Below are 576,716 nucleotides of genomic sequence, written 5' to 3'. Positions count from 1 at the left end.
AAATAAAAAGATACTAAGAATTTTTTTTAAAAATCTCTATTGTGCACTCAGTCGTGGTTATGGAGTGGTTTGGTCTTCTCTATTTCTGCAAGCTGCAACTCCTCCCAGTGTTCTTGCTACATTAAGTTTAACCATAGCGAGAAATCCTGTGTAGGTGGTGAATTCCATTTGTCTCAAATTTTTATAAATCATGTGACTTTGTAATGATCTAATATAAAAGCACCAACCGGGTAGAACACAAGCAAATGAGAAAAAAAACAAATTGTAAAAACATCACGCAAAGGATGCACAAGATCATTAAGATTTTGCTTTGAAATGGATTGTGGCACAGAATCTATGTTAATAACAAAAGAGAAATTACATTATTGACCAAGGTTAAAAAAGCTACAGTAGACACACAGTATGCCTGTACCAGGGCACTCAGTGACTGCAGTTTAACAGAAAGAATGCATTCAGTTCTCACAATAATGTTTTTGTAGGTTAAAGGGTTAGTCACATGACAAAATAATCTTACTTTTGCCAAGGCTAATACCGAAGGCCTTGCAGTCAAACTGAACTAATAAGCGAGGTGCTACTGGCCCCAAACAGCCATGTATAAGGCATACCCATGGCCTACGAAATGTGAAGCTAAACACACCCATTAAACGCCATCAATTTCCCATATACGTATAGCATATACACACATAGGTGACAATATTGATGTTTCGCAAGCATTTTGCACATCACTATTCTTTGGTCAAAAGCCAGCTCTAATAACACGTAGAATATGAAAAAACAAGTCAAAACCAAAATAACTTGCAAACGAGCATGCACGTTACAACAGGTTATATTTTCAATTTCCATTACCAATGCCCATGTTTACAAGTTAATCTTGCTGCTCTTCCTTCTCAATGAAGCCAGGCAGGCCCTTTCAGGACCTGATATGATATAAAACTTTGTTAGAGTATGGGGATGGTCACATAGTGATAATGTTACTGGACCAGTAATCCAGAGCTCTGCAGTAATGTTCCAGAAACATGAGTTCAAATCCCAATCCCACCATGGCAGCTGGGGAAATTTAAATTACTTGATTGAAACAAGATCCTGAGGGGTCTTGACAGGGTCCATGTGGAGAGGATGTTTCCTCTTGTGGAGGATCTAGAACTAAGGGTCACTGTTTAAGAATAAGGGGTCACCCATTTAAGTCAGAGATGAGAAATTTTTCTCCGAGGGTAGAGAGTCTTTGGAACACCCTTCCTCAAAAGGGGGCGGACGCAGAGTCTTCGAATGTTTATTTACCTCCACCTTGAAAACAAAAGGGTTGAAGGGTTTTTTTTTGTTCATTCACAGGATGTGGGCTTCGCTGGCTGGACCAGCATTTATTTCCCATCCTGAGTTGCCCTTGAGAAGGTGGTGAGCTGCCTTCTTGAACCGCTGCAGTCCATGTGGTGTAGGCACACCCAGTGCTGTTAGGAAGGGAGTTCCAGGATTTTGTCCCAGCAATGAAGGAAGAGCGATATATTACCAAGTCAGGATGGTGAGAGACTTGGAGGGGAACTTCTTTGTGGTGGTGTTCCCATCTATCTGCTGTTCTTGTCCATCTAGATGGTGGTGGTCGTGGGTTTGGAAGGTACTGTCTAAGGAGCCTTGGTGAATTCCTGCAGTGCATCTTATAGATAGTACACACTGCTGCGTTGGTGTCTGTGGTGGAAGCAGTGAATGTTTGAGGATGTGGTGCCGATCAAGCGGGCTGCTTTGTCCTGGATGGTATCAAGCTTCTAGAGTGTTTTAGGAGCTGCATTCATCCAGGCAAGTGGAGAGTATTCCATCACACTCCTGACTTGTGCCTTGTAGATAGGGGACAGACTTTGGGGAATCAGGGGATGAGTTACACGTCACAATATTCCTAGCTTCTAACCTGCTCTTGTAGCCACAGTATTTATATGGCTAGCCCAGTTCAGTTTCTGGTCAATGGTAAACTCCAGGAAGTTGATAGTGGGGGATTCAGTGATGGTAATATCATTGAACATCAAGGGGCGATAGTTAGATTCTCTCTTGTTGGAGATGGTCATTGCCTGACACTTGTGGGGCATGAATGCCACTTGTCAGCCCAAGTCTGCATACTGTCCAGGTCTTGCTGCATTTGGATATGGACTGCTTCAGTATCTAAGGAGTCACAAATGGTGAACATCAGTGAACATCTCCACTTCTGACCTTATGATGGAAGGAAGGTTATTGACTTAGCTGAAGATTGTTGGGTTGAGGACTGAGAAACTCAGTCCCTGAGTTCCCTGAGGAACGCCTGCAGTGATGTCCTGGAGCTGAGATGATTGACCCCCAACAGCCACAACCATCTTCCTTTGTCCTAGGTATGACTCCAACCAGTGGAGAGTTTTCCCCGATTCCCACTGGCTCCAGTTTTGTTAGGGTTCCTTAATGCCATATGCGGTCAGATACGGCCTTGATGTCATCTCTCACCTCAGGAATTCAGCTCTTTTTTCCATGTTTGAACCAAGGCTGTAATGAGATCAGGATCTGAGTGGCCCTGGCGGGACCCAAACTGAGCGCCAGTGAGCAGGTTTATTGCTACCAAGTGCCACTTGATAGCACCATTGACAACCCCTTCCATTACTTTATTGATGATCCAGTAGACTGATGGGGCGGCAATTCATTGGGTAGGATTTGTCCTGCTTTGTGTACAGGAGATGTTTGGGCAATTTTCAACATAGCCGGGTAGATGCCAGTATTGTCGCTGTACTGGAATAACTTGGCTAGGGGTGCGGCAAGTTCTGGAGCACAAGTCTTCAGTGCTATTGCCAGAATGTTGTCAGGTCCCAAAGCCTTTGCAGCATCCAGTGGCTTCAGCTGTTTCTTGATATCATGTGGAGTGAATAGAATTTGCTGAAGACTGGCATCTGTGATGCTGGGAACCTCCAGAGGAGGCCGAGATGAATCATCCACTCTGTACTTCTGGCTGAAGATTATAGCAAATGATTCAGCCTCATCTTTTGCACTGATGTGCTGGGCTCCTCCATCATTGAGGATGGGGACATTTGTGGAGACTCCTCCTCCAGTGAGTTGTTTAATTGTCCTCCACCATTCACGACTGGATGTGGCTGGGCTGCAGAACTTAGATCTGATCCATTAGTTGTGGGATCACTAAGCTCTGTCTATCATTTTCTGCTTATGCTGTTTGGCACACAAGTAGTCCCATGTTTTCGCTTCACCAGGTTGACACCTCATTTTTAATCAGCAGTAGATTTCCTTGCCCATGTTTGACCTGATGCCATGAGACTTCATGGGGTCTGGAGTCGATGTTGAGGAATCCCAGAGCAACTCCCTCCCTGACTGTATACCACTGTGCTGCCACCTCTGTTGGGTCTGTCCTGGTGGGACATAACCAGAGACGGTTATGGTGGTGTCTGGGACATTATTTATAAGGTGTGATTCTGTGAGGACGACAATATCACTCTGTTGCTTGACTAGTCTGAGTAACAGCTCTCCCAATTTTGGCACTAGCCCCCAGATGTTAGTAAGGACGACTTTGCAGGGTCGACAGGGCAGAGTTCATTGTTGTTGTTTCCGGTGCCAAGGTCAATGCTGAGTAGTCTGTCCGGTTGTAGTGGTTTGATACAACTGAGTGGCTTGCTAGGCCATTTCAGAGGCCATTTAAAGACATTGCTGTGGGTCTGCAGTCACGTGTAGGCCAGACTAGGTAACCCTACAGGACATTAATGAGCCAGGTAGGTCTTTACAACAATCGACAATTCAAACCCAGGTCCCCAGAGCATTACTCTGGGTCACTAGTCCAGCGACAAAACCACTACGCCATCACCTTCCCAGGGGCAGGCAGGAGGTTATAGTCCGATTAGTCATGATCTTATTCAATGGTGGAGCAGGCTCGAAGGGACAGGGAGTTTGTTTGCATGGTAAACCTGGGACCCTGAACCAGTTCAAAAACAGAGGGGCTCTAGATAAAGTGCAAAAAAGGATTTACAAGGATGATACCAGAGCTAAGATGTCATAACTTTCAGGATATACTGAACAAGCTGGGGCTCTTTTCTCTGGAAAAGGGGAATAAGTGGTGTCCTGATAGAGGTCTTTAAAATTATGAAGGAGTTTAAAGTGATTGGTAAAAAAGTTAGAGGGGACATGATGAAAAAAAAGCTTTTTCACCCAGAAGGTGGTGGGTGTCTGAAATTCACTGTCTAAGTTGGTGGTTGAGGCTGAAACACTCAACTTATTTTAAAAAGGTACCTGGATCTGCATCTGAAGTCCTGTAACCTGCAAGGCTATGGACCAGGTGCTGGAAAAGTGGGATTAAAGTGAGCAGCTAGTTTCCATTTTCGGTAGGTGCAGACATGATGGGCTGAATGACCTCGTCCTGCACCACAACTTTTCCATGGTTCTAGGGTTAACTGTTTACACAGCGCAGAAACAGGTAATTAAGCCCACTGGGTCATGCCAGTATTTATGCTCCGCGCAAGTCTGCTTCCACCCTTTTTAATGTAATCCCAACATATCCTTCTATTCCATCTCCCTCACATGTTTTATCTATCCTCCCCTTAACTGCATCTATGCTATTCACCTCAATTATTCCTTATCGTAGCACGTTCAAACTATTCTCTGGGTAAAACACTTCTCCTGAATGCCCTAATCAGTAATAAATTCAATAGGGGATTCAGGAGAAGCCTCTTTACCCAGAGGGTGGCTAGAATATGAAACTTGTTACCACATATAGTAGTTGAGGCATTTAGCTTGGATGCATTCTATAAAGGGAAGCTAGAAATAGATGAGGAAGGAATTGAAGGATTGCTGGTGGATGAAGTAGGGCGGGAGGAGGTTCATCTAGGCCTGAGCAGCAGTGTAGACCAATTGGATCAAATGGCCTGTTTTGGTGGTGTAAATTCTATGTAATATCAATGCTCAATTTTGGACATGCACAGGTGGAGGCTGTGGCATTATCTCACTGAATAAGTACTGACCTAGAGGAACTTCTGCAATTTAGCCCATTTCAATAAAAGGGTGACAAATTCATATTTGTATGAAGCCTGAAGTTCAGCACCTGGGGGAAGAAAGCACGTGCTGGCAGCCAACAAGAAACAATGAGAAAATTTAAAGGGTGTGGAACTTAATGGCAACAAGCCTTATATGGGGGCAAAATTCATCCTTATTCTTTAAAAAAAAAAGGCTTTAACATTTTTGCTGCTTATTTCAGTTGTTGGGGACATTAAAACAATGGCAAGCAATATCCACTGACTGACATAAGAAACTACAGACAATTGAGAGATCATTCCAGTTTAACAGATTGGAGAAGGCCAGGAGCTGTGCATTAAAACAGTGAGAGTAGGAATAGACTGGATGTTGGGCAGTTCTTCATATCTCAAAGATTGTAAAGGTTCTGAAATACATTGTTGGCTGGTGTGGTGGATACCAACTCCCTGCACACCATCAATAGGGTGTTGAACCAGTTCTTGGCTCCAACAGAGATTACATCCAATTGTCAAGTTCTCCTGAACCGGTTTCAATTGCTTGAAGGCATCAGAAAACAGTTATAAAGAGTATTTTCCTTTTATTGGTTGTGGAGTTATTTTCTCTTTATCATCTACCACCCTCCCTCAGCTGCTGAGCCAGTACTCCGTCAGATTGAAAGGCACTTGGGAGAAGCATTGAGGTTAGCAAGAGCACAGAGGCTCAAATTTTCAAATCAGCATCAGAAATGCTTAGTCCGACGCTGAAGACACAAAACCATCCACTTATCTGGATATAATTTTTCCAGCCAAACCTCCAAGGCGGAAGAACTCCCTCAGTGCAGGAATCCACAGAGAGAGCAGAGAGGAGGATCAACACGGAAGCCACACTATTTTTTTTACAGCACTAAACGCTTACCAGAATGTGTCTGTATAAGTCCCAAAGCTTTACAGTGAATAAGTGACCTTGGTGGTTGTGGGGTAAAACAACTGACTTATAAGGGGAGAGGGGAGGGAGCAGAGTGAGTGGACAGGTGACTGGGGGAGGGGTTTGGGGGGGAAAGGGAAAGAGATCTGAAGGCTGTGGGTCACACACTTGATGGTAACCAGGCTGCCAGAAGCAAATTTCTATTCAACTACAAACTGTAGTTAGCTTAGCATATCCTTCACTTTACCATTGGCAAGCCAAGGTATTAACCTTGTACAATGAGGAGGACATGTCAGAAGCAGCAACAGGTGTACAGAAGATGATGGAGGTGCCTACAGTGAAGCTACAGCACATGACTCCATGCGTGGTAAATAGCAGCGTACTATAGATAGAGCTAAGTGATCCCACACCAAATGGATCAGATCAAAGCTCAGCAGTCCTGGAAATCCAGTTTTAAATAGTGGTGGACAATTAAACAACTAACAGGAGGAGAAGGTGACTTTATGAATACCCCCATCTTCAATGATGACAGAGTCCAGCACTCAAGTGCAAAAGGTAAGGCTGAAGCATTTAAAACCATTGTCAGTTGGAAGTGTCCGGCATATGATTCATCTTCAACTGCTTTGTCAATGGCCTTCCCTCCATTGCAAAGTCAGCAGTGAGGATGCTAACCAATGATTGCAGTGTATAATGCCATTCACAACTCAAGTAACAAGGCAGTCCATGAATACACGCAGCAAGACCTGGCCAACACAGGTTGAAGTTTCATGAAACATTCATACCACCCAAATGCCAGGTAATGATCATCTCCAACAAATGAGTCTACCCATTTCCCCTTGATATTCATGGCATTACCACCACTAAATCCTCTATCATCAACATCCTGGAAATCACTATTAACCAGAAATGCAACTGGACCAGTCACAAAAATACTGTGGCTACAAGAGCAGGTCAGAGTTTGAGTATTGTGGTGAGGGACTCATCTCCTGTCCCCTCAGAACCATTCCATCATCTACAGCCACAAATTACTTACGGGCCTATTGAAATTAAGGAAGATGCATGTCTTTTTAAAGAAATACAAGCAAGGACACTGAGCAGAAGATGACTGATAGTGTAAAGTGACCACTTTCTGGAAAATTCCTATGTGGATCATAATGACAGACCTGTCCTGAGAGAACATGGAACGTTGCACCTGAAACATGTCATGGCCTTCTTCCAGCAGAGACACATGAAAGGGAGATAGGAAAGCTGCAAAGGACAACTTTAATCACATGTGGTTGCGGAGACAAAGACTGATTACCATGTTTCAGCGGTCATGTAGGATCCATATCCTGTTGATTTCTCTCTCAACATGTAAAATATTCGGAGATTAAACAGAAGACTTTGGCGCAAGATATGTTTTTTTCTCCCTTACAGGAATACAGAGAAAAATGGGTTAAAAAGCTAGCTGCAGAGCAGTGCAGTGTGTGATGTAAGACAGCATGAAGTTCAACTAGTCACCCCTGAAGTTGCAGGTGAAGTTTCTCTCTCACTCTGTGTTGCTGGAGGCATGGCTCAGCAGGAGGCACAATCAGAAAAGAAATAGAACAGTTTCTTCAGCCAACCTGCAGAACCAAGAGTCTCCAAATCAACTGTGGAGCTGCCAAAGTCAGCTCTACTGGAATTACCCAACTTAACGGCTAACATGTTTCACCATCTATGCCTCACAGACAAGTCAAAGACTGATTTGTATATCTTTTTAAACTTTTATTTGGACTCAAAGCTTCTCATTTCTGAACAGTGTATACATGTGTTGTGGTTTATTATTTTTCTCAGTTTTATTAGTAACTAATAAACTTAATCTTTCTTTGACTCAAGAAAGCATGGTTAAATTGGCTTCCTCTAAAAAAAAAAATGCATTTGAGCTGGGAAAAGTTATCTGTGGGGGAAGGAAACCCTTTTAAAATTACCCTTGTTGTGGCCAGCCAACGGGGTTGAATGAAGGGAAGCCAGCTTATTGCTCTTCACCCAGGAGCATAACAAAATTGGGGTGCCGTTTGGGAAGTTAACAAATTGGGGACCCTCACCCGGGAACTGGTCGTAGCCCAGGGCTGTGATGCACTCCCCTAAATGTGTGCAGCGAAAACAAAAGAAACTCAACAACATCCAAAACAAAGCATCCAACTTCATGGCAGCTTTCTGCAAGAGCAACTCGGCTAGTCCCCACTTGCCCATATTTTCTCCTTAACCCTGCATTTTTTTCTTCAGATAATTATCCAATTCCCTTTCAAAAGCCACAATTTAATGTCTCCATCACACTCTCAGGCAGTATATTGCAGATTGTAACCATTAGCAGCATTTAAAAAACTTTTCATGTCACCTTTGGTTCTTTTGCCATTTGCCTTTAATCTGAGTCCTATGGTTTTAAAACCTTCCACCAATGGGAACAGTTTCTCCCCATCTACTTTGTCCAGACCCCTCATGATTTTGAACTCCTCTCTTGAACATCCCTTCAACTTCTTGAAGGATAACACCCCTGCTTCTCCGACCTATCCATGCAACTAATTCTCTCATCCCTAAAACTATTCTTGTAAATCTTTTCTGAGCCTCCTCTAATGCTGTCACATCCTTCCTGAAGAGTATTTCCCAGATTTGGATACTCCAGGTGAGGCAAAGCCAGTGTTTTATAAAGGTCCACCGGAACTTCCTTGCTTATGTGCTCTTATGCAATTGTTTCATGATCCTTACACGCTTTTCTGAAGGGATGTATAATATTTGCAATTCTCCAGTTCCCTGGCACCACCCGTTTCTAAGGGGGTTTGGAAGATTACTGAAGTTTTTCTGCAATTTCTACCCTGATTTCATTCAGTACCTTCAGATACATTTCATCAGGTCCTTTTGGCTTAATAATTTCATAGCCAGCTTTCCTAACACCTCCTCATCATTTTTTAAGCGCATCCTGTATTTCATCTTCAATTTCCTCTTTCACTATGACTTCTTCCTTGATAAAGATAGATGCCATACCCTCTGCCTCCTTGCCCAAATCGGCTCTCCCCCTCCTTACACCACTCTTACTATTTATCTGCTTTTATAAAGGCATTTGTATTTCCTTGGTTGGCTGCCAGTCTCTTATCATTTATTTCCCTTCCATTCTGAACTTTCTATATCTAGCCTGGTTATTTTTTTTTTAATTCATTCATGGGATGTGGGTGTCACTGGCTAGGCCAGCAGTTTGTACCATCCCTAACTGTCCTTGTTCAGAGGGCATTTGAGAGTCAACCACATTGCTGAGAGTCTGGAGTCACATGTAGGCCAGGCCAGGCAAGGACGGCAGATTTCTTTCCTTGAAGGACATTAGTGAACCAGAAGGGTTTTTACGACAGTCGGCAATGTTTCATGGTCATCAGACTTTTAATTCCAGATTTTGACCATCTGCTGTGGTGGGACTTGAACCCAGGTCCCCAGAACATTACTCTGGGCCTCTGGATTACCAGTCCAGTTACAATATCACTATGCCACCACCTCCCCATTATCCACCTGACATCTGTCATACACACTCTTTTTCTGCTTCATCTTACTCTCTCTCTCATTCAGTTCTGGATTTGTCCTACTTTTACCCCCCCCGTCTTGAGAATCTATCTACTCTTTAAAGGTAGTCTATCAACCCGCAACAGCTTTGCTTGCCAATCTGTGATTCCAATTTACTTGAGCCAGATCCATTCTCACCCTACTGAAATGCTGAGTCACCCCACCAATTAATTATTTTTATCTGGATTGCTCCTTATCCTTTTCCATAACTAACCTAAACCTTATGATCCAATAATCACTGTCCCCAAAATGTTCCCCAACGGCCACTTGAACATCCTCATGCCGCAGAACCGGATCCAGCAATGCCTTCTTCAATAAAATAAAAGCAAAAAACTGTGGATGCTGGAAATCCAAAACAAAAATAAAAATACCTGGAAAAACTCAGCAAGTCTGGCAGCATTTGTGGAGAGAAACACAGTTAACGTTTCGAATCCGTATGACTCTTCAACAGAACTAAGTAAAAATAGAAGAGAGGTGAAATATAAGCTGGTTTAAGGGAGGGTGGGACAAGTAGAGCTGGATAGAGGGCCAGTGATAGGTGGAGATAACCAAAAGATGTCACAGACAAAAGGACAAAATGGCCACACCTATAAAGTGTGCTACCCACAAATCTCTCAGCCTCCCGGATCCAGTTGTTGCTGAAGCTCCGAAATCCAGAGCTCATACTACTCCAACTGATGACACTTCCTGCACAAGTGATTGTCTAGGACAGGGCAAACATCTTCGAGTTACTACAGGATGGACACTTCATGGGACTCAAATGCCCTGCCATGTCTCTATTTATTTGACTATTAAATGATTTGACAAAAACAAATTTAAGACTTAAGTAAAAGATTCACCAGCTACTCAATCAGCTACTTCCCTTGTACCTGACATCATTTTAGAAAGGTTGTCTTAAAATGTTTTTACTTAATTCTTTTCTGCTATTCTGAAAAATTCAGGACCTGTGTGTTACCATCTCTTCTTACTTACTTGAAGTTTGTCCCCCTAGATTTGATGAATTAACTTAACAAATGATCATATTGACTTTAGTTTTTATGCTAATTAACTGATCTTTTTTTATAGTTGAATTTAAGTTAAATTAAAATTTTACTGGTATATTTACAACGTGACACCTTGTGCAATGCCTCCACTTTACAACTTATCCCCATTGTGCTCTTGGGCCACTTATTGACTCGCACACCATCCATCACTCCCTCTGCCACTGGAATATATAAATGCACCACAGCAACTCACCAAAGCTTCTTGTGACATCACCTCCCAAAGCAGGTTCCTCTACCATCTTGGAAGGACAAGTGCAGCAGGCACATGACAACGTCATCAATTAATTGCAAGTTCCAATTCAAACACCATTCTGACTTGGAACTACAATGTTGTTCTGTCACTGTTGCTGGGTCAACATCCCAGAATTTCCTCCCTAACAGCATTGCGTATTCTTACATCATGTGGACAATGGTTCAAGGTGGCAGCTTACCATCTTAATCCCAAGGGAAATTTGGGATGGGCACCAAACGCTGGCCTTGTCAGTGAAACTCATGAACAATAAGATATTCTGCATGGTTAGAAAACTCAACATCATGTGCATATGTGACCTGGAAGCAGACATAGGAGTAGCTGAAGGGTGTTGCTAAGAGCCCTAAATTGTTAGTCTCAAAAAAAACACAATGTTGCAATTCTTAGTCATCAGCACTGTCAGTGGACCAGAATCTCTCAGCTGCCCCACAACCCTCCTACCAAACGTTGATGCAGTTAGTGAACTCAAGTAAATAGCAATGCATGAACCTCAAGTGTACAGGTAAGGAGGGGGCTGCTGGCAAAGGAGGAACATGAACCTGCTGACTGATTGCCACACTAAGCCCAAGTCTAACAGCCTTCACATTATAAAATGCAACAAGTACAGCGAAATTGGCCAAATCTTGTTTCTACTGCTCTTTATAGTGGGAAAGGAAATACAGAATTTGGTCTGGTTGACTGATAGGAATTAAACATGTCCTGTATGGCCAGCACCCCTGATGCATAGGGGGTAATTTTAACTCAACTTGCCTGACAAGAGACCCATAGGTCAGGTAGAAAGCTGGTTTTACATCCCACTTGATATTACTCTCCACTGACTTTGATAATTAAATTTGAGCTCGGTGTAAAAACATCAGACTCAATCTAGTCAGTTTGCTCACTGGCTGGTTAGGTTAAAATTGCCCCTAAAAGTACTAGCCGGGAGTGAGCTGAAGGCTGCAAGATTGAGAGCTGCAGTGAACTTCACTTGCCGCTGGCAGGTCTGTGCCTAGGGTGCAGGCTGTCTGTAGTAGGTTTCCTTGCAGCATGTGGCAAAGCTCTGTAACTAGCACACTGCTGACAGGCAGCCTGCAGGGGCAGCTTTGCTCAGTCATTGGTAGGCAAGTGTGCCAAGACTAAGAGCTGCTTGGTGGAAGAATGGCTCATGTACATTGCCTGCCTGTCTACTGAGCTCCTTGGCTAGCCTTCACTAATCTTGTACACTTCTGTGAAATACTCTATTAGCCGACCTTCACCAAAAACTTTACCCACCAGTTTCTGCCCTGCTCAAGTCTTGTAAATGCTTTATTTCACAACCTGCTTTCTGACCAACAGAACACCACTTTCAACCTCAGCCACACACTGGTTGGGGCAAGTTGCCCAATATCATTTCAATGGAGAGCAGCCCCTTGGATTAGCACGCCATCCACAAACATTCACTCCCTCAACCACCAATGCACAGTAGCAGCGTGTACCATCTACAAGATGCACTGCGGAGCAACTCACCAAGACTCCTTCAACAGCACCTTCCAAACCCACGATCATTACCACCTAGAAGAACAAAGGCTAGCTGCATGGGAACACAACCACCTGTAAAATCTTCTCCACGTCACTCACCATCCTTACTTGGGAATATATTGCTGTTCCTTCACTGGTCACTGAGTCAAAATCCTAGAACTCCCTCCCTAACAGGGAGTTCCACCACATGGTCTGCAGTGGTTCAAGAAGGCAGCTCACCACCACCTTCTCATGAGCAATAAATGCTGGCCTAGCCAGCGACACCCACATCTCATGAATGAACACAAAAGTATTGATGTGATGTAAAACTAAGGCTCCTGATCCCATGGGTTTCCCGCCTCATGAGGCAGATTAAAAATTGCCTCCAATGATTCTGGGAGACTTCAAACTAAACTTGCTACAATGAGCAACTAAAGAATAATTCCTCAGAAAATACCATAAATTTACAAAGAGCCTGGGAGAGAATAGAACACTACAAAGGAATACAGTAAACATTGCCATATTTTTTCATGGGATGTCGGTGTCATTACCCATGCCTAATTGCCCTTGAACTGAATGGCTTGTTAAGGCATTCAATAGTCAACCCCACATTGCTATAAGTCTGAAGTAACAAGTAGGCCAGAACAGGTAAAGATGGCAGATTTCTTCATCAAGAGCATCAGTGGGGTTTTCCGACAATTGATGATAGTCTCAGTAATGATGACCTTGAAACTATCTTTCAATTCCGGATTTATCAAATCGAATTTAAATTCCACCAGTTGACATGGTGGGATTTGATCCCATGTCCCCAGGGTATTAGCCTGGGCTTCTGGGTTATGAGTTTAGTGACACTATTGTCATGCCACTGTCTCTCTGTTCAGTGCTTGTTCCAGTTTCTCAGACAGGGTGTTAAAGAATGATCCCATCTGTCCTATCAAGCGGGTGTGAAAGATCTCATGACACTATTTAGAAGGGGAGACAGAACGTTCTTCCAGGTGTCCTGAGCAGCATTTATCCCTCAACCAACATTACTAAATTATTGCATTGTTATTTGTGGGACATATGTTCACACAAACTGGCTCCTTCATTTGATGTAGAAAGCAAGAAGAAACTATTCCACTGCCTGGAGGGGTAGTAACCAGAGGTCACAGGTGTAAAATAATTGGCAGCAGAGGAAAAGTTAAGTGTATTTTACTCTCCCCTAACCCAGTGTGTTCCAGATCTTAACAACGCTATCCGAAAGGCTGATGGAAGCAGATTCCAACTTTCAAAATTTAATTGGATGTTTATTTGAAGAGGATTAATTCACAGGGTTAAGGGGCAAAGTTGTGGTGTTAGACTAATAATTGGAGAGCTCTTGCAAGGAGCTGGCACAGGGCTGACAGGCTGAGTGGCTTCCTTCTGTGCTCTAAGATTCTTATATTGCTGACATTATGAGGCAGAGACACGAAACAGAGGCATGAACTAGGGCACAAACAATGTGGCTGGGTGTACACCATGGGCAGAAGAAATGAGGCACCACAGCCATCTCCATACCCTTCATTTTCTGATCCCCCCCTCTGCCCAGACAACACCAAAACAACCTGAATAAATCACATGAGAAATCCAATCTTTTCAGCTACAAAACCTTTTAGGCATTAGCAGGCTGGGCTGTGCCAAACGCACTAAAACCTATAGTTTGGCATATTCTCTAATGACCTGTTTTTGCAAATACCTTGACGAAATGCAAACTGAAGAAGAGTGCCCCGTTTAGGACAGTGGTCACTGTCGTTTTTAATCAGTTGCTGCTGACACTTCATAAAAATTCGGAAATCAAGTGTCATTTTATCTCCCTTTTGTTTTGGTGAACAATGGATTTTAATGGCTCTGCTGATGGCTGCGGGTTTTAAAATGAGTCTGCAAGCTCAACAGAGTCTACTGGAAAAAAATGACAAAAGCTACAGAGCACCAAGAGCTGTCCAAACTGATCAACGCTTTGCGTAAACAGAGATACTGCTCAGCACTTCATAATCCCCCATTGAGGAAAAATGTTTATCTTGGCTTAGCTGAATTAACTGCAGAATTATATCATTCGCCCCACAATATTAAAAATTTAATTTGCTGACGCTTTATTAGTAATTTGACTCAAATAGATTTTTGAAATAAAATCAGTCCACAAGAGATTTTAGATGGCAATTACTTTTATATTTAGATTGAGAACTGGCTCAAAATTACTAATATTTAATGGATATCAGCATGATTTCCCACTGGCTTCCTCAGTGTTACACTGACAAAATACTGGGTAAAGGCCTATATTGCTAGTTGCTGACCTATGTTGGCTCCCAGTCCACCAATGCCTCTGATTAAGTTTAAACATCCTTGTTTAAAAATCCCTCTTTGGCCTCACCCTCCTCTGCACCTCTAACCTCTTCCAGCCCTTCAACACTCTAAAATCTCTGCATTCCTCCTAACTCTGGTCTCTTGTGCATCCCCGATTGCCATAGCCCTCAGACCAATTTCTGCAATTGCCTTCCCACCTCCCTCTCGTCCTTTAATAGACTCTTTAAAACCTACCTCCCAGACCATGGTTTTTGATCATCTGCCCCAACATCTCCTTATGTGGACATCTCCTTGCTATAGAGCCATGAAGTTCCTTGGGATATTTTGCAACATTAAAAAAGGTGCTATATGAAGTTGTTGCTGTCGAATTCCCAAACCAATCATTCAGTGCATCTTCTCCTCGATGCACGGTCTATACAGCAACTGACATATTCAAAAAGAACATTCTTACTTGGACTTGGTTCCACTGGGACAATGGGCAGCAAGACCAGCCCTGGTCCATTGCAATTTCTTTCGCTCCAGGCCAGGTGATATCCTGCACCTGAAGACCCTCCTCAAAACGTACTTCACTAAGTGTTTTTTCATCTGGTGGTTTCCTTTCTACTGCTGCTCTGACAGGGCACACATCCAGGAGGCAAAATAAGTATCATGCCAGCCTCAGTTCTCTCTCTGTCACAATGTCCTGTAGGTGCTTCTGAACGGTCCTCTGTAGCACTTGTGGCATCATCTCTCCACGTGCTGCCCGGGATCTTACATAGACAACGGTGTTGAAAGACGTTCAGCTTGGAAGTGAACAGCAAAATGTGTCATCTATGTCTCACCGGCATAGACTGCAGTTGGTATTATGGACATATAGAGTCAGTTTCATGGCCGTGTTGATCGTGTTGGTTGCCCAGACTGTGTGGAGCCACTGGCTGACCAATGCTGCTTTGCCTACTCTTCTGTGGATGTCTATCTCTAGATCACCCTCCCTGGTGTAGAGGAAGTGGTTGACGTCCTTGATATTCTGTTGTGGTGATGGGAGGGCCTTGTTGTTATCCAGTCGTCAGTATCTTGGTCTTCTCACAGCTGATGTGCAGATTATATTGACGCAATGGCATTGCCACATTTTGTACCATCACCTCCTTAGCAACATTAAACAGCAGTCACACATTTCACTGGAGTCCAGTGTTACTTGGACAAGAGGGAGTTAAAAATGTAAATGGCCCACCCCAATGAACTTAATCAATGTTAAGAGGTAAACAAATGTACTCCTTTTTATCTCTCGCACCCGATTATCATATTTTGTTGAGGTCCCCCTCTGCACTTCTATCTGTATGAATAGTTACCCCCCCTTTAAGTTGCTAGGGACAACAGAGTCCATAGCAGCAGCTTTCTGCTTTGCCCTCCCTCCGGCCAAGGTGGAAATTTCACAGAAACCCCATAAAAAAAAAATGCACATACAGCCAACAAATCTACCAGTATCAGCAGTGGTAACAAGAGAGGAGGAGCTCAATGTCATCACTCTGCCCCCTACCCCACCCTGCCCCCTTCAAGAGGATGCAAAAGATCCCATGGCACCATTTTGAACAAGAGCAGAGGAGTTGACCCCATTATCAGAAGCAATCTATATTGCTCAACCCACATCACTAAAACTCTGGTTATTATCTGCGTTATTGCTTGTGGGGCCTTGCTGCGTGCAAACTTACTGCTACATTTCATTACAACACCAAATACACTTCAAAAGCAATTCATAGGATTTGGGGCACCTCAAGGTCACAAAGGCACTAACATAAATGAGAGCTTTTTTTTTTCTTTCTTTCCATTAAATACAGATGCTGTAAATGTTGCGACACAATGCCAGTCTATCGTTGTCAGCTTTCCAGGTTTGCCTTGAAGTTTCCAAGAATTGAAGATTAACACCCTGAATACTGCTGTGAGCAACCCAGGAGAAAAATCATTGGGTTATTCGAAGAAATTGTGAGCTTTATTCATTTCCTTTGAACACATTTTTCCACTATAAAAATACAGGAGAGAGTGGGAAAAGGCTGTTTGGCCTGGTGGAGCAGTTCGAAGAGGGAGGTCATGATTAAATATCTATTAATAGATCCAAACACTCAAAACCACCCAAAGGGGGTGATCTCACCATTTTATATACTGCTAGTTGTGGGATCCTGCTGTGCACAAATTGGCCCCTGCGACTACATTGCAACAGTGATTATATTTCAAAAGTACTTCAATGGCTGTGAAGGGTTTTGGGACCCTGAGGCTGTGCAAGATGTTAAATGTACGTAAGTCTTTCCTTCCCAGAAGTGATGAACCTAAATGACAACATAGTAATCTAAAAACGAGAAACCTACTTTCCATTTGAACATTCAGATTGAAAACAATTTGTAGAGTGTATGCATTCCAAAAATTGTAGCAATTAAACAAGCTCCTGCATTTAAGTGTTACAAAATTAACCTAACAGAAATAGCATCAGGCTCATATACAAATTCAACGTCTTCCTTAATATAACGTAATAAAACAGGAGTTCAGTTTTTAAAAAACACATGGGAAATTGCCAGATTCAGCTCAGTATCCAATTACATCCCGAAGCTGTAATCACTTGAAGGATGTTATTCCCTCTATAGCCACACACACACACTAACCCAGATAAGTCTATTTCCTGATACATTTGCCCACTTAGTCTTCAGGAAAGCCCTATCTTATTCCTCCAAATTGTACATTATTTTTAGTTGTTAACTTACTGTATAAATAACATACAGCTACATCTGCAAACTTCAGACAAGTCTCAGTGCAAATATCAATACTACAGCACAAGGTCAGATTTACCATCCAAGGACTTGCAAACATTTAATTTTGATTACAGAACAAACCACTGGGGCTAAAAGTGTTAAATTTGAGGACACAGACCAGATTTATATTCCCGTGAGTATAGATCATTAAGGGGTTATCTGAATGAGGTTTTTAAGTTGACTGAAGGATTTGGTCGAGTTGACAGAGACAAACTATTTTCTCTGGTGGAGCATCTGAACAAAGTCATAACATTAAAAATTAAATCTAGCCAATCGCAGAGTCATGTCCGGACCCACAAAGCGTAGTGGAAATCTGGAACACGCTCGCCCAAAAAGCTGTTAAGACAGGGTGTCAAATGATAATTTCAAAACTGGAGATTGATAGACTTTTGTTAGGCAAGGATATTAAGGGATCTGGAAATAAAGTAGAATTAAGATACAGGTCAACCAATTTCTATGTTCCATCCAATTCGCTAAAAACACCAAAATCTCCATTTTCTTATGGGATGGAGCAAAGGTGAATATCACAAATCGAAACCAGGCACCAGTTCACTGGATGCATATGTAAACTTATAACTGACAAGTCACTACTTCTACTGCATACAAAAATAGTTGAAAATGGGGCATTGTACATATTTGAACAGTTTTTCTGTTTCACCAAATTGCAAGTTTATAATATGCTTTATAAATGGAATCAGAGAGTGTAGTGTAAACTCACAATCAAACCCCAGCACATTATCCGTGTTCAACTAACCTTATAGAAGGGTGCTTTTACCATGGCTCCACTGCAAGGTTCTTTTTATAGTCAAATTATAAGACTAACAGTTATTTAGCCAGAAAAAAGGCCCACTGACTTACAATGCCAAGTATTAAAATTCCATTTGAATGCTTTGAAAAGTACAATTGGTCTCAAGGCTCTGGATTCTGACCTTAGGTTCGCTGTCACAGCACAAGCCTTTTTCTGCACAAATAGTACTTTCTGAAGTCAATAAATTAATCTCCAAATCCTGCACAAAAGCTTTCTGGACAGAAAATATCAATGTTCGCCTCCTTGGAAATCTTCCTATTGGAACAGTAGCCAATAACATGCCCCAACACAGCTGTGATCATGTCTATCAATGACTTAGTGTTGCTTCCAAGTACTTCAAATACTTGTTTAAGCATTAGTCATATTTCAACTCAAAAAAGAGTATTCATAAGATGACGACACCATGGTTATTTTTCCACTATATGACCAAATGACTTAACTATAACATAAAACAAATGCCCCTTCTACACCTGCCTTGGTCATTAAGATCTGTTAAGCTGAGCCGCAGATGCATTTGCGAAGTTGAGAAAAGATACAATCACAGTCGCTGTTAAATCTCTGGCAGGTCGCTACCACCTTGTCCCTTTACAACATCTACTTCATCATTTAGAAAATACACCGAGTTATCTTTCTGGGGTCCAAAGTGAGTGACTATAGAAGATTTAATAAAGGTGGTCAAAATTTTGGATCGAGTAAATGAGGGGAAATTATATCCACGGGCAGGAAGACTGGGAACTAGAGGACACAGACTTATGATAATTGACAAACCACCAGGGATATTTGAAGATTTTATTTTTAAAAAACACAGCGACAGGTACAATCTAGAATGCACTGCCTACAGAGGTGGTGGAAGCAGATTCACTAGGAGCTTTCAAAAGAAAGCTGAATTTGACTTGATAGTGGAAAAAAAATAGCAGAGCTATGGGAAAAGTCCACCTAGCCCATAGGGAGTGGAACTAACTGGATAGCTCTTACAAAGAACTAGCACAGACACAAGAGACAGAATGCTCTCTGAGAGATTCTGTGTAGAGAGGCCAGGTTTTACTTGCTCCATGACAGGAAGGAAGATGTAAATGTTGCCAATTTGAGCATCCTTGGTTATGGTTCTCATCAAAAGAGCCAAACACAGTTATCTTTCTGGAGACTAGACACAACGTGCAGTTACGAAATGTTATTTTACACGAACACATAGCACCATTTCTAAATAAATAAAAATGAGGGTGGGCTTTTAAACACAAGGAATGAAGCAATCTGAACTCAAGTGTACTTTGACCCTTGATACAATATTTAAACTGTGCCCACATTTATATGGCATGGATCTGAGGAAGACCCAGCTATAAAAGAATCTATAAACAGCTGCTTGGTAGCACAATTTGAATATTGCTGAAAAGAGAGACATGTTGCCTAAGCTCTTCAACTTGTACTCATCAGGACAAGTGCAAGAATGCCAAATTTCAAACAAACAGTCACAACAATGTATACTGCAGGGCAAAAGGGTGCTGATTGGTTGGCGAGCCTACTCTGGTTGATGCATCATCTTGGAGAAAGCAACAGCAAATTATAGGCTCCCCAAGTTCCCAGGTAATTCAAAAAAGGCACAAGGCTTGAACATTTCCTTTCATTTGCCGAGAATGGATCCGTGTATGAATGTGTCTCACTCCTGGCAAACGTAAATGAGCCACGTTGTGAGTTTGATTGATGATCTTAAATTGGTTGTTAGTGTATTAAATTCCGCCCAATCACAGAATCGTAGCTGACAGTAAATGTTTTGGGTTTTGCAATGCAGGCTGGCTGAGTACAGCCTGTACTCTGTCTACTACGAACAAGTGAAGTAACATGCTGCTTAAGTCGATCAACCAATTGTTGGGATGTAAGGCCTACGTACATGGCATCGCACCGGCACTGAAATTCATACATGACGTTGCCCAATTGTGTGGTAGGCAGAACGTCCTTCAGAATGTCAGTGCTGATGTGATGCCAGTTACATAGGCTATACCTCCCAATGACTGGCTAATTGAATCAAACCGCATGGTCCTTTGGTGGTTCACAATAGGCAGAGCACAGACCGTACCAGTCTGTACTTGCAAAATCCAAAACATCTACTGTTAGATGCAATTCCGCAATTGGGCAACACTTGCTGAACAATCCAGAATGTGCTATCAGTTACACTGACAACCAATTTAAGGTAATCAGTTGAGCTTGTAATGTGGCTCATTTATGCTTGCTAGAAGCGACATACAAATGCAGTGACCTGTTCTGTAAAAACAAAAGGAATATGTTCAAGCCTTGCACCTTTTTTGAATTACCCAAGAGTTCGAGAACTTCTCTATGGCAATGCCTTGACCAAAAGAGTCAACTTACCAACCAATCTGCACCCTTTTCTCCCATGATATAAAGTGAGTGTGTTTGAATTTTGGCATTCTTGTGTTTGTCCTGATGAGTGCAAGACAGAAAAGCTTCAGTGATGTGCCTCTCTTTTCGGGAATATAGATGATAATCTAAATGTTTTACTTCATTTTATAAAAATAACCTTCAAGTTCACTGTACAACTTCCTAGCAAGTTGTCACAAACTTGGTCATTTAAGAAACTGTAACGACCTGGTTTTGGGGATGCAGGGCATAATTGCAAAGTTTACAGGTGACAACAAACTAAAACGTAGTAAACAGGGAGGATAACAACAAACTCAGGTGGACACAGACACCTAGCAGATGAAATTTAATGCAGAGAAATGTGAAGTGATTCATTTCAGTAGGAAGAATGAGGAAAGACAATATGAACTAATTGGTACAATATTAAAATGGATGCAAGAACAGAGAACAAACCTTTGAAAACAATGGGTAAAGTTGATGAGGTTGTTAAAAAAACTTAAGGTATCCTTTATAAATGGGGGCACAGAAAACAAAAGCAAGAAAGTTATGTTAAAGCTTTATACAACACTGGTTAGACCCAAGAAGAGTCATACAGACTTGAAATGTTAACTCCGTTTCTCTCTATACAGGTGTTACCAGACCTGAGTTTTGCCAGCATTTTCTGTTTCTATTTTACTAGAGATGTCATTGTATAAGTCAACCTTTGAAGCCTCAAAAAATTCCTCCAAGAATAGGGATAGGCTTATACAGCAAGTATAAAAGTTAACTGCTGGTGTGGTCATCATCTTTATTGTTCACCACGTGAGGTCAGCTGTGTGGGCGTTCCTTAAACTCATGCACATCTTCAAAATACAGCCCGTTTCCACCTGCTTGATCTCTTGCACCCAGTTATAAAAAGGTACCGGTAAGTCATCCATTTGTAGGGAGAAAAATTGAGGCTGACTACTAATGAGAGCTTAGCACATTGTGACTCATATACTGAATTTGCAAAAATATGACTTTTGGGGCTGAAAAGTAGTGTCTCACACGTTGGGTCGGTTTATAATTCCATGATTCTATGGTAGATGCTGTGTTTAATTCTGGGCACCACATTTTAGGAAGGATGTCAAAGCTTTGACAAGGATATGGAAGATGTTTACTCGAATGTGCAGTATTTCAGTTATATGGAAGAGAGTAAAGAAACTGGGATTATTCTCCTTAAGAGAACAAAAAGATTAAGGAGAGATTTAATAAAAGGTGTTCCAAATTATGAAGGATTTTTATAAAGTAAACAAAGAGAAACTGTTTCCAGTGGAAGAAGAGTTGGTAAGCAGAGGGTAAAGATTTAAAAGCTAATGGGTAAAAAAAGCTAGGTGTCACAAAGAAAAAAAAATATGCAGAGTTAGGGCCTGGAATGCCCTGCCTGAAAAGGGTGATGAAAACAGATTCAAAAGGGAATTGGATAAATACTTGAAAAGGAAATATTTGCAGGGCTAAGACAGCCAGAGGAGTGCGCCCAATTGGAAAGCTCTTTCAAACAGCAGACATTGAAAAGAAGCCCAAAGCTCAAATTTGTCGTAGGTGGAATGCAGTGAATAAGCCACCTGCCCGACTAATATCAACTTGGCTCAGTTGATGGTACACTTGGGCTCGGAGTTAGAAAATTATGGGTTTGAGCCCCAATACACGTTGTAATCATAATCTAGGCTGACACTTCAGTGCCATACAGAAGGAGTGCTGCACTGTCACAGATACCATCTTTGGGTTGAGACACCAAACCAATGCAGTGAATCCAAAAGGTCACCTTGCATTCATGAACAGCAAGGCAGATAACCATCAAGCACAGATTCACTGATCAGTAATCTGATTGTTCTGCACTGTTGCTAAATTGAAAATGAGAACACCAAAATCTGTTTCTACCAGCAGTTTGAATTAAAGGGATCGTGGGTTAAAATTTAAGTAGTTTACAAAGACGAAAAGCTTGGGCAAATGCAAGTATTTATAAAGTGTCTTTCATGACACCCTAAAGCATTTGAATGTAATCACTGCTATAATGTAGAAAACAAAGCAGTCAATATGAACACAGCAAGGGCCCACAAAGAGCAATGAGTCAAATGATCAATTCATCTATTTAATGATGTTGGGTTAATTCATTTGGCTAGACATTTATCATATGGTTCAGAATAACACCAATAGTGTGGGGGTTCAATCCCCATTCCAGCAGAAGTGGATTTGGAGCTGCCTCCTCACCCTGCCCCATAATAAAATTGTGGAATAAACCATGGTTCAGCAAACCTCAAATAATAGTGGATGCTATCTGGAGAAAAAGATTGATGATGGCAGAGAATTAACTCTTGACCAGAAAATCCAGGGAACTGAACTGTTCTTCTTCAATAGTGCCATGGAATCATTTACGTCCAACTGAAGGGAAAGACATGGCCACTGTTTAACATCTCACCCCAAAGGTGGAAACTCTGACAGCACTTCCTCAGTACTCCCAAAGTGTCAACCTAGATTACATGCTTACAGCCTTCTGACTAAGGGGTTACCACTGAGGCAAGGCTGATATCTTGATAATTCACAGGTGAATCATTACCTGCCTGTATCCAAGCAACAATAATTGAAACACAGCTATTTCTTAGCAGGCAAAGAGGTGCAGTGGTGTTTCTGGGAAAAACAATGTGCGCTTGTATGCACTGGTCAAGCCCATGGGTGAAGTCCATATGTGAAGCCCTGATTTCAGTTGCAAGGGATTAAGCGCAGACAAGGCACTCTCCTTACAGAATGGGTGAACAGTCACATGTAGTATATTGCTGAAGAGAGGCCTGAAGCTTTTCATCTTGCACTCATCAGGACAAATGCAAGAATGCCAAATTTTAAAATCACAATAAATTATGATGCTGGAGAAAAGGTGCTGATTGGCTGGCAAGTCAACTCCAATTGCTTTCCCCAAGGCAACACCTCAATCAATGGGTAACCAAGCTCACGGTAATTCAAAAAAGGCGCCAGGCTTGAGCATGTTCCAACTATTTGCAGCAGGGGTAAATGAGCTATGTTGCAACCTTGACTGATTATCTTAACTCTGTTGTTAGTGCAGCTAATAGCACACGAGGATTGCTCACCTAGAATGGGTGAAAATATTGAGCATGACTCAACCCAGTTTTGCACTTCCCATTGACTAATTATAGTATTCCAATATCAAAGTTGTATATGCCTTCTTAGCAGGGATACAATATGCAAACCTGAGGAAGAAGAAATAAAAGGAGCTTTTTTAAAAAAATTATTCGTTCACAGGATGGGGGCTTCGCTGGCTGGACCAGCATTTATTACCCATCCCTAATTGCCCTTGAGAAGGTGTGGTGAGCTGCCTTCTTGAACGGTTGCAGTCCATGTTGTGTAGACACACCCACAGTGCTGTTAGTGAAGGAGTTCCAGGATTTTGACCCAGTGACAGCGAAGGAACATTGATATATTTTCAAGTCAGAACAGTGAGTGACTTGGCGGTGTTCCCAAGTTAAAGTGAGGGTTGGGATGCACACTTGCATAGAGAATTCAACAACCAAAGCTGACACTTTAAAACTTCAAATACAAATAAAGTAATAATTAGCGCACCAATTTTCTATAGGAAACTGCTTCAGGGTGAACAAGGAGATTAGTAGAAAGCATAAAAGGACACCTAAAAAAAATGAACCTTACAGACTGCAGCATGGCAGACCACCTCCCTTGGGAAAACATTGAAGCCGACCAGCCCATGTGGAGGCAAGAACTGAAACTTCGTTCAGGATGCTTCGAGGACCATCTACACCAAACTTGTAACATCTGCCGTGCCCAGAGGGAGTGCGGCGACAGAAGTTCCCCAAACACCAACAAAAACATGAACTGTCAGTTCTGTGGAAGTCCATGCCAATCCCACATCAGACTCTTCAGGTCATGAGAGAAGCCACAGAGGATGATGATATCACCTACAGCTTGGATACACTCGAATAATGAGGAGTCTATCATGAAGCACACAGTGGAGAGTCAACTTGGCTGTTACCACATGGGCCACCTGGTGGATTCCATTCCTGATATTCTGCTCCATTTTACCTCAAAGGAACTATAAGGTATGGCACAAAGCCAAAATTAATTGAGCCAAGTACAAAAGAGTTACTAATTTGAACCAGTTAACCCTGAATCATTGGTTGCTTATAAACAGGATGTTACAATAGCAAACCTGATAGCCTCTTCAGATAATTTGCTATCTTAATTTATGGACTATGATCTATTTTTCCTTGCTCTGCTCAGCAATTTAAGGGACATTTGGTGCTGCTGCATGGAACATGATCTCAGTTTAGGCAGTGAAAACATCAAGTTGTTCATAGTTAAAACTACAGATGAAGCTCCTTCAACTCTAGAAGCAAAGCAACTGTGCCCCAACCTGCCTACTCATCAAATTTTAACCAGTGAAGCAGAACATCTTAGCTGATTTGAATGTGATCTGCAGTCACCTGTATAAAACTCAGGTGTTGAGTCCAGCTAGGATAGAAGGTCGTAACCTCAAACCCCATAATTCAGGCTGACGCTTCAGTGCAGTACTGAGGAAGTTTTGCACTGTCAGATGTCTTTGGGATGACGTTAAATGAGGAAATTTACTCCCTCAGGTGGATGTAAAAAATCGCGAAGCACTATTCGAAGAGCAGAGGAGTTCAACTAGTATAAAAGCAAAATACTGCAGATGCTGGAAATCTGAAATAAAAGCAGAAAATGCTGGAAAAGCTCAGGTCTGGCAGTATCTATGGAGAGAGAAACAGCATTAACGTTTTGAGTCCATATGACTCTTCTTCAGAGCTGTATATCAGCTGTTCAACTAGTATCCTGGCTTCTATTTATCCATTAAATGCTGGTCTTTCCCTTGCCAGCATCACCCACACTCTGTGAGTACTTTTTTTTTTAATTATGTGGGAGAGAAACAGGGATGGAGGCCTCAGGTAGCCAATCACCCAAGCTGTGCATGTACTTTCAGTGACACAAGCACTTCAGGATTATATTAAACGGTGAGATTTAGTCACTGAGCAGCTTTCAGGATCCAATATTTATAGTGGTGCCCTCCATTTGATGTGCACCAGTGCCACGGCTGCTATTTTATAAGTGGATCCAATACTACTTTAGCTTAGTGTCATCTGTCACGGGAGATCTACTAGTACATGAACACAACCCTCTCTTCATATAAGCTCCTATATAAATGGTTTGGTGTTATCAGAAAGAAAGGCTTGCATTTATATAGTGCCAACCTCAGGTCATCCCAAAGCACCTTACAACCAGTTAGGTACTTTGAGTGTGGCCACTGCTGCAATGCAGGAAATGAGACATCCAATTTCTGCACTGCAAGATTCCACAAAGAGCAATGTGATAATGGCCAGGTCATCTGTTTTAAGCGATGTTGGCCAATGGATATACATTGGCCAGGACACGGAGGAGAATTCCTTTTTCTCCTTCAAATACAATAGGATCCTGGTATCCACCTGAAGGGGCAGATGGGGCCTCAGTTAAGCATTTCGTCTGAAAGACAGTACTTGCGACAGTGCAGTACTCCCACAGTGCTACACTGAAGTATCAGCCTAGATTTTCTGTTCATGTTTCTGGGCTAGGACTTGAATCCACAACCTTCGCACGCAGAGGCAAGAGTTTAACTCTCCAAGAACTTTATGCACAAAAATTACTTTTGCTGTAGAGTATTTGTTATGTGAACAGGGCACAGCAGCTATCCTGCAATAATGCTACATCAGCAGAAATGAGGACTAACACTTATTCCACTTTTTGGTGAAAGTGGTTTGAGGGAGGATTGTTGGACAAGACACAGAACTGCTCACCCTTCATTAGGTGACACCATTGGATGCCTCTCTTGTGCACCTGTACAGACAGAATCTAAGCTCACCATCTCTAATGAAACGTTATTGGCAACTTTTAGATGGAAACCCTCAAATGAAGAATAGAATAGAAATTATATAGGTAATAAAAATGAAATTTAAAAATAGTTTGCTTGCATTGGTGGGTTTCAAGCTAAAAGATAAATGTCTGGTAGCCATGTAATATACTCCAAATTAATTTTATTCCCTTGACTGAATAAATGACATTCCACTTCCTTGTTACATTTTGCAAAATGTGATACAATACGAGTAATATGAAGTGATTGCTGAGACTTGCCAAGCATTTAACTACTTTCTCTCTCAGTTTGTAAATGGTAACATTACTTTTCTTTGCATTTATAACAAAATAACAAAAAGCAGGGATGTACTCAAAGCAGTGACTCAGCTTGAGATTCAGATTACAGCATTCAGATAAACTCTTCAAGGCTCACTTCAAAGGTTTACAACAGCACCTGGTCTGTCACTGTGGTCTTATCGGGCAGCCCAATCAATGATACCAATTCTTGCATGTACAGGATCCTCTTAAATTTTCCTCACTAGTTTTTATTTTCTTTTTTTATATATACATCCTCCTGCACCTACAATCTGACAGTATTATTTTCCAAAACCGACAGCTCACCTTGCTGTGAAATCACCTAACCTGGAACATTTTTTTCACTAAGGAAAATTGCTATGTTTCTATGTTGTGCAAAACAGCAGCTAGGTTAGGGATGAGTGACAGATATGTATGCTGCCCCTTGTTCATGGAGATCGTAAAAAAGAAATGCTGACATTTATACAGCATTTTTTCCACCACCTCAGGACATCCTAAACCACATAGCAACTAATTAAGTACTTTTTGAAGCATAGGGAAAAAATACAGCCAAGGCAGCATACCTTGTAAAGCATCACAGGTCCTTTTACATCTACCTGAAAGGGCAGATGGGGCAGGGCCCTGGATCAACTTTCCATCTGAAAGATGGCACATGGAACAATGCTGCATTCCCTCAGTATTACATTGAGATATTAGCCTAGATTCTGAGCTCTAGTCTTTGGTGTGGAAATTGAACCCTATGACCTCCTGATTCAGAGGTGGGAGAGATATCGTTGAACCTTGCCTGCCACCTCAAAAAAAAAAATTGGGAAAAAATATTCCAAAAGTAACAGTGTATGCATGTCATTTAATACAATTAGAGAAGCATGGATTAAACATACACTAGAAATAAAATGGGACATGGGGATTAATCCACAGATGAGCTCAGCTTTTTTAAAAAAACAGTAGTTTCTATATCCACCATATTTAAACATATTCTATTCACTTTTACACTACTCCATACTTAAACAATTATTTTCTTTTTATTCATTCGTGGGATGGGAACAGTACTGCAGAAGCCAGCATTTGTCACCCATCCCTAAGTGCCCCCCAGGCTGCTTGCTAGGCCATTTCAGAGGACAGTTAGTCAACCACATTGCTGCAGGTTGTGAGTTACACATAGGCCTTCTCTGAAAGACTTTACCAGATGGGTATTCAGTGAATAAATCTGGAATATCAAGCTGGTCTCATCATATTGAACATGACAACTGTCAGTGATTGTTGTAAAAACCCACTTGGTTCACTAATGCTTCTTAGGGAAGGAAATCTGCTGACCTTACCTGGTCTGGCCTACATGTGACTCTAGACCCACACCAATGTGGCTGACTCTTAAATGCCCTCAAAAAGCCATTCAAGGACCATTAAAGGTAGGCAAGAAATGCTGGCCTTGCCCGTAATACCCACATGTAATGAAGGAATAAAGGCAGCTGTTTTTTTTTAATGACAACCCTTTGGTTTCATTATCACCATTATTGAAACTAGCATTTAAAAAAAAACTCCAAATTTATCTATTGAATTCAAATACCAATGGCTGCTGTGGTGGGATTTGAACTCATGTCTTTGGACAGTCCAGTAACATTACTATAACGCTGCCATTCCTTAGTGTTACAAAAAGACAGGCAGCAGCTCTTTCAGTGTAAATAAACTAAATAAAATTCTTCATAACTCGCATTCCAATTAGATTCAGCCACAAAGAAAACTTCCAGTTAAAAAAAAATTGACAAGCTGCAAGATATCCAGTAGCTTTGACATCCCCCAAAATTGCGATGAAATGGTCTTCAGGCACGTACTGCAGGGCTGGCTGAACCAGGCAGCAGCAATACACAGGCAGAGATCAGCAGAGGAACTGAAGATACTCATCATTCACACACACACATAAGCATAGCACAAAGTTCGCTTGTTTTTCAGCATAATCTGTCTCTGATTCATTTTTAACCATTAGTACTTAATCTGTTTTAAATGTTTGATGCTCAAGATTGACTTGGATGTATTTTTTTCATTATAAAAGGTTTGCCTAACTGCACCTTAAAATGGTGAGACTATTTTTAATACCAAGTATGGAGCTCCGCGTTCTGAACTACTGAAGCAAACCATGTAGCAGAGTTTCTGATCCTGTTATTGTTGAAAATGTAAATATAATTTCTGGTTTAAAACCACAATCCACCCTTACTCTCACACACAAGCCAAGCATGTAGTTATACAAAGTAAATTTCAAATCACACTTAACACACCGAACTATGGACATGGGAAACGTGATGATTTATTTATCTTAAAAGGTTACTGTTTTCCATTCTGCTGCCGGTTTAAATTCCTGAAATGTTTGCACTCCACATCCAACGTGTTACTGGGGAGTTGAAAGAGTGTTGGGCCAATCTCTGTTAGATTATTGCAGTGAAACCGACGGATTTATTTAAATTACAGCAGAAAAGGCTCTCGCGAAACCAGAAGTACGAGAACTGGGAAGTTTGAAGTAACAAAACTGTTCAGTTTCTGTCTGTGTTTGCGTAAAATGCAGCAATGGCCAAGAGGTTAAGTGGCAATAAAACGACTCTTCTCTCCATCCCTCGGAGCAGATACCAGAAACTGTTAAAGATTTTCAATATCTATATACTGTTGTATGAAGTTTCTATTTCACTCAACGGGAGACTGGAGAGCCTTTGACAGGCGGCATCTCACTTTAACGCAACGTTAATCCTTTAAAATGGGTCGCTGAGATTAAAAAATAAAGTTGTCCAAAATGGAGTGAATTACAGCTGAACTCTACGCACGGGGCTGAAGGATTGAAAGGACGGATTCTGCTCAACTGCAGGTTGCTTGCCACGACTCGGAGATGCTCCTGCTCTCCTGCAGCCGTGAGTTGTGTAAGTTACTCAGTACACCTGGACTCCTGACTAACTTCCTTTCCGGGAATCTCTGCAAGATATTTGCTGCTTGGAGTTTCAATGTCACTTAGAACACACGTACTACAGTGCAGTCTCTATCCACTGGAGCTAGATCAGTGCAGGTATATGGGCTAAACTTGGGCATTAACACATACACATTATCCCACCTACATTTGGAGAGAATTGACTAGTGTTTAAAATGAATTACTGCAACCAAAAGGACCGAGTGGCGCCCTCAAACGTATTTACATTTTTAAGAACAGAAACTTCAAAAAGTTCTAGGGATATGTTTACTTAGAGAAGTTGGCGGATGGAGTACAGACAGGGAGTCAAAAAGCGGGAGCAAGGGGTGGAGAAGAGCAGCAGTAAGAGGGACACGAGCCGAGAGCCCGAGTACAAACAGTTTGAATGAGAGAGCCCGGAGCTCGAACAATCTCTTCTCACCTGTTCGGAGAGTCCGTCCGTGTCTCCGGGAGGGGAAGAGGCCATTTTCTGATGTTCACTCAGTCCAGTCAATTCTCTCTCTCTCTCTCTCGTTTCACTTTCCACAGGAGAAAGTGTTGTGTGGGACGGTGAGCCTCCTTCCAAATGCACCGACACTGTGCACGGAGATTAACACAGGGAGGCAGTTCTATCCCAGGTTGGAATAGTGAACCAGGACATGTATTGCAGGTAAACAGGCGGTGACGCCTCCTCGCTCTCTGCCGAGCAATGGAACAGTTCCCAAACTAGATGGCAGCAAAGTGATCAATGCAAGTGAGCAGGATAACTGACACATTGGGTTAGTTGGAATGAACCACATCGCGCCTTCCCTGGGGAATCCCCGGCACCACTACCAACTCAACAGGAGTGAAAGTGAATGCCGGGTTGGTGATCAGGTGAGTGCAGTGCTGTTTTCCACAGCGCTAGAACCAAAGCCATGTTGTCAAACGGCATAGGAGCAGCTGCATCTGTCCATGTATCGTTAAGGTTTAGGTACACGACTTCCTTTCACCTTACTCAAATGTGTCTGCAGACTGTGCTCAAATTGATTTAAATCATTAATCCCCTTGGCTGTTCTAATAGCACTGGGGAGTATTTATGAACGAGTTGATTTGAAGTGAGCAAGTTACTTCCTGGTCCCTGAGACATGCAGTTCACTGCCGAGTTCACTTTGACCCCTTCAAAATACTAGGCCCTTCTTCCCGTTTCACCTGTTGCTGAACTTCGTTTGAAATCTCATGACCCATGTTGACTCCGCTGAAAAAAGCTCCCGCATCAGCTGAGTGAAATAACATGCTGGGGCAGATATCTCACAGTGGTAATTTCCAGATCTTAACGACATAAACACTGCTCGGTCCCCTTCCCACCAAGACATCAGAGTTGTCACCAGTTCGAGATATTAGGCTAAATCAGTGTTGTCAGTACGTTGGACACATGCGGCTAATTGAGAAACCAGATGTGGTTCATTGCATTCTAATCAGTAAATAAAAACTGAGTAAAAGCTCATATTTACATGGTGTATATATGTGAATGTTAACCTTTGGTGGTGTACATAGGTGAGTATTAACTTTTTGGTGGTGTATATATGTGAATGTTAACTTTGTGTGTTTGTTGGTAACATGGTCCAACACAAATCGAATTGTGTGAACTTTTAATCCCTGAGTGCTTTACTTCCTTGGTTACTGTTTGTTTGTTATCTGCTAAATTAGTGAGTTCAATTTTCACCTTTACTATCTGGCAATATCCCTCATATACACCCTACCCCTTTTACACTCCATCTATGATACACACTCTGCCCCAATACAACCACAACAACTTTAGTACATTTAATTTAACAAAACATCCTGAGGCGCTTCACAGAGGCATCATACAACTAAACCACTCAGGATGTATTATGTCAGATAACCAAAAGCTTGGTCAACGTTTTAAGTAACTTGTAGATCTCAGTCTGTCCCGGCCTTGGATATATACAATGACCAGCCTCTCCCAGGGGAAAAGATTTCCAAAGATTAACTATGATTATTTATGAGAGAAGAAATTCCTCCTCATCTCTGTCTTAAATAGGAGGCCCCTTATTTTGAAACTGTACTCCCTATTCAAGATTCCCCCACAAGGGAAATTCTCTCAGCACCTACCCTGTCAAGCACCACCCCCCCCCCCCCCTCAGAATCTGATACGTTTCAATAAAATCACTTCTCACTCTTCTAAACTTTGATGAGGTCCAGCCTGCTCAACCTTTCTTCATAAGACAACCCCTTCATCCTTCTCTGAACTGCTTCCAATCCAAGTATATCCCTCCTTAAGTAAGGTGACCAAAACTGTACATAGTACTCTAGGTGTCACCTCACCAGTGCCCTATAAGTTGTGGCAACCCTACTTTTATACTCAAACCCTGTTCCAGTAAAGAGTAACATTCCATTTGCCTTCCTAATTACTTGCTGTACCTGCATGCTAACTTTTTGTGATTCAAGTACAAAGACCCCCAGATCCCTCTGTACTGCAGTGTTCTGCAATCTCTGTCTATTTAAATAATATGCTGTTTATCTATTCTTCCTGCCAAAGTGGACAACCTCACATTTCTCGACATTATACTCCATCCATCAAATTTTTGTCCACTCATTTAACCTGTCAATATCCCTTTGCAGTCTCTCTCTGTTCTCTTCGCAACTTGCTTTCCTACCTATCTTTGTATCATCAACAAATTTGTACTTGGTCCTTTCATCTAAGTCATTAATATAGGTTGTCAATAGTTGAGCTCCCAGCACCAATCCCTGTGGCAACCCACTAATTACAGTTTGTCAATCCAACAGTGACCCATTTATCCCAAATTTCTGTCTCCTGTTCATTAGGCAATGCTCTGGGGGCTGCTTAGCTCAGTTGGTGAAATGGCTAGAGTATAGCCCAGATTAATGTCAACAGTGTGGGTTTGATTCCTCTTCTGGTTGAGGCAGACTTTAGGACCTAGTTCCTCACCCAGCCCCCGAGAGTGGAAGACAATGACAAACTACCACTGATAAGAACTGCCAAGAAAACGGCTCAGGCTGAAGCATCAGCAGATAATGAGTCAAGGACTTGCTTTTGGGCAGAGCCCTTATGAATGAATGATGAATGAGCCAATGCTCTATCCGTGGCTAATATATTATCCCCAACACAATGAGGTCTTATCTTGTGTAGTGACCTTTTATGCGACACCTTACTGAATGCCTTTTGGAAATCCAAATATACTACATCTTCTGATTCCCCTTTATCCACCCTGCTTGTTATGTCCTCAAAAAACTCTAATAAATTTGTCAAACATGATTTCCTTTTCACAAAATCATGTTGACTCTGCCTGATTATTTTATTTTCTAACTGTCTCGCTACTACTTCCTTAATAATGCATTCTAGCATTTTTGCAACAACAGATGTTAGGCTATGGCTTTCTTTCTGTCTGCCTCCTTTCTTGAATGGAGGTGTTAGACTTGCAGCCTGTCAATTTTCCGTCACTTCTTGATTGACACCCTGCCGTATTACAACCTGGCCCAATTTACACCCTTATCTTCACTAATTCACACCTTGGTGATTTGACACTGCTCCTCATTTTATTCCTCATCTGATTTACACCCATCCCACACTGCCCAATTTACAAGCTGCCCAATATAAAACCTGTTTGATTTACACCAAATTTCGGCTTCCACTTTGAAAATTCACCCGAATGCATTACAGCGGTGAAAATGTTGGACTGCAATACCATGGAACTATCAGCAAGCTTTGTATGGAGAGCACAGCAGTCACATCAGTTAGCTTGCCCAGTTATCAAACCAGGCCAACAGGAAAAAGCCTAACCAATAATGAGTAACTCCAACAGGCAATGTCTTGGTAAATGTGATGTGCTCCAGGATATCCAAGGAGTGGCAATGTACTAAATAAAAAACAAGGCAAGAATCATAGGATCTGAAGCATACAGAGTGTTTAATTAATAGATAAAAACAAAAAACTGCGGATGCTGGAAATCCAAAACAAAAACAAAATTACCTGGAAAAACTCAGCAGGTCTGGCAGCATCGGCGGAGAAGGAAAGAGTTGAGGTTTTGAGTCTTCATGACCCTTCGACAGAACTGATTGAATGTTAGAAGAGGGGTAAAATATATGCTGGTTTAAGCTGGTGGGGGGAAGAGAAGTTGGGGGGGGCGTGGTGTGGTTGTAGGGACAAGCAAGCAGTGATATGACCAAATAATCAAAAGATGTCACAGGCAATAGAACAAAGAGGTGTTGAAGGTGGTGATATTATCTAAACAAATGTGCTAGTTAGGAATGGAGGGCAGGGCACTCAAGGTACAGCTCTAGTGGGGATGGGGCGGAAAGACTAGCCCGGCATACAAGATTTAAAAATAATGGAAATAGGTGGGTAAAGAAAAATCTATATAAATTATTGGAGAAAACAAAAGGAAAGGGGAAGAAATGGAAAGGGGGTGGGGATGGAGGAGGGAGTTCAAGATCTAAAGTTGTTGAATTCAATATTCAGTACGGAAGGCTGTAAAGTGCCTAGTTGGAAGATGAGGTGCTGTTCCTCCAGTTTGCGTTGGGCTTCACTTGAACATTGCAGCAAGCCAAGGACAGACATGTGGGCAAGAGAGCAGGGTGGAGTGTTGAAATGGCAAGCCGACGGGGAGATTTGGGTCTTTCTTGCGGACATTCCGCAGGTGTTCTGCAAAGCGGTCGCCCAGTTTACATTTGGTGCCTCCAGTGTAGAGGAGACCACATTGGGAGCAACGAATGCAGTAGACTAAGTTGGGGGAAATGCAAGTGAAATGCTGCTTCACTTGAAAGGAGTGTTTGGGCCCTTGGACGGTGAGGAGAGAGGAAGTGAAGGGGCAGGTGTTGCATCTTTTGCATGGGCATGGGAAGGTGCCATAGGTAGGGGTTGAGGAGTAGGGGGTGATGGAGGTGTGGACCAGGGTGTCTTGGAGGGAACGATCCCTACGGAATGCCACCGGGGGGTGAGGGGAAGATGTGTTTGGTGGTGGCATCATGCTGGAGTTGGCGGAAATGGCGGAGGATGATCCTTTGAATGCGGAGGCTGGTGGGGTGATAAGTAAGGACAAGGGGGATCCTATCACGTTTCTGGGAGGGATGAGAAGGTGTGAGGGCGGATGCGCGGGAGATGGGCCAGACACGGTTGAGGGCCCTGTCAACGACCTTGGGTGGAAATCCTCGGTTAAGGAAGAAGGAGGACATGTCAGAGGAACTGTTTTTGAAGGTAGCATCATCAGAACAGATGTGACGGAGGTGAAGGAACTGAGAGAATGGGATGGAGTCCTTACAGGAAGCGGGGTGTGAGGAGCTGTAGTCAAGGTAGCTGTGGGAGTCGGTAGGCTTGTAATGGATATTGGTGGACAGTCTATCAACAGAGATTGAGACAGAGAGGTCAAGGAAGGGAAGGGGAGTGTCAGAGATGGACCATGTGATGGACCACAATCCCCATCCACCACTACTCTCTTCCGTCTGGCTGAACTTGTTCTCACACTGAACAATTTCTCCTTTAACTCCTCTCACTTCCTCCAAATAAAAGGTGTGGCTATGGGTACCCGCATGGGCCCCAACTATGCCTGTCTCTTTATGGGGTATATGGAACATTCCTTGTTCCAGTCCTACTCTGGCCCCCTCCCACAACTCTTTCTCCGGTACATCGATGATTACTTCGGTGCTGCTTCATGCTCTCGTCAGGACTTGGAAAAATTTATTAATTTTGCTTCCAATCTCCACCCCTCCATCATTTTCATGTGGTTCATCTCTGACACTCCCCTTCCCTTCCTTGACCTCTCTGTCTCAATTTCTGATGATAGACTGTCCACCAATATCCATTACAAGCCTACTGACTCCCACAGCTATCTCGACTACAGCTCCTCACACCATGCTTCCTGTAAGGATTCCATCCCGTTCTCTCAGTTCCTTCGCCTCCGTCGCATCTGTTCTGATGATGCTACCTTCAAAAACAGTTCCTCTGACATGTCCTCCTTCTTCCTTAACCGAGGTTTTCCACCCAAGATTGTTGACAGAGCCCTCAACTGTGTCCGGCCCATCTCCCGCGCATCCGCCCTCACACCTTCTCCTCCCTCCCAGAAACATGATAAGGTCCCCATTGTCCTCACTTATCACCCCACCAGCCTCCGCATTCAAAGGATCATCCTCCGCCATTTCCGCCAACTCCAGTATGATGCCACCACCAAACGCATCTTCCCCTCACCCCACCCTGGCGGCATTCCGTAGGGATCGTTCCCTCCGGGACACCCTGGTCCACTCCTCCATCACCCCCTACTCCTCAACCCCTACCTGCGGCACCTCCCCATGCCCACGCAAAAGATGCAACGACTGCCCCTTCACTTTCTCTCTCCTCACCGTCCAAGGGCCCAACAACTCCTTTCAAGTGAAGCAGCATTTCATTTGCATTTCCCCCAACTTAGTCTACTGCAGTCGTTGCTCCCAATGCAGTCTCCTCTACATTGGAGAGACCAAATGTAAACTGGGCGACCGCTTTGCAGAACACCTGCAGTCTGTACGCAAGAAAGACCCAAACCTCTCAGTTGCTTGCCATTTCAACACTCCACCCTGCTCTCTTGCCCACATGTCTGTCCTTGGCTTGCTGCATTGTTCCAGTGAAGCCCAACGCAAACTGGAGGAACAGCACCTCATCTTCCGGCACTTTACAGCCTTCCGTACTGAATATTGAATTCAACAACTTTAGATCTTAAACTCCCTCCTCCATCCCCACCCCCTTTCCATTTCTTCCCCCTTCCTTTTGTTTTTTCCAATAATTTATATAGATTTTTCTTTTCCCACCTATTTCCATTATTTTTAAATCTTGTATGCCGGGCTAGTCTTTCCACCCCACCCCCCTTGAGCGCCCTGCCCTCCATTCTTAATTAGCACATTTATTTAGATAAAATCACCACCTTCAACACCTCTTTGTTCTATTGTCTGTGACATCTTTTGCTTATCTGGTCATATCACTGCTTGCTTGTCCCTATAACCACACCACCCCCTTCCCCCACTTCTCTTCCCACCACACCACCGCCCCCCCCCCCCCCCCCCCCCCCCCACCCCCACCCCGCCCCCGCACCACCTTAAACCAGCTTATATTTCACCCCTCTTCTAACATTCAATCAGTTCTGCTGAAGGGTCATGAGGACTTGAAACATCAACTCTTTCCTTCTCCGCCGATGCTGCCAGACCTGCTGAGTTTTTCCAGGGTGTTTAATTAGCCCATTGTGTCTGTGCCAGCTCTTTGAATGAGTTATCTACTTAGACCCATTCTTTGTTCTCAACCTATAACCTGTATTTCTTTGCTTTTCAAGTATTTATTGAATTCCCTTTTGAAAGTTTATATTGAATCTGTTTTTCATCAGCCTTTTAAGCAATACATGCCAGAATATAACAGCTCACTGTGTAAAGAAGAATTCTTCCACTTATCCTTCTTTACACTAAGGAAGGATAATCCCAGCTTCTCTCCTCTCTCTACCTAACTGAAGTCCCTCATTTGTAGTGCCATTCTAGTAAATCTCTTCTGTGCCCTCTCCAAGGCCTTGATATTCTTGCTAAAATATGGTGCCCAGGATTGAATTCAACTCTCCAGCTCACCAGTGATCTATAAAGGTTTTGCATAACTTCATTGTTTTTGAACTCTGTGCCTCTATTTATAAAACCAAGGAGCCCCTAAGCTTTTATAAGAGCCTTGCCAATTGATTATGCCACCTTGAACGATTAATGTTCTATTCCTTTTACTATCCAAGCCGTGTGAACAATAACTGTTCCGAGTTACAATGAGTGAAAGAGTCAGTGATGACTAGATAAACATTTTTAGCTGTCAACACAGAGGCTTAAATACTCCAGCAACCACAAAATACACAGTTGAGACCTGTGAAACATCTCGCACCACTCGCACAAAAATTACTTCTTGCTCTACCCACCTAATTTATTCATGAATGTTAATCTTCTGCTCCCACCAGCAGTGGGAAGCTTGGTGGATGGGGGAACTTAATTTGGTGCTAGGCCAAAAATTAGTTTCCCGACAGTGGGATGAACTTTAGGAATTAAATTCTTGGGAGTTTAAAGTGGGTTTAGCCCTTTAGCATGCATTATCATCTCATATATGCTCTTTAAAAGGCCATCTTGCTGGAATTAAGTTCTCCCTCCAAATGAGGTTTTCTGCCAGCAAGAATTGAGTACGTTTACTTTTATGACTACACATAAGTGGCATTTACGTGGCAAGGTCTTCCATGATTAATGGTGAGTTTCTGCTGTGTTGACCTCTTTGGGGAGCATCTGTAAAAGCCAGCCTATACTTGAGACCGGGTGGTGGTGCTGGTGCAAGTCATGTGAAGGATGAGGGAGGTCGGGGGGAAGGATTAGTGGGGAAGGGTGGAGCAGTGGCCGGGCAAAGGTGAAAAGGGTTAGTGCAGGTTGTCCGGGTGTCCTTTAAATATGGCGTACAGACCTTTGACCCTATAAGGTAACAGCAAGGACAGCGACAGCTTGCCCGCCCATGCCACCAGGTTTGGCAAGCTCCTCGTGGGTACGTAGGTAATGAGCTGAACAGCGCAAGATCATGTGTGGCCAGCTGTCCCAGCCCACAGTGGGAATCAGTCCCACTCCTGCACCAAACTTAGACTGTAGAACAGAAGATTCTGCTAGAACTCATGAAAGCCTGGAAACTGGCACCATGTTTGTTTCAGAAAAAGATGGGCCATAATTTCTGAGCTCCGAGTACCCCAAAGTTGTGCCGGGGAATGCTCCCCACTCCTCAACCCCCAGAAGTCCTCGGTAAGGATTGCATGGCAATTGCCTGGGAAGTGCAAACTTCTGCTGGGTAATTGCCCTGAACTGGGAACCATGTGAAAAATGCGATTTAAATCACAAACTCCAGATGGTTCTGACTGTGTTACATCAATAGTTATCCAGAAGTTACTATTTCTAGGTTCTGGTAACTATTGTACAGACCCACACTGACCCCCCCCCCCTCCCCCGCACCCTTGAAGCCCCCAGGTGACTCCTCCTACCCTCTTGACTATTCCCCCTTCCATGGCGCTGCAGCCTTCACACCCCTGTTACAGGGCTTCCCCAACCCCTGACTACCCCACCCCAGGCCAGACCTGAACCCACCCCATCCCCCTGACTGGCTGTCACCATGCTAGCACCCCAAGTGGCTGATATATATGACCTACACCACCACCACGCACCACCCCCCCCCCCCCCCCCCCCCCCCAACCACCGCCCAGTGATGAGCTGACATTCCATCCCCCCACCCCCCCCCCACCAGACTGGCCGACACTCCCCACCCCCCACCCCGGCCCCTCCACCATTGGGATTGAGTGACAACCACTCCCCCACCCTGATTGGCAGATATCTTCCCACCTCCTGCCAGGGTCTAGCCAACACCACCCCCCTCCAACTGACAGACAATAACCCCCCCCCCCAACTGCCCAATACTCCCCTTCCCCTCGACTGGCCCACACACATGCCCCACTCCCTGACCAGCCAACGTCACCTACCCCGCCAAAGTCACCTACCCTGCCACCACCCCGCACCCCCTGACTCACCGACAACCCACCCCACCCGCCCGACACCGACTGGCTGAACCACCCACCCAACTAGCCAAAAACCCCCAACAACCCCCCCGCTCCCTCTGACTGGCCAAACCTCCCACCCCCTGACTGGCCGACCCCCCCAGCCCGCCATGCCAAATTCTAATCACTTACCTGACAAACCCACCTTCTCCCTGGTGCTCGACTGAAGGCTTCAGGAGGATGCTGCCCTGCACAGTTCTTACCCAGCCTGAGCCGGTAGTCAGGAGCAACAGGATGGAAAAAATTTCAAATGGGAAGTAGAAGCAGACTCGGATTGCTACTCCAGGGAAGTTCAGGCCCGCTGTATTTGAACCTGTAAGTTATAGGTCTAGAAATTGGTATGTGTTGCATTACTTTTACGAGCACAAAATGGACCAATTTAGCAGCGTGATAGCCTAATCTCAATCAGCAAAGGCATTGGACCACTATTAAACTCATCAGGCACATTTTATAGGTTCCCCACATAACTGCCTAAGACAGACTGTAAGCCCTGTGAATATGGACATGAGGGGTCCAGCACCTACTGAAAAGCATATGGGTGAAACATTACAGCCCTTCCTGCCACCGGGATTTTCCAGTCCCACCAAAGTCAATGACTTCAGGACAGCTCGTTGCACTATAAGGCCCCAGCCCTGCCATGACTGGGCTGTAAAATTCTGCCCTATATTCCTATTGTGGAACAGACTCAGAATCTAGTGATGCAGCTACACGGCATGTATCACATCAGTGCAATGCAGTTTCTGCTTCCCAGAAATGCAAGAATTACAGCTAAACTAGCATCATTTCTGCATTTTGCATTAGGATTGAGGCCACCTCGGTTAGATGTTATCACATTGCTTCTGCTTTGCATCGATGTGCAAGATGAAACCAAGGAATGACAATAAAAGCCGACAACATAGAAACAAGCCTTTCTGCCCGATGCCAGTGTTCATATTCCAAATGAGCTCCCTCCAGTCTGCTTACCTCTTCCCAACCTGTCCGTGAAAACTTTGGTTTAATTCCATTTTTAAAAATATACCATTCTTCTGCTTTTGCCCCACACAAAACAACTCTGAATGGCTTTCACCCTGATGGTCTAGTGGGAATCGAACCACTGATGTTGCTGAAATGATAAGGATACGAATAGAATCTTGTGAGGATAATGCAGGGAGTTGGCATGATCTTATAGAAAGGTTGAGCATTACTGAATAGGGTGATCTTTTCTTACCTTTTTGTCCTATGTGTATCCAAAGATAAGAGCGGATCACTGACCTTTGTTTCCTTGAATTACAACAGTGACTACACTTCAAAAGTACTTCATTGGTTGTACTATTTCTTTCCCACTGTGTCTCCTGCCAGCACAAGATGGCCGTGCAAGATGGCCACTAATACCTATCTGCACTTGTGCACCTGGCCACGCATGTGCAGAACCCTACGTCATCGTTTGCAGGAGACAACAATGCCGGCTCCAGTCCGGAGGGGAACTTGCAGGCGGTGTTGTTCCCCTGCACCTGCAGCCCCTGTCCTTCTAGGTGATAGAGGTCACAGGTTTGGAAGGTGCTGCCGAAGGAGCCGTTCACTCAATTTCTGAGCCCCACAGCTGGTGGGCAGTCAGTTCATGGCTTTCCCACAGGGGAGGCCCCTGATCCACCCGGTGACAGCCGCAATTCCATTTGCAGCTCCAGGGCTTGTTTCTCCCAGTGCAGCACATTTAAGCACCCACAGGGCAGGCAGATGATGGAATATAGGCTCAACTACACATCATCCCTTCCACACCACGCTGCTGCAGGTATCCACAGATATGCTGCTATGACATAAAGCCAAAACATTGCGGATGCTGGAAATCTGAAACAAAAACAAAAAATGCTGGAAAAACTCAGCAGGTCTGACAGCATCTGTGGAGAGAAAGAGAGTTAACGTTTCGAGTCCATGTGACTTCTTCAGAGCTCTGAGACATACGGACTTGAAACATTAACTCTGTCTTTATCTTCACAGGTGCTGTCAGACCTGCTGAGTTTTTCCAGCATTTTTAGTTTTTGCCGCTATGACATGATGGTTTATTGGAAAAAAGGTGCCTTCCCAGAAGAATGGGGGAAAAAGACAAGAAAAATGTTAAGGACATCAAATAGGATAAAGAAAACTGTGGGACCCCTGAGAGAGTCTGCTGCCGGCAAGATAATATTTGCAATCCCAGGGCCAGTGATAGCAGCGCATGCACCCTGCTGCACGTTGCCCCCTATAAAGATGGCAGCTGCACATACAACTGCACACGCATGGCATTGGCAGCAAACACAGCCTTTCTTTGCCCTGAGTACTTCCTATTTCAAGTTATGGGTGATGGTTACAATGCAATTTTCGGTTTGCTTGAGTAAAGAAAATTTTTGTTTTGTATGCTCCATTTATTGCCCATCCCCTAGTCCTGTGTTGTTCAATACATTTGCCACTAGCTATCTGGCTAATTAGGAATCCAGGTGTGAAAAATTGCATTTTTGACTGGAAATAAAAAATGAGTAATAGGCACTATTATTGGGCATATGACCTCCATATTTATACTCGCATGATGTATACATATGAACTTTAACTTTTTGTTAATTTGTCGGTTATAATTGCCAAATAAAAAGCAGAATGTGAGCGTTTTTTGATCAAGTGCTTTACTTCCTCAGTTACTGAGCAGTGGTAGGTGTTTATTAAGTAAATATACATGTGTGAAGTACATTTACCTGGATTCTCAAATGTATGTAAGGTGTTTTCCACTAAAATTAGTGCAGGTGGATAAAATGGTGTTGTCCTAGCAACACCATGGCTAATCAACAATTTCTATTGACAATATTGCTCTGAGATGACACAGTGGGCCTTATTAGTGAGTTGTCCAACTGAGAGGCTAGTGGAGAGGGCATTAAGAGTCAGCCATGTAGTGTGAATCAGATTAGGTAGGGGTTCCCTTCTCTGGAAATTTAGTGAATTTTTAAAATATTCTTTTACGGGATGTGGGTGTCATTAGCTAGGCCAGTATTTTTATTTCCCGTCCCTAATTGCCCTTGAGAAGATGGTGGCGCTCCACCTTCTTGAACCGCTACAGTCTATGTGGTGTAGGTACACCCACAGTGCTGTTAGGGAGGGTGTTACAGAATTTTGACCCAGCAACAGTGAAAGAACGGTGATATAGTTCCAAGTAGGTTTGGTGAGTGTCTTGGAGGGGAACTTGCAGGTGATGGTATTCCCCTGCACCTGCGGCTCTCGTCCTTCTAGGCAGTAGAGATCGCAGGTTTGGAAGGTGCTGTTGAAAGAGCCTTGGTGAGTTGCCGCAGTGCATCTTGTAAATGTTACACATTGTTGCCACTGTGTGCTGGTGGTGGAGGGAGTGGATGTTGAAGGTGGGGGTGGGGTGCCAATCAAACAGGCTGCTTTGTCCTGGATGGTGTCAAGTGTTGTTGGAACTGCACTCATCTATGGAAGTGGAGAGTATTCCATCACACTGCTGACTTGCGCCTTGTAGACGATGGACTTTCTTTGGGGAGTCAGGAGGTGGGTTACTCACCACAGGATTCCCAGCCTCTGAGCTGCCCTTGCAGCCATAGTATCTATATGGCTGGTCCAGTTCAGTTTCTGGTCAATGGTCACCCTGGATGTTAATAGTGGGGGATTCAGTGATGGTAAGGGCAGTGAATGTCAAGGTCAGATGGTTAGATTCTCTTTTGTTGGAGACGGGCATTGCCTGGAACTTGTATGGCGTGAATGTTACTTGCCACTTATCAGCCCAAGCCAGAATGTTGTCCAGATCCTGCGGTGTGTGGTAATGAATTGGTTGTGTTGTTATAGTAATCCTTGATGGGTTTTTTTCCTTCACTGTCAGCCCAGAAATGAGCAGATTTATTCAACTCAGATTTTCAAATTTCCATGATGGCATTATGAACATATTGTTTCTTAAATTGCAAAATCAGCACCATACCCACACCCTTGCAGCACTCAAAATTCAGCTATTAAGTGATTTTCCCTTCTCGCGACTTAACCAGGTACCTCACTGTTTTCAAAAACAATTCAGGAATGGTTTTAGATTCACAAAGTGAAGGTTGTGGAGTTTTTTCACTTAGTGTCAGCCTCAAGTATTTAATTCAGGTAAATGTAGATTAAAACTTGACCTAACTTATGCCAATAATGCCTTTAACTCACAAGTTCAAAAAACTGCCCCCTACTGAAGCTATGTAAATATTTCATTTCCTACAGAGACACCCGAATCGTGCCTCTGGCTAATATTACCAATTCTGTACCATGGACTACGCTCACTAGAAACTGGGGCATCCATCGAATGCTTCTTTCACCCAACTATTGGTGACAGTGTTTTCAGCCATCTAGACCATAAGTTTTGGAATTCCCTCCATAAAACTCTCTACATCTCTTCCCCACTTCAGACCCACTTTAAACCATAACTGTTTGACCAAACTCTTGGTTACGTGTTGTTATGTCTCCTCTTTGGCTTGGTTTCTATTATTGTCTGATTACGCTGCTGTGAAATGCCTTGCCATGTTTTAATACATTAAAGACACTATATAAATGCAAGTTATTGTTGCTGAAACTGCCCAAACCACTTTGTGTGTGCTCTTTACTTTAGCATAGGCAATCACAACTTCATCCCATCATTCAGAGCTGGATATGAATATTGGCGGCAGTGGAGACTAGAGAAAGGAAAGTGCTTTATTTCACAGTGCTAATTGGCACTCATAATTACCTCAAACACAAAAGAGAAATGCTGGAAAAACTCAGCAGGTCATTCGGCATCCGTGGAGAAAACAGATGGGCTCATGTTTGTGATGCAGAAGGTTCATCCAAAGCTGATGTAGGGTCCACATTCATCTCTTCTCTTCATAACTGTTAACTATCATGTTGAGTGTTTCCATCCTCTCCTTACCAGCAAATGAACCTTGCTGATTTCTCTTTAACTCATAATCTGGTGATCTTCCATTCTTTTTAACCAAACGTCAAATCATGTGGATCAGGTTATGAACAAGAAAAAGGGTTCCATTCCCCATTTGAGAATATCTCAAAGTAAAGAACCACTGTTGAACACCAATGTTATTAATTTGGAAAGATATGTTTTAACTTGCAGTTAATTATGTTTTCAAATGTCCCTGGATTGAAAAGATCAGTTCACCCTTGAAAAAAGAGCTTGCATATACAAGATTGCCTTTCACAACCTCAGGGTATCCATCCAAAAGAATTGCAGCCAGTTAAGTATTTTTGAAATGTTGTCATTGTTGTAACGTGGTATCTGTAGCAGCTAAATTGTGCACAAGGCCCAACAAACAGAAATGAGAAAATGACCAGATAATCTGTTTCGGTGATGTTGGTTGAGAGAAAGGTGTTGGTCAGGACACTGGGAGAACTCTTTGAAATACTGCTGTGCGACCTTTCACATCCACCTGAAAAATGCAGACAGGGTTTAATATCTCACCTGAAAGATATGCAGCACTCCCTCAGTACTGTACTGCAGGGTCAACCTAAGCCAAGTGCTCAAATCGGAGTGGGGCTTAAACCCATGACCTTTTGACTCAGAAGCAAGAGCACTGAGTCATTGAGTGTACAGTCACGGAATGCTGACAGGGGAGGTGATGGGAAGATGTGTTTGATGGTGGCATCATGCTGGAGTTCGCAGAAATATCGGAGGATGATCCTTTGAATGTGGAGGCTGGTGGGATAAAAAGTGAGGACAAGGGGAATCCTACACGGAATCCCTACTGGGGGTGCTAGAGCCTGTGATCAGCTGCAGCAAATATCCCAGTTCACCTTACACCTCTCAAAACTAGGGCACTAAGGTCAACTTCAAAAACCTATTGTCACTGAGTGCGATCAGGTAACTCAGCGTAGATCAAGCATTAAACCTATCCACATCAGCTACCTATCAGGTCAACACATTGAACGAATAAAGGGATTTCAGAACATCACATTTAAATACTGCTATACAAATGTTCTCTTTCAAGCCAGTTACTGAGATTTGTTTTCTTTAATTGGTGGCTAAAAGCTTTGTTACCAAGCTCATAATATTTGGTGAATAACTGCTGTCTTCAAATGAAGTGCATTCAATTCTGTTCTACTTAAAGTTACAGACGACCAAATTCAACCTGCATGGGCTGGCAGGGGGGTGGGGGGTGGGGGGGGGGGGGGGGGGGGGGGGGGGTTGGGGGGTGGGGGGGGGGGGGGGGGGAGGTTGGGGAGGGGGTGGGTGGGGTTGGGGAGGGGGTGGGGGGGCAGGGGGGGTGGGGGGGCGGGCGGGGGGCGGGTGGGGGGGGTGGGGGGTGCGGACGGAATACAACTCATGTTCAAATTTCTGTTTGTGTTTAAAGAAAAAAATTACTATTTGGAAAGTGAAAAGTGATTTTACTTCAGCTGCCTCCCATTCAGCTAGGAGAAATTTGCTCACCTCTCCCTATTTATAGATATATAAATAACGTCAATTGTTATTATTTAATCAATGCTAAGAATCTGGGGATTAATTCCAGCTGGGCATAAAGGAACTTCAGAAAGTTTTGTCGAGTTAAATGCATTTGTTTATTGTCAAGCTGCTAATGCTGATTGTTTGCTGGTCACACCCTACACAAGCAGCAGGTTGAGTTACTCAGCCTTTGATCATCAATGGTAATCATTAGTAATTACTTGAATGAGCTGGAAATGAAGCGCTTGAATCCTAAGTATTCAAGTAATAGCATAGCCTCTTGTGCTAATAGGGGGAAAAATGAGGACATCCCAAGGAAGAAAAAAAGCTGAGAGGCATATGTTTGCTGTCATGCAGGAGGTTATATCCAAGATACACAACACTTTAGATGTGTACTGAAAGTCATAGTCTAACTCAGGTGTGTTAGAGTCTATGTGAAATCATACATGGTTCTGTTAAATGGTATCAATATTCATAGCCCTAGGGAAGGTAAGGGGCATTGGAAAATCCTGAGCTTTATATGAAAACATGGTGCATCCTGAACACGTGTTTCTTCTCCTTCTCCAGGTAGCATACTCGATTATTCAAGGGTTTTCGAACTATGGTTTACGCCGTGATTTTACTCTGGAGCTGGGTGAGGAGGCAGTCCGCAAATCTACCTCAACCGGAAAAAGGATTGAACCCTGCACTGTTGACATGAGCCTGAACCTTATGCTAGCTGTCTAGCCACCTGGCTAACACGTGTTTAATTCAATTAAAGTCTAATGGCTTATGCAAGATCCTGTAACTACAGTCAGACAAATTTATAAGGGGAATTGGTTGAAAATGGGCAAAGACATAACATATAATGAAGCAATTAAAATGAAATTACATATACATTAACCATAATGTGCTAAAAGAACAAACCAATTGCCTTGTGCCTTTCATTCCCTTTCTCTCCCTTGTCCCCTCTTATTATATTACAGAAGAAAGCCTGCCTGATTTTTTGGAGCTGGAGATTGTTTTGCACACAGTATTGCTTACAGAGTGATTGTGCATGGCGGTCAGTCCAAAGGGGCACAAAGAGCTGAATGCAGCTCAAGTTGGGTTGGTTGCTTATTCCTGCTATGAATGTTCAATCCACATTATAGGTTGGTGTTATAGTCAGACTTTGCTTGTATGTATGTTGGCAGCTGTGTGCTGTGTGTTTGATGTCCCTGTTTCAAAGCCACTTGTGGGCATGGGTTCAACTATCGGTTTGAAATTCCAAGACTTGTGTACTGGATCTTGGCAATGTCACCTCAGGCAGTTGCAACCTTTGGACTCAACTTTAAAATTGGTACTTTGCTTCCCAAACTCCCGCCAACAAAAAAAATGAACGCAATTGTGTAGATTCCAGTCAGATAGGTGGCACCAAACATGACTTCTAGTTACAGGACCTGCCATCCAGCAGTAACACCTGTGGGGCACATTGCCAGTGAATACAAGTACAAAGTACTGCCAACTGGGCACCTGTACAAATCTCGGGAAGGCGGCAGCAGGAGACTTTAGTTAGAAAAATCTGCTAAAGGGGCCAGGCAGCATCCGCAATAATCTTCTATTTTTTTTTAAATCCACTATGAGGGAGTAGTACAACAGTGACTACACTTCAAAAATACTTCATTGGCTGTAAAGTGCTTTGGGATGTCTAGTGATTTCAAAAGGTGTTTTATAAATGCAATTCTTTCATTAGTTTCACTATTATGAAAACATTCCACAACTTGTACAAATGCCTATGCTTTGATCTGGGCTCCCACAATCTTAAAGACATTTATATCACATTACAAAGCTCTTGGCCGAGCACAGAACATATGTTAATTTGTGGATCAAACAAACTCCCATCAAATCCACAGTTGACCTGAACATGAAGTACTATTACCTGACTGTCAAAGCCAGATGTGTTCATGAAGGATGACCATTGCAGTTATTCTCCTCCTGGTTCCCATAGTATCACATCCTGGTTGGAGCTGGCAGGCTCAATGTCTTTCTCTGTGACTATTCAAGCAAGACTCAAAAGAATGGCGGTCAAATGCAGTTTCGGAAAGATCATATGTTGATAGTTAACTAGGTACAACCCCCTAGTTAGATTACTTCAAAGTCAGGCAGGAAGGTAGGACCTGAGGACATAAAGTTAAATCAGTGAAACATAAATCCAGAACAGATATTACAAAGAAATTCTTTACTCAAAGGGCAATAAATGTTTGGAATAATCGATAGGCCGCATGGAATCTTGGAGAGAAAAACGTTTGAGCTGCTGAAATTGTGCACAGTTTCTACAATGGGAGAAAGTGCAGTACTAGAGGAATCAGCTTAAATGGGTCAAATTGCCTTTTTGCCATCCTCTTTGCTTCTTGTTTTAGTCACCCTGCTTTTCAATCTGCCCAGATAGGTTCGACTGTCTGCATTTCTTATCCTGAGACAAATTCGAAAATAAGAATAATCTCCTTCAATTTGCATGGCAATTATTAATGGGATAGTAAAGCTGAAGCTTTTTCCTGAGGTACTCTACTCTGTGGAGCCACTTGACTAGCCACTGCAGTGGCCATGTACTGCATGAGTTTGGGCTCACATCTACTTAAATTTATATAACACCTTTTAATGTAGTAAAAGTTCCCGCAGCAATGGTGGGAAAAAAGAATTTTGGGGTTCGTAAAAGGCTAGAACTGGAGAAACTCAGGGCACAAAATTAATTTGTCCCAATCCTTGGGCGTTGAGGCCACAACTTGCGGTGTCTCTACCCACCTCATCTGAATGATTTCTGTACATGTTACTGTGCCGCCAGCACTGCTATCTTCATCTCACACTGCCAACGAGCTCTACATACAGCAGGAGGGCCTAGCAGCTTTGTTGCCAATCATTTGGTACAGGCAGTCTGCTCTTCTTAAAGGCAGGTTGCCTCTTAAAGGCACTGTGGAAAATGGATTGCTGCAATGGAAATTCTTGCAAACTGAACACCAGGGCAGGCAGAGGGAATCAGTCTATTGGATCTGGTGCTGGAAGCATTGGTTGTGCAGGTGGGGAAGAGGAGACATAGCAATGTCCCATTTGGGCCAGGAGCCCCTCAAAGATCACCCTCAGAAGGGTGGAAGCAGATGAGAGGGAAGGTCAACTCTCAGAGTTTGGACCTGAGGACATTGTAACAGTGCCATAAGAAGTCTAATGATCATACACGAGCGGTCAACATTGGAAACGTCTTCCCCTGACATCTCCTACCCACCAGACCACCAACCTTTTATGAAGCTCAATACCTCCATCAGTCACTCAGCAGCATGCCCTGGCAGGTTTGGTGCCTAACATCCAGATACCCTATCTCGCCCTCACACACCTACCAATGCTGTCGGCCTCACAACTTCTCACTGTCTCCACAGGCTATTCAGCAATGTCTGTAACATCGTTCAAACACAGAGCTGAATAATCGCTGACATTTTTCCCTCTCTTGCAGGACAAGGTGGCAAACAATAGAAGGAAGCAGAGCAGAGCTGGCAAGGGACAAGGATGCAGAAGAGACAGTTCATAGCATCATGAATTGGGCTGTGATGGAGGCCGCAGCATCTAACATTTCAGCAAACATTGAGGATGGCGGTATCTTTCTGCCTTTTTCTCCTTCTCAGTTCCAAGCACACCCTCATTTTGTTCTCTGCTGATAGTGTGACCATGAACCCATTGCTGCTCATGCCCCCGCCCCACCCCCATTTCCCTCACAACAACCTTTCCCTTCTGATCTCTGATCCTATTTTCAGACTTAGGAGAACTGTCAGCTTCCCAGAGAGAAGGAAGGGACCAACAGCAACAGCACTGGTAAAGAGGCCCCGTCACTTGATCTGATAGTCACAGCCACCAGCTCACACATTGGCACTGCATTGATTTGGGATCAGCATACGGTGAGGTAATGGGTGCAAGGGAGCTGCAACCAGGCCAGGTTAATAGGATGGTTTATTTGCCAGTTCACTGGTGGGTGAAATTGCCAGGCGAGTACTGCTGCAAAGGATTCGGATGGGGATTTTGATGGGATGGCATATTGGAGAATGCTGATGGGTGTAGTTAGTATGAGTTAGTATTTAAAATAAATGCTGTTGAGTGCCAACCTTTAGTACAGCTCATATGGTGAAGATTGGCTGGAGGTCACATTCAAGGAGTTACTTCCTCTCTAGGTTCCCTCCAATTTTCCAAGGTAGATGTGCCTGGAGATATGTGGCTGTCTCTTCACCACCCTCTGAAATGGCCTGGTAATATCAGCCCTATCAAATTGCTACAAACCTGTAGAATATAATTGTTGCTAAGTGTAGGCTTGGCATTCCACCTTAAAACAATCTGATCTCCCAACCATCCTCATTCTCATCCTTCAAACAACATTGAAAAAGAGATTCTGATGAATGGTCATCAACCTGAAATGTTATCTAGTTCTCTCTCCACAGACGCTGCCTGACCGGCTGTGTGTTTCCTGTATTTTCTGTTTTCACCTATAATTGGAAAAGACGAATGTGCATTTGCAAAACTGTAATTGTAGCAACGGAAGACTCCTTGGCTGCAAAAATAACACTGCAAATAATGCTTAGTGTAAATCTGAAGCAAATCTACATTTTCAGAATCTTTATTCTCAAAAACAGCAGCCCCATCACAACCCTCCCCCCATAAATTGCATATCTATTGTCATTAACTTTATGCAGGTGAAGCACAGTGATTGGTTTGTTACTTGAGCAGATAAAAAGAGAGATTACTGACATTGGGGTGACGGTTGAGCTAGGAGATATATAATTGTAATGTTTCATTCTGTGAATAAATATAAATTGAGTAAAGATTGCCTCTGGCTTCATCCTTCACCAACTGGCTATGAGGAGTTTAACACCCCAAAGGCCTCCTTTATAACAATGAACTCAAACTTTACTGCATCCCAGTGGAGAATAATGACAAATAACTTACGTGGTTACAAGTGCCTATTAACAATATTAAAATGCACCGCTCCCCTGTTTTCCAAGAGGGTGTATTAAGGTCCAACCAGAAATTATCACTTGGCACAGAATTATTGAAAAGACTAGGGAAGTTGTGTTTTTTCTCTTTAGAGCAGAGAAGTTCGAGGGAGATTTAATAGGGGTGTTCAAAAATTATGGGTAACAGATTCAATAGTAACTATCAAAAGTTAATTGGATAAGTGCTTGGAAAATAAATATTTGCCGGGGTATGGGGAAACAGCAGGGGAGTGGGACTAATTGGTTAGCACTTTCAAAGATCCAGTATAGGCACAATAGGCCAAATGGCCTCCATGTGTACTGCCAGATTCTGTAATCTGGAGAGTTAGATCTCTGCCCACTCTGTCAACCCCTCCACAACATAATGTGCTCTTCATCAGTTAGGATGCCATCAAAATTTCATAGACTATGATACAGATAATGATCAAAATGTATGAACTGGATATAGTTTTGTTGCCAGTGCTGCTGCAGTCTGGAGTTTACTGTAAGAATCAAGGTCAACTCTGCCCCTTCCAATCACTCCATGTCACCAATACAGTTCCTTTCTGCTCCATCCTGTTTCGCTGCCTCCCCCGCCTTTCCAGCTTCCTCTTTCTCATCACCTCCTCTCCCACTGACCTAACCCTTTGCATTAACTCCTCCTCTGTCATATCCTCTCTTCTGCCCAATCTCGTCCCTTCCACCAAAGCTTCCCCTCACCACCCATTCCATCTGATCTCCGCTTTGTTCCCTTTTCCCATCCCTCTATCCTGACCCCAGCCCCTCCTTTTTACCCCCTATCCATTTCCTAAAGATCATCGTCCGCCATGCATTTCTGTCTCATCCTCTATATGCCCCCTCTATACGCCTGACCTTCCATTACTGGGGCCACAAGGGAAATGTTATCGTTTTGAGACAGTGAACATGCAAAGTTCAGCAGGTCGTGTCTGTCTCCCTGCAGCATTTTAGTCCATTCTTCTTGGCAGGGCCTTGACATAAATGGCAGTTAATGTAGTTTTGTAATGCATACCTTGGCTTTAAGCAGGGATTAAATCAACCATGCCCATACAAGGCCCCTTTTACAGCAGGTATACATTTTTAAAGCTGTGTGGATTCAAGGTCATTCCTCTCTCTAAGCAAGCAGGAATCACAGATTGCCACAGGCTGTCCACAACCTGCCATGCACAACCATTTTGTCACACTTTATTTAATTGGAAAAAGCTGAAAATCTGAATAGAATTGTTAGAATTATGTGACAATGAAGTAACTGCTAACTATAGCAAAGGGGCCAGATTTTAGGTATTTATGAAATAGGGTGCGGTATTTATATGATATACTCCCCCAGTGTTTTCCATGGTAAGTTGAAACATACAGTTACTTTCTCTCACTTGTTTCTGTCATCTTTACGCTCGACACCATCCAGGACAAAACAATTTGCTTGATCGGCACTCCTTCAAGCAACTTAAACATTCACTCTCTCCACCACTGACACACAGTGACAATAGTTTGTCCCATCTACAAGGTGCACTGCAGCAACTCACCAAGACTTCTTTGACAGCATCTTCCAAACCCTCAACCTCTACCATCTAGAAGAACAAGGTCAGTAGATGCATGGTGACACCAACGCCTGCAAATTTCTCTCCAAGTTAGTTACCATCCTGGCTTGGAAATATATCATTGTTCCTTCACTGTCGCTGGATCAAAATCCTGGAACTCCCTCCCTAACAGCACTGTAGGTGTACCTACACCACATGGACTGCAGCGGTTCAAGAAGGCAGCTCATCACCACCTTCTCAAGGGCAACTAAGGATGGGCAACAAATATTAGCCTTGCCAGTGACATTCACATCCCTGGAAGAATGAAGAAAAGGCGTTGTTGCTTCTTTCTCTGTTTTTGCTGCATTTCTCTATGTCTTCTCTTATTTTCTCTTCTTTTTACTTTTTCTATTTTTTCTCTCTGTGCTCTTCTTCTTGACTCTCTTTTAACTTTCCTTTTGAGTAGGAGGGAGTGTGGTATGACATGGCATAGCAGAGATCCAGATTGCCTATATCTAGGCAGTGGTTGGGCAGAGAAAAGACCAAAAGAGAGTTACGTTTCCAGAGAGTGAAAGAGCGGCATTGATGTGGGCAAGGTTGATGAAGGCAGACTTTGGGTGGAGGCAGGGCTCAGGCCAGAGCCATAGGCTTGTTTCAGGGTGCTGGGCGCAGGGAGAAATCTGACCTTGGCTGCATAAAGAAAGAATGTCCATTTATATAGCGCCTTTCACAACCTCAGGATGCCACAAAGCACTTTACAGCCAATTAGGTTTGTTTGAAGTGTAGTCACTCGTCTAGTGTAGGAAAAGTGGCAACCAATTTGCACATAGCAAGCTCCCACAAGCAGCAATATGATAATGACCAGATGTTCTGTTTTAGTGATAATGGCTGAGAGGTAAATATTGTCCTGAGCACCAGAAAACTCCCCTGCTCTTCTTTGAATGGTGCTGTTGGATCTTTTACACTCATTTGAGAGGTTGGGCAAGGGCTCGGTTTAATGTTACATTTGAAAGACCTGAAAATCCCCCTTGGTGCTGCACTGGCATGTCAGCCTAGATTATGTGCTCAAGCCTAGGAAGAGGATGTCATAAGTCACATCGACATGGTGTGTTTGGTTATTTTTGTTTGAAATGCTAATTGGTCTAGTTTTCTAGATAGGAGTTTTTGGAAATGTGGGGAAGGTCCCTGCTAACGTTGCAGAGTTCCAAGACTGTCTTGGAGTTACCAGCAATTAAAGGTTGATTGCTAAAACACTGCTAAAAGCAACATCCAGGAGAAAAGCTATCCACGTATTAAAGAAAATGGTGTGCTTTTTAAAATGATCTTTAAAATTGCTTGTGGGCCTTGAACCCATAACCTTCTGGCTCAGAGATGAGACTGCTACCTCACAGTTATGGGTAACATCATTGAGGGCCAGATTTCTGATTTGGCCAGTGGATAAGGAATCTACTACCCTACCCTTTCCCTTAATCGCCTTGCTGATATTGTCTTCTATCTCTTCCAATCACCCCAAGTATCCCACCCTGTTCCTTTCAGCAGTATCTCTCATGTTGCTTCCCTCAGGTTAACGGCTTCCTCCCTCTCATTGCCTCTGCTCCAACCGACTTATCCTCTGTAGTAATTCCTCTCCTCCTGTATCTTCTCCTGCACCCAGTTTCTTCCCTTCCACTACAGCTCTCCCCTTTCCATTATGTCTGACCCCCTGCCCTGTTACCTTTTCCCTTCAATCTCATTATAATGACCAAATCCCTCCTTTTTATCCTCCATCCCTACTGGACATGACCCACCTCCATGCTTCAGGCTCTACACCCTTTTTGTCTTCCTGATGTTCCATTACCCCAAACAGGCCAAGCCCCTTTCATCCCCTCATTGTCAGACTCTCTCTCTCTCACCTCTCTGTCAGTCTCTTGTCTCACTCCTGTCTGTCCCATTTCACCCCTTCTCTGTCAAACATCTTTCTCACACCCTCGTTGTCAGGTTCGCCTCCGACCCCCTCACTATCATTCCCCTCTCAACCCTCCATGTCCAACTTCCTCCCCGTCAGACGCCTCTCTCACCCCCTTTCTGTTCACCTACTCTAATTCCTCTCTCGTCATCCACTCTCTCACCTCTTTGTCCGACTCCCCAGCTCCTGCTCTGCCTGATTTTCTAATCTGTCCCACCAAGCTGAACTTCAAACCAATTTCTCAACATAAAGCTGGCAACTGGTTGTTTTTTGGTTTAAATCATTTAGAAAATATTGCACCATAAGCATCTCAAAAAAACCCTCCAGCTTCCTCGCTTAAACTTGGAGAAGAATACTTCTGCCTGAGGGAAACAGGGTAGGTAAACTATAGTAGATTTAATTAGACTAAAAATAAAACCTATCAGGCAGCAAATAAAAGTTCAACACATTTAAAATACAAAGTAAAAACACCTTAAGCCTATTTGCTGTGCCAATTAGGGTGATGGAACTTAAGAGAGGGGACCAGCGCCACCTCATGTGAAGAAGACAGAAAGGCAAGTATAAGTGATCATTGAATAGATGTGAGCAAATTTTGACATACAAATGTGACATGCAGAAAGAGTAAACAAGTGTACTCTAGACTTTAAATATATCAATATAGATATAAAAAAACTACCTTTATTAATTAATTAGCAAATTATCAACCATATTACAATAAATCTTTGGGCTTTTACAGGACAAACTTTTAAAGGAAGAGATTCTTTTTATTTCTTTAATTGAGACTCATGGCAGTGTGTCAGGGAATTTATAATTCTTGCTGCTGCATTTTAATTCATTCACAGCTGCTGCAGTACATTTGAACAAAGTGCTCATACAAATTGTTCACACAAACCAAGGGGAAAATGTAAGATAAATCAAATGAGGAATTCAGGAGAAATTTATTTACCCAGAGGGGGGTGAGAATGTGGAACTCGCAACCACAAGGAGTAGTCGAGGCAAATAACATAGATGCATTGAAGGGGAAGCTAGATAAACACATAAAGGAGAAAGGAATAGAAGGATATGCCAATAGGGCGAGATGAAGAAGGGATGAGGAGGCTTGAATGAAGCACACCCGCATAGAGTTGGGCCAAATGGCCTGTTTCTGTGGTGTAAATTTGAAATAAAAACATTAAGCAAATCACAGAAAAGCAGAACAAGACAATACAAAGACAAATCGAAGATCCCAGACAATTGACGTTGTCTTTCTGTAACACAGGAAAGTTTGGAGAGTAAAGAGCCACCGGTTCTGGAAATCTGAATCAAACAGAAGGTGGAAACAGACAGCAAGTCCAACAGCATCTGTAGAGTGAAAAGAAGATTAACATTTCAGGCAGCGTCCTTCTTTAAAACCATGGACTGAAAATCAAGCAAGCATTTTAGTAGAATTAGAAAAAGGAGGAAGGAAATCATGAGCTAACAAGATACTGTGATCAAAAAAGGGAAGTTAACCAAAGCAAGTGATTATATATAATGGATATTTAATATAATACAGGCGATAAACATGAAAGAGGTGATAGAATATGCGAATAGCTAAGGCATTTAGAAGTCTAGCCATGGAATGGGTACATTGTGAGCTCAGAGCTGTGATAGCTATGGCTCAATGGGTAACATTCCTGCCTCTGAAGCAGATGGTTATAAGTTCAAATCCACTCCAGGACCTGAATGCAAAAAGCTAAGGCTAACAATCCAGTGCAGCAGTGAGGGAGTGCTATGTTGTTGGAGGTGCCATCTTTCAGTTGAGATGTTCTGACCGAATCCCTATAAAAGATCCATTGGAGTTATTTCAAAGAATAACCAAAATTTATCTTACAACAAAAATTAACTGGTCATTATCAGGTTGCTGTTTGGGGAGCTTTATGTGTGCAATTTAGCTGCTGTGTTTCCCACATTACAACAGCAACAAAAGTACCCCATTGCCTGCAAAGTGCTTTGGAATGTCCTGTGGATGTGAAAGATGCTATATAAATGCAACTCTTTCTTTTTAATGAAGTCTCTGTTGACAATCACATAGAGCTCCAACCATCACCTATCCCTTGCCCATTAGACCCTGGAACAACTGTCAAACAAAGATTCCCACCATCCACGCCACAACCCACCCTGGCCTGAGGCCTATGCTTTGAACTGGGCACAGACAATAATAGGTGGAATCATCCCAGATTTGCACTAAGTGTGATAACGGGCAGAAAATATGATGCTTTACCGGCTGGCCACAATGGCGGCTTCTCACACCATATTGTCCCAATCCTGATGCATTACTTATGCATTCTCGGAAAACATGCCATTTCAATGGTGGGTGGGCTCCAATTCACCCACCAAGCCATCACCTCACCACTTCATCATGCCAGCCGCCATATTTAAAGTACAGCCGTGCACATACCTCTCAGTTCTTCCAGCCCAGGACTGCTGCAAATAAGACATAGCCCTGAAGGGCAAGAAGATTACAGCCCCTATGTTTAGTGACACGTCCTCAAGCACCTTTTGGACACCATGGAGGCCTGCTATGATGTCCTCTGCCCCCGCTCTGGCCGCGGGAGGGGCAGCAGCATCACCACTCCAGCTTGGTAGGTGATGGCAGTGGTGATCAGTGCCAATGCTGCACAGAAGAGTTTGGCCATCTAATGCAGAAAGAGGATGAGTAATCTCATCCATGCAGCCAGGGTAAGGCAACCATCTCATCACTCTAAACTTACACACACAAGCCCATCACACATTCACTGGCATCTCACTCACTGCCAGCTCAAGGGGCATCACCACTCACCCTCTCACACACACACACACACACACACATCTCCATCTGGCCTAATCTCCTCTGGACACTGCCTCCTCAGCCCTCACCATCTTGAGGCCACTTGCACAGATCAACTTTTGTCCCACACAAACCCTGGCACACCCCATTCTCCGGTACAACCCTCACCCTGCAGCATCTTCCCTTGCCTGAGGCTACTTCTCCACCTTCCCTAAGCAAGCCCTAGCCCTACAGCTGTAAAAAGCCACCCCCGCCTTACAGCTGGCATGGTAGGTAGAGACCTGTCTGTGAGCCCCTCTAAAAGTGATGTGGTGCTGTCTGCAAAGCCTGGCACTGATGACTGCGAGTGCTACCCAAAGCAAGATAGGCAAACAAACCTCAAAGTCCCAAGCGCAGCTCGCCAGGCGCATGTCGCTTATGTGCTGTTGTGAAACATGTCGGCGTGCTATCACACCAACGTGGGTGGATGATCCAGTATGGGGGGTGATGAGTCTGGTGGCCTAGCCTTATAATGAAATGCTGATGTATTACAATGAGGTTCCTGATGTCTGAAGGCAGGAAACACGGCCTGCCATCGATGGGCTGAGTAGATGATTGCAAACTGGTTTCACGATGTCACGAAACCGATTGTTGGCCTTCCCGTTATATTGTCTGCTCATGCCACTGAACATGCCCGATGCCAGTGGGCATGGAAATTTCCACCCTATATCTCATGATTTAAAATAAAGCAAAATAGCTGGGTAATGTGCACAACATTATCTGACAAACAGTGAGAGTTAAATGATCAGTTATCCAGTTTTGATCTGATTGTGGTATATTAGTCAAGTGCACACAAGTCCTTGGTTTAGTATCTCTGGCAATACAGCACTTTCTCAGTGCACATACCAACTACTTCCACCTCGGTCTATTTCTGCCCCTGTCCTATCTGTTACTGAAACTCTCCTCCACGTCTCAGGCTTTCCTGGCCTGCTTCCTATCCTCCATTGCCCACAACCTTCAGCTCGTCCAAAACTGTGCTTTGCATTCTTTCCCACACCAAGTCCTGTTCATCCATCGCCCCTGTCCTTCCTGACTTATACTGGCTCCCCATCCAGCACTGCCTTAAATTTAAAATTCACATCTGAGTTTCTCCTTATCTCTGTAACTGCCTCTAGACCTATAACCCTCCCTGAACACTCCATTTCTTTAACTCTGGCTTCTTGTGTATAATTCATTCCTTTCACCCCACCACTGGTGGTTGTGCCTTCAGCAGCCTAGACCCCACATTCTGGAATCCCAGGGTAAGAGTAATTAATTTGGGGAGGGTCAATTTTAATGGGGTGAGAACAGATCTAGCCCAGGTAAATTGGAATCAAAGACTGACAGGCAAAACTGTAACATTACAATGGGCTGCCTTTAAAGAGGAGGTAGTTCAGGTACAGTAAAGGTGTATTCCCAAGTGGGGAAAGATGGGGAAAAAAAATATCCAGAGCTTCCTGGATGACAAAAGTAGGATGAAATAGAAAAAGTGTATGTATGACAGATGTCAGGACAATTTTAGAACCAGTCTGAATATAGTAGTTTCAGAGGGGGTGAAAAAACAAGTGAGGGCAAAGAAAGAGTATATGAAGAGACTAGCATCTAACATAAAAAGGAATCCAAAAGTTTTCTATGAACATATAAATAATGAAGTGGTGGTAAAAAGCGGAGTGGGACTGATTAGAATCCAGAAAGGGAATTTATGTGTGAGGCAGAGGGCATGGCTGAGGTATTAAATGATGATTTTGTATCTGTCTTTACCAAGGCAGAAGATGCTGCCAAAGTCATAGTGAGAGAGGTACTCATAGTAATTGAAACACTGGGTGGCCTAAAAATTGGTAAAGAGGAGTTATTAGATATGCTTGTCAATGTCTTATCAATTACATTGTTAAAATTTGTTAATGTCAATTATATTGTTAAGGTTTGTTACTTTTGTCAATTGTTAAGGGAAACAGGTGATGGGTATTTGAACATATATAAATAGGGGATAGCTGGGAAACAGGTGGGGGTGAGGAGCGTTGACACTAAACAAAGTCGATAAACTCTCTCAGCAAGAAAAGGCTCTGTGTCTTAGTTTTGAATTTACCAGCTTCTGTGAATCCTATTAACATTGGTAGCAAGGGATGGGTGGTCCAAGGGTGAAGATTGGAAACTAAGATACTTTTTCAGACAGAAGATTGGAATTGGAGTTATTTTGGAGATGAATGGCTGAAAACAAGTGTAAAGTATCAAGTTATGATTTTCCACCATTGTTCTGTGAAGCTGAACCTTATGACCAAAGGAAGAATGAAGTGGATATGTGGACATGGGCTATGTCCTTACCAAGGAAAAAGCAAGGTATGGCCTTGGCACTTTCGCTTCCCAACAGAAGCAGGATCAGATGCAAAGTATTTTTAGATCTAGAGGCTCATCATTTGGACGCTGAGGAAGGTTTAGATAATCTCTTAAAATTTATGGATAAAATTTATTAAAAAGATGATCTGTTACATGCATTTGAGGCATGGTCAGGCCTTGATAAATTTAGAAGGATGGACAGTTATTCCATAGAAAAATATGTCATTGAATTTAACAAGATTGCAGAAATTCTATTTGGAGATTCCAAATTCAGTACTTGTTTTCAATTGTTGTATTTTGCTGAAGTATTGAACATGGGCGGGCTCCTGTTCTTGAATGGAGTTAGATTCTCAGGAAGAGGTATGCTTTTGGAACGGATGTCTGAAGCTTTAAAAAGATTTTTCGGGGAAACATTTATTCCCAGCCACTTTCAAAGCACCAATGGGACAGTCAGCCATAACACAAAAGGTGGAGGAGTCAATGCTGGCAACATTTAGATATGGAGCACAAGCATCAATACAAAAGAAGAACCACAAACAAAAGAAATGAGGCTAGCTTTAACCTTTTGGTAGCTTTAACAGATGACAGGGATTGGGTAACTAAGGCTGGAGAATGAACCCCAGGAATAACTGAGGAATGGTAAACAGGTGTTTTAGAATTGACTCGGAACATCATTACACAATGAATGGTCTAAAATGGAATGGCAGGGTTTTTGACACATGGCAAGGAAGGATTGGAAGGGGAAGATGACAATACTGATCAGTCAGAAGGAATTGTACTGGTCACCAGAAGCTTTAGTCTGGTAATGTGTGTTCTAGTTGCGGACTCATTCAATTGTGCTGTGTTAGGCAGTGGGTGCATATCCACAGTATATGGAACGGATTGTTTAAACTGTTACGTGGATTGTCTTAAATAGTAAAGACCGAAATAAGGTTAAGGAATGTGAAAGTTTTACTTACTTCAGGTTCAGGGATGATAACACGTTAAAGTCACTAAAGAGAGCGGTGATTCCATGTAAAATAGCCTGGGTAAACCATTTTATCAGCATAGAAGTAGTATCTAGTGAAATACCCTTACTGTTGAGTATGCCATCAATGAAAAAGGCGCAAATGAAATTAGATATGGAACACAATGAGGTGATTGTTTTTGAGAAAATTGTATACCTACAGTTTACACAATCAGGACACTTACGACATTTCTAATCATGATGCTAAAGAAGTGTTGATGATATCAGAGGGTATGAGTTTAAAGGGAAAAAGGCAAATTGTTTTCAAACTAAATCAGTAGTTTGCCCATTTATCTTGTTACAGGTTAAACATTCTGCTAAAGGATGCAAGGGTAATGGATGATGAATATATAAAAATTATACAAGAGATCAGTGAGAAATGCGATATATGTAAAAAATACAAGAGGACACCATCATGGCCTGTAGTGAGTCTCCCATTATCAAGAAACTTTAATTAAATTGTAGCAATGGACTTGAAGGTACGGGATAAGGACAAAAACATTTTCTCTTACAATTCATAGACATGACAACTAGATTCAGTCTATCAACAGTAATATATAGTAAAGGCAGTAAGGTAATTGTGGACAGTGTAATGGAAAAATGGATAGGAGCTGAACAGGGAGCACTGACTAAATTCTTACCTGACAAAAGATGAATTTAAAAATATGTGTGAAAATATGAACATCACAATAGTGAACATGAGTGGAACGTCCCTTTCGTAATGGGAGCTGTGAAAGAAATCACACAGTAATTGATGAGATGCTTCAAAAAATATTAGCTGACCAAGCTGGCATCTGCCCTGGCACGGGTGGTCAATGGAAAGAATTCACTTCAAATGGCTGGGACTACAGTAGTGTTGTCGTGCCAAATTTTGAGTTGCAGGAGCTCTAAGAAAATGTGTTGTCCATATCATTCCTAAAGCTAAAAGCAAAAAACTGCAGGTGCTGGAAATCCAAAACAGAAACAAAATACCTGGAAAAACTCAGCAGGTCTGACAGCATCTGCGGAGAGGAACACAGTTAACGTTTAGAGTCTGTATGACTCTTCAGTAAAACAGTTCTGCTGAAGAGTCATACGGACTCGAAATGTTAACTGTTTTCCTCTCCGCAGATGCTGTCAGGCCTGCTGAGTTTTTCCAGGTATTTTTGTTTTTGTTCATTCCTAAAGCTACTTGTTTTGTTGTTATGTTGTTTTCCTATGTATTAACTATTTGAGTGCCCAAACGTCAGTAACACTATACTTTTTAAGTGAAAAATATTAGTGCCAGTAGGACGTTTATTTTGAACAATGTGGTATTTTGAATCATTCGCCTTTAGCGTAGCTAAAATTTAATTATGCAACAGTTTAATTATTTAATTCAAGCCTATTGAAAACATGGGGGAGAATTCCACCCCCCCACCCTATCAGGGTTGGGGGTGTTGGGGGGGTTTGGGCTGGAGCAGGTGCACACCATCTGTGATCAGCTTGGGGGAGGACACCTTTATACGTGGGTGGGCCAATTAAGGCCTGCCCAGTAAGACACACGCCCGGAAGTGCTGATCGCTCCCTGTGCAGGTGGACGGGGTATTGCCTGAGTTGGGCATGTGCGTGAAAGAGCACAGAAATCTCCCTGAGGCACAGAGCTGCCTCAGGGAAATTAGTTTAAGTTGCAAAAAATTTAATAGAGGAAAAAAAAATTTTTAAGACATGTCCCCTCATGTGAAACTGCCACATGAGCTGGGACATGTCCATGACTTTTATTTTAAAAAAACTTCAAACCTTTAAATACCTTCATGAAGCCCCATCCTGCCCATGGATGAGGTTCCATGAAAAATGCGATGGCGAGGTTGGACAGGCAGCTCAGTTTATTGTTTTAATTAATAGTTAACTGGCCCTAACAGGCCTTTGACAGCCAACTCGGGTGCCCACCCGCCGAACTGAAAATCTGAATGACGAGCGGTGACGTTGGGATGCACTCCCAACATCACCGCGTGACATTTTACGCCTTGGTGAGTGGGCCCCGCCCCTGCTCACCAAGCCGAAGATTCTGCCCATGAATTACAGCAAACTTTACTTACTTTTGACTGGGGGATGGTATATGGAGGGGACACTGCTTTTCTTGACTTGTATTAATAACCTAGACCTGGGCGTACAGGGCACAATTTCAAATTTTGCAGATGATGCAAGGCTTGGAAGTATTATGAACTGTGAGGAAGATAGTGGTAGACTTCAAGAGGATGTAGGCTGTTGGAATAGGCAGACATGTGACAGATGACATTTAATGTAGAGAAGTGTGAAGTGATACACCTTGGTCAGAAGAACAAGGAAAGATGACATAAAATAAAGGGTACAATTCTAAAAGAAATGCAGGAGCAGAGGGACCTAGGTGTTGATGTGCATAAGTCATTGAAGGCAGCCGTACAGGTTGAGAAAGCAGTTAATAAATTATACAGAATCCTGGGTTTTATAAATAACAGAGTACAAAAGCAAGTAAGTTATGAACCTTCATAAAACATCTTCAACAGGAAGGATGTGACGGTTTTAGATAGGGTGCAGGAAAGATTTACAAGAATGGTTCCAACGATGGAAGACTTCAGTTATGTGGATAGATTTGCGAAGCTGGGGCTGTTCCCCTTGGAGAGGAGGTGGTTGAGAGGAAATTTGTTAGATGTGTTCAAAGTCATGATAGACCTGGAGAGCATAAATGGATAGAAACTGTTCCCATTGGAAGAAGATCAAGAATCCTAAGGTGACATGAAGAAAAACTTCTTTATGCAACAAGTGGTTTGGAATCAGAATGCACTGCCTGAGAGTGTGGTGGAGACAGATTCAATTGCAGTTTTCAAAAGGGAGCTGGATAATTATCTGAAGAGAAAAGATTTTACTGGGCTACAGGGAAAAGATTGAGGAGTGGGGCTAGCTGAGTTGCTGTTGCAGACAACTGACACAAAGACAATGTGCTGACTGGGCTCCTTCTGTGCTGCAACCATTCTATGATTCTAGTATAGATACATTCAAGGAAGTTGTGTTGGAATCACATCTCTTGAGGCTGAATTTCTCTTTTACAGAATGGAAGGACTTGGCATTAACTGGACATTTGGATGCTAACCTGGGATTTTTTGTAAAGAAGGTCATAAATTCTCCTTGGAAGTGTCAACAAGCAGGCCTCTTCCAAATCACCTGACCTATATGGTACTTAAGAAGGAGTTGTTTGTTTGTTTTGAATTGCAAAGCACCTTAATTAATGAAGCTAGAAGACAAAAAGGCAATCACATAGCAGAGGCAAACCTTCAGTTTGAATGTGTTGTTTTGCTTTGTCTTGTTGGAGAACAAGCTGAGGAAGGAAGGCTATCTTAACTGACTCTCTCTCTCTCTCTCTCTCCTTTACCTAAAATTGTGTGTGGCTATCAATCTGAAACCAGAGAACCCTCATCTGAGTGTAACTAGTCTACATTTTGACTGAAAAGTGGAGACCAGTTGATGAGAGCTTTCAGACAACCACCGGGACCAGTGGCCTGTCTTCACATGAGGGAACTCCAGGCTGACAGTGTCGAGACCCTGCGGACTTTATCCATTATTTTATAATACCCATCCTCCATGCCCCATCTCTGCAGAGAAACTCTATCTGTTTGTCTTTGTTTGTCTGTGTGTATGCTGGGGAAATTATTTAGGAAGAGGTAGATAGTTATATTTCCCGATTACATTTGTGTGTTAACCGATACTTGCAACTTGTTAAAAGAAGTTTTGTTTTAAAATACATTAATCATTCTGAATTTTAAGAAAGAAGCCTGGTCAGAGTTTCTTTTCTTCTGGGTACTAGAGGTATAGGTACACAATTGGCCATTTTGGTGAGAAAATTAAACATTTAAATTAATGCTTCAGCCTGCAGAGTAGTGGGGCTTGATAATTCACATGTCGACAAACATAAGGGGAAGAATTTTTCTTATGGCGGGTGGTCATGGCAGCAGCGGGCTGATTGTCACCTGCGATCGGCTGTGCGCCGCCATTTTGCAGTTTGGCGGGCACACAGACACCTCCAGCGCACACTGACATTGGGATGCACACGCAACATCATTGCGCTTCATTTTACGCATCAGCGTGTCAGGCCCACCCTCACACACCGACAGCAAAATTCTGCCCAAGAGGAAGAAAGAAGCTGAAGGTTACCATGACAGTGTGATCAAGAAGGGTAGGCAGAGACTTTAAGTGCAAAGAGAGCCATAATAGTGAAATATGATCCCCATTCCCCATATACAGTGAGTCCAGTTTTCCCGCCTTAATACAGGACTCACAATCCATGAAACAAAGTGGTAAATCCTTATTCTTTTTGCAAAGCCTTACCTGATTAAGCTTTTCCTGTTAATCACTCATTGCTTTGATGGTGGCCTTAGGATGGAAAGTGAAACAGTTCCATTGAACTGTCATTATTCTTTCTGTCATTAAACCGTCCAGCAAGCTATTTTTAAAATAAAAGTACAAAATGCTTCTGATTAAAGTTGCCCGGGAACTTCCTGAATTTGAAACACTGAAAAATGGGGAATGAGGTTCATTTTCTTTGCCCTGCTCAACTGACCCTGCCCCTGTGAAACTTTTTCGCCAGATAGGACTCTCGCAAAATCTCGTTGTGGCCAATCCCAGAGCACGTGCAATTTTTGGACCAGAGTGTAAAATTGTTGGCGGAAAGAGCAAGCAAAAAATATAAGGATTAGGTTAAGTAGCTGCATCCTCCTGCTGCCACCTTCAACAAAAACAAAAATACCTGGGAAAACTCAGCATGTCTGACAGCATCTGCAGAGAGGAACACAGTTAATGTTTCAAGTCCGTATGACTCTTCAACAGAACCAAGAAATATAGAAATGAGGTGCAATATGAGCTGGTTGAAGGGGGGTGGAACAGATGGAGCTGGATAGAGGGCCAGTGATAGATGGAGGCAAAGAAGAGATTGCCAATGATGTCATAGACAAAAAGGACAAAGTGGTGTTGAGGGTGGTGATATTAACTGAGGAATGTGCTAATGATGACATTAAGGGTAGAAAGCAAGACGAGCAAGTGACAGATAGCCCTAGTGGGGGTGTGGTGGGGGGAAGGGATTGAAATAGGCTAAAAGGTAGAGATAAAACAATGGATGGAAATACATTTATAAATAATGGAAATAGGTGGGAAAAGAAAAATATATATAAAAATATATATATATATATAAAAAATTATAAATTATTGGAAAAGAGGGGATCGGAAAGGGGGTGGGGATGGAGGACAGAGTTCATGATCTAAAGTTGCTGAACTCAATGTTAAGTCCGGAAGGCTGTAAAGTGCCTAGTCAGAAGATGAGGTGCAGTTCCTCCAGTTTGCGTTGAGCTTCACTGGAACATTGCAGCAGGCTAAGGACGGACATGTGGGCATGAGAGCAGGTTGGAGCGTTGAAATGGCAAGCAACAGGGAGGTCTGGGTCATGCTTCGGACAGACCAAAGGTGTTCCGCAAAGCGGTCACCCAGTCTGCATTTGGTCTCTCCAATGTAGAGGAAACCGCACTGGGAGCAGCAAATGCAGCAGACTAAATTGAGGGAAGTGCAAGTGAAATGCTGCTTCATGTGAAAGGAGTGTTTGGGTCCTTGGACAGTGAGGAGGGGGGAAGTAAAGGGGCAGGTGTTGCACCTTCTGCAGTTGCATGGGAAGGTGCCGGGGGAGGGGGTTGATGTATAGGGGGTGATGGAGAAGTGGACCAGGGTGTCCCGGAGGGAATGATCCCTGTGGAATGCCGCCAGGGAGGTGAAGGGAAGATGTGTTTGGTGGTGGCATCATGCTGGAGTTGGCGGAAATGGCGAAGGATGATCCTTTGAATGCGGAGGCTGGTGGGGTGATAAGTGAGGACAAGGGGGACCCTATCATGTTTCTGGGAGGGAGAGGAAGGTGTGAGGGTGGATGTGCAGTGTGAGAACAAGTTCAGCCAGATGGAGGAGAGTAGTGGTGGATGGGGATTGTTTGGGCCTCTGTTCGAGGAAGAAGCGGAGAGCCCTCAGACCATCCTGGTGGGGGATGGAGGTGTAGAGGGATTGGACATCCATGATGAAGAGGAGGCGGTTGGGGCCAGGGAACTGGAAATTGTTGATATGATGTAGGGTGTCAGAAGTATCACGAATGTAGGTGGGAAGAGACTGGACAAAGGAAGAGAGAATGGAGTCAAGATAGCAAGAAATGAGTTCCGTGGGGCAGGAACAGGCTGACACGATCGGTCTGCCGGGAAAGTCCTGTTTGTGGATTTTGGGTAGGAGGTAGAAGCGGGCCGTCCGAGGTTGGGAGACTATGAGGTTGAAAGCTGTGGAAGGAAGATCTCCAGAGGAGATGAGGTCAGTGACAGTCCTAGAAACAATGGCTTGATGTTCAGTGGTGGGGTCATGGTCCAGGAGGAGGTAGGAGGAAGTGTCTGCGAGTTGATGCTCAGCCTCTGCGAGGTAGAGGTCAGTGCGCCAGACAACAACAGCACCACCCTTGTCAGCAGGTTTGATGACAAATTCGGGGTTGGACTTGAGAGAACGGAGTGCAGCAAGTTCAGAGAGAGACAGGTTAGAGTGGGTGAGAGGAGCAGAGAAATTGAGAAGACTGATGTCACGATGACAGTTCTCAATGAAAAGATCAAGAGAAGGTAAGAATCCAGAGGGAGGGGTGCAGGTGGAGGGAGAATATTGGAGGCAGGTAAAAGTATCCGTTGAACAGGGAGAGGACACCTGCCCAAAGAAGTGAGCATGGAGAAGAAGGCGGTGGAAGAAGAGTTCAACATCATGCCGAGCCCGAAATTCATTGAGATGAGGGCGTAAGGGTATGAAACTAAGTCCTTTGTTGAGCATTGAACGTTCAGCGTCGGAGAGGGGAAGATCACGGGGTATGGTGAATACACGGCCGGGGCTGGGATTGGAAAACGGGATAGGGACAGAGGGACAGGCAGGGGTGGAGGGTCCTGGATGGGTGTTGGTGTCGATGAGTTGTTGGAGCTTGCGTTCCTTTGCACCTGAAAGAAAGAGACAAAATTTCTTGTTGAGGTGTTGGATGAGACGAAGAATAAAATGAAACTGGGGGCGAGGACAGCTTAGATATAGGGTGCATCGGTGCTGCTAAGGGAGAGGTTGAGTGTGTTCATATGGCGGCGCATGGCACTGAGTGTGGATCTCAGAATGCGACGAGAACAGCAGTCCGAGGAGCGTTGTATGCCCCAGAGATACCTGTAATCCTGGGTGGGTTTGAAACATGAGGGATGGAACTTCAGCTGGAATCCACATAGGATAAGTCGGAGATGGAGACAGTCACTGAGGAATGAAATATGAAAGTAGAATCTTCTGTTTGGTGTGTGTGGGCGGGCCCCACATGCCGATGCATAAAATGATGCGCGGTGATGTCGGGCGTGCGTCCCAACATCACCACGCATCATTCCGATCTTCCGTTCGGCAGGCACGCACCGGAGTTGGCTGCACGCCCGCCGAACTGTCAAAGGCCTGTTAAGGCTATAAATACACTAATTAACCTAATTGTCAGGGCTGCCCGTCTAACCTTAAGGTTAGTGGGCAGGGGAAGAGGCCAGGCGGCCTTTGCATTTTTCATGAAACATCATCCACGGGCGGGATGACATTTCATGAAGGGTGTATTAAATTGTTAAATATTTTTTAAACATTTGATAAACATGGCCTAGTCATATGACACTGTTACATGAGGGTACATGTGTGAATGATGTTTAACTTTTTTATTTTGATGTTTCCACTTGAATACAATCTCCCTGAGGCAGCTCCGTGCCTCAAAGAGATTTCTGCGCTTTTCGCGCACGCCCTGACTCTCCCTCCTCACCCTGCCCGCACAGGTAGGGCTACATTACCGGGCACGTGTCACGCTGGTTGGGCCTTAATTGGCCCACCCATGTAAAATGGCAGCACACAGCTGATCGCGGGCAGTGATTGGCTCTGCGCCCGCCCGTGCCCACTCCCAACCAGCCTGCCGGACGGGGAGAAAAGTCTCCCCATAAATTGCATTCAGGTCCCCGACTGCTGCAATTTGTAAGCTTGATGCTCATTTTAGACAATTAAATATTCTAATTGTTGTAGCTTTCCCACTATTTGGATCTTGCTCAATCAACATATTACTGTGCGCAAAAATGTGCTGAGAACAAGTGCAAAGGGATTTCTCAAAACATGACACAACATGAGAGAAGATGGCAGTGGGCGGTGGTTTTCAACGCTGATGCTCGTTTGATTTATATTATTAAACTTTGTATGAAGAATGACAATAACTTCAGAGCTACGTTTCTTTTGCGTCCTTCGTTACGATTTTTCTTTGTGTAGTTTATATGGCTTGGGGCCCTTTGTCACTTCTCCTTTCTAGCGCCACCCGATTGTAAATTGAAATTGTGAATAACGGACAGTGCTGGCAATTTTTACAGATTCCTACATCTTGGTTTTTAGTGGTCTGAGCAAATTCAAAAGAATGACTTTTCAGTGGCTCACCAGTAAATAAATGGCCTAGTAGTCTGAAAAATAATTAACTACTGAGCATTTCTCATTTGTAGTTTAAAATGTGTTTAAAAGGATGAGCTGATTTTAAACTTTTTCAATTCAAGGGGATAATTTTCTCCCCATCAGGGGTGGGAGTTGTGTGGGGCAAGATGTGGGCGGGCGCGCAGCAGGTGCCTCTGATCGCAGGGCGCTGCCATTTTATGTGGACGGGCCAATTAAGGTCCACCCAGCATGGCGCGTGCCCAGAAGCGCTGAGCACTCCCTGTGCGGGTGGGTGCTTGAGTCCGGGCCTGCGGTCTTTCACGCATGCATGCAAAAGAGTGCAGAAACCTCCCTGAGGCACAGAATCAACAATCTTATTTAGAAAATGTCAACTGCATCCCAATAAATCAGGCCAAGTCTTCTCAAAAAGAGGATCCAGCATCCAAGGAAGAAACAAACCAGTAAAGAAGTTTGATTGGACAGTTGAATTGGTTGTGCACCCGGACTCGACCTGATGCCAGTTATGATGTATCGGAACTGAGTACTATGATGAAACATGCTACAATTGAGCAAGTTCTGAGGCCAAATAAAACATTAAAGAAATCCAATTCAGAGAGATGTGCACTCAAGTTTTCAGCCTTGGGTGATCCAGAAGATCATTTTTAGTGATGCAATCTTCCAGATGGATATTCTAGCACAGCAGGGTTTATCAGTTCTGTGGAAGGGTCATGAGGACTCAAAACGTCAACTTGTTTCTTCTCCGCTGATGCTGCCAGACCTGCTGAGTTTTTCCAGGTAATTCTGTTTTTGTTTAGGGTTTATCATAGTCTTGGTGGGAAAGAATAATAAATGTTGTCCATTGGCCTGTGAAGCAATGAAAATACAAACGGTAGTTAAAAGCACCTTAGCTGTTGAAAAATTGGTGTTGGTAGAACCATAGATATGGATGTATGCAAATCATCACTTGTTAGAATGTTTTACAAAGAAATTATTCAAGAAATTTGAGAATTATTCAATGTTCCAAGAAATTATTAGATATATTGGAAAAGGGACACGAGTTATAATGAGAATATGGAAAACCAATATTTTCTTTGACTGCTTTGTAATTATTTAGCTATGGTAAAGAAGGACAAAAAGCTTTCTTTAAAGAAGGGGGAATATGGAATCTATTAATGGTTGTACTATAAGACATAGAACATGAAAACATATATATCATTTTCACAGAATCACAGTATCACACAGTGCAGAAGACTCCCTTCAGCTCATTGAGTCTGCACCAACACGTGAGAAACAGCTGACCTACCTACCTAATCCCATTTATTGGCACTTGGCCCATAGCCTTGAATGTTATGACATGCCAAGTGCTTATCGAGGTACTTTTTAAAGGATGTGAGGCAACCCGCCACCACCACCCTCCCAGGCAGCGCATTCCATACTGTCACCACCCTCTGGGTAAAAAAGTTTTTCCTCATATCTCCCCTAAACCTCCTGCCCCTCACCTTGAACTCATGTACCCTCGTGACTGACCCTTCAACTAAGGGGAACAGCTGCTCCCTATCCACCCTGTCCATGCCCCTCATAATCTTGTACACCTCAATCAGGTTGCCCCTCAGTCTTCTCTGTTCCAACGAAAACAACCCAAGTCTATCCAACCTCTCTTCATAATTTAAATGTTTCATCCCAGGCAACATCCTGATGAATCTCCTCTGCACCCCCTCCAGTGCAATCACATCCTTCCTATAATGTGGCGACCAGAACTGCACACAGTACTCCAGCTGTGGCCTCACTAAGGTTCTATACAACTCCAACATGACCTCCCAACTTTTGTAATCCATGCCTCGATTGATAAAGGCAAGTGCCCCATATGCCTTTTTCACCACCCCACTAACATGCTCGTCCACCTTCAAGGATCTATGGACACACACGCCAAGATCCTTTTGTTCCTCAGAACTTCCTAGTGTCATGCCGTTCATTGCATACTTCTTTTGTTTCTTTTCGATTAGTTTGAAAGATTGTTCTTGTGTTTTCAAAAGTTTTGATTTAAAGAAAAGAGGGAAATCTGTCAATATCTTATCAATTACATTGTTAAGGTTTGTTAATGTCAATTACATTGTTAACGGAAACAGGTGATGGGTATTTGAACACATATAAATAGGGGATAGCTGGGACACTGGGTGCATGTGAGAAGTGTTGACACTGAACAATGTCAGTAAACTCTCTCAGCAAGGAAAGGCTCTGTGTCTTAATTTTGACTTCACCAACCACCATGAATCCTATCAACAATACTGGCTGTGCTTAAAGTTGATAAGTCACCAGGACCGGATGAGATTCATCCAAGGAGGCTGAGGGAAGTAAGAGTGGTAAATGCGGAGGCACTGGCCATATAACCTTCCAATTCTCCTTGGATATGGGGTTAGTGCCTGAGGACTGGAAAATTGCAAATGTTACACTCTTGTTGGTGGGAAAGCTTTTAGAAACAATAATCCAGGATAAAATTATCAGTCACTTAGACAAATGTGGATTAATTAAGGAAAGACAACGTGGATTTTGTAAGGGCAAATTGTGTTTAACTAACTTGCTTGAGTTTTTTGATGAGGTAACAGGGAATGTTAATGAGGATAATGCAGTTGATGTGGTGTACATAGTTAGAGTCCATGGAATAAAAGGGACAGTAGCAGCATGGACACGAAATTGGCTGAGTGACAGGAAACAGTGGGTGGTAGTAAATGATTGTATGTCGGACTGGAGGAAGGTATACAGTGGGGTTTCCCAGGGGGCAGTGTTAGGACCCCTGCTTGTCCTGATATATATTAATGACCTAGATTTGGGTGCACAGGGAACAATTTTAAAATCTGCAGATGACACAAAATGTGGAAGTATTGTGAACTGTGAGAAGGATAGTGCTAAACTTCAAGATAGGTTGGTGGAATGGGTGGGAAAATAGCAGATGAAATTTAATGCAGAGAAGAGTGAATTAAACATTTTGGTAGGAAGAATGAGGAGAGGCAATATAAAATAAAGGGTACAATTCTAAAGAGTGTGCAAGAACAGAAGGTCCTTGGGATATATGTGCACAAGCCGCTGACGGTAGCACAACAGGTTTGAGAGAACAGTTAATAAAACATATGTAATCCTGGGCTTTATAAGCAGGGGCATAGAGTAAAATGCAAGAAAGTTATGAGAAACCTGTATAAAAACTCTGCCTCAACTGAAATATTTGTATCTAATTCTGGGCACCACACTTTAGGAAAGATGTGAAGGCATTCAAGAGGGTGCGGAAAAGATTCAGGAGAATGGTGGAAACATCCAGCATGTCAGGCAACACCTGTGGAGAGAAACAGAGAAAATCTTTCAGGTTGATGAGGGCTATCGACCTGAAACATTAACTTTATTTCTCTCTCCACAGATGCTGCATGACCTGCTGGGCGTTTCCAGCATTCCCTGTTTTTGAGCTGTCAGTCACACAGGTCTCGAACCATCTGCATTAACTTGCTTTTGTTGGAATGGTTCCAGGGCTAAGGAGGTCATTTACATGGATAGGTTGGAGAAGCTGTGACAGTTCTCCTCGGAGAAGAGAAGGTTGAGAGGAGATTTGATAGAGATGTTCAAAATCATGAGGGGTCTGAACAGAGTAGAGAGGGAGAAACTGTTCCCGTTGGTGGAAGGGTCAAGAACAAGAGGACACAGATGACTGGCAAAAGAAACAAAGGCAACATGAGGAAAAACCTTTTGAAGCAGTGAGCGATTAGGATCTGGAATGCATTGCCTGAGAACGTGGTAGGGGCAGATTTAATCATGGCTTTCAAAAGAGAATAGGATGGTTACCTGATGAGAAAATAGATTGCATGGCTGAGAGAAAAGGACGGGGGAATGGGACTAGTTAGGCCGCCCTTGCAGAGAGACAGCATAGACATGAGGGGCTAAATGGCCTCTTCTGTGCTGTAACCCAACTAAGTTTTTGACTAAAACAAAAACAGAATTACCTGGAAAAACTCAGCAGGTCTGGCAGTATCAGCGGAGAAGAAAAGAGTTGACATTTCGAGTCCTCATGACCCGTCCACAGAACCGAGTGAATATAAAAAGAGGGGTGAAATATAAACTGGTTTAAGGTGGGGGGGGAGAGGGGGATTGGTGTGGTTGTAGGGACAAGCAAGCAGTGAAAGGAGCAGATAATCAAAAGATGTCACAGACAAAAGAACAAAAGAACACAGAGGTGTTGAAGGTGATGATATTATCTAAACGAATGTGCTAATTAAGAATGGATGGTAGGGCACTCAAGGTACAGCTCTAGTGGGGGTGGGTTGGAAAGACTAGCGGGGCATAAAAGATTTAAAAATAATGGAAAAAGGTGGGAAGAGAAAAATCTATATAAATTATTGGAAAAAACAAAAGGAAGGGGGAAGAAACAGAAAGGGGGTGGGGATGGAGGAGGAAGTTCAAGATCTAAAATTGTTGAATTCAATATTCAGTCCAGAAGGCTGCAAGGTGCCTAGTTGGAAGATGAAGTGCTGTTCCTCCAGTTTGCGTTGGGCTTCACTGGAACAATGCAGCAAGCCAAGGACAGACATGTGGTCAAGAGAGCAGGGTGGAGTGTTAAAATGGCAAGCGGCAGGGAGGTTTGGGTCATTCTTGCAGACAGACCGCAGGTGTTCTGCAAAGCGGTCGCCCAGTTTACGTTTGGTCTCTCCAATGTAGAGGAGACCACATTGGGAGCAACGAATGCAGTAGACTAAGTTGGGGGAAACGTAAGCGAAATGCTGCTTCACTTGAAAGGAGTGTTTGGGCCCTTGGACGGTGAGGAGAGAGGAAGTGAAGGGGCAGTTGTTGCATCTTTTGCATGGGCATGGGGAGGTGCCATAGGTGGGGGTTGAGGAGTAGGGGGTGATGGAGGACTGGACCAGGGTGTCCCGGAGGGAACGATCCCTATGGAATGCCACCAGGGAGGGTGAAGGGAAGATGTGTTTGGTGGTAGCATCATGCTGGAGTTGGCGGAAATGGCGGAGGATGATCCTTTGAATGTGGAGGATGGTGGGGTGATAAGTGAGGACAAGGGGGACCCTATCATGTTTCTGGGAGGGAGGAGAAGGCGTGAGAGCGGATGCGCGGGAGATGGGCCGGACACGGTTGAGGGCCCTGTCAACGACCATGGGTGGAAAACCTCAGTTAAGGAAGAAGGAGGACATGTCAGAGGAACTGTTTTTGAAGGTAGCATCATCAGAACAGATGTGACGGAGGCGAAGCAACTGAGAGAATGGGATGGAGTCCTTACAGGAAGCTGTAGTCGAGGTAGCTGTGGGAGTCGGTAGGCTTGTAATGGATATTGGTGGACAGTCTATCACCAGAGATTGAGACAGAGAGGTCAAGGAAGGGAAGGGAAGTTTCAGAGATGGACCACGTGAAAATGATGGAGAGGTGGAGATTGGAAGCAAAATTAATAAATTTTTCCAAGTCCCGACGAGACCATGAAGCAGCACCGAAGTAATCATCGATGTACCAGAGAAAGAGTTGTGGAAGGGGGCCGGAGTAGGACTGGAACAAGGAATGTTCCATATACCCCATAAAGAGACAGGCATAGCTGGGGCCCATGTGGGTACCCATAGCTACACCTTTTATTTGGAGGAAGTGAAAGGAGTTAAAGGAGAAATTGTTCAGTGTGAGAACAAGTTCAGCCAGACGGAGGAGAGTAGTGGTGGATAGGGATTGTGGTCCATCACATGGTCCATCTCTGACACTTCCCTTCCCTTCCTTGACCTCTCTGTCTCAATCTCTGGTGATAGACTGTCCACCAATATCCATTACAAGCCTACCGACTCCCACAGCTACCTTGACTACAGCTCCTCACACCCCGCTTCCTGTAAGGACTCCATCCCATTCTCTCAGTTCCTTCCCCTCCGTTGCATCTGTTCTGATGATGCTACCTTCAAAAACAGTTCCTCTGATATGTCCTCCTTCTTCCTTAACCGAGGTTTTCCACCCAAGGTCGTTGACAGGGCCCATCTCCCACGCATCCGCCCTCACGCCTTCTCCTCCCTCCCAGAAACATGATAAGGTCCCCCTTGTCCCCACCAGCCTCCGCATTCAAAGGATCATCCTCCGCCATTTCCGCCAACTCCAGCATGATGCCATCACCAAACACATCTTCCCTTCACCTCCCCGGTGGCATTCCGTAGGGATCGTTCCCTCCGGGACACCCTGGTCCAGTCCTCCATCACCCCCTACTCCTCAACCCCTACCTATGGCACCTCCCCATGCCCATGCAAAAGATGCAACACCTGCCCCTTCACTTCCTCTCTCCTCACCGTCCAAGGGCCCAAACACTCCTTTCAAGTGAGTCAGCATTTCACTTGCATTTCCCCCAACTTAGTCTACTGCATTCGTTGCTCCCAATGCAGTCTCCGCTACATTGGAGAGACCAAACATAAACTGGGCGACCGCTTTGCAGAAAACCTGCGGTCTGTCTGCAAGAATGACCCAAACCTCCCTGTCGCTTGCCATTTTAACACTCCACCCTGCTCTCTTGACCACATCATCCCACAGCTTCCAACCTGATAGTTGCCCAACCTCGGACGGCCCGCTTCTATCTCCTACCCAAAATCCACAAACAGAACTGCCCCGGTAGACCGATCGTCTCAGCTTGCTCCTGCCCCACAGAACTCATTTCTCGTTATCTTGACTCCCTTCTCTCTCCCCTTGTCCAGGCCCTTCCCACCTACATCCGTGATTCCTCTGACACCTTACGTCACATCAACAATTTCCAGTTCCCTGGCCCCTACCGCTTCCTCTTCACCATGGACGTCCAATCCCTCTACACCTCCATCCCCCACCAGGATGGTCTGAGGGCCCTTAGCTTCTTCCTCGAACAGAGGCCCGAACAATCCCCATCCACCACTACTCTCCTCCGTCTGGCTGAACTTGTTCTCACGCTGAACAATTTCTCCTTCAACTCCTCTCACTTCCTCCAAATAAAAGGTGTGGCTATGGGTACCCGCATGGGCCCCAGCTATGCCTGTCTCTTTATGGGGTATGTGGAACATTCCTTGTTGCAGTCCTACTCCGGCCCCCTTCCACAACTCTTTCTCCGGTACATCGATGATTATTTCGGTGCTGCTTCATGCTCTCGTCAGGACTTGGAAAAATTTATTAATTTTGCTTCCAATCTCCACCCCTCCATCATTTTCACGTGGTCCATCTCTGACACTTCCCTTCCCTTCCTTGACCTCTCTGTCTCAATCTCTGGTGATAGACTGTCCACCAATATCCATTACAAACCCACCGACACCCACAGCTATCTCGACTACAGCTCCTCACACCCCACTTCCTGTAAGGACTCCATCCCATTCTCTCAGTTCCTTCGCCTCCGTCGCATCTGTTCCGATGATGCTACATTCAAAAACAGTTCCTCTGACATGTCCTCCTTCTTCCTTAACCGAGGTTTTCCACCCACGGTCGTTGACAGGGCCCTCAACCGTGTCCGGCCCATCTCCCGCGCATCCGCCCTCACTCCTTCTCCTCCCTCCCAGAAACATGATAGGGTCCCCCTTGTCCTCACTTATCACCCCACCAGCCTCCGCATTCAAAGGATCATCCTCCGCCATTTCCGCCAACTCCAGCATGATGCCACTACCAAACACATCTTCCCTTCACCCCCCTTATCGGCATTCCGTAGGGATCGCTCCCTCCGGGACACCCTGGTCCACTCCTCCATCACCCCCTACTCCTCAACCCCCTCCTATGGCACAACCCCTTGCCCACGCAAAAGATGCAACACCTGCCCCTTCACTTCCTCTCTCCTCACCGTCCAAGGACCCAAACACTCCTTTCAAGTGAAGCAGCATTTCACTTGCATTTCCCCCAACTTAGTCTACTGCATTCGTTGCTCCCAATGTGGTCTCCTCTACATTGGAGAGACCAAACGTAAACTGGGCGACCGCTTTGCAGAACACCTGCGGTCTGTCCGCAAGAATGACCCAAACCTCCCTGTCGCTTGCCATTTTAACACTCCACCCTGCTCTCTTGCCCACATGTCTGTCCTTGGCTTGCTGCATTGTTCCAGTGAAGCCCAACGCAAACTGGAGGAACAACACCTCATCTTCCGACTAGGGACTTTACAGCCTTCCGGACTGAATATTGAATTCAACAACTTTAGGTCGTGAGTCCCCTCCCCCATCCTCACCCCCTTTCTGTTTCCCCCTTCTCTTTTTTTTCCCAATAAATTATAAAGATTTTCCTTTTCCCACCTATTTCCATTATATAAAATAAAAAAAAAAAAAACCCACTAGAGCTATACCTTGAGTGCCCTACCATCCATTCTTAATTAGCACATTCGTTTAGATAATATCACCAACTTTATCTTTAACACCTATGTGTTCTATTGTACTATTGTTGTTGACATCTTTTGATATTCTGCTTCTATCACTGCTTGTTTGTCGCTACAACCACACCAACCCCCTCCACCTCTCTGTCTCTCTATCTCTCCGCCCCCCACACACACACCTTAAACCAGCTTATATTTCAGCTCTTTCCTGGACTCGAACTCAAGTTCTGTCGAAGGGTCATGAGGACTCGAAACGTCAACTCTTTTCTTCTCCGCCGATGCTGCCAGACCTGCTGAGTTTTTCCAGGTAATTCTGTTTTTCTCTTGACCACATGTCTGTCCTTGGCTTGCTGCATTGTTCCAGTGAAGCCCAACGCAAACTGGAGGAACAGCACTTCATCTTCCAACTAGGCACCTTGCAGCCTTCTGGACTGAATATTGAATTCAACAACTTTAGATCTCGAACTCCCTCCTCCAACCCCACCCCCTTTCTGTTTCTTCCCCCTTCCTTTTGTTTTTTCCAATAATTTATATAGATTTTTCTTTTCCATCCCATTTCCATTATTTTTAAATCTTTTATGACCCCCCACCCCCACTAGAGCTGTACCTTGAGTGCCCTACCATTCATTCTTAATTAGCACATTCGTTTAGATAATATCACCAACTTCAACACCTCTGTGTTCTTTTGTTCTTTATTCTGTGACATTTTTTGATTATCCGCTCCAATCACTGCTTGCTTGTCCCTACAACCACACCAAACCCACTCACCACCCCCCCCCCAACCACCTTAAACCAGTTTATATTTCACCCCTCTCCTAATATTCGCTCAGTTCTGTGGAAGGGTCATGAAGACTCGAAACATTAACTCTTATCTTCTCCACCGAAGCTGCCAGACCTGCTGATTCTGTTTTTGTTTTGGATTTCCAGCATCCGCAGTTTTTTGTTTTTATCTAAGTTTTTGACTAAATGTTTGGGCACCCTTTCCAATCTTTTCTTCTGTAGTTCAGTATCCACTTGTCTTTTGCACTTCTGTATTGGTCCTGGGATTGTTTCTTCTGTATTAGATGTTTCTGATGCTGCTGTTGCACTCCAGTGCAACCTGAGTGCTTTGAACCCTGAGGTGAGATTGCCACCTACTGGATTGACCTGGTACTAAGCTTCTGTTTATCCAAAGTTTAAATTATCACCCTGGAGTATTACCCTTTCCCTGCAATATTTATGGCAGCCTCTCTGCAAAGGAAGGGACTTAATATATCCTGATGAAATTGGACTTAAAATGTTCTATATAAATGAAAATTATTGTTGTTATACGTTATCCTATATTTCAACTCAATGTACATTACCATATATAATAAAAAAACAGGAAGTGCTGAGAATACTCACCAGGTCTAGCAGGGGGCAGAAACAGAGTTAACATTTTATCAGAACCTGGGCAAATTAAAGATGTAACAGTTTTAAACCAGGTAAGGGAAAGGCATGGAGGGGAAGAAATAGCAATCAGGAAAATCTGTGGTAAGGTGGAGGATAGGAGAGAATAAATGACAAAAGGGATGGTGATGACAAGTAAAGGAACAAAAGATGTGTTTGGACAAGGCATTAGTGAAAAATTGCAGAATAACCACTGAAAGCTGCTGTCCAAGAAAATGAGGTGGGCATTAAGGCCTGAAATTGTCAAACTCAATGTTGAGTCCAGAAATCTGAATCAAAAGATGAGGTGCTGTTTATGTGGAGCTTCACTGGGGCACTGTAGGAGGCTGAGGGCAAGTTAGGAGTGGGGTGGAGAATTAAAATTCCAGCAATTGGAAGCTGCGGGTTGTGCTTATGGACTGAACAGAGGTGTTCTCCAAAGCGGTCACTCAGTCTGTGTTTGGTCTCCCCAACATAGAGATAAAATATTAAGCTGAACAGAGAGACAAGTTGCTGGAGCTTTTCATCTTGCACTCATAAGGCAAAGGCAAGAATGCCAAATTTCAAACAATCACAACTACAGGAGAAAAGGGTGCTGATTGGTTGGCAAGTCGACTCTCTAATTAGCCAAGGCATTGCTATGGAGAAAACATTGGGGTACGATAAGCTATCCCAGTTCCCTGTAATTCTAAAAAGGCACAAACCTGGAATATAGTTCCTTTGTTTTCAGAGCTTGGAAAAGTTAAAGATGTAATGGGAGAGAATGGGTCCCTGTGTATGAATTTATGTCACTTGTAGCAGGTATAAATGAGCCACGTTACAAGCTTGACTAGTTATCTTAAGTGAGTTGTTAGTGTAGCTCATAGCACCGTCAGGATTGTTCAGCAAGTGCTGCCCAATCACAGAATCACATCAAACAGTTTTGCAAATGCGGGCTGGTTAAGAATGGTCTGTACTCTGCCTATTATGAGCGACTGAAGGAAGATGCTGTTTGATTCAATCAGCCAATTGCTGGGACATACAGCTTACGTAACTGGCATTGCACCAACACTGAAATTCGTACACAACATTGTTCAGTAGTGTGGTGGGCAGGATGTCTTTTTGGACTGACAGCAGCTTCCTGTGAGTGGAAAATACCAGGGTGGGCATCCTCATGTAGCCCCAGGCATGAACGGCCCAAGGCAACTATGGTCTCATATACCAGTGCTGGAGGTTCCTCTGTGGCCACTGCCACTGGCAGAGTTTGGGTCACTGGTAGAGGGGCTGGGGAGCTGCTATCAACAATCGGAGTGCCTTGAGAGGGACCCTCAAGTATGTCAAGGCTGTATCTACCACCACCCCCTCCAGCCCTCTCAGTGCAAAATGGCACTGCCCTGCTTTCCACTGATTGAAGTGCACCTGGATAGCTGTCCAGGACTCTGGTTGACCCACTGCTGCAGTGAGCACATGGTGCTAGCAATGGTCTGCAGGGTTGTGTTCATACCAGGCATCCACTGTGTGGTCTTGTGAGTCTGCTTAAAGTAGCCACCAACCCCTCCATGGAAAAGGTGATGTGCTCACCCACTGGAGCCATGGCAGAGGTCATGGCCTGAATGGACTCCTCCATCACCCATGCATGTCTGCTCAAAGCCTCAGGCAGCTCCACCAGATTCTCGTGTTTGCCTCTGCAGCTCTGAGCATCATTAGAGGCTCTTCATCAGCATGGTCTGGCCCCCAATGGGCCTCTCACTGTCAGTGGCCTGGTCTCTTATTTTAAGAAGGGGAAATCATGTCTGACAAATTTATTAGAGTTCTTTGAGTATGTAACAAGCAGGGTGGATAAAGGAAAATCAGTTGATATAGTGTATTGGGGTTTCAAAAGGCATTCAGTAAGGTGTCACATCAAAGGTTACTACACAAGGTAAGGGCTCATGGTGTTGGGGATCACTTATAAGCATGGATAGATGAGTGGCTAGCTCACAGGAAACAGTTGGGATATATAGGTCATTTTCAGGTTGGCAAATGGTAACTATTGGAGTGCCACAGGGATTAGTGCTGGGGTCTCAATTGTTCACAATCTATTTTCATGACTTGGATAAAGGGACTGACTGTATTGTAGCTAAATTTGCTGATGGTTCAAAGATATGTCGAAAGCAAGTTGTGAGGAGGATACAAAGGGTCTACAAATGGGTATAGATAGGTTAACAGAGTCAGCTAAAATTTGGCATATGGAGTATAATGTGGGAAAATGGGAGATTGTCCACTTTGGTGGGAGGAATAGAAAAGTAGAATAATATTTAAATGAAAAGACACAATGGAATGGTGCACTACTGAAGGATCTGGGTGCTCTTGTACTTGAATAACAAAATGTTAGCATGCAGGTACAGCAAGTAACAAGGCTAATGTTAGGAAGCTGTTTTCTTCAATATTCAGTGCGGAAATTGTGACAGGCAGATTTCAAGAAAATATTGTTTATTCCGTGAATAATATTGATCCTATCAGATGTAAACCTCTCTTTTTACCTCATAAGAAAACAGTTCCCAACAAGTGAAGAGGGCACTGAGTAGAGTGCATACCACTGCAGCACCGCATTAACTCAATGTTATTACAATTACACAGTTCTACCTTGAGGCTTTTCCTTCCTGGTTGATGTTCTGTAACTACAAAACTGAAAGAGAACTATTTTATTAAGAGCTTCCATCTCACTGAGGAGGCTTCAGGCCAAACTGCAGCCAACAGCCTGCTCCAAAAACTCTGCTCATGTTTTGACAGCTGTGACCAATTCCACCACAGCAGCTGAGATGACCCACAACATTCTAAAACAATCAACAACATTCTAACTCAACAACCCACAACATTCTTAAAGAAGAATTTGCTTTATCTACAATGTTAATGGTGGAACCTTTTAAAAAAATCCAGGATCTGGATCTTCGCCAAAAACGAATCAGTTCTTCCTTGGGCCATATCCTATCTACTTTGTCATGACTCACTGGTCTAGTCCGCTGTAGTATCAAGCCTCACTGTTCCCTGAGTCGCGATAAATGTGAATAGTTTGACCAAACCACTAGATTGCCTCAATTCTACCAAACTGTTTAATTTAGGTTAACAGAATACAAGCACCGGGTTTATAAACTTAATAAGTGAATAACTGTTTATTAAACAAATTGCCTTTAACTAGTGGCAAAAGAAAGAAATATGAACTGCTAACTTCTAAATCTATACTTTATACTCTAATCCCTTATTAAATCCCTACACACACACAGACACACACACACTCACACAGACACACATACACACATATATATATATATCCACACATACAAGACACATAAGACACATAAAACATGGATTTTAAGGGTGGGACAAAACATTTCAATAGCACCAATCCAGAGCACAGAACTCAATGGGTTTATTTCTTCCAAATTCCTTTCAGTTCTTGTTGATGACACGAGGTGGTCTTCCAGCACTTTCAGTATTTAGTTCACTGGTTGAGAACTTGCTTTTCAATGTCTCTAACAGTGGTTTTACCCTTTTCCTTTTTACAGGGGTTTCCTCAGAGAGAGGGCAGGTTATAGAGATATGAGGAAAAGAGATTTTAGAAGTTTTCTCTTTGCAGGCCAGTAGCTTTCTGTTGCATTGCTACCACACAAGACCCTGGTCACCTGGTCAGGAGCCAATTAAAATGCTGTTGCCAGGCAGCTCCCTTGGTCCAGGACTCCTTTCCTGCACCATCCTGTCTTTCATGGCACCCTTTGTTCCAGGACTGCAACACTGTATGTTTCTCTCATCCTGTTCCAATGGACAAGTCCTTTAAACTGCAGCCATTGTAATTCTAATCCACAATCCAAAAAAAAAGATATGTTCCTTACAGTATGCCACATTTAATTAAAATTTGTCCATTAGCTTTTGAGATCGATTGTTTAAAGACAAACTGATGTGGGCAAAAACATTAACAATTTAGAAGGCAAATGGAATTTTTAAAATATTCTTTCACAGGGTGTGGGCATCTCTGGCTAAGTCAGCATTTTTATTGCCTACCCCTAATTGCCCTTGAGATGGTGGTAGTGAGCCCTTTTCTTGAACCGCTGCTGTCCATGCGGTGTAGGAATACACACAGTGCCCTTAAGGAGGGAGTTCCAGGATTTTAACCCAGTGGCGTTGAAGAAACAGTGATATAGTTCCAAGTGAGGATGGTCAGTGGCTTGGAGAAGAACTTGCAGGTGGTGGTGGTTTCCCCTGCATCTGCTGCCCTTGTCCTACTAGGTGGTAGAGGTCACAGGTTTGTAAGGTGCTGTCGTAGGAGCCTTGGTGACTTGCTGCAGTGCATTGTGTAGATGGTACACACTGCTGCCACTGTATGTTGGTAGTGGAGGGAGTGGGTATTGAAGGCTGTGGATGGGGTGCCAATCAGCTTTGTCCTGGCTGGCATCAAGCTTCTTGAGTGTCTTGGGAGTTCCACTCATCCAGGCAAGTGGGGAGTATTCCATCACACTCCTGACTTGTGCCTTGTAGATGGACAGGCTTTGGGGAATCAGGAGTTATTTACTGCAGAATTCCCAGCCTCTGACCTGCTCTTTTAGCTACAATATTTATATAGTTGGTCCAGTTCAGCTTATGGTCAACGGCAACTCCTAGGTAGTTGATATTGGGGGATTCAGTGATGGTACTGCCATTGAATGTCAAGAGGATATGTTTGGATTCTCTCTTGTTGGAGATGATCAGTGCCTGGCACTTGTGTGGTGTGAATCTTACTTGCCACTTACCAGTCCTAGCCTGAATATTGTCTAGGTCTTCCTGCATGTGGGCACAGAATGCTTCAGTATCTGAGGAATGGAGAATGGTGCTGAACATTGTGCAATCATCAGCAAACATCTCCAGTTCTCATCTTATGTTGGAGGGGAGGTAATTGATAAAGCAGCTGAAGATGGTTGGGCCTAACACACTACCCTTAGGAACTCCTGCAGTGATCTCCTGGGACTGAGATGATTGACCTCAAACAACCACAACCATCTTTCTTTGCACCAGGTATGACTCCAACCATTGGAGAGTTTTCCTGCTGATTCCTATCGACTCCAGTTTGGCTAGGACCCCTTGTTAGCCTGTATTGTAAGGGGAATGAAGTATAAAAATAGGGAAGTCTTGCTACAACAATACTGGGCATTGGTGGGACTGCACCTAGATTACTATGTATTGTTATGGTCTCCTTACTTAAGGAGGAATATACCTGCATTGGAAGCAGTTCAGAGAAGGTTTGCTAGGCTAGGGTGAAAGGATTGTCTTACGAGGAAAGGTTGAGAGAGTTGGGCCTTTGCTCATTGGAGTTTTGAAGAATAAGAGGTGATCTTATTGAAACACATAAGATTCATAAGATTCTGAGGGGGCTTGACAGGGTAGATGCAGAGAATTTGCTTCTTCTCATGTGGGAATCTAGAACTAGGCACAGTTTAAAAACTAGATGAAGAGGGCACTCAGTAGAGTGCACACCTCTGCCACGTTGTGTTAACTCAATGTTATTTTACACAACTCTTCCCTGAAACATTTCACTGACTGGTTGATGCTCTGTAGCTACAAAGCTGAACAAAGATTTATTTTATTCTTAAGAGCTTCCATCTATCTCACTGTGGAGGCTTCAGGCCAATCTGCATCCAACAACCTGCTCTGAAAGCTCTGCTCACATTTTGACAGATGTGACAAATTTCATGACAGCAGCTGAGACAATCCACAACATTCTAAATCAAACAACATTCTAAATCAAACAACAAGTAACATTCTTAAAAAAGCCTGCCATTTCCATACATCAAGTGATTCAAGTGGTCCTGAGGATGACTGTTTGGAAGGGCATTGTAAGAGGCGAGTAGAAACAGAAAGCTCAGCTGACCAAGAGAGCCCAGAGAAAATAAAGGCCAGCGAATTGTGCACCTTCAGCTACCTCCTCGATCTGCGGAAGAGCTTACTATGGCAAAGTGGGGTTCTTGAGCTGCACCAGGCAATGCTTAACGCACTGACCTCTACCTCGCGGAGGCTGAGCGTCAACTCGCAGACACTTCCTCCTACCTCTCCCTGGACCATGACCCCACCACTGAACATCAAGCCACTGTTTCCAGGACTGTCACTGACCTCATCTCCTCTGGGGATCTCCCTCCCACAGCTTCCAACCTGATAGTCGCCCAACCTCGGACGGCCCGCTTCTATCTCCTACCCAAAATCCACAAACAGAACTGCCCCGGTAGACCGATCGTCTCAGCTTGCTCCTGCCCCACAGAACTCATTTCTCGTTATCTTGACTCCCTTCTCTCTCCCCTTGTCCAGTCCCTTCCCACCTACATCCGTGATTCCTCTGATACCTTACGTCACATCAACAATTTCCAGTTCCCTGGCCCGTACCGCTTCCTCTTCACCATGGACGTCCAATCCCTCTACACCTCCATCCCCCACCAGGATGGTCTGAGGGCCTTTAGCTTCTTCCTCGAACAGAGGCCCGAACAATCCCCATCCACCACTACTCTCCTCCGTCTGGCTGAACTTGTTCTCACGCTGAACAATTTCTCCTTCAACTCCTCTCACTTCCTCCAAATAAAAGGTGTGGCTATGGGTACCCGCATGGGCCCCAGCTATGCCTGTCTCTTTATGGGGTATGTGGAACATTCCTTGTTGCAGTCCTACTCCGGCCCCCTTCCACAACTCTTTCTCCGGTACATCGATGATTATTTCGGTGCCGCTTCATGCTCTCGTCAGGACTTGGAAAAATTTATTAATATTGCTTCCAATCTCCACCCCTCCATCATTTTCACGTGGTCCATCTCTGACACTTCCCTTCCCTTCCTTGACCTCTCTGTCTCAATCTCTGGTGATAGACTGTCCACCAATATCGATTACAAACCCACCGACTCCCACAGCTATCTTGACTACAGCTCCTCACACCCCACTTCCTGTAAGGACTCCATCCCATTCTCTCAGTTCCTTCGCCTCCGTCGCATCTGTTCCGATGATGCTACATTCAAAAACAGTTCCTCTGACATGTCCTCCTTCTTCCTTAACCGAGGTTTTCCACCCACGGTCGTTGACAGGGCCCTCAACCGTGTCCGGCCCATCTCCCGCGCATCCGCCCTCACTCCTTCTCCTCCCTCCCAGAAACATGATAGGGTCCCCCTTGTCCTCACTTATCACCCCACCAGCCTCCGCATTCAAATGATCATCCTCCGCCATTTCCGCCAACTCCAGCATGATGCCACTACCAAACACATCTTCCCTTCACCCCCCTTATCGGCATTCCGTAGGGATCGCTCCCTCCGGGACACCCTGGTCCACTCCTCCATCACCCCCTACTCCTCAACCCCCTCCTATGGCACAACCCCATGCCCACGCAAAAGATGCAACACCTGCCCCTTCACTTCCTCTCTCCTCACCGTCCAAGGACCCAAACACTCCTTTCAAGTGAAGCAGCATTTCACTTGCATTTCCCCCAACTTAGTCTACTGCATTCGTTGCTCCCAATGTGGTCTCCTCTACATTGGAGAGACCAAACGTAAACTGGGCAACCGCTTTGCAGAACACCTGCGGTCTGTCCGCAAGAATGACCCAAACCTCCCCGTCGCTTGCCATTTTAACACTCCACCCTGCTCTCTTGCCCACATGTCTGTCCTTGGCTTGCTGCATTGTTCCAGTGAAGCCCAACGTAAACTGGAGGAACAACACCTCATCTTCCGACTAGGGACTTTACAGCCTTCCGGACTGAATATTGAATTCAACAACTTTAGGTCGTGAGCTCCCTCCCCCATCCCCACCCCCTTTCTGTTTCCCCCTTCCCTTTTTTTTCCAATAAATTATAAAGATTTTCCTTTTCCCACCTATTTCCATTATATAAAAAAAAACCCACTAGAGCTATACCTTGAGTGCCCTACCATCCATTCTTAATTAGCACATTCATTTAGATAATATCACCAACTTTAACTTTTACACCTATGTGCTCTATTGTACTATTGTCGTTGACATCTTTTGATGATCTGCTTCTATCACTGCTTGTTTGTCCCTAAAACCACACCCTCCCCCCTCCACCTCTCTCTCTATCTCTCCGCCCCCCACACACACACCTTAAACCAGCTTATATTTCAGCTCTATCCTGGACTCGAACTCAAGTTCTGTCGAAGGGTCATGAGGACTCGAAACGTCAACTCTTTTCTTCTCCGCCGATGCTGCCAGACCTGCTGAGTTTTTCCAGGTAATTCTGTTTTTGTTTTGGATTTCCAGCATCCGCAGTTTTTTTGTTTTTATTTAATGCTTAACGACCACCAGTTAGATGCAATATTGCCACATAGCCAAACTCTGATTTAAAATACGCTCGACCTCCTGTAACTATCAGGGAAAATTTCTGCGCAACCAGAAAAACAAACATGAGCCTTCTGTCAGATACAAGGCCCGCTCCCAGCCCCCTGACCCCGCCCCTTGGCACCCTCACGGCTCCGGCCCTACTCAGTGAGCACGCCCTCCAACCCTGTCCCGCCCTCGAGCACGCTCTGGGCTCCGCCCCGACGCCCCGCCCCGCCCTGGCCAGGCCAGGCCTCCTTATCCCGACCCCCCCCACCATTCCCCCACTGCTCCCAGCTGCCGCTTTTGCTGCCGCTCTTCGCGCCTTTCTCGCTGGGCAGCTAAGCGCCGGGCGAAGGACCCTTCCTAGGGCGGCTCTTCTGATTGGTCCCTTTGAATCCAAATGGCGGCGCTGATTGGTTGGCGGTTTGAATCGGGGTGGGAGGGGGGAGCGGTTGGAAGGAGCGAGTGGCATTCAAACCGCGGCGGGAGCAGCAGCGGAGCGTAGCCGGGCTTTACTCACAGCCGCTCGCTTGGTCTCAGTCAGACCACCGCGCCCCCCCACCCCGACACCTGGCAGGTTTGTCCCCGCGCTCGGCAAGTTAAGGTGGCTCCGGGGAGTTGGGGTTTTAGCACCGGCCGGCCGGTTAGGGGGTATCTGCCCCTGGGGTAATGGGATGGAATTGAGCCCCGGGCTGTGAGCAGGCTTCCTGGACCTGCGAGCTTATACCGTGGCTAATCAGAGCCCCGAAAGTAGCTCCTGTTGGGGCCACTGGGGCCTTCTACCAGCTTCAGCTTTCCAGCAGCTGATGTAATTTTGGTTTCTTTGTTTAATTCTGCTCTTGCAGAGTTAACTAATCTGATTGGGGGCAACGGAACTGGGGGGGGGGGGGGGGGTTTAACTGAGCTGTATAAATTGTCACAGGCCTAGGAAGAATGGAAGGGAAGGACCTGTATCACTTAGCAGAGAGATCACTAACCAAAAGATATAAATTTTAAAGTAATTGGTAGGAGGTTTAGAGGAGCGTTGAGTATTTTTTCCATCCAAGGGATGGTGAGGATCTTGAACTCTCTGCCTGAAAGCATGATGGAGGCAGAGACGGTTATTACATTTTAAAAATGTTTGAGGTGCCATAATCTACAGGCCAAGAGCTGGAAGTGGAATTAGGCTGGATAACTGCATTGGCTGGCACAAATATGATGGCCAAATGGCTTCCTCTTTACTGTAAAGGCATAAGTATATAAAAGCAAGGGAGTCATGGTGAACCTTTATGAAACTGGTTTGGCCTCAACTGGAATATTGTGTCGTATTCTGGGCACCACATATTAGGCTGGATGCAACAGCAGAAAAGATTTGAGAATGGTTCCAAGGATAATGGACTTAAGTTACAAGGACAGATTGGGGCAGCTGCGTTTGCTCTTTAGAAAAGAGAAGGTTGAGAGGAGATTTGGTAGTGTTGCTCAAAATCATGAGGGCCTTGAGAGAGTGGATGGGGGAAACTGTTCCTATTGTTGGAAAGTTTAAGAGCCAATCATGAATCAGTGGTGACATGAGGAAGAACTTTTTTTCTGAAATGAGTGGTTAGGATCTAGGAATGCACTGCCTGAGTGTGTGGTGGAGGCAGATTCAATCATGGCTTTCAAAAAAGACTTCAATCACCTATCTGAAGAGTAATGTGCAGGGTTATGTGGGAAAGACGGGAGTGGATCTAGTTGAATAGCTTTTACAGAGAGCCACCATGAATGTGACAGCACAGAAAAGGATCATTCTATGAAATTTTCTGTTCCTATGAATGTTGTGATGGCCGGTAAGGCCCTGGACTGTGCAGAAGGAAAATCTGGCTAGTTTGAGCTCCAGATAATTGCCTAGTGACCTGTTGTGGAAAGTACATGCCTGGTGTGGGCTCTGGCAGGCTTAACTCTGTTAATATATATAAAAGCAAAATACTGTGGATGCTGGAAATCTGAAACAAAAACAAAAATAGCTGGAAAAAGCAGCTCATTGGCACTCAATGTTGAGGCTCAATAGTGGAGAATGGCTGCACAAGTGTAGGCAGCAAATTTAATTATTCCTCTAACCAGTATGGGCATTCAGACTGCAGGGCTTGTCACTTGGGAGAAATTCTGAGTTTTGTATTTTTACATGCTGTCTTGCTAACTTTAGTGCACTTTTTTAGTTTCACAGCTTGCAAATTTGTTTGTTCTAACTCAAGATACAGAAGAAAGTGATACCATTTGGGTCTATTTTTATTCACCAGACCAATCTGACCTTTGCATTCCCAAAAGATACCTGGACTGTCGTCATCTGAGTGAAGAATAATTTCCTGGAAGATTTGTCACGGGACTTTGGCCTGTTAATACAGGTAGGTTTTCTGATATTTTGTACTTTCACCCCCTGTTCCCTTAAAAATTCTTCACCCTTTTCCTGCTGCTGTTATGCTTCAATTGGCAAAGCAGGAAGACCTGGTGGCTGGGCTCAAGTTTTCTTTTAAAAATTGCAAACAGTCTATACTGTACAATGACAATGAGGTGGAATAGTAATGGGAAATGCAGCAGTGTAAAATAAAATTTGCATCCATGTCAAACATAACTCTCCTATTGTTCTGCCTTTATTTGTTGTAATCCCCAGACTGTTGCACTGGTCACTTTCTACTTTAATCAACAAACTTGTCAGTGGAATTGCAAGCAGAGTCAAGAATTGCAGACTGAGGGCTGTAAAACCACCTGCTTGAATTATGCCAGAGGAAGGAGAGGTAAAGGATGAGCCTCAAATGATTTTTCGGCACACTAATAACTGGTTTAATTTACCAAAGTTGATGTGCAGTGTAACCAAAAACTGCTGGTGCTTACGAAGCTATACTACAGCATGGATTCAAGAAAAAGATGCACAATACTCCAAATGCAGGAAATACTCCGGTCAAGCTGCATCTATGGAGTGAAACAAAGTTAATGTTTCAAATTGATGACCTTTTGCCGGATTTGATTCTATGTAACAGGTTTTAAGCGAGCAGTGGAAGGGAAAGAACAAAATGTGTTATACGGTGGGAAGCAAGTGAGATTAAATGACAAGGGATGAAGGTGCAAGGCAAAAGGAGATTGTAAAGAAAAAAGTTGGCTTGAGTGGAGATATAAATGGGAATAGCAGAATTATGACCAGCTGTTGTTGGATATAAAACAGGCAAGCATTATGATCTGAAATTCTTGAACTCAATACTGAATCCTGAAGATAGAGGTGAGTTTGATAGTGGGTGCAGAATTTAAGTGATAGTAGACTGGAAGCTCAGGGCTACGTTTGCAGACTGACCAGAGGTATTCTGCAAAGCAGTCACCTAATCTACATTTGGACATCCCATTGTGAGCAATGAATACAGCACGTACAAGTAAAGTTCTGTTTCAACTGGAATGTGTGTTTGGGCCCCTTGGACAGTGGGAAGGAAGGAGATAGAAGGGCAGGTGGTATATCTCTTGCACTTGCATGGGAAGGAAGGGAGTGATTGAAGAGTGAACCAGAGTGTTATGAGGGGAGCAGTCCCTTAAATTCTGAAAGGAGGTGGAAATGTGTTTGATCATGGCATCAAGCTGGAGGAGATGGGAATGGTGGAAGATGGTCTCAATATGAAGGTTGATGGGGTGGACGGTGAAGACTAGGAACCCTATGTGGTTCTGGGAGGGAGGAGTAGGGGGATTGGAATGGACGTGGTTGTCCCTGACGACCAATAGCTTGGTCAAAGATGTAGCTTTTAAGGAGTGTTGTAAAGGAGGAAAAAGGCGGAGAGGCTTAGGGAGGGAATTCCAGAGCCTAAGGCATAAGCAGTTTGGCTTCTCTTTAAATTGGAGATGCTGAAGAGTGTATGATAGGAGCATAGTTAATGAGGACTTTGGGCTAGAGTAGGTAACAGCAATAGGAAGATGGGGGGGATTTGAAAATCAAGCCGTTGCTTAACTGGGAGCAAGTGCAGAAACATAGATTTATGGCATGGACGGAAGCCTTTCAACTCATCATGTCGATGCTGCTGGGTTATCCAGCCTAATCCCACTTTCCAGCTGTTAGTCCGTAACCTTGTAGGTTGGGCAGCTCCAAATGCATATCCGTGTTTCTTAAATATGATGATGGGTTCTGCCTCTTAGCCACCACCCTCGGGATGAAAAAAAGGTCAGGTGCTATCCAGACTGCTGTGGGGTGGGGGAGGGATTCTGTCCGGAATGTGGGACCAGTGCAATGGGAAGAGAGCATAGTGTGCATGCCCATTGTGAAATGACTGCCCTTTGTTTGAATTCAGTTACAAGATATGACACTTGGCAGAGAGTTGGACTTAGGCCCACTTAGGCTGCATTGGGCAGATGGGGAGTACTGAATCGCATTGCTTCTGGATGTTGACCTGAACTGTTAGTGAAATATCGAAATGCTATAATGGGAGTGGGGCACCAGGAGGAGAGCACAATGCACATGCACAGCTGCATACTATGCGTGCATGAGAATCAGAGATCAAAAATATGGTAAAAAGGGCATTCTGGCAGCAAAAAATTTGTAATGCAGGACAACTGCCTTAAATACAGAACAGCCCCATAAAATCTGGAACATTTGGTCACCCTGTTGCACTGTTACCTTCATGGATCTGTGGACATGCACTTCCAGATTCCTCTTCCTCTACATTTTTCAGAATTCTCCATTTATTATGTATCCCTTGCCTTGTTTATCCTTCCTGAATGCATCACCTCACACTTCTTTGGATTGATCTCCATTTGTTGCTTTTCTGCCCACTGACCAGTCCATTGTTATCTCCCTGCAGCCTTAATTTTTCTTCCTCACTATCAGCCAACTGCAATTTTTGTATCATCTGCAAACTTAATCATATCCCCTACATTAAGCCTACATAATGATATATACTGTACACAGCCAGAGTCCCAGTACTGGGCCTTGCATAACTCCATTTCAAACGCCCTTCCACTCTTGGAAAAAAAAAACACCCTATCACCATTTAAAAAAAAAAAAAATTTGCTTCTTGCCACTGAGCCAATTTTGGATCCAAATTGCCACTTCCCCTCAGATACCATCTGCTTTTACTTTTTTGACCAACCTGCCATAATCAAAAGCCTTAATAAAATCCAAGTAGACCACATTAAACACACCGCCTTCATTAGACCCTCCTTACCTCCAAAACGAGTAACCAACTTAGTCGAACATGACTTTCTATAAGCCAGGGAGTGGAGTTTGTAGTGAGGATTGAATATAATGGCTTTGAGCTTCCCAATATTTAATTGAAGGCAATTTCTGTTCATCCAATACTGAATGTCTGACAAGCAGTCTGGCAGTTTAGAGATAGTGGAGGGATTGAAAGGTGGTGGTGAGGTAGAGCTGGGTGGTATCAGCATTTCTGTGAACATTGACGGTTTGTTTTCAGATGATGGAGCTGAAGGCAAGCATGTAGATGAGAAATAGGAGGTGACCAGGGGGACACTAGATGTAATGATGTGGGACTGCTGAAGAAACTGTTGCAGATTCAGAATCTGTTGATAGAAACTCATTTTAAGTTCCATTTTAGAATTGGCCAAGTTGAAAAATGGCATGAGGCAGAACTTCTCAGAATGAGCTGTAGAGGGAGCAGTGCCTTTTTTTTTATTATTTGTTCCTGGGATGTGGGTGTCACTGACAAGACCAGCAGTCTTTGAGAATGTGGTGAATCACCTTGAACTGCTGCAGTCCTTGTGCAGGTACTCTCATTGACTTTTTCTATTATGAAATGGCTAGGCCATTTCAGAGAGCAGTTAAGAGTCAATATATTGATATGGGTCTGGAGTCATGTCTGGTGCAGGGCAGGTAAAGACGGCAGATTTCCCACCCTAAAAGGGGCTAGTGAACCAGGTGAGTTTTAATGACTATCTGGAAGTTTCACAGTCATCATTACTGATACAAGTGCAACTTTTTATTTCAGGTTTTTTGAATTTAAATTTATCAATTCCCAAGTTGCTGTGGTGGGATTTGATTTCAGGTCTTTGAATCACTAGACCTGACCTCTAAGTTACTAGTCCAGTAACATAACCACTGTGCTACTGTTCCCCTTCTTGATCATGGCAATGTTTCTTGTGAGGTATCAGGTGATTCACCTGTAATCCAGAAATAAACAGCTGCACTGTGCCATTAATAGATTCCAGCGAGAGTTACAATTGAGTGTCCGTAGCAAATGTTACAGCAAGTTTCTGCCAAAGCCTGGGCCAGTCCCTATCTTATCAAAGTGCAGTCTCCCCTATATTGCTAAATGTTAAATCTAACTCCAATGCTACACTTTGCTACTTATTGTCAGCTTTAAATACCATTGAGGCTAAAAGTTCAATCTATGATATGGAAAAAGAATATTTACATAATTAAGGCCATTCACTTACGGGATAATGGTTATGAAAATCAATGTTTACCCATGCATCTGCTATCCTTCTCTAGCTGGTAAAGATCATGGTTTGGGAGGTGATGTTGAAGGACACAATCAGCGGCTGAAGTGTTGTTCCTGGCCGATGTACCTTTGTTATGAAAGAATCCTTTGACTCATGGCGTGCAATGCCAAGGGAGTTTGGGGGGTGGTGAAGGGTGGTGTGTGTGTAATTATTTTGAGAATGATGATCCCAACACTGACCCTTAGAGACTGTTTATTCCTTCTGGATTTTAAAGGAAAGGACCAGATGGTAGCACATGTTATATTCCAGTAGCTGGGGTGCCAAGTAAGGGCTTTATTATGATACCTGTGTGTCTCAATCCTTTAATTGGATATTGGGTAGAAGAAGATACTTGGCTTGCAGGAAATGCAAGATCTGTTGAGGGGTGTCCTTTGATGCTAAGCAGAAAAGAATATCAGTAGTTAGAGCATGCCATTCCCCTGGGAGCACTTTACATAGATATATGAAGAAGTATGGTGCAAGGGCTCTTTTTTTACCCCACTCCTCACTTGATCATAAGTGTTTTTTGAAATTTATACGGATGAATGTGCCAATTCAGTGTATGTACTTAACTGTTTATGTGCTGATTGCAAAAAAAACTCTGTTTGATGGGCTTTCTTGAGTTTAAACACAAATGGGGTTAGTTTTTATTGTGCTAAAAAGTCACCGAGGTAAAGATATAAAAAGTACTTAAAGGTAAGCACACACCACCATTGTAACACGCAAAATCACAAGTTATAAAGTAGAGGAGGTTAACTTTTGGCCAAACTTAAGATTCAATGATAAAACGCAAATCAAGTTTTAATTGAGTTTTTGCTGTTGTTTGGAGTTGGGCAATTCTTTAAATGTTGGTTCTTTATCTTTTTTCCTGGAAATGCTGCTTTGGAATTTGAAGTTGTGTAGAGAATTTCTGTCTCTTAACCTAGTATGATATAACAGGCAGAGTCCACTTGAGTGGAGAGAGAGAGGGACGCAGCTTTGTGCTGCTTTTCAATGTTCTTGTTTTGGACTGCTCAAAAGCAACCAGAGTGTTATAATAAGACATTTCAAAATGGTGGTATTGATCACATGACCATTCTCCATAATGATTTGAGTATTACACAGAAGCTAATCGATTAGCTTATGTCTGGACAGACCTTGGCTATTATGTATTGGGTGATTGATTTTTTTTTTTAAATGTCCGGGCCATCATTTCTGAATGTCCTGTTCTCCCTGTGATGAGTTGGAAGAACATATTAAACACCTTTCAATGTAGCCATTGTCGTTGGAGACCTCCTGTCTCTGTCTGATGGAATAGAATGTAGCTTTAGATAGTAATGCAATTAGTGACAGCCATTTTAAGTTTCAATCTATCTTTGAAGTAATCTTGACATCAGGTGTGTAATTCCACAAGAGGTTAGCCTGAGCATGTCCTAATTCCAAACCACATTGGAAACTCCCAGAACTGATCAACTTGTAGTTGCAGGCATGTCAAGTGATCTGTGGAAGCCATCTTAAGTCAGTGTCTTTGTTTTGAACAGTTGGAACTGTGTTTTTTTAAAAAAAATTCCGTATGAGAGTCCAGCTGATGAAATTGAAATTTAATATTTGACATCAACACACCTCTGTAACAGTATCAATATTCCATTTATTTCCCCCTCATGTTAGCTTTGGATGCACAGATAGTTTGAATAAATACTTTGCATCAGTCTTCATGGTAGAAGACACTAATAACATTCCAAAAATATTAAATAATCAAGGAGCAAAAGGGGGGGAGGAAATAAGTACAATAACTATCACTAGAGAAAAAGTACTAGGGAAACTAATGAGGCTGAAGGCTGATATGTCCCCTGGACCTGATGGGTTGCATCCTAGGATAATAAAGGAAGTAGCCACAGAGATAGTGGATGCACAGGTAGCAATCTTCCAAGCATCCTTAGATTCTGGAAAAGTCCCAGAGGATTGGAAAACTGCCAATGTATCACCTTTTCAAAAAAAGAAGCTAGACTAAAAAGAGGTAATTATAGGCCAGTTAGCTAACATCTGTCATTGGCAAAATGATGGAGTGTATTGTAAAGTATGTAATAGAGCATTTAGAAATGCATAATATAATCAAGCAGTATCAGCATGGCTTCATGAAGGGGAAATCATGCCTGACAAATTTAGTAGAATTCTTTGAAGTAACGAGCAGGATAGATAAAGGAGAACCAGTAGATGTAATATATTTGGATTTCCAAAAGGCGTTCGGTAAGGTACTGCACATAAGGTTACTTAAGATAAGAGCCTGTGGTGTTTGGGGTAGTACATTAGCATGGATAGAGGATTGGCTAACTAATAGAAGACAGAGTTGGGATATGCAGGGGGTATTTTCAGGATGGCAATCTGTAACCAGTGGAGTGCCACAGGGTTCAATGCTGGAGCAAGAATTATTTACAATATATATTAATGACTTAAATGAGGGAAGTGAATGTACCATCGCCAAATTTGCGGCTGACACAAAAATAGGTGGGAAGGCAAGTGGTGAGGATGACAGTCTAGAAGGATATAGTCATGTTGAGTGAGCAAGAACTTGGCAGATGGAATATAATGTGGGAAAATGTGAGGTTATGCACTTTTGTAGGAAGAATAGGAGAGCTGAATAATATTTACATGGAGAAAGACCTCAAAGCTGCAGCACAGAGGGATTTGGGCGTCCTCGTACATGAATCACAAAGCTAGCATACAAGTTCAGCAGGTAATAGGGAAGGCAAATAGAATGTTGGCCTTTATTTCAGAGGGAATGGAATAGGGAAGCCTTGCTAAAACTATACAAGGCACTAGTTAGACCACGCCTAGAATACGTGAACCGTTTTGGTGCCCTTATCTAAGGAAAGATATACTGGCATTGAAGGCAGTCCAGAGAAGGTTCACTAAGTTGATCCTGGGTATGGAGGGATTTTCTCATGAGGTTGAGTGTACTCATTGGAGTTTAGAAGAATGAGAGGCGACCTTATTGAAACAAAAGCTTCTTAGGGGGCTTGACAAGGTAGATTCTGAGAGGATTTTACCTTATGGGAGAGTCTAGGACCAGAGGGCATAATCAGAGAAAGGGGTGGGGGCCGCGGGGGCATTTAAGACAGGTGAGAAGGAATTTCTTCTCTGAGCATAGTGAATCTGTGGAATTCTGTACCGAAGAGACTGGGTCATTAAATATATTCAAGGCTGAGAAAGATTTTTAATCAGTAAGGGAATCAAGGGTTTGGGGAAAAGGCAGGAAAGTGGAGTTGAGGATTAACAGATCAGCCATGATCTCATTGAATGGCGGAGCAGACTTGATGGGCTGAATGGCTTATTTCTGCTCCTACATCTTATGGTCTTATGGATATTCAACTCTGGGTGATTCTCAAATTCTTCTGTTCTCCTTTGTGGGAGAAATATTGTTTGTCATTCTTCACCTCAATTGGTGGCACAAAAATGCTGGTATTGTGTTTTGTAACTCTAAATGACCGATGTAGATTCAATTCATCTTCTATTTCCTTTAAAGAAAACACTAAGTGGCGTGAGTGAGCAATGTAATTCCAATAGCTTTTTGAAGTTAATTCCCTCAAACTTGCATTTTTGGAGTGCTTTTGAATTTCTTCATTCGGACGATTTAGAACATGGGAATTGATGGTCAATAGAGTTGTTGGCTAATCATTCTCTCTCAATTGGTTTCCAACAGACTCAAACATGACCCAAGGAAACCCAGTGACCGGTGGAGAGCATGTATAACTAACAATAGGTCAATACACCTATTCCACCCAAGCGCGCTATGCTTTATCATGTTATGTCCCAGATTGTTGGTTTCTGAAATTAAATCTTGTGTAAAATAACAATTTAAATTGTAAACTGAGTATAATCCAAAGAATATCATTCATGTTCAAAATTTGAACATTAACATTCGAAGCCTCTTCTATTTTTGTTTTGTGTGGCTCAGGAATCTGATGCCCTTGTATCCACTTTTCAGGCAAAATTGTGAACATTAGCATGGAGGATTATGTCAAAATTGAGAAAATTGGTGAAGGTGAGTAAACTTTTTTTTAGGCTTACTTGCAGGATTTGCAACAAAATGATTCTTGCTTTGACTAAAGTTGAGATTTGGACTGCTTGTAGTATAAACTTGCCGTCTTTAGATTTCAAATGCTTTAGTATCTTTCCTCCACTTCTCTTTCTGCCACTCCCAACTCCAGAAACACTCCAATCATGTTGCGCATTATAGTAGCTTCAATTATTGTCATCGGAATTGAAAATTTCACATGAAACAAAATATTTTGCACTCCAACACACAATTAAGAGCGTGAACCTTTTCATTTGCATACAAGAGAACTATATTACAGTAAGCACTTTAAGGCCACTTGGGTTTAGTGCTTTAGTTTCCTGGTCAGATGGAGTTTGATTTGAGGGATTCAAACATGGAGTTTTGGGAAAGCTGAGTATGGGTTTGGGAGATGGCAGCACATCAAGTACTTCAGGGAGGAAACGCAAAGTTGGATATAAGATGGTTTGAAGGATGAGGATGACAAGGTTTTTTGTGATGGGGAGAGGGTTCTAAGATGGCAGATTTGATGGAAAGAAGCACAGTATCTGAAGAGAGAGGGCCTGTTAACAACATCAGCTAATGTGGGAGCCAGTGGTTTGGTGGGAATAGGATCACGGAAGCAGGAGTTGGATTTTATGGACAAGGTGAGCTGGGAGAGAGAGAGGAGATGAGAAAGAAATTGTGCAAAAATGTGGCTTGGACTACAGGGTCCTTGGGGGAGGCCTGCCCTTAGTGGGCTTAGGGGATGGGAGGGAAGTGGTCAAAGCAGCTAAACAGATGGTCTCAATTTTAGTGACAAAAGTGCATGAGCTGCGGGTGGTGGTAGGGTTCGGGTGGGGGAATGGTTTAAGATAGATTGTGATGAAGAGAAGCCATTGGTTATCTTTGACTGATGTGCTGTTAAGTCTTCTCACTTTTTACATTGTGGTGAAATGAGCATATTGCAAGAACATGTCCTGTTTTTGAAGTTGTTCAGAATTCATGGTTCATTTAACAGCTTTACTGTGGGTCAAGGAAAATCTGGAAAAGTCATGGAATTTAGAAATGACCTTTCCAGGACTGAAAATGTCATGGAAATTTCCAAAAAGTGCCCAAAGTCTTTGGAAAGTTGTGAATCTTTGAGCAGAATTCTGACCTTCCATAATTGTTTGCTTTGCTTCACATATCTGGGATCCAGTACAGGCCTTGTTCCGCTCTTGCCTGATTGGCTGTTTTGGAGACTGCCAGAACAACAGTCATTAGCCCAGAAGCCTGTCAGTCGGGGTGGTCTGCACACCAGATTCCCCAATCCCTCCGTTCTTGTTTGCCTCATGAGGTAAGGTGTATTTACTGATGTATGTAGGCAGAGGACGGGTGCAATTTTTAGAGCCGAAACATGGTTAAGCAAGGTAAAAAGCAGAGCAGGAACAAACACCTGGTGGAGGAGATGACCCGCTTTCTCTGATCTTTTGCATGAGACCCACTGAAAATTTCTTCTTTTTATTTTACTAAAGGTACAGGAGTTCTGATTTAAGAAATTGCTGAACTTTTTTCAGGTACCTATGGGGTTGTTTATAAAGGGCGCCATAAAACAACGCAGCAAATAGTGGCCATGAAGAAAATCCGTTTGGAGAGTGAAGAGGAAGGTGTTCCCAGCACTGCAATCAGAGAGATTTCCCTTTTAAAGGAGCTACAGCATCCTAATATTGTATGGTGAGTACACTGGGTTAAACTTGTATGCACAAATTTTGTATTCACTGTGTTTACCTGGAATTAGAATAACCTTAAGATAGCAGGGATGATTCTTGTGGACTGCTTAAAATGTCCTAAATCAGAACATATTAATTTCTAGCACTTTGTGAGAGTCCACACAAAGACAGGCCCTGATTTGAGTATTTTGCTAAGAATGAGCGAACCAATAATTTATGGTTAATTACTCAGTTACCTTCCATAATTATCTACATAAATTGTTGTAATTAATTGATAGTGAGACGATTTAGGAGTTGGGAGCCCTGGTGACATGTTAAAGTATCATCTGATGATGACCACAAAACCATTGCCGATTGTCATAAAAACCCATCTGGTTCATTAATGCCCTTTAGGGAAGGAAATTTGCTGTCCTCACCTGGTCTGGCCTACATGTGACTCCAGACTCACAGCAATGTGGTTGATTCTTAAATGCCCTCTGAACAAGGGCAATTAGGGGTGAGCAATAAATGCTGGCTGAACCATTGGTGTCCACATCCCATGAACGAGTTTTTTTAGAAAATATCAGTGTTTAAAGTTGGTCAAACTACATTATCTGAATAATGAGCATTTTCTGGGTAAAGTATGTTAGGAAGCGTGTTACAATTTCACCAATTTAACAGAAATGTTTTTATGAGCTTTATGTCCCAAAGTAACTTTCAGCTAGGCTGCACTTAAATAGGGAAGGATACCTGACTCTTGAGCCCTGATGTGGGTGATATAGCATGATTTGTCTACCAGTGGGAAAGAAAGCCAATTTATCCAATTAAATATTGGCTGCTTTTGGCATTGTGGCTATTTGTGAGAAACTAAGTGGTATCGATCTTCATTTGACTGAATGTGTTACATATTTTTCTTTAATGACATTGAACATAGTAGGGTTGAATGGTCGGTGAGTTGGGGCTCTTGGAGGGCCAAGCTGATGCACTGTCCACACTGGGCCTTGTGGGCAAGAAGTTGGATTTGACTGCAGTAGATGTATCTGGTGCCTTTGGTGTTGTATGAGTGGAAACCTGACAGTATTTCCAACTGCTAATCACACTCCAGTGATTCAAAGTGATTAGCCCTCTCAGGTGGATATAAAAGATCCTATCCTGCTATTCAAAGAAGAGCAAAGAAAAGTTACAGCACAGAAGGAAGCCATTCAGCCCATCATGTCCATGCCAGCCCTAGGGCACCCAGGTGCCCTTTCTAATCCCACCTTCCTGCACCCGGCCTGTAGCTTATAGCACTTAGTTTAGAATTGTAGAGAAGTTAAAATGCAGGAAAAGGCCATTCAGCCCATTGTGTCTGTGCTGGCCAAAAAGAGAGAAAAATAAACTAGCCACTGATTTTTAATCCCACTTTCCAGCACCTGGTCTATAGCTTTGCAGGTTACAGAACTTCAGGTGCAGATCCAAGGACCTTTTAGATGAGCTGAGTGTTTCAGCCTCAACCACTGATTTAGGCAGGGAATTCCAGATGCAATCCTTCTACCACTCATCTTAAATCCGTATCCCATGGTAATTGTCCCCTCAGCTAGGGGAAACAGCTCTTTCCTGCCTACTCTGTCTCAGCCCCTCAATTTTGTACACCTCAATTAGGTCACCCATCAGCCTCCTCTGTTCTAAGGAAAATAGCCTAGCCTATCCAAACTTTCCTCGTAGCTGCAATATGTGAAGCCCTGGCAACATCCTTGTAAATCTCCTCTGTATTCTCTCCAGAGCAATTATGTCCTTCCTTTAATGTGGTGACCAGAACTGTTCACAATTTCAGCTGTGGCCTAAACGGCATTTTATACAGTTCCAGCATTATATCCCTGCTTTTGTGTTCAGCACCTTGTCCTATAAAGGACAGCACTCCATATGCTTTCTTTACTACCCATCCACCTGACCTGCCACCTTCAGGGACCTGTGCACTCCAAGGTGTCTTACTCCCTCAACCCCTCAATATCTTCCAGTTTAAGTATTCCCTGGCTTTGTTTGCCCTCCTCAATTGCATTATCTCACTTTTATTGCTCTTTGTAGGACCTTGCCGTGTGCAAATTGGCTGCCACTTTTCCTATGTTACAAAAGCAACTGCAAATCGTTGGCTATAAGATTGTTTTGAAGTGTTCTAAAGTTAGAGGCTATCCTATAAATGCAAGTCTTTCTTTGAGAGAGAATGTGATGCTGACTGGACCAGATTTGGTGTCCCCATTTTGAAATAGCCAGACGGCATTCTGTCTACGTTCTCAAAACCAGAGGGTTGCTGGCATCTATAGCAGGGCACTTTATCTAAGTCAACATCTTTTGCAGAGGAGAGAGAATTTTGGTGAAGGTGGGAAGCAAATTTGATAACCAAGTAATTAGCGCTGTGAATTCAACATGTTTTTCTTTCTCTTTAGTCTTCAAGATGTGCTAATGCAAGATGCAAGGCTGTACCTTATATTTGAATTCCTTTCAATGGACCTGAAAAAATATTTGGATTCCTTACCTACTCGTCAGATGATGGACCAAATGCTAGTTAAGGTATCTGCAGTGTGATTTACTAATTGACAGTCTTCGTTAGTCAGGGAGATCTGAAAATCATTCTGGTGTTTCCACTTAAATTGGCACCTCCAAACATTATCATGTGTTTTTTGACTAGAGACATTAGTGTTGACCTTTTCCTAAAAGTAATTCCATTATTATGCAGACCACATTTAATACCATGTGATGTAAATTCAAGGGATAAATTATAATGCAAATTTTAATTGGAGCATTAACTTGGAAGAATAGAAAAGAATAAAGAAGGACTGAGACATCTGTAGAAGTTTAGGTTAAATTGAATTAAGAATTCCCATTGTCCTCTGCTTCCTAAACTTATATGTTCCTACCTTAGCTCACTGACAATCCAGGATTTGCTCAAGGTTCTTATAGCCATTCCCCTTGAATCCAGCTGTTGAATACTTCTATATTGCCTCATTGTCCTGGGCACTGCCAAAGCCACTTATGGTCCAACTCTATGCACTTCTAAACAAATTATTGTCATGGTCTTGTACTAATTGATGTTTATAGCTACTCTTTGTCTACATTTCTCTCGCTCTGCTGCAGTCAATGGTTCAGCAACTGACTTTTTCCATTATCTCTGGGGCTCCGCCCCCTTTCCTGCTCTTTCATCCTTGCACCAATGGCCTCTACTTGGCCAATGCTTTTTACCTTTTGTAATATTTATTCTCTGGATGTGGGCATCTCCAACTCTAGTTGTCCTGATCAATACAACTGAGTGATTTGCTAGGCTACCCCAATGGGAGGTTGAGTTAACTCTTGATGTTGAACTGGGGCCATATGGTCCAGACTAGGTAAGGGCGTTGAGCTTCCTTCCCTACCCTAAAGGGCATTAATAAATCTGGTGGGCTCTGACAAAAGACTTGCAGTTTCATGGTTACTTTAATGTCTAAGATTTAAATTCTCAAGCTACCACAATGGGATTTGAACTTGTTCTCTTGTTTATCAGTCCTGGCTTTTGGATTACTTGTCTGGTAACAAAACCGCTGGACTACTGTAACCAGTAATTTTATTGTTCTGACAATTCCATTATATTCATTGGGTATTCAGACTACCACGCTTTTCAATGGTGCAGCATAGAGAAGGTTTTTCTTTTAAGTTCTTCAAATAGTTTCTTTGTCTTGATTCTAGGCATCAGATACTAACTTTATCTTTTGGCACCACCTCAAGTTTTCCATTAGTCTCCTTTCTTGGCTTTGTTAGCTGGAGTTCAAATGAAAGCCCATATCTCCTCAATTTCATTGAAGTTCTAAACAGCTCTTTTATTTTGAGTAGAAAAGTATTGGTACTTAATGTGGATCCTATATAGCTCAAGATTGTCCCTTGTGTTTCTTGTAATCCTCAGCAAGATACCAGAATCTGTGTTTGTCTGAAAATTGATGCACCTTTCACCTCTAGCAAGGGGCTATCGCTTTCTCTCAATCTTCCATGCCTTTTTTAAAACCGGTGTGGTAAGATTTCTTCAAAGTTCCAAATATCGTATTATGTATGTTCCTTCTTGCATCCCTACCATGTATGTTTAATTGATACACCATTAACTCATGCTTTCCCAAGGACCTCAATTCCCATGTACATTCATTTCTTGTACAAATTTCAGGCTTATTTACTGCTTCTTGACTTGACTTGTCTTGAATGTGTTTTTCAATTTTTAACCCTGGCGATGATGTTTGACCCCTCAGCTTAGTTTCCCAATTTTAAAAAAGAATGTATTTAAATGGTATGAATTTCTGCAACCACACAGCTTGTGTATTTTCTCAAGTTAATTCAAGTGGAACAGGGATTGTCTTTTAATCCAGGCCTGAAAAGCAGCAACATGACTTTATCAATCGTTGCTTATTATTTTAAAATGCTGATAATTTTAATATGCAGGTAGTAAATTAATGCGTTTTAAATTTCAATAAGTGAATATGAAAACTCTGCTTCTGCACTGCCCCCACCATGACTCCCCCCTCTGAACCCCCCCATCAACTTTAGTGCTTCTTTACATGCTGACACTTGAGATATTATCTGTATTTTTCCCTTCAATCAACTACACAATTAATCAGTTTTGAAGTAAGAACATTAGTCTCATTATCATCTGTGGATTTAACAAATCTTCTACCAGGCGAGTGTGACCAATGATGTTTCATGATATTTTTCCCTTCTCAGAGTTACCTGTACCAGATCACACAGGGGATTGCCTTCTGTCACTCAAGAAGAGTTTTGCACAGAGACTTAAAACCTCAGAATTTGCTGATTGACAGTAAAGGCATTATTAAATTGGCTGACTTTGGACTAGCTCGTGCCTTTGGTGTCCCTGTCAGAGTTTATACTCATGAGGTATGAGTCCAATTGTGCAGTTTCTTTGTTTCAAGATGTGAATAAATGCAATTTTAAAGGAAAATTTGTGCAGTAATATATTTATTTCTAATGTTTGCTTTGGATCTGTTTTAAGTTTGACGGTTTTAAGCTTTTCAATGAAATACCCATTTATTAGTGTTCCTCATTGAACTAGCACCTCCCTGTCCCTAGGGAAGAAGAGATGTCTTGATGCAATAACTTAGCATGTGCCATTAGACATTAACCCTGACTCCTTCCCTACCCCCAACTCTATTTGCATTCTTGTATGACTTTAATAGGTGAATGCATAGCTATTTGCAAGCCCACTTTGACATGAGTAGCCTAATCTTTGATGTAACTTAAAATGAGAGCATGTTGAGTTCATCTTCACCCTTGTGGGAAGGTAAAAATTTGAAAATGAGATCTTGGGGCTACGCTTCAATAAATTAAAAACAGAAAATGCTGAAAATACCCAGTAGGTCTTGGCACCAACCAGGAAAAGATAAATAGAATTAATGTTTCTGGTTGGTGACCCTTTGTCAGAGCGCATACTTGGAGATGTAATAGTTTTAAAGCCAGGTGGGGCAAGAGGGAAAGGAAGGGAAGAAGAAAAGGGAAAGTCTGTGATAGGGTAGAAAGCAGCTGAGATTAAATGACAAAAGGGATGATAGTAAAGGCAAAAAAATTGATCCTTTACTTGTCTCGCTATCATACGACGTGAATAGAGCAGGTCATTCAGTGTTGAGTCTGGAAGGCTGTTCAGTGTTTTATCAAAACACCAGCTCAAGGAACAGCAATCCTCTACAGCTTTCTGGACTCGACATTGAGATCAACAATTCCAGATCATAATGTTGGCCCCTTTTTTTGTTTTTGACAACAGTTGTTGGTGGTTCTGGCCTCCCATTTACACCACCTCTAGGTACATTTTTTTCCTTGTCCTAGTACCATCTCATTTTGCCTTCAGCATTGTTATACTCATGATTATCAGTTGGCTAAGAAAGAATTCAAAGCCATTCTTTACTTGAGATAGATTTATTCCAAGTAAAGCAGGGCGGGTATATGTCTCCTGACTCCACTCAACTATTGTCAGTGGGTTCTCTTTATATGTGCTCAAGGAGCCACCCAATCAATGTCCTCCACCTGTATGTGCTTAACTTCAGTTGATACCCTGAACAGGCATTACTGCATTGGTCATTTAAACTCTCCTGCCTTCCAACCTATCAAAGACCTTCCCTTTTGTTCTCTTTCCTTGCACCCCATTCCCTATTACAGTACTCCCAGTTCTAATGAAGGATCATCCAAACAGAAATGTTAACTCTGTTTCTCTCTTTTGACAGATGCTGCCTGACCTGAGTATTTCCAACACTTTCGGTGTTTTATTTCCGATTTCCAGCATCCCATAGTACTTTGCTCTTACATTTTGATCGTTCGCAAGTAATATTCAAAGCACAGTGCAGTAGAAAATATTCACTGTTGAAGCTTGCTTTTTAAAATTTTGAAATTGAATTCCATTTTTGACATTGACCAGCAACATGACCATAGTCATCCATATTGAGCAGTATTTTGCAGAGACCTTTCCATCAAATTAGGGTCTCCAATAATAATTATGGATTTTGCAAGCCAACAGCTAATTGGATGTGGTTTGTTTTCAAAGGTGGTGACGCTGTGGTACCGAGCTCCTGAAGTACTCCTGGGTTCTGCTCGTTATTCTACACCAGTAGATATCTGGAGTATTGGCACAATATTTGCTGAAATGGCTACTAAAAGACCCCTCTTCCATGGGGACTCTGAGATTGATCAGCTCTTCAGGATTTTCAGGTATGTCAAAACAAAAGCACTGTCTCTCCAATAAACCCCAAGATGTGCCCAAGAAGATATGGTGCATTAAGTTGTTTTGCCATTTAAGATGTCTGCTTCCCCCCTCCCTCTTGTCACTAGATTTTGTTCTCCATATGCTCCGGCAGATATTTGAGTGTACTGAAAAGGACAAGTGCCTGCTTTTGTATAAATCTACCTGGGCTTAGTCTACGGAAGGGGGTGGGCGGGGGAGCTATCCTTTGGAAATGCTTTGTTCCAATATGAACCCTGAAAGTTCCCTATATGTACAGTTCAGGAGCGACTGAATTTACTGGCTTCAACCTATGCTGTAAAGGGAACTTTTCTTTGGATTTGTTTCTTGGCCAGTTTCAGCAATTCTCTATTGTACATTCCAGAGAAAGAGATGCTATGGTGTCAGTTTTGGGAGCCCTCTGAATCTAAATCCAAATGTTTAGATTCCCTCTAAGTATTTTTTGTCAGAAGTGTTTATGTATCAAGTCTGGAAGATTCTCTGAAGATTGGAGTGTGGGCTCTAGAGGATTCCATTGTAACCTAGCTACTCTCTTGCTCTGAGGATGAGATGCTGAGTGACTCAAGTAGCCAACCAACTTTAGTTTGCATTCTGTCTCATGCAGATGTTCACTTTCAGAGTTCATTCACCTGTTAGTTTTCACAATGGAAGAGCAATGAGAAGTTCATCCACCTTTTGCATCAATATTAATGATGGGCTAACAAGGAATTGGACCTTAAGGTGATTATGGTTTGTGTAGTGAGGTTTTTTTTAAATCCCTCTTTTCACACCCCCTTGACCCCTCCACAGATGCACATTGTTACGTTGCTCAGGCCTTGTTCTCCAGCTCCAGTTTGTGTAAACCCCCATAATGGGGAGTGATCCCTGACTCTGACCAGGGCTCAGATACCCTGCTTGACACTGGGCTTTTCATTGAACTAATTACAAAAATATAAAAACATTTTTCTGTAATAGTTGTCTTTTTCCCTTTTAATTTGAAAATTAGCAATATAAAAGCATTATACTACATTAATGTTAGGCAGCATTGGGAGCCACTGAGTGGACTTAAACATCTCTTACACTGTCCTCCTTTTGATGTTTAGCTGCATGTCCACAATCTTTGTGTGGCAGCTGCAGGACCATGAGGCAGAGCAGTATTCTGCAACAGAGTAGATTAGGGTCACTGTTGTGGTGTGAAGTGTTCTGATTATGCTTCCCCTGTGATGTTCCAGTGTGTTTTCAGACCAGGTCCATCCAGTTTTAACTTTTTGGCTGATGTTGATGAGGTGGGGTCGATAGACGAGAGTCCTGTCCAGGGTCACACCCAGGTATTTTGGATGGGAGTCATGAGTAAGTCCCTTCAGAAGGAAATGTTGACTCATTTCCTGACAGTGTGGGTGTTCAGATGGAACAAGCTGACTGATTTGGGGGCGAGTGCCTGTTCGGGAAGTAACACTCCATTACCGAAGTTGCTTGCCGCGCATGCCCCAGCAGTGCTTTCTCAGTGGCGTAAAAGGACTTTCCAGGAGTTAGTTCAGGACATGTCAGCCACATACATGTTGAAAAAGACCTGTGCAAACACAACCCCTGTGGTAGACCATTATTGAGTGTTTGTTTTCAGCTGGTCTTATCACCAAGATAAACAAGAATTTATGGTTCATGGGCTTTGATGAGCAGAAGGGTGTCATGGCATTGAGTGGTTGAAAGCTTTAGTAGCAGGGACTTGTCAGGCAAGTCTCTGTAAGCTAGCTCCAGCCTTTCCCCTAGCCCTTCGGGAACCCTGCCTCATTGGTCAAGTGGCTTCTTTATGTATCAGGATTGCCTGATCATTTGGGAGGGTGGCTTCTTGTGCCAGTTTTATCTTGTTTAACCAACTTGTAGACATTGGACAATAGGGCAATGGAGACAGTACCTTTTTGAGATCATTGGGTGGTTTTTGTAGCTTTAGGTTAGTAGTGACTTTGGAATGATGCCAGACTAATGGGAGTTTGGCAAACCACATTGATGTAGCTTAAGGTTTACATGCCAGGCAGCATTGTGGCACCTTACTGGAATTTAAAAACTTGTCTTGCCTCCTTAAAGGACTTTGGGTACACCAAACAATGAAATCTGGCCAGAGGTTGAGACATTGCCAGATTACAAGAATACCTTTCCCAAGTGGAAAGCTGGAAGTTTGTCACAAGTGAAGAATATTGATTTAAATGGCCTTGACCTGCTAGCGGTAAGTGGATTTTGCAAATAACTTCTCTGCTTTCTCCCACTATTTGGGATTAGGAATTGTGAATTCAGTCATCCTGCATAGCAGTAATACCAGCTAGGTGTTCAAATTCCCTACAGTGACCAGCTTTGAACTATATTTATTTGTAGCTGTCTGTTTATTTATGATTTATGGTAATGTTTACAGCTTTTAACAGTTCACTACTGCAATTAGACTATCAATACTAATTTTCAGTACATTTCTACATTTCCAAGAAAGCTTGCATTATACAGGCTCCTGTTAATTAGATGTAATATTTGCCCAGGCTCCAGTTATTTAGCAAAAGCAGAATTACCTGGAAAAACTCAGCAGGTCTGGCAGCATCGGCGGAGAAAAAAAGAGTTGACGTTTCGAGTCCTCATGACCCTTCGACAGAACCGATGCTGCCAGACCTGCTGAGTTTTTCCAGGTAATTCTGTTTTTGTTTTGGATTTCCAGCATCCGCAGTTTTTTGTTTTTATCCAGTTATTCAGCGTTTTGTATGAAACCAATTTGCAATGAGATGAGTAGACTCTGTATTTGATGGCACTAGAAGCAATAAAGAGTAAAGCTTGTGCTGAGGTAAACCTTATCAAATATGAAATAGCTACCATGAACAAAATGTAATGAACAGAGCAAGCATATTTGGAGTATTCAAGAATGTCAACTGCACTCAACTGGTGGTGTTCCAGAGTACAATGCACTTGGAAAATTCATTTAAAAGGCATCTGAAGTGCTGTAACCTGCAAGGCTATGGACCAGGTGCTGGAAATACAAATAAACTAGACAAAGCTAAATGTTTCCTTGAATCTGTGGTCTTTACGGTGAAGCATTTAGTGCTTAGAATGTTGAAAGTTTACAATATTGTAGATCTTAAATTTTTATGGTTTGGTTCATGTATACCTATTAAATTCAGTAACTTACATGATTTGCTATGCCTGCTGTTAGAAAAGTTGACATTGCTGCATTATTTCTAATAAAGCATTTCTTTTATCAGAAAACATTGATTTATGATCCTGCCAGAAGAATCTCTGCAAAGGAAGCTTTACGTCACCCGTATTTTGATGACTTGGATAAGTCCAGCCTTCCTGCCAATATACAAAGGAATTAATGTTTGTTGAAAGGTAATTGTGTGTGTCTCTGTTTGACAGTGAAACTGTGGGCAATCACTAAACACACCAAGACCATTTTTCTCACCAACTTTTAAAAAAAATTTGGTTGCAACCATTCCTGTATTAAACTTATGTAGATTTGTCTGTTCATGTCTATGTATTTCTTTTCTTCTATCTATACTATTGTGGCACAATACTGAACTTGTTTTTGTACCTGTACAACTTGTAAATACAAATAAAGGCTTAATGTACATCATATTGCTATTGGACTATTTCTTTTGAAGAGGGCTCAAGATGTTCATTTTTTACCATTTATTCTTGATGTGGATATTTCTCTGGCCTTGACAATTGTCCTTAATTGCCGATCCCTAATTACCCTTGAGTTTAAACTGCTGTAGACCATGTGGTGTAGGTGCACGCACAATGCTGTTAGGGAGGGAGTTCCAGGATTTTGACCCAGCAACAATGAAGGAATAGCAATATATTTCCAAATCAGGATGGCTTGGAGGGGTACTTCCAGGTGGTGGTGTTCCCATGCATCTGTTGTCCTTGCCCTTCAATGTAGCAGATGTCACGGGTTTGGAAGTTGCTCTCAAAGGAGCTTTGGCAAGTTGCTGCAGTGCATCTTGTATATCGTACACACTGCTGTTGTAACCACAGTATTTATATGACTGGTCTGGTTCAGTTCCTGGTCAATATGATCCCCAGGATGTTGATAGCGGGAGATTCAGCAATGGTAATGCTGTTAAAAATCATGGGGAGATGGTTAGATTCTCTTGGAGATGTTCATTGCCTGACACTTGGGTTGCATGAATGTTAATTGTCAGTTATCACCCTAAGCCTGAATGTTGCCCTAGTTTTATTGCATGTGGGCAGGGACTGCTTTATTATTTGAAGTGTTGGCAATGGAACTGAACACTGCAATCATCAGCGAGCATTCCACTTTTGACGTTATGGAGGGAATCAGAAAAGTTATGGTGCAGGAAGAGGCCATTCAGCCCATCTGTGCTTGTCAGAAAAGGCTGAAAAAAAACTAGCCGCTTATTTTAATCCCACTTTCCAGTACCTGGTCCGTAGCCTTGCAGGTTACAGCACTTCAGATGCAAATCTAAGTGCCTTTTAAATGAGTTGAGCATTTCAGCCTCAAACGCCATTGATGAAGAGGCAGAAGATGGTTGGGCCCAGGACACTGCCTTGAGGAACGCCAGCATCAATGCCTTGGAGCTGGGGTGATTGGCTTCCAACAACTACAGCCAACTCTGCTAGCTATGACTGTTAATGAGTGGAGAGATTTCTCCCTGATTCCCACTGATGTCAATTTTGCTAGGGCTCCTAGATGATGCACTTGGTCAAATGATGCCTTGATGACACTCTGTTTGGAATTTAGCTCTTCTGGCTGTTTGGGCCGAGGCTGTAATGAGGTCTGGACACTGGTGGAACCCAAACCACATCAGTGAGCTGGTTGTTGCTGACTAAGTGCTGTTTGAGATGTATGAGTTTAAGCTGGTCAGTAGTGGGAATCTCCTGCCTTCACAAATGTTTTTAAAATTGGTTCTTGAGCGTTTTTTTAAATTACAAAATTATTTACATGGTATAGCAGGGCTATTCGCTATTCCTTGGTTCCTGCCTTATATAACCAATGCAAAATTTATTTTTCAATTAGAAGTTAAGTCAGGCTGAAGTAAAATCAATTGTATTCCTTGACCATTGAAGCTAGAGTCTGTTCTTTGCTGTTTACGTCTCATTGTGGAGATGCACCTGGTCACCACATACACATTTCTGAAAATGATGTCACAAGTTTGGAAAAATTGAATCTACATCCCATCCAGGCACAGTACCATTACAGTATCTTGCTTTATTTGCAGAAAGAATGCTAGATTGCCCACCTTTTGATGTCTTCATCTAAGTACACTTCATCCCCAAATATACAAAGTTCCCTATGTCCTACCTTTCTTGGAAGGGAACCTTTTGCTCTTTTTTCATTATCCGCTTGTTTTCAGCTATGACTACTTGTACCAATTGAACTGAGGTGCACATATCCATTGCAGCCTAGGGAGCATGTACCAACAGCCACAACAATGAAGAAGGAGATATTAACGTGATTCCTCCCAAAGACTCGTGGACTGCACTGAATGATTGATGCATCCAAGAAGTCTGTTTAATGGTTCATCTCTTCATTTGTGCTAGTAATTAACCTACAGTTGAAGTGGTTGGTACATTTTCAAGATGCTGGTATTTAGTGGTAACCATTAAAGCTAACTTTTCAAATGTTTTCATACAGTATTCCACACAGTCCTTGATAAAGAACAGTTTTCACTTGTAGGAATTGAATTATTGACTTTTAATTGAGATTACCTTCCATGGTTTAAAGCTATATTCAGAAGGAGGATAAGTCTGCGTTAGTGTGGATTTTCCTTTTCCAATTAAATCCAGTCGAGCTACGTCTCAATTGCAATATGTGAGGCTCCTGTATATGACTGAAATGGTGCCAAAAAACAAATTAGGATCTAATTTGTTGAAAAATATAAGATGTACCAGCTCATTTTTCCCCCATTGACTGCCTTCGTCCCTCTCCTCTTTTGAGTTTCTCTACTGCATTCAACATTAATCCCTCACTTGGTTTTAATCCTGAGAACATCATCCAGCCTGCTAAAGATGGTTCCCAGACCTCTTTGGCTGAGGCCAATCACAGCTGTCTGGTGCTTTTGTATCCCTCTGGGCCAGTATGGAAGCTGCCCTGTCAGATTCATTGGGATCTCCTGCCTGATAGTTCCCAACCACCCTGCAGGCCAGACGTTCCAGTTTGTTCCATCCCCCACAAATCTTATCTTGTACCATAATTCGATTCTTCAGTTTCCTAGCCCCTTTGCCCTGTTTTGATAGTAATGTCCGATGGTGTTTCAACTGGTCCAGCCTGCTTTGATTGATTAATGGTTAAATTAGTTGAACTTTTAAGGGCAAACTTGATAGTTATACCAGGCAAAATGACTGGGGAGAAAGTAAAGATTTGTTAGGGACGTTGGTATCAAAGAATGAGCTTGCAGTCATTGAGCATATCAGCAACTGTAGAGTGATTGCAAATGGTATGCAATGGGCAACTTGAAAGTGCAATTTTAAGTTGCTTGAGTCATTTTTTCCCAAGGGATGAATGTAGTAGGAATTGAGGGCTGGGGTGGGCTTCTGAGTGGTGAGGATTACAAAGAAATGGTCAGATTGCCATCAAGGTTGCTTTAGCAAGATTGCTTTAGTGACTGGATGCGTACCACAGGGATCTGTGCTCAGTCCCCTATTATTTGTCATTTATATAAATGACGTAGATGACTGGGAGTAGGATCAGTAAGTTTGTGGATGGCACAAAGATTGGCCGGGTGGTTAACAGAGAGGTTGAGTGTCTTGGGCTACAGGAAGATATAGACTTGATGGTCAAATGGACAGATAAGTGGCAGATGGATTTTAACCCTGAAAAGTGTGAGGTGATGCACTTTGGAAAGGAGTAATTTGACAAGGAAGTATTCAATGAACAGCATGGCACTAGGAAGTTCTGAGGAACAAAGGGACCTTGACGTGTGTGTCCATAGACCTCTAAAGGCAGAGGGGCATGTTAGTGGGGTGGTGAAAAAGGCATATGGGACACTTGTAATAGATTACAAAAGTAGGGAGGTCATGATGGAGTTTTATAGAACCTTGGTGAGGCCACAGCTAGAGTACTGTGCAGTTCTGGTCATCACATTGTAGGAAGGATGTGCACTATCCGAGGTGCAGAGGAGATTCACCAGAATGTTACCTGGGATGAAACATTTAAGTTATGAAGAGAGGTTGGATAGACTTAGATTGTTTTCATTGGAGCAGAGAAGACCGAGGGGTCGACCTGATCGAGGTGTACAAGATTATGAGGGGCGTGGATAGGGAGCAGCTGTTCCCCTTAGTTGAAGGGTCAGTCACAAGGGGGCATAAGTTCAAGATGAGGGGCAGGAGGTTTAGGGGAGATGTGAGGAAAAACTTATTTACCCAGAGGGTGGTGACGGTCTGGAATGCGCTGCCTGGGATGGTGGTGGAGGCGGGTTGCCTCACATCCTTTAAAAAGTACCTGGATGAGCACTTGGCATGTTATAACATTCAAGGTTATGGGCCAAGTGCTGGTAAATGGGATTAGGTAGGTAGGTCAGGTGTTTCTCATGTGTTGGTGCAGAATTAATGGGCCGAAGGGCCTCCTCTGCACTGTGATTCTGAAGGATGAGGAGTGAGTCTTAAAAGGAGAAGCAATGAGAGCTACAATTCCACAGTTTGGTGAAGGTGGTGCTGGAAAGTGTAGCCAGGCAGTGAAGCTTCAGTAGGAGACAAGATAATTACTATCCATGAGAAGTTTCCTCCAAAGCTGGAACATCAATGCAATCCACCACAAGTGAGCAAACATTCTTGTGCAAAATACAGAAAACGAACTTTATTGTTGACCTTGAGGAGCAATGGTGGGTGGGGCTGAGAGGGACAGGAAGGAAGTTGGTGAGTTTATCTTCCAGTTTAACACCACTCTGGATGTTAAGGTTGGTCAGAGAGGAGGACAGGGCAGTTGAAGTTGTCCCCATAAGGATTCAGCAACAGGAACCTCGAAGGTCTCTTTGGAGAATGTGGAGGGGCACAGAGGGTATCTATGGTCTTACCCAGAATGATTCAAGCCTGAGATGGAGGCAGGAGAGTAAGAAGGCAGAGAAGTTACGATATGTTGAGGCTGGGATTGGAGTGGACAAAGAACCCGAGAGGGAAGAATTTACAGCTGGGGTGACTGGAAGGGGAAAAGGCAAGAGATAAGTGTCAAAATACAGTTAAATTGTGATTGAATCTGCATTCCACTACCTCCAATGGGCCCAACATGTTTTATTGCTATTGTTATTGCTTGAAGAAGTAATATATTTCCAAGGGGAGTTGTTTGTTTTTGGCAGTAAATTTCCTCTTGAAAGTTGTTTGTATTTCAATTGGAGATTTGATTACAGTTTCTATTTCATCATCTGCTTGAATCAAGAGTGAGAGACCACTAGATGTCATGCTGGTTCTGTTATTGCAAAAGTGCATTTGTATACTTTCATTATAATATGTCAATTTTCCTCTAACAAATCTGAAAGAATTGACCCAAATAGTTCCATATCTTGGTATCTGACACATTCAAACTTGGAAAATATTGAATGAATTGTAAATGTGCTTGCATTAAAATTAGATATTATTTTCTTTTTCATGCAAATAAAAATTTCATCTCCTCACTGTTAATGAGTTAAAGTAAGAATGATTTCCTATAATGGATAATATGTTTTAACAAGGCCGATGAAGTGCTGCATTATGCAGCCAGAACTTTAAGTACAAGGTGAACAAGTCCTGGGCAGGTAAGGTCTGACATCACTGCAGGAAGTGTTTGTCCTGTTTGCTGGGGTTGGCAGCATTTGTGGGTTGAGATATAGGTGATTCCAGGGTCTAACAACCATGAATGTAGTTTATGCTTTGCTTCATTGGGAGGAGGTGGTGCTGAGCTATTATTGGGCTTGGGAATAGGAGCTAGGCAAGACCAGTGTGTAGGCATCATGCTGAAGGTCTGTACACGCCATTGTAATGTTGACCATTGGCATAATGGCTTCTGGGGATTGTGGTCCAATACCTAAAACATCTTTTGCAATATATATTGCAGGGATGTCCAGGGTTTTTCATAGATCACAAAGGTGTCAGGACTCAAGACTAATGTTTCCATTAATTTGCATTTTCTCAAAGTACTGATACAGTTCTGGAGATTCTGATTTAGGATTTATCTTCTGGTATCAAGGACAGTATTTTCCAAACCTCTACATTCATAATTCAAACCAGCAGCAAAAAGAAATGTAAAAGGTAAAATAGAGCTGCAGGTGGTTCATTAATCACAGCTGGATACCCCTGATTTAGTGGATGCTCAACTGAAAAATGGAGGCTGCAGGAACTAAACAGAACTCAAAGCCTCAGGCATTAGAGACAGTTTAGACATTGGTTAAGACTGAATGGTGATATTTGTAGGTTTTTATTATTGCAAATTTACATTTTATATACTTAATGTGGACTTGTACATATTCATACAGTTACTTCTGACCACTTGACTACCACTGTTTGGCCCAATGGTTGCAGAGCACCAAACCACTTCTCCTTAATGATCCCCACACCTCCTGCAGTGCTCTCTCCCTGAACTTGCATCTTTTTGTAGCTTCTCTGATCTCCCTTTGAGCTCACATTGCCCCTGAGACCAACCACCTGCTCCTGTAACCTATTCCCACTAAAGTGCTGTTCACCCAACATGGTCCTCATGTTAGTTGATATTAATGGTTCCCTTTCCTGGGTGCTGTCGTCCTCCCCTTCAAATCTGATATCGCCCCTTACTTCAAAAACCCACCCATGCCTCTTTTGTCCTTGCAGACTAAAATCCCATTGCAACAACAACTGCCATTTATATAGCACCTTTAATGCAATAAAATACCCCACTTCACAGGAGCTTTATCAAACAAAATTTAACACTGAGCCACAGGAGTAGGGGAGGTGGTGGCATAGTGGTATTATCAATGGACTGGTAATCCAGAGGCCAAGGGTAATGCACTGGGGACCTGTTTTTGAATCCCATCATGGCAGATGGTGGAATTTGAATTCAATAATAAAGAAGTATCTGGAATTAAAAGTCTGATGATGACGACCATGAAACCATTGCTGATTGTTGTGAAAAACCATCTGGTTCACTAATGTCCTTTAGGGGAGGAAACCTGCCATCCTTACCTGGTTTGACCTACATGTGACTCCAAATCTACACTGACTCTTAAATGCCCTCTGAACAAGGGCAGTTAGGGATGGGCAATAAATGCTGGCCTAGCTAGTGATGCCTACATTCCATGAAAGAATTTTAAAAAGTAGGTTTTAGGGCAGATGACTTGGTCAGAGATTTTAAGGAATGTTTTAAAGGAGGGAAAATGTTAGGGAGGCAGGGAGCTTTAGGGAGGGAATTCCAGCACTTAGGACTTTGAAAGCCAAAGGCACAGTGACCAAGAGCAGAGCAACTAAAATTGAGATAGTGCGAGAAGTCAGAATTGGAAGAGCACAAGTACCTGGGAATTGTTCCTCTTTCAGAGATCCAGTGCAGACATGAAGGGCTGAATGGCCTCCTCTGATGTAGCCATTCTATGATTCTATCTCAGTTAAGGGGCTGGAGGAGTTATAGAGATAGGGTAAGGTGGGGGTGAGGCCGTAGAGGGATTTGAAAACAAGGATGAGAATTTTAAAATCAAGGTGTTATTTACCTGGGAGCCAAGGTACAGGTGAGTACAGGAGGGTTGAGAATTGATACAAGTCAGGATGTGGATGGCAGAGTTTTAGATGACAAGTTTATGAAGGGAATGCATTGGAATAATCAAGTCTGGAGCTAACATTTCAGCTGCAGTGAGTTGAGGTCATGGCAATGTTAGAGGTGTAAATAAGGGGTTTTAGTGACGCTATGCACATATAATTGGACATGCATCTCGGGGTCAAATTTGCTACCAATCTGGTTCAGCCTCAGGCAGCTGCTAGGGAGCGGGATGGAGTCAGTGGCCTGAATTTTACCCTTGGCAGGCGTGTACAATCCCGGGACTGGTCGGGAAACAGGCCTCCGAACGTAATCAGCCCGTGACCGCAATTTCACACTGGCTGGGCAATTAAGACCCATCCAGCATGAAACGTGTCTTCCCAATGGTCGGGAAGGGCCGGGTGGGGGGCCTGTCGGGCATCGGTCCAATGGCGACCGGGCGGGCATTTCAAAAACAGCAGAGGCAGCTCCTTGAAGCTGCTAGTGGAGAATCGTATATTCTGCATTCTGGAGACTGAATCTATGCCCTCAACAGCAGCTGGAGATGCCAGGCGGGAGGGCAGGACAGGTGGGCACAGGGTTTTCAGATGAGTGCCTTGTGGTGCTATTGGAGGAGGTGGCTGCCAGGAGGAACACCCTCGTTCCCAAACATGGAAGGAGGAGGCCACCGCACCTAACAAAAAAAGCTTGGTCCGAGGTGGCAGCTGAGGTCAGCAGCCACAACGTTGTATGGCGCACATGGGTGCAGTGTCACCAAAGTTTAATGACCTGCTGTGCTCAGGAAGGGTGAGTGCCATGTTAGCATGGATCAGCGTAGAGAAGTGTAAAGGGCTGGCCATCCCCTCGTGGAGCTCAGGGGTTTAGAGTCTGAGTGCCAACTGTCAATGATGCCGGAGCTGGCCAAGGGGGTGAGCCCTGGCTGCTTGGACTGAGTGCCTTGCGGCTTATGGGCCACAACTCGGATGTGCCCTGCAAGTTGTTCCTCGGATGGGGTTGGCCAGGCAGCAATGGCCTGGTCTTTGGCATGGAGAGTGGACTAATCAATGCTCCTCTGTCCTTTCAGAAGAAGATGAGCCATAACCACATTGAGAGGTCACAGACAGGCGGAGCTCCCACAAACCTCTTAATATTGACCAGATTTGAACAGGGCGCCTGTTGCTGGACAGCCGCCATGCACCTCGTTCAGCTGGTCGTGGAGAGGCCAGGATGTCAGATGAAGGTAAGTACACAGTGCACAGAGGTGAGTTTCGGATCGTGCAAACATTCTTCTGTAGTCTCATCATTAATGGGAGCCTCAAAACTGGATTCCTCGTTGACGATTGAAAGATGATGGCATCATGATGCAGATCTCCATTGTCTCACCAGGATGCCAGTGACAGTGTGATGACTTAAATTAATGACTTGTCCTCCTTCTCCCTTAGATTCGTCAGCAGGCACTCATTCATAGGACCCCGAAGAGCCACCCCTAACGTCAGAGGACCGCCGGGCTTCACACCGGCTCTCTAAACCTGGCAGCAGTGCAGATACCAGCACCCCGGTGGGCGTTAGATTTTCGGCTAGAACGTCGGTGCACAGTGGTGAGGGCACTTCACACTCGCTTGGTGGAGGCAGAAACAGAGAGTGCTCAGGGTGCCAGCAATTGGAGGACTGCTGGAGATCAGGACGATGCTGAGTCAAAGGCAGATGATGAGGCTCTGGAGCCATCCATTAGGTGCAGATGCTGGATGTCCAGCGGAATATGGGGGAGGATATGGTGGAGATCCATGGTCTGTTGTGGAGCAGTCCATGCAGAGCATAAGCACTGCATTGACCCTCATGACTGAGCGCACTGCCTCCTCCATTGGGAAAGTGGTGATTCTCATGGGGAGGCAGCTCCAGGAACAGAATCAGGTGTTACTGGGGTTGCGCTTGGACCTGCAAGCCCTCACACAAGCAATGGCCTCAGGTGATCACTGCCAGTGTGGGAGATGGATGAGGCACCCAGTATTCCAGCTAGGTGCCTGTCTATCAATGGCGAGCAGGGAGGTCCAGAGCAACCTCACGTTGACACATGAGCTGCTTGTTGTTTCTGTGGGCTCCTCTCAGGACATTCAGGATGATGGCGGCAGCTCCTCCGCCCCTCTGCCAGTTACTATGGCATCTGATGAGGCTGCAATGACTGGGGAGATGCCAGCCAATGGACAACTGCCAAGGTCATCAAGGCCAACAAGACAGCAGAGTGAGCAGGCTGCCTTCTATGCCGGGGCCAGCTATGGTGGGGCACCAAGACGCAGCATTCTTAAACAAAAGTTTATGAGCACAAGAGGGACTAGTCACAGGTGATCTTCTGTTCTGCAATGTTTTGTTTATATGCTTACTGATGGGAAATGAACACCAGAGATGGTAATGTTAATTTGTTTAGAATGTGAAAATTACATAAATTTTGCTTTTGTTGTAATGACTTGAGTATGCTTCACTTTTTGTTTGGTGCAGGCTATGCCAGTGTGTAATGGTGGATGGGAGTGGCTCTAAACTTTATTGTACAGGCACTGAGTGGACTTTGGGTTCAAATGAAAGGGTAATTTCAGACATCTGGAGATGGAGGTGGCAGCCCTGGCATGAAGTGGAAACAGATCTTCAGCAGCCTAGCTGAAGGAGCATTAGATCAACCCATCTTTGCCTCCCTGAAGGATACCTCCATGCCCTCAGCGTTCTCCTCACTGTGCTCCTCTTCTGACTCACTACTGGATTCATCCTCTGAAGCCTGTGGAACTGCCTCAAGATCATCTTCCTCCAATGGGTCCCTCCTTGCCAGTGTCAGATTGTGGAGAGCTCAGAATGCATACGCTATCAGTGACACCTGCTATGAGGGGTATTATAGTGCTCCCCCTGAACAGTCCAGAAAACTGAAGTGCATCTTCAGAAGACCTATAGTCCTCTCTATCACTGCCCTTGTGGAGGCATGACTCCTATTATAACGTTACTCTGCCTCTGTTCTTGGGTGGCAGAAAGGCATCACAAGCCAACTTTTCAACAGATAACCCTTATCACCCAGCAGCCATCCAACCAGTTGGCACTGAATAGCCTTGGCATCTGGGAGAACCTGAGGATATAAGCGTCGTGGGAGCTGCCTCGGTACCTTGCACAGACTTGTAGAATCTGCATCCTCTGATCACACACTATCTGTACGTTCATGGAATGGAAGCCCTCCATGTTAATGAAGGCACCCAGCTGACCCGCTGGTGCCTTGATGGCCACATGTGTGCAGTCGATTGCACCCTGGGTGCAGGGGAACCCAGCAAACACTGCAAAGCCTTTGGCTCACTCAGCCTGGCTGGCCTCATTGTACGGAAATGAATAAATGTCATTACCTGCCTGAACAGAGCTTCTGTCACCAGCTTGACACAACTGTGGACAGCTGATTGGGAGACTCCACACAGATCCCCCACTGAGCTCTGGGAAGAGCTGGCTGTATAGAAGTTGAGGGCCACTGTGACCTTCAGAGCCACTGGCATGGGGTTTCCACCCACACAGTTGATCTCAGGCCCAATCATATGACAAACAGAGGTCACAGTCTCCCTGGAGAGGCGGAGCCTCTTTCAGAATTGCACCTCGGACATATTGAGGTAGCTGCATCGCTGCCTGTAAATCCTGACAGCAGAATAGTGGAGTCTTCTGTAGCCCCTTCCACCTTGGAATACCTGCTGGTACTGAATGCACAGAAACGTCCAACTGAAAATATTGAAACCATTGCCTAAGCACTGACTCCATCCCTTTCCCTGGACACTAAGGCTGAACTAGACCATTCTGTCCACTCTAACACCAGACACTCACTGCTTTCCTTTTGATCAAACCAATAAACTAAATTAGGGAAATTTAAGGACAAAATAAGATACAGCCCCTTAAAGGGACACTGTGAACTGAAAGTCAAATGTTAAAGGAAACTTACAAACATTAAACCAAAATGTGATCAAAGCAGTGTATAAAGCACCCCAGTCCCCGCGGTGCCCACCACACATGGAAGGCCTCTATTGTGCCTGTAGACATTGCTTGCTCCCTTTCCAGGGACACCCAATCGCAAATATAGTGGCAGAAGAGGGACATACAGTCAGGCCGGATGACTCCCTTGATCACCCGCTGCCTGAACCTGTTGATGTCCAGCCTGGCTAGGCCCAGGAGTAGTGAGGAGGTCCTCCTCCCTCCCTGCCCCTCTCCACACTGGGTGTCCGAAGATAAGGAACGTGGGGCTGAAGTGTAAAAAAAGCGAAAACAAAAGGCTTTTTAAGGAACCAAAACGGGGGTGCAGCCTACAACATGAAACGTAAACTTGGTGCATGGACTCCACAAAGCTGCAAAATACAGGCATCTTGGGAGACCATGAACGAAAACAACCTATGGTTGTATGGGATGGCCGCGTGCAACACCCTCCATCCCAGGTCCCCGATGGTGAGTGGGAGGACTCCCAAGTAAAAAGCCCTCCACTGTGGACCTCTGCTACTAGATGGCAACAAGGCAGGCCAAGGTGTGTCCAGGCAGTGGGCGAAGGTAAGGAAGGAGTTGAAGAGTGTGCATCCCGTACAGGAAACCCCAACTAGACCGTTCTCAACCTGAGAGTCCTATTTGACCTTGAGATGAGTTTATGACCATATCCACTGCATTGTCAAAGCCACTTACACCACTGTGACATTGCTTGTCTCTATCCTATCTCAGTTCAGCAGCTGCTGAAGCTGACTTAGTTACCATTGGACTTGATGATTCCAATGATCTCCTGGCTGGCCTTCCACCTTCCACTTTCTACAAACTTGAACTCGTCTAAAACTCTGCTGCCCGTATGTAACGCCAGGTCCCATTCAAACATCATCCCTATGGCTTGGTGATCTATACTGGATTCTGGTGTGGCAACAGCTCAATTTTAAAATTCTCATCTTTGCTTTCAAATTTCTCCACGGTCTCACCCCACCTTAACTCTAACTCCAGCCCGACAGCCCTCAAAGACTTTTGTCCTTCCAATTCTGGCTTCTTGCACATTCCCAATTTTAATCCTTTTATTATTGCCAGTCTAGGCCACAAGCTCTGGAGCTGCCTCCTTAAATTTCTGTAGCTCTCCCCACTTTAATGACACTCATTAAACCTACCTCTTTTACCAAGATTTTGGTCACATTCTAATATCTCCTTATATGACTGTTTCAAATTTTGTTTATTGTTCTTATGAAGCAACTTGAGTTGTTTTACTACTTTAAAGGTGCTGCATAAATGTAAGTTGATGTTGTTTTGTAATGATGGTGGCATTGCAGAATGTTGTAAGTTTGTGTTTTGTACCAATAACACTGAGAAATGTATATGCTGGCACTCAGCCTCATCGAGAATTTGCAATTTATCATGCAACTGTTCTGTGTGTCCGTCTTTAAGATTTCATAATCTAGCCATTGCTTTGTGACCCATGTGAATACTTATGTTTTTTGAAGTGTAGCTTGTTTTTTTTAAGTCTGAAGGGTATTGTCAGTTCACTGGTTATCATGTTTTGCTTGCTTTGAATGTTCCCTCAGTTTTCACCCACACTCTCCCAAAAGTGCTGACTTTCTGCTGGGGCACTGGTTCTATGAATGTCAAGGACCTTCTCCTGCCTAATGCAAAACAACATTTGTTTCTATAAACCAGCAGTTTGTATTAGGGACACTGAGCCCAAATCCTAACTAAATGTTCTTTTCCCTTAAGCCAAACATAGTACATCAGTTGGCATGAACCAGTTCCACTGTTTCTGTGACAGTTTCCATTACTTTTTTGTTGCCTATTCTGTGGAATCTGTAGTCTTTCCTGGTAGTTGTGGGGAGACCTGAGGTCTTGAAACCCACTGTGTTAGAATGGATTATAAGGGAATATTGCTGGGAATCCCAAGACTCTCAGGTTCATTTTTTTAAAGAGCCTGAGAGAGTTTTAAAAAACAGCATTGTATATTCATACATCTTTGTTCTCGCCTGTGAGAGAAGTGATTAAAATGACAAAGAATCCAACAGGTGCCCTTTCTAGCTTCTCAGGTGGATGTAAAAACAATGCCATGGGACTATTTAAAGAGCAGTGTTATCCTGCTAACATTTTTCCTTCAATCAACACCATGAAAACAAGATTACACATTTACCTCATTGTTGCTTGTGTAACCTTGACATGCATGTACTGGCTGCTGCATTTCCCTCCATTACAACAGTGACTACACTTCACAAGTACTTCATTAACTAAAGCACTTTGGGATGTCCTCCAGGTCACAAGAGGTAAGGGTCTTTTTTAAATTATGGCATATTTTACACAGTCGTTTCCATTAGATTGTGCTAACTGGTTATAAAGTACTTATTTCGGAAGCCTGTTTACATATAGACCCTAGTGAAAATTCATTTTATATAACTCAGATAACCGATGGAACAAATACTACTTATGTGTAATATACCTTATGGGTATAGTAAGGGAACTATAATAGAAAAGAAAAAACAGACTAATCTTTTGAAAAAAAAGTGTTATTTCACATTATAATTCTACCATGACGCAATCACAACATTTATTTAATTTTATTGATGTAAAAAATGAAAGGTAATGAGCACAAAGATTGAAGGCTAAGGAAACTGCAACCAAGTGAACCAGCCACTTGGCCAGGAGCTGACAGTCACAGTAAATTGATGTTACGTATGTAACGAAATATAGTTACATGCAGAAAACTTTTGGCAAAAATAGGATTGAACAAAACTTTAGTACATTAATTAAACAGAAACAGAAAATTCTGGAAAAGCTCAGCAGATCAGACAGCATCTGTGGAGTAAGAAACAGAGTTAGAGTGTTAGGTCAATGGTCCTTCAAATTGATGAAAGGGTTTGATGAAAAGTCATTGAACTGAAATGTTAACTCTGTGTCTCTCTTCACAAATGTTGTCTGACTGGCTGAGTACTTCCAGCATTTTTTGTTTTCATTTCAGATTTCCAGCATCCACAGAGGTTTGCTTTTGTTTTAGTACATTACTTTCTAACCGCTCAAAATAATCCAATTCAATCACTGCCAATTCAATCAATCTCTAACACTTCAAAACTTTAGTGTTAAATAACACATAGCTTCAGTTTTATTTTGTAGGCTAACATTTGGGGCGTACAGAAACTGTGCAGTAATAATGATAACTATAGTGAGAGAAAACAGCGTGACCAGAAAGATACATGTAGAGAGAACAGCAAACTGCTCCTAGTTATTTGTATGTGTTTAGGTCCATACAGAAGTAAGTCACCTCCTTTCATGGATTAGTTACTAAGCCCTTCTATTTATTTAAGTTCCCTAAAAACAAATACTTCTTTTGATTCTACTTTGGTTACAACAAAGGTATATAGCCAACACCGGTACAAAAATAATTAAATATTTTATTTTGAATTAAAACGCAACAGTGGTATTTCTTTTTGCCAACAAAAGAAATGTCATTGTTGACAGGTAATCTATATTAAAAGTATTTTAAACCAATCTATAGGCACCACATGGGACCAGTTTGTTACAGCAAGCATTTGTTTTTTTGGACAAGAGGGTTGTGCTTCAAACACAACAATGATTGTTTAAATACACATGGCAGATCATCCCAAGACAGTCAGCCACTTATTTTTTTTTACAGTAAACAGAGTTAAGACAAGTATGTTTTTAATCTACCTAATAATGCACAGGATGTTCTGGCTAATTGCTAGAGTTGGTTTCTCCTGGAGGTTTTAGGCAACTGTAGAATGGTGCCAGAAGCACCACCTGCGTTTTGAATGATGCTTGTGAAGAGCAACCTCATCCTTCTCGCGTTCCTTCTTCACTCGTTGGTAGTGGTCCTCTTCTTTTAGGTACCACACAGGTGGCCAACGGTGCTTCTCAAAATACTCTTGGTTTTCTAGTAATTAAAACGGTAAGAGTTATAAATCTGAACGGTTTCGCTACAAACGTAAGATTCCTATATTCTAGAATATGCAAATCAATTTAAAGGATTAAAAAAAACAAGTTTTTAGTCAAGCTAATGAGAATGCAAATCACAAGAACAACTTTAATTAGTGTACATCTTCACAACTTTTGCACACAAGAATTACTGGAAGCTATGGCATTGCTGTTAGTCTACATAATCTAGGTTGAACAACACTTTTGTAAAAATCCTAGGAAGAGATAAACTTAGAAGCACAGAATAGTTATGGCATAGAAGGAGGCCACTTGGCCCATTGTGTTTTCTGCAAGAGCAGCTCACCTAGTCCCACCCCTCTGCCCTTTCCCCGTGGCCCTGCATATTTTTCCTCTTTAGGTGTTTGTCTATTTCCCCTTTGAAAGCCACAATTGAATCTGACACCACACTCTCAGGCAATGCATTTCAGGTCTTAACCATTCGCAGTGTTAAAAAACTTTGATGAAAATTGAACACATTTAGGTTGTTTCTTTTCTACTAACTATAGGCTACTGTTAATTCAGTCAATTGTTGCTCAAAAACTTGAATCTAGTGGTACAAATTAAGCGATTTTAATGAATTAGCACAAGAGGCAATTCAAATGAAGCAATTCTGAATGCCAAGCAGTAGACCATATCTGCTGTTGGTCTTCTAGTGAAGGAGGCTTCTGCAGTTGAATTTACAGAAAACAATTAAATCCTGTTGAACAATGCAACAAGTCTATAGTGTACATTAGACTGTTGATATAACATACATAGACCAGCAAAATAGAGATCATCTCCAAGGTAACCATTCAAAGATGCATAAAATGATCTTTTGCAGGTGCCTTAGGCACCTTCAGCTTCCATGTAATTAAAACTCAGTCAAATAAATATGAACCCTATATAGAAAGATACAGCTGTCAGCTTAAGCAAGAGAATCTTTCCTATTTACTGTTTAGCAGTAAGAGCATGGGTAAAAGATAATGTAAAAGGTCACTTGTGTTATTGTACTGCCTGGTCTGAAGGTCGTTAAAACAAATGCTACATGATGGTAATACTTGTCCACTAAATTTTACAGCGGAGTTGTTTATGACTTTGTGCGGGAATGTTGAAACATTTATCAGCTGATTGCTATTAGTCATGCTGGGCATTACTTCACACTAAAGATACTGTTACCCTTTTTAACAAGTTCTCCCCTCATTTTGTGAACCATCGTTCAGAAAGCAGCTTTAAACCATTTGCCAGAGTTATTCTTGAGCCAGTGCTGCAAGATGCAAGTGAAAGGCCCAGAATAACCAACTCACTACAGCACATGTGTATGTGCAACAGTAGCTGAGGGAACTGGCTCCAGAGGGAGCAAAAGGGGCAGGTAGCTAGGTATCATGGAGAAACGTCTAATGGAGGCATGCGGGAGTGAATAGCTGTAGGGTATTCTGGGGTAGCGTGCCACTCCATGACCAACCACTGTGCTGTAAGTGAGCTGACAGGTGAATGTAATTCTTGAAGAGCCGATGCACATGTTTTCCCAATGAATGTTTCATGCGCATCAAGATACTGGGGGAAGTGAAACACTTATGCAATTTCAGTCATTCCATATTAGTGCCGAACACACCTTGGTAAGGTTTAGCACATGCTAGATGTGGATCCCTGTGAGTTTAGTCCAACATTGTGCTGTCCCAACCTCAGATATGCTGCAATAAGTTTAAATCATTGTCCAGGCTGATCATCTTGGCCCTCAATGAGAATTGTGTGCTGTAACCTTTGCCATTTGGTTATTTGTTTTATATTGTCTAAACAATTTCATACAAGACCAGAGAGATTTTTTATTCTATCAGCCTGGCTTGGATTCAAATACAGGCCTCAGAGGTTGGAGAAGGAATTACTAATTCATTGCATTACCATGTCTCTGAAATTTAATTAATGATACAAGTAAACCAGAGTAAATATTTTGTTTCTTACCAGGAGATATTGCCTTTATCTCTTTCCTGAACTTGCAGCAAACGCTGTTGTAGCTTGTACAAATGTGATGCAAACACCAAGCTGCCAGTTGATGTGCATTATGAAACTACAAGTATAGGGGATGAAGAAAAAAAAGTCTTTTTAAGATGAGCTGCAATGTGTAATATATAAGATATCTATATTAAGTTCCTTATTATGCTTATGTCAGAAATGTGAACGGCCTGCAATTGTTAAACATGAATTACAGGAGCTTTCAAGTAAATGATTGTCATCCCTCAGTTGCTGCATTTTTGGAACAAGAATGGTGAACGCCAACAGTAAGGCCACAATCTCTCTTTGAACCAGAGAGAAATTTTAAATTAAAATTAAATTAAATTAACACAATGACAACTGAGTTAACAGAACAATAGGGAAAAAAAGTGAAAGAGGTGGCAGCAGAGATAGTAGATGCATTGGTGGTCATCTTTCAAAATTCTAGACTTTGGAATGATTCCTGCAGATTGGAAGGTGGCAAATGTAACCTCACTACTAAAGAAAGGAGGGAGAGAGAAAATGGGTAACTATAGAGCTGTAAGCCCAACATCAGTAGTAGTGAAAATGCTAAAATCTATAATAAAGGATGTGGTAACAGGACACATAGAAAATAATGGTAGAATCAACATGGATTTATGAAACAGAAATCATGTTTAACAAACCCGTTATAGTTTTTTGAGGATGTAACTAGCATAATAGATAAGGGGGAACTGGTGGTTGTGGTATGTTTAAATTTTCAGAAAGCTTTTGATAAGGTCCCACACAAGAGGTTGTGTGGCATCTTTTACATCAACTAGAGGGGGCAAAGGGGGCCTCGGTTTAACATATCACCTGAAACATGGCACCTCTGACAGTGCAGTACTCCCTCAGTATTGCACTGCTCGCTTGATTCTGCATAGTAATACATCCATTGCCAATAAATCCCACGGAGTGTTAATTTGCCATCTAATGGTTTAAAAAAACAGTCCAAGAAAGGAGTGTTTAAGTTAGACTTGTATCATAAGAAGTTAGTAAACAAAATTAGAGCACTTGGGATTGGGGGTAATATACTGGCATAGATTGAGAATTAGTTAATGGATATAAAACAGAGAGCAGGAATAAACAGGTCATTTTCAGGTTGGCAGGTTGTGACTAATGGGGTACCGCAAGGATCAGTGCTTGGGCCCCAGCAATTCATAATCTATAACAATGATTTGGATGTAAGAATTAAATAATTTGGATGTGGGGATTAAATGATTTGGATGTGGGGATTAAATGTAATATTTCCAAATTTGCAAATGACATAAAACTAGGTGGAAGTGAGAATTGTGAGAAGGATGGAAGATGCTTCCAGGGGATTTGGAGAGGCTATGCGAGTGGCAAAAATTCTACACATGGAATACGATGTGGAGAAATGTGAGGTTGTCCACTTTGTTAGGAAAAACAGAAATACAGTATTTCTTAAATGGCAAGAGGCTAGTAAGTGTTGAACTTCAAAGGGACTTGGGTGTCCTTGTTCATGAGTTACTGAAAGCTAACATACAGGTACAGCAAGTAATTAAGAAGGCAAATGGTATGTTGGCCTTTATTACAAGATGATTTGAGTATAGGTATTTGATTAAAGATATCTTAATGCAATTATATAGAGCCTTGGTGAGACCACACCTAGAGTATTGTGCACAGTCTAGTCTCCCAAGCGCTCTATACTTGACACAGAGGGAGTGCAACAAAAATTCACTAAATTAATTCTTGGGATGGAGGGATTGCCCTATGAGGAAAGATTAAATAGACTGGGCCTTTATTCTCTGGAGTTTAGAAGAATGAGAGGTGATCTCATTAAAGTGTACAAAATTCTTACAGGGCTTGACAGGGTAGATGCAGGAAGGATGCTACCTTGGCTGGGGGTCTAGAACCAGGGGACACAGTATCAGAATAAGGAGAAGGCCATTTAGGAGTGAGATGAGGAGGAATTTCTTCACTCAGAGGGTGGTGAATATTTGGAATTCTCTGCCCCATAGGGCTGCGGAGGCTCAGTCATTGAGTATGTTCAAGACTGAGATCGATAAAGAGTTCTACACATTAAAAACATCAAGGGATACGGGGATAGTGCAGGAAAATGGTGTTGAGGCAGAAGAACAGCCTGATCTCACTGAATGGTGGAGTGGACTCAAAGGGCTGAATGGCCACCCTACTCCTATTTCTTACGTATGTTATGTTCTTATGAAAAAGCCTTAATTCACTCAGCTAATTCTACCATGGTGGGGGAAATTGATATAGCCCTGTAAACTCCTATCAGTCACCTCATCTGAAGTGTGGCACTGCAGGGCTTCCACCTGGCAGCTGACCCCAAATCCCAAGGATAGGAACACTGGCATAAAACGGGTAGGCACTGTACTTCTTGGGCATCTCCCTAATTGGGATCAGGCAAAAAAGTGGGCCGGGGCGGAACTGTAAAGGTCCGGCAGTACTTTGCTGCTCTGTCAGATGTTTGCAAAGCTATGGCTTTCTTTTAAGAGCTTTAAAAGCTTGGGTGTTCTGTTTTCACTTTATTTATGGCAATCAATCATTGCCATTGGAAAATCAAATTGCAAACCTCATGTGTGGCATTGTCCGACACACTAAACTGGTGCAGGATTGGAGGAACTGATGGAACTTCTACTGGATGTCTTAATTCCTGCCAGTTCTGTTCCTTCTAACAACATCGGACCAGCAAAGCAGGGATGGGTAGAGTGATGAGCCTGCCTTTCCACCCCCACCCCCCCATCCATTGACCTAGCTCCGATGTTCTGCAGGGGTTCCCCAGGCAAGAGATTGCAGATCCCTCAAGAACATCAAGGGAGCTGACACTAAAGGAATATGCAATTATTAAAAGGAAAGGACTTGTAGTTACATATTTTTTTCAGGACTTTACGACATCCCAAAACAAGTTACAGTCAATGAGGTACTTTTAAGGTGTAGTCACTATTGTAGTGTAGGAAACATGGCAACCAATTTGTGCACAGCAAGTTCCCACAAACAATAATGAGATAATGACCAGATTTTCTATTTAGTGATGTTGTTTGAGGGATAAACATTAGCCATGAGATTGTGGAGAACTTTCTCATTTTCCCAACTAGTGCTGTGGCATCTTTTACATCAACTAGAGAGGGCAAAGGGGGCCTTGGATTAACATATCACCTGAAACATGGCACCTCCAACAGTGCAGTACCCCCCCCAGTATTGCACTGCTCGCTTGATTCTGTATAGTATTACATCCATTGCCAATAAATCCCAAGGAGTGTTAATTTACCACCAATGGTATTAAGAAACAGTCCAAGGAAGGAGTGTTAAAGTTAGAAAACAAAAACAGAATTACCTGGAAAAACTCAGCAGGTCTGGCAGCATCGGCGGAGAAGAAAAGAGTTGACGTTTCGAGTCCTCATGAGCCTTCGACAGAACTAGCGAATCCCAGGAAGGGGTGAAATATAAGCTGGTTTAAGGTGGTGGGGGGGTGGGGTTGGGTGGAGGGAGAGAAGTGGAGGGGGGTGGTGTGGTTGTAGGCAAAAGCAGTGATAGAATAGCAGCCTCATGCGTTTCCTGAAGATCGATAAATACAAATCCTTCGCCCAGCTTACTTCGAGACTGACGATATCTCTGACATTGGAACTTTTACAGATCTTCGGAGACCAGTAGTCAGAGAATTGTCTCACAGAGACCACCCGTAGAGATGTCACAAGACCCAAGACGAAGGACGGAGAGGCTGCACAAGATGGGTATTGTATATCTCCAGGGTGGGATATCGTCAGTCTCGAAGTAAGCTGGGCGAAGGATTTGTATTTATCGATCTTCAGGAAACGCATGAGGCTGTTATTCTATCACTGCTTTTGACTACAACCACACCACCCCCCTCCACTTCTCTCCCCCCACCCAACCCCACCCCCCCCACCACTTTAAACCAGCTTATATTTCACCCCTTCCTGGGATTCACCTAGTTCTGTCGAAGGGTCATGAGGACTCGAAACGTCAACTCTTTTCTTCTCCGCCAATGCTGCCAGACCTGCTGAGTTTTTCCAGGTAATTCTGTTTTTATTTTGGATTTCCAGCATCCGCAGTTTTTTTGTTTTTTGTTTTTATCTCTGTGTTAAAGTTAGACTTGTATCAAAATAATTTTTTCCTGGGTTATATACCAATTCATGAGGCAGTTATGCTAATTGTCAGTCTAAAGTTTAATGTCTATTATCATTAAGGAAATGACCTACTTGGGCAAGTTCCAGGTATGTTAACACCTCCCCATCAATATCATCACCTTCTTTTACTGCTTTCAACAACTCCTGCACAGCATATTGTTCTGTAAAGGAGCAATGAATACAATTATATAACAGGAAAATGGAAAACAAACCAAAATTACTCAAATTGTGATTAAGTATAATATATCTGAATTATTTTCACCAAAATAATCTGGAATGCTCCCATCTGGCACATGATACTAAATAAGTAATTTGGTTATGAAATGTTCCCAAATTTTCAGTGCTAACATTGAGGATGTAAGACCTAAAAGAAGCTAGCCTTATTTGCTCTACCCCCCCAAAGCATTCAACTTTCCAAATCATTGAGATATGATTATGGCCATGAGACTTAAGTCATGTCTGGTGGAAAGGTGTGATCTCACAATATTTCATTTTAGGAAGTTACATGATGGGTGGAATTTTCTCTTTGGATGATTGTGTAAAAATGGGTAATATTGGATTATTTTCATTGACTTCATAATTCAATGTCAAAATGATTCCCACTAAGTTTCAATAGTTTGGGGGTGAGGGGGGCAGGGAGGTCTGGGCCAGGAAGGCTCATGTATGTTCTTAACGGACAGTACTCCACCAGTGGTGGGCAGGGGACACACCATGCAGCTAGACCGAAGCAAACCCTGGGTTTGCTTGTGGCAACCGTGGGGAAGAGGTTCCCAGGGCACTCAATGTCTCATCATGGGACCCGGTATCAGGAAAGGGTAGCCCACCGAAAGCTACCCCATGCTCTTTCTTCCAAACTTCCTCTCCAACACACCGAGCCATGAACCCCTCCCTGTAAGCACCCCCACCCCACCTCACTCACCTGTGGCCTGGGTTATTCAGCGATCCTCAGCCTCTCCCCGGGTGCTTTATTGGCAGCAGCCACGACTTCTGGTGGCACTGCCACCAATGCAGAGCTGTCAACCTCTGATTGGCTGGCAGCTCTCGAGAGGGCTAGACTTTCGCCCCAGGTCCTAAATCCCACGAAAGGCCAGATGCTGATCAGTTAAGTGCCTGAGGGGGCTTAATTCTGAAGGCGATGCAGGACTCCTGTCCCAACTAGCGAGCGAGACCCCCATCGCCAAGATTAAATTCCACACAAGGTGTTCTATTCACCAGAGAACCACTCTCATACTTTACAGATGGAATAAGCTGATCCTAGATTCCTATTGTGATGCATTAATAATTGGTCTCAAACAGAGCAATATAATTTATTTAAATTTTAATTTTTTTTGCGATATTTTACGAAATACAAGGTGCTACTTAATTTCTATTTGGAAGTCTAGTGGTAAAATATTTCTCTTTCTAGTCAGGATTATTTCTTGCCTGATGTGTTACATGGCCTCATGTCTTTTCTTTAGCACTGACCTGTCAGAGCCACAAAACGTGGAAGGCACAGCCTGTTTGCCAGTACAATCAGCTCAATCGGGTCAAGTTTTGAACTGAATGAGAATTGGCTGGTGTACAGATACTCCAGAACCGTTTGCATACAAGCCTTGCTTGTGGTGGGGAAGTAAACCTGTAAGTAAAAACAAAATATAACCAAACCTTGTTCTCAAGTGCTGTATAATATATTAATAAAAAATGTTAAGTATTAATATAAAATTGCATACATGCAACTCAGTGACTATAAAGTGAATTAAAATCGTTTAAATCTAAATTTGGATGTTCATGAGAAGAGACTATCATAAATCTATTCATCATGAAACATTTAAGACTCCTGCTTTATTACATGCACCAAATTGGTTTCATTTGATACAATAAAAAAGTAATTACTGATGTTTGCAAACAAAAAGGGAAGTTGGGAACTGCCATTGGGGATCATAGAGCTTGCACGCAGACAGAAGGAACAATCCCATGCATATGATTGTGATAATGGAGAACTGCACAAATCAGCAAAATTTTGCAGTGAGTTTCTTCATGACACGCAGAATACCCTGGAGAGTGATAGTACAGGAAACTTCTGTGGTAATAACCGGAAAAGATCCTAAGGACGTTAGTGGCTGTGGTTGCAGCAGCTACCACTGCTTCGATGACTGTTTTAAAAACATAGAAATATTTACTGCACAGGAGGCAGCTATTCTTGCCCAACATGTTTGTGCTGCAATCGAATATCACCTTCCAACACTTGATCCATAGCCCAATGGGTTTTGGAACCTCAAATGCATATCCAAGCATTTTTAAAAAAAAATGTGATGAGGGTTTCTGCCTCTGCCACCCTTACACCCTCTAAGTGAATCACTCAACTCCCCTCTAATCCTTCTATCAAGTACTTTAAATACACATCCCTTGGTTATAGACCTTTCCACTAAGGGAAATAGGTGCTTCCTATCCACTGTATGTAGGCCCCTCATAACTTCAAGGTTCAAGAAGGCAGATCACCAGCATCTTCTCAAGTGCAATTAGGGGTGGGCTATGAATGCTATCCTAGCCAGTGACGCCCACATCCTATGAGCGGGTAAAAAAAAAATGTCGTCATCAGCCAACCATTCCACAAATAATCATCTTCTGTGCCATCAAGTGCATTGGTTATCCCATTTCTTGAATAATTTGATGACAATCTCTGTTCTGATTTCATCCCAGGCCTCTACAACCTATTCATGTTGGATTGCTAATGTTGGAGCCCGTATGCTGCCTCCCATTGGAGAACATCATCTATCCTTCAATCATTCTGCTTTTTCACATGCTACCCTTGAAGGGCTTCTTTAAAGAGACATGCAATGGTTGAACAAGACTGATTAGACCACTGGGAATCACTACAATATCACTGTTTTGCAATCTAATTTCAGCAACATCATTGACAAGGTCTGATCAGAATATGTCCCAGGTGAGGTTTTTATAATTTACGTAATCCACCTGGTCAGAAGCACTCAAACTCTCCTCAGTCATATTTTCAAGCTACCTTCATCCATCCATCCTTTATCATGAACATGAATGACTGCTCATTTTGGGAATATCACCATTGGCTTAAACTTTGCCCAGTCTGACAAACATAACAGCACAACTGTGCATCTACTCTTTTCATGGCCAGTTGAATTCACTAACACTGTTTCTCTTCAACTTTGCTCACCGTTTGACTGGCTGGCATGTCAAAATTCATAGGAGTCTCATCTATGTTCCCAATACAGGCCAACCTGTATCCATTCTTTTCTCAATGTTTGATTATAAACTGCTGAAATGCGATAAGCCTGTCATCAAGTTCTGCTGGGAGATGCTGTGAAATCTTGGTCTTGTGTCGCAGTACAAAATTGTTTCTCTTCAGAAACCTGGTACACCATCCAGAGCTGGCTATGAAATCTACAGTGACCAATTTTCTTACATGTTTCAGGGTGAAGTTTCAAATAGTTCCTTGAGAAACTGAGAGTTCGTTCTGGTGATTTGCCAGATTTGACATATTTTGCAACTTCATTTTCCGACTGCGGCCACATGCTAGGCTTTCCTCTGTTTGAGCATTTAATCTTAGACATCTGCCTAAGTTATGTAAAGAGCTTCCTCCAGTCTCTAAAATTCTTCTCTGGCACCTTGAGTTCACTAGCTGCTGCACAATTACTAATCATTGAGATTGCAGAAGAGACAAATTTTGAACTGGGCTGTGTATCTGCCATTCATTCATGATGCCATGTTGCCATAAAGGAGGGTGGGATTGGCAGGAACACAGTGTGCACCAGCAAGGTGGTAGCTACGACATCACGTGCATAGACATGAGAAGCTGAGTTGCCGCCTTCAATGGTATGCTGTTCTATGACTATTGAGTAGGTTTGCACCAGGGTGAGTTTGACTACAGCAGCAAGTGGGTGGTAAGTACAAAGAGTTTGAATTTTTTGGCTAAAAGTCAGGGGTTGACTTATACACAAGATATATGAAAAAACAAATGACTTTTTGGCCAAAAGTAAGTGGGGGGTGCGGTGGGCTGGTGTCAGCTTTTACACAAGATCGACCATTACTTGCATATATATGATAATTGAAATTTGATTGAAATTTTTGAGGTGGCGACAAGTGGGGTTGATGAAGGCAGCACAGTGGTCTGCATGGATTTTAGCAAAGCCTTTGACAAGGGAAGGGTCATGAGGACTCGAAACGTCAACTCTTTTCTTCTCCGCCGATGCTGCCAGACCTGCTGAGTTTTTCCAGGTAATTCTGTTTTTGTCCCACATGGAAGGCTGCTTGAAAAAGTAAAAGCCCTAGAGGTCCAAGGGAGAATGGCAAGTTGGATTCAAAATTAGCTAGTGGCAGGAAGCAATGGGTAACGGTTGACAGGTCTTTTGCAACTTCAAACCTGTTACAGTGGTTTCCACAGGGCTCAGTTCTTTACTTTTTGTAGTTTATATTAATGATTTAGATTCAAATGTTGGGGGAATGATAAAGAAATTGCAGATGATATAAAAATTGGCCATGTGGTTGACAGTGATAAGGAAAGCTTTAGACTGCAGGGAGATATAGATACTCTGGTTAGTTAGTTAGAAAAGTGGAAAATGGAATTCAATCAAGTGTGAGGTAATGTATTTTGGGAGGTGTAATAAGGCAAGGGAAAGCACAATGAGAGGATAATTAGTAGTATGGAGACATAGAGAGACCTTTGACTGTATATACACAGATCCTTAAAGGTAACATGACAGGTCAGTAAGCTGGTTAAGGAAGCATATGGCATGTTCTCCTATAAGAGCAATAGAGCTTATGCTAGAACTGCATACAACACTAGTTAGGCTACAGCTTGAGTACTGTGTAGTTTTGGTCACCATGTTACAGACTTATACTAGATTATGTGAGTATACTAGACAGGATGCATTTTAGATTTACAAGGATGTTGTCAGGACTAGAATACCTTAGTTATGAGGAAAGATTGGATAGGCTGGTGTTGTTTTTCTTGGAACAGGGGAGGCTGAGGGGTGTGTAGAAAATTATGAAGTGCCTAGATAGAGTAAATAAGGACAACCTATTTACCTTAGCAGAAGGGTAAAAATCCAGTGGGCATAGATTTCAAGTAATTGGCAGAAAGATTAGAGGGGAGATGAGGAAACAATTTTTCTTCCAGAATGTGGTACGTATGAGGAACTCACTTCCAAAAGGGAGAAGCAGAAACTTACTATATTTAAAAAGTACTTGGATCTCTACTTGAACAGCCATGACCTGCAGGAAGGTGTGATTAGGCTGGGTGACTCTTTGTCAGCCAGCATGGTCATGAAGGACAAAATGGCCTCCTTCTATTTTGCAAGTTTTCATGATTCTAACCATCTTTCCTTGTGCTAGGTATGATTCAAACCAGTGGAGGGTTTTCCCTCGATTCTCATTGACTTCAATTTTGCTAGGGCTTCTAGATGTTGCATTCAATCAAATCCTGCCTTGATGTCAAGGGCAATCACTCTGACTTCATCTCTGGAATTCAGCTCTTTTGTTCACATTTAGACCAAGGCTCTAATGAGGTCAGGAGCCAAGCGGCCCTGACGGAATGCAAACTGAGCAATGAGCAGATTAATGTTGTATAAGTGCTGCTTGAAAGCATTGTTTTCAACACTTTCCATTGTTTTACTGGAGATTGAGAGTAGACTGATAGACGGTAATTGGTTAGAATGGATTTATCCTGCTTTTTGGTGAATTTTTCCGTTTTATCAGATAGGTGCCACTGTTGTAGCTGTACTAGAACAACTTCACTACGGGGGCAGCTAGCTGAGATGTTGTCACAGCCCATACCTTTGCTGACCACAGTGTGTTCAGCCATTCCTTGATATCTATGGATAATTACATGTTAGCGGGCTTGGCTGATGACGTGTGAGAGTGTATTATGGTATAGGAACCTTTGGGAATGCATATTTTTGTGAGGCAACTGTGAATGAGGCAAGGAGATGGCTGGTGGTGGGGGGGGTGGGGGTGGTTTTTATTTTCTCAAATTAAAGCCTTCAGTTCTAATTGTTGAGTTCTTTGTCTAGTTGCAAGTGGATAGCTCTCCTGTTCCACCCCCTCTCCTTCTGGTGCCCCATCCATCTGATTGGAGGGCCCTCCCAAATCTTTTTCATCATAGTTGTCTTCTTCACCTTCAGGAAGAATCCTTTCTGCCATGCAATATTATTTAGGATGCATAAATCCACTATGACTCTAGCTGGGCTGTACTGCAGGATTACACTAGTTTTATGAGATTTCAGAATGCCCATAGTCAGCACTACAGAAATTAGGTCGTGAGCTCCCTCCCCCATCCCCACCCCCTTTCTGTTTCCCCCTTCCTTTTTTTTTCCAATAAATTATAAAGATTTTCCTTTTCCCACCTATTTCCATTATATAAAAAAAAACCCCACTAGAGCTATACCTTGAGTGCCCTACCATCCATTCTTAATTAGCACATTCGTTTAGATAATATCACCAACTTTAACTTTAACACCTATGTGTTCTATTGTACTATTGTCGTTGTTATCTTTTGATGATTTGCTTCTATCACTGCTTGTTTGTCCCTACAACCACACCACCCCCCCCCCCACCTCCCTGTCTCTCTATCTCTCCGCCCCCCACACACACACCTTAAACCAGCTTATATTTCAACTCTTTCTTGGACTCGAACTCAAGTTCTGTCGAAGGGTCATGAGGACTCGAAACATCAACTCTTTTCTTCTCCGCCGATGCTGCCAGACCTGCTGAGTTTTTCCAGGTAATTCTGTTTTTGTTTTGGATTTCCAGCATCCGCAGTTTTTTTGTTTTTACCTACTGAAATTCATGCAGTCTCATGAGCATCAGTGTATTCATTGGAGTCTTACTAGCAAAATAAGTCTTGACTGTACGGTAAACCCTGATCACCAACGAACTACCTTAATACACAGCTCTAAATTATGGATGATATGGTAAATTGGATTATGAAAGAAGCCTCCTGACAGTTTCATATGAAGTGGGTATTAATATGCGAGACAAGATGATTGGAATCACACGCTACCTGGACACCTGCTGAATAAAAGCCTTACCTGTTAATGAAACGGAAGGCGTTGTTGTACGAGGCTTTCAATGCTACATACGTTCTGTTAATTGCTCCTTGCACCTGAGGGAACCCTGCCATTCTGCTGAAATAGGCATTTCACTATATTGTTCCCCAAGTACCATGTACAAGGTGATAAACAGTGAGGCCCACTTAAATAGCATAGTGACCTTCTTTATATAAGAGTATGCCGGTGGCTAATGTGACAAAAATCACCTGGAGCTGCCTGGAAGGATTCAATAGCAGCAAAAAAAAAAATCAAGACCATGGTCACTTTCCCTACTATAGACAATGTTGTTTTCCTGGTAGAAGTGGGCTGCAGGTATACAGCCAGCAGCTGATAAGAGCTCTGGGGGAAGTGAAGCCTTCTGAATGACAGGAATCTAAAAGGCCTTCTAGGTCTATAAACCCTGAGGAGAGGGTACTGACGGTGTAGGAAACAAAATTCTTCTGCGATGCAACATTCTAGGAGCCTCCAATCCATCAACTTCCATATCCTCCTCTTCAAACTCAGGAATGGAGGGATTCCCATCTAGAAATCCATTCCCCCAGCTCAGGAAGTTACTCAAGTACTCATTATAACTGGTCAGGAGAAGTCTTCAGAGGAATTCTAGAGCAAGAATCAACCAAAAGAAATCACTGAGTAGATAGTTTTTGCAGGCTCCAGTCAGAAAATCCAAAATGGCCATCTCCCTGTGATATGCACCATAGGGGTTGTGTTGCTCATACTGTGGTGGGGTCCTCAGAGGTCAGGTTAGTGGTGGTAATTAGAAAAAACTGCATCGAGACCAAGGATAGGACCACCTCTCTTCATTTACATGTCATGAGGGGGTCAGGGGGAGAGCAGGGAGGAACAGAATCAGAGGATGGTACACCAGACTACCAGGTTTTAATGAGAATTTTAATGCAAGTTTTTTGGGATACTACTGCAGCAGTAAGACCATAGTAGCATATTTCTCTGACTTTAGCATCTCAATAGTGCCCAAAAAGAGATGGAAAGAGAAAAAAAAATGGGAAATTCAACCCTGGGCTTTGGGAAGATACTTAGCTGCAATAGCACCACAGCCGAGATTGGTTCCTTCTTCACCTTTCATTGACAGAAGGGACCACAATCAGGAAAGGGACTTTTGGAGCTCCCCACCACAGAGGCACAAAAACTAATTTTAGGCATTCCCACCACTACACCAGAGATCTGCTAACCCACAGGAGGCTAAAACCTTCCCTGATCTACATTGCCCAGGTGCTCATTGTATTAGCCAGGGGAGCCATGAAACAAGTCACAGACATAACATTTTCAATCTTTTACAAAATTTACAATATAATACACAATTAGTACATTTTCTCTATAAATATAAAGCTTATTGCACCAACCTCTTTGTTTGAACTTTCCTGAAAAGACCCTCCAAACATTGCTGCCATCCACTCACAGCTAGAAATCAACAAAGACTTGTGGCCATTAATACTCCCATCTTCTAATTTAAGCATCACATCTGCCATTGAAAGGTAAAAAAAAATTGTTGCTGACATCGTAACTGCAAAAACCTAATTATAAAATAGTACTGTAACCACATACTAATTGCTTTCTTCTAAGCAGTTGTGAAAGGGGATAATTGAATTCTGCATCTGTTACATGCTATAAATACTTCAGATTGTTAGTCCTCAGACAACATGGCACCAAGATTCAAATTATTTAAACAAATTACCCTCTAAATATTCCATCCATTATCATGATGGTTACCTGATAGTATGCTTAATATGCAAGAAATAACAGTTTACATATACACAAGTGTTCTCTGATAACTGAACTGTTTAGTTTCTGAAAAGTCAACTCTGGTGGTATGGTATCATCTTGTTTGTTCAGTTTCTTCTAATGCTTTGTTGGATCCAAATAAAGTCGCAAACTGCTCACCACCTCTTATCAAAAGGAAGAGGATGTACCCATGAGGCAAATGAGGCAAACCAATTGCTTTAAACCTCTGAAGGCATTTACACTATAGCCGTAGTATTGATGCCAAGCAGTTTTCCCTGCAATGAAGCTACAGATAAGATCCAGGGAAGAAATTCTTTTGTGTAACTTCCATTGATTCACTGGGGCAGCAGCGCCATGGACTGCTACCTGTGTGGCCTACATGGCATTCTTCAATAATATCAATGAAGAACAGGGCATGCAGGTAGTGGCTCATGTCGCTGCCTGCCCCAGGGAGTCAACACTAGTCTGCTCAGCCATTCAATAAGATCATGGCTGCTCTGATTATGGCCTTACCTCCACTTTGCTGCCTGCCCCTCATAACCCTTGACTCTCTTGTTATCAAGGAGAAACAGTACAAGAAGTACAAGAATAAACAATAACATCTTATATTTTTAGAGTGCCTTTAATATAATAAGACATTATGGAACAAAACTTGACTCTGAATCATACAGGGTCATATTAGGCCAGGTGACCAAAAGCTTGGTCAAGGAAGTAGGTTTTAAAGAGCATCTTAAAAGAGGAAAGAAAGGTAGAGAAATAGAGAGGGAATTCCAGTGCTTCGGGCCTAGACAGGAGACCAGAATGAAAAATAAAATCATAAAATCACATAAAAGCTTCACATATTCTGTTACTGGCGAAGAGTGAAACAATGATGTTGGCACTAGAACTCTAATCTTTTCAATGTTAGTCATGGCTTCTTATTTTTACACACTGCAAAGAGCCCACGGTTACTCAAATTTAAGAATTAAGATACTTAAACGCAAATGCAGCAGGCTAAATTTCAAATCACATTAGATTTTTCCAAACTAATTTTCTTCCAAACTAAACTGTGTGGTTTCTTGCTACCTGTTTGACTGTGAGTAACAAGGGTTAGTTATTATGGATAGTTAATGTAGTTACATTCAAAATTGCTCTTTGCAATTAAAAATATCAATTTGAATGAGCTAACTTTAAATTAGCAGGAATAGATTATGAATTAAAAACGAATTGTTACAAGAGAGTATGCAGTGAAATTAGAGTTGGAAAAACTTACCAGAAAATGTTCCCTTTGCTAAGCATTCCTTTATTCGGTTTGCTTTCCTGACGTGAAATGCTTTTGTGATCTCCTGATTCATAAAGGCTTCTTTATTTTGAATATTTTCAACCATCATACGCAAATCAAAAACTTCCAAAATCTCTGCTATTTGTGCAATTCTCATCAGGTCTTTCTCATTTTCATCTAGCTCTCCTGTGTAGAGGAATCGTAATACTGCTTCAAAAGGCCCTGGCTGGATTGAATGGTCCATCCTAACCACTGTCATAAAGCCCATCCTCTTTGTTACAGGGTTCTCAAGGTCTTCTTCATGAATATGATTAAAGGCCTTGCTCCATGAAGTCAGAGATCTTCCTGCCCTTGTTCCCTTCACTTCTGCAGATTCATCCTCATGCACGTTCATTTTCAAAATGCCATCACTCTTGGATGTTCTCAGACTGCACTGTGCTGAACTGACACTAATCTCACTGCTGTCGTCATCTGTGTTGAGGCTCAAAGTTCTCATTAAATGCTCCTGGCCTAGTTTCACTGATTTTGCATTTTTCTCACAGTGTGTCTGAGATTCAGCAGTTATATCCAGCAAAAACAGGTCATAAAATTTTGATGATGAGGTAGCCAGGTATACCTTGTGAGCATAGATTTTAACCTGGTTCTGGAGTACAAACATAACATCAGTACACAGTGGATTGTCGAGCAGATGGCTAGGTTTAAAAGCACTCACAGGATTATCTGGAACTTTCATTACTGGAGGCGGTGGTTTAGGTGGCAGGAATGGTGCCTGGAGTAAAGGCTTCTGCACCTTCTTTAAATGAGATTTCCAGAACTGAAGGTGTCGTCTAGAAATCAGTGCACCTCTGACAGCATTATCAAACACATCCTTGATGCCAAACTGATCAAATACGCTTGTTTCATAATAGGGAATCCCAAGTTCTTTGGCTACCTCTCGACCCTTTTCGGGAGGTAAAATATCGTTGGGTCTTATTGGTCTAGGGAATAAACACAACAAAAATAAATTATTTCAAGTAAAGTACATTTGCTAACATAACAGAGTCCATTTCAATATAATTCAAATGCTTCAGATGTTTCCGATATGATAAGGGGTTATGTAAATTGCAACAAAAACAAAAATAGCTGGAAAAACACAGCAGATCTGACAGCATCTGTGGAGAGGAATACAGTTAATGTTTTGAGTCTGTATGACTCTTCATCAGATGTAAATTGCAAGATTTGTTGTTCTTTACAACGACCCAAACTTGCTGATAATAGTGGATACCTACTTCATCAATGGAAGCTAAATGCATCTCAAATCTATTGGAAATCAGCTTCACACGTGGCAGAGTTACTAGGTATCCGATTAGTTAATAATCTTCTAAAAAAGAAAATATGGCTTTATTCAGAAGTCATTCTGCATTGGTGATCACTGGAAGACTGACTGTGCCATAATGGTGTGTAATGGTCTAGCACTGACAACAAACCTCACAGATTGGATGTAAACAGGGAATACCTATTCAATCAGAACTGTGCCTGAATCAGCTAAAATCTGTTCTCCAATGTGAAGAATAATAGTCCTGATGCTATGCCCACATTGTTATGTCACCCCTAAGAAATTATTTCATCTGATCTTGTCCTGTGCTGGGTACACTATTAGGCCAGCAGGAGACTGACACAAGAGTCAAGAATTAATTTTGTGCTTGTAGGGGAGCAAAACGGAAAAAGGAATCAGATTTTTAAAGAAGAAAATCTGTTTCTACCAGGAATGAAATTGGGCAGAGAATTAGATTTTGGCTGAAAGTAAGTACGTCCATGTTAAATTGGATAACAAGTTATTTCTTTCAATCAGAGACTTTACCAATTTAGCTAATTCGATTCAATCTCATTGAGAATCAGCGCAATTGAGTATCATGTAACTCAGAACATATGTAAAAATGATATTGCCTATAAAACATAATTACCATAATAATTACAACACAGAAACAGGGCATTCAGCCCTAATAGTAGTGTTGGTGTTTATCCTCCACATATCAGTTTCACAACCCTGTGCAACAAAAAGGTTTCTCCTCCCTGGATAGGATGGGAAAGTACAGTATTTATGTTCTCTGAAATACAACACCACACATAGTGCATTGTACATTTTTCACAGTGGTAAAACAGCAAGTCTGCTTTCTATTGTTGAATGATACAATGTTATAATGTTAAAATGCGGTACTATTCGTTAATAGAAAGAGAATATTTTGCAAACTAGATCTGTGGAAATATACGCTTATGATAAATGATGTGTATTTATTGAGTAAATATATGATCTAAAACACATGCCACGTTAATATTTACGTGAAGGGAGAATCGCATGATTAAAAAAATGCACACGGAACAAACAATTCTACAATCTCTTCTGAAAACATTTCAGATTGTATTGCAACACTGGAGGCTAAAGCATAATCCATAAGTAAAATAGGAAGGAAAAACCATCATACACAAAGAAAAAGAGACAAAAGACAGAGACTTGTTCCAAGTAGAGAAAGATGATACAATAGTGATAGCATATTTGGATTAGAAACTAAAAATCAATTGACGCTGTATTCACTGCAAAACCAAAAATCTTAAAACATACTGTTATGACCGAGCATTTGGTAAAGCTGAGTTATTTAAAAATCCCAGAGGGAAACTTTAAACAACTGTCATAACCTATAATTTTAAGTGATACGTTTGAGATGCAATTCTAAGTTCAGGAATCAGACCAGCAGTTCTTGAGAGGTTTTATATTAAACTAAATGAAACATTTTATTTCGTAACAACCCATTAAACAAATATACGTGGCTACAAATTACTACTATCATAACTTTTAACAAATTCCCAAACTAATCTCCATTAAGGCAACAGCAATCCATAGACTTAACTAGACACCAGGCAAAGCATTTTCACCATACAAATTCAAAATGAGGTTCTTTTCACTTTGGTTCCTGTGGAGACAGTTGGAGGCTTACAGCTGCTTTGATATCACATTGCCTCTGCTCCCACACACACAAGACTGCAGTCTGATATATTTAGCACAGCTCATTGAATGTAAACTCTCACTGTATCACTAGCCTCTTTGAACTCCACCTCTCTAACAATAAAACCCCTTTCAAAGTACCAATTTTATTAGTAATATAAATATATTGTTTGGTCTCTGCTAGCTAGGTGCCAGATTTCACCCCACTTCTGGAATGCTCTAACCAAAAATTGCAAATGCACCCTACCTCTCTTATATCTCAAAACTAGTACACATCAAAGCCCCCAGGCTAGCTGGCTTTAATCTAATTAAGACACACCCACAGACTAAACCTCTATTTTAAAAGAAAAATATTTTCCAATAATATTATATACATCAATAGCTTCATGGCACATACATACAAGTGCACAAATACATTTTCAAGTTTTAGGTTAAAAACATATTACTCTTGTTGTGAATATCACAGCCTCCCAACCCCGTGTTAAATAAAAAATCCTTCTCCTTGATTGGAATGAAAATGCATTTATGTTCCCTGAAATACAACACTACATCTGTAATATAATGTATTGTACATGGTTATAGTGGTAAAACAGTAAATCTGATCTCCATTGTTGAATGATCTACTAATCAAAAGTTGGAAAATATGCCTTTAAGTATAAAGTAGCTTTTATCACAATAACTGACAATTACACAGATAAACAATAATTCAGTTTGTTAGACTGCCACAAATGTATATTTTATGTATTTATTTGCAGATATAACACAATAAAGCTGAAAGAGAATTCATCAATGGAAATACCCTCAGTACAGAATCAGGCACGTTAGCACCTGACTCATGAGTGTCTAAATTGTGACATCCTAGTACAGTAAAGAGGACAAGGAGTCCCACCAGAGTAGGCCTCACATCAGCCACTGTGATAAACTAGTAGTATAAAAATATACAATTTTCCAAGCAACTTCTCAGGAGGGATGCAGATATCAAAGAATCACGCTTCTGAACAAGCAAACAGTTGATTTTTAGGTTATTCTATTAGGAAATTCCTCCTAATCATTCTCCACAGTAATTGTAAAAGCTCACTCAACCATGTTGAGGCTTATGTTCAACGCACACTGAAAATGCTAGTACATGCTCATGCTTCTGCATCCCTACAAAATCCACATTATTGTTTTTGGCCTTGGTTGAGTAGCCTGCAGCAATCCCTTTAAGGGACACTGTTTTGGCCCTATTCCATTGAGTGCAAGTTGGCGAGCTTGTACTGTGTGGGAGCCATGTGTTTGTCAAAATGCATCAAAATGGGTGTCCTAAGTACATTAAAGGACCTCGATTTAAGCATATGAGGCTCGTACCTATTTTGTCTGGAGCTCTGGATGCCTATTTCAAGGCTCCCTCCAAATTGTCGTGGAAGCAAAAATTGTGTGATGTTAAAGAGAAGTTTTAATGTTGCAATTTTCATCTCGATACAGTCCTGTTCTATCAGAAACAGGGCTTTACAGACTATGCAATTCAATATATATATATGAATGATTCAAATGGATAGAAAAATTTAAATGAAAAATTGGCTTTGGTTAGTTGTAACTTTAAGGGAATTGTTTTGACTTTGCGACCCAAGAGTCACAAACACATGTAACAACCTAGACAAAATCTAGGTTTATGAAGGCCAGTTGTTTACTTAAGAGCAGGCAGGTTGTAAGGCAGCCAGGATTTAGTGATATGGTTTATAAATCGATAATTGGCTTAGTAATCTCTGGAAGGATGTACGTGTATTTTATTCTGAGAGTCTAAATAATACAAAGAATAACTTTTATGGTCAGCTGGCAAAGGCAATCAAGTCACCAGAAGGTTAAGTGACTGCTCAGTCCCATTCTATTAATAGAAATGGTTAAACATCTACACTGCCTGACTATTGAAGGATTCAAATTGATCTTCAAATAAGCTTGATTCATCGTCAAAGAAAAAGCAGATGTACGTTAACCCCCCCACTGCACTCTCTGTTTCAGGACCAGCAGATTTTTTACTTATGGCAATGGTGAAAAGTGTGCAACTTCAAGGGCACCCAATTTATTATACTTTGACTTTACCTAAGAGGGCAGTGGGGTTGTCAGTCTAACATTTTATCCAAAAGACAGCAGCTCTGACAATACAGCACTCACTCAGTACTGCACTCAAGGTCATATGTTCCATTCTCTGGAGTGGGATTTAAACCCAACAACCTCTGCCTTATAGGCAACGGCAGTACCAGTGAGCCACAGCTAACACTACTGAAGGTCATGTTTCTCTACTGACAACTTTGCCCACAATTCCCATGGTGATATTGCCTTTCATCCCTTCCATCATCCTATGTACTCAACCCTGTCCTGTTCAGATCCATGCAGTTAAATTGCCTCCTCCATTCTTCCGGCTCCCTCCTTCATGGCCTAAAGCGACAACCTTCTGAAAAAGACACAAGAGGCCTGGCACTGAACCAAATCTGATGCTACAGTAAGGGTTGTCCCAAGGTAATTCATAGATGGTTGAAGGAAATGTGAAAAATGGACGTCAAACTAGGAAGACAGACATCAAGAGCCCTGGTGAAAAGGTTGATGAATAGGGTTTGAGAAGATCTTTTAAACATGGAGGGGTGAAGAGGTTTAAGGAAGGAATTCCAGGAAGCAGGTCAAACATAGCTGAAGGCTTTGCTGCCAATGGTGGGGGAAAGGAGGGGGAATGAACAAAGGACTGGACTCAGAGAAATGGAGAGATTAGGAAGGGTAAGGGATGGAGGAACCTGGAGTGCATATTGTGCAACAAGACTGCAAAAGAATTTATAGACAAATATCTTAACTTAATTTCTCATCCACATGTGACCACTTGCCAACATCATCCAAAAACCCCTCTCAATCACTCCACTGCCTCTTATTTGACATACTGCTTATCCAACCATCCTGTATTGGATGAGCAGAATTTTTTCCTAATATTAGAATGGCAGAAGTTTTTTACTTCGGTCCCCACGACAAACTCTATTCCCTAACCCCGGATTCTATCCCTGATCATTGTCTAAAGCTAAACAAGGCAGTTCACAACACTGCCGTCCCTATTTGACCCTGAGCTGAGCCTCTGACCCCATATCCACTCCATCACCAAGGCTGCCTACTTCCAGCTCCATAACATTGGCCTCAGCCTGTGCTCTCTCTGCTCTCAGCCAGCCTCTGCTGCTGAAACCCTTGTCCATGTATTTGTTACCTCTAGTTCAAATATTCCAATGCTCTCCTAGCTGGCCTCCTACCTTAAACCATCTATAAACCTGAGCTCATCCAAAATTCTGCTGCCTGCATCCTAACTTGCACCAACTTTTACCCATCACCACTGACTTATACTGGCTCCCCAAACAGCAACGCCTCGATTTTAAAATTTTCATTCATATTTTCAAATCCATCCATGGCCTGCCCCCACCCTAGCTCTGTAATCTCCTCCAGCCACACAATCCTCAGATCTTTGTGCTTTTCCAATTCTGTTCACTTGTGCAATGCAAACTTTTAATTGCTCCACCACAGCCACGCTGCCTGGGCCCTAAGCCCCTCTGTTGCTGCTCTTGACTTTTAAGGGGCTTCTTAAAACTTAACTCTTTGATGGCTTTCAACGACCTATCCTAATATCGCCTTATATGGCTTAGTGTCAAATTTTGTTTGATAACAGTCCTGTGAAGTGCCTTGGGACATTTTACTATGTTAAAGGCACCGTATAAATGCAAGTTATTGCAGAATAAGAAACTAGTGAAGAATAATATGCAGGGATGAGACACAATGTGTCTACTTTCACTAACATTTTATGTTATGTTTTAAATGCGGTAGTTACAAAAAACTTTTTAAAAATTCATTCACGGGATGTGGGCTTCACTGGTGGGCCAGCATTTATTGCCCATCTCTAGTTGCCATTGAGAAGGTGGTAGTGAGTTGCCTTCTTGAACCGCTGCGCCCCATGTGGTGTAGGTACACCTACAGTGCTGTTAGGAAGGGAGTTCCAGGGTTTTGACCCAGCGACAGCGAAGGAACGGCGATATATTTCCAAGTCAGGATGGTGAATGGCTTGGAGGGGAACTTGCAGGTGGTGGTGTTCCCATCTACTTGCTGCCCTTGTCCTTCTAGATGGTAATGGTCGTGGGTTTGGCAGGTGCTGTCAAAGGAGCCTTGGTGAATTCCTGCAGTGCATCTTGTAGTGGTACATGCTGCTGCCATTGTGCGTTGGTGGTAGAGGGAGCGAATGTTTGTGGATGTGGTGCCGATCAAGCGGGCTGCTTTGTCCTGGACGGTGCCGAGCTTCTAGAGTGTTGTGGGAGCTGCATTCATCCAGGCAAGTGGGGGGTATTCCATCACACTCCTGACTTGCTCTTTATAGATGGTGGACAGGCTTTGGGGTGTCAGGAGGTGAGTTACTCGTCATAGTATTTCTAGCCTCTGTTGTAGCCACAGTATTTATATGGCTAATCCAGTTCAGTTTCTGGCCAGTGATAACCCCCATTTGTTTATTGTGGGGGATTCAGTGATGGTAGTGCCATTACACATCACCATCTTGAAAGCTGACCTCAGTTACCCACAAGGTGAAGAGACACATCAGCTACAATGCTATCATATGATGACCCTCACTGAAAAAAAAACCTTGAATGCAAAGATTTTCCATTTGCGTGAAATCTAATCCAAAAGCCCTGTGTTTTTCAGTTCATACCAATACTGGAGGTCATGTCCAAACAACCTACTGATGTGTAGAGACAAAGAACTAGATGGCCATCTAGAACTTCTCCAGATTCCTTGTTCTGTCCAGCTGTCAAGAAACTGTTAGGGTTGTTCAGCGTCAATGAATTGTCAAAGTTGTCTAGGCAGTGTCAAAGAAGTCTCAAAGCTGACAAGGAACTTTCCAAGGGTATTAGTGAGTTGGCATGGAGGAGGCAAGGGCAAAGGGTGGCAGGCATGGATTGGTACTAAGTTGGCATGGGGGTATGGGTGCAATGAGTGGTGGGTATAAGGGCATGGGTTAGCATAGGAGGTGCAAGGAGCCATGGGGGGGAGGGGGGGGGGTTGATGGGAGCATGAATTGGCACAGATTGGCATGGATGGGACATAGGGAGTGTCTGGGCATTAAGGGGTGAGGGCTGGAGGGCTGGAGGGTTTTTCTTTATTATTTTTATTTATTTAAACACAGTGCCAAAGCACAGAGGGTGGTCCTTGTGCCCGGCCAGCCCCACACCCGGCAGCCTCCACGCTCGTTCTGGGGTCGCCTGCCCTGACACCTATTCCAACCCGCACCTCTCAACCGAAAATTCAACCTGCAGGTGGCCATTTCTAAAGGTGGGGTTTGCCGAGCTGGGAAATCTCCCAACTCTGTGAACCCGACCCAGGGCCACTGTTCTGTTCCTAGGCTGGATCATTCTTAACATTTGAAAACTGCAAAGCATCACTCCTCTGTTAACAGATTTGCAATGCACTTTTTGAAGACAATTTTGTATAGAACTATGTTAACTGCTATAGCAAAATTTGATTTTATAGATGTGCGCTACTGGCAGGAAGCCTCACCTGCCTGCTGGCCTGTTCAGGAAATCATGGGCCTGTTGCCTATTCATTGATGATACTGGCACCGTACCAGTAGCAGCACATTTGTCAAATAGTCTACTGGTGCAAAACCCAATATTTGACGACCTATGGTCTCTCACCTTGGGGCTTCTGTGCATTGGTAGTCAGAGAAAATTACCAACCTTTGCGCATTGAGATATAAGGATAATGTGGGAGAATTTATGATTCATTTCCAACCCACACCTCCCAACCGAAAATCCAACCTGCAGGTGGCCATTTCTAAAGGTGGGGTTCGCCGGAGGAAATGTTCTTCCATGTAAAAGTTGAAAAGATGTGCTAGAGGATAATTTTCTAAAATACTGGTTTTAAGGAATTTTCCTGTTTGGAATATTGTACAATTGAGGTCAAAATTGTGCATGCTGTGTTTGTCTTGTGTCCATTAGCAGTGAGGAAGAGATCATTGTTCGCAGTTATTGCAATTTTTTTGGGGCTGGAAGGGACATAGAGGAATATCACAGTGAAAAATGTTAATGGAAGAGGTTCTGAACTGTTTGGAAGCTCAACTGTGGCTCAAAGACAAGGTGATTATGTTGCTAGCTCCAGCAGAGTACCAGTGCTCCTTGTTATGTGTGGTGTTGCCAGGGCTGCTTGCTGAGTTTAGCATTTGCAGAATGCAGTTGCCAGTGATAATTTTCGGAGCTGCAGATGGTCAGTACTGTGTAGGATCTAGGGGTTTTAATCCATGGATCAGATGATAAGTTTTCTGGACTCACAAAGATTGTCATGTTTAGAGTAAATGCAGTTTGCCCATTTTTTAGTATATGAATGAATGTCAACAAGAGTTCATGTGCAACCAAATTTTACTAATGCAGTATACAAAACAGTCAAGCAACCTTTCAACTCTCACACATGAACATGTATGTCCAATTGGAGCTCCACAGACTTTGCTGCTGTCACAGAAAAAAGTCTTCTAATTTTGCATGTAAATCTTGCAAGTTAAAACATCCAAACATACTGTGAACAGAAGCAACCTACCTATTTTATAACTAATTAAATGTGGCACATTAGCTGGACATTTGGTTCTCTTTGCTCTTTCAAATTTCAGGGTACATATATAGTGTCTCCATTTACAGAAAAGGTTGGACCTAGCAGGTAGGATCAACAGTGGAGAAGGAAGTGAAAGCTGGGAAATACTATCATCAAATAGCTATGAGGTGGCTGCTCTCCAAATTTTAGAGTTGCTAGTCAGGGGTCTCCCAAGTGCAAAACTAGTACCTTGTTTTATTCATTATTCTTATCTTCCTACTTGCTCATTCATTCACTAACGTGAAAGCATACCTGTAATGCAGCAACATCAACACACAATGGAGAATGCTTTTCATCTTCCTATCCCCAGTTCACAATGAACATCAGAATATTTAAAAAAACTTAATACGCACTAGCCACCTGATTCAGAACAGGCAGAAAGTCTTCTTAAAATATATAAAATTGGGCTCCCGCATTGTTTCTAATAACCCAGTTTTAGTGCACAACCAGATAGAACAGTTGAACAAGTCGTCTTTACAGAGACAGCTGGTGGCCACTCTGAAATAGCCTGGAAAAAATAATATAAATGCTCCCCCTGCCCACCAAAATCTTCCCACCCACTGCTAGGTGCTCAGGGGGCCCCCCAGGATTGCCGCCTCCTGCCTCAAAGGCTTACTTCCCGCTCAGATCTGAAGAGGAGTAGCCTGATTAGCGAGCTGCCCAAAGTGGTATTAATAAAATGCTGTTTAAGATGTTTTGCTTTTGCTTGAAATGACCCAGGGGCATAGAAGTTCACCCTAGCAGCTGACACCAGAGCCATACTTGTCATGGGATTTATTTGTAGATTGTGATTAAGTTGATGATGACATAATCTATACAGATTTGAAGTGACAATGGTGAACGCAGATCTTAGCTAACAAGTCCAGGAGGCTGGACCTTAGTCTGTTTACATGGGAGGCTGGGCAAAGTTGGTGTGGGCAGTCCATCTCAGGTGTTAATAAACCTCCCCTCTTATTCCTCCTCATATCCTCCTTCAAAATATCAAAAGGGATAGCCATCTTAGAGCTGCCAACAAGCAACAGGTGAAAAATATGACCCTACCCCACAAAAAAATGACAAAAAGTAGGCTTAAATGCAAACCCATGCAACTAAAGTAAACAAAAAATTATATAAAGTACTTAATGCAATAAAACTAATTTGCAAAGTTACTAATAGCACTCATTTACCAATACTCATATTAAAAATGCTTGCCCAGCCCATTTAAAGTAGGTGCTCAATGTCTTCAGTATATTCCAGGACAAAAAGAAAAATGGCACCCTGAACATTAGATTTGAAACAGGCCTCAGAGGTCTGCTCCTCCAATTCTTTCTCCAGCTCATCTGATGCTACTGGGAATCAGGGTAGGGTTTACAGACTATAGAACTCTGGAAAGGAGGTACTGAATCAGTACCGTCCAGTCTACACTTGAAACTTAATCAGTCTTTTTTTTCAGATGTTCTCAAATCTGCTGTATCTTGAAAGCTTATCTTGAAAGGAATCTTGGAGTGACTGTAAACCTTAACAGGGTATCTTCCAATTTCACACTCCCAACTGAGAACAGGAGTATATGTTGGAAATTTGGGCACACACTGAAAATTGTACTTAGGACATGGCCTAATTTCCAAAATGTAAGCCAAATTTCCCACTAACACTACAACACCATAAAATTGCCCCGAACTGGTCCAAACACTGCAAAAACAGGAATTATTGAAACTAACAGAAGGTCAGGTTAAAGCATTAGATCGATAGAATACAAGTTTGAGGTCACCATGCTGAAAACATACACTGCTGTAGTCCTGCATTCAGTTTTGACCACCAAGGCACAAGAGAATCATTTAAGTTCTTGAGCAGATAGACATTAGCCACAAGACTGAGCCCTAACTTAGTTAGAAGAATGGCCTAGAAAAGTTTGGACTTTCCAGAATTGAGAGGAGTCAGAGGAGAGGGAGATCTAGGGAGGTGCAAGATATTAAGTAGAATAGATAAGGAAAATCTGGAGCACTGCTTTAGTTAAACTATGGCCTGAATTTTCAGCTCTGCGGGCGGGTGCAATCGGCAGGCCTGGGATTTCACACTGGCTGGCCAATTAACGGCCAGCCGGTGTGAAGCACGTGCTGAAAAGCTCAGCGCTGCCAGGATGGGGGTGGAAGGAGGGCGGGCAATGATGTCAATGCAGGCGTGAGTGAGCGCTGGGAGAAAGTTCCCTGAAGACAGAGAGCTGCATCTGGGAGCTGCAGACCTGAAAACTATGAAATAAATCAGGAAAAAAAATGTCCAAGCATCACAATCAGGCACCTGAACATATAGATGATAAAAATGCCACCTGCAGATTTGTATTTTTATTTGATTTAATAAAGGAAACCTCATCCCACCCTTCGATGAGGTTTGATGAAAAATAAAAAGGCTGCCTGGCTGACTCGCTCGTCCACCAACCATTAGTTTGGACAGGCTATGATAAATAACAGGCAATTGTGCCGTTAATGGGCTTAATTGCCCTCTTAATTGTCAGCGGGCAAGCTTCTGACTTTTGCGCGTGCCCACTGCGCGAATTATTGCACGAGGGCAGGATGACATTGAGACACACTCGCTCAACGTCATCCGTCATCTTATGCAATTTCACGGCCGATCAACATAAAATTCAGCCCAATGATGCAGAGCAAGGGGCCCATGTACTAACAAGTGATAGACAAGCCCAGCACTGAGGTCAGGAAATATTTCAATGCAAAACGTGATCATTAGCTGGAATGGGGAGCTCCCAATGGGGTAGTGGAGACAAAATCTGGAATCATTAAAGAGGCAGGCGAATACTCTTGATAGGGGAGGAAAACTTGATTTTTATAAACGGATGAACTAGAAGGGTCCCATGCTTATATTAGCCTTTGTGTAACAGCCTGAAGGATAAACATAAGCGGCAGTATTATTAAGAGGGTGCTGTTAAATTTTAGGACGAAAGTAATTGTAGGGAGATCCAGTTTAAAAAAAGATCATACTCCACTATGGGACTGGCTAGATGGACCACAATAGTCTTTTCCAGTTTTGTACATTCTTGTATTATTATGCACTTGGTTGAAGACATGGTGCACAATTATTCCAAAATTATATCACGCCTGTGACATGTGAGACTCATAAATCCTCTATAAAGTGAGGCTTGCGTGGGTGAAGGGAAAATTACACACAGGGACTTCATCCGTGGCCTATGGCAGACGAATCCTTTTCATCTCTTATGATCCTGTGGAGGATGCCTCTTCCAAGGACTTTGTTTCACATATTCTGCTTTGAAGTTTCTCTTAACTACACCAGTAATCTCGTGTTGGGCAGAGATCAATGGATTGGTGTTTCTTCAGCTCAAAGACGAAGACGTGGAGGATTCATATGCAGAAATGTTTAAAAAAAACTATGTTTTTTTAAAAATTCTTGATGAACTGTATAAAAAATGAAAGAAACAAAAAATACTCAATGACTAGTTAAATGTTAACAGACATTTACTAACTAGCATCATACGTTATTAGGATTCATGTTATATAAAATGTATTGGTAGTTGACAATGTGAAGTAATAGAGACATAACTATCAAAAATAAAATGAAAAACTCACCAGAATCAGAGGTGGCAGGTGGGTAGCTCCTCGTTCTAAGGGACGCAATTGTTGGGGCAGCTTCATTTCTGCTCATTTTTTCCCTCTTTGCCCTGGCTGAGTCTTTCAAGATAAGTCTGTTGTTATTAAACTCTTTTTTTTGGCCTGGCTATCTGTTATAAGTTGTTTTACTTCCTACAATCTTCAGGTGTTGCACTAACTTTCTTTGCAACAGTGCATCCACGTGTTTAAAGGTTGATCGTTTGAGGATTCAGGGTCTAGAATAAATCTTGGCAAATAACAAATCGGTGTTTTGTTCTTTACCAACTTACAAACCATCCTGCACAGGCCAAGAAGCTTGTATAATGTCCACTGCGCCATCCATTACAGTTAAGTACCGAATCTGCATTTTTCTGCCATCAGGAAATACACTTGCATGTACAACTTGTACCAGAATGTTAATTAGGATTAGAATTACACCATGTGCATTTGTACTGAGATGCATGTGCCTTTTATTATGCTATTTACATCATGAATATCATATCGTACCTTGCTAAGGGGCGTCGTGCACGATTTACAGCCTCGAGATCAGCATAACGCAAGTCCAACTGACAGCCAACTAAGACAACAGGTGTTCGTGGGCAAAAATGTTTGATTTCAGGAAACCACATTGTTCTCACATGGTTAAGGGAATTGGGGTTAGCAATTGAGAAGCACAGGACCACCACATCAGACCTGAAAAATGAAAAAAGATTGAAATATGTTATTTTGAATGTTTATATACAGTTCTTTACGTTAAGATTGTTCACATTTTTCTTTCAGCAATGCGTAACATTTTCTTCCATGCAAAATTGATGGCATACTGCACATGAGCAGAGAATAATACTGAAACATAAATATCTAGTCATGCACTTCCTCCTGGTAGTACCAGAACTAACTTTGCTACATTACCTCATGTGGTATGTCCACAATGCTGGTATGAGTTAGTTTCCTGGAGGCAGTATTTACTTTGGGTCTCATTCTCTGCGCAAATGTTAATAAAAACAAATGTTTGGATTATATTTTTGGTTTGAAAATGAATATTTAATGTTCCCCATTATTCTTAGTTCGAAGAAAATACTTTCCCCCCCACCACATGTTAAGGATATTTTAATCTATCTTCTGGATACCATATCTGCCTCAGCTTTTTATTATTTTGAGCATGTTTTGGTTAAGTACTTCTTTAAATTAAGAAAAATAAAAAGCATAGCAATAATATTCATACTCTTAAGCCATTCAAAGCTAATCAAATGTTATATAACCGGGATAAAATATACCATAAAAGATTTGAAACAAAGCTATAAAACAAACTTTTAACTTTTAAAGGATCAGTCTCATCTTTGATGGTCTAAAAACAACATACAGAAATTAGAAGAGTTTACACCTGTTTTTTGGGTGCTACGAGTATCCTTGGAGCTCCAAAATGAAATACACAAATGGCATATGCACACTTTTTGAGTTAATTGCATGCATGTAGTGCATATAGTGAAGAGCCATGGGCAGTATGCTGACCAGGCAGGTCATGATGTCAATCAACATGCAATGCTGATTTGACATCGTGTTGCCATTTTGGAGCTGAAAACTCTACCTAATGCCCTCTCTTCACCTCACAGAGCTGAACACATTTAGCAGCAAGGGGGAATCCCCACCACAGCTTTTTAAAAAGGGATCATCAATGACTAGCAGGTTAGTTGCTGATTAATTTCTTCTGGCTGGTCTTTTGGATCCACAACTTTTTGGAGCTTCATATAGTTCTTTAATGGTGCCACAGACTACAGGGCAAATATTGAAAGAGTTTTTGCTGACTTCAAGGCATCAGCAAAACCTAGCTTCTCCCAGATGTTGCTGCATGAGTAGGCCTTCCCCTTGGAATACAATATGACTTGGAGAATGAAGAGAGGACATGCCGAGCAGCATAAGCTGTTCCAAGCAGCGAGGGATGAAGAAGGTCTCTTAGCAGGGGACCATATCCACAAGAATATCAGGGAGCAATTCCCTACCAGAATCTCAGCAAGGAGAAATGTGCAAGAGATTTCTGCACTTTGGTAAGGACAAGCTTACTGAAATTTGTAACCAGATGCAGCCACAATAGCAACCTCATAACAGGACAAAGATTGCATTGCCAGTGATTGTGAAGGTGACCATGGCAACGAATTTTTAAAGCACCTTCCTTCCAGGCCGTAGCTGGAAATATTTGCAACATCATACGGCTTTCCATCCATTTTTGCAAAAGGAAAACCTCACTTTTGCAAAAAGGAAAGCCGGGTTTTCCAATCAGAGAGCCAGAGAAAAGCAGGTAGTGTGCATGGAACTTAGCTAGGATTGCAGGCTTCCCTACAGTGCAAAGTGCCACAGACTCCAGGCACATCGCTCTGCATATCCACTCTTGCCAATACCAGAAAAAGTTTGTTTTAAATATCTGTTCATTGGTTGTAAGCATTGCTAGCAAGGCCAGCATTTGTTGTCCATCCTTTGGAAGGTGGTGGTGAGCTGCCTCCTTGAACCACCACAATCCACAAGGTGTAGATACACCCATAGTACTGCTGGGAAGGAGTTCCAGGATACTTACCCAATGACAACAAAGGAACACTGATATAGTTCCAAATCAGGATAGTGTGCGACTTAAGAGGTACTTAAAGGTGGTGGTGTTCACTTGCATCTGGAGCCCTTGTCCTTCTAGGTGGTAGAGGTCATGGGTTTGGAACGTGCTGACAAAGGACACTCGATAAGTTTCTGCAGTGCATCTTGTATGGTACACACTTCTGCCACAGTTCGCCTGTGGTGGAGGAAGGAGCGCATATTTAAGGTGATGAAGTGCTGATCAGGCTGCTTTGTCGTGGATGGTGCAGATCTTCTTGAGTGTTGTTGGAACTGAATACATCTAGGTAAGTGGAGAGTGTTCTATAACATTCCTACTTTATAGATGGTGGACATGCTTTGAGGATTCAGGAAATTGAATTATTTGCCACAGAATTCCTAGCTTCTGACCTGCTCTTGCAGCCATGGTATTTATGTGGCTGACCCAGCTAAGTTTCTGGTCAATGGTAACCCCTAGGATGTTGATGGTGGGGGGATTCAGTTATAGTAATGCAATTCAATGTCAAAGGAGATGGTTAAGTTCCCTCCTGTTGGAAATGGTCATTGTCTGGAACTTGCATGACACAAATGTTACTTACCACTTATCAACCCAAGTCTGAACGTTGTCCAGGTCTTGCTGCATGCAAGCACAGGCTGATTCAGTTTCTGAGGAGTCACAAATGGCACTGAACACTGTGTAATCAGCAGCGAACACCTCCAGTTCTGACCTTATGATTGAGGGAAGGTCATTAAAGAAGTAGCTGAAGGTGACCGAGCCTAAGATACTGCTCCAAGGAACTCTAGCAACGATGTCTTGAGGCTGAGATGATTGGCTTCCCAACAACTACAACTCTTCTGATAAGGGAATTTTTCCCTGATATCCAAGATGGATGTGATTTCCTGCTAATAGACCTTCTTCATCCATCCCATGCCTTGCCCCACCAGCCTTTCCAGCAGCTTGTTCCTGCTCTGCATGCCCTCTTTTCATTCTCCAGGTCATTTTGTATTCCAAGGGGAATGCCTACTAGTGTATCAAAAACTGGAAAGAACTGGATTATGCAAAAGCCTTGAAGTCAGCAAAATAATTCTTCAACGCCTAATCTGTAGACGTTCTACAGCTGTTTAAAGTTGCCACACAGTTGTAGGATTGAAGCAACAGCCAGAAGAAATCAACCAGTAACTGACCATGTGCAGAATCATTGTAAGTCAATACACAGAATTGTAGGTCAATACACAGCAGTCATGGTGCCTTCATTCTGGGCAGTCCAGCTGCATTCGAGCCTCCATGGCAAACTAAAGGGTTTGTCAAAGGGTGAAAATGGCAATCTGCTGACCATGTAGCTGATGACTCCAGTGTACAACCCATGCACACATGGGAAACATGCATACAATGAAATTGTGATAGGGCAGACCACTAGAGCACTGAAACAATGTTTCCACTGCCTTGACCACTTTGGAAAAGCCCTGAAGTACTCAGCAGAGTGTGGATCAAGCGGTTTACTGCAATCTGCACAATGTCATCATCATGAGACGACAAAACTTGCCATCAGCTATACAGCAAGCAGCTGAAGAGCAGGAGCATGAGAAGAAGGTGGAGGAGGATATGGAAGGAAGGAGGCAACCTGGACAGCCTTTTACTGGCCAGAATGTCGGTGAAAAGCTCATCAGAGTGCAATATACCAGCAACCACAATCCTAACTCCCCAACAGTTCCACATCTCAACTTTCCTGATGCATACCATCACAGCATCTGCTTGACACAATATAAAAATAAAAGCCACCACAGAATAACCATTTCAAACCAAATTTATCAATGCAATCCTGTCCTAATCACCCTTGTGCATTCCCTCAGTGCCCAGCCTAATGCACCTCTGTGGTTGCAGTGCAGCTGGTGGAAAGCTGCTGAATTACAGTAGAGGAGACGGCAGGTGGCTTTGAAGGACAACCTTGAGCAGCTCTAGGCCTAGAAAGCCAGGATGTGACATCACCATCTTGGCTGTAGGAGTCTCGGCTGGCTGTTTCATAGGCAGCATCAAGGGCAGACAGAATACCAGAAGTGAGAGGACTAATGTGGGTTTCCTGAGAGAAGACAGCAGATTTGAGCTCCATTGATTCACTGCCACCCCTAGGATTGATGCCTCAAGATTCCTAGTAGTTGGAAGGCAGGTTGCTGGACTGCTGCAATGCCCTGTAAACGCCTTTGCAGACTAATCCACATTCATGATACAGCAGTCTGAGCTTGCACAGCAGCAAGCTGACCTTGTTGGACATGAGTCTGAGCTTGAGATTGAGAGGAGGTTTGATAGAAGTGTTCAAAATTATGGGGAGTCTGGACAGGATAGATAGGAAATAACTGTTCCCATTAGCAGAAGAATCAAGAACCGGAGAACACCAATTTAAGGCATTTGGCAAAACAGCAACATAAGGAAAAAATTTTTGCAAAGCGAGTGGTTAGGATCCAAATGTACTGCCTGAGAGTGTGGTAAAGGTGACAACCTAGAACGTGACCAGCCATAATCTTGCAGAATTAAGGGATTCAATATTGAATCAGCTTTCAAAAAGGATAATTCTCTGAATAGAAAGAAACTTGCAGAGCTATGGGGAAAAGGGTTGGGAGGGGAAAGATTGGGACAAGCTGAGTCACTTTTGCAGAGAGACTGCATTTAGAAGACAAGCCAAATGGCCTCCTCCTGTGCTGTATCATTCTATGATTCTGTAACTGAAGCATTCAGATATTGAGCTGCTGCTACTTCAGTCACAGCTTCCAGTGCAGCATCGGCCATCAGACACTCATCATGGTTGGGTCCACAGCTGTGCAAATGCAGTTGGCTACCACTTCCATGCTGGAAAGGATGGAATACGCAAAGCCCTGGTGCCAAACTCTTTCACGCTTCTCGACATTGACAATTCTGGCAGGTTCCCCAATACTAAGCATGACGTTATGAATACACATCAGCCTTCTTGTGTAGGGTGCTCCACTGAAGTGCTCATCTGAGACCTCAGCAGCAGAATTCCTTTTTGTTCCCTTCCTCCGGCAAGCTGTCATCCGCATTACCCTTGCCCTCTGCCCAGGCTGCCAGGCCACACGTGCACAATGTCTCACCACAGCAAATCCTGCCTCTACAGTCTATGCTATCCTCTAAATTATGTTCAGTCAGAATCTAGTTGAGAGCTGAAATAGGGAAAATGAGAGATGGTACATGATCATCATCACTCTCATTTTGTTCTTCCTCTGTTGCCTGGCCAGGTTGCACTTTTTTTTGATGCAATAGTAAATCATATACTTAATCTCCATTATTATACAGCTGGTAATCAAGGGGGCAGAGACAGGTGATACATTATTTGCAACACTTGAAATTTCAGCAGAAAGAAAAGAATGATTGTTTAGCATCTGATTCCCGTTCCAATCATCATGAAGGTTCCAAATATGCCTCCACTCTGCATCATGGTCTTCCCAAGACCACTCAACAGCTCACGACCTCTCAGCCCCAGCCTGAGGTATGAAAAACTGCCAAAAAGTGCACCAGCTGCCATGCCAACTGCACAGCCCATCATAAGCCCATTTTAACTCTGTCAAAGTAGCTGGGCTGTGACTGTCCATATGGTCTCACTGTGACTGGCATCGCTGATGCACGTTCTGAGTCTCAGCGCCTCAAGCCGCCATCTTACCCCACGGGAAGTGAAACTGAAAGAAGAAAGGCCTATTGAGATGGTTGCCCTGCAGGGGAAGAAGAGAAAGGGACACACCCGAATACCATCTGCAGCTGGTAAATCAGCATAAGGTGTGAGATGAAAGGGTGGTGGAAAGCATGAGGGAAGATTAGTTATGAGAATACCATCATCTTTGATGGTTTCAGCCTTGTGGCTTGCCATGGCCTCGACAACGGGCACCAACTCCTCCATTGAGTTAGGACATGCAGGTGCACCTGTCCTCCTCTTATTAGCTTCTGTTACCTCCGGTTGTGCTCCACCTTGTCCTGCAAGAGGGAGGGAAGTGTGTCTGTCAGTGTTGTGCAGTTCTTTTGGTCAATACATCTATTGAGGTTGAATTGTGCCTGCAACCTGTCAGATTTGCAGCAATGTTATATGATTGTGAGGTGAAGCATATTGATGTCAAGTATGAGTATTAATAGTAAAGCTTTTTGGTAGTTGAGCGATGGGATGAATTGAGTAGTGTTCGAGGCTAGTGATGTAGTTGGTACGACATGGCATTTTAAGATGCATTCACTGACTTTGAACACTTGTGTGAGATCACTGAATTTCTTGTGGCACTGCCTCCAGGTCCTTGGGACCTGATTTCTGGCATCGACTGTTGCCACTGCCTTCTGAGCATGTGTCTGAGCAAGAGTCCCTCTTTTGCCTATAGGACATGTTTCTTCCTTTCCACAATCTCCACCAAGGCCTCCAGCGCAGTATTTAAAAACCATAATATCATCACTCTCTCCCATGTTGTGCCATTACTTCCCAGGTAAGAATCACTTCCTGAACGACTGCCACAATGTGTTTGTCCTCGAGAACTGGCTAGCTTTAAGCAGTATCTTAAAGTGGTACCAGCCACTCGCAATATTGGCCCTTTGCTGATGTGTCTAGCCAGTCAACAGTGTGGCTAGCTCTAGCTGGATGCTGAAATCATTAAAATGAACAGGCAACATGAATTGGCATACTGACTGCATTGCAATCATTGGGCACAGGTTAATTAGACATTACAATCCCTGCACCTGTTTTTGGGCGCCATCAAAATTTAGAAGTTTTTTTGATTTTTTGAAACACTTTCCTAAGTTTTACTTCAGACGTCAATTAACTTGAACAAAACATAGGCAAAAATATGTTAAGAGTGACACAGTGCAGTTAAATAGGTTGACTCATGTCTCACCTCTGATCTGTGTTCATCACTTGCTTGGGCAGAGGTGATGAACATCCCAACTACCTGATGCTCTTCCAGGCTCTCAATCTAATTTCCAGTGACCGCGAGTACACACGAACAACTGCCCATAATTCAACACCAATTGTGCAAACTTGTTCAGAAAATCCACACTGCTGAGTACTGAGGAATTTGTTTTAATCTGTGCAATGCTGAGCACTTGTTCAAGAGCCTGGGTAAAAGACCTTGTTTGGGAAGTGTTGAGGAAATATATGTTATCCACGTCTGCACAACTTAGTGTTTCATTTTCCATATCTTGAAAATGGATCGGGGGAAACCATATAAATAACAGAAAGGATAACACACTACAGATTGTTGACAAAACAGTTCACTGATAAATTATACGTAGATGAGGGGAAATAAGTAAGTTATGTTTTCCCTTGAAATTAATTTTCAGGATGAACTAAAAGTAGAAGGAAAGAGAATCTAAAGTAAATCACCCCTTGAATGATAAGCATGTGTCAAACAGATGTGCTATAATTGACAAAATGAACTCTATAGGGGAATGCATATAAATTAAGGCCCCATTTACTCTACTGGGTTATCCTGTATTATGAACCAACCAATTGCTTGAAATTGCAGGCAGCAGAACATTTCTGGAATTTCACCAGAGAATTCTGAAGGAATGCAATAGGATAGAGGTAAATAGTGCATGCCGGTGGCAGTTGGCATTTTGCATCTGGTGCCTCTGTTTCCTAGTATGGAACATTCTCCCCAACATCAGGGAATATCATGGCCAAACTGGTAAGGTCATGTACATGCATTTCCATTACGTCGAATCCACTGAATGTGATTTAATTATATGTAAAAATATAACTTAGAAGTTAGTAATTGCATTGAGACTCCTCTGAAAATGTGAAACAGTAAGAGTAAACCTTCAGAGACTTGGAAATGTTGCTTGAACCCAAGGTGGAATTGATGCTCTCAATGATTCCCAGGGTCTTGTTGTCTACAATCAAGTCACATCTTGAAAAGATCATTACTTACTGGGAGTGGCTGCTCATTACACACTTAGCTGCAAAAAGGTTCATTTCATATTTTATTTAATGAGGTAATTTGGTAGACTGAATTTGCCGACTGTATTTTGAAATATAAGGATGATTTTCTATAACTTTTTCAGGTTACTTTCACTGCTTGGGAAGTTAGTATGCCTGATCTTCATCTCGCACTTGCAGTCTATCATGATCAGCAAGGATGTTGCTTATGCTCTTTTATTTTTGGACATCAGATGAGGGACAAGATGATCAGCAGGACAGTACCAGCAACGACAGTAGAAATAGCCTGCACTTCACAGACCTGCTACTCTATAGAATAGAGGGGATCAGCAGAGAGATGCAACTCACAGGAGACAATATCTGTGTTTAAAGGCTAAGGATAATCTTATAGGACAAATCGGAACACCACTTGTCCCACGAAGCTCAGGGTCTCACATCAGGTGATGGCAAACACAGCTTGCTGCAAAATCTGCTGCCAAGCAGACCTGTTGGCCATGCTTTACCAGTGGCTGTCAAAGTCACCACCAGACTCAATTTCTTTACTTCTGGTTCCTTCTAGGGCTCTCAGGATCTCGCAGTCATGATCTACAAATGCCTAAGACAGGTAACTGATCCAATATTTTCCAGGGTAGTCAACAGTATCTAAACTCTACCACCATTGATATCAGTCACAGTGAGCAGGTGCTCAGGTTTGTAGCTCTGGCAGGCTTCCCACAGGTATGGGACTTCATCGGCTGCATATATGTAGCAATTGAAAAACCCCTGGATTACCCATGAGTAATCATCAGCTGCATGAGTTTCCATTTTGTCAATGTACAGTTGGCGTGCAAGCACAAAAAGATGTTAATGCAGATGAGCCCAAAGATTCACAGCCTGCTGCCACAATGCTTTCATCCTGTACCATCACCCTTGTTCTCTTTGCACTTTGAAGGCACTGCTTAGAGACAGGGAATAGCCACTTTAAACATGGCTGATGACGCTTGAGGAACCCAAACAATAATGCCCAAAAGCAATACAAGATGGGTTACCGAGCAAGCAATCGGCACGTTGAGGATGTACTTCAGATGCCTCAACAGATCTCAAGGGGTGGCCTTCAATTCAATTCAGCTTGGGTCTCCAGAATAGTTGTGATGTGCTGCGCTCAGTATAACATTGCACAGCAGGGAGGTTTGGACCCGCAGGAGGAACAAGGCACAGAGCCTTCAAGGAGGAGAGTGATTTGGCCAATGCACGAAGAAGCAGCACACCTTGCTGTCCGGGATGCCCTCATTATTGTGAGGTTCAGTTAGGTTCCACTAGTGCACCCACGAGGCAGCCACACGCAATACCCATTCCTGCCCTTACATCTCCTTCCTGAACACAAAGCAGTCCTGTAAACAAACAAGCCCCCTTTGCTAAGCTTTAATTCTGGACTTGCCATCAGCAGAAATGGAAAGTCCACTTGCCATACAGCTGCCAAAAATAGACCACATAGCGAAGTGGTGTAAATAAATACTATTTGTGTGGGTCAACTTAAAAATCTAATGTGTAACGCACCAAAGCACAAACATTAGCAATGGTGTAGTGGTATTGCTGCTGGACTAGGAATCCAGAGACCCAGGGTAATGCTCTGGGCACCCGGGTTCAAATCCTGCTATGGCAGTTAGTGGAATTTGAAATCAATAAAAATCTGGAATTAAAAATCTAATGATGACCATGAAACAATTGTTGTAAAAACTCATCTGGTTTAGGGAAGGAAATCTGCCATAGTTACCTGGTCTGGACTTCATGTGATTCGTACATGTAGACAACTGACTCTTAAATGCCAATGCTCTCTGAAATGGCCTAGCCTCGCAAGCCACTCAATTGTATTAAACTGGTATAAACTCTCAAAAAAAGGAATGACCTAGGCACTGGGAAATGCCAATGGCAAACTCAGTCTTGTCAACTAACGTCCAGTGCCAAAATTGGGAGCACTGTCTCACAGCCTAGTCAAGCAACAGTCTGACATAGTCATCCTCACGGAATCATAACTTACAGATAATGGCCCAGACACCACCATCACCATCCCTGGGTATATCCTGTCCCACCAAACCCAGCAGAGGTGGCGACACAGTGGTATAGAGTCAGGAGATACCCTGGGAGCTCTCAACATCGACTCTAGACCACATGAAGTCTCATGGCATCAGGCCAAACATGGGCAAGGAAAACCTCCTGCTGATTACCACATACTGCCCTCCCTCAGCTGATAAATCATTGCTCCTTTACTTTGAACACCACTTGGAGGAAGCATTGAGGATGGCAAGGGCACTCTGGATGGGAGACTTCAATGTTCATCACCAAGATTGGCTCGGTAGAACCACTACTGATCCGAGCCCTAAAAAGCATAGCTGCTAGACTGGGGCTGCGGCAGGTGGTGAGGGAATCAATAAGAGGGAAAAACATACTTGACCTCATCCTCACCAACTGCCTGATACAGATGCATCTGTCCATGACAGTATCAGTAGGATTGACCACCGCACAGTCATTGTGAAGACCAAGTCTTGCCTTCACATTGAGGAAACCCTCCATCGTGTTGTGTGGCATAAATAGGATAGATTTCGAACAGATCTAGCAGCCATGAGGCGCTGTGGGCCATCAGCAGCAGCAGAATTGTACTCAAACACAATCTGTAACCTTATATCCCCCACTCTACCATTACCATCAAGCCAGGGGATCAACTCTGGTTCAATGAAGAGTGCAGGAGCTAATGCCAGGAGTAGCACCAGCATATCTAAAAATGAGGTGTCAACCTGGTGAAGTTATAACACTGGACTACTTGTGTGCCAAACAACTTAAGCAGCAAGTGACTAACAGAGCTAAGCGATCCCACAACCAACGGATCAGATCTAAACTCTACAGTCCTGCCACATCCAGTCGAGAATGGTGGTGGACAGTTAAACAACTCACTGAAGGAGGAGGCTCCACAAATATCCCCATCCTTAATGATGGGGGAGCCCAGCACATCAGTGCAAAAGATAAGGCTGAAGCATTTGCAACAAACTTCAGCCAGAAATGCCGAGTGGATGATCCATCGCAGCCTCCTCCGGAGGTCCCCAGCATCACAGATGCCAATCTTCAGCCAATTCGATTCACTCCACGTGATATCAAGAAACGGCTGGAGGCACTGGATAGGGCAAAGGCTATGGGCCCTGGCAATATTCCGGCAATAGTACTGAAGACTTGTGTTCTAGAACTTGCCGCATCTCTAGCCAAACTGTTCCAATACAGCTAAAACACTGGTATCTACCCGGCTATGTGGAAAATTGCCCAGGTATGTCCTGTACACAAAAAGCAGGACAAATCCAACCCGGCCAATTAACGCCCCATCAGTCTATTCTCAATCATCAATAAAATCATGGAAGCGGTCATCAACAGTGCTATCAAGCGGCAATTGCTTAGCAATAACCTGCTCACTGACGCCCAGTTTGGGTTCCATCAGGGCCACTCAGACCCTGACCTCATTACAGCCTTGGTTCAAACATGGACAGAAGAGCTGAACTCCTGAGGTGAGGCGAGAGTGATTGCACTTGACATCAAGGTCGTATTTGATCCAGTGTGGCACCAAGGAGCCCTAGCAAAACTGAAATCAATGGTGATCGGGGGGAAAACTCTCCACTGGTTGGAGTCATATCTAGCACAAAGGAAGATGGTTGCAGTTGTTGGAGGTCAATCATCTCAGCTCCAGGACACCACTGCAGGATGTCCTCAGGGTAGTGTCCTCAGCCCAACTATTTTCAGCTGCTTCATCAATGACCTTCCTTCCATCATAAAGTCAGAAGTGGGGATGTTCGCTGATGATTGCACAAAGTTCAGCACCATTCGCAACTCTTCAGATAGTGAAGCACTCCATGACCAAATGCAGCAAGTCTTGGACAATAGCCAGATTTGGGCTGAAAAGTGGCAAGTAACATTTGCACCACACAAGTGCCAGGCAATGACCACTTCCAAAAAGAGAGAATCTAACCATCGCCCATTGACGTTCAATGGCATTGCCATCACTGAATCCTCCACTATCAACGTAAGGAGGTTACCATTGGCCAGAAACTGAACTGAACTAGCCATGTAAATACTGTGGCTACAACAGCAAGTCAGAGGCTGGCAATTCTACAACAAGTAGCTCACCTTCTGACTCCCCAAACCTTGGCCAGCATCTACAAGGCACAAGTCAGGAATGTGATGGAATACCCCCCACTTGCCTGGATGAGTGCAGCTCCCACAACACTCAAGAAGCTTGACACCACCCAGGACAAAGCAGCTGCATGATTGGCACTACATGCACAAACACTCACTCCCTCCCCCACCAACGCACAGTAGCAGCAGTGTGTACTATCTACAAGATGAACTGCAGGAATTCACCAAGGCTCCTTAAACAGCACCTTCCAAACCCATGACCACTACCATCTAGAAGGACAAGGGCAGCAGATACATGGGAACGCCACCACCTGGAAGTTCCCCTCCTTCCAAGTCACTCACCATCCTGACTTGGAAATATATCACTGTTCTTCACTGTTGCTGGGTCAAATTCCTGGAGCTCCCTCCCTAACAGCACTGTGGGTGTACTTACACTACCTGGATTGCAGTGGTTCAAGAAGGCAGCTCACCACCACGTTCTCAAGAGCAACTAGAGATGGGCAATAAATGCTGGCCCAGCCAGCAAAGCCCACATCCTGTGAATGAATAAAAAAAATTTTTACTCTTCCTTCTATGAGCACTTCTAAATGGTGCAATCCCTTTAGCTTAGCAAAGATAGAGGCAGGCTGCTTAACTCCTTGCTCTGACTAGTTTTTCAACTTGGGGCATGGCCATCGCTGGCTAGGCCAGCATTTAGCACTCTTGAGAAGGTGATTGTGCTACTTTCTTGACCTGCTGCAGTCCATGTATTGTAGGAAGACTCAGTGCTGTTAGACTGCTAAGATGCTCTTGGCAGACATCTCAGTTTTGGAGCCGACCCGGCCATCTGTAGAGAGGCAGTACATGGGGTTCTGTGGTGTGGGCGGGTTTGCAGGTAGGGTGCAACAAGGGAGAAGTGGAAGGCTTTGAACCAAGTTTGTACTTTTACATCCCTTTTCAATATCATCCCTCTCATGGCTCACCCACACTTCGCTGGTAGCATTGAGCTGGAAAACACTTTGTTGCAGATCAGTGCGTGCTGAAGGGGCAAGGATAGGTTCTTCATCAATCCTGTGAAAGTGGCATTCATAATGTGCAATTCATTGGTGAAGTCCTGCAAGCACTCATTTGACTGGTCCATTTCATACTCCATAGAATCACAGAATTGTTACAGCCAAGAAGGCAGTTATTCAGCCCGTCATATCTGCACCGACTCTGATTGAACAATTAACCTAGTGCCATTCCTCTGCCTTCTCCCTGTAACTCTGCACATTCTTCCTTTTCAGGTAACAGTCTAATTTCCTTTTGAATTCCTCGATTGAATCTGCCTCCACCACACTCAGGCAGTGCATTCCAGACACTAGCCACTCACTGTGTGAAAAAGTTTTCCTCATGTCACTATTGCTTCTTTTGCCAATTACTTTAAATCTGTGCCCTCTTGATATTATCATGACTGGGAACAGTTTCCGCCCATCTCTCTCATGATTTTGAATAGCTCTATCAAATTTTCTCCCACCCTTCTCTTCTCAAAGGAAAAAGTCCCAACTTCTCCAATCTATCTTCATAACTGAAGTTCCTCATCCCTGGAACCATTCTCATGCATCTTTTCTGGACTCTCACCAATGCCTTCACATTCTCCCTAAAATTTAGCGCCCAGAACTCGACAAAATACTCCAGCTAAGGCCGAAATAGCGTCTTATACAAGTTCAACATAACTTCCTTGTTCTTGGACTCTATGCCCCTATTAATAAATCAGAGGATACTGTCTGTTTTATTAACCATTCGCTCAACCTGTCCTGCCACCTTCAATGACTTATACACCTAGGTCCCCCTGCTCCTGTATCCCCTTCAGAATTGTACCCTTTATTTTATATTGTCTTTCCATGTTCTTCCTAACAAAACTAATGACTGCACATTTCTCTGCATTGAACTTTATCTGCCACTTGTCTGCCCATTCCATCTACTTATTAATCTTCTTTTGAAGTTCTACACTATCCTCCTCATAGTTCATAATGCTCCCAAGTTTTGTATCATCTGCAAATTTTGAAATTGTGTCCTGTACACCAAGCTCTAAGTCATCTATATCAGAAAGTGCAAGGGTCCAAACACGGACCCCAAGGGAACTCCACTAAACCTTTCTCGAAACCAAAAAACATCCATTACTCTGTTTCTTGCCACTCAGCCAATTTTGTATCCATGTTGCTACTGTCCATTTTATTCCATGAGCTATAACTTTTCTCAAAAGTCTATTGGGCAGAACTGTATCAAATGCCTTTTGGAAGTCCATGTACGCCATATCAACAGCATTTTCCTCATCAACCCTCTCTGTTACCTCTTCAAAACACTCCAGCAAGTTAGTTAAATAATAGTCCATGTGACTATTAATTTTGTGCCAAATTATTGTTTCTAGAAGTTTTCCCACTACTGAAGTTAAACTGACTGGCCTATAGTTGCTGGGCTTATCTTTGCACCCTTTTCGAACAAGGGTGTAACATTTGCAATTCTCCAGTCCTCAGGCAACACCTCTGACTGTAAGGGAGACTGAAAAATTATGGCCAGTGCTTCCACAATTTCCATTCTCACTTCCCTCAGTATCCTTGGATGCATCTCATTCAGTCCTGATGCTTTATCCACTTTAAGTATAGACAGCCTATCTAATACCTCCTACATATCAATTTTAAATGCTTCCATTGTATTTTTACCCCCTCTTTCGCTGTGGTCTGGGTAGCATTTACATTGGTCTTTGCCAAGGAAGAAAAGTATTCATGTAATGCCTCAGCTATTCCCCCTGCTTCCAAGCATAAATCCCTTTTTTGGTCCGTATTTGCCCCTACTCCTCCTTTTACCACCTGTTTACTATTGAAGACTTTGAGATTCCTTTTTATATTAGCTGCCAGTCTATTTTCATACTCCCTCTTTGCTTCTCTTATTTGCTTTTGCATTTCCCCTCTGAACCTTCTATATTCAGCCTGGTTCTTCACTGTCTTAACCACCTGACATTTGTCATAAGCATACTTTTTCTTTTCATCTTAATCTCTATATCTTTTGTCATGCAGGGAGCTCTGAATTAGTTTTCCCTACCTTTCCCCTTTGAGGGAGTATACCTTGACTGTGCCTAAACAACCTCTCCTTTGAAGGTAGCCCATTGTTCAGCTACCATTTTTCCTGCCAACCTTTGAATCCAATTTATTTGCCCAAGATACCTCGCTGGAAGTTAACTTTTCCCCCAGTTAAATATTCTCACTCTAGATTTTTCTTTGTCCTTTTCCATAGCCAACCCAAACTTTGATACAATTATCCCTTTCCCCTAAATATTCTCCTACTGATATTTGATCTACTTGGTCCACCTCATTCCCAAGAACCAGGTCCAGATGTGCCTCTCCTCTTGTCAGACTGGAAACATACTGCCGTAGAAAATTTTCCTGAATGCAATGAGAACTCTTGCCCCTCTCTGCCCTGTACTCTACTACCATCCCAGTCTATATTTGGATAATTAAAGTCCCCCATTAAAACTACTCTATAATTCTTGCACCTCTGTAATTTCCTTGCAAATTTGTTCCTCTACATTTTTTCCACTAGTTGGTGGCCTATATAAGGGCCTTGGGGGAAAAAATAGTAATTTTACTGCTGGGCAATAAAAGTGTCAATCACCCAGACCCTTTCAAGTTTCAATAACTGAAACTGCAAGCTCTTGAAACCTTGTAACCTTGTGTAAATGAACATTGTGCAATTGATAGCAGAGGTCAGTCAGTCAGTTATCAATCAAGCAATGTATTCTCTGGGGCTCAGGTGTTTCAGTACTCGAATGATGTCTGGGCTCTCAGCCAAGAATGCAAAGTAAGGCTTGGCTGAGAGCTCAGAAATCCATTAGATTTTTTACTGCCCTGTAGTAAAAAGACTTTTTTAAAAACAGTGGAAAGCTATGAATAAATAACTTCTTTCAAAAGTTTTTTTTAAAACACATCCCATTGTCAGCATAGGGTTCATTGGTTCTGTGAAGTGTATAGTGGGTCAATGAAAGTACCACAGCTTGGGATAGGGGCATGAAGAATCATGGAGGGTGGGCAGATGGGCATACCTTGCAGGGAGGCATGAGGGGCTATTGGGATTATTTGGAGGGGGGACATACATTGGCATGAGAGCCATAGGGGGAACATGGAGGAATAAGATGGCCTGAATGCGGAGTTTGGGGAATTGAAGGGTAAGGGCATTTCTATTTTTATTTTAACTGTGACGAAGTCCCACAGCACCAAGGGAGGCCTCAGCACCTGGCAGCCCCTGTGACCACCTCTGAACTTTCTCCCACGTCAGCTAGCCCGACTGCAGCCCGTGCTCTCACCCCCACAATGCAAATCTGTCCTTGTGGACACTCTCCCAAGGCAGGCAGGCCGAGCCAGGAACGTTCCCCACTCCCGCTATCTACCTTGAGAATGAAAACCCAGGCCTATATGCTGCTGTGCAAATTATATCTTATTATTGCTAATGTAATATTACAATATACAGAGCAGGTGTTTGAGGAATACTGAACTATATGTCTATACGCATGAAAATGACAAAGTATTGTTGACTATTGTATCTAATTCAGCAGTTTACATGCCAAAAAAATATACCTGAGGTGCCTGTCATCATTCGATAAATTGCAATGGTAAAGCAATAGCTGAGGGGGGATTTTAGGATTGATAAAGGTGATTGCATTCAAAGTCAACAGCAACCACTGGCAACTATCAGTGTCAGTTATTTTAACAATCAAATTGACATCTACAGTTACCAGTTTTCTGCTTTAGGACTTCTCATTTCCTGCAGACTTCAGTCACACATTTGGTTAGCTGCAGCTTGGGCACAAATTCACCAATGATATTTTTATCTATGATTTTGGGCAAGCATCCAAACTCCTTACACCAGAGGCATATGACTGAATCCTCTTATTTTCTGCTGTCCTCTACAGACTGCAGATTGGGTCCCAGCTTATTTATAGTAAGCAATTCAATTAAAACCTTGCAGGTCAGTAAAAGTCAAATGATAGTCAAGAAAGTTGTATAAAATGCTTCACAGAAACTTGCTGCAAATGAAGCAATAACTTGCAAGGATGCTTTTGTATGATTTTGTCCATAGGAATACATGTGATGTACTATTACAGCTGACTTGGAAAAATGAACTGGGGATTTTGAACCAAGCTAATTTTTTTTTTAAAGGAGCATACACGTTTTTAATACAGAAGCAATACTGCGGATGCTGGAATTTGAAGTAAAAACAGAAAATACTAGAAATACTCAGCAGGTCAGGCAGCATCTGTGGAGAGAGAAAAACAGAGTTAGGGGACAAGATTTTAACTCATTCAAAACCCATCCACTTTGCACAGAGTTAAAAGTCAGGCAACACTTTGGGTCAATAAATGAAAGGTCGTTAAAATAAAACGTCAACTCGGTTTTGCTTTCCATAAATGCTGCCTGATCTAAGTATTTCAAGAATTTTCTGCTTTTATTTATTTATTTTTCTAAGTCTTTAGTCGCATTCTCTCTCTCAAGTGTTATTTTCAATACTCGTTTGAGGTTAAATGTTATGTTTTAACTTACCCTCAAAAAGAAACCTGTTACTTCACGGGGTGAAGGAAGAATAGTACTGAAGTAGTACAAGAACATCATGGAACTTTATATGCTGTAGCAATATCTAGGACATTGTTAGTTTAAAGGCATAGATTGTATGCCTATTGTCCATAAACACTTGGTGCATGTCAGTTTCTCCCATGTTTAGCATCTTATGCAATTTGATGTGTACATTTTCACATTAAACTGCACACATTTTTGTCAGATAATACACAACAAAATTAAATATTGAATATCCGTTTCCCAACTTTCATTCCTGTAGCCAGGAGGAAGAGCCTACATTTACGCAGCACTATTTCCATTCTTCAATTTCCAGTGTTGCCCAGCCAATGAATTACTCCTGAAGCAAAATTTTTAAAAAGGCACATTTCTATTTGGCTGTTCACAACCAAAGCATTTTATAGTCAATGAAGTACTTTTGAAACATAGCCATGGTTAAGGACAGGGCAGCCAATTTGCACATAGCAAGGTTCCACAAACAGAGGACATGTTTGACTGAGTCCTGATGAAAGTTAGCAACCTAAAATGTTTCTTTCTCTGCAGATGCGACCTGACCTGCTCAGTATTTGCAGAATTTTCTATTTTTATTTCAGGTTTTCAGCATTTGCATATATCACTTTTGGTCTGTTTAAGCAATGTTAGTTGCGAGATAAATATTGGTCAGGACACCCGCAGAATTCCCCTTCACTTCTTCTAATAGTGTCATGGGATCTTTTACAACCACCCGAGAGAGCAGAATATCAGCCGAAGTTGGGAGCATCAACAGTGCAGCATTCCTTCAGTAGTGTAATGGAGTATTAGCTTAGATTTTGTACTTATTGAACTCAGGGGCTTCTTTACTGTTACGTGGGTGACAGTCAAGCTACGCACCAATAAGACATGAGACTACTAAATCTGTTTTTCAGATTAAATGTTAAACTGAGGTCCTGTTTGTTTTCACAGGTGAGTGTAAAAGATCACATTGCACTATTCCAAGAAGAGCATGGGCATGCTTCAAGTGCCCTGGCCAATATTTACCTTTCAATCAACACCATTCAAGCACGTTATCTACTCAATTACCTCAGTACTGTTTGAGAGACCTTGCTGTGCGCAACTTGATTGCTGTGATTCATTATAAGACTGACTTAACTTCAGAAGTGCTTTATTAGTTTTAAAGAGCTTTGCAATGTCATAAGATTGTGTAAAACAGTATAGCAATGAGAGTTATTTTTCTTCTTTTTTTGAAGGTGGTGCTTGAAGAATATATAGTGGCCAGGACACCAGGAGAAACGCTTCTACTCCACCTGAACAGACAGATAGAGAAAGCTTTGATTTAACATCTCAACTATAAAAAAGCACCTCTACCCATGCAGAGTTTTCTCAGTACTGCATTCAAGTGTCAACCTAAATTAATGTAGTCAAGTCTTAGTAGTAAGATTTGATGCACCATATTCTTATCCTGAAGCAAGAGTGTTACCACTGAACTAATTTGGTGGTAGCTAGCAAAGTTATCAGCTTAATAACATGGTTGTATGCAAATCTGTTGAATCTGTGACAAGTTGATCAGTCTTGATCATTCTGTGTGATCTTGGCATGACTTGTCCACATTAAACACAAATGCATAAACATTCAGCAAGCTACACAGATCAGGAAAGTTCCAGGTTTACTCCTGTTCTGTGCTGATTTTAGCAAACTTCAGCTGAGCAGCAGTAAAAAGGGCTCTGGAGCAGTAAGAAAAATGTGTTCTGTCCTGAATAACTATCTAATGACCCGGCTGGCTGCTGGGTGAGGATCCAATCAAGCTTAGCTGTGATGTTCCCACTAAATAGCTAAATAGATTGCCAACTTTCAGTATCAGGACCAACCTGAGAATAATCAGCACTTATGCAAGTTACCAGTGGGTACATGACATTCATGGAGCTGCATACAGAAAAGAGCCGATGCCTTAAGGAGGAGGGAATAAAAAAAAATGAGTAAAATGAGTAAAAAGTATATTTTTTTCTTAATATAATAATCTTGGTTAGTAGTCCAGTGAAGGTCGTAACTAATGAGCTAAAAAGGGGGGTAGGGGTGGGAAGCATGTTAGGTGGAATTGAGAAATTTGCTTGAAGAAGGAAATTTATTCTCGCACCTCCCTATAGGTTTACTGCCACTTTCCCAAACCAACACATGAAATAGTTCTTGTTACACTGGCAACAGCCTTAAGGCATAAATTGTCAGAAGTACACTATGGTTCATAGGCTAGCTCTCAGATTGACCTCATCATCCAGTTTTCTGCATTCATGGAATTTTAAGAAGTGGCATTCTGTAGTAACCAATTTAACATTCTTCAGACATACATATACACAAAATCACTTTATCTATAGCAGACATGCACGTACACAGACTCTCCTCAAAAAAGGGGTTAAGTCAAATACAAATAATTGTGGGCCTAGCTCTGTTATAAGCAAATACACATTTTATTGAGATGTTAAATGGAAGGAACAAAAGAAATATAATCAGGAACCATCACACAATACCCAAACGTGCAATGCACAGCTCTTGTCAGCTAGTAGCATTCCCAATGGCTCTGGAGAAGTCGCAGCCCAAATGGTTCCACCCTTGTTTTTCAAAGGGAGATACTCATGGAAGCAGGCTGACAGCAGAGATGTATATAAACAACTAGCAAATAAGATACACATAATACATAGGCCTTCTACTGAAAAACAGAAAATAGACAAGCCATCTTATTCATAAATATCTGGACCAAATTGAAAATTCAATATGCCTTGCTTTGATTTAACATTAATTATTCGCAGCTCTGAGAGTCAATTATTTCAGCTCTTTCAGAACAACTAAACAACTTTCTGATGAAAGATCACTGACTTGAAGCATCAACTTTGCTCCTCTCAGAGATGTTGCCTGACTGCTGAGCATTTCGAGCATTTTCTGCTTTCATAAATTGCACACTTATTAATTTTCTTCGTTCTATCTCTGCCATTCCTCATTCCCACTCCAACCTTTCCTCTCGAATCTCGCATGGTGCACCGGCTCAATACCTCCCGCCACAAGGATAATTAAACAAGGCTGGGTGACAAGAGGAAACTTCACAAACACAGCTCAAATTGGAATCTTGGGTATGGATTAGTGCAGCCAGTAGACAAATCTCTTTGTCAATATTTGAACTCTTAACTCTCCTCCTCTTGCCTAACTGCAGCCTTCTAATTTGAGAAATTGATCTTTGCAAATTCATACCCAAGCAATCTCTCCATTTCCTGACAGCTCACATTCCACTTGGTCCTTTCTGCATCAGCTCTTTTTCACTACTCAACTGGGTAACTTTTGCATATGAAGCATTTTTTCATCTTTTTCAAGCTGATTTTTTTTTAAGAAAGAAGGAATCTCTTTCACAGTTAATTTTGTACTTTTATTTATCTAATGTTCTCCACTCCCCTCAAGTCTTATCAAAGGGTGCAAATACCATCTCATTTAATTCTGCTGAAGTTTCTGCCCGAAATAATAAGCTCTTTTTTTCTATTTTCAGAAACTGGCGGACTTACCATGCATTTTGTGTACAGATATTACAGATTTCACTATGTTTAGAGAACTGACAAGATCAACGTCAAATATTCTGCTACAATAAAGTCTAGAAGCTTACGATTTTTTTTGGGAGAGGAACAATGAGCTTTACTTCTGTCTGATCCCGCACATAACCGCTCATGATGGCTACTTATTTTAAATTTTCATAAAGCCCCAAGAAAACATTTTTTTCAAAGTGCAGCTGTGTAATCTAGGGGATAAATTTATTACGGAATCAATCCTCTGTCTTTCATGCATGAGCAATATTTATACCATAATCCCACAAAAATGTTGGCAACGATTAACTAAAACGTTAGACAGCACTGGCAAGCAAAAGGGATTGGATAAGAAGGTGTATTTCCACCCTAATAAGCAATTAGCAACCACATGATGGCAATACATACATCCTCATGCCAAGTCAAAAGCAATTGTTTTTGATAGGGAGAAGAACATTAAATAATTCACAGCTTTTAAAAAAGGCTCAGTTTGTCGAATCAGAAGATCTAACAATTTTCTGCTGATAGCCAACATGTTATATTAATTCTGCAGCAATTTATTTAATGGTTGTTTCTAAAAATATCATTTTGTAATATGCAACTTATATTCCATTGTGAAGCTTACTAAACCTAAACTTGAAAATTCAAACTTTTAATATTGGTATATCAGGCCACTTGTACAATAGTCATCTTACACTTGAGGGCTTAACAAGCTCATTCTCTATTATAAGATTCAAGTTGTTTTTTAATGCAAGATTGAAACACACAAACACACAGAAAGTCTGTGCATATCCTCACTTATGTTTTTTTACCTGCCATATGCAAAACGCCTATCCTTATGGTGGTCACCAAACGTATCCCACAGCCTGAGCGATATGCTAACTTCATCTACAACATCGCGGGAACGTTCGAGCACCTAAACATAAGCAACATTTAATGTAATAAATTGAAACAATAAGAAGTTCAATTATGGAATTTTCAACACAAAACTTCAGAGTGCTTTATTAATGTTGCCCTGAGAGTGAGTAACTCAAGCATATCAGCCCATACTCACAAAACACAAGAGACACAATTATAATGCTATTGTTGTAACTGAGCAGAGACAACAGAATTCTTTACCTTGAGGTTAAAATGTGCAGCTTGATTGCGCCAGTTTGCATAATATTTTAAAAGCAGTGCAACCAACAGTTTATCAAACGCATGGATTAAGAAATGTTTACTTCGAGAACCTCAAGGTAGTTCTAGAGACATTAGTCAATTTGCTGCATTATTTTCAAATAGTTCATTAGTTACAATTATAAACATATTTTCAGGGCTCTCACATCTCATTAAACTTAAAAGTATTCAAATCCTTAAAACATTGAAAAGTAATCTTCTATTTCCAGTGGATTTTCATTTCCAGTTTCTCAATTTATCTCCAAATCTGAACTATTCAGCTCAAAATGAGTTGTACACTACATAGTTTCAAAACTATTTTATTAGATTTATAAGTCTATTACTTCCATGACTGAGTCTGAAATTAGATAAGAACCATGTTTGAAAAATATGAAATAAACGCCCTGTTCAACGACAGTCTTTATTAGTCCTGAGAAACCATACAAGAACCAAGCAATTAATAATAACTACAATGGAGTATATTCAAAGCACAATATTGTGGCACTTTATATGTATTGTATATATTTAATAATTGTAGAGTTCAGTCACATTTTTTGAAAAAAATTCTTACCTCTTGACAGACACGATACTGATCAATTGCCCAGACAGTGGGAACATGGGTGGACAGCAGCTGGTACTGGGTCAAGGTGGTATTGCATGCTCTTGCACAGATGAGTCGTGTCTTTCCCACAGCATTGTCCCCAACAACAACACACTTGATAGTTTCAACATTCGGCCTTTCATAATCCATAGCAGTGTCCATTTACAGTAAACTGCATTGGAACAAACAAATGAATGTTGAGAATTTACGTAACATTTGAACAAAAGCTACTTCATCTAGCATAACAACCAGAGCACAGCAAATGCGATCTAATTTGAAGCCGAGTAAACCTCACTCCATTTATACTGAGGTTCGTATTAATCCATAGGCAAATGTTGCAACTACTCTGGTATTTTTCAGTGCATTCAAGCCAAATCCTGCCAGTATCTCTAGTCTTTATAAAAACAAGGCTGTCATACACAAACAAAACTTCTTTGTTTAACTAGGCTGGATTACTTGTCATCCTGGAAGTAGAAAAGGCCAGATTTTGCTGACCAAAACCTGCATTCTCTGTTTATATCAGTCTACAAATTTGATGATTTTGTGTTGGAAATGAAAACACAGTACAAATGTGGAAACCTCTTCAAGCTGGTCTTAGATTCAATAACTTTCATGTAAAAGTTCCACAATAATCAGATCCTGCAACCACGTCAATGGCAAATAGTTGTAACTTTAATCATTTTCATATGGTTGGGAGAGGGCAAATTACAGCGGTCAGTCATGTATTCTTTGCCTGAAAAATGGCTAGGCTGCTATTCAACAGGGGTGGAGGCTGGGTCACCTCAGCTAATGATGCCCAAGGCCTATATATAAATAGAACAGTCAACCACTGCTTAAGTATGCAATTTGGGGTGCTGTACCTGTTGAACGACTCCAACAGCAGCCATCGGGTGCAAATTGGCAATATGTGCCCCGTGCATATTCTGTGCAGTTGTACTAGTTGCTGAGTAGTCCAACCAACAATCCAATGAACCATTCAAAAAAAAACAAATTTTAGAACCTGGGGGCAACTCCAAGAGCATCCAGTTAACTGTGACTCATTCAAGACCACTCCCAGAATTTCTCCCATCCCCATGTTAAGACTTAGCATCTGGCCAGCTCAGCATGAGAACCTGCTGATTCCTTGCCTTCTTGCAACCAGCCAGCTGCGGTTAGGTATGGACAGCTTAATGGTGGCCAGGGATTCAAAATAGCTCCAGCCTGACACTGGCAGCCATTCCAGGAACAGTGCATGCACCTCAGACAGAAAACAAAAACCCCTTAATGTTCTTTTGTACTAACAGTTCGCTCCGGGCATTACTTGATAAGTCTGATGAAATAGTATTCATAAAAATAGGAGTGTTATACCACACAACCCACAAAGTAATGTCTTTTGCAGCATTACTCTAGACAAAAAAAATTTGCTCCTCTAACCATTGTTGCTTCTTTCCAAATAGTCTGTTGTATCACTCCTTTAATTCTCGTCAACAATTTGGCACCTTTAACATTGAAAGCATCACAGAGGTGCTTCACAAAGGCCTTGTTAAAAAACAAATGCCACATAAAGGACAGCTTATCAAAATGACGAAAACTTTGTTCAAAGAGATGGGTTTCAAGAAGGGTCCTAAAGAAGGATCAAGAGGAATTTGGAAGGGGAATTCTGGAGAAATCGATCTACGCAGCCGAAGGCACTTCATCAATTGCAAGTCAATGGGATAAAAGAATACACAAGAGGCAACATTCATGGAAACAGACAGCTTAAGGGAAGAGATTACAAAGTTAAGGAGGGGAATGACGTTTGAGCAATTTAAAGACAAAGGCAAGAATTTTAAACTCGAGACATTAGTGGACCAGAATCAATGTAAATCAGGAAGGATGAAGGGATGAATGAATGAAGTCTCATGGTCTCATGGATGAATGAGGCTTAGTAAGGGTTATGAGGGGCAGAGTTTTGGATGAACTAAAGTTTATGAAGGAGTAAAGTGGGAGGCTGACAAAGACTGCACTGGAGTGGTTGAGTCTGGAGATGGCAAAGGAATGAATGACGGCTTCAGCAGCAAAAAGTCTGAGGTGGGGCAGGGGTGGGTGTTACAGGAATGAAAAGTGTCTTTGTGATGGAAGGAATAGGGAATGGGATCTTAACTCAGAGTCTGGTTAAGCCTGAAACGATGGGCAGGGAGGTCGTTGGAGTCTGTGACAGTGCCAAAAACAATGGCTTCAGTCTTTCCAAAGTTTAGCTGAAGGAAGTTGAGGCATTCCAAATGCTTGTGTATCAGAAAAGCAGTGCAACAGCAGGAGGGGAGTCGAGAGGTGTGGAGAGGTATATCTTAGAGGTTTTGGCATACATGCTAAATTGATGCTTACAAATGATAGTAGAGGAAGCGGAAAGGTCTCAAAATGACTGCTTCTGTGCTGTCAATAATTCACTGTAACATGGAAAGGGAGAATTACATGAATGAACAATCCTGTCAAAAACTGCCTCTCACAAAGTTCATGCTTCTCATCATCCTGATATTTCCAAACAAAAAGAAACAAATTTACTTCTGCTTTCAAAAGTTCCAAAATATGGTTTGCATTTTCCTTTGTATTTGTAGTAATATTCCATCACTTTGAAAGTGAAGCAGGGGGTGGGGTGTGGCGGGGATTGGGCAGGGTGGATTATTAACTAGACATGCTGTCATACATGGAAACGTCAGTCTTAGTAAGAAAATGCTGTTAAAAACAATCAGGACATTTCATTACAAATGCATACTGAGAGCTGTTGCTTACCATCTCTTCAGCTAAGGGCATTTGGCTTTGGGAAACGTATTAAAAATTGAAATTGTGAATAGGCCTCTGCTGAAATAGAATGCGACGCATTTAAAAACAGAAAATGGTATTTCAAATAATTTTCTTCTACGTTCTCATTTTTACATCTTTATGATGTTGGAAATACTAAATCTTTAAAGGTGAAACACGACAACAGCCAAAAATTTCAAAAAAGATTAGAGCGTTCTTTTTTAATTCACCTTTTTTAATGAACAGGGAGGTTTTGTCATTCAGTTACTGGTTGTTTTCATATTTTTTTTTGCTGGAAATTTATTTACCCATTTTCCTCATCTAATTGGTATATTGCCTCAACAGTTGGCATTTATTGCTATTTTTGAGTATATTTCAAATGCAAGTGTGATGCTAAATTTATACATAGAAGATGTAACGCTCAAGTGTGGCAAACAAAGTACTTCATGATACACATGAACAAGAGGCAGCAGGCAAGACAGAGAGAGAGAGACAAATCAAACAGTGCTGAAATTCAAACAACTTCCAAATATGACCCATTCAAATTATTTCCCCGATTATGAAAAACATTAAGCTTTTGTGCACATTTTAAGAATTGATTCAATTCAGTTTTGCTAAATGTTCCCATAATTTTAAAGGTGTTATGCTTCAAGCAGTGTATGGACAGACATTTTGTGCACAGTTCCTACACTAGTTTTGCTCCAACGGCATCAATGGGAATAGTGGATTGTGGCAACATACATCATCCACGAAGTCACAAAAGTGAGTTTTATGATGTCATAGTAGGGGAAATGCTACACAATTCTTCCTATCCCAGCAACTCCTGAGCAAACAGGATAACAAGAAGTAATTGAGGTATATTGGTAAGTATAGGAATAAAAATACCATATTTGCCCATCACCCATCTCACAAGTCTGGGTTGAGTGTGAACCCAGGTCACTGGTGTGAAAGAAAGTAGTATTAACCCAGATTCAATGGAAAAAGTGATCCTTTGCCTAACACCCTCACCTTGGAGGGTACAAAAAAAATCACCTACAGAAAAAAAAACAAACAACAGTTGTGTGTGTGGTATAAATAAGAAACTTGACTGGAAGCAGTGGTTTACCAGGATAAAGACTACAGAGAGTTCACCAGGTAATTCATCTGGGCTGCAAAAGAGTTTTGTAGTATAATTTTTTGGATGGTTTATTTCCCAGTGAGCAATTTGTTCATGCCCCACATCCTGTGCTAAATTTTAAATCTGCCATCAAGACCTTTATTGCAAACTGGTTACCAACACATTGCTGTCTCACTACAAACAAAGAAAATTACAAAACTCTTGCTATTAGAAAGAGTTTCAGTGCTAATACCTCATACTCACGGGGGCAGATTTTATTAGGCTCCACTCCCGACACCCAGTTGGTCAATGGAAGGAAATGTGTGTTAAGCTTGGGTGCAGAGCTCAGCACTTTCTATCAGCGGGCACTGATAATTTTGTGTTGAATAAATAATAAATTTGCTATTATTACTACCAGAAAATGGTCAACGTGTAACTGATAATTGTCAGTATTTAATACTTGCAGTTTTAATGTGTAAAAGTAATTCAAAGTATCAGGACAGACTTATATTAATTTAACAATTTCTGTATTTGCAATTTAGCCTTATTATGGGTGCTCAGAAAATCTTACATCACAAATAGGAACAGGAATTGGCCATTCAGCCCTCGAGCCTGTTCAGCTGACCAATCAGTAAGATCATGGCTAATCTATAACTTACCATCCTCTTGTGCTCCATATCGTTTTATGCCATAATATAGCAAAAATGTTTAATCTCAGGATTTAAATTATTAACTGAGCTAGCTTTTACTGCTTTTTTGGGAGAGTTACACACTTAAAACTGCTCCTTGCATGAAAAGCACTTTCTAATTTTACCTTAAAATCAGAGCCAGGCCTCTCAAGAGAAATGGCCTCTCATCCGAAACTCCCCCAACATTGGAAAATGTTTCTATCAGCCATATCAATTCCTTTCAAAATCCTAAAAAGCACAATCAAATCAGTATTTAACTTTCAATAGCCCAGGAACTATAAACCTATTTTATGTAATTTATCCGCATAACCTAACTCTTGGAGCCTCGGTAACATTCTGGTGAACCTGAACTACACTCCTTCCATGGCCAATATATCCCAACACATGGTCCAGAATTTTTTGTTTGTAGGGTGGGCTTGCGCCTGACTGAACAAGCGTAAAATAATGGGCGATGACGTTGGGTGAGCGTCCGAACATCGTTGTGCACTCGCATGATATTTCATTCGGCTCAGGATTAGGCAGCGCGCACGCTGACAATTAACAGAACAATTAAGGCCATGAACACTGTGGGTGTGTGTGTGTGTGTGTGTGTGTGTCTGTATGAGAGGGCACTTTGCGTCTGAGAGAGAGAGCACTGTGCGCGCGCGCGCGCGCGTGTGTGTGGGAGAGAGGGGGCACTGCGCGCGAGTGTGTGAGAAAGAGGGTACTGTGTGTGTGTGTGAGAAAGAGAGAGCGAGGGCACTGTGCGTGTGTGTGTATGTGTGTGGGGGCACTGTGCGCGTGTGTGTGTGTGGGTGTGGGGGCAATGTGTGTGTGGGGGCAATGTGTGTGTGGGTGGGGGGCACTGTGTGTGAGCGTGCGTGTGGGGCAAATGTGCGTGTGTAGGCATGGGAGCACTGTGCGTGTGTGGGCACTGTGTGTGTGTGTGTGCTTGTGTGCTCGCGTGTGGGGGCACTTTGGGTGTGTGCTCGCGTGTGGGGGCACTGTGGGTGTGTGCTCGCGTGTGGGGGCACTGTGGGCGTATGCTCACGTGTGGGGGCACTGTGGGCGTGTGTTCGCGTGTGGGGGCACTGTAGGCATGTGTTCGCGTGTGGGAGCACTGTGGGTGTGTGTTCGCGTGTGGGGGCACTGTGGGTGTGTGTTCGTGTGTGGGGGCACTGTGGGTGTGTGTTCGCATGTGGGGGCACTGTGGGTGTGTGTTCGCGTGTGGGGGCACTGTGGGTGTGTGTTCGCGTGTGAGGGCACTGTGGGTGTGTGTTCGCATGTGGGGGCACTGTGGGTGTGTGTTCGCGTGTGGGGGCACTGTGGGTGTGTGTTCGCGTGTGGGGGCACTGTGGGTGTGGGGGCACTGTGTGTGTGGGGGCAATGCGTGTGTGGGTGGGGGGGCACTGTGCGTGAGCGTGTGTGTGTGGGGCAAATGTGCGTGTGTGCACATGGGAGCACTGTGCGTGTGTGTGCACGTGATGGGGCACTGTGGGTGTGTGTTCGCGTGTGGGGGAACTGTGGGTGTGTGTGCGCGTGTGGGGGCACTGTGGGTGTGTGTGCGCGTGTGGGGGCACTGTGGGTGTGTGTGCGCGTGTGGGGGCACTGTGGGTGTGTGTGCGCGTGTGGGGGCACTGTGGGTGTGTGTTTGTGTGTGGGGGTACTGTGGGTGTGTGTGCACGTGTGGGGGCACTGTGGGTCTGTGTGCGAGTGTGGGGGCATTGTGCGTGTGTGTGCGAGTGTGGGGGCACTGTGCGTGCATGTGAGGGCATTGTACAAGTGTGGGAGCATTGAGCATGAGTGGGAGCATTGAGCGTGAGTGGGGGTATTGAGCGTGAATGGGGGCACTGTGCGTGTGTGTCTGTGGGGGGTGGCACTGTGGCATGTGTGTGTGAGAGAGGGCACCGTGTGTGTGTGAGAGAGCGAGCAAGCGTTTTGCGCGCGAGAGAGAGCGAGCGCTTTGCATGCGTGAGAGAAAGAGAGCGAGCGTGTAGCGTGCGTGAAAGCACGTAGCGTGCGTGAGATCGAGCGAGCGCTTTTGGGTGCGTGAGAGAGAGCGAGCGAGCGCTTTTGGGTGCGTGAGAGAGAACGAGCGAGCGCTTTTGGGTGCGTGAGAGAGAGCGAGCGCTTTTGGGTGCGTGAGAGAGCGAGCGAGCGCTTTTGGGTGCGTGAGAGAGCGCGAGCGAGCGCTTTTGGGTGCGTGAGAGAGAACGAGCGAGCGCTTTTGGGTGCGTGAGAGAGAGCGAGCGCTTTTGGGTGCGTGAGAGAGCGAGCGAGCGCTTTTGGGTGTGTGTGAGAGAGCGAGCGAGCGCTTTTGGGTGCGTGAGAGAGAGCGAGTGAGCGCTTTTGGGTGTGAGAGAGAGCGAGCGAGCGTTTAGCGTGCGTGCGAGGGCTTTGCGTGCGAGCGAGCGAGTTGCGTGCGAGCGAGCGAGTTGCGTGCGAGCGAGCGAGTTGCGTGCGAGCGAGGGCTTTGCGTGTGAGCGAGCGCTTTGCGTGCGAGCGCTTTGCGTGCGTGGGGGGGCGAGCGAGCACTTTGCGTGCGTGAGGGGGGAGGGCCCGCTGCGCACGCGGGGGGGAGGTCCCACTGAGTGCGCGGGGGAGAGGGCACTGTACATGTGCATGTGAGGGGGAGAGAGGGAGAGGGCACTGTGCATGAAGGGGTGTGTGTGTGTGTGTGAAAGAGAGGGCACTGTGTGTGAGAGAAAGAGAGGGCACTGTGTGTGTGTGTGCGAGAGAGAGAGCGGGCACTGTGTGTGTGGGGGGGGACACTGTGTGTGTGTGTGCGTGTGTGTGTGCGAGAGAGGAGGCACTGTGCATGCATGTGTGTATATGTGTGTGAGGGTGTGGGGGCACTGCGCGTGTGTCTGCGTGAGAGAGGAGGCACCGCACGTGCTTGCGTGAAAGGGGGCAATGTGTGTGTGTCTGTGTGTGAGAGAGAGCACGTTGCGTGCGTGAGAGAGAGCGAACGCTTTACGCAAGAGAGAGCGAGCAAGCGCTTTGCGTGAGAGAGCGAGCGCTTTGTGTGAGTGAAAGAGAGCGAGCGCTTTGCGTGAGAGAGCGAGCGAGTGCTTTGCGTGAGAAAAAGAGAGCGAGAGGGCCCGTCGCGTGCGAGCGAGAGAGAGGGCCCGACGCGTGCGAGCGAGAGAAAGGGACCGCCGCATGCGAGTGAGAGGGCCCGCCGCGTGCGAGCGAGAGAGAGGGCCTGCCGCGTGCGAGCGAGAGAGAGGGCCCGCCGCGTGCGAGCGAGAGGGCCCGCCGCGTGCGAGAGAGAGGGCCCGCCGCGTGTGAGCGAGAGAGGGCCCGCTGCGTGCGAGTGAGAGAGAGGGCCCGCCACGTGCGAGCAAGAGAGAGGGCCCGCCGCGTGCGAGCGAGAGAGAGGGCCCGCCGCGTGCGAGAGAGGGAGAGGGCATGTTATGTGCGTGAGAGAGAGGGCACGTCGCGTGTGTGAGAGAGAGAGGGCACGTCGCGTGCGTGAGAGAGAGAGGGCACGTCGCGTGTGTGAGAGAGAGAGAGGGCACTTCGCGTGTGTGTGAGAGAGAGGACACGTCGCGTGCGTGAGAGAGAGAGGGCACGTCGCGTGTGTGAGAGAGAGGGCACGACGCATGTGTGTGAGAGAGGACACGTCGCGTGTGTGTGAGAGAGAGGGCACGTCGCGCAAGTGAGAGAGAGAGGACATGTCGCGCGAGTGAGAGAGAGAGGGCACATCGCGTGTGTGAGAAAGAAAGGGCACGTCGCGTGCGAGCGAGAGAGAGGGCAGGACGCGTGCGAACGAGAGAGAGGGCACATATAGTGCGAGCGAGAGGGCACGTCGCGTGCGAGCGAGCGAGAGGGCACATATAGTGCGAGCGAGAGGGCACGTCGCGTGCGAGCAAGAGGGTACGTCGCGTGCGACCGAGGGCACGACGCATGTGAGGGAAAGGGCACGTCGCGTGCGAGCGAGCGAGAGGGCACGTAGGGTGCGAGCGAGAGGGCACGTCGCGCACGAGAGAGAGGGCACGTCGTGTGCGAGCAAGAGGGCATGTCGCGTGCGAGCAAGAGGGCATGTCGCGTGCGAGCGAGAGAGAGGGCACATCGCGTGTGTGTGAGAGAGAGGGCACGTCGCGTGTGTGAGAGAGAGAGGGCACACGTGTGTGCGAGAGAGAGGGCACGTCGCGTGCGTGAGAGAGGGCATGTCACGTGTGTGAGAGAGAGAGGGCAAGTCGAGTGCGAGCGAGAGAGGGCACTTCGCGTGTGTGTGAGAGAGTGAGGGCACGTCGCGTGTGTGAGAGAGAGAGAGCACGTCGCGTATGTGAGAAAGAGAGAGGGCACATCGTGTGCGAGAGAGAGGGGACTTTGCGCGTGTGAGAGAGAGAGGGCACGTCGCGTGCATGAGAGACAGAGAGGGCACGTCGCGTGTGTGAGAGAGAGAGAGGGCACGTCATGTGCGAGCGAGAGAGAGGGCACGTCGCGTGTGTGTGAGAGAGAGGGCACGTCGTGTGAGAGCGAGCGAGCGCTTTTGGGTGCGTGAGAGAGAGCGAGCGAGCGCTTTTGGGTGCGTGAGAGAGAGCGATCGAGAGCTTTTGATGCGTGAGAGAGAGCGACCGAGCGCTTCTGGGTGCGTGAGAGAGAGCGAGCGAGCACTTTTGGGTGCGTGAGAGAGAGAGGGCAGGTTGCGTGCGAAAGAGAGAGAGAGGGCACGTCGCGTGCATGAGAGAGAAAGAGGGCACGTCGCGTGCGAGCGAGCGGGCACGTCGCGTGCGAGCGAGCGGGCACGTCGCGTGCGAGCGAGCGGGCACGTCGCGTGCGAGCGAGCGGGCACGTCGCGTGCGAGCGAGAGGGCACGTCGCGTGCAAGCGAGAGGGCACGTCGCGTGCAAGCGAGAGAGAGGGCACATCGCGTGTGTGTGAGAGAGAGGGCACGACAGGTGCGTGAGAGAAAGAGAGGGCACGTCGCATGCGTGAGAGAGAGAGGGCACGTCGCGTGTCTGTGAGAGAGAGGGCACGTCGCGTGTGTGAGAGAGAGAGGGCACGTCGCGTGCGTGAGAGAGAGAGGGAGAGAGGGCACGTCGCGAGCCTGAGAGAGAGGGCACGTCGCGTGTGTGAGAGAGAGAGGGCACGTCGCGTGTGAGTGAGATAGAGAGGGCACGTCGCGTGCGAGAGAGGGCACGTTGCGTGCGAGACAGAGAGAGGGCACGTCGCGCGTGTGAGAGAGAGGGCACGTCGCGTGTGAGCGAGAGGGCACGTTGCGTGCGAGCGAGAGGGCACGTCGCGTGCGAGCGAGAGGGCACGTCGCGTGCGAGCGAGAGGGCACGTCGCGTGGGAGCGAGAGGGCACGTCGCGTGGGAGCGAGAGGGCACGTCGCGTGGGAGCGAGAGGGCATGTCGCGTGGGAGCGAGAGGGCACGTCGCGTGCGAGCGAGACAGAGAGCACAACGCATGTGTGTGAGAGAGAGGGCACGACGGGTGCATGAGAGAGAGAGAGGGCACGACGGGTGCGTGAGAGAGAGAGAGAGGCCACGTCGCATGCGTGAGAGAGGGCACGTCGCGTGTGTGTGAGAGAGAGGGCACGTCGCGCATGTGTGAGAGAGAAGGCACGTCGCGTGCGAGCTAGAGAGAGGGCACGTCGCATGTGTGAGAGAGAGAGAGAGGGCACGTCGCGCATGTGTGAGAGAGAAGGCACGTCGCGTGCGAACTAGAGAGAGGGCACGTCGCGTGTGTGAGAGAGAGAGGGAACGTCGCGAGCGTGAGAGAGAGAGGGTAATGCAATCATGTGAGAGAGAGAGCGCACGTCGCTTGTGTGTGAGAGAGAGAGAGGGCACGTCATGTATGTGAGAGAGAGAGGGCACGTCGCGTGTGTGAGAGAGAGAGGGCACGTCGCGTGTGTGAGAGAGAGGGCACGTCGCGTGTGTGAGAGAGAGAAAGAGGGCACGTCGGGAGCGTGAGAGAGAGAGGGCACCTCGCGTGTGTGAGAGAGAGAGAGAGGGCACGTCGCGAGCGTGAGAGAGAGAGGGTAATGCAATCATGTGAGAGAGAGAGGGCACGTCGCTTGTGTGTGAGAGAGCGAGGGCACGTCGTGTATGTGAGAGAGAGAGGGCACGTCGCGTGTGTGAGAGAGAGAGTGCACGTCGCGTGCATGAGAGAGAGAGGGCACGTCGCGTGTGAGAGAGAGAGAGGGCACATCGCGTGTGTGAGAGAGAGGGAGGGCACGTCGTGTGTGTGAGAGAGAGAGGGCACGTCATGTGTGTGAGAGAGAGGGCACGTGTCGTGCGTGAGAGAGAGAGGGAACGTCGCCTGTGTGAGAGAGAGAGAGAGCACGTCGCAAGCGTGAGAGAGAGAGGGCACGTCGCGTGTGTGAGAGAGAGAGAGAGAGGGCACGTCGTGTGTGTAGAGAGAGAGGGCACGTCGCGTGTGTGAGAGAGAGGGCACGCCACGTTTGAGAGAGAGGGCACATCACGTGTGTGTGAGAGAGAGGGCACGTTAAGTGCGTGAGAGAGAGGGCACGTCGTGTGTGTGTGAGAGAGAGGGCACGTCACGTGTGTGTGAGAGAGAGGGCACGTCACGTGTGTGAGAGAGAGGGCACGTCACGTGTGTGAGAGAGAGAGGGCACGTCACGTGTGTGAGAGAGAGAGGGCACGTCGCGTGCGAGAGAGGGCACGTTGCGTGCGAGACAGAGAGAGGGCACGTCGCGCGTGTGAGAGAGAGGGCACGTCGCGTGTGAGCGAGAGGGCACGTTGCGTGCGAGCGAGAGGGCACGTCGCGTGCGATCGAGAGGGCACATCGCGTGCGATCGAGAGGGCACATCGCGTGCGAGCGAGAGGGGACGTCGCGTGCGAGCGAGAGGGCACGTCGTGTGGGAGCGAGAGGGCACGTCGCGTGGGAGCGAGAGGGCACGTCGCGTGGGAGCGAGAGGGCACGTCGCGTGCGAGCGAGACAGAGAGCACAACGCGTGTGTGTGAGAGAGAGGGCACGACGGGTGCATGAGAGAGAGAGAGGGCACGACGGGTGCGTGAGAGAGAGAGAGAGGCCACGTCGCATGCGTGAGAGAGAGAGGGCACGTCGCGTGTGTGTGAGAGAGAGGGCACGTCGCGCATGTGTGAGAGAGAAGGCACGTCGCGTGCGAGCTAGAGAGAGGGCACGTCGCATGTGTGAGAGAGAGAGAGAGGGCACGTCACGCATGTGTGAGAGAGAAGGCACGTCGCGTGCGAACTAGAGAGAGGGCACGTCGCGTGTGTGAGAGAGAGAGAGAGAGGGCACGTCGTGTGTGTGAGAGAGAGAAAGAGGGCACGTCGGGAGCGTGAGAGAGAGAGGGCACCTCGCATGTGTGAGAGAGAGAGAGGGCACGTCGCGAGCATGAGAGAGAGAGGGTAATGCAATCATGTGAGAGAGAGAGGGCACGTCGCTTGTGTGTGAGAGAGAGAGGGCACGTCGTGTATGTGAGAGAGAGAGGGCACGTCGCGTGTGTGAGAGAGAGAGGGCACGTCGCGTGTGTGAGAGAGAGAGGGCACGTCACGTGTGTGAGAGAGAGAAAGAGGGCACGTCGGGAGCGTGAGAGAGAGAGGGCACCTCGCGTGTGTGAGAGAGAGAGAGGGCACATCGCGAGCGTGAGAGAGAGAGAGGGTAATGCAATCATGTGAGAGAGAGAGCGCACATCGCTTGTGTGTGAGAGAGAGAGAGGGCACGTCGTGTATGTGAGAGAGAGAGGGCACGTCACGTGTGTGAGAGAGAGAGGGCACGTCGCGTGTGTGAGAGAGAGGGCACGTCGCGTGTGTGAGAGAGAGAAAGAGGGCACGTCGGGAGCGTGAGAGAGAGAGGGCACCTCGCGTGTGTGAGAGAGAGAGAGGGCACGTCGCGAGCGTGAGAGAGAGAGGGTAATGCAATCATGTGAGAGAGAGAGGGCACGTCGCTTGTGTGTGAGAGAGCGAGGGCACGTCGTGTATGTGAGAGAGAGAGAGGGCACGTCGCGTGTGTGAGAGAGAGAGTGCACGTCGCGTGCATGAGAGAGAGAGGGCACGTCGCGTGTGAGAGAGAGAGAGGGCACATCGCGTGTGTGAGAGAGAGGGAGGGCACATCGTGTGTGTGAGAGAGAGAGGGCACGTCATGTGTGTGAGAGAGAGGGCACGTGTCGTGCGTGAGAGAGAGGGCACGTGTCGTGCGTGAGAGAGAGAGGGAACGTCGCCTGTGTGAGAGAGAGAGAGAGCACGTCGCGAGCGTGAGAGAGAGAGGGCACGTCGCGTGTGTGTGAGAGAGAGAGAGAGAGGGCACGTCGTGTGTGTAGAGAGAGAGGGCACGTCGCGTGTGTGAGAGAGAGGGCACGCCACGTTTGAGAGAGAGGGCACATCACGTGTGTGTGAGAGAGAGGGCACGTTAAGTGCGTGAGAGAGAGGGCACGTCGTGTGTGTGTGAGAGAGAGGGCACGTCACGTGTGTGTGAGAGAGAGGGCACGTCACGTGTGTGTGAGAGAGAGGGCACGTCACGTGTGTGAGAGAGAGGGCACGTCACGTGTGTGAGAGAGAGAGGGCACGTCACGTGTGTGAGAGAGAGAGGGCACGTCGCGTGTGTGAGAGAGAGAGGGCACGTCGCGTGTGTGAGAGAGAGCGGGCATGTCGCGTTTGAGAGAGAGGGCACATCACGTGTGTGTGAGAGAGCGGGCACGTTAAGTGCGTGAGAGAGAGGGCACGTCGTGTGTGTGTGAGAGAGAGGGCACGTCACGTGTGTGTGAGAGAGAGGGCACGTCACGTGTGTGAGAGAGAGGGCACGTCACGTGTGTGAGAGAGAGAGGGCACGTCGCGTGTGTGAGAGAGAGGGCACGTCGCGTGTGTGAGAGAGAGCGGGCACGTCGCATGTGAGAGAGAGAGAGGGCACATCGCGTGTGTGAGAGAGAAGGGAGGGCACGTCGTGTGTGTGAGAGAGAGAGGGCACGTCGAGTGTGTGAGCGAGAGGGCACGTGTCGTGCGTGAGAGAGAGAGGGAACGTCGCCTGTGTGAGAGAGAGAGGGCACGTCGCGTGTGAGAGAGAGAGAGGGCACATCGCGTGTGTGAGAGAGAGGGAGGGCAAGTCGTGTGTGTGAGAGAGAGAGGGCACGTCGAGTGTGTGAGAGAGAGGGCACGTGTCGTGCGTGAGAGAGAGAGGGAACGTCGCCTGTGTGAGAGAGAGAGGGCACGTCGCGTGTGTAGAGAGAGAGGGCACATCGCGGGTGTGAGAGAGAGCGCACGCCACGTTTGAGAGAGAGGGCACATCACTGTGTGTGAGAGAGAGGGCACGTCACGTGCGTGAGAGAGAGGGCACGTCGCGTGTGTGTGAGAGAGAGGGCACGTCACGTGTGTGAGAGAGAGGGCACGTCGCGTGTGAGAGAGAGAGGGCACGTCGCGTGCGAGCGAGCGTGAGGGCACGTCGCGTGCGAGCGAGCGTGAGGGCACGTCGCGTGCGAGCGAGCGGGCACGTCGCGTGCGAGCGAGAGGGCACGTCGCGTGCGAGCGAGAGGGCACGTCGCGTGCAAGCGAGAGAGAGGGCACATCGCGTGTGTGTGAGAGAGAGGGCACGACGGGTGCGTGAGAGAAAGAGAGGGCACGTCGCATGCGTGAGAGAGAGAGGGCACGTCGCGTGTCTGTGAGAGAGAGGGAACGTCGCGTGTGTGAGAGAGAGAGAGGGCACGTCGCGTGCGTGAGAGAGAGGGCACGTCGCGTGCGAGCGAGTGTGAGGGCACGTCGCGTGCGAGCGAGCGGGCACGTCGCGTGCGAGCGAGAGGGCACGTCGCGTGCGAGCGAGAGGGCACGTCGCGTGCGAGCGAGAGGGCACGTCGCGTGCAAGCGAGAGAGAGGGCACATCGCGTGTGTGTGAGAGAGAGGGCACGACGGGTGCGTGAGAGAAAGAGAGGGCACGTCGCATGCGTGAGAGAGAGAGGGCATGTCGCGTGTCTGTGAGAGAGAGGGCATGTCGCGTGTGTGAGAGAGAGCGAGGGCACGTCACGTGCGTGAGAGAGAGAGGGAGAGAGGGCACGTCGCGAGCCTGAGAGAGAGAGGGCACGTCGCGTGTGTGAGAGAGAGAGAGAGCACGTCGCGAGCGTGAGAGAGAGAGGGCACGTCGCGTATGTGAGAGAGAGAGGGCACGTCGCGTGTGAGTGAGATAGAGAGGGCACGGCGCGTGCGAGAGAGGGCACGTTGCGTGCGAGACAGAGAGAGGGCACGTCGCGTGTGTGAGAGAGAGGGCACGTTGCGTATGTGAGAGAGAGAGGGCACGTCGCGTGCGAGCGAGAAGGCACGTCGCGTGCGAGCGAGCGGGCACGTCGCATGCGAGCGAGAGAGCACGTCGCGTGCGAGCGAGAGGGCACGTCGCGTGCAAGCGAGAGAGAGGGCACGTCGCGTGTGTGAGAGAGAGGGCACGTCGCGTATGTGAGAGAGAGAGGGCACGTCGCGTGCGAACGAGAAGGCACGTCGCATGCGAGCGAGCGGGCACGTCGCGTGCGAGCGAGAGGGCACGTCGCGTGCGAGCGAGAGGGCACGTCGCGTGCGAGCGAGAGGGCACGTCGCGTGCGAGCGAGAGGGCACGTCGCGTGCGAGCGAGAGGGCACGTCGCGTGCGAGCGAGAGGGCACGTCACGTGCAAGTGAGAGAGAGGGCACATCGCGTGTGTGTGAGAGAGAGGGCACATCGCGTGTGTGTGAGAGAGAGGGCACGACGGGTGCGTGAGAGAAAGAGAGGGCACGTCGCATGCTTGAGAGAGAGAGGGCACGTCGCGTGTCTGTGAGAGAGAGGGCACGTCGCGTGTGTGAGAGAGAGAGAGGGCACATCGCGTGCGTGAGAGAGAGAGGGCACGTCGCGTGTGTGAGAGAGAGAGGGCACGTCGCGTGTGTGAGAGAGAGAGGGCACGTCGCGTGTGTGAGAGAGAGAAAGAGGGCATGTCGCGTGTGTGAGAGAGAGAAAGTGGGCACGTCGGGAGCGTGAGAGAGAGAGGGTAATGCAATCATGTGAGAGAGAGAGGGCACGTCGCTTGTGTGTGATAGAGAGAGGGCACGTCGTGTATGTGAGAGAGGGCACGTCGCGAGTGAGAGAGAGAGGGCACGTCGCGAGTGAGAGAGAGAGGGCACGTCGCGTGTGTGAGAGAGAGAGGGCACGTCGCGTGTGTGAGAGAGAGGGCCCGTCGCGTGTATGTGAGAGAGAGTGCATGTCGGTGTGCGTGTGTGAGAGAGAGGGCACGTCACGTGTGTGAGAGAGAGGGCACGTCGTGTGTGTGAGAGAGAGAGAGGGCACGTCGCATGTGTGAGAGAGAGGGCACGTCGTGTGTGTGAGAGAGAGAGAGGGCATGTCACATGTGTGAGAGAGAGAGGGCACGTCGCATGTGAGAGAGAGAGGGCACGTCGCGTGTGTGAGAGAGAGAGGGCACGTCGCGTGTGTGAGAGAGAGAAAGAGGGCATGTCGCGTGTGTGAGAGAGAGAAAGAGGGCACGTCGGGAGCGTGAGAGAGAGAGGGCACCTCGCGTGTGTCAGAGAGAGGGAGGGCACGTCGTGTGTGTGAGAGAGAGAGGGCACATCGCGTGTGTGAGAGAGAGAAAGAGGGCATGTCGCGTGTGTGAGAGAGAGAAAGAGGGCACGTCGGGAGCGTGAGAGAGAGAGGGCACCTCGCGTGTGTGAGAGAGAGGGAGGGCACGTCGTGTGTGTGAGAGAGAGAGGGCACGTCGTCTGTGTGAGAGAGAGAGGGCTCGTCGCGTGTGAGAGAGAGAGGGCTCGTCGCGTGTGTGAGCGAGAGAGGGCACGTCGCATGTGAGCGAGAGAGAGGGCACGTCACGTGTGAGCGAGAGAGAGGGCACGTCGCGTGTGTGTGAGAGAGGGCATGTCGTGTGAGAGTGAGCAAGAGCTTTTGGGTGCGTAACAGAGAGCGGGCACGTTGCGTGTGTGAGAGAGAGGGCACGTCACGTGTGTGTGAGAGAGAGAGGGCATGTCGCGTGTGTGAGAGAGAGAGGGCACGTCGTGTGTGTGAGAGAGAGAGGGCACGTCGCGTGTGTGAGAGAGTGAGGGCACGTCGCATGTGTGAGAGAGAGAGGGCACGTCTCGTGTGTGAGAGAGAGAGGGCACGTCGCGTGTGTGAAAGAGAGAGGGTACGTCGCGTGTGTGAGAGAGGGCACGTCGCGTGTGTGAGAGAGAGAGAGGGCACGTCGCGTGTGTGAGAGAGAGAGAGGGCACGTCGTGTGTGTGAGAGAGAGAGGGCACGTCACGTGCGTGAGAGAGGGCACATTGCGTGTGTGTGAGAGAGAGGGCACGTCGCGTGTGTGAGAGAGAGAGGGCACGTCGCGTGCGAGAGAGAGAGGGGGCACGTCGCGTGTGTGAGAGAGAGGGCACGTTGCGCATGTGAGAGAGAGGGCACGTCGCGTGCGAGAGAGAGAAAGAGGGCACGTTGCATGTGTGAGAGAGGGCACGTCGCGTATGTGAGAGAGAGAAGGCACGTCGCATGTGGGAGAGAGAGAGAGGGCACGTCGTGTGCGTGAGAGAGGGCACGTGGCGTGTGTGAGAGAGAGAGGGCACGTCACGTGTGTGAGACAGAGGGCATGTCGCGTGTGAGAGAGGGCACGTCGTGTGAGAGAGAGAGGGAGCAGGTCGCGTGCGTGAGAGAGAGAGGGAACGTCGCGTGCGTGAGAGAGAGAGGGCACGTCACGTGCGTGAGAGAGGGCACGTCGCGTGTGTAGAGAGAGAGGGCATGTCGCGTGTGTGAGAGAAAGGGCACGTCGCGTTTGAGAGAGAGGGCACATCACGTGTGTGTGAGAGAGAGGGCACGTCACGTGTGTGTGAGAGAGAGGGCACGTCGCGTGTGTGAGAGAGAGGGAACGTCGCGTGTGTGAGAGAGAGGGCACGTCGCGTGTGTGAGAGAGAGAGGGCACGCTGCGTGTGTGAGAGAGAGAGGGCACGTCTCGTATGTGAGAGAGAGAGGGCACGTCGCGTGTGTGAGAGAGAGAGGGCACGTTGCGTGCGTGAGAGAGAGAGGGCACGTCGCGTGCGAGAGAGGGAGAGAGGGCACGTCGTGTGCGTGGGAGAGAGAGGGCACGTCGCGTGTGTGAGAGAGAGGGCACGTCGCGTGCGAGATAGAGAGAGGGCACGTAGCGTGCGAGGAGAGAGAGGGCACATCGTGTGCGAGCGAGAGGGCACGTCGCGTGTGTGAGAGAGAGGGCACGTCGCATGCGAGCGAAAGAGAGGGCACGTCACATGTGTGTGAGAGAGGGCACGTCGCGTTCGTGAGGGAGAGAGGGCACGTCGCGTGTGTGCGAGCAAGGGGGCACGTTGCATGTGTGTGAGAGAGAGGGCACGTCGCGTGTGTGTGAGAGAGAGCGCACGTCGCATGTGTGTGAGAGAGAGCGCACGTCGTGTGCGAGTGAGAGAGAGGGCACGTCCCGTGTGTGAGAGAGAGAGAGAGAGAGAGGGCACGTCGTGAGCGTGTGAGAGAGAGGGCACGTCGCGTGTGTGTGAGAGAGAAAGACGGCACGTCGCGTGTGTGTGAGAGAGAGGGCACGTCGCATGCGAGGGAGAAAGAGGGCACGTCGCGTGTGTGCGAGAGAGAGGGCACATCGCGTGAGTGAGAGAGAGAGGGCATGTCGGTGTGTGTGTGTGAGGGAGAGGGCACGTTGCGTGTGTGTGAGAGAAGGCACGTCGTGTGAGAGCGAGCAAGAGCTTTTGGGTGCGTGAGAGAGAGTGGGCACATTGCGTGTGTGAGAGAGAGAGGGCACGTCGCGCGTGTGTGTGAGAGATAGGGTACGTCGCATGTGTGAGAGAGAGGGCACGTCTAGTGTGAGAGAGAGAGGGCACATCGCGTGCGTGAGAGAGAGAGGGCACGTCGCGTGTGAGAGAGAGAGGGCACGTCGCGTGTGAGAGAGAGAGGGCACGTCGCGTGTGTGAGAGTGAGAGGGCACGTCGCATGTGTTAGAGAGAGAGGGCACGTCGCATGTGTTAGAGAGAGAGGGCACGTCGCGTGAGTGAGAGAGAGGGCACGTCGCGTTTGAGAGAGAGGGCACATCACGTGTGTGTGAGAGAGAGGGCACGTCACGTGTGTGTGAGAGAGAGGGCACGTCGCGTGTGTGAGAGAGAGGGAACGTCGCGTGTGTGAGAGAGAGGGCACGTCGCGTGTGTGAGAGAGAGAGGGCACGCCGCGTGTGTGAGAGAGAGAGGGCACGTCGCGTGTGTGAGAGAGAGAGGGCACGTCGCGTGTGTGAGAGAGAGAGGGCACGTTGCGTGCGTGAGAGAGAGAGGGCACGTCGCGTGCGTGAGAGGGAGAGAGGGCACGTCGTGTGCGTGGGAGAGAGAGGGCACGTCGCGTGTGTGAGAGAGGGCACGTCGCGTGCGAGATAGAGAGAGGGCACGTAGCGTGCGAGGAGAGAGAGGGCACATCGTGTGCGAGCGAGAGGGCACGTCGCGTGTGTGAGAGAGAGGGCACGTCGCATGCGAGCGAAAGAGAGGGCACGTCACATGTGTGTGAGAGAGGGCACGTTGCGTTCGTGAGGGAGAGAGGGCACGTCGCGTGTGTGCGAGCAAGGGGGCACGTTGCATGTGTGTGAGAGAGAGGGCACGTCGCGTGTGTGTGAGAGAGAGCGCACGTCGCGTGTGTGTGAGAGAGAGCGCACGTCGTGTGCGAGTGAGAGAGAGGGCACGTCCCGTGTGTGAGAGAGAGAGAGAAAGAGAGGGCACGTCGTGAGCGTGTGAGAGAGAGGGCACGTCGCGTGTGTGTGAGAGAGAAAGACGGCACGTCGCGTGTGTGTGAGAGAGAGGGCACGTCGCATGCGAGGGAGAAAGAGGGCACGTCGCGTGTGTGTGAGAGAGAGGGCACATCGCGTGAGTGAGAGAGAGAGGGCATGTCGGTGTGTGTGTGTGAGGGAGAGGGCACGTTGCGTGTGTGTGAGAGAAGGCACGTCGTGTGAGAGCGAGCAAGAGCTTTTGGGTGCGTGAGAGAGAGTGGGCACATTGCGTGTGTGAGAGAGAGAGGGCACGTCGCGCGTGTGTGTGAGAGAGAGGGTACGTCGCATGTGTGAGAGAGAGGGCACGTCTAGTGTGAGAGAGAGAGGGCACATCGCGTGTGTGAGAGAGAGAGGGCACGTCGCGTGTGAGAGAGAGAGGGCACGTCGCGTGTGTGAGAGTGAGAGGGCACGTCGCATGTGTTAGAGAGAGAGGGCACGTCGCATGTGTTAGAGAGAGAGGGCACGTCGCGTGAGTGAGAGAGAGGGCACGTCGCGTTTGAGAGAGAGGGCACATCACGTGTGTGTGAGAGAGGGCACGTCACGTGCGTGAGAGAGAGGGCACGTCGCGTGTGTGTGAGAGAGAGGGCACGTCACGTGTGTGTGAGAGAGAGGGCACGTCACGTGTGTGAGAGAGAGGGCACGTCGCGTGTGTGAGAGAGAGGGCACGTCGCGTGTGTGAGAGAGAGAGGGCACGTCGTGTGTGTGAGAGAGAGGGCACGTGTCGTGCGTGAGAGAGAGAGGGAACGTCGCCTGTGTGAGAGAGAGAGAGAGAGGGCACGTCGCGAGCGTGAGAGAGAGGGCACATCGCGTGTGTGAGAAAGAGAGAGAGGGCACGTCGCGTGTATAGAGAGAGAGGGCACGTCGCGTGTGTGAGAGAGGGCACGCCACGTTTGAGAGAGAGGGCACATCACGTGTGTGTGAGAGAAAGGGCACGTCACGTGCGTGAGAGAGAGGGCACGTCACGTGCGTGAGAGAGAGAGCACGTCACGTGTGTGAGAGAGAGGGCACATCGCGTGTGCGAGAGAGAGAGGGCACGTTGCGTGTGTGTGAGAGGGCACGTCGTGTGAGAGCGAGCAAGAGCTTTTGGGTGCGTGAGAGAGAGCGGGCACGTTGCGTGTGTGAGAGAGAGAGGGCACGTCGCGTGTGTGTGAGAGAGAGAGCGCACATCGCGTGTGTGAGAGAGAGAGGGCACGTCGCGTGTGAGAGAGAGAGGGCACATCGCGTGTGAGAGAGAGAGAGGGCACGTCGCGTGTGAGAGAGAGAGGGCACGTCGCGTGCGTGAGAGAGGGGGCACATCGCGTATGTGAGAGAGAGGGCACGTCGCGTGCGAGAGAGGGGGCACGTCGCTTGCGAGAGAGGGGGCACGTCGCGTAAGAGAGAGGGGGCACGTCGCGTGTGTGAGAAAGAGGGCACGTCGTGTATGTGAGAGAGAGGGCACGTTGCATGTGTGAGAGAGAGAGGGCACGTCGCGTATGTGAGAGAGACAGAGCACGTCGTGTGTGAGAGAGAGAGGGCACGTTACGTGTGTGAGAGAGAGAGGGCACGTCGCGTGTGTGAGAGAGAGAGGGCACGTCGCATGCGTGAGAGAGAGGGCACGTCGCGTGCGAGCGAGAGAGAGAGGGGACGTCGGGTGCTTGAGAAAGAGAGATAGCATGTCGCCTGTGTGTGAGAGAGAGGGCACGTCGCATGTGTGAGAGAGAGAGGGCACGTCGTGTGCGAGAGGGAGAGGGCACGTAGTGTGTGTGTGAGAGAGTGGGAACGTCGCGTGTGTGAGAGAGAGACGGCACGTCACGTGCGAGAGAGAGGGCACGTTGCGTGTGTGTGAGGGCACGTCGCGTGTGTGTGAGGGCACGTCGCGTGTGTGTGAGGGCACGTCGCGTGTGTGTGAGGGCACGTCGCGTGTGTGAGAGAGAGAGGGCACGTCGCGTGTGTGAGAGAGAGAGAGGGCACGTCGCATGTGTGAGAGGGGGAGAGGGCACGTCGTGTGCGTGAGAGAGCGAGGGCACGTCTCGTGTGTGAGAGAGAGGGCACGTTGCGTGTGAGAGAGAGAGAGGGCATGTAGCGTGCGCGGTGAGAGAGGGCACATGGCGTGTGAGCGAGAGGGCACGTCACGTGTGTGAGAGAGAGGGCACATCGCGTGCGAGCGAAAGAGAGGGCACGTCGCGTGCGTGAGAGAGAGGGCACGTCGCGTGCGTGAGAGAGAGGGCACGTCGCGTGTGTGCGAGCGAGGGCACGTCGCGTGTGAGAGAGAGAGGGTACATCCCGTGCGAGCGAGAGAGAGAGGGCACGTCCCGTGCGAGCGAGAGAGAGGTCTCGTCGTGTGTGAGAGAGAGGGCTCATTGCGTGTATGAGCGAGAGAGGGCACGTCACATGCGAGCGAGAGAGAGGGCACGTCGCGTGCGAGCGAGAGAGAGGGCACGTCGTGTGCGAGCGAGAGAGAGGGCACGTCGCGTGTGTGTGAGAGAGGGCTCGTCGTGTGAGGGCGATCAAGAGCTTTTGGGTGCGTGAGTGAGAGCGGGCACGTTGCGTGTGTGAGAGAGAGAGAGGGCACGTCGCGTGTGAGAGAGAGAGTGGGCACGTCGCGTGCGTGAGAGAGGGCACGTCGCGTGCGTGAGAGAGAGGGCACGTCGCATGCGTGAGAGAGAAGGCACATCGCGTGCGTGAGAGAGAGGGCACGTCGCGTGCGTGAGAGAGAGAGGGCACGTCGCGTGCGTGAGAGAGGGCACATTGCGTGTGTGTGAGAGAGCGCGCACGTCACGTGTGTGAGAGAGAGGGGGCACGTCGCGTGTGTGAGAAAGAGGGCACATCGCGTATGTGAGAGAGGGCACGTCGCGTGCGAGAGAGGGGGCACGTCGCGTGAGTGAGAAAGAGGGCACAACGTGTATGTGAGAGAGAGGGCACGTCGCGTGCGAGAGAGAGAGAGGGCACGTCACGTGTGTGGGAGAGAGAGGGCACATCGCGTGCGAGAGAGAGGGCACGTCACGTGTGTGGTAGACAGAGGGCACATCGCGTGCGAGAGGGAGAGAGGGCACGTCGCGTGCGAGCGAGAGAGAGGGCACGTCGCGTGTGTGTGAGAGAGCGCACATCGTGTGAGAGCGAGCAAGAGCTTTTGGGTGTGTGTGAGAGAGAGGGCAAGTCGCGTGTGTGAGAGGGCACATCGCGTATGAGAGAGAGAGGGCACGTCGCATGCGAGAGAGAGAGAGGGCACGTTGGATGTGTGAGAGAGAGAGGGCACGTCGCGTATGTGAGAGAGAGAGGGCACGTCGCGTGTGGGAGAGAGAGAGGGCACGTCGCGTGTGGGAGAGAGAGAGGGCACGTCATGTGCGTGAGAGAGGGCACGTGGCGTGTGTGAGAGAGAGAGGGCACGTCGCGTGTGTGAGAGAGGGCACGTCGCGTGTGTGAGAGAGAGAGGGCACGTCGCGTGTGTGAGAGAAAGAGGGCACGTCGCTTGTGTGAGAGAGAGAAAGAGGGCACGTCGGAAGCATGAGAGAGAGAAAGAGGGCACCTCGCGTGTGTGTGAGAGAGAGGGCACGTCGCATGCGAGAGAGAGAGAGGGCACGTCGCGTGCGTGTGAGAGAGAGGGCACATCGCGTATGTGAGAGAGAGGGCACGTCGTGTGCGAGAGAGAGAGAGGGCACGTTGCATGTGTGAGAGAGAGAGGGCACGTCGCGTGTGTGAGCGAGAGAGGGCACGTCACGTATGTGAGAGAGAGGGCACGTCGTGTGCGTGAGAGAGGGCACGTCGCGTGTGTGAGAGAGGGCACGTCGCGTGTGTGAGCGAGAGAGGGCACGTCGCGTGTGTGAGAGAGATAGGGCACGTCGCGTGTGTGAGAGAGAGAGGACACGTCGCATGCATGAGAGAGAGAGGGCACGTCGCGTGCATGAGAGAGAGAGGGCACGTCGCGTGTATGAGACAGAGACGGCACGTCGCATGTGAGAGAGACGGCACATCGCATGCATGAGAGAGAGGGCACGTCACGTGTGTGAGAGAGAGAGGGCATGTCGCGTGTGTGAGAGAGAGGGCATGTCGCGTGTGTGAGAGAGAGGGCATGTCGCGTGCGTGTGTGAGAGAGGGCACGTCGCATGTGGGAGAGAGAGAGAGAGGGCACGTGGCGTGTGTGAGAGAGAGAGGGCACGTCGTGTGCGTGAGAGAGAGAGGGCACGTAATGTGCGTGAGAGAGAGAGGGCACGTCGCGTGCGTGTGTGAGAGAGGGCACGTCGCATGTGGGAGAGAGAGAGAGAGGGCACGTGGCGTGTGTGAGAGAGAGAGGGCACGTCGTGTGTGTGAGAGAGATGGTACGTCGTGTGTGTGAGAGAGAGGGCATGTCGCGTGTGTGAGAGAGAGGGCATGTCGCGTGTGAGAGAGGGCACGTCGTGTGTGTGAGAGAGAGGGCATGTTGCGTGCGTGAGAGAGAGAGAGGGCACGTAGCGTGCGTGAGAGAGAGGGCACGTCGCGTGCGTGAGAGAGGGCACGTCGCGTGCGTGAGAGAGAGAGGGCACGTCGCGTGCGTGTGTGAGAGAGGGCACGTCGCGTGTGGGAGAGAGAGAGGGCACGTCGCGTGCGTGAGAGAGAGAGGGTACGTCGCGTGTGTGAGAGAGAGAGGGCATGTCGTGTGTGTGAGAGAGAGGGCATGTCGCGTGTGAGAGAGGGCACGTCGTGTGTGTGAGAGAGAGGGCATGTCGCGTGCGTGAGAGAGAGGGCACGTAACGTGCGTGAGAGAGAGAGGGCACGTCGCGTGCGTGTGTGAGAGAGGGCACGTCGCATGTGGGAGAGAGAGAGAGAGGGCACGTGGCGTGTGTGAGAGAGAGAGGGCACGTCGTGTGTGTGAGAGAGAGGGCACGTCGTGTGCGTGAGAGAGAGGGCATGTTGGTGTGCGTGTGTGAGGGAGAGGGCACGTCGCGTGTGTGTGAGAGAGGGCACGTCGTGTGAGAGCGAGCAAGAGCTTTTGGGTGCGTGAGAGAGAGCGGGCACGTTGCGTGTGTGAGAGAGAGAGGGCACGTCGCGTGTGTGTGAGAGAGAGGGCACGTTGCGTGTGAGAGAGAGAGAGGGCACATCGCGTGTGTGAGAGAGAGAGGGCACATCGCGTGTGTGAGAGAGAGAGGGCACATCGCGTGTGTGAGAGAGAGGGCACGTCGCATGCGAGTGAAAGAGAGGGCACGTCACATGTGTGTGAGAGAGGGCACGTCACGTGCGTGAGGGAGAGAGGGCACGTCGCGTGTGTGCGAGCGAGAGGGCACGTTGCGTGTGCGCGAGCGAGAGGGCACGTTGCGTGTGTGTGAGAGAGAGGGCACGTCGCGTGTGTGTGAGAGAGAGCACACGTCGCGTGTGTGTGAGAGAGGGCACGTCGTGTGCGAGTGAGAGAGAGGGCACGTCCCGTGTGTGAGAGAGAGAGAGAGAGGGGGCACGTCGTGAGCGTGTGAGAGAGAGGGCACGTCGCGTGTGTGTGAGAGAGATAGACGGCACGTCGCGTGTGTGTGAGAGAGAGGGCACGTCGCATGCGACAGAGAAAGAGGGCACGTCGCGTGTGTGTGAGAGAGAGGGCATGTTGCGTGAGTGAGAGAGAGAGGGCATGTTGCGTGTGTGAGAGAGAGGGCACGTCGCGTGTGTGAGAGAGAGAGGGCACGTCGTGTGTGTGAGAGAGAGGGCCCGTCGCGTGTGTGTGAGAGAGAGGGCATGTTGGTGTGTGTGTGTGAGGGAGAGGGCACGTTGCGTGTGTGTGAGAGAGGGCACGTCGTGTGAGAGCGAGCAAGAGCTTTTGGGTGCGTGAGAGAGAGCGGGCACATTGCGTGTGTGAGAGAGAGAGGGCACGTCGCGCGTGTGTGTGAGAGAGAGGGTACGTCGCATGTGTGAGAGAGAGGGCACGTCTAGTATGAGAGAGAGAGGGCACATCGCGTGTGTGAGAGAGAGGGCACGTCGAGTGTGTGAGAGTGAGAGGGCACGTCGCATGTGTTAGAGAGAGAGGGCACGTCGCATGTGTTAGAGAGAGAGGGCACGTCGCATGTGTTAGAGAGAGAGGGCACGTCGCGTGCGTGAGAGAGGGCACGTCGCGTGTGTAGAGAGAGAGGGCACGTCACGTGAGTGAGAGAGAGGGCACGTCGCGTTTGAGAGAGAGGGCACATCACGTGTGTGTGAGAGAGAGGGCACGTCACATGCGTGAGAGAGAGGGCACGTCGCGTGTGTGTGAGAGAGAGGGCACGTCACGTGTGTGTGAGAGAGAGGGCACGTCACGTGTGTGAGAGAGAGAGGGCACGTCACGTGTGTGAGAGAGAGGGCACGTCACGTGTGTGAGAGAGAGGGCACGTCACGTGTGTGAGAGAGAGAGTGAGAGGGCACGTCGCGAGCGTGAGAGAGAGAGGGCACATCGCGTGTGTGAGAAAGAGAGAGAGGGCACGTCGCGTGTATAGAGAGAGAGGGCACGTCGCGTGTGTGAGAGAGGGCACGCCACGTTTGAGAGAGAGGGCACATCACGTGTGTGTGAGAGAAAGGGCACGTCACGTGCGTGAGAGAGAGGGCACGTCACGTGTGTGAGAGAGAGGGCACATCGCGTGTGCGAGAGAGAGAGGGCACGTCGCGTGTGTGAGAGAGAGAGGGCACGTCGCGTGTGTGAGAGAGAGGGCACGTCGCGTGTGTGAGAGAGAGAGGGCACGTCGCGTGTGTGAGAGAGAGGGCACGTCGTGTGCGTGAGAGAGAGGGCATGTTGGTGTGCGTGTGTGAGGGAGAGGGCACGTCGCGTGTGTGTGAGAGAGGGCACGTCGTGTGAGAGCGAGCAAGAGCTTTTGGGTGCGTGAGAGAGAGCGGGCACGTTGCGTGTGAGAGAGAGAGAGGGCACATCGCGTGTGTGAGAGAGAGAGGGCACATCGCGTGCGAGCGAGAGGGCACGTCGCGTGTGTGAGAGAGAGGGCACGTCGCATGCGAGCGAAAGAGAGGGCACGTCACATGTGTGTGAGAGAGGGCACGTCACGTGCGTGAGGGAGAGAGGGCACGTCGCGTGTGTGCGAGCGAGAGGGCACGTTGCGTGTGTGTGAGAGAGAGGGCACGTCGCGTGTGTGTGAGAGAGAGCACACGTCGCGTGTGTGTGAGAGAGGGCACGTCGTGTGCGAGTGAGAGAGAGGGCACGTCGCGTGTGTGTGAGAGAGAAAGACGGCACGTCGCGTGTGTGTGAGAGAGAGGGCACGTCGCATGCGAGGGAGAAAGAGGGCACGTCGCGTGTGTGTGAGAGAGAGGGCATGTCGCGTGAGTGAGAGAGAGAGGGCATGTCGCGTGTGTGAGAGAGAGGGCACGTCGCGTGTGTGAGAGAGAGACGGCACATCGTGTGTGTGAGAGAGAGGGCCCGTCGCGTGTGTGTGAGAGAGAGGGCATGTTGGTGTGTGTGTGTGAGGGAGAGGACACGTTGCGTGTGTGTGAGAGAGGGCACGTCGTGTGAGAGCGAGCAAGAGCTTTTGGGTGCGTGAGAGAGAGCGGGCACATTGCGTGTGTGAGAGAGAGAGGGCACGTCGCGCGTGTGTGTGAGAGAGAGGGTACGTCGCATGTGTGAGAGAGAGGGCACGTCTAGTGTGAGAGAGAGAGGGCACATCGCGTGTGTGAGAGAGAGGGCACGTCGCGTGTGTGAGAGAGAAGGCACGTCGAGTGTGTGAGAGTGAGAGGGCACGTCGCATGTGTTAGAGAGAGAGGGCATGTCGCATGTGTTAGAGAGAGAGGGCACGTCGCATGTGTTAGAGAGAGGGCACGTCGCGTGCGTGAGAGAGGGCACGTCGCGTGTGTAGAGAGAGAGGGCACGTCGCGTGAGTGAGAGAGAGGGCACGTCGCGTTTGAGAGAGAGGGCACATCACGTGTGTGTGAGAGAGAGGGCACGTCGCGCGTGTGTGTGAGAGAGAGGGTACGTCGCATGTGTGAGAGAGAGGGCACGTCTAGTGTGAGTGAGAGAGGGCACGTCGCGTGTGTGAGAGAGAGACGGCACGTCGCGTGCGAGAGAGAGGGCACGTTGCGTGTGTGTGAGGGCACGTCGCGTGTGTGTGAGGGCACGTCGCGTGTGTGAGAGAGAGAGGGCACGTCGCGTGTGTGAGAGAGAGAGAGGGCACGTCGCATGTGTGAGAGGGGGAGAGGGCACGTCGTGTGCGTGAGAGAGCGAGGGCACGTCTCGTGTGTGAGAGAGAGGGCACGTTGCGTGTGAGAGAGAGAGAGGGCATGTAGCGTGCGCGGTGAGAGAGGGCACATGGCGTGTGAGCGAGAGGGCACGTCACGTGTGTGAGAGAGAGGGCACATCGCGTGCGAGCGAAAGAGAGGGCACGTCGCGTGCGTGAGAGAGAGGGCACGTCGCGTGCGTGAGAGAGAGGGCACGTCGCGTGTGTGCGAGCGAGGGCACGTCGCGTGTGAGAGAGAGAGGGTACATCCCATGCGAGCGAGAGAGAGAGGGCACGTCCCGTGCGAGCGAGAGAGAGGTCTCGTCGTGTGTGAGAGAGAGGGCTCATTGCGTGTATGAGCGAGAGAGGGCACGTCACATGCGAGCGAGAGAGAGGGCACGTCGCGTGCGAGCGAGAGAGAGGGCACGTCGCGTGCGAGCGAGAGAGAGGGCACGTCGCGTGTGTGTGAGAGAGGGCTCGTCGTGTGAGGGCGATCAAGAGCTTTTGGGTGCGTGAGTGAGAGCGGGCACGTTGCGTGTGTGAGAGAGAGAGAGGGCACGTCGCGTGTGAGAGAGAGAGTGGGCACGTCGCGTGCGTGAGAGAGGGCACGTCGCGTGCGTGAGAGAGAGGGCACGTCGCATGCGTGAGAGAGAAGGCACATCGCGTGCGTGAGAGAGAGGGCACGTCGCGTGCGTGAGAGAGAGAGGGCACGTCGCGTGCGTGAGAGAGGGCACATTGCGTGTGTGTGCGAGAGCGCGCACGTCACGTGTGTGAGAGAGAGGGGGCACGTCGCGTGTGTGAGAAAGAGGGCACATCGCGTATGTGAGAGAGGGCACGTCGCGTGCGAGAGAGGGGGCACGTCGCGTGAGTGAGAAAGAGGGCACAACGTGTATGTGAGAGAGAGGGCACGTCGCGTGCGAGAGAGAGAGAGGGCACGTCACGTGTGTGGGAGAGAGAGGGCACATCGCGTGCGAGAGAGAGGGCACGTCACGTGTGTGGTAGAGAGAGGGCACATCGCGTGCGAGAGGGAGAGAGGGCACGTCGCGTGCGAGCGAGAGAGAGGGCACGTCGCGTGTGTGTGAGAGAGCGCACATCGTGTGAGAGCGAGCAAGAGCTTTTGGGTGTGTGTGAGAGAGAGGGCAAGTCGCGTGTGTGAGAGGGCACATCGCGTATGAGAGAGAGAGGGCACGTCGCATGCGAGAGAGAGAGAGGGCACGTTGGATGTGTGAGAGAGAGAGGGCACGTCGCGTATGTGAGAGAGAGAGGGCACGTCGCGTGTGGGAGAGAGAGAGGGCACGTCGCGTGTGGGAGAGAGAGAGGGCACGTCATGTGCGTGAGAGAGGGCACGTGGCGTGTGTGAGAGAGAGAGGGCACGTCGCGTGTGTGAGAGAGGGCACGTCGCGTGTGTGAGAGAGAGAGGGCACGTCGCGTGTGTGAGAGAAAGAGGGCACGTCGCTTGTGTGAGAGAGAGAAAGAGGGCACGTCGGAAGCATGAGAGAGAGAAAGAGGGCACCTCGCGTGTGTGTGAGAGAGAGGGCACGTCGCATGCGAGAGAGAGAGAGGGCACGTCGCGTGCGTGTGAGAGAGAGGGCACATCGCGTATGTGAGAGAGAGGGCACGTCGTGTGCGAGAGAGAGAGAGGGCACGTTGCATGTGTGAGAGAGAGAGGGCACGTCGCGTGTGTGAGCGAGAGAGGGCACGTCGCGTGTGTGAGAGAGATAGGGCACGTCGCGTGTGTGAGAGAGAGAGGACACGTCGCATGCATGAGAGAGAGAGGGCACGTCGCGTGCATGAGAGAGAGAGGGCACGTCGCGTGTATGAGACAGAGACGGCACGTCGCATGTGAGAGAGACGGCACATCGCATGCATGAGAGAGAGGGCACGTCACGTGTGTGAGAGAGAGAGGGCATGTCGCGTGTGTGAGAGAGAGGGCATGTCGCGTGTGTGAGAGAGAGGGCATGTCGCGTGCGTGTGTGAGAGAGGGCACGTCGCATGTGGGAGAGAGAGAGAGAGGGCACGTGGCGTGTGTGAGAGAGAGAGGGCACGTCGTGTGCGTGAGAGAGAGAGGGCACGTAACGTGCGTGAGAGAGAGAGGGCACGTCGCGTGCGTGTGTGAGAGAGGGCACGTCGCATGTGGGAGAGAGAGAGAGAGGGCACGTGGCGTGTGTGAGAGAGAGAGGGCACGTCGTGTGTGTGAGAGAGATGGTACGTCGTGTGTGTGAGAGAGAGGGCATGTCGCGTGTGTGAGAGAGAGGGCATGTCGCGTGTGAGAGAGGGCACGTCGTGTGTGTGAGAGAGAGGGCATGTTGCGTGCGTGAGAGAGAGAGAGGGCACGTAGCGTGCGTGAGAGAGAGGGCACGTCGCGTGCGTGAGAGAGGGCACGTCGCGTGCGTGAGAGAGAGAGGGCACGTCGCGTGCGTGTGTGAGAGGGCACGTCGCGTGTGGGAGAGAGAGAGGGCAGGTCGCGTGCGTGAGAGAGAGAGGGTACGTCGTGTGTGTGAGAGAGAGAGGGCATGTCGTGTGTGTGAGAGAGAGGGCATGTCGCGTGTGAGAGAGGGCACGTCGTGTGTGTGAGAGAGAGGGCATGTCGCGTGCGTGAGAGAGAGAGGGCACGTAACGTGCGTGAGAGAGAGAGGGCACGTCGCGTGCGTGTGTGAGAGAGGGCACGTCGCATGTGGGAGAGAGAGAGAGAGGGCACGTGGCGTGTGTGAGAGAGAGGGCACGTCGTGTGTGTGAGAGAGAGGGCACGTCGTGTGCGTGAGAGAGAGGGCATGTTGGTGTGCGTGTGTGAGGGAGAGGGCACGTCGCGTGTGTGTGAGAGAGGGCACGTCGTGTGAGAGCGAGCAAGAGCTTTTGGGTGCGTGAGAGAGAGCGGGCACGTTGCGTGTGTGAGAGAGAGAGGGCACGTCGCGTGTGTGTGAGAGAGGGCACGTTGCGTGTGAGAGAGAGAGAGGGCACATCGCGTGTGTGAGAGAGAGAGGGCACATCGCGTGTGTGAGAGAGAGAGGGCACATCGCGTGTGTGAGAGAGAGGGCACGTCGCATGCGAGCGAAAGAGAGGGCACGTCACATGTGTGTGAGAGAGGGCACGTCACGTGCGTGAGGGAGAGAGGGCACGTCGCGTGTGTGCGAGCGAGAGGGCACGTTGCGTGTGTGCGAGCGAGAGGGCACGTTGCGTGTGTGTGAGAGAGAGGGCACGTCGCGTGTGTGTGAGAGAGAGCACACGTCGCGTGTGTGTGAGAGAGGGCACGTCGTGTGCGAGTGAGAGAGAGGGCACGTCCCGTGTGTGAGAGAGAGAGAGAGAGGGGGCACGTCGTGAGCGTGTGAGAGAGAGGGCACGTCGCGTGTGTGTGAGAGAGAAAGACGGCACGTCGCGTGTGTGTGAGAGAGAGGGCACGTCGCATGCGACAGAGAAAGAGGGCACGTCGCGTGTGTGTGAGAGAGAGGGCATGTTGCGTGAGTGAGAGAGAGAGGGCATGTTGCGTGTGTGAGAGAGAGGGCACGTCGCGTGTGTGAGAGAGAGAGGGCACGTCGTGTGTGTGAGAGAGAGGGCCCGTCGCGTGTGTGTGAGAGAGAGGGCATGTTGGTGTGTGTGTGTGAGGGAGAGGGCACGTTGCGTGTGTGTGAGAGAGGGCACGTCGTGTGAGAGCGAGCAAGAGCTTTTGGGTGCGTGAGAGAGAGCGGGCACATTGCGTGTGTGAGAGAGAGAGGGCACGTCGCGCGTGTGTGTGAGAGAGAGGGTACGTCGCATGTGTGAGAGAGAGGGCACGTCTAGTATGAGAGAGAGAGGGCACATCGCGTGTGTGAGAGAGAGGGCACGTCGAGTGTGTGAGAGTGAGAGGGCACGTCGCATGTGTTAGAGAGAGAGGGCACGTCGCATGTGTTAGAGAGAGAGGGCACGTCGCATGTGTTAGAGAGAGAGGGCACGTCGCGTGCGTGAGAGAGGGCACGTCGCGTGTGTAGAGAGAGAGGGCACGTCACGTGAGTGAGAGAGAGGGCACGTCGCGTTTGAGAGAGAGGGCACATCACGTGTGTGTGAGAGAGAGGGCACGTCACGTGCGTGAGAGAGAGGGCACGTCGCGTGTGTGTGAGAGAGAGGGCACGTCACGTGTGTGTGAGAGAGAGGGCACGTCACGTGTGTGAGAGAGAGAGGGCACGTCACGTGTGTGAGAGAGAGGGCACGTCACGTGTGTGAGAGAGAGGGCACGTCACGTGTGTGAGAGAGAGGGCACGTCGCGTGTGTGAGAGAGAGGGCACGTCGCGTGTGTGAGAGAGGGCACGTCGTGTGTGTGAGAGAGGGCACGTGTCGTGCGTGAGAGAGAGAGGGAACGTCGTCTGTGTGAGAGAGAGAGTGAGAGGGCACGTCGCGAGCGTGAGAGAGAGAGGGCACATCGCGTGTGTGAGAAAGAGAGAGAGGGCACGTCGCGTGTATAGAGAGAGAGGGCACGTCGCGTGTGTGAGAGAGGGCACGCCACGTTTGAGAGAGAGGGCACATCACGTGTGTGTGAGAGAAAGGGCACGTCACGTGCGTGAGAGAGAGGGCACGTCACGTGTGTGAGAGAGAGGGCACGTCGCGTGTGTGAGAGAGAGACGGCACATCGTGTGTGTGAGAGAGAGGGCACGTCGCATGCGAGGGAGAAAGAGGGCACGTCGCGTGTGTGTGAGAGAGAGGGCATGTCGCGTGAGTGAGAGAGAGAGGGCATGTCGCGTGTGTGAGAGAGAGGGCACGTCGCGTGTGTGAGAGAGAGACGGCACATCGTGTGTGTGAGAGAGAGGGCCCGTCGCGTGTGTGTGAGAGAGAGGGCATGTTGGTGTGTGTGTGTGAGGGAGAGGACACGTTGCGTGTGTGTGAGAGAGGGCACGTCGTGTGAGAGCGAGCAAGAGCTTTTGGGTGCGTGAGAGAGAGCGGGCACATTGCGTGTGTGAGAGAGAGAGGGCACGTCGCGCGTGTGTGTGAGAGAGAGGGTACGTCGCATGTGTGAGAGAGAGGGCACGTCTAGTGTGAGAGAGAGAGGGCACATCGCGTGTGTGAGAGAGAGGGCACGTCGCGTGTGTGAGAGAGAAGGCACGTCGAGTGTGTGAGAGTGAGAGGGCACGTCGCATGTGTTAGAGAGAGAGGGCATGTCGCATGTGTTAGAGAGAGAGGGCACGTCGCATGTGTTAGAGAGAGAGGGCACGTCGCGTGCGTGAGAGAGGGCACGTCGCGTGTGTAGAGAGAGAGGGCACGTCGCGTGAGTGAGAGAGAGGGCACGTCGCGTTTGAGAGAGAGGGCACATCACGTGTGTGTGAGAGAGAGGGCACGTCGCGCGTGTGTGTGAGAGAGAGGGTACGTCGCATGTGTGAGAGAGAGGGCACGTCTAGTGTGAGTGAGAGAGGGCACGTCGCGTGTGTGAGAGAGAGACGGCACGTCGCGTGCGAGAGAGAGAGGGCACGTTGCGTGTGTGTGAGGGCACGTCGCGTGTGTGTGAGGGCACGTCGCGTGTGTGAGAGAGAGAGGGCACGTCGCGTGTGTGAGAGAGAGAGAGGGCACGTCGCATGTGTGAGAGGGGGAGAGGGCACGTCGTGTGCGTGAGAGAGCGAGGGCACGTCTCGTGTGTGAGAGAGAGGGCACGTTGCGTGTGAGAGAGAGAGAGGGCATGTAGCGTGCGCGGTGAGAGAGGGCACATGGCGTGTGAGCGAGAGGGCACGTCACGTGTGTGAGAGAGAGGGCACATCGCGTGCGAGCGAAAGAGAGGGCACGTCGCGTGCGTGAGAGAGAGGGCACGTCGCGTGCGTGAGAGAGAGGGCACGTCGCGTGTGTGCGAGCGAGGGCACGTCGCGTGTGAGAGAGAAAGGGTACATCCCGTGCGAGCGAGAGAGAGAGGGCACGTCCCGTGCGAGCGAGAGAGAGGTCTCGTCGTGTGTGAGAGAGAGGGCTCATTGCGTGTATGAGCGAGAGAGGGCACGTCACATGCGAGCGAGAGAGAGGGCACGTCGCGTGCGAGCGAGAGAGAGGGCACGTCGCGTGCGAGCGAGAGAGGGCACGTCGCGTGTGTGTGAGAGAGGGCTCGTCGTGTGAGGGCGATCAAGAGCTTTTGGGTGCGTGAGTGAGAGCGGGCACGTTGCGTGTGTGAGAGAGAGAGAGGGCACGTCGCGTGTGAGAGAGAGAGTGGGCACGTCGCGTGCGTGAGAGAGGGCACGTCGCGTGCGTGAGAGAGAGGGCACGTCGCATGCGTGAGAGAGAAGGCACATCGCGTGCGTGAGAGAGAGGGCACGTCGCGTGCGTGAGAGAGAGAGGGCACGTCGCGTGCGTGAGAGAGGGCACATTGCGTGTGTGTGCGAGAGCGCGCACGTCACGTGTGTGCGTGAGAGAGGGGGCACGTCGCGCGTGTGAGAAAGAGGGCACATCGCGTATGTGAGAGAGGGCACGTCGCGTGCGAGAGAGGGGGCACGTCGCGTGAGTGAGAAAGAGGGCACAACGTGTATGTGAGAGAGAGGGCACGTCGCGTGCGAGAGAGAGAGAGGGCACGTCACGTGTGTGGGAGAGAGAGGGCACATCGCGTGCGAGAGAGAGGGCACGTCACGTGTGTGGTAGAGAGAGGGCACATCGCGTGCGAGAGGGAGAGAGGGCACGTCGCGTGCGAGCGAGAGAGAGGGCACGTCGCGTGTGTGTGAGAGAGCGCACATCGTGTGAGAGCGAGCAAGAGCTTTTGGGTGTGTGTGAGAGAGAGGGCAAGTCACGTGTGTGAGAGGGCACATCGCGTATGAGAGAGAGAGGGCACGTCGCATGCGAGAGAGAGAGAGGGCATGTTGGATGTGTGAGAGAGAGAGGGCACGTCGCGTATGTGAGAGAGAGAGGGCACGTCGCGTGTGGGAGAGAGAGAGGGCACGTCGCGTGTGGGAGAGAGAGAGGGCACGTCATGTGCGTGAGAGAGGGCACGTGGCGTGTGTGAGAGAGAGAGGGCACGTCGCGTGTGTGAGAGAGGGCACGTCGCGTGTGTGAGAGAGAGAGGGCACGTCGCGTGTGTGAGAGAAAGAGGGCACGTCGCTTGTGTGAGAGAGAGAAAGAGGGCACGTCGGAAGCATGAGAGAGAGAAAGAGGGCACCTCGCGTGTGTGTGAGAGAGAGGGCACGTCGCATGCGAGAGAGAGAGAGGGCACGTCGCGTGCGTGTGAGAGAGAGGGCACATCGCGTATGTGAGAGAGGGCACGTCGTGTGCGAGAGAGAGAGAGGGCACGTTGCATGTGTGAGAGAGAGAGGGCACGTCGCGTGTGTGAGCGAGAGAGGGCACGTCGCGTGTGTGAGCGAGAGAGGGCACGTCACGTATGTGAGAGAGAGGGCACGTCGTGTGCGTGAGAGAGGGCACGTCGCGTGTGTGAGAGAGGGCACGTCGCGTGTGTGAGCGAGAGAGGGCACGTCGCGTGTGTGAGAGAGATAGGGCACGTCGCGTGTGTGAGAGAGAGAGGACACGTCGCATGCATGAGAGAGAGAGGGCACGTCGCGTGCATGAGAGAGAGAGGGCACGTCGCGTGTATGAGACAGAGACGGCACGTCGCATGTGAGAGAGACGGCACATCGCATGCATGAGAGAGAGGGCACGTCATGTGTGTGAGAGAGAGAGGGCATGTCGCGTGTGTGAGAGAGAGGGCATGTCGCGTGTGTGAGAGAGAGGGCATGTCGCGTGCGTGTGTGAGAGAGGGCACGTCGCATGTGGGAGAGAGAGAGAGAGGGCACGTGGCGTGTGTGAGAGAGAGAGGGCACGTCGTGTGCGTGAGAGAGAGAGGGCACGTAACGTGCGTGAGAGAGAGAGGGCACGTCGCGTGCGTGTGTGAGAGAGGGCACGTCGCATGTGGGAGAGAGAGAGAGAGGGCACGTGGCGTGTGTGAGAGAGAGAGGGCACGTCGTGTGTGTGAGAGAGATGGTACGTCGTGTGTGTGAGAGAGAGGGCATGTCGCGTGTGTGAGAGAGAGGGCATGTCGCGTGTGAGAGAGGGCACGTCGTGTGTGTGAGAGAGAGGGCATGTTGCGTGCGTGAGAGAGAGAGAGGGCACGTAGCGTGCGTGAGAGAGAGGGCACGTCGCGTGCGTGAGAGAGGGCACGTCGCGTGCGTGAGAGAGAGAGGGCACGTCGCGTGCGTGTGTGAGAGAGGGCACGTCGCGTGTGGGAGAGAGAGAGGGCACGTCGCGTGCGTGAGAGAGAGAGGGTACGTCGTGTGTGTGAGAGAGAGAGGGCATGTCGTGTGTGTGAGAGAGAGGGCATGTCGCGTGTGAGAGAGGGCACGTCGTGTGTGTGAGAGAGAGGGCATGTCGCGTGCGTGAGAGAGAGAGGGCACGTAACGTGCGTGAGAGAGAGAGGGCACGTCGCGTGCGTGTGTGAGAGAGGGCACGTCGCATGTGGGAGAGAGAGAGAGAGGGCACGTGGCGTGTGTGAGAGAGAGGGCACGTCGTGTGTGTGAGAGAGAGGGCACGTCGTGTGCGTGAGAGAGAGGGCATGTTGGTGTGCGTGTGTGAGGGAGAGGGCACGTCGCGTGTGTGTGAGAGAGGGCACGTCGTGTGAGAGCAAGCAAGAGCTTTTGGGTGCGTGAGAGAGAGCGGGCACGTTGCGTGTGTGAGAGAGAGAGGGCACGTCGCGTGTGTGTGAGAGAGGGCACGTTGCGTGTGAGAGAGAGAGAGGGCACATCGCGTGTGTGAGAGAGAGAGGGCACATCGCGTGTGTGAGAGAGAGAGGGCACATCGCGTGTGTGAGAGAGAGGGCACGTCGCATGCGAGCGAAAGAGAGGGCACGTCACATGTGTGTGAGAGAGGGCACGTCACGTGCGTGAGGGAGAGAGGGCACGTTGCGTGTGTGCGAGCGAGAGGGCACGTTGCGTGTGTGTGAGAGAGAGGGCACGTCGCGTGTGTGTGAGAGAGAGCACACGTCGCGTGTGTGTGAGAGAGGGCACGTCGTGTGCGAGTGAGAGAGAGGGCACGTCCCGTGTGTGAGAGAGAGAGAGAGAGGGGGCACGTCGTGAGCGTGTGAGAGAGAGGGCACGTCGCGTGTGTGTGAGAGAGAAAGACGGCACGTCGCGTGTGTGTGAGAGAGAGGGCACGTCGCATGCGACAGAGAAAGAGGGCACGTCGCGTGTGTGTGAGAGAGAGGGCATGTTGCGTGAGTGAGAGAGAGAGGGCATGTTGCGTGTGTGAGAGAGAGGGCACGTCGCGTGTGTGAGAGAGAGAGGGCACGTCGTGTGTGTGAGAGAGAGGGCCCGTCGCGTGTGTGTGAGAGAGAGGGCATGTTGGTGTGTGTGTGTGAGGGAGAGGGCACGTTGCGTGTGTGTGAGAGAGGGCACGTCGAGTGAGAGCGAGCAAGAGCTTTTGGGTGCGTGAGAGAGAGCGGGCACATTGCGTGTGTGAGAGAGAGAGGGCACGTCGCGCGTGTGTGTGAGAGAGAGGGTACGTCGCATGTGTGAGAGAGAGGGCACGTCTAGTATGAGAGAGAGAGGGCACATCGCGTGTGTGAGAGAGAGGGCACGTCGAGTGTGTGAGAGTGAGAGGGCACGTCGCATGTGTTAGAGAGAGAGGGCACGTCGCATGTGTTAGAGAGAGAGGGCACGTCGCTTGTGTTAGAGAGAGAGGGCACGTCGCGTGAGTGAGAGAGGGCACGTCGCGTGTGTAGAGAGAGAGGGCACGTCACGTGAGTGAGAGAGAGGGCACGTCGCGTTTGAGAGAGAGGGCACATCACGTGTGTGTGAGAGAGAGGGCACGTCACGTGCGTGAGAGAGAGGGCACGTCGCGTGTGTGTGAGAGAGAGGGCACGTCACGTGTGTGTGAGAGAGAGGGCACGTAACGTGTGTGAGAGAGAGAGGGCACGTCACGTGTGTGAGAGAGAGGGCACGTCACGTGTGTGAGAGAGAGGGCACGTCACGTGTGTGAGAGAGAGGGCACGTCGCGTGTGTGAGAGAGAGGGCACGTCGCGTGTGTGAGAGAGGGCACGTCGTGTGTGTGAGAGAGGGCACGTGTCGTGCGTGAGAGAGAGAGGGAACGTCGTCTGTGTGAGAGAGAGAGTGAGAGGGCACGTCGCGAGCGTGAGAGAGAGAGGGCACATCGCGTGTGTGAGAAAGAGAGAGAGGGCACGTCGCGTGTATAGAGAGAGAGGGCACGTCGCGTGTGTGAGAGAGGGCACGCCACGTTTGAGAGAGAGGGCACATCACGTGTGTGTGAGAGAAAGGGCACGTCACGTGCGTGAGAGAGAGGGCACGTCACGTGTGTGAGAGAGAGGGCACGTCGCGTGTGTGAGAGAGAGACGGCACATCGTGTGTGTGAGAGAGAGGGCACGTCGCATGCGAGGGAGAAAGAGGGCACGTCGCGTGAGTGAGAGAGAGGGCACGTCGCGTTTGAGAGAGAGGGCACATCACGTGTGTGTGAGAGAGAGGGCACGTCACGTGCGTGAGAGAGAGGGCACGTCGCGTGTGTGTGAGAGAGAGGGCACGTCACGTGTGTGTGAGAGAGAGGGCACGTCACGTGTGTGAGAGAGCGAGGGCACGTCACGTGTGTGAGAGAGAGGGCACGTCACGTGTGTGAGAGAGAGGGCACGTCACGTGTGTGAGAGAGAGGGCACGTCGCGTGTGTGAGAGAGAGGGCACGTCGCGTGTGTGAGAGAGGGCACGTCGTGTGTGTGAGAGAGGGCACGTGTCGTGCGTGAGAGAGAGAGGGAACGTCGTCTGTGTGAGAGAGAGAGTGAGAGGGCACGTCGCGAGCGTGAGAGAGAGAGGGCACATCGCGTGTGTGAGAAAGAGAGAGAGGGCACGTCGCGTGTATAGAGAGAGAGGGCACGTCGCGTGTGTGAGAGAGGGCACGCCACGTTTGAGAGAGAGGGCACATCACGTGTGTGTGAGAGAAAGGGCACGTCACGTGCGTGAGAGAGAGGGCACGTCACGTGTGTGAGAGAGAGGGCACATCGCGTGTGCGAGAGAGAGAGGGCACGTCGCGTGTGTGAGAGAGAGAGGGCACGTCGCGTGTGTGAGAGAGAGGGCACGTCGCGTGTGTGAGAGAGAGGGCACGTCGTGTGCGTGAGAGAGAGGGCATGTTGGTGTGCGTGTGTGAGGGAGAGGGCACGTCGCGTGTGTGTGAGAGAGGGCACGTCGTGTGAGAGCGAGCAAGAGCTTTTGGGTGCGTGAGAGAGAGCGGGCACGTTGCGTGTGAGAGAGAGAGAGGGCACATCGCGTGTGTGAGAGAGAGGGCACATCGCGTGCGAGCGAGAGGGCACGTCGCGTGTGTGAGAGAGAGGGCACGTCGCATGCGAGCGAAAGAGAGGGCACGTCACATGTGTGTGAGAGAGGGCACGTCACGTGCGTGAGGGAGAGAGGGCACGTCGCGTGTGTGCGAGCGAGAGGGCACGTTGCGTGTGTGTGAGAGAGAGGGCACGTCGCGTGTGTGTGAGAGAGAGCACACGTCGCGTGTGTGTGAGAGAGGGCACGTCGTGTGCGAGTGAGAGAGAGGGCACGTCGCGTGTGTGTGAGAGAGAAAGACGGCACGTCGCGTGTGTGTGAGAGAGAGGGCACGTCGCATGCGAGGGAGAAAGAGGGCACGTCGCGTGTGTGTGAGAGAGAGGGCATGTCGCGTGAGTGAGAGAGGGCATGTCGCGTGTGTGAGAGAGAGGGCACGTCGCGTGTGTGAGAGAGAGACGGCACATCGTGTGTGTGAGAGAGAGGGCCCGTCGCGTGTGTGTGAGAGAGAGGGCATGTTGGTGTGTGTGTGTGAGGGAGAGGACACGTTGCGTGTGTGTGAGAGAGGGCACGTCGTGTGAGAGCGAGCAAGAGCTTTTGGGTGCGTGAGAGAGAGCGGGCACATTGCGTGTGTGAGAGAGAGAGGGCACGTCGCGCGTGTGTGTGAGAGAGAGGGTACGTCGCATGTGTGAGAGAGAGGGCACGTCTAGTGTGAGAGAGAGAGGGCACATCGCGTGTGTGAGAGAGAGGGCACGTCGCGTGTGTGAGAGAGAAGGCACGTCGAGTGTGTGAGAGTGAGAGGGCACGTCGCATGTGTTAGAGAGAGAGGGCATGTCGCATGTGTTAGAGAGAGAGGGCACGTCGCATGTGTTAGAGAGAGAGGGCACGTCGCGTGCGTGAGAGAGGGCACGTCGCGTGTGTAGAGAGAGAGGGCACGTCGCGTGAGTGAGAGAGAGGGCACGTCGCGTTTGAGAGAGAGGGCACATCACGTGTGTGTGAGAGAGAGGGCACGTCACGTGCGTGAGAGAGAGGGCACGTCGCGTGTGTGTGAGAGAGAGGGCACGTCACGTGTGTGTGAGAGAGAGGGCACGTCACGTGTGTGTGAGAGAGAGGGCACGTCACGTGTGTGAGAGAGAGAGGGCACGTCGCGTGTGTGAGAGAGAGGGCACGTCGCGTGTGTGAGAGAGAGAGGGCACGTCGTGTGTGTGAGAGAGAGGGCACGTGTCGTGCGTGAGAGAGAGAGGGAACGTCGTCTGTGTGAGAGAGAGAGTGAGAGGGCACGTCGCGAGCGTGAGAGAGAGAGGGCACATCGCGTGTGTGAGAAAGAGAGAGAGGGCACGTCGCGTGTATAGAGAGAGAGGGCACGTCGCGTGTGTGAGAGAGGGCACGCCACGTTTGAGAGAGAGGGCACATCACGTGTGTGTGAGAGAAAGGGCACGTCACGTGCGTGAGAGAGAGGGCACGTCACGTGCGTGAGAGAGAGGGCACGTCACGTGCGTGAGAGAGAGGGCACGTCACGTGTGTGAGAGAGAGGGCACATCGCGTGTGCGAGAGAGAGAGGGCACGTCGCGTGTGTGAGAGAGGGCACGTCGCGTGTGTGAGAGAGAGGGCACGTCGCGTGTGTGAGAGAGAGAGGGCACGTCGCGTGTGTGAGAGAGAGAGGGCACGTCGCGTGTGTGAGAGAGAGAAAGAGGGCACGTCGCTTGTGTGAGAGAGAGAAAGAGGGCACGTCGGAAGCGTGAGAGAGAGAAAGAGGGCACCTCGCGTGTGTGTGAGAGAGAGGGCACGTCGCATGCGAGAGAGAGAGAGGGCACGTCGCGTGCGTGTGAGAGAGAGGGCACATCGCGTATGTGAGAGAGAGGGCACGTCGTGTGCGAGAGAGAGAGAGGGCACGTTGCATGTGTGAGAGAGAGAGGGCACGTCGCGTGTGTGAGCGAGAGAGGGCACGTCGCATGTGTGAGCGAGAGAGGGCACGTCACGTATGTGAGAGAGAGGGCACGTCGTGTGCGTGAGAGAGGGCACGTCGCGTGTGTGAGAGAGAGGGCACGTCGCGTGTGTGAGCGAGAGAGGGCACGTCGCGTGTGTGAGAGATATAGGGCACGTCGCGTGTGTGAGAGAGAGAGGACACGTCGCATGCATGAGAGAGAGAGGGCACGTCGCGTGCATGAGAGAGAGAGGGCACGTCGCGTGTATGAGACAGAGACGGCACGTCGCATGTGAGAGAGACGGCACATCGCATGCATGAGAGAGAGGGCACGTCACGTGTGTGAGAGAGAGAGGGCATGTCGCGTGTGTGAGAGAGAGGGCATGTCGCGTGTGTGAGAGAGAGGGCATGTCGCGTGTGTGAGAGAGAGGGCATGTCGCGTGTAAGAGAGGGCACGTCGTGTGTGTGAGAGAGAGGGCATGTCGCGTGCATGAGAGAGAGAGGGCACGTCGCGTGCGTGAGAGAGAGGGCACGTCGCGTGCGTGAGAGAGGGCACGTCGCGTGCGTGAGAGAGAGAGGGCACGTCGCGTGCGTGTGTGAGAGAGGGCACGTCGCGTGTGGGAGAGAGAGAGGGGCACGTCGCGTGCGTGGGAGAGAGAGGGTACGTCGCGTGTGTGAGAGAGAGAGAGCATGTCGTGTGTGTGAGAGAGAGGGCATGTCGCGTGTGAGAGAGGGCACGTCGTGTGTGTGAGAGAGAGGGCATGTCGCGTGCGTGTGTGAGAGAGGGCACGTCGCATGTGGGAGAGAGAGAGAGAGGGCACGTGGCGTGTGTGAGAGAGAGAGGGCACGTCGTGTGTGTGAGAGAGAGGGCACGTCATGTGCGTGAGAGAGAGGGCATGTTGGTGTGCGTGTGTGAGGGAGAGGGCACGTCGCGTGTGTGTGAGTGAGGGCACGTCGTGTGAGAGCGAGCAAGAGCTTTTGGGTGCGTGAGAGAGAGCGGGCACGTTGCGTGTGTGAGAGAGAGAGGGCACGTCGCGTGTGTGTGAGAGAGAGAGGGCACGTTGCGTGTGAGAGAGAGAGAGGGCACATCGCGTGTGTGAGAGAGAGAGGGCACATCGCGTGCGTGCGAGCGAGGGCACGTCGCGTGTGTGAGAGAGAGGGCACGTCGCATGCGAGCGAAAGAGAGGGCACGTCACATGTGTGTGAGAGAGCGGCACGTCACGTGCGTGAGGGAGAGAGGGCACGTCGCGTGTGTGCGAGCGAGAGGGCACGTTGCGTGTGTGTGAGAGAGAGGGCACGTTGCGTGTGTGTGAGAGAGAGGGCCACGTCGCGTGTGTGTGAGAGAGGGCACGTCGTGTGCGAGTGAGAGAGAGGGCACGTCCCGTGTGTGAGAGAGAGAGAGAGAGGGGGCACGTCGTGAGCGTGTGAGAGAGAGGGCACGTCGCGTGTGTGTGAGAGAGAAAGACGGCACGTCGCGTGTGTGTGAGAGAGAGGGCACGTCGCATGCGACAGAGAAAGAGGGCACGTCGCGTGTGTGTGAGAGAGAGGGCATGTTGCGTGAGTGAGAGAGAGAGGGCATGTTGCGTGTGTGAGAGAGAGGGCACGTCGCGTGTGTGAGAGAGAGAGGGCACGTCGTGTGTGTGAGAGAGAGGGCCCGTCGCGTGTGTGTGAGAGAGAGGGCATGTTGGTGTGTGTGTGTGAGGGAGAGGGCACGTTGCGTGTGTGTGAGAGAGGGCACGTCGTGTGAGAGCGAGCAAGAGCTTTTGGTGCGTGAGAGAGAGCGGGCACATTGCGTGTGTGAGAGAGAGAGGGCACGTCGCGCGTGTGTGTGAGAGAGAGGTACGTCGCATGTGTGAGAGAGAGGGCACGTCTCGTGTGAGAGAGAGAGGGCACGTCGCGTGTGTGAGAGAGAGGGCACGTCGCGTGTGTGAGAGAGAGGGCACGTCGCGTGTGTGAGAGAGAGAGGCACGTCGCGTGTGTGAGAGAGAGGGCACGTCGCGTGTGTGAGAGAGAGAGGGCACGTCGCATGTGTTAGAGAGAGAGGCACGTCGCGTGTGTGAGAGAGGGCACGTCGCGTGTGAGAGAGAGAGGGCACGTCGCGTGTGTGAGAGAGAGGGCACGTCGCGTGTGAGAGAGAGGGCACGTCGCGTGTGTGAGAGAGAGGGCACGTCGCGTGCGTGAGAGAGAGGGCACGTCGCGTGTGTGAGAGAGGGCACGTCGCGTGTGTGAGAGAGAGAGGGCACGTCGCGTGTGTGAGAGAGAGGGCACGTCGCGTGTGTGAGAGAGAGAGGGCACGTCGCGTGTGTGAGAGAGAGAGGGCACGTCGCGTGTGTGAGAGAGAGGGCACGTCGTGTGTGAGAGAGAGAGGGCACGTCGCGTGTGAGAGAGAGAGAGAGGGCACGTCGCGAGCGTGAGAGAGAGAGGGCACGTCGCGTGTGTGAGAAAGAGAGAGAGGGCACGTCGCGTGTGAGAGAAGAGGGCACGTCGCGTGTGTGAGAGAGGGCACGCCGCGGTTTGAGAGAGAGGGCACACGTCGCGTGTGTGAGAGAGAAAGGGCACGTCGCGTGTGTGAGAGAGAGGGCACGTCGCGTGCGTGAGAGAGAGGGCACGTCGCGTGTGTGAGAGAGAGGGCACGTCGCGTGTGTGAGAGAGAGGGCACGTCACGTGTGTGAGAGAGGGCACGTCGCGTGTGTGAGAGAGAGAGGGCACGTCGCGTGTGTGAGAGAGGGCACGTCGCTGTGTGAGAGAGAGGGCACGTCGCGTGTGTGAGAGAGAGAGGGCACGTCGCGTGTGTGAGAGAGAGGGCACGTCGCGTGTGAGAGAGAGAGGGCACGTCGCGTGTGTGAGAGAGAGAGGGCACGTCGCGTGTGTGAGAGAGAGAGGCACGTCGCGTGTGTGAGAGAGAGAGGGCACGTCGCGTGTGTGAGAGAGAGAGAGGGCACGTCGCGTGTGTGAGAGAGAGGGCACGTCGCGTGTGAGCGAGAGAGAGAGGGCACGTCGCGTGTTGAGAGAGAGAGGCACGTCGCGTGTGTGTGAGAGAGAGGGCACGTCGCGTGTGTGAGAGAGAGAGGGCACGTCGCGTGTGTGAGGAGAGAGAAAGAGGGCACGTCGCGTGAGGAGAGAGAGAAAGAGGGCAACGTCGGAAGCGTGAGAGAGAGAAAGAGGGCACCACGGCGTGTGTGTGAGAGAGAGGGCACGTCGCATGCGAGCGAGAGAGAGGCACGTCGCGTGTGTGTGAGAGAGAGGCACATCGCGTATGTGAGAGAGAGGGCACGTCGTGTGCGAGAGAGAGAGAGGGCACGTTGCATGTGTGAGAGAGAGAGGGCACGTCGCGTGTGTGAGCGAGAGAGGGCACGTCGCATGTGTGAGCGAGAGAGGGCACGTCACGTATGTGAGAGAGAGGGCACGTCGTGTGCGTGAGAGAGGGCACGTCGCGTGTGTGAGAGAGAGGGCACGTCGCGTGTGTGAGCGAGAGAGGGCACGTCGCGTGTGTGAGAGATATAGGGCACGTCGCGTGTGTGAGAGAGAGAGGACACGTCGCATGCATGAGAGAGAGAGGGCACGTCGCGTGCATGAGAGAGAGAGGGCACGTCGCGTGTATGAGACAGAGACGGCACGTCGCATGTGAGAGAGACGGCACATCGCATGCATGAGAGAGAGGGCACGTCACGTGTGTGAGAGAGAGAGGGCATGTCGCGTGTGTGAGAGAGAGGGCATGTCGCGTGTGTGAGAGAGAGGGCATGTCGCGTGTGTGAGAGAGAGGGCATGTCGCGTGTAAGAGAGGGCACGTCGTGTGTGTGAGAGAGAGGGCATGTCGCGTGCATGAGAGAGAGAGGGCACGTCGCGTGCGTGAGAGAGAGGGCACGTCGCGTGCGTGAGAGAGGGCACGTCGCGTGCGTGAGAGAGAGAGGGCACGTCGCGTGCGTGTGTGAGAGAGGGCACGTCGCGTGTGGGAGAGAGAGAGGGCACGTCGCGTGCGTGAGAGAGAGAGGGTACGTCGCGTGTGTGAGAGAGAGAGAGCATGTCGTGTGTGTGAGAGAGAGGGCATGTCGCGTGTGAGAGAGGGCACGTCGTGTGTGTGAGAGAGAGGGCATGTCGCGTGCGTGTGTGAGAGAGGGCACGTCGCATGTGGGAGAGAGAGAGAGAGGGCACGTGGCGTGTGTGAGAGAGAGAGGGCACGTCGTGTGTGTGAGAGAGAGGGCACGTCATGTGCGTGAGAGAGAGGGCATGTTGGTGTGCGTGTGTGAGGGAGAGGGCACGTCGCGTGTGTGTGAGTGAGGGCACGTCGTGTGAGAGCGAGCAAGAGCTTTTGGGTGCGTGAGAGAGAGCGGGCACGTTGCGTGTGTGAGAGAGAGAGGGCACGTCGCGTGTGTGTGAGAGAGAGAGGGCACGTTGCGTGTGAGAGAGAGAGAGAGGGCACATCGCGTGTGTGAGAGAGAGAGGGCACATCGCGTGCGTGCGAGCGAGGGCACGTCGCGTGTGTGAGAGAGAGGGCACGTCGCATGCGAGCGAAAGAGAGGGCACGTCACATGTGTGTGAGAGAGCGCACGTCACGTGCGTGAGGGAGAGAGGGCACGTCGCGTGTGTGCGAGCGAGAGGGCACGTTGCGTGTGTGTGAGAGAGAGGGCACGTTGCGTGTGTGTGAGAGAGAGGGCACGTCGCGTGTGTGTGAGAGAGGGCACGTCGTGTGCGAGTGAGAGAGAGGGCACGTCCCGTGTGTGAGAGAGAGAGAGAGAGGGGGCACGTCGTGAGCGTGTGAGAGAGAGGGCACGTCGCGTGTGTGTGAGAGAGAAAGACGGCACGTCGCGTGTGTGTGAGAGAGAGGTCACGTCGCATGCGAGGGAGAAAGAGGGCACGTCGCGTGTGTGTGAGAGAGAGGGCATGTCGCGTGAGTGAGAGAGAGAGGGCATGTCGCGTGTGTGAGAGAGAGGGCCGTCGCGTGTGTGAGAGAGAGAGGGCACGTCGTGTGTGTGAGAGAGAGGGCCCGTCGCGTGTGTGTGAGAGAGAGGGCATGTTGGTGTGTGTGTGCGAGGGAGAGGGCACGTTGCGTGTGTGTGAGAGAGGGCACGTCGTGTGAGAGCGAGCAAGAGCTTTTGCCTTCGTGAGAGAGAGCGGGCACATTGCGTGTGTGAGAGAGAGGGCACGTCGCGCGTGTGTGTGAGAGAGAGGGTACGTCGCATGTGTGAGAGAGAGGGCACGTCTAGTGTGAGAGAGAGAGGGCACATCGCGTGTGTGAGAGAGAGGGCACGTCGCGTGTGTGAGAGAGAGGGCACGTCGAGTGTGTGAGAGTGAGAGGGCACGTCGCATGTGTTAGAGAGAGAGGGCACGTCGCATGTGTTAGAGAGAGAGGGCACGTCGCATGTGTTAGAGAGAGAGGGCACGTCGCGTGCGTGAGAGAGGGCACGTCGCGTGTGTAGAGAGAGAGGGCACGTCGCGTGAGTGAGAGAGAGGGCACGTCGCGTTTGAGAGAGAGGGCACATCACGTGTGTGTGAGAGAGGGCACGTCACGTGCGTGAGAGAGAGGGCACGTCGCGTGTGTGTGAGAGGGCACGTCACGTGTGTGTGAGAGAGAGGGCACGTCACGTGTGTGAGAGAGAGGGCACGTCACGTGTGTGAGAGAGAGGGCACGTCGAGTGTGTGAGAGAGAGAGGGCACGTCGTGTGTGTGAGAGAGAGGGCACGTGTCGTGCGTGAGAGAGAGAGGGAACGTCGTCTGTGTGAGAGAGAGAGTGAGAGGGCACGTCGCGAGCGTGAGAGAGAGAGGGCACATCGCGTGTGTGAGAAAGAGAGAGAGGGCACGTCGCGTGTATAGAGAGAGAGGGCACGTCGCGTGTGTGAGAGAGGGCACGCCACGTTTGAGAGAGAGGGCACATCACGTGTGTGAGAGAGAAAGGGCACGTCACGTGCGTGAGAGAGAGGGCACGTCACGTGCGTGAGAGAGAGGGCACGTCACGTGCGTGAGAGAGAGGGCACGTCACGTGCGTGAGAGAGAGGGCACGTCACGTGTGTGAGAGAGAGGGCACATCGCGTGTGCGAGAGAGAGAGGGCACGTCGCGTGTGTGAGAGAGGGCACGTCGCGTGTGTGAGAGAGAGGGCACGTCGCGTGTGTGAGAGAGAGAGGGCACGTCGCGTGTGTGAGAGAGAGAGGGCACGTCGCGTGTGAGAGAGAGAGGGCACGTCGCGTGTGTGAGAGAGAGAGGGCACGTCACGTGTGTGAGAGAGAGAGGGCACGTCGCGTGTGTGAGAGAGAGAGGGCACGTCGCGTGCGCGAGAGAGAGAGAGGGCACGTCGCATGCGTGAGAGAGAGGGCACGTCGCGTGCGAGCGAGAGAGAGAGGGGACGTCGCGTGCTTGAGAAAGAGAGATAGCATGTCGCCTGTGTGTGAGAGAGAGGGAACGTCGCATGTGTGAGAGAGAGAGGGCACGGCGCGTGCGTGAGAGAGAGAGAGAGAGAGGGCACGTCGCGTGTGTGTGAGAGAGAGGGCACGTCGCGTGAGTGAGAGAGGGCACGTCACGTGTGTGAGAGAGAGAGGGCACGTCACATGTGTGAGAGAGAGGGCACGTCGCATGTGTGAGAGAGAGAGGGCACGTCGTGTGTGTGAGAGAGGGCCCGCCTCGTGTGTGTGAGAGAGAGGGCATGTCAGTGTGTGTGAGGGAGAGGGCACGTTGCGTGTGTGTGAGAGGGCACGTCGTGTGAGAGCGAGCAAGAGCTTTTGGGTGCGTGAGAGAGAGAGGGCACGTCGCGTGTGTGAGAGAGAGAGGGCACTTCGCGTGTGTGTGAGAGAGAGAGGGCACATCGCGTGTGTGAGAGAGAGAGAGAGAGAGGGCACGTCGTGTGTGTAGAGAGAGAGGGCACGTCGCGTGTGTGAGAGAGAGGGCACGCCACGTTTGAGAGAGGGCACGCCACGTGTGTGTGAGAGAGAGGGCACGTTAAGTGCGTGAGAGAGAGGGCACGTCGTGTGTGTGTGAGAGAGAGGGCACGTCACGTGTGTGTGAGAGAGAGGGCACGTCACGTGTGTGAGAGAGGGCACGTCACGTGTGTGAGAGAGAGAGGGCACGTCACGTGTGTGAGAGAGAGAGGGCACGTCGCGTGTGTGAGAGAGAGAGGGCACGTCGCGTGTGTGAGAGAGAAGGGAGGGCACGTCGTGTGTGTGAGAGAGAGAGGGCACGTCGAGTGTGTGAGAGAGAGAGGGCACGTGTAGTGCGTGAGAGAGAGAGGGAACGTCGCCTGTGTGAGAGAGAGAGGGCACGTCGCGTGTGAGAGAGAGAGGGCACATCGCGTGTGTGAGAGAGAGGGAGGGCAAGTCATGTGTGTGAGAGAGAGAGGGCACGTCGAGTGTGTGAGAGAGAGGGCACGTGTCGTGCGTGAGAGAGAGAGGGAACGTCGCCTGTGTGAGAGAGAGAGGGCACGTCGCGTGTGTAGAGAGAGAGGGCACATCGCGGGTGTGAGAGAGAGCGCACGCCACGTTTGAGAGAGAGGGCACATCACGTGTGTGTGAGAGAGAGGGCACGTCACGTGCGTGAGAGAGAGGGCACGTCGCGTGTGTGTGAGAGAGAGGGCACGTCACGTGTGTGAGAGAGAGGGCACGTCGCGTGTGAGAGAGAGGGCACGTCGCGTGCGAGCGAGCGTGAGGGCACGTCGCGTGCGAGCGAGCGGGCACGTCGCGTGCGAGCGAGAGGGCACGTCGCGTGCGAGCGAGAGGGCACGTCGCGTGCGAGCGAGAGGGCACGTCGCGTGCGAGCGAGAGGGCACGTCGCGTGCGAGAGGGCACGTCGCGTGCGAGCGAGAGGGCACGTCGCGTGCGAGCGAGAGGGCACGTCGCGTGCGAGCGAGAGGGCACGTCGCGTGCGAGCGAGAGGGCACGTCGCGTGCAAGCGAGAGAGAGGGCACATCGCGTGTGTGTGAGAGAGAGGGCACGACGGGTGCGTGAGAGAAAGAGAGGGCACGTCGCATGCGTGAGAGAGAGAGGGCATGTCGCGTGTCTGTGAGAGAGAGGGAACGTCGCGTGTGTGAGAGAGAGAGAGGGCACGTCGCGTGCGTGAGAGAGAGGGCACGTCGCGTGCGAGCGAGCGTGAGGGCACGTTGCGTGCGAGCGAGAGAGAGGGCACATCGCGTGTGTGTGAGAGAGAGGGCACGACGGGTGCGTGAGAGAAAGAGAGGGCACGTCGCATGCGTGAGAGAGAGAGGGCACGTCGCGTGTCTGTGAGAGAGAGGGAACGTCGCGTGTGTGAGAGAGAGAGAGGGCACGTCGCGTGCGTGAGAGAGAGGGCACGTCGCGTGCGAGCGAGTGTGAGGGCACGTCGCGTGCGAGCGAGCGGGCACGTCGCGTGCGAGCGAGAGGGCACGTCGCGTGCGAGCGAGAGGGCACGTCGCGTGCAAGCGAGAGAGAGGGTACATCGCGTGTGTGTGAGAGAGAGGGCACGACGGGTGCGTGAGAGAAAGAGAGGGCACGTCGCATGCGTGAGAGAGAGAGGGCATGTCGCGTGTCTGTGAGAGAGAGGGCATGTCGCGTGTGTGAGAGAGAGCGAGGGCACGTCGCGTGCGTGAGAGAGAGAGGGAGAGAGGGCACGTCGCGAGCCTGAGAGAGAGAGGGCACGTCGCGTGTGTGAGAGAGAGAGAGAGCACGTCGCGAGCGTGAGAGAGACAGGGCACGTCGCGTATGTGAGACAGAGAGGGCACGTCGCGTGTGAGTGAGATAGAGAGGGCACGGCGCGTGCGAGAGAGGGCACGTTGCGTGCGAGACAGAGAGAAGGCACGTCGCGTGCGAGCGAGCGGGCACGTCGCATGCAAGCGAGAGGGCACGTCGCATGCGAGCGAGAGAGAGGGCACGTCGCGTGTGTGAGAGAGAGAGCACGTTGCGTATGTGAGAGAGAGGGCACGTCGCGTGCGAACGAGAAGGCACGTCGCATGCGAGCGAGCGGGCACGTCGCGTGCGAGTGAGAGGGCACGTCGCGTGCGAGCGAGAGGGCACGTCGCGTGCGAGCGAGAGGGCACATCGCGTGCGAGCGAGAGGGCACGTCGCGTGCGAGCGAGAGGGCACGTCGCGTGCGAGCGAGAGGGCACGTCGCGTGCGAGCGAGAGGGCACGTCGCGTGCGAGCGAGAGGGCATGTCGCGTGCGAGCGAGAGGGCACGTCGCGTGCAAGTGAGAGAGAGGGCACATCGCGTGTGTGTGAGAGAGAGGGCACATCGCGTGTGTGTGAGAGAGAGGGCACGACGGGTGCGTGAGAGAAAGAGAGGGCACGTCGCATGCGTGAGAGAGAGAGGGCACGTCGCGTGTCTGTGAGAGAGAGGGCACGTCGCGTGTGTGAGAGAGAGAGAGAGAGGGCACATCGCGTGCGTGAGAGAGAGAGGACACGTCGCGTGTGTGAGAGAGAGAGGGCACGTCGCGTGTGTGAGAGAGAGAGAGAGGGCACATCGCGTGCGTGAGAGAGAGAGGGCATGTCGCGTGTGTGAGAGAGAGAAAGTGGGCACGTCGGGAGCGTGAGAGAGAGAGGGTAATGCAATCATGTGAGAGAGAGAGGGCACGTCGCTTGTGTGTGATAGAGAGAGGGCACGTCGTGTATGTGAGAGAGAGAGGGCACGTCGCGAGTGAGAGAGAGAGGGCACGTCGCATGTGTGAGAGAGAGGGCACGTCGTGTGTGTGAGAGAGAGAGAGGGCATGTCACATGTGTGAGAGAGAGAGGGCACGTCGCTTGTGAGAGAGAGAGGGCACGTCGCGTGTGTGAGAGAGAGAGGGCACGTCGCGTGTGTGAGAGAGAGAAAGAGGGCATGTCGCGTGTGTGAGAGAGAGAAAGAGGGCACGTCGGGAGCGTGAGAGAGAGAGGGCACCTCGCGTGTGTCAGAGAGAGGGAGGGCACGTCGTGTGTGTGAGAGAGAGAGGGCACGTCGCGTGTGTGAGAGAGAGAAAGAGGGCATGTCGCGTGTGTGAGAGAGAGAAAGAGGGCACGTCGGGAGCGTGAGAGAGAGAGGGCACCTCGCGTGTGTGAGAGAGAGGGAGGGCACGTCGTGTGTGTGAGAGAGAGAGGGCACGTCATCTGTGTGAGAGAGAGAGGGCTCGTCGCGTGTGAGAGAGAGAGGGCTCGTCGCGTGTGTGAGCGAGAGAGGGCACGTCGCATGTGAGCGAGAGAGAGGGCACGTCACGTGTGAGCAAGAGAGAGGGCACGTCGCGTGTGTGTGAGAGAGGGCATGTCGTGTGAGAGTGAGCAAGAGCTTTTGGGTGCGTAACAGAGAGCGGGCACGTTGCGTGTGTGAGAGAGAGAGGGCACGTCACGTGTGTGTGAGAGAGAGAGGGCATGTCGCGTGTGTGAGAGAGAGAGGGCACGTCGTGTGTGTGAGAGAGGGCACGTGGCGTGTGTGAGAGAGAGAGGGCACGTCGCGTGTGTGAGACAGAGGGCATGTCGCGTGTGAGAGAGGGCATGTCGTGTGAGAGAGAGAGGGAGCAGGTCGCGTGCGTGAGAGAGAGAGGGAACGTCGCGTGCGTGAGAGAGAGAGGGCACGTCGCGTGCGTGAGAGAGGGCACGTCGCGTGTGTAGAGAGAGAGGGCATGTCGCGTGTGTGAGAGAAAGGGCATGTCGCGTTTGAGAGAGAGGGCACATCACGTGTGTGTGAGAGGGCACGTCACGTGTGTGTGAGAGAGAGGGCACGTCACGTGTGTGTGAGAGAGAGGGCACGTCGCGTGTGTGAGAAAGAGGGCACGTCGCGTGTGTGAGAGAGAGGGCACGTCGCGTGTGTGAGAGAGAGAGGGCACGCCGCGTGTGTGAGAGAGAGAGGGCACGTCGCGTGTGTGAGAGAGAGAGGGCACGTCGCGTGTGTGAGAGAGGGCACGTTGCGTGCGTGAGAGAGAGAGGGCACGTCGCGTGCGTGAGAGGGAGAGAGGGCACGTCGTGTGCGTGGGAGAGAGAGGGCACGTCGCGTGTGTGAGAGAGAGGGCACGTCGCGTGCGAGATAGAGAGAGGGCACGTAGCGTGCGAGGAGAGAGAGGGCACATCACATGTGTGTGAGAGAGGGCACGTCGCGTTCGTGAGGGAGAGAGGGCACGTCGCGTGTGTGCGAGCAAGAGGGCACGTTGCATGTGTGTGAGAGAGAGGGCACGTCGCGTGTGTGAGAGAGAGAGGGCACGTCGCTTGTGAGAGAGAGAGGGCACGTCGCGTGTGTGAGAGAGAGAGGGCACGTCGCGTGTGTGAGAGAGAGAAAGAGGGCATGTCGCGTGTGTGAGAGAGAGAAAGAGGGCACGTCGGGAGCGTGAGAGAGAGAGGGCACCTCGCGTGTGTCAGAGAGAGGGAGGGCACGTCGTGTGTGTGAGAGAGAGAGGGCACGTCGCGTGTGTGAGAGAGAGAAAGAGGGCATGTCGCGTGTGTGAGAGAGAGAAAGAGGGCACGTCGGGAGCGTGAGAGAGAGAGGGCACCTCGCGTGTGTGAGAGAGAGGGAGGGCACGTCGTGTGTGTGAGAGAGAGAGGGCACGTCATCTGTGTGAGAGAGAGAGGGCTCGTCGCGTGTGAGAGAGAGAGGGCTCGTCGCGTGTGTGAGCGAGAGAGGGCACGTCGCATGTGAGCGAGAGAGAGGGCACGTCACGTGTGAGCGAGAGAGAGGGCACGTCGCGTGTGTGTGAGAGAGGGCATGTCGTGTGAGAGTGAGCAAGAGCTTTTGGGTGCGTAACAGAGAGCGGGCACGTTGCGTGTGTGAGAGAGAGAGGGCACGTCACGTGTGTGTGAGAGAGAGAGGGCATGTCGCGTGTGTGAGAGAGAGAGGGCACGTCGTGTGTGTGAGAGAGGGCACGTGGCGTGTGTGAGAGAGAGAGGGCACGTCGCGTGTGTGAGACAGAGGGCATGTCGCGTGTGAGAGAGGGCATGTCGTGTGAGAGAGAGAGGGAGCAGGTCGCGTGCGTGAGAGAGAGAGGGAACGTCGCGTGCGTGAGAGAGAGAGGGCACGTCGCGTGCGTGAGAGAGGGCACGTTGCGTGTGTAGAGAGAGAGGGCATGTCGCGTGTGTGAGAGAAAGGGCACGTCGCGTTTGAGAGAGAGGGCACATCACGTGTGGGTGAGAGGGCACGTCACGTGTGTGTGAGAGAGAGGGCACGTCACGTGTGTGTGAGAGAGAGGGCACGTCGCGTGTGTGAGAAAGAGGGCACGTCGCGTGTGTGAGAGAGAGGGCACGTCGCGTGTGTGAGAGAGAGAGGGCACGTCGCGTGTGTGAGAGAGAGAGGGCACGTTGCGTGCGTGAGAGAGGGCACGTCGCGTGCGTGAGAGGGAGAGAGGGCACGTCGCGTGCGTGAGAGAGAGAGGGCACGTCGCGTGCGTGAGAGAGGGCACATTGCGTGTGTGTGAGAGCGGGCACGTCACGTGTGTGAGAGAGGGGGCACGTCACGTGTGTGAGAAAGAGGGCACATCGCGTATGTGAGAGAGAGGGCACGTCGCGTGCGAGAGAGGGGGCACGTCGCGTGAGTGAGAAAGAGGGCACGACGTGTATGTGAGAGAGAGGGCACGTCGCGTGCGAGAGAGAGAGGGCACGTTGCATGTGTGAGAGAGGGCACGTCGCGTATGTGAGAGAGAGAGGTCACGTCGTGTGTGTGAGAGAGAGAGGGCACGTCGCGTGTGTGAGAGAGAGAGGGCACGTCGCGTGTGTGAGAGAGAGAGGGCACGTCGTGTGCGTGAGAGAGAGAGGGCACATCGCGTGTGAGAGAGAGAGAGGGCACGTCGCGTGCGTGAGGAGAGAGAGGGCACATCGCGTGCGAGCGAGAGGACACGTCGCATGTGTGAGAGAGAGGGCACGTCGCGTTCGTGAGAGAGAGAGGGCACGTCGCGTGCGAGCGAGAGAGGGCACATCGCGTGCGAGAGGGAGAGAGGGCACGTCACGTGCGAGAGAGGGGGCAAGTCACATGCGAGAGAGGGGGCACGTCGCATGCGATAGAGGGGGCACGTCGCATGCGATAGAGGGGGCACGTCGCGTGTGTGAGAAAGAGGGCACGTCGTGTATGTGAGAGGGCACGTTGCGTGCGAGAGAGAGAGAGCACGTTGCATGTGTGAGATAGAGAGGGCACGTCGCGTATGTGAGAGAGACAGGGCACGTCGTGTGTGAGAGAGAGAGAGGGCACGTCGCGTGTGTGAGAGAGAGAGGGCACGCCGCGTGTGTGAGAGAGAGAGGGCACGTCGTGTGCGTGGGAGAGAGAGGGCACGTCGCGTGTGTGAGAGAGAGGGCACGTCACGTGCGAGATAGAGAGAGGGCACGTAGCGTGCGAGGAGAGAGAGGGCACATCGCGTGCGAGCGAGAGGGCACGTCGCGTGTGTGAGAGAGAGGGCACATCGCATGCGAGCGAAAGAGAGGGCACGTCACATGTGTGTGAGAGAGGGCACGTCGCGTGTGTGAGGGAGAGAGGGCACGTCGCGTGTGTGCTAGTGAGAGGGCACGTTGCGTGTGTGTGAGAGAGGGCACGTCGCGTGTGTGTGAGAGAGAGCGCATGTCGCGTGTGTGTGAGAGAGGGCACGTCGTGTGCGAGTGAGAGAGAGGGCACGTCACATGTGTGAGAGAGAGAGAGGGCACGTCGTGAGCGTGTGAGAGAGAGGGCACGTCGCGTGTGTGTGAGAGAGAAAGACGGCACGTCGCGTGTGTGTGAGAGAGAGGGCACGTCGCATGCGAGGGAGAAAGAGGGCACGTCGCGTGTGTGTGAGAGAGAGGGCACGTCGCGTGAGTGAGAGAGAGAGGGCATGTCGCGTGTGTGAGAGAGAGGGCACGTCGCGTGTGTGAGAGAGAGAGGGCACGTCGTGTGTGTGAGAGAGAGGGCCCGTCGCGTGTGTGTGAGAGAGAGGGCATGTCGGTGTGTGTGTGTGAGGGAGAGGGCACGTTGCGAGTGTGTGAGAGAGGGCACGTCGTGTGAGAGCGAGCAAGAGCTTTTGGGTGCGTGAGAGAGAGCGGGCACATTGCGTGTGTGAGAGAGAGGGCACGTCGCATGTGTTAGAGAGAGAGGGCACGTCGCATGTGTTAGAGAGAGAGGGCACGTCGCGTGCGTGAGAGAGGGCACGTCGCGTGTGTAGAGAGAGAGGGCACGTCGCGTGAGTGAGAGAGAGGGCACGTCGCGTTTGAGAGAGAGGGCACATCACGTGTGTGTGAGAGAGAGGGCACGTCACGTGCGTGAGAGAGAGGGCACGTCGCGTGTGTGTGAGAGAGAGGGCACGTCACGTGTGTGTGAAAGAGAGGGCACGTCACGTGTGTGAGAGAGAGGGCACGTCGCGTGTGTGAGAGAGAGGGCACGTCGCGTGTGTGAGAGAGAGAGGGCACGTCGTGTGTGTGAGAGAGAGGGCACGTGTCGTGCGTGAGAGAGAGAGGGAACGTCGCCTGTGTGAGAGAGAGAGAGAGAGGGCACGTCGCGAGCGTGAGAGAGAGGGCACATCGCGTGTGTGAGAAAGAGAGAGAGGGCACGTCGCGTGTATAGAGAGAGAGGGCACGTCGCGTGTGTGAGAGAGGGCACGCCACGTTTGAGAGAGAGGGCACATCACGTGTGTGTGAGAGAAAGGGCACGTCACGTGCGTGAGAGAGAGGGCACGTCACGTGCGTGAGAGAGAGGGCACGTCACGTGTGTGAGAGAGAGGGCACATCGCGTGTGCGAGAGAGAGAGGGCACGTTGCGTGTGTGTGAGGGCACGTCGTGTGAGAGCGAGCAAGAGCTTTTGGGTGCGTGAGAGAGAGCGGGCACGTTGTGTGTGTGAGAGAGAGAGGGCACGTCGCGTGTGTGTGAGAGAGAGAGGGCACATCGCATGTGTGAGAGAGAGAGGGCACGTCGCGTGTGAGAGAGAGGGCACATCGCGTGTGTGAGAGAGAGAGGGCACGTCGCGTGTGAGAGAGAGAGGGCACGTCGCGTGCGTGAGAGAGGGGGCACATCGCGTATGTGAGAGAGAGGGCACGTCGCGTGCGAGAGAGGGGGCACGTCGCTTGCGAGAGAGGGGGCACGTCGCGTGCGAGAGAGGGGGCACATCGCGTGTGTGAGAAAGAGGGCACGTCGTGTATGTGAGAGAGAGGGCACGTCGCGTGCGCGAGAGAGGGCACGTTGCATGTGTGAGAGAGAGAGGGCACGTCGCGTATGTGAGAGACAGAGCACGTCGTGTGTGAGAGAGAGAGGGCACGTTACGTGTGAGAGAGAGAGAGGGCACGTCGCGTGTGTGAGAGAGAGAGGGCACGTCGCATGCGTGAGAGAGAGGGCACGTCGCGTGCGAGCGAGAGAGAGAGGGGACGTCGGGTGCTTGAGAAAGAGAGATAGCATGTCGCCTGTGTGTGAGAGAGAGGGCACGTCGCATGTGTGAGAGAGAGAGGGCACGTCGTGTGCGAGAGGGAGAGGGCACGTAGTGTGTGTGTGAGAGAGTGGGAACGTCGCGTGTGTGAGAGAGAGACGGCACGTCGCGTGCGAGAGAGAGGGCACGTTGCGTGTGTGTGAGGGCACGTCGCGTGTGTGAGAGAGAGAGGGCACGTCTCGTGTGTGAGAGAGAGGGCACGTTGCGTGTGAGAGAGAGGGCATGTAGCGTGCGCGGTGAGAGAGGGCACATGGCGTGTGAGCGAGAGGGCACGTCACGTGTGTGAGAGAGAGGGCACATCGCGTGCGAGCGAAAGAGAGGGCACGTCGCGTGCGTGAGAGAGAGGGCACGTCGCGTGTGTGCGAGCGAGGGCACGTCGCGTGTGAGAGAGGGTACGTCCCGTGCGAGCGAGAGAGAGAGGGCACGTCCCGTGCGAGCGAGAGGTGTCGTCGTGTGTGAGAGAGAGGGCTCATCGCGTGTATGAGCGAGAGAGGGCACGTCACATGCGAGCGAGAGAGAAGGCACGTCGCGTGCGAGCGAGAGAGAGGGCACGTCGCATGCGAGCGAGAGAGAAGGCACATCGCGTGTGTGTGAGAGAGGGCTCGTCGTGTGAGGGCGATCAAGAGCTTTTGGGTGCGTGAGTGAGAGCGGGCACGTTGCGTGTGTGAGAGAGAGAGAGGGCACGTCGCGTGTGAGAGAGAGAGTGGGCACGTCGCGTGCGTGAGAGAGGGCACGTCGCGTGCGTGAGAGAGAGGGCACGTCGCATGCGTGAGAGAGAAGGCACATCGCGTGCGTGAGAGAGAGGGCACGTCGCGTGCGTGAGAGAGAGAGGGCACGTCGCGTGCGTGAGAGAGGGCACATTGCGTGTGTGTGAGAGAGCGGGCACGTCACGTGTGTGAGAGGGGGCACGTCGCGTGTGTGAGAAAGAGGGCACATCGCGTATGTGAGAGAGAGGGCACGTCGCGTGCGAGAGAGGGGGCACGTCGCGTGAGTGAGAAAGAGGGCACAACGTGTATGTGAGAGAGGGCACGTCGCGTGCGAGAGAGAGAGAGGGCACGTCACGTGTGTGGGAGAGAGAGGGCACATCGCGTGCGAGAGAGAGGGCACGTCACGTGTGTGGTAGAGAGAGGGCACATCGCGTGCGAGAGGGAGAGAGGGCACGTCGCGTGCGAGCGAGAGAGAGGGCACGTCGCGTGTGTGTGAGAGAGCGCACATCGTGTGAGAGCGAGCAAGAGCTTTTGGGTGTGTGTGAGAGAGAGGGCAAGTCGCGTGTGTGAGAGAGGGCACATCGCGTATGAGAGAGAGAGGGCACGTCGCGTGCGAGAGAGAGAGGGCACGTTGGATGTGTGAGAGAGAGAGGGCACGTCGCGTATGTGAGAGAGAGAGGGCACGTCGCGTGTGGGAGAGAGAGAGGGCACGTCACGTGTGTGAGAGAGAGGGCACGTCACGTGTGTGAGAGAGAGAGGGCACGTCGCGTGCGAGAGAGAGAGGGCACGTTGGATGTGTGAGAGAGAGAGGGCACGTCGCGTATGTGAGAGAGAGAGGGCACGTCGCGTGTGGGAGAGAGAGAGGGCACGTCATGTGCGTGAGAGAGGGCACGTGGCGTGTGTGAGAGGGCACGTCGCGTGTGTGAGAGAGAGAGGGCACGTCACGTGCGTGAGAGAGAGGGCACGTCACGTGTGTGAGAGAGAGGGCACATCGCGTGTGCGAGAGAGAGAGGGCACGTCGCGTGTGTGAGAGAGGGCACGTAGCGTGTGTGAGAGAGAGGGCACGTCGCGTGTGTGTGAAAGAAAGGGCACGTCACGTGCGTGAGAGAGAGGGCACGCCACGTGCGTGAGAGAGAGGGCACATCACGTGCGTGAGAGAGAGGGCACGTCACGTGCGTGAGAGGGCACGTCACGTGTGTGAGAGAGAGGGCACATCGCGTGTGCGAGAGAGAGAGTGCACGTCGCGTGTGTGAGAGAGGGCACGTCGCGTGTGTGAGAGGGCACGTCGCGTGTGTGAGAGAGAGAGGGCACGTCGCGTGTGTGAGAGAGAGAGGGCACGTCGCGTGTGAGAGAGAGAGAGGGCACGTCGCGTGTGTGAGAGAGAGAGGGCACGTCACGTGTGTGAGAGAGAGAGGGCACGTCGCGTGTGTGAGAGAGAGAGGGCACGTCGCGTGTGTGAGAGAGAGAGGGCACGTCGCGTGCGCGAGAGAGAGAGAGGGCACGTCGCATGCGTGAGAGAGAGGGCACGTCGCGTGCGAGCGAGAGAGAGAGGGGACGTCGCGTGCTTGAGAGAGAGATAGCATGTCGCCTGTGTGTGAGAGAGAGGGAACGTCGCATGTGTGAGAGAGAGAGGGCACGGCGCGTGCGTGAGAGAGAGAGAGAGAGAGGGCACGTCACGTGTGTGTGAGAGAGAGGGCACGTCGCGTGAGTGAGAGAGGGCACGTCACGTGTGTGAGAGAGAGAGGGCACGTCACGTGTGTGAGAGAGAGGGCACGTCGCATGTGTGAGAGAGAGAGGGCATGTCGTGTGTGTGAGAGAGGGCCCGCCGCGTGTGTGTGAGAGAGAGGGCATGTCAGTGTGTGTGAGGGAGAGGGCACGTTGCGTGTGTGTGAGAGGGCACGTCGTGTGAGAGCGAGCAAGAGCTTTTGGGTGCGTGAGAGAGAGCGGGCACGTTGCGTGTGTGAGAGAGAGAGGGCACGTCGCGTGTGTGTGAGAGAGAGAGGGCACATCGCGTGTGTGAGAGAGAGAGGGCACGTCTAGTGTGAGAGAGAGAGAGGGCACATCGCGTGTGTGAGAGAGAGAGGGCACGTCGCGTGTGAGAGAGAGAGGGCACGTCGCGTGCGTGAGAGAGGGGGCACATCGCGTATGTGAGAGAGAGGGCACGTCGCATGCGAGAGAGGGGGCACGTCGCGTGCGAGAGAGGGGGCACGTCGCGTGCGAGAGAGGGGGCACGTCGCGTGCGAGAGAGGGGGCACGTCGCGTGCGAGAGAGAGAGAGGGCACGTTGCATGTGTGAGAGAGAGAGGGCACGTCGCGTATGTGAGAGAGAGGGCACGTCGCGTGTGGGAGAGAGAGAGGGCACGTCATGTGCGTGAGAGAGGGCACGTGGCGTGTGTGAGAGAGAGAGGGCACGTCGCGTGTGTGAGAGAGGGCACGTCGCGTGTGTGAGAGAGAGAAAGAGGGCACGTCGCTTGTGTGAGAGAGAGAAAGAGGGCACGTCGGAAGCGTGAGAGAGAGAAAGTGGGCACCTCGCGTGTGTGTGAGAGAGAGGGCACGTCGCATGCGAGAGAGAGAGAGGGCACGTTGCGTGTGAGTGAGAGAGAGGGCACATCGCGTATGTGAGAGAGAGGGCACGTCGTGTGCGAGAGAGAGAGAGGGCACGTTGCATGTGTGAGAGAGAGAGGGCACGTCGCGTGTGTGAGCGAGAGAGGGCACGTCACGTATGTGAGAGAGAGGGCACGTCGTGTGCGTGAGAGAGGGCACGTCGCGTGTGAGAGAGAGAGAGGGCACGTCGCGTGTGTGAGCGAGAGAGGGCACGTCGCGTGTGTGAGAGATAGGGCACGTCGCGTGTGTGAGAGAGAGAGGACACGTCGCATGCATGAGAGAGGGCACGTCGCGTGCATGAGAGAGAGAGGGCACGTCGCGTGCATGAGACAGAGACGGCACGTCGCATGTGAGAGAGACGGCACGTCGCATGCATGAGAGAGAGGGCACGTCGCGTATGTGAGAGAGAGAGGGCATGTCGCGTGTGTGAGAGAGGGCATGTCGCGTGTGTGAGAGAGAGGGCATGTCGCGTGTGTGAGAGAGAGGGCATGTCGCGTGTGAGAGAGGGCACGTCGTGTGTGTGAGAGAGAGGGCATGTCGCGTGCATGAGAGAGGGCACGTCGCGTGCGTGAGAGAGAGAGGGCACGTCGCGTGCGTGAGAGAGAGAGGGCACGTCGCGTGTGGGAGAGAGAGAGAGAGGGCACGTGGCGTGTGTGAGAGAGAGAGGGCACGTCGTGTGTGTGAGAGAGATGGTACGTCGTGTGTGTGAGAGAGAGGGCATGTCGCGTGTGTGAGAGAGAGGGCATGTCGCGTGTGAGAGAGGGCACGTCGTGTGTGTGAGAGAGAGGGCATGTCGCGTGCGTGAGAGAGAGAGGGCACGTAGCGTGCGTGAGAGAGAGGGCACGTCGCGTGCGTGGGAGAGGGCACGTCGCGTGCGTGAGAGAGAGGGCACGTCGCGTGCGTGTGTGAGAGAGGGCACGTCGCGTGTGGGAGAGAGAGAGGGCACGTAGCGTGCGTGAGAGAGAGAGGGCATGTCGTGTGTGTGAGAGAGAGGGCATGTCGCGTGTGAGAGAGGGCATGTCGTGTGTGTGAGAGAGAGGGCATGTCGCGTGCGTGAGAGAGAGAGGGCACGTAACGTGCGTGAGAGAGAGAGGGCACGTCGCGTGCGTGTGTGAGAGAGGGCACGTCGCATGTGGGAGAGAGAGAGAGAGGGCACGTGGCGTGTGTGAGAGAGAGAGGGCACGTCGTGTGTGTGAGAGGGCACGTCGTGTGCGTGAGAGAGGGCATGTTGGTGTGCGTGTGTGAGGGAGAGGGCACGTCGCGTGTGTGTGAGAGAGGGCACGTCGTGTGAGAGCGAGCAAGAGCTTTTGGGTGCGTGAGAGAGAGCGGGCACGTTGCGTGTGTGAGAGAGAGAGGGCACGTCGCGTGTGTGTGAGAGAGAGAGGGCACGTTGCGTGTGAGAGAGAGAGAGGGCACATCGCGTGTGTGAGAGAGAGGGCACATCGCATGCGAGCGAGAGGGCACGTCGCGTGTGTGATAGAGAGGGCACGTCGCATGCGAGCGAAAGAGAGGGCACGTCACATGTGTGTGAGAGAGGGCACGTCACGTGCGTGAGGGAGAGAGGGCACGTCGCTTGTGTGCGAGCGAGAGGGCACGTTGCGTGTGTGTGAGAGAGAGGGCACGTCCCGTGTGTGAGAGAGAGAGAGAGAGAGAGGGGGCACGTCGTGAGCGTGTGAGAGAGAGGGCACGTCGCGTGTGTGTGAGAGACAAAGACGGCACGTCGCGTGTGTGTGAGAGAGAGGGCACGTCGCATGAGAGGGAGAAAGAGGGCACGTCGCGTGTGTGTGAGAGAGAGGGCATGTCGCGTGAGTGAGAGAGAGAGGGCATGTCGCGTGAGTGAGAGAGAGGGCACGTCGCGTGTGTGAGAGAGAGAGGGCACGTCGTGTGTGTGAGAGAGAGGGCCCGTCGCGTGTGTGTGAGAGAGAGGGCATGTTGGTGTGTGTGTGTGAGGGAGAGGGCACGTTGCGTGTGTGTGAGAGAGGACACGTCGTGTGAGAGCGAGCAAGAGCTTTTGGGTGCGTGAGAGAGAGCGGGCACATTGCGTGTGTGAGAGAGAGAGGGCACGTCGCGCGTGTGTGTGAGAGAGAGGGTACGTCGCATGTGTGAGAGAGAGGGCACGTCTAGTGTGAGACAGAGAGGGCACATCGCGTGTGTGAGAGAGAGGGCACGTCGCGTGTGTTAGAGAGAGAGGGCACGTCGCATGTGTTAGAGAGAGAGGGCACGTCGCATGTGTTAGAGAGAGAGGGCACGTCGCGTGTGTGAGAGAGAGGGCACGTCGCGTTTGAGAGAGAGGGCACATCACGTGTGTGTGAGAGAGAGGGCACGTCGCGTGTGTGTGAGAGAGAGGGCACGTCACGTGTGTGTGAGAGAGAGGGCACGTCACGTGTGTGTGAGAGAGAGGGCACGTCACGTGTGTGAGAGAGAGGGCACGTCACGTGTGTGAGAGAGAGGGCACGTCACGTGTGTGAGAGAGAGGGCACGTCGCGTGTGTGAGAGAGAGAGGGCACGTCGTGTGTGTGAGAGAGAGGGCACGTGTCGTGCGTGAGAGAGAGAGGGAACGTCGTCTGTGTGAGAGAGAGAGTGAGAGGGCACGTCGCGAGCGTGAGAGAGAGAGGGCACATCGCGTGTGTGAGAAAGAAAGAGAGGGCACGTCGCGTGTATAGAGAGAGAGGGCACGTCGCGTGTGTGAGAGAGGGCACGCCACGTTTGAGAGAGAGGGCACATCACGTGTGTGTGAGAGAAAGGGCACGTCACGTGCGTGAGAGAGAGGGCACGTCACGTGCGTGAGAGAGAGGGCACGTCACGTGTGTGAGAGAGAGGGCACATCGCGTGTGCGAGAGAGAGAGGGCACGTCGCGTGTGCGAGAGAGGGCACGTCGCGTGTGTGAGAGAGAGGGCACGTCGCGTGTGTGAGAGAGAGGGCACGTCGCGTGTGTGAGAGAGAGGGCACGTCGCGTGTGTGAGAGAGAGGGCACGTCGCGTGTGTGAGAGAGAGAGGGCACGTCGCGTGTGTGAGAGAGAGAGGGCACGTCGCGTGTGAGAGAGAGGGCACGTCGCGTGTGTGAGAGAGAGGGCACGTCACGTGTGTGAGAGAGAGGGCACGTCGCGTGTGTGAGAGAGAGAGGGCACGTCGCGTGCGCGAGAGAGAGAGAGGGCACGTCGCATGCGTGAGAGAGAGGGCACGTCGCGTGCGAGCGAGAGAGGGGACGTCGCGTGCTTGAGAAAGAGTGATAGCATGTCGCCTGTGTGTGAGAGAGAGGGAACGTCGCATGTGTGAGAGAGAGAGGGCACGGCGCGTGCGTGAGAGAGAGAGGGCACGTCGCGTGTGTGTGAGAGAGAGGGCACGTCGCGTGAGTGAGAGAGGGCACGTCACGTGTGTGAGAGAGAGAGGGCACGTCACGTGTGTGAGAGAGAGGGCACGTCGCATGTGTGAGAGAGAGAGGGCACGTCGTGTGTGTGAGAGAGGGCCCGCCGCGTGTGTGTGAGAGAGAGGGCATGTCAGTGTGTGAGAGGGAGAGGGCACGTTGCGTGTGTGTGAGAGGGCACGTCGTGTGAGAGCGAGCAAGAGCTTTTGGGTGCGTGAGAGAGAGCGGGCACGTTGCGTGTGTGAGAGGGAGAGGGCACGTCGCGTGTGTGTGAGAGAGAGAGGGCACATCGCGTGTGTGAGAGAGAGGGCACGTCGCGTGCGTGAGAGGGGGCACATCGCGTATGTGAGAGAGAGGGCACGTCGCATGCGAGAGAGGGGGCACGTCGCGTGCGAGAGAGGGGGCACGTCGCGTGCGAGAGAGAGAGAGGGCACGTCGCGTATGTGAGAGAGAGAGGGCACGTCGCGTATGTGAGAGAGAGAGGGCACGTCGCGTGTGGGAGAGAGAGAGGGCACGTCATGTGCGTGAGAGAGGGCACGTGGCGTGTGTGAGAGAGAGAGGGCACGTCGCGTGTGTGAGAGAGGGCATGTCGCGTGTGTGAGGGAGAGAAAGAGGGCACGTCGCTTGTGTGAGAGAGAGAAAGAGGGCACGTCGGAAGCGTGAGAGAGAGAAAGAGGGCACCTCGCGTGTGTGTGAGAGAGAGGGCACGTCGCATGCGAGAGAGAGAGAGAGGGCACGTCGCGTGTGTGTGAGAGAGAGGGCACATCGCGTATGTGAGAGAGAGGGCACGTCGTGTGCGAGAGAGAGAGAGGGCACGTTGCATGTGTGAGAGAGAGAGGGCACGTCGCGTGTGTGAGCGAGAGAGGGCACGTCACGTATGTGAGAGAGAGGGCACGTCGTGTGCGTGAGAGAGGGCACGTCGCGTGTGAGAGAGAGAGAGGGCACGTCGCGTGTGTGAGCGAGAGAGGGCACGTCGCGTGTGTGAGAGAGATAGGGCACGTCGCGTGTGTGAGAGAGAGAGGACACGTCGCATGCATGAGAGAGAGAGGGCACGTCGCGTGCATGAAAGAGAGAGGGCACGTCGCGTGTATGAGACAGAGACGGCACGTCGCATGTGAGAGAGACGGCACGTCGCATGCATGAGAGAGAGGGCACGTCGCGTGTGTGAGAGAGAGTGGGCATGTCGCGTGTGTGAGAGAGAGGGCATGTCGCGTGTGTGAGAGAGAGGGCATGTCGCGTGTGTGAGAGAGAGGGCATGTCGCGTGTGAGAGAGGGCACGTCGTGTGTGTGAGAGAGAGGGCATGCCGCGTGCATGAGAGAGAGAGGGCACGTCGCGTGCGTGAGAGAGAGAGGGCACGTCGCGTGCGTGTGTGAGAGAGGGCACGTCGCGTGTGGGAGAGAGAGAGGGCACGTAGCGTGCGTGAGAGAGAGGGCACATCGCGTGCGTGAGAGAGAGAGGGCACGTCGCGTGTGTGAGAGAGAGGGCATGTCGCGTGTGAGAGAGGGCACGTCGTGTGTGTGAGAGAGAGGGCATGTCGCGTGCGTGAGAGAGAGAGGGCACGTAACGTGCGTGAGAGAGAGAGGGCACGTCGCGTGCGTGTGTGAGAGAGGGCACGTCGCATGTGGGAGAGAGAGAGAGAGGGCACGTGGCGTGTGTGAGAGAGAGAGGGCACGTCGTGTGTGTGAGAGAGATGGTACGTCGTGTGTGTGAGAGAGAGGGCATGTCGCGTGTGTGAGAGAGAGGGCATGTCGCGTGTGAGGTGAGAGAGGGCATTTCGCGTGTGAGAGAGGGCACGTTGTGTGTGTGAGAGAGAGGGCATGTCGCGTGCGTGAGAGAGAGAGGGCACGTAGCGTGCGTGAGAGAGAGGGCACGTCGCGTGCGTGAGAGAGGGCACGTCGCGTGCGTGAGAGAGGGCACGTCGCGTGCGTGTGTGAGAGAGGGCACGTCGCGTGCGTGTGTGAGAGAGGGCACGTCGCGTGTGGGAGAGAGAGAGGGCACGTCGCGTGTGTGAGAGAGAGAGGGCATGTCGTGTGTGTGAGAGAGAGGGCATGTCGCGTGTGAGAGAGGGCACGTCGTGTGTGTGAGAGAGAGGGCATGTCGCGTGCGTGAGAGAGAGAGGGCACGTAACGTGCGTGAGAGAGAGAGGGCACGTCGCGTGCATGTGTGAGAGGGCATGTCGCATGTGGGAGAGAGAGAGAGAGGGCACGTGGCGTGTGTGAGAGAGAGAGGGCACGTCGCGTGTGTGTGAGAGAGGGCACGTCGTGTGAGAGCGAGCAAGAGCTTTTGGGTGCGTGAGAGAGAGCGGGCACGTTGCGTGTGTGAGAGAGAGAGGGCACGTCGCGTGTGTGTGAGAGAGGGCACGTTGCATGTGAGAGAGAGAGAGAGGGCACATCGCGTGTGTGAGAGAGAGAGGGCACATCGCGTGCGAGCGAGAGAGCACGTCGCGTGTGTGAGAGAGAGGGCACGTCGCATGCGAGCGAAAGAGAGGGCACGTCACATGTGTGTGAGAGAGGGCACGTCACGTGCGTGAGGGAGAGAGGGCACGTCGCGTGTGTGCGAGCGAGAGGGCACTTTGCGTGTGTGTGAGAGAGAGGGCACGTCGCGTGTGTGTGAGAGAGAGCACACATCGCGTGTGTGTGAGAGAGAGAGGGCACGTCATGTGTGTGAGAGAGAGGGCACGTCGTTTGCGTGAGAGAGAGGGCATGTTGGTGTGCGTGTGTGAGGGAGAGGGCACGTCGCGTGTGTGTGAGAGAGGGCACGTCGTGTGAGAGCGAGCAAGAGCTTTTGGGTGCGTGAGAGAGAGCGGGCACATTGCGTGTGTGAGAGAGAGAGGGCACGTCGCGCGTGTGTGAGAGAGAGGGTACGTCGCATGTGTGAGAGAGAGGGCACGACTAGTGTGAGAGAGAGAGGGCACATCGCGTGTGTGAGAGAGAGGGAACGTCGCGTGTGTGAGAGAGAGGGCACGTCGCGTGTGTGAGAGTGAGAGGGCACGTCGCATGTGTTAGAGAGAGAGGGCACGTCGCATGTGTTAGAGAGAGAGGGCACGTCGCATGTGTTAGAGAGAGAGGGCACGTCGCGTGCGTGAGAGAGGGCACGTCGCGTGTGTAGAGAGAGAGGGCACGTCGCGTGAGTGAGAGAGAGGGCACGTCACGTTTGAGAGAGAGGGCACATCACGTGTGTGTGAGAGAGAGGGCACGTCACGTTCGTGAGAGAGAGGGCACGTCGCGTGTGTGTGAGAGAGAGGGCACGTCACGTGTGTGTGAGAGAGAGGGCACGTCACGTGTGTGTGAGAGAGAGGGCACGTCACGTGTGTGAGAGAGAGGGCACGTCGCGTGTGTGAGAGAGAGGGCACGTCGCGTGTGTGAGAGAGAGAGGGCACGTCGTGTGTGTGAGAGAGAGGGCACGTGTCGTGCGTGAGAGAGAGAGGGAACGTCGTCTGTGTGTGAGAGAGAGAGTGAGAGGGCACGTCGCGAGCGTGAGAGAGGGCACATCGCGTGTGTGAGAAAGAGAGAGAGGGCACGTCGCGTGTATAGAGAGAGAGGGCACGTCGCGTGTGTGAGAGAGGGCACGCCACGTTTGAGAGAGGGCACATCACGTGTGTGTGAGAGAAAGGGCACGTCACGTGCGTGAGAGAGAGGGCACGTCACGTGCGTGAGAGAGAGGGCACGTCACGTGTGTGAGAGAGAGGGCACATCGCGTGTGCGAGAGAGAGAGGGCACGTCGCGTGTGTGAGAGAGGGCACGTCGCGTGTGTGAGAGAGAGGGCACGTCGCGTGTGTGAGAGAGAGAGGACACGTCGCGTGTGTGAGAGAGGGCACGTCGCGTGCGTGAGAGGGAGAGAGGGCACGTCATGTGCGTGGGAGAGAGAGGGCACGTCGCGTGTGTGAGAGAGAGGGCACGTCGCGTGCGAGCGAAAGAGAGGGCACGTCACATGTGTCTGAGAGAGGGCACGTCGCGTGCGTGAGGGAGAGAGGGCACGTCGCGTGTGTGCTAGCGAGAGGGCACGTTGCGTGTGTGAGAGAGAGGGCACGTCACGTGTGTGTGAGAGAGAGCGCACGTCGCGTGTGTGTGGGAGAGGGCACGTCGTGTGCGAGTGAGAGAGAGGGCACGTCACGTGTGTGTGAGAGAGAGAGAGGGCACGTCGTGAGCGTGTGAGAGAGAGGGCACGTCGAATGCGAGGGAGAAAGAGGGCACGTCGCGTGTGTGAGAGAGGGCACGCCACGTTTGAGAGAGGGCACATCACGTGTGTGTGAGAGAAAGGGCACGTCACGTGCGTGAGAGAGAGGGCACGTCACGTGCGTGAGAGAGAGGGCACGTCACGTGTGTGAGAGAGAGGGCACATCGCGTGTGCGAGAGAGAGAGGGCACGTCGCGTGTGTGAGAGAGGGCACGTCGCGTGTGTGAGAGAGGGCACGTCGCGTGTGTGAGAGAGAGGGCACGTCGCGTGTGTGAGAGAGAGAGGACACGTCGCGTGTGTGAGAGAGAGGGCACGTCGCGTGCGAGCGAAAGAGAGGGCACGTCACATGTGTCTGAGAGAGGGCACGTCGCGTGCGTGAGGGAGAGAGGGCACGTCGCGTGTGTGCTAGCGAGAGGGCACGTTGCGTGTGTGAGAGAGAGGGCACGTCACGTGTGTGTGAGAGAGAGCGCACGTCGCGTGTGTGTGGGAGAGGGCACGTCGTGTGCGAGTGAGAGAGAGGGCACGTCACGTGTGTGTGAGAGAGAGAGAGGGCACGTCGTGAGCGTGTGAGAGAGAGGGCACGTCGAATGCGAGGGAGAAAGAGGGCACGTCGCGTGTGTGTGAGAGAGAGGGCACGTCGCGTGAGTGAGAGAGAGAGGGCATGTCGCGTGTGTGAGAGAGAGGGCATGTCGGTGTGTGTGTGTGAGGGAGAGGGCACGTTGCGTGTGTGTGAGAGAGGGCACGTCGTGTGAGAGCGAGCAAGAGCTTTTGGGTGCGTGAGAGAGAGCGGGCACATTGCGTGTGTGTGAGAGAGAGGGTACGTCGCATGTGTGAGATAGAGGGCACGTCTAGTGTGAGAGAGAGAGGGCACATCGCGTGTGTGAGAGAGAGAGGGCACGTCGTGTGTGAGAGAGAGAGGGCACGTCGCGTGTGTGAGAGTGAGAGGGCAAGTCGCATGTGTTAGAGAGAGAGGGCACGTAGCATGTATTAGAGAGAGAGGGCACGTCGCATGTGTTAGAGAGAGAGGGCACGTCGCGTGCGTGAGAGAGGGCACGTCGCGTGTGTAGAGAGAGAGGGCACGTTGCGTGAGTGAGAGAGAGGGCACGTCGCGTTTGAGAGAGAGGGCACATCACGTGTGTGTGAGAGAGAGGGCACGTCACGTGCGTGAGAGAGAGGGCACGTCGCGTGTGTGTGAGAGGGCACGTCACGTGTGTGTGAGAGAGAGGGCACGTCACGTGTGTGAGAGAGAGGGCCCGTCGCGAGTGTGAGAGAGAGGGCACGTGTCGTGCGTGAGAGAGAGAGGGAACGTCGTCTGTGTGAGAGAGAGGGCACGTCGCGAGCGTGAGAGAGAGAGGGCACATCGCATGTGTGAGAAAGAGAGAGAGGGCACGTCGCGTGTATAGAGAGAGAGGGCACGTCGCGTGTGTGAGAGAGGGCACGCCATGTTTGAGAGAGAGGGCACATCACGTGTGTGTGAGAGAAAGGGCACGTCACGTGCGTGAGAGAGAGGGCACGTCGCGTGTGTGTGAGAGAGAGGGCACGTCACGTGTGTTTGAGAGAGAGGGCACGTCACGTGTGTGAGAGAGTGAGGGCACGTCGCATGTGTGAGAGAGAGAGGGCACGTCTCGTGTGTGAGAGAGAGAGGGCACGTCGTGTGTGTGTGAGAGAGAGGGCACGTCACGTGCGTGAGAGAGGGCACATTGCGTGTGTGTGAGAGAGAGGGCACGTCGCGTGTGTGAGAGAGAGAGGGCACGTCGCGTGCGAGAGAGAGAGGGGGCACGTCGCGTGTGTGAGAGAGAGGGCACGTTGCGCATGTGAGAGAGGGCACGTCGCGTGCGAGAGAGAGAGAGAGGGCACGTTGCATGTGTGAGAGAGAGAGGGCACGTCGCGTATGTGAGAGAGAGAAGGCACGTCGCATGTGGGAGAGAGAGAGAGGGCACGTCGTGTGCGTGAGAGAGGGCACGTGGCGTGTGTGAGAGAGAGAGGGCACGTCGCGTGTGTGAGACAGAGGGCATGTCGCGTGTGAGAGAGGGCACGTCGTGTGAGAGAGAGGGAGCACGTCGCATGCGTGAGAGAGGGAACGTCGCGTGCGTGAGAGAGAGAGGGCACGTCGCGTGCGTGAGAGAGAGAGGGCATGTCGCGTGTGTGAGAGAGAGAGGGCACGTCGCGTGTGTGAGAGAGAGAGGGCACGTCGCGTGTGTGAAAGAGAGAGGGCACGTCGCGTGTGTGAGAGAGGGCACGTCGCGTGTGTGAGAGAGAGAGAGGGCACGTCATGTGTGTGAGAGAGAGAGGGCACGTCATGTACGTGAGAGAGGGCACATTGCGTGTGTGTGAGAGAGGGCACGTCGCGTGTGTGAGAGAGGGTACGTCGCGTGTGTGAGAGAGAGAGGGGGCACGTCGCGTGTGTGAGAGAGAGGGCACGTTGCGCATGTGAGAGAGAGGGCACGTCGCGTGCGAGAGAGAGAGAGGGCACGTTGCATGTGTGAGAGAGAGAGGGCACGTCGCGTATGTGAGAGAGAGAAGGCACGTCGCATGTGGGAGAGGGAGAGAGGGCACGTCGTGTGCGTGAGAGAGGGCACGTGGCGTGTGTGAGAGAGGGCACGTCGCGTGTGTGAGACAGAGGGCATGTCGCGTGTGAGAGAGGGCACGTCGTGTGAGAGAGAGAGGGAGCACGACGCGTGCATGAGAGAGAGAGGGCACGTCGCGTGCGTGAGAGAGAGAGGGCACGTCGCGTGCGTGAGAGAGAGGGCACGTCGCGTGCGTGAGAGAGGGCACGTCGCGTGTGTAGAGAGAGAGGGCACGTCGCGTGTGTAGAGAGAAAGGGCACGTCGCGTTTGAGAGAGAGGGCACATCACGTGTGTGTGAGAGAGAGGGCACGTCACGTGCGTGAGAGAGAGGGCACGTCGCGTGTGTGTGAGAGAGAGGGCACGTCACGTGTGTGTGAGAGAGAGGGCACGTCACGTGTGTGAGAGAGAGGGCACGTCGCGTGTGTGAGAGAGAGGGCACGTCGCGTGTGTGAGAGAGAGAGGGCACGCCGCGTGTGTGAGAGAGAGAGGGCACGTCGCGTGTGTGAGAGAGAGAGGGCACGTCGCGTGTGTGAGAGAGAGAGGGCACGCCGCGTGTGTGAGAGAGAGAGGGCACGTCGCGTGTGTGAGAGAGAGAGGGCACGTCGCGTGTGTGAGAGAGAGAGGGCACGTCGCGTGTGTGAGAGAGAGAGGGCACGTCGCGTGTGTGAGAGAGAGAGGGCACGTCGCGTGCGTGAGAGAGACAGGGCACGTCGTGTGTGTGAGAGGGAGAGAGGGCACGTTGTGTGCGAGAGATAGAGGGCAGGTCGCGTGCGTGAGACAGAGAGGGCACGTCGCGTGTGTGAGAGAGAGGGCACGTCGCGTGTGTGAGAGAGCGAGGGCACGTCGCGTATGTGAGAGAGAGGGCACGTCACGTGCGAGAGAGAGAGAGGGCACGTTGCATGTGTGAGAGAGAGAGGGCGCGTCGCGAATGTGAGAGAGGGCACGTCGCATGTGGGAGAGAGAGAGAGAGGGCACGTCGTGTGCGTGAGAGAGGGCACGTCGCGTGTGTGAGAGAGAGGGCACGTCGCGTGTGTGAGCGAGAGAGGGCACGTCGTGTGTGTGAGCGAGAGAGGGCACGTCGTGTGTGTGAGCGAGAGAGGGCACGTCGCGTGTGTGAGAGAGAGAGGACACGTCGCATGCATGAGAGAGAGAGGGCACGTCGCGTGCATGAGAGAGAGGGCACGTCGCGTGCGTGAGAGAGAGACGGCACGTCGCATGTGAGAGAGACGGCACGTCGCATGCATGAGAGAGAGGGCACGTCGCGTGCGAGAATGAGCGCACATTGCGTGTGTGTGAGAGAGAGGGTACATCGCGTGTGTGAGAGAGAGAGGGCATGTCGCGTGTGTGAGAGAGAGGGCATGTCGCGTGTGAGAGAGGGCACGTCGCGTGCGTGAGAAAGAGGGCACGTCGTGTATGTGAGAGAGAGGGCACGTCGCGTGCGAGAGAGAGAGAGCACGTTGCATGTGTGAGAGAGAGAGGGCACGTCGCGTATGTGAGAGAGACAGGGCACGTCGTGTGTGAGAGAGAGAGAGGGCACGTTACGTGTGTGAGAGAGAGAGGGCATGTCGCGTGTGTGAGAGAGAGAGGGCACGTCGCATGCGTGAGAGAGAGGGCATATCGCGTGCGTGAGAGAGAGAGGGCACGTCGCATGCGTGAGAGAGAGGGCACGTCGCGTGCGAGCGAGAGAGAGAGGGGACGTCGGGTGCTTGAGAAAGAGAGATAGCATGTCGCCTGTGTGTGAGAGAGAGGACACGTCGCATGTGTGAGAGAGGGCACGTCGTGTGCGAGAGGGAGAGGGCACGTAGTGTGTGTGTGAGAGAGTGAGAACGTCGCGTGTGTGAGAGAGAGACGGCACGTCGCGTGCGAGAGAGAGGGCACGTTGCGTGTGTGTGAGGGCACGTCGCGTGTGTGAGAGAGAGAGAGGGCACGTCGCGTGCGTGAGAGAGAGCGAGGGCACGTCGCGTGTGTGTGAGAGAGGGCACGTTGCGTGTGCGTGAGAGAGAGGGCACGTCGCGTGTGTGAGAGAGAGAAAGAGGGCACGTCGCGTGTGTGAGAGAGAGAAAGAGGCACGTCGGGAGCGTGAGAGAGAGCGAGGGCACGTCGCGTGTGTGAGAGAGAGGGCACGTTGCGTGTGCGTGAGAGAGAGGGCACGTCGCGTGTGTGAGAGAGAGAGGGCACGTCGCGTGTGTGAGAGAGAGGGCACGTCGCGTGTTAGAGAGGGCATGTCGTGTGTGTGAGAGAGAGAGAGGGCACGTCGCGTGCGTGAGAGAGACAGGGCACGTCGTGTGTGTGAGAGGGAGAGAGGGCACGTTGTGTGCGAGAGAGAGAGAGGGGACGTCGCGTGCTTGAGAAAGAGAGATAGCATGTCGCCTGTGTGTGAGAGAGAGAGGGCACGTCGCATGTGTGAGAGAGAGAGGATACGGCGCGTGCGTGAGAGAGAGAGATGGCACGTCGCGTGTGTGAGAGAGAGAGGGCACGTCGGGCACGTAGTGTGTGTGTGAGAGAGTGGGAACGTCGCCTGTGTGAGAGAGAGAGGGCACGTCGCGTGCGAGACAGAGGGCACGTTGCGTGTGCGTGAGAGAGAGGGCACGTCGCGTGTGTGAGAGAGAGAGGGCACGTCGCATGTGTGAGAGAGAGAGGGCACGTCGCGTGTTAGAGAGGGCACGTCGTGTGTGTGAGAGAGAGGGCACATCGCGTGCATGAGAGAGAGAGGGCACGTCGCGTGCGTGAGAGAGACAGGGCACGTCGTGTGTGTGAGAGGGAGAGAGGGCACGTTGTGTGCGAGAGAGAGAGGGCAGGTCGCGTGCGTGAGACAGAGAGGGCACGTCGCGTGTGTGAGAGAGAGGGCACGTCGCGTACATGAGAAAGAGAGGGCACGTCGTGTGTGTGAGAGAGAGAGGGCACGTCGCGTGTGTGAGAGGAGAGGGCACGTCGTGTGCATGAGAAAGAGAGGGCACGTTGCATGTGTGAGAGGGAGAGGGCGCGTCGCGAATGTGAGAGAGGGCACGTCGCATGTGGGAGAGAGAGAGAGAGGGCACGTCGTGTGCGTGAGAGAGGGCACGTCGCGTGTGTGAGAGAGAGAGCGCACGTCGCGTGTGTGAGCGAGAGAGGGCACGTCGTGTGTGTGAGCGAGAGAGGGCACGTCGCGTGTGTGAGAGAGAGAGGACACGTCGCATGCATGAGAGAGAGAGGGCATGTCGCGTGCATGAGAGAGAGAGAGGGCAGGTCGCGTGCATGAGAGAGAGAGGGCACGTCGCGTGCGTGAGAGAGAGACGGCACGTCGCATGTGAGAGAGACGGCACGTCGCATGCATGAGAGAGAGGGCACGTCGTGTGCGAGAATGAGCGCACATTGCGTGTGTGTGAGAGAGAGGGTACATCGCGTGTGTGAGAGGAGAGAGGGCATGTCGCGTGTGTGAGAGAGAGGGCATGTCGCGTGTGAGAGAGGGCACGTCGTGCGTGTGAGAGAGAGGGCATGTCGCGTGCGTGAGAGAGAGGGCACGTAGCGTGCGTGAGAGAGAGAGGGCACGTCGCGTGCGTGAGAGGCCACGTCGCGTGCGTGAGAGAGAGAGGGCACGTCGCGTGCGTGTGTGAGAGAGGGCACGTCGCGTGTGGGAGAGAGAGGGCATGTCGCGTGTGTGAGAGAGGGCATGTCGCGTGTGAGAGAGGGCACGTCGTGCGTGTGAGAGAGAGGGCATGTCGCGTGCGTGAGAGAGAGGGCACGTAGCGTGCGTGAGAGAGAGAGGGCACGTCGCGTGCGTGAGAGGCCACGTCGCGTGCGTGAGAGAGAGAGGGCACGTCGCGTGCGTGTGTGAGAGAGGGCACGTCGCGTGTGGGAGAGAGAGGGCATGTCGCGTGTGTGAGTGAGGGCATGTCGCGTGTGAGAGAGGGCACGTCGTGTGTGTGAGAGGGCATGTCACGTGCGTGAGAGAGAGAGGGCACGTAGCGTGCGTGAGAGAGAGAGGGCACGTCGCGTGCGTGTGTGAGAGAGGGCACGTTGCGTGTTAGAGAGGGCATGTCGTGTGTGTGAGAGAGAGAGAGGGCACGTCGCGTGCGTGAGAGAGACAGGGCACGTCGTGTGTGTGAGAGGGAGAGAGGGCACGTTGTGTGCGAGAGAGAGAGAGGGGACGTCGCGTGCTTGAGAAAGAGAGATAGCATGTCGCCTGTGTGTGAGAGAGAGAGGGCACGTCGCATGTGTGAGAGAGAGAGGATACGGCGCGTGCGTGAGAGAGAGAGATGGCACGTCGCGTGTGTGAGAGAGAGAGGGCACGTCGGGCACGTAGTGTGTGTGTGAGAGAGTGGGAACGTCGCCTGTGTGAGAGAGAGAGGGCACGTCGCGTGCGAGACAGAGGGCACGTTGCGTGTGCGTGAGAGAGAGGGCACGTCGCGTGTGTGAGAGAGAGAGGGCACGTCGCATGTGTGAGAGAGAGAGGGCACGTCGCGTGTTAGAGAGGGCACGTCGTGTGTGTGAGAGAGAGGGCACATCGCGTGCATGAGAGAGAGAGGGCACGTCGCGTGCGTGAGAGAGACAGGGCACGTCGTGTGTGTGAGAGGGAGAGAGGGCACGTTGTGTGCGAGAGAGAGAGGGCAGGTCGCGTGCGTGAGACAGAGAGGGCACGTCGCGTGTGTGAGAGAGAGGGCACGTCGCGTATGTGAGAGAGAGAGGGCACGTCGCGTACGTGAGAAAGAGAGGGCACGTCGTGTGTGTGAGAGAGAGAGGGCACGTCGCGTGTGTGAGAGGAGAGGGCACGTCGTGTGCATGAGAAAGAGAGGGCACGTTGCATGTGTGAGAGAGAGAGGGCGCGTCGCGAATGTGAGAGAGGGCACGTCGCATGTGGGAGAGAGAGAGAGAGGGCACGTCGTGTGCGTGAGAGAGGGCACGTCGCGTGTGTGAGAGAGAGAGCGCACGTCGCGTGTGTGAGCGAGAGAGGGCACGTCGTGTGTGTGAGCGAGAGAGGGCACGTCGCGTGTGTGAGAGAGAGAGGACACGTCGCATGCATGAGAGAGAGAGGGCATGTCGCGTGCATGAGAGAGAGAGAGGGCACGTCGCGTGCATGAGAGAGAGAGGGCACGTCGCGTGCGTGAGAGAGAGACGGCACGTCGCATGTGAGAGAGACGGCACGTCGCATGCATGAGAGAGAGGGCACGTCGTGTGCGAGAATGAGCGCACATTGCGTGTGTGTGAGAGAGAGGGTACATCGCGTGTGTGAGAGGAGAGAGGGCATGTCGCGTGTGTGAGAGAGAGGGCATGTCGCGTGTGAGAGAGGGCACGTCGTGCGTGTGAGAGAGAGGGCATGTCGCGTGCGTGAGAGAGAGGGCACGTAGCGTGCGTGAGAGAGAGAGGGCACGTCGCGTGCGTGAGAGGCCACGTCGCGTGCGTGAGAGAGAGAGGGCACGTCGCGTGCGTGTGTGAGAGAGGGCACGTCGCGTGTGGGAGAGAGAGGGCATGTCGCGTGTGTGAGAGAGGGCATGTCGCGTGTGAGAGAGGGCACGTCGTGCGTGTGAGAGAGAGGGCATGTCGCGTGCGTGAGAGAGAGGGCACGTAGCGTGCGTGAGAAAGAGAGGGCACGTCGCGTGCGTGAGAGGCCACGTCGCGTGCGTGAGAGAGAGAGGGCACGTCGCGTGCGTGTGTGAGAGAGGGCACGTCGCGTGTGGGAGAGAGAGGGCATGTCGCGTGTGTGAGTGAGGGCATGTCGCGTGTGAGAGAGGGCACGTCGTGTGTGTGAGAGGGCATGTCACGTGCGTGAGAGAGAGAGGGCACGTAGCGTGCGTGAGAGAGAGAGGGCACGTCGCGTGCGTGTGTGAGAGAGGGCACGTTGCGTGTGGGAGAGAGAGAGAGAGGGCACGTGGCGTGTGTGAGAGAGAGAGAGAGGGCACGTGGCGTGTGTGAGAGAGAGAGGGCACGTCGTGTGTGTGTGAGAGAGAGGGCACGTCGCGTGTGTGAGGGAGAGGGCACGTCGTGTGCGTGAGAGAGAGAGGGCACGTTACGTGTGTGGGAGAGAGAGGGCACATCGCGTGCGAGAGGGAGAGAGGGCACGTCACGTGTGTGAGAGAGGGCACGTCGCGTACGTGAGAGAGGGCACGTTGCGTGCGACCGAGAAGACACATCGCGAACGAGTGAAAAGGCACGTCACGTGGGAACGAGAGGGCACATTGCGTGCGAGCGAAAGGGCAAGTCGCGTGCAAGCGAGACAGAGGGCACAACGCGTGTGTGAGAGAGAGAGGGCACGACGGGTGAGTGAGAGAGAGAGAGGGCACATCGCATGCGTGAGAGAGAGAGGGCACGTCGCGTGTGTGTGAGAGAGAGGGCACGTCGCTTGTGTGTGAGAGAGAGGGCACGTCGTGTGCGAGTGAGAGAGAGGGCGCGTCGCGTGTGTGAGAGAGAGGGCACATCGCGTGTGTGAGAGAGAAAGAGGGCACGTCGCGTGTGTGAGAGAGAGAAAGAGGGCACGTCGGAAGCGTGAGAGAGAGAAAGAGGGCACGTCGGAAGCGTGAGAGAGAGAAAGAGGGCACGTCGCGTGTGTGTGAGAGAGAGGGCACGTCGCATGCGAGAGAGAGAGAGGGCACGTCGCATGCGAGAGAGAGAGAGGGCACGTCGCATGCGAGAGAGAGAGAGGGCACGTCGCGTGTGTGAGAGAGAGAGGGCACGTCGCGTGTGTGAGAGAGAGAGGGCACGTCGCGTGTGTGAGAGAGAGAGGGCACGTCGCGTGTGTGAGAGAGAGAGGGCACGTCGCGTGTGTGAGAGAGAGAGGGCACGTCGCGTGTGTGAGAGAGAGAGGGCACGTCGCGTGAGTGAGAGAGAGAGGGCACGTCGCGTGTGTGAGAGAGAGGGCACGTCGCATGTGTGAGAGAGAGAGGGCACGTCGTGTGTGTGAGAGAGGGCCCGCCGCGTGTGTGTGAGAGAGGGCATGTCGGTGTGTGTGAGGGAGAGGGCACGTTGCATGTGTGTGAGAGAGGGCACGTAGTGTGAGAGCGAGCAAGAGCTTTTGGGTGCGTGAGAGAGAGCGGGCACGTTGCGTGTGTGAGAGAGAGAGGGCATGTCGCATGTGTGTGAGAGAGAGAGGGCACGTCGCGTGTGTGAGAGAGAGAGGGCACGTCGCGTATGTGAGAGAGAGAGGGCACGTCGCATGTGGGAGAGAGAGAGAGAGAGGGCACGTCGTGTGCGTGAGGGCACGTCGCGTGTGAGAGAGAGAGGGCACGTCGCCTGTGTGAGAGAGAGAGGGCACGTCGCGTGTGTGAGAGAGAGAGGGCACGTTGCGTGTGTGAGAGATAGAGGGCACGTCGCGTGTGTGAGAGAGAGAGGACACGTCGCACGTGAGAGAGACGGCACGTCGCATGCGTGAGAGAGAGGGCACGTCGCATGCGTGAGAGAGCACTTCGCGTGCGAGAGTGAGTGCACGTTGCGTGTGTGTGAGAGAGAGGGTTCGTCGCGTGTGTGAGAGAGAGAGGGCACGTCGCGTGTGTGAGGGAGAGGGCATGTCGCGTGTGAGAGAGGGCACGTCATGTGTGAGAGAGAGAGGGCACGTCGCGTGCGTGAGAGAGAGAGGGCACGTCGCGTGCGTGAGAGAGAGAGGGCACGTCGCGTGCGTGAGAGAGAGAGGGCACGTCGCGTGCGTGAGAGAGAGGGGGCACGTCGCGTGGGTGAGAGAGGGCACGTCGCGTGAGAGAGGGCACGTCGCGTGAGAGAGGGCACGTCGCGTTTGAGAGAGAGGGCACATCACGTGTGTGTGAGAGAGGGCACGTCACGTGTGTGTGAGAGAGGGCACGTCACGTGTGTGTGAGAGAGAGGGCACATCACGTGTGTGAGAGAGAGGGCACGTCGCGGGTGTGAGAGTGAGAGGGCACGTCGCAGGTGTGAGAGAGAGAGGGCACGTTGCGTGTGTGAGAGAGAGAGGGCACGTCGCGTGTGTGAGAGAGAGGGCACGTCGCATGCGTGAGAGAGAGGGCACGTCGCGTGCAAGCGAGAGAGAGAGGGGACGTCGCGTGCTTGAGAAAGAGAGATAGCATGTCGCCTGTGTGTGAGAGAGAGGATACGGCGCGTGCGTGAGAGAGAGAGATGGCACGTCGCGTGTGTGAGAGAGAGAGGGCACGTCGCGTGCAAGAGAGAGAGGGCACGTAGTGTGTGTGTGAGAGAGTGGGAACGTCGCCTGTGTGAGAGAGAGAGGGCACGTCGCGTGCGAGACAGAGGGCACGTTGCGTGTGTGTGAGAGAGAGGGCACGTCGCGTGTGTGAGAGAGAGAGGGCACGTCGCATGTGTGAGAGAGAGAGGGCACGTCGCGTGTTAGAGAGGGCACGTCGTGTGTGTGAGAGAGAGGGCACATCGCGTGCATGAGAGAGAGAGGGCACGTCGCGTGCGTGAGAGAGACAGGGCACGTCGTGTGTGTGAGAGGGAGAGAGGGCACGTTGTGTGCGAGAGAGAGAGGGCAGGTCGCGTGCGTGAGACAGAGAGAGCACGTCGCGTGTGTGAGAGAGAGGGCACGTCGCGTATGTGAGAGAGAGAGGGCACGTCGCGTACGTGAGAAAGAGAGGGCACGTCGTGTGTGTGTGAGAGAGAGAGGGCACGTCGCGTGTGTGAGAGAGAGAGGGGACATCGCGTGTGTGAGAGAGAGGGCACGTCGCGTGTGTGAGAGGAGAGGGCACATCGTGTGCATGAGAAAGAGAGGGCACGTCGCGTGTGTGAGAGAGAGAGGGCACGTCGCGTGTGTGAGAGAGCGAGGGCACGTCGCGTATGTGAGAGAGAGGGCACGTCGCGTGCGAGAGAGAGAGGGCACGTTGCATGTGTGAGAGAGAGAGGGCACGTCGCGAATGTGAGAGAGGGCACGTCGCATGTGGGAGAGAGAGAGAGAGGGCACGTCGTGTGCGTGAGAGAGGGCACGTCGCGTGTGTGAGAGAGAGAGGGCACGTCGCGTGTGTGAGAGAGAGAGGGCACGTCGCGTGTGTGAGAGAGAGAGGGCACGTCGCGTGTGTGAGAGAGAGGGCACGTCGCGTGTGTGAGAGAGAGGGCACGTCGCGTGTGTGAGAGAGAGCACGTCGCGTGTGTGAAAGAGAGAGGGCACGTCGCGTGTGTGAGAGAGAGAGGGCACGTCGCGTGTGTGAGAGAGAGAGGGCACGTCGCGTGTGTGAGAGAGAGGGCACGTCGCGTGTGTGAGAGAGAGGGCATGTCGCGTGTGTGAGAGAGAGGGCACGTCGCGTGTGTGAGAGAGAGAGGGCACGTTGCGTGTGTGTGAGAGAGAGGGCACGTCGCATGTGTGAGAGAGAGAGGGCACGTCGCATGTGTGAGAGAGAGAGGGCACGTCGCGTGTTAGAGAGGGCACGTCGTGTGTGTGAGAGAGAGGGCACATCGCGTGCATGAGAGAGAGAGGGCACGTCGCGTGCGTGAGAGAGACAGGGCACGTCGTGTGTGTGAGAGGGAGAGAGGGCACGTTGTGTGCGAGAGAGAGAGGGCAGGTCGCGTGCGTGAGACAGAGAGGGCACGTCGCGTGTGTGAGAGAGAGGGCACGTCGCGTATGTGAGAGAGAGAGGGCACGTCGCGTACGTGAGAAAGAGAGGGCACGTCGTGTGTGTGTGAGAGAGAGAGGGCACGTCGCGTGTGTGAGAGAGAGAGGGGACATCGCGTGTGTGAGAGAGAGGGCACGTCGCGTGTGTGAGAGGAGAGGGCACGTCGTGTGCATGAGAAAGAAAGGGCACGTCGCGTGTGTGAGAGAGAGAGGGCACGTCGCGTGTGTGAGAGAGCGAGGGCACGTCGCTTATGTGAGAGAGAGGGCACGTCGCGTGCGAGAGAGAGAGGGCACGTTGCATGTGTGAGAGAGAGAGGGCACGTCGCGAATGTGAGAGAGGGCACGTCGCATGTGGGAGAGAGAGAGAGAGGGCACGTCGTGTGCGTGAGAGAGGGCACGTCGCGTGTGTGAGCGAGAGAGGGCACGTCGCGTGTGTGAGCGAGAGAGGGCACGTCGCGTGTGTGAGCGAGAGAGGGCACGTCGCGTGTGTGAGCGAGAGAGGGCACGTCGCGTGTGTGAGCGAGAGAGGGCACGTCACGTGTGTGAGCGAGAGAGGGCACGTCGTGTGTGTGAGCGAGAGAGGGCACGTCGCGTGTGTGAGAGAGAGAGGACACGTCGCATGCATGAGAGAGAGAGGGCACGTCGCGTGCATGAGAGAGAGGGCACGTCGCGTGTGTGAGAGAGAGACGGCACGTCGCATGTGAGAGAGACGGCACGTCGCGTGCATGAGAGAGAGGGCACGTCGCGTGTGAGAGAGGGCACGTCGCGTGTGAGAGAGGGCACGTCGCGTGTGAGAGAGGGCACGTCACGTGTGAGAGAGGGCACGTCGCGTGTGGGAGAGGGCACGTCGCGTGTGGGAGAGGGCACGTCGCGTGTGAGAGAGGGCACGTCGCGTGTGAGAGAGGGCACGTCGCGTGTGAGAGAGGGCACGTCGCGTGAGGGCACGTCGCGTGTGAGAGAGGGCACGTCGCGTGTTAGAGAGAGGGCACGTCGCGTGTGTGAGAGAGAGAGGGCACGTCGCGTGTGTGAGAGAGAGAGGGCACGTCGCGTGTGTGAGAGAGAGAGGGCACGTCGCGTGTGTGAGAGAGAGAGGGCACGTCGCGTGTGTGAGAGAGAGAGGGCACGTCGCGTGTGTGAGAGAGAGAGGGCACGTCGCGTGTGTGAGAGAGAGAGGGCACGTCGCGTGTGTGAGAGAGAGAGGGCACGTCGCGTGTGTGAGAGAGAGAGGGCACGTCGCGAGCGTGTGAGAGAGAGGGCACGTCGCGTGTGTGAGAGAGAGAGGGCACGTCGCGTGCGTGAGAGAGAGGGCAAGTTGCGTGTGTGAGAGAGAGAGGGCACGTCGTGTGCGTGAGAGAGAGAGGGCACGTCGTGTGCGTGAGAGAGAGAGGGCACGTCGTGTGCGTGAGAGAGAGAGGTCACGTCATGTGCGTGAGAGAGAGAGGGCACGTCGCGTGTGTGAGAGAGAGGGCACGTCGCCTGCGAGAGAGAGAGAGGGCATGTAGCGTGCAAGGAGAGAGAGGGCACATGGCGTGCGAGCAAGAGGGCACGTGGCGTGTGTGAGAGAGAGGGCACGTCGCATGCGAGCGAGAGAAAGAGAGGGCACGTCACGTGTGTGTGAGAGAGGGCACGTCGCGTGCGTGAGAGAGAGGGCACGTCGCGTGTGTGAGAGAGAGAGGGCACGTCGCGAGCGTGTGAGAAAGAGGGCACGTTGCATGTGTGTGAGAGAGGGCACGTTGCATGTGTGAGAGAGAGAGGGCACGTCGCGTATGTGAGAGAGAGAGGGCACGTCGCATGTGGGAGAGAGAGAGAGAGGCCACGTCGTGTGCGTGAGAGAGGGCACGTCGTGTGTGAGAGAGGGCACGTCGCGTGTGTGAGAGAGAGGGCACGTGGCGTGTGTGAGAGAGAGGGCACGTCGCGTGTGTGAGAGAGAGGGCACGTCGCGTGTGTGAGAGAGAGGGCACGTCGCGTGTGTGAGAGAGAGGGCACGTCGCGTGTGTGAGAGAGAGGGCACGTCGCGTGTGTGAGAGAGAGGGCACGTCGCGTGTGTGAGAGAGAGGGCACGTCGCGTGTGTGAGAGAGAGGGCACGTCGCGTGTGTGAGAGAGAGAGGGCACGTCGCGTGTGTGAGAGAGAGAGGGCACGTCGCGTGTGTGAGAGAGAGAGGGCACGTCGCGTGTGTGAGAGAGAGGGCACGTCGCATGTGAGAGAGACGGCACGTCGCATGCGTGAGAGAGAGGGCACGTCGCGTGCGAGAGTGAACGCACGTTGCATGTGTGTAAGAGAGAGGGCACGTCGCGTGTGTGTGAGAGAGAGGGCACGTCGCGTGTGTGTAAGAGAGAGGGCACGTTGCGTGTGTGTGAGAGAGAGGGCACGTCGTGTGCAAGTGAGAGAGAGGGCACGTCGCATGTGTGAGAGAGAGAGGGCACGTCGCAAGCGTGTGAGAGAGGGCATGTCGCGTGTGTGAGAGAGAGAGGGCACGTCGCGTGTGTGAGAGAGAGAGAGGGCACGTCGCGTGTGTGAGAGATAGAGGGCACGTCGCGTGTGTGAGAGAGAGAGGACACGTCGCATGTGAGAGAGACGGCACGTCGCATGCGTGAGAGAGAGGGCACGTCGCATGCGTGAGAGAGAGGGCACGTCGCATGCGTGAGAGAGAGGGCACGTCGCATGCGTGAGAGAGAGGGCACGTCGCATGCGTGAGAGAGAGGGCACGTCGCATGCGTGAGAGAGAGGGCACGTCACATGCGTGAGAGAGAGGGCACGTCGCATGCGTGAGAGAGAGGGCACGTTGCGTGTGTGTAAGAGAGAGGGTACGTCGCGTGTGTGAGAGAGGGCACATCGCGTGTGTGAGAGAGAGAGAGCACGTCACATGTGTGGGAGAGAGAGGGCACATCGCGTGCGAGAGGGAGAGAGGGCACGTCACGTGCGAGCGAGAGAGAGGGCACGTCGCGTGTGTGCGATAGAGTGCACGTCGTGTGAGAGCGAGCAAGAGCCTTTGGGTGTGTGTGAGAGAGAGGGCATGTCGCGTGTGTGAGAGAGAGGGCACGTCACGTGCGAGAGAGAGAGGGGGCACGTCGCGTGTGTGAGAGAGAGGGCACGTGGCGTATGTGAGAGAGAGGGCACGTTGCATGCGCGAGAGAGGGCACGTTGCATGTGTGAGAGAGAGAGGGCACGTCGCGTATGTGAGAGAGAGAGGGCACGTCGCGTATGTGAGAGAGAGAGGGCACGTCGCGTGTGGGAGAGAGAGAGGGAGAGGGCACGTTGTGTGCATGAGAGAGGGCACGTGGCGTGTGTGAGAGAGAGAGGGCACGTGGCATGTGTGAGAGAGAGAGAGGGCACGTGGCGTGTGTGAGAGAGAGAGGGCACGTCGCGTGTGTGAGAGAGAGAGGGCATGTCGCGTGTGTGAGAGAGAGGGCATGTCGCGTGTGTGAGAGAGAGAGGGCACGTCGCGTGCAAGCGAGACAGAGGGCACAACGCGTGTGTGAGAGAGAGGGCGCATCGCGTATGTGAGAGAGAGGGCATGTTGCATTTGTGAGAGAGAGAGGGCACGTCGCATGTGTGAGAGAGAGAGGGCACGTCGCATGTGGGAGAGAGAGAGAGAGAGGCCACGTCGTGTGCGTGAGAGAGGGCACGTCACGTGTGAGAGAGAGGGCACGTCGCGTGTGTGAGAGAGAGGGCACGTCGCGTGTGTGAGAGAGAGAGGGCACGTCGCGTGTGTGAGAGAGAGAGGGCACGTCGCGTGCGTGAGAGAGAGAGGGCACGTCGCGTGTGTGAGAGATAGAGGGCACGTCGCGTGTGTGAGAGAGAGAGGACACGTCGCATGTGAGAGATGGAACGTCGCATGCATGAGAGAGAGGGCACGTCGCGTGCGAGAGTGAGCGCACGTTGCGTGTGTGTGAGAGAGAGGGTACGTCGCGTGTGAGAGAGAGAGGGCACGTCGCGTGCGTGAGAGAGGGCACTTCGCGTGCGTGAGAGAGGGCACGTCGCGTGCGTGAGAGAGGGCACGTCGCGTGCTTGAGAGAGAGAGGGCACGTCGCGTGCGTGAGAGAGAGAGGGCACGTCACGTGTGTGGGAGAGAGAGGGCACATCGCGTGCGAGAGGGAGAGAGGGCACGTCGCATGCGAGCGAGAGAGGGGGCACGTCGTGTGTGTGTGAGAGAGTGCACGACGTGTGAGAGCGAGCAAGAGCTTTTGGGCGTGTGTGAGAGAGAGAGGGCACGTCACGTGCGACAGAGAGAGGGGGCAAGTCGCGTGTGTGAGAGAGAGGGCACGTCGCGTATGTGAGAGAGAGGGCACGTTGCGTGCGAGAGAGAGGGCACGTTGCGTGCGAGAGAGAGGGCACGTTGCATGTGTGAGAGAGAGGGCACGTCGCGTATGTGAGAGAGAGAGGGCACGTCGCGTGTGGGACAGAGAGAGAGGGCACGTCGTGTGCGTGAGAGAGGGCACGTGGCGTGTGAGAGAGAGGGCACGTCGCTTGTGTGAGAGAGAGAGGGCACGTCGCGTGTGTGAGAGAGAGGGCACGTCGTATGCGTGAGAGAGAGGGCACGTCGCGTGTGAGAGGGAGAGAGGGCACGTCGCGTGTGTGAGAGAGAGAGGGCACGTTGCGTGTATGAGAGAGAGGGCACGTCGCGTATGTGAGAGAGGGCACGTTGCGTGCGACCGAGAAGGCACGTCGTGTACGAGCGAGAGGGCACGTCGCATGCGAGCGAGAGGGCACGTCGCGTGCGAGCGAGACAGAGGGCACAACGCGTGTGTGAGAGAGAGAGAGGGCACGACGGGTGCGTGAGAGAGAGAGGGCACGACGGGTGCGTGAGAGAGAGAGGGCACATCGCATGCGTGAGAGAGAGGGCACGTCGCATGCGTGAGAGAGAGAGGGCACGTCGCGTGTGTGTGAGAGAGAGGGCACGTTGCGTGTATGAGAGAGAGGGCACGTCGCGTATGTGAGAGAGGGCACGTTGCGTGCGACCGAGAAGGCACGGCGTGTACGAGCGAGAGGGCACGTCGCATGCGAGCGAGAGGGCACGTCGCGTGTGTGTGAGAGAGAGGGCACGTAGCGTGTGTGTGAGAGAGAGAGGGCACGTCGCGAGCGTGTGAGAGAGAGGGCATGTCGCGTGTGTGAGAGAGAGAAAGAGGGCACGTCGCGTGTGTGAGAGAGAGGGCACGTTGCACGTCTGAGAGAGAGAGGGCACTTCGCGTATGTGAGAGAGAGAGGGCACGTCACGTATGTAAGAGAGAGAGGGCACGTCGCGTGTGAGAGAGGGCACGTCGCGTGTGAGAGAGGGCACGTCGCGTGTGAGAGAGGGCACGACGCGTGTGAGAGAGGGCACGTCGCGTGTGAGAGAGGGCACGTCGCGTGTGAGAGAGGGCACGTCGCGTGTGAGAGAGGGCACGTCGCGTGTGAGAGAGGGCACGTCGCGTGTGAGAGAGGGCACGTCGCGTGTGAGAGAGGGCACGTCGCGTGTGAGAGAGGGCACGTCGCGTGTGAGAGAGGGCACGTCGCGTGTGAGAGAGGGCACGTCGCGTGTGAGAGAGGGCACGTCGCGTGTGAGAGAGGGCACGTCGCGTGTGAGAGAGGGCACGTCGCGTGTGAGAGAGGGCACGTCGCGTGTGAGAGAGGGCACGTCGCGTGTGAGAGAGGGCACGTCGCGTGTGAGAGAGGGCACGTCGCGTGTGAGAGAGGGCACGTCGCGTGAGAGAGGGCACGTCGCGTGAGAGAGGGCACGTCGCGTGAGAGAGGGCACGTCGCGTGTGAGAGAGGGCACGTCGCGTGTGAGAGAGGGCACGTCGCGTGTGAGAGAGGGCACGTCGCGTGTGAGAGAGGGCACGTCGCGTGTGAGAGAGGGCACGTCGCGTGTGAGAGAGGGCACGACGCGTGTGAGAGAGGGCACGTCGCGTGTGAGAGAGGGCACGTCGCGTGTGAGAGAGGGCACGTCGCGTGTGAGAGAGGGCACGTCGCGTGTGAGAGAGGGCACGTCGCGTGTGAGAGAGGGCACGTCGCGTGTGAGAGAGGGCACGTCGCGTGTGAGAGAGGGCACGTCGCGTGTGAGAGAGGGCACGTCGCGTGTGAGAGAGGGCACGTCGCGTGTGAGAGAGGGCACGTCGCGTGTGAGAGAGGGCACGTCGCGTGTGAGAGAGGGCACGTCGCGTGTGAGAGAGGGCACGTCGCGTGTGAGAGAGGGCACGTCGCGTGTGAGAGAGGGCACGTCGCGTGTGAGAGAGGGCACGTCGCGTGTGAGAGAGGGCACGTCGCGTGTGAGAGAGGGCACGTCGCGTGTGAGAGAGGGCACGTCGCGTGTGAGAGAGGGCACGTCGCGTGTGAGAGAGGGCACGTCGCGTGTGAGAGAGGGCACGTCGCGTGTGAGAGAGGGCACGTCGCGTGTGAGAGAGGGCACGTCGCGTGTGAGAGAGGGCACGTCGCGTGTGAGAGAGGGCACGTCGCGTGTGAGAGAGGGCACGTCGCGTGTGAGAGAGGGCACGTCGCGTGTGAGACAGGGCACGTCGCGTGTGAGACAGGGCACGTCGCGTGTGAGACAGGGCACGTCGCGTGTGAGACAGGGCACGTCGCGTGTGAGACAGGGCACGTCGCGTGTGAGACAGGGCACGTCGCGTGTGAGACAGGGCACGTCGCGTGTGAGACAGGGCACGTCGCGTGTGAGACAGGGCACGTCGCGTGTGAGAGAGGGCACGTCGCGTGTGAGAGAGGGCACGTCGCGTGTGAGAGAGGGCACGTCGCGTGTGAGAGAGGGCACGTCGCGTGTGTGAGAGAGGGCACGTCGCGTGTGTGAGAGAGAGGGCACGTCGCGTGTGTGAGAGAGAGGGCACGTCGCGTGTGTGAGAGAGAGGGCACGTCGCGTGTGTGAGAGAGAGGGCACGTCGCGTGTGTGAGAGAGAGAGGGCACGTCGCGTGTGTGAGAGAGAGAGGGCACGTCGCGTGTGTGAGAGAGAGAGGGCACGTCGCGTGTGTGAGAGAGAGAGGGCACGTCGCGTGTGTGAGAGAGAGAGGGCACGTCGCGTGTGTGAGAGAGAGAGGGCACGTCGCGTGTGTGAGAGAGAGGGCACGTCGCGTGTGTGAGAGAGAGAGGGCACGTCGCGTGTGTGAGAGAGAGAGGGCACGTCGCGTGTGTGAGAGAGAGAGGGCACGTCGCGTGTGTGAGAGAGAGAGGGCACGTCGCGTGTGTGAGAGAGAGAGGGCACGTCGCGTGTGTGAGAGAGAGAGGGCACGTCGCGTGTGTGAGAGAGAGAGGGCACGTCGCGAGCGTGTGAGAGAGAGGGCACGTCGCGTGTGTGAGAGAGAGAAAGAGGGCACGTCGCATGTGTGAGAGAGAGGGCACGTTGCACGTCTGAGAGAGAGAGGGCACTTCGCGTATGTGAGAGAGAGGGCACGTCGCGTATGTAAGAGAGAGAGGGCACGTCGCGTGTGAGAGAGGGCACGTCGCGTGTGAGAGAGGGCACGTCGCGTGTGAGAGAGGGCACGTCGCGTGTGAGAGAGGGCACGTCGCGTGTGAGAGAGGGCACGTCGCGTGTGAGAGAGGGCACGTCGCGTGTGAGAGAGGGCACGTCGCGTGTGAGAGAGGGCACGTCGCGTGTGAGAGAGGGCACGTCGCGTGTGAGAGAGGGCACGTCGCGTGTGAGAGAGGGCACGTCGCGTGTGAGAGAGGGCACGTCGCGTGTGAGAGAGGGCACGTCGCGTGTGAGAGAGGGCACGTCGCGTGTGAGAGAGGGCACGTCGCGTGTGAGAGAGGGCACGTCGCGTGTGAGAGAGGGCACGTCGCGTGTGTGAGAGAGAGGGCACGTCGCGTGTGAGAGAGAGAGAGGGCACGTCGCGTGTGTGAGAGAGAGAGGGCACGTCGCGTGTGTGAGAGAGAGAGGGCACGTCGCGTGTGTGAGAGAGAGAGGGCACGTCGCGTGTGTGAGAGAGAGAGGGCACGTCGCGTGTGTGAGAGAGAGAGGGCACGTCGCGTGTGTGAGAGAGAGAGGGCACGTCGCGTGTGTGAGAGAGAGAGGGCACGTCGCGTGTGTGAGAGAGGGCACGTCGCGTGTGTGAGAGAGAGAGGGCACGTCGCGTGTGTGAGAGAGAGAGGGCACGTCGCGTGTGTGAGAGAGAGGGCACGTCGCGTGTGTGAGAGAGAGGGCACGTCGCGTGTGTGAGAGAGAGAGGGCACGTCGCGTGTGTGAGAGAGAGAGGGCACGTCGCGTGTGTGAGAGAGAGAGGGCACGTCGCGTGTGTGAGAGAGAGAGGGCACGTCGCATGTGTGAGAGAGAGAGGGCACGTCGCGTGTGTGAGAGAGAGAGGGCACGTCGCGTGTGTGAGAGAGAGAGGGCACGTCGCGTGTGTGAGAGAGAGAGGGCACGTCGCGTGTGTGAGAGAGAGAGGGCACGTCGCGTGTGTGAGAGAGAGAGGGCACGTCGCGTGTGTGAGAGAGAGAGGGCACGTCGCGTGTGTGAGAGAGAGAGGGCACGTCGCGTGTGTGAGAGAGGGCACGTCGCGTGTGTGAGAGAGAGACGGCACGTCGCGTGTGTGAGAGAGAGAGGGCACGTCGCGTGTGTGAGAGGGCACGTCGCGTGTGAGAGAGAGAGGGCACGTCGCGTGTGAGAGAGAGAGGGCACGTCGCGTTTGTGAGAGAGAGGGCACATCGCGTGTGTGAGAGAGAGAGGGCACGTCGCGTGTGTGAGAGAGAGGACACGTCGCGCGCGTGAGAGAGAGAGGGCACGTCGCGTGTGTGAGAGATAGAGTGCACGTCGCGTGTGTGAGAGAGAGAGGACACGTCGCATGTGAGAGACACGGAACGTCGCATGCGTGAGAGAGAGGGCACGTCGCGTGCGAGAGTGACCGCACGTTGCGTGTGTGTGAGAGAGAGGGTACGTCACGTGTGTGAGAGAGAGAGGGCATGTCGCATGCTTGAGAGAGAGAGAGGGCACGTCACGTGTGTGGGAGAGAGAGGGCACATCGCGTGCGAGAGGGAGAGAGGGCACGTCGCGTGCGAGCGAGAGAGAGGGCACGTCGTGTGTGTGTGAGAGAGTGCACGACATGTGAGAGCGAGCAAGAGCTTTTGGGCGTGTGTGAGAGAGAGGGGGCACGTCGCGTGTGTGAGAGAGAGGGCACGTCGGGTGCGTGAGAGAGAGAGAGGGCACGTCGCATGCGTGAGAGAGAGAGGGCACGTCGCATGCGTGTGTGAGAGAGAGGGCACGTCGAACGTGTGTGAGAGAGAGGGTACGTCGCGCGTGTGTGAGAGAGAGCGCACGTCGCGTGTGTGTGAGAGAGAGGGCACGTCGTGTGCGAGTGAGAGAGAGGGCACGTCGTGTGTGTGAGAGAGAGAGAGAGAGGGCACGTCGCGAGCGTGTGAGAGAGAGGGCATGTCGCGTGTGTGAGAGAGAGAAAGAGGGCACGTCGCGTGTGTGAGAGAGAGAGGGCATGTCGCGTATGTGAGAGAGAGAGGGCATGTCGCGTATGTGAGAGAGAGAGGGCACGTCGCATGTGGGAGAGAGAGAGAGAGAGGCCACGTCGTGTGCGTGAGAGAGGGCACGTCGCGTGTGTGAGAGAGAGGGCACGTCGCGTGTGTGAGAGAGAGGGCACGTCGCGTGTGTGAGAGAGAGGGCACGTCGCGTGTGTGAGAGAGAGAGGGCACGTCGCGTGTGTGAGAGAGAGAGGGCACGTCGCGTGTGTGAGAGAGAGCGGGCACGTCGCGTGTGTGAGAGAGAGGACACATCGCGTGTGTGACAGAGAGGACACGTCGCATGCGTGAGAGAGAGGGCACGTCGCGTGCGTGAGAGAGAGGGCACGTCGCGTGCGAGAGTGAGCGCACGATGCGTGTGTGTAAGAGAGAGGGTACGTCACGTGTGTGAGAGAGGGCACGTCGCGTGTGTGAGAGAGAGAGGGCACGTCACGTGTGTGGGAGAGAGAGGGCACGTCGCGTGTGTGAGAGAGAGACGGCACGTCGCGTGTGTGAGAGAGGGCACGTTGCGTGTGTGAGAGAGAGGGAACGTCGCGTATGTGAGAGAGAGAGGGCACGTTGCGTGCGACCGAGAAGGCACGTCGCGTGCGACCGAGAAGGCACGTCGCGTGCGACCGAGAAGGCACGTCGCGTGCGAGCGAAAGGGCACGTCGCGTGCCAGCGAAAGGGCACGTCGCGTGCCAGCGAAAGGGCACGTCGCGTGCCAGCGAAAGGGCACGTCGCGTGCCAGCGAAAGGGCACGTCGCGTGCCAGCGAAAGGGCACGTCGCGTGCCAGCGAAAGGGCACGTCGCGTGCCAGCGAAAGGGCACGTCGAATGCCAGCGAAAGGGCACGTCGAATGCCAGCGAAAGGGCACGTCGCGTGCCAGCAAGACAGAGGGCACAACGCGTGTGTGAGAGAGGGCACGAAGGGTCCGTGAGAGAGAGAGGGCACGACGGGTGCGTGAGAGAGAGAGAGAGGGCATGTCGCATGCGTGAGAGAGAGAGGGCACGTCGCGTGCGTGTGAGAGAGAGGGCACGTCGCGTGCGTGAGAGAGAGAGGGCACGTCGCGTGTGTGTGAGTGAGAGGGCACGTCGCGTGTGTGTGAGTGAGAGGGCACGTCGCGTGTGTGTGAGAGAGAGGGCACGTCGCGTGTGTGTGAGAGAGAGGGCACGTCGCGTGCGAGCGAGAGGGCACGTCGCGTGTGTGAGAGAGAGAGAGGGCACGTTGCGAGCGTGTGAGATAGAGGGCACGTCGCGTGTGTGTGAGAGAGAGAAAGAGGGCACGTCGCGTGTGTGAGAGAGAGAAAGCACGTCGCATGCGAGAGAGAGAGGGCACGTCGCGTGTGTGAGAGAGGGCACGTCGCGTGTGTGAGAGAGAGGGCACGTCGCGTGTGTGAGAGAGAGAGGGCATGTCGCGTGTGTGAGAGAGAGAGGGCCCATCGCATGTGTGTGAGAGAGAGGGCATGTCGGTGTGTGTGTGTGAGGGAGAGTGCACGTCACGTGTGTGTGAGAGAGGGCACGTCGTGTGAGAGCGAGCAAGAGCTTTTGGGTGCGTGAGAGAGAGCGGGCACGTTGCGTGTGTGAGAGAGAGGGCACGTCGCGTGTGTGAGAGAGAGAGGGCACGTCGCATGTGTGAGAGAGAGGACACGTCGCGTGTGTGAGAGAGAGGACACGTCGCGTGTGTGAGAGAGGATACGTCGCATGTGAGAGAGACGGCACGTCGCATGCGTGAGAGAGAGGGCACGTCGCGTGCGAGAGTGAGCGCACGACGCGTGTGTGTAAGAGAGAGGGTACGTCACGTGTGTGAGAGAGGGCACGTCGCGTGTGTGAGAGAGAGGGCACGTCACGTGTGTGGGAGAGAGAGGGCACATCGCGTGCGAGAGGGAGAGAGGGCACGTCACATGTGTGAGAGAGAGAGGGCACGTCGCGTGTGTGAGAGAGAGAGGGCACGTCGCGTGTGTGAGAGAGAGGGCACATCGCGTATGTGAGAGAGGGCACGTCGCGTGCGACCGAGAAGGCACGTCGCGTGCGACCGAGAAGGCACGTCGCGTGCGACCGAGAAGGCACGTCGCGTGCGACCGAGAAGGCACGTCGCGTGAGAGCGAGAAGGCACGTCGCGTGAGAGCGAGAAGGCACGTCGCGTGAGAGCGAAAGGGCACGTCGCGTGCCAGCGAAAGGGCACGTCGCGTGCCAGCGAAAGGGCACGTCGCGTGCCAGCGAAAGGGCACGTCGCGTGCCAGCGAAAGGGCACGTCGCGTGCCAGCGAAAGGGCACGTCGCGTGCCAGCGAAAGGGCACGTCGCGTGCCAGCGAAAGGGCACGTCGCGTGCCAGCGAAAGGGCACGTCGCGTGCCAGCGAAAGGGCACGTCGCGTGCCAGCGAAAGGGCACGTCGCGTGCCAGCGAAAGGGCACGTCGCGTGCCAGCGAAAGGGCACGTCGCGTGCCAGCGAGACAGAGGGCACAACGCGTGTGTGAGAGAGTGCACGACGGGTGCGTGAGAGAGAGAGGGCACGACGGGTGCGTGAGAGAGAGAGAGAGGGCACGTCGCATGCGTGAGAGAGAGAGGGCACGTCGCGTGTGTGTGAGAGAGAGGGCACGTCGCGTGTGTGTGAGAGAGAGGGCACGTCGCGTGTGTGTGAGAGAGAGGGCACGTCGCGTGTGTGTGAGAGGGCACGTCGTGTGCGAGCGAGAGGGCACGTCGTGTGCGAGCGAGAGGGCACGTCGTGTGCGAGCGAGAGGGCACGTCGCGTGTGTGAGAGAGAGAGAGAGGGCACGTTGCGAGCGTGTGAGAGAGAGAAAGAGGGCACGTCGTTGTGTGTGAGAGAGAGAAAGCACGTCGCATGCGAGAGAGAGAGGGCACGTCGCGTGTGTGAGAGCGGGCACGTCGCGTGTTTGAGAGAGGGCACGTCGCGTGTTTGAGAGAGGGCACGTCGCGTGTTTGAGAGAGGGCACGTCGCGTGTTTGAGAGAGGGCACGTCGCGTGTGTGAGAGAGAGGGCACGTCGCGTGTGTGAGAGAGGGCACGTCGCGTGTGTGAGAGAGAGGGCACGTCGCGTGTGTGAGAGAGAGAGGGCATGTCACGTGTGTGAGAGAGAGGGCCCGTCGCATGTGTGTGAGAGAGAGGGCATGTCGGTGTGTGTGTGTGAGGGAGAGTGCACGTCACGTGTGTGTGAGAGAGGGCACGTCGTGTGAGAGCGAGCAAGAGCTTTTGGGTGCGTGAGAGAGAGCGGGCACGTTGCGTGTGTGAGAGAGAGAGGGCACATAGCATGTGAGAGAGAGAGAGAGAGGGCACGTCGCGTGTGTGAGAGAAAGAGGGCACGTCATGTGTGTGGGAGAGAGAGGGCACGTCACGTGTGTGGGAGAGAGAGGGCACGTCGCATGTGAGAGGGAGAGAGGGCACGTCGCGTGTGTGAGAGAGAGAGGGCACGTTGCGTGTATGAGAGAGAGGGCACGTCGCGTATGTGAGAGAGGGCACGTTGCGTGCGACCGAGAAGGCACGTCGTGTACGAGCGAGAGGGCACGTCGCATGCGAGCGAGAGGGCACGTCGCGGGCGAGCGAGACAGAGGGCACAACGCGTGTGTGAGAGAGAGAGAGGGCACGAGGGTGCGTGAGAGAGAGAGGGCACGACGGGTGCGTGAGAGAGAGAGGGCAAGACGGGTGCGTGAGAGAGAGAGGGCACGACGGGTGCGTGAGAGAGAGAGAGGGCACGTCGCATGCGTGAGAGAGAGAGGGCACGTCGCGTGCGTGAGAGAGAGAGGGCACGTCGCGTGTGTGTGAGAGAGAGGGCACGTCGCGTGTGTGTGAGAGAGAGGGCACATCGTGTGTGAGTGAGAGAGGGCACGTAGCGTGTGTGAGAGAGAGAGAGAGGGCACGTCGCGAGCGTGTGAGAGAGAGGGCATTTCGCGTGTGTGAGAGAGAGAAAGAGGGCACGTCACGTGTGTGAGAGAGAGGGCACGTTGCACGTGTGAGAGAGAGAGGGCACTTCGCGTATGTGAGAGAGAGAGGGCACATCGCATGTGGGAGAGAGAGAGAGAGAGGACACGTCATGTGCGTGAGAGAGGCCACGTCGTGTGCGTGAGAGAGGGCACGTCGCGTGTGAGAGAGGGCACGTCGCGTGTGAGTGAGGGCACGTCGCGTGTGAGAGAGGGCACGTCGCGTGTGAGAGAGGGCACGTCGCGTGTGAGAGGGGGCACGTCGCGTGTGAGAGGGGGCACGTCGCGTGTGAGAGGGGGCACGTCGCGTGTGAGAGGGGGCACGTCGCGTGTGAGAGGGGGCACATCGCGTGTGAGAGGGGGCACATCGCGTGTGAGAGGGGGCACGTCGCGTGTGAGAGAGGGCACGTCGCGTGTGAGAGAGGGCACGTCGCGTGTGTGAGAGAGGGCACGTCGCGTGTGTGAGAGAGAGAGGGCACGTCGCGTGTGTGAGAGAGAGAGGGCACGTCGCGTGTGTGAGAGAGAGAGGGCACGTCGCGTGTGTGAGAGAGAGAGGGCACGTCGCGTGTGTGAGAGAGAGAGGGCACGTCGCGTGTGTGAGAGAGAGAGGGCACGTCGCGTGTGTGAGAGAGAGAGGGCACGTCGCGTGTGTGAGAGACAGAGGGCACGTCGCGTGTGTCAGAGAGAGAGGGCACGTCGCGTGTGTGAGAGAGAGAGGGCACGTCGCGTGTGTGAGAGAGAGAGGGCACGTCGCGTGTGAGAGAGAGAGAGGGCACGTCGCGTGTGTGAGAGAGGGCACGTCGCGTGTGTGAGAGAGGGCACGTCGCGTGTGTGAGAGAGAGAGGGCACGTCGCGTGTGTGAGAGAGAGAGGGCACGTCGCGTGTGTGAGAGAGAGAGGGCACGTCGCGTGTGTGAGAGAGAGAGGGCACGTCGCGTGTGTGAGAGAGAGAGGGCACGTCGCGTGTGTGAGAGAGAGAGGGCACGTCGCGTGTGTGAGAGAGAGAGGGCACGTCGCGTGTGTGAGAGAGAGAGGGCACGTCGCGTGTGTGAGAGAGAGAGGGCACGTCGCGTGTGTGAGAGAGAGAGGGCACGTCGCGTGTGTGAGAGAGAGAGGGCACGTCGCGTGTGTGAGAGAGAGAGGGCACGTCGCGTGTGTGAGAGAGAGAGGGCACGTCGCGTGTGTGAGAGAGAGAGGGCACGTCGCGTGTGTGAGAGAGAGAGGGCACGTCGCGTGTGTGAGAGAGAGAGGGCACGTCGCGTGTGTGAGAGAGAGAGGGCACGTCGCGTGTGTGAGAGAGAGAGGGCACGTCGCGTGTGTGAGAGAGAGAGGGCACGTCGCGTGTGTGAGAGAGAGAGGGCACGTCGCGTGTGTGAGAGAGAGAGGGCACGTCGCGTGTGTGAGAGAGGGCACGTCGCGTGTGTGAGAGAGAGAGGGCACGTCACGTGTGTGAGAGAGAGAGGGCACGTCGCGTGTGTGAGAGAGAGAGGGCACGTCGCGTGTGTGAGAGAGAGGGCACGTCGCGTGTGTGAGAGAGAGGGCACGTCGCGTGTGTGAGAGAGGGCAAGTCGCGTGTGTGAAAGAGAGAGGGCACGTCGCGTGTGTGAGAGAGAGAGGGCACGTCGCGTGTGTGAGAGAGAGGGCACGTCGCGTGTGTGAGAGAGAGGGCACGTCGCGTGTGTGAGAGAGAGGGCACGTCGCGTGTGTGAGAGAGAGAGGGCACGTCGCGTGTGTGAGAGAGAGAGGGCACGTCGCGTGTGTGAGAGAGAGAGGGCACGTCGCGTGTGTGAGAGAGAGAGGGCACGTCGCGTGTGTGAGAGAGAGAGGGCACGTCGCGTGTGTGAGAGAGAGAGGGCACGTCGCGTGTGTGAGAGAGGGCACGTCGCGTGTGTGAGAGACAGAGGGCACGTTGCGTGTGTGAGAGAGAGAGGGCACGTCGCGTGTGTGAGAGAGAGAGGGCACGTCGCGTGTGTGAGAGAGAGGGCACGTCGCGTGTGTGAGAGAGAGGGCACGTCGCGTGTGTGAGAGAGAGGGCACATCGCGTGTGTGAGAGAGAGAGGGCACGTCGCGTGTGTGAGAGAGAGGGCACGTCGCGTGTGTGAGAGAGAGAGGGCACGTCGCGTGTGTGAGAGAGAGAGGGCACGTCGCGTGTGTGAGAGAGAGAGGGCACGTCACGTGTGTGTGAGAGAGAGGGCACGTCACGTGTGTGAGAGAGAGGGCACGTCGCGTGTGTGAGAGAGAGGGCACGTCGCGTGTGTGAGAGAGAGAGGGCACGTCGCGTGTGTGAGAGAGAGGGCACGTCGCGTGTGTGAGAGAGAGAGGGCACGTCGCGTGTGTGAGAGAGAGAGGGCACGTCGCGTGTGTGAGAGAGAGGGCACGTCGCGTGTGTGAGAGAGAGAGGGCACGTCGCGTGTGTGAGAGAGAGGGCACGTCGCGTGTGTGAGAGAGAGAGGGCACGTCGCGTGTGTGAGAGAGAGAGGGCACGTCGCGTGTGTGAGAGAGAGAGGGCACGTCGCGTGTGTGAGAGAGAGAGGGCACGTCGCGTGTGTGAGAGAGAGAGGGCACGTCGCGTGTGTGAGAGAGAGAGGGCACGTCGCGTGTGTGAGAGAGAGAGGGCACGTCGCGTGTGTGAGAGAGAGAGGGCATGTCGCGTGCGTGAGAGAGGGCACGTCGCGTGTGTGAGAGAGAGAGGGCACGTCGCGTGTGTGAGAGAGAGAGGGCACGTCGCGTGTGTGAGAGAGAGAGGGCACGTCGCGTGTGTGAGAGAGAGAGGGCACGTCGCGTGTGTGAGAGAGAGAGGGCACGTCGCGTGTGTGAGAGAGAGAGGACACGTCGCATGTGAGAGAGACGGAACGTCGCATGCGTGAGAGAGAGGGCACGTCGCGTGCGAGAGTGAGCGCACGTTGCGCGTGTGTGAGAGAGAGGGCACGTCGCGTGTGTGAGAGAGAGAGCGCACGTCACGTGTGTGGGAGAGAGAGGGCACATCGCGTGCGAGAGGGAGAGAGGGCACGTCGCATGCGAGCGAGAGAGGGGGCACGTCGTGTGTGTGTGAGAGAGTGCACGACGTGTGAGAGCGAGCAAGAGCTTTTGGGCGTGTGTGAGAGAGAGAGGGCACGTCACGTGCGAGAGAGAGAGGGGGCACGTCGCGTGTGTGAGAGAGAGGGCACGTCGCATATGTGAGAGAGAGGGCACGTTGCGTGCGAGAGAGAGGGCACGTTGCGTGTGAGAGAGAGAGGGCACGTCGCGTATGTGAGAGAGAGAGGGCACGTCGCGTGTGGGAGAGAGAGAGGGCACGTCGCGTGTGGGAGAGAGAGAGGGCACGTCGCGTGTGGGAGAGAGAGAGGGCACGTCGTGTGCGTGAGAGAGGGCACGTGGCGTGTGAGAGAGAGGGCACGTCGCTTGTGTGAGAGAGGGCACGTCGCGTGTGTGAGAGAGAGGGCACGTCGTGTGCGTGAGAGAGAGAGGGCACGTCACGTGTGTGGGAGAGAGAGGGCACATCGCGTGTGAGAGGGAGAGAGGGCACGTCGCGTGTGTGAGAGAGAGAGGGCACGTTGCGTGTATGAGAGAGAGGGCACGTCGCGTATGTGAGAGAGGGCACGTTGCGTGCGACCGAGAAGGCACGTCGTGTACGAGCGAGAGGGCACGTCGTGTACGAGCGAGAGGGCACGTCGCATGCGAGCGAGAGGGCACGTCGCGTGCGAGCGAGACAGAGGGCACAACGCGTGTGTGAGAGAGAGGGCACGATGGGTGCATGAGAGAGAGAGGGCACGACGGGTGCGTGAGAGAGAGAGGGCACGACGGGTGCGTGAGAGAGAGAGGGCACGACGGGTGCGTGAGAGAGAGAGAGGGCACGTCGCATGCGTGAGAGAGAGGGCACGTCGCATGCGTGAGAGAGAGAGGGCACGTCGCGTGTGTGTGAGAGAGAGGGCACGTCGCGTGTGTGTGAGAGAGAGGGCACATCGTGTGCGAGTGAGAGAGAGGGCACGTAGCGTGTGTGAGAGAGAGAGGGAGGGCACGTCGCGAGCGTGTGAGAGAGAGGGCATGTCGCGTGTGTGAGAGAGAGAAAGAGGGCACGTCGCATGTGTGAGAGAGAGGGCACGTTGCACGTGTGAGAGAGAGAGGGCACTTCGCGTATGTGAGAGAGAGAGGGCACGTCGCATGTGGGAGAGAGAGAGAGAGAGGCCACGTCGTGTGCGTGAGAGAGGCCACGTCGTGTGCGTGAGAGAGGGCACGTCGCGTGTGAGAGAGGGCACGTCGCGTGTGAGAGAGGGCACGTCGCGTGTGAGAGAGGGCACGTCGCGTGTGAGAGAGGGCACGTCGCGTGTGAGAGAGGGCACGTCGCGTGTGAGAGAGGGCACGTCGCGTGTGAGAGAGGGCACGTCGCGTGTGAGAGAGGGCACGTCGCGTGTGAGAGAGGGCACGTCGCGTGTGAGAGAGGGCACGTCGCGTGTGAGAGAGGGCACGTCGCGTGTGAGAGAGGGCACGTCGCGTGTGAGAGAGGGCACGTCGCGTGTGAGAGAGGGCACGTCGCGTGTGAGAGAGGGCACGTCGCGTGTGAGAGAGGGCACGTCGCGTGTGAGAGAGGGCACGTCGCGTGTGAGAGAGGGCACGTCGCGTGTGAGAGAGGGCACGTCGCGTGTGAGAGAGGGCACGTCGCGTGTGAGAGAGGGCACGTCGCGTGTGAGAGAGGGCACGTCGCGTGTGAGAGAGGGCACGTCGCGTGTGAGAGAGGGCACGTCGCGTGTGAGAGAGGGCACGTCGCGTGTGAGAGAGGGCACGTCGCGTGTGAGAGAGGGCACGTCGCGTGTGAGAGAGGGCACGTCGCGTGTGAGAGAGAGAGGGCACGTCGCGTGTGTGAGAGAGAGGGCACGTCGCGTGTGTGAGAGAGAGAGGGCACGTCGCGTGTGTGAGAGAGAGAGGGCACGTCGCGTGTGTGAGAGAGAGAGGGCACGTCGCGTGTGTGAGAGAGAGGGCACGTCGCGTGTGAGAGAGAGAGAGGGCACGTCGCGTGTGTGAGAGAGAGAGGGCACGTCGCGTGTGTGAGAGAGAGAGGGCACGTCGCGTGTGTGAGAGAGAGAGGGCACGTCGCGTGTGTGAGAGAGAGAGGGCACGTCGCGTGTGTGAGAGAGAGAGGGCACGTCGCGTGTGTGAGAGAGAGAGGGCACGTCGCGTGTGTGAGAGAGAGAGGGCACGTCGCGTGTGTGAGAGAGAGAGGGCACGTCGCGTGTGTGAGAGAGAGAGGGCACGTCGCGTGTGTGAGAGAGAGAGGACACGTCGCATGTGAGAGAGACGGAACGTCGCATGCGTGAGAGAGAGGGCACGTCGCGTGCGAGAGTGAGCGCACGTTGCGTGTGTGTGAGAGAGAGGGTACGTCGCGTGTGTGAGAGAGGGCATGTCGCGTGCGTGAGAGAGAGGGCACGTCGCATGCTTGAGAGAGAGAGGGCACGTCACGTGTGTGGGAGAGAGAGGGCACGTCACGTGTGTGGGAGAGAGAGGGCACGTCACGTGTGTGGGAGAGAGAGGGCACGTCACGTGTGTGGGAGAGAGAGGGCACGTCACGTGTGTGGGAGAGAGAGGGCACGTCACGTGTGTGGGAGAGAGAGGGCACGTCACGTGTGTGGGAGAGAGAGGGCACGTCACGTGTGTGGGAGAGAGAGGGCACGTCACGTGTGTGGGAGAGAGAGGGCACGTCGCGTGTGTGAGAGAGAGAGGGCACGTCGCGTGTGTGAGAGAGAGAGGGCACGTCGCGTGTGTGAGAGAGAGAGGGCACGTCGCGTGTGTGAGAGAGAGGGCACGTCGCGTGTGTGAGAGAGAGAGGGCACGTCGCGTGTGTGAGAGAGAGAGGGCACGTCGCGTGTGTGAGAGAGAGAGGGCACGTCGCGTGTGTGAGAGAGAGAGGGCACGTCGCGTGTGTGAGAGAGGGCACGTCGCGTGTGTGAGAGAGAGAGGGCACGTCGCGTGTGTGAGAGAGAGAGGGCACGTCGCGTGTGTGAGAGAGAGAGGGCACGTCGCGTGTGTGAGAGAGAGAGGGCACGTCGCGTGTGTGAGAGAGAGAGGGCACGTCGCGTGTGTGAGAGAGAGAGGACACGTCGCATGTGAGAGAGACGGAACGTCGCATGCGTGAGAGAGGGCACGTCGCGTGCGAGAGTGAGCGCACGTTGCGCGTGTGTGAGAGAGAGGGCACGTCGCGTGTGTGAGAGAGAGAGCGCACGTCACGTGTGTGGGAGAGAGAGGGCACATCGCGTGCGAGAGGGAGAGAGGGCACGTCGCATGCGAGCGAGAGAGGGGGCACGTCGTGTGTGTGTGAGAGAGTGCACGACGTGTGAGAGCGAGCAAGAGCTTTTGGGCGTGTGTGAGAGAGAGAGGGCACGTCACGTGCGAGAGAGAGAGGGGGCACGTCGCGTGTGTGAGAGAGAGGGCACGTCGCGTATGTGAGAGAGAGGGCACGTTGCGTGCGAGAGAGAGGGCACGTTGCGTGTGAGAGAGAGAGGGCACGTCGCGTATGTGAGAGAGAGAGGGCACGTCGCGTGTGGGAGAGAGAGAGGGCACGTCGCGTGTGGGAGAGAGAGAGGGCACGTCGTGTGCGTGAGAGAGGGCACGTGGCGTGTGAGAGAGAGGGCACGTCGCTTGTGTGAGAGAGGGCACGTCGCGTGTGAGAGAGAGAGGGCACGTCGTGTGCGTGAGAGAGAGAGGGCACGTCACGTGTGTGGGAGAGAGAGGGCACATCGCGTGTGAGAGGGAGAGAGGGCACGTCGCGTGTGTGAGAGAGAGAGGGCACGTTGCGTGTATGAGAGAGAGGGCACGTCGCGTATGTGAGAGAGGGCACGTTGCGTGCGACCGAGAAGGCACGTCGTGTACGAGCGAGAGGGCACGTCGTGTACGAGCGAGAGGGCACGTCGCATGCGAGCGAGAGGGCACGTCGCGTGCGAGCGAGACAGAGGGCACAACGCGTGTGTGAGAGAGAGGGCACGATGGGTGCATGAGAGAGAGAGGGCACGACGGGTGCGTGAGAGAGAGAGGGCACGACGGGTGCGTGAGAGAGAGAGGGCACGACGGGTGCGTGAGAGAGAGAGAGGGCACGTCGCATGCGTGAGAGAGAGGGCACGTCGCATGCGTGAGAGAGGGCACGTCGCGTGTGTGTGAGAGAGAGGGCACGTCGCGTGTGTGTGAGAGAGAGGGCACATCGTGTGCGAGTGAGAGAGAGGGCACGTAGCGTGTGTGAGAGAGAGAGGGAGGGCACGTCGCGAGCGTGTGAGAGAGAGGGCATGTCGCGTGTGTGAGAGAGAGAAAGAGGGCACGTCGCGTGTGTGAGAGAGAGGGCACGTTGCACGTGTGAGAGAGAGAGGGCACTTCGCGTATGTGAGAGAGAGAGGGCACGTCGCATGTGGGAGAGAGAGAGAGAGAGGCCACGTCGTGTGCGTGAGGAGGCCACGTCGTGTGCGTGAGAGAGGCCACGTCGTGTGTGTGAGAGAGGGCACGTCGCGTGTGAGAGAGGGCACGTCGCGTGTGAGAGAGGGCACGTCGCGTGTGAGAGAGGGCACGTCGCGTGTGAGAGAGGGCACGTCGCGTGTGAGAGAGGGCACGTCGCGTGTGAGAGAGGGCACGTCGCGTGTGAGAGAGGGCACGTCGCGTGTGAGAGAGGGCACGTCGCGTGTGAGAGAGGGCACGTCGCGTGTGAGAGAGGGCACGTCGCGTGTGAGAGAGGGCACGTCGCGTGTGAGAGAGGGCACGTCGCGTGTGAGAGAGGGCACGTCGCGTGTGAGAGAGGGCACGTCGCGTGTGAGAGAGGGCACGTCGCGTGTGAGAGAGGGCACGTCGCGTGTGAGAGAGGGCACGTCGCGTGTGAGAGAGGGCACGTCGCGTGTGAGAGAGGGCACGACGCGTGTGAGAGAGGGCACGACGCGTGTGAGAGAGGGCACGTCGCGTGTGAGAGAGGGCACGTCGCGTGTGAGAGAGGGCACGTCGCGTGTGAGAGAGGGCACGTCGCGTGTGAGAGAGAGAGGGCACGTCGCGTGTGAGAGAGAGAGGGCACGTCGCGTGTGTGAGAGAGAGAGGGCACGTCGCATGTGTGAGAGAGAGAGGGCACGTCGCGTGTGTGGGAGAGAGAGGGCACGTCACGTGTGTGGGAGAGAGAGGGCACGTCGCGTGCGTGAGAGAGAGAGCGCACGTCACGTGTGTGGGAGAGAGAGGGCACATCGCGTGTGTGAGAGAGAGAGGGCACGTCGCGTGTGTGAGAGAGAGAGGGCACGTCGCGTGTGTGAGAGAGAGAGGGCACGTCGCGTGTGTGAGAGAGAGAGGGCACGTCGCGTGTGTGAGAGAGAGAGGGCACGTCGCGTGTGTGAGAGAGAGGGCACGTCGCGTGTGTGAGAGAGAGAGGGCACGTCGCGTGTGTGAGAGAGAGAGGGCACGTCGCGTGTGTGAGAGAGAGAGGGCACGTCGCGTGTGTGAGAGAGAGAGGGCACGTCGCGTGTGTGAGAGAGGGCACGTCGCGTGTGTGAGAGAGAGAGGGCACGTCGCGTGTGTGAGAGAGAGAGGGCACGTCGCGTGTGTGAGAGAGAGAGGGCACGTCGCGTGTGTGAGAGAGAGAGGGCACGTCGCGTGTGTGAGAGAGAGAGGGCACGTCGCGTGTGTGAGAGAGAGAGGACACGTCGCATGTGAGAGAGACGGAACGTCGCATGCGTGAGAGAGAGGGCACGTCGCGTGCGAGAGTGAGCGCACGTTGCGCGTGTGTGAGAGAGAGGGCACGTCGCGTGTGTGAGAGAGAGAGCGCACGTCACGTGTGTGGGAGAGAGAGGGCACATCGCGTGCGAGAGGGAGAGAGGGCACGTCGCATGCGAGCGAGAGAGGGGGCACGTCGTGTGTGTGTGAGAGAGTGCACGACGTGTGAGAGCGAGCAAGAGCTTTTGGGCGTGTGTGAGAGAGAGAGGGCACGTCACGTGCGAGAGAGAGAGGGGGCACGTCGCGTGTGTGAGAGAGAGGGCACGTCGCATATGTGAGAGAGAGGGCACGTTGCGTGCGAGAGAGAGGGCACGTTGCGTGTGAGAGAGAGAGGGCACGTCGCGTATGTGAGAGAGAGAGGGCACGTCGCGTGTGGGAGAGAGAGAGGGCACGTCGCGTGTGGGAGAGAGAGAGGGCACGTCGTGTGCGTGAGAGAGGGCACGTGGCGTGTGAGAGAGAGGGCACGTCGCTTGTGTGAGAGAGGGCACGTCGCGTGTGTGAGAGAGAGGGCACGTCGTGTGCGTGAGAGAGAGAGGGCACGTCACGTGTGTGGGAGAGAGAGGGCACATCGCGTGTGAGAGGGAGAGAGGGCACGTCGCGTGTGTGAGAGAGAGAGGGCACGTTGCGTGTATGAGAGAGAGGGCACGTCGCGTATGTGAGAGAGGGCACGTTGCGTGCGACCGAGAAGGCACGTCGTGTACGAGCGAGAGGGCACGTCGTGTACGAGCGAGAGGGCACGTCGCATGCGAGCGAGAGGGCACGTCGCGTGCGAGCGAGACAGAGGGCACAACGCGTGTGTGAGAGAGAGGGCACGATGGGTGCATGAGAGAGAGAGGGCACGACGGGTGCGTGAGAGAGAGAGGGCACGACGGGTGCGTGAGAGAGAGAGGGCACGACGGGTGCGTGAGAGAGAGAGAGGGCACGTCGCATGCGTGAGAGAGAGGGCACGTCGCATGCGTGAGAGAGAGAGGGCACGTCGCGTGTGTGTGAGAGAGAGGGCACGTCGCGTGTGTGTGAGAGAGAGGGCACATCGTGTGCGAGTGAGAGAGAGGGCACGTAGCGTGTGTGAGAGAGAGAGGGAGGGCACGTCGCGAGCGTGTGAGAGAGAGGGCATGTCGCGTGTGTGAGAGAGAGAAAGAGGGCACGTCGCGTGTGTGAGAGAGAGGGCACGTTGCACGTGTGAGAGAGAGAGGGCACTTCGCGTATGTGAGAGAGAGAGGGCACGTCGCATGTGGGAGAGAGAGAGAGAGAGGCCACGTCGTGTGCGTGAGGAGGCCACGTCGTGTGCGTGAGAGAGGCCACGTCGTGTGCGTGAGAGAGGGCACGTCGCGTGTGAGAGAGGGCACGTCGCGTGTGAGAGAGGGCACGTCGCGTGTGAGAGAGGGCACGTCGCGTGTGAGAGAGGGCACGTCGCGTGTGAGAGAGGGCACGTCGCGTGTGAGAGAGGGCACGTCGCGTGTGAGAGAGGGCACGTCGCGTGTGAGAGAGGGCACGTCGCGTGTGAGAGAGGGCACGTCGCGTGTGAGAGAGGGCACGTCGCGTGTGAGAGAGGGCACGTCGCGTGTGAGAGAGGGCACGTCGCGTGTGAGAGAGGGCACGTCGCGTGTGAGAGAGGGCACGTCGCGTGTGAGAGAGGGCACGTCGCGTGTGAGAGAGGGCACGTCGCGTGTGAGAGAGGGCACGTCGCGTGTGAGAGAGGGCACGTCGCGTGTGAGAGAGGGCACGTCGCGTGTGAGAGAGGGCACGTCGCGTGTGAGAGAGGGCACGTCGCGTGTGAGAGAGGGCACGTCGCGTGTGAGAGAGGGCACGACGCGTGTGTGAGAGAGAGAGGGCACGTCGCGTGTGTGAGAGAGAGGGCACGTCGCGTGTGTGAGAGAGAGAGGGCACATCGCGTGTGTGAGAGAGAGAGGGCACGTCGCGTGTGTGAGAGAGAGAGGGCACGTCGCGTGTGTGAGAGAGAGAGGGCACGTCGCGTGTGTGAGAGAGAGAGGGCACGTCGCGTGTGTGAGAGAGAGAGGGCACGTCGCGTGTGTGAGAGAGAGGGCACGTCGCGTGTGTGAGAGAGAGAGGGCACGTCGCGTGTGTGAGAGAGAGAGGGCACGTCGCGTGTGTGAGAGAGAGAGGGCACGTCGCGTGTGTGAGAGAGAGAGGGCACGTCGCGTGTGTGAGAGAGGGCACGTCGCGTGTGTGAGAGAGAGAGGGCACGTCGCGTGTGTGAGAGAGAGAGGGCACGTCGCGTGTGTGAGAGAGAGAGGGCACGTCGCGTGTGTGAGAGAGAGAGGGCACGTCGCGTGTGTGAGAGAGAGAGGGCACGTCGCGTGTGTGAGAGAGAGAGGGCACGTCGCGTGTGTGAGAGAGAGAGGACACGTCGCATGTGAGAGAGACGGAACGTCGCATGCGTGAGAGAGAGGGCACGTCGCGTGCGAGAGTGAGCGCACGTTGCGCGTGTGTGAGAGAGAGGGCACGTCGCGTGTGTGAGAGAGAGAGCGCACGTCACGTGTGTGGGAGAGAGAGGGCACATCGCGTGCGAGAGGGAGAGAGGGCACGTCGCATGCGAGCGAGAGAGGGGGCACGTCGTGTGTGTGTGAGAGAGTGCACGACGTGTGAGAGCGAGCAAGAGCTTTTGGGCGTGTGTGAGAGAGAGAGGGCACGTCACCTGCGAGAGAGAGAGGGGGCACGTCGCGTGTGTGAGAGAGAGGGCACGTCGCGTATGTGAGAGAGAGGGCACGTTGCGTGCGAGAGAGAGGGCACGTTGCGTGTGAGAGAGAGAGGGCACGTCGCGTATGTGAGAGAGAGAGGGCACGTCGCGTGTGGGAGAGAGAGAGGGCACGTCGCGTGTGGGAGAGAGAGAGGGCACGTCGCGTGTGGGAGAGAGAGAGGGCACGTCGTGTGCGTGAGAGAGGGCACGTGGCGTGTGAGAGAGAGGGCACGTCGCTTGTGTGAGAGAGGGCACGTCGCGTGTGTGAGAGAGAGGGCACGTCGTGTGCGTGAGAGAGAGAGGGCACGTCACGTGTGTGGGAGAGAGAGGGCACATCGCGTGTGAGAGGGAGAGAGGGCACGTCGCGTGTGTGAGAGAGAGAGGGCACGTTGCGTGTATGAGAGAGAGGGCACGTCGCGTATGTGAGAGAGGGCACGTTGCGTGCGACCGAGAAGGCACGTCGTGTACGAGCGAGAGGGCACGTCGTGTACGAGCGAGAGGGCACGTCGCATGCGAGCGAGAGGGCACGTCGCGTGCGAGCGAGACAGAGGGCACAACGCGTGTGTGAGAGAGAGGGCACGATGGGTGCATGAGAGAGAGAGGGCACGACGGGTGCGTGAGAGAGAGAGGGCACGACGGGTGCGTGAGAGAGAGAGGGCACGACGGGTGCGTGAGAGAGAGAGAGGGCACGTCGCATGCGTGAGAGAGAGGGCACGTCGCATGCGTGAGAGAGAGAGGGCACGTCGCGTGTGTGTGAGAGAGAGGGCACGTCGCGTGTGTGTGAGAGAGAGGGCACATCGTGTGCGAGTGAGAGAGAGGGCACGTAGCGTGTGTGAGAGAGAGAGGGAGGGCACGTCGCGAGCGTGTGAGAGAGAGGGCATGTCGCGTGTGTGAGAGAGAGAAAGAGGGCACGTCGCGTGTGTGAGAGAGAGGGCACGTTGCACGTGTGAGAGAGAGAGGGCACTTCGCGTATGTGAGAGAGAGGGCACGTCGCATGTGGGAGAGAGAGAGAGAGAGGCCACGTCGTGTGCGTGAGAGAGGCCACGTCGTGTGCGTGAGAGAGGCCACGTCGTGTGCGTGAGAGAGGGCACGTCGTGTGTGAGAGAGGGCACGTCGCGTGTGAGAGAGGGCACGTCGCGTGTGAGAGAGGGCACGTCGCGTGTGAGAGAGGGCACGTCGCGTGTGAGAGAGGGCACGTCGCGTGTGAGAGAGGGCACGTCGCGTGTGAGAGAGGGCACGTCGCGTGTGAGAGAGGGCACGTCGCGTGTGAGAGAGGGCACGTCGCGTGTGAGAGAGGGCACGTCGCGTGTGAGAGAGGGCACGTCGCGTGTGAGAGAGGGCACGTCGCGTGTGAGAGAGGGCACGTCGCGTGTGAGAGAGGGCACGTCGCGTGTGAGAGAGGGCACGTCGCGTGTGAGAGAGGGCACGTCGCGTGAGAGAGGGCACGTCGCGTGTGAGAGAGGGCACGTCGCGTGTGAGAGAGGGCACGTCGCGTGTGAGAGAGGGCACGTCGCGTGTGAGAGAGGGCACGTCGCGTGTGAGAGAGGGCACGTCGCGTGTGAGAGAGGGCACGTCGCGTGTGAGAGAGGGCACGTCGCGTGTGAGAGAGGGCACGTCGCGTGTGAGAGAGGGCACGTCGCGTGTGAGAGAGGGCACGTCGCGTGTGAGAGAGGGCACGTCGCGTGTGAGAGAGGGCACGTCGCGTGTGAGAGAGGGCACGTCGCGTGTGAGAGAGAGAGGGCACGTCGCGTGTGTGAGAGAGAGGGCACGTCGCATGTGTGAGAGAGAGAGGGCACGTCGCGTGTGTGAGAGAGAGAGGGCACGTCGCGTGTGTGAGAGAGAGAGGGCACGTCGCGTGTGTGAGAGAGAGGGCACGTCGCGTGTGAGAGAGAGAGAGGGCACGTCGCGTGTGTGAGAGAGAGAGGGCACGTCGCGTGTGTGAGAGAGAGAGGGCACGTCGCGTGTGTGAGAGAGAGAGGGCACGTCGCGTGTGTGAGAGAGAGAGGGCACGTCGCGTGTGTGAGAGAGAGAGGGCACGTCGCGTGTGTGAGAGAGAGAGGGCACGTCGCGTGTGTGAGAGAGAGAGGGCACGTCGCGTGTGTGAGAGAGAGAGGGCACGTCGCGTGTGTGAGAGAGAGAGGGCACGTCGCGTGTGTGAGAGAGAGAGGACACGTCGCATGTGAGAGAGACGGAACGTCGCATGCGTGAGAGAGAGGGCACGTCGCGTGCGAGAGTGAGCGCACGTTGCGTGTGTGTGAGAGAGAGGGAACGTCGCGTGTGTGAGAGAGGGCATGTCGCGTGCGTGAGAGAGAGGGCACGTCGCATGCTTGAGAGAGAGAGGGCACGTCACGTGTGTGGGAGAGAGAGGGCACGTCACGTGTGTGGGAGAGAGAGGGCACGTCACGTGTGTGGGAGAGAGAGGGCACGTCACGTGTGTGGGAGAGAGAGGGCACGTCACGTGTGTGGGAGAGAGAGGGCACGTCACGTGTGTGGGAGAGAGAGGGCACGTCACGTGTGTGGGAGAGAGAGGGCACGTCGCGTGCGTGAGAGAGAGAGCGCACGTCACGTGTGTGGGAGAGAGAGGGCACATCGCGTGTGTGAGAGAGAGAGGGCACGTCGCGTGTGTGAGAGAGAGAGGGCACGTCGCGTGTGTGAGAGAGAGAGGGCACGTCGCGTGTGTGAGAGAGAGAGGGCACGTCGCGTGTGTGAGAGAGAGAGGGCACGTCGCGTGTGTGAGAGAGAGGGCACGTCGCGTGTGTGAGAGAGAGAGGGCACGTCGCGTGTGTGAGAGAGAGAGGGCACGTCGCGTGTGTGAGAGAGAGAGGGCACGTTGCGTGTGTGAGAGAGAGAGGGCACGTCGCGTGTGTGAGAGAGGGCACGTCGCGTGTGTGAGAGAGAGAGGGCACGTCGCGTGTGTGAGAGAGAGAGGGCACGTCGCGTGTGTGAGAGAGAGAGGGCACGTCGCGTGTGTGAGAGAGAGAGGGCACGTCGCGTGTGTGAGAGAGAGAGGGCACGTCGCGTGTGTGAGAGAGAGAGGACACGTCGCATGTGAGAGAGACGGAACGTCGCATGCGTGAGAGAGAGGGCACGTCGCGTGCGAGAGTGAGCGCACGTTGCGCGTGTGTGAGAGAGAGGGCACGTCGCGTGTGTGAGAGAGAGAGCGCACGTCACGTGTGTGGGAGAGAGAGGGCACATCGCGTGCGAGAGGGAGAGAGGGCACGTCGCATGCGAGCGAGAGAGGGGGCACGTCGTGTGTGTGTGAGAGAGTGCACGACGTGTGAGAGCGAGCAAGAGCTTTTGGGCGTGTGTGAGAGAGAGAGGGCACGTCACGTGCGAGAGAGAGAGGGGGCACGTCGCGTGTGTGAGAGAGAGGGCACGTCGCGTATGTGAGAGAGAGGGCACGTTGCGTGCGAGAGAGAGGGCACGTTGCGTGTGAGAGAGAGAGGGCACGTCGCGTATGTGAGAGAGAGAGGGCACGTCGCGTGTGGGAGAGAGAGAGGGCACGTCGCGTGTGGGAGAGAGAGAGGGCACGTCGTGTGCGTGAGAGAGGGCACGTGGCGTGTGAGAGAGAGGGCACGTCGCTTGTGTGAGAGAGGGCACGTCGCGTGTGTGAGAGAGAGGGCACGTCGTGTGCGTGAGAGAGGGCACGTCACGTGTGTGGGAGAGAGAGGGCACATCGCGTGTGAGAGGGAGAGAGGGCACGTCGCGTGTGTGAGAGAGAGAGGGCACGTTGCGTGTATGAGAGAGAGGGCACGTCGCGTATGTGAGAGAGGGCACGTTGCGTGCGACCGAGAAGGCACGTCGTGTACGAGCGAGAGGGCACGTCGTGTACGAGCGAGAGGGCACGTCGCATGCGAGCGAGAGGGCACGTCGCGTGCGAGCGAGACAGAGGGCACAACGCGTGTGTGAGAGAGAGGGCACGATGGGTGCATGAGAGAGAGAGGGCACGACGGGTGCGTGAGAGAGAGAGGGCACGACGGGTGCGTGAGAGAGAGGGCACGACGGGTGCGTGAGAGAGAGAGAGGGCACGTCGCATGCGTGAGAGAGAGGGCACGTCGCATGCGTGAGAGAGAGAGGGCACGTCGCGTGTGTGTGAGAGAGAGGGCACGTCGCGTGTGTGTGAGAGAGAGGGCACATCGTGTGCGAGTGAGAGAGAGGGCACGTAGCGTGTGTGAGAGAGAGAGGGAGGGCACGTCGCGAGCGTGTGAGAGAGAGGGCATGTCGCGTGTGTGAGAGAGAGAAAGAGGGCACGTCACGTGTGTGAGAGAGAGGGCACGTTGCACGTGTGAGAGAGAGAGGGCACTTCGCGTATGTGAGAGAGAGAGGGCACGTCGCATGTGGGAGAGAGAGAGAGAGAGGCCACGTCGTGTGCGTGAGGAGGCCACGTCGTGTGCGTGAGAGAGGCCACGTCGTGTGCGTGAGAGAGGGCACGTCGCGTGTGAGAGAGGGCACGTCGCGTGTGAGAGAGGGCACGTCGCGTGTGAGAGAGGGCACGTCGCGTGTGAGAGAGGGCACGTCGCGTGTGAGAGAGGGCACGTCGCGTGTGAGAGAGGGCACGTCGCGTGTGAGAGAGGGCACGTCGCGTGTGAGAGAGGGCACGTCGCGTGTGAGAGAGGGCACGTCGCGTGTGAGAGAGGGCACGTCGCGTGTGAGAGAGGGCACGTCGCGTGTGAGAGAGGGCACGTCGCGTGTGAGAGAGGGCACGTCGCGTGTGAGAGAGGGCACGTCGCGTGTGAGAGAGGGCACGTCGCGTGTGAGAGAGGGCACGTCGCGTGTGAGAGAGGGCACGTCGCGTGTGAGAGAGGGCACGTCGCGTGTGAGAGAGGGCACGTCGCGTGTGAGAGAGGGCACGTCGCGTGTGAGAGAGGGCACGTCGCGTGTGAGAGAGGGCACGTCGCGTGTGAGAGAGGGCACGTCGCGTGTGAGAGAGGGCACGTCGCGTGTGAGAGAGGGCACGACGCGTGTGAGAGAGGGCACATCGCGTGTGAGAGAGGGCACGTCGCGTGTGAGAGAGGGCACGTCGCGTGTGAGAGAGGACACGTCGCGTGTGAGAGAGAGAGGGCACGTCGCGTGTGAGAGAGAGAGGGCACGTCGCATGTGTGAGAGAGAGAGGGCACGTCGCGTGTGTGAGAGAGAGAGGGCACGTCGCGTGTGTGAGAGAGAGAGGGCACGTCGCGTGTGTGAGAGAGAGAGGGCACGTCGCGTGTGTGAGAGAGAGGGCACGTCGCGTGTGTGAGAGAGAGAGGGCACGTCGCGTGTGTGAGAGAGAGAGGGCACGTCGCGTGTGTGAGAGAGGGCACGTCGCGTGTGTGAGAGAGAGATGGCACGTCGCGTGTGTGAGAGAGAGAGGGCACGTCGCGTGTGTGAGAGAGAGAGGGCACGTCGCGTGTGTGAGAGAGAGAGGGCACGTCGCGTGTGTGAGAGAGAGAGGGCACGTCGCGTGTGTGAGAGAGAGAGGGCACGTCGCGTGTGTGAGAGAGAGAGGGCACGTCGCGTGTGTGAGAGAGAGAGGACACGTCGCATGTGAGAGAGACGGAACGTCGCATGCGTGAGAGAGAGGGCACGTCGCGTGCGAGAGTGAGCGCACGTTGCGTGTGTGTGAGAGAGAGGGTACGTCGCGTGTGTGAGAGAGGGCATGTCGCGTGCGTGAGAGAGAGGGCACGTCGCATGCTTGAGAGAGAGAGGGCACGTCACGTGTGTGGGAGAGAGAGGGCACGTCACGTGTGTGGGAGAGAGAGGGCACGTCACGTGTGTGGGAGAGAGAGGGCACGTCACGTGTGTGGGAGAGAGAGGGCACGTCACGTGTGTGGGAGAGAGAGGGCACGTCACGTGTGTGGGAGAGAGAGGGCACGTCGCGTGCGTGAGAGAGAGAGCGCACGTCACGTGTGTGGGAGAGGGCACATCGCGTGCGAGAGGGAGAGAGGGCACATCGCGTGCGAGAGGGAGAGAGGGCACATCGCGTGAGTGAGAGAGAGAGGGCACGTCGCGTGTGTGAGAGAGAGAGGGCACGTCGCGTGTGTGAGAGAGAGGGCACGTCGCGTGTGTGAGAGAGAGAGGGCACGTCGCGTGTGTGAGAGAGAGAGGGCACGTCGCGTGTGTGAGAGAGAGAGGGCACGTCGCGTGTGTGAGAGAGAGAGGGCACGTCGCGTGTGTGAGAGAGAGAGGGCACGTCGCGTGTGTGAGAGAGAGAGGGCACGTCGCGTGTGTGAGAGAGAGAGGGCACGTCGCGTGTGTGAGAGAGAGGGCACGTCGCGTGTGTGAGAGAGAGGGCACGTCGCGTGTGTGAGAGAGAGAGGGCACGTCGCGTGTGTGAGAGAGAGACGGCACGTCGCGTGTGTGAGAGAGAGAGGGCACGTCGCGTGTGTGAGAGAGAGAGGGCACGTCGCGTGTGTGAGAGAGAGAGGGAACGTCGCGTGTGTGAGAGAGAGAGGGCACGTCGCGTGTGTGAGAGAGAGGGCACGTCGCGTGTGTGAGAGAGAGGGCACGTCGCGTGTGTGAGAGAGAGAGGGCACGTCGCGTGTGTGAGAGAGAGAGGGCACGTCGCGTGTGTGAGAGAGAGAGGGCACGTCGCGTGTGTGAGAGAGAGGGCACGTCGCGTGTGTGTGAGAGAGGGCACGTCGCGTGTGTGAGAGAGAGCACGTCGCGTGTGTGAAAGAGAGAGGGCACGTCGCGTGTGTGAGAGAGAGAGGGCACGTCGCGTGTGTGAGAGAGAGAGGGCACGTCGCGTGTGTGAGAGAGAGAGGGCACGTCGCGTGTGTGAGAGAGAGAGGGCACGTCGCGTGTGTGAGAGAGAGAGGGCACGTCGCGTGTGTGAGAGAGAGGGCACGTCGCGTGTGTGAGAGAGAGAGGGCACGTCGCGTGTGTGAGAGAGAGGGCACGTCGCGTGTGTGAGAGAGAGAGGGCACGTCGCGTGTGTGAGAGAGAGGGCACGTCGCGTGTGTGAGAGAGAGGGCACGTCGCGTGTGTGAGAGAGAGGGCACGTCGCGTGTGTGAGAGAGAGGGCACGTCGCGTGTGTGAGAGAGAGGGCACATCGCGTGTGTGAGAGAGAGGGCACGTCGCGTGTGTGAGAGAGAGGGCACATCGCGTGTGTGAGAGAGAGGGCACGTCGCGTGTGTGAGAGAGAGAGGGCACGTCGCGTGTGTGAGAGAGAGAGGGCACGTCGCGTGTGTGAGAGAGAGGGCACGTCGCGTGTGTGAGAGAGAGAGCGCACGTCACGTGTGTGGGAGAGAGAGGGCACATCGCGTGCGAGAGGGAGAGAGGGCACGTCGAATGCGAGCGAGAGAGGGGGCACGTCGTGTGTGTGTGAGAGAGTGCACGACGTGTGAGAGCGAGCAAGAGCTTTTGGGCGTGTGTGAGAGAGAGAGGGCACGTCACGTGCGAGAGAGAGAGGGGGCACGTCGCGTGTGTGAGAGAGAGGGCACGTCGCGTATGTGAGAGAGAGGGCACGTTGCGTGCGAGAGAGAGGGCACGTTGCATGTGCGAGAGAGAGAGGGCACGTCGCGTATGTGAGAGAGAGAGGGCACGTCGCGTGTGGGAGAGAGAGAGAGGGCACCTCGTGTGCGTGAGAGAGGGCACGTGGCGTGTGAGAGAGAGGGCACGTCGCTTGTGTGAGAGAGGGCACGTCGCGTGTGTGAGAGAGAGGGCACGTCGTGTGTGTGAGAGAGAGAGGGCACGTTGCGTGTATGAGAGAGAGGGCACGTCGCGTATGTGAGAGAGGGCATGTTGCGTGCGACCGAGAAGGCACGTCGTGTACGAGCGAGAGGGCACGTCGTGTACGAGCGAGAGGGCACGTCGCATGCGAGCGAGAGGGCACGTCGCGTGCGAGCGAGACAGAGGGCACAACGCGTGTGTGAGAGAGAGGGCACGACGGGTGCGTGAGAGAGAGAGGGCACGACGGGTGCGTGAGAGAGAGAGGGCACGACGGGTGCGTGAGAGAGAGAGGGCACGACGGGTGCGTGAGAGAGAGAGGGCACGACGGGTGCGTGAGAGAGAGAGGGCACGACGGGTGCGTGAGAGAGAGAGAGGGCACGTCGCATGCGTGAGAGAGAGGGCACGTCGCATGCGTGAGAGAGAGAGGGCACGTCGCGTGTGTGTGAGAGAGAGGGCACGTCGCGTGTGTGTGAGAGAGAGGGCACATCGTGTGCGAGTGAGAGAGAGGGCACGTAGCGTGTGTGAGAGAGAGAGGGAGGGCACGTCGCGAGCGTGTGAGAGAGAGGGCATGTCGCGTGTGTGAGAGAGAGAAAGAGGGCACGTCGCGTGTGTGAGAGAGAGGGCACGTTGCACGTGTGAGAGAGAGGGCACGTTGCACGTGTGAGAGAGAGGGCACTTCACGTATGTGAGAGAGAGAGGGCACGTCGCATGTGGGAGAGAGAGAGAGAGAGGCCACGTCGTGTGCGTGAGAGAGGCCACGTCGTGTGCGTGAGAGAGGCCACGTCGTGTGCGTGAGAGAGGCCACGTCGTGTGCGTGAGAGAGGCCACGTCGTGTGCGTGAGAGAGGCCACGTCGTGTGCGTGAGAGAGGCCACGTCGTGTGCGTGAGAGAGGCCACGTCGTGTGCGTGAGAGAGGCCACGTCGTGTGCGTGAGAGAGGCCACGTCGTGTGCGTGAGAGAGGCCACGTCGTGTGCGTGAGAGAGGCCACGTCGTGTGCGTGAGAGAGGCCACGTCGTGTGCGTGAGAGAGGCCACGTCGTGTGCGTGAGAGAGGCCACGTCGTGTGCGTGAGAGAGGCCACGTCGTGTGCGTGAGAGAGGCCACGTCGTGTGCGTGAGAGAGGCCACGTCGTGTGCGTGAGAGAGGCCACGTCGTGTGCGTGAGAGAGGCCACGTCGTGTGCGTGAGAGAGGCCACGTCGTGTGCGTGAGAGAGGCCACGTCGTGTGCGTGAGAGAGGCCACGTCGTGTGCGTGAGAGAGGCCACGTCGTGTGCGTGAGAGAGGCCACGTCGTGTGCGTGAGAGAGGCCACGTCGCGTGTGAGAGAGGGCACGTCGCGTGTGAGAGAGGGCACGTCGCGTGTGAGAGAGGGCACGTCGCGTGTGAGAGAGGGCACGTCGCGTGTGAGAGAGGGCACGTCGCGTGTGAGAGAGGGCACGTCGCGTGTGAGAGAGGGCACGTCGCGTGTGAGAGAGGGCACGTCGCGTGTGAGAGAGGGCACGTCGCGTGTGAGAGAGGGCACGTCGCGTGTGAGAGAGAGAGGGCACGTCGCGTGTGAGAGAGAGAGGGCACGTCGCGTGTGTGAGAGAGAGAGGGCACGTCGCGTGTGTGAGAGAGAGAGGGCACGTCGCGTGTGTGAGAGAGAGAGGGCACGTCGCGTGTGTGAGAGAGAGAGGGCACGTCGCGTGTGTGAGAGAGAGGGCACGTCGCGTGTGTGAGAGAGAGGGCACGTCGCGTGTGTGAGAGAGAGAGGGCACGTCGCGTGTGTGAGAGAGAGAGGGCACGTCGCGTGTGTGAGAGACAGAGGGCACGTCGCGTGTGTGAGAGAGAGAGGGCACGTCGCGTGTGTGAGAGAGAGAGGGCACGTCGCGTGTGTGAGAGAGAGAGGGCACGTCGCGTGTGTGAGAGAGAGAGGGCACGTCGCGTGTGTGAGAGAGAGAGGACACGTCGCATGTGAGAGAGACGGAACGTCGCATGCGTAAGAGAGAGGGCACGTCACGTGCGAGAGTGAGCGCACGTTGCGTGTGTGTGAGAGAGGGGGTACGTCGCGTGTGTGAGAGAGAGAGGGCATGTCGCGTGCGTGAGAGAGAGAGGGCACGTCGCATGCTTGAGAGAGAGAGGGCACGTCACGTGTGTGGGAGAGAGAGGGCACGTCACGTGTGTGGGAGAGAGAGGGCACGTCGCGTGCGTGAGAGAGAGAGGGCACGTCGCGTGCGTGAGAGAGAGAGGGCACGTCGCGTGCGTGAGAGAGAGAGGGCACGTCGCGTGTGTGAGAGAGAGAGGGCACGTCGCGTGTGTGAGAGAGAGAGGGCACGTCGCGTGTGTGAGAGAGAGAGGGCACGTCGCGTGTGTGAGAGAGAGAGGGCACGTCGCGTGTGTGAGAGAGAGGGCACGTCGCGTGTGTGAGAGAGAGAGGGCACGTCGCGTGTGTGAGAGAGAGAGGGCACGTCGCGTGTGTGAGAGAGAGAGGGCACGTCGCGTGTGTGAGAGAGAGAGGGCACGTCGCGTGTGTGAGAGAGAGAGGGCACGTCGCGTGTGTGAGAGAGAGAGGGCACGTCGCGTGTGTGAGAGAGAGAGGGCACGTCGCGTGTGTGAGAGAGAGAGGGCACGTCGCGTGTGTGAGAGAGAGGGCACGTCGCGTGTGTGAGAGAGAGGGCACGTCGCGTGTGTGAGAGAGAGCACGTCGCGTGTGTGAAAGAGAGAGGGCACGTCGCGTGTGTGAGAGAGAGAGGGCACTTCGCGTGTGTGAGAGAGAGAGGGCACGTCGCGTGTGTGAGAGAGAGAGGGCACGTCGCGTGTGTGAGAGAGAGGGCACGTCGCGTGTGTGAGAGAGAGGGCACGTCGCGTGTGTGAGAGAGAGGGCACGTCGCGTGTGTGAGAGAGAGGGCACGTCGCGTGTGTGAGAGAGAGGGCACGTCGCGTGTGTGAGAGAGAGGGCACGTCGCGTGTGTGAGAGAGAGGGCACGTCGCGTGTGTGAGAGAGAGGGCACGTCGCGTGTGTGAGAGAGAGGGCACGTCGCGTGTGTGAGAGAGAGGGCACGTCGCGTGTGTGAGAGAGAGGGCACGTCGCGTGTGTGAGAGAGAGGGCACGTCGCGTGTGTGAGAGAGAGGGCACGTCGCGTGTGTGAGAGAGAGGGCACGTCGCGTGTGTGAGAGAGAGGGCACGTCGCGTGTGTGAGAGAGAGGGCACGTCGCGTGTGTGAGAGAGAGGGCACGTCGCGTGTGTGAGAGAGAGAGGGCACGTCGCGTGTGTGAGAGAGAGGGCACGTCGCGTGTGTGAGAGAGAGAGCGCACGTCACGTGTGTGGGAGAGAGAGGGCACATCGCGTGCGAGAGGGAGAGAGGGCACGTCGCATGCGAGCGAGAGAGGGGGCACGTCGTGTGTGTGTGAGAGAGTGCACGACGTGTGAGAGCGAGCAAGAGCTTTTGGGCGTGTGTGAGAGAGAGAGGGCACGTCACGTGCGAGAGAGAGAGGGGGCACGTCGCGTGTGCGAGAGAGAGGGCACGTCGCGTATGTGAGAGAGAGGGCACGTTGCGTGCGAGAGAGAGGGCACGTTGCATGTGTGAGAGAGAGAGGGCACGTCGCGTATGTGAGAGAGAGAGGGCACGTCGTGTGTGGGAGAGAGAGAGAGGGCACGTCGTGTGCGTGAGAGAGGGCACGTGGCGTGTGAGAGAGAGGGCACGTCGCTTGTGTGAGAGAGGGCACGTCGCGTGTGTGAGAGAGAGGGCACGTCGTGTGCGTGAGAGAGAGAGGGCACGTCACGTGTGTGGGAGAGAGAGGGTACATCGCGTGTGAGAGGGAGAGAGGGCACGTCGCGTGTGTGAGAGAGAGAGGGCACGTTGCGTGTATGAGAGAGAGGGCACGTCGCGTATGTGAGAGAGGGCACGTTGCGTGCGACCGAGAAGGGACGTCGTGTACGAGCGAGAGGGCACGTCGTGTACGAGCGAGAGGGCACGTCGTGTGCGAGCGAGAGGGCACGTCGCGTGCGAGCGAGACAGAGGGCACAACGCGTGTGTGAGAGAGAGGGCACGACGGGTGCATGAGAGAGAGAGGGCACGACGGGTGCGTGAGAGAGAGAGGGCACGACGGGTGCGTGAGAGAGAGAGGGCACGACGGGTGCGTGAGAGAGAGAGAGGGCACGTCGCATGCGTGAGAGAGAGGGCACGTCGCATGCGTGAGAGAGAGAGGGCACGTCGCGTGTGTGTGAGAGAGAGGGCACGTCGCGTGTGTGTGAGAGAGAGGGCACATCGTGTGCGAGTGAGAGAGAGGGCACGTAGCGTGTGTGAGAGAGAGAGAGAGGGCACGTCGCGAGCGTGTGAGAGAGAGGGCATGTCGCGTGTGTGAGAGAGAGAAAGAGGGCACGTCGCGTGTGTGAGAGAGAGGGCACGTTGCACGTGTGAGAGAGAGAGGGCACTTCGCGTATGTGAGAGAGAGGGCACGTCGCATGTGGGAGAGAGAGAGAGAGAGGACACGTCGTGTGTGTGAGAGAGGCCACGTCGTGTGCGTGAGAGAGGGCACGTCGCGTGTGAGAGAGGGCACGTCGCGTGTGAGAGAGGGCACGTCGCGTGCGAGAGAGGGCACGTCGCGTGCGAGAGAGGGCACGTCGCGTGCGAGAGAGGGCACGTCGCGTGCGAGAGAGGGCACGTCGCGTGCGAGAGAGGGCACGTCGCGTGCGAGAGAGGGCACGTCGCGTGCGAGAGAGGGCACGTCGCGTGCGAGAGAGGGCACGTCGCGTGCGAGAGAGGGCACGTCGCGTGCGAGAGAGGGCACGTCGCGTGCGAGAGAGGGCACGTCGCGTGCGAGAGAGGGCACGTCGCGTGCGAGAGGGGGCACGTCGCGTGCGAGAGGGGGCACGTCGCGTGCGAGAGGGGGCACGTCGCGTGCGAGAGGGGGCACGTCGCGTGCGAGAGGGGGCACGTCGCGTGCGAGAGGGGGCACGTCGCGTGTGAGAGGGGGCACGTCGCGTGTGAGAGGGGGCACGTCGCGTGTGAGAGGGGGCACGTCGCGTGTGAGAGGGGGCACGTCACCTGTGAGAGAGGGCACGTCGCGTGTGAGAGAGGGCACGTCGCGTGTGAGAGAGGGCACGTCGCGTGTGAGAGAGGGCACGTCGCGTGTGAGAGAGGGCACGTCGCGTGTGAGAGAGGGCACGTCGCGTGTGAGAGAGGGCACGTCGCGTGTGAGAGAGGGCACGTCGCGTGTGAGAGAGGGCACGTCGCGTGTGAGAGAGGGCACGTCGCGTGTGTGAGAGAGGGCACGTCGCGTGTGTGAGAGAGAGGGCACGTCGCGTGTGTGAGAGAGAGGGCACGTCGCGTGTGTGAGAGAGAGAGGGCACGTCGCGTGTGTGAGAGAGAGAGGGCACGTCGCGTGTGTGAGAGAGAGGGCACGTCGCGTGTGTGAGAGAGAGAGGGCACGTCACGTGTGTGAGAGAGAGAGGGCACGTCGCGTGTGTGAGAGAGAGAGGGCACGTCGCGTGTGTGAGAGAGAGGGCACGTCGCGTGTGTGAGAGAGAGGGCACGTCGCGTGTGTGAGAGAGAGAGGGCACGTCGCGTGTGTGAGAGAGAGAGGGCACGTCGTGTGTGTGAGAGAGGGCACGTCGCATGTGTGAGAGAGAGAGGGCACGTCGCGTGTGTGAGAGAGAGAGGGCACGTCGCGTGTGTGAGAGAGAGGGCACGTCGCGTGTGTGAGAGAGGGCACGTCGCGTGTGAGAGAGAGAGGGCACGTCGCGTGTGTGAGAGAGAGAGGGCACATCGCGTGTGTGAGAGAGAGAGGACACGTCGCGCGCGTGAGAGAGAGAGGGCACGTCGCGTGTGTGAGAGATAGAGGGCACGTCGCGTGTGTGAGAGAGAGAGGACACGTCGCATGTGAGAGAGACGGAACGTCGCATGCGTGAGAGAGAGGGCACGTCGCGTGCGAGAGTGAGCGCACGTTGCGTGTGTGTGAGAGAGAGGGTACGTCGCGTGTGTGAGAGAGAGAGGGCATGTCGCGTGCGTGAGAGAGAGAGGGCACGTCGCATGCTTGAGAGAGAGAGGGCACGTCACGTGTGTGGGAGAGAGAGGGCACATCACGTGCGAGAGGGAGAGAGGGCACGTCGCGTGCGAGCGAGAGAGAGGGCACGTCGTGTGTGTGTGAGAGAGTGCACGACATGTGAGAGCGAGCAAGAGCTTTTGGGCGTGTGTGAGAGAGAGGGGGCACGTCGCGTGTGTGAGAGAGAGGGCACGTTGGGTGCGTGAGAGAGAGAGAGGGCACGTCGCATGCGTGAGAGAGAGAGGGCACGTCGCATGCGTGTGTGAGAGAGAGGGCACGTCGAGCGTGTGTGAGAGAGAGGGCACGTCGCGCGTGTGTGAGAGAGAGGGCACGTCGCGCGTGTGTGAGAGAGAGGGCACGTCGCGCGTGTGTGAGAGAGAGGGCACGTCGCGCGTGTGTGAGAGAGGGCACGTCGCGTGTGTGTGAGAGAGAGGGCACGTCGCGTGTGTGAGAGAGAGAGGACACGTCGCATGTGAGAGAGACGGAACGTCGCATGCGTGAGAGAGGGCACGTCGCGTGCGAGAGTGAGCGCACGTTGCGTGTGTGTGAGAGAGAGGGTACGTCGCGTGTGTGAGAGAGAGAGGGCATGTCGCGTGCGTGAGAGAGAGAGGGCACGTCGCATGCTTGAGAGAGAGAGGGCACGTCACGTGTGTGGGAGAGAGAGGGCACATCACGTGCGAGAGGGAGAGAGGGCACGTCGCGTGCGAGCGAGAGAGAGGGCACGTCGTGTGTGTGTGAGAGAGTGCACGACATGTGAGAGCGAGCAAGAGCTTTTGGGCGTGTGTGAGAGAGAGGGGGCACGTCGCGTGTGTGAGAGAGAGGGCACGTTGGGTGCGTGAGAGAGAGAGAGGGCACGTCGCATGCATGAGAGAGAGAGGGCACGTCGCATGCGTGTGTGAGAGAGAGGGCACGTCGAGCGTGTGTGAGAGAGAGGGCACGTCGCGCGTGTGTGAGAGAGAGGGCACGTCGCGCGTGTGTGAGAGAGAGGGCACGTCGCGCGTGTGTGAGAGAGAGGGCACGTCGCGCGTGTGTGAGAGAGAGGGCACGTCGCGCGTGTGTGAGAGAGAGGGCACGTCGCGCGTGTGTGAGAGAGGGCACGTCGCGTGTGTGTGAGAGAGAGGGCACGTCGTGTGCGAGTGAGAGAGAGGGCACGTCGCGTGTGTGAGAGAGAGAGAGAGGGCACGTCACGAGCGTGGGAGAGAGAGGGCATGTCGCGTGTGTGAGAGAGAGAAAGAGGGCATGTCGCGTGTGAGAGAGAGAGAGGGCACGTCGCGTATGTGAGAGAGAGAGGGCACGTCGCATGTGGGAGAGAGAGAGAGAGAGAGGCCACGTCGTGTGCGTGAGAGAGGGCACGTCGTGTGTGAGAGAGGGCACGTCGCGTGTGTGAGAGAGAGGGCACGTCGCGTGTGTGAGAGAGAGGGCACGTCGCGTGTGTGAGAGAGAGGGCACGTCGCGTGTGTGAGAGAGAGAGGGCACGTCGCGTGTGTGAGAGAGAGAGGGCACGTCGCGTGTGTGAGAGAGAGAGGGCACGTCGCGTGTGTGGGAGAGAGGGCACGTCGCGTGTGTGGGAGAGAGGGCACGTCGCGTGTGTGAGAGAGAGAGGGCACGTCGCGTGTGTGAGAGAGAGAGGGCACGTCGCGTGTGTGAGAGAGAGAGGGCACGTCGCGTGTGTGAGAGAGAGAGGGCACGTCGCGTGTGTGAGAGAGAGAGGGCACGTCGCGTGTGTGAGAGAGAGAGGGCACGTCGCGTGTGTGAGAGAGAGAGGGCACGTCGCGTGTGTGAGAGAGAGGGCACGTCGCGTGTGTGAGAGAGAGGGCACGTCGCGTGTGTGAGAGAGAGAGGGCACGTCGCGTGTGTGAGAGAGAGAGGGCACGTCGCGTGTGTGAGAGAGAGAGGGCACGTCGTGTGTGTGTGAGAGAGAGGGCACGTCGCGTGTGTGTGAGAGAGAGGGCACGTCGCGTGTGTGAGAGAGAGAGGGCACGTCGCGTGTGTGAGAGAGAGAGGGCACGTCGCGTGTGTGAGAGAGAGAGGGCACGTCGCGTGTGTGAGAGAGAGAGGGCACGTCGCGTGTGTGAGAGAGAGGGCACGTCGCGTGTGTGAGAGAGAGAGGGCACGTCGCGTGTGTGAGAGAGAGAGGGCACGTCGCGTGTGTGAGAGAGAGAGGGCACGTCGCGTGTGTGAGAGAGAGAGGGCACGTCGCGTGTGTGAGAGAGAGAGGGCACGTCGCGTGTGTGAGAGAGAGAGGGCACGTCGCGTGTGTGAGAGAGAGAGGGCACGTCGCGTGTGTGAGAGAGAGGGCACGTCGCCTGTGTGAGAGATAGAGGGCACGTCGCGTGTGTGAGAGAGAGAGGACACGCCGCACGTGAGAGAGACGGCACGTTGCATGTGTGAGAGAGAGAGCATGTCGCGTGCGAGAGTGAGCGCACGTTGCGTGTGTGAGAGAGAGAGGGTACGTCGCGTGTGAGAGAGAGAGGGCACGTCGCGTGTGAGAGAGAGAGGGCACGTCGCGTGTGTGAGAGAGAGAGGGCACGTCGCGTGTGTGAGAGAGAGAGGGCACGTCGCGTGTGTGAGAGAGAGAGGGCACGTCGCGTGTGTGAGAGAGAGAGGGCACGTCGCGTGTGTGAGAGAGAGGGCATGTCGCGTGTGAGAGAGAGAGGGCATGTCGCGTGTGAGAGAGGGCACGTCGTGTGTGAGAGAGAGAGGGCATGTCACATGCGTGAGAGAGAGGGCACGTCGCGTGTGAGAGAGAGAGTGCACGTCACGTGTGTGAGAGAGAGTGAGGGTACGTCGCATGCGAGAGAGAGAGAGGGCATGTCGCATGCGTGAGAGAAAGAGAGAGGGCACATCGCGTGTGTGAGAGAGGGCACGCCGCGTGCGAGGAGAGGGTACATCGCCTGCGAGAGGACACTTCGCGTGTGTGAGAGAGAGGGCACGTCGCGTGCGTGAGAGAGAGAGGGCACATCGCGTGCGAGCGAGAGAGAGAGGGCACGTCACGTGTGTGTGAGAGAGGGCACGCGTGTGCGTGAGAGAGAGAGAGGGCACGCGTGTGCGTGAGAGAGAGAGGGCACGTCGTGTGCGTGAGAGAGGGCACGTCGCGTGTGTGCGAGCGAGAGGGCACGTCGCATGTGTGAGAGAGAGAGGGCTAGTCGCGTGTGTGAGAGAGAGGGCACGTCGCGTGTGTGAGAGACAGAGGGCACGTCGCGTGTGTGAGAGACAGAGGGCACGTCGCGTGTGTGAGAGACAGAGGGCACGTCGCGTGTGTGAGAGACAGAGGGCACGTCGCGTGTGTGAGAGAGAGGGCACGTCGCGTGTGTGAGAGAGAGGGCACGTCGCGTGTGTGAGAGAGAGAGGGCACGTCGCGTGTGTGAGAGAGAGAGGGCACGTCGCGTGTGAGAGAGAGAGGGCACGTCGCGTGTGTGAGAGAGAGGGCACGTCGCGTGTGTGAGAGAGAGAGGGCACGTCGCGTGTGTGAGAGAGAGAGGGCACGTTGCGTGTGTGAGAGAGAGGGCACGTCGCGTGTGTGAGAGAGAAGGCACGTCGCGTGTGTGAGAGAGAGAGGGCACGTCGCGTGTGTGAGAGAGAGAGGGCACGTCGCGTGTGTGAGAGAGGGCACGTCGCGTGTGTGAGAGAGAGAGGGCACGTCGCGTGTGTGAGAGAGAGAGAGGGCACGTCGCGTGTGTGAGAGAGAGAGGGCACGTCGCGTGTGTGAGAGAGAGAGGGCACGTCGCGTGTGTGAGAGAGAGAGGGCACGTCGCGTGTGTGAGAGAGAGAAGGCACGTCGCGTGTGTGAGAGAGAGAGGGCACGTCGCGTGTGTGAGAGAGAGGGCACGTCGCCTGTGTGAGAGATAGAGGGCACGTCGCGTGTGTGAGAGAGAGAGGACACGCCGCACGTGAGAGAGACGGCACGTTGCATGTGTGAGAGAGAGCACGTCGCGTGCGAGAGTGAGCGCACGTTGCGTGTGTGAGAGAGAGAGGGTACGGCGCGTGTGAGAGAGGGCACGTCGCGTGTGAGAGAGAGAGGGCATGTCGCGTGTGAGAGAGGGCACGTCGTGTGTGAGAGAGAGAGGGCATGTCACATGCGTGAGAGAGAGGGCACGTCGCGTGTGTGAGAGAGAGAGGGCACGTCGCGTGCGTGAGAGAAAGAGGGCACGTCGCGTGCGTGAGAGAAAGAGGGCACGTCGCGTGCGTGAGAGAAAGAGGGCACGTCGCGTGTGTGAGAGGGAGAGAGGGCACGTCGCGTGCGAGAGAGAGAGAGGGCACGCCGCGTGCGAGGAGGGAGAGGGCACATCGCGTGCGAGAGGACACTTCGCGTGTGTGAGAGAGAGGGCACGTCCCGTGCGTGAGAGAGAGAGGGCACATCGCGTGCGAGCGAGAGAGAGGGCACGTCACGTGTGTGTGAGAGAGGGCACGTCGTGTGCGTGAGAGAGAGAGGGCACGTCGCGTGTGTGCAAGCGAGAGGGCACGTCGCGTGTGAGAGAGAGAGAGGGCACGTCGCGTGTGTGTGAGAGAGGGCACGTCGTGTGAGAGCGAGCAAGAGCTTTTGGGTGAGAGAGAGAGGGCACGTCGCGTGCGAGCGAGAGAGAGGGCACGTCACGTGTGTGTGAGAGAGGGCACGTTGTGTGCGTGAGAGAGAGAGGGCACGTCGCGTGTGTGCGAGCGAGAGGGCACGTCGCGTGTGTGTGAGAGAGAGGGCATGTCGCGTGTGTGTGAGAGAGAGGGCACGTCGCGTGTGTGAGAGGGCACGTCGCGTGTGTGAGAGGGCACGTCGCATGTGTGAGAGAGGGCACGTCATGTGTGTGAGAGAGAGGGCCCGTCGCGTGTGTGTGAGAGAGAGAGCATGTCGGTGTGTGTGTGAGGGAGAGGGCTCGTCGCGTGTGTGTGAGAGAGGGCACGTCGTGTGAGAGCGAGCAAGAGCTTTTGGGTGCGTGAGAGAGAGCGGGCACGGTGCGTGTGTGAGAGAGAGAGGGCACGTCGCGTGCGAGAGTGAGCGCACGTTGCGTGTGTGTGAGAGAGAGGGTACGTCGCGTGTGTGAGAGAGAGAGGGCACGTCGCGTGCGTGAGAGAGAGAGGGCACGTCGCGTGCTTGAGAGAGAGGGCACGTCACGTCTGTGGAAGAGAGAGGGCACATCGCGTGCGAGAGGGCACATCGCGTGCGAGCGAGAGAGAGGGCACGTCGTGTGTGTGAGAGAGTGCACGACGTGTGAGAGCGAGCAAGAGGTTTTGGGCGTGTGTGAGAGAGAGAGGGCACGTTGCGTGCGAGAGAGAGAGAGGGCACGTTGCATGTGTGAGAGAGAGAGGGCACGTTGCATGTGTGAGAGAGAGAGGGCACGTTGCATGTGTGAGAGAGAGATGGCACGTCGCGTATGTGAGAGAGAGAGGGCACGTCGCGTGTGGGAGAGAGAGAGAGGGCACGTCGTGAGCGTGAGAGAGGGCACGTGGCGTGTGTGTGAGAGAGAGAGCACGTGGCGTGTGTGAGAGAGAGAGGGCACGTCGCGTGTGTGAGAGAGAGAGGGCATGTCACGTGTGTGAGAGAGAGGGCACGTCGTGTGCGTGAGAGAGGGCACGTCACGTGTGTGGGAGAGAGAGGGCACATCGCGTGCGAGAGGGAGAGAGGGCACGTCGCGTGTGTGAGAGAGAGAGGGCACGTCGTGTGTGTGAGAGAGAGGGCACGTCGCGTGTGTGAGAGAGAGGGCACGTTGCGTGCGACCGAGAAGGCACGTCGCGTGCGACCGAGAAGGCACGTCGCGTGCGACCGAGAAGGCACGTCGCGTGCGACCGAGAAGGCACGTCGCGTGCGACCGAGAAGGCACGTCGCGTGCGAGCGAGAGGGCACGTCGCGTTCGAGCGAGAGGGCACGTCGCGTTCGAGCGAGAGGGCACGTCGCGTTCGAGCGAGAGGGCACGTCGCGTTCGAGCGAGAGGGCACGTCGCGTTCGAGCGAGAGGGCACGTCGCGTGCGAGCGAGAGGGCACGCGTGCGAGCGAGAGGGCACGTCGCGTGCGAGCGAGAGGGCACGTCGCGTGCGAGCGAGAGGGCACGTCGCGTGCGAGCGAGAGGGCACGTCGCGTGCGAGCGAGAGGGCACGTCGCGTGCGAGCGAGTGGGCACGTCGCGTGCGAGCGAGAGGGCACGTCGCGTGCGAGCGAGAGGGCACGTCGCGTGCGAGCGAGAGGGCACGTCGCGTGCAAGCGAGACAGAGGGCACAACGCGTGTGTGAGAGAGAGAGAGAGGGCACGACGGGTGCGTGAGAGAGAGGGCATGACGGGTGCATGAGAGAGAGGGCACGTCGCATGCGTGAGAGAGAGGGCACGTCGCATGCGTGAGAGAGAGGGCACGTCGCGTGTGTGTGAGAGAGAGGGCACGTCGCGTGTGTGTGAGAGAGAGGGCACGTCACGTGTGTGTGAGAGAGGGCACGTTGTGTGCGTGAGAGAGAGAGGGCACGTCGCGTGTGTGCGAGCGAGAGGGCACGTCGCGTGTGTGTGAGAGAGAGGGCATGTCGCGTGTGTGTGAGAGAGAGGGCACGTCGCGTGTGTGAGAGGGCACGTCGCGTGTGTGAGAGGGCACGTCGCGTGTGTGAGAGAGGGCACGTCATGTGTGTGAGAGAGAGGGCCCGTCGCGTGTGTGTGAGAGAGAGAGCATGTCGGTGTGTGTGTGAGGGAGAGGGCTCGTCGCGTGTGTGAGAGAGGGCACGTCGCGTGTGAGAGAGGGCACGTCGCGTGTGAGAGAGGGCACGTCGCGTGTGAGAGAGGGCACGTCGCGTGTGAGAGAGGGCACGACGCGTGTGAGAGAGGGCACGACGCGTGTGAGAGAGGGCACGTCGCGTGTGAGAGAGGGCACGTCGCGTGTGAGAGAGGGCACGTCGCGTGTGAGAGAGAGAGGGCACGTCGCGTGTGTGAGAGAGAGAGGGCACGTCACGTGTGTGAGAGAGAGAGGGCACGTCGCGTGTGTGAGAGAGAGGGCACGTCGCGTGTGTGAGAGAGAGAAGGCACGTCGCGTGTGTGAGAGAGAGAGGGCACGTCGCGTGTGTGAGAGAGAGAGGGCACGTCGCGTGTGTGAGAGAGAGAGGGCACGTCGCGTGTGTGAGAGAGAGAGGGCACGTCGCGTGTGTGAGAGAGAGAGGGCACGTCGCGTGTGTGAGAGAGAGAGGGCACGTCGCGTGTGTGAGAGAGAGAGGGCACGTCGCGTGTGTGAGAGAGAGAGGGCACGTCGCGTGTGTGAGAGAGAGAGGACACGTCGCATGTGAGAGAGACGGAACGTCGCATGCGTGAGAGAGGGCACGTCGCGTGCGAGAGTGAGCGCACGTTGCGTGTGTGTGAGAGAGAGGGTACGTCGCGTGTGTGAGAGAGGGCATGTCGCGTGCGTGAGAGAGAGGGCACGTCGCATGCTTGAGAGAGAGAGGGCACGTCACGTGTGTGGGAGAGAGAGGGCACGTCACGTGTGTGGGAGAGAGAGGGCACGTCACGTGTGTGGGAGAGAGAGGGCACGTCACGTGTGTGGGAGAGAGAGGGCACGTCACGTGTGTGGGAGAGAGAGGGCACGTCACGTGTGTGGGAGAGAGAGGGCACGTCACGTGTGTGGGAGAGAGAGGGCACGTCGCGTGCGTGAGAGAGAGAGCGCACGTCACGTGTGTGGGAGAGAGAGGGCACATCGCGTGTGTGAGAGAGAGAGGGCACGTCGCGTGTGTGAGAGAGAGAGGGCACGTCGCGTGTGTGAGAGAGAGAGGGCACGTCGCGTGTGTGAGAGAGAGGGCACGTCGCGTGTGTGAGAGAGAGGGCACGTCGCGTGTGTGAGAGAGAGAGGGCACGTCGCGTGTGTGAGAGAGAGAGGGCACGTCGCGTGTGTGAGAGAGAGAGGGCACGTCGCGTGTGTGAGAGAGAGAGGGCACGTCGCGTGTGTGAGAGAGGGCACGTCGCGTGTGTGAGAGAGAGAGGGCACGTCGCGTGTGTGAGAGAGAGAGGGCACGTCGCGTGTGTGAGAGAGAGAGGGCACGTCGCGTGTGTGAGAGAGAGAGGGCACGTCGCGTGTGTGAGAGAGAGAGGGCACGTCGCGTGTGTGAGAGAGAGAGGACACGTCGCATGTGAGAGAGACGGAACGTCGCATGCGTGAGAGAGAGGGCACGTCGCGTGCGAGAGTGAGCGCACGTTGCGCGTGTGTGAGAGAGAGGGCACGTCGCGTGTGTGAGAGAGAGAGCGCACGTCACGTGTGTGGGAGAGAGAGGGCACATCGCGTGCGAGAGGGAGAGAGGGCACGTCGCATGCGAGCGAGAGAGGGGGCACGTCGTGTGTGTGTGAGAGAGTGCACGACGTGTGAGAGCGAGCAAGAGCTTTTGGGCGTGTGTGAGAGAGAGAGGGCACGTCACGTGCGAGAGAGAGAGGGGGCACGTCGCGTGTGTGAGAGAGAGGGCACGTTGCGTGCGAGAGAGAGGGCACGTTGCGTGTGAGAGAGAGAGGGCACGTCGCGTATGTGAGAGAGAGAGGGCACGTCGCGTGTGGGAGAGAGAGAGGGCACGTCGCGTGTGGGAGAGAGAGAGGGCACGTCGTGTGCGTGAGAGAGGGCACGTGGCGTGTGAGAGAGAGGGCACGTCGCTTGTGTGAGAGAGGGCACGTCGCGTGTGTGAGAGAGAGGGCACGTCGTGTGCGTGAGAGAGAGAGGGCACGTCACGTGTGTGGGAGAGAGAGGGCACATCGCGTGTGAGAGGGAGAGAGGGCACGTCGCGTGTGTGAGAGAGAGAGGGCACGTTGCGTGTATGAGAGAGAGGGCACGTCGCGTATGTGAGAGAGGGCACGTTGCGTGCGATCGAGAAGGCACGTCGTGTACGAGCGAGAGGGCACGTCGTGTACGAGCGAGAGGGCACGTCGCATGCGAGCGAGAGGGCACGTCGCGTGCGAGCGAGACAGAGGGCACAACGCGTGTGTGAGAGAGAGGGCACGATGGGTGCATGAGAGAGAGAGGGCACGACGGGTGCGTGAGAGAGAGAGGGCACGACGGGTGCGTGAGAGAGAGAGGGCACGACGGGTGCGTGAGAGAGAGAGAGGGCACGTCGCATGCGTGAGAGAGAGGGCACGTCGCATGCGTGAGAGAGAGAGGGCACGTCGCGTGTGTGTGAGAGAGAGGGCACGTCGCGTGTGTGTGAGAGAGAGGGCACATCGTGTGCGAGTGAGAGAGAGGGCACGTAGCGTGTGTGAGAGAGAGAGGGAGGGCACGTCGCGAGCGTGTGAGAGAGAGGGCATGTCGCGTGTGTGAGAGAGAGAAAGAGGGCACGTCGCGTGTGTGAGAGAGAGGGCACGTTGCACGTGTGAGAGAGAGAGGGCACTTCGCGTATGTGAGAGAGAGAGGGCACGTCGCATGTGGGAGAGAGAGAGAGAGAGGCCACGTCGTGTGCGTGAGGAGGCCACGTCGTGTGCGTGAGGAGGCCACGTCGTGTGCGTGAGGAGGCCACGTCGTGTGCGTGAGAGAGGCCACGTCGTGTGCGTGAGAGAGGGCACGTCGCGTGTGAGAGAGGGCACGTCGCGTGTGAGAGAGGGCACGTCGCGTGTGAGAGAGGGCACGTCGCGTGTGAGAGAGGGCACGTCGCGTGTGAGAGAGGGCACGTCGCGTGTGAGAGAGGGCACGTCGCGTGTGAGAGAGGGCACGTCGCGTGTGAGAGAGGGCACGTCGCGTGTGAGAGAGGGCACGTCGCGTGTGAGAGAGGGCACGTCGCGTGTGAGAGAGGGCACGTCGCGTGTGAGAGAGGGCACGTCGCGTGTGAGAGAGGGCACGTCGCGTGTGAGAGAGGGCACGTCGCGTGTGAGAGAGGGCACGTCGCGTGTGAGAGAGGGCACGTCGCGTGTGAGAGAGGGCACGTCGCGTGTGAGAGAGGGCACGTCGCGTGTGAGAGAGGGCACGTCGCGTGTGAGAGAGGGCACGACGCGTGTGAGAGAGGGCACGTCGCGTGTGAGAGAGGGCACGTCGCGTGTGAGAGAGGGCACGTCGCGTGTGAGAGAGGGCACGTCGCGTGTGAGAGAGAGAGGGCACGTCGCGTGTGTGAGAGAGAGAGGGCACGTCGCATGTGTGAGAGAGAGAGGGCACGTCGCGTGTGTGAGAGAGAGAGGGCACGTCGCGTGTGTGAGAGAGAGAGGGCACGTCGCGTGTGTGAGAGAGAGGGCACGTCGCGTGTGTGAGAGAGAGAGGGCACGTCGCGTGTGTGGGAGAGAGAGGGCACGTCACGTGTGTGGGAGAGAGAGGGCACGTCACGTGTGTGGGAGAGAGAGGGCACGTCACGTGTGTGGGAGAGAGAGGGCACGTCACGTGTGTGGGAGAGAGAGGGCACGTCACGTGTGTGGGAGAGAGAGGGCACGTCGCGTGCGTGAGAGAGAGAGCGCACGTCACGTGTGTGGGAGAGGGCACATCGCGTGCGAGAGGGAGAGAGGGCACATCGCGTGCGAGAGGGAGAGAGGGCACGTCACGTGTGTGGGAGAGGGCACATCGCGTGCGAGAGGGAGAGAGGGCACATCGCGTGCGAGAGGGAGAGAGGGCACATCGCGTGAGTGAGAGAGAGAGGGCACGTCGCGTGTGTGAGAGAGAGAGGGCACGTCGCGTGTGTGAGAGAGAGAGGGCACGTCGCGTGTGTGAGAGAGAGAGGGCACGTCGCGTGTGTGAGAGAGAGAGGGCACGTCGCGTGTGTGAGAGAGAGAGGGCACGTCGCGTGTGTGAGAGAGGGCACGTCGCGTGTGTGAGAGAGAGAGGGCACGTCGCGTGTGTGAGAGAGAGAGGGCACGTCGCGTGTGTGAGAGAGAGAGGGCACGTCGCGTGTGTGAGAGAGAGAGGGCACGTCGCGTGTGTGAGAGAGAGAGGGCACGTCGCGTGTGTGAGAGAGAGAGGGCACGTCGCGTGTGTGAGAGAGAGAGGGCACGTCGCGTGTGTGAGAGAGAGAGGGCACGTCGCGTGTGTGAGAGAGAGGGCACGTCGCGTGTGTGAGAGAGAGGGCACGTCGCGTGTGTGAGAGAGAGAGGGCACGTCGCGTGTGTGAGAGAGAGACGGCACGTCGCGTGTGTGAGAGAGAGACGGCACGTCGCGTGTGTGAGAGAGAGAGGGCACGTCGCGTGTGTGAGAGAGAGAGGGCACGTCGCGTGTGTGAGAGAGAGAGGGCACGTCGCGTGTGTGAGAGAGAGAGGGCACGTCGCGTGTGTGAGAGAGAGAGGGCACGTCGCGTGTGTGAGAGAGAGAGGGCACGTCGCGTGTGTGAGAGAGAGAGGGCACGTCGCGTGTGTGAGAGAGAGGGCACGTCGCGTGTGTGAGAGAGAGGGCACGTCGCGTGTGTGAGAGAGAGAGGGCACGTCGCGTGTGTGAGAGAGAGGGCACGTCGCGTGTGTGAGAGAGAGAGGGCACGTCGCGTGTGTGAGAGAGAGGGCACGTCGCGTGTGTGAGAGAGAGGGCACGTCGCGTGTGAGAGAGAGAGGGCACGTCGCGTGTGTGAGAGAGAGGGCACGTCGCGTGTGTGAGAGAGAGGGCACGTCGCGTGCGAGAGGGAGAGAGGGCACGTCGCATGCGAGCGAGAGAGGGGGCACGTCGTGTGTGTGTGAGAGAGTGCACGACGTGTGAGAGCGAGCAAGAGCTTTTGGGCGTGTGTGAGAGAGAGAGGGCACGTCACGTGCGAGAGAGAGAGGGGGCACGTCGCGTGTGTGAGAGAGAGGGCACGTCGCGTATGTGAGAGAGAGGGCACGTTGCGTGCGAGAGAGAGGGCACGTTGCATGTGCGAGAGAGAGAGGGCACGTCGCGTATGTGAGAGAGAGAGGGCACGTCGCGTGTGGGAGAGAGAGAGAGGGCACGTCGTGTGCGTGAGAGAGGGCACGTGGCGTGTGAGAGAGAGGGCACGTCGCTTGTGTGAGAGAGGGCACGTCGCGTGTGTGAGAGAGAGGGCACGTCGTGTGTGTGAGAGAGAGAGGGCACGTTGCGTGTATGAGTGAGAGGGCACGTCGCGTATGTGAGAGAGGGCATGTTGCGTGCGACCGAGAAGGCACGTCGTGTACGAGCGAGAGGGCACGTCGTGTACGAGCGAGAGGGCACGTCGCATGCGAGCGAGAGGGCACGTCGCGTGCGAGCGAGACAGAGGGCACGACGCGTGTGTGAGAGAGAGGGCACGACGGGTGCGTGAGAGAGAGAGGGCACGACGGGTGCGTGAGAGAGAGAGGGCACGACGGGTGCGTGAGAGAGAGAGGGCACGACGGGTGCGTGAGAGAGAGAGGGCACGACGGGTGCGTGAGAGAGAGAGGGCATGACGGGTGCGTGAGAGAGAGGGCACGTCGCATGCGTGAGAGAGAGGGCACGTCGCATGCGTGAGAGAGAGGGCACGTCGCATGCGTGAGAGAGAGGGCACGTCGCATGCGTGAGAGAGAGAGGGCACGTCGCATGCGTGAGAGAGAGAGGGCACGTCGCGTGTGTGTGAGAGAGAGGGCACGTCGCGTGTGTGTGAGAGAGAGGGCACATCGTGTGCGAGTGAGAGAGAGAGGGCACGTAGCGTGTGTGAGAGAGAGAGGGAGGGCACGTCGCGAGCGTGTGAGAGAGAGGGCATGTCGCGTGTGTGAGAGAGAGAAAGAGGGCACGTCGCGTGTGTGAGAGAGAGGGCACGTTGCACGTGTGAGAGAGAGGGCACTTCACGTATGTGAGAGAGAGAGGGCACGTCGCATGTGGGAGAGAGAGAGAGAGAGGCCACGTCGTGTGCGTGAGAGAGGCCACGTCGTGTGCGTGAGAGAGGCCACGTCGTGTGCGTGAGAGAGGCCACGTCGTGTGCGTGAGAGAGGCCACGTCGTGTGCGTGAGAGAGGCCACGTCGTGTGCGTGAGAGAGGCCACGTCGTGTGCGTGAGAGAGGCCACGTCGTGTGCGTGAGAGAGGCCACGTCGTGTGCGTGAGAGAGGCCACGTCGTGTGCGTGAGAGAGGCCACGTCGTGTGCGTGAGAGAGGCCACGTCGTGTGCGTGAGAGAGGCCACGTCGTGTGCGTGAGAGAGGCCACGTCGTGTGCGTGAGAGAGGCCACGTCGTGTGCGTGAGAGAGGCCACGTCGTGTGCGTGAGAGAGGCCACGTCGTGTGCGTGAGAGAGGCCACGTCGTGTGCGTGAGAGAGGCCACGTCGTGTGCGTGAGAGAGGCCACGTCGTGTGCGTGAGAGAGGGCACGTCGCGTGTGAGAGAGGGCACGTCGCGTGTGAGAGAGGGCACGTCGCGTGTGAGAGAGGGCACGTCGCGTGTGAGAGGGCACGTCGCGTGTGAGAGAGGGCACGTCGCGTGTGAGAGAGGGCACGTCGCGTGTGAGAGAGGGCACGTCGCGTGTGAGAGAGGGCACGTCGCGTGTGAGAGAGGGCACGTCGCGTGTGAGAGAGGGCACGTCGCGTGTGAGAGAGGGCACGTCGCGTGTGAGAGAGGGCACGTCGCGTGTGAGAGAGGGCACGTCGCGTGTGAGAGAGGGCACGTCGCGTGTGAGAGAGGGCACGTCGCGTGTGAGAGAGGGCACGTCGCGTGTGAGAGAGAGAGGGCACGTCGCGTGTGAGAGAGAGAGGGCACGTCGCGTGTGTGAGAGAGAGAGGGCACGTCGCGTGTGTGAGAGAGAGAGGGCACGTCGCATGTGTGAGAGAGAGAGGGCACGTCGCGTGTGTGAGAGAGAGAGGGCACGTCGCGTGTGTGAGAGAGAGAGGGCACGTCGCGTGTGTGAGAGAGAGAGGGCACGTCGCGTGTGTGAGAGAGAGGGCACGTCGCGTGTGTGAGAGAGAGAGGGCACGTCGCGTGTGTGAGAGAGAGAGGGCACGTCGCGTGTGTGAGAGACAGAGGGCACGTCGCGTGTGTGAGAGAGAGAGGGCACGTCGCGTGTGTGAGAGAGAGAGGGCACGTCGCGTGTGTGAGAGAGAGAGGGCACGTCGCGTGTGTGAGAGAGAGAGGGCACGTCGCATGTGAGAGAGACGGAACGTCGCATGCGTGAGAGAGAGGGCACGTCACGTGCGAGAGTGAGCGCACGTTGCGTGTGTGTGAGAGAGAGGGTACGTCGCGTGTGTGAGAGAGAGAGGGCATGTCGCGTGCGTGAGAGAGAGAGGGCACGTCGCATGCTTGAGAGAGAGAGGGCACGTCACGTGTGTGGGAGAGAGAGGGCACGTCACGTGTGTGGGAGAGAGAGGGCACGTCACGTGTGTGGGAGAGAGAGGGCACGTCGCGTGCGTGAGAGAGAGAGGGCACGTCGCGTGCGTGAGAGAGGGCACGTCGCGTGTGTGAGAGAGAGAGGGCACGTCGCGTGTGTGAGAGAGAGAGGGCACGCCGCGTGTGTGAGAGAGAGAGGGCACGTCGCGTGTGTGAGTGAGAGAGGGCACGTCGCGTGTGTGAGAGAGAGAGGGCACGTCGCGTGTGTGAGAGAGAGAGGGCACGTCGCGTGTGTGAGAGAGAGAGGGCACGTCGCGTGTGTGAGAGAGAGAGGGCACGTCGCGTGTGTGAGAGAGAGAGGGCACGTCGCGTGTGTGAGAGAGAGAGGGCACGTCGCGTGTGTGAGAGAGAGAGGGCACGTCGCGTGTGTGAGAGAGAGAGGGCACGTCGCGTGTGTGAGAGAGAGAGGGCACGTCGCGTGTGTGAGAGAGAGAGGGCACGTCGCGTGTGTGAGAGAGAGAGGGCACGTCGCGTGTGTGAGAGAGAGAGGGCACGTCGCGTGTGTGAGAGAGAGAGGGCACGTCGCGTGTGTGAGAGAGAGAGGGCACGTCGCGTGTGTGAGAGAGAGAGGGCACGTCGCGTGTGTGAGAGAGAGAGGGCACGTCGCGTGTGTGAGAGAGAGAGGGCACGTCGCGTGTGTGCAAGCGAGAGGGCACGTCGCGTGTGAGAGAGAGAGAGGGCACGTCGCGTGTGTGTGAGAGAGGGCACGTCGTGTGAGAGCGAGCAAGAGCTTTTGGGTGAGAGAGAGAGGGCACGTCGCGTGCGAGCGAGAGAGAGGGCACGTCACGTGTGTGTGAGAGAGGGCACGTTGTGTGCGTGAGAGAGAGAGGGCACGTCGCGTGTGTGCGAGCGAGAGGGCACGTCGCGTGTGTGTGAGAGAGAGGGCATGTCGCGTGTGTGTGAGAGAGAGGGCACGTCGCGTGTGTGAGAGGGCACGTCGCGTGTGTGAGAGGGCACGTCGCATGTGTGAGAGAGGGCACGTCATGTGTGTGAGAGAGAGGGCCCGTCGCGTGTGTGTGAGAGAGAGAGCATGTCGGTGTGTGTGTGAGGGAGAGGGCTCGTCGCGTGTGTGTGAGAGAGGGCACGTCGTGTGAGAGCGAGCAAGAGCTTTTGGGTGCGTGAGAGAGAGCGGGCACGGTGCGTGTGTGAGAGAGAGAGGGCACGTCGCGTGCGAGAGTGAGCGCACGTTGCGTGTGTGTGAGAGAGAGGGTACGTCGCGTGTGTGAGAGAGAGAGGGCACGTCGCGTGCGTGAGAGAGAGAGGGCACGTCGCGTGCTTGAGAGAGAGGGCACGTCACGTCTGTGGAAGAGAGAGGGCACATCGCGTGCGAGAGGGCACATCGCGTGCGAGCGAGAGAGAGGGCACGTCGTGTGTGTGAGAGAGTGCACGACGTGTGAGAGCGAGCAAGAGGTTTTGGGCGTGTGTGAGAGAGAGAGGGCACGTTGCGTGCGAGAGAGAGAGAGGGCACGTTGCATGTGTGAGAGAGAGAGGGCACGTTGCATGTGTGAGAGAGAGAGGGCACGTTGCATGTGTGAGAGAGAGATGGCACGTCGCGTATGTGAGAGAGAGAGGGCACGTCGCGTGTGGGAGAGAGAGAGAGGGCACGTCGTGAGCGTGAGAGAGGGCACGTGGCGTGTGTGTGAGAGAGAGAGCACGTGGCGTGTGTGAGAGAGAGAGGGCACGTCGCGTGTGTGAGAGAGAGAGGGCATGTCACGTGTGTGAGAGAGAGGGCACGTCGTGTGCGTGAGAGAGGGCACGTCACGTGTGTGGGAGAGAGAGGGCACATCGCGTGCGAGAGGGAGAGAGGGCACGTCGCGTGTGTGAGAGAGAGAGGGCACGTCGTGTGTGTGAGAGAGAGGGCACGTCGCGTGTGTGAGAGAGAGGGCCCGTCGCGTGCGACCGAGAAGGCACGTCGCGTGCGACCGAGAAGGCACGTCGCGTGCGACCGAGAGGGCACGTCGCGTGCGACCGAGAGGGCACGTCGCGTGCGAGCGAGAGGGCACGTCGCGTTCGAGCGAGAGGGCACGTCGCGTTCGAGCGAGAGGGCACGTCGCGTTCGAGCGAGAGGGCACGTCGCGTTCGAGCGAGAGGGCACGTCGCGTGCGAGCGAGAGGGCACGCGTGCGAGCGAGAGGGCACGTCGCGTGCGAGCGAGAGGGCACGTCGCGTGCGAGCGAGAGGGCATGTCGCGTGCGAGCGAGAGGGCACGTCGCGTGCGAGCGAGAGGGCACGTCGCGTGCGAGCGAGTGGGCACGTCGCGTGCGAGCGAGAGGGCACGTCGCGTGCGAGCGAGAGGGCACGTCGCGTGCGAGCGAGAGGGCACGTCGCGTGCAAGCGAGACAGAGGGCACAACGCGTGTGTGAGAGAGAGAGAGAGGGCACGACGGGTGCGTGAGAGAGAGGGCATGACGGGTGCATGAGAGAGAGGGCACGTCGCATGCGTGAGAGAGAGGGCACGTCGCATGCGTGAGAGAGAGGGCACGTCGCGTGTGTGTGAGAGAGAGGGCACGTCGCGTGTGTGTGAGAGAGAGGGCACGTCACGTGTGTGTGAGAGAGGGCACGTTGTGTGCGTGAGAGAGAGAGGGCACGTCGCGTGTGTGCGAGCGAGAGGGCACGTCGCGTGTGTGTGAGAGAGAGGGCATGTCGCGTGTGTGTGAGAGAGAGGGCACGTCGCGTGTGTGAGAGGGCACGTCGCGTGTGTGAGAGGGCACGTCGCGTGTGTGAGAGAGGGCACGTCATGTGTGTGAGAGAGAGGGCCCGTCGCGTGTGTGTGAGAGAGAGAGCATGTCGGTGTGTGTGTGAGGGAGAGGGCTCGTCGCGTGTGTGAGAGAGGGCACGTCGCGTGTGAGAGAGGGCACGTCGCGTGTGAGAGAGGGCACGTCGCGTGTGAGAGAGGGCACGTCGCGTGTGAGAGAGGGCACGACGCGTGTGAGAGAGGGCACGACGCGTGTGAGAGAGGGCACGTCGCGTGTGAGAGAGGGCACGTCGCGTGTGAGAGAGGGCACGTCGCGTGTGAGAGAGAGAGGGCACGTCGCGTGTGTGAGAGAGAGAGGGCACGTCACGTGTGTGAGAGAGAGAGGGCACGTCGCGTGTGTGAGAGAGAGGGCACGTCGCGTGTGTGAGAGAGAGAGGGCACGTCGCGTGTGTGAGAGAGAGAGGGCACGTCGCGTGTGTGAGAGAGAGAGGGCACGTCGCGTGTGTGAGAGAGAGAGGGCACGTCGCGTGTGTGAGAGAGAGAGGGCACGTCGCGTGTGTGAGAGAGAGAGGGCACGTCGCGTGTGTGAGAGAGAGAGGGCACGTCGCGTGTGTGAGAGAGAGAGGGCACGTCGCGTGTGTGAGAGAGAGAGGGCACGTCGCGTGTGTGAGAGAGAGAGGGCACGTCGCGTGTGTGAGAGAGAGAGGACACGTCGCATGTGAGAGAGACGGAACGTCGCATGCGTGAGAGAGAGGGCACGTCGCGTGCGAGAGTGAGCGCACGTTGCGTGTGTGTGAGAGAGAGGGTACGTCGCGTGTGTGAGAGAGGGCATGTCGCGTGCGTGAGAGAGAGGGCACGTCGCATGCTTGAGAGAGAGAGGGCACGTCACGTGTGTGGGAGAGAGAGGGCACGTCACGTGTGTGGGAGAGAGAGGGCACGTCACGTGTGTGGGAGAGAGAGGGCACGTCACGTGTGTGGGAGAGAGAGGGCACGTCACGTGTGTGGGAGAGAGAGGGCACGTCACGTGTGTGGGAGAGAGAGGGCACGTCACGTGTGTGGGAGAGAGAGGGCACATCGCGTGTGTGAGAGAGAGAGGGCACGTCGCGTGTGTGAGAGAGAGAGGGCACGTCGCGTGTGTGAGAGAGAGAGGGCACGTCGCGTGTGTGAGAGAGAGAGGGCACGTCGCGTGTGTGAGAGAGAGGGCACGTCGCGTGTGTGAGAGAGAGAGGGCACGTCGCGTGTGTGAGAGAGAGAGGGCACGTCGCGTGTGTGAGAGAGAGAGGGCACGTCGCGTGTGTGAGAGAGAGAGGGCACGTCGCGTGTGTGAGAGAGGGCACGTCGCGTGTGTGAGAGAGAGAGGGCACGTCGCGTGTGTGAGAGAGAGAGGGCACGTCGCGTGTGTGAGAGAGAGAGGGCACGTCGCGTGTGTGAGAGAGAGAGGGCACGTCGCGTGTGTGAGAGAGAGAGGGCACGTCGCATGTGTGAGAGAGAGAGGACACGTCGCATGTGAGAGAGACGGAACGTCGCATGCGTGAGAGAGAGGGCACGTCGCGTGCGAGAGTGAGCGCACGTTGCGCGTGTGTGAGAGAGAGGGCACGTCGCGTGTGTGAGAGAGAGAGCGCACGTCACGTGTGTGGGAGAGAGAGGGCACATCGCGTGCGAGAGGGAGAGAGGGCACGTCGCATGCGAGCGAGAGAGGGGGCACGTCGTGTGTGTGTGAGAGAGTGCACGACGTGTGAGAGCGAGCAAGAGCTTTTGGGCGTGTGTGAGAGAGAGAGGGCACGTCACGTGCGAGAGAGAGAGGGGGCACGTCGCGTGTGTGAGAGAGAGGGCACGTTGCGTGCGAGAGAGAGGGCACGTTGCGTGTGAGAGAGAGAGGGCACGTCGCTTGTGTGAGAGAGGGCACGTCGCGTGTGTGAGAGAGAGGGCACGTCGTGTGCGTGAGAGAGAGAGGGCACGTCACGTGTGTGGGAGAGAGAGGGCACATCGCGTGTGAGAGGGAGAGAGGGCACGTCGCGTGTGTGAGAGAGAGAGGGCACGTTGCGTGTATGAGAGAGAGGGCACGTCGCGTGTGTGAGAGAGAGAGGGCACGTCGCGTGTGTGAGAGAGGGCACGTCGCGTGTGTGAGAGAGAGAGGGCACGTCGCGTGTGTGAGAGAGAGAGGGCACGTCGCGTGTGTGAGAGAGAGAGGGCACGTCGCGTGTGTGAGAGAGAGAGGGCACGTCGCGTGTGTGAGAGAGAGAGGGCACGTCGCGTGTGTGAGAGAGAGAGGGCACGTCGCGTGTGTGAGAGAGAGAGGGCACGTCGCATGTGAGAGAGACGGAACGTCGCATGCGTGAGAGAGAGGGCACGTCACGTGCGAGAGTGAGCGCACGTTGCGTGTGTGTGAGAGAGAGGGTACGTCGCGTGTGTGAGAGAGAGAGGGCATGTCGCGTGCGTGAGAGAGAGAGGGCACGTCGCATGCTTGAGAGAGAGAGGGCACGTCACGTGTGTGGGAGAGAGAGGGCACGTCACGTGTGTGGGAGAGAGAGGGCACGTCACGTGTGTGGGAGAGAGAGGGCACGTCGCGTGCGTGAGAGAGAGAGGGCACGTCGCGTGCGTGAGAGAGGGCACGTCGCGTGTGTGAGAGAGAGAGGGCACGTCGCGTGTGTGAGAGAGAGAGGGCACGCCGCGTGTGTGAGAGAGAGAGGGCACGTCGCGTGTGTGAGTGAGAGAGGGCACGTCGCGTGTGTGAGAGAGAGAGGGCACGTCGCGTGTGTGAGAGAGAGAGGGCACGTCGCGTGTGTGAGAGAGAGAGGGCACGTCGCGTGGTGTGAGAGAGAGAGGGCACGTCGCGTGTGTGAGAGAGAGAGGGCACGTCGCGTGTGTGAGAGAGAGAGGGCACGTCGCGTGTGTGAGAGAGAGAGGGCACGTCGCGTGTGTGAGAGAGAGGGCACGTCGCGTGTGTGAGAGAGAGAGGGCACGTCGCGTGGTGAGAGAGAGAGGGCACGTCGCGTGTGTGAGAGAGAGGGCACGTCGCGTGTGTGAGAGAGAGAGGGCACGTCGCGTGTGTGAGAGAGAGAGGGCACGTCGCGTGTGTGAGAGAGAGAGGGCACGTCGCGTGTGTGAGAGAGAGAGGGCACGTCGTGTGTGAGAGAGAGAGGGCACGTCGCGTGTGTGAGAGAGAGGGCACGTCGCGTGTGTGAGAGAGAGAGGGCACGTCGCGTGTGTGAGAGAGAGAGGGCACGTCGCGTGTGAGAGAGAGAGAGGGCACGTCGCGTGTGTGAGAGAGAGGGCACGATGAGTGTGAGAGAGAGAGAGGGCACGTCGCGTGTGTGAGAGAGAGAGGGCCACGTCGCCGTGTGTGAGAGAGAGAGGGCACGTCGCGTGTGTGAGAGAGAGAGGGCACGTCGCGTGTGGTGAGAGAGAGAGGGCACGTCGCGTGAGTGTGGAGAGAGAGAGGGCACGTCGCGTGTGTGAGAGAGAGAGGGCACGTCGCGTGTGTGAGAGAGGAGAGGGCACGTTCGCGTGTGTGGAGAGAGAGAGGACCACGTCGCATGTGGAGAGAGACCGGAACGTCGCAGGCCGTGAGAGAGAGGGCACGTCCCCCCCGCGTGCGAGAGTGAGCGCACGTTGCGTGTGTGTGAGAGAGAGGGGTACGTCGCGTGTGTGAGAGGGAATGCCGTCCGTGAGAGAGAGGGCATGTCGCGTGCGTGAGAGAGAGAGGGGCAACGTCACGTGTGTGGGAGAGAGAGGGCACGTCACGTGTGTGGGAGAGAGAGGGCACGTCACGTGTGGGGGAGAGAGAGGGCACGTCACGTGTGTGGGAGAGAGAGGGCACGTCACGTGTGTGGGAGAGAGAGGGCACGTCACGTGTGTGGGAGAGAGAGGGCACGTCACGTGTGTGGGAGAGAGAGGGCACATCGCGTGTGTGAGAGAGAGAGGGCACGTCGCGTGTGTGAGAGAGAGAGGGCACGTCGCGTGTGTGAGAGAGAGAGGGCACGTCGCGTGTGTGAGAGAGAGAGGGCACGTCGCGTGTGTGAGAGAGAGGGCACGTCGCGTGTGTGAGAGAGAGAGGGCACGTCGCGTGTGTGAGAGAGAGAGGGCACGTCGCGTGTGTGAGAGAGAGAGGGCACGTCGCGTGTGTGAGAGAGAGAGGGCACGTCGCGTGTGTGAGAGAGGGCACGTCGCGTGTGTGAGAGAGAGAGGGCACGTCGCGTGTGTGAGAGAGAGAGGGCACGTCGCGTGTGTGAGAGAGAGAGGGCACGTCGCGTGTGTGAGAGAGAGAGGGCACGTCGCGTGTGTGAGAGAGAGAGGGCACGTCGCGTGTGTGAGAGAGAGAGGACACGTCGCATGTGAGAGAGACGGAACGTCGCATGCGTGAGAGAGAGGGCACGTCGCGTGCGAGAGTGAGCGCACGTTGCGCGTGTGTGAGAGAGAGGGCACGTCGCGTGTGTGAGAGAGAGAGCGCACGGCACGTGTGTGGGAGAGAGAGGGCACATCGCGTGCGAGAGGGAGAGAGGGCACGTCGCATGCGAGCGAGAGAGGGGGCACGTCGTGTGTGTGTGAGAGAGTGCACGACGTGTGAGAGCGAGCTAGAGCTTTTGGGCGTGTGTGAGAGAGAGAGGGCACGTCACGTGCGAGAGAGAGAGGGGGCACGTCGCGTGTGTGAGAGAGAGGGCACGTTGCGTGCGAGAGAGAGGGCACGTTGCGTGTGAGAGAGAGAGGGCACGTCGCTTGTGTGAGAGAGGGCACGTCGCGTGTGTGAGAGAGAGGGCACGTCGTGTGCGTGAGAGAGAGAGGGCACGTCACGTGTGTGGGAGAGAGAGGGCACATCGCGTGTGAGAGGGAGAGAGGGCACGTCGCGTGTGTGAGAGAGAGAGGGCACGTTGCGTGTATGAGAGAGAGGGCACGTCGCGTATGTGAGAGAGGGCACGTTGCGTGCGACCGAGAAGGCACGTCGTGTACGAGCGAGAGGGCACGTCGTGTACGAGCGAGAGGGCACGTCGCATGCGAGCGAGAGGGCACGTCGCGTGCGAGCGAGACAGAGGGCACAACGCGTGTGTGAGAGAGAGGGCACGATGGGTGCATGAGAGAGAGAGGGCACGACGGGTGCGTGAGAGAGAGAGGGCACGACGGGTGCGTGAGAGAGAGAGGGCACGACGGGTGCGTGAGAGAGAGAGAGGGCACGTCGCATGCGTGAGAGAGAGGGCACGTCGCATGCGTGAGAGAGAGAGGGCACGTCGCGTGTGTGTGAGAGAGAGGGCACGTCGCGTGTGTGTGAGAGAGAGGGCACATCGTGTGCGAGTGAGAGAGAGGGCACGTAGCGTGTGTGAGAGAGAGAGGGGGGGCACGTCGCGAGCGTGTGAGAGAGAGGGCATGTCGCGTGTGTGAGAGAGAGAAAGAGGGCACGTCGCGTGTGTGAGAGAGGGCACGTTGCACGTGTGAGAGAGAGAGGGCACTTCGCGTATGTGAGAGAGAGAGGGCACGTCGCATGTGGGAGAGAGAGAGAGAGAGGCCACGTCGTGTGCGTGAGAGAGGCCACGTCGTGTGCGTGAGAGAGGCCACGTCGTGTGCGTGAGAGAGGGCACGTCGCGTGTGAGAGAGGGCACGTCGCGTGTGAGAGAGGGCACGTCGCGTGTGAGAGAGGGCACGTCGCGTGTGAGAGAGGGCACGTCGCGTGTGAGAGAGGGCACGTCGCGTGTGAGAGAGGGCACGTCGCGTGTGAGAGAGGGCACGTCGCGTGTGAGAGAGGGCACGACGCGTGTGAGAGAGGGCATGACGCGTGTGAGAGAGGGCACGACGCGTGTGAGAGAGGGCACGTCGCGTGTGAGAGAGGGCACGTCGCGTGTGAGAGAGGGCACGTCGCGTGTGAGAGAGAGAGGGCACGTCGCGTGTGTGAGAGAGAGAGGGCACGTCACGTGTGTGAGAGAGAGAGGGCACGTCGCGTGTGTGAGAGAGAGGGCACGTCGCGTGTGTGAGAGAGAGAGGGCACGTCGCGTGTGTGGGAGAGAGAGGGCACGTCACGTGTGTGGGAGAGAGAGGGCACGTCACGTGTGTGGGAGAGAGAGGGCACATTGCGTGTGTGAGAGGGCACGTCGCGTGTGAGAGAGAGAGGGCACGTCACGTGTGTGGGAGAGAGAGGGCACGTCACGTGTGTGGGAGAGAGAGGGCACGTCACGTGTGTGAGAGAGAGAGGGCACGTCGCGTGTGTGAGAGAGAGAGGGCACGTCACGTGTGTGAGAGAGAGAGGGCACGTCGCGTGTGTGAGAGAGAGGGCACGTCGCGTGTGTGAGAGAGAGAGGGCACGTCGCGTGTGTGGGAGAGAGAGGGCACGTCGCGTGTGTGAGAGAGGGCACGTCGCGTGTGTGAGAGAGAGAGGGCACGTCGCGTGTGTGAGAGAGAGAGGGCACGTCGCGTGTGTGAGAGAGAGAGGGCACGTCGCGTGTGTGAGAGAGAGAGGGCACGTCGCGTGTGTGAGAGAGAGAGGGCACGTCGCGTGTGTGAGAGAGAGAGGGCACGTCGCGTGTGTGAGAGAGAGAGGGCACGTCGCGTGTGTGAGAGAGAGAGGGCACGTCGCGTGTGTGAGAGAGGACACGTCGCATGTGAGAGAGACGGAACGTCGCATGCGTGAGAGAGAGGGCACGTCGCGTGCGAGAGTGAGCGCACGTTGCGTGTGTGTGAGAGAGAGGGTACGTCGCGTGTGTGAGAGAGGGCATGTCGCGTGCGTGAGAGAGAGGGCACGTCGCATGCTTGAGAGAGAGGGCACGTCACGTGTGTGGGAGAGAGAGGGCACGTCACGTGTGTGGGAGAGAGAGGGCACGTCACGTGTGTGGGAGAGAGAGGGCACGTCACGTGTGTGGGAGAGAGAGGGCACGTCACGTTTGTGGGAGAGAGAGGGCACGTCACGTGTGTGGGAGAGAGAGGGCACGTCGCGTGCGTGAGAGAGAGAGCGCACGTCACGTGTGTGGGAGAGGGCACATCGCGTGCGAGAGGGAGAGAGGGCACATCGCGTGCGAGAGGGAGAGAGGGCACGTCACGTGTGTGGGAGAGGGCACATCGCGTGCGAGAGGGAGAGAGGGCACATCGCGTGCGAGAGGGAGAGAGGGCACATCGCGTGAGTGAGAGAGAGGGCACGTCGCGTGTGTGAGAGAGAGAGGGCACGTCGCGTGTGTGAGAGAGAGAGGGCACGTCGCGTGTGTGAGAGAGAGAGGGCACGTCGCGTGTGTGAGAGAGAGAGGGCACGTCGCGTGTGTGAGAGAGAGAGGGCACGTCGCGTGTGTGAGAGAGAGAGGGCACGTCGCGTGTGTGAGAGAGGGCACGTCGCGTGTGTGAGAGAGAGAGGGCACGTCGCGTGTGTGAGAGAGAGAGGGCACGTCGCGTGTGTGAGAGAGAGAGGGCACGTCGCGTGTGTGAGAGAGAGAGGGCACGTCGCGTGTGTGAGAGAGAGAGGGCACGTCGCGTGTGTGAGAGAGAGAGGGCACGTCGCGTGTGTGAGAGAGAGAGGGCACGTCGCGTGTGTGAGAGAGAGAGGGCACGTCGCGTGTGTGAGAGAGAGAGGGCACGTCGCGTGTGTGAGAGAGAGGGCACGTCGCGTGTGTGAGAGAGAGGGCACGTCGCGTGTGTGAGAGAGAGAGGGCACGTCGCGTGTGTGAGAGAGAGACGGCACGTCGCGTGTGTGAGAGAGAGACGGCACGTCGCGTGTGTGAGAGAGAGAGGGCACGTCGCGTGTGTGAGAGAGAGAGGGCACGTCGCGTGTGTGAGAGAGAGAGGGCACGTCGCGTGTGTGAGAGAGAGAGGGCACGTCGCGTGTGTGAGAGAGAGAGGGCACGTCGCGTGTGTGAGAGAGAGAGGGCACGTCGCGTGTGTGAGAGAGAGAGGGCACGTCGCGTGTGTGAGAGAGAGGGCACGTCGCGTGTGTGAGAGAGAGGGCACGTCGCGTGTGTGAGAGAGAGAGGGCACGTCGCGTGTGTGAGAGAGAGGGCACGTCGCGTGTGTGAGAGAGAGAGGGCACGTCGCGTGTGTGAGAGAGAGGGCACGTCGCGTGTGTGAGAGAGAGGGCACGTCGCGTGTGTGAGAGAGGGCACGTCGCGTGTGTGAGAGAGAGGGCACGTCGCGTGTGTGAGAGAGAGGGCACGTCGCGTGCGAGAGGGAGAGAGGGCACGTCGCATGCGAGCGAGAGAGGGGGCACGTCGTGTGTGTGTGAGAGAGTGCACGACGTGTGAGAGCGAGCAAGAGCTTTTGGGCGTGTGTGAGAGAGAGAGGGCACGTCACGTGCGAGAGAGAGAGGGGGCACGTCGCGTGTGTGAGAGAGAGGGCACGTCGCGTATGTGAGAGAGAGGGCACGTTGCGTGCGAGAGAGAGGGCACGTTGCATGTGCGAGAGAGAGAGGGCACGTCGCGTATGTGAGAGAGAGAGGGCACGTCGCGTGTGGGAGAGAGAGAGAGGGCACGTCGTGTGCGTGAGAGAGGGCACGTGGCGTGTGAGAGAGAGGGCACGTCGCTTGTGTGAGAGAGGGCACGTCGCGTGTGTGAGAGAGAGGGCACGTCGTGTGTGTGAGAGAGAGAGGGCACGTTGCGTGTATGAGAGAGAGGGCACGTCGCGTATGTGAGAGAGGGCATGTTGCGTGCGACCGAGAAGGCACGTCGTGTACGAGCGAGAGGGCACGTCGTGTACGAGCGAGAGGGCACGTCGCATGCGAGCGAGAGGGCACGTCGCGTGCGAGCGAGACAGAGGGCACGACGCGTGTGTGAGAGAGAGGGCACGACGGGTGCGTGAGAGAGAGAGGGCACGACGGGTGTGTGAGAGAGAGAGGGCACGACGGGTGCGTGAGAGAGAGAGGGCACGACGGGTGCGTGAGAGAGAGAGGGCACGACGGGTGCGTGAGAGAGAGAGGGCACGACGGGTGCGTGAGAGAGAGAGGGCACGACGGGTGCGTGAGAGAGAGAGAGGGCACGTCGCATGCGTGAGAGAGAGGGCACGTCGCATGCGTGAGAGAGAGGGCACGTCGCATGCGTGAGAGAGAGGGCACGTCGCATGCGTGAGAGAGAGAGGGCACGTCGCATGCGTGAGAGAGAGAGGGCACGTCGCGTGTGTGTGAGAGAGAGGGCACGTCGCGTGTGTGTGAGAGAGAGGGCACATCGTGTGCGAGTGAGAGAGAGAGGGCACGTAGCGTGTGTGAGAGAGAGAGGGAGGGCACGTCGCGAGCGTGTGAGAGAGAGGGCATGTCGCGTGTGTGAGAGAGAGAAAGAGGGCACGTCGCGTGTGTGAGAGAGAGGGCACGTTGCACGTGTGAGAGAGAGGGCACTTCACGTATGTGAGAGAGAGAGGGCACGTCGCATGTGGGAGAGAGAGAGAGAGAGGCCACGTCGTGTGCGTGAGAGAGGCCACGTCGTGTGCGTGAGAGAGGCCACGTCGTGTGCGTGAGAGAGGCCACGTCGTGTGCGTGAGAGAGGCCACGTCGTGTGCGTGAGAGAGGCCACGTCGTGTGCGTGAGAGAGGCCACGTCGTGTGCGTGAGAGAGGCCACGTCGTGTGCGTGAGAGAGGCCACGTCGTGTGCGTGAGAGAGGCCACGTCGTGTGCGTGAGAGAGGCCACGTCGTGTGCGTGAGAGAGGCCACGTCGTGTGCGTGAGAGAGGCCACGTCGTGTGCGTGAGAGAGGGCACGTCGCGTGTGAGAGAGGGCACGTCGCGTGTGAGAGAGGGCACGTCGCGTGTGAGAGAGGGCACGTCGCGTGTGAGAGGGCACGTCGCGTGTGAGAGAGGGCACGTCGCGTGTGAGAGAGGGCACGTCGCGTGTGAGAGAGGGCACGTCGCGTGTGAGAGAGGGCACGTCGCGTGTGAGAGAGGGCACGTCGCGTGTGAGAGAGGGCACGTCGCGTGTGACAGAGGGCACGTCGCGTGTGAGAGAGGGCACGTCGCGTGTGAGAGAGGGCACGTCGCGTGTGAGAGAGGGCACGTCGCGTGTGAGAGAGGGCACGTCGCGTGTGAGAGAGAGGGCACGTCGCGTGTGAGAGAGAGAGGGCACGTCGCGTGTGTGAGAGAGAGAGGGCACGTCGCGTGTGTGAGAGAGAGAGGGCACGTCGCGTGTGTGAGAGAGAGAGGGCACGTCGCATGTGTGAGAGAGAGAGGGCACGTCGCGTGTGTGAGAGAGAGAGGGCACGTCGCGTGTGTGAGAGAGAGAGGGCACGTCGCGTGTGTGAGAGAGAGAGGGCACGTCGCGTGTGTGAGAGAGAGGGCACGTCGCGTGTGTGAGAGAGAGAGGGCACGTCGCGTGTGTGAGAGAGAGAGGGCACGTCGCGTGTGTGAGAGACAGAGGGCACGTCGCGTGTGTGAGAGAGAGAGGGCACGTCGCGTGTGTGAGAGAGAGAGGGCACGTCGCGTGTGTGAGAGAGAGAGGGCACGTCGCGTGTGTGAGAGAGAGAGGGCACGTCGCGTGTGTGAGAGAGAGGGCACGTCGCGTGTGTGAGAGAGAGAGGGCACGTCGCGTGTGTGAGAGAGAGAGGGCACGTCGCGTGTGTGAGAGACAGAGGGCACGTCGCGTGTGTGAGAGAGAGAGGGCACGTCGCGTGTGAGAGAGGGCACGTCGCGTGTGAGAGAGGGCACGTCGCGTGTGAGAGAGGGCACGTCGCGTGTGAGAGAGGGCACGTCGCGTGTGAGAGAGGGCACGACGCGTGTGAGAGAGGGCACGTCGCGTGTGAGAGAGGGCACGTCGCGTGTGAGAGAGGGCACGTCGCGTGTGAGAGAGAGAGGGCACGTCGCGTGTGTGAGAGAGAGAGGGCACGTCGCATGTGTGAGAGAGAGAGGGCACGTCGCGTGTGTGAGAGAGAGAGGGCACGTCGCGTGTGTGAGAGAGAGAGGGCACGTCGCGTGTGTGAGAGAGAGGGCACGTCGCGTGTGTGAGAGAGAGAGGGCACGTCGCGTGTGTGAGAGAGAGAGGGCACGTCGCGTGTGTGAGAGAGGGCACGTCGCGTGTGTGAGAGAGAGAGGGCACGTCGCGTGTGTGAGAGAGAGAGGGCACGTCGCGTGTGTGAGAGAGAGAGGGCACGTCGCGTGTGTGAGAGAGAGAGGGCACGTCGCGTGTGTGAGAGAGAGAGGGCACGTCGCGTGTGTGAGAGAGAGAGGGCACGTCGCGTGTGTGAGAGAGAGAGGGCACGTCGCGTGTGTGAGAGAGAGAGGGCACGTCGCGTGTGTGAGAGAGGACACGTCGCATGTGAGAGAGACGGAACGTCGCATGCGTGAGAGAGAGGGCACGTCGCGTGCGAGAGTGAGCGCACGTTGCGTGTGTGTGAGAGAGAGGGTACGTCGCGTGTGTGAGAGAGGGCATGTCGCGTGCGTGAGAGAGAGGGCACGTCGCATGCTTGAGAGAGAGAGGGCACGTCACGTGTGTGGGAGAGAGAGGGCACGTCACGTGTGTGGGAGAGAGAGGGCACGTCACGTGTGTGGGAGAGAGAGGGCACGTCACGTGTGTGGGAGAGAGAGGGCACGTCACGTGTGTGGGAGAGAGAGGGCACGTCGCGTGCGTGAGAGAGAGAGCGCACGTCACGTGTGTGGGAGAGGGCACATCGCGTGCGAGAGGGAGAGAGGGCACATCGCGTGCGAGAGGGAGAGAGGGCACGTCACGTGTGTGGGAGAGGGCACATCGCGTGCGAGAGGGAGAGAGGGCACATCGCGTGCGAGAGGGAGAGAGGGCACATCGCGTGAGTGAGAGAGAGAGGGCACGTCGCGTGTGTGAGAGAGAGAGGGCACGTCGCGTGTGTGAGAGAGGGCACGTCGCGTGTGTGAGAGAGAGAGGGCACGTCGCGTGTGTGAGAGAGAGAGGGCACGTCGCGTGTGTGAGAGAGAGAGGGCACGTCGCGTGTGTGAGAGAGGGCACGTCGCGTGTGTGAGAGAGAGAGGGCACGTCGCGTGTGTGAGAGAGAGAGGGCACGTCGCGTGTGTGAGAGAGAGAGGGCACGTCGCGTGTGTGAGAGAGAGAGGGCACGTCGCGTGTGTGAGAGAGAGAGGGCACGTCGCGTGTGTGAGAGAGAGAGGGCACGTCGCGTGTGTGAGAGAGAGAGGGCACGTCGCGTGTGTGAGAGAGAGAGGGCACGTCGCGTGTGTGAGAGAGAGGGCACGTCGCGTGTGTGAGAGAGAGAGGGCACGTCGCGTGTGTGAGAGAGAGACGGCACGTCGCGTGTGTGAGAGAGAGAGGGCACGTCGCGTGTGTGAGAGAGAGAGGGCACGTCGCGTGTGTGAGAGAGAGAGGGCACGTCGCGTGTGTGAGAGAGAGAGGGCACGTCGCGTGTGTGAGAGAGAGAGGGCACGTCGCGTGTGTGAGAGAGAGAGGGCACGTCGCGTGTGTGAGAGAGAGAGGGCACGTCGCGTGTGTGAGAGAGAGAGGGCACGTCGCGTGTGTGAGAGAGAGAGGGCACGTCGCGTGTGTGAGAGAGAGGGCACGTCGCGTGTGTGAGAGAGAGAGGGCACGTCGCGTGTGTGAGAGAGAGGGCACGTCGCGTGTGTGAGAGAGAGAGGGCACGTCGCGTGTGTGAGAGAGAGGGCACGTCGCGTGTGTGAGAGAGAGGGCACGTCGCGTGTGTGAGAGAGAGGGCACGTCGCGTGCGAGAGGGAGAGAGGGCACGTCGCATGCGAGCGAGAGAGGGGGCACGTCGTGTGTGTGTGAGAGAGTGCACGACGTGTGAGAGCGAGCAAGAGCTTTTGGGCGTGTGTGAGAGAGAGAGGGCACGTCACGTGCGAGAGAGAGAGGGGGCACGTCGCGTGTGTGAGAGAGAGGGCACGTCGCGTATGTGAGAGAGAGGGCACGTTGCGTGCGAGAGAGAGGGCACGTTGCATGTGCGAGAGAGAGAGGGCACGTCGCGTATGTGAGAGAGAGAGGGCACGTCGCGTGTGGGAGAGAGAGAGAGGGCACGTCGTGTGCGTGAGAGAGGGCACGTGGCGTGTGAGAGAGAGGGCACGTCGCTTGTGTGAGAGAGGGCACGTCGCGTGTGTGAGAGAGAGGGCACGTCGTGTGTGTGAGAGAGAGAGGGCACGTTGCGTGTATGAGAGAGAGGGCACGTCGCGTATGTGAGAGAGGACATGTTGCGTGCGACCGAGAAGGCACGTCGTGTACGAGCGAGAGGGCAGGTCGTGTACGAGCGAGAGGGCACGTCGCATGCGAGCGAGAGGGCACGTCGCGTGCGAGCGAGACAGAGGGCACGACGCGTGTGTGAGAGAGAGGGCACGACGGGTGCGTGAGAGAGAGAGGGCACGACGGGTGCGTGAGAGAGAGAGGGCACGACGGGTGCGTGAGAGAGAGAGGGCACGACGGGTGCGTGAGAGAGAGAGGGCACGACGGGTGCGTGAGAGAGAGAGAGGGCACGTCGCATGCGTGAGAGAGAGGGCACGTCGCATGCGTGAGAGAGAGGGCACGTCGCATGCGTGAGAGAGAGGGCACGTCGCTTGCGTGAGAGAGAGAGGGCACGTCGCATGCGTGAGAGAGAGAGGGCACGTCGCGTGTGTGTGAGAGAGAGGGCACGTCGCGTGTGTGTGAGAGAGAGGGCACATCGTGTGCGAGTGAGAGAGAGAGGGCACGTAGCGTGTGTGAGAGAGAGAGGGAGGGCACGTCGCGAGCGTGTGAGAGAGAGGGCATGTCGCGTGTGTGAGAGAGAGAAAGAGGGCACGTCGCGTGTGTGAGAGAGAGGGCACGTTGCACGTGTGAGAGAGAGGGCACTTCACGTATGTGAGAGAGAGAGGGCACGTCGCATGTGGGAGAGAGAGAGAGAGAGGGCACGTCGCATGTGGGAGAGAGAGAGAGAGAGGCCACGTCGTGTGCGTGAGAGAGGCCACGTCGTGTGCGTGAGAGAGGCCACGTCGTGTGCGTGAGAGAGGCCACGTCGTGTGCGTGAGAGAGGCCACGTCGTGTGCGTGAGAGAGGCCACGTCGTGTGCGTGAGAGAGGCCACGTCGTGTGCGTGAGAGAGGCCACGTCGTGTGCGTGAGAGAGGCCACGTCGTGTGCGTGAGAGAGGCCACGTCGTGTGCGTGAGAGAGGCCACGTCGTGTGCGTGAGAGAGGCCACGTCGTGTGCGTGAGAGAGGCCACGTCGTGTGCGTGAGAGAGGCCACGTCGTGTGCGTGAGAGAGGCCACGTCGTGTGCGTGAGAGAGGCCACGTCGTGTGCGTGAGAGAGGCCACGTCGTGTGCGTGAGAGAGGCCACGTCGTGTGCGTGAGAGAGGCCACGTCGTGTGCGTGAGAGAGGCCACGTCGTGTGCGTGAGAGAGGCCACGTCGTGTGCGTGAGAGAGGCCACGTCGTGTGCGTGAGAGAGGGCACGTCGCGTGTGAGAGAGGGCACGTCGCGTGTGAGAGAGGGCACGTCGCGTGTGAGAGAGGGCACGTCGCGTGTGAGAGAGGGCACGTCGCGTGTGAGAGAGGGCACGTCGCGTGTGAGAGGGCACGTCGCGTGTGAGAGAGGGCACGTCGCGTGTGAGAGAGGGCACGTCGCGTGTGAGAGAGGGCACGTCGCGTGTGAGAGAGGGCACGTCGCGTGTGAGAGAGGGCACGTCGCGTGTGAGAGAGGGCACGTCGCGTGTGAGAGAGGGCACGTCGCGTGTGAGAGAGGGCACGTCGCGTGTGAGAGAGGGCACGTCGCGTGTGAGAGAGGGCACGTCGCGTGTGAGAGAGGGCACGTCGCGTGTGAGAGAGGGCACGTCGCGTGTGAGAGAGAGAGGGCACGTCGCGTGTGAGAGAGAGAGGGCACGTCGCGTGTGTGAGAGAGAGAGGGCACGTCGCGTGTGTGAGAGAGAGAGGGCACGTCGCATGTGTGAGAGAGAGAGGGCACGTCGCGTGTGTGAGAGAGAGAGGGCACGTCGCGTGTGTGAGAGAGAGAGGGCACGTCGCGTGTGTGAGAGAGAGAGGGCACGTCGCGTGTGTGAGAGAGAGGGCACGTCGCGTGTGTGAGAGAGAGAGGGCACGTCGCGTGTGTGAGAGAGAGAGGGCACGTCGCGTGTGTGAGAGACAGAGGGCACGTCGCGTGTGTGAGAGAGAGAGGGCACGTCGCGTGTGTGAGAGAGAGAGGGCACGTCGCGTGTGTGAGAGAGAGAGGGCACGTCGCGTGTGTGAGAGAGAGAGGACACGTCGCATGTGAGAGAGACGGAACGTCGCATGCGTGAGAGAGAGGGCACGTCACGTGCGAGAGTGAGCGCACGTTGCGTGTGTGTGAGAGAGAGGGTACGTCGCGTGTGTGAGAGAGAGAGGGCATGTCGCGTGCGTGAGAGAGAGAGGGCACGTCGCATGCTTGAGAGAGAGAGGGCACGTCACGTGTGTGGGAGAGAGAGGGCACGTCACGTGCGTGGGAGAGAGAGGGCACGTCACGTGCGTGGGAGAGAGAGGGCACGTCGCGTGCGTGAGAGAGAGAGGGCACGTCGCGTGCGTGAGAGAGAGAGGGCACGTCGCGTGCGTGAGAGAGAGAGGGCACGTCGCGTGCGTGAGAGAGAGAGGGCACGTCGCGTGTGTGAGAGAGAGAGGGCACGTCGCGTGTGTGAGAGAGAGAGGGCACGTCGCGTGTGTGAGAGAGAGAGGGCACGTCGCGTGTGTGAGAGAGAGAGGGCACGTCGCGTGTGTGAGAGAGAGAGGGCACGTCGCGTGTGTGAGAGAGAGAGGGCACGTCGCGTGTGTGAGAGAGAGAGGGCACGTCGCGTGTGTGAGAGAGAGAGGGCACGTCGCGTGTGTGAGAGAGAGAGGGCACGTCGCGTGTGTGAGAGAGAGAGGGCACGTCGCGTGTGTGAGAGAGAGAGGGCACGTCGCGTGTGTGAGAGAGAGAGGGCACGTCGCGTGTGTGAGAGAGAGAGGGCACGTCGCGTGTGTGAGAGAGAGAGGGCACGTCGCGTGTGTGAGAGAGAGAGGGCACGTCGCGTGTGTGAGAGAGAGAGGGCACGTCGCGTGTGTGAGAGAGAGAGGGCACGTCGCGTGTGTGAGAGAGAGAGGGCACGTCGCGTGTGTGAGAGAGAGAGGGCACGTCGCGTGTGTGAGAGAGAGAGGGCACGTCGCGTGTGTGAGAGAGAGAGGGCACGTCGCGTGTGTGAGAGAGAGAGGGCACGTCGCGTGTGTGAGAGAGAGAGGGCACGTCGCGTGTGTGAGAGAGAGGGCACGTCGCGTGTGTGAGAGAGAGGGCACGTCGCGTGTGTGAGAGAGAGCACGTCGCGTGTGTGAAAGAGAGAGGGCACGTCGCGTGTGTGAGAGAGAGAGGGCACGTCGCGTGTGTGAGAGAGAGAGGGCACGTCGCGTGTGTGAGAGAGAGGGCACGTCGCGTGTGTGAGAGAGAGAGGGCACGTCGCGTGTGTGAGAGAGAGGGCACGTCGCGTGTGTGAGAGAGAGGGCACGTCGCGTGTGTGAGAGAGAGGGCACGTCGCGTGTGTGAGAGAGAGGGCACGTCGCGTGTGTGAGAGAGAGGGCACGTCGCGTGTGTGAGAGAGAGGGCACGTCGCGTGTGTGAGAGAGAGGGCACGTCGCGTGTGTGAGAGAGAGGGCACGTCGCGTGTGTGAGAGAGAGGGCACGTCGCGTGTGTGAGAGAGAGGGCACGTCGCGTGTGTGAGAGAGAGGGCACGTCGCGTGTGTGAGAGAGAGGGCACGTCGCGTGTGTGAGAGAGAGAGGGCACGTCGCGTGTGTGAGAGAGAGGGCACGTCGCGTGTGTGAGAGAGAGAGCGCACGTCACGTGTGTGGGAGAGAGAGGGCACATCGCGTGCGAGAGGGAGAGAGGGCACGTCGCATGCGAGCGAGAGAGGGGGCACGTCGTGTGTGTGTGAGAGAGTGCACGACGTGTGAGAGCGAGCAAGAGCTTTTGGGCGTGTGTGAGAGAGAGAGGGCACGTCACGTGCGAGAGAGAGAGTGGGCACGTCGCGTGTGCGAGAGAGAGGGCACGTCGCGTATGTGAGAGAGAGGGCACGTTGCGTGCGAGAGAGAGGGCACGTTGCATGTGTGAGAGAGAGAGGGCACGTCGCGTATGTGAGAGAGAGAGGGCACGTCGTGTGTGGGAGAGAGAGAGAGGGCACGTCGTGTGCGTGAGAGAGGGCACGTGGCGTGTGAGAGAGAGGGCACGTCGCTTGTGTGAGAGAGGGCACGTCGCGTGTGTGAGAGAGAGGGCACGTCGTGTGCGTGAGAGAGAGAGGGCACGTCACGTGTGTGGGAGAGAGAGGGTACATCGCGTGTGAGAGGGAGAGAGGGCACGTCGCGTGTGTGAGAGAGAGAGGGCACGTTGCGTGTATGAGAGAGAGGGCACGTCGCGTATGTGAGAGAGGGCACGTTGCGTGCGACCGAGAAGGCACGTCGTGTACGAGCGAGAGGGCACGTCGTGTACGAGCGAGAGGGCACGTCGTGTGCGAGCGAGAGGGCACGTCGCGTGCGAGCGAGACAGAGGGCACAACGCGTGTGTGAGAGAGAGGGCACGACGGGTGCATGAGAGAGAGAGGGCACGACGGGTGCGTGAGAGAGAGAGGGCACGACGGGTGCGTGAGAGAGAGAGGGCACGACGGGTGCGTGAGAGAGAGAGAGGGCACGTCGCATGCGTGAGAGAGAGGGCACGTCGCATGCGTGAGAGAGAGGGCACGTCGCGTGTGTGTGAGAGAGAGGGCACGTCGCGTGTGTGTGAGAGAGAGGGCACATCGTGTGCGAGTGAGAGAGAGGGCACGTAGCGTGTGTGAGAGAGAGAGAGAGGGCACGTCGCGAGCGTGTGAGAGAGAGGGCATGTCGCGTGTGTGAGAGAGAGAAAGAGGGCACGTCGCGTGTGTGAGAGAGAGGGCACGTTGCACGTGTGAGAGAGAGGGCACGTTGCACGTGTGAGAGAGAGAGGGCACTTCGCGTATGTGAGAGAGAGGGCACGTCGCATGTGGGAGAGAGAGAGAGAGAGGACACGTCGTGTGCGTGAGAGAGGCCACGTCGTGTGCGTGAGAGAGGGCACGTCGCGTGTGAGAGAGGGCACGTCGCGTGTGAGAGAGGGCACGTCGCGTGTGAGAGAGGGCACGTCGCGTGTGAGAGAGGGCACGTCGCGTGTGAGAGAGGGCACGTCGCGTGTGAGAGAGGGCACGTCGCGTGTGAGAGAGAGAGGGCACGTCGCGTGTGTGAGAGAGAGAGGGCACGTCGCGTGTGTGAGAGAGAGGGCACGTCGCGTGTGTGAGAGAGAGGGCACGTCGCGTGTGTGAGAGAGAGAGGGCACGTCGCGTGTGTGAGAGAGAGAGGGCACGTCGCGTGTGTGAGAGAGAGAGGGCACGTCGCATGTGTGAGAGAGAGAGGGCACGTCGCGTGTGTGAGAGAGAGAGGGCACGTCGCGTGTGTGAGAGAGAGGGCACGTCGCGTGTGTGAGAGAGGGCACGTCGCGTGTGAGAGAGAGAGGGCACGTCGCGTGTGTGAGAGAGAGGGCACATCGCGTGTGTGAGAGAGAGAGGACACGTCGCGCGCGTGAGAGAGAGAGGGCACGTCGCGTGTGTGAGAGATAGAGGGCACATCGCGTGTGTGAGAGAGAGAGGACACGTCGCATGTGAGAGAGACGGAACGTCGCATGCGTGAGAGAGAGGGCACGTCGCGTGCGAGAGTGAGCGCACGTTGCGTGTGTGTGAGAGAGAGGGTACGTCGCGTGTGTGAGAGAGAGAGGGCATGTCGCGTGCGTGAGAGAGAGAGGGCACGTCGCATGCTTGAGAGAGAGAGGGCACGTCACGTGTGTGGGAGAGAGAGGGCACATCACGTGCGAGAGGGAGAGAGGGCACGTCGCGTGCGAGCGAGAGAGAGGGCACGTCGTGTGTGTGTGAGAGAGTGCACGACATGTGAGAGCGACCAAGAGCTTTTGGGCGTGTGTGAGAGAGAGGGGGCACGTCGCGTGTGTGAGAGAGAGGGCACGTTGGGTGCGTGAGAGAGAGAGAGGGCACGTCGCATGCGTGAGAGAGAGAGGGCACGTCGCATGCGTGAGAGAGAGAGGGCACGTCGCATGCGTGTGTGAGAGAGAGGGCACGTCGAGCGTGTGTGAGAGAGAGGGCACGTCGCGCGTGTGTGAGAGAGAGAGCACGTCGCGCGTGTGTGAGAGAGAGGGCACGTCGCGCGTGTGTGAGAGAGAGGGCACGTCGCGCGTGTGTGAGAGAGAGGGCACGTCGCGCGTGTGTGAGAGAGGGCACGTCGCGTGTGTGTGAGAGAGAGGGCACGTCGCGTGTGTGAGAGAGAGAGGACACGTCGCATGTGAGAGAGACGGAACGTCGCATGCGTGAGAGAGAGGGCACGTCGCGTGCGAGAGTGAGCGCACGTTGCGTGTGTGTGAGAGAGAGGGTACGTCGCGTGTGTGAGAGAGAGAGGGCATGTCGCGTGCGTGAGAGAGAGAGGGCACGTCGCATGCTTGAGAGAGAGAGGGCACGTCACGTGTGTGGGAGAGAGAGGGCACATCACGTGCGAGAGGGAGAGAGGGCACGTCGCGTGCGAGCGAGAGAGAGGGCACGTCGTGTGTGTGTGAGAGAGTGCACGACATGTGAGAGCGAGCAAGAGCTTTTGGGCGTGTGTGAGAGAGAGGGGGCACGTCGCGTGTGTGAGAGAGAGGGCACGTTGGGTGCGTGAGAGAGAGAGAGGGCACGTCGCATGCGTGAGTGAGAGAGAGGGCACGTCGCATGCGTGTGTGAGAGAGAGGGCACGTCGAGCGTGTGTGAGAGAGAGGGCACGTCGCGCGTGTGTGAGAGAGAGGGCACGTCGCGCGTGTGTGAGAGAGGGCACGTCGCGTGTGTGTGAGAGAGAGGGCACGTCGTGTGCGAGTGAGAGAGAGGGCACGTCGCGTGTGTGAGAGAGAGAGAGAGGGCACGTCGCGAGCGTGGGAGAGAGAGGGCATGTCGCGTGTGTGAGAGAGAGAAAGAGGGCATGTCGCGTGTGTGAGAGAGAGAGGGCACGTCGCGTATGTGAGAGAGAGAGGGCACGTCGCATGTGGGAGAGAGAGAGAGAGAGAGGCCACGTCGTGTGCGTGAGAGAGGGCACGTCGTGTGTGAGAGAGGGCACGTCGCGTGTGTGAGAGAGAGGGCACGTCGCGTGTGTGAGAGAGAGGGCACGTCGCGTGTGTGAGAGAGAGGGCACGTCGCGTGTGTGAGAGAGAGGGCACGTCGCGTGTGTGAGAGAGAGGGCACGTCGCGTGTGTGAGAGAGAGGGCACGTCGCGTGTGTGAGAGAGAGGGCACGTCGCGTGTGTGAGAGAGAGAGGGCACGTCGCGTGTGTGAGAGAGAGAGGGCACGTCGCGTGTGTGAGAGAGAGAGGGCACGTCGCGTGTGTGAGAGAGAGAGGGCACGTCGCGTGTGTGAGAGAGAGAGGGCACGTCGCGTGTGTGAGAGAGAGAGGGCACGTCGCGTGTGTGAGAGAGAGAGGGCACGTCGCGTGTGTGGGAGAGAGGGCACGTCGCGTGTGTGAGAGAGAGAGGGCACGTCGCGTGTGTGAGAGAGAGAGGGCACGTCGCGTGTGTGAGAGAGAGAGGGCACGTCGCGTGTGTGAGAGAGAGAGGGCACGTCGCGTGTGTGAGAGAGAGAGGGCACGTCGCGTGTGTGAGAGAGAGAGGGCACGTCGCGTGTGTGAGAGAGAGGACACGTCGCGTGTGTGAGAGAGAGGGCACGTCGCGTGTGTGAGAGAGAGAGGGCACGTCGCGTGTGTGAGAGAGAGAGGGCACGTCGCCTGTGTGAGAGATAGAGGGCACGTCGCGTGTGTGAGAGAGAGAGGACACGCCGCACGTGAGAGAGACGGCACGTTGCATGTGTGAGAGAGAGAGCATGTCGCGTGCGAGAGTGAGCGCACGTTGCGTGTGTGAGAGAGAGAGGGTACGTCGCGTGTGTGAGAGAGAGAGGGCACGTCGCGTGTGTGAGAGAGAGGGCACGTCGCGTGTGTGAGAGAGAGAGGGCACGTCGCGTGTGTGAGAGAGAGAGGGCACGTCGCGTGTGTGAGAGAGAGAGGGCACGTCGCGTGTGTGAGAGAGAGAGGGCACGTCGCGTGTGTGAGAGAGAGAGGGCACGTCGCGTGTGTGGGAGAGAGGGCACGTCGCGTGTGTGAGAGAGAGAGGGCACGTCGCGTGTGTGAGAGAGAGAGGGCACGTCGCGTGTGTGAGAGAGAGAGGGCACGTCGCGTGTGTGAGAGAGAGAGGGCACGTCGCGTGTGAGAGAGAGAGGGCACGTCGCGTGTGTGAGAGAGAGAGGGCACGTCGCGTGTGTGAGAGAGAGGGCACGTCGCGTGTGTGAGAGAGAGGGCACGTCGCGTGTGTGAGAGAGAGAGGGCACGTCGCGTGTGTGAGAGAGAGAGGGCACGTCGCCTGTGTGAGAGATAGAGGGCACGTCGCGTGTGTGAGAGAGAGAGGACACGCCGAACGTGAGAGAGACGGCACGTCGCGTGTGTGAGAGAGAGAGGGCACGTCGCGTGTGTGAGAGAGAGAGGGCACGTCGCGTGTGTGAGAGAGAGGGCATGTCGCGTGTGAGAGAGAGAGGGCATGTCGCGTGTGAGAGAGGGCACGTCGTGTGTGAGAGAGAGAGGGCATGTCACATGCGTGAGAGAGAGGGCACGTCGCGTGTGAGAGAGAGAGTGCACGTCACATGTGTGAGAGAGAGTGAGGGTACGTCGCATGCGAGAGAGAGAGAGGGCACGTCGCGTGTGTGAGAGAAAGAGAGAGGGCACATCGCATGTGTGAGAGAGGGCACGCCGCGTGCGAGGAGAGGGTACATCGCCTGCGAGAGGACACTTCGCGTGTGTGAGAGAGAGGGCACGTCGCGTGCGTGAGAGAGAGAGGGCACATCGCGTGCGAGCGAGAGAGAGAGGGCACGTCACGTGTGTGTGAGAGAGGGCACGCGTGTGCGTGAGAGAGAGAGAGGGCACGCGTGTGCGTGAGAGAGAGAGGGCACGTCGTGTGCGTGAGAGAAGGCACGTCGCGTGTGTGCGAGCGAGAGGGCACGTCGCATGTGTGAGAGAGAGAGGGCACGTCGCGTGTGTGAGAGAGAGGGCACGTCGCGTGTGTGAGAGACAGAGGGCACGTCGCGTGTGTGAGAGACAGAGGGCACGTCGCGTGTGTGAGAGACAGAGGGCACGTCGCGTGTGTGAGAGACAGAGGGCACGTCGCGTGTGTGAGAGACAGAGGGCACGTCGCGTGTGTGAGAGAGAGAGGGCACGTCGCGTGTGTGAGAGAGAGAGGGCACGTCGCGTGTGTGAGAGAGAGAGGGCACGTCGCGTGTGTGAGAGAGAGAGGGCACGTCGCGTGTGTGAGAGAGAGAGGGCACGTCGCGTGTGTGAGAGAGAGGGCACGTTGCGTGTGTGAGAGAGAGGGCACGTCGCGTGTGTGAGAGAGAAGGCACGTCGCGTGTGTGAGAGAGAGAGGGCACGTCGCGTGTGTGAGAGAGAGAGGGCACGTCGCGTGTGTGAGAGAGGGCACGTCGCGTGTGTGAGAGAGAGAGGGCACGTCGCGTGTGTGAGAGAGAGAGAGGGCACGTCGCGTGTGTGAGAGAGAGAGGGCACGTCGCGTGTGTGAGAGAGAGAGGGCACGTCGCGTGTGTGAGAGAGAGGGCACGTCGCGTGTGTGAGAGAGAGAGGGCACGTCGCGTGTGTGAGAGAGAGAAGGCACGTCGCGTGTGTGAGAGAGAGAGGGCACGTCGCGTGTGTGAGAGAGGGCACGTCGCGTGTGTGAGAGAGAGGGCACGTCGCCTGTGTGAGAGATAGAGGGCACGTCGCGTGTGTGAGAGAGAGAGGACACGCCGCACGTGAGAGAGACGGCACGTTGCATGTGTGAGAGAGAGCACGTCGCGTGCGAGAGTGAGCGCACGTTGCGTGTGTGAGAGAGAGAGGGTACGTCGCGTGTGAGAGAGGGCACCTCGCGTGTGTGAGAGAGGGCACGTCGCGTGTGAGAGAGAGAGGGCATGTCGCGTGTGAGAGAGGGCACGTCGTGTGTGAGAGAGAGAGGGCATGTCACATGCGTGAGAGAGAGGGCACGTCGCGTGCGTGAGAGAGAGAGGGCACGTCGCGTGCGTGAGAGAAAGAGGGCACGTCGCGTGCGTGAGAGAAAGAGGGCACGTCGCGTGTGTGAGAGGGAGAGAGGGCACGTCGCGTGCGAGAGAGAGAGAGGGCACGCCGCGTGCGAGGAGGGAGAGGGCACATCGCGTGCGAGAGGACACTTCGCGTGTGTGAGAGAGAGGGCACGTCGCGTGCGTGAGAGAGAGAGGGCACATCGCGTGCGAGCGAGAGAGAGGGCACGTCACGTGTGTGTGAGAGAGGGCACGTCGTGTGCGTGAGAGAGAGAGGGCACGTCGCGTGTGTGCAAGCGAGAGGGCACGTCGCGTGTGAGAGAGAGAGAGGGCACGTCGCGTGTGTGTGAGAGAGGGCACGTCGTGTGAGAGCGAGCAAGAGCTTTTGGGTGAGAGAGAGAGGGCACGTCGCGTGCGAGCGAGAGAGAGGGCACGTCACGTGTGTGTGAGAGAGGGCACGTTGTGTGCGTGAGAGAGAGAGGGCACGTCGCGTGTGTGCGAGCGAGAGGGCACGTCGCGTGTGTGTGAGAGAGAGGGCATGTCGCGTGTGTGTGAGAGAGAGGGCACGTCGCGTGTGTGAGAGGGCACGTCGCGTGTGTGAGAGGGCACGTCGCATGTGTGAGAGAGGGCACGTCATGTGTGTGAGAGAGAGGGCCCGTCGCGTGTGTGTGAGAGAGAGAGCATGTCGGTGTGTGTGTGAGGGAGAGGGCTCGTCGCGTGTGTGTGAGAGAGGGCACGTCGTGTGAGAGCGAGCAAGAGCTTTTGGGTGCGTGAGAGAGAGCGGGCACGGTGCGTGTGTGAGAGAGAGAGGGCACGTCGCGTGCGAGAGTGAGCGCACGTTGCGTGTGTGTGAGAGAGGGTACGTCGCGTGTGTGAGAGAGAGAGGGCACGTCGCGTGCGTGAGAGAGAGAGGGCACGTCGCGTGCTTGAGAGAGAGGGCACGTCACGTCTGTGGAAGAGAGAGGGCACATCGCGTGCGAGAGGGCACATCGCGTGCGAGCGAGAGAGAGGGCACGTCGTGTGTGTGAGAGAGTGCACGACGTGTGAGAGCGAGCAAGAGGTTTTGGGCGTGTGTGAGAGAGAGAGGGCACGTTGCGTGCGAGAGAGAGAGAGGGCACGTTGCATGTGTGAGAGAGAGAGGGCACGTTGCATGTGTGAGAGAGAGAGGGCACGTTGCATGTGTGAGAGAGAGATGGCACGTCGCGTATGTGAGAGAGAGAGGGCACGTCGCGTGTGGGAGAGAGAGAGAGGGCACGTCGTGAGCGTGAGAGAGGGCACGTGGCGTGTGTGTGAGAGAGAGAGCACGTGGCGTGTGTGAGAGAGAGAGGGCACGTCGCGTGTGTGAGAGAGAGAGGGCATGTCACGTGTGTGAGAGAGAGGGCACGTCGTGTGCGTGAGAGAGGGCACGTCACGTGTGTGGGAGAGAGAGGGCACATCGCGTGCGAGAGGGAGAGAGGGCACGTCGCGTGTGTGAGAGAGAGAGGGCACGTCGTGTGTGTGAGAGAGAGGGCACGTCGCGTGTGTGAGAGAGAGGGCACGTTGCGTGCGACCGAGAAGGCACGTCGCGTGCGACCGAGAAGGCACGTCGCGTGCGACCGAGAAGGCACGTCGCGTGCGAGCGAGAGGGCACGTCGCGTTCGAGCGAGAGGGCACGTCGCGTTCGAGCGAGAGGGCACGTCGCGTTCGAGCGAGAGGGCACGTCGCGTTCGAGCGAGAGGGCACGTCGCGTTCGAGCGAGAGGGCACGTCGCGTGCGAGCGAGAGGGCACGCGTGCGAGCGAGAGGGCACGTCGCGTGCGAGCGAGAGGGCACGTCGCGTGCGAGCGAGAGGGCACGTCGCGTGCGAGCGAGAGGGCACGTCGCGTGCGAGCGAGAGGGCACGTCGCGTGCGAGCGAGTGGGCACGTCGCGTGCGAGCGAGAGGGCACGTCGCGTGCGAGCGAGAGGGCACGTCGCGTGCGAGAGAGAGGGCACGTCGCGTGCGAGCGAGACAGAGGGCACAACGCGTGTGTGAGAGAGAGAGAGAGGGCACGACGGGTGCGTGAGAGAGAGGGCATGACGGGTGCATGAGAGAGAGGGCACGTCGCATGCGTGAGAGAGAGGGCACGTCGCATGCGTGAGAGAGAGGGCACGTCGCGTGTGTGTGAGAGAGAGGGCACGTCGCGTGTGTGTGAGAGAGAGGGCACGTCGCGTGTGTGTGAGAGAGAGGGCACATCGCGTGCGAGTGAGAGAGAGGGCACGTCGCGTGTGTGAGAGAGGGCACGTCGCGTGTCAGAGAGAGAGGGCACATCGCGAGCGTGTGAGAGAGAGGGCATGTCGCATGTGTGAGAGAGAGAAAGAGGGCACGTCGCGTGTGTGAGAGAGAGGGCACGTTGCATGTGAGAGAGAGAGAGGGCATGTCGCGTATGTGAGAGAGAGAGAGCATGTCGCATGTGGGAGAGAGAGAGAGGGCACGTCATGTGTAAGAGAGGGCACGTCGCGTGTGTGAGAGAGAGGGCACGTCGCGTGTGTGAGAGAGAGAGGGCATGTCACGTGTGTGAGAGAGAGGGCACGTCGTGTGCGTGAGAGAGGGCACGTCACGTGTGTGGGAGAGAGAGGGCACATCGCGTGCGAGAGGGAGAGAGGGCACGTCGCGTGTGTGAGAGAGAGAGGGCACGTCGTGTGTGTGAGAGAGAGGGCACGTCGCGTGTGTGAGAGAGAGGGCACGTCGCGTGCGACCGAGAGGGCACGTCGCGTGCGAGCGAGAGGGCACGTCGCGTGCGAGCGAGAGGGCACGTCGCGTGCGAGCGAGAGGGCACGTCGCGTGCGAGCGAGAGGGCACGTCGCGTGCGAGCGAGAGGGCACGTCGCGTGCGAGCGAGAGGGCACGTCGCGTGCGAGCGAGAGGGCACGTCGCGTGCGAGCGAGAGGGCACGTCGCGTGCGAGCGAGAGGGCACGTCGCGTGCGAGCGAGAGGGCACGTCGCGTGCGAGCGAGAGGGCACGTCGCGTGCGAGCGAGAGGGCACGTCGCGTGCGAGCGAGAGGGCACGTCGCGTGCGAGCGAGAGGGCACGTCGCGTGCGAGCGAGAGGGCACGTCGCGTGCGAGCGAGAGGGCACGTCGCGTGCGAGCGAGTGGGCACGTCGCGTGCGAGCGAGTGGGCACGTCGCGTGCGAGCGAGAGGGCACGTCGCGTGCGAGCGAGAGGGCACGTCGCGTGCAAGCGAGACAGAGGGCACAACGCGTGTGTGTGAGAGAGAGAGAGGGCACGACGGGTGCGTGAGAGAGAGGGCATGACGGGTGCATGAGCGAGAGGGCACGTCGCATGCGTGAGAGAGAGGGCACGTCGCGTGTGTGTGAGAGAGAGGGCACGTCGCGTGTGTGTGAGAGAGAGGGCACATCGCGTGCGAGTGAGAGAGAGGGCACGTCGCGTGTGTGAGAGAGGGCACGTCGCGTGTCTGAGAGAGAGAGGGCACGTCGCGAGCGTGTGAGAGAGAGGGCATGTCGCATGTGTGAGAGAGAGAAAGAGGGCACGTCGCGTGTGTGAGAGAGAGGGCACGTTGCATGTGAGAGAGAGAGAGGGCATGTCGCGTATGTGAGAAAGAGAGAGCATGTCGCATGTGGGAGAGAGAGAGAGGGCACGTCATGTGTAAGAGAGGGCACGTCGCGTGTGTGAGAGAGAGGGCACGTCGCGTGTGTGAGAGAGGGCACGTCGAGTGTGTGAGAGAGAGGGCACGTCGCGTGTGTGCGTGAGAGAGAGGGCACGTCGCGTGTGTGCGTGAGAGAGAGGGCACGTCGCGTGTGTGCGTGAGAGAGAGGGCACGTCGCGTGTGTGCGTGAGAGAGAGGGCACGTCGCGTGTGTGCGTGAGAGAGAGGGCACGTCGCGTGTGTGCGTGAGAGAGAGGGCACGTCGCGTGTGTGCGTGAGAGAGAGGGCACGTCGCGTGTGTGCGTGAGAGAGAGGGCACGTCGCGTGTGTGCGTGAGAGAGAGGGCACGTCGCGTGTGTGCGTGAGAGAGGGCACGTCGCGTGTGTGCGTGAGAGAGAGGGCACGTCGCGTGTGTGCGTGAGAGAGAGGGCACGGCGCGTGTGTGCGTGAGAGTGAGGGCACGGCGCGTGTATGCGTGAGAGTGAGGGCACGGCGTGTGTGCGCGCGAGAGGGCACTGCGCGCGTGCGCGCGAGAGGGCACTGCGCGCGTCCGTGCACGCGAGAGGGCACTGCGCGCGTGCGTGCGTGCCCGTGAGGGAACTGCGCGCGTGCGTGTGTGCCCGAGAGGGCACTGCGCGAGTGCGTGTGTGCCCGAGAGGGCACTGCGCCCGTGCGCGCGAGAGAGGGCATTGCGCGCGTGCGCGCGAGAGAGGGCATTGCGCGCGTGCGCGCGAGAGAAGGCACTGCGCGCGTGCGCTCGAGAGAGGGCACTGCGCGCGTGCGCGCGAGAGAGGGCACTGCGCGCGTACGCGCGAGAGGGCACTGCACGCGTACGCGCGAGAGGGCACTGCACGCGTACGCGCGAGAGGGCACTGCACGCGTACGTGCGCGAGAGGGCACTGCGTGCCTGCGTGTGTGCCCGTGAGGGCTCTGCGTGTCTGCCTGTGTGCCTGTGAGGGCATTGCATGCCTGCCTGTGTGCCCGTGAGGGCACTGCGCGTGCACGTGCGTGCCCGTGATGTCACTGCGCGAGTGCGTGTGTGCCCGAGAGGGCACTGCGCCCGTGCGCGCGAGAGAGGGCATTGCGCGCGTGCGCGCGAGAGAGGGCATTGCGCGCGTGCGCGCGAGAGAGGGCACTGCGCGCGTGCGCGCGAGAGAGGGCACTGCGCGCGTACGCGCGAGAGGGCACTGCACGCGTACGCGCGAGAGGGCACTGCACGCGTACGCGCGAGAGGGCACTGCACGCGTACGCGCGAGAGGGCACTGCACGCGTACGTGCGCGAGAGGGCACTGCGTGCCTGCGTGTGTGCCCGTGAGGGCACTGCGTGTCTGCCTGTGTGCCTGTGAGGGCATTGCATGCCTGCCTGTGTGCCCGTGAGGGCACTGCGCGTGCACGTGCGTGCCCGTGATGTCACTGCGTGTGTGCGTGTGTGCGAGAGGGCTCAGAGTGTGCGCGTGTGGGCTCAGAGTGTGCGCGTGTGGGCTCAGAGTGTGCGCGTGTGGGCTCTGAGTGTGCGCGTGTGGGCTCTGAGTGTGCGCGTGTGGGCTCTGAGTGTGCGCGTGTGGGCTCTGAGTGTGCGCGTGTGGGCTCTGAGTGTGCGCGTGTGGGCTCTGAGTGTGCGCGTGTGGGCTCTGAGTGTGCGCGTGTGGGCTCTGAGTGTGCGCGTGTGGGCTCTGAGTGTGCGCGTGTGGGCTCTGAGTGTGCGCGTGTGGGCTCTGAGTGTGCGCGTGTGGGCTCTGAGTGTGCGCGTGTGGGCTCTGAGTGTGCGCGTGTGGGCTCTGAGTGTGCGCGTGTGGGCTCTGAGTGTGCGCGTGTGGGCTCTGAGTGTGCGCGTGTGGGCTCTGAGTGTGCGCGTGTGGGCTCTGAGTGTGCGCGTGTGGGCTCTGAGTGTGCGCGTGTGGGCTCTGAGTGTGCGCGTGTGGGCTCTGAGTGTGCGCGTGTGGGCTCTGAGTGTGCGCGTGTGGGCTCTGAGTGTGCGCGTGTGGGCTCTGTGTGCGCTTGTGCGAGAGAGGGCTCTGAGCGTGCGCGCGCGTGTGACAGGGCTCTGAGTGTGCGCGTACGTGCGACAGGGCACTGAGTGTGCGCGAGAGGGCACTGAGTGTGCGCGAGAGGGCACTGAGTGTGCGCGAGAGGGCACTGAGTGTGCGCGAGAGGGCACTGAGTGTGCGCGAGAGGGCACTGAGTGTGCGCGAGAGGGCACTGAGTGTGCGCGAGAGGGCACTGAGTGTGCGCGAGAGGGCACTGAGTGTGCGCGAGAGGGCACTGAGTGTGCGTGTGTGCGCAAGAGGCACTGTGTGCGCGAGAGGGCATGCACGAGTGGGCAATGCGCGCGTGCAAGAGGGCACTGCACGCGAGCGGATGCGAGAGGGCAACGTGCGCGCACGGGTTTGCATGTGAGGGTACTATGCGAACGTGAGAGTGTGCGTGTGTTTGAGAGGGCACTGTATGTGCATGTGAAGGGCACTGTGCACGTGCGTGCATGCCTGAGAGGGCACTGTTCATGTGTGTGCAAGAAGGCACTATTTGCGTGTGTGTAAGGGCACTGTGTGCGTGCGCGTGAGTGGGCACAGTGTGCATTCGTGTGTGTATGCGTGAGTGTGCGAGAGGGTAATGTGTGGTGTGTGTGTGTGGTGGCATGTGTGCGTGTGCGTGTGTGGTGGCGTGCGTGTGTGGTGGCGTGCGTGTGTGGTGGCGTGCGTGTGTGGTGGCGTGCGTGTGTGGTGGCGTGCGTGTGTGGTGGCGTGCGTGTGTGGTGGCGTGCGTGTGTGGTGGCGTGTGTGTGGTGGCGTGTGTGTGGGGTGTGTGGTGGCGTGTGTGTGTGGTGTGTGGTGGCGTGTGTGTGTGGTGTGTGGTGGCGTGTGTGTGTGGTGTGTGGTGGCGTGTGTGTGTGGTGTGTGGTGGCGTGTGTGTGTGGTGTGTGGTGGCGTGTGTGTGTGGTGTGTGGTGGCGTGTGTGTGTGTGGTGTGTGGTGGCGTGTGTGTGTGTGGTGTGGATGTGAGAGGGCAGTGTGTGAGAGGGCAGTGTGTATGTGCGTGTATGTGAGGGCACTGTGTGCGCGCGCGAGGGGGCACTGTGTGCGTGCGCGCGCGAGGGGGCACTGTGTGCGTGCGCGCGCGAGGGGGCACTGTGTGCGTGCGCGCGCGAGGGGGCACTGTGTGCGTGCGCGCGCGAGGGGGCACTGTGTGCGTGCGCGCGCGAGGGGGCACTGTGTGCGTGCGCGCGCGAGGGGGCACTGTGTGCGTGCGCGCGCGAGGGGGCACTGTGTGCGTGCGCGCGCGAGGGGGCACTGTGTGCGTGCGCGCGCGAGGGGGCACTGTGTGCGTGCGCGCGCGAGGGGGCACTGTGTGCGTGCGCGCGCGCGAGGGCACTGTGTGCGTGCGCGCGCGCGAGGGCACTGTGTGCGTGCGCGCGCGCGCGAGAGGGCACAGTGTGCGCGCGCGCGCGAGAGGGCACAGTGTGCGCGCGCGCGCGAGAGGGCACTGTGTGCGTGCATGCGCGTGCACGAGAGGGCACTGTGTGCGTGCGTGTGTGCGTGCACGAGAGGTCACTGTGTGCGCGCGTGTGCGCGTGCGCGAGAGGGCAGTGTGTGTGTGCGTGTGTGCGTGGGCACTGAGCGCATGTGCGCGCGCGCGAGAGGGCCCTGTGCGGGCGCGAGAGGGCCCTGTGCGGGCGCGAGAGGGCCCTGTGCGGGCGCGAGAGGGCCCTGTGCGCGCGCGAGAGGGCCCTGTGCGCGCGCGAGAGGGCCCTGTGCGCGCGCGAGAGGGCCCTGTGCGCGCGCGAGAGGGTCCTGTGCGGGCGCGAGAGGGTCCTGTGCGGGCGCGAGAGGGCCCTGTGCGCGCGCGAGAGGGCCCTGTGCGCGCGCGAGAGGGCCCTGTGCGCGCGCGAGAGGGCCCTGTGCGCGCGCGAGAGGGCCTTGTGCGCGCGCGAGAGGGCCCTGTGCGCATGTGCGCAAGAAGGAACTGTTTGCGTGTGCGAGAGGGCAATGTGTGCATGTGCGAGAGGGCACTGTGTGCATGTGCGAGAGGGCACTGTGTGCATGTGCGAGAGGGCACTGTGTGCATGCGTGTGTGTATGCAAGAGGGCACTGTGTGTGCATGTGAGAGGGCAGTGTGTTTGCGTGGGTGTGTGAGGGCACTGTGCTTGTGTGCGTGCGTGCGCGAGAGAGGGCACTGTGTGCGTGCGTGCACGAGAGAGGGCACTGTGTGCGTGCGTGCATGCGCGAGAGAGGGCACTGTGTGCGTGATTGCATGCGCGAGAGAGGGCACTGTGTGCGTGCGTGCATGCGCGAGAGAGGGCACTGTGTGCGTGCGTGCATGCGCGAGAGAGGGCACTGTGTGCGTGCGTGCATGCGCGAGAGAGTGCACTGTGTGCGTGCGTGCATGCGCGAGAGAGGGCACTGTGTGCGTGCGTGCATGCGCGAGAGAGGGCACTGTGTGCGTGCGTGCATGCGCGAGAGGGGGCACTGTGTGCGTGCGTGCATGCGCGAGAGAGGGCACTGTGTGCGTGCGTGCGCGAGAGAGGGCACTGTGTGCGTGCATGCGCGATACAAGGCACTGTGTGCGTGCGTGCGCGATACAGGGCACTGTGTGCGTGCGTGCGCGCGAGAGGGCACTGCGCGCGAGAGAGAGGGCACTGTGTGCGTGCGTGCGCGCGCGAGAGAGAGGGCACTGTGTGCGTGCATGCGCGAGAGAGTGGGCACTGTGTGCGTGCGCGCGCGAGAGAGGGCACTGTATGCATGCGTGCATGCGCGAGAGAGGGCACTGTGTGCGTGCGTGCGCGAGAGAGGGCACTGTGCGTGTGCGTGCGCGCGAGAGTGGGCACTGTGTGCGTGCGCGCGCGAGAGAGGGCACTGTATGCATGCGTGCGTGCGCGAGAGAGGGCACTGTGTGCGTGCGTGCGCGAGAGAGGGCACTGTGTGCGTGCGTGCGCGAGAGAGGGCACTGTGTGCGTGCGTGCACGAGAGAGGGCACTGTGTGCGTGCGTGCGCGAGAGAGTGGGCACTGTGTGCGTGCGTGCGCGAGAGAGTGGGCACTGTGTGCGTGCGCGCGCGAGAGAGGGCACTGTATGCATGCGTGCGTGCGCGAGAGAGGGCACTGTGTGCGTGCGTGCGCGCGAGAGGGCACCGCGCGCCTGCGTGTGTGCCCGTGAAGGCACTGCGTGCGTGCGTGTGCCTGTGAGGGCACTGCGTGTGTGCCCGTGGGGGCATTTTGCATGCGTGCGCGCGAGACGGCACTGCGCGTGTGCGTGCGTGCGCGAGAGGGCACTGCGCACGTGCGTGCGCGAGAGGGCACTGCGCACATGCATGCGTGAGGGCACTGCGCACGTGCATGCGCGAGGGCACTGCGCACGTGCATGCGCGAGGGCACTGCGCACGTGCATGCGCGAGGGCACTGCGCACGTGCATGCGCGAGGGCACTGCGCACGTGCATGCGCGAGGGCACTGCGCACGTGCATGCGCGAGAGGGCACTGTGTGTGCGCGAGAGGGCACTGTGTGTGTGTGCGTGTGTGTGTGTGTGTGTGTGGGGGGAGGCGGGCACTGTGTGTGTGTGTGTGTGTGTGTGTGTGTGTGTGTGTGTGGGGGGGGGGGGGGGGGGGGGGGCGGGGGGGGGGAGGGGGGCACTGTGTTTTGTGCGCATGTGTATATGAGACGCGAGTGTGTCTCTGTCCGGCCCCCCAACAGTCTCAGGGTTCTCAATGAGCCTCACTCCCAGGCACCAAGACGCACTCTAACCCACTCTGTGGGTGAGGGTGAGCAAGTGAGCAGCCTGAGACTGGGCATGAGCCATACACACACTCTCTCATGGTTATTTTTATTTATTACTCATTCTTTTAAATTATTAATTTGTTGCTTTGACTTTTTTTGCTCAGAAAATTGTTTCTTTTCATAACTCAGCCTTTTCTTACATTCATGTTTAATGTTGCGCCAAATTGTACCTTAAGCCCTTCAGTTGTAAAGTCTAACATTCTATTAGTCTCTCTACCCGACTACAAAATTTCAGCAACCTGTGTACATGGGGCCCCAAAGTTCTTTGGATCTCCACCATTCCAGGTTTTCCAACATTTAATAATACTTGTGTCTATCCTTTTTTGTTGAAAAGTGATGAACTTACACATTTAAGCGTTGAGATGCATCTGCCACAGTTTTGCCCACTTACTGAATCTGTCAATGTCTCTGCAATGTTATGCTCCTGTCTACTCTATTTACAATACCACCAATCTTTGCCTCATAGGCTTATTTGGACATATGTTCCTATACAACGTTATCGTGCATAGTTGAGGCTCCATCCCAGATCCTTGCGGGATACCACTAGTCCCTTACTTCAAATTCCTGTATATATCCATTCTCCCTACTGTCTTCTACCACCTAACCCATCTCCTAACTAGGTCAATAACTTTCCTTCAATTCCATGGGCTACAAATAACCTTAACTTACAGTCTCTCTATGTGGAACCTTATCAAATGCTTTCAGGAGGTCCATGTAAACTACATCCATTGACATTCCTCATTGACTACTTTAGGCACTTGCTCTAAATTTTCAATCAGATTTCTTAGAACTTTTCAAATTTATGTTGATTCTCTCTAATCAGCTCAAATTTCTCTAAGTGTTGTCACTCTGTCCAATAACTTACCCATAAAAGGCAGTCTTCTGCATGCCCATAATTTATTAAAACTGGTGTTACACAGAAAAAGATCCTGAGGAAGTGCCGAAGTGTTACACAGCCAGAGAAGTATTACTAAAGCACAATCACTGAAATAACGTAGGCAACAACCAATTTACACACAGCAAGGTCCCACAGATTGCAATAAGATAATGGTTAGAGTGTCAGAAGAACTTCTCTGTTCTCCTTACATAGCAACATGGGATCTTTTACATCCACCTGAGAGGGCAGACCTCTGTTTAACTTATCATCCAAAAGACAGTTCTTCTGATTGCAGCACTGGAGTGTCAGTCGAGATACGTGCTTAAATCCACAACCTTCTGACTTAGGGGCAAGAGTGCATTCAATAAGCCAAGTCTGACACAGGGGCTAGCAAGTTTGCTGCCAACTGTACCTCATTTCCTGGCTATTGGTAATGCGAATTTTCTGAAAGAATAATGTGTGTAGAAGATAGCTGAGCAGGACTGTATTCCAACTGTACCACTGAGAAATAGACAGCACATTAGTGTGCCTGATCAGTTAAGAAAAAACATAATTCCCTTCTGCAGCAGACTAGGTGACCGCTTTGCAGAACGCAAGCATGACCCAGACCTTCCTGTCGCATGCCATTTCAACACCATCCTGCTCTCATGCCCACATGTCTGTCCTTGGACTGCTGCAATGTTCCAGTGAAGCCCAATACAAACTGGAGGAACAGCACCTCATCTTCTGATTAGGCACTTTACAACCTTCCGGACTTAACATTGTATTCAACAACTCCAGACCATAAGACCATAAGATATAGGAGCAGAAATTAGGCCATTCGGCCCATCGAGTCTGCTCCGCATTTCAATCATGGCTGATAAGTTTCTCAACCCCATTCTCCCGCCTCCTCCCCGTAATCTTTGATCCCCTTACCAATCAAGAACCTATCTATCTCGGTCTTAAATACACTCAATGACCTGACATCCACAGCCTTCTGTGGCATTGAATTCCATAGATTCACCACTCTCTGGCTAAAGAAGTTTCTCCTCATCTCTGTTCTAAAAGGTCTTCCCTTTACTCTGAGGCTGTGCCCTCAGGTTTTAGTCTTTCCTACTAATGGAAACATCTTCCCCACGTCCACTCTATCCAGGCCTTTCAGTATTCTGTAAGTTTCAATCAGATCCCCCCTCATCCTTCTAAACTAAATCAAGTATCGACCCAAAGTCCTCAAATGTTCCTCATATGTTAAGCCTTTCATTCCTGGGATCATTCTCATGAACCTCCTCCGGACCCTCTCCAGGGCCTTCCTGAGATACGGGGTCCAAAATTGCTCACAATATTCTAAAAATGGTCTGACCAGAGCCTTATATAGCCTCAGCAGCACATCCCTGCTTTTATATTCTAGTCCTCTCGAAATAAATGCCAACATTGCATTTGCCTTCCTAACTACCGACTTAACCTGCAAGTTAACCTTAAGAGAATCCTGGACTAGGACTCCCAAGTCCCTTTGCACTCCAGATTTCTGAATTCTCTCCCCATTTAGAAAATAGTCTATGCCTCTATTCTTCCTACCAAAGTGCATGACCTCACACTTCCCCATGTTGTATTCCATCTGTCACTTCTTTGCCCATTCTCCTAACCTGTCCAAATCCTCTACAGCCTCCCCGCCTCCTCAATACTACCTGTCCCTCCACCTATCTTTGTATCATCTGCAAACTTAGCCAGAATGCCCTCAGTTCCTTCATCTAGATCATTAATGTATAAAGTGAAAAGTTGTGGGCCCAACACTGACCCTTGCAGAACTCCACTAGTCACCGCCACTATCCTGAGAAGGACCCCCTTATCCCCACTCTCTGCCTCCTGCCAGACAGCCAATCTTCTATCCATGCTAGTACCTTGCCTCTAACACCATGGGCTCTTATCTTACTGAGCAGCCTCCTGTGCGGCACCTTGTCAAAGGCCTTCTGGAAGTCCAGGTAGATAACATCCATTGGCTGTCCTTTGTCTAACCGGCTCGTTACCACCTCAAAGAATTCTAACAGATTTGTCAGGCATGACCTCCCCTTGATGAAACCATGCTGACTTTGCCCTATTTTACCATGCATTTCCAAGTATTCTGAAATCTGATCCTTAATAATGGACTCTAAAATCTTACCAACGACCTGTAATTTCCCGTCTTTTGCCTCACTCCCTTCTTAAACAGGGGGTTACATTAATGATTTTCCAGTCCTCTAGAACCCTCCCTGACTCCAGTGATTCCTGAAAGAATCACCACTAACGCCTCCACTATCTCTTTAGCTATCTCCTTCAGAACTCTGAGGTGTAATCCATCTGGTCCAAGTGATTTATCCACCTTTGGACCTTTCAGTTTTCCTGGCACCATGAACTCTCTCCTCTATCTTTGCCCCTTCTTTAATCCCCTTTTCTTTTTTTTAAAATTTATATTTATTTTTGATCCACTTATTTTCATTTTTATTCATTGTTTATCCCCTTTTTCATCCTTTTCCCCCAACCACTGCTCCCTCCCCCTACCCCACCACCGAAAGGGCCATCTGTTACTTGTTCCATGTTGTTCTTTCAGGGTACTCACCTTTATTCTGCTATTAACACATTCTGCTTTCTAACCTTATGCCACTATCAGCACCTCCTTTAGCCCTTACCACTAGCATTAACACTCCCTTTGTCTTTTCGTCAATGACATCTTTGTCAATCTTTACTTAGCCCCCATCTATCACTAGCCTTCTTTCCAGCTTCACTTGCTCCACCCCCTTAAACAGTATAAATTTCATCACATTTCTACCTCTCTTTAGCTCTGAAGGTGGACTCAAAACATTAACTCTACACAGATGCCGTCAGACCTGCTGAGTTTTTCCAGCATTTTCTGTTTTTCGATCATAATTCTCTTCTTCCCAACACCAAGAAGTAACAGGCAAAATCCTATTCTTGTAATGCAGAGGCAATGCAAATTATTTTGATTTTTTTTTCCAGCCTACTACTGCACAGGCACTGCCCAATAGCACTGATAATATCTCAACAGCAACAAAGGGAGAAAGTTACACTATTGTTGCCCTGTTTGGCTACCCAGAACTTGTTACTTAAATTGTGTAACAAGAAACCCCAATGTCCAACCACGATAGATTTCTGTTCCATTTTCAAAAATGTCCTGTTTATTTATGGGCAGGCAGTCTAGTTATAGTTCCAGCAAGAAAAAGTTGGCAGTGATGGCATAAATAGAAGCCAGCAGTTCAGTGGGTGAATGCATTCCATAGTGTGACACTTTGCCAGGTTCAGTCTCTGCTGGTTCAGCCAAACTCAGCTGCAACAACAGTTGGTGTGAGGGTGGTATGGTTAGTTAGATCACTCGGCTAGGGAAGGGGTATTAAGGTGCAGACTTCTTACTCCTCATTACATTCCAGTGACTTATGGTGGAAGCTGCAGGTGAGAGGACAGGATCAAAGCTTGGCTACTGTGCCCCATAACTGAATAATGTGCAGACACTTACTGGCTTAGTTACTTAAACATGGTACTGCAGGGGCTCTAACACCCATAAAACTACACCTCTGCCCAATTCATTACCTTTAGTACAGGAGGGAAGAAAACAATGCAAAAACATCACGGGCCAACAAATTACAGGAATTATTTGCATGTGGCACAGAGGTCACTAATTTTTTTTTTAAGAATGCCTGTGAAGAATATGAAACTTGAGTTAGTATCATGGCCAATGCCAACAGTGAGAAAATAGTTTTGACTTTTTCATTGCCAGAATTCAATGTTTGTAAATTAACTGAAAGTAGGGTCATTATGTGTTTTACTGGGAACTGTCACTGTGTTTATTAATTCTGAGAATTCTCATGACATACATTTCCCTCTTCAAGGGCAATACAAAGTTTGGCCCCTGGACGTGTCACCAATCTCCTAAAGAGAGAAATAACTTTTCAAAAAAGAACTACACATGACATTTGATTCAGATTACAACCTTCACTATACTAGAAAAAAAAGCATAGTACTTGATTAAAAACCACACTAACATTATTCTACAAGTATTTTTACCAGGGTAATTATTTAAACTGGGGTTTGGTTAGCTAGATGGCTAGTGTGTGGTTCAGAATAGCCCCACAGTATGGGTTCCATTCCCATTCCAACTGGGGTAAACTTGGGATCTGCCTCCTCGCCCTGTCCCCAAGAGTTGGGGAGGGGGGGCAATAGCAAACCACCACTGACAAAAACTGCCAAATGGCTCAGGATGAAGCATCAGCAGGCAATGAGTCAAGGGCCTGCCTTCGGACAGAGCATACGTGAGTGAATGGAATTATTTAATGCTATAAATAAGCCAGTGATCTGCTTACTGAGGTCTGCAAATTTGCTCTATAATGGGATATCTAATTGTGCAAAAGACTGTAGGTATGTTAGGGCTCCAAAATGTTTCATCACTATTCTGGCCCCTCCCAAATAATGAGTTTGGCACAATAATGTTATAATATTTCCATAAGAATGGCTGCCAATATATTTTGTGACCTGTACATGGAATTTTCTTCATGCAAACAAGGAATTTGTTCACGTATAGTTTTAAATATGACATAACCAGGTAGAATTTATTTCATGCACCGAAAGTCTCATTACGTGCCCACTGCCACGAATAATCTTTTTCTCAGAGTATTGCTGCATAAAGTGCAGTGCTCAGATGTATTACTGCTAGAATCAGTTACCATGGACAATCATTTTACTGCCTAGAGCAAAGTACTTGGACAATTTAAAACATTTCTCATCATATAATGCTCATATGTGTATTTGTAGCCACTAAGTGGCTTCTGGAAAATTCTCTAATGAAAGCTATTTTTGACTAGGTCATGCAGCACATCTACATCAGCGTAATCTGCATTGTTAATAATTGACAGGTCATCTTTGAAAACCGTTCTGAGTTTAATATGATCATGTTACACAAAGAATATACTACATGTGGAGATATTGTTACAGATTTACAGAACACAGAAGTACTCCGAGGTCATAAACTGCATGACTGAGACATGGTCCAGTCATCAAAATTCCAAATTGTTTTAGCCTTATAAAATACCTATTTTTGATTCAAATAATATGCAAGTGTGCATGTTAGAAGTTGTTAGGTAAACTTCCCCTATTTTAAGAGGTATTGATGCATTTAGAGCAAATCAGTTAGAACCATCATTAAAATGCCAGTGAGAGGAATCTCATAAGTGCAATATCACTTACTAATTTCCACATTCTCTAAGAATAGCAATGACTTGTTAAGAGGTATTTTCAGATACATTAGCACTACAATTTTAATGGCTTCACACCAACACTAAGTTTTTGTAATATAAGCCTGAACTGAATATTGAGCAAAAAGGAGCAAGCCCCTTGCTCAGAATCTCATTCTACTTCATGGCCTTGTCAAATTGGGACCAGACTCCAGATTCAGGTTACACTTGCACTACAGCTGCTTTGTGAATGCAAAGTAAAACAATTTCAGAAGAGATTACAATTGTAATGTAAAAGCATTCTGAAGCAAAACTAAAACATTCACTCTGATGGCTGACAGCAGGCCACCCAATAATGTGGCTAAAACAATCATTGTGACAATCAGCTGTGGGCTGCAATTATGATCCATTTAACAGCTGTAATAATGCCATGGCTGGTGTTTTATTGTGCAATACTACTATAGAATGGAGCAGCTTAGAGTAAGGTCACACACTAAAAATATGCTGGTAACCCGACTGGAAGGAATCAGAGGGGGCAGATTTATCTAATGGGGCTAACATCCAGCTTCTCTTACCTCTCCCCACAACCCTCTAACAATACACAAAGTGTCTGATCCATTATATTTGGGAGAAGGTAACAGAAAGGTCAATCTATTAATGACTTAGATGAAGGTACCGAGTGTACTATTTTCAAAGCTCGGTGGGAAAGTAAGCTGTGAGGAGGACACAAAGAGATATAGATAAGTTAAGCGAGTGCAAGAAGGTGAAAGATGGAGTATAATGTGGAAAATGAGACGCCTTGCACTTTGATAGAAAGAATGGAAAAACAGAATATTTTTAAATGCTGGGAAACAATTAAATGTTGGTGAGTCAGCATGCAGGGAGAACATGTAACAAGACCATAAGAACATAAGAAATAGGAACAGGAGTAGACCATATGCCCCCCTTGAGTCTGTTCCATCATTCAATGCGATCTTCTGCCACAACTCCATTTTCCTGCTCACTCCCCATATCTCTTGCTTCCCTGAGATGAAAAATCTGTCTATTCCAGCATTAATATACACAACAATGGATCATCCACAACTCTGTGGTAGAGAATTCCAAAGATTCACAACATCCTGAGCAAATAAATTTCTCTTCATCTCAGTCCTAAATGATTGAACCCTTACCCTGAGACTGTGTCTGTGTCCTAGATTCTCCAGGCAGGGGAAACAACCTCTCAGTATCTACCCTGTCAAGCCCCTTCAGAATCCTGTATGTTTCAATAACTTCACCTTTTGAGCATTGCTGAAAAAAGAGACATGTCTAAGCTTTTTGTGTTGCACTCATCAGGACACTTCGCAAGAATACCAATATAAGGGGAAAAGAATAATTTATATTGTAGGTAAAAGGAGTGCTGATTGATTGGCAAGTGGACTCCGATTCTCCATGGCAATGCCTCTACCAATCAGAGTCCACTTGCCAACCAATCAGCACTCTCTTCACATACAGTATAAATTGTCGTTTATCCCCTTCTTGCAAAATGTCCTGATGAGTGCAAGTTGAAAAGCTTAGTCATATCTCTTTTTTCAGCAATACTCAAGTTCTATACTATCAAATGATTATTAATATCGCCTCTCATCCTTCTAAACTCCACAGAATATAGGCCAAGTTTGCTCAGCCTCTCATCACAGGTGCCAATCTAGTGACCATGCACCATACCAGTTCCAATGCAAATATATCCTTCCTTAGAAAGAGAAATCAACTGCACACAGTACACCAGGTGCGGTCTCACTAAAACCCTATACAATTTTTGCTACACTTACTTGTTCTTATACTCCAATCTCCCTTATAACAAAGGCCAAAAGCCTTCCCAGTTGCTCACAGAATCTGCATACTAACCTTGTATTCATTCTACGTGTATACACAAGTCACTCTGAACTTCAACATTTAAAAGTTTCACCTTTAAAAAATATACTACCAAAGTGAATAACCTCACACTTTGCCACATTATTCTCCATCTGTCACTTTGTTGCCCACTTACTTGATCTATTTTTTTTTTTTTGCAGCCTATTTGTGTCCTCCTCTCAGCTTACATTTCCAGTTAGTTTTATCAACAAACTTAGATACATTACTCTCAGTCTCATCTAAAGCATTAATATTAATTGTAAATAGCTCAGGCCCCAGCACTCCACTATTTACAGCCTCCTAACTTAAATTCATTTATCCCTACTCTTTACTTCCTGTCCATTAACTAATCTTCTATCCATGCTAATATGTTAGTCCCAACTCCAAGAGCCCTTGTTTTATGTATTATTTTAATCAGTAAGGGAATCAAGGGTTATGGGGAAAAAGCAGGAAAGTGGAGTTAAGGATTATCAGACCAGCCATGATCTCACTGAATGGCGGAGCAGACTGAATGGGCCGAATGCCTACTTCTGCTCCTATGTCTTTTGATCTTATTTTAACCTTTTGTGTGGCACCTTCTCAAATGTTTTTTGGAAATCCACGTATACTACATGCGCAGGCTTACCTTTATCTATCCTACTAGCTACATCCTCAAAACTCCCCAATAAATTTGTCTATTACTGTTCTCCTTTCATAAAATCATGCTGACTCTGTCTGATCTTTCTATGATTTTAAGTGCATTGTTAAGACTTTCTTAATAATAGGTTCTAGCACTTTCCCCAACAACCGATGTCAAGCTAAGTGACCTATAGTTCCCTGTTTTCTCTCTTCCTCCTTTCTTAAAAAGCAGTGCCACATTTGCCAACTTCTAATCCACGGGACAATTCTAGAATCTAGGGAATTTTGGAAAATAATAACCAGTGTATCCCACTATCCATGCAGCTAACTCTTTTAGAACCCTAGGACGCAGGCCATCCAGTCCTGGTATTTTTTGGCTTATGGTCCCTTTAATTTCTCCAATACTTTTTTCTCTGCTGATATTAATTACCTTGGGTTTCTTACTCTATTAGCACCAGTCATCTGGTATGTAATTTGCATCTGTTTTGTTGCATCTTCTACTGTGAAGACGGACACAAAATATATGTTCAATGTCTCTGCCATTTCTTCATTCGCCATGGTAATTTCTGCTGTATCTACCTCTGAGACCAATGTTTACTTCAGCTACTCTCCTTTTCATAGATGGTGATTATAAAAGCTCTTACAATTTGTTTTATATTCCTGGTCAGTTTACTCTCAAATTTTTTTTCTCCCCCATTTATCCCCCAACTTTTTGGTCACCCTTTGCTGGTTTCTGACACTCTCCCATGCCTCAGGCTTACTACTATTTTTCACAAGATTATAATCATCTTCTTTTAATCTAATACTATCCTTTTACTTCCCATTAAACCATGGATGGATCTTTGTAACTGAGGTTTTATTTTTTTTAATGGAACATATTTTGTGGAATATTTTGAATTATTTCTGTAAATGTCTACCACTGTTTCCTTACCACCATACCTGTTAGATCACAAGGGCACTGAAGTAGTTCTCAGGATGGAGGAGGAGGAAAGATTGTTTGCAAATATTGAGAAAGGGTAACTAGGTTGAACTGGCCATGTTCCAAGGAATGTGAACTTGCTGAAGGAGGTGACTGAAGCAAGATTAGCGGGATGTAGAGCAAAAGGGAGAAAGAGAAAAATTTTTAAAATTCATTTATAGGGTGTGAGCCTCGCTGGCTAGGCCAGCATTTATTGCCCATCCCTAATTGCCCTTGAGGTGGTGGTGGTGAGCACCTTCTTGAACCGCTGCAGTGCATGTGGTCTATGTGCCTTTATTGGCTTTCTAGTGGTTCTGATACAACTGAGTGGCTTGCCATCAGAGGGCATTTAAGAGTTAACCATATTGCTGTGGGTCACACGTAGTCCAGGCCAGGCGAGGATTTCCTTCCCAAAGGATGTTAGTGAACCAGATAGGTTTTTATGGTTTCATGGTCATCATACGACTTTTAATTCCAGATTTTTATTGTTTCCACCATCTTCCATGGTGGGATTTGAACCCAGGTCCCCATCTGGATTACAAGTCCAGTGACAATACCACTATGTAACCGCCTCCCCATAATGATGTTAGACAACTTGAAATTGAAAATTGGAGGCTCCTACAGGCAACTGAAGAGGGAAGGGCAAGACCCCAAGGCATGGAGAAATGAGCCGCGAACCTGCCCTTCCTACTACTTTTACTCTATTTACCCAATCAACCTTGGCCAGCTCTCTCCATAAACTATGTAACTGGCTTCGTTCAAGATTCTTGTTTTGGACTCCAGTATGTCTTGCGCAAACTTAATACAGGATTCAATTGTATCATGATCACTTTATTCCCCAGAGAATCTTTTATTATAAGATTACTAATTAACCCTACTTCATTACACTATACTACATTTAAAATAGCTTCCACAATGTATTGTTCTAGGAAGCTGTCAGCAAAGCATTCTACAAGCTCATCTTCCAAACTACCTTTGCCTATTTGATTAAAGTCCCCACGATTGGTACATTACCTTCATGACAAGCTCCAATTATTTCTTCCTTAATGCTCTTTCCAACAATTAACCACTGTTAGGGGCCTATAAACTAATTCCACTAGTGTTTTCTGACCCTTATCATTCCTAATCTCCATCCACATTGATTCTACTTCCCGATTACCTGAGCCAAGATCCTTGCTCACTACTCTCCTTATATCATCCTATATTATCAGGATAACACCTCCTCCTATTCCATTCTGCCTGTCTTTTAAAAATTCCAGGGTACAGAACATTTTGATTGTCACCTTGTAACCATGGTCTGGACTTTACAGGGCCCAGTGTGGATGCCAAGGCAGAACTTGAAGCAGGTGACAAAGGTGTTCCCACTCTGACCTCCATTCACAGTGCGATCTCATTCTGGCTGGCTGATAAACGGCCAGCAGGTGGAGTCACTGACCTCTGTGTGTCCAGAGTCATGTTTTAAGATGGCAGCTGCGCAGACATCCAATGCAGAAGGAAGTGCTGGAAGCACGTTTAAAGGGCCCACAGGATCCAAGCAAAGATTCAAATGGATGCCTCAAGAATCATGTGGCCAGCAAACATCCTGCCGACAGCCTGTAGCCAGCAAACTCCCCGCTGCCTGACAGCCTGTCGCCAGCAAATGGGCCCCCCCAGCCCGACAGCCTGTAGCCAGCAAACACCAACCCCTACCCTTTCCGCTACCACCCCGCCGACAGCCAGATGGTGAAATTTGAATTCAATAAAAACCTGGAAATAAAAGGTTAATGATGACCATGAAACCATTGTTGATTGTTGTAAAACAACATCTGGTTCACTAACGTAACGTCCTTTAGGAAAGGAAATCTACTGTCCTTGTCTGGTCTGGCCTGGGAAATCTCAAAAAGAGCCCTTGGGAAAAAAAAATTGACCCCTGTCACAGACAAGTTGGATGTTGAGGGAATGAAATCCCTTCTGGTTAATGAAGGCTGCTGGTTGGCCTGTGGGAGCCTTGATGGCCACACATGTGCAGTCTGAGACCTTGCATCTGGGGAAATCCAGCAATGGCGCTGCAGCTTCTGGCTCTCAGCCCGATTGTCCACATCGATTCGAAAATTGATGCACAGGTTGGCCAACTGAAAGGGGTATCTGTCACCACCATAATACTGTGATGTGCAGCTGATTGGGAACTGTCCAGCATGTCTCCAATGAGTCCCTGGAATGAAACTGAGGCATAGAAATTCAGTAACCTGGAATCAGATAACAACCAATACAACTGGAGCTCACCTCCACCACCACCATGTTGCAAAAATTGGTCACAGCTTCTAGGAACAGATGCAACCTCATCAACACGGCCACTCCCAGATCTGGAGGTAACTCATCCATTGTCTATAGGTCCATGGCTACTGGGTAACCTCGTCTCCATGTAGTCGCTTCTCACGGTCAACTCAGTGGCCTTCTGCCACTTCCCAATCGTGCTGCCCTTGCAAAAGGCCAGGAGGTTGCTGTACCAAAGTGCACGTACCTCCACCCCCCTCAAGTTCTCCTCCTTGCTGGAAGAACTTCCTCTCAAATGAATGGTGCATTAAGGCACTACCTGTCAGATAGAGGCACCTTTCCAGTAGGTGCTGAAACACCGACCAGCTCCTACTCGGACCCGTCTCCTGTGAGCCCCCCGCCGGGAGGAATAACTCAAGAGGGCCTTGACCCCAAAATCAATGGGTGCCCTACTCCTTTCTGGGAAAAAGGGAAAAGCCCCTCTGCATGACTGTCAAAGTGCAGCAACGCCAATAACTGCTGCCCCATTGCTACCCTTTAAAAGCTGCTGAAGCTCTGACCCTCCATGTCCCTAGTGTGCCTACTGAAAAACTCAGAGGGGCCTGTAAAATAGGGTTCCACTGGCTTCTTAACCATCCCAATTGCCTATTAATTGGTCATTTTCAAAACATAAGCAGTGTTGTCATCCAGCTTGCTGTATCCCATTTATAAAATTGCATCCTGACTTGAATTCAGGACCCCAATCTGATGCAGGTATTCTCTTTTAGAAGCTGTTGTCCCTAGTCTCAGAACTTCTTCACTGGCTAAATGATGCGCATCTACCTTCAGACAGCTTGTGCTGTGTCAGGTCAGGCACATGTTCTGGATGTGCCACTGTAGTGCTGCAGATCAGCCTTACATATCACGAACTGCTTTACACAGGTCAAAAGGATAAGCCGAGCAATTACAGACCAGTCAGTTTAACTTCAGTGGTGGACAACAATCTAGAAATAAATATTTGGGAGAGAATTAGTAGTCACATGGAAAATTATAGGTTGATAAGGAAGAGCCAGCATGGGTTTCTAAAGGAGAAATTGTGTTTAACTAACTTGCTAGAGTTTTTAAAGGGGCAACAAAAAAGGTCGATGCGGGTAATGCCGTTGATGTGGTGTATATAGGCTTTCAAAAGGTGTTTGATACAGTGCGTGTTGGCAGACTTGTTAGAAGTTATTGCTCATGGAATAAAAGGGACAGTAGCAACTTGGATACAAAATTGGCTGAAAAATAGGAAGCAGAGAGTAATGGTCAATGGATATTTTTCATGCTGGAGAAAGGTTTGTAGTGAAGCTCCCCAGGGGTCAGTATTGGGACCCTTGCTTTTCCCGATATATATTAATGATCTGGATCTTGGTGTGCAGGAGATAATTTCAAAGTTTGCGGGTGATATGAAGTTTGGGACTTTTGTGAACTGTGAGGACAGTGTGGAATTTCAAGAGGACATAGACAAGTTGGTTGAGTGGGCAAATAGGTGGCAGATGAAGTTCAATGTGGAGGAGTGTGAGGTGATGCATTTTGGTAGGAAGAGCATGGACAGACAATATAAAATAAGGGGTGAAATTTTGAAGGGGACGCAGGAGCAGAAGTACCTGGGTGTATATGTGCATGGATCATTGAAGGTGGCAGGACAGGTGGAGAGAGCAGTTAATAAAGCATATAGTATCCTGAGCTTTATTAATAGGGGCATAGAGTACAAGAGCAGAGAGGTTATGCTGAATTTATATTAGATACTCATTAGACCTCAGCTGGAGTATTGTGTACAGTTCTGGATGCCATCCTTTAGCAAGGATGTGAACACATTGGAGAGAGTGCAGAAGAGATTTACAAGAATGGTTCCAGGGATGAGAACTTTAAGCTATGAGGATAGATTGGACAGGTTGGGACTGTTCTCATTGGAGAGAAGGCAGCCAAGAGGAAATTTGATAGAGATGTTCAAAATCATGAGGGGACTGGACAGAGTAGATAGGGAGAAGCTGTTCCCACTCGTAGAAGGATCAAAAATGAGAGGGCACAGATTTAAAGTGATTTGCAAAAGAAGTAAATGTGACGTGAGAAAACATTTTTTCACATGAGTGGTTGGGTCTGGAATGCATTGCCTGGAGGCATGGTGGAGGCAGGTTCAATTGAGGCATTCAAGAGGGCATTAGATGATCATTTGAATAAAAACACTGTGCAAGGGTACGGGGAAAAGGCAGGGCAATGGCACTAGGTCATAATGCTCACTTGGGGAGCCGGTGCAGACACTATGGGCCAAAAGGTTTCCTTCTGTACAGTTAAAATTCTGTGATTCTGTCTTTAGTAGATGTTTTGGCCGTTATTCGTGTCAAGGATATTTGGTGGCAGATTGTTAGGTCAGAAATCCTCCACCCAGCAACTGACTACTTTTCCTCCTCCACACCCACCCCCGAAAAAATCTTCGGTCCTGGATCTCATTCCTGGGCCCTTCTGTAGCATGCTTCCAAGTTCTGAACTTTGATGAAAAGAGTCTGTGGACTTAACCAGCACTGAAACTTTCCCATCGCCGAAGGAAATGTCAAAGCGGTCTCCACTTCTTCACTGCCCAAATCCAAAGGACCATGAAGAAATGTCTAAAGAAGAGTCATATGGACTTAAAATGTTAACTCTATTTCTCTCTCTACTACAGATGCCATCAGGCCTGCTGAGTTTTTTCCAGAATTTTCTGTTTTCATCACAGAGGACCATGTCCAGGCTGGCACGGCATCCACTAGGCATCAAAACAAATCCTCAATTAGAATTTGAACCCCTTAAATCTTACAATCCATTAAGTTTGAAGATTCTCTCAAGTCAATTGGGACTATAACACAGCACTCTCCAGTACTGAGATCATATCCCACTGATCTGTCCCTTGCTCAATATGGTAGGTATAGCAAAGTAGATCCCCATCATAACATCATAAGAAAGGTCAGGACATTCTACAAGAAGGTTAGGTGATATGTCTAAAACAAGCACTAGCAGAACGGGGAAGCATGATTGAAAATCTTCCTAACTCTATTAGCACACATTGAAAGCAGCAACAATAGAATTGAAGATCATGCTGAATATTTGTGCGTCACAAGTCAGAATAAAACAGGAGCCAACAAAAGATAGAAATGGATGGTGTTTGAGGACCTGCACAGGATACTGTAGGTGGTGATTTGGGAAGTTTATATTGCAATTTTGAATTCAAGCTTTAAAGAAATACTGTAGTTGTATTACTTATTTAAAGGCACATTAATATTCCTTGCAGTGTTGTTGGTTCAATAGCTAATTCATCATCGTCACTTTAATTCTCTTGTTGTACTATAGTTTTATCATCCTGCTCAGTGACATGCAAGATGAGGCCTGTACAGAGTGAGGTTATGAAGTAAACAGCAGATGACAATCATTAAAGACCCTGGGAAGGCTGCACTGTGAGGTATTCCTGCTCAGCAAAGGCACTCCAATCTCTGCTTTAAATGCCATCAACATGCTTAATAATCATTCTCTTTGTAGTATGAGCCTTATTTTACCTACACAGTTTCTGTCCATGGTCGATGTGAAAATCTCATAAGCCATAGCTGCAGAAAGTAGTCTTGGTCTTCCAAGAGCCAGGCTTCCACTCTTTACTCCCCATTAAATATAAAAGATTTTGAGAGCTGCTGCATGACATGTTAGCAGTTTTACACCAGACACAGAATAAAATTATTTTGTTCATATATAGCAATGGCAATATGGGTGCAGCTGATGATCAGTTAGCCTGAGAAAGATCTGTAGAAAAACATTCGTTCCATCGCACTCTATTGGACAGTGATGATAGTGGTGAAGTTGGTGGCCATGCTGAATAATGCACACATTATGTCCCTGATGTTCTGTGAACAACAAACTGGTCACACTGCAGAGATCTTTGGTGCTAGTGGACAAAATCATTGTGACTTTCAATGCTTAACAGTAATTAGCAGCCTCAGTTGATATTACATCTTCCTAAGGGTCCTCGTAAATGAGATTACAACGCCTTGCTTAGCCACAATCAAGGCTTTTATTCCCAAGTAACTACACCTGGCATTGTACACTTGGTTACACCTGACATCAGTCATTTTCTACTCTTATTGCTTCAATAGTTACAGTGCTCGTGGAGCACTGAATCCAAATCCCATTATATTCAATCAAAGAATAGGTAGGTTTAAACTCACCTTTCGGAAATTAGTCAAATAAACTGATTACAGCCTCTGCAGAAACACCAATCATGAGGGCTGGCAATGGATTAGTATTTGAACATGGCTTGCTTTCAACTTTAACCATTGCCATTAGTGATAACAATTAATTACCCTAATGGAAGCCTTTACTATTGGACCGCAGAGAACACCTTTTCCCTGAAGCGCAAGCTGGCAGAAAAGCAATAGGTGGGAAGTGTGTGGTAAACAGCAATCCCTAGTTTATTGCTCAATATCCCACCAATAGGTGTCACACTTAGTGCTAACAGTAATCCCTTGTTTTGCTTCTTATGAAACATTAGTTATTGCTTGGCTTTGCATCAGGCTCCTGTTTTCCAAGTGCTGGTCTATATCAAACCATAACTGCAAAACTTTATGGAACTAAAGTTTGGATCCTGTGTTTCAACTTCTGCCACTTGCTGTACAGATTCCACTGCAGAAAAAAGCATGATAAGCAAGTGAAGAAAAAATACTTGCAGGGCTTTAGGCTTGGAAGCGGAATTAGGCAAGTTCCTCTTTCAGAGACCCAGCATGGACATGACAGGCAGAATGGCCTCCTTCTATTCTGTAACCATTCTATGACTGTTCAAATGAACTAGCCCTTAAATTATGCTGCAAGGCAATGGGTGCAGATACTCAAATGTCATCTTCCAAAATCCCCCCCTCAGCTTTAGTGAAGGCATTATCAACCAATTTAAAACAAATGGCTCAATGCCACTCTTAAAAAAGGAGCAATTTCAAACATGCTGAACATTCACACCCACCATCCCACAGTAATGTCAAAGTCAAAATATTAATCACAACAATTTTACTAAAAAAAAACTGTTTGACTATCATCATCATACTAGTGTCTATTACAAGGTTGATTTGAATTTTAAATTTCTACAAATAGTGAGATTGAAATTTAAACTCTCTCAACAGATTCAGCTTTACTATAGATATTTACCGACTTGTGTTTAAAGTGTCTACTCGGTCTTTTGAACAATAGGTTTGCCAAATGTTAAGAATCTGATTTTTGTAATATTTTTTCTTTGCAAACACTGCCTTGCAGGCCTACCCCCATCTATCCTCACTTTATTGTGTATTAAAACTTGACTTGAGAAATAATATTGTCGCATTTTTAAGAGGTCCCCTAAGGGAATGCAACTTTAACATTAACTACAGTTTAATTTAATTATTGGCATTCAATGGGTGATCTCACCAAAAGCTTACAATTGGCCCTCTCTATTCAGTATTTGTTTCCCAAAAGATGCTCCCATTTCCTAAAGGGAATACGATCAGAATAACGTAATCCAGATATTTTAAACTGATTATTTAACAAAGAGAAGTTACATGAGATAAAGGTAAAGTAGAATTGTTTAAAATAACTCTAGTTGCACAGAATTATTGCAATAACAAGTTATTCCTGATTTGAGAAAACTTTATTACCATAATATATTTTTTTTACAAGTCAGCATGCCAAGTTGAAAAGTTTAAAAAGTGGGGGGGTCTGAACAGACTTGAATTTTCCCCGTCTGCGAACAAATCTGGGGTTTAAAAAACAGGAAAAGGTTTTTTTTATATTTAAGAGCTTTTCACACCTTTAATGCCTTGGGCGTGTCCGTCAAACTCAAACTGGCCGATCGTGATCTTTCCTTGGCGATTGACAACCCGAGTAACACATGGACCAAGTTGGGGGAAGCAGTACTTCCAATGCCCCCTCCATCCCTTCATCCCCCCCTCTTCTCCATCCCTTCAGTCGCCCCATCCATCCAGCTGTGGTCCACGGCTGCAGCAGCCCTGTTGCAGGGACCGCTGCCCAGCGGTGGTTACCACAGTAACGCACAACAGAGAGCGCGCCGCTGCCAGCCCCCCACCCCGAAGGCAATGAGGAGGAGGGGTACGTACGCCTGAAAAGCAGTCCCTCTCAAACCCCCCACGGAGTAACAAGTTTACCCGGCAGGAGGGGGTTGGGGGGTTTGATCACTACTTCCAGCGACGGCACAAAGTTTCCACAATCGCTTTTTTACTAAGCAATAAACCCCAGCCATCCCCTAGGAAGCCGAGTAACTACTCCCGGCGGCTCTCCCGCTTCCCCTTCTTACCGTCGTCTCCTCAGAAGAGCCCACGACGATCCTTCTCTCCACCGCCCCCCACACCCTTCTGACCACAGCAAGGTAACGAGTGGGGGGGTGCTGCTGTCCGGTCAGTGTTCTCGGTTCATTCCGCCAGCGCTCGGCTCTTGCTCTCCGTTCCCCTCTGACCCCCCCTTAGCCGCTGCCAAAGTGAGCGGTGAACGGGGATTACAGCGCCAGCCGCCGGCTTTGTGACGGTTGGGAGTTGGCCGGTGGGGGTGGGGAGCGCGCGGCTGTGGGACAGCCCGTTCCCGCGCGACCCGGCGCACGCGGCCTCCGCCGTAACACAGCCCCAAGCGCGAGCCAGCGCGCGACTCTTTGTGACGTAAGCGCCCGCCACCCAGCTCCATTCATGAAAAGCGTGCGTGCTGTAGGTCTGCTGAATAGCTTTGTGACCCGGCATGAATGTGACCGTCTTATTGGCGCCAGGCAAGGGAACAGTTCTTTCTTGCTTTGTTTCACAGGAACTGGTGCTGGACAATACAAATCCCACCCCGGTCCCATTTGTTCACTGCCTATTCATACTGTAAAATGCAGCTAACTTTTAATCGGTAGAACTTGCAAGATCTCAAGACATGCAGTATATGCTGCTTCTCTGAATGTTATCCGGACATCCCTGAATATAGTATCATCATCCGCCCATGGGGGTCGAACAATGAACAACAGCATCGTGCATTGAGTAATGCACAAATGCAAGTGTACAAATCAAGGGAAATTCCTACTTTTAACGCTTGTCCTGAAAATCAGAAGGAACCTCAACATCCTTAAATAAAAACAAAAAAACTGCGGATGCTGGAAATCCAAAACAAAAACAGAATTACCTGGAAAAACTCAGCAGGTCTGGCAGCATCGGCGGAGAAGAAAAGAGTTGACGTTTCGAGTCCTCATGACCCTTCGACAGAACTTGCCAAGTTCTGCCAGACCTGCTGAGTTTTTCCAGGTAATTCTGTTTTTTTTTGACCTCAACATCCTTGTCTGGCGCAATATACTTTTTTTTATATAGGTGCACTTAGAACTTTCAAAAGTCAAATTCCTTTGGGACTTCCCACCTTTGTTGCAAACGCACTTTGATTAGGTCCAGTTAGTCCAGCAGTCATAAACTTAGCGGGACTGTTATTTTTAGATAAACTAAGTTACTTTATCCGCGTAGATCATTCAGAGACGTTGCGTTTGGCATGTCATTTTACTCGGCGTTAATCGTTTGTGACATTTACCACCAGACTTATACCAATTTGGGAGAGAATTTGAAAATCGGGATGACCCTTGGCTGATCAGCGCTCCCAAGGACAATTGAGCAAAATCCAGAGCGCAAAAGAAAACAAATGTCAAGTGTTTTATTTATGGAAGAGGACAATGCGTATTCAAGAAGCCTACAGCTACATTCCAATAAACAATCGCCGAACTATTGTCCCTTCTGTGCAGTCGCTGACCCACTTTTTCATCCATTTACGATGCCAATATACAAGACACTCTTACCACCAAGCGTTGTAACTGTCAAGTTTCATTAGGTCGCAAAAAGTCCTGTCTGCAGCCATGGGCTGGACTCAATGAAGCACGTCTGTCACCCATAGGCATTAAAAGATTACTGCTTCCTCAGTTAAGTCTTACAGTCTGCTCGACTGGACTGAAAGACGAATAAAGGTTTCGTGTATCACAGTCCGCCCACTAATTGTTACCTCTTTCATTTTGTTATCAGCACCTCTTAAGATTAGTTTGTTTTGCTAATGAGATTTCTTTCCAGCTTTAAATTTACTTTGCAAAACACTGATGTACTGGCATCTGTCTCTGGTGATAGAAAATAATTCCGGAGCAAAAAAACTGTGTGTCCCAGGGCAAAAATTAAATTTTAATGCAATTATCAAATGGCAGTGTCTTAAAATGGACCAGACGATACAAACATATTTTGTCAAACTGTAGAGGTTCACAAAGATTAAGTGACACATCTAATCAACTATTCTTCTGACCGCATGTATATTTTATTTATAAACTATTTAAATATTTGAGCAGTGACCTGTTTCAACCCCTCCCCTTAATTCTATGGTATTCACAAAAAGGATGCACACTTTTCCCACACAGCCTACTAATCTGTTTCCCCGCAGATACTTATACCAGTTGTTCTGTTAAGCAGCCATAATGTTTGCTGCGTAGAATGATTCTGATTCATTGTAATTACTAATTTACTCAGTATCTCATCTCGTTGGTTCATTCTAAAAAAAGAGCAATAGTTCCAGGTCAAGTCATTTCATGTTAATCATTCAGGCGTTAATAGTCTGGAAGATTGTCGGGTCAAGTCCCATTCCAGAGATTTGAGCATATGTTCCTGGGCTGACATTCCAGTGCAATACTAAGGGAGTGCTGCACTGTTGAGGTGCTGAATTTGAATGAGATGTTAAACCGATGCCTTGTGTCAGGTAGATATAATCAATCTCATGGCATTATTTCATGAAGGAGCATATAAGATATGATGAAACATATAAGATCCTGAGGGGACTTGACAGTGTAGATGCTTAAAGAATGTTCCCTCAGAGAGTGGTGGACACAGGGTCATTGAATATTTTTATGGCTGAGTTAAATAGATTCCTGATTGCCAAGGAAGTCAAAGGGTATAGGAGATGGGAAGGAAAGTGTAGTTGAGGACACAATCAGGCAGCCATCATATTGAATGGCAGGGCAGGCTCGAGGGGCCAAATGGCCTTCTCCTACGAACAAAAGAAATAGGAGCAGAAGTAGGTCATTTAGGAGTCAAAGCGTATAGGAAGGAAAGTGGAATTGAGGCCAGAATCAGATCAGCCATGATCTTATTGAATGACTGAGCAGGCTCGAGGGCCAAAAGAATTCCTCCTTCTATTTCTTAAGTTCTTACGTTCTTACTACCCTAGTCAACATTTATCCATCAGCCATCATTTCTAAAAGAGATGTATTTGGTCACATATCTCAGTGTTGTTTGTGAAACCTTGCTGTATACAAATTGACTGCCTATCTTGCCTTTCCTACTTTACAACAATGGCAAAACTTCAACAAAAGCATGTCATTGGTTATAAAAAGCTTTGCAATGTCGTGAGGTTGTGAAAGGTTCTATATAAATGGCCCCTTTAGTATTTAAAAGACCTCAATCAAATCATTCCAAAGTCTACTTTTTTCCAGTAAAAAGCTCCCTGAGCCTATTCTGGTGAAAAACACTACTTTCTATGAATGAATTGAACTGAGATGTATCAAATATGAACAGATGGAAGTGATTTAGCATCTAGGTGCCAGTTAAAAGAACATTCTGAGGTTACATTGTTTGAAATTAAACACATTCAGACCTAATAAAACCAATATATTGCCATGTCATGATTCTTTGACAGTATCATGATTGATGGCCAACACTAGTCTGAAAGATTTTATGGAACTAAGTCCAAGGCAAATTTCCTAGTAAAAATTATTGTTGGAATTTGGGTGTCACACCACAACAAAAACTCAAACTACACATGCATTATAAATAACTATTTAGCATTTTTGACAATGAAATACTCTGTTCAGTGCCCAGGAGACACATGTGCTTTGCAAGTCTGATTCTGATTGCTCGTTCAGACTTGACCTGACAAGGTGCAGCAGCCAAGTGGTTATGGTACTGGGTTTGTAACCCCAAGATCAAGAGTTCAAATCTCACAATGGCAAACTATGAAAAAACAGCAACTTGCATTTATGTAGTGCCTATAAAATAGTTAAGATCTCACAATGCACTTTAGAGGAGTGTTATCAAACAAAATGTGACACTGAGCAACATAAAGCATTATTTGGACAGATGACCAAAAGCTTGGTGAAAGAGGAAGATGTTAGGGAGCAACTTAAAGAAAGAGAGCGTGGTTTAGGATGGGAATTCCATTGTGGGATGACTGAAGGCACAACTACCAGTAGTGGAATAAAGGAATTCAGGGATGCGCAAGAGGCCAGAAACAACCTTGGAATGTGGTTCAGCCCTGAACTGAGCTTCATCCCTACCTCTTGAGTCCATCACCAAGATCATCTGCTTCCACTCCTGTCATATCACCTGCTATTTAGCCTCACTGCTACTGAAAGCTCCATCTACATGACATTGCATCTCTTGCCTAGCAAATTTCCCAACTCACTTTAAAGGAGATTGGAAGACACCAAGCAAAAGAGGAGAGGAGTTAAGGGAAGTGGCTTCTCCTGATTTCTCACATGTGAGATGAGTAACCCAAAGTGTGGTAGAAGAGAAAAATGGAGAGGTAGAGAAGATGGGCGGGGAATTCCAAAACAGAGAAATAATTCATTCAGAATTCTGATACCCATACTATGCCCATACACCTATCATCTCTGTGCTCATTGGCATCCGTTGTCTCATCACATCCCATAGCATCAACTTTGAAAGTCTAATCAGGTTTTAGATCCCTCCATAGCTTTGATCTAACCTACTCTATTTAACTGTTCTAGACCTAAACCCAGCATACACCCACTGTTTTGTCTCTGGTCCATTGTGCACCCTAGGTGTTCTAATGCATGAATCACAAAAAGTTAGTATGCTGGTACAAGTAATTAAGAAGACTAATGGAATGTTATCCTTTATTATGAGAGGAATTGAACATAAGAGGCTATTATGTTTCAGTTATTATTCAGCATTGGTGGGACCACATCTTGAATACTGTGTGCAGTTTTGATCTCCTTATTTAAGGAAGAACGTAAATGTGTTGGAGGCAGTTCAGAGGATGTTTACTAGATTGATACCTGGAATGAGCGGCTTATAGGATAGGTTAGACAGGCTGGACTTTTTTCCACTGGAGTTTAGAAAAGTGAGAGGTGACTTGATTGAAGTATACAAGATCCTGAACGGTGTTGACAAGGTGGACGTGGAAATGATGTTCTCTCTTGTGGGTGAGTCCAGAACTAGGAGGGCATTGTTTTAAAATTAGGGGTCGCCTTTTTAGGACAGAGATGAGAATTTTTTTCTTTCAGAGGGATGTGCGACTTTGGAACTCTCTGCCTCAGAAGGTGGTGGAGGTGGGGGTCATTGAATCTCTTTAAGGCAGAGGTAGATAGATTCTTGATAGGCAAGGGAATCAAAGATTATCGGGGGTAGATGGGAATGTGGAATTAGAAATACAACAGATCAGCCATGATCTTAATGAATGGCGGAGCAGGCTCAAGGGGCTGAATTGCCTACTTCTGTTTCTATTTTGTGTGTTCATATGTTTGTATGTTCGTATACTCTGTATCCCAACTTCTGATCTATTCATAAAGCCTTGAGCTACCATGCCCCCAACACACTGGAACTCTCTCCCTCAACCCCTCCATCTTGACACTTCTGTCCCAATCTTCAAAAGCTTTCAATAGCTTCTTCAGTTAAGTTGTTGCCATTTCTCCCCAAATTTCCTGATCTCCTTTAAAGTATCTTTGTATATTTGTTACATGAAAGTATATAATTAGAATTTGCAATATTTGAATGAAGTGAGATTAAATAATAGGTGTAAATTATGGTGGACTCAGTGGAATCCTATTAACCTTACTTGTACATTTTTGGGTCAGTTGTTCTACATATTTTGCAAGTCAATGCAAGTTTCCCATTGCACCAATTCAGTATTTATAGACCATGCAAATCTTTCATATCAACTAATTCTAACTGCAACTAGATCCTGATTTGTTTTAGACTCTTTTGGTGAGACAGAGGATATTTGACTGCCCTCTCAGTTCTCTTCCAATGATAAGACATAGAAGAGGAAATTTGGCACATGCTTTTAAGTCAGAAAGCTCATGCGCTCTGCATTCTCCTGACCAGAGAGAAATGCCAAAAAAAAACAGTGAAACTCCAACTTGCTTCCTCTGTCAATGCCGGTGTAAACCACAGTAAAAACATTCATAAAAATTAGAAAATTCAAAGCAAAAGTACAAACAAATAATGTTATACAAAGTATGATCTCATTCTATGAAATCCTGGACTATTGGAAGTCCCAATGCGCTGATGGATTCTGCTCCAGTTACTTGGGTAGGATGGGGTCATCCTTTTAATGAGAAATCAGATGTGGGGGTGGTGTGCCTCCATCTTTGGCTGAATTTCAGCCCCACACTTCTTACCTTTGGCTACATAGGGTGGATTAGGTAAAGGATTGGATGACCTTTGTGTGGTTATGCTCCTGTACTGGCTAAAATAACCATTCACAGGTCCAGGATGAGAGCAGCTAGTGGGGAGGGTCATTCAGGCTGCCTATCTCATGTCTATGCCTGGGTGGCCCTGGTGAGGGAACATGTGGTGCCCGCATGTGCAAAATATTGGCAGCCAGACACCAGTGAACACCACAGGATATATAATTCCTAATTGACATGAATAATAATATCACAATTTAGAACTAAAAATTTATTTTAGGATATTTGTATGTTTTTAAATTATTATGCATTAATAGTGATACCTCGGTTGTGTGGGGCCTTTGTAGAAATACATGAATTTTAAAAATAGGCATGAGTTTGGGGACAATGCTACTCTGGTACATCAGTTAGTAGGTGCACCGAGGGCTTTGGTAATTCACAGGTTAGATCCCATCTGTGATAGAACTTCAATCAGGTCCAGCTTCAGGAAAGCGAAAATCACCCGGGTCTCCCCTCCACACTACCACCGCCCCCGCCCCTCACACCTCCCGCCAGTCCCCCTGTTTGTGAAAGGATCGCCCATTCACTTGCCCCAAACATAGCTTTCACTCTAACCTCACACATGAAGAACGCTGCCCTTCGAATCAGGCAGTGGACGGCTCCCAGCGTGTGCGACAGGATTCCAGGAGAGGAGAAAAGCATGCAAAATTTTATTTTTAAAACTCATAATTTTTCTCACGTGAACAAGTTTATTTTGCGATCCTTGGAGAATAGTATCGTTCTTTGAACTTTTATAAGTTCCACGCGCGATCCAGCCTTAATGATATAAATGTGAATGGTTTGGGGAATAGCACTGTGCATTAAACTGAGCCGGGAAAGGGCAAATTAGCGTAGCCCCAAATTGTCCCAGTGATCAGTCAGTTTCTGACTATGTCTCCTTATAGACAATCCTTCCTACAATTGTTACAATACATTTATAATTTATGCCAATAACAAACGGTATGTTTACTCTTCCATATAATTCTAAATTTACTTTGTACTTCATGAACAATACAGTATCACACACCGAAAGATAAATATACTGGAAACATAAATACGCTGAACTATAAATATACTGCGGGATCAATATGCAACTGCTCTCTGCACGTTAGGACAATTTATGTCAATTTCACCCTATTCCCAACGGAAACACTTACATTCCCAAAACAGACCTGAAATCTGTTAGAAGGCTTTTTTTGCTTCCCGATAAGCATCTTGTGTTAAGTGCAGTCTGCTCCATCCTGTCATTTCTCCTCTGCTTGAAGCTGAGGACATAAGCTCCACATGTGGTCTTGGTCAACATCAGTTCCTCCAGTGACGTCAATAGCTAGTCTCTGCTGACTGTGAAACCTACGGGCCCGATTGAAGCTTTTTTTGCTCTTTATCTAGAACAGTTTGACGCTCAGTTTTTTTTTCAGCTCAGGTTACATTATGGACTGCCCTTCTGAAAAGTTAGTGATTCTGCGCGTAACTACAGCACGCATTATTCAGCTTTTTGCAAAAAACCTGCACATTAGACTTTATACTTCAAAATTTGCTGGACACCTGCTTCTCATTATCGTAACAGTAAAGGTTAAGTGAGCGGCCCGTTTATATCAGCGTTGCGGCAGAACAGGCATGTTTAGTCAGTCTCACATTTACTGCCCTTGAGCTGGATGCAATTATAAAGCAGCTCAATTTCTGACTGTCAGCAATAAAGATGCAGCCTGCTTAATTTTTGTTGGAAGCGATTTCTAGAATTACAGTGACAAAGAAGATAATTCAAATGACAATTAGCTTATAATAACGACAGGAGAGATGAAGGCAGTATTTAATTGCAAATATAAAAGCACTTCATAAAGGGGATGCTGTAATTTCTTTGGTTGGACTAAACTATTGAAAAGCTATTAAGTGGCAATTTAATGACAGGTATCATTGTGGCTGTACAATAGTTGTCTCATGTCAACGTTTTTTGTCAGATATATGCTGCACTTTGAAAAGGAATATAGCAGTGAGCTAAGGATGTAACAAGGTCATAGCATGAGCCAGGGATCAGAATGACCACAGTTAAAAAAATACAATGCCCAAACACTGTTGTTTTGTTTCATTCTGGCAACATAGTTAACAGCAAGAGGCTGAATATCTTAACTCGATTCAGGAATAAGTCAAAGAAGATCTGTTTATATTTAACATCGTGAATGCAGTTGTGCAACTTTAGATCAGCTGAGCCCTCTTCTTCATGACACACATTGCCCTTCTAATCTAGCATTAGGAGGATGGTCCAAACCATTAATTAATAGTCTTGTTCACTGATTGATCTATGAAACCTGTTTCACAACAACAACTTGTATTTATTAAGTGTCCTTAATTTGGAAAAAAACATTCTTAAGATGCTTTGCAGAAGCATAATCAAACAAAAACTGACAGCAAGTCACAGAAGGAGACTTGATAATGGCTTTGATTCTTTTCAGTGTTTAACTGGAGGAAAATGCAGCACATCAAGGAGTGGATCCAAGACAGGCAAACTAACAAAGAGGCTGAAAGTAGGTCAAGAGAGATGGTTGTGAAGTGGATGTGGTTATTATCAACATACCTATGGAGCCTGATCCCGTGTCTCCAGATGATGTCACTGAAGGGCAGCATGTGGATGAGGAAGAGAAGGACACCAAAGGTAAATCCGTGAGAATTCCGGAGATAATGGCGCAGGGGCATGAAGAGATGCCATTGCTGGAGGTACTCCAGGTATGATTGCAGGGGTCAAAATACTTTTTTCTGGGATTCTTATTGAGATTGAGGGCTACTTTTTGATTTTTGGGGGTTACTTTCTAATTTTCACTAATTCGTTTATTAGGTGATGCAGTTACATAGTAATATTACTCTCTGTATTTGTGTTGAATTTTTTTCAGGATTTCCTTCTTTAGATAGACAAGATAGCACAAATACCAAATGGAATGATCCTATAATATATAGCAGCTCATTCAATCTCAAGCCAAAGAGTAATCAGATCAAGTAGTATGTTAACCATGTGTCAATGCAGATTAAAAACCTATTTTGCAAAGTGATGCCGTTATTTGGCAACACACGGCTTGTGCAATAGTTGTTCAAAACCAGAACAGGGAAAACATCTAAAAAATCTCTGCTCATCACCTAAATACAATTACCAATTTACAATAATAATTAGTTTATTAGATCAGATTCATCTCAAATTCCAACTATTTGATCAATGAAATAGAAATCAGACAGTCGTAAGCAGTTTAGGAAGTTAGTAAAAGACCAAATGAATCTGCATGATTGATCATTTCTCTACTCATTTCTCATTGTCTCCCCAGTCCTCACCCACCACCATCACAACACAAAATTTAAATATGATGGACCTTCTCTTTGCTGGCTGCTGCCCTTGTTCTCAGTACAGGTGACACCACCAGGACCACTTTCCTAGTTCCTGGCCACTTTCATCCTTTATATTTTTTGTTTTTTTTCTCTGAGGTGTTTTCCTGGTCCTGGAGGATGTCAAAAGTTCCAGTCAGACAGGTTGTCATCTAAAATAATTGCTCCAGCTCCTCAATCCACACCAGCTGCTCCTCCAATCATAGTTCCTGTCTCTGGAGGAGCAGCAAGAGTGAGAAGGAGGGAACGAGTCATTGGAGGGGCTTGAGCAGAAACATGGGAGGGACAGGATGTGATTGGAGGAGCAGCTACTCATAAGTTCTGTCTCCCTCATTAACTTGTTGCTCCAGTCAAACTGCATGTTGTTTTCCTGCTTCCTACACCTTAAGTTGTTCAGCCCAGGACCAGAGGAACCATAATGTACAGTAATATTATACAGGGGTGACCTTTCTTGAATTTGTTGCCTATGTCTTTACTGAGGGTTACTGGTGTAGTTTCGGGTGCAAATTTGCCCATTGCCCCCATGTATTTTGAGCCCTGTATGATTGGATGGTGTGAAGGGGCCTATGTGGAGCATAGACCGGGCAGGCTGAATGGCCTGTTCCTGTAGACTCAATGTGACTGGCTAAGTGTGCATCCAAGTGAGGACAATCTCACGAAGTTGGACAATGGGGGAGAAATATTGAAGAAAAGTCAAGTCAACCATGTCAGACAAGTTAAGGAGAATAAGGAGGGTATATGCAACATGTTCACAGTCACAGTGAATGTCATTTGTGACTTTAATCTGGGACAGTTTCAATGCTGTAGCAAGAGCAGAAACCTCATTGCACAGAATGAAACATGGAGTTGTGGAAAAGATAATGACAGATTTGGCAGCTGACAACACATTCAAGGACCTTGGAGAGGAAAGGGACTTTGGAGATGGGGTGGTAGTTTGTAAAAGCAGAGGGGATGTGGGTGTTTTTTTGAGGAAGACATGATGATGATGGGGTCAATACCTGAGGAGAAGGATCCATTTACAGCTGGCGGGGGGGCCAGGAAAGAAAGTTGGGTGGTTAGCAGTTTAGTGATAATGGCATCTAGTGAACAGGAGGTGGATCACATAAACACACTGAGTTTGGAGAGGGCTTATGGAGTGAGGAGGCAGGGGAGACAGGTTAAAGGAGATGAATAGTAGAGGAGAAAATAGATGGATGGTAGGGTTATCTTTTTTTCCCAGGATGGTGAGCAGCTTTGGCAGAGAAGAGCAGAACCCAGTTGCACTTGGCATGCTCCATCTGGATCAGGTGTTAGATGAGCAAATCAAGAAACTTTCAAAGTTTCCTTACATCTGTATATGATGAAGTCCTCTATGTTTTATGTATGTACATACGTTTGAAGCTCTGGTTCTATGCATATCATCAGTTTCAAAATCCTTCATGGGGAGAGGGTGATGTGGAGTAGACCAGGTTTCCATTTAGAAAGGCCATGTTCAAATCTCATTTTTAGCGTTAACTCTCACTCACCTGCTCATACCCAGATTATGAAATGAGGAATTTTGTGCTATTGGACTGCTCCACCTCAGTGTAAGACTAGCTGTGCCCAGACGTGTGTGTTTCTTTTCTGCTGATCACACAGTGGCATTAAGAGCCTAGCTCCCTCACATGCCCACACCATCCCCACCAACTAAAAGCAAACAGTTTGTAGTTCTGACTATTTCAGTTCACTCCAGCACAGTAGGAAATACAAAGTTTAAACTAAACAACACTGTTGAATTTCAGTTGGGGAGAATGAAGGTGGTTCTTCTAGTACATTCAGGGTTGCGAAAGACAGCTTTTTGGTCTCTCAGGGAACCAAGGGATCTGAGGTGCTGCAGGAAACTGGCCTTAAGGCATGAGATCAGCCATGGTCATATTGAATGGCAGAGAAGGCTTGAGGGGCTGTACGGTCTAGTGCTACTCCCAGTTCTTTTGTTCTTCAGGATGTTCTGGCTACTTTCAAGAACAGCATCCAGAAGGCCCCAGGATCTGCTGGTGTCAAGAGAAGTAGTCTGGGAAAGAATAGTGCAACTCCCTTTGGCTTGGTGCCAAATCTCTCAGGAGATAAATGGCTATAGGAGAAGGGGTAGGGATAGGAAGAGGAGGGATGCTGGAGATCATTCGGACAAGTGAGGCGTATGCATGTTTAACCAAAGCAGTTGTAGTCTAGGGCACAGGCTGCTCCTCTGCCTATTATTTTTTGATAACATCCATGATGATAGGGCCAAAAAACGAAAACCAATTGCATAGGAGGTGATCTGCCATCATAATGCAGAACCATTAGCCACTCTCAGTCTGAAACACAGCTACAACTTCCACACTGGATATCTAGGTGAGGTAGCCCATAAACAATATTACCAAGGAATTTATTACATTAATCTGATCTGTTTACTGTGTTAGGCTGCACATCTGTTTTGATAATGATGTTACCTCAGAGATTAACCCTGTTACTTGGAATAACCAACAACACCACCTTCTATTTATATAGCACCTTTAATCACAGAGGATTATAAAGAAAATATGACATGAAGCCACATAAGGAGATACCAGTGGAGATGAACAAAAGTTTGATCAAAGAGGTAGGTTTTAAGGAGTGACTTGAAGGAGGAAAGTGAGGTAGAAAGACAGTGAGATATAGAGAAGGAATTCCAGAGTTTAAAGTACAGGCAGGTGAAGGCACAGCCACCAATGGTGGAGCAATTAAATTTCTTACAGAAACTGGATGTAAGCCTATCTTACCCTACTCATATTAACCAGTGCAAAGTAGTAAGAATTGCTGTTTGAAATCACTTGAAATGTGATCCTGTGGCAGCTCAACACATAGTGCCTCACCTAGATCATCTGGTTTTGGGTGGGGTAGGTGCTACGATCTCCAGAGAGACCAACAACTTTTAAAAAGAAAATTGAAGTTCCAGTTAATATCTGAAAGGATGACATGACAAGGTTTCATGTTTTAAGATTTTTACCGTAAAAAAAGACTAAAAGCGCTATTGACGAAACACTCTCTTCGTAGGCAACTTATACTTTAAAACACGAAACAGAACATACACCCTTTTCTTCTAGAACAACCGAAAACACACTTCACAGACATACTTTACACTGTCCTTTAAGTAGACATTCAATTCTTCCGGAACCTGTCCAAGCTGATTCTTAGCTCCTGAGGGTTGACTTGTTACTTTCCTTTCTCAGCCTGGGAACCTTTTACCTCAGAACGGTCTTTCACAGTGAGGATTTTTCACTGGGGCTTCTTCCTTGAGTGCAAGCTAGACGAACTTTTCAGCGTCATTTCAACTCCTCATGTTTTTTTCAATCTGAGCATGAACTCCCGTCCATATTCCTGCATGGTGAACCAATAGCATCCTGCTGCCTATAGCTGCTCTCCCTCTCCTGGATCCTAGCAGACTCACCTTGTCTGTGAGCTTTCAGGGATATCTTAGAAACCCTTTCCCTCTCAAAGCCCATCTCCATAGCAATGTGAATCACATGGGCTTTATGTCCAGGTGGAAATGCTAATCTATCCTTGAGTCCTTGAGGCCCCAACTCTCTTTTATCTTGGAAGTAAACAGACAGTTTAAAGCACAACTGTCTACAACCTGACATTCTTAACACTTTTGAGACTTTAGAGGTTCACAATCTATCGACTGTTAGCACACAGGAGCTGCTGCCTTTGTCTCCAAGTGTAAACATCTTGCATCTTCTTTCTAGCATAACAAACAGGGCCCCCTTTAATCTCTTTCAGTCAAACCATGCAGACATAGTGCTAGACAGAGTTCAGAACAGGTCACAAGACCCCCTTCATACACAGACCCAAAACAGAACAATCTTACAAACTTCATAATTGTAACAATTTTATGGAGCAGGCTAGATGGATCAAAGGATCTTATTTCCATCATTGTTTGTATGTTCCTACTTTATTGGCTATAAAGCGATTTGGGACATCCTGAGATTGCAAATTCTATTCCTTGATTGTCCCACCCTATTGTGATATCCTGCCCACCCCATCTAAAATCATGTGATCTCAGGGGAGAGGCATAAAAACCCAGGCCAATTTGGGGAAGAAATCTGGGAAATTCCTCCCTAAGCACCCTAGGCAATCAAAAGTAATCCAGGAGATCACCCTGGTTCCAAATTCCTTGCTGTATTTACCTTTTGTAAAAGGTTTTGTAATGACCATTTCTTTTGAACCAACCGTCGTAAAAATCAGGGGTAACATTGCAGCTTGGCTGGCTTGACCTGCAGTCATTTTTGTGGTGAGACTTCTGACCCGTTAGGGAGAAAGTCCCGCCTTCAAGAGCTGCTAGCCAATCGAATGTCTGGCATCTCTCTGGTTCCAGCAGCACTACCAGGAGGAATGACCTCTACTAAGACTGCAGTGCATCTCAGAGGGAAGCAAGCTGCAATGGAGCCAGACTTGAAAGTAAGTCCAGGGTTTTGCAGGGACCAGGCTGGCAGGCCCAGGTGAGAGGGGCACAGGAGAAAGCATTACCTTGGCTAGGCAGGCCTCCAATGGACACAGGGGGCCAGAAAAGGAAGCAACTCTACCCCTTGCCCTGCCTCCAATCTGCCAGGTTTTATTAACTTGCCACTTAAAGGCCTCAATTGGCCCATGGGTGAGCAGCTCCTTCATCGTTGGTAAAATTGCAGTGAGGGTAGATGGGTAGGCAGTTGGGGTGCCAATGGGATGGTGCCTAATCTTACAGTTCCTCTTGGCTGCCATCAAACCCCCACCACCCCCCACCACCCCCCCACTCCCTCCAGGGAGGGCAAAAACTCCAGCCCATGTTTGGTGTCCTTAATATGTCTCTCTATCCAAGTAATCATATGTTGCATCCTTAATAACTCCCTCAAGCATTTTTCCTATTACTGATGTCAAACTAAGGGCCTATATATACCTGCATCCATCTTGTCTCCTTTATTAAAGATGGGAACTAATTAGCCTCCATCTAGTTTCCAAAAGAATTTTAAGTGTAGTCACTGTTATAATGGTGGAAACGCAACAGCCAATTTGCACATAGCAAGCTCCCACAAACAGCATTGAGGTAATGACCAGATCATCCATTTTAGTGATATTGATTGAGACATAAATATTGGCCAGGACTAAGGGGAAAACCCCCCTGCCCTTCTTTGAATGGTGCCGGGGATCTTTGACGTCCACCTGAAAAGCAGATGGGGCCTTGGTTTAATATCTCAGCCAAAAGATAGCAGCCTTGACAGTGCAACATTCCTTCGATACTGCACCTGATTGTGAACCTGGATCATTGCACTCAAATCTCTGGAGTGGGACTTAAACCTAGAGTGTGTGGTACCCACTGAACTCAGGTTTATAAGGATCATATGCTCACAGCTTATGTAGGATTGTGGGATATGCTAATGTATTGCACGCTGAGTACCTTTGTGTTATGTTGTCAGCTTCTTACCTGCTCCAGTAGTTTATAACTGTCTTTTCCTAAAAATGGAGAGACGTGCGGGAGAGGAAAGGACAAATGACTCAGTGATGTAAGTGCTACCACTTAGAATGTTAATGTATTCACCTGAACTGTGTTTAAAACACTTATAATTATGTACAGTTTTTAATAGGAATGATTTCTAATAAACAATACAAATGGTTTGACCATATCAAGCGATACAAGTAAAAAAGTTGAGAAAATTTTGGTTTATATAGAGAAGAAACTAAAAGTAGTTCAAGTATATATTTAGTACAGCTTGCAAGCATAACTGTTTAAGTCAAGGGGATATAATAGTGTTGTGCTGACCTACATTCAGTGGCCCAGTAACTAAATCTGATAGCTGCAGCAAAGACTGCAATCAGAATTGTCAGCCTGCACAGGCAGTGGAGATTATACATGCTTAAAGCGCAGGCCATTAAAATGAATAATTTTTTAAATCTTCCTTTCATGTGGAAAAAAAAATGCATCTTGATTGTTTAGGAGTCACCTGCTTGCTTATAAAAGAACTCCTATAAATATACGAGGTAGGTGAAAAAACAGAAAATGCTAAGGAGGCTCAGCAGCTCAGACAGCATCTGCTGAGGGAAAAAGAGTTAACATTTCAGGTCAAGGACCTTTTTGCCTAGGAAAATATAATTTACACATCTCTCCTAAACAAACATAAGAATTATGGAAGATTTTTCATTAACTTCTTATTACATTGACTTTATTATAAACAGTCACTTTATTATAAACATAGCCCACAAAGGCAGATAACTAGTTACTGTGGACAATTTTTCTTGTGCTGATGGACATAGTGAGAAAGTATCTGTTGTGGCTGATGTACTAACTGACTGAAGATTGATGCCTAAACTGCTTATGAATATGGGTGGATAGTTTAAGTGTACTATGTGTGGCCCAATGCAATTAGTGTTGATTTTTGGAAATGTAGTATATATTGAATACCAGATGTAATCCTGCAAGTTATGGTTATGTTTTTGTGGGGGTAAAAATTCCTTCTATTTGATGATAGAATTATAGAAACACAGAAGGAAACATTTGCATTTCTGTAGTGTTTTACATAAACTCCGGAGGTCCCGGAGTGCTTTACAGCCAATGAATTATTTTTTGAAGTGTAGTCACTGTTGTAATGTAATAAAACTGGCAACCAATTTTCACACAGCAAACTCCCACAAATTGCAATCTTCTAATTACCAATTTGTCTTTTTTGTGATGTTGATTGCGAGATAAATATGGACCAGGACACCAAGGATAACTTGCCTGCTCTTCTTTGAAATGGTGCCATGGGATCTTTCATGTACACTTATGAGGGAAAATTGGGCCTCAGTTTCACCTGAAAGATGGCACCTCTGGCAGTGCAACACTCCATCAGCATTGCACTGGAGCAAGCCCTAGAGTGGGAGTGGAACCCATAACTTTCTGACTCTGAGGCAGCAATGCTACCAATTGATCCATGATTAACAGGCAAAAGAGCGCAAAAAGGAGACCATTCAACCCATTGTGCCTGTGCCAACTCTTTGAAAGAGCTGTCCAATTAGATTCACTCTCTGCCCTTTCCCCATAGCCCTGCAAATTTTTCCCTTTTCATACACACTTTGCCAGCAGTGAAAGTAAAGCATTTTAAAAGGAAGCATAGAAAGGGTTCATTTTATGTCAGTGGTACTGAGGGAGCATATGGCATAGTTTTTATAGGCTGACACTGATAACTACATCAGACTCAGAGTATATTTGACTCCTGTTGTACATAATTGCTCTTCATTTCCAAATTTACACAGGTTATAGCATCATACAGTACTTCCTTATGCTTGCTGTTCTGTGTCACCCTCAAAACAAATAACTAAATAAGTAACAAAACAAATAACTAAATCACTGGTTTCTTAAAAGGTAAAGTCTTTAAAATGTCATAAAAACCACTGAGCTCACTAATATCCTCTTTAGGAAGCAAGCCTGCCACCTTTACTTGCCCTTACGTGGTTGAGACTTAAATGCCTTTAAAGTGACCTAGTAAACAGCTCAATTGAATCAAATCCTCTAGCCGGTGGTTCAAGAAGAAAGCCCACCATCACCATCTATCAGGGCAACTAGGGATGGGTAATATATATGTCAAGACTGCTTGAGATGTCCACATCATAAGAATGAATAACAAATAAAAAGCTTCTGTCACAGTGAGGTATGTGTAAATCAGTCTAGATGTTTGAGGGTAGCAGATTGGCACAAAACAATTCTACGGCAGCCTGACATACCTGGAATCTTTCTATTAGCTCTCTTCTTCCTCTAAGTAGATTAAAAATGGGTTTCCATTTGTGGAACTAATGGTGCTGGTGGAAAATAATCTGCAGCACAACAATTGTCAGAAAAGCACCTGAGATCTCAGGTGCCAGCAAGGAAAACAAACAAAAAGAAAAACAATAACAGAACAAAACCAGCCAAGAAATAATTGAAATAGTCGCCTTAACATTGCTGTCTGTTTTCTCAGTGCATTTCTGCCAAGCTCTTGTAAATGGCCATTTCAGGCATTAGTTATGAAAGGTACACATTACATGTGTGAATGTCTGAAAATGGCAGATAAGTTGCTCCAACCACATTTTAAGATTGAAATGAAGTGCCTGCCTTTTTGTGGTGGGTGCTTCTTTCTTCCATGTGTCAGAAATCAGTGCATGACGTAGACATTCAGCATTATGGATGATCTTCCCACTCTTCTGATCAGGTTCTCCTAACTTGCATCCATTGATGTAGTAAACCAAGTCAGAAAACAGACAATTGTTGGTACTAAAACAAAGAGAGCTTTACCCTGCATCTATTTATTCTGTGCTTGAATGAAGGTTAATGAAAAATATTTATTTACAAAGAGGGCAGTAATATGGAATTTTATGCCACAAACTGTCGTTCAAGTGTGTCCATTTTAAAAGAAGGAAATTTTCGTGTCTGAAAAGAGGAACACTGAAGAATGTGGCGAACAAACGAGGGTTTGGGATTAGATTCAGTGGATTATAGGATAACATATCAGCAGTGACTTGATGGGTCTTGTTTTTGAGCTGTAATGTGCAATAACTCAATGATTTGACAGTGCCGTTGATTTGTCTTCCATGGTGATGGGGAGGTGAGATTTTCTTTTCACACTACCAGGCCTAAAAGGGTGATGGAAGCAGATTTAACAGTAATTTTCAAAAAGAAAATTGGATAAATAGTTCAAAAGAAAATCTTTGAAGGACTATAAGGAAAGATCAAGGGAGTGGAACTAATTGAATAGCTCTTTCCAAGAGCTGTCACAGGCACAATGGACTGAATGGCTCCCTTCTGTGCTGTACGGTGAGATTTTCACATTGAAGAGTACTCACTAAAAGAAAAAGAACTTCTGTGGAGATATTTCTGATCAGTACATGCAAATTTTAAAGTTATTTCCGTATAAAGAATGAAGGACATAAATCACATTTCTTATAGTGTCTTATTGTGTCCTTATTACACACTTGAGTGATTCACATCCAATGATGCCTATTTCTGTGCAGACAAAATGCTACCTGACAATCTTCTGATGAACTCCACTGTTGTTAGGGGACGTTTCCAATATTCTGGGCAGGACTTTCTGGTCCCGCCTGCCGTGGGACTAGAGGTTCCCACCCAAAGTCAACGTATCTTTTGCTGGTCCATCAACTTTTCCGTCTCGCCTGTGATGATTCCCACCGAGGGTGAGACAAGAAAACCCTGCCTTCTCAGTGGGTTTTGCATTGTTTGTGGTGCCATATGATTGCATGAACAAAGCATATTAATGGGATAACAACAAATCTAGATTCATGAGCAGCTAAACTGCCCCCAATGCCCCAGGAGGGAATGGCCCTGAGAGTCCTCAACATTGACCCTGGACTCCATGAAGTCTCACGGCATCAGGTCAAACATGGTCAAGGAAAGCTGCTGATTACCACTGACTGCTCTACTGGACCTTGACAAACATCCCGGTTGTAGCGCTGAAGACTTATGCTTCAGAACTATCCGTGCCTCTAGCCAAGCTGTTCCAGTATTGCTACTACACAGCCATCTACCCGACAATGTGAAAAATTGCCCAGATATTTTTGTCCTCAAAAAGCAGGACAAATCCAGTCAGGCCAATTATCATCCCACCAGCCTACTCTCAATCTCAGGAAAGTGATAAAAGGTGGTTGTCTACAATGCTATCAAGCAGCACTTACTCAGAAATAACCTGATCACCAATGTTCAGTTTGAGTTCCACCATTGACCACCTGGCTCCAGACTTGAGTTAGGACCTGCTCTAGGATAAAACAACAGACAGACAGATGGTAGATAATCAACATACTGTGCCATCGAAAGGTAGGACATATGTTCAAACGGTGAGTTTCCACAGACATGAGTCTCTTGTATTATTACTTTAGCTATCCCCAAGACACAAAGAAGGAAAGTGAGATGACAAGCCTGCCTAAATTCTCATAGAAATCCTAGTGATCAATTACAACACACGTCTCCCATCCCCAGTCCCAAGAAGCTCCATCTAAATTCCACAGTACTGCTGTGCCTTTCCCCATCTCATCCCCATCCTCATCGGGCTCTTGAGGATCATCACCTGGTCCCTTAACCCCTTCCTGAAGCAGCTGCTCACCTCCGTACCAGTTTTCACCAATGCTCATTTCGTCCAGTGCTCCATCATCTGCAATTCATCCTGTACGAACACCCATTCAGCCACATTTCACAGATCTCCACTTGCTCCCATTTCCCCAGCGTATTGACTTCAAAATCCCGCTGCTCAGTTGCAAATATGCTGTACCCACATAGTCTCCATAAACACACGGCTGGAATTTTCCGGCCCCATTGGTGTTGGGCGTCACGGTGGGCAGATGGGTGGACAATCTGACGAGAAGGCCAAAAATTGGTTTCACGCTATTGTGAAACCAGTTTGCGATTGTCACTGCACCCGTTAATGGTGGGCTGCCACATGTCAGGAATGTTATTTCAATATATTTGCATCTAATTATAAGCCATGCTCACCAGAACTGTCCCCCACATCAAATTTACCACTCATGCCAGTGTGAGTTCAGAACAGCATGTTTCATGACTGCTTTTAAAAGGCATACACCTGGCGACCTGAACTTCGAGGGGAAGTCGGAGGTGAGTGCACACAACCCAGCACAATGCTCATGAGCATTGCCCGTAGGATATCAAGGCATTCGCGGAGGGCACAGACAAGTCGCTTTTTCCCGGGTGGCTTTCAGTGTGCTGCCAGGGCAAGGGCTCCAGTGCGGGTCAGACCAGGGGGTTGGGAGGGTGGGGGGGCACAGCAGCACAGACACAAGGAGATACTCAAGCACATGCGGGAGGCGGGTGGGAGAGGGTGAGGGAGGTGGCCATGCAAATGGAAAAGCTTGTCAAAAGTGAGCATTCATCCAAAACTGAGACCGTTCAGCAGCAGCTCCATTGACGTGCTTGGAGTCGGGTCTCTAAGGCTTTTCTGTCCACTCAAGCAACGCAAAAGCATGAAAGTGCCACAAAATGCTCCAGAACTTTTCACCCCTCAGGCATAGAAGATGGACATTTTTCAAAAAAAAGGAAGCATTATATTATAGAATCACCAAATGATACAGCACAGAAGGAGGCCATTTAGCCCATTGTGCCTGTGCCAGCTCTTTGAAGGAGTTCTCCAATTAGATCCACTTTTCCACTCTTTCTCTGTGAACCTCAAATATTTCATTTTCAATTAGTTATCCAATTCCTTTTGTAAGGAATTGCAACTGCTTCCATCACCCTTTCAGACAGTGTATTCCAGATCATAGCAGCTTGCTGTTCCAAAAAATTCAACTCATTTCCCTCCTCATTCATATACCAATTATCCATCAATATAAACAGGTTTTCTGTATCTATTCTATCTAATCCCTGTTTAGTTTTGAACACTTACATTAAACCTCCCCTTAATTTTCTCTGCTCATAGGAGAATATTCCCAGTCTCTAAGTAACTGAAGAGTCTCATTCCCGGTCTCATTTGAGTAAATCTCCTCTGCGTTCTTTTGAACACCTTGCAATTCTTCCCAAAGTGTCCATTGTTGGACACAGTACTACAGCCTACGCCAAGCCCATGATTTACAAAAGATTTAGCCCAACTCCCTTGTTTTTGTACTCTGTATGGGAACAATTTTAATGAGTTGGTTGCAAAACTGATATCTGAACCTGAGTCTAACCAACTTAAATCTGTTCATTTCTGATTTTAACGGGTGGAGCAGGGGACAGGCAACCAATCTGCTCTCAGAAGACAGGTTTGTCATGGAAATCTTTTCAGGAGCCTGTGCGCCTTCATTTTAGCAAGGTTTCTATTTTTAACACATCAGCTGATTTTCACTAACCTCAGGAAATCTGGCAGCTAAAAGGGGTGAGAAGTGTTGGACCCATCAGGTAGGTGACTTTACAACACTGCTTGTGGCCCAGGAACAGCTGTGTGTTTCTACCAGGCCCAAAAAATTAACCCTGGAAATCCACCAATTCCGTAGTCTCCCCACAGGACTCCATCAGAGGTCCCATCCTCCCCTGCAATTACTAGCCTGCCAAACATAACCCCCCATAATATGTCTTCTTCCCCACCACAATAACCAATCCCGAGACCATGCTTAATCCAACCCTTCCCCATCCCATGATCGTTCCCATTCCCTCACCATCACTACCAACAAACATACCTTTTCCAGCTGCAGCTTACCCTTTCTGCCTGCCAACCAGGCTGTGTAGTGGGGGTGGGAGGAAAGCTGGAAAAAATTCAAACACACACCCTGTAGTTAAAACTGCAGTGTGATTGGCTTTCCTGTCTCTAACTCCTTCCCACAGCCCCAAAAACATGGCTCAGTAAATATCAGGACACAGGCCTCTATAAAGCATAGGATCCCTTATGGTTTTTTAAACAGTTGAATCAACTTGCCACGCCTACTTCAAAGATTCGTGTATGTGAACTCCTGTGGCTGGTATTATTAAAGTTATTATCTACAAGAAGCTCAACACCATCCAGGACAAAGCAGCCCGCTTGATTAGCACACTATCCACCAACATAAACATTCACTCCCTCCACCACCGACGCATAGTGACATCAATGTGTACCATCTACAAGATGCACTGCAGTAACCCAACCAACAACATCTACCATCTAGAAGGACAAGGATAGATGCATAGGAAAAACCCCACCTGGAAGATCTCCTCTCCCTCTCTCCCTCCCTCCCTTTCCTCCCTCCCTCCCTTTCCTCCCTCCCTCCCTTTCCTCCCTCCCTCCCTTTCCTCCTCCTCCCCCCCACCCCACCCCCACCCCACCCCACCACCACCACCACCACCACCAAGCCGCTCACCATCCTGAGTTGGAAATATATCCCCGTCCCTTCACTGATGTTGGGTCAAAATCCTGGAATTCCCGCCCTGTGCGTGTACCAAAAAGGTGGCTCACCACTACCTTCTTAAGGGCATTAGGGATGGGCAATAAAAACTGGCCTTGCCAGTGACACTGACATCCCATGAACAAATATATATCTTTAAAAATTAGAATTTTCACATGTAATCAAGTGTCATATGAGGAACTTGGTCAAAATCAGATGATATATTGATAGTTACTGAAGTAGCAAAGAAAGGTAATTATTGAGTGTACTGATTTTTAAAAGAAAAAAAGAGGGCATTTGAGAGGAAGATGCTCATTGAGGTTGGTTAAAGTTGATGCGGTACCCAGTGCTGGTGGACTCAGTATGATTAATACAGCACATGGCAAAGGACCAAGCCACAAAGACCATGAAGAGTCTACATCTATTCTGAGGTATAAGGAGGGACATGAGCTTTTTGTTGCATATAGTTAGTGAGAGCAGCATCTGCCAAGAGGAATATGGATTCATAAAATACTCACTAACATCGCCTTTTATCTCCTCACTCTGTTACTGAGTAAGCGCTGCATGCATAGGTTTTGTATTCAGAATTTATCCATTTTTTTCACAATAATACCAGAGGCATGCCCAGTAATTAAAAAAATTTAAACTGGGTATAAGCATAAACTGAAGTGCCTCAAACTACTGCTAATTGAATAGAAGGTCAGCAAAGGTCAAGTTACTGGTCCCGACTATTAACTACCCATTCGTAAGAAATGTCCAGCAACCATGATCTAATCTTTCCGTTACCAGATTATGGGCAGAATTTTAAAGCTCCATAATGGCAAGGGTGGGGCCGTAAAATGCAGCGAGCCATTCTAAGCTCCATTGACTACGGGCGGGACCATAAAATCCTGCTGGCATAAAATCCGGCCAATGTGTGATGAGTGGGGATGAGATGGATCTGGAATTTTCCACAAGAGTAGCTATCTTTTCCACAAAACCCTCATGCTGTCAGAAATGCCTGGTGCAAGAAATAATTAAGCTGTTGAACAACCTGTAAACAAAGCTCACTGATAAGTTATAACCTCTCAAGTGAAATCCTGATGCCTGTGGGATTTTGACTCTCAGGAGGAAAACCAGCTCATTTTTATGGGAGGTGTGGCATCGCAAGCCACTGAATTTCTCACCCTGAAGTCATTGCAGCAGGGCCAGCTGATTTTCAGCTGCTGAACCTCATTAACATCCATCAGCCAAAATAGGTATGCACGAAACGGGCTCTGGGTATGAAGGGCACTGACTGACACTCTGGTTAGGTGTTGGGAGTATGGAGGGGAAAGTGCTAGGGTTGCTGATTCTGGCTGGGCATATCCCTGGAGGTTTCATCACATTGTCTGCCTCTGACTGCCCCTCCAGACCCATTGATCATCCAATATGTCCATCCTCACAGCACATCACTGTCCCAAGCTAAATGGAAAACAGACTCTTTATTACCTGATTAAATAATTCTTAACTACCAAACAACCCTTTCCTTCACCCTTTCCAATAGTTTCTGAACTTGTAAGTGAAAGTGCTTGAGAAAAATGAAAAAAAAAGCATAATTTTAACCCTATGCTTTTCCTTCTAGTTTGCTCACCACACTGTCCTGGAGATTAATCCTCAACTCCTGAGACTGCAGTTCAATCCTTGAGGGTTAGCAAACAGGGTGGGCCTGAGGAGGGGGGGCACCAGGAAGCAGGAGTTAGGCAGGTTTTGCAGGAAGAGGGGCGGGGAGGGTAAGGGACAGGAGTTCAGCAATGTTTGTGAATAGGATGAAGGGGAGACTGGATTGGGAGAGACCCAGACTGTCCTTGTAGGGTATGGTTGACCATCTTTGTCCACAAAAAAACACTTTTTATTCACCTTTCGAGGTTTCCACTAGCTGTCTGGCAGGCTTCTGTGGCTGAAATAGCCAAAGAGGTCAGGCCAACTGGCCTGTAGGTGGTTAAAATTCCTTCTGAGCAATAGGATCCCAATCAGCATATATTAATGACACTCAACCACCCAGCATTAAAATTGCTGCATGCAGCTGTATCAGAGTGGGAAAAAAGCTCCTTAATGTGTCAGGAATAAAGGCAAGGGAAAAAATTGTCAAACAAAAAAGAAATACCTTGGCCTGAAGATTTGTAGATCATTCCATGTGTGTGGGAACCATTTTACTATCTCATGATTTTTGTGTTTAATTAGCCTAATCACTTGTAACCACTCTACAAGATAAAACAGCACACATCTTGAATGTCAATATACCAATGCAGTGCTTAATACAGATGTAACTACATGCATTATGATACCAAAATAGCTGAAACACAGAGAGCATCCTCTCCATTCTAAAAGTTTGGCAGGAAATCAATATTTATTTGGCAACTTTTTATAACTCTAAAGCATATGTGGAAGATTATTATTACTGTGTACAATGCATAGCAAACCTTGAACTGTTTTCTTTGCAACTGTCACTATATACAGTGCATAAAGAAGGACAACTTCTCTGCTTTTAAAGATCCACTGTTATCATCAAAAAGTATTTGGACTATCCTGTAGCATAAATTGCTATTAAAAACAAAAAACTGCGGATGCTGGAAATCCAAAACAAAAATAGAATTACCTGGAAAAACTCAGCAGGTCTGGCAGCATCGGCGGAGAAGAAAAGAGTTGACGTTTCGAGTCTTCATGACCCTTCAGCAGAACTCATTGCTGTGATCGTTTGAAATTTGCTATTTTTGCATTTGTCCTGTGATTGCAAAATGAAAAGCTTCAGAAACATGTCTCTCTTTTCAGCAACATTCAAGATTTAAAAATTCTTGTCCTCAGTTCAAATCCCTCTATGGTTTTGCCCCTCCAACTCTGGCCTCCTGTGCACCCCCCCACCCCCCCCCCCCCCCGATTTCTTTTACTATACCAATGGCAGCTCTGCCTTCTGCTCCCTGAGCTCTGGAATTCCCTCCCTCAATCTCTCTGGCTTTCCTCCTTTAAAATAGTCTTTAAAACCTACATTTTTGACTACCTGTTCTAATGTCTTATTCTTTGGTTTGTGTCAAACTTTGTCTGATTAGGCTCCTGTGACTTGTCATGGGAAGTTTTACCATTTAAAGGCTCTATATAAATGTAAGTTGTTGTTGTAAAAAATAAAGGACTTAACCAAACACCTTTTCATGCAGGCAAGAACCCTTTAAGTTAAATTATCAGCTCCATCCTTGTTCATAATTCAGCTTTTTAATCCGTATTTGTTGCTTAATTCTTCATTCAATCAAAGGAGCTGATGTATAAAAATAATGCAATGCAGACATGGCCCGCACCACAGGCAAACATTGAGGCCATTGACAGGATCATTTAAGCCAATTAAAGGACCTGCCTGTCCAACCTTAAGGTTGGCGGGCAGGCCAGGAGCCCCAGCAGGCTTCTAAAAAAACATGAAACCTCATCCACTGGTGGGATGAGGTTTCATGTCTGTTTTAAAAAAGTTTAATAAAGTTTTTGTGATATTTATTAACATGTCCCATCTCCTGTGACATTGTCACATGAGGGGGACATGTTAATTTTTTTATAATTCTATTTTTGAAGTTTGAAACACTATCAGTGATCTCTCTGAGGCAGCACTTAGTCTCAGGGAGATGTGTGCTCTTTCGCACGCTTGCGTGAAAGAACGCACTCTGACAGTTGGGGAATCCACCCCCTCCCCCAAACAGGAAGCGCATAGTGCTTCCCATCGGGCAGCCCACTGGGCGGGCCTTAATTGGCCCGCCCACTTAAAATGAAGGCAGGGCCTGTTTTGTCGGCGGCGATCTGCTGCCTGCCCACTGCCGAGCCGGTGGGGCCCGCCCGCCCATCAAGGGCAAAATTCTGCCCAGTGATAGGAAAAATGTGCAATGGCTGTTACACTCAATTCACTAATCAGTACTCTCATCAGGTGAAACACTGTGCTGTGAAAGACTCCCACAATCGCAAGGGTTATAAAATCCACTCAGGAGTTTTGAGGGATGATTTTATTTTGGTGTGGGCTTTTCCTTTCACCAATATGCATAATGGTGGCTGATGATGGATAGCATTTGGCACAAACAATGCAGGCAAGCACGCTGATAAGAATTCTAATGCAAGTGGGTTGACTGCTTATCAAAATCATGAAAACACAGTCAGCTTATATACTATGGAGAAGCAGAGTTTTGAAAAGTTTCTTTTGGCACTATGGAAACTGCTACAAGAAAGAATCTTGCAATGATTGGTTTGCATTCTTTTTGTTTTCTGATTAAGAATAAACATGACATTCCTTCCCACACAACACATCCCCAAACCATCCTTGCAAATGTATTTTAGTTAGTAAATGCACGTAGGTTTTTGTGGATGCTCTTTCCTTCTTCACAAAAACAGAAGGACACTAAATTAATCAATTACAACATGTGCCATAGCATGCTGACAGTACAACAAACTGCACCAACAAGTGCAGACAACAATTTAGGAACAGGAGTGGTCCACTCAGTCCCTTGAGCTTGTTTTGCCATTGAATCATAGTTGACTTGTACCTCAACTTCATTGGCCCACCTGTGACTCATATTCCTTGATCCATTTTCTTTGATACATTTACCGAATGAACTATTAATCTCTGCATTAAAATTTTCAATGAACCCCAGGATCCATAGCCTTTTGGTGGTGTGAGTTCAAGATTTTCATTCCCCTTTTGTGATAAAAGTTCTTTCTCATTTCACTCTTGAATGGCCTAGCTCTAATGTTAAGATTGGGCCCTCTTATTCTGGATTCCTGGATCAGAGGAAATAGTTCTTCTGCATGGTATTTAATGGAGGTGACAGGTCTCCAGCATCATGTGCCAGCAAGTGCTCCACATTGCCTCTTTTCAGGAGGGTCCACTGAAGTAAGTGCTGTCAGGCACTTAACTGGGCAGCAGTGGGCCTTCCCCGAGATCAAGGCCCCTGGGAGGTGAAAGTACCGCCTGTCAAGAGCTGTTGGCCAATCAGAGCCTGGCAGCTCTTCATTGTTCAGCAGTGTCACCAGGGAGGTGGTGGTTGCTGCTAGTATTACACTGGCCTGAGGCCCAGGATTGCCGATGGATCCAGGCATAGGAGTAATAACGGGGGGGTGGGTTCACAGGGTGGAGGTCATGGGGAATGAGGTTCAGCAGAAAGGGCAATGGGCTGTCTATCAGGAGGCCTGCCCTCCCTGATGGTCATTGGCACACTCAGTTCCTTGATCAGGCATTGAGTGTGAGCAAGCACAAAGACAGCAACTGGTCATTGAGTGCAGCTAGTCACAGCTTGGGAATTTGGTGAGTGAGGAAATTCTAGGTGTTAATTTCTTTCTAGAATCTAGTCTAGTTTATATTTAGAACTTAACTAGAATATACTTGTGAAGTTAAGTTTCTTTCAGTCTTAGTCAAGGATAAACAAGCTCCCTACAGGAGAGGCAGCTTCATTTGGTTAATTAGGTAGCTAGTTTGAACTAGATTCTCTAGCCAGGATTGCTGACTCATGTCTGTAGAATTTCAGCTAGTATAAATGGAAGTGGTCTTGCTAAGTGCACGAAGTAAGCAAGCATGAAGACAGCAACTGATCACTGAGTGCAGCTAGTCAGAGAGTGAACTTGGAAATTTGGTGAGTGAGATAATTCAGTGCAGTGAGGGAGGAGGTGCTGTTCACTTAAGTAGCTACCTTAACTTTGAGTTTAAAAGAGCGAGGAGTGCAGCAGGCCAGTTTAAAGAGCTAGGGGGCTCTTTAGCTAAAGTTATGGAGGATTAATTCCTGGAGTGTATTTAAGATTGTTTTCTTGAGCAGATTATTGAGGAACTATCTCGGGGATGGGCTATTTCAGATCTTATAAGATCAATACAACAGTATGGTGTTGTGAGAAAAGGCTAATTAATAAGCTCCTTGTAAAGGAGCCTTTAGGGAAGAGTGACCATAATATTTTACATTAAGTTTGAAAGTGATATAACTCAATCCAAAACTAGGACTTAAGTCTAACCAACGGAAACTATACAGGTATGAGGAGCAAGTTGGCTGGGGTAGATTGGGAAACTATGTTAAAAGGTATGTAGGTAGACAGGCAATGGCTAACATTTAAGAATTAATACATGATTTACAATAAATATGCATTTCTTTGAGACACAAAAACCCAACAGGAAAAGTGATCCATCCATGGTTAACAAGAGATTTTAAATATTGTAAAGGAAGAGACTTATAAAGTTGCCAAAAAAAAGCCTGAAATGTTTAGAATTCAGCAAATGAGGACCAAGAAACTGATAAAGAAATAGAAAGTAGAATATGAAAGTAAACTAACGGGCATCAATGGACTGTAAAAGCTTCTATAGGTAAGTAAATAGGAAAAGATTAGCAAAGACAAAAGTGGACCCATTACACACAGAGACAGGAGAATTTATAATGGAGAATAAGGAAATGGCAGGGAAACTGAGCAAATACTTTGGGCTGAATAATATGGTTGTGCACCAATGGCAGGTTCCGCACCTGGAAGTCAGCGGTGTTCTGACTTTGGCGCCCGCAGTTGGTGTTCCTGATAATATGTTAACTGCCACTAATTACCAGCAATGGCGGGTTGTAGACATTCATCCTACCCAATGAGTGCTGGAGAGCGGGATGTCCGGTCTCGGAGTTTGCAAGTCTTGAACCGGAACAAGGTCACGGCCAACACTTCAAAGGGCATCCTGGCATGGGACACTGTCAAGAGACCTATCAGATGCTCAATCTAGTGGATTCACTATACAGAGAAGATTATGCAGTTTTCATTCTGGCCAGGAAGTGCATTTAAATTGCAGCTAATCACTGCAAACCATGTCAATCTTCAAAAGGCGGCAGAAATCTTTAAAAAATCAAGTCTCCCACCTTCTGGCATTGAGGAGTTGTGCAGTTGTTACATGTTTCCATACATAGATGTTAGCGCCATCGGAGCAAAGAGAATAGCTTAGCAGAAGGGCCAAACCAGCCCCCAGATTCAGTGGGAGCACCCTTGGTGCCCTCCGGCGTGCAGTTCACGATCGATGTGACCAGCTCATGCCAACCACTGGCAAGAGTGGGAAACCAAGCCAGACTCATGCTGCATGAGAGGAGGTGGCCAAAGAGGTCAACAGTGTGGCCACAGTGAGAAGGGCTGGGTGCCATTGCCACAAAGGCTCAATTACCTCATAAGGTCAGCCAGAATGAATATGGCATTAGTATGAGCAATCTTGGCCCAGTGTGCTACAGGTCTCAGTAGCGAATGCAGCCCTCTAAGTCAAAGCAGAGTCCTCCTAATGAAACAATCTCCAAAAGGTTCCTCTGCTCATTCATATGAGCAGCAGCTGCAGTCACTGAAGCTTTAACTGTAAAAATGAGACTTTGGTCTCAGCTGCAGTTTTAAAACCCACCCAAACAAGATTATCCATCCAAAACTGGATTCCCACCTGTTATGATTCTCACCCTGAAGGTGTTTTATTGCTTTCAGAATGTATTATTACAATGATAAAAGCAAAATACTGCAGATGCTGGAAATCTAGAACAAAAACAAAAATATCTGGAAAAACTCAGCAGGTCTGACAGCATCTGCAGAGAGGAACACAGTTAATGCTTCGAGTCTGTATGACCCTTCATCAGAACTAAAAAATATAGAAATAAGATGAAATATAAGCTTATATTATCACCACCGTCAACACCCCTTTGTCCTTTTGTCTATGACATCTTTGGCAATCTCTTCTTTGCCTCCACCTATCACTGGCTCCCTATCGAGCTCTACCTGTCCCACCCACCCTCTACCAGCTTATATTTCATCTCATTTCTATATTTTTTAGTTCTGATGAAGGGTCATATGGACTTGAAACATCAACTGTATCCCTCCCCGCAGATGCTGTCAAACCTGCTAAGTTTTTCCAGGTATTTTTGTTTTTGTATTATTGCAATGATTTGGCTTGTTAACTATCTTAATTGCCTTTTCAATTTGAATAATGCAGGTGGATTTCTGACTTTTTGAGCTGCCCGCCTACCATGTTATCGCAAACAGGCACGATGACATTGGAAATGGTGCTTGATGTCATCACGCCCCATATTACATACTGCGAAGCAGAGAACGGTCCTGATCTGGGAACATATTATTCAGCTCTTTGTGTCTGTCTTCATGGCGGAAGTTACGAAACCTCTCAGAAATGTTAGAGAACCAAGGGAATAGCGGAAATGAGGAACTGAAAGAAATTAGTATTAGTATAAAAGTAGTACTAGAGGAATTAATGGAACTGGAAGTTGATAAATCCCCTGGACCCAATAACATACAACCCAGAGTGTTGATAAAGTGGCTGTAGAGATAATGGATGCTTTGGTGGTCATCTTTTGAAATTCTATCAATTCGGGGATGGTTCCTACAGATTGGAAAGTAGCAAATGTAACCCCAGTGTTAAGGAAAGGAGAGAGATAGAAATTGGGGAACTACTGACCTGTTAGCCTGACATTAATAGTAGGGAAAATTCTAGAATCGATTATAAAGGATGTGATAACTGAACACTTAGAAAATAATGGTAGGATTGGGCTAAGTCAACAATGATTGATGAAAAAGAAATCATGTTTGATAAACCTGTTGGAGTTTTTGAGGACGTAAGCAGAATAGATAAGGGGGGACCAGTAGATGTGGTAAATTTGGATTTTCAGAAGGCTTTTGATATGGTCCCACACAGGAGATTTCTAAACAAAATTAGAGCACATGCTATAGAGGCAATATACTGGCATAGGTTAGGAATTGGTAAATGAGCAGAAAAGAGAGCAGGAATAAACTGGTCATTTTTAGGTTGGCAGGCTGTGGCTAGTGGAGTACCGCAAGGATCAGTGCTTGGGCCCCAACTATTCACAATTTATATCAATGATTTGAATGTGGGGACCAAATTTGCTATGACACAAAACTAGGTGGGAATGTGAGTTGTGAGGAGGATGCAAAGAGGCTTCAAGGGGATTTAGACAGGCTAAGTGAGTGGGCAAGAACATGATAGCTGGAATATAATGTGAAAAAATATGGGGTTGTCCACTTTGGTAGGAAAAACCAAAGTGCAGAGCATTTCTTAAATGGTGAGAGGTTGGGAAATGTTGATGTCCAAAGGGATCTGGGTGTCCTTGTTCATGAGTCACTGAAAGTTAACATACAATGCAGCAAGTAATTGGGAAGGCAAATGGTATGTTGGCATTTATTGCAAAAGAATTTGAGTACAGGAGTAAAGTGTCTGGCTGCAATTGTTTAGAGCCTTGGTGAGACTGCACCTGGAATATTATGAACAGTTTTGGTCTCCTTACCTAAGGAAGGATATACTTGCCATAGAGGGAATGTAACAAAGGTTCACCAGAATGATTCCTGGGTTGGCAGGATTGTCCTATGAGGAGATATTGAGAAGACCGGGCCTGTAATCTCTAGAGTTCAGAAGAATGAGAGGCGATCTCATTTAAATTTATAAAATTCTTACAGGGCTCAACAAGGTAGATGCAGGAAGGATGTTTCCCTGAGCTGTGGGGTCTAGAACCCGAGGACAGCCTCAGGATAAGGATAGGCCATTTAGAACTGAGATGAGGAGGAATTTCTTTACTCAGAGGGTGCTGAATCTTTGGAATTCTCTACCCTAGGGGACTGTAGAGGCTCAATCATTGAGTATGTTCAAGGCAGGTTGACAGATATCTAGATAGTAAAGACGTCAAGGGATATGGGGATAGTATGGTAAAATGGCAAAGAGGTAGAAGATCAGCCATACTCTAATTGAATTGAAAGCTCGAGGGGCTGTATGGCCTACTCCTGCTCTTATTTCCTATGTTCCTACAAATGAAGGACCATGCTCTCCCCTTGCTCCCCTACCACCCCACCTAGGAGCCCGCAAACAGCCCTGAACAAGGTTTCCTCCTTGAGCTTCCTGCTTGGCGATTTCCCCCAACTGCCCTGGGTAAATACCCGCGGTGGCAAGATGAAGCCCTTAGGTAAACACTAATTGCCCACTTAAGGACCTCATATGGTGGTGGGGCAGGAAGGGCATCTGGAGCCTTTCTGCCACAGACCTAATTGGGGCAGTGGTGGGAAGGCAGTGGAACACCCACTCACCACCCTCCTGCATAATTAAATGCCCCCATCACCAAACTCGCCACAGGGGAGGGTATTAAATTGCCCCCTCTGTATTTTTCCCATTATCATTTCAAACTCCTTAAGTAGATCACCTCTCAATGTTCTATACTTAAGTGAATGCAAGCCATATTAAAGCAACCTGGCCACATAAATTAACTATTTAAGCCCCATTGTCATTCAGGCGAATCCATGCCTTCGCTCCAAGGCCAATAGATCCTTCCTGAGGTGCGATGCACAAATATGAATTTAGTACGCCAAATGGCGTATGACTAAGGGTCTGTAGAACTGAAGCACAGCTTCCTTCTCATTGTGTTCCAGCTCTTTAAAGATTAACCTTTTTAAAGTGTTTTTTGAACCTAGAATGATAGAATCTTAGAATGGATAAAGCACATAAGGAGGCCATTTAGCACATCAAATCCGTGACTGCTCTTTGCAAGAGCAATCCACTTAGTTCCATTCCCCTGCCTTTCCCTGTGACCCTGCAACTTTTTTCCCCTTCAGTAATTATCCAATTTCTTTTTGAAAGCCATGACTGAATTTGCCTCTACCACACCCACAGGCAGCGCATTCTAAATCCTAACTGCTCACTGCATCAAAAGCTTTTTCCTCATGTAGCCTTTAGTTCTTGTGCCAATCATCTTAAATTTGTGTCATTTGGTTCTAAACCCTCTTGCCAACAGGAATAATTTCTCTCTATCTGCTCTGTCTAATGCCCTCACAATTTTGAATACTTCTATCAAATATCCTCTGAATCTTTCGTGTATCTGCTATGGGTTAGTTGGTAGTCCTTTTGCTGCTAGGAATCAGCAGGTTGTGGGTTCAAGTCCCACTCGAGCACAGTAATCTAGGCTGATACTCGCAGTGTTGTACTGATGGAGAGCTGCATACTCAAGTGTTCTCTTTTGGATGAGGCATTAAACCTAGGCTCTGTCTGCCCTCTTAGGCAGACTTACAACATTCCGTGGCACTATTTCGAAGAAGAGCAGGGGTGTTATCCCTGGTGTCCCGGGTAATATTTATTCCTCAATCGACATCATTAAAAAAACATATTACCTGGCCATTATCACATTTCTGTTTGTGGGAGTTTGCTGTGTGCTGCTTTCTCGCACCGGATTGTCCTCTTCCTGCCTCATAAATTATGCAGTCATGGGAAGAGCACCAGATCATTGGCGACCGGCCTCCAATTTGCCCGCCACACTGTTACCTCACCGCTTCCTCACTCCAGGTACCATATTTAAACTGCAGCCACGTGCAGCTAGTGGGAAGGATATAGAGGAAACAAACCTGCAAGGAAACTACAGAGAGGTGTAAACATCATAGAGTAATTATAATGGGGGACTTTAATTACCCGTATATAGACTGAGATAGTGGTAGTGTAAGGGGCAGTGAGGGATAAGTGTTCCTAGATTGTGTTCAGGAGAATTTCCCACAGCAGTGTCCAGTTCAACAAGAAAGGAGGCATTGTTAGACCTGGTTTTTGGGAATGAGGTGACCCAAGTATAGCAAGTGACAGCAGGGGAACATTTAGTGTCAGTGATCATTGTATCATAAGGTTTAGGATGATGGTGGAAAATGAAATTGGTCAATCCAGAGTAAGAATAATCAACTGGTGAAGAGCGGACTTCAAAGGGGCAAGAACAGAGCTGGGTCGGATAGGCTGGAACCAAAGGTCGGAGGGAAAAATTGTAGCTGAACAATGGGCTACCTTTAAAGAAGAGATGGTTTGGGCACAGTCAAGGTATGTTCCCTCAAAAGGGAAGGGTAGGACAAACAAATCCAGAGCTCCCTGGATGACAAAGGAGATAGAAATTAAGTTAAAGAAGAAAAAATTTGCTTATGACAAGTGTCAGGTAGCAAATACAATTGAGAACCAAGCTGAATACAGAAGATTCAGAAAGGATGTGAGAAAGCAAATATGAGAAGCAAAGAGAGATTATGAGAAAAGACTGGCAGCTAACATAAAAGGAAATCCCAAAGTGTTCTATAAGCACATCAATAGTAAAAGGATGGTAAAAGGAGGAGTAGGGCCGATTAGGGACCAAAAAGGGGATTTACACAAAGAGGTAAGAGGCATGGCTAAGGTTTTAAATGAATACTTTGCATCTGTCTTTACCTACGAGGCAGATTCTGCTGAGGCCATGGTGACAGAGGAGGAAACTCAGTCACTAGAAGGGTTTAAAATTGATAAGGAGGAGGTATTGGATAAGCTGTTGGTACTTAAAGCTGATAAGGCATTGGGGCCAGATGAGATGCTTCCAAGAATATTGAAGGAACTGAGAGTGGAAATTACAGAGGCACTGGCAATAATCTTTCAATATTCCCTGGATTTGGGAGAGGTGCTATAGGAATGGAGAATTGCAAACATTACGCCCTTGTTCAAAAAAGATTGTAAAGATCTGCCCTGCAATTGCGGACCAGTCAGTTTAACTTCTGTGGTGGGGAAACTTCTAGAAACAATTGTTTGGGATAGAATTAATAGTCACTTGGAAAAATGTGGATTGATTCAGAAGAGTCAGCATGGATTTGTTAAAGGAAAATCGTGTCTAACTAACTTGCTGAAGTTATTTGAAGATGTGACAGAACTGATTGTTGAGGGCAAGACCGCTGATGTGGTGTATATGGATTTCCAGAAGGTGTTCGATACAATGCCACACAACAGACTTGTGAGGAAAGTTATAGGTCATGGAATAAAAGGGACAGTAGCAATGTGGATACAAAATTGGCTGAGGAATAGGAAACAGAGAGTAATGGTTAATGGGTATTTTTCGGGCTGGAAGAAGGTTTGTAGTGGAGTTCCCCAGGGGTCGGTATTGGGACCCTTGCTTTTCCTGATATATATGAATGATCTAGATCTTGATGTGCAGGGGACAATTTCAAAGCTTGCAGACAACACAAAATTTGGGAGAATTGTAAACTGTGAGGACAGTGTAGAACTTCAAAAGGACATTGACACATTGATGGAGTAGGCAGATAGGTGTCAGGTGAAGTTCAATGCAGAGAAGTGTAAGTTGATACACTTTGGTACAAAGAACATGGAGAGACAGTATAAAATAAAGGATACTATTCTAAATGTTGTGCAGGAGCAGAGAGATCTGGGTGTATATGTACATAAGTCATTAAAGGTCGCAGGATAGGTAGAGAGAACTGTTTCTAAAGCATAGATTTTATTAATAGGGTACCAGAGCAGGGAGGTTATGATGAATTTATACAAGACGCTGGTTAGACCTCAGCTGGAGTATTGTATATAGTTCTGGGTGCCACACTATAGGAAGGATGTGAACACATTAGAGAGAGTGTAGAAGAGGTTTACGAGAATGGTTCTAGGGATGAGGAAAGATTGGAGAAGTTGGGACTGTTTTCCTTGGAGAGGAGAAGGCTAAGAGGGGACTTGATAAAAGTTTTCAAAATCATGAGGGGTCTGGGTAGAATAGATAGGGAGAAGCTGTTCCTGCTTGTAAATGGATTAAGAACCAGAGGGCACATTTTTAAAGTGTTTTACAAAAGAAGCAAATGCAAGGTGAGAAAAACTTTTTCACACAGCGAGTAGTTAGGGTTTGGAATGTACTGTCTGGAAGTATGGTGGAGGCAGGTTTGATTGAGGCAGTCAAGTGGGCATTGGATGATTATGTAAATAGAAACAATGTGCAGGGTTACAGGGAAAAGGCAGGAGATTGGCACTAAGTTAAAATGCTCAGAGAGCCAGAGAGCCAGTGCAGACATGATGGGCCAAATGGCCTCTTTCTACACCATAACAATTCTGTGATTCTATGCACAGTTCTCAATGCTTGCAGCCCAGGGCTGTTCCGGTGAGGACATGGCCCCAAAAGCCAAGAAGAGCACAGTCCCCTGATTCAGTGATACCTTTTGGATGCTGTGGAGGCCTGCTCAATGTTCTTACCCAACTCTGGGTGCAGGAGGCCCATCTTGTCTCACCACTCTGGCTTGTGATGTGGTGGCAGAGGTGGTCAGTGCCAATGCTGCACACAAGAGGTCGGCCATCCAGTGCTGAAAAGGATGAGTCAAGGATAAGCCAACCATCTCATCACTCTCAACTCACACACTCACAAGTCCATCACACATTCACTGGCATCTCACTCGCTTCCAGGGACATCACCACTCACTCTCTCACACACACCCTCACATCTCCATCTGGCCTCATCTCCCCTGGAGACTGCCACCTCAACCTGTCCATGGCTCCACTCAGCACACATGCATGCTTGCCATCCTTCTCACTTGGCCTAGCAAGCGCCTTGCTCACACTCTCCATCTGTCTTTCTGCAGGACAAGATCGCACACAATCAAGGAGAGAGGTCCCAGACCGGGGGTGGAGTGCCGGACATCAAGGTCCTCACTCCTTTCAACAGTCGCGTGCTGGAGTTGTCCAGAGAGGACATGGACCGTTCCTGTGGCGATGGTGAGGTCGGTGGCAAGCATCCACGTGAGGATCCTGCACCACATCATCCTTCTGTTAATGCTACTCTAAGTCCCCTATTCTGTGAGTAACATGACTGCCATGCATTAATAATCTCCGCTTTCTGTCCTCGGCACATCTGTCATGTTGCCCTCAGGCAACTTTGACCCTGACCTCATCCTCGAGAGCACCTCAGATGAGGACCCTGAGGGCAACACCAATGAAAAATTGTCACAGCGCTCACCCACACCCTCCACCAGCACAGCAACATGCACGTCGGTGGGATCTAGATACAGAGCAGCCGCAAACTGGTGAACACAGCTCACAATCCAAGGTCGCCGGCACTTGGAGAACTGCTAGAGGCAAGGAATCTGCTGAGCCCGAGTAAGATGATGAGCCCATAGACTTGGTCCTCAATCAGTTATTGAAGCTGCAAAGATAATCACGGGAACATCAGGAAGCAACGTCTGGTGCACTCCCCAGAGTGTAGGGACGATGGAGGAGTCCGTCTGCCTGCAGTCTGAGGTGAGAGCACCTGCATGCTGATGCACCGAGGTCAACACTGGTAGAATACCAGCAGCCATGGAGACCTTGGTCCAGGATATCAGTCCTGCACTGCGTTGGCTGAACTCCATAACTGATGCCATATTTGGTCTCCAATAATGTCAACACGAGATGGGTGTGAGGCAGCTTGATCTCACTTCAGTTTCCCCTTCTCCTCAAGGAGTCAGCCAGAGGCCATCAGGCACCCATGGGGATGAGGACCAGCAGCTCGACACCCCGGAGCAATCCACCCAGGTGGCTCCAGGAGAGTCCAGTTGATCCAAATCCCCGCTTCCTGTGACCCCATCATCTCCAGCTCCTCAGACTGAGAAGGCTGCATCTGGCACACAGCAGGATAATCAAAGCAAGTTAGGTCCCTCCAGGTCTCAGCCCTCCAGAGGTCACCTGCCTATGTCATCACAGACAACAGGGTGTAGCAGTCAGCAGGCTGCCTCCAGCCCTGCTGTGGATGTCCAGGGAGTACCAAGGCGTAACAGCAGGGTTAGGATGGTTAAGAAGCTGTAGTTGCACTGCACGGACACAGGTGGTAATCACTTGTACATAATGTTCACTATTGTAAATAAGTTCCTAAGAATGTCTCCCTGCCTATGGCTCCTTGTTCTGATGAGCAATGTTCGTATCATTGAGATGTGAAATCTTGGTTCCTGCACAAGACATAGGCAGGTGTCTCAGTCCAGGATCTCTCTGCTGCAGCCTGAGGCTGCCACACAGGCGTCAGCAGCCACGTCCTCTGCAGGTAGCCCTTGTTTCTGACGAGCCAATCCTGCAGCCTCTGTGGCCTCTGGAAGATGTCAGGCATCTGAGACCTGCTAAGGATGTAGGAGTCGTGAATGCCCCCTGGGAATTGCACGCAGACCTGTAGGATATTTGTGGTGGCCGCTCACCAACTGAACATTCAGCGACTGGAAGCTGTGGAAGTTGACATAGTTGACTGCTTGTTGCCATGGAGATCTGAACGCCACATGATTGCAGTTGATGGCACCCTGCACCGGTGGAAAACCTGAGATCTGCACAAATCCCAGCGCACTTGCATCCTGGATTGCCTGATCCTGGTCAAAATGCACAAATTTCTGTGCCTTTGCAAAGATGGCATCCGTGACCTCCTGGGCCAGGATTTTAATGTCCCTCCTGCCTGGTGGGATATTACAGTTCAGCCAACTGACTGGAGATTTAAATGACTCGCTGCATCTGCCAGGGGAGACACACCATGGTGGGGAGGTAAATTCTGGCCCTGGATACACTTGTGCATGGAGGCTTGTGAGATCTCACACAGGTGTGGAGCCCTGGAAGGATCCACTGGCGTAAAAATTTTGCGCCATGGTCATTTTCATGACCGTTGGCAGTGGATGCCCTCCATGGCCCCAAGGCGCCAAATCCTGCAGCAGATGGCACATGACCGACCAGTTCCCTAGACATGTGCAGTCTTCGGTGACACTGGCTCTCAGTCATCTACAGGAATGACGAACGCTGTCTGTAGATCCTGGGTCTAGTGAGGCGCCTATGAGCGACAGCTCGCTGTGGATCTTCAGCTGCAGGAGGCCCTTCCGGACCTTCATCTTGAGGGTGGTGCTCCTCCCATTGGTGTGCCAGGTGCCTCCACCGCACTCTTCCCCTTCTTCTCTGCTCCCTGTAAACCATGAGGCATACTGCTAGATCACCAGGCTCCATGATCCTGATGTTCTCCTCCCTCTGGATCAAAGAGAGAGATGCATGGGTAAGCATATGTGTCCTAAACGTATCTCTTGGTTAAGTCTAAAGGCTCCTTCACGCATGCCAGAGAGTGCTGGCCACTACTGGGATGACCATCGTGAAGTGCGCTCATTGACTGTCCGAAACCCCACCCACCTCCTCCCCACTCCACTTGACCAGTTGGCGGCAGCTTTGTCCAGTGGACTGCATGTTGTGCTCTCAGCTCAGGCACAGCCATTCTCCTAACTCGCACTGCAAGGCTGGGCTGTTAGCTTGAACCATGGGGCATACTGGTCCAAACCTTAATAAAGACATCACAAGGAGATGTGAGCACCTCCACCAGTGACTGTGCCATGGCCACCTTTCGCAAGGGGATTTTACAACTTGCCCCGTCGGCCAATTGCACTGCTGCCCCCTAAAACACACATTAATTTGCAGTCTGCGCTTGAGGGGTGAAATGTTCTGGAGTATTTAGTGGCACATTCATTCTTTTACATTGCTTGAGTGGGCAGAAGTGCTTCAGAGACCCGACTCCAAACATGTCAATGAAGCTGCAGCTGAATGGTCTCAGAGGCAAAGAATGCTCACTTTTGACAAACTTTTCTAAGTGCATGGCCATTTCCATTCCCTTCCCCCACCCTCATCCGCTCCTCCTTCCACCACTGGCATGAGCTTGCATACTGCCTTGCACCACCAATCCCGCCCCCCTGGCCCCACCCATACTGAAGCCTTTGTCCCAGTACTGCACTGAAAACCAGCCAGGAAAAAGCGACTTGCCTGTGCACACCACCCCCCGTATGCTTGGCACTTCTTCCTTGATGTCCTACGGGAGATCCTTTCAAGCGCTGCACAAGGTTTATGCACTCACCTCTGAGTTCCCCTTGAAGTTCAGCTCGCCAGGTGCATGCATTTTAAAGGCAGTCTTAAATCACGCTGTTCTGAAGTCACGTCGATGTGGGAGGTGAATTTGACGTGGGGGGGATGATTCCGGCCTGCATCCATTATGATGAGATGGGCGGCGGGAAACCCAGCCCGTCATTGATGGATGGAGCGGACGATTGCAAACTGATTTGACGAGGGCGTAAAACTGAATTTTGGCCTTCTCACTATATTGTCCACTCACGCCTGCCATGGCCTCCGCCACTTGTGGGAGTGGAAAATTAAGGCCTATGTCCCTTTATAACTTCCTCCTCCCATCTACACAAGTTGTAGACTGGCCTCCTTGCCATATAGTGCCCCCGTCCAGCCACCCCCGCTTGCCATGACGGTCGACTCTAACAGAGCCGGAAAATCCTGGCCTAAGACTCAGGACCAGTTAAGTTTTGGGGGTCTCAGGGCAGGGAGGGGAGGTAAGGATTGGGTTTTGGGCAGAATGGGGTAGGGGTGTTGGTGGAGAGGCCAGGAGAATAGAAAGCACCTGCAAGGGCCAGACCTTTTGAGGGGGTCACCGGATGTTAATGGCCCGAGGCCATTGACCGAAGCACCACCAACCCCACCTACCAATCCGTGAGGCCTGAGTTTCCCCCCTGCCCCTGCACTTCTCCTGCCAGGCTGAATATTGAGGCTGGGTGGGAAATAGCCTTCAAGTGGTCATTAATTGCCCATTTACAGACCTCAACTGGGGCAAGGACGGGCAGGCTGGCCTAGGCCTCACTTGTCCCAACATAAAATTGTGGAGAGGTCGTGGCAGGCGATAGCCAGGAAGGAAGGCCATCCGAAGAATTTTAAGATAACCCCTCTGCCTATAAACTCATTGACAGTGGTGGAAAGGGGTGGAACGTAAGAGTCTGCCCAAAGAATCACAATGGTTACAACACAGGTTTTCTGTCCTTTGTGTTTATGTCGGCTCTCTACAAGGGCAACTCAGTTAGCTCCCCTCCTCCTGCCATTCCCCCATAACCTGGAAAAATTTTTCTCTTCAGCTAATTATCCAATTCCCTTCTGAAATCCATAGTTGAGTTTGCCTGCACCACACTCTCAGGCAACTTTGAAAGAGGATTCTTTAAGTTATCCAGTAATTACTATGTGACTAGTGTGTTTTCTGTCGGTAGTAATTGCCACATGTCACTAATGTACTTATGAAAAGGACTAAGTATGTGAGAAAATGGGGCAAAATCACTGGCATATTCAGTGAAGCTAGAGAGGAGATTGAATGTGTCACTGCATGTGTCACCAGTGGCTGAGTAATTGACTGCAATGCTATGTGTAGCCCTTTGATTATTCCAAGGACATGTGCCAGGCTATTTGTATATTTTGTAGTGAGAACATTCGTGATAGTAGAAGGCATGCAAGAACTCATTAGGTCCTTTAAAAATCGTGATGAGTGGAATAATAGTTATCAGTAAAGTAATTTGAGGAAATTCTGCCAACATCAGTGCACGCTCTAAAGAGACTTAAGACCATAAGACATAGGAGCAGAAGTTAGGCCATTCGGCCCATCGAGTCTGCTCCGTCATTCAATCATGGCTGATAAGTTTCTCAACCTCATTCTCCTGCCCTCTCCCCGTAACCTTTGATCCCCTTACCGATCAAGAACCTATCTATCTCAGTCTTAAATACACTCAATGACCTGGCCTCCACAGCCTTCTGTGGCAATGAATTCCATAGATTCATCACTCTCTGGCTAAAGAAGTTTCTCCTCATCTCTGTTCTAAAAGGTCTTCCCTTTACCCTGAGGCTGTGCCCTCGGGTCCTAGTCTCTCCTACAAATAGAAACATCTTCCCCATGTCCACTCTATCCAGGCCTTTCAGTATTCTGTAAGTTTCAATCAGATCTCCCTCATCCTTCTAAACTCCATCGAGTATAGACCCAGAGTCCTCAAATGTCCCTCATATGTTAAGCCTTTCATTCGTGGGATCATTCTCGTGAACCTCCTCTGGACCATCTCCAGGGCCAGCACATCTTTCCTGAGATACGGGGCCCAAAATTGCTCACAATATTCTAAATGTGGTCTGACCAGAACCTTATAAAGCCTCAACAGCACATCCCTGCTTTTATATTCTAGTCCTCTCGAAATAAATGCCAACATTGCATTTGCCTTCCTAACTAGCAACTCAACCTGCAAGTTAACCTTAAGAGAATCCTGGACTAGGACTCCCAGTCCCTTTGCACTCCAGACTTCTGAATTCTCTCCCCATTTAGAAAATAATCTATGCCTCTATTCTTCTTACCAAAGTGCCTGACCTCACACTTCCCCACATTGTATTCCATCTGCCACTTCTTTGCCCATTCTCCTAACCTGTCCAAATCCTTCTGCAGCCTTCCTGCCTCCTCAATACTACCTGTCCCTCCACCTATCTTTGTATCATCTGCAAACTTAGCCAGGATGCCCTCAGTTCCTTCATCTAGATCATTAATGGATAAAGTGAAAAGTTGTGGTCTCAACACTGACCCCTGCAGAATTCCACTAGTCACCGGCCGCTAACCTGAGAAGGACCCCCTTATCCCCACACTCTGCCTCCTGACAGACAGCCAATCTTCTATCTATGCTAGTACCTTGCCTCTAACACCATGGGCTCTTATCTTACTGAGCAGCCTCGTGTGCAGCACCTTGTCAAAGGCCTTCTGGAAGTCCAAGTAGATAACATCCATTGGCTCTCCTTTGTCTTAAATACTCGTTACCTACTCAAAGAATTCTAACAGATTTGTCAGGCATGACGTCCCCTTGATGAAACCATGCTGACTTTGCCTGATTTTACCATGAACTTCCAAGTATTCTGAAATCTCATCCTTAATAATGGACTCTAAGATCTTACCAACGACCGAGATCAGGCTAATCGGCCTGTAATTTCCCGTCTTTTGCCTCATTCCCTTCTTAAACAGGGGGGTTACATTAGCGATTTTCCAGTCCTCTGGGACCCTCCCTGACTCCAATGATTCCTAAAAGATCACCACTAACGCCTCCACTATCTCTTCAGCTATCTCCTTCAGAACTCTGGGGTGTAATCCATCTGGTCCAGGTGATTTATCCACCTTCAGACCTTTCAGTTTTCCTAGCACCTTCTCCTTGGTAATGGCCACCATACTCACCTCTGCCCCCCCGACTCTCTTGAACTTTGGGGATGTCACTCGTGTCTCCCATTGTGAAGACTGACGCAAAGTACCTATTCAGTTCCTCCGCCATTTCTTTGTTCCCCACTACTACTTCCAGTGGCCCAATGTCCACTTTTGCCTCTCTCTTACCCTTTATATATCTGAAAAACTCTTGCAATCTTCTTTTATATTACTGGCTAGTTTACCGTCATATTTAATCTTCTCCCTCCTTATTTCTTTTTTAGTTGTCCTCTGTTGGTTTTTGTAGGTTTCCCAATCCCCTGGTTCCCCACTACTCTTTGCCGCCTTGTACGCTTTCTCTTTAGTTTTTATGCTATCCCTGCCTTCCCTTGTCAGCCATGGTTGCCTCGTCCTCCCTTTAGTATGCTTCTTCTTCTTAGGGATGAATTTTTGCTGTGTCTCCCAAATTACTCCCAGAAACTCCTGCCATTGCTGTTCCACTGTCTTTCCTGCTAGGCTCATCTCCCAGTCAACTGAGGCCAGCTCCTCCCTCATGCCTCTGTAGTTGCCTTTATTCAACTGTAATACCGTTACAGCTGATTCCAGCTTTTTCCTCTCAAATTGCAGGGTAAATTCTATCATATTATGGTCACTTCCTCCTAAGGGTTCCTTCACCTTATGCTCCCTTATCAAATCTGCCTCATTATACATCACTAAATCTAGTTCCCTAGTGGGCTCCACCACAAGCTGCTCCAAAAAGCCATCTCGTAGACATTCCACAAATTCCTTTTCTTGGGATCCACTACCAACCTGATTTTCCCAGTCTATCTGCATATTGAAATCCTCATGATCAATGTAACCTTGCCTTTCTTACACACCTTTTCTATCTCCTGGAGTATCTTGTGCCCCACATCCTGACTACTCCAATTATGGTTTTTTTACCCTTGCGGTTCCTCAACTCTACCCACACAGATTCTACATCATCTGACCCTAGATCATTTCTTGCTATCAATTTAATTTCATTTCTTACTAACAAAGCAACCCCACCCCCTCTGCCAACCTGCCTATCTTTTCGATAGGATGTATATCCTTGGATATTTAGCTCCCAGTCCTGATCCCCTTGCAGCCATGTCTCCGTAATGCCCACCACATCATACCTGCCAATTTCAATCTGCGCCACAAGCTCATTTACCTTATTCCGTCTACTGCGTGCATTCAGATACAACACCTTCAGTCCTGTATTTCCTGTCCCCTTTCTCATTGTCGTCCCTTTATCTGATGTGCTTGAAGTTAGATTCCTAGCCCTTTCCAAACACTCAGTCCTATTTTGTGTTCTGGAGACTTTAATAGCCTCTCCTGGGCTCTCCTTTCTTTTCAGTTTTTTCATAATTTTCCATGAAGTTGAATCCAACACCGACCCCCCCCCCCGCCACACGCTAACCTGCTGCTTTGTTTCCCATTAGTCATATTTCTTGGAGTTTTACCCTTCCCTCCCCCCCGCACTTTCTACTTTGAAGTCCTAGTTTAAAGACTTGTTTGTTAAAATGATTTAACTTAACTTTGATAACATTCAGTTCCTTCTTTTCCTTATCTCTATGATCCATATAAAACCAATGAAAGCATTATGGATTGAAAAATTGTAGGTACAACATTTTAGTGGCTGTCTGCTTTATAACAAGTGATATTTCTGTGCATTGAAGTACTGGACATTCAATAATTGCTACCAAGCTATGCCTATTTAGAATTGACCAATTTTGAGAAAGTAGGTGGCTCCAGTGTCATCAACAGAAAAACAATTCTACAGGTAACCCTGCTGTGTGGAGATATAACTAATAAAATAAATTAAACATAAAGCTTGCTAAGTCATGGGTTGGAGCCCTAGTATTATTGTAACATTTTTACCAGTAAATAGTCAGCAGTTGTAAAGTGTAGCCTTCATATCCTTTTCTGGTTCATAGTCCTTTGTGGATTATATGCAAATCTCTACGTTCTTAAATACAGGGTGAAGCCCATTAGATGACACATCCAACAGGAAGAGTTGCTTCAGAATATTCTGCATAGATGCTATTGTCTCATTGTAAAATATCCGCCTCTGCAAAGTCTATGCTTTGCTTTCATTGGCACTGCTGAAAACACCATTCAGGCACATTTCAGTAAATTGACTGTCATTGTTTCATAAAAGCCTCAGAATTTAGAATGGTGGCCATTCAATTCAGCCTTGGTGATTTTCTGCATTTAAGTTGGCAATTGAACCTGTGTGAATTCGAGCTGAGATCTTTGATAGTTCTTGACTTCAGTACCAAGTCTTTGATCTGAGGTTTCATTCTATTGTCATGAATCAGCACATTCTATAGCTACCAGTCACTATTCTGAGTAGAATGAAGTTCTGAGGAAAATGTGACATGAGGGCAAGAACTTGAGCCTAACCTGCCAGTTGGGAAATGGACAGGATCAGGTTCAATGCAGAGTATACGTCCCATCAGATTTTCTTCTTCATTGAAGTCAGTGTCAAGTCAGGCAGGTGTAAATCCAGCAATCCATCAATCATAAAAACAAAAAACTGAGGATGCTGGAAATCCGAAACAAAAACAGAATTACCTGGAAAAACTCAGTAGGTCTGGCAGCATCGACGGAGAAGAAAAGAGTTGACGTTTCGAATCCTCATGACCCTTCAACAGAACTGAGTGAATATTAGGAGAGGAGTGAAATATAAGCTGGTTTAAGTTGGTGGGGGTTGGGGGTGTGGGGGGGGGGGGAGGGGGGAGGTGGTGTGGTTGTAGGGACAAGCAAGCAGTGATAGGAGCAGATAATCAAAAGATGTCACAGACAAAAGAACAAAAGAACATAGAGGTGTTGAAGGTGGTGATATTATCTAAATGAATGTGCTAATTAAGAATGGATGGTAGGGCACTCAAGGTACAGCTCTAGTGGGGGTGGGGTGGAAAGACTAGCAGGGCATAAAAGATTTAAAAATAATGGAAATAGGTGGGAAAAGAAAAATCTATATAAATTATTGAAAAAAACAAAAGGAAGGGGGAAGAAATGGAAAGGGAGTGGGGATGGAGGAGGGAGTTCAAGATCTAAAATTGTTGAATTCAGTATTCAGTCAAGAAGGCTGTAAAGTGCCTAGTCGGAAGATGAGGTGCTGTTCCTCCAGTTTGCGTTGGGCTTCACTGGAACAATGCAGCAAGCCAAGGACAGACATGTGGGCAAGAGAGCAGGTTGGAGTGTTAAAATGGCAAGCAACAGGGAGGTTTGGTCATTCTTGCGGACAGACCGCAATCCATCAGTCCATCAATCATGTTTGTTTCCCACCAGGCAACTTAGGTTAAAAGTGGTGAGATTTTAACTCAGTCAAAACCCATTCACTTGCATAGAGTTAAAATTGGGTCTTATGTTTTAATAAGTATAAAATGTGTGTGTTTTTAATTTTTTATTATTCCAGCCTTGGCACAATGGGAGAACTCTTGTCTCTAAGTTAGGAGATTGTAAACTTAAACTCCACTCCAGTGACTAGGGCACATAATTTTGGCTGCAATTTGAATGCTGCACTGTCAAAGATGCTATCTTTTAGATGAGTTGTTACACTGAGTCCCTATTTGGCCGTTGGTGTGAAGGTCCCTATAACATTAGTTGAAGAAACGCAAAGGAGTTTCCCAGGTGCCCGAAACAAAAGGTGCTGTTAAATACAAATCCCTTTCTATCCTTTCAGTAACAGCCTTATCCTTAATCATATGAGATCACCACCTTTAATAACGTGGAAGAATTCTCATCCTTGTTTGCAAATCCTCCTTGGCCTCATCTCTCCCTATCTCTGTTATCTTCTCCAGCCACACAAAATTCTGTTCTCTTATGCATTCCCAAGTTTAATCGCTCCACCAATAATGACTGTGCTTTCAGTTGCCGAGGCTCCAAGCTCTGACATCTCTCCCCTTCTCTACCTCACTTTCTTTCTTTAAAACACTCCTTAAAATTGGCCCCTTTGACTAAACTTTTGGTCACCTGACCTAATATCTCCTTCTGTGGCTCAGTGTCATACTTGGTTTTATAATTAAAAAATAAAATTATTCATTCATGGGATGTGGACTTCACTGGCTGGGCCAGAATTTATTGCCTATCCCTAATTGTCCTTCAGAAGGTGGTGGTGAGCTGCCTTCTTGAACCCCTGCAATCCATGTGATGTAGTACATCCACAATGCTGTTAGGGATGAAGTTCCAGGATTTTGACCCAGCAACAGCGAAGGAATGGCAATATATTTCCAAGTCAGGATGGTGAGTGACTTGGAGGGAAGCAGATATATGGTGTTCCCATATATCTGCTGCCCTTGTCCTTCTAGATGGTAGTGTTCGTGGATTTGGAAGGTGCTAACTAAGGAGCCTTGGTGAATTCCTGTAAGTTCATCTTGTAGATGGTATACACTGCTGCTACTGTGTGTTGGTGGTGGAGGGAGTGAATGTTTGTAGATGTGGTGCCAATCAAGCGGGCTGCTTTGTTCTGGACGGTGTCAAGCTTCTTGAGTGTTCTGGGAGCTGCACTCATCCAGGCAAGTGGAGAGTATTCCATCACACTCCTGACTTGTGCCTTGTAGTTGGTGGACAGGCTTTGGGGAGTCAGGAAGTGAGTTACTCGCCACACGATTCCTAGCCTCTGACCTGCTCTTGTAGCCACATATTTATATGGCTAGTCCAGTTCAGTTTCTGGCCAATGTTAACCCCCAGGATGTTGATAGTTGCTCCTGTGAAGAACCTTGGGATATTTCATTAGGGTAAAGGTGCTATGAAAATATAAGCTGTTGTTGTAGGGGTATGATAGTGTAGTGCTTATGTTACTACACTATTAACCCAGAGATCAAATTCCATCATGAGACTTTAATACAATTTTAAGAAGCCTGGAAATGCTGCCTGCTATCAGTAAAAGCGACCATCAAGCTATCAGATTGTTGCAAAAACCCAACTGGTTCACTAATATCCGTTAAGGAAGGAAATCTTTACCTGGTCTGGCCTATATATTACTCCAGTCCCACTCTGACATAGTTGACCTGACTGTAACTAACTTCTGAAGTGTTGTAGTGAGCCACTCAATTGTATCAAACTGCTCCAAAACATATCAAATGGACTGTAGCAGTTCAAGAATAAAACCCACCACCAACCTCTCAGGGTAACTTGGATTCAGCAATAAATTCTGTCCTTGCCAGTAATGCCACATCTGGGCTAATATTTATCTCTCAACTACCTTCATTAAGATAGATGATCCGACCATTTAAACCTAACACGAAAGAAGATCGTTGTGGTTGTTGGAGGTCAATCATCTCAGTCACAGGTCATCACTGCAGGTGTTCCTCAGGGTAGTGTCCTAGGCCTAACCATCTTCAGCTGCTTTATTAATGACTTTCCTTCCATCATAAAGTCCGAACTGGGGATGTTCCCTGATGATTGAACAATGATCAACGCCATTCGCAACTCCTCAGATACTAAAGAAGTCCGTGTCCATATGCAGCAAGACCTGGACAGCTTTTAACACATGTGCTGGGCAATGACTATCACCAGCAAGAGAGAATCTAATCATCTCCCCTTGACATTCACTGACCATCACTGAATCCCCCACTATCAGCATCCTGGGGATGAATGTTGACCAGAAACTGAACTGGACCAGTCATACTGTGGCTACACAAGCAGATTAGAGGCTGGGAATTTTGCAGTGAGTAACCCACCTCCTGACTCCTCAAAGCCTGTCCACCATCTACAAGACAAAAGTCAGGGGTGCATTAAATGCTCTCCACTTGCCTAGGTGAGTGCAGCTCCAACAACACTGAAGAAGCTCGACACCATCCAGGACAAAACAGCCCACTTGATCAATACCCCATGCAACACCTTCAACATTCACTTCCTCCACCATTGACACACAGTAGCAGCAGTGTGTATCATCTACAAGATACACTGCAGCAAATCATCAGGACTCCTTCGACAGCACCTTCCAAACTCATGACCTCCAGAAGGACAAGGGCAGCAGACGCATAGGAACACCACCACCTGCAAGTTCCTGTCCAAGCCATTCACTATCCTGACTTGGAACAATATCATCATTCCTTCACTGTCACTAGGACACAATCCTGGAACTCCCTTCCCAGCAGCACTGTGAGCACACTTATAACAGATGTACTGCAGTGGTTCAAGAAGGCGGCTCACCATGATCTTCTCAAGAGCAATTAGGGATGGGCAACAAATGCTATCCTTGCCAGTGATGTCCACATCCCATGAAAGAATATTTTTTTAAAAACCTTAGTGCTAGCTGTGGAAAAAATTGGGAGAAGTCCTTTGGCCAAAGGTGGTGGGGGCGGGTGGTAAACAAAACAGGAGCAGCACATTGTGAGGGTGAAGGAGAACAGGAATAGCTGGTGAGAAACTGGGAGAGTTGTTTGCTGTCTACCCTCTGATAAGACATAAAAGATCCAATTGCACTATTCAGAGTAGAGTAGGAGAGTTTTCACTGAAATCTTAGCCAGCATTTATCCCTGAACATACTATTACCTGGTACAGATATGGTGCAGTCATGTAGTTAGCTGGCAAGATGCAGTGGGTGGATGAATGATGAACAGTGCCATGCTCATTATCCCATCCACTTGTCCCCTTGTCATCAATCTATCAGAATATGCCCACACTGTTGACCCTTGACCAGGTCCCTCACACTGTACACTGTCACTGCAAAACAGTGTGACCTAAGAGGGAGGAATAGGGCTGTCAGTGGTTAAGGTAACACAGCACTCTACCTTGGAGTCACAGCCACAACATACTTAGCACCAAGCATTTGCACAGAGCCATTTTCTCCAACTCACCTTAACAGTAATCATTGATGATATGGTGAAAATGGTTTGTGCATGTGAGTATACAGAAGTGAATGAGAGCATTGTAATCTGAATGGCTCACAACCCTTTTTGACTTACATTTTTATTCCTAGAACGTCATACAGGGGAGGGGTGGGTCCAGCTGCCCCTGTGCTTTTCTAATCAGCATCTTCACATTTTGATGAAAGAGATCCGAAAGATGAGACCAGTCTTCGACCCTGCTAGCTGCTGTAATCCCCTGTAAAAGCAATATCCCTCCATGCATCATTTATCAGGCTAACATAAATTAAGGTTGTTATTGCTGCCAAAAAGGGTGAAGAATGCCAGGGAGATGGCCTGGACTTGGGGTAGGTCAGCCAGCTGAGTCACATCTGTCCCGTGGAGCAGATGGCCATGGAGATTGCCAGGGTGCCTGAACAGCCTGGTGTTAGCAGGTGAGAAAGGCAGTGTTGAAATCACCTTAGTATATGGTGATAATGGTGGAGGTCATGATGTCGGTTCACTCAGCACAAAAGAACGTTGGTATGAGAGGGAGTGTAATGATGGGGTTGTGTCATAAGGGCAGTGCGAGCATGATCACAGGCAATGGCATGCATCATAATGCAGAGTGTTCTTTTACAATGAGAAGGGCTATAACTCCTTTTGTCTCACACAGCTCCAAGCTCTGCTTCCTCACCACCCCACTTTGGGCTAGATCGTCCCTCAGGCATCAAGGGGAGGAAGAGATGTCTAAGGAGGCACCATCACATCTGGCTAGCCCACACTCCACCCACTCAGATACAAGATGTAGCATGTGTAGAGTCATGGCACAGAGTGCAAGTCATTGCACTAGAGTGCAGGAGGAGGTGTCAGAGACATCTCTGCGGTCCCCCTTGGAGAAGGGAGGAAAATCATGATGATGCTCCAGTGGGCAGGAACATGGTGCCTCAGGAGTTAGCTTTTGGGGCACCGTATTTAGATAATCAGCAGCAGATAAGTGGACATCCAGAGGAGTTCCCTGAGGTGGTGGGAGCCCCTGGACTATGAGTGGAGGAGTCTATTGCTGTAGTGAGCTCCACATTGTCCCGGGGGCTCAACTGCATGAGCTCTGACCATGAGAGATTGACAACATCTCATGGAAAAATACATGTGTGAAGGTAAGAAATAACAAAGGGAAGAAGACACTGGTGGGAGTAGTCTATAGGCCCCATAACAGTATCTATACTGCAGGACAGAGAATAAACAAGAGATAATGAGAGCATGTAAAAAAGGCAGTACATTAATCATGGGTGACTTTAATCTTTATGTAGATTGGGAAAATCAAACTAGCAGAGGTAGCCATGAGCAAGAATTCATAGAGTGTATTCAGACAGTTTCCTAGAACAATATGTTGTGGCTCCAACCAGGGATCAGGCTATTTTGGATCTGACAATGTGTAATGAGGCAGGTTTAATAAATGATCTAAGAGTAAAAGATCCCCTAGGAAATGGTGACCATAACATGGTATAATTTAGCATTCAGTTTGAGAGTGAGGAACTTGGTTTGGAAACAACTGTGCTAAACCTAAATAAGGATAATTACCAGAGAAATGAGGGCAGAGTTGGCTGGAGTGGACAAGGGAAGGAATTTAGCAGAAAAGATGGTTGATGAACAATGGCAGACGTTCAAGAAAATAGTTCATGACTCATAACAAAGATATATCTCAATGAGGAAGAAAGATTCTAGGAAGGGGATAAACCAACTATGGTTAACCAAGGAGTTAAGGATAGTGTCAAATTGAAATGAAAAACATACAATGTGGCAAAGATTAGTGGTAAGCCAGAAGATTGGGAAAGTTATAAAAACTAACAAAAGATGACCAAAAAAATAATAAAGAGGGAGAAAATAAACTTTGATGGTAAACTAGCAAGTAATATAAAAATGGACAGTATGAGTTCCTGTAAATATATGAATAGGAGTAGAGAGGACAAAGTCAATGTAGGCCCCTTAGAGAATAAGGCTGGGAAATAATGGGGAACCAGGAAATGGCAGAGGAGTTGAATAAATACTTTGCATCAGTCTTCACGGTGGAAGACACTAATAGCATTCCAAAAATACTAAATAATCAAGGGGCAAAAGGTGGGGGGGGTGGGAAATATATACAATAACTATCACTAGAGAAAAAGTACTCTGGAAACTAATGGGGCCAAAGGCCGACAAATCCCCTGGACCTGATAGGTTGTATCCTAGGATATTAAAGGAAGTAGCTACAGAGATAGTGGATGCACTGCTAGTAATCTTCCAAGAATCTTTAGATTCTGGAAAAGCCCCAGAGGATTGGAAAACTGCCAATGTAACATCTTTATTCAAAAAGGGAGGGAGGCAAAAAACAGGTAACTATAGGCCAGTTAGCTTAACATCTGTCATTGGGAAAATGTTAGAGACTATTATAAAGGATGTAATAGCAAAGCATTTAGAAATACATAATATAATCAAGCAGAGTCAGCATGGCTTCATGAAGGGGAAATATTGCCTGACAAATTTATTAGAATTCTTTGAGGAGGTAACAAGCGGGATAGATAAAGGGGAACCAGTAGATTTAATATATTTAGATTTCCAAAAGGCATTCGATAAGGTACCGCACATAAGGCTACTTAATAAGGTAAGAGCCTATGATGTTGCAGGTAGTGTATCAATGTAGGACGGCATAACTAATAGAAGACAGAGCGTTGGGATAATGGGGCGGGGGGGTGCATTTTCAGGATGGCAACCTGTATTTAGTGGAGTGCCACAGGAATCAGTGCTGGGGCCACAATTATTTACAATATATATTAATGACTTGGATGAGGGAAGTGAATATGCTATTGCCAAATTTGCAGATGATACAAAAATAGGTGGGAAGGCAAGTGATGAGGATGACCCAGAGTCTACAGAGGGATAATGGCAGGTTAAGCGAGTGGGCAAAAAATTTGGCAGATGGAATATAATGTGAGAAAATGTGAGGTTATGCACTTTGACAGGAAGAATAGAGGAGCTGAATATTATTTGATTGGAGAAAGACCGCAAAAAGCTGCAGCACAGAGGGATTTGGGGGTCTTCGTGCATGAAACACAAGAGGCTTACTTACAAGTTCATCAGGTAATAGGGAAGGCAAGTGAAATGTTGGCCTTTATTTCAAAGGGAATGGAGTATAAAAATAGGGAAGTCTTGTTAAAACTATACAAGGCACTAGTTAGGCCACACCTAGAATACTGTGAACAGTTTTGGTCCCCTTATCTAAAGAAAGATATACTGGCATTGGAGGCTGTCCAGAGAAGGTTTACTAGGTCGATCCTGGGTATTGAGGCTTTTTCTTATGAGGAAAGGTTGAGTAGTGTAGGCCTGTACTCAATGGAGTTTAGAAGAATGAGAGGCGACCTTATTGAAACATATAAGATTCTTGGGGGGCTTGACAGGGTAGATGCTGAGAGGTTGTATCCCCTTGTGGGAGAGTCTAGGATCAGAGGGCATAATCTCAGAGTAAGGGGTTGCCTTAAGACAGAGATGAGGAGGAATTTCTTCTCTGAGGGTAGTGAATCTGTGGAACTCTTTGCCACAGAGGGCTACAGAGGCTGGCTTATTAAGTATTTTCAAGGCTGAGAAAGACAGATTTTTAATCAAGGATTATGGGATAAAGGCAGGAAAGTGGAGTTGAGGATTATCGGATTAGCCATGATCTCATTGAACTGCGGAGCAAATGCAATGGGCCGAATGGCCTATTTCTGCTCCTACGTCTTATGATCTTTTGGTATTATTACTCAGAGTGGATACAAGAGCAGCGTCTCAGCCAGGAAAGGGTGCAAGCCTCACTCAGTAGTCTGAATCAGTCCACTCAGAGTATGAGCGCTGACATCCATGGAATACATGAAGTGTTGTGTAACCCTTAACAGGGGATGGTCACACTGTTGGCACAGCGGGTTGTCGGATTGGATGACTGCTGCACACCAGCAGCCAACCCCATCAGAAGGTCAGCCCAGGGCTGTGGAGATTAGTGAGGAAGGTGAAGGTACCGAGAGTTCCTCAGCACCCTTATCTTCCTCCACATCCTCAGCCCCTCCACCAGAGCCCTCGACTACTGCATGTGTACCAGTGACCACGGCTGCTTATACAGAGGTGCAGAGGGCACAGTCTGAAGGAGGTCCCCAAAAGGTACCTGCACAACGAGGCTGACCACCACACTACTCATTGCTGTTTAGACAGAGAAGTGAGCAGCCTGCCTCCACCACCTCCAAGGCAACATGGTGGGGGGGGGGGGGTACTTTGTAGGAGTGTGCGAGAGTGAAGGGCATTGTCTCTAGAGCACCAAGGGATTCATCATGGTTACACTTTTCACATTGTATTTAACACATTTGTGCACTTTTTTGATGTATTTACTTGTACATGACCTGGGATGGAATTGTCTCAGATTTGTACAAAGTGCGGTAGCGGGCAGAAAAAGGGACATTTTACCCCCCAGCCGCAATGGTGGCTTTTTGTGCTGAAGCATCCCATTCCCGTGCATCCCGCCTCATTAATAATGCATTCCTGGGAAAAATGCTGAGTTGCTGGTGGGGTGGCCTCTAATTTACCCACCCCACCATCTCCTCAGGCTTCCAGTAATCCGGGTGCCATAGTTAAAGGGTGCCCCTTTGCAGAGCTAGCACTTTCTAAGGTATCAGAAGCTGCTACAAAGTCATGGTTGCCAAATGGAGGAAACATGCTGCCCCCAAATTTAGCTATGTCACGCTCTGGTGCCTACTGGACGCAATGGCAGCCCCCCGTGAAGTTATCTACCCTCACTCTGGGCGAAGACCAGCAAGCTAGGTGACCAATCCAGCATGGGAGGCAGTGGTCAACACCAATGACCTGGAAAAGAGGACAGCCACCCATTGCCAAAAGAGGATGAATGATCTTCTCTGTTCTGCCAGGGTAAGTCACTCTTCTCATCACTCTTAGCTACACACTCACAAACCAATCACACATCCACAGGGATCTCACTCATTGCTAGTTCAAGGGACATCACCATTCACTCTCTCACACACGCCTTCATCTGCCCTGTGGATTGTGTCCTTATCCTGTCCATGGCACCACTCACCACCCACACATGCCAGGCATCCTTATCATCTGGCCTGGCAGGTGCCCTTCTTACATTCTCTCCATCTCTAATCTCTAAACAAGCCGGCACACAACAAAAGGGAGAGTTCACAGACGGGTGGAGGAATGACTGAAATCAAGGTCCTCATGGACTTTAAAAATAGAACCATCCAGCTGGCTGGAGAGGATCTGGACCGTTCCTGCGCTGACAGTGAGGTTGGCGCTGTTCAACCAAATGAGAATCCAGCAGTGCAACATCAATCAGACAACCATACTGTGAGTCAGTTCCCTTGTTCTGCAGACCCTGCCATGCACTAATTACCTCTCTTTGCTTTCACAGGCACATCTGGGAAGCAACCGAAGAGGTCCATGGTCCACGACCTTAACTCAAGCGCTCAAGGGACCTTGGAAGAAGAATCTGATGATACCCTAATTGAAGACACAGCACTCACCCACACCCTCCACCAGCGCAGAGAAGCACAATTTGTTGGGACCTAGTTCTTGAGTAGCCTCGGGGTCACAATTTGGTGCGCACATCGCACTGCCTGATCCACAGCAGGCGGCAGCAGGTATTTCCCAGTTTTCCGGCACTCAGAGCACTGCTGGATGTCAGAAATCTGCTGAGTCTGAGTCAGATGATGAGCCTCTGGACTCGGTCATGTCACAGTTGCTGGAACTGCAAAGGCAAGCTCGGGAACATGAGGGAGGGATGTCCGCTGCACTCCTCAAATTGCGAGACATGATGGAGGACTCCGTCTGCCTGAGGTGATAGCACTGGCATGCCAATGCATCCAGGTCAACAATGAAGGATGGTGGCTGCCAGGGAGACATCGGTCCTGCACTGCTGTGCAGGCTGGACTCCATTGCTGATGCCATAGTTGGCCTTCAACAATGTCAACATGAAAGGGGTGCAGGACAGCTCGAGCTCACTCCATCTTCCCCTTCTCCTCAAGGAGTCAGCCTGGGGCCCTTGAGCACCCATAGGGAGGAGGATCAGCAGGTGCACATCCACCCAGGTGACTCTAAGTGTCTGGAACATCCCTGTGACTCCAGCAGCTACAGCTCCACAGGCCAAGGAGCGTGCTAATGGCACACAGCAGGACCTCGAAAGCAAGGCCAGGGTCCTCCAGAGGATGCATGTGAAGGTCATCACAGACAGGGTAGGGCAGTCAGCAGGCTGCCTCCACCTCCGCTGTGGATGTCTGGGGAGCACCAAGACATAGTGGCAGGGTTAGGAAGGTTAAGAAGATGTAACTCTTTTGAGTTAAAATAATTAAACTAAATTAACAAAATAAGGGATAAATCGAGCACAGCCCCTAAGTCAGGTCAGCTGTAAAACCAAGGACAAAGTTTAAAGGAAACTTACAAACATTAAACCAAAATGTGAGTAAAGGGGTCAACAAAACACCCCGGTCCCTGCGGTGCCCACCGAGCACAGAAGGCCTCGAGAGTGCCTGCAGACACCGCATGCTCCCTCTCTAGGGAAACCTGGCCACGAACGTAGCCACAGAAGAGGGACAAACAATCGGGCGGGACTCCCCCGTCGATTGCTCGCTGCCTGAACTTGTTAATAGCCAACTTGGCCAGGCCCAGGAGCAGGTTCACAAGGAGGTCCTCCTCCTTCCCGACCCCCTTCTGCACTGGGTGTCCGTAGATCAGGAGTGTGGGACTGAAGTTAAGAAGATGTAACTCTTTTGGAGTTAAAACAATTAAACTAAATTAATAAAATAAGGGATAAAACAAGCACAGCCCCTAATTCAGGTCAGCTGTAAAACTAAGAACAAAGTTTAAAGGAAACTTACAAACTTTAAACCAAAATGTGATTAAAGGGGTCAATAAAACACCCCAGTCCCCGCGGTGCCCACCGAGCATGGAAGGCCTCGAGAGTGCCGGCAGACACCGCGTGCTCCCTCTCCAAGGATACCCGGCCGCGAACATAGCCGCGGAAGAGGGACAAACAATCAGGTGGGAATCCCCCGTCGATCGCCCGCTGCCTGGAGCTGTTAATGGCCAACTTGGCCAGGCCCAGGAGCAGGTTCACGAGGAGGTCCTCCTCCTTCCCGACCCCCTTCTGCACCGGGTGTCCATAGATCAGGAGCATGGGAATGAAGTTAAGAAGATGTAACACTTTTGAGTTAAAACCAATAAAACCAAATTAACAAAATTAGGATAAATCAGGCACAGCCCCTAATTCAGGTCAGCTGTAAAACCAAGAACAAAGTTTAAAGGAAACTTACAAAAGTTAAGAAGAAGTAACTCTTTCGAGTACAAACCCGTTTCCATCTGTTTCAGATGAAGTTACATTGTTTCATAGATTGCCATTGTGAGATTTGAACTCTTGATAATCTTTTAAATGAAAACCAAATCAACAAAATTTGGATAAATCAGGCACAGCCCCTAATTCAGGTCAGCTTTAAAACTAAGAACAAAGTTTAAAGGAACCTTACAAACTTTAAATCAAAAGGTGATTAAAGGGGTCAACAAAACACCCCAGTCCCCGCTGTGCCCACTGAGCACGGAAGGCCTCGAGAGTGTCAGCAGACACCACGTGCTCCTTCTCCAGGGACATCCGGCAGCGAACGTAGCCACGGAAGAGGGACAAACAATCGGGCGGGACTCACCCGTCGATCGCCCGCTGCCTGGACCTGTTAATGGCCAACTTGGCCAGGCCCAGGAGCAGGTTCACGAGGAGGTCCTCCTCCTTCCCGACCCCCTTCCGCACCGGGTGCCCATAGATCAGGAGCGTGGGGCTGAAGTGCAAACAAAACATCAATAAAAGGTTTTTCAAATAACTAAAAAGGGAGTGCAGCCTACAACACCCTACGTATACATGGTCCACGGACTCCACAAGACCGCAAAAAGGGCATGTGTCCTGAGAGTCCGTGAACCTATGCATCCTCTTATTATAAAGGGACTGCTGCATGCAACACCCTCCAACCCAGGTCCCCGATAGAAAGGGGGAGGACACCTCCGTAGAGGGCCTCCCATCGAGGGCCTCCGCCGCTGGATGGCAACAAGGCACGCCAGGGCGTGTCCGGGCAACGGACAAGGGCGAGAAAATGGAAGGTGTGCAGCAGCAGTCCGTACAAAAAGCCCCTCTTTGCCGTGCCAAAAGGCACAGAGGACATGTCACCGAGGCAGCTCGTATTGCGGGGCACCAGCACCCGAGGGAGGGTTCGGGGCTTGGGGCCAATGTGGAATTCCGTCCGAACAGGGGAACGTTCAGACGGAAGACCACCGCGCAGCTGGGCCACCTCAAGACCCAAAATAACGTCGGGTCCGAGCACGACCATTCTCAGGTCTTGGATGGCATCGGCTGCGACCTGGACACTCACAGACGCGCGTCGCGCCAACTCCTGCGGGAGCATCCAGCCCAGTCCTCCGCCACCCAGCACGTCCCCGATCTTGGTCACCCCTGCGGCCACAGCCCTCCTCTCCGCCAACCACTGAAAAGGACGGAGGGGCGGATTCCTGAGCAGCGGCTCTCTGACGATAGCCGCTACTCCTGACGGGGGAGAGCTGCGTCGCGAGGCGACCACTTTCCAGACTTTGATCAGGTCCTGGTAAAAGACGGGCAACGCCTGCAAGGAGCCACCGAGGCCCAGCTGTTCTATAAACAGGAGCTGCACGTCATAATTCAGGCCGTGCACCTGACGGAAGAAATACGTCATCAGGGCACACCATCTAGGAGGAGGCTCGACGTAGAGGTATCGCTGCAGGGTCTGAAGGCGGAAAGTCGCCACCTGTGTGCGTAGGCACACTAGCGCCTGACCACCCTCCCTAAGTGGGAGACTCAGAACCTCGGCAGCGACCCAGTGCAATCTTTTGTCCCAGAAGAGGTCGACTAACAATCTCTGGATTCTTGTGACAAAGTCCGGGGGAGGGGTCAAAGTGACCAGCCGATACCACAACATGGCGGCGATCAGCTGGTTTATGAGCAGAACTCGACCTCGGTAAGATAGCACTCGGAGCAGTCCTGTCCAGCGCCGCAGGCGAGCGGTGACTTTCGTCTCCAGTTCCTGCCAGTTTGCCGGCCAGGATTCCTCAGCGGGGCAGAGATGGACCCCCAGGTAGAGGAGGCTGGTCCTGCTCCAGGTGAAAGGCCTGATCTCCTCGGGTAGGGGATCCATCTGCCACTGACCGACAAGGAGTCCAGAACATTTACCCCAGTTGATCCTGGCAGAAGAAGCGGCAGAGTAGACCTCCTGGCACTCGCGCATCCTCCGCAGGTCAGCCGGGTCACTAAACATAAGGAGCACGTCGTCGGCGTAAGCCGAAAGGACCACCCCGATGCCCAGCCCGCGCAGAACCAATCCCGACAACCTCCTCCGCAAGAGGCGCAGGAAAGGCTCCACGCAAATAGAATACAACTGGCCAGACAGGGGGCAGCCCTGACGTACCCCTCTCCCAAAGCGAAGGGGCGCCGTCAGGGACCCGTTAACCTTCACTAGACACTCCGCGGCGGTGTACAGAAGTCGGATCCGGGCGACAAAATGTGTCCCGAACCCGAAAGCTCGCAGAGTTCCGAGTAAGTATCCGTGATCCACCCTGTCGAACGCCTTCTCCTGATCGAGAGACAGGAAGGCGCTCGACAGACCAGCCCTCTGGGAATGGTGGATGATGTCCCGGACCAGATGGATGTTATCATAAATGGTTCGGTCCGGGACGGTGTAGGACTGGTCAGGGTGGATCATGTGGTCCAGCACGGTGCCGAGCCGAGAAGACATGGCTCGGGCGAAGATTTTGTAGTCCGTGCTGAGGAGGGAGACCGGGTGCCAGTTTTTAAGAAGGCGGAGATCCCCCTTCTTCGGCAGCAGGGCAATCACGGCCCTGCGCCACGAAAGGGGCATCTCCCCGGTAGCAATGCTGTCCCCCAGGACCCCCGCGAAGTCGCTCCCCAAGACGCCCCAGAACGCCCTGAAGAACTCCACGGTCAGCCCGTCTAGTCCCGGGGTTTTGCCCCTAGAAAGACCGTCGAGTGCGCCGGTCAGCTCCCCCAGACTTATAGGGGAGTCGAGCTTTCCGGCGCACTCCGGGCCGACCTGCGGCAGGTCCTCCCACAAAACTCTGCAAGCTTCCTCACTGGACGGATCCGGAGAGAACAGGGCATTGTAGTAATCTCGGGCGATGGCCCTGATGCCCTCCGGATCTGAGACAAGGGATCCGTCGTCGGCCAGCAGCGTAAAGAGCTGCTTACGGACCCCGTGCCTTTTTTCCAGCGAGTAGAAGAAGGGGGATCCGCGGTCCATCTCCTTGAGGAACCGGATACGCGACCTCACGAACGTGCCCCGAGACCCGACCAGTTGCAGGTCCCGCAGCGCGCCCTTCTTCTCATCGTACACCGACCGCAGGGCTGGGTCCGCGTCGGGCAGAGGGAGACGTGCCTCCAGGTCGAGCACCTCCTTCTCCAACTCCTCGACCCTGGATTTGCGTCTCTTTGTCGACCCCTTCGCGTACTCTTGACCGAAAACTTGGACGTGAGTCTTGCCCACGTCCCACCATAGCCTCAAGGAGGGGAAGCCTCCCCGCTTCCTTCTCCAGCCGGCCCAGAAGCGACGGAACGAATCCAAGAACCGCTGGTCTTCCAACAACAGGTTATTAAAATGCCAGTACGCGGACCCCGTCCGAGCGCAGAACGAAGTGAGCTCCGCTCACACCAGACGGTGGTCCGTGCACGGAACCTGCTGTATAGAAGCAGCCGGACCGCAGGACACGTACGCCTTTGAAACGTAAAGGCGGTCGAGTCTGGACGCTCCGACTCCAGGTGACACAAAGGTGAACACGCTGGAGTCAGGATGGAGATTTCGCCAGACGTCCACTAAGTCGAAGGACCTGACCAGGTCCCGCAACTTACTCACACCTCGCGTGCAGTGCGGGGTACCGTGACAGTCCCGGACCCCGAGGGTGCAATTGAAATCCCCCCCCCCGAGGACGATGCACTCGCCAGCGTCGATGGAGCCGAGATGAGTAGACACTTCTTCAAAGAAGCTCGCTTGCTGCTGCGTGCCCAGGGGAGCGTACACATTCACAAAGTGAAGCACCGCCCCCCCCAGATGCACAGTCAGGTGCAGCAACGGGCCTGGCACCGGCTCCTTGACCCCCAAGATCTCCGGCTGAAAATGCGGGGCCAACAAGATAGCCACCCCGCCAGAATTGGAGGCTAGGTGACTCATGTAGACCCCCCCTCGCCACTCCAGGAGCCACGTGGCTTCGTCTCCCGGAACGGTATGGGTTTCTTGCAGGAAGCACAACGCATACTTCCCGTCCCTGAGGACCGAGAAGTTCTGGAACCTGCGCTGTGCGCCCCTGCTGCCGCAGATGTTGAGGCTGGCTATTGTCGTCTTCATTGTTAAAGGTACATCAAACCTTCACCTTAAGTCATTAAAAAGAAGAAGAGGACTTTTTAGTCCTTCCTCTCCTTCAGGAGCCCAGCAAGAAACGTTTGGACCCTCCGCCGCGCGTTCCTATCCAACTCGGGAGACTTGAGAGCCTCGCGAGTGGACCAGAACACCAGCGGAAAAGAATGCCACCGGTCCAAGGCCAACTGAACCCTGTCTTGGCGACCGCGATGACTCGCCAAAAAGTCCCGGAGTTCCCTTGGGGGTATGAGGGGGGAGTCAGTGGAGGGCACCAGGGGATCCAGCGCCTCGCTTGAGAGCGACTCAGCGTAATCTCCAGCGCTCACCACGGACACCCCGTCCTCCTCCAGGTCGTCGCCTCCAGCTTCCGACCCCTCCCCCGCATTGAGTACGGGGGCTGATTCGGAGCTGCCAGCTGGCCCCACCTGTACCTCGATCCCACCCCCAGGATCAAGGCCAGAGGGGTCCTCTCTGGTCTCCTCTAAACGTTTTGGGTCAGAGGGCAGCGGCAGTTCTGATGCCCGCTCTCCTCCCGGCACCGGGTCGTCCGGGGAGCTCAGGACAAGCTCCTGACCCAAAACTAGGACGCCCGGTGCTAAGGTTTGGGAGGGAGCGGGAAGGCCTTCCTTTTCGCCGCCACCCAATGACCCATTAACATTTTTTAAATTTTGAAAGCTACAGTCCCCCGACGAGCCAGAAGGTACCTCGGGGGTATCGAGGGTTCCTGAGTCGGGCACCACCTCAAGGGAGGTGCCTTCAGTGACCCCCGAGGGGCCCTGTTCAGGGGACTGCAGCAGGTTGACGGGGGTAACAGTGGTGGGAGTCGGTGCAGGGGTTTTGAGTTCCCCCAGAGGACAGGGCGAGATTTTACTTGGTGGAGACGCCACCACCTCTTCATCGGAGGAAGGGACACACCCAACTTCTTCAGTTTGGGCATCACCCACCTCCTCCTCCGAAGCGTTACGTCTCTTCCGGGTCAGGCTGGGGGCTAGGGAGACCTCCATTTCCGAGGCCCCCTCCTCCTTGTCCAGCCCTGCCGGACACTCCACCCTCTGGGTTTTGGATGTTAGATTCCCCGGCTTGGGGTCCTGCGTCTTTTCCCCGCCGGCCCCGGGAGCACGCGCAGGGACGACGCCGGGCCCAGCACTCGGCGCCTTAGCACCCATGGGCCCGGGAGCACACGTGGACACGACGCCGGGGCCGGATGATGTCTTTTCCCCCGAGCCGGTGCTTGCAGGTGTTATGTCTTTTCCCCCGAGCCGGTGCTTGCAGGTGTTTGGGTGTTTTGGGGCGTTTCAGGGGCCGCCTCCAGGTTGCGGGTCTTCCTCTGCGCCTTCTTACGGCGCGGGGGCTCTCCCCCCGCCTCACCGGCAGCCGAGATGGCAGTGGCCGCCGGCGTCGCTTCCCCTTGCGGGGAGGGAGATGGAGTGGTGGCGGGGGGAGGAGGGGCGGTGCCAGCCGTGGCCGCTTGGGTGGGGCTCGTGGCCTTGGAGGCGGGGCAGTTCTTCCTCACGTGCCCCGCCTCCTTACAAGCATGGCACCGCACGCCCTCCACGGTCCAGAAGACCCAATAGGCGGTCCCCTCAAAATTGATAGTGAAGTCCCCCTCCAGGCACTCCTCCTGGGCCAAGCGGACAAATACCTGGCGCCGGAAGGAGTACACGTGGCGGAGGGCCGAGTCTTTGAGGCCGAGCGGGATTGGTGCAACCCCCGACCTGACCTCCCCCAGTTTATTAAGGTGGGGGAGGAGGACCTCACTGGATAGAATAGGTGGACGTTCGAAATAATAATTCTCTGGGCGGTGGCCTCAAGGGGATCCACCGCCAGAAAAGTCCCGCCCACAGTGAGTCCTTTTTGCAGGGCGAGGTGCACCACCCGCTCGGACCTCAATAAGAATATGGCCTTCCCATACATTTTAGAGGCCGCGACAATGGCTGAGGGGCCGACGACCCCAGCCATAGCCTTTACGCAGGCCTCTATTGTCATTTCAGGGTGAGCATAGCTCTTTACCCCAAGGGCCCTGGTGAGGAGGCGGAAAGGTGACAGGGCAGCAGGAGCAGCTGGAGCTGCAGAAGCAGCCACCCCCACATAGGTTTTCTTTTTTTGAGGCCCTGCCACCGGTGACAAAACCGCCTCCATATTAGCCCTCGAGGGCCCGGCCACAGGCGATGGTGAATTGGCCTTAGGGCCAGAGCCACGCCCACCCCGGGAAGGATTGGCCATTTTGTTTGAGGAAAGGGGGTGGTGGAGAGAGGTAGAAACAACCTCCCCTCTTTTAGGCAGGAGAGGAGAGGAGGGAGAGGAGTAAAAGACAGGGAGGCACAGGAGGGAAAGAGGTAAATGTCCAGGTGCGTGTCCTCGATGGTGGATGGACGGTGGGTGGGGGCCTGATGTTCTTCAGGCAGGGGGAGGCGATGTCTTCACCAGCTACTGCTGGTCTTACTGGGGAAAAGGGCTGGGTTGGGGGAGGGGCGGCAAAAAGATGGTTTCAGCACACACACACTCACCCTCCCTCTCTTCCTTCACCAAACCCTCTGGCAGTCTTCTTGCCTCCCCCTACAAAACACAGTCCTTTATTGCCCCCACCTTACACAAACAATAACATTGGAAACCCACCTAGGATGTTGGTTTTAGACACAGTCCTGGCCTTCCTGTCCTGTAACAACAGAAGCTGTTCTTCTTCTCTCCCTCTCTCTCCTTTTGCTCCACACGGGCAGGTCCAGCAGCAGCAGCAGCAAACACCCTCGAGTGCAGGTCCAGCAGCAGCAAACACCCTCGAGTGCAGGTCCAGCAGCAGCAAACACCCTCGAGTGTAGGTCCAGCAGCAGCAAACACCCTCGAGTGCAGGTCCAGCAGCAGCAAACACCCTCGAGTGCAGGTCCAGCAGCAACAACAAACACCCTCAAGTGCAGGTCCAGCAGCAGCACACAGCAGAAGCAACAACCCCAAAGGCAGCAGCAGAAACAGTTGAAACACTGAGGAGCACCAACACCACACACCTTCTCTCCTCAGTATCAGGAAACCAACTGAATCCACAATTACCTCCACGAGATCGTTAAGAAAATGAACTCTTGATAATCTTTTAAATGAAAACCAAATCAACAAAATTGGGATAAATCAGGCACAGCCCCTAATTCAGGTCAGCTGTAAAACCAAGAACAAAGTTTAAAGGAAACTTACAAACTTTAAATCAAAATGTGATTAAAGGGGTCAACAAAACACCCCAGTCCCCGCGGTGCCCACCGAGCACGAAAGGCCTCGAGAGTGTCAGCAGACACCGCGTGCTCCTTCTCCAGGGACATCCGGCAGCGAATGTAGCCACGGAAGAGGGACAAACAATCAGGCGGGACTCCCCCGTCGATCGCCCGCTGCCTGGACCTGTTAATGGCCAACTTGGCCAGGCCCAGGAGCAGGTTCACGAGGAGGTCCTCCTCCTTCCCGACCCCCTTCCGCACCGGGTGCCCATAGATCAGGAGCGTGGGGCTGAAGTGCAAACAAAACATCAATAAAAGGTTTTTCAAATAACTAAAAAGGGAGTGCAGCCTACAACACCCTACGTATACATGGTCCACGGACTCCACAAGACCGCAAAAAGGGCATGTGTCCTGAGAGTCCGTGAACCTATGCATCCTCTTATTATAAGGGACTGCTGCATGCAACACCCTCCAACCCAGGTCCCCGATAGAAAGGGGGAGGACACCTCCGTAGAGGGCCTCCCATCGGGGGCCTCCGCCGCTGGACGGCAAAAAGGCACGCCAGGGCGTGTCCGGGCGACGGACAAGGGTGAGAAAATGGAAGGTGTGCAGCAGCAGTCCGTACAAAAAGCCCCTCTTTGCCGTGCCAAAAGGCACAGAGGACATGTCCCCGAGGCGGCTCATATTGCGGGGCACCAGCACCCGAGGGAGGGTTCGGGGCTTGGGGCCAACGTGGAATTCCGTCCGAACAGGGGAACGCTCAGACGGAAGACCACCGCGCAGCTGGGCCACCTCAAGACCCAAAATAATGTCGGGTCTGAGCACGACCGTTCTCAGGTCTTGGATGGCATCGGCTGCGACCTGGACAATCACAGACGCGCGTCGCGCCAACTCCTGCGGGAGCATCCAGCCCAGTCCTCCGCCACCCAGCACGTCCCCGATCCTGGTCACCCCTGCGGCCACAGCCCTCCTCTCTGCCAACCACTGAAAAGGACGGAGGGGCGGATTCCTGAGCAGCGGCTATCTGACGATAGCCGCTACTCCTGACGGGGGAGAGCTGCGTCGCGAGGCGACCACTTTCCAGACTTTGATCAGGTCCTGGTAAAAGACGGGCAACGCCTGCAAGGAGCCACCGAGGCCCAGCTGTACTATAAACAGGAGCTGCACGTCGTAATTCAGGCCGTGCACCTGACGGAAGAAATACGTCATCAGGGCACACCATCTAGGAGGAGGCTCGACGTAGAGGTATCGCTGCAGGGTCTGAAGGCGGAAAGTCGCCACCTGTGTGCGTAGGCACACTAGTGCCTGACCACTCTCCCTAAGCGGGAGACTCAGAACCTCGGCAGCGACCCAGTGCAATCTTTTGTCCCAGAAGAAGTCGACTAACAATCTCTGGATTCTTGTGACAAAGTCCGGGGGAGGGGTCAAAGTGACCAGCCGATACCACAACATGGCGGCGATCAGCTGGTTTATGAGCAGAACTCGACCTCGGTAAGATAGCACTCGGAGCAGTCCTGTCCAGCGCCGCAGGCGAGCGGTGACTTTCGTCTCCAGTTCCTGCCAGTTTGCCGGCCAGGATTCCTCAGCGGGGCAGAGATGGACCCCCAGGTAGAGGAGGCTGGTCCTGCTCCAGGTGAAAGGCCTGAGCGCCTCGGGTAGGGGATCCATCTGCCACTGACCGACCAGGAGTCCAGAACATTTACCCCAGTTGATCCTGGCAGAAGAAGCGGCAGAGTAGACCTCCTGGCACTCGCGCATCCTCCGCAGGTCAGCCGGGTCACTAAACATAAGGAGCACGTCGTCGGCGTAAGCCGAAAGGACCACCCTGATGCCCGGCCCGCGCAGAACCAATCCCGACAACCTCCTCCGCAAGAGGCGCAGGAAAGGCTCCACGCAAATAGAATACAACTGGCCAGACAGGGGGCAGCCCTGACATACCCCTCTCCCAAAGCGAAGGGGCACCGTCAGGGACCCGTTAACCTTCACTAGACACTCCGCGGCGGTGTACAGAAGTCGGATCCGGGCGACAAAATGCGTCCCGAACCCGAAAGCTCGCAGAGTTCCGAGTAAGTATCCGTGATCCACCCTGTCGAACGCCTTCTCCTGATCGAGAGACAGGAAGGCGCTCGACAGACCAGCCCTCTGGGAATGGTGGATGATGTCCCGGACCAGATGGATGTTATCATAAATGGTTCGGTCCGGGACGGTGTAGGACTGGTCAGGGTGGATCATGTGGTCCAGCACGGTGCCGAGCCGAGAAGACATGGCTCGGGCGAAGATTTTGTAGTCCGTGCTGAGGAGGGAGACCGGGCGCCAGTTTTTTAGAAGGCGGAGATCCCCCTTCTTCGGCAGCAGGGCAATCACGGACCTGCGCCACGAAAGGGGCATCTCCCCGGTAGCAATGCTCTCCCCCAGGACCCCCGCGAAGTCGCTCCCCAAGACGTCGCAGAACGCCCTGAAGAACTCCACGGTCAGCCCGTCTAGTCCCGAGCTTTTTCCCCTAGAAAGACCATCGAGTGCGCCGGTCAGCTCCCCCAGACTTATAGGGGATTCGAGCTTTCCGGCGCACTCCGGGCCGACCTGCGGCAGGTCCTCCCACAAAACTCTGCAAGCTTCCTCACTGGACGGATCCGGAGAGAACAGGGCAGTGTAGTAATCTCGGGCGATGGCCCTGATGCCCTCCGGATCCGAGACAAGGGATCCGTCGTCAGCCAGCAGTGTGAAGAGCTGCTTACGGACCCCATGCCTTTTTTCCAGTGAGTAGAAGAAGGGAGAGCCACGGTCCATCTCCTTAAGGAAACAGATCCGCGACCTCACGAACGCGCCCCGAGACCCGACCAGTTGCAGGTCCCGCAGCGCGCCGTTCTTCTCATCGTACACCGACCGCAGGGCCGGGTCCGCGTCGGGCTGACGGAGATGTGCCTCCAGGTCGAGCACCTCCTTCTCCAACTCCTCGACCCTGGATTTGCGTCTCTTTGTTGACCCCTTCGCGTACTCTTGACAGAAAACTCGGACGTGAGTCTTGCCCACGTCCCACCATAGCCTCAAGGAGGGGAAGACTCCCCGCTTCCTTCTCCAGCCGGCCCAGAAGCGACGGAACGAGTCCAGGAACCGCTGGTCTTCCAACAACAGGTTATTAAAATGCCAGTACGCGGACCCCGTCCGAGCGCAGAACGAAGTGAGCTCCGCCCACACCAGACGGTGGTCCGTGCACGGAACCTGCTGTACAGAAGCAGCCGGAACGCAGGACACGTACGCCTTCGAAACGTAAAGGCAGTCGAGTCTGGACACTCCGACTCCAGGTAACACAAAGGTGAACACGCTGGAGTCAGGATGGAGATTTCGCCAGACGTCCACTAAGTCGAAGGACCTGACCAGGTCCCGCAACTTACTCACACCTCGCGTGCAGTGCGGGGTACCGTGACAGTCCCGGACCCCGAGGGTGCAATTGAAATCCCCCCCGAGGACGATGCACTCGCCAGCGTCGATGGAGCCGAGATGAGTGGACACTTCTTCAAAGAAGCTCACTTGCTGCTGCGTGCCCAGGGGAGCGTACACATTCACAAAGTGAAGCACCGCCCCCCCCAGATGCACAGTCAGGTGCAGCAACAGGCCTGGCACCGGCTCCTTGACCCCCAAGATCTCCGGCTGAAAATGTGGGGCCAACAAGATAGCCACCCCGCCAGAATTGGAGGCTAGGTGACTCATGTAGACCCCCCCTCGCCACTCCAGGAGCCACGTGGCTTCGTCTCCCGGAACGGTATGGGTTTCTTGCAGGAAGCACAACGCATACTTCCCGTCCCTGAGGACCGAGAAGTTCTGGAACCTGCGCTGTGCGGCCCTGCTGCCGCGGATGTTGAGGCTGGCTATAGTCGTTTCATTGTCAAAGGTACATCAAACCTTCACCTTAAGTCATTAAAAAGAAGAAGAGGACTTTTTAGTCCTTCCTCTCCTTCAGGAGCCCAGCGAGAAACGTTTGGACCCTCCGCCGCGCATTCCTATCCAACTCGGGAGACTTGAGAGCCTCGCGAGTGGACCAGAACACCAGCGGAAAAGAATGCCACCGGTCCAAGGCCAACTGAACCCTGTCTCGGCGACCGCGATGACTCGCCAAAAAGTCCCGGAGTTCCCTTGGGGGGATGAGGGGGGAGTCAGTGGAGGGCACCAGGGGATCCACCGCCTCGCTTGAGAGCGACTCAGCGTAATCTCCAGCGCTCACCACGGACACCCCATCCTCCTCCAGGTCGTCGCCTCCAGCTTCCGACCCCTCCCCCGCATTGAGTACGGGGGCTGATTCGGAGCTGCCAGCTGGCCCCACCTGTACCTCGATCCCACCCCCAGGATCAAGGCCAGAGGGGTCCTCTCTGGTCTCCTCTAAACGTTTTGGGTCAGAGGGCAGCGGCAGTTCTGATGCCCGCTCTCCTCCCGGCACCGGGTCGTCCGGGGAGCTCAGGACAAGCTCCTGACCCAAAACTAGGACGCCCGGTGCTAAGGTTTGGGAGGGAGCGGGAAGGCCTTCCTTTTCGCCGCCACCCAATGACCCGTTAACATTTTTTTAAATTTTGAAAGCTACAGTCCCCCGACGAGCCAGAAGGTACCTCGGGGGTATCGAGGGTTCCTGAGTCAGGCACCACCTCAAGGGAGGTGCCTTCAGTGACCCCCGAGGGGCCCTGTTCAGGGGACTGCAGCAGGTTGATGGGGGTAACAGTGGTGGGAGTCGGTGCAGGGGTTTTGAGTTCCCCCAGAGGACAGGGCGAGATTTTACTTGGTGGAGACGCCACCACCTCTTCATCGGGGGAAGGGACACACCCAACTTCTTCAGTTTGGGCATCACCCACCTCCTCCTCCGAAGCATGACGTCTCTTCCGGGTCAGGCTGGGGGCTAGGGAGACCTCCATTTCCGAGGCCCCCTCCTCCTTGTCCAGCCCTCCCGGACACTCCACCCTCTGGGTTTTGGGTGTTAGATTCCCCTGCTCGGGGTCCCGCGTCTTTTCCCCGCCGGCCCCGGGAGCACGCGCAGGGACGACGCCGGGCCCAGCACTCGGCGCCTTAGCACCCACGGGCCCGGGAGCACACGTGGACACGACGCCGGGGCCGGATGATGTCTTTTCCCCGAGCCGGTGCTTGCAGGTGTTTGAGGGTTTTGGGGCATTTCAGGGGCCGCCTCCAGGTTGCGGGTCTTCCTCCGCGCCTTCTTACGGCGCGGGGGCTCTCCCCCTGCCTCACTGGCAGCCGAGATGGCAGTGGCCGCCGGCGTCGCTTCCCCTTGCGGGGAGGGAGATGGAGTGGTGGCGGGGGGAGGAGGGGCGGTGCCAGCCGTGGCCGCTTGGCTGGGGCTCGTGGCCTTGGAGGCGGGGCAGTTCTTCCTCACGTGCCCCGCCTCCTTACAAGCATGGCACCGCACGCCCTCCACGGTCCAGAAGACCCGATAGGCGGTCCCCTCAAAATTGATAATGAAGGCCCCCTCCAGGCACTCCTCCCGGGCCAAGCGGACAAATACCTGGCGCCGGAAGGAGTACACATGGCGGAGGGCCGAGTCTTTGAGGCCGAGCGGGATTGGTGCAACCCCCGACCTGACCTCCCCCAATTTATTAAGGTGGGGGAGGAGGAGCTCACTGGATAGAATAGGCGGAACGTTCGAAATAATAATTCTCTGGGCGGTGGCCTCAAGGGGGTCCACCGCCAGAAAAGTCCCGCCCATAGTGAGTCCTTTTTGCAGGGCGAGGTGCACCGCCCGCTCGGACCTCAAGAAGAATATGGCCTTCCCATACATTGTAGAGGCCGCGACAATGGCTGAGGGGCCGACGACCCCAGCCATAGCCTTTACGCAGGCCTCTATTGTCATTTCAGGGTGAGCATAGCTCTTTACCCCAAGGGCCCTGGTGAGGAGGTGGAAAGGTGACAGGGCAGCGGGAGCAGCTGGAGCTGCAGAAGCAACCACCCCCGCATAGGTTTTCTTTTTTTGAGGCCCTGCCACCGGTGACAAAACCACCTCCATATTAGCCCTCGAGGGCCCGGCCACAGGCGATGGTGAATTGGCCTTAGGGCCAGAGCCACGCCCACCCTGGGAAGGATTGGCCATTTTGTTTGAGGAAAGGGGGTGGTGGAGAGAGGTAGAAACAACCTCCCCTCTTTTAGGCAGGAGAGGAGAGGAGGGAGAGGAGTAAAAGACAGGGAGGCACCGGATGGAAAGAGGTAAATGTCCAGGTGCGTGTCCTCGATGGTGGATGGACGGTGGGTGGGGGCCTGATGTTCTTCAGGCAGGGGGAGGCGATGTCTTCACCAGCTATTGCTGGCCTTACTGGGAAAAGGGCTGGGTTGGGGGGAGGGGTGGCAGAAAGATGGTTTCAGCACACACACACTCACCCTCCCTCTCTTCCTTCCCCAACTCCTCTGGCAGTCTTCTTGCCTCCCCCTACAAAACACAGTCCTTAATTGCCCCCACCTTAAACAAAAATACACATTTCAGACACCAACCTAGGATGTTGTTTTTCAACTCAGTCCTGGCCTCCTGGCCTTCCTGTCCTGTGGCAACAGCAGCAACTGTTCTCTTCTCTCCCTCTCTCTCCTTTGGCACCACAGGGGCAAGGCAGCAGCAGCAGCACTGGAGGAGCAGCAGCAGAAGCAGCAGCAGCACACAGCAGAAGCAACAACCCCAAAGGCAGCAGCAGAAACAGTTGAAACACTGAGGAGCAGCAACACCAACACCACACACCTTCTCTCCTCAGTATCAGGAAACCAACTGAATCCACATTTGCCTCCACGAGATCGTTAAGAAAATGAACTCTTGATAATCTTTTAAATGAAAACCAAATCAACAAAATTGGGATAAATCAGGCACAGCCCCTAATTCAGGTCAGCTGTAAAACCAAGAACAAAGTTTAAAGGAAACTTACAAACTTTAAATCAAAATGTGATTAAAGGGGTCAACAAAACACCCCAGTCCCCGCGGTGCCCACCGAGCACGGAAGGCCTCGAGAGTGCCAGCAGACACCGCGTGCTCCTTCTCCAGGGACATCCGGCAGCGAACGTAGCCGCGGAAGAGGGACAAACAATCGGGCGGGACTCCCCCGTCGATCGCCCGCTGCCTGGACCTGTTAATGGCCAACTTGGCCAGGCCCAGGAGCAGGTTCACGAGGAGGTCCTCCTCCTTCCCGACCCCCTTCCGCACCGGGTGCCCATAGATCAGGAGCGTGGGGCTGAAGTGCAAACAAAACATCAATAAAAGGTTTTTCAAATAACTAAAAAGGGAGTGCAGCCTACAACACCCTATGTATACATGGTCCACGGACTCCACAAGACCGCAAAAAGGGCATGTGTCCTGAGAGTCCGTGAACCTATGCATCCTCTTATTATAAGGGACTGCTGCATGCAACACCCTCCAACCCAGGTCCCCGATAGAAAGGGGGAGGACACCTCCGTAGAGGGCCTCCCATCGAGGGCCTCCGCCGCCGGACGGCAACAAGGCACGCCAGGGCGTGTCCGGTCGACGGACAAGGGCGAGAAAATGGAAGGTGTGCAGCAGCAGTCCATACAAAAAGCCCCTCTTTGCTGTGCCAAAAGGCACAGAGGGCATGTCCCCGAGGCGGCTCATATTGCGGGGCACCAGCACCCGAGGGAGGGTTCGGGGCTTGGGGCCAATGTGGAATTCCGTCCGAACAGGGGAACGCTCAGACGGAAGACCACCGCGCACCTGGGCCGCCTCAAGACCCAAAATAACGTCGGGTCCGAGCACGACCGTTCTCAGGTCTTGGATGGCATCGGCTGCGACCTGGACACTCACAGACGCGCGTCGCGCCAACTCCTGCGGGAGCATCCAGCCCAGTCCTCCGCCACCCAGCACGTCCCCGATCCTGGTCACCCCTGCGGCCACAGCCCTCCTCTCCGCCAACCACTGAAAAGGACGGAGGGGCGGATTCCTGAGCAGCGGCTCTCTGACGATAGCCGCTACTCCTGACGGGGGAGAGCTGCGTCGCGAGGCGACCACTTTCCAGACTTTGATCAGGTCCTGGTAAAAGACGGGCAACGCCTGCAAGGAGCCACCGAGGCCCAGCTGTTCTATAAACAGGAGCTGCACGTCATAATTCAGGCCGTGCACCTGACGGAAGAAATACGTCATCAGGGCACACCATCTAGGAGGAGGCTCAACGTAGAGGTATCGCTGCAGGGTCTGAAGGCGGAAAGTCGCCACCTGTGTGCGTAGGCACACTAGCGCCTGACCACCCTCCCTAAGCGGGAGACTCAGAACCTCGGCAGCGACCCAGTGCAATCTTTTGTCCCAGAAGAAGTCGACTAACAATCTCTGGATTCTTGTGACAAAGTCCGGGGGAGGGGTCAAAGTGACCAGCCGATACCACAACATGGCGGCGATCAGCTGGTTTATGACCAGAACTCGACCCCGGTAAGATAGCACTCGGAGCAGTCCTGTCCAGCGCCGCAGGCGAGCGGTGACTTTCGTCTCCAGTTCCTGCCAGTTTGCCGGCCAGGATTCCTCAGCGGGGCAGAGATGGACCCCCAGGTAGAGGAGGCTGGTCCTGCTCCAGGTGAAAGGCCTGAGCTCCTCGGGTAGGGGATCCATCTGCCACTGACCGACCAGGAGTCCGGAACATTTACCCCAGTTGATCCTGGCAGAAGAAGCGGCAGAGTAGACCTTCTGGCACTCGCGCATCCTCCGCAGGTCAGCCGGGTCACTAAACATAAGGAGCACGTCATCGGCGTAAGCCGAAAGGACCACCCCGATGCCCGGCCCGCGCAGAACCAATCCCGACAACCTCCTCCGCAAGAGGCGCAGGAAAGGCTCCACGCAAATAGAATACAACTGGCCAGACAGGGGGCAGCCCTGACGTACCCCTCTCCCAAAGCGAAGGGGCGCCGTCAGGGACCCGTTAACCTTCACTAGACACTCCGCGGCAGTGTACAGAAGTCGGATCCGGGCGACAAAATGCGTCCCGAACCCGAAAGCTCGCAGAGTTCCGAGTAAGTATTCGTGATCCACCCTGTCGAACGCCTTCTCCTGATCGAGAGACAGGAAGGCGCTCGACAGACCAGCCCTCTGGGAATGGTGGATGATGTCCCGGACCAGATGGATGTTATCATAAATGGTTCGGTCCGGGACGGTGTAGGACTGGTCAGGGTGGATCATGTGGTCCAGCACGGTGCCGAGCCGAGAAGACATGGCTCGGGCGAAGATTTTGTAGTCCGTGCTGAGGAGGGAGACCGGGCGCCAGTTTTGAAGAAGGCGGAGATCCCCCTTCTTCGGTAGCAGGGCAATCACGGCCCTGCGCCACGAAAGGGGCATCTCCCCGGTAGCAATGCTCTCCCCCAGGACCCCCGCGAAGTCGCTCCCCAAGACGTCCCAGAACGCCCTGAAGAACTCCACGGTCAGCCCGTCTAGTCCCGGGGTTTTGCCCCTAGAAAGACCGTCGAGTGCGCCGGTCAGCTCCCCCAGACTTATAGGGGAGTCGAGCTTTCCGGCGCACTCCGGGCCGACCTGCGGCAGGTCCTCCCACAAAACTCTGCAAGCTTCCTCACTGGACGGATCCGGAGAGAAAAGGGCAGTGTAGTAATCTCGGGCAATGGCCCTGATGCCCTCCGGATCCGAGACAAGTGATCCGTCGTCGGCCAGCAGCGTAAAGAGCTGCTTACGGACCCCGTGCCTTTTTTCCAGTGAGTAGAAGAAGGGAGAGCCACGGTCCATCTCCTTAAGGAAACAGATCCGCGACCTCACGAACGCGCCCCGAGACCCGACCAGTTGCAGGTCCCGCAGCGCGCCCTTCTTCTCATCGTACACCGACCGCAGGGCCGGGTCCGCGTCGGGCTGACGGAGACGTGCCTCCAGGTCGAGCACCTCCTTCTCCAACTCCTCGACCCTGGATTTGCGTCTCTTTGTCGACCCCTTCGCGTACTCTTGACAGAAAACTCGGACGTGAGTCTTGCCCACGTCCCACCATAGCCTCAAGGAGGGGAAGCCTCCCCGCTTCCTTCTCCAGCCGGCCCAGAAGCGACGGAACGAGTCCAGGAACCGCTGGTCTTCCAACAACAGGTTATTAAAATGCCAGTACGCGGACCCCGTCCGAGCGCAGAACGAAGTGAGCTCCGCCCACACCAGACGGTGGTCCGTGCACGGAACCTGCTGTATAGAAGCAGCCGGAACGCAGGACACGTACGCCTTCGAAACGTAAAGGCGGTCGAGTCTGGACGCTCCGACTCCAGGTGACACAAAGGTGAACACGCTGGAGTCAGGATGGAGATTTCGCCAGACGTCCACTAAGTCGAAGGACCTGACCAGGTCCCGCAACTTACTCACACCTCGCGTGCAGTGCGGGGTACCGTGACGGTCCCGGACCCCGAGGGTGCAATTGAAATCCCCCCCCGAGGACGATGCACTCGCCAGCGTCGATGGAGCCGAGATGAGTGGACACTTCTTCAAAGAAGCTCGCTTGCTGCTGCGTGCCCAGGGGAGCGTACACATTCACAAAGTGAAGCACCGCCCCCCCCAGACGCACAGTCAGGTGCAGCAACCGGCCTGGCACTGGCTCCTTGACCCCCAAGATCTCCGGCTGAAAATGCGGGGCCAACAAGATAGCCACCCCGCCAGAATTGGAGGCTAGGTGACTCATGTAGACCCCCCCTCGCCACTCCAGGAGCCACGTGGCTTCGTCTCCCGGAACGGTATGGGTTTCTTGCAGGAAGCACAACGCGTACTTCCCGTCCCTGAGGACCGAGAAGTTCTGGAACCTGCGCTGTGCGGCCCTGCTGCCGCGGATGTTGAGGCTGGCTATAGTCGTCTTCATTGTCAAAGGTACATCAAATCTTCACCTTAAGTCATTAAAAAGAAGAAGAGGACTTTTTAGTCCTTCCTCTCCTTCAGGAGCCCAGCGAGAAACGTTTGGACCCTCCGCCGCGCGTTCCTATCCAACTCAGGAGACTTGAGAGCCTCGCGAGTGGACCAGAACACCAGCGGAAAAGAATGCCACCGGTCCAAGGCCAACTGAACCCTGTCTCGGCGACCGCGATGACTCGCCAAAAAGTCCCGGAGTTCCCTTGGGGGGATGAGGGGGGAGTCAGTGGAGGGCACCAGGGGATCCACCGCCTCGCTTGAGAGCGACTCAGCGTAATCTCCAGCGCTCACCACGGACACCCCGTCCTCCTCCAGGTCGTCGCCTCCAGCTTCCGACCCCTCCCCCGCATTGAGTACGGGGGCTGATTCGGAGCTGCCAGCTGGCCCCACCTGTACCTCGATCCCACCCCCAGGATCAAGGCCAGAGGGGTCCTCTCTGGTCTCCTCTAAACGTTTTGGGTCAGAGGGCAGCGGCAGTTCTGATGCCCGCTCTCCTCCCGGCACCGGGTCGTCCGGGGAGCTCAGGACAAGCTCCTGACCTAAAACTAGGACGCCCGGTGCTAAGGTTTGGGAGGGAGCGGGAAGGCCTTCCTTTTCGCCGCCACCCAATGACCCGTTGACATTTTTTAAATTTTGAAAGTTGCGGTCCCCCGATGAGCCAGAAGGTACCTCGGGGGTATCGAGGGTCTCTGAGTCGGGCACCACCTCAAGGGAGGTGCCTTCAGTGACCCCCGAGGGGCCCTGTTCAGGGGACTGCAGCAGGTTGACAGGGGGTAATAGTGGTGGGAGTCGGTGCAGGGGTTTTGAGTTCCCCCAGAGGACAGGGCGAGATTTTACTTGGTGGAGACGCCACCACCTCTTCATCGGGGGAAGGGACACACCCAACTTCTTCAGTTTGGGCATCACCCACCTCCTCCTCCGAAGCGTGACGTCTCTTCCGGGTCAGGCTGGGGGCTAGGGAGACCTCCATTTCCGAGGCCCCCTCCTCCTTGTCCAGCCCTCCCGGACACGCCACCCTCTGGGTTTTGGGTGTCAGATACCCCGGCTCGGGGTCCCGCGTCCCTTCCCCGCCGGCCCCGGGAGCACGCGCAGGGACGACGCCGGGCCCAGCACTCGGCGCCTTAGCACCCACGGGCCCGGGAGCACACGCGGACACGACGCCGGGGCCGGATGTTGTCTTTTCCCCCGAGCCGGTGCTTGCAGGTGTTTGGGGGTTTTGGGGCGTTTCAGGGGCCGCCTCCAGGTTGCGGGTCTTCCTCTGCGCCTTCTTACGGCGTGGGGGCTCTCCCCCCGCCTCACCGGCAGCCGAGATGGCAGTGGCCGCCGGCGTCGCTTCCCCTTGCGGGGAGGGAGATGGAGTGGTGGCGGGGGGAGGAGGGGCGGTGCCAGCCGTGGCCGCTTGGGTGGGGCTTGTAGCCTTGGAGGCGGGGCAGTTCTTCCTCACGTGCCCCGCCTCCTTACAAGCATGGCACCGCACGCCCTCCACGGTCCAGAAGACCCGATAGGCGGTCCCCTCAAAATTGATACGAAGGCCCCCTCCAGGCACTCCTCCTGGGCCAAGCGGACAAATACCTGGCGCCGGAAGGAGTACACATGGCGGAGGGCCGAGTCTTTGAGGCCGAGCGGGATTGGTGCAACCCCCGACCTGACCTCCCCCAATTTATTAAGGTGGGGGAGGAGGAGCTCACCGGATAGAAAAGGCGGGATGTTCGAAATAATAATTCTCTGGGCGGTGGCCTCAAGGGGGTCCACCGCCAGAAAAGTCCCGCCCACAGTGAGTCCTTTTTGCAGGGCGAGGTGCACCGCCCGCTCGGACCTCAAGAAGAATATGGCCTTCCCATACATTTTAGAGGCCGCGACAATGGCTGAGGGGCCGACGACCCCAGCCATAGCCTTTACGCAGGCCTCTATTGTCATTTCAGGGTGAGCATAGCTCTTTACCCCAAGGGCCCTGGTCAGGAGGCGGAAAGGTGACAGGGCAGCGGGAGCAGCTGGAGCCGCAGAAGCAACCACCCCCGCATAAGTTTTCTTTTTTTGAGGCCCTGCCACCGGTGACAAAACCGCCTCCACATTAGCCCTCGAGGGCCCGGCCACAGGTGATGGTGAATTGGCCTTAGGGCCAGAGCCACGCCCACCCCGGGAAGGATTGGCCATTTTGTTTTTTTCTTTGTATATTTTTTTTTAGAAATATAGGGAGGAAAGGGGGTGGGGGAGAGAGGTAGAAACAACCTCCCCTCTTTTAGGCAGGAGAGGAGAGGAGGGAGAGGAGTAAAAGACAGGGAGGCACAGGAGGGAAAGAGGTAAATGTCCTGGTGGGTGTCCTCGATGGTGGATGGACGGTGGGTGGGGGCCTGATGTTCTTCAGGCAGGGGGAGGCGATGTCTTCACCAGCTATTGCTGGCCTTACTGGGAAAAGGGCTGGGTTGGGGGGAGGGGTGGCAGAAAGATGGTTTCAGCACACACACACACCCTCCCGCTCTTCCTTCCCCAACTCCTCTGGCAGTCTTCTTGCCTCCCCCTACAAAAACACAGTCCTTAATTGCCCCCACCTTAAACAAAAATACACAGTTCAGACACCCACCTAGGATGTTGTTTTCCAACTCAGTCCTGGCCTCCTGGCCTTCCTGTCCTGTAGCAACAGTAGCAACTGTTCTCTTCTCTCCCTCTCTCTCCTTTAGCAGCACAGGGGCAAGGCAGCAGCAGCAGCACTGGAGGAGCAGCAGCAGAAGCACACAGCAGAAGCAACAACCCCAAAGGCAGCAGCAGAAACAGTTGAAACACTGAGGAGCAGCAACACCAACACCACACACCTTCTCTCCTCAGTACCAGGAAACCAACTGAATCCACAATTACCTCCACGAGATCGTTAGGAAAATGAACTCTTGATAATCTTTTAAATGAAAACCAAATCAACAAAATTGGGATAAATCAGGCACAGCCCCTAATTCAGGTCAGCTGTAAAACCAAGAACAAAGTTTTAAAGGAAACTTACAAACTTTAAATCAAAATGTGATTAAAGGGGTCAACAAAACACCCCAGTCCCCGCGGTGCCCACCGAGCACGGAAGGCCTCGAGAGTGCCAGCAGACACCGCGTGCTCCTTCTCCAGGGACATCCGGCAGCGAACGTAGCCGCGGAAGAGGGACAAACAATCGGGCGGGACTCCCCCGTCGATCGCCCGCTGCCTGGACCTGTTAATGGCCAACTTGGCCAGGCCCAGGAGCAGGTTCACGAGGAGGTCCTCCTCCTTCCCGACCCCCTTCCGCACCGGGTGCCCATAGATCAGGAGCGTGGGGCTGAAGTGCAAACAAAACATCAATAAAAGGTTTTTCAAATAACTAAAAAGGGAGTGCAGCCTACAACACCCTATGTATACATGGTCCACGGACTCCACAAGACCGCAAAAAGGGCACGTGTCCTGAGAGTCCGCGAACCTATGCATCCTCTTATTATAAGGGACTGCTGCATGCAACACCCTCCAACCCAGGTCTCCGATAGAAAGGGGGAGGACACCTCCGTAGAGGGCCTCCCATCGAGGGCCTCCGCCGCCGGACGGCAACAAGGCACGCCAGGGCGTGTCCGGTCGACGGACAAGGGCGAGAAAATGGAAGGTGTGCAGCAGCAGTCCATACAAAAAGCCCCTCTTTGCTGTGCCAAAAGGCACAGAGGGCATGTCCCCGAGGCGGCTCATATTGCGGGGCACCAGCACCCGAGGGAGGGTTCGGGGCTTGGGGCCAATGTGGAATTCCGTCCGAACAGGGGAACGCTCAGACGGAAGACCACCGCGCACCTGGGCCACCTCAAGACCCAAAATAACGTCGGGTCCGAGCACGACCGTTCTCAGGTCTTGGATGGCATCGGCTGCGACCTGGACACTCACAGACGCGCGTCGCGCCAACTGCTGTGGGAGCATCCAGCCCAGTCCTCCGCCACCCAGCACGTCCCCGATCCTGGTCACCCCTGCGGCCACAGCCCTCCTCTCCGCCAACCACTGAAAAGGACGGAGGGGCGGATTCCTGAGCAGCGGCTCTCTGACGATAGCCGCTACTCCTGACGGGGGAGAGCTGCGTCGCGAGGCGACCACTTTCCAGACTTTGATCAGGTCCTGGTAAAAGACGGGCAACGCCTGCAAGGAGCCACCGAGGCCCAGCTGTTCTATAAACAGGAGCTGCACGTCATAATTCAGGCCGTGCACCTGACGGAAGAAATACGTCATCAGGGCACACCATCTAGGAGGAGGCTCACGTAGAGGTATCGCTGCAGGGTCTGAAGGCGGAAAGTCGCCACCTGTGTGCGTAGGCACACTAGCGCCTGACCACCCTCCCTAAGCGGGAGACTCAGAACCTCGGCAGCGACCCAGTGCAATCTTTTGTCCCAGAAGAAGTCGACTAACAATCTCTGGATTCTTGTGACAAAGTCCGGGGGAGGGGTCAAAGTGACCAGCCGATACCACAACATGGCGGCGATCAGCTGGTTTATGACCAGAACTCGACCCCGGTAAGATAGCACTCGGAGCAGTCCTGTCCAGCGCCGCAGGCGAGCGGTGACTTTCGTCTCCAGTTCCTGCCAGTTTGCCGGCCAGGATTCCTCAGCGGGGCAGAGATGGACCCCCAGGTAGAGGAGGCTGGTCCTGCTCCAGGTGAAAGGCCTGAGCTCCTCGGGTAGGGGATCCATCTGCCACTGACCGACCAGGAGTCCAGAACACTTACCCCAGTTGATCCTGGCAGAAGAAGCGGCAGAGTAGACCTCCTGGCACTCGCGCATCCTCCGCAGGTCAGCCGGGTCACTAAACATAAGGAGCACGTCATCGGCGTAAGCCGAAAGGACCACCCGATGCCCGGCCCGCGCAGAACCAATCCCGACAACCTCCTCCGCAAGAGGCGCAGGAAAGGCTCCACGCAAATAGAATACAACTGGCCAGACAGGGGGCAGCCCTGACGTACCCCTCTCCCAAAGCGAAGGGGCGCCGTCAGGGACCCATTAACCTTCACTAGACACTCCGCGGCAGTGTACAGAAGTCGGATCCGGGCGACAAAATGCGTCCCGAACCCGAAAGCTCGCAGAGTTCCGAGTAAGTATTCGTGATCCACCCTGTCGAACGCCTTCTCCTGATCGAGAGACAGGAAGGCGCTCGACAGACCAGCCCTCTGGGAATGGTGGATGATGTCCCGGACCAGATGGATGTTATCATAAATGCTTCGGTCCGGGACGGTGTAGGACTGGTCAGGGTGGATCATGTGGTCCAGCACGGTGCCGAGCCGAGAAGACATGGCTCGGGCGAAGATTTTGTAGTCCGTGCTGAGGAGGGAGACCGGGCGCCAGTTTTGAAGAAGGCGGAGATCCCCCTTCTTCGGCAGCAGGGCAATCACGGCCCTGCGCCACGAAAGGGGCATCTCCCCGGTAGCAATGCTCTCCCCCAGGACCCCCGCGAAGTCGCTCCCCAAGACGTCCCAGAACGCCCTGAAGAACTCCACGGTCAGCCCGTCTAGTCCCGGGGTTTTGCCCCTAGAAAGACCGTCGAGTGCGCCGGTCAGCTCCCCCAGACTTATAGGGGAGTCGAGCTTTCCGGCGCACTCCGGGCCGACCTGCGGCAGGTCCTCCCACAAAACTCTGCAAGCTTCCTCACTGGACGGATCCGGAGAGAAAAGGGCAGTGTAGTAATCTCGGGCAATGGCCCTGATGCCCTCCGGATCCGAGACAAGTGATCCGTCGTCGGCCAGCAGCGTAAAGAGCTGCTTACGGACCCCGTGCCTTTTTTCCAGTGAGTAGAAGAAGGGAGAGCCACGGTCCATCTCCTTAAGGAAACAGATCCGCGACCTCACGAACGCGCCCCGAGACCCGACCAGTTGCAGGTCCCGCAGCGCGCCCTTCTTCTCATCGTACACCGACCGCAGGGCCGGGTCCGCGTCGGGCTGACGGAGACGTGCCTCCAGGTCGAGCACCTCCTTCTCCAACTCCTCGACCCTGGATTTGCGTCTCTTTGTCGACCCCTTCGCGTACTCTTGACAGAAAACTCGGACGTGAGTCTTGCCCACGTCCCACCATAGCCTCAAGGAGGGGAAGCCTCCCCGCTTCCTTCTCCAGCCGGCCCAGAAGCGACGGAACGAGTCCAGGAACCGCTGGTCTTCCAACAACAGGTTATTAAAATGCCAGTACGCGGACCCCGTCCGAGCGCAGAACGAAGTGAGCTCCGCCCACACCAGACGGTGGTCCGTGCACGGAACCTGCTGTATAGAAGCAGCCGGAACGCAGGACACGTACGCCTTCGAAACGTAAAGGCGGTCGAGTCTGGACGCTCCGACTCCAGGTGACACAAAGGTGAACACGCTGGAGTCAGGATGGAGATTTCGCCAGACGTCCACTAAGTCGAAGGACCTGACCAGGTCCCGCAACTTACTCACACCTCGCGTGCAGTGCGGGGTACCGTGACGGTCCCGGACCCCGAGGGTGCAATTGAAATCCCCCCCGAGGACGATGCACTCGCCAGCGTCGATGGAGCCGAGATGAGTGGACACTTCTTCAAAGAAGCTCGCTTGCTGCTGCGTGCCCAGGGGAGCGTACACATTCACAAAGTGAAGCACCGCCCCCCCCAGACGCACAGTCAGGTGCAGCAACCGGCCTGGCACTGGCTCCTTGACCCCCAAGATCTCCGGCTGAAAATGCGGGGCCAACAAGATAGCCACCCCGCCAGAATTGGAGGCTAGGTGACTCATGTAGACCCCCCCTCGCCACTCCAGGAGCCACGTGGCTTCGTCTCCCGGAACGGTATGGGTTTCTTGCAGGAAGCACAACGCGTACTTCCCGTCCCTGAGGACCGAGAAGTTCTGGAACCTGCGCTGTGCGGCCCTGCTGCCGCGGATGTTGAGGCTGGCTATAGTCGTCTTCATTGTCAAAGGTACATCAAACCTTCACCTTAAGTCATTAAAAAGAAGAAGAGGACTTTTTAGTCCTTCCTCTCCTTCAGGAGCCCAGCGAGAAACGTTTGGACCCTCCGCCGCGCGTTCCTATCCAACTCAGGAGACTTGAGAGCCTCGCGAGTGGACCAGAACACCAGCGGAAAAGAATGCCACCGGTCCAAGGCCAACTGAACCCTGTCTCGGCGACCGCGATGACTCGCCAAAAAGTCCCGGAGTTCCCTTGGGGGGATGAGGGGGGAGTCAGTGGAGGGCACCAGGGGATCCACCGCCTCGCTTGAGAGCGACTCAGCGTAATCTCCAGCGCTCACCACGGACACCCCGTCCTCCTCCAGGTCGTCGCCTCCAGCTTCCGACCCCTCCCCCGCATTGAGTACGGGGGCTGATTCGGAGCTGCCAGCTGGCCCCACCTGTACCTCGATCCCACCCCCAGGATCAAGGCCAGAGGGGTCCTCTCTGGTCTCCTCTAAAGGTTTTGGGTCAGAGGGCAGCGGCAGTTCTGATGCCCGCTCTCCTCCCGGCACCGGGTCGTCCGGGGAGCTCAGGACAAGCTCCTGACCTAAAACTAGGACGCCCGGTGCTAAGGTTTGGGAGGGAGCGGGAAGGCCTTCCTTTTCGCCGCCACCCAATGACCCGTTGACATTTTTTAAATTTTGAAAGTTGCAGTCCCCCGATGAGCCAGAAGGTACCTCGGGGGTATCGAGGGTCTCTGAGTCGGGCATCACCTCAAGGGAGGTGCCTTCAGTGACCCCCGAGGGGCCCTGTTCAGGGGACTGCAGCAGGTTGACAGGGGTAATAGTGGTGGGAGTCAGTGCAGGGGTTTTGAGTTCCCCCAGAGGACAGGGCGAGATTTTACTTGGCGGAGACGCCACCACCTCTTCATCGGGGGAAGGGACACACCCAACTTCTTCAGTTTGGGCATCACCCACCTCCTCCTCCGAAGCGTGACGTCTCTTCCGGGTCAGGCTGGGGGCTAGGGAGACCTCCATTTCCGAGGCCCCCTCCTCCTTGTCCAGCCCTCCCGGACACTCCACCCTCTGGGTTTTGGGTGTTAGATACCCCGGCTCGGGGTCCCGCGTCCTTTCCCCGCCGGCCCCGGGAGCACGCGCAGGGACGACGCCGGGCCCAGCACTCGGCGCCTTAGCACCCACGGGCCCGGGAGCACACGCGGACACGACGCCGGGGCCGGATGATGTCTTTTCCCCCGAGCCGGTGCTTGCAGGTGTTTGGGGGTTTTGGGGCGTTTCAGGGGCCGCCTCCAGGTTGCGGGTCTTCCTCTGCGCCTTCTTACGGCGCGGGGGCTCTCCCCCCGCCTCACCGGCAGCCGAGATGGCAGTGGCCGCCGGCGTCGCTTCCCCTTGCGGGGAGGGAGATGGAGTGGTGGCGGGGGGAGGAGGGGCGGTGCCAGCCGTGGCCACTTGGCTGGGGCTCGTAGCCTTGGAGGCGGGGCAGTTCTTCCTCACGTGCCCCGCCTCCTTACAAGCATGGCACCGCACGCCCTCCACGGTCCAGAAGACCCGATAGGCGGTCCCCTCAAAATTGATAACGAAGGCCCCCTCCAGGCACTCCTCCCTGGGCCAAGCGGACAAATACCTGGCGCCGGAAGGAGTACACATGGCGGAGGGCCGAGTCTTTGAGGCCGAGCGGGATTGGTGCAACCCCCGACCTGACCTCCCCCAATTTATTAAGGTGGGGGAGGAGGAGCTCACTGGATAGAATAGGCGGGACGTTCGAAATAATAATTCTCTGGGCAGTGGCCTCAAGGGGGTCCACCGCCAGAAAAGTCCCGCCCACAGTGAGTCCTTTTTGCAGGGCGAGGTGCACCGCCCGCTCGGACCTCAAGAAGAATATGGCCTTCCCGTGGATTGTAGAGGCCGCGACAATGGCGGAGGGGCCGACGACCCCAGCCATAGCCTTTACGCAGGCCTCTATTGTCATTTCAGGGTGAGCATAGCTCTTTACCCCAAGGGCCCTGGTGAGGAGGCGGAAAGGTGACAGGGCAGCGGGAGCAGCTGGAGCTGCAGAAGCAACCACCCCCGCATAGGTTTTCTTTTTTTGAGGCCCTGCCACCGGTGACAAAACCGCCTCCACATTAGCCCTCGAGGGCCCGGCCACAGGTGATGGTGAATTGGCCTTAGGGCCAGAGCCACGCCCACCCGGGAAGGATTGGCCATTTTGTTTTTTTCTTTTTCTTTTTTTTTAGAAATATAGGGAGGAAAGGGGGTGGGGGAGAGAGGTAGAAACAACCTCCCCTCTTTTAGGCAGGAGAGGAGAGGAGGGAGAGGAGTAAAAGACAGGGAGGCACAGGAGGGAAAGAGGTAAATGTCCTGGTGGGTGTCCTCGATGGTGGATGGACGGTGGGTGGGGGCCTGATGTTCTTCAGGCAGGGGGAGGCGATGTCTTCACCAGCTATTGCTGGCCTTACTGGGAAAAGGGCTGGGTTGGGGGGAGGGGTGGCAGAAAGATGGTTTCAGCACACACACACACCCTCCCGCTCTTCCTTCCCCAACTCCTCTAGCAGTCTTCTTGCCTCCCCCTACAAAAACACAGTCCTTAATTGCCCCCACCTTAAACAAAAATACACATTTCAGACACCAACCTAGGATGTTGTTTTTCAACTCAGTCCTGGCCTCCTGGCCTTCCTGTCCTGTGGCAACAGCAGCAACTGTTCTCTTCTCTCCCTCTCTCTCCTTTGGCACCACAGGGGCAAGGCAGCAGCAGCAGCACTGGAGGAGCAGCAGCAGAAGCAGCAGCAGCACACAGCAGAAGCAACAACCCCAAAGGCAGCAGCAGAAACAGTTGAAACACTGAGGAGCAGCAACACCAACACCACACACCTTCTCTCCTCAGTATCAGGAAACCAACTGAATCCACATTTGCCTCCACGAGATCGTTAGGAAAATGAACTCTTGATCTTGGGGTTACAAACCCAGTACCATAACCACTTGGCTATTTAGGCCAAGAAGATGTAGTTGCACAGCCTGGGCATGGGTGTTAATCACTTGTATTTAATATTCACTGTTGTAAATAAACTCCCAAGAATTTCTCTTTGTCTATGGCTCCTTCTTATGATGAGCAGTGTTCATGTCACTCGGATGTGAAACCTTGGTTCCTGCACAAGATAAAGGCAGGTGTCGCAATCAGGGTCTTTTCCCTGTGCAATGCGCTCAGACCAAAGTGATGGCCCAGCTTCACACTCACTGGACACAGTAGTGATGCCTGCACCTCGATGGTGCTTATTATTGCTGCCAGAATGTCGTGGGTAGGCATCACAGATTTCCTGCATTCTCCCTCTGGGCTTGCCCCCCATCTCTTCAGCATCTGTGATCAGTGACAGTGTGCTCCTGAAGGGGTAAGGTGCAAAAGGCTGACAAAGGATCAGGTGCATTCAGAGTTTCACAGCTGCGTCTCCATGATATGGCCCTGATCACGGAGAACAAGCCAGCTGCCCTCAGCCAGAGAAGAGTCAGACATTCACAGAGGCTATGTGAAGATCTATGGAATGTCCTCACTGCATCATTCTCCTGGAAACTAATGACTATTAGGGCCTCCATTATGTCTCCATAACATGAGCCTGAGCACTGAGGGTATGTGTGCAGCTACCATCTGCAGAGGAGTGAAACATTCACAGATGCAAGGTGAGGATGTTGGGACTGTCCTCACTGCATCTCGTCATCATCCTCCAGGATGAGGGCCTCCCTAGCGCAGCTGCCTCATTTGGCCAGTGCGATGGCCTCATCGCCGGCATCCTCACCTTCGAGGACCACATCACTGACATCCCCTTCGACGTCCTCCTCATTGGAGGATACGTGCAGCAACTCCCCATCCTCCTCAGCCAGGTCCACCCCCTCTTTGTAGCGCAAAGTTGTGGAGCGCGCAGCAAGCAACAATGATGGGTGACACCCTCAATGGATTGTATTGCAGTGCTCCATCGGATCTTTCCAGACACTGGAAGCTCATTTTTAAAATGCCAATAGTTTACTCCACCAAAGTCTAGGTCGCGGCTTGAACCTCGTTGTACCGTAGCTCTGCTGCAGTCTGAGGCTGCACTATTAGCTTGAACCATAATGAATGCTGGTCCACACCTTAATAAAGACATTGCAAGGGGCTGTAAACGTCTCCACCAGTGACTGTGCCACGTCCACCTTTCGCAAGGGGATTGTAAGACTTGCCCAGTCGGCCAATTGCTCTGCTGCCCCCTAAAACACATATTAATTTACAGCCTGCACCTGAGGGGTGAAAAGTTCTGGAGCATTTAGTGGCACATTCATGCTTTTGCGTTGCATGAGTGGACAGGAAAGTTTCAGGGGCCTGACTCTAAAAGTGTCAATGGAGCTGCAGCTGAATGGTCTCAATTGGGGAAGAATGCTCACCTTTGATAAGCTTTTCCAAGCACTTGGCCGCTTCCCTCATCCCAGCACCCTCCCACCACCACCCACACCCTCGGCATGCTCTTGATTATTTCCTTCAGCCTGCCTGTGCTGTTTTTCCCCCCACCACCCAGTCTGACCTGCACTGGAGCTTTTGCCCCGGGTACTACACTGAAAGCCAGCCAAGAAAAGGCAACTTGCCTGTGCCCCCACTAATGCGCAGTGCCGCATCCTTGATGTCCTACAGGCGATGCTCATGAGCGCTGCACAAGTTTGTGTGCACTCACCTCCAAGTTCCCCTCGCAGCTCAGGTCATCAGGTGAACACCTTTTAAAGGCAATCATGAAGCTTGCCATTCTGAAGCCATGCCAACATGGGTGGTAAATTTGATGTGGGTGATGATACTGGCGAGCAGGGCTTATAATTAGATGCAAATGTATTAAAATGATGTTCCCGGCCTGTGGCAGTGGGGAAACGCAGCCCGCCATTGACGGGTAGAGTAGACAATCGCAAACTGGTTTCATGATAGCGTAAAACCAATTTTGGCCTTCTTGTCATATTGCCACCCTCTACCCACCTCCCCTCCCCACTGCCATGACACCTGACACCAACAGGGCCAGAAAATTCTGACCTTGGTGTGTGTTTGTACATTGGAGAACTCAAGAAGAAAGGTAAGGTTACGAAGGTGATTCTTCCCACTAATAATGAGGGTGGCATGCTGAGGTCCATGATGTCATCAGGAGCAATCTTGTCACCTGACTTGTGATGCTTTGGAGGGCTCTTCCTTCTCTATTGTATCACATAAGATCCCAGAGTTCAAAGGTTCAAGCACTGAGATGCTGCTCTTTGTATCTTTCATTATCTATCCAAATTTGACTTTAAGGGAGGCTCAATGGTTAGGCTGCATGAACAGATGCTGGGCAGTAGGTGCAACTCAAACATGAGCACTGGGTGTAAGGCATTCACCTGTACTGCAATGTTACACATTGGCCTGGGTGTAGGCATCACAACTCAGGAGGCCCTATGTGCTTCAGGTAATATTGGTCGCTTGCTGTGCCCACTAATCTGGTTGCATTTGCATTCCAGGTGTCACAGGATGTGCTTTATGAAGTAAGTAGAGGTATACAAAAACCAGGAATATTGCATGTGGTGCCCATGTGAGAAACTGGACCAAAATGGATGGTGCACCAGTTCTTTCAAAGAGCTGTTGTTGCACAGTAATGGGCTCCTCATGGACAAGGTAACTTATTTGCATGTGCTACAATATACAATCCTCTCAGCATGTATAGGGTTTGAAGTCTTAAGTCGTGTCAACTTCAGCATTGTGGGCATGGTTTGATTATGGACAATTTGATGGCATGGCAGTCAATGGCATTCATCTGAGGAGGGAGGTTGTGAATGACTTGTGACCATGTGTGTTTATAATATGATGAAGCCCATAGTTATAGTGATGGTTTCAGTCAGGTCAGTGTTACTGAGTCAAACTCACTGATGTTGACTCTCTCCTTTGTGGGGATGGGCAGTCCTTGTAGTAATTGTGGAGCCAATGGAGCCAATGTATGAAGTTCTTTTGGTGGAAGTTCCTAACCAAGGATTGGCTGATGTCAATTGTGATATCGGAGGATCTTATGAGAATCTGTTTTGTACAAGGACCCGTCTCTCGATGATCCTCTCCTGCACAGAACCAGCCCTGGCTTCATGGCCACACCTGCCCGCTGCTCTGCCATTGGCAGCCTCCTCATCCTCATACAGTTCTGAATCATCAGAATGGAGAGGGGCTTCTTCCTCCTTTTCCTCACCTTCCTCATATTCCTTCACCTCAAAAGTTGGAGTTTTGTGCATGGCCTTGTCATCATCGATTTGTAAGCCCCTCCACTGTGCAATGTTGTGCAGCATGCAGCACACCACTACTATTCCTGTTACCCTTTCTGTGGCAGCTTGCAGAGCTCCACCTGAGTGACCAAGGCACCTGCAGCGCATCTGTAAAATGCCAATGGCCTGCTCGATGATACTTCTGGTGACAACATGGCTGTGGGAGTGAGTGTGAATCTGTGTGAGGGAGTCTGTTTGAGTGAGTGAGCCTGAGTGAGAGTGTGAGTGAGTCTGTGTGAGTGAGTGAGCCTGATTTGAGTGTGTGTGTGAATGAGTCTGTGTGAGTGAGTAAGCCTGAGTGTGTGAGTGAGTCTGTGTGAGTGAGTGAGCCTGAGTGAGTATGTGAGTGAGTCTGTGTGAGTGAGTGAGCCTGAGTGAGTGTGTGTGAGTCTGTGTGAGTGAGTGGGAGAGATCAATAACTATGAGAGTGGGAATGAGCAGGACAAATACACACAGTCCTCCTTCCTTCCCACAACCTATCCACAAAGCCTGCCAGGAGAGAAGGAAAACTGCGGCTGAAAGGCAGAGGTTTCCAATCCTGTCTGCTGAGGCCAGCATGGAGTGTATGCTACCAGAGGTGAATGTAAGGTGAGTGTTAGTTAAACCCAACTCCTTAGCTTGGCCCGATCCCCATCTTCCCTGTTGACCAGGACTTGGGGCCCAGTCTGTTTCTTGAATTCTGCTTCTTAAACGAAAAGTCAAGAAAGGTTTTATTGATTAACTTTGTTGCTTGGCACTTATTAATGGCCATTTTTATTAATTACACTTTTTAAAAATGTAATCAACTTATTGCTTTGACATTGATTTATTTTTTTAGAAATTCATGCTTAACGTTGCGCCAAACCTTATCTTGCTGAAATTTGCTCATCAGCCCCTTGAGCAAGAAAAAAATTGAAATGTCCCCCCCCCCCCCCCCCCCCCCCCCCCCACAACCCCACTGCCCACCCCACCGTCCACGTGAAAAGGTTGGAAAAGCTGGATTTAGAAGAATGAGAGGTGATCTCATTGAAACTCACAAAATTCTTAAAGGGCTAGACACGGTCAATACAGCATGGATGTTTCCCCTGGTTGAGGGTCTAGAACCAGGGCGCAGAGTCTCAGAATAAACGGTAGGCCATATAGGACTGAGATGAGGAGGAATTTCTTCACTTAGAGGGAAGTGAATCTTTGGAATTCTCTACTCCAGAAGTTCAGTCATTGATTATGTTCAAGACAACAATTGATGGATTTCTAGATACCAACGACATCAAGGGAAATGGGGAGAGTGTGGGAAAATGCGTTGAGGTAGGCAATCAATTGAATGGTGGAGCAGGCTTGAGGGGCTGAATAGCTTATTCCTGCTCCTATGTTCCTATGTTTATTCTCCGTTGGAGCACTCTTGCTTCTGAGTCAGAAGCATAGAACCATACAAAAGTTACAGCATAGAAGGAGACCATTTGGCCCATCTTGTCCATGCCAGCCGAGGACACCCAGATGCCCTTTCTAATCCCACCTTCCTGCACCCGGCCCATAGCAGAAGGTAATGGATTCAATCTCCCACCAGAGATACATCAGTGCAGTACTGTGGGAGCACTGCATTTTTAGAGGTGCCATCATTGAGATGATGAACTGATGTCTGCCTGCCCTCAAGTAGATCTATAGGATCCAGTGGTACTATTTAAAGAAGAGCAGTGGAGTTGCTCTGACCAACATTGATCCCCTAACCTACATCAGATAATCTAGTTGCTTATCTCTTTTCAGTTTGTGGGACCTTGCTGTGCACAAATCAACTGCTATGTTTCCAATATTACACCAATAATAGCACTTTAAAATGCAGTCTATTGACTGCAAAACATTTCGGGAAAGCCTGAGGTCTTGAAAGGTGCTGTCGAAATGCAGATCTTTCTCTGTAAAACTAAGTGTTGCTTTCATGGAAATTTGTTCCTGAAATGACTCTTTGATGAGTTGAATGAACAGTGTTAAAAATTATTATTTATTTTGACTGTGGAAGGCGATCTTCCAGAATTACTCTGCATGCCAGACAAAATAGATGTGTTTGTTTGGCAAGGCTGAGTGGCAGTTTGGTTACATGCTGATTGATGCCTCCGGTTACGTTTCGACAGATGCCTGTGATGTGTCTACATAACATTGACTATCTGACCCCAATACTGACAGACATGGTGCCTGAAATGCCAATTCCTGTCAGCTCTGAGCAATGCTGTATTGGCAGCCCGCTGGACTCATCATTGGCTTGAAAGTCAAAATGGGTCTTTATCTGTGTTCAGATAGGATATCAATGGAGAGTTACTTAAAAGTACACCATAAAAGCTAAACTGATATGTGTCTGTGCAGTCCCAAAAAACAGGACCATAGCAGTATTTTGCGTGAACATTTTGTAAAAGAAAGGTTCATTTGTTGTATTATTCACCAACATTAAAGGCAGTGGCAAGCATTTGCAACCATTGCAATAACACATGTGTCATGGATTTTAATGCAGTCCCACCAGTGACATTCTCCCACTTATCACAGGTTACACCTACCTCGGGCAAATGGTGCTACCCATTTGCCATTACCATAGGAATCAATTTTGAAATAACCACTTATTACGTATTAAGTGCTCTCACTACTTTGGGCAGTTCATCAAATACTTGCCTTGTATTTTCCCAGTTAAAATGTTCTGCTTAATGCAGTCAATGTCATGTCTTCCAAGTGGTTACAATCAGCTGTTCACACTTTGTTAAAGTGCAATTACATCAGCGATGAGACTCTGGATGTAACCGCTAACAAATAGGAAAGACAGTTGCTAAGTGAGAGCTCTTGTATCCTTTGAATAGATCAGTTACTTTGCTTTTTTGTTTCACTGCCATCACATAGAGTGAGAAAATAGCTTCAATACCAGCATGCGGGTTTAAAGAGTGGAAACTGTACTAGTGGTGTGGAAAAGCATTTTGTAGTTGGAGTGCACTGCGAAGGTTTGCAAAATCTACAGCATTGAATAAAAGTGAAGAGAATTGTGTTGTAAAGTCACTTGTGACATCCTGGCATTTTGAAAGTTGCAAGATAAAGACAGTTTTCTTCCTATAAATTTTAAGTATTACTAAGTATTTACAACACAGAAGCAGGCCATTCTGCCCAACAGGTTTATAGTCCACACAAGCCTCCATCCACCCTTTTTTTATCTCGCCTAATCAATATATCCAATTCCTTTCCCCCTCAACTACTTATCTACCTTCCCCTTAAATGTATCTATCCTATTTGCTTCCATTACTCCTGTGGTTGTGAGTTCCCCATTCTTAATACTCTTATAAAGTCCCAGTAGATCCTTTAAAAAGTGTTTAATAGGAAGCTGAAGCAATATGACATGGCCTCCAAATAGTTACTAACATCATTTGACTTTAATACCACTTTATGCTTGAAAAAAATGTGAAAAAAATGAACCTGTTCTGGTTTCCTTGTTTTACCTTGGTGACTGTTCCTTTAAATCTAGTGTTACGGACAGCGGGGAGGGTTTAGATTAAACAGCCCTGACTTCTCCTCTCACCACCACCCCATAAACAGAAAGGTGGTTTCATTTGGATTTCCCCCTTTATAAGCTACTTATAAAGGGGGCGTATTTCCCAACCCCTCAGTTTTGATATGATCCAATTTTTATTAATAATCCCAAAGCAAACTTGAGATAGAGTAAACTCAGAGGGTTAGTTTATTCACACAAAATGTGGGTGGGAGGTGTCATTACAATGCTCCTGGTGCTTTCATACGATAAAAGAAGGATAAAGAAAAGAAAGATTTACAGGGCAAAGACCACAGCACAAAGTATTGTTGTTTCACGGAAGTCCAGAGTCCAGAATCAAAGTCCAATGATGTATTCTTTCACAGAGGTCAGCAGGCTGTAGACTGATGCTGGATAATTCACTTCTCGAGTAGAGATGATTTCCATGATGGGATAGGCATGTAGAGAAGAATTAGTCTTGTGGGCACTGGTACAGAAATTCAGAAGTTCCTGTAGCAACAGTGTAGATGGGGGCCAGGCTTTCACCTGTTCCTTGCTAAATGGAAAATGGCAGACTGATTGGTAGTACAGCAAGATGGTGTAACTGGTTCTTTTAGCTAGGAGGTCACGTCAACGATTAAGATGTTGAAAGGAAAGGTGCAGGGTCCTTTGTCCTAGCAGACTCGTAGTCTCCATTGGCTGGGCCTTAGGAAATGTGGTGGCTTTGTATAATTCTCTTTGAATTTGGTTTCTGCTGCTTACAGGGTTGTTAGCATCTCTTCAGAGATGACGAGGTGCAAATTTCTTTGATACCGCTAGATTAGCTCCTATTGTTCGAACATCAGAGCCAGAAAGTTCCTTTTGTTTAGGGTTACAAGTCAGACATAGTGCGGAATTGTCCCAGATTTGCACTATGTGCGGTAATGTTTGGGAAATAGAATGTTTTACCCACCAGCTGCAATGGCGGCTTTTCATGCTGTATCATCACAATCCTGCCTCATGAATCATGCATTCTTGGGAAACACGCTCTGTCACTGGTGGACCATCCTGTCATTCACCTGTCTCGCTGCCACATCAGATTTTCTGTACACCTGAAGCCATATTTAAAGGCCACACCTGCAAAGAGCCAGCAGTCTTCAAGGGAAAGGAAGCTGCTGCAAAGTCATGATTGCTAAAAGGAGGAAACATGGTGCCCAGAAGTTTAGTGACACCTCCCTCAAGTGCCTACTGGACACAATGGACACCCACCACAAAGTTATCTACACCCACTCTGGGCAAAGGCCAGCAAGCAATGTCACCAATCCAGCATGGGAGATGGTGGCAGCAGTGGTCAGCGCCAATGGCCTGCAAAAGAGGACAGACACCCATTGCCAAAAGAGGATGAATGATCTCATCCATTCCGCCAGGGTAAGTCACTCTTCCCATCACTCTCAGCTCACACACTCACAAACCTCACACATCCACAGGGATCTCACACCTCAAGGGACCACTAACTCTCACACACACCCTCACATCTCCATCAGGCTCATACCATCTCTAGCTCACGTCCTCATCCTGTCCATGGCTCCGCTCACCACTCAAACATTTCATACAGTGCCTTGTGTCCTGCTCACACTCTCTCCATCTGTTTTCATGCAGGAGAAGCTGGCTCACATCAGCAGGGAGAGGTCCCAGGCTGGGGGTGTTGTGGCCCACATTAGGCCCCCACTCACTTTGAGGTGTGTGCCACTGTGCTGACTGGTGAGGATGGGGACTGTGCCTGTGGTGATGGTGAGGTTGGCGGTGAACACCCAAGTGAGGATCCTGACTCACATCATCCCTCTCTCAACGCAACTGTGAGTGCTCTCTCCCCTGCTTTTGACTCTGCTGCCATGCAGTAATTATCTCTACTTTGATTCACAGGGAGCTCTGCCAAGCGATCAATGCCCTCAGCCAGCCCGTCCCTCAGCTCCATCCAGGCCCTCAACTCCAGCCAAGAGGACACCTCCTCCATTGAAGAGCTGAAAATAAGCAGCCTGGAAGACCCATCACAGCGCTTACCCACACCCTCCACCAGCACAGTGACATACACCTCAGTGGGACCTAGATCTAGAGCAGGCTCGGGTTCACAATCTGGTGGTCACTGCACATGTCCACAACAGGAGGAGGCAAAATCAGCCGAGCTCCCCGGCTGTGGTCTGTGAGGTCCGAGTCAGATGATGAGCCTCTGGATTCAGCCTTCCAACTCATCATGGAGAGTGAGCAGAAGGCGGAGAAACATCATACAGAGTTGTTGGAAGCCCTCCACTGACGGTTCATGAGTCAAAGGAATGCGCCTGCCTGCTCTTTGATGAAGGGGCGCCCAGATGTGCGAATATGGGGGTCTCCATGTGGCTGATGACGGATGCCATGGAGACCCTGGTCTAGCTGAATGAGGAGATGCCGCAGATCTGCACTCCATCGTAGGAGCCATGGGTGAGTTCCTGCAGTTGGAACATGAGAGGGAAACGGGGCATCTCAATGTCCCTCCAGGTGCTCCTTCCCCTCAAGGAGTTAGGCCGGGGCCCTCGGGCACCTGAAGAAAGGAAGAGCAGCAGCTGGACACCCCTCAGGAATCTCAGAGGCTGTCCTCTCTCTCCGAGTTCCCTTTTCTTGTGACCCCCTCAACCTTGTTCTCTATTACTGCAGAGGGAGCAGCTGGCCCACAGGAGGACAGCCAAAGCAAGCCAGGGCCCTCAAAATCTCGGCTCTCCAGAGAACTCACACCAAAGTCATTAGACACAACAGGGCATTGCACAGCCTGTCTCCACCCCTGCTGCAGATGTCAGGGCTGCACCTGAAAGTGTTAGGCCTAGAACAGTTAAGAAATTCTGATCACAGTTGGTTGCACAGGTGAACACATTCTGTCACTTTATAATCTGAAAATCTATTCCCTTTCACCGAATAATGTGTAATGTTGTCTTTCAATTTCATTGACAGGCTTCGCGAGTCCTCCCACTGCATCCCTCTCACTGGCATTTCAGCGACACACAGCTGGCCCATGAGTGATTCTGGAAGGAGAAGTGTGTGTGTGGCAGGGCCTTTCAGAGCCTTGTGCAAACACTCTCCTACACACACGGATCCTTCATCCATCACACTCATCTCACTGTCCCGAGCATTTTCAATGCTGCCTGCTGGGGTTCTCTTTCAAGTTGTCCATCTGAGCTGACCTGCAGCTCTGCCCACCCACTGATCTCACTCCCATGCAGCACATGTTCCCACCCAACAGTTTCCTTTCACTTGTGGTTTTAGAAGCTTGGTGCTGGTAAATTTGTCTTCAGCTCCCCCATCCTTTCCCCTCCCCAGTCACCCATGTCCTTTCCCCCATCACTGTTGGACCCCACTAGCATCACCTTCCGCCTCCCGCTGTCACCTACCAGGCAGAGCCCTTTTCTTTTGGGGATGTCCTGGTGAACGTGTGCATTCCTTACCTTCCCGAAAATCCCACCCCATCCACATTGACCTCCCTGACCTCCTCCTTCCCAACCCAGGGTCCATGTTTGCCTCCGAATCCCCACCAGCCACCATCAACGTCCCTTCTACTGCTACCGTCACCCCCACACCCTCCCTCCCTACTGGCTCATTCTGTCCTCTCTCATTCTACCATTCCCCCCTACCATGCCCACCCTCATTTCGCTCACCAGGAGGCAGTCATCAACTCAACAGACCCCTCGCTTGCACATTCACCTGGACATCCCTCGTCTTACTCCTTCCTCCACCCTGACCCCTTCCTCCACCCTTATTCCTTCCTCCCCCTGGAGTCCTTCCCCCCCGCAGACTCTTTCCCCACTTCAAACTCCTTCCTCCTCCTGGACTCTTTGCCTCCTCTGGACACCTCCCCCCCCGAAATGCTTCCCCTCTCTGAACTCCTTCACTTACACCTTCCTCCTCAGTTGCCATATTCTCCCCATTACACCCTCATGACCCCGTACACCCTCCTCCTTTGCCAGCCTCACTTCCAGACACCATCGTTCCCAATCTTAGCCTCCCTCACTCCATCGTTCCCCCGCTCCCAATCTCACCAACCCCCCCAATGCACCTTCTTCTCTCAGTCCAACCTACTCCTTCCTCTCCACCCCCTCAGTGATCATTCATAACAGACCATGGCCAAGACACTGATGTCCATTAGCAGACCCTCAATGGTGACTTCCACCTTCCATGATCTGCTTCACAGCAGAGCCATGTCCATGGGAATCTACTCAACATGTGATGGACGTTCCTCTAGGTTCCAGTTTCTGTCGGGCTCCAGCATCTTCTGTTCCTCAGATGTCTGTGATGTGGGGAAGGCCCTGATGTTAAGTCCTGCCTTCTGCATGTCGCACTTGTCAGTATGTGTTCTGCACCGGCATGCAATCACGCCAATGTGGGCAGTAAATTTGAGGTGGGGAGGGAGTGATTCTGGTGAGCTGGGCTTATAGGATATATAGATGTAATAAAATGATGTTCCTGATGTGCAGCAGCAGGAAAGGTCGCCCGCAATTCACAGTCGGAATGGACGATCGCAAACTAGTTTCACGACACCCGATGGTCCCACCATATTGTCCACTAATTCCCACCCGACACCCGCTGCCAAGAGGCATGGAAAATTCCAACCATAGCATCAGTCTTTTTAAACTCTTTGTCCAGTTAAAATTTTAGGAAGTAACCATGTTGATATATATATATATATATTTTTTTTTTATGTGAGGTCTTAGCTCTAGAACATTAGTCATAATACCAAAGAGTCCTGAAATTGCTTGGCAACTGTATTCAAGGTGAGACTGAGGACTGAGTCCTCCATATGATGGAGTCCCTGCTTCCTCAGTTTCAAAGAGATTTGGTGTGAGGTAACATGAAATCTTCTCCCTGTTGCTAGCTCCAAGATTGCAATCATTTGCCAGTAATTGGACATTGTATAGTAAATAATACTCTTGAACCCAAGCTATGAGTTTTTAATCCTGAGTTGAGTTACTTGCCACCTGTGTTTAGATAGCATTAAGAACAAGAGCAGTACAAACCTGCTCTACTGTTCATATAGTCAACAAATTTTCACCTGTGTTTTCCCTGAAGTTAATAATTCTCAAAAACAACAGGCACACTGTAAAAACAAGTCTGATAACTCTTTAACCAGATCAAACTTAGTGTATCCTGCAACAAAAACACTCCCACATGATATATTCTTTAGGTCATAGTTTATAAAAAGATTTTGTAGCAACTTAGGTGTCAGCTGTAGGAGATCCTAGCACTGGTGCAGGCAAACCAGAATTAATCAGTTCTGGTCCCCAGCCCTGGTGAATGGGGAGGGTTAGCAGCAGGAAGGGCACCCGGCTGTCAAACCACTTGCCAAATCTAAAAATGATGGTTGCTATGAAGGGTGATCAACCAGCATTGTGGCAGCCCCATATGACATGGGAAAAAGCCAAAAGAGAACAGGAGAGTGTGAAAGAGGTGTGTCAGCTGTGGCTCAGCAGGAATACAGTCTCCGCTGAATTGGATGGCTACAAGTTCAATCCCACTCCAGAGACTTGAGCCTGTAATGAAAGTTGATGCTCCTGGTGCAGTGCTGCACTGTCGGAGGTGCTGTCTCTGGGATGAGGCATTAAACAAAGGCCTCTGTCTCTTTTTTACAACAGTAGCTAGGAAGCCTGGCCCATCACTAGTCCATATCTGAAAATTAATAGGTGATATTCTGATCTGAACTAGCAGTAGGTGAGTTAGCCCATGGCAATATCCACTTCCTTCACAACCCGAGTGTGATGTTCTGCTGTCAAACCTTTCTGCTTGTGTTTCAGTTAAGACCTAGGCGCTACAAGCTGTCATATATAGTGATAACATTGGATATTTCATTGGGGATGGGAAAGGGAAATCTGGACTGTTTTCATGTCCCGAGCCCGACTTTGGGGGAGGGGGTGGTGCCGTCACTCATTGGAATTTTCAAAGTTGTGCGCCCTTAAGTAGCATGGAGCTAGGTTCCTTGAGTGGCAGGCGGCCTCTGGGCCAATCAGAGGCCTTCCAGCTCGAGAGGTGCAGCAGACTGCGATGGATGGTAATTAATAGAGTTCAACATGGAGGCAGCCAACCTTTATAAAACTTCTAACTAAAAGACGATTTTGCAGCCAGACCATCACTGTGGGGTGGGGAGGGGAGCCCCTCTACAGGGCAACATGCTAAGCAGACAAGGAGGGCTTCTAGGCCTGTCTCTAGCACTAGCCTTCTGGCATGTCACTGGGTATCTACCTCCAAGCACCTAAACTGCTCCTGCTAGTGCAGGAAATTGGAGGGCGACTGGAAAATTCCTGCTGGCCTCCTTTAATTGGAGCTAACAAGGCTCTTTACCAGCCTAATTGGCTACAAGCTGTGCGGGAGTGGGTAGCCCTGCTGGCCCGAGGTTTGCCTTGTCCAAAATGGCTGGTGCCGAGAACAGTTTCAGTAAACCAGCATATTGGCTGTGCTGGCATTTTCAGGCCCTGTGTCTCTGTCCTTTCCCCAATGGAGCCTGTAAACTTGACCTATTAAGTCATTACAGCACAGAAGGAGGATTCAGCTCATTGTGTGTGGTATTCCACATGCTGCCTGCTCCGGATTGTCAGGAAGGTATAATAATTCTTATAAGTTTATTGAAATTTATTGTAAAATAGTGGTATCTGTGTCTGTATGCATCTGTGTGTGTGAGACTTTATTGGATTAAAGGCAACTGGTCTAAAGGCTTTGATGTAAACATGGAGGAAATTTAGAATGTGAGGTGTAATAGGACATTGACATTTTTAAATAAACCAGACTAGATTGTTTTCAAAAGAGGGAATGAAATATTACTCCTAGCCAGGTGAAGTTAAGAAACAGTGTGTTTATTTTTCCCAGAGCTTACTGGTAAAATTAGTAATATGATAAATTTTTATGATCATGGAGGTAAAGTCCAAAGACAAAGTGAAACAATGTGTATTTGCATTCAAAGGGGAAAATACGTATAAAGGAGCTTTGTGTAAGGGTAGGCACTTTAAGATCTTACAAGTGTGAAAAGCCTTCAGCATCTCTGCCTCAAGTTTCTGTCTTCAAGGAACTGAAGTTAAGAAAACTCACTCTGAATTCGACTGGTTCAGGGTATCATGTTTCTTTGCCTGGGTCTTTTAAAAATCATGCCTTAATGAAAGTGTAACTCTGAGTTAGATTGATTAGGGGATTTAGAAGTTATCTTGGTCGTAATTTGTAGACCTATGTATGTATTTCAAATCATTTCTCTTGTTAATAAATATTTAATCTAGTTTTGTAAAAACCTATAAGGCTTGGTGGTCTTATTACTACTGAATTCAGGGCACGCATCTCAAAATTTATACAAATTGCAAAAGAAGTTGTGGCAGTTGTTTCAAGTTTCCCTTTGGGATTTGAACAACTCAGCATTTACCATCGGCTGTGCCATAACTGGATCATATTTTATGTATCTATTATGTTTATTTCATTTTATTTCAGTCAATTTTAGGTTAAAAGAATTTAAAGTACACAATGGATATGTACAACATTTCTGCTGGAAACCCCATGATACACAGACCTTAACTTTGATTTCAACTTGGAGAATGAGTCAAGTGAGGGGGGTCATGGCAACAACCAAGCTCTTAATACCACAAATGTGACACCTGTCCAATATCAACATCTGGGGCCTATTTAAAGCTGGGTATATCTTAACACTAGGTTGTGTTCCCTGCTTTGATTGCTGCTCGAAGAATGCTAGACAATGTGGCACAGAGATGCAACCGAGGGCTACCCACTTCACCACTCCCCCAACACCCACTCCCCAACCCAGCCACATTTTCTAATGCTTCCCTCAAGGTCCCGGTGGAGTTATCAGGACTGTTTGCTGCAGCTGTGCACTGCAGGCCTGGACATTGGGAGGTGTTCTCTACAGCATAGTGTAAGGAGCCAGTGACAGAGGAAGTAAGAGATCTGGTGACTTTGACAGCCAGGGCAAGACGTGACCTCCTGGTCCAGCAGGTCGGAGATTCTATTGCAGGAGGTTGGGGAGCTCAGCCTAGGGAAGCCCAGCCTCCTGTGACACTGTTCTTCAGCAAATCCGTAAAATTTGTGTTGGGAGAGGTCCCCAATAAGCACCACGCATCCTGTCACCCTTCACCTTCTCTATCTGATAGGATTGGCTGTTGCTGTCCCTCTACGTCCAACCATTTGTCCAAATAAATGAAACTGGCAATACAGCCCACGTTATAAACGGATAAACTGTACCGGCAGCAAAGTTAAAGGAATAAGTAGTGATCTGGAAGTCCTGAAAATCCACATAGCACAAGAATCCTGTTACGGGTGAGTACCCCTTTAAATGCTGATTCAGCATTCTCAGAGACCAATCCTACTCGGTTTTAATAGTGGGTTGGGCAATGGGTGAGACTTAGCACAATTTTCAGTTAAAGTGGCGTCAGCATGCTGACTGCAATTTTAACACATTCACAAGACACCTTGTCCATCTCCAAAAGATGTGCGGTTAAAATGGTGACAGCCACCAGCCCATTGGAAACTTAGCAGTGCGCCCTTCAGTCTTCTCTTAACCATCACCCTGCCTCATCTCTATCAGGTGGGCAGGGTTAAAATCAGGAATCTTGGAGTTTGATAATTGCAATTAAACCAAAATAGGATTCCAAACCGTGTCCATGACAACGCTGCATGAGATTTATGCAGCAAGACTTCCATAAATAATTAACGAATTTAATTAGGCAGTGTCTTTAAAAGGAGCTAGAGTTTCAGGCCAGTTTTACTGGAGCGATTTATCTGTTATGATTAGATACATTTGCTTCAGGCACATTCAAGGTCACCACACTGCAATTTCGGAGATCTAGTAGAGCAGTTTGGATCTATGTCAGACTCTATTAACCCTTCCCAAATGCTTCAATTCGTTCGAGGGGTTGGCAGATACACGGAAATAGAACAGTCCTGCCTTGCATCTCCAGACTGCCCTCAATTCTCGGGAGTTGGGACGTCATAGTTTAATCCTTTGATGACCACAATGGTGATTCTAACATTTTATTCTATTCAAGCAACAAAAAAATGCACATTCCCATTTTTGTGTCCACATTTTACTTTTTGTTTTCAATCCTATGTACTGAATCTTCCTATGTGTTCTTTGAGACCACTGTCACAGTGAGCACTGATAGGCTGCTGCAGAATTTACATTCGGTGACCCATTCAGTCCTTACGCTACATTGTGACAAGTAGGGTTTCTGAATGAAAATCTAAAAATACAGCCGCACACTGGAGTGACAGTAAGTTGCCTTTATAAAATGCCTTCCCATCCTTAGGTGCTTCAGAACCAATGAAGTACTTATTGAAGTGCATATGCTGTCATTATGTAAGCAAGCATAGCAGCCAATTTTCACACAGAAAGATCCCACACGCAGTAAATAAAATAAACTACTTGCTAGTTGGTTAAGAGACGAACATCGACTAAGACACTGAGAATAGTATCCTGCTCTTTTTTGAATAGTGCCATGGGATCTTTTATGTCCATCTGAACAGACAGAAGGGGCCACAGTTCAACATCACAGTCAAAAGAAAACACTCCCTCAGTATTGCATTGAAGTGTCAGCTTAAATCATCTACTCAGGTCTCTGGAGCGAAGCATGAACCCACACTCTTTGAGCTCAGCAGTAACAGTGCTATTCACTGAGCCATGGCAGACAACATCAAGTTACATTAATTTGCTACCTTTAACATTTAAAACCAAAACACAGACATAAGGAAAGTGGAAAACAAGCTAGGCAGGGAAAGATTAGGAGGGGTACTCGAGGGAGGTGAAGAGATGGGTTTTGAGGAGTAGTTTTTTAAGCTAGAGGGAAGGGTGGAGGTTTAGGGCGGGAATTCCACAGAGAAGGAGGGATATGACTGAAGACACTGCCATCTATAGGGTGCTGAATGGAGGAAGGGGAAGCAAGGAATGCCCAAGCTAGAAGAATAATGTATTTGAGAAAAATCTAGGAACAGATTCTAGGGACGGGGTGAAGAAAACCTATGGAGGGTTTTATAGAAGGGCAAGGAATTTGGGAGTGCTTGTCTTGAGGATGATTAACTATTGTAGATCAGTGAAAATTCTGGGTGCTGGGCAATGAGATTTAGTGCAAGAAAGGATGCATGTGCCAGAGTGAGGCAGAGGTAAGGGAAACAGAAAAATGTTAAATAGCAAGGAAGGTATTAGATCAGATTAGTTGCGTCTAAAGATGGCAACAGCATGGAATCAGTTTTCAGTGGGAAGGTGGACTAGGACAAGAGGCAGCCAATATAAAAAAAAAGCAAAATGCTGCTGGAAATCTGAAACAAAAATAGAAAATGCTGGAAAAAACTCAGCAGTTCTAGCAGCATCTGTGGAGAGAGAAACAGAGTTAAGGTTTCAAGTCTGTTTGACCCTCCTTCAGAGCTCAGAGGCAGCCAGTGGTCTGTGAGGGACATATTAAGGGGTTTAAAGTTCAGATAAAGATATAACAGGACTCCACTATTACGAACGTATGAATTAGGAGCAGGATTAGGTCACTCAGCCTCTTGAGCCTGCTCCACCATTCAATTAGATCATGGCTGATCTGACTGTAACCTCAACCCTACATCTCCACCTACTCCCGATAACCTTTCACTTCCTTATTTATCTAGAATCTATCTAGCTTTGCCTTAAAAATATTCAAAGACTCTGCCTTCACTGCCTTTTGAGGAAGAGAGTTCCAAAGACTCACGACCCCTCTGAGAAAAAAAATCTCCTTATCTCTGTCTTAAATGGGCAACCCCTTATTTTTAAACAGTGACCCCTGAAAAATTCAGCCTTAGAAAGTGGTCAGAAGGAGGATCAAGTCAGTGGCTGGGCTGGGAATTGAGTCCCTGGGCAGGAGTGGGGAGGTAGGAGCAAGTTTTAAGATATGGATACCAGCAGACTTTGGGAACAGTACTGATTCAAATGGAATATTCTCCAGTGGAAAACATTTGGAGTTCAGAGATTTGGGCACATTTACATCATCATGGTCCCAGTTTTTTTTGCAGATTCTGAGACCTGATGACTTACCCTGCATTTCAAGCCCTAACTCTATTTCTGGCAGGCTTAGATGTTGACTCATCAAGATTTCAGTGTATAGCTGAAAGGCAATGTCCTTGCTTGGCAAAGCAAAAATGCCATTTCCTCTTTGTGGTTAAAGTAAAAAGGTGAGATATGCAACACACAAGGACATTAGACGTCAAGGGCAGGAAGAAGACCTGGTGCATCCCTCTAGCTGTTGCACTCTTTGATCAAGGTGAGCTCGAGGCTTGTTACCGCCCCAGTCAAATTGAATTTCAATGCCCTGGAGACTTTTTGCCATTTTCATAATTACTTCATAATGACAAAAAGCTACAAATAAAGCAATAAAATATTTATTATAGATCCAAACTGAAACTTTAAGACCTTTACAATTTAAAGAAGTTTTACATGATGATAAAATAGGGGAAAGGAAAAAGAGGATTTGTTATTACTCAGTACAACTAAATTAATAAAGAGGGAAAAAGAAAGAAAAACCAAAGCTAAATCAAACGCAACAACAGACATGCAAATCCTTACATTATCCTAACTATTTTTTCCCCTCGACTTTAGATCTGCAATTTTTTTATAGGACCTTCCATATTTACATTTCTGACTAAATCATTTCCTATTGACAAAATTGCTAGAGAATTTAGTTTTCCTTGTGTCATGGGAGACTTTAAGTATGTCTTTATCAGCTTCAGCTTACTAAAGCTTCTTTCTCCCATGGCCACAGTTATTGGCATTGTAAGCATTATCCTTAGTTCAACACACAGATTTGGCTTATCATCCTGCAACTTGTTAGTTTTGATAAATCTTATGGCTTGTATTGGGGACTTTACACCTTCTGGAAATATTGAATTTGCAATTTCTAATTCACTCAGTAAGTCACAGCTATTAATATCACTGCTTTCTTGATACCTTAACTTATCCTCCAACCTTTGACATGCACCCCTCAGTTCATTTTTGCCTGACAGTTGTTTTAGGTTACTTAAAACTCTTCATGGGTTATTGAAGTTTGTAACTGTTCGAATCGTTCTGATACAGACATTATGGCTGTGTCTACTTTAAGATTAACCACTTGATTTTTGAACAGGTTTTCAGGATTTTCTGCATTAAGAACTTCGTCAACACTCAAAAAGTTAGTATGCAGGTGCAGCAAGTAATTAAGTAAGATAATGGAATGCAATCCTTTATTACAAGAGGAATTGAACATAAAATAGGGATGTTATGCCTCAGTTACGCAGGGCATTGGTAAGACGATGGATGGCATTTTCCTGGATTCGCACTAAGTGCAGTAGCGGGCGGGTACAATGGCGTCCTACCCACCGATGGCGATGACGGGTTTTCACGCTGTATTATCTCAAACCCACCTCATTATTTATGCATTCCCAGGAAACAGGCCATTTCCACGGCGAGCGGGATCTCATTCGCCCTCCCATCATCACCCTGCCGTTGCATCACACCAGCTGCCATGTTTAAAAGGCAGCCACCAGCACATCACTCATCGCTACCAGCTCACCACCCCCACCCGGGAGACGTGGCCAGCAAAGGCAAAAAGGCTGCAGCCCCCCTCCACTTCAATGATGGGTTCCTCGTGTGACTGCTGGATGTCGTGAAGGCCCCTTGGACGTCCTGTACCCCACCTCTGGCCACAGGATGGGCAGCAACATCAACAACCCGGCTTGGGAGGCAGTAGCAGTGGTGGTCAGTGCCAACTCTCTTCAGAAGAGGACAGCCACCTAGTGCCACAAGAGGATGAATGATATCCTCTGTTCCACCAGATTAAGTCACTTGTTTTCATCACTCTCAACTCACACACTCACAAACATATCACACATCCACAGGGCCCTCACTCACTGCCAGTTCAAGGGACATCACCATTCACTCTCTCACACACACCTGCATTATCCTCAGCCCGTCCATGGGACCACTCACCACCCACACAGGCCAGGCACATGTATCATCTGCCTGCAGGCATCCTGAACACTCTCCCTATCTCTATCCATGCAGGACAAACTGGCACACGACAGGAGGGAAAGATTGCAGGCTGATGGAGGAATGCTGGAGTTTAAGGACCTTACGGAATTTGAGGACAGAGCCATCCAGCTGGCTAGCGATGACCAGGACCGGTCCTGTGCTGACGGTGAGATTGGTGCTGCTCTACCAAGTGAAGATCCAGCACTGCATCAGACAACCATCATCAGACAACCATCCATCAGGCCACTGCCATGCACTAATTATCTCCCCTTGCTTCTGCAGGCACATTACTCCGAGAGTCTGTAACCCAGGGCCTCCAAGCCAGTTTAGAAGGGACATCCGAAGGGGAACCAGAATACACCCTCCTACAAGTTCCATCACAGCGCTCACCCACACCCTCCACCAGTGCTGAGACACACACCTCGGTGGGACCTAGATCTAGAGTAGCCTCAGGATCACAATCTTGTGAGCATATCGCACAGTCTGATCCACAGCAGGCAGCGGCAGTGACTTCCCAGGTCACCAGCACTCGGAGGGCTGCTGGACTCCAGGAACCTGTTGAGTCCGAGTCAGATGATGAGCCTCTGAACTCGGTTATGTCACAGTTGCTGAAGCTGCAAAGGCAAGCTCAGGAACATCAGGAAGGGATGTCCGCTGCGCTCCTCAGATTGCAAAGCATGATGGAGGAGTCCATCCACTTTCAGGCTGAGGTGAAAGCGCCAGCATCGCAACGCACCGAGGCCAACACTGGCAGGATGCCGGCTACTATGGAAACCTTGGTCCAGGACGTAGCTCCTGCACTGCTGCGTGGGCTGAACTCCATCACTGATGCCATAGTTGGTCTCCAACAGTGTGTACACATGAGGGGTGCTGGGCAGCTCGATCTCACTCCAGTTAATCCTGCTCCTCATGGAGTCAGCCAGGGGCCCTTGGGCACCCATAGGGAGGAGGATCAGCATGTGCACACCCCAGGGTCATCCACCCAGATGACTCCAGGAGTGTCCGGCCCATCTGACTCCCCTCTTCCTGTGACCTCCACAGCTCCAGCTTCACAGGCTGAGGAGGGTGCCACTGCCACACAGCAGGACCCTGAAAGCAGGTCTCAGCCCTCCAGAGGACGCCCATCAAAGTCATCACCGACAGAGCATCGCAGTCAGCAGGCGGCCTCCACCTCTGCTGTGGATGTCCAGGGAGCACCAAGAGGTAGTGGCAGGGTTAGGGCAGTTAAGGAAATGTAGTTGCACAGCCTGGGTGTTGGTCACTTGTACATACTGTACATTATTGTCAATAAACTCCCAAGAATGTCTCCCAGCCTGTAGCTACTTGTTCTGATGAGCAGTGTTCTTGTCACTCAGATGTGAAACCTTTCTGCACATGATAAAAAGCAGGTGTCTCAGTCCAGGGCCTCTTCCCTGTGTTCTGTGCAGCCTTCAGACCACAGCGATGGTCCAGCCTCACACTCCCTGGGCACATTACTGATGCCTGCACCTCGGCGGTGCTGGTTGTGGCTGCTAGAATGTAGTGGGCAGGTGCCACAGAGTTCTCTCATACTCTCTGTGTGCTCTCAGCAACTTTAAGGTGGGGCTGGCCCCCATCACACCAGCATCTGTGACTAGTGATGCTGTACATCAGCTCCTGAAGGGCTCAGGTGGTGAAGGTAGACACAGCATCAGGTGCATCTACAGTTTCATGGCTTTGTCTCTGAGATGGCCCTGATCATGGAGCGCAAGCGAGCTGCCCTCGGCCAGACAGGAGTCAGACATTCACAGAGGCTTTGTGAAGATTCATGGAGTGTCCTCACTGCACGTTATCATCATTCTCCTGCGATTGAGTGACTATTAAGGCCTCCACTGCAACTCCATGACAGGAGCATTCTCACAAAGGGTATTGGTGCTGCCATAAGCCAGACTGGAGTCAAACGTTCACAACTGTGATGTGAGGATCTATGGGGACACCTCATTGCATGTATTCATCATCCTCCACAAATCTGGCAGCTATGAGGGCCTCCTGAGTGCGCCTGCCTTGTCCAGCCAGTGCGAGGGCCTCATCCCCATCATTGTCACCACTGAGGACCCCCTCACCTTCATCCCTGTCGGCGTCCTCCTCATCGGACGAGACGTGCAGCTCCTCCATCTCCTCCTCAGCCAGCTCCTCTCTTCGTTACAGCGCAGGTTGTAAAGGGCACAGCAGACGACGATGATGTGTGACACCCTCTACGGACTGTATTGCAGGGCTCCACCAGACCAGTCTAGACACCGGAACTGTATCTTCAGCATCCCGATGGTTTGCTCTACCAAGTTGGGAGCTGCTGCATGAGCCTCATTATAGCGTTACTCTGCTGCAGTCTGAGGCCACCGCACGGGGGTCATCAGCCACGGCCTCTGCGGGTAGCCCCTGTCTCCGAGGAGCCAACCCTGCAGCCTCTATGGACCCTGGGAGACTGCAGGGATCTGCGAGTGACTCAGGATGTAGGTGTCGTGTACACTTCCTGGAAACCTTGCACAGACCTGCAGGATGTGTTTCTGGTGGTCACACACCAGCAGCATGTTCGTTGAGTGGAAGCCCTTTCGGTTGATGAAATCCACTGAGTGTAGCGATGGAGACCTGAGCACCACATGAATGCAGTTAATCACACTCTGCACCTGTGGGAATCCTGAGATCAGGGCGAATCCAATTGCCCTTGTATCCTGGCTGTCCCGGTCCCAGGCGAAATGTACTAAGTTGTGTGCCATGGAGAAGATGGCATCTATAACCTCATAGTTGGATTTGCGGGTGGAGAATTGTGAAATCCCACAGAGATCACCTGTGGAGACCTGAAAGGAGCTACTGGTATAGAAATTGAGCGCCGCGGTCACTTTCACAGCCACTGGTAGTGGATGCCCTCCAATTCCCCTTGGTGCCAAGCCCTGCAGTAGGGACAGATGTGAGCAACCAGGTCCCTAGACATGCACAGTCGTCGGTGACACTGGTTTTCAGTCATCTGCAGGAATGGCCGGTGGTGTCTATAGACCCTGGGTGTCGCTAGGCACCGACCAGACATGGCTCACTGTCGCCCCTGGGCAGCGTGTGTGGGAGCCTTTGCTGCCCCTTCTTCATGTGGTTACTGCTCCTGCTTTTGCGCTGCCCAAAGCCTCAGTTGCCCTCTCCTCCATCTCCTCTGCTCTCTGTAGGCCATCAGGCATACAGCTAGGTCACCAGGATCCATGATCCTGACGTGGTCCTCCTGCAGCATGAAACAGAGATAGAGAGATATGGTTATCATGGCTGTACTTAGCATCTTTCCTGGCCCTGTGTGACTGCCCCTTAGTGCTTCCCAGAGAGTGCTGGTCACCCCTCGGATGGCCAGAGATGAGTGAGCTGCATGGCTGCCCTGTCAACCTACAACATGGAGGAGACTGGTCCAAACCAGGACGCTGAGATTGCAAGGTGTTGTGAGCACCTCCAGCAGTGACTGCTCCATGGCCAGCGTTAGCGAGGAGATTGTACAATATGTACAGTCCAACTGCTACACGGTCCAGTAAAGTGGTCGCAGATTCGCAGTCTGTGCCGGGGTGGTGGGGGTTTGGGGGGTAAGGTATGGAGTGATTGGTGGCCCTTTGGTGCCTCTGCGTTGTTTGCCTGGGCAGGAAGGCTAGGAACCCGACCCCAATCCTATCACTGTGGCTGTGCCTGAACTGTCTCAGTTGCAGAGGAATGGTCAGTTTATACAGGTGTCCCTAATGTGAGGCCACTCCCCTCACCTACCTGACCCCCATCTTGATTTCTTGAGTGCAGTTGCCCCTGGACACCAACTGCACCCCCACCCGAGTACTGTCACTTCCAGGGCCAGGCAGCAGTTGCCCCCGGACACCACACCCCACCCCCCCGACCCTGAAAACAGTCGCCTTCAAGGCAGGGCGGCACTTCACCCTGGCCCCCTGAAACCTGCTGAGCAACAGGCGGCCCTGGCAAGCTGGGGAAAATGATACAGTTCCCCCAAAGTGAAGGCCGCCAAGTGCATGTTGCCTTTGTGCTGTTGTGAACAACGTTGACGTGCTTTCCCGCCAGTGTGGATGGATGATCCAGCAAGGGTCCAGATCCTAGCGGGATGGCCTTTTAATGAGATGCTGATGTATTACAGTGAGCTCCCCGCCGACTGTTGGTGGGAAACGCAGCCAACCATCGGCAGGCTGAGCAGACAATCATGACCCATCTTCCTGAGGTCGTTAACCAGTTCGTGCCATATTGTCCAAGCATGACACGAGTCACGCCTGCTGCCAGCGGCAAGGAAAATTCGGCCCCACATCTCGAATACTGTGCGCAGTTTTGGTCTCCTTATTTAAGGAAGGATGTAAATGCTTTGGAGGCGGTTCAGAGGAGGTTTACTAGATTGATATCTGGAATGAGTGGGTTGTCTTATGAGGAAAGGTTGGTCAGACTAGGATTGTTTCCACTGGAGTTTAGAAGAATAAGGGATGACTTGATTGAAGTATATAAAGTCCTGAATGGTATTGACAAGGTGGACACGGAAAGGATGTTTCCTCATGTGGGTGATTCCAGAACTAGGGGGCACTGTTTTAAAATTAGGGGGTCACCTTTGTAGGTCAGAGAGGAGGAGAATTTTTTTCTCTCAAGGGTTTTGCGACTTTGGAACTTTCTGCCTCAGAAGGTGGTGGAGGCGGGGCCATTGAATATTTTTAAGGCAGAGGTAGACAGATTCTTGTTAGGCAAGGGAATCAAAGGTTATCGGGGGTAGATGGGAATGTGGAATTCAAAACACAAATAGATCAGCCATGATCTTATTGAATGGTGGAGCAGGCTCGAGGGCTCATGTGGCCTACTTCTGCTTCTATTTCGTATGTTCGTATGTATGTACTCTGAAGATGTCTTTTTCTGTTTTTGTGGTCTGATTTTTTTGGAAGCATTTCCAAACTGGGAAAAAACAGATGAGAATAACAATGAAAATCCTACCCGCAGCAGAGCATTCTTTAAGCCAATTTTACTGGGCGACAAAGGATAGGCATTTACAATTTGCAAGAATGAAACCCTTATCGGGTAAAGAAGAAATTGGAGGTTCATCCGAAAATATAGATTGTGAAAATATCTACCATCCAGCTTTACTCACCATGTAGCCTGCATCACTAACACCACTAGTTTTAGCATTATGTAGCCAGCAACAATACTCACTATATATGAATATCTCTTATCTTATAGAAATATTGCAGATAATTATTGTTCACAAGCATGAGATGTGCATGGGGACAGCCTGTGCTTCCTCATGCTCACCCACACCAGTCACCCACACCAAGTCACATGACAGGTTAAGGTGACCTTGAGTGTACTATTCAATAATACGACGTTACATAACACTATTTAAGATTGCAATGCATTACCATATACCTTAAATTTCCATTTATTCATTTAATTCCCTTTTATTCACTCATTTTTTTTCACTCTCTCTCTCTCCATTTCTTCACACCCCTCAGCACATTGCCCCGTTTGCCAGGGCCTTGTACTGGCCCTGCCTTTGGCCCAACTGCTTTTCGAACTCCTAAATTGTTGTTGAGTCTCCCACCAAACCTGATCCTTTGCTCTAAATGTTTATCATTCTTTCAGCAGTTTTTCCCTAAGCACAGGAAAAGTTAAAGGAGGATGAAGCGGAGGTATTCAAAATACTGAAAGACTTTGACATAACAGAGAGGGAGGAACAGTTTCCACTGGCAGGAGGAAACAGATTTAACTCAGTTGGCACAATAACCAGGAGGGTGATAAAGACAATTGATTTTGCAGTGAGTTGTTGTGATCTGGATTGCACTGCTTGAACAGGTGGTGGAAGCAGATTCAATAATAAGCTTCAAGAGGGAATTCGATAAATACTCAAAGGGGAAAGAATTGGAGGGCAACAGGAAAAGAGCAGTGAGGGCTGAGACTAAAACTGGAACCGGTAGAGGGATAGACTGAATGGGCAGATAGCCCTCCCTGTCCTTGACTTCTTATGCTTTTACATTTCATCATTTTTTTAAAGAGGAAATGACATTTTTGCTGAGACAAGCAAGGATGATACAAAGCTCGGTGGGAAAGTAAGCTGTGAGGAGGATGCATAGGGGTGCAAGACAAGTTAAGTGATTGGGCCTTAAATAGAGGATAATGTGGGAAAGTGTGAAGTTATCCACTTTGTTAGGGAAAATGTAAAAACAGAAGATATTTTAAAAGGTGGGTGACAATTCAATGTTGATATTCAGGGATATTTGGGTGTCCTTGTAAACATATCACAGGAAGTTAACACACAAGGTACAGCAAGCAAGCAGGAAGGCAAATGGCATGTTTATTGCAAGAGAGTTGGAATGCAGGAATAGGGAAATCTTATTGTAGTTGTACAGGGCTTTGGTGAGATCACATCTAGATGGCTATGCACATTTTTGGTCTCCTTTTCTAAAGAAGGATATCCCTAATTGACCTTGAGAAAGTGGAGGTGAGCTGCCTTCTTGAGCCGCAGCAGTCCATGTGGTCTAGATACATCCACAGTGCTGTTAGGGAAGGAGTTCCAGGATTTTGACCTAGCGACAGTGAAAGAATGATGATATATTTCCAAGTCAGGATGGTGTGTGGCTTGGAGGGGAACTTGCAGATGGCGGTGTTCCCATGTATCTGTTGCCCTTGACCATCGAGATGGTAGTGGTCGTGGGTTTGGAAGGTGCTGTCTAATGGTGTTTGGTGAGTTCCTGCAGTGCATCTTGTAGATAGTACACACTGCTGCTATTGTACATCGGTGGTGGAGGGAGTGAATGTTTGTCGATGCCAATCAAGTGGGCTGCTTTGTCCTGGATGGTATCAAGCTTCTTCAGTGTTGTTGGAGCTGCACTATTCCAGGCAAGTGGAGAGTATTCCATCACACTCCTGACTTGTGCCTTACTGTGGACTGGCTTTGGGGATTCAGGAGGTGAGTTACTTACTGCAGGAGAGGTTGAGGAAGTGAGAGACCTTGGAGTGCATGTCCACAGGTCCCTGAAGGTGGTAGGACAGGTGGGTAAGGTGGCAAAGAAATCATTTGGAATTCTTTCCTTTATTGGGCGAGGTATTGAATACAGAAGCAGGGTGTGATGATGGAACTGCATAAAACTGTATAAAAGACCACTGCTGGAATTTTGTGTGTGGCTCTGATCACCAAATTATAGCAAGGACATAATTGTTCTGGAGAGAGTACAGAGGAGATTTACAAGAATGTTGCCAGGGCTTGAAAATTGCAGCTATGAGGAAAGTTTGGATAGGCTGAGGTTGTTTTCTTTGGAACAGAAGAGGCTGAGGGGCAACCTGATTGAGGTGTACAAAATTATGAGAGGCCTAGATAGAGTAGACAGGAAAGACATGTTTCCCCTAGCAGAGAGGTCAGTTACCAGGGGACACAGATTAAAGGTGATTGGTGGAAGGGGACATGAGGAAAAACATCTTCACTCAGAGGGTGGTGGGTGTTTGGAATTCACTGCCTGGGGTTTGGTAGTGGAGGCAGAAACCCTCAACTCATTTAAAAGGCACCTGGATCTGCACCTGAAGTGCTGTAACCTGCAAGACTATGGACCAGGTGCTGGAAGGTGGGATTAGAATGGGCAGCTAGTTTTTTTTCTTTTTTCTTTTTTGGTCAGTGCAGACAGGATGGGCTGAATGGCCTCTTCCTGTACTGTAATTTTCTATGGTTCTATTGTTCCATACTTGCCTTAGATGTAACATAGGATTCCTGGATTAATTCCTGGGATGGGAGACTTGATCTAGGAAAAGAGATTGAGTAGAATGGTCCTATACTCTCAGGAGTTTCGAACAATGAGAGGTTATCTCATTGAAACGTACACAATTCTTCTCGAGCTTGACCGGGTAAATGCTGAGAGGCTGTTTCCCCTGGATGGAGCCTCTAGAATTATGGGGCACAGATAAGAGGAAGATCATTAAGGACTGAGATGAGAAGAAACTTCTTCACTCAGGGAGTTGTGAATCTTTGGAATTCTCTATTGCAGAAAGATGTGGATGCTCAATCATTGAGTATATTCAAGACAGAGATCGATTGATTTTTGGGGACTAAGGGATGTGGGGATAGGGCTGAAAGTGGAGTTGAGGTAGAAATTCAACCATGATCTTATTACAGGGTCGGAATGGGTTACTCCCCCTATTTCTTATGTTCTAATTGGGGAGCATTTTCAAAAAGCACAATGGACTGAAAGGCTCCCTTCTGCCCTGTGTCATTTCTATCTATATTAACTTTGTTCCACTCTTTTATATTTATGCGCTCTGATTCCACTGGCCAGACCTGGCATGCTGCAAAGTTCCAGTTTCACCTTACTGATACCATTTGATATTTAAACACCTCAGCAAGTTCTCCTTTAACCTTCCTCTCTATGGAACTTCAGCTTCTCTAATCCTCCCACATACTTCATCCCCTTTACCCATAGAATCATTCTTGCCATTTCTCACTGCATTGTCCCCAGTACATGTATAGCTCTACTCGAAGTGGATTGATCAATGTACTCAGTCTGGTAACAAGCTAGAGCTCTCCTAGATGAGTGACAGGCAAGTCTTGATTATGATTTATAATTTATAAATTATGTAAACAACATATAATAAATAAAGTAAAAATATCCAGAATTCCATTTTGTTCCAAACCTTTAAAAAAGGAACAGCAGCAGTCATTTTGAAAGCTGTACATGGATGGCTAAGGTACCCAAAATGTTGAATCTCTTTCCAGACTTTCTCTCTTTGGCGCTCAAGTGCCACCTCCTGGCCAAGGCTGGTATCACATGTAAAACATACCACGCTGTAAAGCCAAAGCGAGATTCAATAATGAGTAACAAACCAGAATTAATTATTAACTGACAGTGAGGGAACATCTTGCAAATAGTGACTATAACATGATAGAGTTTGACATTAAATTTGAGAAGGAGAAAGATTGCTCACTAACCAAGGTTTCAAACATAACTAAGACTGCCTTCGAAGGAATGAAATGTAAGCATGCACTCATCAAACTGAGCTGAGCTGTTAACAGGTGAATCTACAGATAAAACTATAAGAGATATTGAAAGAAGTGCTCATTGCACTACAAGACCAGTATGTAACCCTAAAGAGGAAAAGTTCCACCTGTAAAGTCAAGCCATTGTCAACCTGTGAGGTAGATGCAGTATAAAACTAAAGAAAGTGGTTAACAAAGATGTCAAAAGAAGCCACAGTCCAGAGAATTGGGAGAAATATAGAAAACAACAACGGGACACAAAGGAAACATTAAGAGCTCCATAAAGGGAACATGGGACAAACTCGTGAGTGATATAAAGGATAAGGATTAAAGATTTTTCTAAATACATTAAAGGTAAGAGAATGGCTAAGGGAGAATGTGGATCCATTAAAGACAATCTCAAGTGATACTGTAATAGACAACAAGGTAATGCCAGATTTATTAAATACACATTTTATATCAGTTTTCAGAGTCTATAAAATACCCATGATAGAAGAGAAATTAAAAATACATCAAGGGAGTAACTTATTGGATTCATCGTAAGTAGCGGAACAGTGATGAAAAAATAATGGCACTTAAAATAGACAAATCTCCAGGAACTGATGGCTTCCACTTCAGGATATTAAAAGATCTAGGTGAGGGGAATGCAGAAATGTTAGTCAGAACCTTTCAATCTTGATTTGGGAATTGTTCTGTTAGATTGGGTATTTGCTAATATAACTCCATTACATAAGAAGGCTGGTCAGTTTCATGTCAGTTATAGGAAAGCTACTAGAATTGGTCATTAGGGACAAAATGTCTAAGCACTTGAACAAAGATGAGCTGATCAGAGAGAGAGCCAGTTGGACTTTGTTAAGGCTGACCTAGTGATTTTTTTTGTGGAGGTCACTAATAAGGTAGATAAGGGAGAGTCTATAGATATTATTTATCTGGACTAGGATTAGGAGTAGGAACTGTTAGAGGAGCAAAAAGGCTTCAGAATCTAAATCATTAAAAGCCTGGAGACAGATGCAAAGTGCAATCACAGCACCTATTGGAATGTTACCCTCTTTCTCAAAGGGGCTAGAACATATAGGGGAGGAAGATATGCTTCAGTTATATAGAGCCTTTGTCTGCCCCTGTATGGAATATTGTATTCAATTTTGGGCACTGCACCTCAGGAAGGATATACTGGGCTTGGAGGAGGCCTATTCCTGATTCTAATGTTCCACCAGACCACCAGGGAATTTCCTGTACTCTGCTAAGGAATTGAACACAGCCTTGAAGGCAGATGTTCCCAAACTGTGGTGGCCGATCATTTAATGTCGCAAACTCCAAGTCAGCAATAGCGACTGGTGGGTGGAGGCTCTGGCCAGGACAGCTTTATGCTGTGTGGATTGGTCGTTCTTTCAGAGCTCTGGCTGACCTGTCGGTTTAGCATTCCAACTGGCTAATTGGGGACTTTCTTGGACGTGCTCGTGATGGAGGAGGCACTTTGAACACACGTTGAGGCAAAGGGCAGGCCAGTCCTGAGATCAGTGCCGAGGCTCCATTATACGCGTGCTCAAGATTCTTAGGTCCAAGGCCGAATCTGAGTTTTCAAACTATTGTGGAAAAGAAACATTTTTCCCCACTCAACTACCCCCTCCTCACTAAAAAGCTCTTCCTACACTCCCGCCCCCCCTACCTCTCACTCTGGGGTCCCACCAATTTTCAAGCATTAAAATGGGAAAACAGTGGGAAAACGCTTGGCTAAGCACTGCTTTTATGCATTCTATACACCATCTTTGCTTGAAATTATCTATTTTTGTCCCAGTCTGTGTGGGTGTTTGTCCTTTATTTTCTGTCGAAGGTCAGATCTGAGTTTGAATGGTCTTACTTCGATCTAATTTGGTCAGGTGTCAATTTGACATGAATAGTTCACTTCAGCCCATGTTGCGTTTGGTGCCTAGTGTGATCGAATTTGAAAGTGGCCATTTTCAGGCCAGAAATTCTGAATGACTGTGGCTGTAAATCCTCAAATGCCTTAATCCACCAATTCAGGACAGTTCAAACTCTTTACTCATTGGGTGGCCAATCGAAAATTATACTCACCGGTTGGCTGCTTTTGGATTGACTGGCTCCATCTAGTGACAGAAGATGGTCAGTGCAGGTAGCAGCAACTAAAGACCCAGGACTTCAGCACAAGCCAAGACCGGGAACTGGAGTGAGGGGAAGAGGAGCAGATGAAGAAGTCCCTGGTATTGGCAATGGATACTGGGACTTTAAAGATGTGTATGGAAGGTGGGAAGGTGATGGTGTAGTGGTATTGTCACTGTACCAGTAACCTGGGAACCCAGGTTCAAATCCTGCCATAGCAGATAGTGAAATTTGAATAAAAGTCAATGAATAGTCATAGTTGATTGTTGTAAAAATCCATCTGGTTTACTAATGTGCCATCCTTGCCAGCTCTGGCCTATATGTGACTCTAAGCCCACAGTTGGCTCTTAAATGCCCTGAACAAGGGCAACTAGGGATGGGCAATAAATGCTTGGCTGGCCCAGCCATCAAAGCTCATGTCCCATGGATGATTTTAAAAAATGGGGGTGGGGAAGAGGGTCTTCAGGGAGAGGGCTGGGGTGGAGGGAAGAGGTCCCCAGGGGTGCTTCACTGACTCCAGAACTGGGGAAAATATCAGAAAATGCCATGTGTAGGCCATAGAACAGTAAGTCTCTGACAAATGACATGAGTGAATGTCACAATGTTAAATGCTCATATAGTCCCCACTTTATGAATGACGTTAAGATGGAAACATGGTTGACTGGGTCAACATTAAGTGGAGCCTTACTGTACTGGAATAAGCTCATAACTTACTCTCAAACTTTCATAACTTGTTGATTATAGATCTACAATATAACAGGATGAATACTTCACAAGTACTCAATTGGCTGAAGAGGTCTCTGAGGTTGTGAAAGGGGCTGTATTAATGAAAGTTAATTCTTTCTTCTTCCATCTTTTCCTGGCTGTGATTAAGTTCTTCACATTTTGATCAACTGAGACTATTGGGTGTGAATTTTGGATCCTTAGCATCACTGGAGATGTCATCATGGCATTCAGAGGTTCTCCAATTGGCATGCTCCCTCCCAAGCCACTTCCAGCGCAGCTGGCAAGGGAGCTCAGACAGGCATTTCCTGCATGGCATGCACCAGAAGCCTCTGAACTGGTGGTGTTGTGATGTTGCCCAGTCCTTCCAGCAGACAGCATGAAATCTGCTGTTATGGAGTTCACCAGCACTTCTGCACTGGAAAAGATGGATTCAAAACTCCACTTGATGCCCTCTGGTACTTAGGAGCTGAGCTCCTCCATGCTCCTGGACAGTGGCAGGAGGCAGTCTGGCAGGTCTGCCAAGCACCAGTATCTTGGCATGCATCCTTCACCCATTTTAGTTCTCTTCTGAGTTCCCAGCAGCAGAATGTGCCCGTGACCTTGTTCTCCAGTGAGCTTGCACATGAACTATCCTTTCACTCATGCCTGGTGATGACTCACCATGTGCAGATGCTGACTCTATACTAGCCAAGGTACATGCAGTGCCAGTATCTGAACTAGTGGTTGCAGGTATCAGATTAAGTGAGAGTGTTTCCACATCACTGGTGTGGTATTGCTCTCCCCCTTTCCCCTGACTGTGCTAAGGGTGTCCATGTGGGAGTTCTGAGCTGTCTGAAATTATGAAAACAGAGAAGGTTCTGCTAGGGGATCAGTGGGGGTGGGTAGAGAGGAAAACAGAAGGTCCATAACCACACCATCAGCAGCTTGCACATCATGCCAGATAGTGGGGTGAGGATGAGGTGTGAGTTGAGAAGCAGCATAAGGGAGTAACTTACTGTTATCCTCATGAGTCTCAATAAAACTGGATGCCATGGGAGCCATGATTTGCAGTACCTTTTCCTCCATTGGGAATCAGTGAAGGGAGTTGTACTGGTTCACCACTGCTCCTGCGCTGCTCCTCCCTCCTGTAATGAGTGACCTTGTCCTGCAAGAGAGTGGGCAGAATGTCAACGATTGTGTAGCATTGTGTTTGGATGGTGTTCCTCCCATAGCTTGAAAAAGTATGTGGAACTAGAGAGAGCTGGATATGAGGCTGGCATCATTGGAACGTGTACAGGGTGAGGTGGAATATCTGGATGTTGGGCGTGAGTTCTGAGTGCTAGCCAGGGCTATTTGGTTAGTGATGGGAGTGTGGTGCATTAAGCATTGGTGGTTTGGTGAGTATAACACATGATGTGAAGATGCATTCACTGACCTTGATGCACATATTAGATCATTAAATCTCTTTCAGCATTGCTGCCAGGTCCCAGGGGCCAGACTCCGGGCATTGATCTCCCTGGCCACCCACTCCCATACCTGTCAATGGGCCTGCAATGAAGGCTTCCTATCACCCTGTGGAAACATGGCCTGTGTACTTCTGTTCACCTTCATCACTAATGCCTCTAGGACTGCCTCTCCTTAGACAGGAGCTCCTTTTTACTTGTGCCAATCTGTAACAACCATTATGTTACCTGAACATATGAACATATGGGTTAGGAGCAGGAGTAGGCCACTTGGCCCCTTGAGCCTGCTCCGCCATTCGACAAGATCGTGGCTGATCTGATTATAACCTCAACTCCACATTCCTGCCTACCCCCGATAACCTTTCACCCACTTGCTTAAAGAATCTATCTACTTCTGTCTTAAAGATATTCAAAGGCTTTGCCTCAACCATCTTTTGAGGAAGGGAATTCCTGCAAGAGAAAACCCTCTGAGAGAAAAAAAAGTGTCCTCATCTCTGTCTTAAATGCGTGGCCCCTTATTTTTAAAGAAGGATCCCTAATTCTAGATTGTCCTACAGAGGAATCATTCTTTCCACATTCACATCCACATCCAGTGCAGCTTACCTTTAAGACAGGCAGACTGCCTTTAAGAGCTGCAGGCTAGCTGGAACACGTGCTAGCCTCACATGCCCTTAAGCCCATTGATCTAGCCAGCAGTGTGGTTCTCAATCAGCTAGATGGTGTTTAAATGAAGAGGCAGCACGAAATTTGTGGCACCATGTGTATGGAGGTCATGTATCATGACCCCCTCTGCCCAAAAAGCAGTGCAGACCAATTCCTTGCCCATTGTTCTTTTATAATCTCTTCCTCAGAACCCAGTAACTGATGTAGATCTCAAGGTATTGAGAAAGGGTCCTTATGTAAGATCATAATCCTTAGTGCACTGTACATCTGAACTGCCAGCATTTATTGGTGCATGGAAATTTACTGTTTGAAATGTTCAGGACAGAAGGAGTGTGTAGGAAGTTCTTAATGATTGTGGCTCATGGGTAGGTGGACACCCTGAGCTGAGTTAAAAACAAACTGCAACCAAGCTACTTTTTACATCAGAGGGGTGATATTACCAAGATGTTCCACTGTTGGGGGATGCTTGTTCTTGGCTACACAAGGACCCAACCAATGTGACATTTGTAAAATAGTAATTATCAAGAAAACTTGGACAAGCAGGAGTTCTTTTCTCTAGAAGAAAAAATGCTAAGATGTCCCGATAGTCTTAAAATTATACAAGTGTTTGATTGTGTAGACTTTGAGAAAATATGTCCACTGAGAGGGAGTGCCAAAGTAGAGAATCATAACTATAAGATTATCACCAATAATTCCAATAAAGATTTCAGGAGAATCTTCTTTACTCAGAAAGTGGTTAGGATCTGGAATTCGCTATCACAAGGAATGAAGACCATAGATGCATTTCAGGGGAAACTTGATAAGCACATGAGGATGAAAGAAATAGAAGGATATGTTGATAATGTTAGATGAAAAGGTTTGGGAGGAGATACATCTGGTACATAGACAACAGACAGACCACTGGGGTCAAATGGCTTGTTTCTGAACTGCAAATTGTGTGTGATTATCCCTAAGCTCTCTGTCCACACTTGTATCTTTGAATGAATTCACCCAATAAACATCTGCATGCGTCATTTCAGAGTTTCATCAGACCTTATGTTTAATATCAAAATTGGCCACAGTGACATGGAGTGTATTTTGGGCATACAGTTAGCTGTACCTGTCCCTATTTGTAAATGTATGCTATTGGTTGAAAGCTTTTACCATGCTGCCAACCATGCACATGAGAAAATATCCTGGGCAGCCTTTATCTGGGTAGATTTTGAATGTTTGTGATCCTGACATGGAGCCTTGCTCAATGGGAGAGCAAATTGGACAATCCAGCACCAAGATCAGCATGCCCAACTGACAGGACTCCCAATTTCCCAGTCATTAACTTCCATGACTGTAACTTCAGAAGCCTGTGAATCGGCTGTAGCTGATTATCCGACTGGATTTTCCATCAAGCCCTATCCACACTGGAAGAACTCAGTTATAAAATCTGCCCCATTCTTAATGAAACTCTCAAGATGTATGTTCATTGTATATTGGAAATCTGGTGATATGGGTGACAACTGTCTGCAGAATGAGAGACTACAGAATACTGTGCTACACAAGGACTTTGGTATTCTCAATCACGAAATACAAAAAGTTGGCATGCTGGTGTAGCAAGTATTTAGGAAGGCAAATAGAATGTTAGCCTTCATTACAAGGGGATAGCGTATAAATGTAGGCAAGTCTTGGTGCAACAATACTGTGCTTAGAAGTACCATGTATAGTTTGGCCTCCTTACTTAAGCTGAGAATCCTGGAATGGTACATTACACCAATTTTGACATACAGAAGCAAATGTTGGAATGAAGCAATGCAGAGAATTGAGGCTGCAGAGTTGTGGTTTCCGATGCAAATAATGAAGATATCTTGGACGAGTCACACTAACAGTGAAGAGGTGCTGGTAAAATCTGAGCCCAAAAGAACCCTGCTGACCAGGATCAGGAAGAGAGAGTTGGAATTTCTTGAGCACATAATAAGAAATCATGATTTAGAAAGTCTGATGCTGCTGGGAAAGATCAATGGTAAAAGAGATTGAGGTAGACAAAGAAAAATCATTTTGAGGAACTTCACAAACTGGAAGAATGTACCACCAATGAAGATGATCCAGGCCTCTAGAGTATGGATTAACATGGAGGCCAAGGTGGCCAATGCCCTCTTAGGGTATAGTACCTGAAGAAACAGAGAGAGAGTCTTAAGCAGGGATATACTTGTATAGAGGCAGTTCAGAGAAGGTTAACTAGATTACGTTGTGGGTTGAAGGAGTTGTCTTATGAGGAAAGGTTGGGCTGGTTTGTCTTATACTCATTGGAATTTAGAAGACTGAGAGGTGATCTTACTGAAACATTGGGCTGAATTTTATGTTCCGCGGGCGGGCGCGCGCCTGACCCCATTGGGTGTAAAATTGCATGAGAAGGCGTCAGGTGAACCTCCTGACCACATTGTGCACTCGCGTGATATTTCACCTGGCGAGTGCGCACTAAAGTCAGAAGCATGCCTGCCGACAATTAAGAGCGTAATTAAGCCCATTAACAGCACAATCGGCTCCAATTACTCGTGGCCCATCCAACCTTACGACGAATCAACCAGGCGGCCTTTGCATTTTTCATCAAATCTCATCCAAGGGTGGGATAAAATTTCCATTATGAAATAAAATAAAAATAAATATACGTGGGCAGCATTTTTATCAGCTATATTTTCAAGTGATTGGTTGTGATGCATGGACATTGGTCTCAGCTTTTATAACCTTTAGTGCCACAGAAGACTGTGGAGGCCAGGTCATTGAGTGTATTTAAGACCGAGATAGATAGATTCTTGCTTGGTAAGGGGATCAAAGGTTACGGGGAGAATGGGGTTGAGAAACTTATCAGCCGTGATTGAATGGCGGAGCAGACTCGGGCCAATTGGCCTAATTTCTGCTCCTATGTCTTATGGTCTTATGGTCTTTATTCGATGATTTCCAGGTCTGCAGCTCCCTGAGGCAGCTGTCTGCCTTTGGGGAGCTTTCTCGTAGCGCTCACACACACACACCCATGATGATGGCATCGCCCGCCCTCTTCCCACCCCCACCCCAGCAATGCTGAGCATTTCAGCTTGCGTTTCACACTGGTTAATCGGGCAGCCAGCATGAAATTGCATTTGGGGGCCGATCGCAGTCGGTGGTCTGTTTCCTGACCGTTCCCAGGCCCGCCGATCGGGCACGCCCACCAAAGGTAAAATTCAGGCCAGAGAGGATTCTGAGGGGGCTTGACAGGGTGGATGCTGAAGGGATGTTTCCCCTCGTGGGGAATCTAGAACTAGGGGGTGCAGTTTCAGAATAAGGGGTCTCCCGTTTAAGACAGGTTGTTAATTTTTGGAACAAAAACAGAATTACCTAGAAAAACTCAGCAGGTCTGGCAGCATCACCAGAGAAGAAAAGAGTTGATGTTTCGAGTCCTCATGACCCTTCAACAGAAGGACTCGAAATGTCAACTCTTTTCTTCTCCGCCGATGCTGCCAGACCTGCTGAGTTTTTCCAGGTAATTCTGTTTTTGTTTTGGATTTCCAGCATCCGCAGTTTTTTGTTTTTACCTCTGTGTTAATTTTTGGAATTCTCTACTCTGCAGAGAGCATTGAATTAAATGTATTCAAGGCTGAGCTAGACAGATTTTTGATCTACCAGGGAATCAAGGGTTATTGGGGGGCAGGCAGGAAAGTGGAGTAGAGACCACAACCACATCAGCCATGATCTTACTGAATGGCAGAGCAGCCTCAAAGGGCAAATGACCAACTCCTGCTCCTCATGTTTTTATGTTCTTTATTTGTTCTTCATTATATTGATAGAATGGAAATGAACTTCTGCTGTATATTTTGCCCATTCCATTTGTCTGCTGTCCCCCTCTCCCTGTGACACAAACCATTCCCTACCCAACCACTTGCGTCCAAGCCTTTGCCAATTCTACTTGGTCACTGGCTCCTTGGAAATAAATGAGTGGGCCAGTGTGAATTACTAATCTGTTGGGAACCATCTGGCCTCCCTCTCAGAGCACGGCTGAGACAAACATGTAATATACAGGATATCAAAATGCCTCATGTTTAGAAAATATCAACAAGTAGGATAGACAAAATGACAGCTTGCACCGAGTAATATTCACAGTGCCTGAGCAAAGCTGAAGTGACAACCCAAATTAAGCAAAATGAAGCACTTCAGAAACAAACCTGAAATCATAGAATTCAGATTGTATCTGATTGGTGCAGGCCTTTCTTCGAATGAATCATTCCAGGTCTTGTCACTCCTCAGCTAAAATCCTGCCGCCAATCTCAGCCCAGCACTCTTTCCCAGCTTGTCTGTGTTTCCTATCCATCTCACTTAGTCTTTTCTTTTTATTCAGGAAATGTGTAGGCTGCTTCTTCCTTATGACATAGGAATGGAAATAAGCCATTCAGCCCTTCAAGCCTGCATTATATCATGGTGGACCTGCGCTTCAACTCCACTTACCCACCTTTGCTCCATATCCCTTGTTACCCTTATCCAGCAAAAGTCTACCAATCTCAATCTGAGATGGAGTCTTTTGAATGAAATGGTAAACCAAGGCCTCATCAGCCCTCCCAGATGAACGTAGATGATCCCATGGTTGTCCTCAAGGAAGAGCAGGGAGTTCTCCCAACATTTATCACTCAACCAGCATCTCAAAACAGATTACCTGGTCTGTATCTCATTGCTGCTTGTGGGATCTCACACGTTTGCACAAATTAGCTGCTACAGGTCCTGCATCACAATAGTGACAACACTTCAAAAGTGGTTAACTGCCTGTAATGTGCTTTTAGATGTCCTGATGTTGTGGAAGGTGCTATATAAATGCAAGTTTTTTTTAATATTGGTCTAAGTGTGATAGCGCCAAGCACTCCAAGCTCTGTACTTGAAGTCTCTCAACAAACAGAAAGCACATAGAAAATCATTTCTCAAATGTATTGTTGGTAGGAGAAAATCAGAAGGGAGGTTGGAAAAATATAAGATCCATAGAGAATAGTTAGAATTCAGAAATCCCTGTACAAACAGGCTAAAAATCAAGAAGTGATGGAGAACCTGCAAGAGAGTGGGATTAGACAAGGGATGTGGTGGAGAATCCTGGCAAAGACTGGAATTGATGGTGTCTGTGCCATAAGCATTCTACAAGTCTAAAAGAAACTGGGACTGTGCCAATTGTCTACTCTCTCTCAGGGCATGGATGGCTGAACTTTGATGTTGCTGAGTAGCACTAGACTGTGTAGCTGTGTATAAAGGGTGACCAGGCTTTGCAATGCTAATGTCATGAGCTTAAGTGAGCCAATTCATCCATTTTCCTTTTGGCTAAGCTTTAAAATGGACATCAGTTTTGATAGGAATGAAACATCTCTGAATCACTGCAAGCAGAAAAGGCTGTCCCCTAATACGCCACTTGAGTATATTTTTTTCAATTGCAGCTTATGGGATTATGTGCTTGTACAAAGGATTTCGTTCAAATTAGTTCTACAAAAGGCAGTAAATGAGCTGATTCTGACACTACCATGCTTTGTGTCTGATCTGAATTGAATTTAAGATACCTTTACTAGTAACAGTGTTAGGAATCAGTGACACTCGACAACACAAAAGGCTTCCATCTCCCTCGTCAACTCTCCTTTGCCACTGACGTCAATGCTGCCCCACTAAATGGCTTTGAAATAACTCACTCAAAGTGCCTTAGTCCTTGGAGCAACAGATATGGGAGGCAGGAAGGGATCTCAGGCAGTCTCACAGGGAAGAACAGGGCTGGGGCCAAGGCCAGGGCCAGGCACAGGGACAGGACCAAGGACAACACTAGGGTCAAGAGCAGGGCCACGGGTAGAGTTAGAGACAGGACCAGGAGCAGAAACATCACAATGCAGGCTGGACCTTATTGCGATGTAGCAGTCTGAAAACTGATTGTTTTCTTCTGTTAACTCCACGTGATTAGTTACTCACCCAAATGAGAGAAAATTACAACCATAAACATGTAGTGATTAAAAATGTAGTGATTAACTCTTTTCTTCTCCGCCGATGCTGCCAGACCTGCTGAGTTTTTCCAGGTAATTCTGTTTTTGTTTTTGTTTTGGATTTCCAGCATCCGCAGTTTTTTTGTTTTTATCTCTGTGTTTAATTGACTGCCACTGCTCTTCAAGAAATGTCTACCTCCTTGAAGAAGTTCTGTTCTTTTCTGCGACAAGATTTCTGTTCCTCTCTTTTGCCCTGCTCACCTTCCTTGCTTTCCATTTCCCTCCTGGTGTTTGACAAGGTGTTTACTAAAACCCGCTTTCACAGCCATATCTCCTTTCTCAGTGACTGTCTCCATCTCCGACTTACCCCACGTGGATTTCAACTGAAATTCCACCCCTCATGTTTCAAACCCACCCAGGATTACAGGTATCTCCGGGACATAAAACGTTTCTTGGACTGCTGTTCCTGTCACATTCTGAAATCCACACTCAGTGTCATGCGCCGCCATATGAACACACTCGACCTCTCCCTCCAGCAGCACCTCCGTACCCTTTTTCAAAGCTGCGCGTGCCCCCAGTTTCATTTTATCCTTCGGCTCATCCGACGCCTCAACAAGAAACTTTTTCTCCTTCTCTCAAGTGCTAAGGAACGCAAGCTCCAACAACTCATCGACACCAACACCCATCTAGGACCCTCCACCCCTGCCTGTCCCTCCGTCCCCACCCCATCTTCCAATCCCAATCCCAGCCGTGTATTCACTATACCCCCTGACCTTCCCCTCTACGATGCTGACCGTTCAGTGCGCAGCAAAGGACTTCGTTTCATACCCTTATGCCCTCACCTCAATGAATTTCAGGCTCGGCATGATGCTGAACTCTTCTTCCGCCGTCTTCGTCTCCGGGCTCACTTCTTTGGGCAGGAGTCCTCTCCCAGTTCAACGGATCCTTTTACCCATCTCCAATATTCTCCCTCCACCTGGACCCCTCCCTCTGGATTCTTACCTTCTCTTGATCTTTTCATTGAGAACTGTCGGCGCGACATTAGTCATCTCAATTTCTCTGCTCCTCTCACCCATTCTAACCTGTCTCTCTCTGAACTTACTGCACTCCATTCTCTCAGGTCCAACCCTGACATTGTCATCAAACCCGCTGACAAGGGTGGTGCTGTTGTTGTCTGGCGCACTGACCTCTACCTCACGGAGGCTGAGCATCAACTCGCAGACACTTCCGCCTACCTCTCCCTGGACCATGACCCCACCACTGAACATCAAGCCATTGTTTCCAGGACTGTCACTGACCTCATCTCCTCTGGGGATCTTTCTCCCACAGCTTCCAACCTGATAGTCGCCCAACCTCGGACGGCCCGCTTCTATCTCCTACCCAAAATCCACAAACAGAACTGCCCCGGTAGACCGATCGTCTCAGCTTGCTCCTGCCCCACAGAACTCATTTCTCATTATCTTGACTCCCTTCTCTCTCCCCTTGTCTAGTCCCTTCCCACCTACATCCGTGATTCCTCTGACACCTTACGTCACATCAACAATTTCCAGTTCCCTGGCCCCAACCGCTTCCTCTTCACCATGGACGTCCAATCCCTCTACACCTCCATCCCCCACCAGGATGGTCTGAGGGCCCTTAGCTTCTTCCTCGAACAGAGGCCCGAACAATCCCCATCCACCACTACTCTCCTCCGTCTGGCTGAACTTGTTCTCACGCTGAACAATTTCTCCTTCAACTCCTCTCACTTCCTCCAAATAAAAGGTGTGGCTATGGGTACCTACATGGGCCCCAGCTATGCCTGTCTCTTTATGGGGTATGTGGAACATTCCTTGTTCCAGTCCTACTCTGGACCCCTTCCACAACTCTTTCTCCGGTACATCGATGATTACTTCGGTGCCGCTTCATGCTCTCGCCGGGACTTGGAAAAATTTATTAATTTTGCTTCCAATCTCCACCCCTCCATCATTTTCACGTGGTCCATCTCTGACACTTCCCTTCCCTTCCTTGACCTCTCTGTCTCAATCTCTGGTGATAGACTGTCCACCAATATCCATTACAAACCCACCGACTCCCACAGCTATCTCGACTACAGCTCCTCACACCCCACTTCCTGTAAGGACTCCATCCCATTCTCTCAGTTCCTTCGCCTCCGTCGCATCTGTTCCGATGATGCTACCTTCAAAAACAGTTCCTCCGACATGTCCTCCTTCTTCCTTAACCGAGGTTTTCCACCCACGGTCGTTGACAGGGCCCTCAACCGTGTCCGGCCCATCTCCCGCGCATCCGCTCTCACGCCTTCTCCCCCCTCCCAGAAACATGATAGGGACCCCCTTGTCCTCACTTATCACCCCACCAGCCTCCGCATTCAAAGGATCATCCTCTGCCATTTCCGCCAACTCCAGCATGATGCCACCACCAAACACATCTTCCCTTCACCCCCCCTATCGGCATTCCGTAGGGATCGCTCCCTCTGGGACACCCTGGTCCGCTCCTCCATCAACCCCTACTCCTCAACCCCCTCCTATGGCACCACCCCATGCCCACGCAAAAGATGCAACACCTGCCCCTTCACTTCCTCTCTCCTCACTGTCCAAGGACCCAAACACTCCTTTCAAGTGAAGCAGCATTTCACTTGCATTTCCCCCAACTTAGTCTACTGCATTCGTTGCTCCCAATGTGGTGTCCTCTACATTGGAGAGACCAAACGTAAACTGGGCGACCACTTTGCAGAACACCTGCGGTCTGTCTGCAAGAATGACCCAAACCTCCCTGTCGCTTGCCATTTTAACACTCCATCCTGCTCTCTTGCCCACATGTCTGTCCTTGGCTTGCTGCATTGTTCCAGTGAAGCCCAACGCAAACTGGAGGAACAACACCTCATCTTCCGACTAGGCACTTTACAGCCTACCGGACTGAATATTGAATTCAACAACTTTAGGTCGTGAGCTCCCTCCCCCATCCCCACCCCCTTTCTGTTTCCCCCTTCCTTTTTTTTTTCCAATAAATTATATAGATTTTCCTTTTCCCACCTATTTCCATTATTTTTAAAAAAAAATTTTTAAATCTTTTATGCTCTCCCCACCCCCACTAGAGCTATACCTTGAGTGCCCTGCCATCCATTCTTAATTAGCACATTCGTTTAGATAATATCACCAACTTTAACACCTATGTGTTCTTTTGTTCTATTGCTGTTGACATCTTTTGATGATCTGCTTCTATCACTGCTTGTTTGTCCCTACAACCACACCCCCACTCCACTTCTCTCTCTCTCCGCTCCCCACACACACACCTTAAACCAACTTATATTTCAACTCTTTCTTGGACTCGAACTCAAGTTCTGTCGAAGGGTCATGAGGACTCGAAACGTCAACTCTTTTCTTCTCCGCCGATGCTGCCAGACCTGCTGAGTTTTTCCAGGTAATTCTGTTTTTGTTTTTGTGTTGAACATGTATTGATTAACTGATGCTTACACAGTGTAGCTTGTAAGAGTACTCTACTTCAGGAATAACACAATTTTGAATTGTGTTATAAAGGGGACTGTGTAAACCTGCATTGTCACTTCAGTGTGAGCAGAGGAGGATGTATTATGAGCACTCTAGTGCCACTGACACAGAGTCCTGAGCCATGAATGTCTGCAGACTAAGCTCTGAGTTACTGCTTATCCCATTTTAACCAGAAAGCAGTGATAGTGTGAAGAATAACTATAGAGAAACAATAATATTAAAATTATACAATGTGTATTACAGTAATTAAAAATGTTAAAGAGAATTCATAGAGTGAAATATAAAAGAGAGTTCACAGAGAATTGTTCCCAATTTATTGGGAATCTTTGATGACCTCAGGGGGTGCCCCAAAATGCTTCATGGCCAGTGAATGATTTCCAAAGTGTACTCACCATTGTAATGTCGGAAATGCAACTGCCAATTCCAGCACAGTAAGCTCCCACAGATGCAGCGATAAGATAAATGCCAGATCCTGATTTAATGTTGAATCAGGCCGATTCACAGGGGCTTCAATTTTCCTTTACTGTGGAGCAGATCTTTTTGTCTTCTGTGAAGCAGGGTGGCGTGCGTCTTTTCAGACACAAGGCCATCGACCATCCCCTCCTGCAGCCACATATTCTCCAGAAACCTGTCCACTTTGGTAAAATCACTGTGTTTACTCCAGTAAATCCTGGAACTCCCTCCCTAACAGTGGAATGGGTGTACCTACACCACATGGATTGCAGCGGTTCAAGAAGGCAGCTCACCACCACCTTCTCAAGGGCAATTAGGGATGGGCAATAAATGCTGGCCCAGCCAGTGAAGCCCACATCCCGTGAATGAATTAAAAAAAAGCTTTTCCTCTTGGTCTTGCTGGTTGAGGGATAACTATTGGCCACTCCACTGGGAGAATGCATCTGCTCTTCTTTCAAAAGTATGTCCAACTAAGAGGGCAGATAGGTCCTCAGCTTATTGACCTTTTAGAAAGGTTGACAGGCTCAATTTCCCCAAATCTCAGCTTGCCATGCACCAAGACCAAAAGTGGATCCTAAGTACAGATAGCAGGACCCTGGACGGGATGAAACTGGCAAAAGCCAGTTAAGAGGCTACCATTGGCACTGCTGTCCAATTGAGGACAGCAACCCGCCTCTCAAAGCTGCTAGCCCAATCAAAAGGCTGACAGCCTCAGCATCAGTGCTGATAGAGGCGGCCAATCCTGAGGCTGCAGGGAGAAGAGGGTTCCCCCATGGTGAAGCTCCTTCAAAGGCCAGGTAAGCATTTTTATTTACAGTACCACAGCCAGTAAGGAGCGCCTAGCGATTAGAGGGAGAACTTTCCAGCATTGGTGACAGGGTCATAGGGAATGGTTGAGCCATGGAGTGACCATAAAATAGGACCCTCACCGTTCCTATTCCCCCGCCCCACCCCAAACCAACAGAGTTAACCTGGCAGTCTCACCACGTGGTGAGGGCCCAACCCGATGTCAGTAAAATGCTGAAGGGGCGGGAAGTGGCCATGAATTGGCTAATTAATTAGTTTAATTGGTCACCGCCGACCAGAGGCGGGTAGCCACACTGCCATCATTCCCATCATTGGGAATATTCTGTGGCAGCGGAAAGATGTTGGGGACCCTCCCAATGCCTTCTGCTGCCTCTTACGAGGCCTCCCACCTCCCAGCTCATTTCCAGAGGGCTGGTAAAATCCAGCCCTATATCCCTGATAGTGCAGCACTTGCTCAGTACTGCAATGCATTTGTCAGCCTAGATTTTATGGCTCTGGTGTGGGACTTGAACCCATGACCTTTTGACTCAGAGTAACAGTGCCAACACTGAGTATGACAGTAAATGATGATTATTACAAAGATTTTTATAATCTATTTAGAGACAGTAGGACTGTAACATCTGCAGATACATATTTCATTATGACTTACACGTTTACCATGATGTACAAGGACATGGGAATATATATGAAAGACTCCTGTCAATAGTGTTAAATTAATTTTGTCCCCTGTGTGCCTTGGAGCAGGATTATTTGAAGAGTGAATTATGGGTTGTTTGGTGTTTCATATTAAATGTAGGTCAGTGAACTAAACTGAAAATCCTGTGAATGCAGATACTGCTTGCTTCATCAGTAACCTGTCTGTAAGAGTGTGCTATTTTCACACAATATGTTCCATCACTGGTTGCAAACAGATGTGAAAGAATCATTTTTTTTATGGAATGCAGAAAATAATTTGTTTGATTCACTGAATTGACAATTGTTTGAAAAATCCCAGACCTACAGAAGCTGAGAATCTACAGGGTCTGTGATACAGTCCCAGGCATGGGCACTGCATGCACACTGCACTCCAGTGCATTACCTTGCACCGTGGCATGAGGGCGGCTCATTTGACCATTTTAGTGGTGGAAGTGACTGGAAGCCTAGGGTCATTATTTCGGACTGAACAGTAGTGTTCAGCAGATAAATCCTGGCATTGCTTCTATAGCAGCCTTGGGCCCTAATCTGTAATGTGCAACATCGACTGGCTTCAACATGTTGTAAGATCAGACACAGACAGCCTGGTGGCAAGGATTCATTGACTAGAGATCCATGCAAAGTCCAGATCAATGGGCATGTTGAAGGAGTGCACACACATGCCAACAGTCATCACAGATGAGATGACTGACCCTCAAGCTGATGCCATTTCCAAGCCAAATCGCGTGTAAGTTGACAGCTGAGGTGCCCCAAAGCTGACAAACCAGGCAATCAGCTCAGTGCTGAGCATGGCCGACACAGAAGTATGCTTTCCATTGCTCACCAGAAGAACAGCTGTAGCCGCCAGAATCTTACTGGTCTGTGTGTGAAACCCCGTAGAGAACCAACATGCTTCCTTCTTCCAAAGTGGTCCCTCTCTACCCACCACCCATGCCCTGTGAAGATGAATACGCCATCAAGTTTCTCTCCAGAGTGATGCCAAACATGAAGGATAAGCCCAACGAGTTAGGTCACATTTAGTGCTGTTTTTTTTTCAGAAAAATTAATCTTTTAGGCAGATCAATTTGAAACAGGGCCATATCAGGGAAAAGCTGCTTTTGGGAAAGAAAAATCCCCTCTTGTTTAGGCTAATGTTTTAACCTACAGTTCATATTGTGTTTCCAAGACTGTGAATCCTTTGAAACTTATTGTGGTCATGAAAGATGCCATGTAAATCTCTCTCAGGAATAAAACAAACTGCTGGTTTGCTAGCATCCATTTTATACTATCTTACGAAGTCAAGGTGTACTCCTTGGTTTCAGCCTGAAGTTGGAAGAATGGTGCTACACTGCCATCCAGCAGTGATAATGGACTCCACTAACTCAAGCATTGTGGTGAATGTGACTATTGAATGATGAGCTGGTGCATTATCTCATGGATGTCTATCCATTGCTCCTAGATGTGCACACATGACCCCCAAGCACTGGCAATCTAGCCCTCCAGGTCCAAGTACCTCAGTTCTTTAAGGGTTTATAGTTCTTATTCAGTGTTTCGTTTGCATTTAGTGGACAGGACCCCAGAGGTTTGGAAAGGGCCTTTTGGTGGAAAAACCCCAAAGCAAAATACTGAGGCCTGTTAGTATCAGGCTCTCATCCTTCAAATCACTCTTCAGTCCCTCCACTTCCAGCTGCTGTCCCTCCCCCATTCAACATCAGACTAAACTTTCCATTGTTAGTGAACACAAAAACACAAGAATTAGGAGTGGAGTAGGCCATTCAGCCCCTTGAGCCTGTTCTGCCATTGATAAGATTATGGCCTCAATTCCACATTCCTGTCTTTCCTCCATAACCTTGACTCCCTTGTCAATCAAAGATCTGTATAACTCGGCCTTGATTATAATCAATGACCCAGCCTCCACTGCTTCCTGGGAAAGAGAATGACTCGCTGAGAGAAAAAAAATTCTCCTCATCTCCGTCTTAAATTAGGAAGACCCCTAATTTTTAAACTGTGTCCCCTAGTTCCAGGCTGCCCCACAAAGGGAAATATTCTCTCAGCATCCACCCTGTCAAGTCCCCTCAGGATCTTATATGTTTCAGTAAGATCACCTGTCATTCTTCCAAACTCCATTGGTTATAGGCCCAACCTGTTCTACCTTTCCTCATATAACCCCATCATCCCAGGAGTTAGTCGATTGAACTTTATCTGAACTCCAACTAATGAAATGATATCCTTTCTTAAGTAAGGAGAGCAACACTGCACACAGTACTCCAGATGCGATCTCACTAATGCCGTGTACACCTGTAGCAACACTTCTCTACTTTTATACTTAATGTGGTAATATGGGTTCTCAATGATGAGAACTTGAGACTTGCATATGTAAATATGAACTGTTTATTGTTAACCTTTAACTACTTACTAATCCCAGGTTAGTGTCATGCATGATGCTGTTACCTCCATGCAGGCTGGTTTCAGAGTGTTCTCTCTAGACTGTTCTCTCAGTCTATTACCAAGTGACTCTATACATCATACCGTGGGTAGTGCTGTTCTGTAGTCCCACATTAACCCTTGCTCTGCCTAGTACCTTTACATTACAATGGCACGCAGGCACATACAACATCATAAGCCACTCAATTCCCTTTGCAATAAAGGCAACATTCCATTTGCCTTCTTAAATATTTGTTGTACCTTCATACTAACATTTTGAGATTCACGGAACAGAAGTCACTGCTCCTTCAGCTGCTGTTACCTTTTGCACTCCGTAAATCTCCCCTTCGCCATCTCTGCTTCCTCCTGATCCCTTTCTCCAACTTCCACTTGCACATGTAAAGGGCCTAATCCTTATTTTAGGGTACAGCCTGGACACCCAAAAACAGGTGCAATGCAGCCCAATTTCTAACTAATTACCTATTAAGTATCAGGCAGATGAGATTGTCTTTCAAACAATCTTATGACACCTCCCTGTATGTAAAGAGATATATCAGTGAATCTTGTTACAATGCACACATCCACAGGCAGCAGTTGTACACATTTTTAGCTTACTGTCTTCTAAGTAGAAAGCCAAGATGAATTAGAGATGCCTGGTTTCATTTAATCTTCCACTTCATTCAGTCTCTAGACTCAACATGAGCACATCGCCATCTCAAGGCTGCTGCAACCTGGTAAAGCTTTGTTAAGGGGGAGTGAATATAAAGGGAGAGCTTACAGCTATACTGAATCCAGTCAGTTTAATTTGGGCCCAAGTACTGGCATTTAGGAATTTGCAGAAAGAGGTTACAGAGGTACAACTAAATAGCCCCTGAAATCGGGCACAGGGATTGCGATGGGATAATTGCTACCGGACCCAAATATTGCAGCATCATGCAAATTTCACGCTGCCTGCTAATTGTAATGATTGTGGTATGCAGCCCAAAACCGAACATGCTGTTGGCTGGCTGCATGCCTTAGTAGGCCCCAAGTTCATGTGAAGATAGCACCTGTTAAAGCTAACCTAGATTATTTAAAATTAGGAAAAAGCTTAAAGGTGAGCTGCATTCTGGATGTAGCATGGACCAAAGTGATGAATGAGTTAAAGAGCAGGAAGAAGCTTGAAAAATGGTACAACAGGCCAGAGAGCAAGGTTCTCTGATGTAGCACTGGCGGACTTGATGCAGGATATGTGCAGGAGGAGAGAGACCCTCTTCCTGCAGGGAGCCAGGAGACTCTCCACTGCAATATTAAGAAAGCAGGAGGAGCAGGTAGCCATTGTGATCAATCACTCTCACTCAGAGGATCTGGATGCAGTGCAGGATGCAGTTTAATAGCCCCACAGGAGTGATCAGGGTCAGTAAAAACATCTTCTTTTGTCTTTTCCTTGCAATTAAGCCACCAGCCTCACACATTGCAACCCTTCAATGCACCACTTTTACGTGCCTTCCAAACAACTCTGACAAACTTGACCCACTTCCTATAGCTTTTCATCACCCTCACAAACTTAGCACTGTTGCAAGCTTCACATCCATATCGCAACTTGCACATTGCCAGTTATGCAACTGTGATAGGCACATCACTCTAACACATTTTACACACTCACTGACACACTTCCCTCTCTTTTGCATGATAAGGTGGCCCATAATCAGAGACAGCAGCAACTAACTGGTGGGGGACAGATACAGCTGCATGCCCTCATCCCCATAAACGGGGTGGTCCTGACAATCAGTGATATGACCACAACTAAGGCCATGGTCAGCAGCAGGGCTGGAACCACAGTATATCCCTGCCTAATCCACCTTCTCATAACCCACTTGCCTCTCATCCCACAATCAGTTATGATTTTCAAGCTGCGAATGATGTAACCATGCTTTCCTGCTTCCCTTCCCTCATCTCTCCTTCCCCTTATCCTTTGATACTTTCAGATACCTAAGACCCATTGCCTGGACAGCCAGTGCTGTGAGAGGTTGTAAATCCGAGAGGTACCAACAGACTGATGAAGAAGAAACACCATCACTCGATTTGACACCCACAACTACCAGCTCAGATACTGACACTGTGTGTACTCTGGAGGGTAGCATAGAGGCAAGATCTCACACCATATGCCCATATACCATCAGGTATGAAAAGGCAGCAGCTAGAGCAGAACTGATGAGTGTTTTCCAGTTCCCTAGAGTCTGATATCATAAATGCTGCAGTGGAGTTGGATAAGGACTTCAATTGGGCAGTGTTCAAAGGGGCTGATCGGCATGCACACAGAAATGCTTGGTGCCCGCTCTGGCCTGCCAGGCAGCCTGTTGTCACTGTCAAGAAGCATGGCTCCAACTTGGCACAGGGTTTTGTGCAGAGCTTGGAGGCAACACTGTCCTCTCTCAGGATGACAGCATTCGTCCTCCCACCCCTGCCACCCTGCCAGTACCGTTTACTGATGCCTGTCAACCACGAGTTCATAGTGCCGATGCCCATGTCAACCTGATACAGTTTGAAGCCAGGCTATCTCCAGTCTCCCTTACTGTAAGTCAGCAGCCTTCCACCAGCCATGCGGCAGCTACTGGGATAGCACTGTATGAGAGAGCACTAGGCAACCAAAGGCACCACTAGCACTAGGGGAATTAGCTGAATTTTGAATGGTGTATTTGAAGTGTTATTAAGAACATAAGAAATAGGAGCAGGAGTAGACCATTCAGCCCCTCAAGCCTGCCCTGCCCTTCAATAAGTTCATGGCTGATCTGCCCCAGGCCTCAACTCCTCTTTCATGCCAGCTCCCCATAGCCCGCAATTCCCTGATATTTCAAAAGTCTATCTACCTCCTCTTTAAATACTTTCAGTGATCTAGCCTCCACAACTCTCTGGGGTGGAGAATTCTACACATTCACCACCCTCTGAGAGGAGAAATTCCTTCATATCTCAGTTTTAAATGACTGTCCCTTATTCTGTAACTATGTCCCCTAGCTCATGATTGCTCCATAAGTGGAAACATCTTCTCAACATCTACCCTGTCAAGCCCCCTCAGGATCTTGCAAGTTTCAATAAGATCACCCCTCATTCTTCTAAACTCTAATGAACAAAAGACCTAATCTGTTTAGCTGTTGTTGAATAGTCAACACCTTCATCCCAGGAATCAGCCTAGTGAATCTCTTTTGAACTGCCTCCAATGCCAGTATATCCTTTCTTAAATATGGGGACCAAAACTGTACACAGTACTCCAGATGTGGCCTCACCAAAACCCTGTACAGTTGTTACAAAACTTCCCTATTTTTAAACTCCAACCCCCTAGCAATACAGGCCAAAATTCCATTTGCCTTCTTAATTACTTGCTTCACCTGCATGCTAACCTTTTGTGTTTCATGCACAAGAACACCCAGATCCCTCTGTGCTGCACTTATTTGGAGTCTCCCTCCATTTAAATAATAGTCTGCCTTTTGATTCTTCCTACCAAAGTGCATGACCTCACATTTTCCCACATTAAATTCCATCTGCCAAGTTTTTGCCCACTCACTCAACCTGTCTATATCCCCCTGTAGATTCCTTATTTCCTCACCACAACATGCCCTCCCACCTATTTTTGTATCATCAGCAAATTTCAATACATTACACTCAGCCCCCTCCTCCAAGTCATTAATATAGATAATAAATAATTGGGGCCCTAGGACTGATCCTTGTGGCATTCCACTAGTTACATCTTTCCAACCTGAAAAACACCCATTAATCCCGACTCTCTGTCTTCTGTGTGTTAACCAACCCATAGTCCATGCTAATACATTACCCTCAATACGGTGAGCTCTTATCTTGTGCAATAACCTTTTATATGGCACCTTATCGAATGCCTTCTGGAAATCCAAATACACTACATCTACCAGTTTCCCTTTATCAACTCTGCTTGTTAGATCCTCAAAGAACTCTAGCAAATTTCTCAAACATGATTTCCCTTTTATAAAACCACGGTGACTCTGTTTGGTAGCGTTAAGTTTTTCTAAATGTCCTGCTATTTCTTCCTTAATAATGGTTTCTAGCATTTTCCCAACGACAGATATTAGGCTTTCTGGCCTATAGTTACTACTTTTTGTCTGCCTCCCTTCTTGAACAGGGGTGTCACATTAGCAGTTTTCCAATCTGCTGGGACCCTCCTGGAATCCAGGGAGTTCTGGAATATTTCAACCAATGCCTCCACTATCTCTGTAGCCACTTCCTTTAAAAACCTTGGGTACAGGCCATTAGGTCCTGGCAACTTGTCTGCCTTTAGTTCCATTAGTTTGTCAAATACTTTGTTCCTTGTGATAGAGACTGTTACAAGATCTTTCCTCCCATTAGTACCTTGCTTATTGAAATATCTTTGGAATGTTGATAGTGTCCTCCACCATGAAGACTGAGGCAAAATATTGGTTTAAATTATCTGCCATTTCCCTGTTCCCCATTATCAATTCTCCAGTTGCATCCTCTAAGGGTCCCACACTCAGTTTAGCCACTCTTTTTTTATATACCCAAAGAAGCTCTTGCTGTTTATTTTTATATTACTTGCCAATTTACTTTCATAATCAATTTTCTCCCCCTTTATTAGCTTTTTAGTCATCCTAAAAAATTCCCAATCCTCTGGCCTACCACTAGTTTTCGTTGCTTTGTATGCCTCAGTTTTTGATCGGATACTCTCCTTGACCATATTATTTATCCATGCGTGATTCATCCTTCTCATCGATTCCTCCTTTTTGACCAGGATAAACTCTTATTTAGTGTTATGAAATATCTGCTTAAATGTCTGCCGCTGCTCATCCACTGACCTTCCCCTTAGTCTATTTTCCCAGCCTGCTTTACACAACTTTTTCTTCATACCTCCATAATTGCCCTTATTTGAGACCCAAGTTGCTTGCTCTCAAACTGAATTTGAAATTCTACCATGTTGTGATCGCTACCCCCTAGAGGATCCTTAACTATGATATCTCTTATTAATTCCACATCATTACACATTACTAGATCTAAAGTAACCTGTTCCTGAGTAGGTTCTGCAACGTATTGCTCTAAAGAACAATCCCTGATGCACTCTATAAATTCGTCTCCCATGTTACCCCTGCTAATCTGATTTGTCCAGTCAATATGCAGATTAAAATCACCCATGACAATTGAAGCGCCCTTCTTACACACCTCCATTATTTCCCAATTTATACTTTGTCCTGCAGTGAGGCAATGCTTCGGGGGCCTATAGATGACTCCTACCAGTGACTTCTTCCCCTTGCTATTGCTTATTTCCACCCAAACTGATTCCGCATTATGATCTACAATACTATTCACCACCGCACTGATATCTTCCTTTATTAACAAAGTTACCCCACCTCCTTTTCCTTTTTGCCTATTTTTCCAGAACATCGAATACCCTTGAATATTGAGTTCCCAGTATTGGTCACCCTGCAACCATGTCTCTGTAATAGTTATCAAGTCATATTCATTTATTTCCATTTGTGCCTTCAACTCATCCATCTTGTTACAAATGCTGAGAACGTTCAGATAAAGAGCCTTAAGCTTTGACTTTTTACCATTGTTGCTCATTCTGGTTCTAATGTCTTCTGCACTCTTCTGCTTACATTTTCTGCCCTTTCCTGTCACATTTGATTATCACTCATCTCTTCACTGCCCTCCGCCTCTGCTCTCTCGTTCCTTTTTGATCTTTTAAACTTCCCTTCAATTGAACCCCCCCCCAACTAATTAGTTTAAAGCCCTATCTGCATCCTAGTTATATGATTCGCCAGGACACTGGTCCCAGCTTGGTTCAAATGAAACCCGTCCCAATAGAACAGCTCTCCCCTTCCCCAGTATTGGTGCCAGTGCCCCATGAATTGAAACCCGTTTCTCCCACACCAATCTTTCAGCCACGCATTTACCTCTCTAATCTCATTTACCCTCTGCAATTTGCATGTGGCTCAAGTAGTAATCTGGAGATTCTAACTTTTGTGGTTCTGCTTTTTAATTTAGCCCCGAGCTGCTCGTAGTCCCTCAGCAGAACCTCTTTCCTAGTCCTACCTATGTTTTTGGTACTTACGTGGACCACGACAACTGGATCTTTCCCCTCCCATTCCAAGTTCCTCCCCAGCCCAGAAGAGATGTCCTTAACCTTGGCACCAGGTAGGCAACACAGCCTTCGGGACTCTCTGTCTTTGCTGCAGGGAACAGTCTCTATTCCCTTAACTATGCTATCCCCTATTACTACTGCATTTCTCTTTGCTCTCCCACTTGAACGGTGCTCTGTACCACGTGTTGTGGTCAGTTCTCTCATCCTCCCTGCAGTCTCTGCCCTCGTCCACACTGGGAGCAAGAGCCTTGTACCTATTGGACAAGGGCATTGGCTGAGGCTCCTCCAAAGCTAAATTCTGAATCCCCAAACCTGCCCCACTCACAGTCACACCCTCCTGTCCCTGACCATGGTCTAAATTTGATGTAATTAACCTAAGCTGTGTGACTGTCTCCTGAAACACAGTGTCTAGGTAACTCTCCCCCTCCCTGATATGTTGCAGTGTCTGCAGCTCAGACTCCAGCTCATCAACTCTGAGCTGAAGTTCCTCAAGCAGCCAACACTTGCTACAGATATGGTCACCATGGATCACACCGGTGTCCACTAGCACCACAGTCCACTACAACAACTGCAACACATCACCTGCCCAGCCATCTCTATTCTTTTTAATTAATTAATTTGGATGTTGAATATTTTAAACCTGCATTTTTAACTGTACCCTTCAAGTGTAATAACATCTGATAAAATTGCTTTGGAATAGTTGTTCTGTGGTGACTTTTATTTCAGCATTGTGGTCAAATGGATGCGGTGATGATCTGTAACTGAGGGATGGTAAAGTGTGTGGTGGCTGAACAATGGGGATTTATGGTTGTATTGATAGCAATCACTCACAGACAACCAGTCCAGAATGTGGATGTACCAGCAGCCTTCTCCCCTCCTTCTGTTGAGGTGGTCACTGTGTCCCTGATGGTAAGGGCTCTGCCCTCATGATGAGCAGGTTGTGGAGGATACAACAAACCACCACAAATTGGGACCCCTGATCTGATAGTTACTGGAGGGCCCCACCAGAGTGGTCCAGGCAGCGGAGCTTTTGTTTCAGCACCCCACTGATGTTTCTTGCGGCAGTGTGGCTCTCATTATATATATACTGTCATGTGTGGTTGGGTTGCAGAGGGGAGTCATAAGCCAGATGCAGAAAAGATAACCCTTGGCCTCACCCCCTGGTTTGATCTGGTGGCTCTAATACTGAAGGAACAGTGGAACTGGCATAGAATGAAAGCATCATCATTACTGATGCCAGGACAGTGGACACTCACCAGCATGATGTGCTGAGTGTGGTCACACAACTGCACATTAAGGGGGTGATAACTTTGAAGTTGTGGTATAGCCCAGCATTGAGATGCAGTGATTGTAAAGTCACATGTGGGCTGGCAATGGCACCCTGCACCATCAGGAAGCCCACTATCCTGGCAAAGCCATGTGCCCACTCCGCCTGCTTTTCTCTGTTCAGAGAGAAAGTAATGAACTCACCTCCGCTCTTGAGCTCACCTAAAGAACATCTGCCATCTCTCTGATGCAGCAGTGAATGGTGGACTGGGAAATGTTAGCTATGCTGCCTAGAGTGGAAGGAAGCCAACATAAAATTCAGGCCAGCTGCACAGCCACTGGTAGCACCATCCTTGGCCTACTGTGAGTCTGCACGTCTGGTTGCAAGAGGTGACAGAGTTCTCTGAGTACCTCCTTCATGAATCATAGACGATGTATTGCTCTGACTTAGGTGGAGGCAAGAAAAATGCTCCCTGCAGACTCTAGGCGGATAAAACCTGCTGCTGACAGCCCTCCTCCCTCTCCTCTTCCTCCCTCTGCAAGCAGGTTGTCTTCTTATTTGCTGCCTTTGCACCATCTCCCTTTGCAGCCCAAGGGGGACTGCTATTATGGCACCCATGACTGGTTGCTAATGGTGTGCTCAGAACCCTTGCAGTTGCAACCAACATCTCCCCCAAGTACAGTATCATTCTCAGAAGACTTCACCAACTCCTCAAAACACCCAGCACTTGAACAAATTCAGATGGAGCTGAAATTCATCAGCAACTATCCTACAAGTTGTTTTGGACTAAAATGGCACCCATAAAGCTGAAATGATTGGTGCAATGGAGCCAAATTTTGCAGCCTACACTGTTAATTTGCAAAATTACCTGCTCCATATCAAATCGAAGCGATGGTTTATGGCACAGTTCAGGATCCTGCTGCATTCCTTAAATCTTTTGGCAAGTCCAAAAATCTTATTAGCTTTTTTTAAAAATCGTTCACTCAGACGTGTGTAAAATTCAACAGTTTTGTTGTAAAAGCATGAATGCATTTGTTTGCAGGCTATTGTCATTTTGTATCTTCACGGATGTCCCTTGGAGATTAGTGAGAAACAGTGAAAGGATTCACAGGCTGAATAACTGTCTGACAGGCTGGATCGCGAATGCTCCCTCCGTGGCTGGAGCCATCTTTATACCAGACAACAGGGTGGTTAATTCTATATGGCAGGAGCATTTAACAGGCTCACAACCCAGGCGGATTAACAGGGTGGGTGGCACCCATCACCCACATGTACAGGAAACAACGATTCTGCTGTATGTCAGCCCAGAATTCATTCACCTGAAATGCCTGGAGTGAGATTCCAAACCTTGTAACTTCTGCCCTACAGGTGGAAATACTACCATTAAGCAAAAAGCTCATTCCTTTTTAAAGTGAAGATTGCCTCTTCTTAAAAATATTTTTATGTCTGACCTGTTTCACCAAAGCATCATCCTCCCCACTCCCACACCACCATGTCAGCTGACAGTATGGGTGCCAACCCTTTCCTCCACCAAAGTTGCTCAGGCACTGGCTTCCAGATTATGGGCAATGGCCCAAGTGAGCTTGCCTTGCAGGCTGCGGATCATCAGTGACCAGGAAAAGCTGATGTCGGTTCTCCGTTCTGCACTGAGCTAATTGATCTCAGCGCAGAGCGGCAATGAGGATACAACAGTTGGCCTCATCACTGCTGGGTTAAATAGAAGTAAGTTGGCCAGGGCTCCAGCTCCTGCTCGTCACCCTCTGGGTTAAAAATAATCACAAGAGGAATAGAAAGGGAGGTGAGGCAACATTTCGTTAAACAGCAATTATTTAACATGTGGAATTCTCTGCAGCAGACACATTGTGGAGTCAAGGCCATCAATTCTATGAAAAAGGGAACACGCCTTTGTTATCTCTAAACTTGCTGCTGTCATACATTCTACCCTTTGTAAACTTGAGGTCTTCCAAAACCTTGCTGCCTGTGCCCTAACTCGCACAAAGTCCCATTCACCATTACCTCTGTGCTTTCTGGCCTACATTAGCTCCCAGTCAGGCATTACTTTGATTTTAAAATTATCATCCTTGTTTTCAAGTCCCTCCATTGCCTCACTCCTCCCTACCTTTGTAATATTCTCCAGCCCCACAACCCTCTGAAATATCTACGCTCCTCCAATTCTGGCCTCCTGAGCATCCCTCATTTTAATAGCTCCATCATTGGTGGCTTTGTCTTTGGCTGCCCAGACCCTAAGCTCTGGAATTTCCGGCTAAGCCTTTTTGTCTTTCTTCCACTCTTTTCCTCTTTAAGACATTTCTTGAAACCTATCTCTGGGACCAAGCTTTTGGTCATCTACCCTAATAATTCCTTTTGTGGCTCAGTGCTAAATTTTGCTTTATAATGCTCCTGTAAAGTGCCATGGAATGTTTTCCTATGTTAAAGGTGCTACGTAAATACAAGTAATTGTTGTTATTGCATTACTGCTTTAAAGAGAGCATGGGGAGTGAACCAACAGAGTAAGGACTTAAGCACGGGGAGCTCATGGAGAAAAACGCAGCACAGATCTGATGGGCCAATTGGCCTGTTTCTGCATTGTACATTCTTATAGTTCTAAATGTGTGTATGCAGATTTTAAAGGGACAGCTCTGGGATTGGCCATAATGTTCCTGGATGATGAATAGTCAGTGACACATCATCCGGACTCACTAAATAATGGCTGTTGGACTGGGATGCTGGAGCGTAATCAGAATCGTACTGTACTTTATAGAGAGTTAGCACCTTCACGTCAGAGTCAGAAAACTCATGAGAAAACAAATGGATCACGATCAAATGATCTCTCAGACTAATGATTCAGGAGAAAAAGAACATTTTCCATTTGTTCCTGGGATGTGGGCGTCACTGGCTAGGCTGGCATTTATTGCCTGCCCCAAATTGCTCTTGTTCAGATGGCCTCTAAGAGTCACATGTAGGCCAGTCCAGCATATTTCCTTCATTGAAGGACATTAGTGAATTAATTTTTATGGCAATCAGCAATAATTTTTATTGACTTCAAATTTCACCATCTGCTATGGTGGGATTAGAACCCAGAGAATTAGCTTGAATTTCCCAGCAATAATACCACTATGCCACCACCTCCCCATGAGGGGAAGGGTAAAGTTGGAGACAATATAAACCAATTACTAAATTGAACTGCAGCTGCAAGATGATAAGGGAAAGCAGAGGGGGGAGCACAGCTAAGAGGGTGTGAAGGAGCCAGGAGCTTACAGAACTTTTTTTCAATGTTAACGTGCAGTGTATAGTGCTAGTAAACTGTGCAGGCTGTTTGCAAAAGGGGACGAACTGGTGCAGTGAATTTACTCCTCAATATCCCTGGAACAAGTCAGTGTATTTATTTTAGCTGTGGCTTATATTGAGCTGGGAAGGGGGACATTCTGATTTCAGAATTATCACAGGTAACTCACCCAAGTCATGCTGTTATACATGGGCCTGGGGGAATTACTTAATGGCACATTCATTTAAAGAAAGAAGCATGTTGATGAGGGTGGGGTGCATTTACAGGACACGAGAATAAAGCATTAGAAAGGAGATACAAGATGCACAGAACACTGGAAGAGACAAACAGCATTAGAATAAAGAATGGTTCAGAAAAAGAAGGAATCAGACAGGGGGAAATGTAAGGGAGATGCAAATGTATTTAGAGTGCACGTGTGTAAATGCACAGAGTGGTAAATAAGGTAGAAGAGCTGCAGACGCCACATGGGATTATAATATAATGGCAATATCTGGCTCAAACATGGTGAGGCATGTTAACTGAATATTCCTGTTTACAATGTATTCAGGAAGGATAGGGAAGCAAAAAAGGTGGTGGCAATGGCAGTATTGATCATAGATAGTGTTATTGCACGGGAGAGAGAAAGTGTAGTTGAGGGCTCAAAGACAGAATCTATTTGGTTAGAAATAAGGAACAACAGAGCAGTTATTACACTGCTGGGAAGGAGAGAAAGGAGCAAATTTGTACACAAATTTCAGAAACATGCAAGATCTATAGTGTATACAAATAGTCGTTTGCTAGCACAGAGCTTGAGTATTGCTGAAAATAGACATTTTGTCAAAGCTTTTCATCTTGCACTCATCATGACGATCACAAGAATACCAATGTCAGGGGAAGCAACAACTTTATACTGTATGAGAAGAGAGTGCTGATTGGCTGGCAAGTGGACTCTGATAGGGAGAGGCGTTGCCATGGAGAATGCACCAGTTAATGTGACTGACAGTTAACTGCCAAGCATTTTTTTTTGGAAATTTTAAACCAGGCAGCTTGACTCTGATTTGTCAAGGCATTGCCCTGAGGAATGAACCAGCAAATGGCTATCACTTATTTTGTTTAGCTGAAACAGGCGCAATGTGTGTACATGTTCTTTCTGTCTGAAAAGAACAGGACCCTGTGTATTAATATATGTAGCTCCCAGTACACGCAAATGCGCCACACTGCAAGGCTGACTGACAATCTTAAATTGGTTGTCAGCATAATTTTTTGCAAACAGAGGCATATTTAGCGACTGTTGTCCAATCACAGAAACACATCTAATGTTGGACACTGTGTTTTGAGTTTTGCAAGCACGGTTAGGTACAGACTGTACCTTGCTTTTTTGTTAGCTGTTTCAAGCTGCTACTATACAGTAACAACATGAGTGGCATTCACCACTAACAGGATGCTGCTGTCAAGCTAAAAAGATGTTCTGCCTATCACACAAATGAGTAATGTGGTATATGAATTTCAGTGCCAGTGTGATGCTGGTAGGTAGCACTTTCATCCCAAAGACTGGTGGATCATGTCAAACAACATGTCCCTGCCATGGTTCGCAATGGGCAAGGTACAGACTGCTAGGGACGGAGTTCCGGAATACTGACCTAGCAATGCTGAAGTAACAATGATGTAGTTCCAAGCCAAGATGGCTTGGAGGGGAACTTCCAGGTGATGGTATCCCCATGTAACTGCTGCCCTTGTTCTTTTTGGCATTTCTTTAAGTAGAGATCATGGGTTTGGAAGTTACTGTTGAAGAAGCTGAAAAGGACTACCTAAGAATGTGGCTGAGGCAGATTCAATCAAGGCATTCAAGAGGCAGTTGGATTATTATCTGAAAAGGAGGAATGTGCAGGGCTACAGGGAGAAGATGGGGGAGTGACATTAGGTGACCTGCTCCTTTGGAGAGCCAGCAGAGACACAACTGGCCAAATGGCCTTTTTCTGTGCTGCAACCATTTTGTGATTCTGTGATTCAGAGTTGCTGTAGTGTATCTTGGAGATGGCACACACAGTTGTCACTGGATGCTGATGGTGGAGAGAGTGGATGTTTAAGGAGGTGGATGGGGAGCTGATCAAGTGGTCTACCTTGGCCTGGATAATGTTGAACTCCTTAAGTCTTGTGGGAGCTGCACTCATTCAAGCAAGTGGAGAGTGTTCCATCACACGCCTGACCTGTGCCTTGTAGATGGTGGACAGGCTTTGGGCAGTCAGGAGAGTTCATGCTGCAGAGTTCCCAGCCTTTGACCTGTTCTTGTAATCACTGTATTTAAGTGGCTGGTCCAGTTCAGTTTCTGATCATGGTAGAGTCCAGGATGTTGATCGAGGGGTTTTCGGTGATGGTGATGCCATTGAATGTCAAAGGGTGATGATTAGATTGTCCCTTGTTGTAGATGGTCAATGCCTGGCACTTGTGTGGCTTGAATTTTACTTACCATTTGTTGCCCAAGCCTGGATATTGCTGCATTAGGACACTGACTTCTTCAGTATCTGAGGAGTCATGAATGGTGCTGAACATTGCTCATCCGTGAACATCCTCACTTCTGACCTTATGATGGAAGGAAGGTCATTGATGAAGCAGCTGAATGTGGCTGGGCTGAGGGCACTACCCTGAGGAACTCCTGCAGTGATGTCCTGGAGCTGAGATGATTACCAGGAACGAAGGTCTTCAGCTATATGGAGAGAATGGAGAAACTGGGAACATTCCCTTTAGAGCAAAGAAGATGAAGGGGAGATTTAATAGAGGTGTTCAAAGTTTTCAAAGGTTTTGATAGGTTGCAGAAAAAGAAACTGTTTTCTTTGGCAGCAGGGTCGGTAACCAGAGGACCCAAGGGAAAATAAAGAGAAATGTCACTCACCGACCTGTTATGATCTGTAATGTACTACCAGAAAGGGTGGTGAAATTAGATTCAATGATAACTTTCCAAAAGGAATTGGATGTTTACTCAGAAGGAAAACATTTGCAGGACCTATAAGGATAAAGTAAGAATGTGGGTCCTACTTAGTAGCTCTTTCAAAGAGCTGCCAGTTCTCCCAATGTTTTGGCTAATAGTTATCCTAGCCAACATCACCAAAACAGCTGACCTCTTCATTATCACATTGTTCTTTTGTGGGACCTTGCTGTGCACCAATTGGCTGCCGTATTCCCTACATTGAAATAGTGACTATCCTCAAATGTGCCACATAAATACAATTTCTTCCTTCTAGTGAATGTGTTGGGCTTGAGCAATGCAATAGCTTAATCATTGCTTTTATTTAAAGCTTAAATCAAATACATAAACAACCACAGTGGGATTTGAACTCACAGAGCAATAGATTACTAGTCCAGTAACATGGCCACCATGCTACATAAAAGCCTTCAGCTATAGCCCTCACCAGAGATCTATGTGAAGGGCCAAGACTGATAGTACAGATCAGCATCAAGATAGAAAATAACAAAGAGACAAAAACATTGATCAAGATAAATATAGTGCTGGGGGCTCAATGATGTTATGCTGGTTTCTAAGCTTTTAAAGATCTTGAGTGTTTTATTGGGGTTAGTGACCTACACCTCCTCTTACAACACCAGCTGCTGTATTCAGTTAAGTTTTAAAGGTAATAAGTTTTTTAGTGGGGTTAGTGACCCACTCCAGAAATGAACAGCATGACAATGTGAGGTTATCGTGCAACAGGCCCAAGTCTCCGACACTGAGATCAGAATCAGAGACATTCTCAGAGGGGCCTGGACAGCACAAACCTGCCCATCAGAGTTTTAAACTTCCCAGGAAATTACATCTCAACATTCGCCGCTGTTGGCATCGATAGTTCCAGCCTATTACTTAAATCACAATCTGTATTCTTTCTGTGGCCCCATAATATCAGGAAACACATTTCTAACATTCACCCATCACTACTGTGCTGGCTCTCGGTCTCCTAATACCTCGATTTTAAAATTCCCACCCTTGTTTTTAAACCCCTCCATGGTCTTGCTCCATTGGTAAGAAAGGCTTACCTTTATATAGCTCTTTTCACAACCTTATTCATCTCAAAGTACTTTTCAGCCAATTAATTACTTTCTGAAATGTAGTAACTGTTGTAATGTTGGAGCAGACTCTCGTGAAAGTGATGTGTACATAGTCCTTTACTTTTCCTTATCCTGCTGGTGACACTATATGGTTCCAGAACTTATTTGTACTGCACCTTTTAAGTGATCCCCTGGTGGAAGAACTGAGGTGGCTGTCTGCTGTATGTCAGTAGTAACTACTGTTACCATTCAGTTAGAGACCATTAATATTTAAAGAGAAATCCAAACACCTCATTTTAATCAATAGAACTACACCACAATATTACATTCTTTTAATAATACAAACTTTATTGTATATAAAAAATTAAGCAAAACAAGCAGCATTAAATTAATATGGTTTATACTATGTATGTTATGCACTCAGGTTTACCTCTTACTCAATAATTCTCTTATAAGATACATCAATCTTAAAGTTATTTACTTTTATAGGACCCATCCATAAGATGCCACAGTCCTCTGGAGGATTCTCCTCAGTTCCAGCTAGTCTCAGAGGTAAAACTTACATTTACTATCTTTTGATTGTGGATGCCTCTTGTTCTGGTTACTTTTCCACTATTTCTCAGCTAATCTACTTTCTTTGTCAGAGGCTTCTGTGGAGGACCACTGTAGAATCTTCCACTAGTTTCAAACTAGGCAATCTATCAGCTTCTGTTCCCTCACAAATTTAAACTGAGATTAAGCTTCATCCACACTCCACCCAATGAAATGATGAAGTTAGTTTCTTACCCTGATTACACGTTGACCTAATGGTTACTTATTTTGGCTAGCTTCTCTCAGTGATCTGCAAACCACATGACGTCCAACTACAACTAATGGTCTCAGTAAACACCTAGATAAATTGAAACCAGAGAATCTTCCTGAGCTCCATCCATCTCCATAATGATGTAGCCTGCTCTGAGATGTCCTCAAAACGAGCTTTAGGTTAATTATTCCTCATTTGCAATTTCTTCTTTGATCTGATGAAGTAAATGAATTTTAAGCCTTTCAGGATTCACTAGATGCTTTTAAACCAATTTAGCTCTAACTCCCAAAACAAAAACTTCTCTCTGGAATGCACTTATTATAAGGATTGCAGACATCACATCTTCAGTTCTTTAGCTAAGTAAGCCCACCTGCTGTTCTATAGCTCTATCTCTTCTATTCTATCTTTATTAATCACCTTTTGAACCCAGCATTTTAAATACCTTACCTTTATAACTTTAACCTTCCCAGATCTAAAAATAACCTCTAAAATCTTAACATGAACCACCAACTAGATATTCAATACACTATTTTGATGGAGTTAATGCTTTATCTCCTTATGCTCGGTTTTGCCTGGATCCTGTAACTGGTGGCTGCTGGCTCTTCACTGCTTCATCTCCTTGCCTGCAGTCCCTGCTCCCTGCTTCTAACCACACTTTGGTCACCTCCAAAGTTCTTGCCCTATCCAAATACTTTGTCTCATCTGAGGAGCTGGGAGCAGTCGGGGAATCTTTGACTACAGAGATCCCGATTAGGACCAAGGTGGCTGTGGACTTCCAGTTGAGAACCCCTGTTTTACAGCAGAAAACTTTCCACCCTTACCCTGTCCTATGTGTAAACCCTGAGCTGGAAACATGGACTGCAGCAGTTCAAGAGAAAGGCTCACCACCACCTTCTCAGGACAACTAGGGGTGGGTAATTTTTTATTTTATTCATTCATGGGATGTGGGCTTCGCTGGCTAGACCAGCATTTATTGCCCATCCCTAGTTGTCCTTGAGAAGGTGGTAGTGAGCTGCCTTCTTGAACCGCTGCAGTCCAGGTGTTGTAGGTACATCCACAGTGCTGTTAGGAAGGGAGTTCCAGGATTTTGACCCAGTGAGAGTAAAGGAATGGCGATATATTTCCAAGTCAGGATGGTGAGTGACTTGGAGGGGGACTTCTAGGTAGTGGCGTTCCCATCTATCTGCTGCCCTTGTCCTTCTAGATGGTAGTGGTCATGGGTTTGGAAGGTGCTGTCGAAGGAGCCTTGTTTAATTCCTGCAGCACATCTTGTAGATGGTAGAGTGTGATGCTGTTACGTGCGTCGGTGGTGGAGGGAGTGAATGTTTGTGGATGGGTTGCCAATCAAGTGGGCTGCTTTGTCCTGGATGGTGTCGAGCTTCTTGGGTGTTGTGGGAGCTGCAGGCAAGTGGCGTGTATTCCATCACACTCCTGATTTGTGCCTTGTAGATGGTGGACAGGCTTTGGGGAGTCAGGAGGTGAGTTACTCGGCACAGGATTCCTAGCCTTTGACCTGCTCTTGTAGCCACAGTATTTATATGGCTTTCCAGTTCAGTTTCTGGTCAATGGTAACCCCCAGGATGTTGCTAGTGGGGGATTCAGTGATGGTAATGCCATTGAACATCAAGGGCTGATGGACTAAATGTTGGACTAAATGCTGGACTTGCCAGTTACAGTCATATCCTGAGAATAATTTTTTTAAATCCTTAGTTTTATTAACCTGCGCTTATGAAGAACACTACGGCCAGCTCAACAGGAACCTAACAAATGTAGTTCTCTTTGAGTGTAATCATATCTTAACATGTGAGTGCAGCAATGAAAAATACAGACTATTTGTTAAGTGAATACAATTTTAATTCTCAACTTTTGGTACCTTAAATATTGAACATTGGTGGACAAGACTTTTGATTGTGATCTTCTTGGTTGGTTTGTTTGCCTGAGGGGACCAGCAAGGAATTTTCCGGGGTATATTTTTCCCTATTGGCTCTGTGATTTTTTTCTGGCTTTTTTTGCCTCTCCAAGGAAAGTACATGACTGTGGAGTGGTGTGGAGGGTGGAGAAGAGGTGGCACAAGGGTCGGTGGCTTAGGAAGCATTTAACCTAGATGTTTCAGACATGGCGGTGTGGGGCAGCTGGTCTTTCCCTATCTGCCAATTTCAATCTTTGTTTACAACAGTGATGGGCAATTCTCACTACAGTAGATTCCCTTAAAAGCAATTCATTCCAGTGAGAATCCCTATGAATTCTCCTACAGCCTCGCAAGGAAATGATAAGCTATCACTTGAGACATTTCAGTTTGGCTGAGATCTGCAGTTCACTGATAGGAGGAAAGAACTGAACTGGGGCGTCTTGCTCCACTGCTGTTTATCAAATAGCCTTTTGTTGCGAAAAAAAATTGTAGCATCATTTCAAAGTTTTGTTTCTTCTGCTCAGAACGCACACTGTGTTGGCGCAGAAGAGATACTGTGTGTGTTTTATAACAAATACACAACACATTCTATTATTAAATGACAGACTCATTTCAATCTAATCACTGCTTTGGAACAGCACAGTTTGAGAAAGCACAGAATGTGACATTTATTCTGCTAAGCAGTAATTCAAGCCTATCTTTCTTTTCTCAGCTTCCTCTCGCAGCACCACACATGTATCAATATATGTTTGTTTACTTTCCCCTGATTCCTGACAAAGTAATGATTCTAATTCAAAATCTTCAGAACAAGATATCCCAGAGCATATCTTATAACGGTCTATAAGATTCCTTAAACAGGATAAAACAAACAGGGTATATATAATACATAACAAAAATAAAAATACCTGGAAAAACTCAGCAGGTCTGGCAGATCTGCGGAGAGGAACACAGTTAACGTTTCGAGTCCGTACGACTCTTCAACGGAATTAAGGAAAAATAGAAAAGAGGTGAAATATAAGCTGGTTTAAGGGGGGGGGTGGTGTAGAGCTGGATAGAGGGCCAGTGATAGCCAAAAGATGTCATAGACAAAAGGACAAAGGGGTGTTGAAGGTGGTGATATTATCTAAGGAATGTGCTAATTAAGGGTAGAAATCAGGACAAGCAAGGTACAGATAGCCCTAGTGGGGGTGGGGTGGGATGAAGGGAAGGGATCGAAATAGGCTAAAAGGTAGAGATGAAACAATGGATGGAAGTACATTTAAAAATAATGGAAATAGGTGGGAAAAGAAAAATCTATATAAATTATTGGAAAAAAAGGTGGGGGATCAAAAAGTGGGTGGGGATGGAGGAGAGAGTTCATGATCTAAAATTGTTGAACTCAATATTCAGTCCGGAAGGCTGTAGAGTGCCTAGTTAGAAGATGAGGTGCTGTTCCTCCAGTTTGCTTTGAGCTTCACTGGAACAATGCAGCAGGCCAAGGACGGACGTGTGGGCATGAGCTCAGGTTGGAGGGTTGAAATGGTAAGCGACAGGGAGGTCTGGGTCATGCTTGCAGACAGACCAAAGGTGTTCTGCAAAGCAGTCACCCAGTCTGCCTTTGGTCTCTCCAATGTAGAGGAAACGGCATTGGGAGCAACGAATGCAGTAGACTAAATTGAGGGAAGTGCAAATGAAATGCTGCTTCACTTGAAAGGAGTGTTTGGGCCCTTGGACGGTGAGGAGAGGGGAAGTAAAGGGGCAGGTGTTGCACCTTCTGCGGTTGCATGGGAAGGTGCCGTGGGAGAGGGTTGAGGTGTAGGGGGTGATGGAGGAATGGACCAGGGTGTCCCAGAGGGAACGATCCCTGTGGAATGCCGCTGGGCGCTGGGGCCGGGGTTGGGGGGGGGGGATGTGAAAGGAAGATGTGTTTGGTGGTGGCATCATGCTGGAGTTGGTGGGAATGGCGGAGGGTGATCCTTTGAATGCGGAGGCTGGTGGGGTGATGTGAGGACATGGGGGTCCTATCATGGTTCTGGGAGGGAGAGGAAGGTGTGAGGGCGGATGCGCAGGAGATGGGCCGGACACAGTTGAGGGCCCTGTCAAAATATATAATACATTCCTACTGAAGTCAGAAGATTGTGGATTCAAGCCACACTCCAAAGACCTGAGCACAAAATCTACACTGACATTCCCAGGGCAGTAATGAGGGTGTGAATTCAAATGCTTCCACCCTATCCCAATCCTCATTCCTAAGCAGTGGCACAGCTACTCAGCAATATCATCCATCTCAGTGGTACATGTGGAGACATTGGCCTCAGTGGTTGTCTCTTGCCTCTTCTGACACAACTGCCGTATTTCCAAATATATCAAGGCCAACCGGTAAATCTGTAGTGTCAGGACCAAAGCATTCTTGATTGTGAAGAACAACAACATCTGGTGAACAATCTCTTGATGGAACATTAGGAACAATCGGAAAATGAAGAAGGGCCCATCTTGTATCAATACACTTATGGTGATATTCCAGAGGTCTGCACTGTATTTGTATAGCTGTGCTTTATGCCCTGGTGTGTCCCCATTTGGAAGTGGTCCTTCTGTTTTCTGCAGCACTGCAATTTGATGAGCAAACATAAACTTTACAACTGCATTAAAATTAACATGCTTTTTGAGTTGTTTTTGTATCTTCACACTCTCACCATGGGGAACAATGTGAGGTCATGGAAAGATTTTCAGGCTATTTAAGCCTGAAAGGCCACTGTGTGAACACTCCTTCCATGGCCATAACCATCTTTATATGTCAGCCTGGTGGATAGTCCCATACAGCGGGACGGCTTTATGGTCTTGCAATTCATATAATAAAGGGGAGATCACCAGTACCCACAAATATCTCACTAGATGTTAACCCAGAATTCAGAAGGCAGGGCTCTGGTCTCCATTCACTGGGCTTGTCCAGAGTGGATTTCAAGCCCTGGACCTTCTGGGTCAGTGGAGGAGATCAGACCACACAAAATACAACAAGTCTGCATCACATCTCATCCATCATTCACACAAAACTAAGCAAGTGTCCATCACACTTCACTAATTAACACCACAGAAAACAAAGCAAGTCCCCATCACATCTCACTCCATCAACATACGCCATACAAAACATAGGACGAGTAGTGGACCACTTAGTCTCTCAAGCTTGTTCCATCATTCAATGAGATTGTGATTGATCTGTGAGCTAACTCCATGTCCTAACAAGGGTTTTGTATAGCTGAAGCGTAACTTCCATCCCTTGTATTCTAGTCCACTAGCTATAAAAGCCACCATTCCATTAGTCTTTTTTTTGATTATTTCCTGTATCCATTCATGGCATTTCAATGTTCAATGTCAAGTCTCTTTGGATCTGCACTGTTTCTAGCTTTTCACCATACAGAAAGTACTTTGTTTTATCCTTCTTATATTCAAAGTGGATGCCCTCACATTTGCCCATACTGAAATCCATTTGCCACAGTTTTGTTCAATCATTTAATCTATTACTGTCTCTTAGAAATTTATACTTCCATCTACACTGCGTAAAATGACACCAATCTTTGTGTCACGGGAAAATCCAAGCATGTGGTTCTCTATCCCATTGTCTAAGTGTCAATAAGTGCGGTGAATTGCTGAGGCCCCAACACACAGTGCTGTGGGACACCATTTGCCACATCTTGCCAATTAGAGTACCTGACCATTATCCCATTATCTTTTGAGGTGAAGTTAATTTCCTAACCAGGTCAAGAATTTTCATTCAATTCCATTGGCTTTAGTTTTAGTTGACAATCTGTGATGAGGGACTTTATTATATGCCTTCTGAACGTTCATATAACTAACATCCATTGATATTCCTCTGTCCCCTACTTCAAATATCTCTTCAAAAATTTAATCAGGTGCACCATGCATGATCTACCTTTGTAAGTCCTTGTTGACTCTCTTGGAGCAGCTGATAAATTTTTGTGGTATTCAGTCACCCTATTCTTAGAATCAAGTAACTTCTCAATAACAAATCAGCTAACTGGTCAATAATTCCTTGGTTTTCCCCCTCTCAACTTTCTTAAATAGCAGAGTTACATGCAATTTTCCAATCTGAAGGAAGGGTTCCCAAATTGAGAATACATTGAAAGATTATGCTTAGGGCATCTGCAATGGTCTCACCTACTTCCTTTACAATCCTGGGATAGAAACCATCTGCTTCCAGGAATTTGTCAATCTTTAGTGTCATTGTTTTATTCATTATTATTACTTAGTTTACATTAATTCTAGTAAGTCCTCGTCCCTGATTCAATATTAGATTCCTTGGGATGCTTGGAATGCCATTACCTTCCTCCACTATAGATACTGATGGAAAGTAACTAGTCAACATGTTCATCGTTTCCTTATTTGCATTGACAGTATCTAAGCTACTAGTTTTCAAAGGTTCTACATTGCTCCTGAACACACCCTTTCTCCTAATATAATTGTAAGCATGTTTTGGTGTTGATTTTGGTATCCCTTGTGATTTCCTTTCCGTATTCACTTTACATAGCTCTTACTATCTGTTTTGTTACCTTTTGCTGTTCATTGCATATTTCCCAGTCACCAGGAACTGCTACTTCTTGATCTTTTTATGGTTTTTCTTTAGTTTTATATTGTCCCTTACCTCTTTTCTCATTCTTGGCTTTTTTTTGGCAAGTTGAACTCTTGGCATAAATTGGTTCTGTATTATGTTAAATTCTATTTTGAATACCTCCCATTGACCTTCTGTCATTTTACCCATTAACTGATTTGCCCAGTTTACTGTGGACAGTCTCCTGCTACAAGATGCATTCTGGATGCACTTCCCACACAGGGAAGTACATTATGCCTGTTGGATTGGATCAGTTTCTGTGGATCCTTGTTTTCTATTTGAGCTGGGTTCCTCTTATTCTACACCCTGTTGGTCACACCAATCCAGCTCCGAGCCTGGACACCTTCACAACAAGTTTCTTACACGTCTCGCTGCCTGAACTAATGCAAAACAAAAATGCCCCCATCACACTTTATCCAATGATCTAAAGCCCACAAAAAACATGCTCTATCACACCACACCGCATGAACCAAGACCACAGCATGTACACATTTAAAAACAAATAAAAGCGTTTTCCAAAACACAAAATATACATGAACATTGTTAACAAATACAAAATATTCAGAGAGAATATTAAGATTTACCTGTAAGGTCCAAGGGAAACTGCAACATACTCCATGTCCAAATAGCTAGAATGGCATATACCAGCTCAGGATGGCATCTGAAATCACCATTATAGCTAGTTAGTTAATGATGCATAACTCTAATCACATTGATGCTATTTTCTGCTGAGTACAAAACCCACCTGACCCCCTTCTCTGACAGGGTTTCACTCTTAAACTCCAGTATATCAGCAGCAATTCCCACAAACGTAAGGAGGAGCTGGGATAATTGGTCTCGGTTAATGCCAACGCCCATTGGAAGTATCCATTTCCCTATTATGAGCAGAATCATGAGAGTCTGGTGAAAGCCAAGTGTCCAATCAAGTGTGGTAGTCCAGTTGATGACCTGAAAAATGATTTAAACCAAGAAGCGAGACAACAGAGAATGCAAGGGATTTAAGAGAGAAATTCAATAACATCCTATGTTCATGGAAATGAGATCCACTAAATTTAAGGAATAATATCACACAGAAATCTGAGATCTCAAAGTAGAGTTTTGTTTGTGCACATATTTTATTGTAATGACTGTTGAAGTATTTTATTGTTTATTGGCATAAGCAGATTTATGAAGCAAGGTGAAATTCATAAGCAGCATTGGTGTTATATGCAGAAAAATGTAGAATAAAAGCAAATAGATTTACCAAATTGATTGAATTACTGGAACTTCTTGGACTTTGCTTAGGTGGTTCTTCAGTTGAAGCATTGTTGATGAATTGTTCAGTTGAAGGGGTAAAATGCTGCAAATGAATTTTCATATGTTATCTATCTTGTCTGGGTCTTTAGAAAGCTAAAAGCAAAATACTGCGGATGCTGGAAATCTGAAACAAAAACAAAAATTGCTGGAAAAACTCAGCAGGTCTGACAGCATCTGTGGAGAGGAAGACAGAGTTAACGTTTCAAGTCCGTATTACTCTTCATCAGAACTAAAGAGAAATAGAAATGAGGTGAAATATAAGCCGTTTAAGGAGGGGTGGGACAGGTAGAGCTGGATAGAGGGCCAGTGATAGGTGGAGCCAAAGCAGAGATTGCCAAAGATGTCATAGACAAAAGGACAAAGGGGTATTGATGGTGGTGATATTAGCTAAAGGATGTGCTAATGGTGACATTAAGGGTAGAAAGCAGGATGAGCAAGTGACAGATGGCCCTAGTGAGGGTGGGATGGGGGGAAGGGATCGAAATAGGCTAAAAGGTGGAGGTAAAACAATGGATGGAAATAAATTCTTAAATAATAATAAAAATAGGCGGGAAAAGAAAAAATATATATAAAAAATATATAATAATTATTAGAAAAAAAGGAATCAAAAAGGGGGTGAGGATGGAGGAAAGAGTTCATGATCTGAAGTTCATGGTCTTATGGACTGAAGTTGTTGAACTCAATGTTAAGTCCGGAAGGCTGTAAAGTGCCTAATCAGAAGATGAAGTGCTGTTCCTCCAGTCTGTGTTGAGCTTCACTGGAACATTGCAGCAGGCCAAGGACGGACATGTGGACATGAGAGCAGGGTAGAGCGTTGAAATGGCAAGCGACAGGGAGGTCTGGCTCATGCATGTGAACAGACCAAAGGTGTTCCGCAAAGCGGTCACCCCAGTCTGCGTTTGGTCTCTCCAGTGTAGAGGAGACCCATTGGGAGCAGCGAATGCAGTAGACTAAATTGAGGAAAGTGCAAGTGAAATGCTGCTTCACTTGAAAGGAGTGTTTGGGCCTTGGACGGTGAGGAGGGGAGAAGTAAAGGGGCAGGTGTTGCACCTTCTGTGGTTGCATGGAAAAGTGCTGTAGGAGGAGGCTTGAGGTGTAGGAGGTGATGGAGGAATAGACCAGGGTATCCTGGAGGGAACAGTTCCTATGGAATGCCAACAAGGGGGGGGGTGAAGGGAAGATGTATTTGGTGGTGGCATCATGCTGGAGTTGGTGGAAATGGCGGAGGGTGATCCTTTGAATGCGGAGGCTGGTGGGGTGATGTGAGGACAAGGGGGACCCTATCATGGTTCTGGAAGGGAGAGGAAGGTGTGAGGGCGGATGCGCAGGAGATGGGCCAGACACGGTTGAGGGCCTTGTCAACTACCGTGGATGGAAAACCTCAGTTAAGGAAGAAGGAAGACATGTCAGAAGAACTGTTTTGGAAAATAGCATCATTGGAACAGTTGCGACAGAGGCAAAGGAACTGAGAGAACGGGATGGAGTCCTTACAAGAAGCAGGGTGTGAGGAGCTGTAGTCGAGGTAGCTGTGGGAGTCGGTGGGCTTGTAATGGATATTGGTGGATAGTCTATCACCAGAAATTGAGACAGGGAGGTCAAAGAAGGGAAATGTCAACGATGGACCATGTGAAAGTGATGGAGGGATGGAAATTGGAAGCAAAATTAATAAATTTTTCCAAGTCCAGACGAGAGCATGAAGTGGCATCAAAGCAGTCATTGATGTACTGGAGAAGAGTTGTGGGAAGGGGCCTGAGTAGGACTGGAACAAGGAATGTTCCACCTGCCCCATAAAGAGACAGGCATAACTGGGGTCCATGTGGGTACCCATGGCCACACCTCTGTCGCATCTGTTCCAATGATGCCACTTTCCAAAACAGTTCTTCTGACGTGTCTTCCTTCTTCCTTAACCAAGTTTAAGGAGAAATTGTTCAGTGAGAGAACAAGTTCAGCCAGACGGACAAGAGTGGGGGCGGATGGGGATTGTTTGGGCCTCTGTTCAAGGAAGAAGTGGAGAGCCCTCAGATCATCCCGGTGGGGGATGGCGGTGTAGAGGGATTGGACGTTCATGGTGAAGAGGAGGTGGTTGGGGCCAGGGAACTGGAAATTGTTGATATGATGTAGGGCATCAGAGGAATCGTGGACGTAGGCGGGAAGAGACTGGACAAGGGGAGAGAGAATGGAGTCAAGATAGCAAGAAATGAGTTCCTTTAGAAAGCCACACTTTGTAGACCACTAGACTCAAAGTGTTAATTCGATGATCCCTCTAAGTATGGGTCAGAGAATAAGTGGACAAACCACACAAACCACTGAACATAGATTCAAATTGAAGGCTCCTTCAGCAGCTGAGCCCTGGGATTTGGACCTCCTAAGTCCAGCCTATCACTGTCATTGTCACCCTGCGTGGTGTCCTGCCTACCCATTGCCCTGCTCTCCTTGCCTATTGCCCACCCTGACTGCAAATCAGCCTATCTGCCTGTCCTTTCTTAACTGGCTGTCAGATGACAAACAGTTAGGCCCTAAAATTCCTGGGCAGCCACTTTGGCAATGGAAGTGTGGTGGAACTGAACCCACACTTTAGCCCCAGGCTGGAGATCCCATGTCAAAACCTAGTCATCTACATGACTGGGTGGACTGTGGTGTCTGAGGTGGTTGGTTGTTATCTTGTATGGGTCTCCAGTGTCTGTGGTGGGTTGCATTGTCTGAGGTAAGTTGTGCTGTCTGGGGTGGATCCGCTGTGTCTGAGGTGGGCTGTGATGTCTGTGAGGGCAATCAGTGACATATTGCCCCATATCCTCCCTAGGCCAAAAAGTTTTTGCAATCTTCAACTCCAAGATAAGGCATCATATAAGGCCATCAAACTGTCATCCCACGCACCACCCTTCACCACTGCCATCCCCACCCCCAGTCCCCTACTCACTGTCAGGGAAGCAGATGGATGACCCACTTATGTTCCTCATTTACCAGAAAATCCCTGATAGGAAAATACAACGTGCAATTCCAGAATGCCTTTATAATGTTCAGGTTAACCCATAACCAGATTATTGCTTCCAGTGTGGTCACCTCACTTTAGGAAGAATGAGAACGTCATTGAGAGGATGCAGAATAGATTTACAAGAATAGTCCAGAATGGGGGTTTTAGTTACAAGATTAGATTGGAGAAGCTAGGGTTGTTCTCCCTGGAGCGAAGGAGATTGACAGGAAATTTAATAGAGGTGTACAAGATTATTACAGGTTTAGATAAAGTAGACAAAGAAAAGCTGTTCCCATTAGTAGATGGCACATCGACCAGGGGACACAGATCTAAAGTTTCAATGAAGAGGTACAGGGAGGATGTGAGGAAGAACTGTTTTATGCATCAAGTGGTAATGACCTGCAACTCACCACCTACGAAGGGGTGGAAGTGGAGATGATTAATAACTTGAAAAGGGAAATGGATGGGCATTTGAGGGAAATAAACTTGCAGAGCTATGGGGATAGATGAGGGAATTACTCTGCAGAGAGTGCATAGACTTAATGGGCCGAATGGCCTCCTCTGTGCTGTTATGACTCTATAACTCAAAACTGGCTTAAAATCTGGCTGAAGGCCACTCATTTGGTCCAAACCAGAATTTTGAGGTCTTACTTTCTGCTGTAGTACATGTTTCAGCATCTGTCTGTTCCTTATTCAAAGTAGCTGGACGACAGAGAACTACTTTGAATCAATCATGTTAACAACCTAACATAAAGTTGTGCACATTTAAACTCCTGTAACAACCATTAGTACCATTCAGTTTCTTTGATGGAGGTAATGATGAACATCTCAAGTAGTACGGTAACATATGTACGAATCACAAGATGAGCAATAGACAGACAACTGCAAAACTCTTTTGTAGCTTGTGGAATCTGAGTAGGACACAAGATACATTAATTAAGTACATGTGATTGAAACCAGTGCCAAGGATGAGAGTAATTTGAAGATAAGGAATCAATAAATCAACAGGAAGGGAGGAACCATTCCTTTAGATTAGAAAATTGCCCATGTCACACTCTGCTACTTAATAAAGATGAGAGAAGGAAACCAGGGATTACAGTGTAGGCCAGTTAGTCCAACGTCTGTTTTTGGGAACTTGCTGGAGTCTATAATTAAAAGGTAGGATGACTGAACACCTTGGAAATTTTCAGCTGATCAGAGGGAACCAGCATGGATTTGTAAAGGGTAAATAATGTCTGACAAACCTGATGGAATTTTTTGAAAGGATGACTAAAATGGTAGAAAGAGGAGTGCATATGGATATAATTTATATTGACTTCCAGAAGGCATTTGATAAAGTCCCTTATAACAGACTGTTAGCTAAAGCTGAAGTTCATGGGATTGAAGGCAAATTATTGACCTGATTAGTAAATTAACTGAAAGACAGAAAACAATGACCTACTCCTGTTCCTATATTCCTAAGTTCCTACATGTGGGTAGGAGACATTGTGATGGGCGTTTCATGCAGACATACATTTGTGGGGTATGATAGTGCAGAGTCTATGTTACTGGGCAAGAAGTCTGTGTTACGCAGAAAACCCAAAGCTCAAAACCTACCCTGGCATTTTGGAAATTTAAATTCTGCTTACAATAATAAAGTTGTGACCAGACAACAAACCCCAAGGGCAGAATTTTCCTCCTATTGGGGGGGGGAGTTCAGGAGCGGGCGTGCCTCCGATCAGTGCCCCCAATCAAGGGGGCGCTGCCATTTTATGTTGTCAGGCCACCCAGCATGACATTCGCAAGGAAGGCTATGCGCTCCCTGTGCAGGCGGGGGGGATTCCCTGAGCCAAGAGTGCTGCCTTAGGGAGATCGGCTCCACAATAAAAAATCTTAAAAACAAAAAAAAAAAATTCTTTGACATGTCCCCTCATGTGACACTATCACATGAGTTGGGATATGTCCATCACTTTTAAATACACCTTTATTACATTTTTAAAAAACCTACATGAAACCTCATTCCGCCTGTGGATGAGGTTTCAAGCTTTTTCCAATGCTCGCCAGGGCTCCCGGCCACTAATGATTTTAGTGACTTTGTCAATGGCCTCAATTGGCCCTTGACAGGTCGGCGGGCGCACAGCTGTTTCGGCTGAGCCCCCGCCGACCTGAAAATTGAAATGAGGCGGGGTGACATCAGGAGTTCTGCCCTATGTCATCCTGTGTCATTTTATGTCTCGGTGAGCGGGCCCCACCCCCCGCTCGTCGATCAGGAAATCCTGGCCCAAAAGTTGCAATCACCGGAGACAGATAGCTCTGGAGACCCAGATTCAGCTTTGCTCCTCTTCCATGATCTCCACATTCCTGACACAATTGTACCAGCAGACTCCACATATTTGTTGGAAGCATCACCAGTCAAAGATCAAATTCAGGGTTGGGATGGCAGCAGGCTAGCACTTAAAATTTAAATTAAACCCGCCCACTTCAGGAAGTGTCGATGATCAGAAGGCCACTTAAAATACAATCCCAGTGCTGTCCCAGAGACAGCCAGTACCATTCAACTTCTGCAGGCACTTTCCCCTCTCTCTTCCCCACAGACAGCCTTCCAACAGGACAGGAACCCACCCCCAACCCCCACCAAAGCTCACTCAAATTATCTAACTGAGACAAACCTGGGAAGTAGTTTGGACCATTGGCATAACTGTGGGAGTCCCATTCCACCAAACTGCGGCAAGATCTCTCCAAAGACTTTTAAGCATCCCAAGCAGCAGATAAATAAGATATAACAAAAAAAATCCAGGATTTAACTGTTGCATTTATAGGAACAAAGGAACATTAGGAACAGGGGTAGATTATACAGACCCTCAAACCAAATCCACCATTCAATTAGATCATGGCTGATCTGTACCTCAACTTCATTTACCTGCCTTTGTTCCATATCCATTGATAACCTTACCTAACAACAATGTACCAACAGTGATCTTGAAAGCTCCAATTAATCCTGAGGCAGATTCAATCATGGCTTTTAAAAGAGAATTGGAAAAGCACCTGAACAGAAAATAATTGCAGGGAAAGATTGGAGGAGTCTTTTTCTGGATGGCAAGCTGTAACTAGTGGGGTGCCACAGGATTCAGTCCTTGGGCCCCAACTATTTACAATCTTTATTAATGACTTGGATTCAGGGATAGAAGATATAGCTAAATTTGCAGATGACACCAAAATAGGTGGGAAAGTAAGTTGCAATGAAGAAATAAGAAATTTACAAATGGATATGGTCAGGTTAGGTGAATGGGCCAAAATTTGGCAGATGGAATTTAACATGGATAAGTGTTGAGGTTATCCATTATGATCGGAAGAATAAAAAGGCGACTTATTATTTAAATGGAGAGAAACTTCAGAATGCTTCAGTGCAGAAGGATCTGGGTGTCCTCGTGCATGAATCGCTGAAAGCTAGTATGCAGGTACAGCAGGTAATAAGGAAGGCAAATGGAATTTTGGCATTTATTGCTAAAGGAATAGAGTATAAAAATAGGGAAGCATTATTACAACTGTACAAGGCATTGGTGAGACCATATCTGGAGCACTATGCACAGTTTTAGTCCCCTTACTTGAGGAAGGATGTAGTTGCATTGGAGGCGGTTCAGAGGAGGTTCACTAGATTGATTCCAGAGATGTGGGGTTTGTCTTATGAGGAGAGATCGAGCAGTTTAGGCCTTTACTTGCTAGAGTTTAGAAGGATGAGAGAAGATCTATTTGAGGTATATAAGATGCTAAAGGGGATAGACAAAGTAGATATGAAGCAGCTGTTTCCCCTTGTGGGGCATTCTAGAATGAGAGGGCATAGTTTTAGGCTAAGGGGTGGTAGATTTAAATCAGAGATGAGGAGGAATTACTTTTCTCAAAGGGCCATGAATCTGTGGAATTCACTACTTCAGAGTGCAGTGGATGCCGGGACGCTGAATAAATTTGAGGAGATAGACAGATTTTTAATTAGTAACGGGTTATGGAGAGAGGCCGGGAAATTGGAGTTGAGGCCGAAATGAGATCAGCCATGATCGTATTGCTTGGCAGGGCAGGCTTGAGGAGCTGAATTGCCTACTCCTGCTCCTAGTTCTTATGTTCTTATGTTATGAGTGTGTGTAGCTAAGTAATTCTTGTGGAGAGGTAGCATGGACACAATGGGACAAATGGCCTCCTTCTGCATTGTAAGCATTCTATGATTCTATGACCCAGTCACAGCCTTTTATGTGACAGAGTTCTACTCCCCTTTGTGTGAGAAAGTGCTTCCTGATTTCACCCCTGGACAACTTGGAACTAATTTTAATGGTTATGCCTCCTTGTTCTGTACTCCCTCTACCACATGAAACAATTTTTCCATAGCTACTCTGTCAAATCCTTTTAACATTTTAGCACCTCAGTCTGAACTTGGGAATACAAGATAGTTTTGTGCCATCTGATCTCATAATTTAACTCACATTCTCCAGCATCATTCTAGTGAATTTGTACAGTACTCCTCCAGTACCAGTAGATCCTTTTTGAGGTGCAGTGCCCAGAACGAAACACAGAACTTCTGATGTGGTCTGATCAAGGCTTAATACAATTCAGGCATAACTTCCATGCCTTTGCATTCCAGCTCCCTTGAAGTAAAGGCCAGCATTCCATCATTCCATTAGCCTTCTTGATCACTTATTGAAGGGTGTGATGCACGTTAAACTTATTGGGCTGGATTTTACAGTCAGTAATGAAGAATAGTGCCAGTCATTCATTATTCTGATACTTTCCCACAGACCTTGTGAACAAGGCAAGTGACTGTGTATCTCATTAGCCAAACAGATAAAAGAATTCTGAATGAGCACTACTGTATCTAAAAAAAAGGATATGTACATTAGAATTTTTAATTCAATGTCAAATCAGGGACAGAAAGAGAAATAAAGAGAGACAGAAAGAAAAATACATTTCCAACAATAATTAAAGTCTGAAGGGATGAAATTCCACACTTGTAAAAGTTAATTTTCAGTGCCAGAATATTTGCTTAGCAGTAGTTAAGACTTATCACACCATTAGAAGTCTATTTAATGGGCAAGCTTGAACTTTAGATGGGTAGTTTATTGGGTAACTAATGGGTAAGTACCTCAATTTTACACTGTTCCATGTGTTTCAATGCTGGGTCTCTCGGCGAGGCACCAATTTAGAAAAGCTTCTGGAGGAGCAACATCAAAAACTTATATTTATATAGTGACTTTAACATAATAAAATATCCCAAGTTGCTTCACAAGAGCATTAAAATGCAGTATTTGACACCAAGCTCACATAAATTGATATTAGGTCAGATGGCCAATAGCTTGGTGAAAGAGGTATGTTTCAAGGAATGCCATAAAGGAGAAAAGAGGAGTAGCGATGCTGGGAAGTTTAGGGAGGAAAGTCCAGAGCATAGGGCCGAGGCATGGAGCAATTAAAATCAAAGATGCTCAGAAGCCCAGAATTAGATAAATGCAGTTATCTTGGAGAGTTGTGAAGCTGGAGAAAATTACACAGATAGAGAGAGGCGAAGCCATGGAGTGATTGAAAACAGGGGTAAGAGCGTTAAAATCGAAATGCTGTTTGCCAGTGAGAAAATGTAGATCAGCAAGCACAGGGGTGATGGGTGAACAGGACTTGGTGCGAGTAAACACACCAACAGCAGAGTCTGAGATGACCTCAACTTTACAGAGGATAGAATGTGGCAGACCAAGCAGGAGTGAATTGGAATAATCATGTCTAGGGATGACAAAAATAACATGCATGCCAGACAAGTGCCAGGCAATGACCATCTCCAATAAGAGAGAATCAAATCATCTCCCCTTAATGTTCAATGGCATTACCATCACTGAATCTCCCACCATCAATATCCTGAGGACAGGGGGTGAGGGGGGCAGGGGTTGGGGTTATCATTGACCAGAAGCTAACTGGACCAGTGATATAAATACTGTGGCAAGCAGAGCAAGTCAGAGGCTGGAAATTCTGCAGCAAATAACTCACCTCCTGACTTGCCAAAGCCTATCCACCATCTACAAGGCACAAGTCAGGAGTGTGATGGAATACTCCCCACTTGTCTGGATGAGTGCAGCTCCTACAACACTCAAGAAGCTCAACACCATCCAGGACAAAGGAAGCCACTTGATTGGTGCCACATCCACTACCTTAAACATTCACTCCCTCCACAATCATCATATTGTGGCAGCAGTGTGTACCATCTACAAGATGCACTGTAGCAACTCACCAAAGCTGCTTCTGTAGTATAAAGGATTAACAGATGGGATATGATAATATATGACGTAGATGACGATGTATTGCTCTCATCGTCAGTCATATGTTAGAATCTCGAGAGAGGGGTTGGAACACCATGCCGAGGAGCAACATGTCTATTCTGCTATTAACACATTCTGCTTTCTTACCTTAATGCCACCATCAGCACCTCCTTTAGCCAGTACTAATACCATTAACCTTTGTCCTTTTGTTCATGACAACTTTATCAATCTCTCCTTTGTCTCCACCTATCACTGGCCTTCTATCCAGCTTCACCTGCTCCATCCCTCCCTTAAACAGTATGAATTTCATCACATTTTTTACTTCTCTTTAGCTCTGAAGAAGAGTCATACGGACTCGAAATGTTAACTCTTTCTCCCCACAGAATGCTGTTAGACCTGCTGAGTTTTTCCAGCATTTTCTGTTTTTGTTTCAGATTTCCAGCATCCACAGCATTATGCTTTTATCTCATATATGTCTGCTCTGTAACTTGTAAGTATTACTAATAAACAAGTGTTAAGCAGATACCAGAGTATGTCTACAGTTTGTCTACTAACCAAGTCCCATATCTAAAATCCAAAAGAGAAGGGTCATCTCAAAACATGGTGGCAATAATGGAGACCTTAATGTAGAAAACTTTTCGGTGTTATCAAAGGAGCCATGGAGTGAAAGACACCTTGGGCAGAATTTTCTGCTTGATGTGTGGGGGGGTGCCACACGTCAGTGTGTAAAATGAAGCGTGGTGATGTCGGGTGAGCGTCCCGACATCACTGCACGCCATTGCGATATTTCGCTGGGCGGGCACGCGATGAAGTTCGATGCATGCCCGCCATTAATTAGCGGGCTAGTTAAGGCCCTTAAATCATCAATCGCCGATTTTCAGGCGCCCGTGCATACTTCGGGTCAGCACACGGGCAGGTAGGTAAGAGACTTTTTAATGAAGCTCATCCACGGGTGGGGTAAGAGGGCTCAGTGGTGTTGTCAATCTGGTCTGTGAGTATTTATTGCAGAAAGTTTTTAAACTTGCCTGTGTGATCTGTAGCAGTTCAGAACAAATTCCAGCAGCTTTCTGTGTACATGGAACCTTCAGGTCAGCACTCTGCAGTCAGTAATCTTTGTCGGGCCTGCAGCTTTCCGGAGGCCTCCCTTTAGCCTGGGTATGGGTTCTGACATGTCCACCGGAGGCAGCTCCTCTGAGGAGGAAGGGAGGGCTAGAATAAGGAGGAGGCGGCCAGGAGTGCACATTCAGTCTCCACGGGAGCCACCTTTGGGAGTACAGGCGAATGCACAAGGGACACAGGGCCAAGATGTAGTCCAAGGTGGAAGGGGCTGCAGAAGACGCCGCTATCCTGCTGCCAGGGTATACAGGCGGCGAAGCAGCTACCTCAATATGACTGAGGTGCAGTGCCGAAGGAGGCTCCGACTGTCAAGGGAGACAGTCAACTATATCTGTCAGCCGATTGGCCCTGAGATCTCCCCTAACTGTGTGGATGGACACCCCATGCCAGCGGCTCTGAAGGTCACAGTTGCCCTCAACTTCTACGCCTCTGATTCCTTCCAGGGCTCAGTGGGTGATATTTGCGGTGTCTCCCAATCAGCTGTCCACACTTGTGTCAAGCAATCACAGACGCTCTGTTCAGGTATGCATTGACCTTCACCCACTTCTGCTGGGACCAGGCAAGCCAGGCAGAGCAAGCCAGAGGCTTCGCGGCCATTGCTGACTTCCCCCATGTCCAGGGTGCAATAGACTGTACACATGTGGCCATCAAGGCACCAGCAGGTGAGCCTGGTGCCTTCATCAACAGGAAGGGCTTCCATTCCATGCATGTGCAGATGGTGTGTGATCACAGGATGCAGATTCTAAAAGTCTGTGCAAGGTATCCAGGCAGCTCCCACGACACCTACATCCTCAGACACTCCCAGGTGCAGAGGCTCTTCAGTGCTCCAGCTCGGATTGATGGATGGCTGCTGGGTGATAAGGGCTACCCCCTCAGAAGGTGGCTCATGATGCCTCTCCGCCATCCAAGAACAGAAGCTGAGCAGCGGTACAATAGGAGCCACGGCACCACAAGGGCTGCGGTGGAAAGAGCCATCAGTCTTCTAGATGTGCTTCCAATGCCTGGACTGCTCAGAGGGCACACTTCAGTATCTCCCAGATCATGTGTCAGTGATTGTGGTTGTATGCTGCGCTCTCCATAATCTTGCGCTGGAAAGGGGGGACGCAGTGGACGATGAAGACATTGACGCAGTGGATGCGGCTGCACACAATGAGTCCAGCAATGATTCTGAGGATGAGGAAGCACGGGAATGATAAGGGGCTAAACGCTGACCTGGGACCACATCAAGGAGGCAGGGACACCCGGGAGACTTTAATCCAACGAACCTTCAGCTAGGTCCACACAAACGGATCAGCAGGACCAGCCTTGCCTGGCTCTTCCATACTTGGCACCTAAGTGCTAAATCTGCCAGGTCATCAGCTACAATTAAGGGCTTTGGACATAAACTTCAATGTCCACTCAAACACTCATGACATTTATCTTAAACATACACATGCAAAACAGAGGAGGCACCCTCAGCCATGGTAACACATATGGTTTTAATTTTCACCATCAGAAGTTTTCACAAAGTCAAAACCAAACGTTAATCAAGCAGAAATAAATAATAAGTACCTAATCTAGGGCCAACACAAAAGCACCAGTGAGAAACCCGTGGTGTGCCTAAGGCGACTTATGCTTACGTTTATGGGTGCTACATCTTGGTACCACCCCATCACTCTGAGTGGCATCCGAGACAGCCTGCTGACTCTGTTGTCCTGTTGGCCTCGATGACCTTGGCGGTCGTCCTCTGGCCTGTGAAGCCTGTGCTGGGCCCACCTGGGAGGGATCTGCCAGTTCCACAGCTGGCATCTCCCCAGTCATCGCAGCCTCACCTGATGAAGTGGTCACTGGGAGTGGGGCAAAGCAACTGGTGCCCTCATCCAGAGCACCATGAAAGGAGCCCACAGAGACAACAGGCAGCTGCTGCACCGACGTGAGGTCACCCCAGACCTCCCTGCTCACCGTGGATGGGTGGGCAATGAGCTGGGAAGCTTGAAGCCCACACCATCTCCCACATTGGCAATGACCAGCCTATCATTGGCGCTGTGAGGGCTTGCAGATCCGAGCGTAACTCCAGGGGAACCTGATTGTTCTCCTGGAGGTCCCTCTCCACGAGAGTCGCCACTCTCTCCATGGAGGAAGCATGACACTCTGCCATGAGACTCATTACATCAGTGATGCTCTGCGTAGACTCCTCCACCACGGGCACCAAGTGAAGCATAGCCTCATGTATTACTCCCAGATGCTCCCGCACACCTGGCCATACTTCCTGCAGTTGCTGCGTCGCGGACGACTCTAGAGGCACATCATCACGTACTGACTGAACATGTGCCTGGTCCCCTGCAGTCTTCCGACAGCTGGCACCATCGGCGCTCTCTGTCTCTGCCAGCTCCACTAGTGTCTGTGCAGTGCCCTCTCCATTGTGCCTCGGGACACTAGCTGATGTTGCAATGCCCACCAAGGTGCTAGTATCTGTGCTGGTGCCTGCCTCACAGAAATGGTGTGACGCAGGTGACACTTGAGGGCCCTCAGGTGTGAGAGAGGGCATCTGCAGTTCCTCCTGGTGGCCATGCTCTGATGATGCTGAAATTAACAACAAGGACAGTGGATCAGTTAGCATGCACACAGTAACACCACTTCATCCCTTTCCCCCTGGCTCATTATGCGCTCAACCTTCCAGAACCAATGGACATGAATATTGGTGGGGTGGCATATAGTGAGGAGGATACCCTTACATTACAGGCAGATATAGACCGGCTGGTCAGATGGCCTAAGGAGTGCCAAATGGAACGTTATGTGGATAAGTGTGAGGTGATGCACTTGGGCAGGACAAACAAGGCACGGGAATACACAATGAATGGTAGGACCGTGGAAAGTAAGGAGGATCAGAAGGACCTTGCTGTTCATGTCGACAGGTCCGTTAAGGTAGCGGGACAGGTACATAAGGTGTTTAAGAAGGTAAATGCCATACTTGCCTTTATTAGCCGAGGAATAGAATATAGGAACAGGGAGGTCATGTTCCAAGTGCAGAAAACGCTGTCGAGGCCACAGCTATAGTTCTGCGTGCAGTTGTGAAATACGCTTCACATGAGAGATGTGATTGGAGTGGAGAGAGTGCAGAGGTCGTTTACCAGGATGCTGGCTGGGCTGGAGAGTTTGACTTATGAGGAGGCATAGTATAGAGTGGGGTTATTTCCCCTGGAGCAGAGGAGATTGAGGGGTGACATTATTGAGCTTTATAACATTATGAGGGGCATATATAGGGTCAACAGAAAGGAACTTTTCCTCTTGGTGGAGGGATGAGTAACCAGGTGGCATAGATTTAAGGTTAAGGGGATGAGGTTGACAGGTGATATGATGAGCAACTGTTGCACACAGTGTGTTGGGAATGTGGGACGTACTGCCTGAAAGGGTGGTGGACGCAGAAACCCTCCCAACATGTAATAAGTATTTGGATGTGCAGTTGTGATGCCATGACATTACAAGGCCATGGGCATAGTGCTAGGAAATGGGATAAGGCAATTTTGGAAGGTGCTTGATGCGCGCATCTTTGAAGGGCTGAGGGACCTTTTTCTATGATCCACACCTCTGACTCTATCACTCCGTGACTGAGCAATGTTGCAACAGCAACAAATCAAACAGTCATCAGTTCTATGGATGTTGGGAGGAAATAGCGGATCTCACTGTTGGCCTCAAATACATGGCCGTTCCACCCCAGCCTCACCGACACCAGTTGACCTGGGTGCATGGTGCCTCTCAAGTTCCAGGGCCTCCTGTTCGAAGTGGCTTAACATCAGCAGTTGGGCCTGGCTGCCTCCAGTCCTTGAACACTCAGACACATTGTGAGCATTCTTTTCCTGAAGAACAGAGAAGACCATTCATTGCAGCAATTTGCACATGGGCTCTGTACACGCACGCTGCACCCCAACCACAGTGGCCCATATCAGGCCTCCAGTGCCTCCTCTCCCCACTATTGCTGATCAGTCACACAAAGATAGTATGCTTGCTCCCAACAACACCCCCCTCCCCCCCACAACAGCCACCCTGGACACATTCTGCGTACATCATTTTACATGGTCTTTGCTCCCATAGCAAGGAGGTGCAACTACGTGCAGCGTCGAGGCACCAGATGGCTCTTGGCCACAATACCTTGAGGCTCCCCTTCCACAATCTCATCATCGTGAATAGGACATGTGTTGGAGTTCTGAGTGTGCGCCTAGCTGGATCTCCTGCAAGTTTCCCCCAGACTAGTCATGTGTGACTAAAAGCAACACATGGTGCGGGGAGAACTCATTTCCTCCTGAACCACTCAAGCTGATCTAAGCATGGGCACTATCTGCTTGCTCACTCAGTGTAATAGAAATGCCCCAACATGATTCAATGCAGTCACGGCAGTAAGACTTGTAGGGGGGGGAACCTCAAAGGCTAAGGCTACCTGCTGGGGTAAATGTCCAATGCCAACATGGTACTCACACATCCAGAGTGCAACAACTCATTGAGGTGCTTATAGCACTGGATCCAGGTGCACCGCACCACGTTGCAGGAGCTAACCACCTCCGCCACCTCCTCCCAGGTACTTTTGGTCATGTGGGGGGGGCCTTCCCCTCCCATTCTGGGGGACCAACACCTCCCGCCATGCTGCTGCCTCCTCGAGGAGGGCAACAAGGCAGTCTTCAGAAAAGCGAGGGGCGCATTGGCCTCCCGCTAGCCACCCTGCAGCCTGACCTGCTCCTCTGCCCTTCCCTCCAGCATGCCCTGCTCAGCTGACCCCCTGTGGTGTGACCTGGAAGTGGCCATTGTGAGCAACCTATAGTAGGCTGCCAGGTCTTCCTTTAAACAGACTGCTGGGTTGCCATTGGACCCGGTGGTCTGTGCTTGCCCACCACAGCTCGCACACTCCTGCTATTCACAGGAGTCAGCAAATACGCTGGGGGGCCTTAATTGGCCTGCCCACGCAAAATGGTGGTGTGAACCCAATCGTGGGTGCCAATCGGGTCCACGCCCGCCCGCAGCCGCTCCTGCTCCGCCCGCCCGACAGGCAGAAAATTCTGCCCTTTGATAGCAGATCGTAACAAATCAAGGGAAGGAGGAGGCACGCTGGACAGAGGTAACAACAACAGTCCCTACTGAGCAGTCCCGGTCCCTACCCTGCCCATTTGACTGCCTCGAGGGTCTGTAGTGAGGCCAGCAGTGAGAGTTATGGAAACACCATTTTCCCTGGTATCAAGCAGCATCAGGTCTTCGTGAAAAAAAGCCAAAGCTTTAAATCAGTTCCTTTCCTTATGCAGTAGGTCCAGGAGCAGATGACTTTCTCCTAAGGCAGGGTGTTCAGGAGCCCATCATAGTCTTTGAGACTATTCTTAAAGCCTTTGTCACTTTTTCCAGCCTGAAGCAAAAATTAATAATCAAACGAGCATGTTTTAACCAACAGTCCAAATTACCTGGTGAATCGATTGAATTACTTCTAACCAACCTATATTGTCTAGCTAGTTCTTGCGGATACGGGGCACTGAAGGATGGGCTAACCCTTGATTCCATTGTCATGAGTGTTTGGGATGAAAATCCCTCCAACCTTCTGCAGACCAAAGATGATCTTACTTTGGATCAAGCAGTCCAGTATGTGAGGCAGGCTGAGCATAAATGCTTTAACTGGGCTATAATTTGGCACAACTCTGAGGCTTCACATGACTCCATTGACTAGGTAGGTCCACAGGTAGTGGCCCCACGCATAAGAAAGCCTGCCAAATCAGATGAAAGGGTGGGAAACTCCACTCTGACAGCCATTTTGAGATGCTTGCATTGCATAGACACCAAGGCTGCCCAGCAGGCAGCAGCTTCCATTGTGGCAAAACTGGACATTTCAAGCATTTCTGCAAATCCAACAATATTAATCGAAGTAAAAGTCAAGAAAGTATTCATGAAACACACTCCATTCAAGAAATGGAAAACCAGGATAAAGATAAAACTACAGAGCTCCTAGGGGAAGCTGACAGTCTTAGTCCAGGCCATTGGTCAGTTACAGTACAAGTTCAAGGATTCCATACCACTTTTAAAATTGATACTGGAGCTGCTGTTAACGTACTAGCAGATGATCTCAAGTGCTTCAGCCAATGACCCGTCATCCATCAGACGTCAAATTATAAGGTCCAGGAAGCATAGACCTTCCAATTAAAGGCAAGATTATTGTTCTTCTTTGCTACAAGTGGCAACAGATCATTGATTCTCTCCATGTTCTTCATAATCAACATTCATCCTTATTGAGTGGCGATGTTGGCATACTTCTAGGAATCCTAGAAAAAACAGTTGATGCCCACCATTTGAAAGACACTGTCTTCAATTTTTTATTTAGAAGCAGTGGAAATTCAGCCTTCCAAAGCTGAGGAAGTTTATATACCCAGCAGTAAGTTTCTTTCTTTCACAGAGACCATCCACCAGACTGCGGGTGGATAAAAGCAAAATACTGCGGATGCTGAAAATCTGAAATAAAAACAGAAAATGCTGGAAAAACTCAGCACGTCTGACAGCATCTGTGGAGAGAGAAACAGAGTTAACATTTTGAGTCAGTATGACTCTTCTTCAGAGCTTCAGGCACCAGATAGAGATTGAAGTTATGAATCTCTCAATCCTTTATGAAGTAAGGCCAGAGCTGGCAGATACAGAAGGCACTGCAGCAGACGCTGACCATCTGCATTAAAATTTGCTGGACCTGAGTTGGCTCTTCCTAGGAAGTGATAAGGGAGAATCCCTTGCAGTGCTGAATGATCTGTTCAAGGTTGAGGTCCTAGAGGATGATTCATCTTTCAAGTTGATAGATGCACGATATGAAGTCTCTTGTTTTTTTAGAGGAGTCAGCTGGGTTTCTAATGGCCAAGCAGCACTCAGATCATTGTCCCATTTAAGCAACCAATATATTGCCTAGCCTATCTCCTGTTGTCCACGAAGAGTCTCCCTCACAGAATGCCTTGCCTGAGTCTATGCCAGAGTCCATTGAGGATCACACTGCTAAAGAGCTGGTACCTTCTAGGGGTGGAAGTCAATTATCATCCATACTTTAGACCCAGCTGAATGTCTTCTTCCCTCCAGAGCTGAAGGTCAGCACAAAAGCTACGGCAGAATCTTCAGCACTTCTGAAACTGCAGAATCCTGTACAGCAATCTTGCCCCAGGTTAATTGTGTACAGGAAATTTGTCTCAGTACAGAGGATGAGGCAGCCTTGACTCCATATCTGCACCAAATCTTCCATTGCCCATGGTGGAGCAACCTCACACAGAGGGAAGTGTGGTGCTTTTACCACTGCCTGTACAAGTTGACGGTCCTCCCGAAATATCATTGAGAAATCTTACAGGAATTTGTTTGTTCTTTTCCTTCGTTGTCTAAGTTAATTAAAATCTCAGGTCTTCAATGCCTGTCCATTCATCGATACAGCAGTGGATGACATAGCTGTGACAGTCTTCCCCAGAGTTGAGGATCATTCATCTTTTGAAGGTCTGCTTCGAGGGAGCAACAAGTTCCTCAGAGAGTCCTGAGTTCTTCTCTTCTAGATCCAAAGAGTCCAAAGTGTGGTGCTCTTCAGTCTTCTCTCTTAGATCAGTCTTTCTTTGAGAAGTCTTCATTATCCTTATGGTTCAGTCATTCTGCAGCCTACACTCTGCTTCCCAGCAATGCTGCTGAAGTGTTATCCTGTTTTCCAGATGATGTCCTACCAGATGTAGAATAAATCCCTCATGTCTCCAAGACATCTTCCCTAAGGGCCGGGAATACTCTGGGAAATTGAATCCCCCAGGATTGTGACTTGCGGAGGGGAAGAGTAGGAGTTGGAGTCAGTAGCATCTGTAGTTATAAAAAGGGAGTTACAGAAATGCAATGTAAATAGTTAAAGTCATAGGGTGGGATTTTCCAGCTCTGCCCGTGGCGGGCGGCAGCAGAAAATATCGTGCAATCGGAAAAATCAGTTTACTGCCGTCGTAAAAGCAGCCCAGGATCGTCCACCCCAGCTGTCAATGTCAGGCCGCATTTCCCGCCGTGGCACATTGGGAACGCCATTTTAATACATTTGCATCTCATTATAAGAGCTGCTTGCCGGAATCAAGCCCCCACCACCCCCTACGCTAGATCAAGAGGACACGTCGGCATCCAGTTGGACTGACATGATTCACAGCGGTATATAAGCGACGTGCACCTGGGTACCTGCACCTCACTCATGACTTTGAAGTTTGTTCACCAACCTTCATTGCACAGTGCTCACGGCAACTCAGACTCAGCGCCAGGATTCGCAGGCGGCACCACGTCACCTTCAGGGGGTGTCAGAGGCAAGACTCTACCTACCAGACTAGCAGTAAGGTGGGGGTGGCTTTTAATGTGCTGCAGAGTAAGGTCTCCACTGGGAAAGGGGGGAAAACTGGTCTGAGGCATGCAAATATGCTGCAGGGCAAGGGCCCCGCTGGGGGGTAAGATTGGGTATGGTTGCACTCAGACACCTGGGGGGTGGTGGTGGTGAGAAAGCATCCTTAGTGCCAGGATGGGGAGAGAGTCGGTTACAGGATGATGTAAGCGACTTTGGGCCAGAATGGGAGGATCGCTGAGTGAAGAAATGCTTCAATGCTGAGCTTGCAAAGACTGTCCTTGTCCCTGTCCAGACAGGGGGAGGGCATGTCACAGAATCACACAGTGCAGAAAAGGCCTTTTGCCCCACTGAGTCTGCCAACACATGAGAAACACCTACCTCCCTAATCCCATTTACCAGCACTTGGCCCATTGCCTTGAATGTTATGATGTGCCAAGTGCTCATCTAGGTACTTTTTAAAGGATGTGAACCAACCCGCCTCCACCACCCTCCCAGGCAGCGCATTCCAGACCGTCACCACCCTCTGGGTAAAAGAGTTTTTCCTCACACCCCCCTAAACCTCCTGCCCCTCACCTTGAACTTATGTCCCCTCGTGACTGACCCTTCAACTAAGGAACACAGCTGCTCCCTATCCACCCTGTCCATGCCCCTCAATCTTGTACACCTCGATCAGGTTGCCCTCTCAGTCCAGTCTCAGTCGTACCCTGGATGCTGTGTGCAGGGCGTTGTCGTAACATCACGTGTGTAGGTCTGCTGGTGGGGGGGGGGGGGTGGGGGCGTGGTGTTTCTGTTATTGTACTGGGCCGCAGATGACCCACTCAGTCAGGGGAGGCATCTGCAGCCTTTAGATTAGGAAAAGGTATTGTGGGGGCATTCGAGGGTGCGGGAAGGGAAGGGCGGTATATGTCGGACTGTGCAAGTGTCCTCAAGATGGGGAGGGTTGAGGTCCACATATGGATAGGCACATCTACCTGACCATGTTTCAGGGGTAACAAAGGGATATCCACCACGATCACAATGGGATCAACGAATACAGAGGAAGGAATGAGAGGTTCTTGGACGAAGGGAAGCCTGAACATTAAGCTCCTGCAGGATGATGGGAGGGATTTCCACACTCACACAGGGAGGGTCCAAGCTGGTCTGGTAGTGAGACCTCAACACCACCATCTTCCAACCTGCAGCGATGGTGCAGTACAAAATTAAAAGGAGGAGATACTCTGCTGGCGAGGACTGTGAGGGCAGATTGGAGGGCAGTACATGCACTGGGGGTGGGGGGGCGCAATTAAAGGGGCACCCAACTGAACTGTGCAATCCCAAATGAGGAAAGATGCACAGCTGAGGCATGTTAGGAGCCTTTCAATGACAATGCAGAGAATCAGAGAAGTGAAGCAAAGATGTGCTTGCATGTGAGACTAATCCTGTAAAGTGGCACTAATTGTATTAAGCTCTTGTTCACCGCCTGGCGATTTCCCAGAGCGATAATGAACTCCAAAGCAATTGGCAACTGGACAAGCTTCAGATGCACGTTAGAATCGTGGCACTGGTAGTTCACAGAAGAGAAGCCTCAGGCCCCCCTCAATTAAACTCAGTTCCTGGTTAAACATTTTCCCTCATGTTTATTCCAAACAGTGTGGTATTAGAGTGCAGCGAATGAGGATCCCAGTGTCTGGGCTGAAAGCAGCACAGCCAAGCACCTGGCCAATGTAATCTCATAGCAGTCGGTCATGCAAAGGGTTGTGGGATGGGGGGAATGGTGCACCATGAAATAAATGGCTGGGATTTTTGGGGTGATTGGCTTCCAGCACTGGAACAAAGCCCTTGAACACACATTCACTGATGAGCCATTGACAGAGATGGGACCTTTGCAGACTGATGCTGACCCTTGTCTGTTTCTCATTGATGCTGCAGAGAGGAGACCATCAGGAAGATGGAGTCTGGATTTATTGCTGCTGCATAATCACATACTGGCAGGAGAGAAGAAAGGGAAGATTGTGTTGGAGGCACCTGGCTTGCCAAAGTGGGGATCAAAACCCTCAAGGCCAAAGGCCAGCAGGGCCACCTCCGGATGCAGAGGGTGAGGCTCACAGAGACATTGTGCTTAGGTGCCTCACAAGACCAAGGGTGCACAGAACTCATGTGTCTTATCTGTGGATAAGAGACAGTGTCGCAGACACCTCCGCATATCCAGGGAACTGGTGACTCACATTTGCCACACTCTCCAGGAATTGGTGCCATAGGGATGGGGAGGGCATTCATTGCCAGTGACTCTGAATGTAACAGCCGCACTCAACTTCTACGCCAGTGGCTCCTTCAGGGCTCCACTGGACACCTCTGCGGGATCGCTCAAATGTCCACTCACAGATGCATACATGACGTGACAGATGCCCTTTTTGCCAAGGCCCACAATTATATCAACTTCAACAGAGATCAAACAAGCCAGTACGCCAGAGCACTGGGCTTTGCTGAGATTTACGATTCCCACAGGTATTGCCTGTCATCAACTGCATTCATCTGGCTATAAAAGCTCCCTGGCAACAGGCACTCTAATACATAAACTGGAAAGGCTACCACTCGCTCAATACACAGCTGGTCTGTGACCATAAGAAACTGATCATACAAAGCCAGATACTCAGGAAGTGCCCACTACTCATACATCTTGAGTAGATTGCAGATCCTGAACATCTTTGAGAAACTGCACAGGATCCAGGGCTGGCTCCTCAGTGACAAGGGGTACCCACAAAGGATGTGGCTGATGACACTCGTGCGGCGGCCACAGAACCCTGCAGAAAGTACAGTGATGCTCATGCTGCTACCCGAGCGTTGGCTATCTCAAAGTGTGATTCCTTTGCCTAGACAGATCTGGTGGAGTACTCCAGTACACTCCCCAGAGGGTCTCACGGATCGTGGCTTGCTGCTTGCTGCACAACCTGGTGCTGCAAAGTGGGGGGGTCTTGCCAGATGCCAACATGGAAGAGCTGCACATCTCCTCCGATGAGGAGGACATCAAAAGGGATGAGGGCATTTAGTTCAAGGAAGCTGAGGCTATGGGGAAAAGGCCATATCATGGGCCAGGAGAAGCAGGTGCATGTGAGGCCCTCATAGCCACCATATTCCATGAGGAGGATGACAAGTTGCAGTGAGTGTCCTCTTGAACAAGTACCCTCTATCATGGGCCAGCATTAGCACTAGTGTTGCTATTTCTCTCATCTCAACCATACACTTCAATATGAGAGTGAATAGTTACACATCAGACTCACATTGTCCTGATCCTTTGAAGGATGATGAAGCCTTGGCAGCATTCGTCCTTGCTGAGATGAGGAGCTAACTGAAAGGAGTCCCAGCATTAGATGTCAGAAGGTGCTGCCTCTTCAAGCATACCTCCAGCATCCCAGTCTAAAAGAGCCAGGAGCTGTTCCACTATCCCAAGTGGGCTTCTGTCTGTATGCCTTCGATCTCACAAAGCTCCTTAAGGAGATCCATCCCCAGCAACGGATAACATATTATGTGTAATCTTGATGATAAAATTAATATTGGCACTTGGGCCAAGGCAGCTGAGGCCGGTCTACTGGTGTACTTCTTTTCAGAGATGACTCAATCCTCTGTGTCACCTTCTTCTCTATCACATTAACTCCGGCACTCTCAGTTAGGGATGCTGGCCCACTTTTATCCTCACCTTGGTATGCATGTGGACCACCTGAAGAAGATAATGTTCAACCACTTGCGTCCCAGACATTAAAATGCCTCCTCTTTAAGACACATATTGTGCCCTCTTGGCCAGCCCTGGCCCTTACGAACTCCAAAATGCTCAGACACCATGAGGCCCTCAAGGAGATGAGTCGTTTCCAATAAAGAGCAGACTTCAGCTTCAGTACATCCTCGCTGTTATCCCATTGCTCCCCTCAACATTATCTAAAGTTTCCAGAGCATGCTCAAAGGCTCTGCTGACTGCCAAAAATCACCATTTGCAATTAGCATCACATGTCGGCGAGTGCTTAGACGATGGGAGGCACCACATACCAACATTGTGACAAGAGCTTTAGGCCACAATCCAGACAATTACAGGTTGAGAAACAATCAAGGTCGTAGGTTCAAATGCCAGGGCAATAATGTGGCTGAGAGGGGCAGAGCTTCAGCACCTTGAGGTGGCACGGTGCTCCCACCTATTGGTGAGCTTAGCAGATGTACACTCAAAGTCGAAAACGTGGTTGACAGACAGGAGTGCGTACAAGTTCTGAGTATGGGCTCATAGCATGAAAAACCTGCCGGATCACAGAGAGCACATGGAGTGGCAAGATATATGACCCTTCTCCATGCGTAAAATATCTCTCCTTGTACACTACACCTTCACCTTTCAAGAATACAGACGAGATAGAAGAACACCTCTGCCTCAATCATACACAGCCAAGAATAAACGTGACATGACCCAGCAAAGCATGTGAACAAGTTTCCTTCCACAAGCACACTTAACATTAAGGTCGAGGCATCACTGATGTCAAGAATGATCTGAAAAAGCGGCGCACACTGTGGTGATATGAAAGCACAGTACATACACAAGGGACCCATGATAGCGATATCAGCAATAATTGGGGGAGGTACCACAATATCACATCTGACTGACAGCAACACCATTATCCTCCTAAATTTTTTTTAACTTTCTTAACCCCACTGCTACATCTAGGTGCATCCTGACATCGACAGTGGAGGTGGAGGCAGCCTGCTGATTGCTACGCCCTGTTGTCTATGATGACTTTGGAGGACGTCCTCTGGAAAGCTGAGACCTAGAGGATCCCGGTCTGCTTTGGGCATCCTGCTGTGAGGCAGGTGCACCCTCCTCGGCTTGGTGGAGCTGGAGGTGATTGGGTCACAGGAAAAGGAGATTGGGATCGGCCGGACAGTCCCGGAATCACCTGGGTGGATGGCCCCATGGCCTCTATCTGCAGGTCCACTTCTCTATGGATGCCCAAGGGCCCTTGGCTGACTCCTTGAGGAGAAAGGGCAGCTGGAGTGAGATCGAGATGCCTCGACCCCCTCTTGCACGGGGACTGATGGATGCCACCAATGCCTATAGTGATGGAGTGCTTGTCCTGCAGCAGTGCAGGACCAATATCCTGGACTAAGATCTCTATAGTGGCTGCCATCCTGCCAGTGTTTACCTTGCTGTATTGGCATGTTGGCGCTATCGCCTGAAACTGAACATGGACGGACTCCTCCACCGTCCGTTACAAACTGAAGAATGCAGCTGTCATCCCTTCCTGATGTTCCCGTGATTGTTGCTGCAGCTCTGCCAACTGATTTAGGGCTGAGTCTACAGGCTTGTCATCTGAGTGTACTCTGAGTGCCGGTGACCTCAGATGTCCCTGCCTTCGCCTGCTGTGGACCAGATTGTGTGCTGTGCTTACCAGATTGTGACCCCATGGTACTGAGGCGTGTGTCTCTGCTCTGGTTGAGTTCTGTGATGGGTCTTCTTTTGATGATTCTTCAGGATCCTCATCCAAATTGTCGTTGGGGCTCAAGCTAAGGACCTAGCTGGTTGAGGCTGTTGGGCACTTGGCTGAGGTTCTTATGAAAGAAAATAGAGATAATTAGTGTATGGCACGCACCTCTAAAACAGGACAATGTACTTGCTGTATGATTGTCTGAGGGATGTGCTGGTGCAGCATCTTCAAGTGGGTGTGTGCCACCGATCTCACCATTGCCGCAGGCACAGTCTGTGTCCTCTCTGGCCAGCTCAATAGCTCGGTTTTCAAACCGAGAGGACCTTGAGTTCCGGCACTCCACCCCTGGGTCTGGGAACTTTCTCTGCCATTGTGTGCAATCTTGTCCTGCATAAAGACAAATGGAGAGAGTGTGAGCAAGACACATACCAGGGCAAATGATAAAGATGCCTGGCACGTGTGGGTGGTGAGAGGAGTCATGGACTGGATGAGGACGTGATCTCCCGAGGAGATAAGGCCAGATGGAGATGTGAGGGTGTGTGTGAGAGTGAGTGGAGATGTCCCTTGAGCTGGCAGTGAGTGAGATGTCAGTGAATATGTGATGGCTCTGTGAGTGTGTGAGTTGAGATTGATGAGATGGCTGCCTTACCTTGATGGCACGAATGAGAACATTCATCTTCTTTCTGCACTGGGTGACTGACCTCTTCTATGCAGCGTTGGCAGTGACCACTGTTGTCACCGCCTCCTAAGCTGGATTTGGTGAGCTTGCTGGACCGTCTGTGGTCAAAGCAGCAGTAAAGAACATCGCAGCAGGCCTCGACTGCATCCAAAAGGCATTCCAGGGAGGCGTCACTGATTTTGGGGGCTGCCGTCTTCTTGGCTTTCAGGGCCATGTCTTCAGTGGAGCAGTCCTGGGGTGCAGACATTAAGAACACTGTGCGAGGTTGCACTTTAAATATGGTGTGAGGAAGCATTGAGCTCAAGGCGGGGAGGGCAAATCCAGAGGCTGCCCACCAGCAATCTGGTGTGTTTCCTGTGTATGCATATTTAATGACGTGGGAGCAGATGATATGGCGTGAAAGCCTGCTATTGCAGTCAACTGGTAAAACGCAGATTTTCACGCCCGCCACCGCATTTAGTGCACTGAGGGCAAAATCCCGTCCACAGTTTCAGGTTGTCGTTAAAATAGGATACTATTTGGGGGGAGGTGTAGTATAAAGGGCTAACAGATGAGATTATGCTATTATATGAAGTACATGCTGATGTACCACTGACATCAGTCAGTCATATTTTAGACTCGAGAAAGAGGTTGGAACACCATGCCTAGGAGCAACATGCCTACTCTGTTACCTGCTTTGAAGTAGTACTAATAAAAAAATGTTAAGCAGATACCAGAATATGTCTATAGTCTGCCTACCAACCAAATCCCACGCTGAGAGTTCAAGATAGAAGGACTGTCTCAGAACACCTTTGACAGAACCTTCCGACCCTATGATCCCTACCACCGAGAAGGACAAGGGCAGCAGACACATGGCGGCACCACCATGTGCAACTTCCTCTCAAAGCCTGACCTGGAATTGCTGTTCCTTCACTGTTGCTGGGTCAAAAACCTGGAACTCCCTGCCTAAGAGCACTGTGAGTGTAGCTATGGTTCAAGAAGACAGTGCTCCACCACTTCCACGAGTGGTGGCTGCTGTTGGCCTTCCCAGAGATGCTTACATCCCATGAACGAGTCAAAAAAAAGGTAGAGCGTGCGGGCATGAACATACAGGATCATAGAATCATAGAATTGTTACAGCACAGAAGGAGATTATTCAGCCAATTGAGTCTGCACTGGTTCTCTGAATTTACATTGAACCTAGTGCCATTCTCCTGCCTTCTCCCCATAACCCGGTACATTGTTCCTCTTCAAATAATCATCTGATTCCCTCTGAAATGCCTCAATATTGCACCTGCCTCCACCACACTCTCAGCAGTGCATTCCTAACCACTCGGTGTGCAAAAGGTTTTGCTCATATCACTTTTGCTTCTTTTGACAATTATCTTACATCTGTGCCCTCTGGTTCTTGATCCTTCCGCCAGTGGGAACAGTTTCTGTCTGTCTATCCTGTCCTAGTACCTCATGATTTTGAATACTTCCAACGAATCTCCTCTTAGCCTTATTTTCTCTAGGAAAATTATCCTATCTTCTCCAATCTATCTTCATAACTAAAGTTTCTAATCCCTGGAATTATTCTTGTAAACCTCTTCTGCACTCTCTCCTATTCCTTCACACTTTTCCCAAAATATGGTGCCCAGAATTGTACACAGTACTCCAGCTGAGGCCTAACAAATGTCTTACTCTGACCGCACCTATTAATTTACTATCCTCTATTTTAGTGCTGTCTCTTCCAGTATTTTGTGCACCCTGATATTCCTCTCCTGGTTTCCTCCTGATATTTTCTCCTAGTTCCCACACTCCTGCCGAGTTAATTTAAACCCTCCTCAACAGCACAACATCCATGTGAAAACAATGTTGAGATGTCAGATGATGTTGTAAAGGGGCAGCATGTAGATGAGAAAGAGTGGTGGGGAGAGGGGGGGGTGCAAGGATAGACCCTTGCGGGATACAAAAGGTAACAGTGTGGGAAAGGATAGCAAAACCAGTGCAAGAAATATGTTGGCTATGATTAGATAGATAAGAAATGGAACCACGTGGGAGCAGACCCACCCAGATGGACAATTGTGGAGGACCATTGTCGAGGATGGTGTGATCAATTGTGTCAAACGTTGTGAAGGATGAGGAGTGATAACTTATCTTCGCAATAGTCACAGAAGGAGTAATTTATGCGCTGCTTCAGAGTGTGGTGGAGGCAGGTGCAATTGAGGATTCCAGAGGGAATTAGATGATTATTTAAAGAGAAACAAAGAGCGGTTTCAATACTCTAGCAGGGATAGAAACCTGATTGGAGGGATTCGAACATGGAGTTCTGGGAAAGATTGAACCGGATTTGGGAGGCAACAACAAGTTCCAAGGATTTTGTAGAGGAAAGGGAAGTTGAAGATAGGGTGGTAATTTGCAATGATGGTGTGGTCAAGAGTTGTTTCTTTAAGGAGAGGGACAATGACAGCAGATTTGAAGGAAAGAGAAAGAGAGAGAGACCTTTAACAGGTAAAGAAGTAGAGCAAGTTAGACAGCAAATTCCTGATTTCTGCATTTAACGGCACATATTTCTGGCACCAGAAATTGCTGTGATTTGGTCTTTAAGAACAGTAGGTACTGATAGCCTCACCATTATTTTTACGACAAAATCTGGACCAATATATTATAGATAGCAATAGCTTGATTATCCAGTCTGTCTTCTTAAAGGTGAAGCATTGCTCCATTGGCACTGTCAGCATTATCCATCTTACTTTAATTATGCACCTGTTGTGACTGTCATTGGTTAGCTGACTGCTTTGTATTCAATGCTTTTTTGGAAGATGAAGTGCTGTAGTAATAAGATGCTAACTCGCTTCGGAGTACACTAAATGCACCAAATGATTCATCAAAAATAGGCTGCAAAATATGAATAAAACTATCATTCATTTGCAACAGAAAGAACAAGAAAGCCTGGAGGCTAGTAGAAGGTGAGGAAATATTAACCTTAATAGCCATCCAATACCTGTGTCAAATTCAGTTAATGAAATATCAATATTTGTCATGAAATAAGTAGGAAAGACATACCGTGCACTTAATAGAGGAATTCATTGAACTGCAGTCTGCGGTGTGTATCTGTTTTTCAAGCTGATACAGTTCAAGGAGCCACACTGGAGGTATTATATTGATTAGATAAAAAAACAGTGCTGGAGAAAATCTGTTCAAGTGAACATAGAAATAGATTAGAACACAGTAAAAGAATCATTAATGATTACTCCTGTCTTTTCAGAGTTAATTTCAATTCATGCATATTTCCTTGTAATATTTCATATTAGCATCACATTTGAAATGTGTGGTGGAACCCAATTTGTAAAGTTAAGTGCAGAATTTATCAGTGTTGAAGTGTAACTTCAGTACATTAACAGCCCATTTCCAGTTCTGCTCAGTTGATGAGATTCAATAACTTACATCAAATCAACTGTCGAGCTTATTTCATGGTCAGATCTTCAGTTTCCTCTGCCCTTTAGGTTCTGGAATTCCCTCCCTAAATCTCTATGCATCTCTACCACTTGCTCTTTAAAATCTACCTCTCTGACCAGGCTTTTGGTCACGTGTCCTAATATCACTTTATGTGGCTCAATGAGAGACCTGTTTGATAAAGCTTCTCCAAGTATCTTGAATCACAGAATTGTTACAGCACAGAAGAACATTCTACACCAGCTCTCTGAATGAGCAATTCCCTTAATGCCATTCCCCCATTTTCTCCCCATAACCCTGCACATTCTTCCTTTTCAGATAACAGTCTAATTCCTTTCAGAATGCTTTGATGCAACCTGCCTCCAACACACTCTCAGGCAGTGCATTCCAGACCTTAACCACTCGCTGTGTGAAAAAGTTTTTTCCCCATATCACTTTTGCTTCTTTTGGCAATTACTTTAAATCTGTGCCCTCTCCTTCTTGATCCTTTAACAAGTGGGAACAGTTTCTCCTGATCTTCTCTGTCCATACCGCTTGATTTTGAATAACTCTAGCAAATCCCCTCTCACCCTTCTTTTCTCCAAGGAAAACAGTCCTAACTTCTCCAATCTATCTTCGTAACAGATGTTCCACACCCCTGGAATCATTCTCTTGAATCTTTCTTGCACTCTCTCCAATGCCTTCACATCCTTCCTAAAGGGCAGTGCCCAGAATTGGACGCAATACTCTAGCTGAGGTTGAACTTGTGTCTTATAAAAGTTTAACATAACCTCCTTGCTTTTGTACTCTATGCCCTTATTAATAAAGCCTAGGGTACTAAATTCTTTATTAGCGGCTCTCTCAACCTGTCCTGCTACTTTCAATGACTTATGCACATATACATCCAGGTCCCCCTGCTCCCCTTTAAAATTATACCCTTAGTTTTATACTGTCACTCCATGTTCTTCCTATCAAAATGAGTCACTTCACATTTCTCTACATCAAACTTCATCTGCAACTTATCCACCTATTCCACCAACTTATCAATGTCCTTTTCAAGTTCTACACTATCCTCCTCACAGCTCACAATGCTTCTAAGTTTTGTATCAACAGAAAATTTTGAAATTGTGCCTTGTACATCTAGGCCTGCGCCATTAATATATATCAGGAAGAGCAAGTATCCCAACACTGACTCTGGGGGAAACGCCACTACAAACCATTCTCCAGCCCAAAAAATACTCATTAACCATTACTCTCCGTTACCTGTCACTTAACCAATTCTGTATCCATGTTGCTACTGTCCCTTTTATTCCATGAGCTATATCTTTGCTCACAAATTTGTTGTGTAGTACCGTATCAAATGCCTTTTGGAAGTCCATGGTATACCATATCAACAGCATTGCCCTCATCAAACCCTCTGTTACCTCATCAATAAACTCCAGTAAGTGGATTGAAATAGATTTTCTCTTAAGAAATCCATGCTGGCTTTCCTTAATTAACCCACATTTGTCCATGTGACTATTGATTTTGTCCGAGGTTATTGTTTGTATAAGTTTCCCCACTACCAAAGTTAAACTGAATGGCCTGTAGTTGAACAGGGGTGTAACATTTGCAATTATCCAGTCCTCTGGCACCACCCCTGAGTCTAAGGAAGACTGAAAAATAGTGCCCAGTGCCTCTGCAATTTCCACTCCCATTTCTCTCTGTATCCTTTGATGAATCTCATCCAGCCTTGGTGCCTTATGAACTTTAAGTACATGCAGGCTATCTAATACCTCCTCCTGATTAATTTTAAACCCTTCTAGTGTCTGAATTGCCTACTCTTTTACAATGACCTGAGCAGCATTTTCTTCTTTGGTAAAGACAGATGCAAAGTATTTATTTAATACCTCAGCCATGCCCTCTGCCTCCATGCGTAAGACCCCTTTTTGGCCCCTACTCCTTCTTTTACCACCCTTTTACTATTTATTTGCCTATAAGGGGATTCCCTTTTATGTTGGTTGCCAGTCTCTTTTCATACTCCCACTTTGCTTCTCTTGTTTGCTTTTTCACCTCCCCTCTGAACCTCCTATATTCAGCCTGGTTCTCAATTGTATTTTCTACCTGACATCTATCATAAGCACACTTTTCCTTAATTTCAATCTTTTTTGTCCCCAGGGAACTCTGGATTTGTTTGCCCTACCTTTCCCTTTTGAGGGAATATACCTGATTGTGCCTGAACTATCTCTTCTTTGAAGATAGCCCATTGTTCAGCTACCATTTTTCCTGCCAACCTTTGACTCCAATTAATTTGGCTCAGATATGCTCTTACCCCATTGAAGCTGGCTTCCCCCCAGCTAATTATTCTTACTCTGCACTGTTCTTTGTCTTTTATCATAGTCAGCCTAAACAATAATCACTGTACCCTAAATATTCTCCTACTGACACTTGATCCACTTAGCTCACCTTATTTCCAAGAAACAGGTCTAGCAGTGCCTCCTTTCTCATTGGGCTGGAAACATACTGCTGTCAAAAATTTCCCTGAACACACCCTAGGAACTCTTGCCCTTCTCTGCTCTTTATGCTACTACTATCCCAGAGTAGAGATAAGTTAGAGAGAAAGGTACGAATATGGGAAATGATAAACAGAATGTGACAGAAAGGGACAGAGACCACAAATCTAAGAGTAAATCAGCAGATAAGGCTAGATGTTATAAAAATAATAAAAGGACAAAACTAAAGGCTCTGGATCTAAATGCACACAGCATTTGAAACAAAACAGATGAAGTCATAATGCAAATAGAAATAAATAAGTATGATCTGATAGCCATTATAGAGACATGGCTACAGGATGACATGTTATGATATGAATATTGAAGGGTACATGACATTTAGGAAGGGCAGGAAGTTAGGAAAAGGTGGAGGGGTGGCTTTGTTAATTAGTGATGGTATTAGCACATTAGAGAGGAATGACCTAAGTTCAGAAAACAAGGATGTAGAAGTGGTTTGGGTTGGGAAGAGAAATGATAAAGGCAAGAAGTCACTTGTGGGATTGGTGTACAGGTCCACTAATTGTAGCTACATGGCAGGATAGAATATAAAGGAAAAGATAATGGGAGCTTGTCAGAAAGGTACAGTGATAATCATGGGGGATTTTAATCTACATATATACTGGAAAAATCAAAGATAGCATAATGGGAAGTTCACAGAATGTTTTTGGGATAGTTTCTTGGAACAATACGTTCTGAAGCCAACCAGAGAGCAGGCTATACTAGGTCTGGTATTGTGCAATGAGACACGATCACAGAATCTTTATAGTGCAGTGGGAGGCTGTTCAGTTCATCAAGTCTGCACTGGCTTCTCTGAAAGAGCACTATACCTAGTCCCAGTCCCCTGCCTTATCCTTGTAACCTTGCACATACTTTCTTTTCAGATAGCCATCTAATTCCTTTGAGAATACCTCGATCAAACCTGCTTCCACCACCCTTTCAGAAAGTGCATTCCAGACTCTGGGCAAAAAAAATTTTCATCACATCACTTTTATTACTTTTGCCAATTATTTTGAAGCTCCCTTGAGTGGGAATAGTTTCTCACTAGTTACCCCGACCATACCCCTCAGGGTCTTGAATACCTCTATCAAACCTTCTCTCAGCCTTCTTTTCTCCATGGAAAACAGTCCCAACCTCTCCAATCTATCCTCGTAACTACAGTTCTTTATCACTGGAATCATTCTTGTGACTCTCCTCTGTACTCTCTCCAATGCTTTCATATCCTTACTCAAGTATGGCACCAAGAACTGGACGCAATATTCCAGATGAGGCCTAACTAGTGTCTTACACAAGTTCAACATGGCCTCCTTACTTTTGTACTCAATACCCCTATTAATAAAGCCAAAGATACTATATGCTTTATTAACTGTTCTCTCAACATGTTCTGCCATTTTCAATGACCTATGTACATATACACTGAGGTCCCTCTGTTTTTGTGCCTCCTCTAGAACTTCTCCCCTTATTTTATACTATCTCTCCATATTCTTCCTACCAAAATAAATCAACTCACACTTTTCTGCATTGCACTTCATCTGCCACTTGTCTGCTCAATCCACCAACATGTCTGTGTCCTTTTGAAGTTCAAGACTATCTGCATCATAGTTGACAATGTCTCTAATCTTCATATCATCTGCAGATTTTGAAATCATACCCTGAACATCGCAATCTAGGTCATTAATATACATCAGGAAGAGCAAAGGTCCCAACACTGACCCCTATGGAACTCTACTACAAACCTTCATCCAATCTGAAAAACATCCATTCACCACTACGCTTTGTTTCCTGTCACTTAGCCAATTCCTTATCCAAGTGCCTACTCTCCCTTTTATTCCATGAGCTAGAACTTTGCTCACAAATTTGTTGTGTGGCACCATATCAAATGCCTTTTGAAAATCCATATACACCATATCAACAGTGTTGCTCTTATCAACCTTCTCTTTAACCTCCTCGAAAAACTTCAGCAGGTTAGTTAAACATGATTTTCCCCAAATGCATCCATGCTGGCTTTCCTTAATTATCCTGCACTTGTCTAAGTGGCAATTGATTTTGTCCTGAACTATAGTTTCCAGAAGTTACCAGACCACAGAAGTCAAACTGACTGATCTGTAGTTGCCAGCTTTATCCTTGCATCACTTTTTGAACAAGGGTGTAACATTTGCAATTCCCCAGATCTCTGGAACCACTCCTGATTAATTGATAACCTCATAATGAAGACACCCCTAAGTGGCAGCAATCATAATATGATTGAGTTTTACATTCAGTTTGAGGGAGTGAAGAGTGGGTCCGAGACTAGTGTTTTAAACTTAAATAAGGGAAATTATGAGCGCGTGAAAGCAGAGTTAGCTAATGTGAACTGGCAAATGAGGTTAAGGGATGGGTCAATAGAGATGCAGTGGCAGACTTTTAAAAGGATATTTCAGGATACACAGAATAGGTACATTCCAATGAGAAAGAAAACTTCCAAGGGGAGGACCCACCATCCGTGATTAACTAAAAAAGCTAAAGACAGTATCACACTTAAAGAAAAAGCAAATAATGGCACAAAGGCAGGTGGCAGGTCAGAAGATTGGACAGAATATAAAGAACAGCAAAGAATGACAAAAATAATAATGAGGAGGGAAAATTAGAGTATGAGAGGAAGTTAGCTAGAAATATAAAGATGGATAATGAGAGTTCCTATAATCATTTAAATAAGAAAGAGTTTAAAAAAGTGAGCATTAGTCCTATAGAAAGTGATCCTGGGGAATTAATAATGGCAAATAAGGAGACGGCAGATGAATTGAACAGTATTTTGCATTGGCTTTCAATATAGTGGATACAAGTAACATTCCAGAAATAGCTGTAAATCAGGAAATGGAAGGGAAAGAAGAACTCAGGAAAATCACAATCACCAGAGAAGTGGAATTGAGCAAATTGTTGGAGCTGTGGGCTGACAAATCCCTGGGTCCTGATGGTCTTGGGAGAAGTAGCTAGTGAGATAGTTGATGTGTTGGTTTTAATTTTCCAAAACTCTCTGGATTCGGGGAATGTTCCATTAGATTGGAAAATAGCAAATGTAACTCATTTATTCAAAAAGTGGGGGAGACAGAAAGCAGGGAACTACAGGCCAGTTAGCTTAACATTGGTCATAGGGAAAATGTTAGAAGCTATTATTAAAGATATCATAGCAGAACACTTAGAAAAAATTAAAGGTAATCAGACGGAGTCAACAATCGGTTTGTGAATGGGAAATAGTGTTTAACCAATTTATTGGAGTTCTTTAAAGGAGTCATATGTGCTGTGGATAAAGGGGAACTGGTGGATTTACTGTACTTAGATTTCCAGAAGGCATTTGATAAGGTGCCACATCAAAGGTTACTGAGGAAAAATAAAAGCTCATGGTGTAGGGGGTAACACATTGGCATGGGTAGATGATTGGCTAGCTAAAAGGAAACAGAGGTTAGCCACAAATGGGTCTATTTCTAGTTGGCAGGATGTAATGAGTGGTGTGCAACAGGGGTCAGTGCTGGACCTCAATTTTTTACAATTTATATAAATGACTTGGATGAAGGGACTGAAGGCATGGTTGCTAAATTTAATGACCGCACAAAGATAGGTAGGAAAGTAGGAAGAGGACATAAGGAGGCTACAAAATGACACAGATAGGTTAAGTGAGTGGGCAAATATCTGGAAAATACAGTATAATGTGGACAAATGTGAAATTTTCCATTTTGGCGGGAAAAATAAAAAAGAAGCATGTTATCTAAATGGTGAGAGATTGCAGAGCTCTGAGATTCAAAGGGATCTGGGTGTCCTAGTGCATGAATCACAAAAGGCTAGTATGCAGGTACAGAAAGAATTAGGAAAGCGAATAGAATGTTATCAATTATTGCAAGGGGAATTGATTGCTAAAGTAGGGAGATTATGCTTCAGTTATACAAGGCATTGGTGAGACCACATTTGGAGTACTGTGTACATTATTGGTCTCCTTATTTAAGGAAGGATGTAAATGCATTAGAAGCAATTCAGGGAAAGTTCATTAGACTAATACCAGGAATGAACGGGTTGTGTTATGAGGGAAGGTTGGACAGGTTAGGCTTGTATCTGCTGGAGCTTAGAAGAGTAAGAGGTGACTTGATTGAATCCTTTAAGATCCTGAGGGGTCTTGACAGGGTGGATGTGGAGAGGATGTTTCCTCTTGTAGGAGAATCTAGAACTAGGGTTCACTGTTTAAAAGTAACCGGTCACTCATTTAAGACAAAGATGAGGAGAATTTTTTTTCTCTCTGAGGGTCGTGAGGCTTTGAAACTTTCTTCCTCAAAAGGCGGTGGAAGCAGAGTCTGAATGTTTTTAAGGCAGAACTGGATAGATTCTGGATAAAAAGACAGGGAATGGGTCTCGGGGGTAGGCAGGAATGTGAAGTGAAGATTACATTCGGATCAGCCATGATTTTACTGAATGGCGGAGCAGGCTCAAAGGGCCGAGTGGCCTACTCCTGCTCCTAATTTGTATGTACGTATGTATATACGTATGTAAGTATATATTCAGATAATTAAAGTCATCCATTGTAACTACTTAATAAGTTTTGCACTTCTCCGTAATTTCCTTGCAAATCTGTTTCTCTACACCCTTCCCACTTGTTGGTGGCCTATAGACTATGCCGAGCAATGTAATTGCACCATTTTTGTTCTTTAGCTCTAGCTGAATAGTTTCTGTCCCTGACCACTCTGGGACATCCTCTCTCTCTAGCACTGCAAATGCTCTCCCTAATCAATGCAGTCACCCTTCCCCCTTTTCTTGCTTTGCTACCTTTCCTGAACACTTTGTATCCATGTTAAGGGATGATGTCTAAATGCAAGTTGTTGTTGTTAAATGTTAGAACGTTTGAGGGAATGTGTTACAATTTTCAGATATTACGACAAATAGCAAATCCGCCTTCACTGTGAACCAAAGAATGGCTTTACAAGCATACAATCTGGTAATCCCCCTTTTACCCCATTTTATATCCTTTTTTTCCCCACCGCTACCCCACCCCATCCCCAAAAGGGCCATCTGTTACTTGTTCCATGTTGTTCTTTCACACAATGCTTACCCTTGGTCTATTATCATATTCTGCTTCTTACCTTTATGCCACTATCAGTACCTTTTTTTAGCCCTTACCACTACCATTAACACTCCCTTTGCCCTTAAGTTCATGACATCTTTGTCAATCTGTCCTTTGTCCCCACCTATCGCTGGCCTTCTATCCAGCTTCACCTGCTCCACCCCTCTTAAACAGTATAAATTTCATCACATTTCTACTTCTCTTTAGAAGGGTCATACGGACTCAAAATGTTAACTCTGTTTCTCTTTCCACAGATGCTGCTAGACTTGCTGAGTTTTTCCAGCATTTTCAGTTTTTGTTTCAGATTTGCAGCATCCGCATTATTTTGCTTTCACAAGCTGGTAATGTTACGCTAAACAGGGCTAAAATGAGCCTCCCCGTTACTGTCATTAGCTCACTGTAAATAGCACAAGCCCTTGTGGACCATAGGCGATGGATCTGTCAGACATCAGGGTTAGGCTATAATGTAAGGAACATGTTTATGGAAAGTGAAAAGAACACAGTAGATTCAAAAGCTTACAGCCTGCCACTTACCAAATAACTGTCTGAACTCTCCCAGTATCACTGAACTTGTGTTAACATCAATAAAGCAAAACTTAAATGTGACATTGGGAGGAATTCTCCCATCCCGCTCGTGGTGGGTTTTGTGACGGGCAGGAATAGAGAATCCGGCGGCAGGCAAAAAGTTGTAAATCTGCCGGGGTCAAAACAGGTCACAATTCTCCTGCTCAGAAAGAAAGGAGGAAGACCTCCTTGCGGTGAAAGCCAATGGCTTCATAAGTCCTGTTTAAGAGCTACTCAGAACTTAGTGGCTTCACATCACAGTCGCTGCATCTCAAGAGTAACACATAGGAGAGTTTTTCCTATGGTGGGCAGCCCGTGGGGGTGGGAGTGGGTGGGGGCGAGCGTGGAGCCGATCGCCACCTGCAATTAGCTGCGCGCCACCATTTGACGTGGGTGGACCAATTAAGGCCAGCCCAGCGTAATGCGTGGCTGGTAGCACTCAGCGCTACCTGTGCGGGTGGGAGGATGAGGGAGAGTTGGGACCTGCGCTCTTTTGCACATGCACATGAAAGAGCGCAGCAATCTCCCAGGGGCGCGGAGCTGCCTCAGGGAGATTGAATGGATCATAAAAGTTTTCAATAAATAAAGTAAAAATTTATTTAAACATGTATCCTCATGTGACAGTGTCACATGAGCTGGGACATGTTTGTGAAGTTTGGAAAAATTATTTAATTATTTTATAAAACCTGCAGGAAACCTCATCCTGCCCGTGGATGAGGTTTCCTGAAAAACGCAAAGGCCGCTTAGGCTCTTCACCTGCCCGCCAATATTAAGTTTGGACGGACAGCGTTCTTAACAAGCTTAATTACTGTTTTAATGGCCTTAATAGGCTGTTGACAGTTCAGTGGGTGTGCAGCCGTCTCCAGCGCGCGCCTGCCAATCAAAATATCGAAATGACACGCAATGACATCATTTTACACGTCGGCGTGTTGGGCCCGCCCCCGCATGCCGACGGCAAAATTCTGCCATAGGAATGTTGAATTTGGGAATACAGGCAATAGTGAAGGAGGCACAGCTGTATCACACATGGTATTCCATCAAAGAAGGCCTGTCACGTGTTCACCAGAATTAACACTCTCAACAGGCCAAAGGGCATCCACTCATTGACCATGAGCAACTGATTGGTCATCAATATACCACATCAGAGATTGGAGCGCAGAGTTGGGTTGGGTCATTCATCTCATTTAAACTTTAGCATCCAACGCAGCGCTCAGAATGTTACATATTTTCGATGCCATCTTGGTCATTTGATGTGTGTGCTAGTGTCTCAAGGGCAAGGCAGCATCAGCCACCATGCAAGTAGGGCAGGAAAAGCTATGGACCCTTATAGTTTCCAAACATGTCATCTTCTGAGCTTCACTTTCTTGCCCCTTGAATCATTAAAGGTTTCAATGTTTCCTTTCAGAGAAAAGGCAGAAGTACATATGGATCCAGGGCCCAATGCTGCCTTTGTCACAGTCCTAAGGCAATGGAGGAGGTGAAGGAGGGAGAGGCGACTCCACACGCAGCTCCAGCAGGAGGGACATGGTCAAGCAGAGCCAGAGCATGAAAAGGAGGGTCAGGAGGACAGACCCAGACAACCAGGGTGCCTATCGTAGAAGAGTCTCCTATTTACAAATGAGTGAGAGGCAACGCTGTGCATGTCTGCTTTTGTCTTGAGCTCTGGTACATCACATATGTCACATTCTTCATGAAGGCCTAACACCATGTGGAATTGGAGGGTATCCACTGCCAGTGGCTTTGAAGGTGGCCGCAGCACTCAATTTCTTGAACTCTGGTTCTTTCCAAGGATCAACAGGGGACCAGTGCAGCATCTCTCAGTTCACAACACATTGATGCATAAAGGAGGTCACAGATGCCCTTTACAGGAAGGCCCATCATTATGTCAAGTTTGCTCTGAACGAAGATAGCCAGGCTGTGAGATTCACTGGCTTCACCACCATCTCAAGCTCCCTAAGAGTGCAGGGTGCAATAGACTGCACCCATGTGGCTATACAGTCTCCATGGCAGCAGCACCTAGTGTTTATAAACCACAAGGGCTATCATTCCATCGATGTACAACAGGTGTATGATCACCAGACGCACATGCTGCACATTTGTGCACAGTACCCTGGGAGTTTCCATGACTCTTACATCCTGTGTCACTCCCAGGTGCCTGAGATTTTTGAGGGGCCATTATGTCTGCAGGCTTAGCAGCATGGGGATAAGGGGTACCCACTGAAACGCTGGCTGATGACAATGGTGTGTTGCCCTCAGAGTCGTTCCGAGGAGAGGTACAACACTGCTCACAGCTCCACACGCTCCCTCATAGAGCAAGCCATAGGGCTTTAGGAGGTGTGCTTTAGATGCTTGGACCAATCAGGTGACTCATTACAATACACTCCTGACAGGGTTTCCCACATCATCGCAGTGTGTTGTGCCCTTCACAATCTAGTAATACAAAGAAGATGAACTGGAGGAGGATGAGAGCTCATCAGAGGATGAAGATCTGGAGGCCCAGGAACCTCAGGAGGTTGCTGAGGGTCAGAATGAGCGCGATCACGCCATGGAGGAAGACATGGGTGGCGTGCCCGTGATATGTTAATTGCTGACAGATTCCCGGAAGAGTAAAGTTAAGTGAGGGAATATGGCCACTTCTCCCTTAGCCGTCAATGCCATTTTCTTTCAACTCAGGGGATGTCCACCCACTTACAGCGAGAAAACAAGCCCTGCATTCATACTTGCATTTTCTGACCCCATGAATTGCCAGGCCATGATCCTTGCTATGGTCCATGGGGCCCTGTGAGTGAGCTCACTTTAGGAACTGAGAGTCCACTTAGGAACAAGAGCGATGCAAGAGAAGACTTGAATCCTTCACTGCCATCTAATGATGCAAACACTGCTGTGACTGAGATGTGGACATGCTTAGGGATCCCCTCCTCCCTTGCATGTCTTTTCTTTTGCCACTAACACTGAGGAGACACATATGCTGCTAGATTATCAATGCTGATGAGCTGCCCTTGCTCAATGGTGTTCCTTGGAAGAAGGGTTAGAAACGCTTACATTATACATTTCCAATAAAGATTTAAACACATCCCCCTGACATCACACAAGGATGTAGATATTCGTTCAACTGAGGTTGACATCACAGGAATATGAATCTCATGGTGGGACACTATCACTGAGTAGGAGGAAGGCTAAACCTCGAAATAAGGGGATTCCAAAGTCCAATGTATTAAAAGTGCAATTTATTTACATGTCTAGTACACCCATGACCCAAAAGTGACATCAATTTTTCTTAACTTTCCTAACTTTACTGCTACACCTGGGTGCAGCCCCAATATCTGAAGCAGAGGTGAAGGCAGACTGCTAACTGCTGCGTCCTGCTGTCTGTGATGACCTTGGCAGACGTCCTGTAGTGACCTGATAAAGTCACCTGCTCAGAGACAGTAGTGTCCTTGGCGGCCTGAGAAGCTGGAGTGGATGGGGACACAGGCAGAGAGGGCTGTGAACAGATTCACACCATTGAAGTGTCCTGAGAGGAGGCCCCTGGGGTGTCTAGCTGATGCTCATCCTCCTTGTGGGTGCCTGAGGGCCCCACCCTGACTCCTGCACCTGAAGGGAGGTCAAGGTGCCTTGTGCCCATGTCACTCACATCTTGATGGTGCCCATCAGGGTGTGTGGCCATGGAGTGCAGGGCCAAGCACAAATCCAGCAAGGCCTGCTGGACCAAGGTTCTCCATGGTGGTCGCCAGCCTTCCCATGGTGACCTCGAGGTGCTCGCATGTCAGAGTCACGACATTAGACAGAACACAGACGGACTCCTCCATCCTTTACTCTAGTCTGCTGAGTGAATGTCGAATCTCTGCCTGATATTCTGCCACTTGTCATTGCATCTCCAGCATTGAATTGGTGGCCGTTTCCAGAGGCTCATCATCTGACTTGGACTGAGTGGGTGGCTGGTCTCCAGCAGTCCTCCGAGTGCTGGATGCCTGGGCTGTCCCTGCCTCTGACTGCTGCGGGGACGTCTCAGTGAGGTGTTCTCCAGAAAGTGAGCCAGAGCCTAATCTGCGTCTGTGCCCCAATGACGTGCGTGTCTCTCAGCTGGTGGAGCACCGTGATGGTTCTTCTGGAGCGTCATCCTCAGATGAAGTCTGTGGCCTCGCTATGGTGCAGGACTGGCTTGGGGGCCTTGCTCTGTTGGTGCCCAGAAAATAGAAATTAGTTTCAGTTAATGAGCATGAGCTAGACAAGACTGCATGTGACTCACTGTAATTATCTGGATTTGATGAAGTGATGGAGCTGTGATTCGTACTAAGTTGATGGGAGAGGCCAATCTTCTCCTTCCCCACAGGAGCAATCCCTGTCCTCCCCAGCCAGCTCAGGTACAACCTCCTCAAACTCAGTGAGGGCAATGATGTCGGCTGTCCCTCTCCCAGGTCTGCACTCTCTCGCGCCTAATGTGCACCAGCTTGGCCTGTACGAAGAAGAAAGGATGGAACAGAGGTTGGGTGAGATGCATGTCCCCTGTGTATGGTGAGCCCTCCCCAGATGGGCCAGAGGATGAAGTGTGAGCAACATGATAGGTGGGATGGTGGTAATGTGAAAGCCTAGGTGAGAGAATGAGTGTAAGTATGTGTTCCCCTCTAACGATTGTGTGACATCCCTGAAGAGAGTAGCTATTTGAGTGCATGATGCCACGATGAGAGTTTGATACTGGAGTGGGTTGAAGGATGACTTACCCTGGCGGAGTGGATGAGATCATTCATCCTTTTCCTGCACTGGATGGCATTTCAGGTGCAGCTGCGCTGACCTGCTCCGCAATGGCCTCCCGGGATGGAGAAGTGAGACTGCTGAGCTTCCTGCAGCCATCCTTGAGCTAGGGGGCGTGTCTTTGTGCCTGCACCCCTCTGGTCAAGGCCTGGAGGGTGGAGCAGTGTGCTGCCTTCCTCTTGAGGTTCTCAGCCATCTTCTTCTGGCTGCCAGACATCTCTGGTGGGCTAGATAGAGTGAACTTATGTGTTGGACTGGCCTTTAAATATGGCACCCAAACAGCTGACGGCGGGCGGACTAATCAGCTCCCGACCCGCCAGGTGATTTGGACCGATATGCGCCTTTGCATAATTAATAAGGCTCCGAGCGCAGAATCAGACGCGAGTTCCCGCGATTCCGGACATTCCCGGCGCTCCCGAGAACATCCGCCACCGCACTTAGTCTCATTTATGGAAAATTCTGCCTTTTGAGTCTGCACGGTGTAGTCACCAAACGCTTATTTCTAAATAGGCAGCAGTACATAAATATAAAGCACAAAAGAAAGAATTTGGATTTATATAATGCCTTTCACAACTGCAGCATGTCCCAAAGCTCTTTACTGCCAGTGAAGTGTTTTCAATTTGTAATCACTACTATAATGTGAGGAACTTGTAGGGAAATGTGGCAACCAATTTGTGTACAGCAAGGTTCCACAAACAACAGTGGTATCATGACCAAGTAAACTGTTTTAGTAATGGTATTTGAGGGATAAATACTGGCCAAGATACTGACTAGAACTCCCCTGTTCTTCCTCGAATAATGCTCTTGGGTCCTTTTTGTTCTCTTGAGAGAGCAGATGGGGCCTCCTCACCTTATCTAACCTACCAATAACAGCCATGGTTGATAAATTGGTTTATCTTTACTCATTTTTAACAACATGTCTACTGTGCTGCAAGGACAGAATTTGTAGCAAGATCACTCAATGGACAAAGTTACACACCACTTTGAGGTATTCAGGTAAAGATTTGAGATTAGTTGGTTGGTGATCTTGTAATGTTGGGCTGTGCTGCCATTTTAAGATAATTAATCACATACAACTACTTCAACAGTACTGCTTACAGGTGCAGCAAATTGTAGCTGGAATGGTGCTGCACACTGGGAGTCAATACCAAGTGTGGTCTTCAGTTGAAACTGGGATTGAGGGCAGGTGAAAATTGAACTGGGCACAAAATATCAATTATCTCCATTTTGCTAGCTGTGGTTCAGTGGGTAATGCTCTCACTTCTGAGTTAAAAGGTTATGGGTTCAAGACCAACTCCCAGACTTCAACAGAAAAAAATAAAGGCTGACACTCCAATGTACTTCTGAGGTAATGTTGCACTGTTGAAAATACTGTCTTTCTGATGAGACACTAAGCTGAGATCCCATCTGCCCTCTTAGATGGACGTAAAATATCCCATGGTATTATTACAAAGAAGAGTAGCATAGTTATTTCTGATGTCCTGGCCAATATTTATAACTCAGTCAACATTTCAAATGTGGATTATCTAGTCATTATCACATTGCTGTTTTTGGGAGCTTGCTGTGTGCAAATTGGCTGCTGCGTTTCCTATGTTACAATAGGGACTACACTTCAAAAGTATTTCAGTAGCTGTAAAGTACTTTGGAACATCATGTGGTTGTGAATGGAATTATATAAATGCAAATTGTTTTTGAAGTTGTGCATTTTGTCTGTATTTTTAAATGATTCTTTGATTTGATATTATGTATAGTTAAACTGAAAATGTGATGGCAAATTAGGAAGCAGAGTGGAGTTGGTTGGAGCATTTCCCCTGCAGCAGCGGCTGAAGAGCTGTGATGTGCAAATGAAGGGTTACAGCACCACATCTGGTGGACAGATATAATTGCAGCATGACAAATTAACATAGGCAATTTAAGGCGCCTTTTTTAACAGGTCCTGCTTGGCATTTAAACATGTGCCTATCATAATGTTCTTGCCTCTGATACAGCCATCACCATTTTGAAAGGCCCCTAGATGGCCAAAGTGTATGTCTATTTCATTTATTAGGCCCATTTTAATGAGCATATCACCGTCCAATGGTATACCGAGGACTCTGATTGCCATTTCAGGAGGAAATTGATCAGAGCCAAAGAGGTCCAGCAAAGGTAAGTTTAAATGTGTTTTGGAAAGCTAGGAGGAGGAGTGGGTCCTACATTTCTTGTTGTATCTTGCTGATCCTGTGTGTTGTTCCCATAAAAGCCTGACTTTTAAATTTAGCCTATACACAATTGTCTAACAGAGTGGTATATTGTGCCTTCTGAAATGAACAGGAGAATGCAGCAGCACATGCACTTTATATAATAACTAAGGAGTATGTATTAACTGTGGGCATACTAAGGGTATAGGTTTCAATATTTTAGGAGATGTGGTCTGCTGGTGGAAACTACCTTTTTACTCTGCCACAGCTCAAACAGAGAAGCAACTTGTTATAAATACCATATCACAACATTTGTTGAAATCAATAACACCATGCCCCTTGGAGATGAATCTATTCAATCAAGCCAATTTTGTATTTTAGCAACATTTCTTCACTCTGAGTCAGTGTGCTTACACAAGTCACAATGCCAAAAATTGGTGAAACATGTCAAACTTAAATTGACATTGTTGATCTACAAGAATACATTAGAAATTCTTTGTTCTCGCTGAATGACCTTTTTACGCCAAATGTACATTTGGGCATTTAAAACTGATACTCTGTAATGAAATGCACTTTTAGTATTAAATCCATACAACATAAAAACTGTGGCCAAACTAAAATCAGATGCACCCTGTGTTATTCCAGCCTTCCGTTTGCTGACTGTTTCCTATAATTGAATGAAAATGATGCATCATATTTTGTTAGATCAGTATCATTACACGGTTTTCAATATTCTGTGAACTTGTAGGGCAGAATTTAGCCCTTGGCTGGCGGACAGGCCCCACCGGCTCGGTGGTGTGCGGGCAGCTAAACCTCGCTGCTGAAACGGGGCCTGCCGCCATTTTGAGCGGGCAGGCCAATTAAGGCCCGCCCAGCGGCCTGCCCGACAGGAAGCGTTATGTGCTTCTTGTGCAGGGGGTGGAGGGAATTTCCATCTGTCAAAGTGCTCCCTGAGGCAAAATCCTGTCTCAGAGAGATTCGTGAGAGGTAAGTAAACTCTAAAAATAGATAAATATTAAAATTATTAACATGTCACATGAGATGGGACATGTTAATAATAAACATATAAAATTTATTAAATTTTTAAAAAACGGACATGAAACTTCATTCCGCCAGTGAATGAAGTCTCATTAATAATCTGCAACCTGCTGGGGCTCCTGGCCTGCCCACCAGCCTTAAGGTTGGCCAGGCAGGGTGTTTAATAAGGTTAATTAGCCTGTCAGTGGCCTTAATTGGCCATTGACAGGTTGGCAGGCGGACAGCTGATTTCGCTGTCCACCTGCCTTCGTGAATATTTAAAGGGTCCAGGATAACATCGGGCATTCCTCCCAACTTCATCCTGTGTCATTTTTTTCCTTGGTGAGCGGGCCCTGCCCCCAAATCGCCGAGGGGAAAATCCTGGTCGTAGTCTTATTTACTTAAGAACATAAGAAATAGATGCAGGAGTAGGTCATTTGGCCTCTCAAGCCTGCTCCACTATTCAATATCTGAATGATTGTGGTCTCAATTCCACTTCTCTGCCTGTCCCATATCCCTTGTCTCCCATATACATCAAAAATCTGACCAAATTAGCCTTCAATATATCCGATCACCCAGCCTCCACTGGTCTCAGGGGAAGAGAATTCCAAAGACTAACAGCCATCTGAGAGAAGAAATTCCTCCTCATCTCCCTATTAAATGGGAGATCCCTTATTCTGAAACTGTGTCCCCTAGTTCTAGATTCCCCCACGAGAGGAAACATGCTGTCAGAATCTACCCTGTCAAAACCCCTCAGAATCTTCTATGTTACAATAAGAACACCTCTCATTCTTCTAAACACCAATGGGTATAGGCCCAACTTACTCAAACTTTCCTCATAAGACAACCCTACCTTCCTAAACCATTCCCGTCCACAAGGTATTCTTTGTAGCAGTTTAATACAACTGAATGACTTGTTTGGCCACTGTAGGAGGCAGTTGCAAGTCAACCGCTTTGTTGTGGGGACTGGAATCACTTATAGGCCAGACCAGGTAAGGATGAAGAATTTCCTTCCCTAAAGGACATTAGTGAATCGGTTGGATTTGATAACATTCAACCTATGTGTTATTGTTGCTGACATAAGTTGATGAACTGAGACATTCCTATAATGTTCTTCTGTGCAGAATTTCATTGCCAACATTAAACAGTTTCCAAATAAATGCCTTTGTGGTCAGCTCTTTTGAATAGTTATTCAACACTGCCTAAGCCACTCAGGCATTTATTTCGGGAGCTACGAAAATTTAGCCAGCAGGTGAAATCTCAAAGGATTTGTACACTTAATAATCTTTGGAATCCATATCTCCAAGAACTCTATTTTTTTTTTAAAAATTGGAAGAACATTGAATTATTTGGAGTTCATTTTGGTCTATGAGCAAGCTGCTTTTACCAAGAAACCACATGACTTCAGCTAAATGAGCAGCAAGACACCTGGGGAGATACAAGTTATTTTGTTTTGAGTTAAAATGAAAAATTGCTGCTTCCAGGGCTTGTGCTCCTACTGATTGGCTGAAAAACTTCTGACCTGGGAGAAGTTCGGTCTGAACATGTTTTTTGAACTCAGTGTGTACCTTGGGAGCAAACCTTGAAGGAAGATGGCTCCCCCTCTGTCTCTCTCCAACCCCCTGTCTCCTTGTATTACCTGTCTCCTCGTATTCACCTTCAGCCAGAAAACTCTCATCTCAGTATAACCTGATAGCCTGTGAAACTGCAACATGTGAGAGTTCACACGACAGTGTTTCACTGAAGATCCTTAGGAAAGGGCTTCCAGACAACTACTGTGACCAGTGATCTGTCTTTGCATGCAAGAACACCAAATCGACAGCATCAAGACCTTTTCGGACTTTATCTTTTTTCATAAAGTGTTCCCTTACCCTCTGCAGAGACCTTATTTGTTTTGTGTGTGTGTGTTTGTTGGGATTTTAAAAGGTATAAATCATTACAGTTCCAGGTTACAAATTATGTATTATCCAGTTTTGCAACATGTTTTTAAAAATAAGTTTTGTTTCATAATAAATCGATTATTTTGCGTTTATTGAAAGAAGCCTGATTAAAGTTTATTTTATCCTGCATTTTGCAGTAGCAAAGATAAATAATTTGCCGTTTTGGTGACCAAATTAAACATTTACGCTTATGGTGCGACTTATGGAATAGTGGGGCTAGAGAAACTGCACACTCCTCTCATCCTGATCATAAGATAGATTGGGGAATTTGAAACACAGACAATAGATGATTGGACACAGATTAATACTAATTGGTAAAGGATAAATGGACAGATACCTGGTTTCTTAAACATTAGTAAACCAAAATGGATTTGGAAGCTGCTTAGATTTTTCTGGGAGTAGCAGATTATTTGAAATCCTTGACTAAGGCTAAACTGAAAGAGTTAGCTGATAAAGCGAAGGTAGTGTCATACTGAAAAGGCATGAAGGAGAAAAAAGCTAACAGAAATTTGATTCTCTTCCATATTCTCGTTTAAATTCTTTTTTTTAAAATGGACAATTGCTGGGCTGATAAAATGGCTGTAGCTGGTCACATGCTGGTAGTTCTGACAGATTCTAAGCCATTCCAATTGACAAAGACTAACTCATCATCCTGCTGGAATGCAACATCCACTTTGATGAACATTCCAGCCAAGCCAACACAAAGGACTGGTAGACAAGACATCTGCCCCAACTAGCTCTGGACAAAGGCTATTTGTGACTCCTCACCTCCAACATTGTGCAATTGGTTTCACAGTTACCTGCTCAAAATACACATGGTTTTAACGGGGGTCCTTAAGGTGTATCCTTAGCTGAATGGCTTGGCCTGAAACCATCCTGTCACATGGCAGCTGTTTGAATTGCTTTAATTATACAGCTTTTGGATTCCATCTTTAGTTGTGGTTTGACCTCAAAAGAGGAAACCGGACTCCAGGCAAATAGCCTGCCTCTGACCTCCATCTCTCTCAAAGTTAGATCTCCAGAAAGAATCCTGTATTTTGCCTACAGAGCGAATTAATTCCCAAAATATAAGAATGCTTTATTGCATCTTCAACAGACTCAACCAAGTTCATAGGACAAAGACCAGGAATTCTGCCTGACAAAGCCACCTGAAAGAGCCTTCATTGGACATTGACTTACTGGACCATACTCACGTGAATTAATGCCAATACCTTTTTTTTTAAGTAACTCACAATTTGTAATTTCTTCCCCTTTCTTTCTCTGCTTTTCTACCTTGTATGCTTGTGAGTGTGAATGTGTGTCATGATCTATCCCTCGGGTTTTGAACGTGTTAATAAATCCTAGTTTTGTTTCATCTTAAAGAATTTGCTGTGGGGTTATTGTTAACATTAGACCTCAGAAACCGAGGTTTGGGAAACTCACCACAGCTTATTTCAACAAGGGAAAGGATACTAAGGGAAATAAGTTAAATTAGAAATTTAAACCACCACTGTCGCGAGTAGAAGAGAGGAACAGTAATAATAATTCAATTCATCTCGCCCTCGTGTCCGTAACAGAATAAATAAAAGCAGAATTTCATAAGGATGATGTGATTAAAGTAACCCAGTGTTTAGAATTAAAGGAAACAACCGTAATTGGTGTATCACAGCTAGAGTTTGCTAGGATTCAGTTGCAGATGAAGCAGCTTGAGATAGAAAGAGATAGAAAAAAGTAGAAGCTTGAACTTGAAAAAGAAAAGGAAATGAAAAAACTTGAATTGGAGGAAAAATAGAGAGATGAGAAAACTTGAACAAGAAAAAGAGAACTGGAAATGTAAAAACTTGACCTCCAGAGAGAGATGTTAGCAAAGGAGGAAAGGGAGAAGGATAAAGAGAGACAAGCGAAGGAGAGAGAGAGAAGGAACAAGAAAGGGGTTACCAGCTTAAAAGGCTGGAATTTAAAAAGAGGCCTCAGATGCTGAGGTAAGCTCTGATCTTGAAAAAATTATCCCCAGCCCAAAGCCCTGTCGGGAGATGTTTAAGTTTGTACAAGCCCTCCCAAAGTTTGAGGAAAGGGATGTAGAGGCATTCTTCATTTCATTTGAGAAAGTAGCTAAGCAAATGAAGTGGCTAAAAGAAAACTGGACATTGCTGCTACAAAGCAGGTTAATGGGCAGAACTAATGAGTTTATGCATCACTTTCAGAAGAGGTTTCTATGGATTATGATGTAGCAAAAAAGGTTATTCTTAGTGCGTATGAGTTGGTCCCTGAGGCATACAAGCAGAAGCTTCGAAACATATGGAAACAGCCTAGGCAGGCCTACGTTGAATTTGAGAGGGTAAAGCAAAGTAATTTTGACTGTTGCATTAAAGGTAAATGCCACATTTGAAGCACTTAGGGACATAATTCTACTGGAAGAGTTTAAAAATTCACTTCCTCCAGTAGTTAGAACCCATGCCGAAGACTAGTGGGTTCCAACATCTAGACGAGCAGTGGAGATGACTGACAGTTATGAGCTAGTCTATAAATCCAAACCCTTTTTAGGTCACCCCCACAAACCCAAGAAGGATAGAAAGTGGGAGGGTGAAGGGAAGGCAAGTAGCCAGGGAAGAGAGGGGACAGCTGGGAATGCCTTGGGAACTCCTCAGACCAGAAAGGAAGCTGCTAAGGGTGGAAATGATATTCGAAGGCCTAAGCGTTTCCATTGTAACAAAGTGGGACACCTTCGTGCAGACTGCTGTAAGTTGTGTGGGAAATCCATGGGACATATTGGGGTTTGTAAGGATGAGTCAGAAAAAGGAATCCTGACTGAAAATACAACAAATCAAGTTGCCACATTAACTACAGCTGTAAGTCTGAGTATGAACACTGCTGTGAGTTAGGGCAGGTACATGAGGATTATAAGAATTTTTGTCAAGAGGAAAAGTAACTCCTTATCCCTCAGATGAGGCAGCTAAACCTATAATTATATAAAGAAATACAGGAGCCACTCAAACACTTTTGTTGGGGAAAGATATAACTTTTTAACCAGAGACCCCATTAAATGCCAAAGTTTCAACAAATAGCTTTGATGGGGAGTATACACCCATATTTTTTTATCAGGTGCACTTAGAGTGTGACCTAATGTCTGGGACAGTGATGGTAGGAGCTGTCCAGGAGTTATCTATAGACGGAGTTGACTTGCTCTTGGGAAATGATTTAGCCTGAGCAAAGGTAGTAGCTTACCCTATAATTACAGAAAGCCCAAGTGAGATTAAAGGGCCCGAGCAGTTACAAGAAAATGTACCGGGAATTTTTCCTTTGTGTGTGATGACCCGAACAATGACTCAGCAAAGTCCATTACTGGAAGTCAAAGTGATACCACAGACAGATATTTGCTTATTCAAAACTTTCTTTAAAGACTTGGATAATCTGAAAGAGATGTTTAGTAAATGTTCTCTAACTGAAGCTCAACAAGCTGATCCGGAATTAAACAAGTTGGCACAATCAGCCCAAGCTGAAGCTGAGAGAGTTCCAGAATGTTATTATGTTAAAAAGGGAATTCTAATGAGGAAGTGGAGACCTCCTCACAGATTTGCAGACAAAGAGCGGACAGTTGTTCATCAGATAATGGTACCACCCAAATATCATCGTGATGTTATGGATAGCACATGAAATTCCTATGGCAGGACATGTAAGTATGGAAAACTCAGGCATGGATAAACTGGTATTTTGACTGGCCAGGTCTTCACTGGGACATGGTGCAGTTTTGTAAAACATGCCAGATGGTGAGAAAAACACAAACTACAATCCAACTGGCACCTTTAATTCTCATGCCAGTTTTTAGGGAACCATTTAATAGGATGGTTGGAGACTGTGTGGGACCATTACTGAAAACAAAATCAGGATACCAATATATCCTTACTATTATGGATATGACAACTCAATTTCCAGAGGCCATTCCTTTGAGAACAATTACAACTAAGGTCGTGGTAGAGAAATTAACCCAAATTTTTACTGATATGGGTTACCGATGGAGATCTAGTTGGATTAAGGTTCCAATTTCATGTCTAAAATTTTTCAAAACACAATGAATAGTTTGGGTATCAAACAGTTAAAGTCCTTGGCATATCATCCACAGACACAGGGAGCTTTAGAGAGGCACCATCAAACTCTCAAAACAATGATTAAAGCATTTTGTCATGAATATCTCCATGATTGCGACAAAGGGTAGACTTTCTTTTATTTGCTACCCAAGATTCACCAAATGAATCTAACAGATTTAGTCCTTTTGAATTAATTTATGGACATGAGTTAAGAGGTTCCCTGAAATTAATCAAAGAAACATTTTTAGGACAGAGAGATGAATCCTCTATGCTAGATTATGTGTCTGTGTTCCAGGAACAGCTCACAGGAATAAAAACAAAAAAATAAAAACAAAAAACTGCGGATGCTGGAAATCCAAAACAAAAACAGAATTACCTGGAAAAACTCAGCAGGTCTGGCAGCATCGGCAGAGAAGAAGAGTTGACATTTCGAGTCCTCATGACCCTTCAAAACTCCAGTTCTGTTGAATTCTGTTTTTGTTTACAGCTCACAGGAGTCTGAAAAGTGGTCAAGAACATCTTAAAGTTCCACAAACAAAGATGAAGGAATGGGCAGATAAGCAAGCTGAGACCCAAACATTTCAACTGGTGATGAAGTGTTAGTGTTATTGCCTTTACAGGAGGATCCTCTGAAAGCATGGTTCAGTGGTCCATAGAAAGTAGTTAAGAGAGTTAATAAAGTAAATTATTTGATAGACACCCCAGATCGTAGCAAAAAGAATCAGCTATGTCATAACAATATGTTAAAATAATACTATCATAGTGAGGAGGATAAGAAGGATCAGGTATGTCAGTTAGTCAGGCCAGTGGAAGATGAAAGAGACAGTGAGAGTGAGGCAGAAGGAGACATACAGTTTGCTAATTGAACCTCTTACTATTCGATTAGCTAACATTGAAATATTAGGACAGTTAGACACCATATTCTCATACTTAGAGGTAGGACAATGAGAAGATCTAGTGAGATTACTTACAGAATTTAAAAGGAATCTGTAGAGATAAACCAGAGTGTACAACTTTAGCCACGCATCATGTGGATGTAGTGGAATCTTCTCCTATAAAACATCATCCTCATCATTTAAGTTTGGAAAACAGGCTCAGGCGAAAGCAGAAATTCAGCAATTTTTAAAATTATTCATTCATGGGCTGTGGTGTCACTGGCTGGGCCAGTATTTATTGCCATCCCTAATTGCCCTTGACAAGGTGGTGGTGAGCTGCCTTCTTGAACCGCTGCAGTCCCTGTGTTGTAGGTACACCCACAGTTCTGTTAGGGAGGGAGTTCCAGGATTTTGACCCAGCGACAGTGAAGGAATGGTGATATAATCCCAAGTCAGGATGATGAGTGGCTTGGAGGGGAAATTCCAGGTAGTGGTGTTACCATGCATCTGCTGCCCTTGTCCTTTTAAATGGAAGTGGCCATGGGTTTGGAAGGACCTATCTAAGGAGCCTTTGTGAAATCCTGCAGTGCATCTTGTAGATGGTGCACACTGCTGCCACTATGTGTCGGTGGTGTAGGGAGTGAATGTTTGTGGATGGGGTGCCAATCAAGCGGGTTGCTTTGTCCTGGATGGTGTCAAGCTTCTTGAGTGTTGTTGAAGCTGCACTCATCCAGGTAAGGGGAGAGTACTCCATCACACTCCTGACTTGTGCCTTGTAGATGGTGGACAGGCTTTGGGGAGTCAGGAGGTGAGTTACTCACTGCAGGACTCCTAGCTTCTGACCTGATTTGTAGCCACAATATTTATAGTCCAGTTCAGTTTCTGGTCAATGGTAACCCCAGGATGTTGATAGTGGGGGATTCAGCAATGGTAATGCCATTGACTATCAACGGGCGACAGTTAGATTCTCTCTTGTTGGAGATGGTTATTGCCTGGCAATTGCGTGGCACAAATATTACTTGCCACTTGTCAGCCCAAGCCTGGATATTGTCCAGGTCTTGCTGCATTTGGACGTGTATTGGAAAATCACCTAAATGAACCTAGTCAAAGCAGTTGAGTTCTCCCGTCATGTTAATACCAAAACCTGATGAGTCAACCAGATTCTGCATAGATTACAGAAAGGTTAACAAAAACAGACTCCTACCCAATCCCTCGTTTAGAAGATTGTATTGATAGGGTTGGTAGTGCCACACTCCTTACTAAGATTGATTTATTAAAAGGATGCTGGCAAGTACCTTTAACTTCATGAGCTAAGGAAATATTGGCTTTTGTCATGCCAAATAGGCTATACTAATGCTGAGTGATGGCATTTAGGCTAAAAAATGCTCCAGCCACTTTCCAAAAACTAATGAATCAAGTTATGATCAGTGTTCCTAACTGTGTGCTTTACTTGGATGATGTATTGATTTAGAGCAACACTTAAAAAAATCATTTAAAACAATTGGAAGCCCTATTTAAACAATTAAAGTCAGCAGTCCTCATAATAGAGCTTGCTAAGAGTGAGTTTGCAAAAGTGAGAGTAACTTATCGAGGGCATATCGTAGGGCAAGGACAAGTGGTGGTGGAATTTCCTGTCCCTAAAAACTAGATGAGAAACCATGAGATTTCTGGGGATGTGAGGCTTCTATCCTAAGTTTGTACCAAACTTCAGCACAATAGCTGCTCCACTAACAGATTTATTGCAAAAGAAGGCAATTTTAGTAAGGTCAAGAGAGTGTCAGACAGCTTTTGAGAAGCTGAAGGGAATTCTAACTAATGAACCGGTGTTAGCTGCCCCTAACTTCACTATACCCTTCAAAGTGGTAATCGATGCTAGTGACTTGGGGGTGGGAGAAGTCTTATTGCAAGATAATGAACCATGCAGAGAGAAGTCAGTGGGGTACTTCTCTAAAAAAATAAAATTAGAAGAGATATTCTATGGTAGAAAAGGATACCCTGGGATCGTAATTGGTTCTTAAACATTTTGAGGTGTATGTCCATCATGGCTGTAAATAAACCCTAATATATACTGACCATAATCACTTGACCTTTGTGGAAAAGTTTAAGACCCAGAATACCAGACTTTTCTGATGGAGCTTGCTAATACAGCCTGATAACTTAAAGGTTGTCCATGTTGCTGACATGTTTTCACGAATGTAATTTCGTTAAAATTATCTGGAAATCAAGAAGATCAGCGAATGCTGTACAGGTTCTGTATGAGGAGTGAATGAGAATGAGTGAGTACATGTTTGAATTCCTCACTCCCTCTCTTCTCAAGTCCTCATTCCCTTTGCCCCGATTGCCTATTCTCTCCACATTGCCAGGGAATCGGGTCTAATGATTTACGAATAGCCATGCATTTTGCTAGATGATACCGTTGTATCCAATGCTGTACCCCATTGTAGTACAAAAACACCTGACACACACTCACACAGGTAAATGTACTTCAATGCGTATATTTCCTTAACAAATGTTTATCACCATTCAGTAACCAAGAAAGTAAAACAGTCACAATGATCATTACCATTTTCCAACAAATGCATAAAAAGGTTCATATTCTGTGCAAATATGAGGATTGAGATCAATGACAATGGCAGTGACCATTACCCATATTTTATTTACTAATACAAAAGCAGTTCACCACATCTGGATTTCCAATTCATCACTCATAGCTGGTGGTTAACATATTAGACAACTCTGCTTTAGCAGTTGCTTAACTGGCTGAGCCTGGCTTGAGTTATCATCTGTGTCTATATTCTTATGTAAATATGTTTCCATTGTGCATAATAAGCCGCAACTGCCATTCCTTCAGAATATACTTCACAGAGTTGTTTCTTGTAATTTCCCATGGACTTAATTGCAAAATAATTTTGTAGTTTTTATAACAGGATGTAGGTTAATAGTTTTAATGGAGTGGATCTTCCTGCTGCTGCTCAAAATACTTAACGCCTGCTATTATTTCTGGTAATTTTGAATTACACTATCATCCAATTACTGTAACCTTAAAATGCTATAACTGACCCATCTTTTCATCAATTTCCTTTAGGCTAATCATTATATCCCAAAATATATCATCACATAGTGAATAATACCTTCTCCATTCCCATTACTAACATTTTCTAAACACAGAGGGGATGAAATTGATCTTTACCAATTACACAAAATGGGACCATAGCAAATCAGGTGCAGGGTGTGTAACAGTGGCTGCTGATTCATTACCCCCCTATTTCACACAACTGACAAAACCAGTTCCATCCCCACAGATTTCAGGTAATCATTTTATCCCCTGCTTTAAGTCTAAAAATCCTTAATTGATTTGCATTGTAACTCTGATGTGGTTATTTGAATATGAGAAATTACCTGGACAATTCGAACCTGTGGGAGAAAGACAATCAATGGAACATAGGAGTATGCCTTCCAGCCCTTCAAACCTCTCTAGCTCATGGCCATTTATCTGAGTTATTCTATATCCCCTAATACCATTACCTAAGAAACATCTGTTCCACCTCAATCTTGAAAAATTAATTTGACACATCATCCATAGTCTTTTTGGGAGACAGTTCCAAATGTCTGCTACTCTTTGTTTGCAAAGTGCTTCCTGATTTCAGTCCTGACCTGACTAGCTATTTTAAGATTGTGTCCTCTTGCTCTGGATTCACCACCAGAGAAAATAATTTCACTTTATCTATTCTCCATGGATTTCTTTATAATTTTAAAGAACTCACAGCTCAACTTTCTTAACTCCAGGGAAGACAGACCAAGTTTGTGCAACTGGTCCTCAGGATTTAACCCTTCAAGCCCTGGTATCATTAGGCTGGGGTCTCTCCAAACGATATGAGACAGCCTTGTCTTGTCAATTCACAGCTGCCCCCTGAGTTTTCCCAGTGTCACATTGACAGTTCACCCGCCACCTCAGCCTCAAAAACAACAGATAAAATGCATCTTTAAACAAACTCTGCTCACACATTGCAAGCTGCTGACGAGACCTCTTCATTGTTTCGTATCATCCGCATCCATCTACATGCCTCACGAGGGTTGTTCCCTAACTCCCCCGGTGGAGTTTTGTCCCATGACAGGTTGGCTATATAAGATGTGAATTCATACCGATTGAAATGAAATACATCTCGATTTGTTCTTGGCCGCCCAACTTTAGTTGTGCAAGTCAGGAAGTGCCGTTGATGCCTTTGTTTTTCAACTAGATCCCGAATTAAATACAAGCAGCATCTAAATCGGGTGTTATTCGCCGGAGCCCAGTCCAACTAATCGGCCAGTCTGAGATACAGATCATTACAGTTAACTTTTGTTCGAATTGAGTCAGTATACTTCATTTAAACTACACCGCATTTGTACAATTACAAGCTGTAAACTAGGGACCAAGCATAAGCAAATTCAAAAGAATGCATATTTTTTCACAATTTAAGCAGTCAATTTTTTTTAATTATAAATTGATTATTAATTTAGAGTCGCCCTTACCCTTTGTACTCTTTCCCTTTCTGGATGGTTAGAGTCACTATCATCTCGACAAGCATCAGTAAAATCAAAAGCAACAGAAGCCAGTACATGGGATTTTCTTTCACTAAAGTTACTCGCCAAATTGCTAACACGGTGTGAAACACAAAAATGAGTCGAGGAACAACAGCGCTCAGATAGACAAACAAAACCATGGTCCTTCCAGCGAAGCCTCGGAGTCAGATCGAGAAGGCTCCTCGTTCAGGTCAATGAAGCGAACGGCGGAGGTAGATATTCTTAGGTCAAACCTGGCCCACTGGGAGCGCTGCCCTCTTGTGCGCTCCTCCCCGCCGAAGCCTTCTTAGTCACAGCTGATTACGAAGCAAAAGACCGACGGAAAAGCTCATTGTAAACTGCAAAACGATCGAGAGCAATATTTTAAGCTGTTTTAATTTAGAAGGATTCAATGATAACATATGCAGCAATGTAAATAGTTATTTGATAAATTAGTGTTATGAATTATTGATGGACTAAGTTGACGAATATACTGTCAATTAATGATTGAATATTAAAGTTACGAAATAACATAAGTAGGATTGTGAGTAGCCATATGGACTCTGGAGCTTGCTTTGTGATTCAATAAGATCATGACTGATTTTCAAACTCAATTCCAGTTTCCCACCCAAACCCCATTTCACCTAATAGGGTCCTAAATCTTGACAAATGAAAATACGAAGGTATGAGCCGTGAGTTGGCTAAGATAGATTGGGAACTTCGGTGGATAGGCAATGGCTAATACTTGAGGAGCGAATGTATACATTGCAACAGTTAGACATTCCTTTCTGGCACAAAAGCACAACAGGAAAAGCAGCCCAACCATGGCTAACAAAAAAAATTAAGGATAGTATTAGATCCAAAGAGAAGTCATATAAAGTTGCTAGAAAAAGTAACAAGCCTGAGGATTGGGTGCAATTTAGAATTCAGCAAAGAAGGATCAAAAGATTGATTAAGAGAGGAAATAGAGTATGAGAGTAAGCTTGCAAGGAACATAGAAGTGGACTGTAAAAACTTCTAAAAGTATGTAAAAAGAAAAAGATTAGTGAAAACAAATGTAGATCCCTTACAGTCTGAAACAGGAAAATTTATTATAGAGAACAAGGAAATGGCAGAGCAATTAAACAGCTACTTTAGTTCTGCCTTCACAGAGGAAGACACAAATGACTTCCCAGAAACACAAGGGTACCAAGGGACTAGTGAGAAGGAGGAATTGAAAGAAATTAGCATTAGTAAAACAATAGTGCTGGGGAAATTAATGGGTCTGAAAGCCAATAAATCCCCAGGCCCGATAATCTAATCTACTAAGGGAGATGGCCATGGAAATAGTGGAAGCATTGGTTGTCATCTGCCAAAATTCTGCAGGTTCTGAAACAATCCTGGTAGATTGGAGGGTACCAAATGTAACCCCATTATTTAAAAAAAGGCGGGGGGGAAGAAAACAGCGAATTACAGACAGCATCAGTAGTAGGGAAAATGCTAGAGTCTATTATAAAGGATGTGATAACAGGACACTTAGAAAATATCAACGGGATTAGACAAAGTCAACATGAATTTATGAAAGGAAGATCATATTTGACAAACCTACGGGAGTATTTTGAGGATGTAACTAGCAGAATAGATAAGGGAGAATCAGTGGATGTGGTGTATTTGGATTTTCATAAAGTTTTTGATGAAGTCCCACATAAGAGGCTAGTGTGTAAAATTAAAGCACATGGGATTGGGCATAATGTATTGGCATGGACTGAGAATTGGTTAGCAGATAGGAAACAGAGAGTAGGAATGAATGGGTCTTTTTCAGAGTGGCAGGCAGTGACTAGTGGAGTACCGCAGGGATCAGTGCTTGGGCCCCAGCTATTCACAATATTTATCAATGATCTGGATGAGGGAACCAAATGTAATGTTTCCAAGTTTGCTGATGACACAAAACTTGATGGGAATGTAAGCAATGAGAGGGTGTTAAGAGGCTTCAAGGCGGTTTATACAGGTTAAGTGAGTGGGCAAATACATGGCAGATGCAGTATAATGTGGATATGTGTGAAGTTATCTACTTTGGTAGGAAAAACAGAATGGTAGAATATTATTTAATTGGTAATAGATTGGGAAATGTTGATGTAAAGAAGGACCTGGATGTCCTTGTACACCAATCACTGAAAGCAAACATGCAGATGCAGAAAGCAGTTAAGAAGACAAATGGTATGTTGGCCTTCATTGCAAGAGGACTTGATTACAGAGCAAGGATATCTTACTGCAGCTGTACAGGGCCTTGGTGAGACCACACCTGGAGTATTGTGTGCAGTTTTGGTTTCCTGACCGAAGAAAGGATATACTTGCCATAGAGGGAGTGCAGTGAATGTTCACCAGACTGATTCCTGGGATGGCAGGATTGTCATATGAGGAGAGATTGGGCTGACTAGGCCTGTATTCACTGGAGTTTGGAAGAATGAGAAATCTCATTCAAACATAAAATTCTGACAGAGATAGACAGATTGGATGCAATTTCCTCTGGCCGGGGCATTGAGAACAAAAGGTCACAATCTCAGAATATGGGGTAGAACATTTAGGACTGAGATGCAGAACCTATGGAATTCTCTACCAAAAACGGCTGTGGAGGCCAAGTCACTGAATATTTTTAAGAAGGAAATAGACACATTTCTGGACTCTAAAGGCATCAAAGGGTATGGGGAGAGCGCAGGAATACCGTGTTGAGATAGAGGATCAGCCTTGATTATGTTGAATGGCGGAGCAGGCTCAAAGGGCCGAATGACTGACTCCTGCTCCTATTTTCTATGTGTCTATGTAATTCCAACATTCGCTCGATTTTTTTAGGAGTGCACGACTGATTTGGTAGTGTGCGCAGTCCTTTTAAATTTTTTACATGTCCGCGCAAGCATGGTCACTTAAAGGAGCCGACTTGTGTATGGCCTGCTTGGGAAGTTACGGATTGTAGCTTTGAGAGAACATTGCTTGATTCTCTTAGAGTCCATAAGTTATCAATCTCAGTCTTGAATATACTCAATGTCTGAGCACCCACATCCCTCTGGGATAGAGAATTCCATGGATTTACAACCCTCTGAGTGAAGAAACTTTTCTCCATTTCTAAATGCTGACTTCTTAGGTTGAGGCGATGTCCCCTAGTTGCAGACACTTCACTTGGAGGCAACGTCCTCTCAACATCTACCTTGTCAAGCTTTCTCATAATCTCATATGTTTCAATGAGTTCACCTCTCATTCTTCTAAACTCTAGAGAATAACAGATACATTCTACTCAATCACTCCTCATAGGACAACCCTCTCATCACAGGAATCAATTTAATGAACCTTTGCTGCACTCCTCAAAGGCAACTATGTTCTTCCTTAGGTAATGAGACCAAAACTGTAGACAGTGATCCAGGTGTGATCTCAACAAAGGCCATACCAAAGCAAAACCTGCTTACTCTTGTACTCCAAGGTACAAGGTAAAAGGTGAACATACCATTTCCCTTCCTAATTGTTTGCTGCACCATCTCGTTTGCTTTCTCAATATTATGCAGAAGGACAAATATTTTGTACGAGGATAGCCAGATCCCTCTGAATATAATATTTAATAGTTTCTCACCATTTAAACAATATTCTATTTTTATGTTCTTCCTATAAAGGTGAATAACCTCATGTTTCCCAACATTAAACTCCA

At 49.6% G+C, this 576,716-nt stretch overlaps 3 protein-coding genes and 1 pseudogene across 4 annotated transcripts; 1 reads left to right on the top strand and 3 right to left on the bottom strand.

Annotated features, from left to right (window-relative positions):
* The first annotated feature begins 87,059 nt into the window (after window positions 1–87,059).
* cdk1 (cyclin-dependent kinase 1) lies at window positions 87,060–109,088 on the top strand. 2 transcript variants are annotated; one of them, XM_041209575.1, is made up of 9 exons: window positions 87,060–87,223; window positions 88,930–89,006; window positions 97,034–97,090; window positions 98,641–98,797; window positions 101,196–101,319; window positions 103,486–103,656; window positions 105,311–105,474; window positions 107,567–107,705; window positions 108,718–109,088. In XM_041209575.1, the coding sequence occupies exons 3-9, from the start codon at window positions 97,054–97,056 to the stop codon at window positions 108,829–108,831; spliced, it is 906 nt and encodes a 301-aa protein (XP_041065509.1). In that variant the 5' UTR covers window positions 87,060–87,223; window positions 88,930–89,006; window positions 97,034–97,053; the 3' UTR covers window positions 108,832–109,088. The 2 variants fall into 2 exon arrangements, with proteins under 2 accessions (XP_041065509.1, XP_041065508.1); XM_041209574.1 differs by having other exon boundaries at window positions 88,902–89,006.
* Window positions 109,089–122,638: 13,550 nt separating this feature from the next.
* Window positions 122,639–361,569, bottom strand: rhobtb1 (Rho related BTB domain containing 1). The gene is made up of 10 exons (XM_041210442.1): window positions 361,322–361,569; window positions 176,931–177,132; window positions 176,017–176,120; window positions 153,956–154,141; window positions 140,240–141,225; window positions 138,609–138,727; window positions 131,654–131,804; window positions 130,262–130,350; window positions 126,012–126,117; window positions 122,639–124,032 (listed from the first exon to the last, which is right to left on the bottom strand). Exons 2-10 carry the CDS (start codon window positions 177,120–177,122, stop codon window positions 123,866–123,868), a joined length of 2,100 nt encoding a protein of 699 aa, XP_041066376.1. The 5' UTR covers window positions 177,123–177,132; window positions 361,322–361,569; the 3' UTR covers window positions 122,639–123,865.
* On the bottom strand, window positions 159,406–159,644 carry LOC121290185 (annotated as a pseudogene).
* Window positions 361,570–513,442: 151,873 nt separating the features above from the next.
* Window positions 513,443–573,204, bottom strand: tmem26b (transmembrane protein 26b). Its single transcript, XM_041209265.1, has 12 exons — window positions 573,014–573,204; window positions 545,133–545,262; window positions 544,861–544,964; window positions 542,076–542,203; window positions 541,682–541,813; window positions 538,351–538,406; window positions 521,082–521,200; window positions 520,280–520,382; window positions 517,266–517,361; window positions 516,768–516,970; window positions 516,607–516,683; window positions 513,443–514,004 (listed from the first exon to the last, which is right to left on the bottom strand). Exons 1-12 carry the CDS (start codon window positions 573,202–573,204, stop codon window positions 513,664–513,666), a joined length of 1,680 nt encoding a protein of 559 aa, XP_041065199.1. The 3' UTR covers window positions 513,443–513,663.
* Between the last annotated feature and the right edge of the window lie 3,512 nt (window positions 573,205–576,716).

This window comes from Carcharodon carcharias, chromosome 17 (assembly GCF_017639515.1).
Source record: "Carcharodon carcharias isolate sCarCar2 chromosome 17, sCarCar2.pri, whole genome shotgun sequence".
In the NCBI taxonomy this organism is placed as follows: domain Eukaryota; kingdom Metazoa; phylum Chordata; class Chondrichthyes; order Lamniformes; family Lamnidae; genus Carcharodon; species Carcharodon carcharias.
Note: the sequence above shows the minus strand (reverse complement) of the source record. Positions and strands in the feature narration are given on the sequence as shown.

Coding starts and splice junctions, on each gene's coding strand:
- cdk1 (XM_041209575.1), top strand. CDS start 97,054: ATGGAGGATTATGTCAAAATTGAGAAAATTGGTGAAG. Junction 98,798..101,195: donor CAGCATCCTAATATTGTATG/GTGAGTACACTG, acceptor CTTTCTCTTTAG/TCTTCAAGATGTGCTAATGC. Junction 103,657..105,310: donor TCAGAGTTTATACTCATGAG/GTATGAGTCCAA, acceptor TTGTTTTCAAAG/GTGGTGACGCTGTGGTACCG.
- rhobtb1 (XM_041210442.1), bottom strand. CDS start 177,122: ATGGACACTGCTATGGATTATGAAAGGCCGAATGTTGAAACTATCAAG. Junction 138,728..140,239: donor AGCAAAGGGAACATTTTCTG/GTAAGTTTTTCC, acceptor TTTCAATGGCAG/ATGTGATGCTTAAATTAGAA. Junction 130,351..131,653: donor ACGTTTTGTGGCTCTGACAG/GTCAGTGCTAAA, acceptor GCTCCTTTACAG/AACAATATGCTGTGCAGGAG.
- tmem26b (XM_041209265.1), bottom strand. CDS start 573,204: ATGGTTTTGTTTGTCTATCTGAGCGCTGTTGTTCCTCGACTCATTTTT. Junction 545,263..573,013: donor AAAGGGAAAGAGTACAAAGG/GTAAGGGCGACT, acceptor TCACTTGAACAG/ATTTTCTCCAGCACTGTTTT. Junction 538,407..541,681: donor AGACTGTGCCTGCGGCAATG/GTGAGATCGGTG, acceptor TCTCTGTTGAAG/TTGATATAATTGTGGGCCTT.